We start from the raw sequence: 495,535 nt of genomic DNA, 5'->3' as shown, positions 1-495,535 counted from the left end.
AAAATTTCATTTTTGATGGCTGCATAATATTCCATTCACTTCTTCTTTATCCACTCATCTGTTGATGGACATCTGTGATCTTTTCATAGTTTGCTATAGTGGACACTGCTACTATAAACATGGGGCGCAGGTGCCCCTTTAGATTGCTACATTTGTATCTTTGGGGTAAATACCCAGTAGATCAATTGCTGGGTTTTAGGGTAGGTCTATTTTCGACTCTCTGAGGAACCTCTGTACCATTTTCCAGAGTGGCTGCACTTCTTGCATTTCCACCAAAAGCATAAGAGGGTTCCCCTTTCTCTCCATCCTCACCAACATCTGTTGTTTCCTGACTTAATTTTAGCCATTCTGACTGGTGTGAGGTGGTACCTCATTGTGGTTTTGATTTGTATTTCCCTGATGCCAAGTGACATTGAGCACTTTTACATGTATCTGTTGGCCATTTGGATGTCTTCTTTGCAGAATGTCTGTTCATGTCTTCTGCCCATTTCTTCACTGGATTGTTTGTTCCTTGGGTGTTGAGTTTGATAAGTTCTTTATGAATACTAGCCCTTTATCTGATGTGTCATTTGCAAGTATCTTCTCCCATTCTGTCAGTGGTCTTTTGGTTTTGTTGACTGTTTCCTTTGCTGTGCAAAAGCTTTTTATCTTGATGAAGTCCCAGTAGTTCATTTTAGCCCCAGCTTCTCTTGCCTTTGGCAATGTGCCTAGGAACAAGTTGCTGTGGCCGAGGTTGAAGAGGTTGCTGCCTGTGTTCTTCTTAAGGATTTTGATGGATTCCAGGCTCACATTTAGTTCTTTCATTCATTTTGAATCTATTTTTGTGTATGGTGTCACGAAATGATCCAGTTTCATTCTTCTACATGTGGCCGTCCAATTTTCCCAACACTATTTGTTGCAGAGACTGTCTTTTTTCCACTGGATAGTCTTTCCTGCTTTGTTGAAGGTTAGTTGACCATAGAGTTGAGGGTCCATTACTGAGTTCTCTATTCTGTTGCATTGATCTATGTGTCTGTTTTTGTGCCAGTATCATACTGTCTTGATGATTACAGCTATGTAATAGAGCTTGAAGTCTGGAATTGTGATGCCATTGGCTTTGGTTTTCTTTGTGAACATTCCTGTGGCTATTCAGGGTCTTTTCATGTTCCATACAAATTTTAGGATTCTTTGTTCCATTTCTGTGAAAAAAGTAGATAGTATTTTGATAGGGATTGCATTAAATGTGTAGATTGCTCTAGGTGGCACAGACATTTTAACAATATGTGTTCTTCCAATCCATGAGCATGGTATGTTTTTTCATTTCTCTGTGTCTTCCTCAATTTCTTTCATGAGTGTTCTATTGTTTTCTGAGTACAGGTTCTTTGCCTCTTTGGTTAGATTTATTCCTAAGTATCTTATGGTTTTGGGTGCAATTGTAAATGGGATCAACTCCTTAATTTCTCTTTCTTCTGTCTCATTGTTGGTGTATAGAAATGCAACTGATTTCTGTGCATTGATTTTGTATCCTGCTACTTGACTGAATTCCTGAATGAGTTCTAGCAGTTTTGGGGTGGAGTCTTTTGGGTTTTCCACATAAAGTATTATATCATCTGCAAAGAGTGAGAGTTTGACTTCTCCTTTGCTGATTTGGATGCCTTTTATTTATTTTTGTTGTCTGATTGCTGAGACTAGGACTTCTAGTACTATGTTGAACAGCAGTGGTGGTAGTGGACTTCCTTGCCGTGTTCCTGACCTTAGGGGAAGAGCTCTCAGTTTTTCCCCATTGTGAATGATACTTGCTGTGGGTTTCTCATAGATGGCTTTTATGATATTGAGATATGTACCCTCTGTCCCTACGCTGAGAAGAGTTTTCATCAAGAAAGGATGCTGTACTTTGTCACATGCTATTTCAGCATCTATTGAGAGTGTCATATCGTTCTTCTCCTTTCTTTTATTAATGTAGTGTATCACATTGATTGATTTGCAGATGTTGAACCAAACTTGCAGCCCAGGAATAAATCCCACTTCGTTGTGGTGAATAATCCTTTTAATGCACTGTTGGTTCCTACTGGCAGTATTTTGGTGAGAACTTTTGCATCCATGTTCATCAGGGATATTGATTTGTAATTCTCCTTTTTGATGGAATCTTTGTCTGGTTTTGGGATCAAGATAATTCTGGCCTCATAGAATGAGTTTGGAAGTTTTCCTTCCATTTTAATTTTTTGAAACTACTTCAGAAGAATAGGTATTAATTCTTCTTTAAATGTTGGGTAGAATTCCCCTGGGAAGCCATCTGGCCCTGGGCTCTTGTTTGTTGGGAGATTTTTGATTACTTCTTCAATTTCCTTGCTGGTTATGGGTCTTTTCAGGTTTTCTATTTCCTCCTGGTTCAGTTTTGGTAATTTATACGTCTCCAGGAATGCATCCATTTCTTCCAGATTGTCTAATTTGTTGGCATATAGTTGCTCATAATATATTCTTATAATTGTATTTCTCTGTTGTTGGTTGTGATCTTTCCTCTTTCATCATGATTTTATTTATTTGGGTCCTTTCTCTTTTCTTTTTGATAAATCTGGCTAGGGGTTTATCAATCTTATTAATTCTTTCAAAGAACCAGCTCCTAGTTTTGTTGATCTGTTCTACTGTTCTTTTGGTTTCTAGTTCATTGATTGCTGCTCTGATCTTTATTATTTCTCTTCTCCTTTTGGGTTTAGGCTTTATTTGCTGTTCTTTCTCCAGCTCCTTTAGGTGTAGGGTTAGGTTGTGTATTTGAGACCTTTCTTGTTTCTTGAGAAAGGCTTGTATTTGCTTTGTACTTCCCTCTTAGGATCACCATTGATGCATCCCAAAGATTTTGAACAGTTGTGTTTTCATTTTCGTTTGTTTCCATGAATTTTTAAAATTCTTTTTAATTTCCTGGTTGACCCATTCATTCTTTAGTAGGGTGCTGTTTAGCCTCCATGTATTTGAGTTCTTTCCAACTTTCCTCTTGTGAGTGAGTTTGAGTTTCAAAGCCTTGTGGTCCGAAAATATGCAGGGAATGATCCGAATCATTTGGTACCTGTTGAGACCTGATTTGTGACTCAGGATGTGATCTATTCTGGAGAATGTTCCATGTGCACTAGAGAAGAATGTGTATTATGTTGCTTTAGGATGGAATGTTCTGAATATATCTGTCAAGTCCATCTGGTCCAGTGTGCCATTTAAAGCCCTTATTTCCTTGTTGATCTTCTGCTTAGATGATCTGTCCATTGCAGCGAGGGGGGTGTTAACGTTCCCTACTATTATTGTATTATTGTCAATGTGTTTCTTTGATTTTGTTATTAATTGGCTTATATGATTGGCTGCTCCCATGTTAGGGGCATAAATATTTACAATTGTTAGATATTCTTGTTGGATAAACCCGTAAGTATGATATAGTGTCCTTCCTCATCTCTTATTACAGTCTTTGGTTTAAAATCTAATTTGTCTGATATAAGGATTGCCACCCCAGCTTTCTTTTGATGTCCATTAGCATGATAAATGGCTTTCCACCCCCTCACTTTCAATCTGGAGATGTCTTTGGGTCTAAAATGAGTCTCTTGCAGATAGCATATCGACGGTTCTTGCTTCTTTATCCAATCTGATACCTTGTGTCTTTTGATTGAGTCATTTAGCCCATTTACATTCAGGGTAACTATTGAAAGATATGAATTTAGTACCATTGTATTGCCTGTAAGGAGACTGTTACTGTATATTGTCTCTGTTCCTTTCTGGTCTGTTACTTTGGGGCTCTCTGTTTGCTTAGAGGACCCCTTTCAATATTTCTCAAAAGGCTGGTTTGGTGATCACAAATTCTTTTAGTTTCTGTTTGTCCTGGAAGCTTTTTATCACTCCTTCTATTTTCAATGACAGCCTAGCTGGATAAAGTATTCTAGGCTGCTATCTTTTTCTCGTTTAGTACCCTGAATATATCATGCCTGTCATTTCTGGCCTACCAGGTCTCTGTGGATACGTCTGCTGCCAATCTAATGTCTCTACTGTTGTAGGTTAGAGATCTCTTGTCCTAAGCTGCTTTCAGGATTTTCTCTTTGTCTCTGAGATCTGTAAGTTTTACTATTAAATGTTGGGGTATTGACCTAGTTTTACTGATTTTGAGGGGGGTTCTCTATGCCTTCTGGATTTTGATGCCTGTTTCTTTCCCCTAATTAGGGAAATTCTCTGCTATAATTTGCTCCAATATACCTTCTGCCCCTCTCTCTCTTTCTTCTTCTTCTGGGATCCCATTATTCTAATATTGTTTCACTTTATGGTATCACTTAACTCTCGAATTCCCACCTCATGATCCAGTAGTTATTTATCTCTGTTTTTCTCAGCTTCTTTATTCTCCATCATTTGGTTTTCTTTGTCACTAATTCTCTCTTCTGCCTCATTTATCCTAACAGAGCCTCCATTTTTGATTGCACCTCATTAATAGACTTTTTGATTTCGACATTGTTAATTTTATTTCTCCAAAAAGGGATTCTCTAGTGTCTTCTATGCTTTTTTCAAACCCAGCTAGTATCTTTATAATCATTATTCTGAACTCTAGTTCCAACATCTAACTAATGTCCATATTGATTAGGTCCCTGGCAGTTGGTACTGACTCTTGTTCTTTTTTTTTGAGGGGAGTTTTTCCATCTTGTCATTTTGTCCAGAGATGAATAGATGAACGAGAGAACAAAATACTAAAAGGACACCAACAACCCCAGAGAAACATACACTAAACAAATCAGAAGAGATCTGAAACCATGGGGGAAAGGAGAAAAAAAAAAAAAAGAATATGATCAGGCTGGTGAATAGAACAGAGGCATACACTAGATTTTGGGTGTATTTTGGTCTGTTAGAATAAACTACATCCCAAAATTTTAGAGAAAAAAAAAGTATATATATATACGCAAAAAATAAGGTTAAATACAATGAAGGGATTACAATATAACTAAAAACGAAAATTAAAAAAGATTTTCAAAAAGGAATTGATAAGAAGTTGGTTGAAAAAGGAAAAAAGAAATATTTTTAAAAAAGAAAAAAGACAAAGAAAATTTTAAAAATTAAAGTTGAAAGACTAAAGAATCATGGGGAAAAGCCATGAACTCTATGTGCTGTATTCCCCTAGCACCGCAGTTTTGCAGTTCTCATTGATCAGTAAATTGGTCCTGGCTGGATGTTCTTGGTGATCTTCTGGGGAAGCGGCCTGTTGCATTAATTCTCAGGTGTCTATGCCCCAGGTGGGATTGTACCACCCTTGCCAGGGGCCAGGCTAAGTCATCTGCTCAGGTTTGCTCTCTGTAGCTTTTGTTCCCTGAAGGCTTTCCACACAGGTTTAGAGGATGAGAATGAAAATGGCAGCCTCCCAATCTCTGGCCCCACTCTTCAGTGCGCCCTCAGAGAAAAGCAGTCACTCACTGTTGTCTCCGTGGTCTCCCGGCAGAACTCCATGCTCACCTGGCCTGTGACCACACGTTTCTATCTCTGGCACACGGTCCCATTTGGAGTCTCCAAACCCAGCAGATTTTTGTGGCACGCTCCTGAGCTGCTCCTCCTGGGGGAAGAAGGGGAGTCTGTCCAGTTCTGCTGCTTGTTGGGCCCCTTGCTGGAAGAGCAGTGGCACAACTGTGCCTCGGATCATCGTTTATGGCCACCCCGAGCTGAGAGCCCACTCCTCAGCTCCCTCTTTGCCACCGGCTTCCCCGCTCCGATACCTGGGAGCTCTGCCTCACTCACGCATCCCCAGTCTTTCTGTGACCCTGAGAGTCCTGAGACCACCCTGTCCCAGCAAGGGTTCCATCCCCGGCTTTGTCACCAGAGTGACGTCCCTCACCGGAGCGGACTTTTACAAGGTCCAAGTTTGTGCTCTGCTGCTCCATCACTTGCCAGTAGCCGGCTGACGGAGGCTCCCACCCCCCATGGTTGGTCTTCCCATATATCGCCTCAGATTCACTTCTCTGCACCTCCTACCTTGCAGAAAGTGGTCGCTTTTCTGTTCATAGAATTGCTGCTATTCTTTTCTTCGATCTTCTTTTCAGTTCATAGGTGTTCAGAATGGTTTGATAGCTATCTCTAGCTTTTTTTTTAATGTTTTTTTTACTATATTATCTTAGTCACCATACAGTACATCCCTGTTTTCCGATGTAAAGTTCGATGATTCATTAGTTGCGTATAACACCCAGTGCTCCATGCAATACGTGCCCTCCTTAATACCCATCACCAGTCTATCCCATTCCCCCACCCCTTCCCCTCTGAGGCCCTCAGTTTGTTTCTCATAGTCCATAGTCTCTCATGTTTCATTCCCCCTTCTGATTACCCCCCCTTTCTTTATCCCTTTCTTCCCCTACCGATCTTCCTAGTTCTTATATTCCATAGATGAGAGAAATCATATGATAATTGTCTTTCTCTGCTTGACTTATTTCACTTAGCATTATCTCCTCCAGTGCCGTCCATGTTGTAGCAAATGTTGAGAACTCGTTCTTTCTGATAGCTGAGTAATATTCCATTGTATACATGGACCACAACTTCTTAATCCAGTCATCTGTTGAAGGGCATCTCGGCTCCTTCCATGATTTAGCTATTGTGGACAATGCTGCTATGAACATTGGGGTACCTATGGCCCTTCTCTTCACTACGTCTGTATCTTTCGGGTAAATACCCAGTAGTGCAATGGCTGGGTCATAGGGTAGCTCCATTTTTAACTTTTTAAGGGACCTCCACACTGTTTTCCAGAGTGGCTGTACCAACTTGCATTCCCACCAACAATGTAGGAGGGATCCCCTTTCTCCACATCCTCTCCAACAATTGTTGTTTCTTGCCTTGTCAATTTTTGCCATTCTAACTGGCGTAAGGTGGTATCTTAGTGTGATTTTGATTTGAATTTCCCTGATGGCTAATGATTTTGAACATTTTTTCATGTGTCTGTTAGCCATTTGTATCTCATCATTGGAAAAGTGTCTGTTCATATCTTCTGCCCATTTTATGATTTATTTATTTGTTTCTCGTGTATTGAGTTTGAGAAGTTCTTTGTAGATCTTGGATACCAGTCTTTTATCTGTACATCAGTTGCAAATATATTCTCCCATTCCATGGCTGCCTCTCAGATTTTTGTCTGTTTCCGCGGCTGTGCAGAAGCTTTTTATCTTGATGAAGTCCCACAACTTCACTTTATCTTTTGTTTCTCTTGCCTTTGGAGATGTGTCATGAAAAGGTTGCTTTGGCTGATGTCGTAGAGGTTGCTGCCTATGTTCTCCTGTATGATTTTGATGGATTCCTGTCTCACATCGAGGACTTTCATCCATTTGGAGTTTATCTTTGTGTATGGTGTGAGAGAGTGGTCAAGTTTCATTCTTTTGCATGTAGCTGTCCAATTTTCCCAGCACCATTTATTGAAGAGACTTTTTTCCACCAGATGTTTTTTCCTTCTTTTTCAAAGATTAGTTGCCCAAAGAGCTGAGGGTCCATTTCTGGGTTTTCTATTCTGTTACATTGGTCTATGTGTCTGTTTTTGTGCCAGTACCATGCTGCCCTTGTGATCACAGCTTTGTAGTACAGCTTGAAATCCGGCATTGTGATGCCCCCAGCTTTGTTTTTCCTTTTCAACAGTTCCTTGGAGATTCGGGGTCTTTTCAGGTTCCATACAAATTTAAGGACTATTTGTTCCAGTTCTTTGAAAAATGTCATCGGTATTTTGATCGGGATAGCATTGAAATTGTAGATTGCTCTGGGTAGCATGGACATTTTAACTATGTTAATTCTTCTGATCCATGAGCATAGAATATTTTTCCATCTTTTTGTGTCTTCATCAACGTCTTTCAAGAGTGATTTATAGTTTCTGGAATATAGATCCTTTACGTTTCTGGTTAAGTTAATTCCAAGGTAACGTATGGTTTTTGGTGCTATTGTAAATGGGATGGATTCCCTAATTTCTCTTTCTTCGGTCTCATTATTCGTGTATAGAAATGCAACTGATTTCTGAGCATTGATTTTGTATCCCGCCACATTACTGAATTGCTCTATAACTTCTAGTAGTTTGGGAGTGGATTCTTTTGGGTTTTCCATATAGAGTATCATGTCATCTGCGAAGAGAGACAGTTTGACTTATTCTTTGCTGATTTGGATACAGTTTATCCCTTTTTGTTGCGTGATTGCTGTTGCAAGGACTTCTAGTACTATGTTGAATAATAGTGGCGAGAGTGGGCATCCTTGTCGTGTTCCTGATCTTAAGGGAAAGGCTTCCAGCTTTTCCCCATTGAGAATAATATTTGCAGTAGGCTTTTCATAGATGACTTTTATGAGATTGAGAAATGTACCCTCTATTCCTACACTCTGAAGGGTTTTAATCAGGAAAGGATGCTGTATTTTGTCGAATGCTTTTTCTGTATCAGTTGAGAGGATCATATGGTTCCTGAGTCTTTTCTTGTTGATATGATGTATCACGCTGATTGATTTGCGAATGTTGAACCATGCTTGCATCCCAGGTATGAATCCCACTTGGTCATGATGGATAATCCTTTTAATGTACTGTTGGATTCTATTAGCCAGGATCTTGTTGAGAATTTTGGCGTCCATATTCATTAGGGAAATCGGTCTGTAATTCTCCTTTTTGAGGGGGTCTTTGCCTGGTTTGGGGATCAAGGTAATACTGGCCTCATAGAATGAGTTTGGTAGCTTTCCTTCTGTTTCTATTTTTTGAAATAGCTTTAGGAGAATAGGTATTATTTCTTCTTTGAATGTTTGATAGAATTCCCCAGGAAAACCATCCGGGCCTGGAATTTTGTTATTTGGAAGGTTGTTTATCCCTGACTCAATTTCTTCATAATTAATTGGCCTGTTTAAAAAATCAATTTCTTCCTGTTTCAGTCTTGGTAGTTAATAGGTTTCCAGGAAGGCCTCCATCTCTTCCAGATTGCTTAATTTATTGGCATAACGCTGTTGATAAAAGTTTCTAATAATCCTTCCAATTTCATTGATGTTGGTTGTGACCTCTCCTTTTCATTCATAATTTTATTAATTTGGGTCCTTTCTCTATTCTTTTGGATAAGTCTTTACAGCAGTTTGTCAATTTTATTGATTCTTTCAAAGAACCTGCTTCTAGTTCTGTTGATCTGCTCTACTGTACTCCTGGTTTCTAATTCATGGATTTCTGCTCTAATCTTGGTCACCTGCTTCCTTGTGCATTGATTAGGCCTGTTCCTCTGTTGCTGTTCCAGCTTCTTGAGGTGAGAATATAAAAACTGCATTTTAGATTTTTCTATTCTTTTGAGTGAGGCTTGGATGGCTATGTATTTCCCCTTTAGGACTGCCTTTTCAGTATCCAACATGTTTTGGACCGTTGTGTTTTCATTCTCGTTGGTCTCCATAAATTGTTTAAATTGATTTTTGATTTCCTGGTTTATCGAATCATTCCTGAGCAGGATGGTTCTTAGTCTCGAAGTGTTTGCGTTTCTTCCAAATTTTTCCTCGTGGTTGAGTTTCAATTTCAGAGCGTTGTGGTCTGAGAATATGCAAGGAATAATTTCAGTCTTTTGTTATCAGTTGAGACCTGTTTTGTGTCCCAGAACATGGTTTATTCTTGAGAATGTTCCATGGGCATTAGAATAGAATGAGTATTCTTTGGTTCTGGGGTGTAGTGTTCTATATATATCTATGAGGTCCAACTCGTCGAGTATGGCATTCAAAGCCCTTGTTTCTTTTTATTTTTTGCATGGGTGTTCTGTCTATTTCTGATAGTGGAGTGTTGAGGTCCCCTCCTATTAACGTATTTTTATCTATATGTCTCTTTATTCTGGTTAAGAGTTGGCTTGTGTATCTTGCTGCTCCCCTGTTGGGGGCATAGATATTTATAATTGTCATATGCACTTGTTGGATACATCCTTTAAGAATAATATAGTGCCCTTCTGTGTCTCTAACTATAGTCTGTAGTTTAAAATCCAATCTGTCTGCTATGAGAATTGCTACCCCAGCTTTCTTTTGAGGTCCATTGGCGTGAAAGATGGTATTCCATCCCTTTACTTTCAGTCTGGATGTATCTTTGGGTTCAAAATGAGTCTCTTGTAGACAGCAAATGGATGGGTCATGTCTTTTTATCCAATCTGCAACCCTGTGTGATTTATGGGAGCATTTAGGCCATTTACATTGAGACCGAATATTGAGAGATATGATTTTAATGATGCCATGTTGCCAGTAAAGTCTTTGTTTCTATAGATTGTGACTTTCTGTTCTGTATCACTCTTGGGGCATTTTTACTTTTATAGAACCCCCCTTAATATCTCCTGTAGGGCTAGTTTCGTGGTTACAAAATTGGTCAATGACTGGCGATTCTGGAAGGTCTTTATTTCTCCATCAATTCTGAATGACAGCCTTGCTGGATAAAGGATCCTTGGCTGCATGTTTTTCTCTGCCAGAGCTTAAAAAATATGCCCCCCCAACCCTTTCACTCATTCCAGGTCTGTGTAGACAGGTCTGATGTAATTCTGATACCTTTGCCTTGGTACGTGAGAAATTTCTTTGCCCTGGCCGCTTTCAATACTGTATCCTTGGATCTAATATTTGCGAAATGCACTATGACGTGATGGGGTGTAGGTTTGTCATGGTTGAGCTTGGGAGGGGTCCTCTCTGCCTCTTGGACACAAATGTTTGTTTCCCTTGCTAGATTAGGGATGTTTTCAGCTACAATTTGTTTAAATACTTCTTCTAGACGTCTGTTTTTCTCCACCCCCTCGGGGATGCCTATGATTCTGACATTGGATCATTTCATTGACTCAGTAATCTCCCGTAACCTACATTCCTGAGCGTGGATTTTTTTGAATCCAGATTCTATTTTAGCTTTTTCTTCTACTAACCCATCCTCCAATTTGCTGATACTTTCTTCTGCCTCATTCACCCTGGCCGCCAGAGCCTCTAGTTTTGACTGCATTTGGCTCATAGAATTTTTAATTTCTGCCAAATTCGCTCTCATTTCCACCCTTAGAGATTCTATATTCTCATTAACATTTTTGTTAATACTTTTCTCAAGTCTACACATCATCTTGACCATTGTTACTCTGATTTCCATTTCTGATAGTTTGGTTATATCCATATCCATTAGTTCTGTGGCAGAGGCCACAGACTCATTGTCTTTTCTTTGCTGGGGGGGATTTCTCCTTCTCGTCATTCTGATGAGGAGAGGTTGCGGGGTTGTCCAGAGCCCAAATTATTGACCGGGACCCAGGCCGTGCACCCTTCTTTTATAGGGATCTTAGGGATGTGGGCTTCTTGATTTTTCAGCCTGCCTTCTGTGTTCTGGGGGAGGGGCCTGCCGCACGGATACTCAGGCAACCCTGTTTGGGTAGAGTCCCTGTGTCTCCTATGAGGGGGGATGGGGATTGGCACACTGTGAGTCGGTATTTCCAGGCTTTTGTTCTCTGGCGGCTTTCCCTGGCAGTTTGCTGTGCCTCTTCTGAGAGTCAAAGCAGCAGTGGCCGAATCTCAGCCTCTGTCTCAGAACAGAGGGATCGCAGACCTTCTCCACTGATATTCTGGCCACTTTAACTCTGTTACTGTTGGTGCTGCTCAATCCTGCAGCGTCCCGGGATGTGCGCCCCACACCCGGCGTCTCAGCCCTCACTTCCAGGGACTGTGCGTCTCTGTCCTTTGTGTTCTAATACTGCCAGCCGTCAGCCGCCTGCCGCCCCTGTGCTCCGAAGCTCCGGCCCTCAGTCTGGTCGCCCGCGTTCCCCGGTTCACGGTCTCAGTCTGCTCTCTCATGGGTGCCGGTCCCCGAGTCCGCCCGCTCCCCCGTGCAGGTGGCTACCGCTTCCTGGCGCCCAAATGCTGTGTCTCCTTCCCCCTTCCGTTTATCTTCCAATATCTGTGCACGGTTTCATGGCTCCCCGCTTCGTACCTCAATACTCAGCGCTGGAGATGTTCATTTGTAGAGATCCAGATGTATCTTCCTGCGTCTCAGGCTGATTCCGTGGATGTTCTGGCTGGTCTGGTACCTATCCAGCTCTACTCAGGGGACCGGCTGAAAAAGGGGTCCCCTACTTCTCCACCATCTTAACTCCTCCCCTCTAGCTTTTTTTTTTTTTTAAGAAAATTAAAAATACTGCAGAAATGGATCTGGCTAATTGGGTTTCAGTGATTGATATGTATTTGTTCCTTTTCTTTGCTCACCAAAACCCTCACACATCCTTGCCTCTTCTAATTTGGCTACCTGGGAATGAGGTTTCCAAATATCTCAACTACCAAAATATCTCAACCATCATCTACGAAGAAGAAATCAGGATTTTGTATCAACTGGCTAGGCTTCAGGATTGTAGAAAAACCCTAATTAATTTGTGAGCCACAAAATCCTGTCTAAAATCTGCCATCTAGTGTGGGCTTTGTAAAATTACATTTAATTGGACACATTAATCCTATTGTTATCACTTCCCTCATGGACACAGGACTTGAAATTTTAAATTATCAAACAAAATGATCAAAAGCAGCATTAAATTTCATTTCCCTCTTGGTTTTAATGTTAGAGAGAGATAGAGATAGAGACAGAGACAGATGCTAGATAGATATATTGACATGCAAAGTAGAGCTTTGATCAGCACGGTAAAGTGGTACAGGAAAACTCTAAATATCAAAATTATCTAATAATAAATTTTTATAATTGTTAATAAAAACAAGGAAACATATCCCCCTTATTTCCTTATTATTGTCAAGTGTCATTCCTGATAGGAAAGGGTGAGTAGAAAAGTATCAGTTATTGAGAACATTCTATTGTGCCAGGCTCTTTACCTACTTTAATTTCATTTAAACCTCATCTTTTGGTTTTTGAGTTAAAATATTAAAATACCCATGGCGCTTGGACGGCTCTGTCCGTTAAGCATCCAACTCTTGGTTTTAGCTCAGGCTGTAGTCTCAAGATGGTGGGATTGAGCCCTGAGTAAGGCTCAGCACTCTACCCAGAGTCTGCTTGAGATTCTCTCTCCCTCTGACTCTTCCCCTGCCCCCCTGCCTCGCTCGCACGCACACTCTCTCTCTCTACGAAATAAGTAAATCTTTAATAGTGTATTACAATACCTATTTTACATATAAGAAAATTGAGATCTAGCAGGTGAAATAATTGGCTTTATATCACAGCTGGTTAATAAAAGCACGAGGATTTGTAAACATATCCGTCAGCTTCAAAGCTCATGCTTTTTCATCTACTCCATACTGCCTATTACACTTTTTGAAATGCTGAAAATAGTATACAAACCTCTATTTTGTAGTGGTAATCCCCTTTCATTTCTGATATTGGTAATTCACGTATTCTCTCTTTTTTCTTTTTCAATCTTGCTATAGGTTTATCAATTTTTAAAAATCTTTTCAAAGAACTACCTTATGGTTATATTGATTTTCTTTATTATTTTTCTATTTTATTTCTGTACTTATTCTTTCTTTTCTTCTGATTGCTTTGGGATTATTTTGCTCTTTTCCTGTTTTTTTTTTCCCCTAAAGTTTCTTAAGACTTGAAATACTGATATTTAAGCTTTCTGTTTTTTCTAATACAGGCATTTAATGCTATAAAACTCCCCTAAACACTACTTTAACTGCATTCTACAAATTTTATCACATATTTTCATTTAGTTTAAAATACTTTCCAATTTCTGTCAAATTTCATTTTCATTCAAATTAAAATCTTTTTATATTTGAGATTTCTTCTTTGATACATGAATTATTTAGAAATATGTTGTTTAACATCCCAGTGCTTAGAGATTTTTCTGTTCTCTTTCCATTACCAATTTCTGGTTTAATTCTATTATGGTCAGAGAACATACTTTGAATGATTCTAATTCCTTTAAATTTACTAAGATTTGGGGGGAGGGAAGATGTGGGGGTAAATTTATTAATATTTGTTTTATCACACACATGCACACAAATTTGTTTTATCACAAATCTTATGTCTGTCTTAACAGACTTTTCACTTACACTTGAAAAGAAAGTATACTCTGCTGTTGACGGCTAGACTATTCTATAAATGTCAATTAAATCCAGGTTAATAGTATTCTGTTCTTCAGTATCCTTGCTGAACATCTGTCTAGTGGTTCTATCAATTAAAAAGATAGGAATGTTGACATTCCCACTATATTTGTGCATTTTTCTATTTTTCCTTTCAGTTTTGTCAGTTTTTACTTCATATATTTTGAAGCTCTGCTGTTGGGTATACCTACACATAGGGTTGTTATGTTCTCCTGATAATTGAGTCTTTTATCCTTATATCATGTTTTTCAGTGGCACCCAGCTTCTGAAATGACTCCTAATGATTCCCACCTCCTGTTACCTGCACCCTTATGTAATCCCCTCCCCTTGAATATAGGCTGGACCTGGTGCCTCACTTCTAATGAACAGAGTATGGCAAAGATGATGGGCCATCACTTCCAAGATTAGTTTTATAAAATACTGTGAGTTTTTTCTTGCTTGCACTTTCTCTCTGGGTTTTTTGTGTTTTTGTTTTTGTTTTGTGCACTTAGTCTGATGATGCCATATTGTGAGCAACCTCATGGAAAGCCCCTTATGGCAAGGACCTGAGGGTGGCTGGCCTCTGGCAAACAGCCAGTGAGGAACTGAGGCCCTCAGTCTAACAGTCTGGGAACAACAATCCTGCCAACAACATCATGAGTGAGTTTGGAAGCAGATCCTTCATTGGTTAAGGCTTCAAGTGAGACCACAGCCCTAGCTGACCTTTGATTGCAGCTTTGTGAGAGACCAGGAAGCACAGAATTTAGCTAATCCATCCTGAGATTCCTGACCAACAGAAACTGTGAGATAATAAATGTGTTTAAGCCACTAATTTTGGAGGTAATTTGTTATAAAGCAAGAGGTAACTAATATACCCCCCCCCCCCCGGTAATTTTCTTTGCTCTGAAGTCTACTTTTGACATGAATATAGGTATTCTAACTTCCTTTTGTGTTAGTGTTTACATTTTTTCCCACCCTTTAAATTTTAACATACCTATATCATTATATTTGAAGTGACTTTCTAGTAGACAGCATATAGTTGGGTCATGTTTTTTAATCCATTATGACAGCCTGTATCTTTTAATGGATATGTCTGAAGCACTTTGAGTCATATGATTATTGATATTTAAATTTCAATTCCTTATCATCATTTTATTATTTTCTGTTTAATTTCTCTGTTTCTCATTCCTCTCTCATCCCTTTCCTACTATCATTTAGAAAAGGAGAACAGTTTTTGGTATTCCATTTTAATTTATTGATTGCATTTTCAGCTGTATCTTTTTCTTACAGTTTTATGGAGTGGTTACTCCAGAGATTATGATGTACATACTTAACTTTTCAGTTTCCTTAGGATGAGTATTTTATCATTGCAAATGGACCCACCATTTATGTTCTTTTACCTTTCCTCTTTTATGTTATCTTACATATCACATCTATATACATTGAAAACTCATTAAGACAATGTTTTAATTATTGCTTTCAACCAACAAACGTATTTTAAAGAAATCAAGAAAAATATAATAATCTATTCTATTTACACTTATGTTATGCTTCCTTCCTTTCTGATGTTCCCAGTTTCCATCTGATATTATTTTCCTTACGTCTGAACCTCCTTTAGAAATTATTTAGAGGGGCCCCTGGGTGGCGCAGTCATTGGGCGTCTGCCTTTGGCTCAGGGCATGAGGTGCTCTGGGATCGAGCCCCACATCAGACTCCTCCGCTAGGAGCCTGCTTTTTCCTCTCCCACTCTCCCTGCTTGTGTTCCCTCTCTCGCTGGCTGTCTCTCTCCGTCAAATAAATAAATAAAAATCTTAAAAAAAAAAAGAAATTATTTAGAGGGACACCTGGGTGGCTTATTTGGTTGGGCGTCTGCCTTTGGCTCAGGTCATGGTCCCAGGATCCTGGGATTTCCTCCCGCTCAGCGGGGAGCCTGCTTCTCCCTCTGCCTGCCACTCCCCCTGCTTGTGCACTCTTTTTCTCTCTCTGATAAATAAATAAATAAATCTTAAAAAAAATTCATTTAGAGCAGGAATGCCTGGGTGGCTGAGTCAGTTAAGCAAATGACTCTTGCTTTCAGCTCAGGTCATGATCTCAGGGTCGTGAGATTGAGTCCCACATCATTGTGCTCTGCACTGGGCAGGCATCCTGCTTAAGATTCTCTCTCCCCCTCTCCCTCTGTTGCCCCCTCCCTCGTCCAAGCTCACTCTCTGTCTCTCTCTTAAAAAAAAATAATATTTTTTTTTAGAGCAGTTTTGTGTGTGTGTGTATGTGTGCAATAAATTCTCTTGGTTTCCTTTTATCTGAGTAAGTCTATATTTCATCTCTATTCCTGGAGGATATTTTCACTTGATATAGAATTCTGAGTGGACATCTCTTCTGTTGTTTTTTTTCTTTTTGCCACTTTAAAAATCTTATACTTCCTTCTGCCTCCACAGTCATTTGAATCTTTGTTTATCTGTTAGCAATTCATTGTTACTTTCTGACTATTTTCAGCAATTTGATTGTAATATTTTTGAATTCACATTCGTTTGTGTTTTTCTGTTTAGGGTTTGCTGACCCTGTTGAATCTGTAGGTTATTGTCTTTTGCCAAATTTGGTAAATTTTTAATATATATACAATAATGCTGTTTTTCTCCTCTTTTTCTAAAACTCCAATTGCGTGAATGTTAGTCCTTTTGGTACTGTTCATAGACTCATGAGGTTCTTTTTTTTTTTTTTTAATAATGATTTTTTATTATATTATGTTAGTCACCATACAGTATATCCCCGCTTTCCGATGTAAGGCTCGATGATTCATTAGCTGCGTATAACACCCAGTGCACTATGCAATACGTGCCCTCCTTACTACCCATCACCGGCCTATCCCATTCCCCCACCCCCCTCCCCTCTGAGGTCCTCAGTTTGTTTCTCATAGTCCATAGTCTCTCATGTTTCATTCCCCCTTCTGATTACCCCCCCTTTCTTAATCCCTTTCTTCCCCTACTGATCATCCTAGTTCTTATGTTCCATAGATGAGAGAAATAATATGATAATTGTCTTTTTCTGCTTGACTTATTTCACTTAGCATTATCTCCTCCAGTGCCGTCCATGTTGTAGCAAATGTTGAGAACTCGTTCTTTCTGATAGCTGAGTAATATTCCATTGTATATATGGACCACAACTTCTTAATCCAGTCATCTGTTGAAGGGCATCTCGGCTCCTTCCACAATTTAGCTATTGTGGACATTGCTGCTATGAACATTGGGGTGCATATGGCCCTTCTCTTTACAACGTCTGTATCTTTGGGGTAAACACCCAGTAGTGCAATGGCTGGATCATAGCGTAGCTCAATTTTTAACTTTTTAAGGGACCTCCACACTGTTTTCCAGAGTGGCTGTACCAACTTGCATTCCCACCAACAATGTAGGAGGGATCCCCTTTCTCCACATCCTCTCCAACAATTGTTGTTTCTTGCCTTGTCTATTTTTGCCATTCTAACTGGTGTAAGGTGGTATCTCAGTGTGGTTTTGATTTGAATTTCCTTGATGGCTAATGATTTTGAACATTTTTTCATGTGTCTGTTAGCCATTTGTATGTCTTCATTGGAAAAGTGTCTGTCCATATCTCTGCCCATTTTTTGATTTGTTTATTTGTTTCTCGTGTATTGAGTTTGAGAAGTTCTTTGTAGATCTTGGATACCAGTCCTTTATCTGTAGTGTCATTTGCAAATATATTCTCCCATTCCGTGGGCTGCCTCTTAGTTTTTCTGACTGTTTCCTTGGCTGTGCAGAAACTTTTAATCTTGATGAAGTCCCATAAATTCATTTTATCTTTTGTTTCTCTTGCCTTTGGGGATGTATCATGAAAAAGGTTGCTTTGGCCGATGTCGTAGAGGTTGCTGCCTATGTTCTCCTTTGGGATTTTGATGGATTCCTGTCTCACATCGAGGTCTTTCATCCATCTGGAGTTTATTTTTGTGTATGGTGTGAGATAGTGGTCAAGTTTCATTCTTTTGCATGTAGCTGTCCAATTTTCCCAGCACCATTTATTGAAGAGACTGTCTTTTTCCCACCGGATGTTTTTTCCTGCTTTATCAAATATTAGTTGCCCAAAGAGCTGAGGGTCCATTTCTGGGCTCTCTATTCTGTTCCATTGGTCTATGTGTCTGTTTTTGTGCCAGTACCATGCTGTCTTTGTGATCACAGCTTTGTAGTACAGCTCGAAATCCGGCATTGTGATGCCCCCAGCTTTGTTTTTCCTTTTCAACAGTTCCTTGGAGATTCGGGGTCTTTTCTGGTTCCATACAAATTTAAAGACTATTTGTTCCAGTTCTTTGAAAAATGTCATCGGTATTTTGATCGGGATAGCATTGAAAGCGTAGATTGCTCTGGGTAGCATGGACATTTTAACTATGTTAATTCTTCTGATCCATGAGCATGGAATATCTTTCCATCTTTTTATGTCTTCCTCAATGTCTTTTAAGAGTGATTTATAGTTTCTAGAATAAAGGTCCTTTACATCTCTGGTTAAGTTAATTCCAAGGTAACATATGGTTTTTGGTGCTATTGTAAATGGGATGGATTCCCTAATTTCTCTTTCTTCGGTCTCGTTATTCGTGTACAGAAATGCAACTGATTTCTGAGCATTGATTTTGTATCCCGCCACGTTACTGAATTGCTCTATAACTTCTAATAGTTTGTGAGTGGCTTCTTTTGGGTTTTCCATATAGAGTATCATGTCATCTGCGAAGAGAGACATTTTGCCTTGTTCTTTGCTGATTTGAATACCTTTGATCCCTTTTTGTTGTGTGATTGCTGTTGCAAGGACTTCTAGTACTATGTTGAATAATAGTGGCGAGAGTGGGCATCCTTGTCGTGTTCCTGATCTTAAGGGAAAGGCTTCCAGCTTTTCCCCATTGAGAATAATATTTGCAGTAGGCTTTTCATAGATGGCTTTTATGAGATTGAGAAATGTACCTTCTATTCCTACACTCTGAAGGGTTTTAATCAGGAAAGGATGCTGTATTTTGTCAAATGCTTTTTCGGCATCGATTTAGAGGATCATATGGTTCCTGAGTCTTTTCTTGTTGATATGATGTATCACGCTGATTGATTTGCGAATATTGAACCACGCTTGCATCCCAGGTATGAATCCCACTTGATCGTGGTGGATAATCCTTTTAATGAACTGTTGGATTCTTTTAGCAAGTATCTTGTTGAGAATTTTGGCGTCCATATTCATTAGGGAAATCGGTCTGTAATTCTCCTTTTTGAGGGGGTCTTTGCCTGGTTTGGGGATCAAGGTAATATTGGCCTCATAGAATGAGTTTGGTAGCTTTCCTTCTGTTTCTATTTTTTGAAATAGCTTTAGGAGAATAGGTATTATTTCTTCTTTGAATGTTTGGTAGAATTCCCCAGGAAAACCGTCCGGGCCTGGAGTTTTGTTATTTGGAAGGTTGTTTATCCCTGACTCAATTTCTTCATAATTAATTGGCCTGTTTAAGAAATCAATTTCTTCCTGTTTCAGTCTTGGTAGTTTATAGGTTTCCAGGAAGCATTCCATCTCTTCCAGATTGCTTAGTTTATTGGCATATAGCTGTTGATAAAAATTTCTAATAATCCTTCCAATTTCAATGGTGTTCGTCGTGACCTCTCCTTTTTCATTCATAATTTTAATAATCTGGGTCCTTTCTCTTTTCTTTTGGATAAGTCTTGCCAGTGGTCTGTCAATTTTATTGATTCTCTCCAAGAACCAGCTTCTAGTCCTGTTGATCTGCTCTACTGTACTTCTGGTTTCTGCTTGATTTCATCTCTAATTTTGGTCAACTGCTTCCTCGTGCGTGGATTAGGCCTGTCCCTCTGTTGCTGTTCCAGCTTCTTGAGGTGAGAATATAAAAACTGCATTTTAGATTTTTCTATTCTTTTGAGTGAGGCTTGGATGGCTATGTATTTCCCCCTTAGGACTGCCTTTGCAGTATCCCATAGGTTTTGGACTGTTGTATTTTCATTCTCATTGGTCTCCATAAATTGTTTAATTTGATTTTTGATTTCCTGGTTTATCGAGTCATTCCTGAGCAGGATGGTTCTTAGTCTCCAAGTGTTTGAGTTTCTTCCAAATTTTTCCTTGGGGTTGAGTTCCAATTTCAGAGCGTTGTGGTCTGAGAATATGCAGGGGATAATTTCAATCTTTTGGTATTGGCTGAGACCTATTTTGTGTCCCAGAACATGGTCTATTCTTGAGAATGTTCCATGGGCATTAGAATAGAATGAGTATTCTTTGGTTCTGGGGTGTAGTGTTCTATATATATCTATGAGGTCCAATTCGTCGAGTATGGCATTCAAAGCCTTTGATTCTTTGCTTAGTTTTTGCCAGGGTGTTCCGTCTATTTCTGAGAGTGGAGTGTTGAGGTCCCCTACTATTAATGTATTTTTATTTATATGTCTCTTTATTCTGGTTAAGAGTTGGCTTGTGTATCTTGCTGCTCCCCTGTTGGGGGCATATATATTTATAATTGTCATATCCACTTGTTGAATACTTCCTTTAAGAATAATATATGCCCTTCTGCGTCTCTAACTATAGTCTGTAGTTTAAAATCCAGTTTATCTGATATGAGAATTGCTACCCCAGCTTTCTTTTGAGGTCCATTTGCGTGAAAGATGGTACTCCATCCCCGTACTCTCAGTCTGAATGCATCTTTGGGTTCGAAATGAGTCTCTTGTAGACAGCAAATGGATGGGTCATTTCTTTTTATCCAATCTGCAACCCTGTGGCGTTTACGGAAGAATTTAAACCATTAATATTAAGACTGAGTACTGAGAGATATGCTTTTAATGCTGCCATGTTGTCAGTAAAGTCTTTGTTTGTATTGGCTGTGACTTTCTGTTCTGTATCACTCTTGGGGCCTTTTTACTTTTATAGAACCCCCCGTAATATCTCCTGTAGGGCTGGTTTCGTGGTTACGAAATTGGTTAGTGACTGTCGATTCTGAAATGTCTTTATTTCTCCATCAATTCTGAATGACAGCCTTGCTGGATAAAGGATCCTTGGCTGCATGTTTTTCTCTGAAAGAGCTTTAAAAATGCTCCCCCAACCCTTTCTCTCATTCCAGGTCTGTGTAGACAGGTCTGACGTAATTCTGATGCCTTTGCCTTGGTACGTGAGAAATTTCTTTGCCCTGGCCGCTTTCAATACTGTATCCTTGCATCTAATATTTGCGAAATGCACTATGACGTGACGTGGCGTAGGTTTGTCATGGTTGAGCTTGGGAGGGGTCCTCTCTGCTTCTTGGACACAAATGTTTGTTTCCCTTGCTAGATTAGGGAAGTTTTCAGCTACAATTTGTTCAAATATCTCTTCTAGACCTCTGTTTTTCTCCACCCCCTCGGGGATGCCAATGATTCTAACATTGGATCGTTTCGTGAGTCAGTAATCTCCCGTAGTCAACATTCGTGGGTGTGGATTTTTTTAAGACCATCTTCTATTTTCATTTTTTCCTCTATTAACCCATCCTCCAATTCACTAACCCTTTCCTCTGCTTCCGTGACCCTGGCCGTCAGAGCCTCTAGTTTTGCCTGCATTTGGCTCATAGAATTTTTAATTTCTGTCAAATTCGCTCTCATTTCTGTCCTTAGGGATTCTATATTCTCAGTAACATTTTCCTTAATACTTTTTTCAAGTCTACTCATCATCTTGACCATTGTTACTCTGAATTCCATTTCTGATAATTTGGTTACATCCATATCCGTTACTTCTGTGGCAGAGGCCACAGACTCACTGTCTTTTCTTTGCTGGGGGGGGCTTCTCCTTCTTGTCATTCTGATGAGGAGAGGTTGCGGGGTTGTCCAGAGCCCAAATTATTGACTGGGTCCCAGGCCATGCCCCTTGTTTTATAGGGATCTTAGAGATGTGGGCTTCTTCTTTAAAGATTTTATTTATTTATTTATCTGAGAGAGGGAGACAGACAGTCAGCAAGAACGGAACAGAAGCAGGGGAGTGAGAGAGGAAGAAGCAGGCTCCCAGCGGAGGAGCCCGATGAGGGACTCCTTTCCGGAACGCTGGGATCACACCCTAAGCCGGAGACAGGTGCTCAATGACTGCGCCACCCAGGCGCCTCGGGTTGTGGGCTTCTTGATTTTTCAGCCTGCCTTCTGTGTTCTAGGGGAGGGGCCTGCCACGCCGATACTCAGGCAACCCTGTTTGGTTAGAGTCTCCGTGTCCCCTGCGAGGGGGGATGGGGATGGGCACTCTCTGAGCCGGTATTTCCAGGCTTTTGTTCTCTGGCGGCTTTCCCTGGCGGTCGGCTATGCCTCTTCTGAGAGTCAGAGCAGCAGAGGCTGCATTGTCACAGAACAGAGGGATTGCGGCCCGTTCTCCGCTGATGTTCTGGCCACTTTAACTCTATTACTGTTGGTGCTGCTCAACCCTGCAGCGTCACGGGATGTGCGCCCCACACCCGGCGTCCCTGCCCTCACTTCCAGGGCCGGCGCGTCTCTGTCCTTTGTGTTTCTAATGCCGCCAGCCACCGGCCGCCCCGTGCGCTCCTGGGTCTCTGGTCTCAGTCTATGCCCGGTGAGCACACCGCGATTCCGGAGTTCCGTGAGAAGCCTGGTGGGTCTCAGTCTATGCCCGGTGAGCACACCGCGATTCTGGAGTTCCATGAGAAGCCTGGTGGCGCGCACACCCGGTTCAGGGTCTCAGTCTGCTGTTTCGCGGGTGCCGACCGCGAGTCCTCCCGCTCCCCCGTGCAGGTGGCCCGCCAGCCGCCAGCCGCCCCGCGCACGGTCCGGGAGTTCCCGGTCTCAGTCTGGATCCCGTGAGCACACCAGGATTCCGGTGTTCCGGGAGATGCCTGGTGGCGCGCTTTCACGGCTCACCGGTTTCAGTCCGCTCTCTCACGGGTGCCCTCCGTGAGTCCGCCCGCTCCCCCGTGCAGGTGGCTGCCGCTTCCCGGCACCCAAACGCGGCGGCTCCTTCCCCCTTCCGTTTATCTTCCGATATCTGTGCACGGTTTTACGGATCCCCTCTTGGTACCTCAATACTCAGTGCTGGAGATGTTCATTTGTAGAGATCCAGATGTATCTTCCTGCGTCTCAGGCTGATTCCGTGGTTATTTAGTCTGGTCTGTTACCTATCCAGCTCGACTCAGGGGACCGGCTGAAAATGGGTCCCCTACTCCTCCGCCATCTTAACTCCCCCCGAGTAGACTCATGAGGTTCTATTCATTTTTAGCTGAGAAGTGATCTCTTTTTCTGTTTTTCAATCTGGATAATTTCTATTGATCTATCCTCAAGTTCATTGACTCTTTCCTGTGTCATTTACATTCTTCTGTAAAGTGTTTTTGTGTGTTTAGTTATTGTATTTTCAGTTCTGAAATTTCTTTTTTTTTTTTAACATTTTGCCGAATTTGTTTAAAGAATGGTACTATCTTTTGGTATATTTGTTTTTTTTCTAATAGTAACTAGGTTTGAAATTCCCACTTCTCTTTTTCCCTATGTCTCATGACCCATTTCTATTACCCCAGCTGGGCAGACGCACAGTTGTCTGCCAGCCACAGGTGGTGTTAGCTACGGCAAAGTATGTGCTAAAGTGAAATATCAAATCCAGTAAAGAATTGACTCCAAGTTCTCTCTACTTTCTGTAAATTTTCACCTCTTCTGAAGTGTCTATCCAAATATATTTCTTCTCCAAGTTTAAATCTCTCTTCTGAGATGTTTAAATATAGGTATTTCATTCAGGCAGTTTAAACTTTGGGGGAAATGTTTCAGTTTTACTTCAAATTTCATTATACATCATCAGGGACCTTAATTCTCACCCTTTTGATAAAGTATAATTCTTTTACATTTGAATGTTTGGGCTGTTGCTCTCTGGTTATGAGGGTAGCTGGGAAGTGACTGCTTCACAAGAGAACCTACTAAAAGTTATCCTCTTCATCTTCTTTTTCTTTCTTTCTTTCTTTCTTTCTTTCTTTCTTTCTTTCTTTCTTTTTCTTTCTTTCTTTCTTTCTAGATACAAGTGACATATAACATTGTGTAAGTTTAAGGCATGTAATATGTTGATTTCATAGTGTATATATTACAATATGATTACCACTGTGGTATTAACAAACAGCTCCATTAGGCAACATAATTATTGTTTCTTTTTTTGTGGTGAGAACATTTAAGATCTAGTCTCTTAGCAACTTTCAAGTATATAGCACAGTATTGTTAACTATAACCCCAATACTGTGTATTAGATCCCCAGAATTTACTCAGCGTCTAATTGCAAGTTTCTACCCTTTGACCCACATCTCCTTTGACCAACATCTCTTCCCAAATCCTCCTCCCCCAAATTTTTATTTAGTGTCTGTTTATATCTTCTATTTCTGTGCTAAGAGTTTCTACCTTTCAATTCATTTCAACAGTGTTTGCCCTTACTTGTTCGCAAAATTTTTTAACAATAGCTGCTTTAGTGTCTTTGTCAGACACTAAATTATCTGTATAATCTCAGTTTTGGCATATATTCATTGTCATTTCCCATGTAAACTGAGATTTTCATGGTTCTTCATATGTCAAGTAAGTTTAGTTTGTATCCTAGACATTTTGAATACAGCATTGAGACTTTGTGTCTAATTTCAATTCTATAGAGTATGTTGATATTTTTGTTTTAGTGGGCAATTAACCCAGTTTGGCTCAGACCACAAGTTCCATCTAGACTTCTGTGAGTTGTAGCTTCTCTCTCTTTTTTGATGTTTAATTTAATTTAATTTAGTTTTAGATTTTATTTAAATAAGCTCTATACCCAAAGTGGGGTTTGAACTCACAACTCTGAGATCCAGTTGCATACTCTACCAGCTGAGCCAGCCAGGTGCCCCTGTGGGTTTTAGTTTCTAGGTCAGTTTCATTTTCAAAGTCTTCGCAATGTAGTTTGGATCTGTCCTACATGTGATCAGTATGAAGCACAGGCAGAAGACTGTTATTTGCTTTAGTTGTCAAAGATTTTGGCATGCTGTTTAGGATCAGATCCATGCATGTGAAGCTCAGGGGTGAACTCAAGAGTTCAGAAACACCTTTGGGGGGTCACTTTTCCAAAATCCTCCTCTTCTGTGATCTTTTCAGTATTTTTCAGTTGCCGAGGCTTCCATTGTGGTCCTCTCACCAGAAAGCAGAGCTTTATTTACCTTACTCTTGCTGCACACTTTCCCTGAGCTATCCAGAATCAATTGCTGGGAAGAGAGAGAGACAGAGAGAGAGAGGGAAAAAGCAACAGAGGTTTGCTCCAATCTTTTAGGACCACATATCATCCAAGTGGAGAGTAAGTTTCATCTCTCTCAGAATTTTAGGTGCCTGTTTTAACTTGTCATTGCTAAGACAGCTCTTCACCTCTTTACCAGCTGAAACTAGAGGACTTCTAGAGCTATCTCTGTCTGCAGAGATGTGTCCTTCCTGGTTTTGGACTGTGTGGAGACTAGGCTATAGTAGGCACAATTCTGGAGGCCAGGAGGGGCAGGCGATGGCAAACTCAACTCAGTTCTCTGGTACTGATTTCTGTTTTTCCCCATTTCCAGCTATTATTTACTTTTCATAGTCCTCAGACTATTCTACAATTCTATCTAGGTTATTTTAGTTGGATCAGTAGAAGAGACATAATAGAGTGTGCTTACTCCTTTTTACCCGAACCTGAACTCACTGTGTCTTTTTTTATACAAATAAACTTGATGCATATTTGTTGAACATCTATTAGTACATGAAATGACCAATAATGTTAATATTTTTTCTCCTAAACCCAACCCTACATCATTAACTATGTGAAGCATGAAACCACCATACAAACTCCCATATCATAGAGTATCATGGGGATAATTTTTTTCTAATTACCAAAGTAATATGTATGGAATTCAGAGAATTTGAAAAATAAAAAAAGCACATTTTTAAATTTTTACTTCTTAAGGATTTTATTTATTTATTTATTTATTTATTTATTTATTTATTTGAGAGAGAGTGTGCAAGTGGGAGGAGGAGCAGAGGGAGAAGGACAAGTAGACCTCTTGCTGAGCAGAGAGCCTGATGTGGGTCTCAATCCCAGGACCCCAGGATTATGACCTGAGCTACAGGCAGATAGAAAAGCACAAATTTAAAATGAAACATTAGGGGCGCCTGGGTGGCACAGCAGTTGGGTGTCTGCCTTTGGCTCAGGGCGTGATCCCGGCGTTATGGGATCGAGCCCCACATCAGGCTCTTCCGCTATGAGCCTGCTTCTTCCTCTCCCACTCCCCCTGCTTGTGTTCCCTCTCTCACTGGCTGTCTCTATCTCTGTTGAATAAATAAATAAAATCTTTAAAAAAAAATAAAATGAAACATTAATCTCTGTGATCCCAATATATAAGAGGAACCATTGTTAAAATTTGGATGTATGTGTTTCTAAGATTTTGTTCTTTAGAAATATGTACAAATTTCAAATAAAGGTAGAAACACAAATATTGTTTTTTACTTTTTCTTTAACATAATAATATATTGGCCAGTGTTTTCTGTGACACTAAATATTATACACTACAGCAAGCTTTTTTTTTTTTTAAAGCAAGCTTTTTAATAGCAGCGTGGAATTCTATAATTTAGTCAGAACAAAGCTATGAACATTTAATGTTTAAAAATTTTAGCTATTGGGCGCCTGGGTGGCTCAGTCAGTTAAGTGCCCAACTCTTGATATTGGCTGAGATCAAGCCCTGTGTTGGGCTTGGCAATCAGCAGGGAGTCTGCTTGAGGATTCTCTCTCTCCCTGTCCCTCTCCCTCTGCCTCTACCCGCTGCTTGAGTGCACGTGCAAACTCTCTCTCTTTCTAAAATAAATAAATCTCTAAAAAAGTTTAGCTGTTAAAATAATGGGAGGATAAGGTCTCATACACATAAGTGACTTTCACCTTGATTCCTTGCAAAAAACGCCTAAAGTAGAATTGCTGGTTTAAAGGCAATGCACATTTTTAAGGGTTTTGATACATATAACAAAAGTGCCTTCTAGAAAAGAGATTTGGAATGAAAATTGATACATATTTTATTAGGTGGTTTTCCCCAGTTTTTTTATTTTTTAATTTTTGTTTATTTTTAAGATTTTTATTCATTTATTTTAGAGAGAGAGAGAGCAGGCATGAGCAGGAGGAGGGGCAGAGCGAGAGGGAGAGAGAATCTCAAGCAGACTCCCCACTGAGCCTGGAGCCTGATGCAGAGCTCAGTCTCATGACCATGAGATTATGACCTGAGCCAAAATCACCAGTGAGCTGCTCAACCCACTGAGCCACGCAGGCGCTGCCCCTCCATTTTTTTTTTTTTTAAGATTTTGTTTATTTATTTATTTGAGAGACAGAGCATGAGCAGGGGGGAGGGGCAGAGGGAGAGGGAGAAACAGGCTCTCAGCTGAGCAGGGAGCTCCAAATTGGGCTTGATCCCAGGATCCTGGGATCATGACCTGAGCTGAAGTCTCAGCCACCCAGGTGTGCCCCCACCCCCTTTTTAAAAAGATTTTATTTCTTTCTCCAGGTTTTTTTTTTTTAATTAATTTTAAACTTACAGAAAACTTACAAGCCTGGAACAAACAACTTTCATGTATCCTTTACTTAGATTTACCATTTTTGACATTTTGCCATATTTGCCTTATCTCTCTCACTTTCTCTCTCTCTCTCTCTCTCTCTGCACACACACACACACACACACGCTTGTTTACACTTTTTCAACCATTTGAAGGTGTATTGTGTATGTCATGTTTCCTTTTCTCTGAAGACTTCAGTGTATTTCTAAGAAAAAGAATATTCTCCTACATAACTACAGTACAGTTATCAAATTTAGGAAATTTAACAATGATAAAATACTTTAATTTTATCAGTGCTCTACAGTTTTATCTGCTCTACAGCCTATATTCCAGTTTCTTGAATTGTCCTAATAATGTCCATTATAGCATTTATTTGTCTATCTATCATCTATCAATCATCTATCTATCTATCAGTCTAGGACCACATACTGCATTTAGTTGTTGTATCTTCTAATCTTCCTTGATTTGGAACACTTCTTTTTTTTTTTAAAGATTTTATTTTTTTGAGAGAGAGCATGAGAGAGAGAGAGAGAGAGAGAAGGCACAAGGAGAGGGGGAGGGCAGAGGGAGAGAGAGAAGCAGGCTCTCCCTGTTGCCCCCCTGAGCAGAGAGCCTGACGCAGGGCTTGATCCCAGATGCTTAACCCACTGAGCCCCCAGGTGCCCCTGATTTGGGACAGTTCTCCAGTCTTTCTTAGTCTTTCATAACATTAGCATTTTTGTGGCATACAGCCTAGTGGTTTTATAGAATGTCTCTCAGTCTGAGCTTGTGTGATATCCTTCAGTAGGATGCTATATCCAGGTCTAAAAAATGACAAATGAAGTTGAAATAGCATCAAACATGGATATAGCTTTCATCAAGAGACATTCTTGTAGAAAATGGTGCTGACAAAGGATTACCCAATATGAAAATAACAAGGGATCAAGAGGACTGAACAATACAGCTGCTAGATAATTAATCCTCTTATCTAAAGTACAGCTAATGAAATTAGGTCGACAGAAATGGTTTTATTAGTGGTGGGGACTCCTGCCTTTTCAAAGGCAATACTGCGGTACTTTGTGCAGGCAAAGCCATATCTACCTCATACACAATTATCACGGGCAACTTGACTATTCAGTGTGTATCCATTTACTGAGTTAATCGGTGATGAGGATTACCTAGAGTTTGCATCTCTAGTCTTATGGTTATTTTATTTTGTTGTTCGCTCTTTTTACTAACAGGAAGCTAGAACAAGAGAAAATACAAGATTTTCTGCATTCTATAAAGAATTTGTGACTAATCTTTTGTTCATTTGACTTGTGGGGGTGGACCTAGTAACAAAGAGACTCATTAACATGAAATCCTCTCCAAGTCTAACCACTAAAAGAGTGGGTTCACCTGACAAATTATGTCACCTCTAGGAGGGGGAGTAGGGAAGCAGGCAGACTTCTGCAGTCTCAATAGGGATGGTCTTTGGAAAAACTTACTTCCAAACATAGAAGAACTCAGGATCTAGTTCACACGTGACCTCCTTGAAAGACTAGTAGCCACTTAACTTTTGCCAAGCAAGAGACGAATGGAGAATATTTGACAAAAGATCCGGCAAACATGAAGAGGAGTGCAGGAAAATGGAAGAAAGCAAAGTGTGAAGTGTCAGTCTCTTCTGCTATAACTGTTCTTTCTTTCTTTCTTTCTTTCTTTCTTTCTTTCTTTCTTTCTTTCTTTCTTTCTTTCTTTCTTTCTTTCGTGTGCTTTGTTTCTTTAGCAAGGATTAGCTCATAGGCCATTGATAGACCCATGCCAGTATAATAATAGTGGGTTCAAGTGGAATTTTTCTCTGCATGTTAATATTTGGGAGCAATTAGGGGCACCTGGATGGCTCAGTTGGTTAAGTGTCTGTCTTCTTCTCAGGTCATGATCCCAGGTTGCTGGGATCAAGGCCCACATGGGGCTCCATACTTAGCGGGGAGCCTGCTTCTCTCTTTCCTTGCTTGTTCTCTCTCTCTCTCTGTAAAATAAATAAATAAAATCTTAAAAAAAATATTTGGGAGCAATTAAAGAAAAAAAAAACCTTATAATGCAGGAAGACCTTAAGAAAAAGCTGAAAATTCTACAGAAGCCCTCTTTTTGGTATAAAAAAGTGGATGGTTTAGTTATATTATTAGAGATCCACTAAGAGATTCCAGATCCACTAGGGGTGCCAGCCACACACTCCAGAGGAATTTTAACTGTGCAAGCAGCTCCACTGTTAGTGCTCTGGGTAGGTTCTAAATGGTCCACTTCAATTCTTTTTGCCCTAAAGTCCTCAGTTGCGCAAAATTTGAGGTTGTTTTTGGAACATTAATTTGGAGTTACCGCTGAAACGCCTGCAATTAGAAAGGCAACCTCTCAGTTTTTATTTTACTAAAAATAAGCAGACACACCTCATCACCCTACTGCCACCCCCACTCCCCAAGTCTATTCCTATTGTCCCTGAGGGAGAGTTAGCAGGAGAGTCTTTGAAACTCTGAGACAGCAGCAGCAATGAGGTGGAGAGGTGGTAAGGCCCAGGGAGGTTGAGGGGGTGGGGGTGGAGGGGCTCTGACAGGCAGGGGACCACCATGCCCTGTGGCCCTGGCCCAGGGCCAGGAGATGGAGCTCAGGGCCTGCCGTCCCTCCTCTTCTGGGGCCTGGCCCTCGCTGCTCCTTTGCCTTTGGCCACACTGGTATGCCAGAGCAGCCTATGCTGGGGAATCTCAGCAGCCGCAATTCCGGACCCTCAAGCGTCAAACACCCAAAGGAAGGAAAGGCGCCTCAAGGAGGGACCTACTGTTAAAGGAGCATCCCAAGAGTGGAGAGTTAAGGACAATTTAGTCTTTCTTACAATATGTTTGTTCTCTCATATGGCATTCAAAGTTTTTGGTCGCAGGAGCCCCTTAACACTTCTGAAAACTATCTTCTTGAGTATATACATCGATATTTATATTAGATTTTAAAAGAAAAATTTTAAACGCAGTAATACAGAAACACACATTCCATTAGCCTTCACAACAGAAGTGAAATAACTCCTAATTGTAGCCTCAGAAAGTTCCCCCATGAATGAGAGTTAATAATAGTGGAAAAGGCAAGTAAAATCTTAGTATTATTAAGGAACTATTTTTAGGGGCACCTGGCTGTCTCAGTCAGAAGAGCATGCGACTCTTGATCTCTGGGTCTTGAATTCAAGCCCCACATTGAGTGTAGGGATTACTAAAACAAACTAACAAAGAAACAAACAAACAAAAAAAACCCCCAAAGACAGAAAAAAAAATTTTTTTTTTAATCTTACTGACTCCTGAGAGACTTTACTCTCAACTTTAAGAACCACTGCTCCAAAAATTACAGTTTAGAAACAGGGCCTTCACTTCTTCAACAATTTAGTCAAGAGCCCTGTGGAATCCCGAGCAGAGTCTGCACTGCTGCAGCTATCTAGACAGTGACCTGTGGAATTTACAGATCTCTGGGATGTTATCTTCATCACTTCTCACTACAACATTTGCCCTTGGGTCTGTTCTTTCCAAAAAAAAAAAAAAAAAAAAAAAGAGCAGAACATACCAAGTACCATCAGTTGCTGAAAAGAATAAACTTAATTGAAAGGAAAAAAACAAATTCCTGAAAAGGAGTAAGACTATCAACAAAAGCTTCACAAACCAAGACTTCACTTGAAAAGAACACCCAACAAAATAAGAATGCATCTATGCATTTTAATGAAGGGCTGGCTAAAATCAGGAAACATTGAAAAATATAAAGCCAGTGGAAAAAAATGCTTGTTATGGTGTAAACTAAGAAGAAAATGTAAAGAAATCTGTAGAAAAGCTTTTTAAGTTCAGAAAAATAATGAGTAAGAATTCGGTAAGCCTCTTAGAGATAAGATAGCTCTTAATGAAGCTATTAGCTATTGAAGAGAAAGTTAAGTGTGGGCCCTGTCATGCTACAGGAAGAGGAAGTTGGAATGAGCAAAACATCAATCCCAAGAAAACCTGAAAGTATGTAAGTGATCTCTAAAACGAGGAAATAATCTCTTGATTATAAAAGATATGATGCTAAAGTTTCGAATAATTGTCTTGTGCAGATCGATTCTGAAACTGAGAAAGAAATAGGAATGAAATTGTATTTTCTTTAAAATTTTTATTTATTTATTTGAGAGAGAGAGAGAGAACATGGGAAGGGCAGAAGAAGAGGGAGAGAATCTCAAGCAGACTGTGTGCTGAGCTCAGAGCCCGACATGACCCTGAGATCATGACCTGAGCTGAAACCAAGAGTCAGATGCCTAACTGACTGAGCCACGCAGGTTCCCCAAAACTGTATTTTCTAAATTAGATGATGGAGAGCCAGGGAATCACTAAGGTGAGAAAGCGAAAGAGGAGATAGTTCTATAAGTTATCAATTGCTGCATCATAACTCCAAAACTTAATGGTTTAAAGCATCGGGGATTTATTATTTTTTTCATGATTCTCTGGGTTGGCTGACAGTGTATCTGCTGGTGTTGCCTGCATTCAGCTGGAAGGTGGTTGTGCTGGAAGGCCAATGTTGCCTCACTAACATGTCTAGCATTTGCTGCTGGCTGTCCATTGGGAGCGTCAGTTCTTTTACATGTGACCCCATATTCCCTAGTAAGCTAAACTGGCATCCTTATATGATAGTGTCAGGGCAGCATGATAAGATGAAAGCAGAAGCTGCAGTGTCCCTTAAGACCTGGCTTTGGAAGTCACATAACACCACTCCTGCCACAATCTGTTGACCAAAGCAAGTCATAAGATGGGTCCAGATTCTGGGAAATAGACAACCTCTTGATGGGAGGAAGAGTAAAGTCGCATTGCATAGGATCGTGGGAGGAATTTGTGGTCATATTTTGCATTTTATCACAACAGAGAATGGATATGACAAAGGCCCAAGCTACATTAACATTAGTTCAAGGAGCGAAACCATTCACAACTTCAGCTGAGTGTTAGATGTCAGTTATGCATGATTGAAAGAGAACTTAAGGAAGGTGGAGCGAGATACTTGTTAGTTGTAGTCGGTGCAAGACCTTTAGAAAATGTATCACAAAGCTGAGAAGTGAACTCATTCATCAGACAGAATAACTGGAAGAATATAAGCAGAGAAGAAGGATTACGAGTAGTCAGGTTCAGAGAAAGGGAAATACCAAATCAGTAAAATCAATAAAATGGAGGTGAGCTGTAGAATATGAAAATACACGGCAACATTTTATTCTGCACAAGAATACCCATGATAATGGATCCTGTTTGTGATACAAAGAGCTATTGCTGGAAAGATGAAGCAAGCCAGACAGAAATTAAGAAAGGAACAAGTAAAAAGAAGTAATAAAAAAGTTGGTAATACTCTGAAAATTGAGGATTGTTAAAGCAACTCCAAGAAGACATTTTGTGCTCTCTTTCCAACTAATACATTAACTTTATTTCTAAGATGTCAAGTGCTTTGCTTCCCATTGTAATGGGAGACTTTAAAAAAATAGCAATACAATAGCTCATGTCTCCCTCCGTGAAGGGATCTTTTAAGCTCATTGCCTAAAGGTGGAGGGGTATAGTACCCCTTGGTGATGAAGGATATCTTGTAAAATTACAGGTACCCTATGACCATTAATGGAAGAGATGTGCTTAGACTGTAACCCTGATACAATATTAATCAATATCCAAAAAAATTCTTCCCCATCCACCCCAATGGTTAGCTTGGTTGACTCTGGTACAAATCCCAACCCTTCTCAGGTATGCCCATCACAAACTCCTACCAGCAGGACTTCTGTCTCCTCCTGGTCAGTTTGAACCACCTTTCCTCCACTTCGTGAGCATGAAACGTTACTTCTATCCTTATTCATGGAAGGCCTCCACTGCAGGCCTAAGATAAACGTAACGGGCTTCTACCTGAAATAATGGCCTTGTTCTATGGTTATTAAAGCTATAAACATTGACCTCCACCTTTTATCTTTAGTAATATGCTTTTGGTAATTACAAAGAATGCTATTCTTTTTATTTTATTTTTAAATATTTTTTTAAAGATTTTATTTATTTATTCGACAGAGATAGAGACAGCCAGCGAGAGAGGGAACACAAGCAGGGGGAGTGGGAGAGGAAGAAGCAGGCTCATAGCGGAGGAGCCTGATGTGGGGTTCGATCCCATAACGCTGGGATCACGCCCTGAGCCGAAGGCAGACGCTTAACCGCTGTGCCACCCAGGCGCCCAAAGAATGCTATTCTTAATATGTAATTTGATGCATATATACATGGATTTCTGTTAGGTCAGAAATACTTAGGAGAGAAATTAGTAGGTCACAGGGTATGTGTATGTTCAATTTGAGCAGGTAATGCCAGTTTTCCAAAGTAGTATTAAGTACTTAAAAGATATATAAACACATAAACAAAAGGAGCCTGTCTTTCATTTAAGATTAATTTGCTGAAGACCCCAAAGCAATTTTTAAGGGAAATTAAGAATTAAAAGAATTAAACTTTGAAAAAATGAAACAAAGTGTATGTGTGCAATAACAAACCATTAAAATTTGTTTTGATTCTGATTGGGATGAAGTCACAATAATTTCTCCACCAAATAAACCCTTTCCTTTCTATAATTCGTATGAGAATACTGTTTTGTAGCATATATCAATAAAAATTGAATGAGGTAATTAAAAGTTGTCTATAGATTGGTTTAATATACTGGAACCTATCGGTTCAATACACTGGAAATCATATGGTGTTTAATGGTTAAATGTGTGATAAGATACTTATTACTCCAGATAATTTTGTCCTGGGGCTTCAATGTAAGCCAATACATCTCTGGTCTACAGACTAACCCAATTGGTTAACACACAGATGACATTATCATATGCTGTCATAAATGGACCTGCTGCCTTCTTTACTATCTGAAATGATTTCAGCAAACTAAGGTGAAGAAATTACTTACAAAATCATCCCCATTATATTTTTAAATTTTTAATATATTCTTTGCCTTCAGCTGAAAAGGATTTGAAATATTAGTATGCTTGTAACATGGCTGGAAAAGCTAAAAAAATTACTTATGCTAACAAAATTATTGTAATGGAGTGTTACATCTCTTTCTGAGTTATTGACAACCCTGATAAAAAAAAAAAAATACCCACCTAAAAGAAACAAAGAGTTAAAAAGAGAAAAAAACCCTTTCAGTTACTGAAATTCTTTCTTTTTTTTTCCAGTTACTTAAAATCTTTTTTTGTTTTAAAGATTTTATTTATTTATTTGACAGAGATAGAAACAGCCAGCGAGAGAGGGAACACAAGCAGGGGGAGTGGGAGAGGAAGAAGCAGGCTCCCAGCGGAGGAGCCTGATGTGGGGCTCGATCCCATAACACCAGGATCACACCCTGAGCCGAAGGCAGACACTTAACCGCTGTGCCACCCAGGCGCCCCCAGTTACTTAAAATCTTAAGGGTCAATAGTACCAAAAGGAAAAAGGAGCTTAAGTTTCCCATCCACTTGTTTTCGTCTTCAAGTTTTCCTTTCCCAATACTACAGAAATTGTGATGGAGCAGGAAGGGGAAGGGTCAGAAATTTTACCTTTAATTTATCAAGTTATATCAACCTGGGTGGTCCATTTGCCAAAAGGTAAGAAAGTTGACATAAAAAATATACAAAAATTAACATACTAAATGTTTGAAGTCTTTTAAATGTCACACATACAAGAGAAAAGTGCACACATTATAAGTATACAGCTTGATGAATTATCACAATTATTGTCATCAAGGTAAAAAAATAGAGCATAACCAGCATCCCAGAAGTTCCCAACCTCTTCCCTCCCAGTTGTTCTGCCCCCTTTCTCCTCCTCAAGTGTAGCCATTGCTGTGACTTTTAACACCATAGGATAGTTTTACCTATTTTTAAAAAATGTTATATAAATGGAACCATACAGCATGTATTCTTTTGTGTCTAGCTGCTTTCACTTAACACTGTTTTGTGAGATTTAGCCATTCTATTCTATTTCTTATTTTTTAAAAAAGATTTTATTTATTTGAGAGAGAGAGCGAACATGAGCAGGGTGGGAGGGCTGAGGGAGAAGCAGACTCCCTGCTGAGCAGGGAGCCTGATGTGGGACTCGATCCCAAGATCCCAGGACCCTGGGATCCTGATCTGAGCTGAAGGCAGCTGCTTAACTGACTGAGCCACCCAGGCACCCTAGCCATTCTATTTTAGATAGCAGTAGTTCATTTATTTTCATTGTTGTTTAGTTTCCATTGTATAAATATACCAACATTTATATCTTCATTCTGTTGATGGCTATTTGGGTTGTTTCCAGTTTGGGACTTCACAATTAATGCTGCTACAAACTTTCTTCTACACGTCTTTGATGCATATATATATGTGTTTCCATTGGTGTTTCTGTTTCTCCATGTCATCACCAATGTTTGTTTCTGTCTTTTTATCTTTAGCCATTTTTTTTGTTGTGTATTATTGGTTCTCATTTTGGCTTGACTGTGTGCTCAATGAAGGCAAGGCCACATCTGTCCTGTTCATAGCTGTATCACTATTCATAAAACATAGTACAAATAATAATAAAAGTGGCAATAACAATAATAAAAATGAAGATTGATTGAAACTAATAACTACACTCAGAGTTTGCAACTTGAGCTTATGTTTATAGTTTTACTTTTACTTGTTAAAATGAATAGTTTTTAAATGGTGTTATGATTCAGATATCATAAATCATTTCCAATGTTTTCCTTGATGTGAAACCATAAATGACCTCACCTCTTCCCCTGACACCCACCCTCCCAAACACACACACGGTGCAAATTTAGGGCAATGGTCCAGGGAGAACTATACATATGTATCTCCCCTTTAATTTTATTCAAATATTTTGATAGAAAAATTAAATAATTTACCTGCTAAGTAATTTTAGGTATTTTTCTTATATTAAAACAAACACAAATTTAATGGTATCCAACTGATTGAATATTGTGCTTACATAGGAAGTTTGAGTCACTTCAAAATCTATCTGTATACCCTTGGCCACCATATTCTTCTCAGCCAAGTCTGAAAAGCTTTGATAATAATGGAGAATTAATGAAGTGTTTCATTTGGGTAGAATCATGATTCGGTTTTTACATTAGGAGGATAATTTTGGCTTGCACTACAGAAGATGAGTTGGAGGGGAGAGGGGTGGATGAAGAAGCACTGGAGGTAGAGATAACATTAGAGAATTATGTAATATTAATCAATTATATTATAATTATTCATTATACTGTAATAATCCAGGTGAGAGATAAATTGGCCTAAACTCACAGCACAGGGCATAGAGAAGAATAGGCACCAAGGTTTCTAATTTTATTAGCTATTTACTTTCATGTTCACCATGACTCTATAAAACATCATCTAAACATCTAATTATTGGTTGTGGTTTGTATTATACCTGTATAAATAACTTACATATGTGATAGGATAAATATAAATGTTAATGAGCATTACTATTATTTAATTCCTTATATTTGCAAAAGTCAAATGGACTTCAATATATTCAAAATTAGATATTATTCAGTAGTGTATCAATTTGCTGCATTACATATAAAGAAATTTACAACTATTGTCTCTGAAGTGATCTAAATAGTAGTTCACATAACATAAAAGCTTCAAGGGAAATCTTCGTATCCATTATACAACTCCATCTTATTGCAATTGGAGTTTTTAACTGGACCTAAATAAATTAATCTACAATATGGCTAAAATGTTAATATTATCATTGTAATTCACAATATACCAGTATTAGATACTTTAGGGACTCAGCACTGCCACAAATCCATTTGATTTTCAGGTCAGTTTCCAAAACTGTGAAGTTGCTAATAAATTCACAGTGCTTTCTAGCTTTTGAAGTGTTTTGGCATTTCACATTATCTTCTTTGATGTTCAACATCATTGAAGTCAGCAAGGCTGGTATGTCACCCTAATTTTTCAGTTCAAAAAAGCTCTGAGATTTCATTTATTGTATTTATCAAATGTTATTTGTGTAACATCATGCATCTGCAAACTGTAAAGGGACTGGAATTCAGATTTCCAAACTTTTTATTCTGGTGTACCAGGTTGCCAGTCTAATATAGCATATGGCTTCCTAAGTACCCTGGATTTTAGTAGCTCTTTGACAAATTTCTTAACCCGTATACTTCAGTTTTCATATCTAAAATAAGGAGAAAATAATGATACCTAGCCATTGAATTATTATAAGGATAAATTTAGCTAAATTTGTGAGGCATTTAAAAACAGTGTCAAGCTCACAGTAAGCTCCAAATAAATGTTGGGTTATATATTTATTGTTTCAGCATATCCAACTGACTTGTAAGGAGGGTTGGGATCCTCATAGTATACACATTTGGAAAATTCTCAGTTGAGTATATATATTAGGCAAGTTCAGACGTGTATATGGGTATTAAAGCATAAACCTTGTTTCTAATTTAATAACTAAAGAAATGTGGTGGCCCAATAATCCCATTAGCCTTACTTAATTAACCACATTTCATCTGACCTCGATATGCTCTTCCCAGAGAGAAAAGACTTCAAGGGTGTGGTAAGTAGACCTGTCGAGATATTTTAAAAAGCAGAGATCCGTGGATTGTAACAGGAAGCTCAGCACATTAGACAGAACGAGTGTGCTCAGGAGTGTAATATCTGCCCAGTCTTAGATGAGAGGACGTTAGGGGGAACGCTACAAGGGACCCAGCTGGGTACTCTGCAGGAAGTTAAAAAAAAAATTGTTGAGCTTTGAAAAACATCTGGTGTTAGCCATCTGTCTTCGGCAGTACAAAGGCTTAAGGTCTATGTGGTTCCTTCTGACACCTTGCATGGCGGAGTTTCAGCGCAGAAGTAACAAGTAGTGGCAAGCTAATTTAAGTACGTTCTCGGGGTCCGGAGACACTTGCACTTCCTGTTACCACAATTCAGGCCAAACTGCTGTCAATCCCTAGTTTTTGAGAGCTTCCCCAGCCTCGATTCCTATTGTGGCCACCCTCGGGTCTCCTCAGCTCCAGCGCACACCTGGGTGGGCCGTGCTCCACCTAGGTGCTTTGGAATATGGGACAGTTTCGCTCTTCTCGCGAAAGAACACGGTCTTTTGCTTGAGTTACTCGTTAAAAGGTTGGCACAGTCGGGATCTCCCATTGTTGTTAAGAGGCGCAGGAGCCCGGCCAGTAAGACGCTGTCACTGCTGCCCAGCAGCGAGCCCCAACATCCCAGCCAGGCTCCGCTGGGCATTCCGAAGCCCCACCCATGGCAACGCCACTCTGACGTCCGCGCGCCGGAGGCCGCCATAGGTCCGCGTCGCGGCCCAGGGCGACGTGTGGCGCGTGGACTCTATCAGGTCCAGCCCTGCGGGAACCCGGTAGACACTTCCGGGCAAGGTTCTGTGCACCTGTTCCTTCCTTCTCCTTAAGTGTCTTTCCCTCTGGGAAAAAGTGGACATGCCCCTCCCCAGAGAACAAGATGCACTACAGCAAACCTAACTTAAGAACAGCACGGAAGACTAACCCCAAAGCAAGAAGGTGCCCGGCATTTCTTTAAGCTGTTTGGAAGTTCACGTGACCCACTAAGTGCCGGGGCCCAGTGGTCACGTGACAGCGCGCGCGCCCTCGCGCAGCGAGAGCCGGCAGGCGCTGTGCGCGCGCCTTCGCCGCTGCCTCGCATCCCCTCGACGGGAGGGTGAGGAGCGGCGGAGTGATCAGGCGTCTGGGGGCCGGTGCGCGTGCGCAGCGAACAGCTGTCACCCAGTGCGGAACAAGTCTTCCAAATTTCCCAAATCTCCCTGGGCCGAAGGCCACCCTCTTCCTCCTCATCTTCCTCCTCTGGGTCGTTTCCCGGTCCCTACCCGCGCGCCAGGTAACCGCTTTTCCGGAGTCCGGGCGATAGGGATGGTGGGGGGGAGGGGCCCGGGCGGTCTTCTCGGCACTGCCCCCCTCTGCTCCGGGCCGCTGGGGGTGCCGGTGTCCGGGGGAGGGGAGAAGCGGGCGGGAGGCGCTTGGTCCCCCACCGCCGCCGCTGTCATGCTGGGGAGAGAGCGGCCGGCCATAGTCGCTGCGGAGGGAGGCGGGAGCCAGTGACAGTCCGCTCCGGCCCTCTCGGGGGTTCGGTCCCCGCGCTCGTCGTTCTGCTGGGGGCCGAAGTCTGGGTCGCGCTCCTTCGGTCAAAGGAGCGCGCGGGTGGTCCAGGGATGCCGACTCCTTTCCATTCCTGTTCCAGCCTGGTCTGCGGCGGACTCCGGGGAGGCACGGCCTGCTGAGCCCTCGGTGCCATCTGTTCTTTGGGACTGTCACGACCCGGGGGGTGAAGGCGGGGGCTCCTCTCCAGAACACCTCGCCGCAGGCTCGCAGCCTCTCTCCCGGGTTCGTCCTCAGCCCCCGTTCTGTTGGTTTTTCCGGCAGGGGCCATTTCTTCCTGCAGTGCCTGAAGCCACGATGCGGTGTAGACCGTGGGAGCTTAATAAATGAGTTGGATCGCTTCGCGTGGAATGCCAGGCACGCACGGGACGTGGCGTAGGGTGGGGATGTGGAGGAGGGAGTCAGGCAGGCTGGGGCTCCGGGTTCGAACTTGGGTTTTTCCTCCAGGCTTAGCCAATGAAACCAGCAGGGCTAGAGTCAGATGCTTTCCGGGTGAACTTGGAGCCAGTCTTCCCCTAAACTGCACGCTGCAGGTCTGCACGGGCTGGCTTTGGTCGTGGGTGATGCCCAGGAGGGGCTTTGTATGGTTTCTGCTCCAGGAGAAAAGACGGCAAACTTTTTTTTTTTAAGCACTTGGTAAATTACCCCTCAAGGGGGTTTATCAAAACCTGCTTTGGAAATGTAGGTTAGAAGTTGGCGTTGGTTCACCCTTATCTTGGTGAAAGTTTCTGGTAGGCTCAGTTCCACCTAGGTTCGGACCAAGTTTTGACCTATTTCACCCACTTGAATTTGCTGTAATTTTTATTTTTAATCTTGGGAAATTCGGCTTCACCGTTTAATTACTAATATAATTTCGAAGTGTTGTGATTGAAAAATAGTGACTTTAGTTCTTAAAGGTCCATTTTTGCTTTGAAGTACTTGGTTCTCCTTTAGGATCCTTACTCAAATTCTGCCTTGCTGGTCTCCTCCCAACCCCCCATGCTTTGTTTTGGAATGTATTACACGGCTGTTCCGGCTTTTTAGACCCTCTTTCTCCCAATTTAAGTTTAAGTTAAGTTTTCACACACTTTACAACACTCCACGAACTTGGTAGTACAGTACAATTTAAATCGGAGGCTTGTTTCGTTTTATTAACAGATTTTAATCGGTTGCTTGTCTAAAGTTAAAAACATATGTTTTAAACCTTGTAGGTGCACAATGCTTTTTAAAAATCCAATATTAACCTTTCTGTAAGAATGAAGATTTTTAAGAAGCAGTGAACAGGTACATAATTTTTAAAAAGTTATTTAGATGAAAGGATGAAAATCTGGTGTTTTGAATTATCTACTTGACACCTTCTGAATCACCCAGGACTAAGTTAGGTGCCTAACTAACCTTGGGTAGTCTGTGAATTCTTTTCTTTCTTTTTCTCATTGCTTTGTCATTGTATCTTGACTGCCCCCCCCCCATTAGAATGTTAAGGCTTTGAGAACAAGTTCTCTGTTTTTTTTTTCCTTTGCTGTATTTCTAGCAATTTACCATAATGCCTGGGGTGCTAAAACATCCTCTCTCTTTTTAAATAACAGCTTTATTAAGATACAACTCACATACCGTATAATCCATCTATTTATTTTTTTACTTTTTTTATTTTTGAGATTTTATTTATTTGTCAGAGAGAGCACACAAGCAGGGGGAGTGGCAGGCAGAGGAAGAAGCAGGCTCCCCACTAAGCAGGGAGCCCAAGATCCCTGAGCCGAAGGCAGATACTCAACGGACTGAGCCACCCACGTGTCCCAAATCCACCTATTTAAAGTGTACAATCCACTGGTTTTAGTATGTGCATGGAATTGTGCAACCATCATCAGAATCAATGTTAGAACATTTTTATCACCTTCAAAGAAACCCTGTTCTCATTAGCAGTTATTGTCCCTTTCTCACCGCCTCCAGTCCCCTTTAGCCCCAAGCAATGACTAATCTGCTTTCTGTCTCGATAGATTTTCCTATTCTGGATATTTCATGTAAGTATAACCATATAATATGTGGGTTTTTGTGACTGGATTCTTTCACTTAGTGTAATGTTTTCAAGGTTCATCCATCATGTAGCATCTATCAGTACTTTATTCCTTTTTATGGCTGTCTTGTATTCCATTGTATGGATATATCACTTTTTGTTTATCAGTTGATGGGCTTTTGGGTTGTTTGTATTTTTTGGCTATTTTGAATAATGTGCTATGAACATTCACAAACTAGTTTTAGTGTGTATGTGTGTTTTCTTTACTCTTGGATATATACCTAGTAGTGGAATTGCTGGGTTAAACCTTTTTTCTAGAGTGAATAGATGGATGAAGGAGGGATAGTGTCAGGGATACTCTCTCTAGGCCTTTGAGGGACCTATTCTGCTCCACCACCAAGTCCCTTTCTCTAGAGGCCAGAAGTCTCTGTGTGGGGCTTTGTCCTGTGGATAATGATGTGTTTTTCTTGTCTGGATGTCTTTAAGATCATCCCTTTATGTTAGCCCAGTTTTTCTTCATACAGCAAACGATTATTCCCTGGATACTAATTTGTTATATATTTATTAGAGGTATGGTGATAAAACATATATTCCATATTATCATTAAACTCAGTGTCTAATGCAGGTCTTTCAGTCTTTTAAAATTTATATTATTTTTTGTTATTATGAATATTCAGTACTCCTCTGCCTACCTCCATTTCTAATATGAATTTCTTGGGAGTTGTGCAAGAGTTAAAGTCACTTGTTTTTCTTCATTTGCTACCAATCTAGGTTTTGTTGAACCTAAAATATAAATTTTAAATACTGTATTATTGTCTTTAAAATATTGTATTGCACACCCCCAAAGATTCTTGTTTTTCCACCCTCCATTCACTTTGGGAGAAGATGCTAATCACAGAGGTCTGCACTTGCAGGGCCTAACCCTTTCCCCACATAAGCAGCTGGAACAATCCCATCCTTCTCTCCCTGAAGATGAAGTCCTCTCAGCTCTCTCAGTAAGGCTTTGCCCAGCCAATCTCCTCCTTCCACCAAACTTTCTCCCCCATTTCCTGGCTAGGTGGGACCGGTGCCCTGCTCACATTCTTGTTCCCTCTACCTTGACTGCTACCCTGACCTGCGCTTCTTTGTCTGGTTAATTCCATCTCATCCTTCGGATGGCTTACTTAGCTCAGTTGTTACTTCTTCAAGTTAGTCTTCCCTCAATACTGTACACTAGCCATAGTATTCTTTTTTTTTAAAAAAGATTTTATTTTATTTATTTGACAGAGAGAGAGACAGCCAGCGAGAGAGGGAACACAAGCGGGGGGAGTGGGAGAGGAAGAAGCAGGCTCCTAGCAGAGGAGCCTGATGTGGGGCTCCATCCCAGAACGCAGGAAATCAGGCCCTGAGCCGAAGGCAGACGCTTAACGACTGGGCCACCCAGGCGCCCCTAGCCATAGTATTCTGTAATCTCTCTCCTTCATAGTCTTAAACAATTATACGATTAGTTGTGGATCACTGTTCTGTGCAAAATGTTGAAAGTGGTTAATTACTTCTGGGTGGTGGACTTATGGGTAATTTTTCTCACTTGTGTCTGTGTGCATTTCTCCTGTGTATCAGTATGACTTTTGTGAAAAGGGGAATAAAGAAAAATCATCAGTAATATCCATTTTATTTTAATAAAATTCTTTCTAATCTTTTTTGTTTTAATAACCTAGATGAAATTTTACTATAGCTTCAAATATCAAACTTTTATTACATTTTAATTCTTTCTCATATCTAGGGATAATTGGGAATGGTGAGCATATTTTACTATTGGTTGTCTAGGGATGGAATTTCTGGTATTGAAATTAAGCTGATTCTTAGGAACAGAATCTAGCTTTGATACTATTAGGGTATGATAGCGTAAATAACTCATTTTCCTTTTTCCCTGAGAAATCTTCTTGCTCTAGTACATTTGTATGTTTCATAGTACAGAGTTTTTCCTTGCACAATTGCTTGTTATTTGCACTATTTGTCTTATTTTTGCTGGGTGGTTTATTCTGCCTAGTAGTGGGTATATTTTTTCAGTAGATTTTTGAACACCTACTATGTGTCATATGCTATGTTAGATGTGGAGCATACAGCAAGTGAACACAATAGACAAGTGATTACCATTTCCTGGAAGAGGATTATTTTGAGTATGAATTGTTTAGTTACACTGTTGCTGTACATTTTCAGATACACAGTGGCTTCAGCTACTATGGTATTTATGAGCTGTTGGTCCACAGAATCTTTAAAATTTATTTTAGATTTTTTTTGCATTTGTGTTATTTATTATTGAGGGTAAATACTTAAGGAGCAGAATCATGTGTCATCAAAACCGTTTTGATTCTGACTTCTTTTTTTTATATCTCCATCCAGTTCTAGTTATTAATTTGACATCTCTACTTGTAAACTGTAACTGGGTAACCTGGGATCTTTCCTCTCAGCTCTGCTTCTCTTGTTCTCTCATGCATCTCATTCCATTTCACTGTTCACTTTAGGAAACCTGTGAGTTATCCCAGGTATCTACCTCACGGTTTCTCAGCCCTCCTCACATCCAGACTATTGCTAAACGTTTATCATTTCTGCTTGCAAAATGTGTATTAGATTAACCTTCTAGTCTCTACTTGGCATTATCTCAGTAGCCACTCCAGCCTCCTTCCCATTTCTGCTCCACTCATTATCTTTTAAAATGCAAATTGGATCATTCTCATGGCTCTCAGGAGACTTAAAATTCCTGCATTATCTCTTCCTATCGGAAGCAACCCCCAAACCTTAGCTAGATGGTTTTAGTTTTCCTATTTCCCATTGGCTTTTCTTTTTCTCAAACTGTACACGCCCTTGCCGAAAGTGCCGTTTTCTGCCAGACTTTCTTCCCACTTTCTTTTTGGTACATCGTTCCAGTCTCTGCTTGAATGTACTTCCTCAGAGAATCCTGACCTGTCATGCCAGCCTCTTCGCCAATGTAAATCAGTTTTCCTAATGATAATCTATCTTAATTCCCTAATTGTTTCCTTCCATAACACTTAAGCATGTAGCAAAGGAACACAATAAATCAGGGATTCCCAACATTTCATGAAAAAGGATTATTTTGAGCGTGAATGTTTAGTTACAATGTTGCTTTATATTTATGTGATTATTTGATTGTTTCTAAACTAACTGTAAGAATTCTACAAGGGCAGGAACCCAAGTATTTTTATTCATTTGTATCATACCAGGATACTGTTGTCTCATCAATATTATATTACAGTTACTCAGTAAACACTTTTCAAAATACTTTGCCACCTGTGCTGTACTCTGATATTTTCCATTTTGTTGCATATCATATATTATTATTATTTTTAAAGATTTTATTTATTTATTTAACACAGATAGAGACAGCCAGCGAGAGAGGGAACACAAGCAGGGGGAGTGGGAGAGGAAGAAGCAGGCTCATAGCGGAGAAGCCTAATGTGGGGCTCGATCCCATAACGCCAGGATCACGCTCTGAGCTGAAGCCAGACACTTAACGACTGTGCCACCCAGGCGCCCCTGCATATCATGTATTATAAAAATATTGATATAATCTACCAAATTAGGTAGGATTGCAGGCTGCAGTCTGAACAACACAGCTCTAAGACTGTAGGAGGAAAATTCTTCATTTACATTAGCTCCTCCCCCCCTTTTGAAACACAGTTGCTATTCTCTAATTCTTGTCTGATGGAAGTCCAAGTGCCAATAGCTATCCTCCACCCTTCCTATTAAATGACTATTGCTGAAAGCTAGTTCTTTTTTTTTTTTTTTTTTTTTAAAGATTTTATTATTTATTTGACAGAGACACAGCGAGAAAGGGAACACAAGCAGGAGGCGTGGGAGAGGGAGAAGCAGGCTTCCTGCTAAGCGGGGAGCCCAAAGCAGGGCTCGATCCCAGGACCCTGGGATCATGACCTGAGCTGAAGGCAGACGCTTAACGACTGAGCCACCCAGGCACTCCTGAAAGCTAGTTCTGCTTAGAAATTCTGGCCTGATCTCAAAGGAGAGTTGCTTAAGGTCCCGTTGAGAAAAATCTAAATCGGACTCTACCTTAGGTCTTATCCTCTAGGTTTCTCTGGGCCACTAATAGCCAATACTCTTCTACTCTCTTTGGTTAAGCTCATTGCAGGTGTGCAGTAAGTCATTGAATTTTAAGGCTGGCTGGCCTCTAATCAATTTTATTTTCTCAATTTTTTTACAAACCAAACAAAGTTCCAAAAATGATAACAAAGAGATCAAGGCAAATGAGTAAGTGTTTGTGAAGATATGAATTAAGGAGCCTGGCTTGGTAAGGATGTCATGTCATGTTCAGTAGATCATCAGAGCTGATCCTAGAGCTGTGGGTTCTCATTTATTCACTTTACCAGAACCTCTGCAAGGAAGGCTTGGTGTTGTTTGGTTTCCATCAATGAAATATTGATCTCTCATCTGTTTTGCTAACAAAATATTAGAAATAACCTAAGTATCTAGTACAAGGGCTGTTTTTAACTGCACACTGTGATGTGGTATTTGTAACTTGGATGAATATTTTAAAATGTTAGAATTATTCCAAACCTACGTTTAATGAAAGAAAGCATTATACAAAATTGTATATATCACATGAGCCCAGTTGTGTTTAAACGTGTTTGTTTATAAATGTACATATGTTAGAAAAAATACACTGGAATGCTAATATGGTAGTGAGATTACTGGTAATTTTGATTTTCCTTCTAAAAAATTTTTTAGAATGAACATATGCATTTATAATCAGAGAGACTCAGTTGAAAAACAAATTTCCTGTACATTAATTTAGGTATTTGCAAATGCCTAATACCTTTATTAAATGGTGGATAGAGCCTAGGTTTCTAGTGGCTGTGTTTTGGGGACCTCTGTCAACGTGGGATGTATATTTTACCTTCACAATATGTAGTCTTAGACTGCATAGTGATCCATGTTTCTTCTAGTCTGGATTTTTTTTTTTTTCCTTTCCTGTCTCCATTATTAAAACTTACCTTGTTTTTCATCTTTTTTTGCTGAAATAGGACTCTGTCTCTTCATGTCCTACTTACGCATGTTGATAATTAATGTGTGTTTCACTGATGGTTGCCCATAGCATGATAATTTGAAAAGTCCTAATGTCCCTTATTAAATCCTGCTGTGTGACCTGAATTAAAGGGATAGAAAGGATTTTAGATGAATTAGGGATTATGCAGGAATGTCTTCTTTCTGTTAAATTTGTCTAGTTATAGTGGAACTTAACAAACAAAACTGAAGGAAACATATAGTGATAGTTTAAATGTGTAATCATCCCACATCAGTAAATTTTCCAAACCTGTGTTTGAAATTATTCAGTCTTTAAGCATTCAAACCTTAGTAGATTATGCATTTGAAAATATATTTGATAGCCGTACAAAGTACTTATACTAAATATTGATTTACTATTTTCTAGAGAAGGAATTAGAAACTTTAGAAATTAGAGAGAAATGTCAAAGTATGGACAATTGGTTGGACAGATAGGACCTTTTGGGTGTGTGAGTGTGTGTGTGTGTGTGTGTGTGAGTGATAGCCCTTTTAGGAGATTTCATAGTTCTGTTCTCATATTTAGCATGGGACTTTCAGAAATCTGAACTTTTCCAGTTGATCTAGAGTATGTCAGGCATTAAATGACTGTTTTCAGTGTCACTCCCTAATTAGACTCAGAAGAAAGAACTAGGACCTGGATACAAAACATGCTCGTCCATTCTTCAGGGCTCTTTCTAGGAAGTCTTGCTTCTTGGGAAAGCACATCATTTAGTGACAGGCAGATCCCAGCAGATGGACATGGGTAGTGTTGAGGAGTAATTTTAACTGTATTTTTTTACCTGCGGGGCTTCTCTGATCCTCTAGAGTATTCGCCTTTCTCCTCAGAACATTCTTCCTGCAGGTCCATTTTCTCCTGTTGAATGAGGTTAAAGAAGAAGTCAAATTCTTCACTTTGGATCTGTCTTTATCTCCATCTTTTAACTAGTGTTTCATCAGACATTTGTTTAAATTCCAGTCCTAAGGATATTTGTCTCTGATTGAACATTAGCCTTGTTGCTTCTGTTCTGTTTTGGGAATGCATCAGATACTTTGAAAGGACACAGGTGTCCCTTTGAGGGAAAGACTGATGGTACTGTCTTTTTTTTTTTTTTTTTTTGCAGGCTGCTTATCTCACCCATTTTGTTTTATCTGTTTTAACTTTTAAGAGGAACTATCACCTGAAATTTGGACACTTTACTGAGAACTCTCAACATTCAGGGTAGCTTGCATTAGTAGGAGGAATTTGGACCTGAGATAGGTAAATTCATTCCTTTTTGATAATTTAACTTATTAAAGTCATTATAGTAGAAAGGTGTATTAAGTAAATACTATTTTAATTAGGCAATACAAAGTATACAACAAGGTATACAGTTCAGAAGTTATAAATGGGGGAGTGCCTGGGTAGCTGAGTTGGTTAAGCGTCTGACTCTTGATTTCGGCTTAGGTCATGATCTCAGGGTCATGAAATCAAGCCCTGCATTGGGCTCTGTGCTCACTTAGTGGGGAGTCTGCTTGAGATTCTTTCCCTCTGTACCCCCTGCCCCCCGCGTGTGTGCGCTCTCTCTCAAATAAATACATCTTAAAAAAAAAAGAGAAGATATAAAAGTGTAAAAAGTACATATTCTCACTTTTGCCATCAGACAGCCAGTTTCCTCTTTTTGGTTAACTACTGTTAAAACAGTTTCTTTTAGGGCTCTCCAGATATATTCTATATATTCTATATAGGATATTCTGTAAAATATATATATATACACACACACACACACATTTTAATACAAATTGTATCTGTACTTGCTGTTCTGAATATTTTTTCATTTAACACTAACTTGAATGTGGTTTTTAAAATATGAGTACATGTAGAGCTCCCTCTTTTTAAAATGATCGCACAGTATTACATTGTATACATGTACCGTAATTTATTTAACCAGTGCAGTATTAAAAGTCATTTAGGTTGATTCTGTTTCTATATAGTGATCTATTTATGTACCATTACCTCAGTGTTTTAATTTTAGCTTTATAACATGTTTTCAGAACTTTTCAGGCTATTCTTGTTTATTTTCCCTCGTTATATTTAACTTTAGAGTCAATGTGTCAAGTTCTGAGAACCTATTGATAGTTTTATTAAGAATGTCTTTAGTTTAAGGACTAACATAGAGAAATATCTTTCAGATCTTGACTTTTCCTGTCCAGAAATATGGTATGCCTTTCCTTTTAAATGCTCTTTTAAGTCCTTAGAAAGGACTTTAAAAAAATATCTTTACAGATCTTGCATATTTCCTTAAATTTTATTCCTTTTTATTTTATTTTAGAAATAATTTTCTTATTTTACTTTGGACAATCTCAAACTTTTAGAAAGGCTGCAATTATAGCACAAAGAACTTTTATTTCCTTGAAAAATTCGTCTTCGTATACCATTGCTCCTCAATACTTCAGTGTATATTTCCTAAAAAAGCGGTTTCCTATATAGCCACAATATTTCCATCAAAATCAAGAAGTTACCATTGATAATTACTTTCATCTAATCTTTAGACTTTTTTATATATCACCATTTGTAATAGTGATGTTCTTTGTAGCAAAAGAATCCAGTCCAGAATGATGGATTATATTTTCTTGTTTTCAGGTCTTTTAAACATCCCTTCATTCTCAAATAGTCCTTAGTGTTTCCTTGATTTATTTTCTTTCTTTCTTTCTTTCTTTCTTTCTTTCTTTCTTTCTTTCTTTCTTTCTTTCTCTTTCTTTCTTTCCTTTCTTTCTTTCCTCCCTCCCTCCCTCCCTCCCTCCCTTCCCTCCCCTCCTTTCTCTTTCTTTCTTTCTTTCTTTCTTCCTTCCTTCCTTCCTTCCTTCCTTCCTTCCTTCCTTCCTTCCTTCCTTCTTTCCTTTCCTTTCCTTTCCTTTCCTTTCCTTTCCTTTCCTTTTCTTTTCTTTTCTTTTCTTTTCTTTTCTTTTCTTTTCTTTTCTTTCAAGATTTTAGTTAGTTGTCGGAGGGAGAGAGAGAGAACACGCACAAGCAGGGCCAGTGGCCGGTGGAGGGAGAAGCAGGTTTCCCGCTGAGCAAGGAGCCTAATGTGGGACTTGATTCCAGGTCCCTGGGATTGTGACCTGAGCTGAAGGCAGATGCTTAACTGACTGAGCCACCCAGGCATCCGTCCTTGATTTTCATAATATTGACACCTTTGAGGATTACAGGCCAGTTATTTTATAGACTCTCCCTTAATTTTTGTTTTCTGATATCACAGAGATGGAACTGTATTTCTTTTATTACATCTTATCAGGTGGTACACAATTTCATTTTGTTCTGTTAATGTTAACTTTGCTTAAGATCTTCTATGCTAGACTCCTCAATGCTTCTCTAATTTTTTTGTTTTGTTTTGAAAAACTATATAAATACTTGTTTATTAAGCTTTCAATTTATTCATTTTTATCAATTAGGATTTATGGTTTCCTGTTCTATTCAATGAGTTCTAATCTGTTAATATTGTTATTTATATTGATTCATTTTTATCAATTAGGATTTATGGTTTCCTGTTCTATTCAATGAGTTCTAATCTGTTAATATTGTTATTTATATTGATGCTTAAATTGTCATAGATTTGGCCCATGGGAATCCTTTATGCTGGGTTCTGGGTTTTTGACATGTCCCATCATCCTTTGAGCATTCTCTCCCTTTTGGACACAGTGAAATATGCAAGCTCATCTTGAACTTTCCTACTCCAAATACTTAGAAGCCAAGATCTAGGTGGTTATTGATATTGGGGTGTTGCTTCTGTGCCCTCGCAGTGAACCGAGCTAGAGAATATGTGTTTGTTCAGATATACATGCACACACACAAAAATTATATAACAAATGTACTAATATTGGAGCATTCTTGGACTCTGGAATGACTTTTTAGTTATGGTTTATTATTTTAATGTGCTTTTGGATTTTGCTTCCTCTTTTTTTTTTTCTTTGTGGTGGGCAGCAAATTGAGTGATAGTGAGCGATAGTACAAACCACCCAAAGAGGGAGGGGACCCAAGAGGGTTCCCTGCTTCCTCATTTTTTAAAAGAATTTTCATCAATACTCTTAAATAAAATTGTTCTGCAGTTTTCTTGGGCCATTTCTCAAGTTTTGTTACCTATTTAGGTGTGCTTCTTAAAGGATTTTAAAGCTTTTTTTTTTTCCCCTTGTACTCAGGAATAGTTTAAGTAACATTGGATTATGTTTCTGAAAAATTGAGCATAATTCTATGAAACCATCTGGGCTTGGTACTGCAAGTTTTTTCTTGATTTAGTGGGCTTTTGGTTTGCTTTTTTGTGGTAGCTAAAGAGCCTAGCAAAGAGGTCAGTTATATTTGGGGTCTGGGTTTTGGGGATACTAAATATGCAGTTATTTCATTGCGCCTACTTGCTGTTTGACTTCAGGCACTGATTTCCATTTTTGAGCCTTAGTTTCATCATCTCTCAAATGGGAATAATTATAGCTGGCTAATAGCACAGAAAACTTTTAAGAATGAAAATGAAGTATTGTATGGTACAGCACAGTAAAGAACCAAACAAATGCAATTTTTTTTTAAAAGATTCGTTTTAATAAGATTTCAGTGTTCAAAGAGTTGTCAGTGAGGGTAGTCTTTAGTATAATACTGTTGAACGAGTTTGTGCAGATGGCCCATGTTATTCTGCAAAAGACCAAGCTGTCAACAACAAAGAGAAATTATAAATCAAACAAACAAAATGTGGTAGAGTTTATTTTCATGAACATTAATGTGGGTTTGGTCTTGTATTTATTAAAACCATAGTTTAAATCCAGGAGAAGCATTGGGTAACAGATTATGATTTTCCTTTGTGCTTGTATCATGATTATATTTGTGATTATTATAGTTTGGTTAAATATTTGACATTTTAAAGAAAGTTAAACTCATCTAAGGAGACGTTGAAAATACTTTCATGTGTTTAGATGCAGTTTGCATGGTAAAGAAACTCTGTATTGGTATTAAGATTAAAAGAATAAATGACTTACAAATATCTGCGCAAGGCACTATGCTAACACTGCATACAGGATGAGAATATAGGAAATCCTTTTCCTTCAAGCTTGGGTTTTTTGGACAGGTAGTTACCAAAAAATGTGCAAATTGTCATGGTTCTTTAAAATAGTGTGCCTTGCATTCATTAATAATGGAATAAGCAAGGACCATCAGATTATTGTATAGTCTGATACTTTCCAATCCTTTTTTCTCCCCCCTCAGTATAGCTGGTACTGTGTATGGCTTATGTGATTGTGAATCTTTAAAAAGAATTTTAAAGTTTGCATACAAAATTAAATTTAAATATGTTTTCAAAATACTTCAAATTTTAGACTTTTTATGTTTGAAACTGATAATAAATGATTTACCTGGCTTCTCATGAGTTCTTCTGATAAATAGTTCAGGTAATCTCAGTTGTAAATGTGACGTGGGCTTCACTGTAGAGCTGGTGGTAGTGACAAGGGTTCCACCGCAGGCACTGATCTGCTCCAGGGATAGCTGCAGGTGGTGCAGTCCGGAAGTCAGGCGAGGGGCTGGCCAGCAAGTCTGTGGCAGGGTGCAGGGAGTGCGCAGTGGGTGACACTGGCCTATGGTTGTCACGATGCTGCAACAGGTGGCTGGAGTCTGGGTTTCGGAACCTGGGAGACCCAGGTATGTCTTGCCTGTGCCAGGGAGCATTTGTTTCCTCCTTCCCAGGTCTTCTGAAGGAGGAGACAATCCAAACTTGGCAAACTTATTAGTTGGAACTCACAATTATGTGCAATGCAAGTTTTGGAAACTTGAAATTGCTTTCTTTTCTTTGGCTGTTTTGTGTGTCCTTATCAATCCCCCTGCATAATAATAGGGATTTAGAAAGCAAATGAGGTTTCTAAATTTGGAGTCATAGGAGAATAATCCTTTTTTTCTATTCATGCAGAAATATTAGTTGGCATTGATTGCATATTTTTTTGCTCCTGTCTGAACCCATATTTTAGTGTAGTTTTGTGATTTTCCTAAAGTTGGCATTAACAGAGAATGAAGTTTTTTTTAACTCAAATTTTAGAAAATTTCAGAGTTTCTCTTCTTAGCCCTTTTCATAAAGGCCCTGACTCTCAATCAGATACAAGTTCACATGTTTTAAAAATGATTTTTACATATTTCCTAACTTAAAAAAAAAAGATTTTATTTATTTATTTGTGAGGGAGGGAGGGGGAGAGAGAGAGAGAGAGAGAGAGAGAGAGAGCTCAAGAAAACAGCCCGAGAGATGGGGGAAGGAGAAGCAGACTCCTTGCTGAGCAGGGAGCCCAGTGCAATGCAGAGCGGGATCCCAGGATGCTGGAATCATGACTGAGCGGAAGGCAGAGGCTTAGCTGACTGAGCCACCCAGGTGCCTCTTGTCATAAGTTTTAAAGCATTTTTTTTGTTCATTGCTTAGATGTTTTATTGATATGCAGGTTAGAGATTGTGTTTGGGTTTAAATTTAAAATAGTAGATTTAGAAAGAGAGGTCTAGGAGTAAAGAAAATGTTGGTCATTTTTAATTAGTATTTTCTATTCTTAAAAATAAACTTAGGGGCACCTGGGGGGCTCAGTCGTTAAGCATCTGCCTTAGGCTCAGGGCGTGATCCTGGCATTCTGGGATCGAGCCCCACATCAGGCTCCTCTGCTATGAGCCTGCTTCTTCCTCTCCCACTCCCCCTGCTTGTGTTCCCTCCCTCGCTGGCTGTCTCTCTCTCTGTCAAATAAATAAATAAAATCTTAAAAAAAAATAAACTTAATGCCAAGATAATGCTTTCTCTGCCTTGTGATCATTGTCTACCAGGTAAGTTTTGATTCCATGTAGTATCCATATTACTTTAGACATTTTTACTTCAAAAGGACTTAGCACTGTGTCTGTGTTTACACTTACTGAGTTTTTTTTTCTTTTCTTTGACTGTATTCTCTGTACCTTTGACAAATTGAATAGTAAGATCTGATTTGACATTTTCCTGCATTGCAGTGTGAGAAATTGCTTTTATGAAACACTACAAACTACTTTCTAAATAAAAAGATTTATTACTTAGAATTACTGCTGTTTTAAACTTTCTTTTCTTCTGCTATTAATGATGCATTTATGCCAAAATTTCCTCCCAGGTCAGAGGGTATTGGTAGGATGCATAGTTCATATAGCTGGAAAAGATTTTTATCCTAGTGTATGAAGGACTTTTTACACAAATTACCTTTTAATGCTAAAATCATTGTTAATGTTATAATTGATGATTATTTAAGTCAGTTGTTTTACCAAAGAATCCACACTTGATTGTTCATTTAATCTGTAAATTTAAAGAAATTTTAGTTGTGTTATTGGTTGTATAACAGAGTAAGACTAAGAGGAGGAGACCCAGGCAATTTATTGCCATTTTAAGTACTAGAATACAAATACATAACCCAATCACAGACTTTAAGTTAAAATAATAAATAAATTCACAATATAAAAATAATTCACAAAATATAGTTAGAACAGCTTAAAGCCCTGTGTTGAGTCTTCATTGGCCATGCAGGTCCTATTTGGTACCTTTATTGTACAAAAATCCATATTTTTTTGCCAAAATTAAAAGCTGGAAGTGATTGGTATTACAGAAAGATTGTTTGTATTAAAGAATGGTTTTAGCATAGAAGTTAAGATTTTTTGGTTTAATTCAAAGTATATTTCAATTTCCTAGGTATTTTCGGAAATATATCACTTATATTGGTTGTTTCATCAATTTAATGCTTGAGGTATGCAAAAGACATACTAGTACAGTCCTATGAATTCACCCAGATACAATTATGTGATTTTCTTGTATCCCATCTGCTTTCCTTTAGGAATATTGTCCTGATTTTTGTGTTCACTATTCCCTTGCTTTATCTTTTTTTTTTTTTTTTTTTTTAAGATTTAAAAGAATCCTGCATGGGGGGGCGGGGAGGAGAGGCAAAGGGAGAGGAAGAGGATCCCAAGCAGACTCCCTGCTGAGCGGGAAGCCTGATGCAGGGCTCAATCTCACATAAAAATATTTTATTATTTTTTAAAACCCTTCACCCAGTGTGGGGCTCAGACTCACAACCTGGAGATTAAGAGTCATATGCTTTACCCACTGAACCAGCCAGGCACCCCACTATTCCCTTGTTTAAAAAGATGGATTTATTTTATATGCATTTATCATTTAAGAGGAGATTACATTTTATTTTTTAGATTTGTAAAAATAGACATATGCTTTGAAGAGTACACGACTTAACTTTCTGAGGTTCATATGTTTATTGTTGGGAGTAGCTTTGGTTTGTTCATTTGTTTCATTTTCACTGCTGTGAATTGGTTGAATATACTCTTATTTATTGATTCTCTTGTAAATGGACATTTTAGTTGCTTTCAATTTTTAGCTGTTACAGAAATGCTACTGTGAACATTATCATACCATGTCTATTATTGAACATATGCTCTAGTTTCTTTAGGCCTCATAGCAGGGTTTTTGAACCTCAGCACACTTGACAGTTAGGGCTAAATAATTCTTTGTCGTGGGGGCCTTCTTATGCATTGTATGTTAAGCAGTGTCCCTGGTCTATACCCACTAGATGCCACTAGCACTCCTCCAGTTGTGACAAATAAAAATAACTGCTGACATTGCTAGTTTCCCCCAGGGGACAAAAATCACCCCTGGTTTGGAACCATTGTTGCCTTTGATGAACAATTTAAAATTCTTTTAAAAGTTTCATACATATGGGGATTTTAAATTTATCTTTTAATTTATAATTTAAAATTTCCCTCTGTTTTGGTAAGTATATATCCTACATAAAAGCTCTTACTATTGGGTCCCTTGGAAATTTTTTTTTTTTTCTTTTAAGTAGGCTCCATACCCAGCGTGGAGCCCAATGTGGGGCTTAAAGTCACCTTGAGATCAAGACCTGATCTGAGATCAAGAGTTGGATGCTTAACCCACTAAGCCACCCGGGGGCCCCTTGGGAAAATTTAGAAGTATAAAGGAGTCCTGAGACTAAAAAGTTTGAGAAAACTGTTCTAGGCTTCCAATTCCTTACTTACAGAATAGAGTTAATAATACCTTGTTAGGCCTCTTGGAAGGACTTAATGAGTTATCGTTTATATTAGTATTGTTATTGTGTGCTACCCATCCCCTGTAGAAGGCTAGCTCACCTTTTTTTGACCCAAATGCCATTTCGAGGCCCATCTCACACTCACCCCTTCACTTTGCCCTTTCCCACAGTGCCCATATTTAGTCTTGTCTTTTCCCTAGGAACTCCTAGAGCATTTATGTTTGTACCTAGAATTTGACTCTGAAGTGCATACTGCCTTGTATTGCCAGCTTTGCTAGGATTCCTTAGCCTTCTGGATTTTCACAAAGGGTAAGGAATTCCTGGTCAGTTGCCCAATCTTTATTACTGTTGTCATTTTCCTTCTGATTTTGGTCAAGCTAGGCAGTTATCCTGGGAAGAGTTCTTTTTACTTTTGGATTCAGTACCCAGAGTTAGATGGAAACATATTTCAAGCACCCAAGCCTCCCTTTCTCCCTTCCTGTTTAATCACTGTAGTAAAATCTCAGTTATACCTATATCTTTTTAAAACTATATGACCTTGAGTAAGTTTGTTATCTTTTCTTTTTAATTTATTTTAGAGAGAGAGAAAGAGAGCACATGAGAGTGTGTGCAAGTGCTCACACATGAGCAGGGGGAGGGGCAGAGGGAGAGGGAGAGAGAGAAGCAGTCTCCTAGCTGAGTGTGGAGCCCCCCTGAAGTGGGGCTCCATCTCATGAACCTGAGATCATGACCTGAGCTAAAATCAAGAGTCAGACGCTTAACTGACTGAGCCACCCATCTTTTTGATGAATGTATTAAGTGCTAACTGTTGGCTGCCACTGCCATTAAGTAATGCAGAGGTTCTTCCTTTTTCTTTCTCTTGGACACCTCTTTAGGGATTCATGGGTGGAGTTAGGATGACTTTGTGGTCTCTTCTGTTATCTTTTCTGTCGCTGATGTAGCTCTTTCAGTAGTCAATGCCTGTGTTTTGCATTTTTGAGATGGCTCTCTTATTTTATCCTAAGATAAGAAAGTTGTTTTTTCTTCCTTCTTAATGCCTCCAGGTCCTTGAAGTTAAGTAATTTTATCAGGCAAACTCTTTGATTAATCTTCGTATTTAGCTATAGAAACAGAACTGTCTCTTGAAGGAATGAATGACTTAGGAGGGATAGGTAGTAAGATCTGAAACTCTCCATGCTTTGGAGGAAAATGATGGGGCTAGTTATCTTACATGTTGAGCTTTGAAGTTACAGTGATTTGTAATTGGAAGCCATTTTTACTGAGAGATTGGTTCAGTGAGAATGTTACATTTGGAAGATTTATCTATTTAAGTAGAAGTTGGGGGTATTGTAGAGTTAAAAGCTTAGAAATCAGAAAGGTATTGATTAAATAAGGACTTGAACTTAAGTTACTTGATTTTTGTTAATGTAAATAATTAGTGCCTTCCATCCCTTCCAAGTTACTTGATTTTTGTTAATGTAAATAATTAGTGCCTTCCATCCCTCTACACTTTGTTCCTTTCTCTCTCTCATATAACACTGGGGTCATAAAGGACTTAGAGATCATGCAGTTTACTGGTTCCCAGACTTCTGGATTTGAAAAAATAAGTTGGACTGACATAGGCCTTTCCTTTTTTTAGTCAACTTTTAATTTTCTAAAATAAAAAGTATCAAAGAAAACTTACTGTCTACTGTTATTGTCTAAAAAACGTCAACAAAGTAGAAAGGATTCTCTAAAAATAAAAGCTGGAACTTTATGAAAAATCAGAGCACTTTCATTCCTGTTTTTGGAGGACTGGTGGAATCACTGTTCACCAGTGTTTAGGAACACTGAATTGTTCAATTTCCTAAGTTTGGAGGTTACTAAGATTTAACATTAACAGTGGTGTAGTGGTTAGGTGAGGTCACACCTCTAGGTATTGATGGAGGCGCAGTTCAGCTGACTTCTGTGGCTGTGATCTAATCCATTGGTTCTTAACTATTTTTTTGGTTCATGTGTGACATATTTTTGAGAGTGATAGGAGCTGTAGATCCTTACGTTGGGGAAAAAAAAACAATGGACAAGAATAACATGAAGACTGCAAAGAGTAATGAATTATAGATGAGACCATGAAAAACAGGCAAATGCATTTGAATGGACAGTTTTCCAGAAAAGTATAAATTTTAAAACAGATTATAGAAGCAGTAGCAATATTGTGACAGATGATAATAACACTTACTGTGGTAAGCATTTCATAATGTATATATTATTGTTCAATTAATATTTTGTACACCTGAGACAGGTATAATATTGGATGTCGGCTCTACTTCAATAAAAAAACACACATTAAAAGACACACAAAAAGAAATAGTAGAAATATACCATTTAAGAGAATTGATTCTGTGGTTATAGGTCTTAACCATCAAAAAAAAAAAAAAAAAAAAAAAAACCAGGTTCAGAGGATTTTGTAGGCTAGTTCTACAAAGTATTCAAATAATACTTAACTCTAACCCTTACAGAGTTTCTCTCTTTCAGGAACACTGCCTGGCTCATTTTTTATCAGGCTGGTAAGTCTTAATACTAGCATCAGACAAGAATGGTGTAAATAAGGACTAGGGAAAATTACAAGCTAACCTCACTTGTGAAGATAGGATATGAAACCTTAAATATAATATTAGCACAGATAATTTCAGTGTGCAGTTCTGATAATACAGGATCAGGTTGGGTGCATTTTAGTAATATAGGTTAGTTCAACATTAGAATTCTATTGAATTGCGATAATAGATTAAAAGGAGAAAACCCATTGTAACAGATACAGAAAAAGTATTTGCTAAAATTTAACATATATTTGTAATTTAAAAGCAAAACAACAACAACAACAACAACAAAAAGCCTCCTAGAGAAAGGAATAGAGTAGAACTTTTCTAACCTGTTAAAGGGTACCTATACACAGTAAATACTCCAAAGATAAGGGCTAGAAGCATTCCCTGTATATTAAGACATTCCACTGTCACTAGTTCTCTGTAGTACTAGGATGTTTGAGACAGGTCAGTAAGATGAGAAAGAGAAATTAGAAGAATAGGGGAGCCTGGGTGGCTCGGTCGTTAAGTGTCTGCCTTCAGCCCAGGTCGTGGGGTCCCAGGGTCCTGGGATCGAGCCCCGCATCGGGCTCCCTGCTCCACTGGGAGCCTGCTTCTTCCTCTCCCACTCCCCCTGCTTGTGTTCCCTCTCTCGCTGGTGGTCTCTCTCTGTGTCAAATAAATAAATAAAATGTTAAAAAAAAAGAAAGAATAAAATTTGTAAAGGAAACAAGAAAGTACTATTCTCAGATAATTTTCACATGATAGTCTAGATGGAATCATTAATCTACAGACAAATGATTGGAAATGAGATTATAAGTAGGTAGCTGGATATGAGATTAATTTAAAAATTAATGATATATGCCAGCAACAAAAGGAAGAACTCTTCGCTTAAAAAATATTATACCAAAATGGAAAATGTTCTACTTAAAACAAATGCATGTTCTATTTAATGTTCTATTTAAAACAAATACATGTTCTATTTAAATGTTAAAACAAAATGACTGAATTCTTAAAAAATTAAAGACAAAAGCTCTGAAAATATCCCGCAGGAAAGAATACTAAAGAGACATGACAGCTACATGTATTTTCTTTTTTTTTCTTCCATGCATTTTTCTAATTCTAGACTGAATTCCCTACTAGAGGGAAAAGAAGGGTATCACATATATTATTCATCCCTTGACAAAATTGGAACACAGTATCTTTTAAACTTACTGGAGTCGAAAACTTCACTGTCTTGATGCAAGAGAAGACCCCTATTAGGAAATGTACACTAAAGTTTTTAGGGGTAAGGGGCCGTAATATATGCAACTTACTCCCAAATGGTTCAGAAAAACAAATTGTGGGTGATATACATATGGAGAGAGAGAGAACGTAAATTGATAAGGCAGCAAATAGGGTAAAAGACTAATAGATGAATCTGGGTAAAGTGTGTATGGGCTTTTTCTTTTTTTCTATTCCAGTAATTTTTCTGTAAGTTTGAAGTTCTTTCTTTCTTTCTTTCTTTCTTTCTTTCTTTCTTTCTTTCTTTCTTTCTTCTCTCTCTTTCTTTCTCCCTTCCTTCCTTCCTTCCTTCCTTCCTTCCTTCCTTCCTTCCTTCCTTCCTGATTTTATTTATTTATTTGAGAGAGAGAGAGCCTGGCAGGGGAGGGGGGACAGAAGGAGAGGGAGAGAGAGGAATCTCAAATGGACTCCATACTGAGGGCAGAGTCTGACTCTGGGCTTGATCCCATCACACAGAGATCATGACCTGAACCCAAACCAAGAGTTGGATGCTTAACAGACCGAGCCACCCAGGCACTCCTGAAGTTATTTCTAAAGAAAAAGTTAGAAAAGATAATATCAACAAATATAAGAATAAACCCGCCAAGCTTTGTGTTTTTCTTTAACACAGATTACACTCCTTCATTGATTTAACTTTCTCCTAAAGCAGGAATGGAGGGCTTGGCAGTACGGAAGAAAGAAGGGAACAGTTATGTTTAGCCACGTGGAAAGACTTCGACAATTTTTGTCTTTCCATTATTGTAAGACACAGAACGGTTCTTTCCCAAGGTATTGAGTAGTTTTTATTTTCATTAAAGATGTAAATCTTTACAAAAAATTTATACATCTATTATTTTATTTCTGCTTAAAACTTACACAATCATTTGCCTATCTTTTGTTGTAGGACAGAGCCTTTTCTTTGAGTAAAGGTTGGAGTCCTGCATTTCCTCTTTGGCATAAACCACACCTACAATATAGCATCTACTACTTTCAGTTTCTGTTTCTTTAAAGTAGAGTGAGAGTTAAACACTTGAAGTAATATGAGCTGGCATCCTAGATTTTACAAATCCCTCTACCCCCTAATTTTTTATTTTGCATTTCCCACACTTCATTTGACATCCCTCTTCCCTTTTTTTCCCCTTCCCTTTTAAAAAAAATCATGTCATCTCTATTGGATCATTCTAAAAGATTCAACTTAAATCTTATAGAAACAATAACATTGTTGTATTCACACTTTATTTAATTATGTCAGGTAGTTGGCACAACTGGCATAAACTGGATTGCAAATAAACACTTGATTGCTAAGCTTGCAATTCACCTGGTACTTAGACATAATAAACACAGTCTACTAGTCTCCACTGTGTTGTGTTTTTTGTAGCAGTGGTGTTTTTCAGAGATAATATATAGTATGTATCCCTCATCTGGTAAATCTGTTAAGTAGAGGGTTATTGGGAGCTTCTACTATAAGTGGGCCAGTAAGACTAGGTAGTTTAGTTTGTTTAATGACTCAATTAGTAATTTCTACTCAATATTACAAAATGAATTTTGAGTCATTCAAGTTAATTTCATTAATATACACCAAGGAACTGATTGGTAGACAGGATTACTCAAAAGGCAAACAAGTGTGAATAAAACCTTCATTTGATTTATGTATGGTATTTGTATACCGGGTTTCTTTTCCATTCATCATTGTTATCTGTTTATATTTGATAATTTTATCAGCCGTGATTCAATTACAGATAATGGCCACTACCCTGGTTAACTTAAGCAGAAAGGGATTTGATACTAGAGCTGTTGAAGGTTGGAGAGCAGGCTCTTGACTGGGTCCCCAGGGACTCATCATGTGGGATGTCTCCCAGAACACCACTGCTGGAGGTCCTGCCAAGGGAACTGCCATTTCTGCTACAAATAGGAAACTGAAGAATCAGAGTCTGGGATCAGAGCACCATGGCTGAAATCTGTGGAGCAGGAAGTTGCTGCTGCATTTGTTTGTTCCATGAACATGCCATCTTAATTATCATACAGAGATCAGGAATAGTGCTAGGACTGTTCTTAGGAGCTAAATTACTTGTGCTGTCTCTGTTCCAGCAAAAAAAATGCCTTATGGTCTCCAATTCTTTCCACACTCTGCCTAGTTCTGAATTCAAGTCTCTTGATTCTTCACTGGAAGAATTTAAATCATATCTGGAATGCCTGTTGCAGTGTAGATTTTAGCTCTTCATACTATCCATTCTCTTGAAGATGCAGTCTCTTCAAGCGTTTATCCTATGACTTGTATTATGCCTAGGATGACTGAAGCTTGGTTTTTTTCTTCCTTCTTTTTTCCCCTTAAAATCCTCTCTCTCTCAGGCTTTGCATTCTTTGTATGGTACTTCTAACTGTGAATGTCCTTCCTTCAGTCATTTTCTGTTTATACAAGAGGAGGACAGAGTCTTTCCCAGCCCTTCATGGCTTCATGTGTTCTCCAATTCTGAGTTCCTGGGGGAGTGATTGAGCTAGTGCAGGTCAATTGCAGTATGAAGGATGGACTGCCTGGACTCATTGCTGTCAGTGGAAGAAATTCTTGAGGGGAGAGGAGGACGATGGTCTCCATGGGTTGAGGGGTGGGGGCTTTTTGTGAATGGTCTCATTACAAGGGCTAAGATATAATTGATTCTCATTATTTGTGGTAGTTATGTTCCATAAAGTCACTGAAAATACTGAATTAGTGAATACTGAACTATTGCTCTGAGGGGAAATACAGGGTTAGATTCTTTTGAGGCTTTGATCAAAAAGCCTTGTTTTATGTGTATTTCTGTTTTAAAGACACCTTATTTAATATGTAATTCTTGATTCATTAATATTGAACTCATGCCAGCAGCACAATAACTGATGCCTAAAGTTATGTCACAAAGTATGTTTGTGATAGGGCATATCACACAAGGGCTTTCTTGCACTTAGGAACTTGGGGGCAGTTTTAAGTAGCTAAATCACCAATAAGAGCACAAAAATGCAAAAACCACTGGCACTAAATAGACCGCAAAACTGTATTTTTGCCTTGTTTGACTTCTGCTGAAGGAATGTGCCTTTTGGGTGATTCAAATATTTCAACACTGTGCATGTCTGTGAATGACCATAACATGCCACAGTTATTGGTTTGGGGGTTAAAGATAAATTTTAGAAAATAGGTGAATTTGCCAATTCTGAATCCAGGAATAACGAGGATGACGGTATACGTGGAGTGAGGGTGAGGAGAGCATTAAAAAATAACACTGTTGGTTGGTAGGGAGTGTTACCAGGAAAGGCTTCATAATGTAGTCTACATGTGAGATAAACTTTGAAAGATGGGTTTTACTAGAACTGACTGAGGAAAGGCCAAGGAAATAGTGCAGTAGTTAAAAATATGAGTGTTAGAATCTTGGATTAGGTTCAAATCTCATCCTTAGCTCTTGTTATGGGACCTTGTACAAGCATTTTAATCTTCATCATCTCCATCATTGGTGAAATAAAGGCATTCGTGGTCATTTTCAGTGGAGCAATTAGGCTTATTTATTTATTTATTTATTCATTTTTGAGCTATTAGGTTTAAATAAGAGGGTACACATTAATGTACTTTGTAGAAATGAAGCTCACAGGAAGTACTCAGTCATACATATGACACATATGTCTATATATAGTACATTGAAGGAGGGAAATAACTTGGCACCATTGGGAGCTTTGGTTAGAATGAAGCAAAGGTTTCAGGCAGGCCAAGGGGATCTTTGAGGCTGGGGAAGAAGGCAGGAGCTAGACCATGGAGGTAGCTTCCATGCTGAAATGGTACTGAGCTACTGAGGGATTTAAAATAAGGATGGCATCGGGCGCCTGGGTGGCTCAGTTGGTTAAGCATCTGCCTTCGGGTCATGATCTCGGGGTCCTGAGATCGAGCCCCCCATCCAGCTCCCTGCTTAGTGGAGAGTCTGCTTCTCCCCCTCTCTCTGCCCCCCCCATGCTCACTCTCTTTCTCTCTCAAATAAATAAATAAAAAATCTTAAAATGAAATAAGGATGGCATGATCAGTTTTGTGTTGAGAGAATTTGTTCTGGGGACCCCTGGGTGGTTCAGTCTGTTAAGTATCTTCCTTTGGCCCAGGTCATGATCTGCGGGTCCTGGGATTGAGTCTCATGTCAGACTTCCTGCTCAGCAGGGTGTCTAATTCTCCCTCTTCCTCTGCCCCTCCCCTTCCTCTGCCCCTCTTCCTCTGCCCCTCATGTGCTCATGCCCTCCCTCTAAAATAAATAAATAAAAAATGTTAAAAAAAAGAAAGTTCTGTGTTTTTTTGAGGATGTATAGAAGAGAATTGAAGAGGTTGAACTAAAGGTGAGTAAATCAGCAAAGACTATTGGAGTAGTTTAGAAAAGAAAGGACCAAAGTTTGATTTAGGATAGTAACTTTGGGAATAGAGACTAGGGAATGGATATAAAAGATGTTCAGGAAGTCAAATAGACAATATTTGGTACCCACATGGAGGTGGAGAGGCAGGGTTGAAAATGGAATTCTGGAATTCTGATGCGGACCTTACATTGGAGGGCAGGGCTTGTGTAGGCGATGCTCTCCTTTTCTCCTTCCCCCGCTGCCCTTTACCCTGTTAAAGGGTTGGATTCTGCTGTTCTTGTTCTCAAGGCTGTGGTGGTGTTCTGTGCTTCCCTTTTTTGCAGTACCTGGCCTGTGGTATTAGAGCCATCTGTATAGTTGTTCCCTCTTGTGCGTGTAAGCTCTTTGAGGATTAGTGCTGGTCAGTGCTGGCCAGAAAAAGGCAAGCAGGACTGTGGATGGATTGAATGAACCAAGATTGGGACTGTTGGGTAGAGAAGCAGATTTTGGAGGAAAGATTCCTTTTTATCCCTGTTAACTTTTGGATTCAGTTTTGTCCCTATTGAGTTTGAGGATCATCTCCAGATGGCTCTGCCTCGTAGGTACTTAGGTTTACTGGACTTGGATTCAGGGGAGACAGGTCCTTGTGTTGTATTTCTGAGGCACTGGTAAGGGTAGTTGGGTAAAATTTCCCATGGTGTCTGTGTCTGGTGAAAAGGAAAGGAAAGACAACCACAGAAATAATCTTGTAGTATACCAGTAGTGAAGGGTTTGGCTCTGGAGGAGCACAGAAAGGAGTTCAGGGTGGAGGGTGGAGTAAACCATAATAGAGTGAGTGGAGGATGGTGTATGTGTGTCATTGTCCCCCTACCTCCCCCCTTGCCTCCCCTCCCCCCCGCCAGTCTGCTGAAGCTGTACTAGGGGAAGGCTTATCCAGTTTTAAATGCTGCAAAGAACTACTGGGTATTTACCCCAAAGATACAGACCTAGTGAAGAGAAGGGCCATATGCACCCCAATGTTCATAGCGGCATTGTCCACAATAGCTAAATCATGGAAGGAGCCGAGATGCCCTTCAACAGATGACTGGATTAAGAAGATGTGGTCCATTTATACAATGGAATATTACTCAGCCATCAAAAAGAACGATTTCTCAACATTTGCTGCAACATGGACGGGACTGGAGGAGATAATGCTAAGTGAAATAAGTCAAGCAGAGAAAGACAATTATCATATGGTTTCACTCATTTATGGAACATAAGAAGTAGGAAGATCGGTAGGGGAAGAAAGGGAAGAAGAAAGGGGGGGCGTAAAGAGAAGGGGGAATGAACCATGAGAGACTATGGACTGTGAGAAACAAACTGAGGGCTTCGGGGGGGGTGGGGGAATGGGATAGGCTGGTGATGGGTATTAAGGAGGGCACGTATTGCATGGTGCACTGGGTGTTATATGCAGCTAATGAATCATTAAACTTTACATCAGAAACCAGGGATGTACTGTATGGTGACTAACATAATATAATAAAAAAATATTATTAAAAAATAAATAAAAGAACAAGAAAAAAAATAAATGCTGCAAAGAAACTGATAAGAGAACTAAAGACAACATATAGCATATAGCAGTTAGAAAGTCACTGGCAGACTTTTCCAGAGTGATTTCAATGCACTGGTGGATGGAGATGTCAGATTGCAGTGGGACTGATGATTGAATAAATGAAGTGGACAAAATGAGTGTAGGTTATTCTCTGTTGGGGTTTGTCTATGAGGGGTTGGAGAGAGAAGGCTGTGGCTGGAGTCTTCCTAGGTGGGGGGGGATGGTATACGGAGAACCTTTAAAAATTACATGGGAAGGGCACCTGAATGGCTTAGTGGGTCTGGTGGCCAAATCTTGGTTTCGGCTCAGGTCCTGATCTTGTGGTTGTCAGATTCTCTCTCCCTCTGTCCCCCCCTACCCACCCCATGCACACACACTTGTGCTCTCTCTCTTTCAAATAAATACATAATATCTTTTAAAAAAAATTACATGGGAGAGATCTGAGCATGTGTATAAGCAGTGGGGAAGAAGGTAATAGAAGGGATTTAATTTGAAATTTTTTTTTTAAAGCCAACATCTGTGTGCTTACTGTATAGCCTGACGGTGTGCTAGACTCTTTTTTTTTTTTTTTTAAGATTTTATTTATTTATGTGACAGAGAGACCGCCAGCGAGAGAGGGAACACAGCAGGGGAGTGGGAGAGGAAGAAGCAGGCTCCCAGTGGAGGAGCCCGATGTGGGACTCGATCCCGGAACGCCAGGATCACGCCCTGAGCCAAAGGCAGACGCTTAACAACTGTGCTACCCGGGCGCCCCTAGACTCTTATACTTAGTTGTTTACTGAGTCCCTATCACAGTGCTGTAGGGGGAGGAGTGGTATCCCGTTATACTGATGGGGAAACAGAGGTCTAGTTTAAGTAACTTTCCAGAGGTCATGTAGTCATTAAATGCGGGAGACAGGGATTAGAATCCAGTTCTGAGGGCACCTGGCTGGTTCACTCTGTAGGGCATACAACTCTCAATCTGAGGGTCATGAGTTCAAGCCCCACGTAGGCATAATGCCTACTTAAAAAACAAACAACCCAGTTCCATCTGGCCCTAAGGTATGGTCTTGCCTCTACCTGGCTGCCTCTTAAGTGAGAGAGTCACGATTTGAGAGAAATATACAAGGTGATTTACTTCAACTTGCATTGTAATAGTAATTGTTTTTAAAGATTTATTTATTTATTTTAGAGAGAGGAATGGGGAGAGAGAGAGAGAGAGGGAGTGAGTGGGAGGAGTAGAGGGAGAGAGAATCCCCAGCAGACTCTCTGCTGAGCACGGAGCCCAATGGCACCATCTCATGACCCTGAGTTCCCGACCTGAGCTGAAATCAAGAGTCAGACGCTTAACCACTTGAGCCACCCAGGCGCCCCAATAGTAATTTTTAATAAAATGTCATTCTGTTTGGTTGAGATTACCATTGTGATGTAAATTTTGGTTAAGCGCTAGAAAGCCAAGTAACTGTCATCAGCTATAGTGATCTTTTGTTTAGTGCTTCAGCCTAAGAATTTCGGCACGGACTAATTAATCAACATGGTTGTGGTCATTCTGTTGTTAGAGATGAATGGAAACTTTATCCCAAGGGAAAGGATAGTAGGATTTCTAACAATTTGGTGGTTATTGTGTTGCAAATGATATGATTGAATATAGAGTCTGTCTCCCCCCAACCCTCACCTCCCATTTTCTAATAGTTGCCTATTTAGTGGAATCTGACTATTGTTAAAGGAACTCCGACATTTTGCCATCAAAACTGCAAGTTGAAAAGAATAAGGCAGGCAGTTAGAAGAAGTCTGAGTATTGAATCTAAAAGGCTCAGTGTTCTAGTTTATGCCTTTTAAATGAGGACATTCTCCGGCACCTGGGTGGCTCAGTTGGTTGAGCTGAGTTGACTCTTGGTTTCTGCTCTCGTGATCTCAGGGGCATGAGATGGAGCCCTGAGTGGGGCTCCCTGCTCGGTAGGAGTCTATTTGAGATTCTCTCCCTTGCTTTCTCCCTCCCCTTCTGCCCCTTCCCTTGCTCACACTTGCACACGCATAGTGTCTTTAATGAGTAAATAAAATCTTTAAATGAGGACATTCTCAGGTTTAGAACAATATAGATATGTGTCTACATACATATAAAACACGAAGACTCTTTATTCTAGTTGTTGCATTGTTCTTTTATAATATTCTTTTTTAAATTTAATTAAGCTCTACGCCCAATGTGGGGCTTGAACTCAGGACCCCAAGATCAGGAGGTGTATGTTCTACTGACTGAGCCAGCAAGGCACCCATTGTGTTACTGCTCTTTTAATCTTATTTTTTTCTGCTTTGTTACATTATTCTATTGCTTTTCTGTGAAAATTTCTGGTGACCAGTTGTTGATGCATATAGTTTTTATTCATATGTATGATGTTCTTTTTATTCTGTAATAGTCCCTTATTCCCAACCTCTACCTCACCCTCCTCCTTTCCTATTGGCATTTGGAATGAAGACTCTCTTACATTCCGGATTTGGCACATTGCTTTCCTGTGGTGGTATTTACTTTGTTCCTCTGGCCCCTTATTTCTTGACAACTGGTGGTTAGACTTAATGGTTTAATGGCTTGGTTTAGATTCAGATTTGCTTTTTTTAGGTAAAAACAATCGGTGATGCTATATATTTTCCGTTGCTTCAAGTCGTATCTGCCTGTTTCGGTGATAATGAGTCTGACTCCTCCATTATAAAGCTTCCTGTTAACTTGTCACCTCATGATTTTAGCATCCTATTGATGACGTTACCCTAGATTATTTATTAGGGATTGTAAAAAAATAGTGATCATATAATTCTGTTATTTTCACTACATTTATTAGTTGGAATTTTTCTATAAAGAAGAACTTTCTGCTATCAATACTTTGCTTACCCTAAAATACCATTTGTTCCGAAAAAGGCAAGATAAGGGCTTGGGGTTCCTTCTCTTTATTTATAAATTTTTAGAGTAATGTGTTGATATATTCCAATGGTGATTAGTGCTTTTTTTTTTAAAGGAATATTCTATTCTTACAGATTTAATAATATTTTTTATTGTATTTACTTCACTATGGACTCATAGTTTCTTATTTTACTTAATTGATTATAGTTCATTACTATCATTTATTTTGATGCTTAATTTCCACCAGATTTAGCCAATGGAAGCCCGTTCACGTTGGCTTTTATGTCCTTTAGACATGTTCCCCTTTGTTTTTTGAGTGTTTCCTTACTTTCTGGCACACAACAAGACGTTCTTGGTTTGCCTTGCACTTTTTCTTCCCCTGTCCTGGAATCAGTCCAAGAAGCCCTGGTTCCTTTCAGTGGATGATGGTATTTAGAAACCAAGATTTGAGAGCGCATTGGCACTATGGTATTACAGCTCCCAAGGCCTCTCAGTGGGCAGAGCTAAGGAAGTATCTGTACATTTACAGGGACATGTACGTACACACATTAACACATCTACCCCCACACATACATACACACTGCGAGCTATACCAGTGCTCCCAAATTCCAGTCTATTACCACTTGTCAACTCGAGTTTCCTCCCCCTCCATATCTGTAGATTCCTTTCTCCAGCCGGGAGAACTTGGCTCCCATTTTTGGCCAGTATGTGTCCTGTCTCCTGTAGTTGCTGCTGCTGTGTTTGCAGGGTGTTCTCTTCATCCACTCAGGCTCTGACAGCCTGCCTGGGGCCACTGTGACTGTTCTCTCCAAAGTTCCCATATACTTTTGACATGACTCTCAGTAGTTGTTGTTGTTTTCTTAACTTTTTATTTGGAAATAAATTCAGACTTACAGAAAATTTACCAAGAAAGAGAACAAGATGTTCCCCATACCCTTCATACAGATTTCCTAAATGTTATAGTTGCTCTATGCTTATTATTAATTTGTTCCTTGTGTGTGTGTGTGTAATGTTTTCTGAACCATTTGAAAGTAACTTGTAGATGTAATGCACCACTAACTGTAAACATATCATTATATCTTCCTAAAAACAAGGACATTCTCTAACTACAGTATAGTTATCAAGATCAGAAAATTAATTTTGACACAACACTATTATCTGATCTGCAGATCTTATTCAAATTCATCATTTATCCCCATGATATTCTTTGTAGCATAAGAAAAGAGAAAAAAATTTTGTGTTTTGGTCCAGGATCCAAGGATCACATATTTCATTAGTCTTTTTAAAATCTGGAACTATTTTTTATCTTTTGCCTTTCATGACCTTGACATTTTTGAAGAGTACAAACCTCTTATTTATAAGAATGTCACTTAATTTGGCCTTTCCTGATGTTTCCTCATGATTAGATTTAGGTTATTTAATTTTGGTAGAATAGCCATATAAGTGATGTTATATCCTTCTTAGTATATCTTATCGGGAGGCACATGATATCTAATTTTCTTAGTAGTGATGTTCGTTTTGAAGTGATACGTATCCTCAGTAGTCTTTGATAGCTTGCTTCCTTTCTGGAACAACATGTTATAGTCACATCTTACACATTTCTCGTCCCAGACCTGGAACCAGCCTTTTCTTCAAAGATCTCTGGTTCTTTTTATTTAGATGTAGTATTCAGAGACCATAATTTTAGTACAATGTGTAATTTTTGCTACTGTCTTGTCATTGTTTCCATACCTTTTTAAGTGGGCAGTACTAGGAGATAAACATTTTAAGAGAAAAAAAAATCTTGAGTTCATATCGCTGTTTCAAATTCTAGTGAAAGATTAAGTTTTTATGTAATCAAAGGATTTTATATTGGTATCTCTTTATAATGAAAATCTTGATCCCTAATGACATTAGCATTATTACTTATTTGCTGTATCTTATAATATACTTGTAATAGTTAAAAAAGACCCAACACCAATATTACTACTAACAATTTAACAAATAAATGCAATTTATATATATTTTAAAAATTGTTCATTATCCCAAAATATATCCTGTTAGAATCTACAACCTAAATACTGTGATTCAGTTCTTTTCCTTGTGTGTTATACCATTTGACTTATTATACAGTTAGTTTGTTTTTCAGTTTTTAGGCCTGGCTTTTTTTTTTCTTTTTAATTTTGCAAACCATTTATATGATTTCAGAGTTAAAACTACATATAGGGCTACACTCAAAAAAGTTTTGCTTCCTTACATGTCTCTTCTTTTCCTTTTAGGTTAGTAACCATTTTTATGGGCTTGATCTTGCTTCCTATGTAAAAAGTAGAATATGATAAGTTCTCTTCTACATTGTACTTTTTTAATTTAACAGTGTAATTTGGAAATCACTCCAGATCTGTATTTAGAGATCTTTCTCGTTCTTTTTATGTTGCCTGTACTGTGTTGTTAGAAGTAACACACTGATTCAACCAGACCCCTATTGATGGATGCTTATGGAAGTGTAAGAGATAGTGGAAGGAAAACCAAGAAATGACATATGTAATTAATATCTGACTGGGTGCATTTGAAAAATTGATGCAAGACTGAAGTGGACATATAAGTTAGATGTTATATGCTGTAAGATTTAGTGCTGGGAAGAAGTTTGGAGTTTGCAACTGGAATTAATTACACTGTGAGCATTTCACGTAAGGAAAATTGCTTCTCCTGACCCACTGAAATCTAGACCTGGCTGTAGTCTGACCCAGGAAAGAAATGTCATGCCGAGTGGGGCCAAGAGTGAATATTTGGCAATTTTAATGGTTCCAGCACCCTCTTCTGCATACTTAAGTCTGAGGAGATGACAGCCTGAGTGCTCCAGTATCTGTTAATCTTGCCAGATCTTTGGTGAACAAGAAAAGGAGAGGAAGCCTTGCTCAGTTTGCCCAGGAGGATAACTCTGCCTGTTCCCGTCCACCAAGGGTGTAAGAGGGGTGTGATCAGGACTGTGATTTGGCTGGTATAGATTGTTGGAGAGAATTTACATGTTTAGTTGGATCACTTCTTTTTTGGGAACCTTCTCCTGGGACCCATATTATTGTCTGTGTAATAAAAGAAACTTTTTCACAGATTCATTTGTTGCCTTGGTTCTCCTGTCCCAGAACTATCTCCCTGAGTCCACCTTCCCATTCTTACTTCTGGTCTCTGTAGGTTGGTAGAGCAAGGTGGACTGTTGATTTGAATGGGACCAAGATGATTAAAGAAGAGCTGCCTGGGTCTCTGGGAGAGGACTGAGGCCTGGTTCAGGCAAAAAAAAAAAAAGAAAAAAAAAATAGGCTGAGGGCTTTTCTTTGCTGTCTTGCTTTCCATTTTAGAGCTCCAGGCCTGTGAAGTCCTGGGATGACAGAAAAAGGCAGACTGACTTTAAAGGTAGATGTACTGGGGGCGCCTGGGTGGCTCAGTCGTTAAGCATCTGCCTTCCGGCTCAGGGCGTGATCCTGGCGTTCTGGGATCGAGCCCCACATCAGGGTCCTCTGCTGGGAGCCTGCTTCTTCCTCTCCTACTCCCCCTGCTTGTGTTCCCTCTCCCACTGGCTGTCTCTCTCTCTGTCAAATAAATACATAAAATCTTTAAAAAAAAACAAAGACAGATGTCCTTGTTGTGGTTCAATTCCTGGATAGACTTGCTAATGGCTAATATGGCATTTTTAGGGTGTTCTGCCACTTTTCCACCCATATGAGAAAGATGAAGGAGTTAGATAGAAGGTCAGAGTATTACAGGCTTTACTCTTGGTGAAGCTGGGCTTGGAGAATGTGGTAGTCTACCATGGTCCCATCAGTCTGATCCCTGATGCCTGTATTAATTTGCAGTATTACAGGCTTTACTATTGGTGAAGCTGGGCTTGGAGAATGTGGTAGTCTACCATGGCCCCATCAGTCTGATCCCTGATGCCTGTATTAATTTGCTAGGGTTGCCGTAACAAATCGCCATAAACTTAGATGGCTTGAAATGAGAGAAGTTGATTCTCTCACGGTTCTAGAGGTAGAAAGCCAAAATGAAAGTGTCAGCATGGCCATGATCTGGGGAAGATCTGTGCCTTTGTCTTGGCTTCGTGTATTTGCTGGCATTCCTTGGTTTGCAGCTGTGTGACTCCAGTCTGCCTCCATCTTCACATGGTATTCTTCCCTCTTTTTCTGTCTCTTTTCCTTTTATAAGGACACTGGTCGTATTGGACTAGGTGTTGAACATGATCTCATCTTAACTTGCTTACATCTGCAAAACCCGTGCTTCCAAATTAGGTCACATTCACCCATATTAGGGGTTAGGTTTTAACACATCTTTTGGGGGTACGCAATTCAACTCATAACAATGCCTGACTGAGCACTGTGTAAGTAAAAGCTTATAGTTGGCTCACTGTGAGACCAAACTGGGTGAGCTGCAGTGTTGGGATGGAAATGCCAGCCTTCCAGCTACCTCAGGCAATGCCCAAGCCCTGCCTCTGGTGGACTTGGCACTTGGGAACTGAAGTAGAGCAGGGTAGTCATACCTGTTCCTTCTGGGCCTTGACTGCTCAGTTTCTTCTAGAATCTCACTGTAGGGAAGGAGGAGTGAGTGAGGACCGGAAAGGATGGCCTCCAGGGTTCCATTGGGTCCACGTGAGGAACCATGGGGGGTGTTCTCTTCTAACACTGGCATAGCTAGTAATCGTGCCTTGGTTCATTTTCTTTTTAGCGTGATGCATTGTCTGCTTAAGTGATGAGTGCTTTATCTCCCAGGGTTGCACTTTATAGTCGATCCTTAAGTGTTCCCTTCAGAAGCAGTTAGCAGTACAGACCAGTTCTGTGGCAGGCATTATCTAAGAAACTAGTACTCCTAAGATGAGAATCACCTGTTTTTACATTTTCCAAGGAAATTGCTTAAATAGAAATACAGGTGTACACAGGAAAGCTGTATAGGATGCAGATTTATATTTAGCAGCAGAGCGTCGGCTTCAATTTCTTTTTTATTGCCAGATAAAGATACATGATGAAAATAAGAAGAGCAGATCTTTTTCCTTCATGATAAAGTAAAACTTTTCAGAAAAGAAGCTTGGGAGAGTTATATAAGTATGAATTAGTGTTACACTTTTCTTCACTTGCTGAAAAAGATCTTTAGCTCATTAAAAAATTCTTGAGGTGGCTATTTGGTTTAGGTGGTCTAAAAAAACATTGAAGGCTAGCTCTGTAGAAGCAAAAGAACAAAGTTGTCATCACAGCTATTGTTGTCACTCACTTTGGGGACTCAGTCTCTGAGAGGTGTAGCATTAAAAAAATGATTATTGCATTACCTTCAGCTGAAAATCATAAGTATATTTTCTCCAAAGTATAACAGTTTTTTCTCTGAGTAGGAAACATTGCAAGAGCATTTTAAACCTACTTTTCTGTTTGGTTCAGAGAAATAAAGGTAAAAGAGGAAGAAGAGTGACTGGGAATTTGATTAGAGTAGCTATTAGGTTTAATAGTGATAAATGTGGATTAGGAAAAACTCAAGGAACGGTAAACATAGAAACTACCTTTTAAGGGTAAAGAACATAAGGAGGCAACCCAAAAATGAAAGGAAAATGATTATTAATGTCCAAAAATAATTAAAAAAATGAAACTTAACACTTTTTTTTGCCTGTCATATTGGCAAAGACCTGGGTGGTGGGATTAACATTAAATTTTTAGAAATTTTAGCATATTTCAAATTTTATGATGATCATATATTAACTTTATAGATTGAAAAGGGTGTGAAACATAAGTTAACTAGGTCTTTAGTAAATATACCTGATTCGTAGGTAGAGCTAGGTTTGTGTTACCAGCGAACAGTGACACTAGGAGGAAGCAAAGTATGTTTCACAGGCAAGTTAACAAACTAGGTCAAGGGCAGATATTTAATTCTGATTGCTGCTAATTTGCTGCATATCTTAACAGTCTCATTGCTTCATTTTCTTGTCAGAGCCATTGTTCTGTATTTTAGACCAAAAATCTTGACTTGTCTGTTTCTCTCACTTCTATCAGGAAATTTTGTTGTGAATGTATCTGTAATCTGACCACTTCTCATTGCCCACCTGTGGTCCAAGCCACCATTTTATTTTGCCTGGATGGTGTACATTGCCTCTGTGCTTCCAGCCTTGTCTTTGATACAACAGCAGAATGATGAGCCTACTCACTGCTCGGCTTAAAGTCCTCTGGAGAGTTACCTGAGAAAACACTGTCGTCTTCTTGAATGGAAACGCATGTTAGAGTATCAAGAATGGAAATGTACAAGAAGGGGAAGAGCCCCAGATTACTTCCCCCAAACTCGTTTTCTCCCTGTCTCCCCTCTCTCCACTCTCTCTTGCTTTATGACTTCCAGTCACACTCTCACATCCTTGCTATTCTTCGAAGAGCCCAGGAGGCTCCTTGCTGTTGCCTTAGTCCAAAATGCTTTTGTTTCAGTTATCTGCATGATTTATTCCCTCCTTCAGGCATCTGAAATGCCTTCCCTCACCTACCCTGTATAAAATAGCTACTCCTTGGTTTCTTCTTCAGAGTGCTTATGACTTATTGTTCGCTTCACTCCACTCCTGTTAGGTTTCTCTTCATTCCCTCTTGAATGCCTACTCAGCACTTAGGCATTCAGTAACTGTTGAGTGACTGGCTGGATTTTGAGTTTCTTTTCTAGTGGCTTTTTCCTCTGCTGGAGAGCTATGCATGCCACCCTTGTTCTTTGGCCAGGGAAAAGTAAGTCTGCCTTCCAGGTACCAGTGTTTCTACAAAGGTAATCTGGGAGCTTCTCTACCCGTCAAGCAAGTGAGTCTGTTTTCTAAGTAACCTTTCTATGTGTGAGATCAGTGCTTTCCTTTTTCCTGCATTTGGTATCATTTTGTCTAACTACTTTAACATTTTGGCATTTATTTCTTCATTCAGTTAGCAAATAGTTATTATAGCAAATGTTATGAATGAGGCTGGATCCCAGACTGGAAATGAGGGCTTGAAGAGAGAGCCTGCTTTTCCCTTGAGGAGTTTAGAGTTCAGTGTATGGTCAGAAGTGCCAGCCATTGGGATAGACAACTACTATGAGGAATGCAGAGAGGGAAGTCAAAACACACAGGCTGGTTCACCTAGGCCTGCTTGAGAAGGATTGAGAATCTTAACAGTGGCCAGGAGTTTGCTAGGTGAGGAGACAGGTAAAGGCTGCCCTGATGGGAGGGAATGATTTAGGCAGACACACACAGACCTCTACTTGTTTAGAGAAGCACAAATCAGTGAGTGTTGTTGGAGCTTAAAGTATAATGCCGGCTGTGGTGATGTAAGGCCATGATAATTATGTAAAGGTTTGATCTAGGTGCTTCTAAAGGGTTACATGTGTCTTGTGTAGAGGTTAGACTTTCGTCCTGCAGCACAGGATTTGGGCATGCGCATCTGTATAGGTGTGAAGAGAAGTGGGTGGGGAGGTGGCCTGGAAGGTTTTTTTCTTTTGCATGCCTCATCCCTGAGGCAAAGAGAATATAGAATAACACCTAGTGTTTATCACATCCTATGCTCTCCTTAATGCCCATCACCTAGTTACCCCACTGGGTGTTACACACAGCTGATGAATTATTGAACTCTACATCTGAAACCAATGATGTAATATATATTGGCTAATTGAATTTAAATAAAAAAAGAATATAGAGTATTTTCTGTCATGTATTAATATATCTATATCCATGCACACTATTTTCTCCTTTATATTTAAGTTCTTAGTGGATGGCAGGGTTAATTTGATTCTCCTCACATGTACTTTGTGAGATGGATGCTTATTTAAACCGTTAATGAATGATGATCACTTCTTTATCTGTAACCCCGATCTGTTTTAACCTCTTATTATCCCATAACGTGCTTTCATCTTTATCTATTCCATCTCTTCCCAATTTTTCTTTTTGTCAGGCAAATTAAATTTATTAAAAAAAAGAGAGCGAGAGCTTTGTTCTGAGAGTATTTGTTGTTTGGGTTGTCAGATGCCAGGCACTGCTGTTGCTTCTGGAAGTGGGGTGGGCATGGGATCCTTTCTGGTGCAGGCAGCCCAGTGCTTCTTACTGTCTTTGCATTCTGTGTGTATTAGGTGTTCAGTACGTATTGAGGGAATCATCCTGGTTGTTGTCAGCAAGATTAAGTTCATATTTTTGTCGCACAGCCTACTGCCTACTTTTCTACTTTGATATTCTGTTATCTTTCCTTTCTAAGCTCCAGGCAAACTAAACTCTATCGTTACAATATTTCCCGATATTTTCACTTCTTGGAATGCTCTTTCTCTTATCTGGCAACCCCCTACACCTTCTAATAAGTCTTAACTCTGAAGTCATTTCTGAGTAATTTAGGTGGAGTTAGTTACCCCTGCCTGTGTACAGTTTTGTATTGAAGTCTGTTCCGCCTCTAGATAGTGAGTTTGGATGGTGAAGATAAATCTTACCCTTTTCTCTGTCTCCAGTACTTTAGCCTGGTGCTTGGTAGTTTTGCTGAATGGGTAGTTTGTAAATTATTGTAGGAAAGCTTATTATGACACCTAAAAAGTCTGTGCTGGGGATGTTGAGCATTGTCCATTCACTGCTCATCCTAGGTTAGGCCCTTATGCAGGTGTGTGTATGAGAGAGTCTGTTTCAGAACTGGTACATAGGAACAATACGTTTTGTAAACTTGCAAAGTTAGAAAATTCATTCTTACTACGAAGGATGTTGAGGAGGTAAGCAATACAATCAGGTCAGTATTTGCCAGGAATAGGAACTTGGAAGGAGGAATGACTAGAGGCAGGTTCTTTTTCCAGGAGTCTAGGGAAAGATGAGGAAGTCTTCCTGATGGGTGGTAAAGGGAATGGTAAAACTAGAAGAGAAGAGTTTCTCCTGGGGGTGGGGTGCTTACATGTTATTTGGGAGAAATGACCACCAACCTTAAGCACACAATAATAATTCAGTGCTGATGACTGCATCATCTCCTCTGCAGAGACTGCCCCAGCCATCATGGAGGTGGCCGAGGTGGAGAGTCCTTTGAACCCCAGCTGTAAGATCATGACCTTCAGACCCTCCATGGAGGAGTTCCGGGAGTTCAACAAATACCTCGCATACATGGAGTCTAAAGGAGCCCATCGAGCAGGTCTTGCAAAGGTGATTATTCTCACATCCTTTAAAACCAAAAACACTTGGCCTTTCTTTTGTGCTCTTAGTCTTTGTGGTATGGGAAATTGTTTATTCCAGAGGAAGATATTTGCAAGATTTGTTTTCATTAATCCATGCAGAGCATTTGATTTCTTCAAAGAATTATTGTCTTATTTTTCTTTTAACTATTTATGATAGGTGGTGTTCTAGGCCTTTTTTTTTTTTTTTTTTTAAACAAAACACGTGTGGCTTCTAGAAACCAAAGAGATCCATGTGTGGGCTTCAGAAAGAGGTGAGCATATTCATGGCTTTCATCACTTTCTCATAAAGGACTGTTATTAACCGAAGCTTAACTGTTCCCCTCCCCTCCCTCCCTTTTTCTCCTCTTTTCCTTCTATTGTTTCTTTCTCTCTTTCCCCTTTTACAAATATAACAGATTTATTGAGATGTAATTCACATAAAATACAATTTGGGCACTTAAAATGTACAGTTCAGTGGTATCCATTGGCAGTCATTCCCTGTTCCCTGCTATCCCCTCAATTGTAGGTGACCACTAATCTATTTTCTTTCTCTGTAGATTTGCTTATTCTGTTTTCTTTTCAATTACTTGCTTATTAAGTGTGGAGAGTGCCTACTACATACCAGGTATTATGCCAGGTGCTAGGGTGTGTAGAGGGGAGATGGGATAGTAAAGACCACATTTCTGTCCCTGTTGAGTTTATATTCTAGTGACATCTTGTTAGGGTGGTGAGATAAGGACATTTAAGCAGAGACCCAAAGGATATAAAGAAACCAACTTTTTCAAGATGTGGGGACCGAAAGAATAGCAAGTCCAGAGGCCTAGAGGCTGACCTGAGCTTCATGTATGGGAGGAATAGGAAGGTGGTCTGTGAAGTTGGGGCTCAGTGCACAGGAAGGGGTTGGTAAGTAAGGTATAAGAGCCCTGGAAGGGGCCAGATCATACCAAGCTTGTCTGGTGTTAGTAAGGATTGGGGGTTTTATTCTAAGTGTAGTGGGAAGCATTGATGCACTTAAAGCAAAGGAGGAAAGGACATGGTGGCTATTTGGTGTTTGTTATTTTTGTGACATTATTTATTTATTTTTAAAGCTATTTATTTGAAAGAGAGTGCATGCGTGCACACGAGTCGGGGGTGGGCAGAGGGAGAGAGAGAATCCTCAAGCAGACTTCCTGCTGAGCAAGGAGCCACATGCGGGGCTTGATCCCAGAACCCTGAGATCATGACCTGAGCTGAAATCAGAAGTCAGTCTCTTAACCCACTGAACCACACAGGCACCCGATGACATTGTTTTGAAAGTGTCACAGGGGCTCCTACATGACGAATGAATATCGTGGGGAGACAGAGTGGAAACAGGAGTCCTGTCAGGGGTAGCTGTGATATGCTTAGGGTCACAGTATGGTGCTGAAGATTGCACTGCAGGTTTGCACCCATAGACCCAAAGTTAGAACTTTGAAAGAGAGATGATCTATATAATTCATCCTTTGATCACACCCTGAGATGGATTATCTATTCCTTATATAATGGAAATACATTTCTTTTTTCTTAAATGTTTTTTAAAAAGATTTTATTTATTTATTTTAGAGATAGAGCACGTGTGAGTAAGGGGAGGAGCAGAGAGAGAGGAACAAACAGACTCCGTGCTGAACACAGAGTCTGACATGGGGCTCCATCCCATGACCCTGAGATCATGACCCAAGCTGAAATCAAGAGTTGGATGATTAACCAGCTGAGCCACCCAGGTGTCCCTGGAAATATATTTCAATTAAAAATTTACCTCATAAGAGGCTAGGGGGTGAGGGAGGGAAAAAAGTTCCCGCAGAAGAATAGGTTTTATTGCACTTACTTCATTTTATTATTCTAAATGTTAAGCTTGTAATCTGGGTTTCTGTAGATTTGTCACCATCACCTCATAAATTCATGTGCCCTGCCAGAGCTTGCTCGACTGTGGCTGAGTCATCTTGGAATTCCCATCTCCAAGGGGAGGTCCAGTAGCATTAAGAGCAGACATCAGAGGAGAAAACTCCCAGAACTGCAGGGGTTGGTTGGTATTCAAGTCCTCCTGTGTCTGGATGCTCCTGCTTATAACCCAATTCGTGGATTGTGCTGGTGTCTATCCCCTGAGGTCTGTCATTTTGTTGTGTATGGTTCAAGTCCTTCCTAGAAAAGGTTTAAAATTTTGGGGATATTAAGTTGAGTGAAAGTTTATTAGGTATGGGTGAGAGACAGAAAAGGAAGATAAAGAGGAAACAAGGAGAAAAGTAAAGAGATTTATAATGAATTTCTCGGGTGACGAATCCTTAGTTTAACCTATTTATTAGTTTTTAAAGAGCCCACTTTTGGAACCTCAACCCTTCAGATTATCTTTGATCTGGAGAAAAACCATCCCTGTAACTGCCCCCTTTGAGAAAATCATTCCTGAGTTGAAGAGAATATAATTTCAGAATTAGTTGACACATATAATTTTGATCATAAACTGGCAGTGGGTTAGCAGGCTTTGGGCTTTATTTGAGTGGAGGAATGTTGGGGGTGACTGGTTGTCCCCTTCTCTGGGCTTTGAATGCAGCCCTTTGTCTTGGTCTTCTCCCCTTTTGTTCCTTGAAAACATAGATTTTACTGTGTTCCACTGAGATTAGGGAGTGTGCCGTGGTAGGTTAGCACGTTTAGTAACATGAGAAGGGGAAGCAGTACACACCCTCCCAAGGGTACACCTGTGCCGCTGCTGGCGTTCTGTAACAGGGTGAAATTAATGAGAACCACAATTAGTTTTCTGAATGTGGCACAAAACACACCTGAGTCTAGACTTTTTTTTTTTTTTTTTGAGTGAGATTTATTGACAAAGTTGGAGATGCTCATTTATTCAGTCTTGTGATAATTTGCTCTTGCTTCTACTTGGAATACAGTGACCTGTTCTTTTGTTTTTTTTTGTGGGTTTTTTGGGCCATTTTTGTTATATTTTACACCAAGTCATGTAAAGTCAGTTTCACCTACTTGCCTTTTTTTCCCTGGAAGTTGCAGCAAGAGCAAATGTGTAAAATTGGACAAAATCAAGTTGTAAAAATCAAAACTGTATTAATGCTGCTAGTTTGCTTTGAGGGCAAGCCCTGGGGACAGAGCCACCCGTGAGATTCTTTGTTAATGCACCATTTAATGAATTGGTCTTAATTTATGATTTGGAGAGAATGGTTGAGTAGTTCCAGTAGTAGTGACTTTGGCCTTAGATTACAGTCTGTTTTGGTTTTTCTTTTATCAACATTTTTTAGATTTATACTTTAGATTTAACTTCTATTTCCATAGTGAGAGATTTGACACTCGGACTTTCTATCTAAAATGTGGTTGTCAAGTTGGGAAAGTAAAGAATGAGAGTCTCTTTAAATGTAAAACTTACATTGTTTTTGTGGAGAAAGATGATGATGAACCTTTATTACATATGAAGTGGGTGAAATTATTCCACAACAGTAATCTGGACATAGACTATCCTGGGCCATAGGTTATGCACATTACATAGTTTTGTGAATAGCCTGGAGAGTATAGACAGTGAACTCTGACCTCAAGGTGTGAAGAAAGATTGTAAGATGCACTGCTCTTCCTCTTACTCCTTCTTCCTCAGTAGGTAGATGGTGATAATAGCAACTTACTGCAAGATAAGTAGTGCAAATGCAGATTTCAGTCAGAAATTTTCTTTTGAGTATAGGGCGCAGGCTGGAAATGGGGCAATGGTGATATAAAATAAAATGTGTGTTTTTGTTTTGATATAATAATCAAGAAGGTAAACTTTAGGAGGAATGGGTTTCTTTCAGTTAGAGTCATTGAATGTAAAAGTTTAACTTTGAAATCTTTCAAAGTCCTAATAAGTATCTTGTGCTTCCATTTCCTGCCATTTCCTATGTAAGAAAATCTGATGCCTTGAGATTTAAAATTACAGTCCAAAAATAAGATTTTTGTTATAGACCTGAACTTACAAATTTTTAAAGTTCTGTCTGAACACTTTTTATGAAAAGTAAATGAACACATACATGAAATATTTATAAAGATAATGTTCAGTTTTTGTAAATATATAGTATTTGTTGCTTCTCTAAATTTAGAAAAGAAAATTGCTACAAAGCTTTTTATCACAAGTCAGGAAAATATTTTTTTAAATTTTTAATTATTTTATTTTATTTATTTTTTTATTATTAATATATAATGTATTATTTGTTTCGGGGGTACAGGTCTGTGATTCATCAGTCTTACACAATACACAGCACTCACCACAGCACATACCCTCCCCAGTGTCCATCACCCAGCCACCCCATTACCCCCACCCTCTCCCTTCCAGCAGCCCTCAGTTTGTTTCCTGAGATTAAGAGTCTCTTATGGTTTGTCTCCCTCTCTGGTTTTGTATTGTTTCATTTTTTCCTCTCTTCCCCTATGGTCCTCTGCCTTGTTTTTCAAATTCCACATATCAGTGAGATCATATGATAATTGTCTTTCTCTGATTGACTTACTTTGCTTAGCATAATACCCTCTGGTTTCATCTGTGTCGTTGCAAATGGCAAGATTTCATTTTTGATGGTTGCATAATATTCCATTGTGTGTGTGTGTGTGTGTGCGCGCGCGCGCGTGTGTGTGTGTATATATATGTATATGTATATGTATATGTATATACCACATCATCTTTATCCACTCATCTGTTGAAGGACATCTGGGCTCTTTTCATAGTTTGGTTATTGTGGACATTGCTGCTATAAACATGGGGTGCAGGTTCCCCTTAGGATTACTGCATTTGTATATTTGGGGTAAATACCCAATAGTGCAATTGCTGGGTCATAGGGTAGCTCTATTTTCAACTCTGAGGAACCTCCATACTGTTTTCCAGAGTGGCTGCACCAGCTTGCATTCCCACCAACAGTGTAGGAAGGTTCCCCTTTCTCTGCATCCTTGCCAACATCAAGACAGGAAAGTATTAAACTCAAAATATAATACTAATTTTGATTGTAGATGTATTTGTTTCTAAACAAGAGCCTGAATCAAACCATGTTTTATTTTTTTGAATTACTTGCCCTTATTTCTGATGAAGAACAAGTTTGTATTTACAACCCTTTCCCCTTTCAGTATGTTAAGAAGACAGTTTGGTGTGTTTATCCACATTCATTTGTTAATGATTGTCCATATTTGTTTAAAGTACTGAGTATGTGTTTTAAATAGCATATATATAATAGGATTGTGTCTACTCTCATTTTAAACTAACATACCTTGGAGGAAATGAAATGTGAACTATCTCCATATTGCTGATGAAAATTAAATTAACTTGAGACTTGACAGCTCACTTTTGATTTTTTTTTTTTTTTTGGAGTCAATTCTGTCTTTTACCAGCTATGTACATTGGACAAATCACTCATTCTCCTGACCCTGAGTTTTCTCATCTGATGAAGCTTGACCTAGACCTTTCACAAAAGCTAGTTGCAGGTACATTGTATATGTGAATATGAAAGACAGAACCTTAAAACTCTTAGAATATAAAATAGAGTGCCTCTATGCCCCAGAGTAGGAAAAAAAAAATATTTTTTTAACCAAAGATCAAAGCAGTCCCATAAAGGCAAAAATGAATAAATTGGATTATGTTAAGATTAAGGATTTATGTTTATGAAAAGATACCTTTAAAAAGGTTGGAAGGCAAGTTATAGGGTAAGAGAAGATATTTGATACATGCACACATATATTGATATTTACAAATATCTATACACACATCCAAGAATAACCAGACTATATCCCTATACATTAATAAGAAAAAGACCAACAGGGGTGCCTGGGTGGCTCAGTTGGCTAAGCATCTGCCTTCAGCTCAGGTCATGATCCCAGGGTCCTGGGATAGAGTTCTGTGTCGGGCTCCCTGCTCCTCAGGGAGTCTGCTTCTCCCTTTGTCCCTCCTCACACTTGTTCTCCCTCTCTCTCTCTCTCTCTCTCTCTCAAATAAATAAATAAATAAATAAATAAATAAATAAAATCTTAAAAAAGAAAAAGAAAAAGACCAACAATGCAATAGTAGAATGGGTAAGAGACTTGAAAAAACCCTTTACAAAAGGGAGTATTCACAGAGTCAGTGAATATGTGAAGAGGTTTCTTTAGAAATTAAGAAAATACATGGGGTGGCTGGGTGGCTCAGCCATTAAGCGTCTGCCTTCGGCTCAGGTCATGATCCCAAGGTCCTGGGATCAAGTCCCACATCGAGCTCCTTGCTCGGCGGGAAGCCTGCTTCTTCCTCTCCCACTCCCCCTGCTTGTGTTCCCTCTCTCGCTGTCTCTCTCTGTCAAATAAATAAATAAAATCTTAAAAAAAAAAGAAATTAAGAAAATGCAAATAAACTCTACACTTGGCTACCATTACACAACCTATAAGAAAGACTAACATTTAAGTGATCGACAGTACAAAGTGATGATGAAGGTGGGGAGTTAACAGGAACTCTGCATACATTGCTGGTGGATGTGTGAAATGGTACAACCACTTTTTTTAAAAAAAGATTTTATTTATTTATTTGAGAGACAGAAAGTGCAGGGGGAGGGCAGGGAGAGTAGGAGAAGCAGGCTCCCCGCTGAGCAAGGAGCCCAATGTGGGACTTGATCCTAGGACCCTGGGTTCATGACCCGAGCCGAAGGCAGCTGCTTAACTGATTGAGCCACTCAGGTGCCCGGTGCAACCACTTTGATAAACATTTAGTAATAACTGTTAAATTTGATCTATACATATCCAGTGTCCCAGTAATTTCACTGATAGGAGTGTCTGTAGATATGTGTTTAGAGAACTATGTGCTCTTATGCAGCAGAAAATGCACACGATATTAATAGTGTTATTTGCAAAAGCCAATAATCAGAAAAAGACAAGTGAGCACTAAATGGTCCCCCGTTTATAAATAAATATTTGTACGAAGGAGTACTGAGTAGGAATGAACATCAGTGAACTTAAGCTATATAGAACATCATATTTGAATCTCATAAAATTATTGAGTAAAACACAAAAGATACATTTCAAAAATCGGTGCTAGGGATGCTACCCAGGCATAAAACCATAAACCCCGGAAAGGAAATGCATACCATCAATGCCGTGATGGTGGTTACCTTTTGGCCGGGAGAGAAATGCGTTTGGAGGGCACTTGGAGGTACTCTGGTGTTTGCTTTATAATAATTCACAGTTACATATTTGTAATTACGTGTTTTATTAATGTGTGCTATCTGTATTTTGCAATTTTTTAGAGTTTATCTTAAAAAATTAAAACAATTTCTAAAGGTGAATAAATTCCAGCTATAAATCATGACTTAATTAATAACTTTGTCCCTTCTGATTTTTAATCATATGCATATAGATTTTTGGTCTTATTGTTTAATGATATTTTCACTGTTGGTAATTAAGTGTTTAAATACTGTTGGAAAAGAGTGGTGTGCTGAACTGCCTCATATAGGAACATAAACATTGATAATGCACATCTCTTTTCAACTTCATGTTCAGTGATGTCATGTTGGTAAGCTCAAAATTAGCCATGGTGAGTGCAGTTATATCGTGGAAATAGGCAAGAGCTACAAATCAAGGTTTTCTCCACCTTCCCAGAAAACTGATTGCTAACCATGTACTAGCACACCACTCTATTACTTGCCATATTGTGTGAGAGGTATTTAAAGAAAATAATACTGACTAAACAAATAAAAAAAAATACTGACTAAACTTCAAGTTATTTTGCTTCTATGTGTCTCTCAATTTTACTTTTAAAATTGAGAGGTTAGTAGTATCAACTAAAAAATAAGTTAATAAAATTACAGTATTTGGTATAAAAGTACTGTTTGGTATAATGCCCAATAAATTTTGTTTAAAAAAATCATATCAGTAAGGTGAATATTTAGGAGAATACTGACATTTCCCTTAATCTGAATCTTCACAGTTCTTTTACACATTTATTATAGAAATGCTAAGATATTCTTCACTTGTATTCTGTTGGAATATCAAAGCTAAATGACTACCTGGAATGTTTTCCAGATAATATTTTATTTTATTATTTTATTTTTAGGTGATTCCTCCTCAGGAATGGAAGCCAAGGCAGTGCTATGATGACATTGATAATTTGCTTATTCCAGCACCGATTCAGCAGATGGTCACAGGGCAGTCGGGACTGTTCACTCAATACAACATCCAGAAAAAAGCCATGACAGTGAAGGAGTTCAGGCAGCTGGCTAATAGTGGCAAGTGAGTGCATGCAGTTTGCTACTTTTATTGTTTTCGAAGATATACATGAGCATGGTAAGAAATCAAGTAGCCAGAGGAGCTTGTGATGAAAAGCAGGAGTCTCCTGCACGTCTTCTTTCAGTTTTCATTTAACTGTTTCTGTTTTCTGTTCTCCAGGTGGTTGCTTGCTTACATTTAGTTTACTGCTAAGGAAATTGTTTCTCATTTTATCATTTTATTCATAATATCTGTAAATAGTTTTTTCTGTCTTTTGGTTGCCATGAATATTTTTGATTCTACACATGATTCATATTTGTTAGGCGAATTTTGTGTGACAGCGTTTAAGTCTTTTTTTTCCAGCTCTGAGGTAAACTTTTATTTTTTTTCCTGGCTGATAGGACTCTTCACACCCAAGCTCCTCCCAGCAGCTTTTATCCCAGCAGCTTTTATCCTGCTTACACAGTGGCAGCGTAGTCCAAAAGGTGCCAAGGCCATAGGGGTTGGGGAATCACTTCGCATTTCAGGCTGGAGGAGTGAGGGGCTTGGGGATACTCCCTGCCAACAAACCTTTACCAGCAAGAGGCCAGGACATCCCAACCCCCAAGCCTGCATCCTGGTGGGAGGTGGCAATGGCTCTTTCCAGCTTTCCACACCTGAGAGGAACAGGACCAGACTGGGTAAGCCACAGGCCCCCAGCTCCAGTGATGGTAGCTCCTAAACTTGGTCCCTGCCCGGGTCACAACCCCAGCTCCCATCACAGGCAGGGCTCCTTCTTGGTCCTCAGTGTCAGATGGAGCCCTCTACACTAGTCAGGACAGAGACAAAGCTGGAAGCAGTAGCAGTGGCAGAAAAGGAGCAGGCACTGAGACTGGTGGGTTGTTCTGCCAGCAGCATGGGGCCAAAGGCTCTCCTGAAGTCCGGGCAGGCTCTTTGTCCTTGCAGTTCTGGGGCTGGCCACTATGGGGGTGTAGTGGGCCGTAACACAGGTTCTTGGGCACCTTTCTTTCTGGATGCTAGCTGATAACTTGTCTTTGGCTGCTGTCTACTCCTTGGCATCAAAATAACCAGATAGTGATGGCATACCTGGTGGCATAGGGTGGTTGCACCTCACGGGGGTTCTGCTGATCAGACCAGAAAATGAGCAGCCCATCAAAGAATGGCTCTATGTCGATTACCACAGGCCAGCCCTCAGGGAAGATCTGCAGCAGGCCACCATGCACCTTGATGTCCCAGTTCTGATTCAGGTAATAGTTACAGATGATACAGTGCCCATTGCTGTGGGGATTGTCCACATGCCTTACGTACCCCAGCCTATTGCCTGAGTAAGACACCATCATGGCCTTGATGCGCCCGTTGATGACATAGCCACCCAGCACCCAATGCAGTGGCAGATTACAGCATCCATGTGGACCATGAGGACCCCAGTGCTTCAGCAGCTGGGCTTGTGGCCTTCTCCTGAGGCAGTCTGGCCTTGCAGATGCTGTGTGGTGGGATAGCCTGCTGCCTTACTAGCTGTCTGTCATGCTGGTGCCCTCTCTACTTCAGGGCCTCCACCTTGGCCAGCACATGGCACCCAGTGCCGCCCCCCGGAAGCTGTCCTTGACACAGATGCCATAGTATTGCATGCAGAGCACAATATAGTCGAGGGCCAGGTGCTTGGGTGTGACAAGCAGCACCTCCTTCTCCAGCCCCACGCTAACCTCACCATTGCCACTGCTGCACCCATGCTGCCCTCTGCTTTGGCCTCTGCCTCCTGGTTTTCCTCCCTGCCCCGAGGCCTGCTTGCTTGGGTACAGGGGCATCCCCACCACCCTCTGTCCATTTCCATTTTGGAACCTCAGGCCTGGTGCCCTGGGGCACCAGTTGCTAGCACCCTTTGGTGACTAGTGCTGCAACATCTTCACTCTGCAGCAGCTGCAGCTCACCACCATCCTGCCTGCCGAAGCCCTACCACACTGGGCTGGCTGTGGTGGAAGTGGCTGTGGCCCTGGGGGTCCCACTCCCTGCCAAGGCCTTAACAGGTGTTCCTGGTCTGTTGTAGGTGTGTAGCAGGGGACGGGGCAGGTAATTCTCTATTCCGATCTTGGCCCAGCCAGGATCCAAGGGCTGCGACACAGGATCTGGCAACCTGAAAGAGCCTAAGGGAGAGCCTGACTTAGGGGCTGTGGCTGGCACAGGCTGTCCATGGCAGTAGTGTCTTCATCTCTTGGGTATGGAAGGTAAGACCCAGGCCCGTGACACCACCCTCCTCTGCCTCTTCCACTTGATGCATCTGGGGCTGGGGCAGCTATGCCTGGCATAGGGCAGGGTGAAGCAGGGCAGGCAGCAGAGGCTCTTCTTATACCTTGGGTGTGTTCACTGGTCCCCAAGTCCTCTGCTGCCCCTAGGGGCTTGGGAAAGGACCCATCAGGGTGGTGAGCTTTTTCCTCTGCCTTCCATGACATCAGTTGTGCCAGCCCACCAGTGCTGCACAGCTCACACCATACCCCTGACAATGTTTAAGTCTCAAATGATAAATTCTATATTTAGAAGATGAGTAATTTAAAAAGAAAACCCTTGAATGACTTGAAGGGCCACCATTATTGTATTAGCTGTATTGTAATTATACCTTTGCTGTGTAACAAATTACCCCAAACCTTATAGCTTAAAACAACAAACATTTATTTAATATCTCAGTTTCTGTAGGTCAGGAATCTGGGAGTGGCTTAGCTGGGCGGCTGTGGCTCAGGGCCTCTCATGAGGTTGCAATCAAGATGTCAGGTGGGGCTGTTATCATCTGAAGGCTTGACTGTGACTGGAAGATCCCCTTCCAAGATTATTCTGCTTGCGTGGCTGTTGGCTAGAGTCATGAGTTCCTTGCCACGTGGACTGCTTTCTCATGTTGCAGCAGCTGGCTTCTTCCAGAGCAAGTGATCCAAGACAGTAACCAAGATGGAAGCCACAGTATCTCTTCATGATCTGTTTCTTGACTGTCCTTTTTGCCATATTCCATTTGTTACAAGCCAGTTGTAAAGTGCAGCCCTTCATCAGGGGGATGAGAATTAAGCTCCATTTCTTGAAGGGAGGAGCATTAAAGAATTTGTGAATATATTTAGAAACCATCACTGTTATTATTATAGATTACATTTCTTTTTAAAGATTTATTTATTTATTTGAGAGAGAGAGAGAGCATGCATGAGTTGGGGCAGGGGCAGAGGGAGAGGGAGAGAGAGAGGGAGAGAAGCAGACTTCCCACTGAAGGCAGAGCCCAACACGGGCTTGATCCCAGGACCCCAAGATCATGACCTGAGCCAAAACCGAGTCAGATGCTTAACCAATTGAGTCACCCAGGTGCCCCTTTAAATTACCTTTTTAAAGAAAGTTTCTGATATGGTAGTTAAAGCCCAAGACCAAAACATTAATTTGAAAAAAAATTAAAACTCCAAATCAACCAATCAATCAGCCAATCAAAAAACATCACCGTCTAAATTCTCTGGATAGGTGTGTGTGAAATTAAACTTTTTGGATGAATTTAGTTGATATCTTTTTAAAATTTAAAATTGACATAGTCAGTACTTGATGGTGCTTGAAGAATCTTAATTCTGTGTGTAAAGTTCCAGTTATGGAGCCTTGTGGCTATTCCAAAGGAATTGAAAGTTTTATATTTCATGTGAGTCCCTTCTTTTGAATTTTTGGTAGGCGTTGTTTTAGATCTCATTAATTGAGAATGTAAAACTTTTACATAGACTGGACTGCTTTGTATTCAAACTCTTTTAAGAACTCTTTTAACCACTTATTAGAGTAATGCTATTGAAACAAGATTGTGTTAGCAAATTTACCCAACTTTTTAAAAATATAAATGATTTGCTGTATTCTTTTTTCCTTCTTGATCATATTCTATATTTGTTTATTATTCTCACTAAAAGAGATTGATAACATGTTTTATTTATTTTTTATTTTTTTACTTTGCAAGAGTTTTTATTTATTTTTATTTTTTCATTTCTTTTTAAAAATTAATTTATTTTTTATTATTGACATATAATGTATTATTTGTTTCAGGGGTACAGGTCTGTGATTCATCAGTCTCACATAATATACAGCACTCACCACAACACATACTCTCCCCAGTGTCCATCACCTGGCTACCCCCCCCCGCCCCAGGTCCCGCAGCCCTCAGTTTGTTTCCTGAGATTGAGAGTCTCTTATGGTTTGTCTCCCTCTCTGGTTTCGTCTTGTTTCATTTTTTCCTCTCTTCCCCTGTGATCCTCTCCCTTGTTTCTTAAATTCCACATATCAGTGAGATCATAAGATACTTGTCTTTCTCTGATTGATTTATTTCACCTAGGTTTGCTATATTCTGTTATTTATCTTCTAGCATCCATTTCCAGAGCCATTCTTAAAGTGTTAATTAAACAGATTAGTTCATTTAGTGGAACGTTTGCTTGGCTACTTTGATATTTCGGGAGACAATTTGTATTTGAAAGTAATCAGATTATACTTACTAGAAAATGTTTGTTAGTACCTTTAATAACCATTATAATGACCATAGGAGAGGTGAAAAGTACAATGGGGTTTCAAAGGAAAATAAGACTTCTGTGGTTGATAATCAGGAAGGGAGTAATTTCATTTTGTAGGTGGTGTTCAGATGGATTTTGAAGAATGGTCAGAAATGCTTTTATCAGTTACAAAAGTAATATATGCTTATTTAAAAATTCAAACATTATAGAAATATATAATTTTAACTCCCAGAGACGATCACTGTTAATAATACATGGTAATTCAAAATACTGATGAGAACAGATCCTTGAAGACCTTTTTTCCTTGTCATCGAGAAACTTGTATCATCATCTCTAGCTCATGTGATTATGGTAGCGTGGTATCAATTTTCTATTTAGAGGGAATTTATTTCACTAGGCACTTATTTTGTTCATATATCTGTTCAATTTTTACTTTGGTGGCTTAGTTGTAGATTGATTTTCCTGAATTCAGCCATTCGGGTGACATTGTTTGTTTTGTGTATCGCTTTATACCCAGTGCCTGGTACAGGATCTGGGGGTATATAGTAGGGTCTGTTTTAGTATTTGTTGATTGAATGAATAGTGTCATGAAAGCTAAGATAAACTTGAAGTGGTATAAATTATTGGACAGATTGCAGTGATTTATTTAATAATGTAAATATCTCAATTTTCTGAAGTTTTTATTTATTTATTATTATTATTTTAGTAATTTTACTTATTTATTAGAGAGAGAGAGAGCATGAATGGGAGGGGAGGGGCAGAGAGAGAAGGAGAAGCAGGTTCCCCACTGAGCAGGGAGCCCCACCTCAGGGCTAGATCCCAGGACCCTGAGATCATGACCTGAGCCGAAGGCAGAAGCTTACTGACTGAGCCAAGCAAGTGCCCTTTTCTTTCTTTCAGTCTTTTTTTTCTTTTCTTTTAAGATTTTATTTATTTAGATTTTCTGAAATTTAAAAATAATTTTTAAAAATAATTGGTTGTTTTTTTTAAGTTGTGAAATATATCTATTATGAGAAATTGCCTAACAGGTTATCCCATGTTAAGTTTTATTTTTTGAGTTGGATTAATTTCATTATAATTGTTACAGTGTTAAAATGCCTTTAATGGGAATGCAAACTGGTACAGCCAAATCTGGAAAACTGTATGGAGGTTCCTCAAAAAGTGAAAAATAGGGACGCCTGGGTGGCTCAGTCGGTTAAGCCCTCTGACTCTTGATTTTGGCTCAGGTCATGATCTTATGGTCGTGAGATTGAGCACCACATTAGGCTTGAGGCTGAGCATGGAGCCTGCTTAAGATTCTTTCTCCCTCTCCCTCTGCTGCTCCCTTCCATGCACTTGCACCATCTCTCTTTCTCTCTCCAAAAATAAATTCTTAAAAAAAAGTTAAAAATAGAACTACCCTGTGATCCAGCAATTGCACTACTAGGTGTTTACCCAAAGGATAAAAAAATACAGATTTGAAGGGGTACACGTACCCTGATGTTTACAGCAGCACTATCAACAATAGCCAAACTATGGAGAGAGCCCAAATGTCCATTGACGGATGAATGGATAAAGAAGAATACACACACACACACACACACACACACACACACACACACACACACTGGAATATTACTCAGCCATCAAAAAAGTTTTGTCATTTGCAATGATGTGGATGGAGCTGGAGTGTATTATGCTAAGTGAAATAAGTCAGTCAGACAAAGACAAATATCATATGATTTCACTCATATGTGGAATTTAGGAAACAAAACAGATGAACATATGGGAATGGAAAAAAAAAGAGGGAAGCAAACCATCAGAGACTCTTAACGATAGAGAACAAACTGAGGGTCGGTGGAGGGAGGTGGGTGGGAGGTGGACTAGATAGGTGATGGGTATTAAGGAGGGCATTTGTTATGATGAACAATGGGTGTTGTATGTAGTATGTAGGTGATGAATCACTAAACTCTCCTGAAACCAGTATTACACTGTATGTAAACTAACTAGAATTTAAATAAAAATTTGGAGAGAAAAAAAATGAAGATTCCTAGGGAAAAAAAAAACCTTTGAAAATTCTTTTTATATTTCCTCTGCCAATTCCATGTAGGAAATTTGTTTCAAATGCCAGTGAAATGGGTTTCTAAGTCTCAATCCAAGGCTCTTGCTTGTTCACTTATAGCTGTACTCGGGTCAAATGGTGTTCATAATGGTTGTAGTATGGTCCTGAGATGGAGTTAATTTTCATGGGAGGCAGGAGGCATTCTCCTGGTTTTTGTGTTCATCTGTTTTCCTTCATTCAGTATATGCCCTTGCATAGGTCCACAGTACATAATATGCTTGGTGTAAGCAGTAGACAGGATAACATGCTCATTTGGTTAATAACACAACTTAGTTCAAAGAAAATCTAGAGATCTTCAACATAGTTCTATAAAACTTCATGGAAGTGAGTAATGTACTCTCTTGTATCACTTACATTACTGATCTATACTTTCTTCTAGGCATGGAACTGTGTGCTTTACATAATTATGTAATGGAGTCCTCACAATAGTTGAACTGTTACTATCCCTGTTTTATAGAGTAATAAATGAGGTCCAGGGAAATTGAGTGCTTTGCTCAGGATTACATAGCGTATACATGGCAAAGATTCAAAGCTCTAGGCAGGCTGGTCCTGGAGACCCATCTCTTAACAATTGTAGTAATAGTGAATAAAAGGTTCTGGAAAAAAGGAATGGTTGGATTGCTTTTGAGCAAATTGATACTGGATTTGTGCGACAGCTGTAATTGTTTCACAGTCTTCTAGGGATGGAATCTGTAGCTGGGTTTCATTAGAATTGGGCACCAATTGATTGAACTGGTCACTCTTTTCAAGTTTAGAATCATTGTTTCAAATATCCACAGATCTTAGAATTTAACCTCAGTAGCCAATACTGAACCAGATGTTTCTTTTTTAGTGTTATAGGTAGTTAAAAATTGATCATGATTGAGTAGTATATAGTGATAGATTCTTTGGGTCTCTTCTAGTGAAAGACAGTTTAGGACTTTAGTATCCAAAATGCAAAAATTTCTCTGTAAGGCATAATAAACAATATCTCTGTTACCTTTTTTATCACCTGAGTCTGACCTCTGGTTAGCTTGCCTAGGATTCTTATTACTATTGAAACCTACCAATCGAAGTGGTGGCATACAGTGGAGTTAATGATGCTTTCATGCCCATCCTTTTTAAATTTTTGGCTGTCCTGTTGAGATTCTAATGTTTTGGGTAAATCAGCAAATTATTCTATATTTCAGATACAGTTGTTAATTTGTTTGGTTTTCTTGCTTACTGCTTGGGTAACTAGTTTGGGGTCCCAGTATAGTGAGTATTGATTTTGATTGTTCTGCAGTTATTAAATATATAATAAAATGTCAGTAGGCCTTATGGGGATTGCTACTGCTGCTAAACACTCTTTTTCTGTTAAAAAACCTGTTTCATTACTTTCTTAGTTTGTTGATTTCTTTTTTTTCTCATATAGAAATACTGGTATTTTTTTTTGTGTGTGTATTAATATAAGATTGTTTGTTCACAGTCCAAAAAATACAGAGAAGTAAGTGCCTTTCTGTAATTCCAATGCAAAAGATAACCATTAATATTAATAATATGGTCTATATTTCTTTTTGGCCTTATGAGTACAGTTATAGATTTTTTTACATAAATATTATCATAGTGTATTCACCATTCTATAACCTACTTAATTCGTTGTGGAAAGATATTAATATCAATACATAGAAATATCTACCTTATTTTGTAGTCTGTATTTTATTGAATTTAGCCCTTGTTGTTGGATGACATTAGTTTGAGTTTTCAGTTAATGCTGGAGCAAACATCCCAGGTCATGTATCATTTATACATCTCTGCGTTGTTAGAATGAATGAATTTCCAAAGTTGGATTTTAGGGTTGAAGCTACACATTTTTTAATGGTTTTGGTATTTCTAAAAAGTTACACTCTGGAAAGTTTGTACTACTTTATACTTTCACTCCAGCTGTGTAAGAGACGTCTCTTTCTTTCCTGCCATTAATATATTAAGCATTTGCCAATCTAGTGGTTGCAAAGTATCTTATTTTGGTTTTGCTTTCTTGGACTTTAGTGAAATTATTTTTTGTCAGTTTTTCTGTAGATGTTTTACCATTTGCGTGTAAGTCTGTAAAATTTACTAGTATAGTATAATTGGTTAAAGATTTTAGAAGATAATTTGAAAGATAAAATAATGAATTTTTAACTATTTTCCTTTGATATTTGATACTTCCGTGAGTTTTTTCCTTATTAGTAAAATATATGAAGGTATTTTATAGAGTTATTTAGGAATCTTTAGAGTATCCAGAGATCTGTGATAAATACATTTGTATATTTACTTGTTAGATTTGACAACATGAGTTGCTGCATTGTTTTCATTTTAATAAAATTTTGTTTAGAAAGTGATTTATGTGATATGGGTGGGGAAAATCTTAATCGCCGTATCAGTTTGTACTCCTTTCATTTACCTTTTGCAGATACTGTACTCCAAGATACTTGGATTATGAAGACTTGGAGCGCAAGTACTGGAAGAACTTAACTTTTGTGGCACCCATCTATGGCGCAGACATTAATGGGAGCATATACGATGAGGTATATTTATACTGTAATGGGTTTTGTAAAGGGCAGATTTCCTATTTTTGTTACTGTTTTAGGTACTTGAGAAGTAGTCCTTTGTTATGCTTTGTGTGATCCATAATTCCTCATAGGATAAGAGGAAATCAAGACGTATCAGTAGGATTTCTGTTGCTGGTATTTTTCAGATTGAAACCAGCAAATGGTACAAATACCTGAAATTGTTCAACAGTAATATATTATGTGGTTATCTGGCTAAACTTTAAATTACACTAAAATTTTTTTTAAGCAAAACACATTATAAAGATATTTGGGAAACAGGAAATATTATCCATAATACTACCACCTTAAGGCAAAAAACAGTATTTTAATATGCAGTCTTCTAGTAGTTTTCCCTAGTCATTTGGAAAAGTTAAATTTGAACAGGCTTACTGTCCTTTTTTCCACAAATTGTGAAAAATTTTCTTATTTATTTATTTAAAAAAAAGATTTATTTATTTTAGAGAGAGCATGCACACACATGCACAGGGGAAGGGGCAGAGGGAGAGGGAGAGAGAGAATCCCAAGTAGACTCCCTGCTGAGCATGGAGCCTGTGGGGGTTGGGGGGGTGGGGGCTAGTTCTCAGAACCTGAGATCATGACCTGAGCCAAAATCAAGAGTCCCACACTCAACCAGCTGAGCCACCCGGGTGCCCCGATTTTTCTCTTTTTTAAAAAAGTACATATTATTACAGTCTTTCCTGTTATTTTTTATGAGACCATAATATACAAAGAATCTAGTCCTTTTTGCCTCCTCCTAATACATGTAAACTTTGCCTGTTGTTGCTGCTGTTGTTCTTCCTTTTTGAAACCTTTTATTCCCTCTCTCACTGTTTTATTTTGGGACATGTCTTACATACTGAAAGGTTGAAGTAGTGCCGTGACGACTGGGATATCTTCACCTAGATTCACTAGTTGTTAGTATTTGCCTCATTTCCTTTGTTTTTCCATTGTTCTGCCATTGTCTCTCTTTTTCTCTGTGTTTCTGTCTGTCTGCAATAACATTTGAAAGTAAGTTGCAGACATTATGACAGTTCTTTAATTATTTCAGTACGTGTGTTTTAATAACAAGGCAATTTAACATTTGTATATCATTTAATATGCAGATCATATTCATGGGATCCTAATTTTGCCAACAATATATATAAATTTTTCCCTTCATCTGAAGGATCTGGTTGAGGATTTCTCTTTATAATTAGTAAGAGATTTATAGGGTGATGCTTAGAGACTAGATGACTATCCTTTATCCCAGCAGCCTTTCGTTCAGTGAATTTACATCCATTGATAATCTTTGTCTGAATCTATTATTATAGTATTTTTAAACATTTTGTATTTTGAAAGCTAGGAAGGTGCATAAAACATAACTTAAAGCTTCACAAATTGTTGCAAGGTGATCACCTGTGTACCATCATTGACCTCAGGGACCCCAGAGTTCCCTCACACACCTTCTTCACTGATAATGGTCTTCCCTTTTTTCTTCAAAGATAGTCACTATTGTGACTTTATGGCAATCATGTACTTCTTTTCTTTAAAGATGTAATTCATTATATCCTGTTTCTGAGTTTTATATAACTAGAAGAATCATTCAGTGTGTATTCTTTTATATCTGGCTTCTTTCCTGCATTATAAACATTTCTAAGCTTTTTCTGCACTATAGCTATAGTTCATTCATTTCTTTGCTGTGTGTTATTCTATTGTATAAATGTTCCACAGTGCATTTATTGTTCTGCAGCTTATGGTCATGTTGATTACTTCTAGTTTTGGCTTTTATGCACATAACTTTCATGAATGTTCTTCACGTTTCCCTGGGCATGGAAGCATGTGTTTATATTGGATGTAGGCCTGGTAGTGGTTATAGGGTATGCATATGCTTAGCTTTAGAAGAAAACTGTTTTCCAGTTTGTACCTTCTTATAGCAGTGTTTTTGAGTTCCCATTGCTCCACATCCTACCTAATACTTGGTATTGTCATTCTTTTAAATTTAGCTATATTGTTGGGTGTGTGTAATAGTAGCTTGTGGTCTTAAGTTGTGTTATGATTTTTTTTCTTATGTTCATTGGCTGTTTGGATTTTCCCTTTTATTGAGGTGCCTTTTTAAGCCTCTTAAATATTTTTCTGTTGTGTCTTGTTTTTCTTACTGATTTATAGTTCTTCATACATTCTGGGTATGAGGTAGTGGCACAATTTAAAATTTTCTAGATGGATTTCTTTTGTTTTTTTTTTTTTTTCTTAAAGATTTATTTATTTTAGAGAGAGAGAAGGGGGAGGGGCATAGGGAGAGGCAGAGAGAAACTTAAGCAGACTCTGTGCTGAGCATGGAGCATGACACGGGGGCTCAACCTCATGACCCTGAGGTCACAACCAGAGCTGAAACCAAGAGTTGGACGCTTAACTGACTGCACCACCCAGGTGCTCCCAGATGAATTTCTAAATTGAAAGGACCATTCTTTTTTTCTTTTTTTCCCTTAAAGATTTTATTTATTTATTTATTTTTTGAGAGAGAGAGCGCGTGCGCGCGTGCGTGCACACACAAGCATGGGGGAAGGGCAGAGAGAGAGAAGCAGACTCCCGGCTGAGCAGGGAGCCCCACACAGGACTCCATTGAGGACCCCATGATCATGACCTGAGCTGAAGGCAGACGCTTAATCGATTCAGCCACCCAGGCACCTAAAAGGACCATTCTTATTTTTGAATATGGACTAGATATTAGATGATACTGTGGAAAGTAATGATGGCATGGTGACTATATATATATACATATATATATTATATATATATATACTATTTATATATATATTTATATATACTATTTATATATATATTTATATATGTATATATATATACACAAACATATTTATTTTTTAAAGATACACATTTAAATATATACAGGTTAAGTGACATGGGGTTGGAATTTGCTTTTAAAATACTTTAGAGGGGCGCCTGGGTGGCGCAGTCGTTAAGTGTCTGCCTTTGGCTCAGGGCATGATCCCAGCATTCTGGGATCGAGCCCCATGTCAGGCTCCCCCACTGGGAGCCTGCTTCTTCCTCTCACACTCCCCCTGCTTGTGTTCCCTCTCTCACTGGCTGTCTCTCTCTGTCAAATAAATAAATAAAATCTTAAAAAAAAAGTAAAAAAAAATACTTTAGAAAATAAGATGGATTGGATATAGTTGAAAGAAGATTGCCAAAATATTGGCAATTGAAGCTAAATGATAGATATATGAAATTTTAAGTTTGTATATGTTTGAAATATTAAAATAAAGTTAAAAAAGAGAAAACATTCCCCGTTCTCCTTTTGGGTTTTCTTTAATTTAAGTAAATTCTATGTTGAGAATTTATTATTTATTAAGGTAGTGTGTACTCATGTAGAAAATTGAAAAAATATAGAAAAATATGAAGAAGAAAATAAAAATTGCTCATAAGCTTACCAAACAGAAACAACCTCTTTAAGATTTCCTTTGGCTTTTCATTTTATGTGAATGTGTATGTATATGTATGCATGTGTTTGCATGTTAGTATATGTTTCCCAAAGGGCCAAGGAGGTTTTAACAGTTTTTGGCTTTAGAAACATTTTCTGATATTGCTCTTTAGAGGGTCGTTTAGTGTATTCTAATTGCAGCCATGTTTAGATTGTCAAATTGTGTCTTGTATTAGATTATTGCTATATATATATTTTTAAAGGTTTTATTTATTTATTGAGAGAGAGAGAGCATGAGCAGTGGGGGGAGGGGCAGAGGGAGAGGGAGAAGCAGGCTCCCTGCTCAGACTTGGGGCTTGATCCTAGAATCCTGAGATCATGACCTGAGCTGAAGGCAGATGCTTAACCGACTGAGCCACCCAGGTGCCCCAGATTATTGCTGTATTTTTCTAGAATTTCAATTCTAGTGTATTCTTACTGATTTATTCTTTAGTGATAACAAATCTATTTTTTTAAAAAGATTTATTTATTTGAGAGAGAGAGAGGGAGAAGGAGAGAGAGTCCCAAGAGACTCTGTGCTGAGCATGGAGCCCAATACAGCACTTGATCTCAGGACCCTGAGATCATGACCTGAGCCCAAACTAAGAGTCAGATGCTCAACCAACTATGCCACCCAGGTGCTCCAATAGCAAATCTGTTTTTAACATGTGGTTACTTATATTTGGGAAAATGAGTGCCATTAACAGTTAAGCTTCCTTAAAGAACATGGCACTTTGTCTTAAATCACTTCTGTGGGGTTTCCATTGGAGTGGATAAAGCAGAGTAAATACTGTTGGCATTTCATACATGGGACCTAGGGAGGTAGTTCCAAAGTTCCTAGGCTGTTAAGGGGCTGCCAGGTGTGGGCGCCTGGGTGGCACAGTCGTTAAGCGTCTGCCTTTGGCTCAGGGCATGATCCCAGCGTTCTGGGATCAAGCCCCACGTCAGGCTCCTCCACTGGGAGCCTGCTTCTTCCTCTCCCACTCCCCCTGCTTGTGTTCCCTCTCTCGCTGGCTGTCTCTCTGTCACATAAATAAATAAAATCCTAAGAAAAAAAAAAAAAAGGAGGAGGGGAGCTGCCAGGTGCTCTTTTTGTTCCATACCAGTTTTAAGGAAACAGTTGTGTATAGTTAATCTCATAGTTGTAGAAATGTGTGAAACTAGGTTGTCATCAACCACAAATTTTCCCTGAACTGATGGTTTATTTTGTGCCATCTCTCTGGTTTCTTCTGTATGGTATACTGGCAAGTTTTTAGGCTTCCAAGAGGAAGATTGAGCTGAGGAATCATCTAGATTCTGGGCTGAGAGGTTGCATGTCTGAGTGCTCTAAAATAAAATAAAACTCAGTTTAAGGTATTTTTTTCTAACCACCCTTTGGGATTGTTGACCTCTTTGTTCCTTTTTGCATATATAATTAAGAGTTAGAAGCAGCATATTTGGGACAGTTTCCAGAACAATTAACACAAGAATGCCCTGAACTAGCTTTCATTTTTGATAGTAAAATACAGTAATTGTTGATGGCACAGAAGAAGCTAATGGATTTTGGTTTGCTATGCTTATTGCTTGTATTGGAAAACCAGTTATACATTGGCATTGCTTTAAGGCAACATTGACTTTAGAATTCAGGTTTGAGTAACTTTTGTTATTAAAATCCAATGAACAAAATCCACTGGTTTATAAACATGCAGTTTTAAAGCATGTTCTGAAGTCAGGAATCTGTCATTTTGGTAGGACCTACAAGGCACCATTATTTTATGGAATTTGTGTGGCTCTGCTGGTACATTTAGAAGCTCCAGAGTTGAGCTGACATTTTCAAAGCTTTTGTAGCATAAAGAGAGACAAGAGAGATGTTGTAAACTGCTACTGGTAAACAAAACCAGTCACGCTGATGACACCTTAATTCAAACAAATGAAAAACAACTTGTTTTTGCCCCCTTGAGGTAGACGGAGAAAAAGAAGAGAGTGCATTAAAGAGAGTGATGAAGAGTGAGTGTACTAATAACCCAGGACAGTCAGCAGCGTTTGAAGTCATCACGATGAATGTGCATTGATAAAGCCCATGTATTGTTTTGCTCTTTACAGTTGTGTCCTTGAATTGTTTAACTGTTTGGCTCAATATTTAAATTGTATTGGGAACTGGTTTGGTTATGGTTCGTGGCATTATTTTGGAAGGAACTATAGTCATCAAATTGTAGTTCACTTCCCCCCCTAATTTCTCATTATGGCCATTTCCTTTAATTTCAGTAGAATGATTGAAAAACCATAGTTTTTTTTTTGGTGAGGCTGGGAGTTCTTGGACAGGGTGTGGGGAGGTAAGAGGTACAGTTTGTGCATGGTGCAGAGATGAGTAAGGATCCTCGTTCTCAAGTAATTCACAGGCTCAGAGGGGCAATAAAGTGTAATGAGCTTGGCCATTAAGGCAAGTGTAGGGTTCTAGGGAGCCAGGAGGAGAGACAGAGCAGACTTGGCACTGAAGGAACACTTGCTGGAGGAGAGAGAACATCTGAACTGGACCTAGATGAGTAAGTTCAAGTTAGGTAAAGGAAGCAGAAAGGAGGATGGGGTAGGAGCTAGACAAATTTGAGGGTAAGACCACACGTAATAGTCTCTGTATTTTTACTGAATTCTGAGGCTTTTTTCTGAGCACTGGCTTGTGGAGGGTGAGGCTGGCCTGGAATACTGGGATCTAAGGGGAAGGGATTGGCCCCAGACTCCAGACTGGGCTGCGGATATGGACTCAGACCTGTCGTGCTATAGTGGCCCCTCCTGCTCAGATGTTTGTATTGCAGCACCAGGCAAATTTTCAGTGGCAAAGGAGGTGCCATTTTAGTGATGATCAGGCTTGGACGTGACGTAGGAATTAAGGTTGAGAGTGTCCATGAAGGACTCATTGAGAACAGTCAGCCCTAATGGTAAAGGGAGAAGGGCTTGGGGATCCCAGGGCATGAGTCTTGGCTCCTCTTTCATTCTGCCGCTTCTTGGACAGCTTGATTTCCTTAGGATATACGAAAGAGTATCAGTCCGTACCATGGACAGTAGCCTGTGGCGGTAGTAACAGTCATACGATTTAAGCAAGTTACTATTTTTTAAGTTGAAATACCAAGACTATCAAAGGTGTATGGTGACACAACCCAGCCTTTGGGTGTATGATGCAGAGTCAGATTCTGTCTATTGTTTGTCTTTATAAATAAAGTTTTATTGGAGCATAGCCTAATTTATTCATTTACGTATTATGGCTTTTTTTTCACTACAGTGGCAGAGTTAAGTAGTTGTGATAGAGCCTGTATGACCCACAAAAGCTAAAATATTTATTGTCTGGCCCTCTTTTTTTTTAGATTTTTTTTTTTAATTATGATATGTTAGTCACCATACAATACATCATTAGTTTTTGTTGTAGGTTCCATGATTCATTGTTTGCGTATAACACCCAGTGCTCCATGCAATACGTGCCCTCCTTAATACCCATCACTGGGCTAGCCCATCTCTCCACCCCCTCCTCTCTAAAGCCCTCAGTTTGTTTCCCAGAGTCCATAGTCTCTCGTGGTTCATTCCCCCTTCTGTTTACCCCCCCTTCATTTTTCCCTTCCTTCTCCTACCGATCTCCCTGCTATTCCTTATGTTCCACAAATGAGTGAAACCATATAATTGTCTTTCTCCCATTGACTTATTTCACTTAGCATAATCCCCTCCAGTCCATCCATGTCGATGCAAATGGTGAGTATTCATCCTTTCTGATGGCTGAGGAATATTCCATTGTCTATATGGACTACATCTTCTTTATCCATTTGTCTGTTAAAGGGCATCTCAGCTATTATCTGGCCCTTTGCAGAAAAAAATTTGCCAATCCCTAACACAGAGGCATAATTATGTACTCGGGGAATGATACTCAAAACCTTTTTGAGATAGATGCGATATAAATAAAATTCTGAATGTTCTCAGGAGAATGAGATTCATATATATTGACTACACTGATACCTTGAGACAATGAAATTGAGGCATTTAATTATGTCAGGAGCCTGATGTGGGGCTTGATCCCAGGACTCTGAGATCATGACTGAGCCGAAGGCACACACTTAACTGAGTGAGCCACCCAGGCACTCCGCCTCGTCCATTATAAAGAAAGTTTTAACTAGCCTTTGCTAATTATACATTTAAAAAGTTAGCTTTCTGTTAAAAGAAGCATGAGAGTTTCTTCAGGAAACAAACACACAAAAAAGAAGAGATATAAAGAGTGAAGAGGAACAGGGAGAAAATGTCCTGTAACTCTGTGGGATGATTCAACTTGGCTAAGGGATATGAAAGTCAACAGGTATATTTAGGAAAGAAAGAAGCTAGGACATTTCTGAGGTAGCCAGTAGCTGAGTGTTCTTCCACAGATCTTTGAAGACAGAGTACATCTCTTTGTTCTGTGTGTGAGAGTGAAGCACAGGCATCAACATTGTTTATACTGACAGTGAGAGTGAGGCAGTCAGGCTTGTGTTCTGTGTGCTATTTAGGGCTGCATTTCTAGCAACACCTAACATATAGTAGAATGTCTTAATGATGATAATGGTTCATTAAATCGAGGTATGTTTATTTATTTATTTATTTAAAGATTTTATTTATTTGAGAGAGAGAGACAGCCAGCGAGAGAGGGAACACAAGCAGGGGGAGTGGGAGAGGAAGAAGCAGGCTCCCAGCGAGGAGCCTGATGCGGGGCTCGATCCCAGAATGCCAGGATCTCGCCCTGAGCCAAAGGCAGACGCTTAACGACTGAGCCACCCAGGCTCCCCTAAATCGAGGTTTAAAATGAAGTTCCGTGTGCTTTGGTTAAGCTGGCTATTATCTTCATAATTTGTAACACTAGAAGGATCCCCAAGAATATTGTCTGTTTTCAAGAGAGTCCCCTTTGCAAGATTTTCCCTTTGTTGAATGGTGACAGATAGCTCTGTCCCTAAGCTTCACCCACCTTCTCCATCGCCTAGGCTTTCTGATTTGAATGTTCGAATGTCTCGTATCATCACAGGCAGTGTAGTCTACAGTGGCCCCTTTGAGCGGATGTTGTCAGAGTAGTGGACCAGCAAGGACCTTAGCTTATCTACACCGTCATACTTCTTACTTAAGAGCAAGTTATCCTTTTTTGAATGCTTTACGTCCAAGTACTTCTTTGTTTTGAAATAAACCTATGAGATGGTATTGCATTAAGATTGACAGTTTCCTTTGTGTGTCATCATTTTTATTTTTATTTATTTTTATTTTTTTGTATGTGTTATCATTTTTTTTTTAAAGATTTTATTTACTTATTGGACACAGAGAGAGACAGCCAGTGAGAGAGGGAACACAAGCAGGGGGAGTGGGAGAGAAAGAAGCAGGCTCATAGCAGAAGAGCCTGATATGGGGCTCGATCCCATAACGCCGGGATCACGCCCTGAGCCGAAGGCAGACGCTTAACCGCTGTGCCACCCAGGCGCCCCTGTATGTGTTATCATTTTTAATGGCAGTTTTCTGCAGTTCACTGGAGAAAGATAGCACATCTCACTGTGAGAGCAAACTGCTTCACTAGTGACCTACAGCTTGTGCCATCTATCATTGTTTATAAATCTCTAAGACTTGCTTTGACATTCAGTTCCTTCACTAAATCATGTTCCTCCCCCACTTGCAGCTGCTTCCAGATCTTCAAATGTGTCCACTACCAGCCCTTGTACCAGCCTGGTACTCAGTGGTCTCCTGTGGGTGGCTCTCAGTCCACTGTACAAGGAATTTCTCTAGTTTCTCAAATATTGTGTTGGCTTGAGTAGCTACAGTTAAGCTTTCCAACACTGCTGTGTTTAGTAGATAGGGACACGTGGAGAACATGCCTTAGTGCTTCCTTCCCTCAGTATGCCCCATCCCTTCCAACTCTTTCTGATGTGTAGACTTTTCTATGTTTCTTACACTTACTGTTTTGTTGGGCATTTCTACTTTCTCAGAAGATATTTTCATTAATAATGATGGGATGATGACAGCATTGATGCTCAGTACATTTAATATGGGCACAGGGCATGACTGGCTACTCTTTTAGGGAGAACAGTTGAGATACAACTAAACTGTTACCTACATTCCCTTAACTGGATTTGTGTACAAACAACATGATTCTGTTGGTGGACATTTAGAGTCATTATAGAGAATTTTTGATGTGGATACTGAATTTTGGGTAAAAAATATATATAATTATAACAAATTCAGAAAATGAGTATAGAAAATTAAGGATACCTGTATTTATGTGACTATTTCTTCCTCAGTAGATTTGTAGTCCTTGGCAGGTATTATTTCTCATAGACTCTCCAGTCCCAGCTCCCATCATAGTGTCTGCTGCAAAGAATGCACTGAAATAATTGTAGAATTGATGAGCGTATGACTTTTAAAAAATAGTTTGAGGACAAATCCTGGAGTTTCTTATATGTTTTTGCCCAAAGGTGAAAAAACCAGAGTTTTATTGCTAAACTCTGTACATCTTGAACTGTTTGACATTATTTTAGGAGGGAAGTGATAAGATCAAAATCATGCTTTAGGGACTGTGATCAGATGATGGTCTGTAAGATGCACTGGTCACAGCAAGAGGCTTGGAGAGTGCTTTGAAGAGGAAGGAGAGGGACGTGTGTGTTCTTCTGAACACTAACACCCTGAGGCAGTGGTTCTCAAAACTTTTTGGTCTCAGGTCCCCTTTATACTTCTAGTAATTTACTGTGGACCTCAAAGAGCTTTTCTTTTGCAGGTTATATCTACCCTTGTTTATTTTATTAGAAATTAAAACTGAGTATTCAATTCATTAAGAATTATCCATTATATAATAACATACATATTTTTATTAAAAAATGACTATAATTTCTGAAACAAAAAGTTTGGTGAAAGGGGTGGCATTATTTTACATTTTTCAAATCTCTAATGTCTAGCTTAAAAGAAGGCCTCTGGATTCATATACTTGCTTCTGCATTTAGTCTGTGGTGATGTCATGTAGCCTCTGGAAAACTCGACCCTATTGTTGTGAAATGAGAATGAGAGTGAAAAGCAAATAATGTGTTGGTATAATTATGAAGACAGTTTTGATGCCACAGACCTTAATGGGATCTGGGTGTTTCCCAGTGGTCCCCAGACAACACTTGAAAACTGTTACCTTGAGATATTTAGCAAAAGATTCCTTCTCTGATCTCAGTCTACAGAGATGATGCAGGGATCTTGAGACAAAATAACAGTGTTCCATTCTTGTTACTGACTTTTTGGATAACTGCGTTCCTGATATATACTTCAAAGACTGAATTACATTAGGAGACAGTGGTTCTCATCATGGAAGCCATGGAGTTCTCTGGGGAACATCATGCCGTATATTCTGTCATATAACTCAGGCAAAATTTTACAAGCAGAAAACGGACTTAGGATGTGAACTCAAGTGCTTAATTCTCAAAATACATAAAATATTTTGAAGAAATTATATTTCTGAGATTATCCCTATACAATGTTAATTAGCTAGTCATCCAGGTATTTCTTAATACACAATTGATAGAAAATTTAAAATGTTTTGAAATACTGTGGTAAGCCTTAAGACAAAAATACAGTGTCTTATACTTTATATTTCTCCTTGAGAGCTGAGAATTTTTTTTTTTCCCTTGCTATTTATGTACTAGATGGATGGGTGTGTGTTTGGGGTTCTCTTTCAAATTTCTTTTGCCAGTTTTCTTTATTGTCTATGAGTATAAATGCATAAATTTTTAAGTACCTTTTTGTTGATATAAATGTTAAGGATAAAAAATTTGGAAAGTGTTGTATAAGAGAAAAAAATTGAAATCACTCATAAATCCTGGCATTCAGAGACACTAGCTGTCAAAAATATTTAGTGTATTTCTTTCCAATGTTTTTTCTCTACTTAATGCTTGAGAACTGTGTTTTTTTTTTGTTGTTGTTTTTTGTTTGCTTGTTTGTTTTTTACAGATATGGTATCATAGTGAACATATTTGGTTTTTTCTTTTCCTCTCCCATTTTAACACATTGTGAATGCTTTCCCCTGTTGATAGATGTTCTTCAGCAGGATAATTTAGCATTTATTTTTTCTGTCTAATTTCTATTGGTTGGATGGTTTTCTCAGGGGAGTGGGGAAGCATAAATCTAAGGTGAAGAGGGATGCAGGCAGGCTTAGAGGCAGGAAGGGTATGACAACTCCTGGTCTTAGAGAAATCAGTGTGGGATAGGTCACAGTCCATAGTGGGGTGGCCAGATTATTGTCAACCCAAGAGAGTGGCACTTTGCCACAGACACTGGCTTCCTTATTTCCTGCCTTTCCTGCACAGCATCTTGAAATAGAAGACCATATTAAGCAGTACAGAATAATCGATCTATTTACTTACATAGTCAATGCCTGCTATCCCTAGCTGTGACTTTCAAGAAAGCCCTGTCTTTGCCTTGGAGCCTTCATCTGTAAAGGGAAATGATTGAGTTACCTGCTCTCTGAGGTTCCTCCCAGATTAAAAATGTTTGTTTCATGATGAGCAACATTTCTTGAAGACGATGAACTGGATTCTTTGATAGTGAAGTTTTATGATTTCCAGATTTTTTTTCATATTATAATTTTGTCAAGAGGTTCTCTATAAGAAAGCTTTTGGCTAAAGCATCTTTTCATTCTAAGATTTTAGTTTTAGTGGCATTTTTAGCCTTATAAATGATAGATTTTTTTCTTCTCACAATGGGGGAGCTTAAATACCTTTATCCACCAGATGGTGCACTTGGACAACAAATTTATTTAAGGCTGAGGGTTTCCAAATGAGGTTAAACAGTTTAAACTGAGTCACTAACAGAGTTCCTTTCTATTTTGTATTTGTATCATGTCAGTATATCATTTCTCTTGAAATAAGAAATAATTTGAAGCCAGAACACTGTGTAACTTTCACATCCAAGTAAAATGTCATCATTCCAGACATGTTTTGGTGCAAAGAAAGAGATATTGGCTTATAGGATTTTGACTTTCGGATTTTAGTTTTGTGAAATAATTTTTCAGTTAATCAAAACTCATTATCTGCCAGCATATTTTGGCTGATCGTCAGTGAATGATCCCATATTATGCATCCAGACAGGGGAGGCAATGGTACTTCCAATTCACTAGTCATATTTCATCTAGAATGTTCCATCAGTTCTGGAAGCTGTGTTTTTAGAGGGTTATTGCTAGAGCAGCATGCCAGGATTATATAGGAACTGACAATGGAAGACAGGTAAAGCCCAGATGCAGGGTGACCTCAGAGTACATGGCCACTGCCCTCAAGTGTATTGCATGTGAGAGGGTTAGGTGGGATCAGTGTGGGAATATCAAGTTTGTCTCTGAAAGAACTTTCTGAGGAACATTATTGCCTCAGAACAGTCTAGGCTGCCACTTGAGATAAGCAGCTACTGACTTCAGCATGTTCATGGGGAAAACTGTCTGATCTTACGTTGGAAATGATTTTGGGTTGGATAGGGTTTGGATAGAATTAGTCATTTTTCTTTGAGTCTTCTCTTTATATCTCAGCCGTTAAACTTCAAAATTAAAGTATACTTACATGTTCAATACCGTGCTAAATTGATAAATCTTCTGATTTGTGTAGAGTCCCATGCTGCTGAGTGGTTTGTGGAAGTGTGACAAGTTCAGGATAGCAGGTCTTTGCCAGTGCAAGGTGCTTACTAGTTAGCTGGAGAGTCATGAATAGTGCAAATTAGGTGCTCCATGGCTGGCATGAATATTCTGCACCTTAAGAGTATAAAGAGGTTAAGCTTCCTGGGAACTGACATAATCCCTGAGATTAGGGTGAGAGTTAAAGGTATAGTGGCCATCAGACATATGAGCCACGGTGAGTGTTGAGGATGCTAAGTGTTTTGTGGGTACTAGATGATCAGTAGGCACAGAGGAGCAGATATCCATTGGGAAAGTATCAGGGAAGCAGCAATAGGAGTTACTGAAGAGGCAAGAACATGAAGTCCAAAGGTGAAAAAACCAGAGTTTTATTGCTGAATTTGACTGGTGATCATAGAATCATTGATGATTTCACCTGGAAGGAGTCTTGGAAATCATCTGATGTAGCCAGCACATTTTTAGATGAAGACCCTCAGATTGAAATAGGATTTATCCAAGATGACACCTACTTAGTGGTAGAGCTGAGAGGCCCCTGTCCCTATTCTCTTTCTACTATTCTACACTGTCATCGGGAAGGACGATTAGAACTTTGAACTGAATTGTGTACTCTGGACTTCTTCCTCTCTTGGGTTCATATCATCCAGGGTCTTCACTGGATGTTTAGTATCTTCAGAAGCAATCTTCTTCTGTTGCCATTGCAGCCCTGGCCTTGCCTGCAGGTTTATAAAAGTACTTTGATAAGGCATGTCCATTTGAAGATACATGCCTACCTTGGCCCCATTCTTTCCCATTTAAAAAAAAAAAAAGAAGATGAATATAATTTAGATTTCATCTTTATTATGGCTTTTAAAGGCATGGAAGCAGGTATTTTTTTAAGGAGAGATTTTATAAATAGAATAAAAAGAGTCATGTAATTCTGTTGAAAAGGAACTATTGATCCGCACCTTCGGCTTCTAGAATCTGTTTTAAAATGATCAGAAGTATGGGTACATGTTTATATACCAAAATTATTTTCCAGTGATTTTTAAAATTATAGCAAAGAATGTGAAACAATGTATATGTTACAAGGGAAAATAATGCTACAAACTGTTACGGACATGTGGTACTACATACAATAGAATAGATGTTAGGAAAAAGATCATAATTCAATAGTGAATGAATAAACCAAGGTAACTGTGTATAGATATATCCCCAAGATAGATGCAGCAAAGGTGGTCCCAAGAGGGAAGTATATAGCAACATAGGCCTTCCTCAAGAAGCAAGAAAAGTCTCAAATACACAACCTAACCCTACACCTATAGGATCTGGAAAAAGAAAAGCAAATCCTAAATCCAGTGGGAGAAGAGAAATAAGCGGAAATCCATGATATAGAAATAAAAAAAAACCCAGTAGAACAGATCAACAAAACTAGGAGCTGGTTCTTTGAAAGAATTAATAAGATTGATAAACCCCTAGCCAGACTTACCAAAAAGAAAAGAGAAAGGATCCAAATAAATAAAATCATGAATGAAAGATGAGGGATCACAACCAACACCGAAGAAATACAAACAATTATAAGCACATATTATGAGCAACTATATGCCAACAAATTAGACAATCTGGAAGAAACGGATGCATTCCTGGAGACGAATAAACTACCAAAACTGAACCAGGCAGAAATAGAAAACCTGGACAGTCCCATAACCAGCGAGGAAATTGAAGTAGTAATCAAAAATCTCCCAACAAACAAGATCCCAGGGCCAGATGCTTTCCCAGGGGAATTCTACCTAACATTTAAAGAAGAACTAATAACTATTCTTTTGAAACTGTTCCAAAAAATAGAAATGGAAGGAAAACTTCCAAACTCATTTTATGAGGCCAGCATTACCTTGATCCCAAAACTGGACAAAGACTCCATCAAAAAGGAGAATCACAGACCAATATCCCTGATGAACATGGATGCAAAAATTCTCACCAAAGTACTGCCAGTAGGAACTAACAGTGCATTAAAAGGATTATTCACCACAACCAAGTAGGATTTATTCCTGGGCTACAAGGTTAGTTCAAGATCCACAAATCAATGCAATACAGTACATTAATCAAAGAAAGGGCAAGAACCATATGATACTCTCAACAAATGCAGAAAAAGCTTTTGACAAAGTACAGCATCCTTTCTTGATGAAAACTCTTCACAGTGTAGGGATAGAGGGTACATACCTCAATATCATAAAATCCATTTATGAAAAACCCACAGCGAATATCATTTGCAATGGGGAAAAAGTGAGAGCTCTTCCCCTAAGGTCAGGAATACGGCAGGGATGTCCACTATCACCACTGCTGTTCAGCATAGTACTAGAAGTCCTAGCCTCAGAAATCAGGCAGCAAAAAGAGATAAAAGGCATCCAAATCAGCAAAGGAGAAGTCAAACTCTCACTCTTTGCAGATGATATGATACTTTATGTGAAAAACCCAAAAGACTCCACCCCAAAACTGCTAGAACTAATACAGGAATTCAGTCAAGTGTCAGGACATAAAATCAATGCACAGAAATCAGTTGCATTTCTATACACCAACAATGAGACAGAAGAAAGAGAAATTAAGGAGTCGAGCCCATTTGCAATTGCACCCAAAACCATAAGATACCTAGGAATAAATCTAACCAAAGAGGCAAAGAACCTGTACTCAGAATACTATAGAATACTCATGAAAAATTGAGGAAGACACAAAGAAATGGAAAAACGTTCTATGCTTATGGATTGGAAGAACACATATTGTTAAAATGTCTGTGCCACCTAGGGCTATCTACACATTTAATGCAATCCTTATCAAAATACCATCAACTTTTTTCACAGAAATGGAACAAAGAATCCTAAAATTTGTATGGAACATGAAAAGACCCCGAATAGCCACAGGAATGTTGACAAAGAAAACCAAAGCCGATGGCATCACAATTCCAGACTTCAAGCTCTATCACATAGCTGTAATCATCAAGACAGTATGGTGCTGGCACAGAAACAGACACATAGATCAGTGGAACAGAATAGAGAACTCAGTAATGGACCCTCAACTCTATGGTCAACTAATCTCTGACAAAGCAGGAAAGACTATCCAATGAAAAAGACAGTCTCTTCAACAGATGGTGTGGGGAAAATTGGACAGCCACATGTAGAAGAATGAAACTGGACCATTTCCTTACACCATACACAAAGTAGATTGGAAATGGATGAAAGACTAAATGTGAGACAGGAATCCATCAAAATCCTTGAGGAGAACACAGGCAGCAACCTCTTTGCCATCAGCCACAGCAACTTCTTCTTAGACACATCGCTAAAGCAAGAGAAGCTGGGGCAAAAATGAACTATTGGGACTTCAAGATGGGGCACAGTCAACAAAACCAAAAGACCACCGACAGAATGGGAGAAGATATTTGCAAATGACACATCAGATAAAGGGCTAGTATCCAAAATTCATAAAGAACTTATCAAACTCAACACCCAAGGAAAAACAATCCAGTGAAGAAATGGGCAGAAGACATGAACAGACATTCTGCAAAGAAGACACCCAAATGACCAGTAGACATACGAAAAAGTGCTCAACATCACTCAGCATCAGGGAAATACAAATCAAAACCACAATGAAATACCACCTCACACCAGTCAGAATGGCTAAAATTAACAAGTCAGGACACGACAGATGCTGGCGAGGATGCAGAGAAAGGGGAACTCTCTTATACTGTTGGTAGGAATGCAAGCTGGTGCAAACACTCTGGAAAACAGTATGGAGGTTCCTCAGAGAGTTGAAAATAGACCTACCCTACAACCCAGCAATTGCACTACTGGGTATTTACCTCAATGATACAAACGTAGTAATTTAAGGGACACCTGCACCCCAATGTTTATAGCAGCAATGTCCACAATAGCCAAACTATGAAAAGAGCCCAGATGACCATCGACAGATTGAATGGATAAAGAAGATGTGGTATATATATATATATATATATACAGTTGAATATTATGCCGCCATCAAGAAAATGAAATCTTGGGGTATGTGTTGTGGTGAGTGCTGTGTATTGTGTAAGACTGATGAATCACAGACCTGTACCCCTGAAACAAATAATACGTTATATATTAATAATAAAAAAATAAAAACAAATGGCAACCATCACTTGGCATCAGGGAAATACAAATCAAAACCACAATGAGATAACACCTCACACTGGTCAGAATGGTTAAAATGAATAATTCAGGAAACAAGAGATGTTGGTGAGGATGTGGAGAAAGGGGAGCCCTCTTACACTGTTGGTGGGAATGCACACTGGTACAGTCACTCGAAAACAGTATAGAGGTTCCTCAAAAAGTTAAAAATAGAAGTACCCTGTGACCCAGCAATTGCACTTCTAGGTATTTATGGAAAGGATACAAACATGGTGATTCAAAGGGGCACGTGCACCCCAATATTTATAGCAGCAGTGTTCACAATAGCCAAATTATGGAAAGAGTCCAGATGTCCATTGACACATGAATGGATAAGGAAGAGGTGGTGTATATATATATATATACACACAATAGTCAATGGACTATTACTCAGCCATCAAAACGAATGAAATCTTGCCATTTGCAGTCACATGGATGAAGTAGAAGGTATTATGTTATGGTAAGCAAAGTAAGTCAGACAGACACATACCGTATGATTTCATTCATATGTGGAATTTAAGAAACAAAACAGATGAACATAGCGGAAGGGAAGGAATAATAAGATGAAAACAGAAGGAGGCAAACCATAACAAACTGAGGGTTGCTGGAGGGGAGGTGGGTGGGAGGATGGGGTAATTGGGTGATGGACATTAAGGAGGGCACTTCACGTAATGAGCACTGGGTGTTCTATGCAACTGATGTATCACTAAATTCTACCCGTGAAACGAATAATACACTATATGTTAACTAAATTGATTTTAAATAAAAATTAAAAAAAAGATGTATCCCGGGGTGCCTGGGTGGCTCAGTCATTGAGCGTCTGCCTTCAGCTCAGGTCAGGATCCCAGGGTTCTGGAATCGAGTTCCGCATCGGGCTCCCTGCTCAGCAGGAAGCCTGCTTCCCCCTCTCCCACTCCCCCTGCTTGTGTTCCCTCTCTCGCTGTGTCTCTCCGTGTCAAATACATAAAATCTTAAAAAAAAAAAAAGTTGTATCCCCAAGATCTTGAAATGCCCACATTGGGTTTCCAGTACTGTGCAGAATTCCCATGATAAATCGTTCACTTGACCATAGGCAGAGAGCTGCTAGTCTGGCTGAAATGGGGTTTGAGGAGCTGATCCCATATACCAGCCTCCTAGAGTGAGTTCCTCAAAGTGAGTCTCGACCTCCTGTCAGTGGGCTTTTGGGGTCACTGGAACAGAATTAGAGCCACTAAATTCTGGAGTCTAATTCTAATTATGTTCTAATTTAAAATATTTCTTTTTAGAGAAAGATATAACTAAGATTATATAATGGTTTTCTCTTATTTGCAGGTTTATAAGTAAGTTTAGTCTCCAGATGTTCTACAGTAAGAAAATGTAGTTTAATATTCAGAAAAATTATTCTCCCATTTTCACTGAAGGAATGCTGTTGAGCCTGTGTATATATGATCCAAAATTTTACACTGTGAAGAATGAAGATGAGCTCATTGGAAATTCCTTAGATTATTTTTATTTTATGAATAATTAAAGGGAGACTTGAGGTCCAGGCCTCTGCCAAGTGTTATGAGAGTGTGTTAAAGCTAAAATTGTTTTAAGTGAGAAATTAGAGCGAGAGAGAAATGAAGCAAGGTGGAAAAAACAAACAATTGGGATACACAGAAAAAAAATTAGAATTTTGTAGAAGAACTGGGGTAGACAGATAAATTCTTTATCTAAATTGGGATTTTACTGGAATTAGTAAGTAGTAAAGAAGGTGAAAATAGATACTAAGTACTTAGGAATTCTCTATCATAAAAGTTTGTTGAAAGATGCAAGGATTTTGAAATACTGTTACACTGCAGTATAATACACTTTGAAGAGTTGAATAAGACAAGGGCTTGCTTAATCTAGAAAGTATGAATATATTAGTAAATATTATTGTTTTTAATTTCTCATATGAAAAATAACTTGTCATGGTCTGGGTATGGGATTTTACTGTTTTATTAAATCTGGAGAAATTTGATCCTCTTTAAAGGAGAACAAGGCCTCATATGGTTCAGGTTCCCTTTATGATTTTCTGCAACCGCCACATGTAGATGTGTAAAATAAATTTGAGAACTCTTTATTATTTCTGTGATATTTTAAAAATAGAATGCAGATCTGTAAGTGAATCTGTTAGTCATGCTCTTGGCCTAAGCCAGTATTTCTAAATCATCTTCTTGATAGGTAGTCCTTTAAAAAAATAAAAAGGAAAAAGCATAATCACCAAATTACGAACTTTCCAGTTATTGGGGATAGAGGGAAGTTTTTCTCTCCTTGATTATTTAAAGCTAGGCAGTTTAGAGTTAACTTTCTGGCTCAGTGTTTGGCCATATGGCTTCAGACTAGTTGAGCCAGCGTGGGTTTAAGTTTTCATTCTTGCTCTTGAATGCAGCTCCATGATTATGAGCTGTAAGATGTTGGACAAGTTGTCTGATCTCTCTTTGCTGCAGTTTCCTCATTTATAAAATGGCACTGATAATAGATGTGTTTAGTACCTACCTCATAGGATAAAAATGATGTGACAAATGAAACACCTCATGGCCTGCTTCACAGTATATACTGAATAAATGTTAGCTGCTGTTGGTGGCGACATTGCAGCAAAACAAGACAAAGATCTGAGTCTGTAATGAGGTAGTCAGTAGCTGATTACAAGAGGTTTGGGAAGAATTCTTTTCTGTTTTGCAGTTGTCATTTATGTATAAAAGTCCAGCCCAGCAATTTATATTTTCTAATCATCTGTCAAAGCCTGTTAGAACCACAAAGGGTGTATGTTTAGGGATTACTGCTTTTAAAAAATACCACCTTTTGTTTTTAAAATATAGACCACCGTCTTGTCAGTGCCCAGACAGAATTGGTGTGAATCAAGAGATACCTACTTTCTTGTGATTTTTTCTTTATCGTATTTTTTGAATGTAATACCTGATTATGTACGTGCAATGTATTTGAGGTTTAAAGCACAATGATACACTGAGTACCTCCAACCCACTATGCAGTCCGGCAGCTAGAGTGTTAACAGTACTGCCCATGGACTGCCATTCTACAGCCTTCCTTGCTACCCTGTCCCACCACCCAGGGGTGGCCTGGATTTTGTGTTTGATTTCTTTGCCTTTTAAAAACAGTTTTCTCAGAGATGCGTATGTTTTTAAATAATATATTTAGTTTGGCCTATTTTGACCTTAATAATACATAATATCACTTTATGTAGTCTTTTGAGACTTTGATTTTTTTCACCCAACAATAGGCTTCCCAGGTTTATTCATATTATTGTGTGAACTAGTGGCCAGTCGTTTTCAGTGCTATATAATATTCCATTAGGTGAATATATGTTTTATTTATTATTATCTTGCCAAGGGACATTTTCTTTCTGCTTCTTTTTTTAGTCATATTTCTGGGTGAAATAGCTGAAGGCCATTAGGAATATACTTATCTTGATGAGCACTGAGCAACATGTAGAATTATTGAATCTTATAAACCTGAAACTACTATAACATTGTATGTTTACCATGCTGTAATTAAAAAAAAGTATAAATAAGTATTGCTGCTATGAACATATTCCTGTTCAGGGTTCCTGGTGTACATGTATAAAGGTTTCCCTACAGCAGTTACCTAGGAATGGGAAGTGCCTGCTGATAGGTCAACGTTATCACTTACTGTTGACTTGTTTTTCAAACAATTTATACCAATTTATGTTCCTGCAGCAGCATATAATCATTTTTTTGGTGGGGTGTAATTTATATACCACAAAATTTGCCTATTTTAAGTGTATAATTCAATAAGTTTTATGTAATCATCACTTTGACTCCAGTCTTAGAGCATTTGTGTCACCTCCAAAAGCATCCTAATGCTGACGTATATTCTCTTGAGCACTTAATATTGTTCATCTTCTTACTTATTATCAGTCTCGTTCCTGTAAAATATCTTCTGGGAATTGGCATTTCTCTGATTGCAAATGATGTACAATATCTTTTCATGTCTTTATTGGCTATTTATGTTTCCTCTATTGTGAAACATCCTCTGCCTATTATTCTATTAGATTGTTTGACTTTTTCTTATTATTTGTAGTTTTAAAAATGTACTCTGGATACCAAAACTGTGCCAGTTATTTTTGAATTATTTGCTCTGACAATAATATTTGAATTATTTGCTTCAGTTGTGGCTTGTTCCTTTCACTTTTCTGTTTCTTTTGATTTTTGTCTTTTTTTTTTAAGATTTGATTTATGTATTTATTTTAGAGAGAGAGAGAAAGAGACAGTGCAAGTGGAGGGAGAGAAAGGGACAAGGAAGCTCCGTGCTGAGCACAGAGCCCAACAGGAGGCTCGATCTCATGACCCTGAGATCATGACCTGAGCTGAAATCAAGAGTCTGATGCTTAAGTGACTAAACCACCCAGGTGCTCCTCTTGTGTGTGTGTGTGTGTGTTAAGAGATGAATTTAAATTCTAGCACTTGAAGCTATACAAGTTTATACTTTTATCAAGTTCATGGGACTGTTGTACACATTAAATAAAGCGGCAGCTGTATCATACCACTTAGTATGTCAGAATCAAGAACATACTTTTGAATTGCTTAAACACAATCTGCAGAATTAGAAACAAAATTATAAGCTGCTCATAGTTATACTAATTGTCAAGTAGATGTTTTACATTTAATAGTTGATATAGCAGTCAGTGTCTAGTAGGGGATGTTGAAAGTGAGTTCAGATTTTCATCCTGTTATATTCAATGGCGAAAGTATCTCGAGTAGGTATGTGACTAGCCAAAGGTGGGTACCACTAGGACCAGATGGCAAGTAAAGTTCTACCACAGTTTCTGTAATTTTCACTGATTTTTTTCTTTGCCAGTTAGAAAATGAGCAGCAAGAGTGAATACTTTTTTACATATATACAAGATATGCTGTGGAAGCATATTTGTTTACAAACATAAAAATAGTAGCTTTTGATCAGAAAATAATGAATAAAGGTATATAGCAAAAACATTAATCATTTCTGACCTTAGAGAGACCAATTTCATATTTTATTACTTCAAAAAATATGGTTAGTTTTTTTTGAATCCCTTGTCCAGAATTATTTGAAAAGGAAGACAGACAAAATATTTATTTTTACTCTCAACATGGCTATGAAGAGTTAAATTAAAAATGAAGAACATTGAAGTAAGTCCAGAATAAGCTCATTTATTTGGCCACATAGAATTATTATCATCTTCAAGGGTAGGTGTAATAATGAAGACTTTATAAGCAGTTTTTAGTCCATAAATACAATAGCCATGTTGGTATGTTGGCCATTTGGAAAATAAAAGCTGCAGCATTAGTAAAGGTCTGAGATGTCTCTGTTTTGTAGATTCAGTTCAGCATATTTAAGGTTAACTAAAGCTGACATCAAAATTTTTAGAGATAAGTTTATTTACAGTGTCAATGAACAAAGATTTTAATTTTAATGTGATTGATTTTATCAGTCTTTTTCATTTAATTTAGTTTTTGAATATTTTTTAATAATATTTTTTTTATTATATTATGTTAGTCACCATAGAGTACACCCCTAGTTTTTGATGTAAAGTTCCATGATTCATTACTTGCGTATAACACCCAGTGCACCATGCAATACGTGCCCTTCTTAATACCCATCACCAGCTTATCCCATTCCCCCATCCCACCTCCCCTCTGAAGCCCTCAGTTTGTTTCCCAGAGTCCATAGTCTCTCATGGTTCATTCTCCTGTCTCTTTACCCCCCCTTTCTTCTTCCCTTTCTTCTACTGATCTTCCTACTTCTTATGTTCCATAAATGAGTGAAACCATATGATAGTTGTTTTTCTCTGCTTGACTTATTTCGCTTAGCATTATCTCCTCCAGTCCCGTCCATGTTGCAGCAAATGTTGAGAAATCGTTCTTTCTGATAGCTGAGTAATATTCCATTGTATATATGGACCACGTCTTCTTTTTTTTTTTTTTTTTTAAGATTTTATTTATTTATTCGACAGAGATAGAGACAGCCAGCGAAGAGGGAACACAAGCAGGGGGAGTGGGAGAGGAAGAAGCAGGCTCATAGCAGAAGAGCCTGATGTGGGGCTCGATCCCATAACGCCGGGATCACGCCCTGAGCCGAAGGCAGACGCTTAACCACTGTGCCACCCAGGCACCCCTGGACCACGTCTTCTTAATCCAGTCATCTGTTGAAGGGCATCTCGGCCCCTTCCACAATTTAGCTAATGTGGACAATGCTGCTATGAACATTGGGGAGCATATGGCCCTTCTCATCACTACATCTGTATCTTTGGGGTAAATACCCAGTAGTGCAATTGTTGGATCATAGGGTAGTTCAGTTTTTAACTTTTTAAGGGACCTCCACACTGTTTTCCAGAGTGGCTGTACCAACTTGCATTCCCACCAACAATGTAGGAGGGATCCCCTTTCTCCACATCGTCTCCAACATTTGTTGTTTCTTGCCTTGTCAATTTTTGCCATTCTAACTGGCGGTATCTCAAGGTGGTTTTGATTTGAATTTCCCTGATGGCTAATGATTTTGAACATTTTTTCATGTGTCTGTTAGCCATTTGTATGTCTTCATTGGAAAAGTGTTCATATCTTTGGCCCATTTTTTGATTTGTTTATTTGTTTCTTGTGTTTGAGAAGTTCTTTGTAGATCTTGGATGCCAGTCCTTTATCTGTAGTGTCATTTGCAAATATCTTCTTCCATTCTGTGGGCTGCCTCTTAGTTTTTTGACTGTTTCCTTGGCTGTGCAGAAGCTTTTTATCTTGATGAAGTCCCACAAGTTCATTTTATCTTTTGTTTCTCTTGCCTTTGGAGATGTGTCATGAAAAAAGTTGCTGTGGCCGATGTCAGAGAGGTTGCTGCCTATGTTCTCCTCTGGGATTTTGATGGATTCCTGTCTCACATTGAGGTCTTTCATCCATTTGGAGTTTATCTTTGTGTATGGTGTGAGAGAGTGGTCAAGTTTCATTCTTTTACATGTAGCTGTCCAATTTTCCCAGCACCATTTATTGAAGAGACTGTCTTTTTTCCACTGGGTGTTTTTTCCTGCTTTGTCAAAGATTAGTTGCCCAAAGAGCTAAGGGTCCATTTCTGGGTTCTCTGTTCTGTTCCATTGGTCTATGTGTCTGTTTTTGTGCGAGTACCATGCTGTCTTTGTGATCACAGCTTTGTAGTACAACTTGAAATCTGGCATTGTGATGCCCCCAGCTTTGTTTTTCCTTTTCAACAGTTCCTTGGCGATTCATGGCCTTTTCTGGTTCCACACAAATTTAAGTTCTTTGAAAAATGTCATTGGTATTTTGATCGGGATGGCATTGAAAGTGCAGATTGCTCTGGGTAGCATAGACATTTCAACTATGTTTATTCTTCCGATCCATCAGCATTGAATATTTTTCCATCTTTTTGTGTCTTCTTCAATGTCTTTCAAGAATGATCTGTAGTTTCTAGAATATAGATCCTTTATGTCTCTGGTTAAGTCAATTCCGAGATAACGTATGATTTTTGGTGCTATTGTAAATGGGATGGATTCCCTAATTTCTCTTTCTTCAGTCTCATTGTTCGTGTATAGAAATGCAACTGATTTCTGAGCATTGATTTTGTATCCCGCCACATTACTGAATTGCTCTATACCTTCTAGTAGTTGGGGGTGGAGTCTTTTGGGTTTTCCATATAGAGTATCATGTCATCTGCAAAGAGAGACAGTTTGACTTCTTCTTTGCCGATTTGGATACCTTTGATCCCTTTTTGTTGTCTGATTGCTGTTGCAAGGACTTCTAGTACTATGTTGAATAATAATGGTGAGAGTGGGCATCCTTGTCGTGTTCCTGATCTTAAGGGAAGGGCTTTCAGCTTTTCCCCATTGAGAATGATATTTGCTGTAGGCTTTTCATAGATGGTTTTTATGAAATTGAGGAGTGTACCCTCTATCCCTACACTCTGAAGTGTTTTAATCAGGAAAGGATGCTGTATTTTGTCAAATGCTTTTTCTGCATCTATTGAGAGAATCATATGATTTTTGAATTTTTCTTTCAGCCCCCAATTGATTTGTGAATGTTGAACCACCCTTGCATCCCAGGGATGAATCCCGCTTGGTCATGATGGATAATCCTTTTAATGTACTGTTGGATCCTATTAGCTAGGATCTTGTTGAGAATTTTGGCATCCATATTCATCAGGGAAATCAGTCTGTAATTCTCCTTTTTGATGGGGTCTTTGCCTGGTTTGGGGATCAAGGTAATATTGGTCTCATAAAATGAATTTGGTAGTTTTCCTTCTTTTTCTATTTTTTGAAACAGCTTCAGGAGAATAGGTGTTATTTCATCTTTGAATGTTTGGTAGAATTCCCCGAGGAATCCATCAGGCCCTGGACTCTTGTTTTTGGGGAGGTTTTTGATCACTGCTTCATTCTCTTCATAATTAATCGGTCTGCTTAAAAAATCACTTTCTTCCTGTTTCAATCTTGGTAGTTTATAGGTTTCCAGGAAGGCATCCATTTCTTCCATGTTGCTCAATTTATTGGCATAAAGCTGTTGGTAAAAGTTTCTAATGATCCTTCCTATTTCATTGGTGTTGGTCGTGACCTCTCCCCTTTCATTCATAATTTTATTAATATCGGTCCTTTCTCTATTCTTTTGAATAAGTCTGGGCAGTGGCTTATCGATCTTATTTATTCTTTCAAAGAACCAGCTTCTAGTTCTGTTGATCTGCTCTACTGTGCTCCTGGTTTCTAATTCATTGATCTCTACTCTAATCTTGATCACCTGCCTTCTCGTGCATGGGTTAGGCCTGTTCTTCTGTTCCAGCTCCAGCTTCTTGAGGTGAGAATATAAAAACTACATTTTAGATTGTTCTGATCTTTTGGGTGAGGCTTGGATGGCTATTTATTTTGAATTTTTTTCTCTCCTGAGACTGTGATAACCCTAGATATACTTATTGTTCTAAGTATTACTTCACTTTCAGATTTTCTGTGTCGTCATCCTTCTGTACTGCACTGTGTGGTAAGACCTTAAATTTTATCTTCTCGTTAACTACCTCTCTTGTTTAAATCTTTTATTGCATTTTTAGTTTAATAATGATGTATTTCCTTTCTGGCAGTCCACCCCTTCCTCCAGATCTGATAGTCATTCCAAATAGTTTATGTTACGAGCTTGTCTTTGTGATTCCATATTTTATTTCTTTAAATATTTCATGTTCTTTAGAGTCTCTTTGGTAATTCTAATGTCAACAGCTCTTGCTGGAGATGGTTCTAAATGCTTTGTCAGCAGGTTTTGCTTACTTTGTCCAATGTTGCCTTGCCTTCCTGTGTGTATGGTGATCTTTGGTTTTATGCTTTGACTTGATCTTAATTTGTGAAAAATTTATAGGTTTATTTTTTTTTTTTAAGATTTTATTTATTTATTTGACAGAGATAGAGACAGCCAGCGAGAGAGGGAACACAAGCAGGGGGAGTGGGAGAGGAAGAAGCAGGCTCACAGCGGAAGAGCCTGAGGTGGGGCTCGATCCCATAACGCCGGGATCACGCCCTGAGCTGAAGGCTGGCGCCTAACCGCTGTGCCACCCAGGCGCCCCCAAAATTTATAGGTTTAAATGGAGGATGCTTTTCTCCCAGGAGGGTTGGGATTGCTTCTGCGTGGATCTAGGGGCACATTAACCTAACCTGAAACCCGTAATAGTCCAAACTCAATGCAGGAGTCCCAGGCTCTCTGCAGTCTTTTATTTGACCAGGCATTTCTACCTTTTTCTTCTCTCCCCTTTTTCTTTTCATACTCATAATTACCTTTTTATGGTGAATAGTCTTGTGTTTTTTTTATGGTACTTTTGTTGAAGAATTTTTTTGTTCTTTCAACACTTTTTCTACATTGGTTATTGTCTAGACTTTTAGAAAGAAAAGGCACTGCTATAAAATTGTAAGTATTTTGGTGTATAAAAATGTAAAGGGAAAAGAGGTCTGTTTTATTTTTATTTATTTTATTAAAAAATTAAAAAATTTATTTAAATTCCAGTTAGTTAACATACAGTGTAATATTAGTTTCAGGTGTACGACGTAGTGATTCAACACTTCCATACATCACCCAGTGCTCATCATGATAAATGTACTCCTTAATCCACATCACCTATTTAACCCATCCCCACACCCACCTCCCCTCTGGTAACCATCAGTTTGTTCTCTGTAGTTAAGAGCCTGTTTTTTGGTTTGTCTCGCTCTTTTTTTTCTCCCATTGCTCATTTGTTTTATTTTTTAAATCCACGTATGAGCGAATCATATGGTATTTGTCTGACTGACTTATTTCACTTAGGATAATACTCTTTAGTCCCATTCATGTCGTTGCAAATGACAAGATTTCATTCTTTTTTATGGCTGAGTAATATTCATTCTATCATCTATCTATCTATCTATCTATCTATCTATCTATCTATCTATCATCTATCTATCTATATCCATGTACCACATCTTCTTCATCCATTCACCATCTGATGGACACTTGGGCTGTTTCTGTAATTTGACTATCATAGATAATGATGCTCTAAACGTTGGGATGCATGTATCCTTTTGAATTAGTATTTTTGTATTCTTTGGGCAAATACCTAGAAGTGCAATTGCTGGATCATAGGGTAGTTTTGTTTTTAACTTTTTGAGGAAAGGAGGTCTGTTTTAAAACTCAAAAGTTCAGAGAATGTGAGACTTTTATGGAAAGAAAGAAAAAGGGCTATCATGTCACATGTTGTAATGAACTTTAAACAAAATGAATTTCACATGGGTCTAATTTTATTCTTATTGTGTAAAGATCTATAGGAAATCCTCAGTCTATTTTAAAATGTGGATCAGAACTTTCATTTTAGTTATGGAAAGGTACAAATTTCACACATTATTGTGTAAAATGGATTGAATTTTGAAGTCTTTAAAGCACTAACCAAGTTTTATTTTTCTTTCTCTGTGTGCATTACCTTTGAGACTTCAAGGACTTGTTAAAGCCATATGAATTAGTGGCAGTAGTTTACATTAGCCTAGCTCTAAGTTCCCAGTGAATTAGTGGAGATTGGTGTATGGTCTTTTGTTAGGTGTTGGGTCGACTGGGCTGTGACAGGGTCATTAAAAGGGATGGTATGAGGCCTTCAGAGGGGAGGGGGGTGGGGGAATGGGATAGACCGGTGATGGGTAGTAAGGAGGGCACGTATTGCATGGTGCACTGGGTGTGATACGCAACTAATGAATCATTGAACTTTACATCAGAAACCAGGGATGTACTGTATGGTGACTAACATAATATAATAAAAAACATTAAAATAAAAAAATAAAATAAAACAAAATAAAATGAGGATCCAAGACAAAAAAAAATAATACGGAGCAACCAGAACTCTCGTATTTTGCGGGTAGTCATGTGAAACCATTAGTCAGTTTTCTATAAAGTTAAGTATACACTTATCATATAACCCTGGAAAAGCACTCTTAGATATTCATCCCAAATAAACAACAGCATACGACCATAAAATCTTGTATGTGAACATTCATAACAGGGTTACTCATAATAGCCCCAAACTGTAAACAACCCAAATGTCCATCAACAGGAGAACGAATAGACAAATTTGAACTATCCATACAGTGGTGTACTAGCCAGGAATAAAAAGGAATTAACTCTAGATACACACACAACACTCAAAATATTATGTTCAGTAAGATATTAGGTAGTCACATAGGAGGGCATCCTATATGATCCCATTTATATGAAATACCAGAAAAGAAAAAAACTGATCTATAGTGCCTGGGGCCAGGGGTGGTGGGGGGAGGGATTGACTGCAAAGGGGGCACAGGGAAACTCTGGGGTCATGGACATGTTCCATGCTTGGGTTGTGGTGGTGATTATATTTGTCAAAACTCATCAATTTATATACTTAAAATGGGTCTTTTTTTTTTTTTCAAAGGCAGTAAATTTGCTTTCAAAGCCCACAGTAAAAAAAAAAGGGGGGGGGATGGTAAAAGCCAAATGAGGCAAAGCATAATCTTTTAAAAAATACTTAAACATTAGTATTTTATTTAATTAGTTTAAGTAGAGATACCTAAAAAGTTTAAAAATACTGCATAGTGCACATTACGTGCTAATGAGAAACACCATATCATAATACTGAATTATAAAAATGGAACCAACTCCAGTATTTCTGAAGGGATTGATTACAAAGAATTATGATTTGCTAGACAGACAATATATTTGCTGCTGAGGAGACTGGCTGGTCTAAGTCTCAAACAAGGAGGCCTGTTAAATTACTGACCATCTTATCTCCATCCGTAAAATGAGGGTGTTTTGCTAGCATGGGAATTATCTCAGTGCATGTTAGGTCTCTGCATTAATAAAATAATTGTTGAATAACTGCACTAGTTTTTTTGGTAGATATCAGATATAAAGAAAATGTTGTTTTTCTTTTTTTAAAGCTTGTTTACTAATTTTTTTTTAAAGATTTATTTATTTATTTGACACAGAGAGAGATAGCCAGCGAGAGAGGGAACACAAGCAGGGGGAGTGGGAGAGGAAGAAGCAGGCTCATAGCGGAGGAGCCTCATGTGGGGCTCGATCCCATAACGCCGGGATCACGCCCTGAGCCGAAGGCAGACGCTTAACTGCTGTGCCACCCAGGTGCCCCCTGTTTACTAATTTTTAAAGATTTTTTTGCGTACATCACTTTGTTTCTTCTTAATAATCTGATGGGGGATGCAAATCTTGTTATTAGGTATGAGTTGTCCCCAATTCTGCAGTTGATAGGCTTTGAGAAAGGTAATTTAAATAGGTGCTAGCTGTGTTAGCTCTTGTAAAGACCAAGAGCACAACATAACTTAGTGACGACATTTCTGTGTTAGAAGAAATACTCTAATTTGGCTTATCTGTTTTTTTTTTTTTTTATAACCTCATTTGAATCAGGAGCAGACTGGAAAGCTTTTAGAGTCTTTAATAATTTCTTTCAGTATTTTCTGAGTCTTACAGCATCTAGGAGGTGGATCTTCTTTTTTTAATAAGTGGATTTTCAATGAAATGGTGTTTTCCCCTTAAAATTCTTAACATTTCAGAATTTTCTGTTGGTCATTGTGAGTCCACTTTAGAGCTGGGCATGTGCCACTGAAACTCAGGAGAGAGATTGGGGGCTCATAACATTGTTTGAAAAGTAGCCCTAAGGGTGTAACATTGAAGGTGCTGAGGATGATGGCAGGAGATGGGGTGGGGAGAGAAACGTGGTTGGATGTTGATAATGTTGAGGATAGAATATAGCAGAATGATGACAATGAAGATGTGGAAAGCCCTAAGTGAGAGATTAACTAATTTTGGAAAAGAAGAGCCATATGGATTCTTCTACTGTATGAAGGGTGCCATAAAAATATAATTAGTAATAGTGAGTGTGTCAGTTTATCAGTTATTGTTCTATGGCCACCCAGCTTTTGTGTAAAGCAAATGAGAAAGCAGTCCCTGAAATATGTAAAATAGAGTGAAGAAGTTCTTGACTGGTTTGAGTCTTCAGTTGGAAGTGTTTCAGTGGTCATGCAGGGCTTTTTTTACATGATTGTTGTTGATACTGTAGCAGTTTCTCATATTTACAGGCAAGTGATTTTAACTCTTCTACTTTGTGGACAAAGCAGAATGTATAGTCAGGTTGACCTTGGTGCATTACAGCTCACTGAATTGTCACTTGGCAGGTGTGCATATTGTCAATGCCTGTCATTTGGCAGGTGTGCATGGTGTGGCTAAATTCTTGCACAGCTTTCTTCTGCCCTCTTTTCATTCTTAATTCTGGCTATTGTTTTGCAGAGGCTTGTCTGAAGAAGTTACATAGCTTTGTTCAGGACTGTTTTGCCTAAACCTGTGTGCTACGTTCCACTGATCTGTGCTTGGTTATTCAGTTTTCATAATCACTCAGGCTTTGCATTTTACCATTTTACTTTGTGTCTTTCTGTTCATTTGCATATTGGATTTCTACACAGTGATGGAATGGGAGGACAACGTGTATATGGAGAGTAGATTCCTGTCATGACACTTGCACAATTTCACTCTGGTTACTGGACACGTTTATAGAATACCTGACATTGTTATTTAGTGTTGGGGAAATGTATGATTAGTTTTAAAAATCTGAGCAGTGTCTCTGCCCCAAGCTCAGTCACTAACTTTGTATTTATGGCCTATCTCCAAAACTCCTTCCTCCTTCATCACTTTTAAATTATTACAATAAATGTGAACTCTTTAATGCCTGCTACCTTTTTGCAGAAGTGGCCACAGATGTATTTTGTTTGACCCACATGGTTTTAAAAGTTGGTTAATACCACATAAAATTTGGATTTGGGGCTTCTCTTAAAAGATCAGAAGATCTGGCAGCATTTCTAGTGACAGCAATAGACAGGACCTGAGTAACATCTGTCCTTGTTAGACAGGATAGTAAATGTCTCCAAATGGGTAGGGTCTCCCTGTTTGGGAGGGGAGTAGGGTCTCCAAATGGTCTCCCCCCCTCTTTGACTTACACCTGGCGGCTTCACTCACTGATGTTACGTGCTGGGCTCTTTGGGCACCTGAATTTGTAGCTCCTGCTTTGTCGCCCAGCTCTTCACTTCCTGCTGTGCACTTTGGAACATGCTGCTGACAGTTCTCTTTGAGGTGAGGGGGGCCCTGAACCCCAGGGAATACCACTCAAGCTGTGGTCCTAAAACCCCTTCCCATGTTTTTGAAAGAAAAATTGAGTTAGAATGGAAATTTAAAAAAATATTTTCATATGTATTTTGTAATCTTACCTTTACAGTTGTCCTATGAGGTAAGCAGGTCTGGATTTATGTATTCTTGGGAAGACTTAGGACCCTACTTCTGCTGGCAAGGATATAATTTTTGAAAGTAGTTCCAGTTAGAGACTGGGCCTTTACTATGGCTGTTTCAAGGTGGTCACAGTCTTGTCATGGCCTAGTTGGCAGATTTGAACTCTGGTCACTGCTCTGCCACAAATGACCATTGAGAAGCTATCAGATCCTGTAACCCTCGTAAGTACTGGAGCCAATATTTCATCAGAGAGCTTTTGACTCCTGTACAGCATGTTGCTTTTCTGAGATTGTGTCATTCTTTGAGATAGAAGTTCTTCATTTCATTTTGTTATTTGCTGGGTGAGGACAGAAAGAGTGTATGTATTAACCTTGATTTTCATAAGTTTGCTAATTTGTCTTTTGTCTTAGAAAAACCTTTATGTAGGCTTTGATTGATGTACTTTCATTTTTTTTTCCCAAAGATTTATTTATTTGAGGGGCGCCTGGGTAGCTCAGTCAGTTAAGTGTCTGCCTTTGGCTCAGGTCATGATCCCAGGGTCCTGGGATTAAGTCCCACATGGGGCTCCCTGCTCAGCAGGAAGTCTGCTTCTCCCTACCCTCCTTCCATTTGTGCTCCCTCTCTGTCTCTCAAAAATAAATAAAAATAATAGATTTTATTTATTCGAGAGAGAGAAATAGAGACCACAAAGGGGGAGGCAGGTGCAGGCAAAGGTGAGAGGGAGAAGCAGACTTCTTGTTCAGCAGGGAGCCGGATGTGGGGTTTGATCCGAGGACCCTGAGAAATGATCTGAGCTGAAGGCAGATGCTTAACTGACTGAGCCACCCAGGTACCGCATGCCTTAATTTTTACATACTTTTTTTTTTTTTTAAGCCCATTCTCTGGTCATCAGTATATTTTGGTAGTTTTAAAAAGTTTGATCATGTCTTCTGTGTTTTCTTCCTAGTTTTAACCTCTTCGTATATCTTCATTTAGAAATACCTTTTGGGGAAGGTTTTAAATGCATTAAATTTACACTATCTCTATGTGTTTTTAGGTGGCACAATCGAATTACATATGTATATTATGACAATAGATGTTACCATAGTCCAGCCACACCCTCATATACCCTGGGTTTTGAAATGCCATCACAGCTGTGGCTCAGATTATTTTCTCTTTTACTACTGAGTTATTTGGGCTGAGGCATTTAAGGAGCAGTTTACTATGATCCTTCCCTGAATGTGCTGTCCCACACAGCATGATTTTATGGAATTTTAATGTATTATATAAACAAAATTCCATGGTTAAGCAATATTTGGGGAATTTGGAGTTAAACAGAGTTAAGCAGACTTTCTTATACTAGGACCTCTCACATCCTTTGGAGTACCTCTCAGCGCTGTGACTCTCTCTAAGAGGAGGAGAAAAAGAAGCCAAAGTTTGACCATAGCCTCTGGTAGGATTAATGTCCCACTGGAAATATTTTGGGAAAAATTGGTTTACTATGAGTTTTGCATTATTTCTCTGTGTTAAGTGGGAATGGCTCATTGTTGGTGAGGTTTCTCCCATGGCATGTTATTGCTGTGTCATCCTTCAGTCTTCCAGTGACTGAGTGCAGTCACTGTAGGGGGAGTCACAGATGTGCACAGTCCCAAGGAGAGGATGCTTATTGTCCTACCTATGGCCTGTTTCAGGGATGCAGGCCCAGAGTGCAAGGGCCAGGAACTCAAACTTGGTACTGTCTCTCTGTGGAGATGTATAAATGCATTGTTCCTGTTCTGATGTTACTCCCTCTGTGAAATCCAAAGCCTGGCTCTGGTTATGGTAATGAAGACTTAAGACTTCTTTCAGACTGCCATCTGATTCCTGATAGGTGGAAGATACAGATATTGAAAGGAAAAATCCTTCATAAACTTCTCAATTATGCATATGTGCACAAATCATTGGCCAATTGTGAATTATTTCAAAAAACCTGACAGATGCAGGGTAAATAGACAAACGGAACAGGACAGGCCCAGAATGCCAAATGGGTGATTGGAGTGAAGGGAGTGGGAGCTGGCAGGTAATGTCTGCCCAGTGGAAGTCAGGTGAATTACAAATATTACTCAAGCATCTGCTGAAAGCTGTGTGGGAGAGCTTTATTTGAGGGGTTGGAATCTGGGAATAGGCATTTGTCTATGAACTTGGGCTGGTATGCAGACTTTCTGCTAAGACTCGATGGCTGTAAGCTTTGAATAGTTGGGCAAATTTTGACCTGGCATGTGGGGCTTGTTTGCAGCTAAGGTCTTTTTGGAGACTGCTTTTACACTAAATGAGTTCTGTTACCACCTCAACAAAAGTAAAGCAGGCTTGCATTTTAAGCTTTGCCAGTGTTCGTGTAGGATGGCTGTACCTGTGGGTGGGAAGAATATGGGAACTCGATGGGTTTGCCCATCCTAAATCCAGGGTTTGCTCCTTGGGTCTTTGTTGAGGAGGCTGACAGATGAGGATGAGAGGTTTTATTTTAAGATGATCAGAACTGGAAGCATAGAGTTTAGGCTTAGGAATCTGATTTAGGTTTATCTTTGCCACCTAATACTTGCTAGGAGTATTAGTTTTTCCATTTGCTCATTTAGGTATAGTGTTACCTATTTTACAGGATTGTTTTGAATAGGTATAGTATGTATGTATGTATAACGTAATGGGGTAGAGCATGGTATAACACTTTGTCTAAATAATAGACTAGGGGTACTCCTTGTCTAGATCTGTGAGGGCGACCTGGACTCTTCAGTGTTTGAGAAGAGCCTGTCCTTGGTAGCAGGTAGGTAGTTCATTCAATAGTAGAGAACACAATTTGGAGAAGGAATTTTGAAGCAGTAAAATTTATTTTTAGTCTCTGTTATGCCAGTTACTCTTAATATAACCTCTTTAGTTGGAATGATAGGACTTTTTATTTTAGTAAAAGAAATTAAGTTTCAGCATTATGGCAACCGTGGCTCTGCTCAGAAGAAAGTACTACAAATATGTTACTTGTCCATTAATGGAAAGAACCACTAGTGAATTTCACAGGACTTTATTATCACTTATCTCGTTGTCTGGGGAGGCTTTCCAGTAAGATTTATTAGAGAATAGTGGAGATGTTTATTTCATAGGTTCTAAGAAATAGTAGGTGTTATTTTCCAAAGATTTTGTGTCTGTTAGTCTGTTCAGTACTCTGAGCAGCTCTAGGAAGATGTAGTAGCTGTCATGTTTTCATGAAGAAAGACTGGAAGCTCAGAAAGTCTTAGTGATTTTTGCCCTGGTCAGTGGCAGAGCTGGGGCTATAATCTGGGTCTTCTCTCAGCACTCTTTCTTCTCTACCTTCTTTCCCTTGGAGCTGCAGGTCAAGGGATGTCAAGGGATTCAGCCTCAGTGATTTCTGAAAGATAATGTCAGAAATAAAGAAGAATTCTCCAAATATAGGAATTTCAGAGGAATAGTTCTTAAATTTGCAAGCTTGTTCAGTTTAAAATGATTCCTATAATATGGTGCTCATTTATTACTTTAGATTCATTGCCTCAGTAATGACTTTCAAATAGGACTCTATTATTAGAGTGATTGGACCGAGGTCTGACTAAAGTTAAGAGACTGCATCACTATAAATAGAGTGAGATAAAACATTTTATAGAATTTGATTTAATTTTTATGAGGTCTTATAAGTTGGAACCTAGGATCTTCTCTCAAAAGACACTTTGACCAATTTCCAAATAGCAACTTCCCACTATGGGGTCTAAGTTGTAGATAGAGTGGCTGCTTAGGGGGATTGGGGAATTAAATTATTTCCTTTGGGACTTTTAATTACGTTACCTGAGGCAGAGCTTCAGTAACTGCTGCATCAATAATTTCCCTAACCCAAAGCTTGAGGACGTAAGATTAGCAGAGAATTGTCTAAGACCAAAATGAAAACAGAACAGCCCAGGAAGTTTTTAGTGTGTAAGGGAAGTACTGGATGTGGTTGTCTGTGTGGTCATTGGCAGTCACTGGAGAAGGCCTTATCAGTGTAGAGGAACACATCGAACACCCTTCTTTAATAGCACCACGAGGAGATTGAAATGGATTTAAAGGCATTGCAGTTTCCTCATGATTGCATAGAGATGGGCCCAGTCTCTAATCTTTATGTTTCATTATGAGAAAGGCATGCAGGAAAAATACACAGTTTGTAAAGATCTTAAGCAATTGTGAGTTATAATTGAATAATTGGTAAGTTCTAATAAAACCAGAATCTTTTCCTATCACCATAACTCTAGTATCAGTGACCCTTTTCTCTCTATCATCACCATTATTGCTATAAAACTAGATTTCCCCAGCAATTTTATCGTTTGGATAAGTATTTTTTTTCAGTTATTCTGTGTTTAAAACTTCCCATCAACATAAGAAGTTACTATTTAGTTGAAGGAACAGTAAAAGCACAATGATCTGTGGTTTAGAAGAATGCTAAGAGCTTTCCCCATAATTAGAGGTGGGATTTTTAGGAAATGATGTATCACATGCTAAAATTGAAATGAATAGGGATGAGAGTGGGAGCACAGAAGATATATTTTGCCATTGGTATCTTGAGATGATGTCTGACATTGAACATGACTTCTAAATTAATGTACAAATAAATAAACTAAAAAGCAAAAGACTATCTCCCCCCTCGAATAAAAGGTATGCCAAAGATGGAAATCATATTCTTTGAATCAGTGATTTTTTGTTAACAACAACTGAGGGGTGGAGCCTTACCTTACACTTCCATTTGGAATCAGGAAGTTTTTTGCTATACTTTCATGCTAATGTTCACATATAACTGCATTATGCCAGTAGTTATTTTGGATAATTTATAATTGATATATCACCTGAATAATGATTGCTTTATTTTTCATTTCTCAGTAAATTAAAATATACAGTGTGATAATTTTGGCACATGACAGTTTGATTAGTAAATGTTATTTTATTAGCTTATTAATGTTTGATTTTTTTTTTTCCTCTCTCTCCTGGTTCCAGGGTGTGGACGAATGGAACATAGCTCGCCTAAATACAGTCTTGGATGTGGTTGAAGAAGAGTGCGGTATTTCTATAGAAGGTGTAAATACCCCTTATCTCTATTTTGGCATGTGGAAAACCACATTCGCATGGCACACCGAGGATATGGACCTCTACAGCATTAATTATCTCCACTTTGGAGAGCCCAAGTCTTGGCAAGTTACATGTTTAATATTCATTTGCTTAGGAGTTTTGAAATTTGGGCAATACGAACCTACTGAAGAGGATTTTCTTCCCTTATCTGGTGAATTCAGATTTATATGAATTGAAAGTTTTTGAGTGTAATAATTGATTGTCTCCCATTCTGCCCCTGGTTTTGCTCAAAACCATAAAGCTAGTAGTGACTGGTATATCCAAAGTGGCTTGCAGACCATTTTGTGGGGGATGGATTGATAGATATTGTAGTCTTGAAGAATTTTATTAGGCATTTTTACTTCTCTGAGCATTTGTTGGAAGGTATGGTGGAAATAGTTAAGAGTGAAAGTTGATTTCATTGATGTTGAGTATTAGATAATAATAATGATCATCTGGTCCAGCCTCTTCTAAATAAATGACAAGAGTGGGAGAGGAAGGATGAATCAGGAGGCTTGTTACTGCTCTCCAGGTGATGGGTGTGGGGAAAAGAATGTTATTGTTAATATGTGTTCTTAACTTGCAATTTCCTGTGTTTATGAGCCTCTTTCCTCATCTTTCTGAGCAATGACTTAAAGATGTACCACTTTGTAAAATCACGTAGTATATTCTTATGTACTTGTTAGTACACATATGTAATTGTTAGTCAGTCACCCTGGGATCTTTTGTGGTTAGCCAGTTTCATGTTTTGAACTTGTTTTTGTGGGTTTTACTCTTAGGGAAATTTAAGTATCAGTTCTGTTTTCTATAATACACGTATGTGCGGGAAAACACAGAGGCATATGAAGCATGACCTTGACCAATCCAGGAAAGATGATGTTTCAGATGGATGTGAACATGACAGGATGCTCTTCAAGTGCTTGTGTCAGCCCAGTAGCTTTCTTGCCTCCAAATTAAATATAATGGCCTCTTTCCAAGTTCTCCTGCTTGATTAGGTGTTGAGATGCAGTAATTTGGGGATAATCTCCACCTCCATTTTGCCATTATTACTTGCCCTTGAGGTTTTATCATGTATTGAGATGTTAAGTTGTAAATTTTCTCCAAAAAATTCAGATATAGCAAAACTTCCTAATGATCAAAATGACATGTAGTTGGAAGGCAAGTTTTATGTGAAGAGCAAAGTTCTTAGGTAGGACGTACAAGAAAAATCCAGGCAGTTCTCATTTCTTATGGAGTTTTGTGATCTAAAAAAAGTTATGGGGAAGCTGTTTAACTCATTTTAAAGTTTTTTTTTAATAATAATTTTTTATTAAGTTATGTTAGTCATCAAACAGTATATCCTCAGTTTTTGAAGTAGTGTTGCATGATTCATTATTTGCGTATAACACCCAATGCACCATGCAATGTGTGCCCTCCTTAATACCCATCACCAGTCTATCCCAGTCCCCCACCACCCTCCCCTCTGAAGCCCTCAGTTTGTTTCCCAGAGTCCATAGTCTCTCATGGTTCATTCCCCCTTCTGTTTACCCCCCTTTCATTCTTCCCTTCCTTCTCCTACCGATCTTCCTGCTATTTCTTATATTCCATAAATGAGTGAAACCATATGATAATTGTCTTTCTCTGCTTGACTTATTTCACTTAGCATAATCTCCTCCAGTCCTGTCCATGTTGCTGCAAATGTTGGTAATAGTTCTTTCTGATGGCTGAGTAATATTCCATTGTATATAGGGACCACATCTTCTTAATCCAGTCATCTGTTGAAGGGCATCTCGGCCCCTTCCACAATTTAGCTAATGTGGACAATGCTGCTATGAACATTGGGGTGCATATGGCCTTTCTCTTCACTACATCTGTATCTTTGGGGTAAACACCCAGTAGTGCAATGGCTGGATCATAGGGTAGCTCAATTTTTAACTTTTTAAGGAACCTCCACACTGTTTTCCAGAGTGGCTGTACCAACTTGCATTCCCACCAACAATGTAGGAGGGATCCCCTTTCTCCACATCCTCTCCAACAATTGTTGTTTCTTGCCTTGTCAATTTTTGCCATTCTCACTGGCATAAGGTGGTATCTTAGTGTGGTTTTGATTTGAATTTCCCTGATAGCTAATGATTCTGAACATTTTTTCATGTGTCTGTTAGCCATTTGTATGTCTTCTTTGGAAAAGTGTCCGTTCATAACTTCTGCCCATTTTTTGATTTGATTATTTGTTTCTTGGGTATTGAGTTTGAGAAGTTCTTTATAGATCTTGGATACCAGTCTTTTATCTGTAGTGTCATTTGCAAATATCTTCTCCCATTCTGTGGGCTGCCTCTTAGTTTTTTTGACTGTTTCCTTGCCTGTGCAGAAGCTTTTGATCTTGATGAAGTCCCACAAGTTCATTTTATCTTTTGTTTCTCTTGCCTTTGGAGATGTGTCATGAGAAAAGTTGCTGTGGCCGATGTCAAAGAGGTTGCTGCCTATGCTCTCCTCTAGGATTTTGATGGATTCCTGTCTCACATTGAGGACTTTCATCCATTTGGAGTTTATCTTTGTGTATGGTGTGAGAGAGTGGTCAAGTTTCATTCTTTTACATGTAGCTGTCCAATTTTCCCAGCACCATTTATTGAAGAGACTGTCTTTTTTCCACCGGATGTTTTTTCCTGCTTTGTCAAAGATTAGTTGCCCAAAGAGCCGAGGGTCCATTTCTGGGTTCTCTGTTCTGTTCCATTGGTCTATGTGTCTGTTTTTGTGCCAGTACCATGCTGTCTTTGTGACCACAGCTTTGTAGTATAGCTTGAAATCCGGCAACGTGATGCCCCCAGCTTTATTTTTCCTTTTCAACAATTCCTTGGCGATTTGGTGCCTTTTCTGGTTTCACACAGATTTAAGGGCTATTTGTTCCAGCTCCTTGAAAAATGTCATTGGTATTTTGATCGGGATGGCATTGAAAGTGTAGATTGCTCTGTGTAGCATAGACATTTCAACTATGTTTATTCTTCTGATCCATGAGCGTTGAATGTTTTTCCATCTTTTTGTGTCTTCTTCAATGTCTTTCAAGAGTGATTTGTAGTTTGTAGAATATAGTTCCTTTACGTCTCTGGTTAAGTCAATTCCGAGATAACGTATGATTTTTGGTGCTACTGTAAATGGGATGGATTCCCTAGTTTCTCTTTCTTCAGTCTCATTGTTCGTGTATAGAAATGCAACTGATTTCTGAGCATTGATTTTGTATCCCGCCACATTACTGAATTGCTCTATACCTTCTAGTAGTTTGGGGGTGGAGTCTTTTGGGTTTTCCATATAGAGTATCATGTCATCTGTGAAGCGAGACAGTTTGACTTCTTCTTTGCCGATTTGGATACCTTTGATCCCTTTTTGTTGTCTGATGGCTGTTGCAAGGACTTCTAGTACTATGTTGAATAATAATGGCGAGAGTGGGCATCCTTGTCGTGTTCCTGATCTTAAGGGAAAGGCTTCCAGCTTTTCCTCATTGAGAATGATATTTGCTGTAGGCTTTTCATAGATGGTTTTTATGAAATTGAGGAGTGTACCCTCTATCCCTACACTCTGAAGGGTTTTAATCAGGAAAGGATGCTGTATTTTGTCAAATGCTTTTTCTGCATCTATTGAGAGGGTCATGTGGTTCTTGACTCTTTCTTGTTGATATGATGTATCACACTGATCGTTTTACGAATGTTGAACCACCCTTGCATCCCAGGGATGAATCCCGCTTGGTCATGATGGATAATCCTTTTAATGTACTGTTGGATTCTATTAGCTAGAACCTTGGTGAGAATTTTGGCATCCATATTCATCAGGGATATCGATCTGTAATTCTCCTTTTTGATGGGTTCTTTGTCTGGTTTGGGGATCAAGGTAATATTAGTTTCATGGAATGAGTTTGGTAGTTTTCCTTCTGTTTGTATTTTTTGAAACAGCTTCAGGAGAATAGATATTATTTCTTCTTTGAATGTTTGGTAGAATTCCCCGGGGAATCCATCAGGCCCTGGACTCTTGTTTTTGGGGAGGTTTTTGATCACTGCTTCAATCTCCTCATAATTAATCAGTCTGTTTAAATAATCAGTTTCTTCCTGTTTCAGTCGTGGTAGTTTATAGGTTTCCAGGAAGGCATCCATTTCTTCCAGGTTGCTTAATTTATTGGCATAAAGCTATTGATAAACGTTTCTAATGATCCTTCCTATTTCATTGGTGTTGGTCGTGATCTCTCCCCTTTCATTCATAATTTTATTAATGTGGGTCCTTTCTCTATTCTTTTTCATAATTCCTGCCAGTGGCTTATCGATCTTATTTATTCTTTCAAAGAACCAGCTTCAAGTTCTGTTGTTCTGCTCTACTGTGCTCCTCGTTTCTAATTCATTGATCTCTGCTCTAATCTTGATCAACTGCCTTCTCGTGCATGAGTTAGGCCTGTTCTTCTGTCCCAGCTCCAGCTTCTTGAGGTGAGAATATAAAAACTGCATTTTAGATTTTTCTATTCTTTTGAGTGAGGCTTGGATGGCTGTATATTTTCCCCGTAGGACCGCCTTTGCAGTGTCCCATAGGTCTTGGACCAATGTGTTTTCATTTTCATTCGTCTCCAAAAATTGTTTAATCTCCTTAATTCCCTGGTTTACCAAATCACTCTTGAGCAGGATATTTCTTAGTTTCCAAGTGTTCAAGTTTCTTCCAAATTTTTCCTATGAATGAGTTCCAGTTTCAAAGAACTGTGGTCTGAGAATATGCAGGGAATAATCTCAGACTTTTGGTATCTGTTGATACCTGTTTGGTGACCCAGTATATGGTCTATTCTGCAGGAAGTTCCATGTGCATTTGAAAAGAATGAGTATTCTGTTGTTCTGGGGTGTAGTGTTCCTTATATTTCTGTGAGGTCCCTCTGGTCCAGTATGTCATTCAAAGCTCTTGTTTCTTTGCTGAAATTCTGCTTAGGTGATCTATCTATTGCTGAGAGCGGAGTGTTGAGGTCCCCTACTACTAAAGTATTATTATCTATATGTCTCTCTATTCTGGTTAAGAGTTGGGTTGTGTATCTAGCTGCTCCCCTGTTGGGGCCATAGATATTTATAATTGTTATATCCACCTGTTGGATACATCCTTTAGGAATAATATAGTGTCCTTCTGTATTTCTAAGTACAGTCTTTAGTTTAAAATCTAATCTGTCTGATATGAGAATTGCTACGCCAGCTTTCTTTTGAGGTCCATTGGCATGAAAAATGATTTTCCATCCCTTCACTTTCAGTCTGGATGTATCTTTAGGTTCAACATGAGTCTCTTCGGGACAGCAAATGGATGGGTCATGTCTTTTTATCCAGTCTGCAACCCTGTGGCATTTTATGGGAGCATTTAGGCCATTCACATTGAGAGTGATTATTGAGAGATATGATTTTAGTGATGTCATGTTGCCTGTGAAGTCTTTGTTTCTCTAGATTGTAAATTTCTGTTCTGTATCACTCTTGGGGTCTTTTTACTTTTATAGAAGCCCCCTTAATATCTCATGTAGGGCTGGCTTGGTGGTCACAAATTCCTTCAGTTTCTGCCAGTCTTGAAAGGTCCTCATCTCTCCGTCAATTCTGAATGACAGCCTTGCTGGATAAAGGATACTTGGCTGCATGTTCTTCTCGGATAGAGCTTTGAAAATACCTTGCCAACCCTTCCTGACCTGCCAGGTCTCTGTAGACAGGTCTCTGACCTTATTCTGATTTCCTCCTTCTGTAGGTGAGGACTCTTTTCTCCCTGGCCGCTTTCAAGATTGTATCCTTGCATCTCAGATTTGCAAATTGTACTATTATGTGACATGGTGTTGGTCTGGTCTCATTGATCTTGGGAGGGGTCCTCTCTGCCTCTTGGACACGAATGCTTTTACTTTGCCAGATTAGAGAAGTTCTCAGCTATAATTTGTTCAAATATCTCTTTTAGACCTCTGTTTTTCTCCACCCCCTCAGGGATGCTGATGATTCTGACATTGGAATGTTTCATTGAGTCAGTAATCTCCTGTAATCTACATTCTTGAGATTGGATTTTTTTTGAGCCAAGTTCCCATTTTTTCCTTCTTTTCTATCATCCCATCTTCCAATTAACTAATTCGTTCTTCTGCCTCATTTACCCTGACCTTCAGAGCATCCAGTTTAGATTGCATTTGATTCATAGCAGTTTTTTTTTTTAAAGATTTTATTTATTTACTTGAAAGAGAGAGAGAGAAGGCCAGCGAGAGAGGGAACACAAGCAGGGGGAGTGGGAGAGGAAGAAGCAGGCTTCCAGCAGAGGAGCCTGATGTGGGGCTCGATCCCAGAACGCCGGGATCATGCCCTGAGCCGAAGGCAGACACTTAACGACTGAGCCACCCAGGTGCCCCTGATTCATAGCATTTTTAATTTCTGCCAGATTCGCTTTCATTTCTGCCCTTAGAGATTCTGTATTGTCATTAATATTTTCGTTACTGTTTTTTTCAAGCCTACACATCATCTTGACCATTGTTACTCTGAACTCCATTTCTGACAATTTGGTTATATCCATATCCATCAGTTTTGTGGTAGAGGCCACAGTCTCATTATCTTTTTTTTTTGTTGGGGGGGATTTCTCTTCCTTGTCATTCTGATGAGGAGAGGTTGCGGGGATGCACAGAGCCCAAATTATTGACCAGGACCCAGGCAGTGTGCACTTGTTTTATAGGGACCTTAGGGATGTGGACTTCTTGATTTTTCAGCCTGCCTTCTGGCAGAGGGGCCTGCCGCGCTGATACTGAGGCAACCCTGCCCGGGTAGAGTCGCCCCGTCCCCTGCGAGGGGGGATGGGGTTGGCACAATGCGAACTGGTATTTCCGGGCTTTTGTTCTCTGGCTGCTTTCCCGGGCTTTTGTTCTCTGGCTGCTTTCCCTGGCGGTCTTCTGTGACTCTTCTGAGAGTCAGAGCAGCAGTGGCTGTATCCTAGTCTCTGTCTCAGAACAGAGAGATCGCAGTCTGCTCTCCACCATGCTCTCCTGGCCACTTTAACTCTGTTTCTGTCGGTGCTGCTAAAAACCCAGCAGCCTCCTGGGTTGTGCACCCCGCAGCCGGTGTCCCAGCCGTTACTTCCAGGGCCTACATGTCTCTGTCCTTTGTGCTTCTAACACCACCAGCCACCTTGGGTTCCCGCATGCGCTCCTGAGCTCCCTGTTTCATTGTGGTTCACGGGCGCTCCGGAGCTCTGGTTTTCCGTCTGGTTGGATGCTCGTTTCCCTGGCTCACAGTCTCAGTCTGCTTTCTCGCCGGTGCCGGTCCTCGAGTCCGGCCCGCTCCCCAGTGCAGGTGGCTACTGCTTCCTGGTGCTCGAGCGCTGCAGCTCCCTCCCCCTTCCTTTTATTTTCCGATATCTGTGCGCGGATTCACGGCTCCCTGCCTGATACCTCAATACTCAGCGCTGGAGATGTTCGTTTCTGGAGATCCAGATGTATCTTCCTACGTCTCAGGCTGATTTCCTCGGTGTTCTGGATGGTCTGGTAGATATCCAGCTCAATTCAGGGGACCAGCTGAAAAAGGGGTCCCCTACTCCTCCGCCATCTTTTTCCTTTCCTAAAGATGTTTTATTTTCACATTTCGTTTGATAAATTCTTAGCATTCTGCTCTCTAAATGGAATAAATAAAAACTGAACATTTTTAGTAGGTGGTCTAGGACCCAGAGAGGCTTTTGTGACAGAATGGTATGGTGGGACTATTCATTACATAGTTGTCTACTGAGGGCCAGTTTTGAGCACATGCTTTACTCCCTGTGGGTCTCTGTTTGTCATGTTTCTTCAACATCACAGTAACATCTGTTGAAATGTCGTCCTTTAGTACTTTTGGGACTTTGAAAGACTCAGAGAAATATTTTAAGCAATCCATAGGCACTGGGGCAGTTTCTCAGCTGTATAATTACCTCCATGCTGTTTCTGACATTCACTTTCAGTGTGAACAAAATTAAATGAAATGGGTAAATTCATTATAGGTAACTATATATTTTCCTTAAGAAACCTGGAAAGTTAGTAACAAAACCTTTCTGGAGGTGTTTTAGAAGTCAGCTAATGAGAATGCCCAGGACAATAATTTGAAATTACAGTATTAGAGGAGTTTATTTTATTCTCCCGCATCCCCCACTGTTAGAGGAGTTTAGATGATATCTCTGCTTTCTTATCAAGAAAGATGATCCCCCCACTGTACTTCCTGAACAGAATTATGTTATCTTCTGAAGATCGCTTAGGGGAGAGTATGCTGGTCAGGGAGAAGCCTGATTCTAGAGTCTTGTGTCTTTGTGAAGGAGTACCATCGTTCATGAGTGAGAATAATTTTGCCCAGTTTCAAAAAATTTCTTTCTGCTAGCATTTCTATTTTCTGTAATTACTCTATTAGTTATTATAGACATATAGACATCATTATATGCATTAATGGTAGATTTATAATCTCACTATTATCTTTAACCTTGACCATTATTTATAATGATAAAATGATAAAATCCAGCAGTGAGTTATGACCACTAATCTACATTCCACTTTCTAAGATAACTACTGTAGGAAAAGAATGATATAAATGACTCTAAGAATATTTCCCAGTAGATTTATGAAAGATTATGTTAGTTTAGCATAAATAATTTTGAGGTAAATTCTATTATCATTAAAATTCATTTTAGTACCCATCATAATATATTTTAAGTGAGCTTTGAAAGGTGGTAGAAGCAATACAAATTTATTAAATATTGGGAGGTAGGCAGTGTCTCTTGGCAGAGTTTAGATTCAAGGGACCAGCAATCTGGGCTCTACTCCTTCTGCTACTAACATTTGTGGCTTTGGACAAGTAACTGTACTCCTTTGTTTGTTTTGAGAGATTTTATTTATTTTAGAGAGGGGGGTGGGCTGGTTCAGGGGAGAGGAGCAGAGGGCAAGGAAGAGGATGAGGGAGATAATCTCCAGCCAACTCCAGGCTGAGCAAGGAGCCCAACTTAGGGCTTACTCTGTCTAGAAAATGAGAAGATGAGGAGGTGACATAAGGTTCTCTATGTGCGTGCACGTACGTGCACTGGTTTCCTTTTCTGCTGTCTTTTCCTTGTTGAGTTGTATGTGGGATAGTTGCCTTTACTTTTCTCCAGGGGTGCACTCCCTTGTGCTTGACATTTCTGACCCTAGCAATGTGTCTTTTCCTTCTAGCCTTATAGGTTGGTGTTGAATTTCGACTTCTTCTTCTTCAATTCTACCCTTAGGTATCAAGTTTTGGATGTGATTTTTGCAAAACTGTCTTAAGATTTCCTCCTTAATTCCATGTCTACAGTGCTCTCTGCTGTTCTCTGCCTGTGTATCCCTTATTTTTTGCCCAAAGGCTTTCTGGGCTCTCTGCTGCCTCTAACTTAGACACCTGTTTTTGTACTTTTCAGGTGCTTCTGACTACCTCTCCACCCTTTCCTGTGTCTGCCTTGAAGTTGGGTCTGTGTCTGCCTTTGAATGATCAGCACTTAACACAGGGCCTGGCTCTAGGACAATCTGTTTAAGGGCAGAGAAGGAAATATATATAACATTTTATAAAAATTTTTGTCTAAGGTGTAGCTATTAACAGTACTCATTTTCCTGGGATTTCTGAGGAGCTGCAGATGCACAGCTCCAGGTAGAAGCCTTGAGACATACTTTTCTAGGCACTGAGTGTGGCACATTTTGCTTAGTAAGTGTTCATGAACACAGGGTTGTACTGAAGAGACTTCAGTGGCGTGAACATTTCTGGCATAAAGGTTTAGGGCAGAAAGAATGCTTTAAATAAGCAGATAGAAAACTGCTTTAGCAGTCAGTGGTAAAGTATTTATTTTCTTGGAATGAACATTGATTTTGGAGCCAGAAGACCTGTTTTAAAATCTCAATCTGTCACTTACCAGCTGAATAACTTAGGGCAAATAACTGTACTTATTTCATCATGAGTTTCTTTAACTGCTGAATGGAGGTGTGATTTATTCTCTGTCTCCTTATAGGATTGCTAGGAGGGTCCAGGGATATGCTTTGTTTAAAAGTGCTTTGTAAACTGTGAAGTACTGTACAAATATTTCCAATTACTATTATTTTAATAACCTTATGAAAGTAAATAATTTTTTGGTCATAGTAATGACGAAACATGAACTTGACGTGATATATCTATATATAATAGAGTAGGAGTTTCAAGGATAAATAAAATATAATTCTCCCTTTCAAGTGTCATATGTGACAGTGATTAATTGCTGGGAGCTATAGAATTTAGGTGGTGCCTCGAATCCTTCTTCCTGAGACTGTGTCCAAACACAGTGAATAAGAGACTTTCAGATTTAGTCTCTAGAGAATGAGAAAGGTAAGATTTGAGAGGACATGTCTTAAGCTATGAGAAGGTCTAAAATCAGGCAAGAAGTTTCTCCCGGATGTTTTTAGAAAAATTAAGAATGGGGTAGTATTTTGGACTTGGTTAAATTTTATTCCCTAACTGTGAGATTTTGTAACAGTACCACGTAGCATTAAGAAGTGTCAGATTATTCAGGATAGATAGTTTAAACCTAGTTTGATGCTTTTTCATTAGATCATTTATTCAGTGTTGTGTGGTATTTAAGAGCATGGATTTTTTGTACCTGAGTCTTTTGTTTTGAGTTCTGACATTACTTTTTACTGAGCATGTGACCTGGACAATTATTATATATTCTTTCTTGAAAATTAAGTTCTGTGCAGTTATTGTTTTTACTAAGTTTTATAATGATTTCAGACAAAAAGTAACTTGGTTTTTATGATTGCTCAGGATATTAATTTACCCGTATATGGATATTAAACTGTATTTTGAATCCCAGATGTAAAAGAGCTGCTTATATTTTTAATGGTCACTGAAACTTCCTTGTTAGAATTCTTTTTTTTGCTGCAGTTTCCTGACTTTTGACTGTCTGCAGATGTGGCTAGTAGAGTTTCTCTTTTTCATTTAATTGTTCTTCAGGAAATAGGCTATAAGATGGCATAAGGGTGGGGCTAAGCTCTGCTGAATTCCTTTGCTCAGGGGCTTTTTGTGTAGTCTTGTAAGGCCTCAGCTCAAATACCGTGTTCTCTAGGCCATGCTTTTAGATGCCTAGCTTTAAGTGGCACCTTACAGACATATTCATTGTAGCTCATGAAGTCCACTCTGAAGCTCAGATTTGTGTGCCAGAGGTGTCTTGGACAACACCTGTGAGGGGGATGGAAGGAAGGACTGGGCAGTAGGGGGAAGTTAAACTGCAGTAGAGCCATGGGCAGATCCCACAGGCAGCTGGAGCTGGCAAGTGCCTTCAGAATTACTCCAGGTTGAGGCAAGAGCATGAGGCTTTTATAGTTACGTCTGTATCATTCATTGTATATGGGCCACCACTGCCATGATCTTCAGGGAGGGAGCATGATTTTGGGTGGGTGTGAGGTGGGGTGAGAAGCCTTCCATTGAAGAATGCAGCAAGGGCCTCTTCTGGAAGGGGGAGCCTGGCACCTACCACAGCATCCGTTATAGTCCTGTGTTACTGTTTCTCACATCCATCTGTTTTTAAGAACTGAAAATGAAGTAAGCAATCTTCTATTTTCTGCAGTTAACTCATGAGACTTTATAATTTAAAATATGAGTGCTTAAATTTTACTAAATGCACAATATTTAAACTTCTTAACATCATCAGTAATGTGAAAATGTAACATAATCTACACATATAAAATCCACAGTTGTTCAGTCTTCTTTTTGACACTATTAGGAATATGCCTTGATTAAAAAGTATATTGTAAATTAACCACTTCAGAAATATTGAGTTTTGTGAAATATAAGTAGGTACTTTACTTTTTGATTCATGAAGTTTTTTGTAACAAGAACCAAAGGGGGGAGGAGTTAAGATGGCGGAGGAGTAGGGGACCCCTTTTTCAGCCGGTCCCCTGAGTCGAGCTGGATAGGTACCAGATCAGCCTAAATAACCACGGAATCAGCCTGAGACGCAGGATGATGCATCTGGATCTCTACAAATGAACATCTCCAGCGCTGAGTATTAAGGTACGAAGAGGGGAGCTGTAAACCGTGCATGGATATCGGAAGATAAACGGAAGGGGGAGGGAGCCGCCGTGTTTGGGCTCCGGGAAGCGGCAGCCACCTGCACGGGGGAGCGGGCGGACTCATAGAGGGCACCCGCGAGAGAGCGGACTGAGACCGGTGAGCCGTGAACGCGCGCGCCACCAGGCATCTCCCGGACCACCGGAATCCCGGAATCCCGGTGTGCTCACGGGATCCAGACTGAGACCGGGAACTCCCGGAGCGTGCGCGGGGCGGCTGGCGGGCCACCTGCACGGGGGAGCGGGAGGACTCGCGGTCGGCACCCGCGAAACAGCAGACTGAGACCCTGAACCGGGTGCGCGCGCCACCAGGCTTCTCACGGAACTCCGGAATCGAGGTGTGCTCACTGGGCATAGACTGAGACCGGGAGACCCGGGAGCGCGCGGGGCGGCCGGTGGCTGGCGGCATTAGAAACACAAAGGACAGAGACGCAGGGGCCGGTGGCTGGCGGCATTAGAAACACAAAGGACAGAGACGGGGCGGCCCTGGAAGTGAGGGCAGGGACGCCGGGTGTGGGGCGCACATCCCGGGACGCTACAGGGTTGAGCAGCACCAACAGTCACAGAGTTAAAGTGGCCAGAACATCAGTGGAGAACGGGCCGCAATCCCTCTGTTCTGCGACAATGCAGCCTCTGCTGCTCTGACCCTCAGAAGAGGCATAGCTGGCGGCCAGGGAAAGCCGCCAGAGAACAAAAGCCTGGAAATACCGGCTCAGAGAGTGCCCATCCCCATCCTCCCTCTCAGGGGACACGGAGACTCTACCCAAACAGGGTTGCCTGAGTATCGGCGCGGCAGGCCCCTCCCCCAGAACACAGAAGGCAGGCTGAAAAATCAAGAAGCCCACAACCGGAGGCGCCTGGGTGGCGCCGTCATTGAGCGCCTGTCTCCGGCTTAGGGCGTGATCCCAGCGTTCCGGAAAGGAGTCCCTCATCGGGCTCTTCCGCTGGGAGCCTGCTTCTTCCTCTCTCACTCCCCTGCTTCTGTTTCGTTCTTGCTGACTGTCTGTCTCCCTCTCTCAGATAAGTAAATAAATAAAATCTTTAAAGAAGAAGCCCACATCTCTAAGATCCCTATAAAACAAGGGGCACGGCCTGGGACCCAGTCAATAATTTTGGGCTCTGGAAACCCCACAACCTCTCTTCATCAGAATGACAAGAAGGAGAAGCCCCCCCCAGCAAATAAAAGACAGTGAGTCAGTGGCCTCTGCCACAGAAGTAACGGATATGGATGTAACCAAATTATCAGAAATGGAATTCAGAGTAACAATGGTCAAGATAATGAGTAGACTTGAAAAAAGTATTCAGGAAAATATTACTGAGAATATACAATCCCTAAGGGCGGAAATGAGAGCGAATTTGACAGAAATTAAAAATTCTATGAGCCAAATGCAGGCAAAACTAGAGGCTCTGACGGCCAGGGTCACGGAAGCGGAGGCAAGGGTTAGTGAATTGGAGGATGGGTTAATAGAGGAAAAAATAAAAATAGAAGATGGTCTTAAGAAAATCCACGCCCACGAATGTTGGCTACGGGAGATTACTGACTCAACGAAACGATCCAATGTTAGAATCATCGGCATCCCCGAGGGGGTGGAGAAAAACAGAGGTCTAGAAGAGATATTTGAACAAATTGTAGCTGAAAACTTCCCTAATCTAGCAAGGGAAACAAACATTTGTGTCCAAGAGGCAGAGAGGACCCCTCCCAAGCTCAACCATGACAGACCTACGCCATGTCACGTCATAGTGCATTTCGCAAATATTAGATACAAGGATACAGTATTGAAAGCGGCCAGGGCAAAGAAATTTCTCACGTACCAAGGCAAAGGCATCAGAATTACATCAGACCTGTCTACACAGACCTGGAATGAGAGAAAGGGTTGGAGGAGCATTTTTAAAGCTCTTTCAGAGAAAAACATGCAGCCAAGGATCCTTTATCCAGCAAGGCTGTCATTCAGAATTGATGGAGAAATAAAGACATTTCAGAATCGACAGTCACTAGCCAATTTCGTAACCACGAAACCAGCCCTACAGGAGGTATTACGGGGGGTTCTATAAAAGTAAAAAGGCCCCAAGAGTGATACAAAACAGAAAGTCACAGCCAATACAAACAAAGACTTTACTGGCAACATGGCAACATTAAAATCATATCTCTCAGTAATCAGCCTGAACATTAATGGTTTAAATTCTGGCTTCAAACGCCACAGGGTTGCAGATTGGATAAAAAGACATGACCCATCCATTTGCTGTCTACAAGAGACTCATTTCGAACCCAAAGATGCATTCAGACTGAGAGTAAGGGGATGGAGTACCATCTTTCACGCAAATGGACCTCAAAAGAAAGCTGGGGTAGCAATTCTCATATCAGATAAATTGGATTTTAAACTACAGACTATAGTTAGAGATGCAGAAGGGCACTATATTATTCTTAAAGGAAGTATTCAACAAGTGGATATGACAATTATAAATATATATGCCCCCAACAGGGGAGCAGCAAGATACACAAGCCAACTCTTAACCAGAATAAAGAGACATATAGATAAAAATACATTAATAGTAGGGGACCTCAACACTCCACTCTCAGAAATAGACAGAACACCCTGGCAGAAACTAAGCAAAGAATCAAAGGCTTTGAATGCCATACTCGACGAGTTGGACCTCTTAGATATATATAGAACACTACACCCCAGAACCAAAGAATACTCATTCTATTCTAATGCCCATGGAACATTTTCAAGAATAGACCATGTTCTGGGACACAAAACAGGTCTCAGCCGATACCAAAAGATTGAAATTATCCCCTGCATATTCTCAGACCACAATGCTCTGAAATTGGAACTCAACCCCAAGGAAAAATTTGGAAGAAACTCAAACACTTGGAGCCTAAGAACCATCCTGCTCAGGAATGACTCGATAAACCAGGAAATCAAAAATCAAATTAAACAATTTATGGAGACCAATGAGAATGAAAATACAACAGTCCAAAACCTATGGGATACTGCAAAGGCAGTCCTAAGGGGGAAATACATAGCCATCCAAGCCTCACTCAAAAGAATAGAAAAATCTAAAATGCAGTTTTTATATTCTCACCTCAAGAAGCTGGAACAGCAACAGAGGGACAGGCCTAATCCACGCACGAGGAAGCAGTTGACCAAAATTAAAGCTGAAATCAATCAAGCAGAAACCAGAAGTACAGTAGAGCAGATCAACAGGACTAGAAGCTGGTTCTTGGAGAGAATCAATAAAATTGACAGACCACTGGCAAGACTTATCCAAAAGAAAAGAGAAAGGACCCAGATTATTAAAATTATGAATGAAAAAGGAGAGGTCACGACGAACACCATTGAAATTGGAAGGATTATTAGAAATTTTTATCAACAGCTATATGCCAATAAACTAAGCAATCTGGAAGAGATGGAATCCTTCCTGGAAACCTATAAACTACCAAGATTGAAAAAGGAAGAAATTGATTTCTTAAACAGGCCAATTAATGATGAAGAAATTGAGTCAGTGATAAACAACCTTCCAAATAACAAAACTCCAGGCCCGGACGGTTTTCCTGGGGAATTCTACCAAACATTCAAAGAAGAAATAATACCTATTCTCCTAAAGCTATTTCAAAAAATAGAAACAGAAGGAAAGCTACCAAACTCATTCTATGAGGCCAATATTACCTTGATCCCCAAACCAGGCAAAGACCCCCTCAAAAAGGAGAATTACAGACCGATTTCCCTAATGAATATGGTCGCCAAAATCCTCAACAAGATACTTGCTAATAGAATCCAACAGTTCATTAAAAGGATTATCCACCACGATCAAGTGGGATTCATACCTGGGATGCAAGCGTGGTTCAATATTTGCAAATCAATCAGCGTGATACATCATATCAACAAGAAAAGACTCAAGAACCATATGATCCTCTCAATCGATGCCGAAAAAGCATTTGACAAAATACAGCATCCTTTCCTGATTAAAACCCTTCAGAGTGTAGGAATAGAAGGTACATTTCTCAATCTCATAAAAGCCATCTATGAAAAGCCTACTGCAAATATTATTCTCAATGGGGAAAAGCTGGAAGCCTTTCCCTTAAGATCAGGAACACGACAAGGATGCCCACTCTCGCCACTATTATTCAACATAGTACTAGAAGACCTTGCAACAGCAATCAGACAACAAAAAGGGATCAAAGGTATTCAAATCGGCAAAGAAGAAGTCAAAATGTCTCTCTTCGCAGACGACATGATACTCTATATGGAAAACCCAAAAGAAGCCACTCCCAAACTATTAGAAGTTATAGAGCAATTCAGTAACGTGGCGGGATACAAAATCAATGCTCAGAAATCAGTTGCATTTCTGTACACGAATAACGAGAACGAAGAAAGAGAAATCAGGGAATCCATCCCATTTACAATAGCACCAAAAACCATACGTTACCTTGGAATTAACTTAACCAGAGACGTAAAGGACCTTTATTCTAGAAACTATAAATCACTCTTAAAAGACATTGAGGAAGACATAAAAAGATGGAAAGATATTCCATGCTCATGGATCGGAAGAATTAACATAGTTAAAATGTCCATGCTACCCAGAGCAATCTACACTTTCAATGCTATCCCGATCAAAATACCGAGAACGTTTTTCAAAGAACTGGAACAAATAGTCCTTAAATTTGTATGGAACCAGAAAAGACCCCGAATCTCCAAGGAACTGTTGAAAAGGAAAAACAAAGCTGGGGGCATCACAATGCCGGATTTCGAGCTGTACTACAAAGCTGTGATCACAAAGACAGCATGGTACTGGCACAAAAACAGACACATAGACCAATGGAACAGAATAGAGAGCCCAGAAATGGACCCTCAGCTCTTTGGGCAACTAATCTTTGATAAAGGAGGAAAAAACATCCGGTGGGAAAAAGACAGTCTCTTCAATAAATGGTGCTGGGAAAATTGGACAGCCACATGCAAAAGAATGAAACTTGACCACTGTCTCACACCATACACAAAAATAAACTCCAAATGGATGAAAGACCTCGATGTGAGACAGGAATCCATCAAAATTCTAGAGGAGAACATAGGCAGCAACCTCTACGACATCAGCCAAAGCAACCTTTTTCATGACACATCCCCAAAGGCAAGAGAAACAAAAGATAAAATGAATTTATGGGACTTCATCAAGATTAAAAGTTTCTGCACAGCCAAGGAAACAGTCAGAAAAACTAAGAGGCAGCCCACGGAATGGGAGAATATATTTGCAAATGACACTACAGATAAAGGACTGGTATCCAAGATCTACAAAGAACTTCTCAAACTCAATACACGAGAAACAAATAAACAAATCAAAAAATGGGCAGAAGATATGAACAGACACTTTTCCAATGAAGACATACAAATGGCTAACAGACACATGAAAAAATGTTCAAAATCATTAGCCATCAAGGAAATTCAAATCAAAACCACACTGAGATACCACCTTACGCCAGTTAGAATGGCAAAAATAGACAGGGCAAGAAACAACAATTGTTGGAGAGGATGTGGAGAAAGGGGATCCCTCCTACATTGTTGGTGGGAATGCAAGTTGGTACAGCCACTCTGGAAAACCGTGTGGAGGTCCCTTAAAAAGTTAAAAATTGAGCTAACCTATGATCCAGCCATTGCACTACTGGGTGTTTACCCCAAAGATACAGACGTAGTGAAGAGAAGGGCCATATGCACCCCAATGTTCATAGCAGCAATGTCCACAATAGCTAAATCGTGGAAGGAGCCGAGATGCCCTGCAACAGATGACTGGATTAAGAAGTTGTGGTCCATATATACAATGGAATATTACTCTTCTATCAGAAAGAACGAGTTCTCAACATTTGCTACAACATGGACGGCACTGGAGGAGATAATGCTTAGTGAAATAAGTCAATCAGAGAAAGACAACTATCATATGATTTCTCTCATCTATGGAACATAAGAACTAGAATGATCAGTAGGGGAAGAAAGGGATAAAGAAAGCGGGGGTAATCAGAAGGGGGAATGAAACATGAGAGACTATGGACTATGAGAAACAAACTGAGGGCTACAGAGGGGAGGGGGGTGGGGGAATGGGATAGACCGGTGATGGGTAGTAAGGAGGGCACATATTGCATGGTGCACTGGGTGTTATACACAACTAATGAATCATCGAGCCTTACATCGAAAACCGGGGATGTACTGTATGGTGACTAACATAATATAATAAAAAATCATTATTAATAAAAAAAAAAAAAGAACCAAAGGGAAACTTTAGTAGTGGTTTAATGGCTTTATTTATTTATTTATTTATTTATTTATTTAAAGATTTTATTTATTTGTTCGACAGAGAGAGACAGCCAGCGAGAGAGGGAACACAAGCAGGGGGAGTGGGAGAGGAAGAAGCAGGCTCATAGCGGAAGAGCCTGATGTGGGACTCGATCCCGTAACGCCGGGATCACGCCCTGAGCCGAAGGCAGACGATTAACCGCTGTGCCACCCAGGCGCCCCTAATGGCTTTATTTTTTTATATCTACATTTTATTTAAAATGCTGTTGTCTTTTGCTTGGTGCCCACTGTAATTTTAGTTTGAGAGGTTAGTGATTTTTTTTTCTAATTGTGAGTTTTAAAAGTGGTTAAAGGTAAGAAGGGTAGCTGGCAGAAGTAAGTATTCTGTGTGAATACTGGAACTTTGTTCTGTTAAGCAGCAGGCTGAAGACTTTTTCTTCCAAAAGTTGGATTATCCTCCAGTGATTGCAGTGATCATTGTATATGTCCTTGAGGATAGGGGTACTTATTAGCCCCTCACACTTCCTTCTGGTTGGCATCTTTGTGGTGATTGGTGAGGAAACAGGAATGAAATATGGGGCTGGAAAGCACATCTTGGGATTTGGAGTCACATTGGTCTAAGGTTGGGTGCCACCTCTATTATCCTTCTTGCTCAAGTAAATTAAGCCTTCTAAGCCTTGGTTTCCTCATCAGTAGAATGGAGGTGGTAGTAGTAGAATTTGGATTACATGATCTTAACACAAGGTCTGCTATATTTTAAGTGCTCAATAAATGGTGGCTGTGATGAACTGTTATAGTATTTATTAGTCAGTTAATCTTTTCACTGAGCTTTCAATCCCTTAGTAACTATAGAGAACAAGTCAGGTAGAAGTGGGGAGGTTCAGTTTAGACTTGTTGTCTGTCAGAAACCTGTCCTTGGGAATGTGAGCTTGATTCCTTTTGGGAGATGACTGTAAGAGGAAACAGCAAGAAGAAATGTAAACACAAGAGGAGGAAAGGGCTATTTTACACACAGTCTCAGTTAAGGGAAGGGAGTAAAGAGCAGCCCTTTTTTAGGACTGATCTGCTTAAGCATGGCATGGACCCGGAAGAGGTTCTGCACTCTGTGCTCTGGGCTTGGTGACTGCCCTGGATGTTACAGGGGAGGTTGAAGCGGGGCCAGCAGGAAGCTCCAGCAGCACCTGTTAGTGAGACTGACAGAGGGCCTCAGGCAGCTACCTATGTCAGACAGCACAGTGACAGAGGTATGGGCGGAGGGGGTGGGGGAAGCTGAGAACATTTATTTCTAACCACATTAGTGACAACCCCAGGGTCCCAAGTTAGGGAGACTTTCAGGGAGTGATCTGAAAAGTAGGAGTTTCCCTTTGAGAAGTGCTGATAAATGAACTTCTAATGGACTTATGGACTGAGCGTATTTTGAAAAGAGAAATATAGTGGACCACTTCATAAAGAAAACCTGGATCAGAGAAATGGATCTACTACATTTTAAAAAATACAGCTTTGCCTACTGACAGTTTGAAAGGTCAGCCTGATATTCATTCAAGGTAGTGTTTGTATCACACCCATCAGGACAGCATCACTTTAGGTCTCTTCTTTGAGTAAACCACCCAAAGATGTGCTTATAGGGATTGTTACGTTTTCTCTGGCCTTTAAATTAGATCTTTTTTTTTTTTAATTCATAAAAGACTCTGGTTTTAAATAAAACATTACCCTCTAAATATCTAATTAGTGTGTTCATAGTTCATTAGTGATTCATAGTTTCTGAATATTAGCAGAATTGTTGGCAGTATTGATTGTATACGAAACAAAAATACTGTCCTGAAGGTTAAATGAGCAATTAACAATTTCAACAAACCAGTATGTACTTGAGGATATACAATGGTAGGCATCGTATTTGGTGGGTTTCAAAGAATACACAGAAGGGCAAGACACATTCCTATCCTCAAAGAATTAAGTATTAGCTGTATAATCAAGCAATTTTGGTACATAGTAGAGTGCCTGGTTATGAACTGGGCACTCACTATACAAGGTATGTTAAAAAGGATAATTCATGTGAAAATTTCTGGATTGTGGTAGGTATTCTCTCCCTCATAGAACTCAGTGGCTATCCAGTCAAAAGTGACTTATGCACATTGAACTGCGGCTAGCTTTGAAAAGTAGTAGATGATAAATACTACGTGAAAAATATAACAGAAGGGCACTGGGGGGAAGAAAAGGGTGAGATTGCTGAGATTTAAAATGGTCAGTGAAATCTTCAAGGAAGTACAATTTGGGCTTGGAGGCTGGGATTTGAAGTGGAATGGGGGTGCTGTTTGAGGTGAGGACTGAGGTCAAAGGCCATTTGAGTGACAGAATAATTCATAGTTTAGCCTACTGAAAGCAGACTGTTGATATTTAAGGCTAGGTCTAGATTGTGTGTGTGTGTGTGGGGGGGGTGTCCTTGAAAGCCAGGGGTAGTAAGGAAGGAATTAAGGTTCTTATGATAGTGTTTTGAACACTATAGCTGTTCAAAGAGATGCAGGCAGAGTTCAGTTATGATAGTAGTCTAGTTGGGGGCAAAACAAGGTTGAAATTGATGTGATGCTACCAGGAGCTGGATATGAGGTTTTGTGTGTAGAATGGTTAGAACTTGTGACTGACAATGGGGGCAGAGAGATTGAGAAATAAGGAAGAGTCGACCGACAGTTCCAGTTTGGAAGGCTAAGGGAAAATGGAGTTATGAACTGAAATAGGAATGCTGGGAGAGAAAGAACCTTTTTTAAAGGGAGAAGTCATGAATTTGATCTTGTGTATTTGAGACTTCTGAAGTGATGGAATACTTTTATAGAAACATCTAGGAGCTTTTCTGGGCCATGGAACTAGGACTTCTCTCACTGAGGTCACTCATTTTCTGTAGTAAGCCCCTCTGCATATAGGCCCTCCAGCTTGCCTCTAGTCACAAGTTCCTCTTGCTACATAGATTTTTTTTTTAAAGATTTTATTTATTTATTAGACAGCCAGTGAGAGAGAGAACACAAGCAGGGGGAGTGGGAGAGGAAGAAGCAGGCTCCCAGCGGAGTAGGGAGCCCGATGCAGGGCTCGATCCCAGGACCCTGGGATCACGCCCTGAGCCGAAGGCAGATGCTTAACAACTGAGCCAGCCAGGCGTCCCATGCTACATAGATTTTAAACAGGGAAGGAAAGTGACACAATCTGATTGGGCTACATGGACTAGAGAGGGCAAGGCTGGAGACAGGGTGACAATTTAAGAGATGAAGCAGTACTGTGTGTGATAGAGAATAGTGGCTTGGATCAAGTGGTGGCAGTGGGATAGAGAAATAAAAGCATGAGATTCATGAGACTTCTCTTGAACAGGTACAAGGTAGAACACATAAATTGGGGATTGGTTAAATAATGGGAGTACAACCACAGACAACTCCCACATTTCTGGACAGTTGGTTGGATGAGGAACTGGAGGAGAAGCTGGTCTGCCAGGAAGATGTTGGAAGATTAAGCTTTGGACAAATTGTGTTTGAGGACTGCCAAATGGATTTGTTGAATAGCTGCTTTGTTGTAGATTTTCAGAGCTCAAGAGAGGTGCTTGGAATGGAGATGTGGTTCAGCACCACAAGGAAGATTTTGAAGCCTTGAGTGAAGGTGGTTTCCTCAGGGAGAAATGTGGAAGCACTAAAACATGGAGGCCTGGAGAATGTCACTGTGAGGTTTGGCAAGAGGACAAGGTAGAAAATCACTGGAAATAAGTTGGATCTGGTCAAAATTTTCAGAGAGGACCAAGTAGGTAAGGACTAAAAAATGGGGCAAGCTTTATCCAAGTAGTTATATCAAGAATGGTAAAAATAGAATTCAGGTTGCAATGGATTCCAGGGTGAATGGGAGTGAAAACTGTGGGAGTATTTTTCTTTTTCCTATATCCTTCCTCCCCTGGAGGATCAGGAACATGATTCATCACTTGAGAGTGAGAAAAGTCAGCAAACACTGAGCATCTGCTTAGCTGGTGCTTTGTTCTTAGGGAAAGACACTGGCCTTGCCACTAAAGAGCTTGAGAGGAGAGCCGGGAAGCCGAAAAGGTAAAAAAAAAAAAAAAAAAAAAAATTCTGAGTGCCATGGTGGAGGCCTGTATTCCATGTGGGTGATACAGCAAGAGAGGGAGGGGGAAGCTCTTCCTAGGGGTGACTCAGGCTGAGCTTGGAAAAAAGAATGTGTGTTTTTGTTGACTGGACAAAATTGACGGCATGTAAAGCCCAAGAAATAGGGGATGGAAAATAGTAGAGGTGTGAATAGCAAGGGCACTGGAAAGAACTTCAAGTGATTTGTTAAAGCCAAAGAACAGGTTTGATTGGGACATCAGAAAAGTTGCCAAGATTGCAGCAGGCCTGTGTGCCCTTCAGAGCAGTTTGGCTTTTGTCCTTCAGGTTATATAGTCAGCCATCGAAGGTCCAGGGCTTTGTCATGATCAGCTGTAGTTTGCAGAGATGACTTTGGCACACTGTGGAGGGTAGTTTGGGAGGGAGTGGGGACACCCCTGGAATGGTTATTTTATACCTTAGTGGCTTAAAGTATTTTATACCTTAAAACTTAAAGGGCGAGTTGCATCAAGGGGACACACTTAGTGCCTTATGGTCATGTATCCAATTTAAAGAATTTTTGTCATATGTTTAATGTATGGAGAAAGTCTTTCTGGTGATTAGCCTCTAGAGACGTTTCATGAGTATCCCTTTAGAAGATGAGTTTACTCTAAGTGTTGGTTATGTGATTTTGTCATAGAGTTGTTGTGTGGACTGACTGAAAGACTACGTCAAAGATATTCTTTATCCTTATATATGTTTATACTTATGTTTATATTTACATTTAACATATATGTTTATATTTTCTTTGAATAGATGTTTATATTTTCTTTGAATACATGATTGAACCTCAGAAAAATGAGCTTTAACTTTGATGCCAATTTTCAGAAAAGTGACTCTCGATCTATATCTCCATCTGTGTCCAACCATTTGTGGGCATGCATATATCCATTACATGTGTGCAGGCGTGTGTGTGTGTACACGCACACGTGTGTGTATGTAAGGGGGACATGACCCTGTTGTCGGGAGCATAGATAAGTTGTTTTCCCCCTTTGTGGGTATATTTGGTGATGTAAACTGGGATTAAAAATGTAAGAGGTGGCTAGTGTATAAATAAATTGGATGATTGTCATTTAGTTATGCTAAAATTTTATCTTCGCAGTTCAGTTGGAATAATTTCATTAACAGTGCCTTAAGGAACAGGATATATGGTTGAATTTTCTTTTAGAAAATTGCCTAGTTATATCGGATCCAATTAAGTTTTGCATATGTTATCAATGACATTAAATGCAACCAAGTGTGGTCTTAGGTTAAATGAGAAAAATTATTTTAGTAAAAAGTAACTTGTACTTAATATATATTGAACTAGTAAACATAGCAAATGTAGGTCTTAACAATAACATCATTTTTACTTAAAACATGAAATGATCACTTTATTTTTAATATCCTTAAATTTTCTCATTAAACTTCCTATAATATTTATTATTTGTGTAATAAATTGGGAGGTTTTTTGTTTGTTTTGTTTTTTTTAGAGAAAGAGTGAGTGAACAGGAGTGGTGGGGCAGAGGGAGAAGGAGAGAAAGAATCTTAAGTTGGTTCTATGCAGAGCCACCCAGGTGCCCTGTGAGATTATTGTTTTAAAATTTGTTAGTAAGTTCACAGTAGATAAGTTCAACTTTTTCACTTTTGAAAATACCAGAAACTAGAAATGAGTATTTCTGTTTGAGGGTGAACATTTTTTTTTCTATAATCAGTATTTTAAAAGCTGTAAAATAATAAAATCCATAGATACTGCTTTCTTATCGCTGGTAATTTTTTATTTAAAATCTATTTGGGGGCGCCTGGGTGGCTCAGTCATTAAGCGTCTGCCTTCAGCTCAGGGCGTGATCCCAGCGTTCTGGGATCGAGCCCCACATCAGGCTCCTCTGCTGGGAGCCTGCTTCTTCCTCTCCCACTCCCCCTGCTTGTGTTCCCTCTCTCGCTGCCTGCCTCTCTCTGTCAAGTAAATAAATAAAATCTTATTAAAAAAAGTAAAAATAAAAGCTGTAAAATCATAAAATCCATAGACACTGCTTTCTTATCGCTGGTAATTTTTTATTTAAAGTCTATTTGAGGGGTGCCTGGGTGGCTCGGTCAAACTTCTGACTTCGATTTCGGCTCAGGTCATGATCTCAGGGTCCTGGAATCTAGCGCTGTGCCAAGCTCTGTGCTCAGTGGGGAGTCTGCTTGAGGATTTTCTCTCCCTCTGCCCCTCCCACTCCTTGTGCTCTTTCTCTCTCTCTAAAGCCAATAAATAAATCTTAAAAACAATAAAATCTATTCAAAAAGTATAATGTTCTTAGGTTTGGTGGAAATATGAGTATTGCTATAATAATTTTGTGTTCTATCCTGCTTGTCAATAAAAACATTTTAAAAGGTTAAAAAAAAAAAGCACAACCACCTAGGTTTTCTAAAAAACAAAGGCCAAACTAGCCAACAACAAAACATAGAGCATACAACCAATAAGAGGCCTCGATTTCTGGGGTGAAGGGAGTGTTGGAAAAGAGGTTTTAGTCTCCCTGCTGTGGCTAGCAGCCTTCCTTGTCCAAGTAGTTTACTGGCCTTGGGCCTTTGTTCCCTAATCCGTAAAATGTGGTTGGGTTGGTGAGCTTGGGCACTGAAATAGGTGGTTTACAGTTCATTTTTCTTCTGTCTAGTGTCCAAGGGATATGACTCTGTGATTGGTTTTCTAATCTCTGTTCATTTTGTCTAAGTGGAATTTGGCTTTTTTTTTTTTTAACGTGACATTATCTAAGGATACTAGCTGAGCAGTTATAAATCTAAAATTTTTATTTATGTTTAAAATTTTAGGTATGCAATACCCCCGGAACATGGAAAACGACTTGAAAGACTAGCTCAAGGTAAACTTGCTTTCTGTGTTTCTCATCTGGATGGAGTCTTTGCTTTTGAGGTATTTTTACAGTACGGAATGTCACTGTTAGTTTTACTGTTTTCAAGTTAATGACTTTTGAATGTTTTTCTAACTGAACAATTAAATTTTTTTTCACATTACTGTGTGAATGTTTTTCCCTGTTGTATAATCTTCATGATTATTTTAGTTGGCTGCTTAGTATTTCATCAAATGATTGCACTTAACCTATTTTGATTATTTCCAATTTTTTTCTCTTTTATATTATATATATATATATATATATATATACACACACACATATATATAAATATACACACAAACTTTTACTTAACATTATTGTGCTAATAATATTTTTCTTTCCTTTAAGTTACACTCTTGAGATAAATTCCAGAGTGCTGATGCTGCATCTCAGGGTGCAGGTATTTTGTGAATACTTTTCATGTTGTCACATCATTTACCAAAGAGTTGTGTTAAATCTCCTTCTGACCCTGGTTTGGCCCCTGGGCTTGGGATTGCTATTATGGAAGTATTAAGATGACTGTCCCCGGATAACCAGATAAGGATGAGAGTGTATGCCTTCTTAGACTGGCAAATTTAAAATACCTTACTGGAACTTGAATTTTTATTTTTTGTGGCTTTGTCTATCTTCATAAGGGGCAGAATGAAGAACTCTATTAATGGTTTCATTCTGTACCCACTTGTATCTGCAGAAAGTGCCTTCTTCTTTTCTTTTTCCTAAATATTTTATTTATTTATTTGACAGAGAGAGAGAGCATACAAGCAGGGGGAGTGGCAGGCAGAGGGAGAAGCAGGCTCACCACTGAGGAGGGAGCCCCATGCGGGGCTTAATCCCAGTACCCTGGGATCATGACCTGAGCTGAAGGCAGACGCTTAACTGACTGAGCCACCCAGGTGCCCCTCTTTTCTGTCTTTAAGATACCAGAGAAAACCTTGCCATATTTGTTATTACAAGGGAGGAGAATCTGATTCACCCCTGCCAACCTCATCTGTTTTGCTAGCCACCCTTACCAAGGAAGAAGTAGGCTGGTAGTGACTTATTTCTAGGGGAAGGTGGGGTTGCATTTGAGTGTCAACTAGTATAAGACTTTCTGCTTTTATCCAGGATCAAATCCTCAGTGACCACTGTCCTTTTAGTCAGGTGCTGATCTGTCTTATTGGTGTGTTAGGTTTGCCTTTTAGTAGGAAAGGATTTTTGTATATGCTTTCATTTAATAATGAAATGGGGACATTGAAAAACCCCTTTCATTGACTTGACAGTTCTGAACAGAAATTGTTAATGATATCTAAAAGTTACTTTCCCCCAAATTATGGAAGAGTATTAGAAGGAACAGTTACAGTATCACATTTGTCAGAAGCATTATTATAATTTTGGCAGGCTAATAACTATAAAGCCTTAGTATTTTTATAATGTAATACATTGTAGTAATAATAGCAATGTAATTGTAATCTTGAACTTTGTTAGGGAGTATTTTCATGAATATTAAGGTGGATGAACCCTGGTTCTGAAGAATAGATTAGAGCGCAGCTGAGAAAATGATTACCATAATCCTTAAATACACAGGCAGTGAACTTTGTGCTAAATCTGTATGCTGAACTATACTCTTCTCTATAATAATTATTCTACCAGTTTCTATTTGCGTCTCCTCTAGGGACCTGGAGCCAATGTAAACTTTACAGTGTAGAGTCACACATTAAAATTTCTACTATAAATTGTCTGCAAAAGCTTTGGCATAAACTGTCTGAAAATGACATTCTAGGAAAATGGGTACCATTTGTTTAATCAATAAGAGGTTAATAAACTTGAAGGATGTACAAGAACTTTGAGTCAGTTGCACGTTTATTCAAAACTGTTTTGCAGGATTATTTTGAGAAATGACACAGGGAAAAGACCCTATGATACAGTAGAGGATTCCCATCCTGACTGAGCAGATGCCATCCAAATTAATTAAATTCTGCTAAATAATTAAAATAAAATAATGCAGTAAATGTGATGGAGCATTATAGGATGTCTAGGTCAAGGCAGCACTTGATACAGAAAATGAAAAGCAGCCGAGGATATTTTCCATTATCTTGTCTGCACATCATAATTATCACACTTGCCTTTTATGCATGAATGCTTTCATCTCTGGTTTCTATTGAAATCTTGATTGACTGTGGCACCTACAAATATTTTATCTCAAAGACATTAAGTCTGCATCTAATAAAGCCAGGAGTTTGATTTTGCCCTTCAGCTGCTTTCTCATTTATATAGGTTTTTTTTTCAATATTGTGTAGACATAAGTGTAATAAAAAAAAACTCAAGTGAATTGTTGCAATTTTTATACTTGTTATGTTTGCCTATAATGCCATTACATTCTTTCTAATTTTTGGTTTGGTACAACTGAATGGAAAGTATAAGGAAGAATAGAGGTATAATATTAAATCATGAATGACAGTTTTGAACATTTTCACTTTTTAGAATGTCTAAATCTCATCTATTTTAGAAATAAGACAATATCTTTGCTATTCTATTGAGTTAAGCAAAGTATGGATTAAGGTAAATTGGGAATGACTAAAATTTTTTGCAAAGGACTGTATTCCATTAGTCTTTTATTGTGGATAAAATGCCAGCCAATATTTAAAAAACTGAAGATGATTTACTGTGGTCAAAATTTCGGAAAAGAGTATATGAGTTAGGGCTTTGTGCAGCTGAGTTTGGAAGTGTGAATGACCGTCAGGAATCTTGTTTCAGATGGCAGTAAAGGAAGTGAATTCTTATACTTATCAGTTATTTTAGTTGTGACTTACTTTAAAACAACATTCAGGAAGAAGGAACAGAAGAGTCATTATTATGAAGAATTAATTTAGTTTTTTTTTAATAGTTAGTTTTGGGGTGTGTGTTTTTTAATGACTAGTAGTCTTGAATTTAAGCCTGTGGAACAGAGAGCCTTAGCCTAATTTGCAGGGATCCCTGTTCCAGGAGGTGGACAAGCGTCTGTGGTGGGATGCAGGCAGTCTGTGGACTTTCTGAAATTATACTCAAAATTTGTCATATATGTGTATTTCTGGGAGGCCGTCTTCAGATCCCTTCAGAGGGTTTGATCTAATAGAGATTGTGAACCTACTGTCACAGAAGTGCCCCAATAAATAACAAGTCATTTTAATTTTATGAATAGATCCTAAATTGACCCATTCTTATACCTCTGTCTTGGAATTAGGAAAATATACTTTTATCTGCTCTCCAAATGGTAAATACCTTATTCCCTTAAGCATTCATTTAGCTGATGGTCTGAAAATATTATATTAAAATGCCTGGTTATGAAGGCTAATAAATAAAAATACCCCTGATTATAAATAATCAATTTTAAGGGGTCCCCAAAGCCATAAAAAATGAAGTTCAGTGATATATTCTCAGCCTTCATGCCTAACGCATGCCTTAGGCATGGAGATCAATGTGTGGTGTGTTAGGGTATGTTATTTTCATCTTTCTATCAGCTAAGTTGTATTAAGAATGGTTCAACAGTCCCTAAGCTTACTTTCCTCATAATTTGATGTCAGATATCACTGTCTTGTGTTTAAATATGTCTGAATATTTTATGTCCAGCTATGTTCTAAGATGTTAGACATTGGTCAATAATACATAACATACATCAAGGCAGTGTAATTCTAATGTAGGGTGAAAGACAGTTTTGAGAAGTGACAGCAGAGAATGGGAAGGAAGAATTCAGGAAGGGACTATCAGCTAGCAGGGAGGAATTACTGTGGAGGGAAATTAAGAGTACTTTGATTCTTTGGGTGAAAGCTGAGCCAGGAAAATTCTGGATAGCTTGACTATGACCTGTTTGAACCCAAAGTACTTGGCCTGGGAAGTCCTTGAGCTATGCCTGTATGGTCCATATGTCATTTCAAGGGGAGAGAAGTGGGATCTGAAACAAAGTAGTCTTAGGAATGCAATGAAAAACCATAAATAATGACCCATATACTTGTTAAATTGGGTGGAAATTTTAACTCCAAACATTCTGCCAGCCAGCTTGAAATGGAAAAAAAAAATTGACCATTACATGGTATACTGTGTTCAGGAGATAAAATAAGGCAGTTGTTTCGGAGAACCACTATCCTTCTCAAGACCATAATCAGTGTGAATTTCTCCTGGTGCTCCTCTGGAGTGTTGCATGGAGCTCTCTCTCGTAGTCCTGATGTTGATGGATCTTGGGACACTTAGAGCAGAGTGAAGCCTGTTTTGATAGATTATGGGACACTTAGAGCTGAGTGAAGCTTGCAGTGTGATAATTTTCTACCCATTCCTGAGTAATTGCACCAAGAATGTTAAGACACACAGAGAGGTCAACTATAACTTAAACCTCTAAAGTTGATGTCTTAAGTAGGGATGTGGGTAAAAATTACCAGGTTTCTCCCCACATGCTGTAGTTAATTGGTTCTTTTCATTAATAAGCTTGTTAAGAAATTTCATGTGTAAATTCAATATATCTGTCTAAAAACATTTCCCATAGAAGCAATCCTTCCACATCCTTTTTCTGTGTTCTTTACCTTAACCATTTGTTTTTATGGTTGCTGTATATTTTTAAGCCTATCAGTTATATGAATATCTCAAAACCATTATAAAAACTGTATCAAAGCTGTCTTGGGTAAATTTCAATGATATTTAAATGAAATTGCCTTAAAATCTATTGCTTATGTGGACATATGTTCTACATGTCTGATTTCTTCATCTTTCCTCACTCCTTTCTTCCCTTCCTCCTTTCTTTCCTCAGTGACTAATAACTAATTTAAGCTTCTGCAAAGTAGTGTTCACAGATCCATAGAGAAAGTTACTAAACTTGATTTATAACCTTTTTCCAAGGCTGAAATTTTGGTGACTTAATAGCAACAGCATGTGTTTGTGTTTGTCATGTGAGATTAGGATTTAAAAGGAATTCCTTAGTGGGGTGCCTGGGTGGCTCAGTTGGGCATCTGACTCTTGATCTCAACTCAGGTCTTGATCTCAAGGTTGTGAGTTCAAGCTCTGCATTGGGCTCCACACTGGGCATGGAGCCTACTTGAAAAAAGTAAAATAAAAGAAATTCCTTAGTAAGAGCTAATATATTAGAAAATGTAAACCAATTGACAGTGTGGAGAAATTTTTATCTGAATGAAAGAACACATATCTTTAGAGTATATCTCCTCTATTTCTAAAACAATTTAAAAACATTTAATGATTATTTTGGGAGGTCAGATTAATTGAAGTATAATATACTTACAGTAAAAGCCACCACCTTTAAATACATAGTTAAATGAATTTCAACAAATATGTACCGTGATGGAACTACCACCATCATCAAAATAATGGAACATTTCCAATTCCTTGAAAAGGTTTTCTTGTGCCGTTTCTCAGCCGTATCCACAGCTGTTGGCAACCACTAAATCTGATTTCTGTCCCTGGAGTGTCATAAAAATAGAATTTCACAGTATGTAGACTTCTGTGTCTTCTTTCACTTAGAATAATGCTTCTCATATATGCTCACTTTTCCATTGGATACAGGACATGCAATCGATGCACCTGGTCTTTGAGAGCGCTTATGGGTTTCTGTACTTCCCATGCTGCACAACTCCTAGCAGTACTTTGTAGTGTTAGCAAAGGTTATTATGGGGTACTTTTAGGGCTTCGGGGCTCCTTTGGGATCTCTGGAGTACATGCTTTTTATCATGCTAGCTTTTCATCCTCTTTCATGTTGTTTGGATTGGAATAATGGTTCCAAAGACCATCCTTCTTGCTTACCACTGTGTAATATCTTAAAAAACAAACAAAAATATTGTCTTTAGTTTGTTAAGAAATTGGCAGCTAACAGTGTCCTATCTTTGTAGATAGTATAAATGAAGTTCAGACTCTAAAAACCAAGTTATATTTCTAGATGAAATTATATAATATGTGGGCCCTGCCTCAAAATAATACAGAATGGAGAAAATGAGTGGGAATATAGAAGAAACAAGATTGACCATGAGCTGATGATTGTTGAAGGTGGGTGATGTGTATGTACATGGAGGTTCATTATACTCTTCTGCTTTATGTTTGACATTTTCTATAATAAAAAATTTCATAGTTCTCATCATGACCAAAAAAACAAAAAAATAAAAATCAAGTTACTTAAGCAGCCTATTATAAGTTTTTATTATTGCTCTTCCTTTTTCTTGGATTCTTCTTGAAATATTTATTTAAACTATTTTGCTCCTTGGATCCTATGCAGGATTGCAGTTTGTTCTATTTTTGAATATTTATTTAAAACAGATTATGTATTCTTACTATTTAGCAGGTTAGTAGAAACATAGATTGTATTTTTCCAAACTATTCTTTTAGTTTCCTACCTCCAAATCAGACACCATTTCATCGGGAGATCATTGATTTACCTGTCACAGAAACCCTAATGTGTTACTTGTGGGGGGGAGTTGGTATGGAGGGAATAAGTTGTAAAGTGGTGTCCGTACCCGTATCCATTGCTTGGAGTGTAAAAGAAGTGATTATCTCTCTTCTCAGTCTAATCTTTCTAGTTTTACAGGGTTTTTACATTGGAGCCCAATTGTGAGTGGTCATTTGGAATCCAGGCTTGAGTTTTGATATTTAATCTTAAAACAGTAGAGTTAGAGAACAGATGGAAGAATCTATAAGTGAATACAAGGTTAAAATAGATGTATATAGTTTAACTCAAGTTGTGCTTGACTGTTAGAACTCCTTTTTGAGGGGGGAAGTTTGTTACTTGTGACTAGAACTGTTAGGTTTAGGTCAGAAGGGCCAAGGGGATGAGGCAGTTTTTAAGGCTTTGTAACCATTGACCTTTCACAACAGCACCCCGGTCAGCTCTCTAGGTCTCTTGGGATTGTGATTCCCCCTTCTCAGCTAGCAGGCTGCAGAGATAATGGAAAAGGAAGACTCGTTGAACTAACATGAGGACTGGAGTCAATATGGTGGAAATGAGTAATAAGGATAAAAAGAATGGTTACTATTTACTGAAATTTACTTTGTGCCAAGTATACCGACAAGTTTTTTTTTTTTTATTGAGGTAAAATTCACATAACATAAACTAGTAACCATTTTGAAGTGTACAATTTCGTGGCCTTTAGTATATTCTTATTGTGCAATCATCACCTCTATCAAATTCCAAGAGAATTTCATCACCCTATATGGAAACCTGTATCTACTAATCAGTTCCTCTCTTTTCTTTCCTGCTTCTCTCTAATCCCTGACAACTACTAGTGGCTTTCTGTCTAGGTATTTACCTATCCAGGATTTTTCAGTATACATGGAATCATGCAATATGTGACCTTTTGTGTATGGCTTCTTTTACTTATCATCTTTCCATTTTATAGTATGTATCAGTATTTCATTCTTTTTTATGGCTGAGTAATATTTCATTGTGTGAATATATCACATTTCATTCATCCATTTATCAGTTGATGGACATGTAGGTTGCTTCTACCCTTTGACTATGGCTAAGTTTTTTTTAGCACTATGTTGTTGGATTCCCATAGTGATCTAGTGAGAACAGCCACTATGGAAAACAGTATGGAATTTCTACAGAAAATTAAATATATAACTACTGTATGATCTGATAATTCCTCTTCTGTATATATATCAAAGGGAAATGAAATCATTGTCTAGAAGCGATATCTGTATTCTCATGTTCATTGCAGCGTTGTGTCCATTGACATTTGAATGGGTAAAGCAAATGTTATATGAAGACAATAGAGTATTATTCAGCCATAAGAAGGAAATTCTATCGTTTGTAATAACATGGATGAATCCTGAGTACATTATACTGAGTGAAATAAGACAGAGGAAGACAAATGCTGTATGATCTCACATGTGGAATCTAAAAAACCGAACACACAGATACAGAGAACAAATTAGTGGTTGCCAGAGGTGGTGGGCAGAGGTGGAAAGGAAATGGGTAACGGTGGTCAAAAGGTACAAACTTACAGTTATAGGAAAGTTAAGTTCTGGGGATGTACTGTACAGTATGGTGGCTATAGTTAATACTGTATTGTATATGTGAAGGTTGCCAAGAGAGTAGATTTTATTTTATTTATTTATTTTTTTAAAAGATTTTATTTATTTATTCGACAGAGAGAGAGACAGCCAGCGAGAGAGGGAACACAAGCAGGGGGAGTGGGAGAGGAAGAAGCAGGCTCATAGTGGAAGAGCCTGATGTGGGGCTTGATCCCTTAACGCCGGGATCACGCCCTGAGCCGAAGGCAGACGCTTAACCGCTGTGCCACCCAGGCGCCCCAAGAGAGTAGATTTTAAAAGTTCTTACCATACACACAAAAAATTGTAACTTTCAGATTATGGATGTTAGCTAAACTTATTATGGTAATCATTTCATAATATGTATACAAATCAAATTCTTTGTATACCTTAAACTTACACAACGTTACATGCCAATTATATCTCAACAAAGCTGGAAAAAGAGAATCCAGTGAGGAAGATTATAATTGTACAGATGAGGAAACTGAGGAGCTGAGAGATCACATGACTAGTCAGAGCTACATGAGTGTTGATTTTGTCTTTGGAATCCATGTCTCAGCAAGGCTCAGCAAGTTCTTAACAACTATCTCTCTTGTTTTGCTGGCCATGTGGACAAGGTGAGGGTGGCTTTAAATATTTCAGACCAATTTCGGACAATTGGTCTAAAACTTAGCTCTGCTATTTAATACCAATGAAGAGGTGTGTGTTTGTCAAGAGTGGTAAAGGAGAGAGGAAGAAGGTTGGTGCTCAAGTAAGCGTGTGTGTTAAGTACCAGTAGGAGGGGGTTGAGTAAGATTTATACAGAATCCCATAGCATAGTTTATACCTTGTAGTCTGCCTCTCAAATGCTCCTACCAAATATCCCTGTAGAAGAAGAGACTGGGGGCACCTGGGTGACTCAGTTGGTTAAGTGTCTGCCTTTGGCTTGGGTTATGATTGGGATCCTGGGATTGAGCTGGGGCTCTCTGCCCTGCAAGGAGTCTGCTTCTCCCTCTCCCTTTGCACCTACCGCCCCCCGCCCACTTGTTCTCGCATGCTCTCTCTCTCAAATAAATAAATAAATAAATACAATCTTTAAAAAAAAAAGAGAGACTGAAACCTCATCACCCCACAGCACTCACGCAGATTTTGTATCTTGTTCCCTTAATATGTTTTTTATGTGAGAATAAACCAAGTGACCTAACATGACAAAAGTAGATGCTACAGAATGATGTGTCAGGTTTATCCTGTGTGTTCTACGTGCGGCGTATTAGCTGGTGACCATGGGGTGTGAGGTATGGTAGTGGGATGCTAGCTGCTATTTCCACTACTAGATGATTAAAGGGTCAGTGTAGAACTTTTTCTTTATTGGAACGTCTTGATTTCCAAGATTGTTGAAGAGTGTACTATCGCATTGTGTGACTGGTAAACTGGAAAATTTTATAGACTGTTAATAGTAGTTACATTAAAATATTATAACTTTTAGAGAGTACTTCTAAATAAATTATTCAAAACTTTAAAAAGGGAACATCAAGAAAACAAATATTAGAGTAGAAAAAATGATTCTGAAAGGCATATTTTAAAAACTTACTTGCAAAAATTTTAATACATACTATGTTTTTTTCTTTTCTTGGTGACTCTTAAAAAACTCTAATTGTCTTAAGTTGAATTTTTACTTAAATATTATCTTTTCTATCTGAGTTACTTTTGTTTTTTATGGAAGTGACTCCAAAGTTGTTTTTTTTTACTTATTATGAAATACACTAGCATTTCTTCAGCCAGCATAGTTTTGAGTTTTCAAAAATATTATCATCTTGTATCTAATAATATTCTGGTTATATTGGGTTGCTTATATGTTGAATAAAATACTTTTCATAGACTGTGTAGTGAGGATGAATATGAACCATGTATTTGTGCAGGTATTTTGAGGTAAAATTCATTTTGAGACACATGTTTTGAACATAATTTGTGCAGTTTATGAGGTGTTTTCCAGCAATGTAAAATATAATTCTGATAGCCTGTTGTAAATATAAATTCTAAACCAAAGTTTTTAATACACTGCAAATTACCTTCCTTCAGTGGTTTTCCAATTTAAATTAACTTATGACCAGTCATCATATTATTCAGGTCCTGGTTACAAATCCATATCAAAGAAAATTGAATAGACTCCTCTTTCTTCATTGATTTTAATTTAAAACTCAATTCATTTAGGATGCACAAAGTTACAGATTTGAAGAGTTTGATAAATCCACTTGAATTGTAATATTAAAATGTTTCCATGGGTTATGTGTTTGGGGACGACCCTTTACTCTCTGTGGTGTAAGACTCAGGACATCTTATTGTGTAGATATGGCCATTACATTAGTGTGGTATTTTCTCTCCCTTCACTAAAATCTGCATTTTTTCATGAGGTTGCTTATTTGGTATAATGTTTTATTTTCTATTTATGTATAGTAAATATTAACCATACACAGAGGGTTGCATCAAATGACCATATAGGGCAGAATGATTCCTTTTATTCCTATTGGTATTATAGGGAATGATTGTTCGTTCTTTTCCTTCCTTCCTCCCTTCCTCTCTCTCTCTCCCTTTCTTTCTTTCTTTCTTTCTTTCTTTCTTTCTTTCTTTCTTTCTTTCTTTCTTTCTTTCTTTCTTTCTCTCTTTCTTTCTTAGAGAGAGAGAGAGAGAGAGGCATGTGAGTGTGGAGGCAGTGTGGGGGGGCCAGAGGGGCAGAGGGAGAGGGAGAGAGAGAATCTCAAGCAGTCTCCACACCCAGCACAGAACCCACTCTCACAACCCTGAGATCCTGACCTGAGTGAAATCTAGAGTCAGATGCTTAACCAATTGAGCCATCCAGGTGCCCCTGGAATGATAGTATCTCTATTGTTTCCTTTGGCATGTACTTTTAAAATTTACAGCTATTTAAAAAATTCATGTGCAGATGCTTAAGCAGAACATACTACTTTTTTGCAGGTGGTTCCTTGTGCCTTAATGGCTCTTTCCTGGCTGGTTGATATGTTTCCTTCTGGTGATCACATACTCCATGGTGGCATCAATAAATTCTTATTTACTTTATTATTATTTTTTTTAATTTAAATTCAATTAGCCAACATATAGTACATCATTAGTTTTTGATGTAGTGTTCAGTGATTAGTTGCATATAATACCTGTTGCTCATCACATCACATGCCCTCCTTAATGCCCATCACCCAGTTACCCCATCCCCCACCCACCTCCCTTTCCACAACTCTCAGTTTGTTTCCCAGAGTCAGGAGTCTCTCATGGTTTGTCTCCCTCTCTGATTTCTTCCCATTCAGTTTTCCCTCCCTTCCCCTATGATCCTCTGTGTTATTTCTTATATTCCAGATATGAGTGAAACCATATAATAACTGTCTCTCTGATTGACTTATTTCACTTAGCGTAATCCCCTCCAGTTCCATCCATGTTGATGCAAATGGTGGGTTTTTATCCTTTCTAATGGCTGAGTAATATTCATTCCATTGTCTATATGGACCACATCTTCTTTATCCATTCATCTGTTGAAGGACATCTCAGCTCCTTCCACAGTTTGACTATTGTGGACATTGCTGCTATGAACATTGGGATGCATGTGTCCCTTCTTTTCACTACATCTGTATCTTTGGGGTAAATACCCAGTAGTACCATTGCTGGGTCATAGGGTAGCTCTATTTTTAACTTCTTGAGGAACCTCCGTACTGTTTTCCAGAGTGGCTGTACCAGCTTGCATTCCCACCAACAGTGCAAGAGGGTTACCCTTTCTCCACATCCTTGCCAACATTTGTTTTTCCCATCTTGTTAATTTTAGCCATTCTAACTGGTGTAAGGTGGTAGCTCATTGTGGTTTTGATTTACTTTAAAAATATTCTTGTGAAACACTTCTATGAGGTCAAAATGGTTCATGGTTAGTTAATGAGTGCAGGTAATCCTTTTGTCAGATTGGTCGAGTGCTTGAGCTATTTGCATGTGGTGAGCTACAGAGTTAGATAACATTTCCAGTGGCTTTCGCTTCATTTTGGAAGTGGAGGCGTTAAACAGCATCTGTGCCTCTTTCTGCTTTATTCATGTTCATCACCTTGTTTTCCTGGTGAGTTCTGTTTTCCTTCTGGGTTCTCTTTCTAGGATTTTTTCCTGTCTTTTCCATGAGTCTCTTTCTCTTCTTTCTTTCCCACTCGCTTTGGCATGGTAGTGTTTCTCTCTGAGTGAGAAAGGTGAAGAGCAGGGCTTCATGCATGTTCATTTTCCTTTAGCTTGCATGGCTGAATTAATGAGTCTGCCTCAGACAGAACTGCAGGGGTGAAGTCAGTGGTAGAGAAAAACGACTATGTTTTGGTCCATGACATAGTGTTGAGCAAAAGAGTTGCTGCATGTTAAGCTTCCTCATTTAAAGGACTCCTCCAAACACTGCTCCCACACAGACTGGTGGGGCAGGTTTCCAAGCATTTGACAGGAGGTGTCCAGGAATTTCATTCAGGAAATTGGTAGGAGCTAACCTTTTTTATTTTTTTTTAAGTTAAAAAAAGTTCCATTTAGTTAACACACGGTGTAATGTTAATTTCAGGTGTACCGTATAGTGATCCAACACTTCCGCCAGTGCTCATCACAACAAATGTACTCCTTAATCCCCATCACCCATTTCACCCACCTCCCCTTGGTAACCATTAGTTTGCTTTCCATAGCTAAGAGTCTGTTTCTTCGTTTGCCTCTCTCTCTCTTTTTTCCCCCTTTGCTCTCTTGTTTTGTTTCTAAAAATCCATGTATGAGTGAAATTTACCCAAAGAATACAGAAACTCTAATTCAAAGGGATGTATGCACGCCTGCGTTTACAGCAGCATCAGCTACGGTAGCGGTTAACTGTATTAAATTGATTAGAAAGAAACACAGAAAGGTGGGAAACTGCTGTTTCTTCTCTTTGTCGGACGGCATTAGGACAAGTGCATCTGGAATGATCACTTCTAGGAGTCTCTTTAAAATGAGAGATTTCTCTGTTAATGTGTATTTCCTTTCCTAACAATCTTTATTATTTTGTCCATTTATCAGATATTAGGCAGATTGAATTAAAATTTGTAAGTTGATATTTGTAAGGTTTAGTAATTTTATATGTTACAAAAACAATTCTTGGTAGCTCATTTTGTAATGAAGGTCAGCCTGTAGTGATATAAATATGTGTCACTTAGCTCTTAAGAATTCTGACTCTAATTTATAGTACCGGGGTTTTTTTTTGATGATGGAGTTGGTCTGTATTTGCATAAAACTATCATTCTGTGAGAATAGTAGAACATAAGCTTTAAAAAATGTATCTGAAATTTTATCGTAATTGGCACATTACTGCTTATATTTATTTTTTCTATTTAGGTTTTTTCCCAAGCAGTTCTCAAGGATGTGATGCATTTCTTCGCCACAAGATGACACTGATATCTCCCTCAGTATTAAAGAAGTATGGTATTCCCTTTGACAAGGTTAGTGTTATTCTTTAACATTCATTTGTGCATGTAGTATTTATATGCAAGACAAATTTAACACAAACTGATATATCCTTGACTTCAAATAGGGTTTTTAGGATGGGGGGAGAAAAATTCAGATTCATGTTTTATAACAATTATTTATCTAAGTACTAAGTTGAAATTACTTTTATTTCAGGATACATTTACTATAATTTCATGCTGGTTATAGTTCACTTAAAACAATACTGAAAGTAAAATGCAGGACATTCAACAAAATAAGATGTAGCACTTCTACATTAAAGTCTTTTATATGGGTCCTGGAGTTAAGATGGCGGAGGAGTAGGGGTCCCCTTTGTCAGCCGGTCCCCTGAGTCAAGCTGGATAGGTACCAGACCAGCCTGAACATCCACGGAATCAGCCTGAGAGGCAGGAAGATACATCTGGATCGCTACAAATGAACATCTCCAGCGCTGAGTACTGAGGTACAAAGCGGGGAGCCGTGAAACCGCGCACAGATATCAGAAGATAAATGGAAGGGGGAGGGAGCCGCCGTGTTTGGGCGCCGGGAAGCGGTAGCCACCTGCACGGGGGAGCGGCTGACTCGCAGACCGGCACCCACAAGAGAGCAGACTGAGACCCTTAGCTGGGGAACGCGCGCGCGACCGGTCTGAAAACCGGAGCTCCGGAGTGCCCATAAAACACACTGAAACGGAGCTCCGGAGTGCGTGGGGGCGGCTGGCGGCTGGCGGTGTTAGAAATGCAAAGGAAAGAGATGCGCCGGCCCTGGAAGTGAGGGCTGAGATGCCAGGTGTGGGGCGCACATCCCGGAACGCTGTAGGGTTTAGCAGCACCAACAGAAGCAGAGTTAGAGTGGCCAGAGGAGCCCAGTGGAGAGCGGACTGCGATCCCTCTGTTCTGAGACAGAGGCTGGGATTCAGCTACTGCTGCTCTGACTCTCAGAAGAGGCACAGCAAACCGCCAGGGAAAGCCGCCAGAGAGCAAAAGCCTGGAAATACCGGCTCACAGTGTGCCCATCCCCATCCCCCCCTCGCAGGGGACATGGAGACTCTACCCAAACAGGGTTGCCTGAATATCAGCGCAGCAGGCCCCTCCCTGGGAAGGCAGGCTGAAAAATCAAGAAGCCCACATCCCTAAGATCCCTATAAAACAAGGGTGCACGGCCTGGGTCCCGGTCAATAATTTGGGCTCTGGACAACCCCACAACCTCTCCTCATCAGATTGACAAGAAGGAGAAATCCCCCCCAGCAAAGAAAAGACAATGAGTCTGTGGCCTATGCCACAGAACTAATGGATATGCATATAACCAAATTATCAGAAATGTAGTTCAGAGTAACAATGGTCAAGATGATGTGTAGACTTGGAAAAAATATTAGCGAAAACATTAACGAGAATATAGAATCTCGAAGGGCGGAAATGAGAGCAAATTTGGCAGAAATTAAAAATACTATGAATCAAATTCAGTCAAAACTAGATGCTCTGACAGCCAGGGTGAATGAAGCAGAAGAACGAATCGGCGAATTGGAGGATGGGTTAGTAGAAGAGAAAGCTAAGACAGAAACTTGGCTCAAAAAAAATCCAAACTCAAGAGTGTAGGTTATGGGAGATTACTGACTCAATGAAACATTCGAATGTCAGAATCATTGGCATCCCTGAGGGGGTGGAGAAAAACAGAGGTCTAGAAGAGATATTTGAACAAATTGTAGCTGAAAACTTCCCTAATCTAGCGAGGGAAACAAGCATTCATGTCCAAGAGGCAGAGAGGACCCCTCCCAAGCTCAACCACGACAAACCTATGCCACGTCACGTCATAGTGCAATTCGCAAATATTAGATCCAAGGATACAGTATTGAAAGCAGCCAGGGCAAAGAAATTTCTCACGTACCAAGGCAAAGGCATCAGAATTATGTCAGACCTGTCTACACAGACCTGGAATGAGAGAAAGGGTTGGGGGAGCATATTTAAAGCTCTTTCAGAGAAAAACATGCAGCCAAGGATCCTTTATCCAGCAAGGCTGTCATTCAGAATTGATGTAGAAATAAAGACATTTCAAAATCGCCAGTCACTAACCAATTTCGTAACCACGAAACCAGCCCTACAGGAGATATTACGGGGGGATCTATAAAAGTAAAAAGGCCCCAAGAGTGATACAGAACAGAAAGTCACAGCCAATACAAACAAAGACTTTACTGGCAACATGGCATCATTAAAATAATATCTCTCAGTACTCAGTCTTAATGTTAATGGCTTAAATTCTCCCATAAAACACCACAGGGTTGCAGATTGGATAAAAAGACATGACCCATCCATTTGCTGTCTACAAGAGATTCATGTTGAACCTAAAGATACATCCAGACTGAAAGTAAAGGGATGGAATACCATCTTTCATGCCAATGGACCTCAAAAGAAAGCTGGGGTAGCAATTCTCATATCAGACAGATTGGATTTTAAACTAAAGACTATAGTTAGAGATACAGAAGGACACTATATTATTCTTAAAGGTTGTATCCAACAAGTGGATATGACAATTATAAATATATATGCCCCCAACAGGGGAGCAGCAAGATACACAAGCCAACTCTTAACCAGAATAAAGAGACATGTAGATAAAAATACATTAATAAGAGGGGACCTCAACACTCCACTATCAGCAATAGATAGATCACCTAAGCAGAAAATCAACAAAGCAACAAGAGCTTTGAATGCCATACTAGATGAGTTGGACCTCATAGATATATATAGAACACTACACCCCAGAACCAAAGAATACTCATTCTATTCTAATGCCCATGGAACATTCTCAAGAATAGACCATGCTCTGGGTCACAAAACTGGTCTCAACCGATATCAAAAGACTGAAATTATTCCCTGCATATTCTTAGACTACAATGCTTTGAAATTGGAACTCAACCACAGGGAAAGATTTGGAGAAATTCAAACACTTGGAGACTAAGAACCATCTCACTCAAGAATGATTCGATAAACCAGGAAATCAAAAATCAATTTAAACAATTTATGGAGACCAACGAGAATGAAAACACAACGGTCCAAAACCTCTGGGACACTGCAAAGGCAGTCCTAAGGGGAAAATACATAGCCATCCAAGCCTCACTCAAAAGAATAGAAAAATCTAAAATGCAGTTTTTATATTCTCACCTCAAGAAGCTGGAACAGCAACAGAAGAACAGGCCTAATCCACTCAGGAGAAAGCAGTTGATCAAGATTAGAGCACAGATCAATGAATTAGGAACCAGGAGTACAGTAGAGCAGATCAAGAGAACTAGAAGCTGGTTCTTTGAAAGAATAAATAAAACAGAGAAACCACTGGCAAGACTTATCCCAAAGAATAGAGAAAGGACCCAAATTAATAAAACTATGAATGAAAAGGGAGAGATCACAACCAATACCAATGAAATAGGAAGGATTATTAGAAGCCTTTATCAACAGCGTTATGCCAATAAATTAAGCAATCTGGAAGAGATGGAGGCCTTCCTGGAAACCTATACACTACCAAGACTGAAACAGGAAGAAATTGATTTTTTAAACAGACCAATTAATTATGAAGAGATTGAAACAGTGATTAAAAACCTTCAAAAAACAAAATGCCAGGACCTGATGGATTCCCCGGGGAATTCTACCAAGCATTCAAAGAAGAAATAATACCTATTCTCCTAAAGCTATTTCAAAAAATAGAAACAGAAGGAAAACTACCAAACTCATTCTATGAGGCCAATATTACCTTGATCCCCAAACCAGGCAAAGACCCCATCAAAAAGGAGAATTACAGACCAATTTCCCTGATGAATATGGACGCCAAAATTCTCAACAATATCCTAGCTAATAGAATCCAATAGTGCATTAAAAGGATTATCCATCATGACCAAGTGGGATTCATCCCTGGGATACAAGGGTGGTTCAACATTCGCAAATCGATCAGTGTGATAGATTATATCAACAAGAAAAAAGCCAAAAATCATATGACCCTCTCAATAGATGCAGAAAAAGCATTTGACACAATCCAGCATCCTTTCCAGATTAAAACCCTTCAGAGTGTAGGGATAGAGGGTACATTCCTCAATCTCATAAAAACCATCTATGAAAAGCCTACAGCAAATATCATTCTCAATGGGGAAAAGCTGGAAGCCTTTCCCTTAAGATCAGGAACACGACAAGGATGCCCACTCTCGCCATTATTATTCAACGTAGTACTAGAAGTCCTTGCAACAGCAATCAGACAACAAAAAGGGATCAAAGGTATCCAAATCGGCAAAGAAGAAGTCAAACTGTTTCTCTTCGCAGATGACATGATACTCTATATGGAAAACCCAAAAGAATCCACCCCCAAACTACTAGAAGGTATAGAGCAATTCAGTAATGTGGCGGGATACAAAATCAATGCTCAGAAATCAGTTGCATTTCTATACACGAACAATGAGACTGAAGAAAGAGACATTAGGGAATCCATCCCATTTACAATAGCCCCAAAAATCATACGTTATCTCGGAATTGACTTAACCAGAGACATAAAAGATCTATATTCTAGAAACTACAGATCACTCTTGTACAACATTGAAGAAGACACAAAAAATGGAAAAATATTCCATGCTCATGGGTTGGAAGAATAAACATAGTTAAAATGTCCGTGCTACCCGGAGCAATCTACTCTTTCAGTGCCATCCCAGTCAAAATACCAATGACATTTTTCAAAGAACTGGAACAAACAGCCCTTAAATTAGTGTGGAACCAGAAAAGGCCACGAATTGCCAAGGAATTGTTGAAAAGGAAAAACAAAGCTGGGGACATCAGAATGCCAGATTTCAAGTTGTACTACAAAGCTGTGATCACAAAGACCGCATGGTACTGGCACAAAAAGAGACACATAGACCAGTGGAACAGAACAGAGAACCCAGAAATGGACCCTCGGCTCTTTGGGCAATTAATGTTTGATAAAGCAGGAAAAAACATCCAGTGGAAAAAAGACAGTCTCTTCAATAAATGATGCTGGGAAAATTGGACAGCTACATGCAAAAGAATGAAACTTGACCACTCTCTCACACCATACACAAAAATAAACTCCAAATGGATGAAGACCTCGATGTGAGACGGGAATCCATCAAAATCCTAGAGGAGAGCATAGGCAGCAACCTGTTTGACATCGGCCACAGCAACTTTTTTCATGACATATCTCCAAAGGCAAGAGAAACAAAAGATAAAATGAACTTCATTTTATTGATCGATAAAAAGATAAAATGGGTCTTCATCAAGATAAAAAGCTTCTGCACAGCCAAGGAAACTGTCAAACTAAGAGGCAGCCCACGGAATGGGAGAATATATTTGCAATGACAGTACAGATAAAAGACTGGTATCCAAGATCTACAAGGAACTTCTCAAACTCAATACACAAGAAACAAATAAAGAATTCATAAAATGGGCAGAAGATATGAACAGACACTTTTCCAATGAAGACATACAAATGGCTAACAGACACATGAAAAAATGTTCAAAATCATTAGCCATCAGGGAAATTCAAATCAGAACCACACTAAGATACCACCTTACGCCAGTGAGAATGGCAAAAATTGACAAGGCAAGAAACAACAATTGTTGGAGAGGATGTGGAGAAAGGGGATCCCTCCTACATTGTTGGTGGGAATGCAAGTTGGTACAGCCACTCTGGAAAAGTGTGAAGGTCCCTTAAAAAGTTAAAAATTGAGCCACCCTATGATCCAGCAATTGCACTACTGGGTATTTACCCCAAAGATACAGACGTAATGAAGAGAAGGGCCATATGCACCCCAATGTTCATAGCAGCATTGTCCACAATAGCTAAATCGTGGAAGGAGCCAAGATGCCCTTCAACAGATGACTGGATTAAGAAGTTGTGGTCCATATATACAATGGAATATTACTCAGCTATCAGAAAGAACGAGTTGTCAACATTTGCTGCAACATGACGGCACTGGAGGAGATAATGCTAAGTGAAATGAGTCAAGCAGAGAAAGACAATTATCATATGATTTCTCTCATCTATGGAACATAAGAACAGGATGATCAGTAGGGGAAGAAAGGGATAAAGAAAGGAGGGGTAAACAGAAAGGGGAATGAAGCATGAGATACTATGGACTCTGAGAAACAAACTCAGGGCTTTAGAGGGGAGGGGTGGGAGAATGGGATAGGTTGGTGATGGGTATTAAGGAGGGCACGTATTGCATGGTGCACTGGGTGTTTTACGCAACTAATGAATTATCTAACTACATAAAAAACCAGGGATGTACTGTATGGTAACTAACATAATATGATAAAAAATATGATTATAATAAAAAAAATAAAAAATAAAAGAAGAAAAGTCTTTTATATGAACAACATAATTTATGGATATGTGATCTATTTTTTAAAAAGAATTCACAACGGGGGCACCTGGGTGACTCAGTCACTTAAGCCTCTAACTATGGCTCAGGTCATGATCTCAGAGTCCTAGGATCAAGCCCCTTGGTGGGCTGTGCACTCAGTGTGGAGTCTGCTTGTCCCTCTGCCCCTCTCCCCACTTGTGCGCTCTCTCTCTCTCTGTCTCTGTCTTTCTCTCAAATGAATATAAATCTTAAAAAAAAAAAGAACTCAGAACAATTATTATTAGTTTGGTTTGTTAGAGTCTATGATTATGATACCAGTGTGTTGCTTCTAAACATATTCAGACATAATACAATTGAGAGTTCATTATGGATAAAATTGCCTGATGATTTAATAATTAGATATTACTTCTTTGGAATATTTCTGAAGATTAAGTTCTGTAAGACTTAGTCCATACTAAGTTCCTCTTTCTTTGTGCCCACAGGTAGTTACTGGGTCAGAATTATTATGGAGCATGAGAACTTCTTTTTTTTGAGCATGAGAACTTTTATGTGAAGAAGCTAAAGTGACAAAAAGCTTTTGACCAAGCAAACAAAAGCTCCCTCTCAGTTAGAGGAGGATTTAGTAATTAGCTACTTGTAGAAACATAAATAGCTCTATTCTCTTCTTCATCTTTTTTTTCTTCATTTTTAATTTGGCTTTTCTTCCCATGTTTGCTGTTTTTCACCTCAGAAGTTTTTCAGTTGTGACTAAATCTTTACCTTTTCTTCATCTCGGGCCACTTCAAGTGCATCCCACCCCACCCCCCACCACGGCTTTGTTCAAAGTAGAATTTTTGCAAGGACCAAGAGTCATTCTCCAACTTGAGGTGGTCCCTGCTCACTCACAAACTGTCTGTGCTGTATTCATGCATGAGATGAGACACATTTGTCTTCAGGGATGCTCTCACCACTGTTTTACTCACATAGTCTTAGCCACACAAAAAGTGTGCCTTTGAGATGTATACTGTGGGAGATGTGCATGTGTGTGGAGAGAAGCTGGAGATAGACTTCAGCACTGTCACAGGTAGAGAGGGCCGGGGCTGTGTCGCCCAGTTGGGCCAGTGCCACTGTGGGGCTCTGTCTTACTTGCATATACCTCTAGGCACTGGGCTTTTCAGTCTCAGATACATCATCAGTGAGTGTTTCTTTTAGGTGCTTGGCATTAGCTTAATTAGACACTTTTATTTAATTGTAATTTTAGAAGGGAGAGGAGAATGAGTGGACTAGAGTCTCCCAAGGACAGAAAATCCTTTATGATTTTAGTGCAGGCGATAGATATTGATCAAGCTGGTCTTTGGAAAGGGAATCATGTGAAATGGCAGATCATGGGATTGGTTCATTTCCCCAGGATTGGAGGTCTTTGGAGCTTGTAGCTCCTTTCCAAGCTTTGGGGAGAAGGAGGCAGGTGCCCTGTACCCCTTTCTGGGCTGGGGCTTTTCAGTACTACTTGGTAAATCACCAGATACACCAGGAGGCTCTCCTTTGGTCTCTTGAGGATGGGGCATTTCATGGCTTCTGCAGACACCAGTGCCTCACCATGTGATTGGTAATTTTTTATGTGTAATACTGCCACTTCCCCTTCTGCACTGATGAAGGGTGTGTGATGACTCTGTGCTCCTCAAGGAACTTATTCTCTGATGATGATAATGTAATATGGGACAGAGTAGTGTATGCTTCTGAATTAAACTTCCCACATTCATTCCTGATTTTGTCACTTGGGGAAATTACCTAATTTTTCTGAGCTTCAGTTACTTTAGCTAGAGAACGATGATAATGATAGTACCTACTAATAGGGCTATTATGAGGATGAAAAGAGATGATCTATACGAGGGCTTCGCATAGTATATGTTATGTAGAACATATTCTTTCTCCTCAGTTTGATTCTCTTTTTAGCCAGTCATTTCACAGTTGGAGTAACATTATTTTCCTTCTTCTTTCAATGTATTTGCACATAATCATATACATATATACATACACACACACACATATGTTTAATAAACTGATAATATCTGCTTTTAGATTATGTGTACTTTCCTTTCCAGCTTCTTTTATGATATGGAATTTTGATGATCGTTTAGTCTTATAATAAAAGGGACTTGTTCTTTTCTGTCACTGTGCTTTCTTATCTACGTATTTACGCAGAGGCAGTAAAATCAGCCAAAAAATATTTTGGCTAACTGGGATTGACTGTTTCTGGAAATTATACAGAAGCATAAAATTTAGAGTCCCTTTCAATGGGAACAGGTAATCTTTTTCAACATGGCAAGAGCAGGATTTTCTAGATAGAGTAGAAAAGGATTGTGGGGTGGGATTCAGTGGAGCAGTGAAGGTGGCTTCCTTATCCCAGTGGCAGCAGCCCTACCCTCTTCACCCATCTCTGTAGGGTTAGAAACAGCTGACCAGGGTGAGTTTTGTTTTATCACAGAGTACAGGGAAGTGCCTAGGTTCCAAGCACAATTATAATGAATGAAATTCGGTGAGACCAGGAAAGGAGAGAACTAGGCTATGTTCTCATGTGGCTCAGAATGATGGAACTGGAGCCATGTTGAACACTGATGAGTCATTCTTTGCCTTTCAGGATGTAGTGGAGTTGATGCTCATTGTAGTAGAACACCTGCTCGGCTGTCGGGGGCAGGGTGATGAGATAAATTTCAGATTTGTTGTGAAAGAAACTACTTTCGCATACAACATTTTAGTATACCCAAATGGCAACTGAATTGCCTTGTGTGTGTCTGTATTTATATAGTATGTCCCCTGTATGTCTGCATACACATACATACTCACAGATTCATTTCTCAACATTTTAGGACTGAATTGAACCACGGTGACAAAATTAACCATAGGTAATAAATTTGATAATCCATCATAGCATAGGTAAATTTTAAAAAAGCACAGAAAAATTTTGCTTTACTATTTTTCAATAGCTCATGGTGTATTTTGTGTGTTTTGGTGATTACAAAAAGCCAGATGTCTTTAACCTAAAGAATAGGAATGGAATAAATATATTTTTCATGTTTGCTTTTAAGCTCTGACTGGTTTACCCAAGTTACTTTAATTATATTTAAAGATGCACTCACACATACATATTTGAATACTTCTTTGACAGAAATTTTACTATTAAATGGAATATAGTTAATTGAATTTTTCTGAGTATTATAAAAGAATAATTTGGTGAATACCACCAACTCTTTAGCAACAGAATTCATAGTAAAGCCTGTTGAGCATGCATTATTGGAGCTCTAACTTTGAAGACAAAGCTCTAACTTTGAAGACACTTCAGTCAGAATAGGTCCTGTTAGATAACTCTAGTAACATGAATTTTTAAAGTATCAAAATATGCAGATTGATTGCTAACATGAACAAATTTACTTGGATAACTTAAAGACATCTTCAAATAAAATATAATATCTTTGATTATGGATTGAATAATTGAACAACATTGCCAGAAGGTCACACCCTGTTTAGAAAAGTCTTTAATGTTTCGTGAAAAACTGTTAATGGGTTGGGTAAAGATCTGGGGCTCCTTCTTTTATATTTGATAGCTCTGATATCATGGCATTTTTTTTCTTTTTCTTTTTCTTTTTTAATAGGAAATATATTTTAATTGTATTTGCAATTTGGAAAGTCTTATAATTGGAAACTATTTTATGTTTTCTACCCTACAGATCACTCAGGAGGCTGGAGAATTTATGATCACTTTTCCATACGGCTACCATGCTGGTTTTAATCATGGTTTCAACTGTGCAGAATCTACAAATTTTGCTACAGTCAGATGGATTGACTATGGGAAAGTTGCTAAATTGGTAAGTTATGCCTCAAAAATAAAGCATAAATTAAATGTGTATTCTGGTTACTGTAGCAGGAAACCTAAGATCACATGCAACACTTTTTTTCCTCATTGATGTTGTGTGCTTCTCAGCACGATGATTTATTTCAGACTAGATATATTTATTTTACATGGCCTATATTATCATTCGTAGCTACAGTTTTCTGTTTTGAGACTAATGTGGAGCAGAGGTAATTTTATGCAACCGATGTTTGCTTTCTTTCTTAAAGCCACCAATTGTTTTTTTGTGAGATTTTCTAGTGGCTCCCTGTGGCTCCATGTTAGGTAGACTTGGCTCTCTCCGTACTGAGTTTAGTCCATGGCTTAGAAAACAGCTACTTACGGATGAAAGTGTCTGTTAAAACTGTATAAGAGGTTGAGGGAGGATGGTAAGAAGAAATGATTAAAACTGTCTTTAGTGCAAAAATGAATTTCTTGAAAGTAATGTAGAACATACTTTAACAAGAAATATATCCTTATGTTAAATTTGGTATAAAATTTTGCATCTCCTGCTCAGTATATTTAATTTAGTTCACATACTATGTATTTTCATTCACAAGCCACACTTCTATTAAATTTAATTAATCTCCCCCTGTGGTGTTAAATAGAAGACATCTTCAAAGAGGTGGTATCTTCCATTAAGTTGCTTTCTTTCCTGTGGCTTTGAAGGCAGAAGTACAGGCTGGCAGAGGGCAGCTTCTAAATGAAACTGTGTATTTTACAGAGTATGTAAAATTGGCACGGATTTAGTAGAAAATGACACATACAACTTAATGTGGCTGTGTCTTGGCCACCGCATGGTGTAAGTGAGTATTATTCATTCTACATTGATAAAACTTGCGTGTAGAATCATTGGGTGAACTTGGATAGAAATATATTCAGGGAAGAGTACACTAGGTTTAATTTAGATGTGTATTTAGAAAATTACATAATTTATTAAAATAAAAGTATAGCCCTTTGGCAGCCTAGGAAACATTTGTGTGAACTTGTGAAAAAAAGGGGAGCTCCTGCTATTAGACTTTTTCTGTACTGAGTAATTTCTATTTATGAGGGGTAATTTAGAAAGGAACAGAACTGAACTACTTCTTCCCATTACACATCCTTTATATTATAATAAACCTAATAAAAAAAATAGAAAACTCAGTGTATGTGTCTTGGCCAGCCATTTGCAGTGCTTTCACAGAAAGGTAATGCTTTTATCAACATTGAAATAGAGGCATAGACCCGTAGTTATAGCAAGGTATGTTATTTTATGGTTTGCATCTTTAATCATTGACATAATAAGTCAGTTATCACAGCTGTTCAGTTACCAGAAAAATTAGCTCGTGCTTGTTTACTATGAGTTTCAAATCTGGTTCATGATATTGGTACCATGGGGAGAATAGCTTCTCCACAAAGCTAAAATCTTCTGGGTGGGTTTCCACATTTCTTTGTGCATGTAGATTGGGACTGGGGTATGGCCAAGGAAGGGAGGTGGGTAGTGGTCCTCTCTGAAATCGCAGCTGACAGAGCCTAGGTTTGTGGAACTGTTAAGAAGTGGCACACTGTGGTGGAGGAGGCAGGGATGCAAGGTCCAGCTTTTCTTCTAGGTAGCCATATGTCATTAGCAAAGTCATTTATTTATTTTGTTTGTTTCTTCCTGTATAAATTAGAAGTACCTCTCCACCCCATAGATTTGTTATGAGGGGAAACCCGTAGGTATGTGGGTATCCACTCATGCTGTGTTGATTTATATCATTCAATTTAGTTAAGGAATGTGACTGTCTTGGTTCTGGTATTTTGCTAGGTACAAAATTGTTCAATGACTATGGTGCAGTTTGGGCTAGTTAAAAATTGTCTTAATTGCATGCATTTGAGATGTTTTTAGGTGTTGTCTCCACCCTTTCCTTACTTTTGGTGATGTGCTCCCCTGAGAATGTATTTGTTTCTATTGCTGTTGGAGCAAATTACCATAAAAGTAGTGGTTTAAAACAATACCCACTTACCATCTCATGATTCCATAGGTAATAAGTTCGATATTAGTCTCAGCAAGTAAAAATCAAGATGTTTGCAGGGCTGCATTTCTTACTGGAGACACTGGAGAAGAATCCGTTTTCTTGCTCAGTCAGCTTATTGGCTGAATTCAGTTCTTTGCAGTTGTAGGACTGAATTCCCATTTTCTTGCTGCCTGTCAGTCAGGTCTTTGCTCCTAGAGGCGTCTCTCGCTCGGGTCCTTCCATGTGGTCTACATTTCAGAGCAAGCAGTCCACAAAATCCCTTTTGTCATATAAGATGACATATTCACAGATTGCAGGGAGTAGGATATGGGTATCTTTGTTGTTGGGGGTGGGAAGGTTGGGGCAGCGTTCTGTCTACCACAGAGAGTTCCAATTAATAATTGACATGGTGATGTATTAAGAATCTTCTTTGAGTAGATGTAACTAATTTTAGTTATTCTGTACAAGAACTGGAAACTAAATTTTTTAATGGATACGGTTTTAAATGTTTCACTAACACATACTTCTGCTTTCTTAAATTATATCTCAATATTTTCTTGGCTATTCTCAGTAAGTAAGTTCTCTTATATTGTAGGGTACTGTGATGTCATTTTTGTGCATATTTTGGTGTCTTTGTCATTTATTTGACACATTTTTATTGATCTCCAAGGCTATTTCTTTACACAGCCATATGAATACTGTATCATGTGTATGTGTGTACATGTGTGAATGCATTTGTGTGTGGTTTTTTATTTTGGGAAAATTTGTGAATTGGGCAGTTAGTTTTTGTGTTTTGCTGGGGACAAATGTATAATGGATTAATTATGAACTGCACTTAAAAGACTTTTAGCTTTGGGATGCCTGGGTGGCTTAGTCGGTTAAGCATCTGCCTTTGGCTCAGGTCATGATCCCAAGGTCCTGGGATGGAGTCCCTCACTGGGCTCCTTGCTCAGCAGAGATCCTGCTTCTCCCTCTGCCTGCTGCTCCCCCTGCTTGTACTCTCCCTCCCTCTGTCTCTCTTTCTCTGACAAATAAATAAACAAAATCTTTAAAAAAGAAAGGCTTTTAGCTTTGAGGATGCCTAAGTTAATTCTTAAACTAACAAATTTTTGCCTTCTTAATTCTTTGCTTTATCCAGTTTATTTTAAATGATAGCTATTAAGAAATAGTTTTTGTACTCAGGGCTAGTTTTATATTCACATATAGTAGCATCTGAGGGGTCCTGTAAGTCCTGTCTATAAATATCTTCCCTTCAAGTACCCAAAGTTTTATTCCTTTATGTTTTTATGGTTATTTGGGATTAGAGCACCTACAAATACTTACGTACTTGAAAAAATATATTTTAAACCTTTAATTACAAAAAAAAGAAATAGTAATTATTCACAAGGGATGTTGAATTGTGCTTTTGGGGGGAGGGCAGATAATTTAAAAAATAATGGAATGCTTTTTCATAGTTGAAGCAGTAGGGGGAGTGAGATCTCCTTTACTTTTCACAATGGGGTTGATATGAGTATGTAAAAGCTTCTAATACAGTGTCCCTTTGTGGGACAGAATTAATGTGGTACAGCATGTGGGGTCTCTACTGGTTACATTTCATATATTACAAACCAATATTTCTAATTCAGTGACTTAGAGAAGAGCTTTACAAAAGCCTATTTTTTAATTGAAAAAAAAAAAACCATCAAAACATTAGGTTTTGAAAAGATAACCCCAGGGTCACTGGTAATATTGGAGATATTGGTGATTTTTATTCAGAAAAATCCTGTATGATACTCCATAACAGAAGGGCCTTGCCTTTAAGAGAACTCACCTACCTAAGAAGGGGGTTATGTAATTTCTCCCCATTTCATTGATGAGAGTTAAGGTTTTCACTGAAGGAAAATTGAGAGGAATGTTCTGGATAGCTACCTGCCCATTTGCCTACTGAGTTAGGCAGAGTTCAGCTTCAGAGTGCTCGGTGAGTTCCTCCTTTGCAACAGGAATTGTGCTATGTGTTTTCTTTGTCTTCAGGGAGCTTTCATAAAGAGCAGAAAGGCTTTTAATAAACCTCCATTTTCAAAACTGTAGCATAAGAAGCACATACTATCTAGTTATTTATTTTAGGCATCTTTATAGTTTTGAACATCAGAGTAATTTAGAATGAAAGGCTGTATTTTTTTCTGGTTGAAATTTAAAACTATGTAACACTTTAGCAGTTGAAATAAGATATTGGTGCGTATTTGAGATGAACGTTTTCCATTTCTGGAGCGTTCTCTCCTTCCACGGTGAAATGGAGTCCGTGAGTACTTCTGTGCAGCAGCTGTGGTGGCACTCACAGGTCTGCTTCCTGGCGAGATTGGATCAAAGAGCTGGCCTGCAGGTTGTATTTCATTTTTCCGTTTGGTAGGATGAAGTGCAGCTGTTTTGATGTTAGGTTTGATGGATTTGTTTGCCACTGCATTCATTAGCTTCACATCAAAAAACTGACAGGCTGTTAAATGAAACTTTGGCTTAGATTTTCAGCTTGACTGTTTGGAGACATTTGTGAAGATATTTTGCTTTTGTGTTGCAGCAGCCTCAAGCACTGTGATTTCTCGAAGGGAAGAAAAGTTATTTACTGTACTGCTTGAGTAAAGAAGAATCATTGTCTTGGGGACAGTCATATCTAGCCTACACCATCAGAAGTAGTGTATTTATGACCACGTGTGCAGTGTAAGAGACTTATCTATGGCACAATAAATAATGTTATCTTCTTGGAAGGAAAGGTAATAGTGGCTCCAAAATAATACCTCTTATTTTGCATTAATTTTATTTTAAATGATAATCTATTAACGTGATATGCCAGAAAGTTGAAAAATTACATTGCAGAGCTGGAAATGTTCTCTCGTGAACTTTAGGAGCCTTACTTCACAATATAATTTTAAAGCATTCTGACATTTGAATCCTTAAACATTTGAACAAGTTTAAAAAGGTAGAATTTTGAAATCGATTTCCCTTTGATCTGGAGTGGATTTCAGTTATTAAATTGTCTTGCATACAAGTGCTGTGGTATAGCTTCATTCCATTTTATATTTTAATCCTTTTCTAGAATTAGATTTCCTTATTCTTAAATCAGGTAGCACCCTTCCAGAAAAATCTTTAATCATGGGCAGTCTTTTTTAAAACAATCAGCAATCATTTTAATGGTGAGTCCCTATGTTATATTTTAATATGCTTTAGATCACAGAATTTCTCTATTCTTAGAGCATGTGAAAGAAAGGAAATGTAGACAATCAGTTCCTGCATTGTAGTCTTGAGTGTCCGATGTGACAAATACAATATGAACTTTGGGAGCACAGAGATTTTATATTCTCCTTTTCTCTTTTACCTCTACTTTGTTTCTATTTCCTGGGAGCTGGTGGTAGGACATGAGTACAAAATACCATGTAGAGAAACAGAGTCATATGAAGTCATGTCCTTTGGAGCTTGTACTCTAACTGGGGAGTTAGTATTTATATATCTGGAAGAGATATTAAGAAAGAAAATATTCATATTATAACCTCATTTTATTCTGATAAAGTATTGAATAGTGAGATTCAGAAAATGTGAGACTTCAAGTAGTGTAGTAGAAAGCCAGTTAATTAGTAAATATTGTGTCTGCAGGAGAGATATCTGGGGCTCAAGTCCTCAGAGCTAGGGAGCCTGATTTTATTTATTGCTAACTTAAATTTGCTGGATTCTGGGATTTGAATGTTACATGATTTATGACACTGGTGTTTAGTTGCTGAACTGAAAGCAAGGTAGTGTCTGGTTTTGAGGCTTTAGTTTAAGTCAGTACCCTAAGAAAAAGTAGGTTGGTGGGCACCTAGGTGGCTCAGTTGGTTAAGCGTCTGCCTTCAGCTCAGGTCATGGTCCCAGGATCCTGGGATCGAGTCCCTGCATCAGGCTCCCTGCTCAGCAGGGCGGTGTGCTTCTTCCTGTCCCTCTGCCTCTCCCCCTGGATTGTGTCCTTGCACTCACTCTCTATCTCTCTCTAAAATAAGTAAAATCTTTGAAAAAAAAAAGTAAATTGGCTTTTTTGAATAACTTACATACTCTACTGAGAAAAAATTGTTTTTAAGTTATTCTACTTTCATATAGTTCGATAGTAATGACTGTGGAGACTGATTGTTCATGATATTCTAGGCCTTGTCCAGGGTACTTTATCCATGCCATTGCTGTGATGGTGCAGTTCAGAGATAATCTGGTATCTTCTGCCCTCTACCACTCCCTTTCTCAAATGCAGTGGAGGGGGGTGGTGGAGGAGAAGAGGAATGATGCATAAAATGAAGATGGTGAGGCTGGGATCAGAGGCAGAAGGTTGACCCCAGTGTGCTATTTCCTTCTGGACTCATCTCCCTGGATATGGTGGATTAAATAGGTACCAGTCTACTATGTGCATTGTGGGATCACTTTCAAGATTCTTGAGGATTCAGAGTGATCCTGTCTCCTATGTAAGTTGTGAGGGGGAACTTGCACCCTAACTGGGGAGTTAGAACAAAATTGAGGGTGCACCTACCTGTTCTTATGATTATCAAGGACCAAATTCTATTGCAGAACTTTTGAAACTTTGGGATTTTTTTTTAACCATCTCTTTTACCTTTTCCATATTTATTCAGTGTTTATAATAGTAAATATATAGTAAAAAAATTCTACAAAAGGCCCTGTCCCAGATAAGTGTTTGGAGAAGAGAGGGAAAGTTGAGGGGGGGTGTGTTCTAGGCAGTGGTGACCCAGAAAGGAGAGGAGTGGGACGCATACCTGGGGATACTTGAGGGAAGTAGGCTGGCCAGCACCCCTTAAAGGAGGAAAGGGATGATAGAATCAGCTGGGCTTTGGGTACCCCCAGAGTTTATAACAGCCTCGTTCCCCACACCTTTCCTTCTTTCCTGTGCAGGGTTTCCTGCATCCTGCTACCCCCGCCTCACAGCTACCACTGACTATAAACAAACAGAGGTTTATCTAGTAGGGTGTTGTTATCTCACTTGAGGGATTCAGAGGTAGGTGATCCCAGGATTGGTGTAACTGCTCAACAGTGTTATGAGGTCACCTGATATTTCTGTCCTTCTGTCTTACTGGCCTTAGTGGGAGGGTGTTCACTAGTGCTTACTCTAGGCATGTTCTCTCTAAGGACAGGAAGGAAAGAGTACGAAAAGGTGGCTCACTCACCTTCCTCTGTTTGGGATGAATATCTTTCCTTGATGTCCACCTGAAAACTTCCTTTTATATTCCATGGCCAGTCATAGCTGTAAGGAAGGCTGGGGAAGTAAATGGCAAGTCACTGGCATGTTTAGGCCCTGTTTATGCTGGACTCTGTGCTGTGGTTAAAGAAGTAAATAAGACAAATGTGATCTCTCTGTCTCTTGGAGCTCAGAGTCTGCAGCAGCTGTTCTCAACCCTGTGGATCTTTAAAAGTACAGACCGCTGGACCCACCCAAACCAGTAGGATAATGATCTCTGGTAAGGGGATACAAGTATTTGAATTTTAAAAATCCCCTTAGCTGAATCTGATAGATGCTTTGGGTTGAAAACTACAGGTCTTTTGTGAATTAAGTAGACCTTTGTTGTTTGGATTGAGGTCCTTCAACATCATATAATATTTTTTTCTACTAAAAGGTATTTTAGGTTCTAAACCATTAATGTAGAATTCATTTGTAAATTGGAGATGTGCAGTAATTTTCAAGTATATTATTAATAGCCCCTTTTCTGTGAGAATTAATGGGTATTTTGGGCACATGTAGAATCAGATGTTTCATGGATGTCCTGTGAGTATGCCCTTCAGCATTTTTAGAGGAAAGAAGAGAGTGTGTTGGAAAAGATTTCATAGAGGAGGATGACTGTTAAAGGTAAGAGGGTACTGTATATAGCTATTTCTTTTTTTTCTTCACATTTTCATATATTTTTAGTATTACAGCAGTTGATTTGCTTTACATAGTTAATATCACGCTGTTGCAATTTTCCCCTGCCCTTTTCCTTGAATATTAACATATGTATTTTTGAATGTTCTTCTAAATTCTTTGTGAGGACATTTTAGATTATACTCGTTTAAGTGAACATATTATAATTTATTCAACTACTCACATGTAGTTATGTACTTAGGTCACTTCTCATTTTACATTGTTATCAAATAAAGCAGCGATGAACATCCTTCTGCCTGATTTTTTTTCTGTACTTTGGATTATTGCTTTAAGACAAATTTCCTAAAACTGAATTGAGTCGAACATATTTAAGGGATCTATTGTTACATTGTTTCCTTATTACATTTTTATATTTTTCACTTCCTACCTACTTTACTTCCCCCCCCCTTTTTAATACCATAATTCCCCTTCTGGTCATCTACTTTCTTTTTTTTCTTTTTATTTATGTTTCTTAAATATTTTTTTTATTATTGACATATAGTGTATTATTTGTTTCAGGGGTACACATCTGTAATTCATCAGTCTTACACAATACACAGCACTCACCACAACACATACCCTCCCCAGTGTCCATCACCCAGCCACTCCACTGCCCCCCCTCCCCTCCAGCAACCCTCAGTTTGTTTCCTGAGATTAAGAGTCTCTTATGGTTTGTCTCTCTCTCTGGTTTTGTCTTGTTTCGTTTTTTTCCTCTCTTCCCCTATGATCCTCTGCCTTGTTTCTCAAATTCCACTCCATCAGTGAGATTATATGATAATTGCCTTTCTCTGGTTGACTTATTTCGCTTAGCATAATACCGTCTAATTCCATCCACTTCATTGCAAATGGCAAGATTTCATTTTTTGATGGCTGCATAATATTCCTGTGTGTGTGTGTGTGTGTGTCTGTGTGTGTGTGTGTGTGTGTGTGTATACCACATCTTCTTTATCCACTCATCTGTTTATGGACATCTGGGCTCTTTTCATAGTTTGGCTATGGTGGACATTGCTGCTATAAACATTGGGGTGCAGGTGCCCCTTCGGATTACTGCATTTGTATCTTTGGGGTAAATACCCAGTAGTGCAATTGCTGGGTCGTAAGGGTAGGTCTGTTTTCAACTCTGAGGAACGTCCATACTGTTTTCCAGAGTGTCTGCACCAGCTTGCATTCCCACCAACAGTGTAGGAGGGTTCCCCTTTCTCTGCATCCTCGCCAACATCTGTCGTTCCCTGACTTTTAATTTTAGCCATTCTGACCGGTGTGAGGTGGTATTTCATTGTGGTTTTGATTTGTATTTCCCTGATGCTGAGTGATGTTGAGCACTTTTTCATGTGTCTGTTGGCCATTTGGGTGTCTTCTTTGTAGAATGTCTGTTCATGTCTTCTGTCCATTTCTTCACTGGATTGTTTTTCCTTGGGTGTTGAGTTTGATAAGTTCTTTATGAATTTTGGATACTAGCCCTTTATCTGATATGTAATTTGCAAATATCTTCTCCCATTCCGTTGGTTGTCTTTTGATTTTGTTGACTGTTTCCTTTGCTATGCAAAAGCTTTTTATCTTGATGACGTCCCAATAGTTAATTTTTTGCCCTTGTTTCCCTTGCCTTTGGCGATGTATCTATCAAGAAGTTGCTGTGGCTGAGGGCAAAGAGGTTGCTGCATGTGTTCTCCTCAAGGATTTTGATGGATTCCTGTCTCACATTTAGTCTTTCATCCATTTCCAATCTACTTTGTGTATGGTGTAAGGAAATGGTCCACTTTCATTCTTCTGCATATGGCGGTCCAATTTTCCCCCCACACCATTTGTTGAAGAGACTGTCTGTTTTCATTAGATAGTCTTCCCTGCTTTGTCGAATATTAGTCGACCATAGAGTTGAGGGTCCATTACTGAGTTCTCTATTCTGTTCTACTGATCTATGTGTCTGTTTTTGTGCCAGTACCATAGTATCTTGATGATTACAGCTATGTAATAGAGCTTGAAGTCTGGAATTGTGATGCCATCGGCTTTGGTTTTCTTTGTCAACATTCCTGTGGCTATTCGGGGTCTTTTCATGTTCCATACAAATTTTAGGATTCTTTGTTCCATTTCTGTGAAAAAAGTTGATGGTATTTTGATAAGGATTGCATTAAATGTATAGATTGCCCTAGGTGGCACAGACATTTTAACAATATGTGTTCTTCCAATCCATGAGCATGGAACGTTTTTCCATTTCTTTGTGTCTTCCTCAATTTTTCATGAGTATTCAATAGTATTCTGAGTACAGGTTCTTTGCCTCTTTGGTTAGATTTATTCCTAAGTATCTCATGGTTTTGAGTGCAATTGTAAATGGGATTGACTCCTTAATTTCTCTTTCTTCTGTCTGATTGTTGGTGTATAGAAATGCAACTGATTTCTGTGCATTGATTTTATGTCCTGCCACGTGACTGAATTCCTGTATGAGTTCTAGCAGTTTTGGGGTAGAGTCTTTTGGGTTTTCCACATAAAGTATCATATCATCTGCAAAGAGTGAGAGTTTGACTTCTTTGCTGATTCAGATGCCTTTTATCTCTTTTTGCTGTCTGATTGCTGAGGCTAGGACTTCTAGTACTATGTTGAACAGCAGTGGTGATAGTGGACATCCCTGCTGTGTTCCTGACCTTAGGGGAAGAGCTCTCACTTTTTCCCCATTGTGAATGATATTCGCTGTGGGTTTTTCATAAATGGCTTTTATGATATTGGGTTATGTTCCCTCTGTCCCTACACTGTGAAGAGTTTTCATCAAGAAAGGATGCTGTATTTTGTCAAATGCTTTTTTCTGCATTTGTTGAGAGTATCCTATGGTTCTTGTCCTTTCTTTGACTAATGTATTGTATCACATTGATTGATTTGTGGATGTTGAACCAACTTTGCAGCCCAGGAATAAAGTCTACTTGGTAGTGGTGAATAATCCTTTTAATGCACTGTTAGTTCCTGTTGGCAGTACTTTGGTGAGAATTTTTGCATCCATGTTCATCAGGGATATTGGTCTGTGATTCTCCTTTTTGGTGGAGTCTTTGTCTGGTTTTGGGATCAAGGTAATGCTGGCCTCATAGAGTTTAGAAGCGTTCCTTCCATTTCTATCTTTTGGACCAGTTTCAGAAGAATAGGTATTAGTTCTTCTTTAAATGTTAGGTAGAATTCCCTGGAAAACCATCTGACCCTGGGCTCTTGTTTGTCGGGAGATTTTTGATTACTGTTTCAATTTCCTTGCTGGTTATGGGACTGTTCAGATTTTCTATTTCTGCCTGGTTCAGTTTTGTAGTTTTTACATCTCCAGGAATGCATCCGTTTCTTCCAGATTGCCTAATTTGTTGGCATATAGTTGCTCATAATATGTTCTTATAATTGTTTGTATTTCTTTGGTGTTGGTTGTGATCTCTCCTCTTTCATTCATGATTTTAATTACTTGGGTCCTTTCTCTTTTCTTTTTGATAAGTCTGGCTAGGGGTTTATCAATCTTATTAATTCTTTCAAAGAACCAGCTCCTAATTTTGTTGATCTGTTCTGCTGTTCTTTTGGTTTCTAGTTCATTGATTTCTGCTCTGATCTTTATTATTTCTCTTCCCCTGCTGGGTTTAGGCTTTATTTGCTGTTGTTTCTCCAGCTCCTTTAGGTGTAGGGTTAGGTTGTGTATTTGAGATCTCTCTTATTTCTTGAGAAAGGGTTGTATTGCTTTGTGCGTCTCTCTTAGGACCACCTTTGCTTCATCCTAAAGATTTTGAACAGTTGTGTTTACATTTTCCATGAGTTTTTAAAATTCTTCTTTAATTTCCTGCTTGACTCATTCATTGTTTAGTAGGATGCTCTTTAGCCTCCATGTATTTGAGTTCTTTCCAAATTACCTCTTGTGAGTGAGTTCGAGTTTCAAAGCATCGTAGACTGAAAATATGCAGGGAATGATCCCAGTCTTTCAGTACCCGTTGAGACCTGATTTGTGACTCAGGATGTGATCTATTCTGGAGAATGTACCATGTGCACTAGAGAAGAATGTGTATTATGTTGTTTTGGGATGGAATGTTCTGAATATATCTGTCAAGTCCATCTGGTCCAGTGTGTCATTTAAAGCCCTTGTTTCCTTATTGGTCTTCTGCTTAGAGAATCTATTGCAGTGAGGGGGGTGTTAACGTCCCCTACTATTATTGTCGATGTGTTTCTTTGATTTCTTTTTTTAAAGATTTTATTTATTTATTCAACAGAGATAGAGACAGCCAGCGAGAGAGGGAACACAAGCAGGGGGAGTGGGAGAGGAAGAAGCAGGCTCATAGCGGAAGAGCCTGATGTGGGGCTCGATCCCACAACACTGGGATCACGCCCTGAGCCAAAGGCAGACGCTTAACGACTGAGCCACCCAGGCGCCCCAGTCCTGGAAGCTTTTTATCACTCCTTCTATTTTCAATGACGGCCTAGCTGGATAAAGTATTCTTGGCTGCATCTTTTTCTCGTTTAGTACCCTGAATATATCATGCCAGTCCTTTTTTGGCCTGCCAGGTCTCTGTGGATAGGTCTGCTGCCAATCTAATGTTTCTTCCTTTGTAAGTTACAGACCTCTTGTCCCAAGCTGCTTTCAGGATTTTCTTTTTCTCTGAGATTTTCATGCTTCACTATTACATGTCAAGTTGTTGACCTATCTTTACTGATTTTGACGGGTGTTCTCTTTGCCACCTGGACTTCAATGCCTGTTTCTTTCCCCAGATTAGGGAAATTTTCAGGTATAATTTGTTCCAGTATACGTTCTACCCCTCTCTGTCTTTCTTCTTCTGAGATCCCAATTATTCTAATATTGTTTCGCTTTATGGTATCACTTATCTCTTGAATTCTTCCCTTGTGATCTAGCAGTTGTCCACCTCTCTTTTTCTCAGCTTCTTTATTCTCCATCATTTGGTCTTCTATGTCATTAATTCTGTCTTCTGCCTCATTTTTCCTAGCAGTTAGAGCCACCATTTTTGATTGCACCTCATTAATAGCCTTTTTGATTTTGACTTGGTTAGGTTTTATTTCTCCAGAAAGGGATTGTCTAGTGTCTTCTATGCTTTTTTCAAGCCCAGCTAGTATCTTTATAATCGTTATTCTGAACTCTAGTTCCAACATCTTACTAAGGTCCATATTGATTAGGTCCCTCTCAGTCAGTACTGCCTCTTGTCCTTTTCTTTTGAGCTGAGTTTTTCTGTTTTGTCATTTTGTCCAGAGAAGAATAGGTGAATGAGAGATGAAAGTGCTAAAAGGGTAACAATGACTCCAGAGACATATACACTAAACAAATCAGAAGAGACCCGAAATGGGGGGGGGGGAGGGGGAAGGAAAAAAAATGATCAGGCTGGTGAATAGAACAGAGCCATACACTAGATTTTGGGTGTATTTTGGTCTGTTAGAAGAAACTGCATCCCAAAATTATAAAGAAAAACAACCTATATATATATATATATATATACACAAAAATAAGGTTAGATACAATGAAGGGATGAAATCTGAATGTAAAAATGAAAATTAAAAAAAGATTTTAGAAAAGGAATTGATAAGATAAGAAATTGGTTGAAAAATGAAAGACGAAAAATTAAAAGAAAAAAAAAACACAATGTGATCAGGCGGGTAAATAGAACAGAGCCATACAGTAGATTTTGGGCATATTATGGTCTGTTAGAAGAAACTGCATCCCAAAATTTTAAGGAAAGAGAAAGTTATATATATACAAAAAATAAGGTTAAATACAATGAAGGGATAGACTATGACTGTAAAAACGAAAATTAAAAGATTTTAGACAGGAATGGATAAGATATGAAGTTGGTTGAAAAAAGAAAGAGGAAGAAAAGAAAAAGAGAATGTGATCAGGAAGGTAGATAGAACAGAGGAATACACTAGATTTTGGGTATAGGAAAGATGAAAAATTTAAAAAAAAGAAAATAAAGAAAATTTTAAAAACTAAAGTTGAAAGACTAAAGAATCATGGGGAAAAGCCATGAACTCTATGTGCTGTGTTCCCTTAGCGCTGGAGTTTTGCAGTTCTCATTGATCAGTAAATTGGTCCTGGCTGGATGTTCTTGGTGATCTTCTGGGGGAGGGGCCTGTTGCATTAATTCTCAGGTGTCTATGCCCCAGGTGGGATTGCACCACCCTTGCCGGGGGCCAGGCTAAGTCATCTGCTCAGGTTTGCTCTCTGTAGCTTTTGTTCCCTGAAGGCTTTCCATACAGGTTTAGAGGATGAGAATGAAAATGGCGGCCTCCCAATCTCTGGCCCCACTCTTCAGTGCGCCCTCAGAGAAAAGCAGTCACTCACTCCTGTCTCCGTGGTCTCCCGGCGGAAATCCATGCTCACCTGGCCTGTGACCACACGTTTCTATCTCTGGCACACGGTCCCATTTGGAGTCTTTAAACCCAGCAGATTTTTGTGGCACGCTCCTGAGCCGCTCCTCCCGGGGGAAGAAGGGGAGTCTGTCCAGTTCTGCTGCTTGTTGGGCCCCTTGCTGGAAGAGCAGTGGCACAACTGTGCCTCGGATCATCGTTTATGGCCACCCCAAGCTGAGAGCCCACTCCTCGGCTCCCTCTTTGCCACCGGCTTCCCCGCTCCGATACCTGGGAGCTCTGCCTCACTCACGCATCCCCAGTCTTTCTGTGACCCTGAGAGTCCTGAGACCACCCTGTCCCAGCAAGGGTTCCATCCCCGGCTTTGTCACCAGAGTGACGTCCCTCACCGGAGCGGACTTCTGCAAGGTCCGAGTTTGCGCTCTGCTGCTCTATCACTTGCCGGTAGCCGGGAGGCTCCCACCCCCCATGGTCTGTCTTCCCATATATTGCCTCAGATTCACTTCTCTGCACCTCCTACCTTGCAGAAAGTGGTTGCTTTTCTGTTCATAGAATTGCTGCTATTCTTTTCTTCAATCTTCTGTTGAGTTCGTAGGTATTCAGAATGGTTTGATAGCTATGTAGCTGAATTCCTGGAATATGATGAAATTTAGTTCTACTGCTCCGCCATCTTAGGCCACTGAGTGTATATAGCTGTTTCTAAGGTTAACTATGAGCCTTTTGTCTAAGGTACTGATTTTGTAACTGTTTGGGAGTCTTTTTTTTTTTTTTTTTTAATATCCCCTCTTAGTTTTTCTCCTGTTTTTTTTTTTTTTTTCCGTTATGGAAAAATAGTATAAAATAAAGAAAACTCTTAATCTCTTATAGTAATATAATTATACAATAGTGTATTTGGGTTATCAAAGCTGAATATAAATTATAAAATAGGTAAATACTCTCTCTACTTAAAATAATATGGAAACAACTTTATCCTACTCCCTCTCCCATAATCCTTCTATCTCCTTTAAGCTTATTTTTTCTCTTACTACTCTCTGGCTTACTATGGATAGTACTCTGTTTTTGTCTCCCTTTCAGTAGAATGAGAGATCTGTAAGACTAGGGATTTAAAAAATCATTAGTATCAAAAATATTATTAGTTATCATTTTGTGTTCTCTACCTAGCACATAATAGATGCACAAGACATAGTTTGTTGAATGATTAAATGACTTCTTGCCCAAGGCCATACAGTGAAAATATCAGAATGAAAATTCAAACGTAGGAATCTTGCCTATATTTTATTGTTTTCTTCTTATGTAAACAGTGTTCTCTTTTTTACATTTTAGCTAACATACACTGTTGCACAGAACAAAATAATTAGAAATGTAATGTATAAATTTACCATATTTAAAAATTTTCCTCTTGAGAACTTACAGCTCTCCAGTCTGTATCTGACATCCATTTTCACTACTTACCTCATCATATCACCTCAGATGGTAAAGCCTAAGATATCATGGCAGAAAAGGAAATGATTTGCAAAGTTTGGGGACAATGCAAGAAAACAAAAAACAGGACCATTTGAATATAGTCAGTTTTCCCTCTACCACCGATAAGCTGATTTTCTTTGGGAGATCACTCTGCCTTGCTGAGACTATCATGTTAAAATAGTGTTTCTGTTCCTAACCTGATTCAAAATCTGTGGTTAGACATATAATCACATATAAGCTAGGAGGCAGCCAATATCAATACTTTAGTATGACCAGTGAATAAATGACGAAGGGTAAAAGGAACACCATTTGTAGCTTGCGGGGCTGGATTTGAATATAGGCACTGCTGCTTGCCAGCGGTTGATCCTCTTGCTGGTGGTTTGATTCACTTGATAACTTTATGATTTGGTTGCTGATTGTTTTCTCTTACGTACTGGCTATCTCAAAGGACCTTTGTAGTCTTTTGATAAAATGTGGTAATTTAGGGGCGCCTGGGTGGCGCAGTCGTTAAGCGTCTGCCTTCGGCTCAGGGCGTGATCCTGGCATTCGGGGATCGAGCCCCACATCAGGCTCCTCCACTGGGATCCTGCTTCTTCCTCTCCCACTCCCCCTGCTTGTGTTCCCTCTCTTGCTGGCTCTCTCTCTCTCTAATAAATAAATAAATAAATAAATATTTTTTAAAAAATGTGGTAACTTAAAGAAAAAGCTAATTAGAGGAGTACTTGGGAAAAATTTTAAGTGAGGTCTGAACCCTTGGCTGAGCTACATACTGATTTTTCCTTCCTGGTGGATGAGCTAAGTGTGAATTAGGACTTCTTCTTTTTTAAAAGATTTTATTTGAGAGCCAGTGAGAGAGAAAATGTGCATGTGAGCATGAGTTGGGGGAGGGGCAGAGGGAAAGGGAGAGAGACAAGCAGACTCCCTGCTGAGCAAGGATGCCTGGCTCAATCCCAGGATCCTGAGATCATGACCTGAGCCAAAGTTGGACGCTTAACCAACTGAGCCACTCAGTCGCCCCCGCGAATTAGGACTTCTTAAATAAGGCATACCAACAAAAGTCATTGTTGCCTTTCCTTCGAGATACCTTTCTCTGCTGATGCAACAAGAGCAACATGTGCACATGCCTGATTTGAAGCTCTGGTGTAGGAGTCTTGCTTACTTGATCATTTGATAGGACCTTTTTGAATCAAAAGAAAGTTTTAATGGGATTTCACTGAGGTCAGTGGTTATAATTAAACTTTATTCTGTGGATCCATAGTCTATTCTCCCTCTGCTCTGAGCAAGGTGATAAATCACACCTCTTTTAGGACTGCTGGTCATAACTGTAGCCTGGAAATCCCCACAAGGGCTGTATCCCTGAGCACTATCTGTTAGTGCCAGGGACCAGACTCAAGCCGAAAGCTGAAAGTCATGAAGGTAAATTGCTGAACAAGGTTTTGACATTTAAATATCAAAAGGAATACAGAATGGGTGATGAAACCCATGATTACTCTCTATTACTGTTTTAATAGTTCTACACCTTTGTAATTAGAAGAATCAGAGTGTTAGTCAATTCAAAGAGGAAGGGTGTCCCCAGTCAGGCAGACCCTGAAAAAGTCTCATATAATATAGAAGCCCAGTACCTAGTTCTCTCCCTCATTTAGCCATGCCTGTTATTTTTAATTCACTCTACTTTTATCTCCTGTAAGCTATGGCCGGTAATAGTTTTTGCCTCTTTCTAAAACAAGGAAGGCAAAACAAGAGTGTCTTCTGGACACTCTGGATTGTATGGAGGGATGATTTCCTACATGATAGCTTAGAACACTGATTAATTCTTTGTGGCACTATCTACAAAAGTTAGTGCTTGCAGCTAATTCTTCCAGGCCTTATTTTTTATCTTTTATGATCAGTTTGCATTTTTCCATGTTCTGTCTTTAAGTGAGGACAACATCAATACTTGTATGCCTTGTTGCTTCTTGAGTGCAGTTTTTATGATGGTTTTATGTATCTCTTATTGTTTAATATTTCAATTTTTATTACACTTGAGTATGAGCAATGAATAAATGTTTAAGGGAAATTCCAACTTACAGTTATAATGTCATTTAAAAATATAAAGAATTAAAAAAAATGAAGAAACGAAATCTTAACATTGGAGAATTGTCTATTGTGTAATCATACATATCACTATTTTGGGGGATAAAGGATGAGGGTTGCATATGTACATATATTTCATTATTATTGCTATTATTTTATAACCTTTTAAGAAAAGACTAGAAAAACATTTTAAGGAAAAATTTAGCATGTGTTAAGTTCCATGTGTAATATCAAAGTTAGTTTTATAAAGTTAATCATATCTTGCATCTCCTTTCAATATACTTAATTAGAAATAGAGCTCAAGCAGTTATTGAGGCTCTGTGATCACATAGGATTGCTATCTGAGTCACACTCAAGGGAGTGACGCAGGGTGTGGCTGTGGTAGACCCTCTGAGGAGTAATACACTTTGTCCTGAATCTCTCTCAGGCTCTGTATATAATTGTGTGAAGCTTCATTTTTGTCATGTAGAAGGGAAGCATTGTTGTGTAGTGGTGAGAGGGTACAAGTTCAAGGGTTAGTCGGACTGACTGAAATTCACTTTTCCTTTTACTAGCTGTGTGATTAGAGTGCATACTTAACTAACCTGTCCAAATCTCCCTTTTCTCATATGTAAAATGGAGATTATAGCCTCTTTATAGTTGTTATGAGAAGTAAATACAATTAAATATGTAAGGAGCCTTGAAAAGTTGTGGTGAGTACTAGGTAGATATGTGTGCATCTTTCTTCCAGAATTCCAGTTTGGGGAATTGACCTTGTCTCTATGGGCGTGACTGGTCTAAGGGAAATCTGTTTCTTTTTCCAGTGATGATAGGTCGGTTCAGTGGGCCAGTTCCTGGCCCCACAGGAAGGAGGGTTGGGTTGGTAGAGTCAGAGGAAAATGCCAGCTTGCCCGCGTGAGTGTTGGGAAGCTCATCTCTCTAGGTGGGCACAAGGAAGCACTGAAGTCTGCAGCCTGCAGTCATAAGGTGACTGGGCCTAGCTTAAAGTCCATGCTTTGGTTCTGTTTAAACTCCAAGTCTAGAGAAAGCAGGCCAGTGTTTTATTTTTCATAACTTTGTCAGAGATACAAGTGTTCATTGCTCCATCTCTGTGGTACTTCCTTCCTTAAAAGGAGTTTTGATTGCAAATTTGAGTGCAGGTAAACAAAAAACCAACCCAATCACACAGACCTGTGTTAGAATTCTGGTTCTGTGTTGGGCTACTGTGTAAGTTGCCTCTGTGAGCCACATTTTTCCTACCTGTAAGGAGGGCTTTAACCCTCCCCTCATCAGCCTGTGGTGAGGATGGCAGCTGTAGCTGGTGCAGTCATCTAGCACCATGTCTCTCTCGCTGAAAACATTTAAAAAAAGTGATCCATCATAGGTCATTTCTAAGTCAGGGAACTCCCTGATACTAATTTGGAGAAGGCTGACAGAGTTCAGGCCTGAGGCGCTGAGAAACTGTGGCTGTGGGGATAGTATTTGCAGGATAAGTGCTAACAGCCTGCCGGGCAAATGGATTGCTTTATATATTTCTACTGATTTCTCACATTCATTCACTCTTAACTTACTGCCAATACGAGGGCAGTATGAAAAGAAGTGACATCACCCAGCAGTGCTTGGGGTTCTGTGGGCCAGAGTGCTAAGGGGAGGTATGGGGAGGGGCTGTTGCTTATGTTTTCAAAAGCATACTGTAACTCTTGGGCCCTGTGTTGAAACTGAAAAACCATGTGTTGTAAATCCCTGGAAAGAAAACCATCATGGATATTAGAGATTCCTGCTAAGTTTGACTCATCGTCCACACATGGCTTTCATATTTCATGGTTTTTATTTAAGTTAAGATACAAAAGCAGGTAGTTTCCAGCAACTTTCTAAATTTTCATAACAGATATTTATATAAGGCCTAATAATAATTCCAGTGAATCTTGGCAGAGTATTTCCAATTTTGGGGAATGTATATTCTGGGTCATCCTGTAGGTATTAATTTTTTAAAATTTGGACTGTTCTGATAATTATTAGAATAGCATGAAAACCTGTTCCTTTGCAGATAAATAAAATTGAAAAGTTGTTCAAACTTCAGTATTATTCAAAGTGATAGTGAAGGATTTCTTTTTCTTATCATATTAGTAAAGATAAAAGGAAAATTTCCATTGCTCATGAGAATGTAGCTGCTGGAGTGGGCACTCTGCATTTCTGATAGGTGGCAGTGTAATTGGTATAAGCATCCTAAAAAGCAGGTAGGTATATGCATCAATAGCCCTTGACATCTCCATGCCCTTGTCCCATTCTTCCACTCCTAGGAAATAATCAGAAGTGCAGGCAAAAGTTCATTGACAAAAATGATTGTTGTAGTGCAGTTTTGCCAGCAAAAATTGAATTATAACTAAAATGTCCAGTGATAAATGGGAATATGGAGTAAATTGTGGTGTGTCCATGTACTAGAATCCTTTTAATTTTACAGAAAATTGTTTGAAAGGAAATAACTATGGCTCTTAATATTATTACCCAAATACTCATTGTTAAAATGTATAAAAATAAAATAAAAAATTAATATATGTCCATAGATTAAAAAACAATTAGAGTACAGAAAAATATTTAATGACACGCTTGCCAGTCCCTTCCCTAAAGTAAAGCCTGTGAATAACTTGCATATCCCTTTAAGAATATCAGTATAAGTCTATATCTTTTTAAAAATCCACACAAATTTGATTAATATTGTAAACATTATTTTCTAATGTCTTTCCTTTTAACATTTTTCCTTTTAATGTATCTTTCATTATGCACGTCAAACATTTTTGGAATATAGACATTTATTAGGAAAATCTTGTAGCTTGTCCCCATAGAGTGTGACAGGTGGTTTGTGGTGGATTTTTTTTCTGAAGGGCATCATAGAACCACAGTAGTGCATGCGAGTTCATTGCACAGATCTTGTTAACAAATCAGGACTTTGAAAAAGAATGCCTTAGTTCATTGCTCTCTTTCATTCCCTTCATGCAGAGCAGATGGCTAGGTGGACCTGGTGCACTTGCATGTTTCCAGCCTTGTCTTTGTTGATGGGCCCTGCCTGCACCCGCCATCTCAGTTTATTCCACCACAGTTCATTCTGGAAGATGGTTAATGCCATCAGTGTTTTTGTTTTATCGAATAATAGCATTGTTAATTGTGTTCTCATATTTGAAGGATTGGATTGGTCATATAAATTTTAATAAGTTTCTTTAGAATTGCATTTCTTTGGCTTCATAAGGGATTATCCCCGTGAATTTGGAATACATGATAGGAAAAAGTAACTAAATGACTTTTGTCAACAGTTCTATGATAATGGGAAATTGAAATAGGAATGACACAAAGTGGGGATAAAACCCAGCCTGGTTTCTAAATACACACATAGGCAAGAAGGCCTGCATAATGGGGCATCTGGGTGGCTCAGTCGGTTAAGGGTCTGCCTTTGGCTCAGGTCATGATCCCAGGGTCCTGGGATGGAGCCCCGCATTGAGCTCCCTGCTCAACAGAGAGCCTGCTTCTCCCTCTCCCTCTGCTGCTCCCCCTGCTTGTGCTCTCTCTCTCTGTCAAATAAATAAATTTTAAAAAAATTTAAAAAAAGAAGGGCTACATAAAATAAGAAAATACCAACTGCAATAATCATAAAGGATACTCTAGATTTAAAACATGCACATGAAGTAAGACAATTAGGAAATTATTGCCCATTGTTGCAGGAGAGCAGATGGTGCTTAAAATACCCCGTAATTTTATGTCATTCTTAAAATCAAACAACGAAAGAGCATATACTATCTATATTTAAAAAGTCTAACGCAAACTTTTCTATTTTGGGTATGTGCTAGAGTTGAGTTGAGGAACAAATGCAGCATTAATCTGCCAGTAAGGACACACATTGGAGGCTGTCTTGGCAGGGGATTGAAGAAATTGATGAGAGAAAAGATTTCTAAGAAAGCAGTATTCCAAACCCTCCTTAGCTCCTGTGTGAAACTCTTCTCTGTTACGTATTTTCCCCCTAAGTGGGGCTTTGGTAAGTTACTTGATGTTGAATGTTGAAAGTTCTGAAATTGATTAGATTATGTCTCTAAAATGACATTCATTTAGGTACATGGTCATAATTTTTAGAAAATGTATTTTATGCTTTAGTATTTCACATTTTATTAGAAAGAATGTTGGAGAGGTTTTTCTGAGTTTTGGTGCTGCTTACTGCCCATGACCTTCAAAATTAATGCTGAATCCTAAGCCCTAAAATGTTTAGTTTGAGTAAGCATGACCAAGATATCTTACTAGATAAACTGCTGTTCTTAGATTTGTGCATAGGTTTACAGTATAGTGTAAATGTCAGTGGAATGCATCTTAGAAGGCATTTCTGGTATAGATTCTTTATGATCAGTTCATGGTACATTTTTGTCCAGTTACTGTACAGATGTGTTTGCTGGTGCTGGTGAGATGAATGGTGTCTGTGGCAAAGCTAAATCAGTCTCTGATTTATGCAGCCACTCAGCGCTGGTCTGAAAAATGTTGGTGCTGAGCACAGATTCTTGTTCAGTTCCTGTTACACTTCACTTTTTGTTCATATTGGTGACCTTGCTAGTCAGTGTATGCAAAAATGAAGAAAAGGAACTGGAAGTTTAGATCCATATTACTAAAAGTATCCAGTCTTCGAATTGTGCAGTGGAGAGTCTGAAGTCTATACTGAATAACTGATGTGGTTACTTATAAAGAAATTTGGACTGTGCAATTCACTGTGTTGCAAAGAAACATTCTGAGGTTAGGAAGTTTATAAACCTGGAGTTTTAATAGGCACATGAAGAGTTTAAATTTATTAGACTTATATAATGTCATTTGTGTTTATTTCATTTCAAGAGAGCCTCTCCCTCCTCTATGCCCCCCTTTATTTTCTCTATTTACCTTCTGAAACTGATTGACACCATAGCAGATTGAATTAGATATATTTTCTGAGACTTTATAATTATTCAGCTTTGAAGTAAATAAATGGTGCTTCTTATTTATGGAAACTCCACAGGACAAAGCCAAACAGGTACAACTGTGGAAGGAATTTTTTTCAGTGAATGTCATGTGTTCAGCTCCCCGCTGCCTGTTGTCTCAATTACTCAGTAGGGTCTGTGGACAGAGTGGTCCTCAGTGGGTAAGTTAGCAGTTCTGGGCCTTCTGCTTCCGTGGGTTTGTCTTTGAAGCAAAGACAGAGAAAGTGCTTCTCTACCTGTTATTCCCAGCTATAATAACTATGAAAACAAACCCATGCCAAACACAGTGGTTTTGACTTGAGTCAAAAGCTGGGAAACCAAAGGGTGAGGAAACTACAGATTTGGGGAAAATAGAAATAGGACAAAGAGGGAAATGGGCATTCAACAGGAAGTCAAGGCACAACCATAGATTAAATATTCATTCATGCACTGAGCTATACATTTAATGGAGGATGATAGACTTTTGGGACTGGGCAGTTTGCAAGCAGGGAAAACTTATTAAAAATCAGTTTCAATCTGCAGATCTATGGTTTTACAAAGCATGTGTGTGGAGACGTGCAGACTATAGAGTGTGCTTCAGTAAATTTAACAGGAAGGAACCTGATGACAGCTAGGATGTCTGTGATTGTGCTGTTCATTAATAAACCTTCAGAGTAAATTTATAGCTAAGTGAAGGGAGGAAAAACTTAGCCTATTTATGCCATTTGTATCTTATGGTTTAAGCCCACAGCAGAACTAATCATAGAGTTGTATGGATTACTGAACACAAATGAGGAAGGTTGAACTTCAAGGAAATGTACTATTTATAGAGTTATTTGTATTTTCAGTTGGGGATTTTAACTGTGGTATAAAGTAGGAGTCCATATAAAGAGGAAAGATCAATGGGATACTGTATGGTTGTAAGTGTGTTATTCTTAGGGTTACATGCTCACTATTTTTGTGAGCTTTATTGGTTCTTTAATGGACGGTGAATATTTTTAAATAGTCAAAAGCATATGAGTACTCACATAATATTTTTCACAAATATATGGTGTGCACTTCCCCCTTTCTATAGGTTTAGCCTTTGGTTTTTAATGATTTCTCTTTGAGTCACTGAAAAATTCCCTATTTTTATATAGTTACTGTGTACAGTTGTAGACTCATGTGAGTTTTAATATCAAGTTCCTTCTAAATGTTAGTTTGGCATACATAAAAACTGCACTGATACGTGTATTTTATTTCATGGAGACAGTATGAGATTTATGATAAAGGTTAGGAATCCTAGAAACCATTCTTGTAGCCGATTAAACAAGGATACTTAGAGCACTTCCCTCATTTCACTAGTGTGAAAATATTGTTACTAACAATAGAGGATGGGACTAGATTTTTAGAACATCTCTACTGTATAGCTGTTAAAAACAGTGGGTTAAATCTATATATACTGATGTGACAAAGATCTTCAAAATATATTGTAAAGCAAAAATCAAGGTAATAAGTATCTTATATAGTGTGAAGTGATCTTTTTTAAAAACTATCTTAAAATATGTAAATAGAAAAACAAATAGTACAATGCAAATGGTTAATTATGATGGCTTATAGCCAATGGAATGAATTTGAAGCCACTGGAATGAATGCACTTCTGTTGTTGGGATTTTTTTTTTTTTTTTACAAGGCTGTTATCTTTATGGTTTTCAGGTCTAAAGTAATGTCTACATGTGTCTTATAGGCACGTGGTAGAGATGTTCTGAAATTTATCTACTTCAAGATATTTAGTTTGTAACCAAGTTTTCACTGTAGGGAAGGGTGATAAATATGTGTCTGTACATGCTCATAGTACTTTTAAGGACTTTAAAACTTTATCCTGTAGTTACTAATTGATCTCTAAGGTAATATTCATCATTGATCCTAAAATGAAAATAAATAGCATTGATATACATTATTTAAAAAATTGCTGAAAGAATGAAAATGGAAATTTGCTTTGAAACTATTTGCAGATTGAATGTAATGTTCTGTATTTGTTGTAGTAAAAGCGCCTGAAATTGTATATTGGCTCTTGCTGAGACGTGTACAGTGTGTGTATTTATCATTCCCATATAATCAAAACTCACTATTAGACTCTGTAAATTGTATCATGGACCATGGTGCTTAAATATTAATGTATTTCATTACTTTGTTCTCAAATTAAAGATTCATGGACAGTGTGTTTCATTAACCAGCAGAGGGCAGTGTCTCTTCACAAATTTTCTTTTCCTGCAATGTCTTCACAAGAGTGTGTTTTCCTAATAGCATTTGACCTAATTTGACATATGGAGACATTGGAGATATTCATTGATTATAAATTTGTAATTGATATGTTTCATATGGAATAGAAGGTGATAAAAATGGATGTAACTTAGTGTAGTAAGGGATATTTGTACTATTATTTATAATCCTTCTAGATTAGTTGTTTCTTAAAAGAAATGTTCATTTTATGTGTAGGAAGTGTGTGCATTAGCCTAAAATATCATCAAATTGAAATGCTCTTCTTTGTGAAATAAATTTACAGTGCGCCCATGTCTGTTGCAAGTTGTTCATGGATTTGGTCCCTACATGTTGTGTAGTGCAGCTGCTGTGCAAAGGAGCAGTGTGTGCTCACACACACAGTACAAAAATAAAATAAAATGTATTGGGGAAAACTTACAAGCTGATAGTAGCAGTGTGTGCAAGACCCTCCAGGTCTCATTTCTTCCACAGTGAGGTGGACTTGAATGGGGTGTAGCTAGGAAAGGGCTTCAGTGGAAGGACCCAACTTAGACCCCATCATGTCATGCTCCTCTTATTTGCAAGGAAAAGGGGGCAGAACACATCCATGAGCCTCCTGGGTGGGGAAGTAGTCTTTTTAGAAAGGGGAGCTTCTACCAAATATTTAGGGACAGAGATAACTCAGACCTGCTGAGCTTCCTCTTTGCTAAGCTTTTGGAAGGTGAAGGTAAAGAGCTTAGTTGGGGACATTAAGTGGCATCAACTCGTGAAGAGAAGACATTTAATTTAGACTGCTTGAGCTTGAGTTGGGTTGGTCATTTATAGGTAGTATCATTTTTGGCAAGATTTCTGTAAGTTGTTATAATAATAATACATTGTATGTTAATTGTAAGGACTAAATGAGGTAATTATTATAAGTTACTGAAATAGTGACTCCTACATGTCGTGTAATAAGTGTTTCTTCTCTCATGAAGTGTTGACACTTGTTAAACTTACAAAATCAGTTTGGGGTCCACATCATGTGAAATTGTGCTATGGCAGTACGTCACTGCATTCCTGCATTTTGCTTCCCACCTGTACCTCAGGAACTAGTTGTAAGCCTGGACTCTCTGTTCCATGATGACACTTCTGGGAAGATCTGATATCCTGTCCTTATTGGGCAGCTCCCACTGACATACATGCCAGCCATGCTATTAACTGTCCTTCAGAATAAAACTATGGAGGTACCCAGTGGGGGAATGCATTCTTATCATCTGGGTTCAGAGAGACTTTAAATAGGTCAAAATATTTATTCTTTGGTTTTCATTCAGGCTGTGTCCAGAGCATACTAGCGGACTGTAGTTCTGGAATAAATTTTTATTGAGTCAGTCGTACAAGAGAGACAGAAACTGTACTACTTGGAGAAAAGTTCAAATGCTGAGACAGCTGTTCTAAAATATCCCTAGTTTTGTTCTTTTTTTTTTTTTTAAATTGACCTCCTTCTTTGTAAAATAAAGCAAGAACATGAGGCATTTTGAAAATGCAAAAAGCTATTTGAACATGTTTGAAAGTAAAAAATATAATTCTTTAATTTGCTGGGTAAGTACACGCAAAGGAAGAGTTTGCTCTTTGTCTGACCCCAGCTTTGCATTTGTGGAAGGGGATGTCCTTAATTCGTGGCTGTGGCTAAGCGAGCAGATAGGCACATGTAGATGCAGGAAGAGGGGACAGAGAGCTGCGAAGAATAGCACTTGCTCTCTCCAATGTAGACCAGAGAGCCTTGAGAGTTCCAACACATTTCTTTCCTCCCATGGCTCTAGTATTAATCCCGCCATGTCATAGCTATCTGATCTAGCACATCCACTGGCATTGATGCGTATTGGGGATAGAAATTTTATTTTACAAACTCAAGCTATTCAGTAATGACCATGAAAAATCACCAAAGATGTTGATGGATATTTGCCTCTGTCAGTGCTTCAAAGATTTCTTCTATTAAATGCTGTACCCAAAAATTATAGAATTGTCTTCAATTTTGAACCTAATTAAAAAAATAAAATACCTTAAATATATACAATTTTAATTGAAAAATATAAACATGTAAATAAAAATTAGGTAAAAGGCCTTGGCAAATTATATAAGACGAAATAGCAATATAAATTGGAGTAGAAAAGAAAGGCTTTGAAATAAAAATCATTTCAGAAAAAAATTTAAAAAAATTAAAACTCAGGGGTTTTAGTGTGTGGCTCGGTCAGTAGCTCATGATCTTGGGGTGATAAGTTTGAGCCCCACGTTAGATGTAGAGATTACTTAAAAATAAAATTAAAAAAAAATTAAAACTCAAAAGTTTTCATTTGTATTTTTAATAGAGCAGTAAATCATTTAATGAAATAAGTAGCTAAATATGTGCTTACATTTTAAAAACCTCATTATTTTAGCGTATGTTTGACAGAGGAAAAGAGGGTGAAGATGGGTGGCAGGTAAGGGGAAATAAATTGAGATTTCTGTCACATCAAAGCAAAGTTTTATATGGCTGAAATATTTCATGTTAAACATATTGAAAGAAAATGTAGGAGAATATTTATCTGTTCCTTGGGTTGAGGAGGACTTTCCAAGCGGGATCCATTGGTGTATACCATGAAGGAAAAGACTGAGATTTGAACTGCATTTTGAAAAATTGCAAACTAAATAAACAACTAATGTATACCACTTGTATTACGTGAGAGATAGTGGGTTAATACTAAGCTGTAGTTGTACTACTTAAACTGATTAAACTGTAGTTGTAATTCCTAAATGTTAATAACAAATTAATTGAAAACATATTTAGTCAAATGTTGATATAATTTGGGGCCAGAATGTAAAATTTACACGAATGTTTAAAACTCCCCCCCCATCTATCTCCCTCCCTCTCTGCGCCTCACTGCTCCCCTGACATGACACGTGCTCACTCTCTTTAAAATGAATGAATGAATGAATGAAATCTTTAAAAAAAGAAAAGAACTGCTCAATTTTTTTAAAAAAGATTCATTTATTTGAGAGAGAGAGAGAGAGAGAGAGCAAGTGAGTGTGGGGGAGGGGCAGAAGAAGAGGGAGAGAGGAACTCAAGCCAACTCCACTCTGAGCACAAGCTGGAGGCAGGCCTTGATCCCACAACCCTGAGATCAGGACCTAAGCCAAACCAAAAGTCAGATTCTCAACCCACTGTGCCATCCTGGTGCCCCAAGGACCTCTCAGTCTTAATTTATTAATAATTATCATAGCTAAAATTCAGTAAGTCTTTACTTTGTGTCATGTATGAAACTTTACTTATATGAATTCATCTAATTTTTACAACTGCTGTGTAAGAGAGGTAGTATTACTACCTCCGTCTTATAGAAGAGAAATATGAGGTACAGTTGAGTGTCAGTCCACATTTAAAGTAGAAAAATTTGGGACACCTGGGTGGCCCAGTCAGTTGGGCTTCCCACTTGGGTCATGATCAGGAGTTGTGGGATCAAACCCCATGTAGGGCCCCGTGGGGGACGAGGGAGAGGTGGAGCCTGCTTGGGATTCTCTCTCTCCCTCTCTCTCTGCCCCTTCTCCACTCGTTAGGGCACCTGCGTGCATGCGTTTGCTCTATGTCCTGTGGAAAAAGAGAAGGTGGCACTAGATGTACTTATTTGAATAGTCCTTATAGTGTTGATTATGAAACTGAAAAACTGGTAGTAAGCAAATGTCCAAAACTGCGGCATGGTTGAATAATTTATGGTACATCCATCCATGATGTGCTTATCAGTGTGAGAAATGATGTGGGTGTGTAATTATTGATAGACAGGCATTTATAATATACTGTTAAGGATTAAAAGCAGATTACAAAATAGCAGAGTTTCCTTTTTATATTTGAAAGTGCACATGCATTGGCACCTGGCTAGCTCAGTTGGTTAAGTGTCTGGCTCTTGATCTCAGCACAGGTCTTGATCTTAGGGTCATGAGTTCAAGCCCCCATGTTGGTCTCTGTGCTGGCCATGGAGGCTACTTAAAAAAAAAAAAAAGAAAGTACATAGGTATTATAAATTATAGATAGATATTTATTAAATTTTATTATCATCATCTTTGAGGGGATTGCAATTTTATTATTATATTTCTACAGCAACTGAGTATTACATGTGCAATTAAAAAATTAAAAGTTTGTTTTTAAAAAGAAATGTCTCATTGTCTTTTTCTTGTAGTTATAGGTTTCAAAGTACTGAATTTACTTAAAATTAAGTGTAGATCTACTGGTGAAGTGCTTTTAAAATGAAGGGAAAAAGACAAGAGCAGTAGCTTAGGAAAATATCCAAGATGAAGAATTTGATAGATCAGGGTATACATAATTGGCTAGATTTGAGGCTTTGGGTAAATTACTTGTTTTCAGCTTCAAAGAGGAGTGTAAATATCAATAATCCCTGAGTGCATATAACTGTATCTAATATTTATAGTGATGACTGTGAACTGTTAAGTTAATGATTTTGATGTATTGCATATCCTGATTAAGAGAGTAAACAAGTATGTTAGGGAATGTTGGAATTAATAGTGTCAAATAGTTGAAATTCATGCCTACCCTTTTCATGGTACATTTTACTTCCTACCTGTGCTAGATAAATCAGGCATGTTTAATAATGTTAGCAATTGTATACAGATGTTCATATTTCAAGCAAAAGAAGGGATTTGACATTCTCCTGGATCTCTAAAATAATTTATTACATCTGGAATCTTAATTAAATTTTTTGTTGTTGTTATGGAGCTTTTTTTGAGATATTTGAAAGGTGTATTTATGAATCTGCACCACCTAGGGCTAAGGGCAGGTACAGCTCCTGGACACCGTCCCTGGAGAGAGGAAACCTCAACCCAACCCAACCCCCTCCCCCCAGCTCTGATGTGACGACTCTTCATCGCCCCTCCCCAGATTTTGTCTGGGGATGTAAGTCAGGTCCCTAGTTTAAAAGTCTGGGAATGAATAAGGTGGGAACCTGGTTCTGAAATTCCTTGCCAACTGATCTTTCTTTTTTTCAAGGTTTTCCCCAGCAGGTTGGGACAGAATGGGCAGGTGAAAGGTGACCTTTGGGAATAGGTTTTCTCCGGGCACAGGCAGAGCAAGGGGAGGGGTCTGCACAGTGCTTTCCTGTGACCTGTCAGCCATATTCCTCCTCCTACCCCACCTCAACTCTTCCCTTCCTGCCATCCCTCACTTATTTATAGCCCTTTTCTGGGAATTTTGCTGCCTCTTCCCCTTTTGATGAACAGCGTGTACTGCCGGGCTCGGCTATGGCAGGCAGCAATCTCGACCCCTCCTGTGCAGGTTAACAGGTCTCCTATTTGTCTTTGGGTTTATTCTGCAGATTACATGAGAACAGGTAGTGCTTGCATTCCTTGCAATGCCCTGTGAGCTTCTGTTCTGTGAGGCAGAGTTATAGGAGCCCACACAGCCCTGGAGTTTGATGTAGGAAAGACGTTTGGGTTTGAAGCCAATGGTTAAGAAAGAATTCTTGAGACGTCTTTGGTGCAAAAAGGTGGTTTTATTAGGGTTGCCTGGGTGGCTCAGTTGTTAAGCGTCTGCCTTCCGCTCAGGGCGTGATCCCGGCATTGTGGCATCGAGCCCCACATCAGGCTCCTCTGCTAGGAGCCTGTTTCTTCCTCTCCCGCTCCCCCTGCTTGTGTTCCCTCTCTCTAAGGCTGTCTCTCTCTCTGTCCAATAAATAAATAAAATCTTTTTAAAAAAGGTGGTTTTATTAAAGCACAGGGACAGGGCTTGTGGGCAGAAAGAGCTGCAAATGGGGTTATGAGGAGTAGCCCATTATATACTTTCAAGTTGGGAGGGGGTAGAGATAAAATAAGTCTCTAAGGAATTTTGAAGCAAGGCTTCCAGGACCTTGAGGGGGGTTAGCTATCTTGGGAAAAGGTCATTTATTACCATCTAATAAAACCTTAGTCATGAGACCCTTCAGATGTATATCGGTGGGCCATATGCTTGGGGGATGATTGCCAACACGTATCTTGGGGTGTTTAGAGATAAAGGAAATTTCTAAAGGAATTTTTATATGTTAAAGTAGACTTACAGGATCCTGGTGGTCAGGCTAAGGTTGCAGTTTGCCCTTAGCAAAGTATTAACATCAAGGCAGTTGAGTCCCTAGAAGAATGTCACTCTGTTTCAAGGACTTGTCAGTGGGCTCTAGGTAGTAAGAAAATTTAATAATTTTTCTTCCGCCTTTGTTTCCAACATCAGAATTCACTGCAGAAGGAACACAGATACTTCGGCCAAGGACAACAGATCAAAATAGAAATGCACTTTAATGTATGTGAATGGAATAGGTTGAAGGTGCAGAAAACCTGTGCACAAGATTGGTCCCTTTTCTATCTGAAGGGTATTATGCTTGGGCATAACCTTGTCAGTGGTGTATAAGGAGAGACTAAATGTGTATATTCACAACTTTGTGTGTTAACAAATTTTTGTTTTGCAGTACTCCAAAGACATTTTTGCTTAGGGGAGGAGGTGTTTCTTTCCCCATTAACTTGAGTCTAACCAGGACAACGTGTAGTAGTACCTTCTGAACTGCTAGTTGCCCTCAGAGGTGCATGTGTGTATTCCCTGTGAGTTGCAGTGGGATTTTTACCTTTTTGTATTAACTTTGATATAGAAATAAGAAGGAAAGAATACATTTTCTTACCAACATTTCTACTATTGATGTTTTAAGAATTATGAAGTTCTATTCTTGGAGTTTTTTTCATATGATAGCTTTTCTATTTGTTGCAAACCAGTGGATATTTTCAGTATATTGAGAAATTTAACAAAACAATACAAACCAATAAAAAGCAAACACAATACTGGCTATTTCAGTCCTTCTCTGAAAAGATACGGAATGTGAAGATTGAAATGCTTGAGATAGAATAGTAGTTCAGTAACTGACAATTTCACTTCTCTGTTTTCTTTTTTTCCCTTAAGATCCTCCCTTCCTTCCTCCCTCCCTCCCTTCCTTCCTTCCTTCCTTCCTTCCTTCCTTCCTTCCTTCCTTCCTTCCTTCCTTCCACGCTAGTAAGCAGGGGAAGGAGCAGAGGGGGAGAGAGAATCTCAAGCGGACCCAGCGCTGAGTTCAGAGCCTGTCATGGGGCTTAATCTCATGACGCTGAGATCATGACCTGAGCCAAAATAGAATCAGATGCTCAACTGACCAAGCCATCCAGGCGCCCCACTTCTCTGTTTTCAAATAAACAGAAGACCAGCACTCATACTAGGAAAAGTAAATGTTCAGATTTCTTAGTAGGTAATACAGTTTGATTGTATTCTTTTAAAGTTAGCTGCAGGGATATGAATTGAAAAATAAAAATTCTTGCATGAAAATGTTTCCCTAGTATTAAAATATAAATGCAAGCAAATTGGTTTAAAACTTAAAAAAAAAAACTGTTTATGTATTCTTAAAGCATATGGTGAAACACATATTTTTTTTTGTACTGTAATGCAACATTTATGGAATCTAATGTGCTGTCTTAGGCTCAAGTTTACAAAATGGATTTTTATGAAGTATATTCTTTTTTAGTCCATGCTTTGTGCCAGCTGGGGATTAATACATGTCATATTCAAAGTGCTTTCCAGTGGGATTGGTGAGAGGCAGGTAAAGGAATGTTATTTGGCACCTCCTCTTGAAGGTGTGGGTCAGTGGAGTTCACCTTCCCTCATGGTTAGGCAGAGGCTTCTTTGGGTTGCTATCTCAGCTCCATAGGTTCCCTGACAACCTGTCTGCCTTCCTTTCTTCTTTTCTTCCTTTCCTTCCTTTTTAGTTAGTGACGTCTTAGTGAAGCTAACATTTGGGAAAAATTGGGCAACTTCTACTGTATTATGATAACACATATAAGCAGAATTGAAAATTCCCAGATGAAAATTCACAAGGTTACTATTAGAAACAAACAGCTGTATTTGATATCCCCTGAGGCCAGCTGATGTCAATTCTGTGCAGTTTTAACTGAAACATATTACTTGTTAAATGTGGTGAAAAAAGCATGCTACTGTGTACAGGTAAGAAAGTAAAGGTCAGGATGCTAAGAACTCTTTGAACCACACTTTCTCCTATTCCCTTTGAATTTTGCTACATTGTCTTTATTTGCAGTTCAGAGCCTGTTCTGATCTTTGTTTTTGACACTTCTTACTTTACTGTTCTAAATAGGTTTGTCTAAGAAAGTGAGAAAAAGTATGTTATTCTTTGGCCCCCGCAATAATACCCTCTGGTATGCTACATGCTTTTGGTGACATTAGTGTTTATAATAAGGTATTGGACTAATTTATGACTGCCCTTTAACATTAAAAAAAGCTTAGGAATTATTCAGATTTCTTTGCATATCTTTTTGATTTTGCTACTTATTTTTCTATGTTTTAAGGATTGTTACTTATGAGAATGGACCACAAACATGAAATTCTGGAGTTAATTAAACTTTGTTTTCAAAATTAACATTCTGAAAGCTTCTAGAATGGTAGAATTTTTCTGTGAGGTGCTTTTTAGTTTAGGAAAGTTATAAGCTTTCTTTACTGCTTTTAAGATGCATCATCTTACTGATTTGCTAGAATATATCATCTCTTATTTTCTCTTGTGGCAAGAAGCACATTATCTGTTCCTGCTGTTTAGATTTTGCAATATAGGTGTTTTCTCATCTGCCTATGAACATGTATTAGGGTCTTCACATCTCCATGAGGGGGTTAGGGGATTGCATTGTAAAAGGGACAGGAAACAAAAGAAATTGACCTTCCTTTGAAGCAATCATGTTCAGTGTATTCCTTTAGCTACTGCCATGGTGAAGAATTGGAGATGCTTTCCACTTTGAGGTTGGGGGTTAAATTCTCTTTCAATTCAAAAGAGATAGAAAATGATTGTTATAGTCTAGTCATTAAGAAGTCATTGTCCTCATTGTACGTGGCATTTTTTATGCTGTTTCATTGCCAAGATTTGATTGTTTTTAACTCTTCTAAAGATTTATTAATTTTAGAGAGAGAGCATGTGTGAGCGAGCATGTGAGTTGAGGGGAGGGGCAGAGGGAGAGAATCTGTAAGCAGACTCCTCAATGATTGCAGAGCGCCAAGACGGGCTCGATCCCAGGACCCATGAGATCATGGCCTGAGCTGAAATTGAGTTGGACGCTTACTGACTGAGCCTCCCAGGCACCCCAGATTGTTTTTAACTCTTAAGAAAACAACGTTGTGTGGGAAGAAATCCATTTGTCTGTCTCAAGAATAGAGAGACCTCTTGATTTTGTTTTTCTTCCCTTGAATGGTACAGCAACTTACATATCTTCCTTGGGTCTTATTTTAGCTTTACTCTTGGTAGGTATACATTACATTCAAGGTATAGCTCTTGAAGAACAAGGAAAGGGCCAGTTAAACGTGTTTGGATTCCATTGTAAGCTGTTGGTTAATAGAGCTAACATTATAAGCTTATGGTAGTGACAGAATTTATGCTGGGTGTGAGAAGCCACAAAGATAGTTTTTAGAATTTGATTATGCAACAGGCTGGGCTGTTTATCACTGATTAATGCTGTAACAAAGGCACAAGGTAATATGGGAATACTGGATGGGGAGGGTTTAATTCTAACATGGCAGGGATCTGAAATGTTTTGTGAGGGAGCTAATATTTGAGCTATTGGACATTGGATGGGATTTTTCAAGTATTGGTGGTTCAGAAGTATGTGTCTGAAAAAGGGAATCAACACCTTGAGTAAAGTCATGGCAGGATGTTTTTGACAGTTGTCTCTCTGTGATTTGAGCTGAAGTACTTTTAGAACACCATGAAATACCTTGAATGTTTTTTTTTTAAAGACTTTATTTATTTATTTGACAGACAGACAGACAGCCAGCGAGAGAGGGAACACAAGCAGGGGGAGTGGGAGAGGGAGAAGCAGGCTCCCAGCGAGGAGCCTGATGCGGGGCTCGATCCCAGAATGCCAGGATCATACCCTGAGCTGAAGGCAGATGCTTAACTGCTGTGCCTCTTAGTTTTTTTGACTGTTTCCTTTGCTGTGCAGAAGCTTTTTATCTTGATGAAGTCCCACAAGTTCATTTTTTCTTTTGTTTCCCTTGCCTTTGGAGACGTGCCATGAAAGAAGTTGCTGTGGCCGATGTCATAGAGGTTGCTGCCTATGTTCTCTAGGATTTTGATGGATTCCTGTCTCACATTGAGGTCTTTCATCCATTTGAAGTTTATCTTTGTGTATGGTGTGAGAGAGTGGTCAAGTTTCATTCTTCTGTATATAGCTGTCCAATTTTCCCAACACCATTTTTTGAAGACAGTCTTTTTTCCTCTGGATATTTTTTTCTGCTTTGTCAAACATTAGTTGACCAGAGAGTTGAGGGTCCATTTCTGGAGTCTGTATTCTCTTCCATTGCTCTATGTGTCTGTTTTTGTCCAGTACCATGCTGTCTTTGTGATCACAGCTTTGTAGTATAGCTTGAAATCAGGCAATGTGATGCCACCAGCTTTGTTTTTTCTTTTTCAGCATTTCCTTGGTGATTCCGGGTCTTTTCTGGTTCCACACAAATTGTAAAATTGTTTGTTCCAGCATGTTGAAAAATGTCATTGGTATTTTGATCGGGATGGCATTGAAAGCGTAGATTGCTCTGGGTAGCGTAGACATTTTAACTATGTTTATTCTTCCAATCCATGAGCATGGAATGTTTTTCCATCTTTTTATGTCTTCTTCAATGTCTTTCATCAGTGTTCCGTAGTTTCTAGAATATAGATCCTTTACCTCTCTGGTTAGGTTTAATAACCAAGATATCTTAACGGTTTTTGGTTCTATTGTAAAAGGAATCGGTTCCCTAATTTCTCTTTCTTTAGTCTCATTGTTGGTGTATAGAAATGCAGCTGATTTCTGAGCATTGATTTTGTATCCCGCCACATTACTGAATTGTTGTATGAGTTCTGGTAATTTGGGGGTGGAGTCTTTGGGTTTCCCATATAAAGTATCATGTCATCTGCAAAGAGAGAGAATTTGACGACTTCTTTGCAGATTTGAATACCTTTTATTCCTTTTTGTTGTCTGATTGCTGTTGCTAGGACTTCTAGTACTATGTTAAATAATAATGGCGAGAGGGGGCATCCTTGTCGTGTTCCTGATCTTAAGGGAAAGGCTTTTAGCTTTTCCCCATTGAGAATGATATTCGCTGTAGGCTTTTCATAGATGGTTTTTATGAAATTGAGGAATGTACCCTCTATCCCTACACTCTGAAGGTTTTTTTTTTTAATTTTATTTATTTATTTGACAGAGATAGAGACAGCCAGAGAGAGAGGGAACACAAGCAGGGGGAGTGGGAGAGGAAGAAGCAGGCTCATAGCGGAGGAGCCTGATGTGGGGCTCGATCCCAAAACTCCGGGATCATGCCCTGAGCCGAAGGCAGACGCTTAACCGCTGTGCCACCCAGGCGCCCCACTCTGAAGGGTTTTAATCAGGAAAGGATGCTGGATTTTGTCAAATGCTTTTTCTGCATCTATGGTTCTTGACTCTTTTCTTGTTGATATGATCTATCACAGTGATCGATCTGCGAATGTTGAACCACCCTTGCATCCCAGGGATGAATCCCACTTGGTCATGATAGATAATCCTTTTAATATACTGTTGTATCCTATTAGCTAGGATCTTGTTGAGAATTTTGGCATCCATATTCATCAGGGATATCGATCTGTAATTCTCCTTTTTGATGGGGTCTTTGCCTGGTTTGGGGATCAAGGTAATACTGGCCTCATAGAATGAGTTTGGTAGTTTTCCTTCTGTTTCTATTTTTTTTTTAAGATTTTATTTATTTATTTGACAGAGATAGAGACAGCCAGCGAGAGAGGGAACACAAGCAGGGGGAGTGGGAGAGGAAGAAGCAGGCTCATAGTGGCGGAGCCTGACGTGGGGCTCGATCCCGTAACGCCGGGATCACACCCTGAGCTGAAGGCAGACGCTTAACCGCTGTGCCACCCAGGCGCCCCTCTGTTTCTATTTTTTGAAACAGCTTCAGGAGAATAGGTATTATTTCTTCTTTGAATATTTGGTAGAATTCTCCTGGGAATCCATCAGGCCCTGAACTCTTGTTTTTTGGGAAGGCTTTTGGTCACTGCTTCAATCTCTTCATAATTAATCGGTCTGTTTAATCAGTTTCTTCCTGTTTCAGTCTTGGTAGTTTATAGGTTTCCAGGAAGGCATCCATTTCTTCCAGGTTGTTTAATTTATTGGCATAAACCTGTTGATAAAAGTTTCTAATGTCCCTTCCTATTTCATTGGTGTTGGTCGTGACCTCTCCCCTTTCATTCATAATTTTATTAATTTGGGTCCTTTCTCTGTTCTTTTGGATAAGTCTGGGCAGTGGCTTATCGATCTTATTTATTCTTTCAAAGAACCAGCTTCTAGTTCTGTTGTTCTGCTCTACTGTGCTCCTGGTTTCTAATTTATTGATCTCTGGTCTAATCTTGATTGGTTGATAAGACTGCATTTAGAAACAGACCCATAAATTCAGAAAACAAACTGTTGGTTTCCAGACAGGAGATCGGGAGTGAGATGGGCAAAATGGGTGCTGGGGAATGGGGGATACAGGCTTCCAGTTACGAAATGAATAAGACACAGGGATGAAAGGAACAGCATTGAGAATATAGTCAATGGTGTTGTCATGGCATTGTATGGTGACGGAATGTAGTTACATTTGTGGCTAGCGTAGTGTAATAGAGTTGTCAAATCACTATGTTGTATATCTGAAACTAATGTAATATTGTTTGCCAACTGTTCTTTAATTAAGAATAAATAAGTCTGTATTTTTAAGAAATATGGTTCACCTTTGAATATTCTCATTTTTGGCCAAATGACTGTAAAGCAGCATGTTTTTCTATACTTGGTGGGTGGCCATATGATTGCAAAATACAGTGGAAACATCCCAGTTCCATTTATTTGTCTCTCTGATTTTTGGGATATGATATAATTGAAATATTCATATTTCACCCATTAGAGATTAGTTAGGTCATCAAGCTTTTTTTTTGTTTGTTTAATGCAAGAGGGTTAAATCATTTACAGTAATATGTTTTATTTTCATTGGCTGAAGTGACTTGGAGATGTGAGAGATTAGGCATGAAGTGGAGGTGCCCTCCACTTCGTGGGAAAGATGTTCAGAAAAGCCTGCACTCATTGCTGGGCAGCTCCTGCCTTGACTTTCTCTCTTCCATTGAGCTTGTCCCACCTTACCTCGGTCATTCATTTTTGTGGTCTTAATATGTGCACTGTCTTCTTAATTTCAGTTTTAGACATCTCATCCTGTGACATCCACCCCTGTCTCTTCAGCTCATTCCTTTTACTACCTTAATTCCAACGTACCCTTGAACCTCAGCAGGAACTAAAACCCATTGATCCTACTTTTCATGGTTGCTCATCCCCCTCATGCTCTCACTTCCTCTCCAGCAGATTATATCCTATCATTGTCATCTTTTTCTTCACACCCATAGCCCTTCTCTTACTTGTCACACCCCCATCTGGTTCCACTCACCTATCTCCCTGCTCTCCATGCTTGTCCCCATGTCGCTGACTGTGGCTGGGAACAAGCACACAGCCATCCTAACTGCTCTTCCCAGATCCAAGACCTCAGGTGGGCATTTTATGATGCCCAGCAGTCCAGGCATATCCCCTAGATCCCCTTCTTGTCTCCATCCTCATTCTCTCTTAAATGCCTTGCTTCTCATTTCAGTGGGAATATAAGAGAACTTCCACAGATTCCCAAGAGCACCAAGACCCATGTACTCAATGTCCTGTTCTGTTACTCTGGATAAATTGTTTTTGTTTCTATTTGAGGCCACTTGTGCATTTGAACCCAGTCCCGCTTGCATCTTCAAGAACTATGCTTCACCAGTTCCTCAGTCTTCTTCCTGCATTATCAGTTTTTCCTTCTTTACTGGATCATTCTCATCATCCTACAAGATGTTATTTCTCCTATCTGAAAGATTCTCGTAATCCCTCTTCTCATCATACATAGTACCTTTTCTTTGCTTCCCTTTTTAACAGCACTCTTTAAAGGAATCACCTATATTTGCTCTTTCAGTTTCATTTTTTTTCCAGTATCTCTTTAACTGCCACACTGTTTGACCCTCTCCATGCTCCCAGACTGCTTTTGTCAAAATCACTGGTAACCCAATATTGCTAAATTGTATTATTCTTTAATTCTCATCTCGCCTGACCTGTTAGCAGCATTTGATACAATTACATTTCATTCTCCTTGAAGCATATTCTTTGCTTGGTTTCTGAGGACCCTGCACATTTCCGATTTCCTTCCACGTTACCCGGTTTTTCCTTCTCAGTCTCTTTTGTTGGTTTCCTCTATCTCTCAAACATCATAACATTGGAGAACTCTAGGGCTCAGTCTTTGGGTTTCTCTCTTCTGTCTATACTTGCTCCCTTGTGATTGAATTCAGTCTTGCAATTTTAAATACGCTGATTTCTGCTGACTACTAAATTTATATATCTATCCTGGACTTTTCCTCTGAACCCACAAACTCCTGCCAAGTGATCCTGGCTGATTACTCCATTTGGATGTCTAATAGGCTTCACAGACTTAAATCCAGTAACTGCTTTTACCGGTTTCTACATCTTATTTAATCACAACTCTGTTCTTCTGGTTGCTAGACCCAAAACTCTAGAGTCTTTATTGATGTCTCTCTTTCTCTTTAATTACACATTCATTATCTCCATGATTCTCCACCTTCCAAATCTACCTCAAAGTGACCATGTCTCACCACTCTAGCCACTACTACTCTGGTACAACCGCTATTATCACTGGCCTGAATTATCCCAGTGACTCTCAAAGTCTCCCTGTTCCTGTCAATTCTTAATTTAGAGGCTAGAGGGACCTTTTTTCAGATTGTACACTTCTCTGCTTAAAATCGCTTTTCCATGACTTCCCATTTCACTTATATTAATATTTAAAGATCTTACCAGGTATACAAATGCTACATGATCACTCTTCAGCCACAATATATCGTCTCCAGACACAGGTACTCCTCACTTCTCTGACTCCTCTACTACCTCTCAGCTTCTTGAACATTAAGCCCAATTTTCTGCACCAAGGAGCAGGCAGGAAGGTAGGGCTGGGATGGGGATGGGAGGAGAATGAGGGCCCAGTGACAGCAGTTGCTTCAGACCATCCTCCCAGGTAGTCTCCTTCAAATTCTGGTAATTGCTCCCTTCTCAAGGCATTTCAGACCTCGCTTTAGTGAATACCCTGCTGTTATCTGACCCCGGGTCCTACTCTGTCTCTTCTGTTTTTCTATGCCCTGCCTATACCTGTTCTGTTCCTTAATTCAGTCCTTCTCAGATTATTCCAGTGTTTAACATTTCATCTGTTTTCTGCTGGGGACAACTCATACTGTGTTGACCCAGAAAACTCTTGTGGCTTTTGTGAGAGGGGTTTTTATTAAACATAAAAACTGAAAATATTTTTCCTAAAAACTATTCTTTCTTTTGGTCTTTGGATTCTGATTTGCCATTAATATAGACAGAAGATAGGTTGTGTACTGTATCTATTTTTTAAATTAAAAATTATGGATGGTAGAGAATTTTGTTGATCAGAATAAGGCCTTCAGCTCTCACTAATGTGTCTGGCATTAGTTCTTTCTCTTTAAAAACATATTTTGGTACCAAAGCTTGAATGTTGATGTTTTGTCTTAGTGAGTCTTTGGGAGTCCTACTTTTGAAGTTCTGAAATGAACCAGGAATATGACAATGAACATTCAGGGAAACCTGTATTCTTTTTACTATTTAACTTTCTGAGCCTTTACTTCCGGGTTCAGTATTCTCTTTTGAAGTTTGAAAAGTATGGATTCTTGATCACAGACCATTCATTGTTTCTTCTTTAAACTCTTCCATGGATGCCCAAATTGTGCTTCCGTGGGACTTGTTACGATCGTATGTCAGCATTGCAGAGCTGTCACTGTTGGTGGCACATCTCACATGATAGCCATGGAAGGGCTATTATTCTGATGGAATAATTATGATATGAATGGTACCGTAGGATGTGGTTACCGTAGAAAAATCTGTGGATCAAATGAAAGAGATACAAACTTTAGGGGCACCTGGGTGGCACAGCGGTTAAGCGTCTGCCTTCAACTCAGGGCGTGATCCTGGCGTTATGGGATCAAGCCCCACATCAGGCTCCTCCGCTATGAGCCTGCTTCTTCCTCTCCCACTCCCCTGCTTGTGTTCCCTCTCTCGCTGGCTGTCTCTATCTCTATCAAATAAATAAATAAAATCTTAAAAAAAAAAAAAAGAAAGAAAGAGATACAAACTTTAATAATTTGGTCTTACTTGCTTTCTTTTGCCTAGGATAAGCTCAATTCCAGAACTCTCTTGACCTGGTATAGTGGAATGATGGTTTATCATGGGCTTCTTCACTGTTTAGAAAATTGCTTTTATAGAACATGTTTTTAAAGAAGTTGTTACAGTGTATCATTGTAGTTCCTTTTCTCCCCCTTTCCCCAGTTAACATGCGAATTATTTGTGTTTTTATTGAGATTTAAATCTCATTTGAGATTCAAGATTTCTTCAGTTGCAGTTCAAGTTCAAAGTCAGGTTTTGTTTTTGTTTTTGATTTTACGGTAGCTGAAGTGATGTAGTACTTCTTGAGAAATTTAAAGTTTATATTTTATAAAAAGGCATTGGGATGTGCTTGTTTATGTTGAGCTGCAGTCAGCCTTGGGTACTTGGATTACTAGTCACTGAAGTGAAACTTTGCAGATGAATCCCTAATGGACCCTGAATTCCCCTTCTCTGGATTACAATGAGCAGTTTCTGAGAACAAAATCTTGTGGTTAGAGACAACCGTATGGGCAGCATGTCTTCATTTTCCTCTTAAAAATGACCTTGTGATCAGCTGGTGATAGAAAAAATAAAGTCCTTTTCTTTGTTGGTGGTTTGTTGATAAGCTAGGTTTCTCCTCTTTGTGAGCAAATTATCCAGTGTGATGGCAAGTGGGTATTAGGCATTGGGTCTTACAAGAAAATATTTCTCAAAGCTGTAGGCTTCAACTGGAAGAGGCATCTGTGGTGGTAGTGGCAAAATAAAACTGGCCTTGTCAGAATCTGATAGTCAGGTCCACTCATGTCTTTCAGCTTCAATTTTCCCATTGCTTATATGAGATTGTCAGTAAAATGTGTTGGTATGAGACTTAAATGAACACATATAAGGGATTCATAAATGCAAACAAGTATGAGATAGTATTAGAGAAGGAGATGTAGAGAGAAAATCGGCAAAAGAGATACCAAATAAGTACTAAGTGAAATAAGTCAAGCAGAGAAAGACAATTATCAGATGGTTTCACTCATTTATGGAACATAAGAAATAGGAGGATGGGTAGGAGAAGGAAGGGAAGAATGAATGGGGGTAAACAGAAGGGGGGATGAACCATGAGAGACTGTGGACTCTGAGAAACAAACTGAGGGCTTCAGAGGGGAGGGGGGTGGGGGATTGGGATAGGCCGGTGATGGGTATTAAGGAGGGCACATATTGCATGGAGCACTGGGTGTTATACGCAAATAATGAATCATGGAACATTGCATCAAAAACTGCAGATGTACTGTATGGTGACTAATAAAATAAAAATTATTAAAAAAAAGAGATACCAAATAAAAGTGAAGGAGAGGGAAATATTAGGTGAAAGGTGGAATCTTATTCTCTGAGTGTTTGCTTTCATTTTTTGCTTTGGTAAGATTTTGTAGCCATAGTCAATTTTTGCATAATCAGAAATATTTCATGAGTGGCTCATAGCAACAGTTAAATTATGAAACTGATTATGTACCTCTCAATGAGAAGCCACAGGATCTTTCCATTATTAACTTCACCCCTCCTTTACGTCTCATTCTGCATTCTAGGGTGAATAAGGCCTGGTGCTAAGAACACATGCTGGGAAAAACAAATCAAATGCCTCCAAACATTGTTTATCACATATACAGATTAGGGAAATGGATTTTTAGAGTTGTAAAACAATCGGGGTATGTTCAGTAGTTCGCAGATTATTAGACGGTACCCCTAATGTTATAACTTACCTGAGAGACTCTATATTATAGGATTTTAGAACTTGTAGTTTAGCATTGTAATCCCTTTTTAGATGATCTGGTCATTCTCAATTGTATTGTTGCCTCTTAATTGTTGCTCAGTTTTGTATTCATACATATGCTAATATTATTGGTATATGTAGTTGAATATATGGGTGTTCATTTTCCTTCATTATTACTTATATGATCGATGGGAAATACATTGGGTGACTAGTTTTTTGGTAAGGTCAATGCAGAATTTTTACCATTACCACTAGAAGAAAATGAACTCTTTAGGCTTTATACTTAAGAATACCCCTGATCATATTTACCTAGACTCTCAGGTGATGGTGATAGAGGAAATGATGACAAATTGATTAATTAGAATATGATATGTACCAGACTTACCCCCAAAACAAGAAGCTTCCCTTAGAGATGGCCATCGATCTTCTCTGCGGAGGCTTCCTGGCCCTCTCAAGGCATTCTGATTGTTATTTTATCTTACCACTCCACTCAAACTACTTGAGTTATTGGCCTATACCTTACCCAAACTCAGTATTAGTCTTTGTTCTCATCTTATTTGACTTTTCAATAGCATGGGGCCACTCTTCCCATCTTGAAAAACTATCTCATCTTGGCTCCCACACTCTCACACTCTTGGAAAGAGTTGCTATACTTCCTGTCTCTGTTTCCTCACCTCACACTGCTGCTTTCGCACACTCACACAGGGCTGTCAGCACAACTTCCATCAAGGTCTTTTCTGGTCCAAAGCCATTAGTCAGTTCCCCATCCTCATTTTATCTCACCTCGCCCTCCTTGAAACATGATCTTTTCTCCTCATAACACCAACCTCACCTGGTTTTCTTCCAATTCTCTGGCTATTTCTCAGCCTCCTTTATCAGGCCTCTAATTACTGGACGGTCACAGAGGTCTGCCCTTGGCCCTTTTTTGTCTTTAAGGTATTTATCAATTTAGTTATTTGTCTTACCTATACTAGAAGGTAAACCCCTTGTGAACAGGCACTTTTATTTGTCTTGTTTGTGCTGTATCTCCTGTGCTGAGATGGTAGGTGCTGGCTGATTGGCTACACTTATCATCACTCCTCTCACGATATGGACTTGAGTGTCCTAGTTCCCTGTAGTTTCTCAAAGATTGTAGTCAGTACTTCTGTGATCATCTTGAGCATTACTTAAGTATCCTGAAATACCATTCATACCTCACTCACCCATGTTCTGTTTTTCCAGTAAGGACACTACATCTTTGTAGCAGATAAAAGCTGGGGTCTTCTGCTGTGTCGTTGGTGCCTCTTTCATTATCTCCCATGATTAGTCACTTTGCTTGTTGCATTTTTGCCTACCCTTTCTTTTTCAAACATTCACGTTTTAACCACCTTGAAGGTTGATGGTTACCCTTGGCTGTAGCCTCCCTCTTAAAATATGTCAGATTACTCTGAGAACACAAAACTCTGAAATTCCTTTGTGAAAGGATTTTAGGCAAGGAAGCACAGCTGCCAGGATTCTTTAAGTCTCTGTTTCCTGAGACACACATGCAGGGCCCTCTATAGCTTATCTGTAGCCCGTTTTCCAGGCTGTTGGCTCAGCACTACCTACACCCTGTGCTTTAGCAGAAATGAATTACCTTGTACCTCACACCCGTGCTTCTTCATCTCCCTGCTTTGCCTTGTGCTGTTACCTGAAATATGTTCTTTATCCAAACTCTACATACTTCAAGGCCATTTCAACCACTTCGTTTTTGTGAAGATTTATCTGCTCACCCTAAGCTTGAAGTAATCTCTCTCTACTGTGAAATCCCTGGTTATCTTTACCTTAATTACTGTGCTTAAACTTTTCCTTCTTGTGTTTGCTTATGTCTAATATGTCTTCTAGGTCATTGAAGACAAATGCTTGGCCCTTGCCTTTTGTTCAATAAATATTGAAGGAATGAAAGAGACTTGAACTCATTTAAAGAAACTAAATGCCCTTTTACTATTTACTTACCTATCCTGGGTGTCAGATCTCTTTTAATTGTGTTTATTCTTCCATTTCCAAGTTAATAACAGCTCACATTTGAGTGTAATGCTTTACTTTTCAGAAAGCAGTGTACATGTTATCCTGTTTGACTCCCCCTTGGCACCCCTTTGAACAGTTCAGTAAGGAGACAGTGTACGTAAGCTATAGAATAAGATAGAAATTAAGGTATAGAAGCTGTTCGTTTAGTTAAGTGGCTGCTTTGGCTACTCTGCGCCAGTCACTGGTCCAGGAACTTTATCCCCTCTACTGAGTTGACTCTTCTTCATTTTATGGAGAAAGAAACTGAAGCCCATGTTACCTGTTTTGAAGTTAACCAGCTGGTATCTCAGTCAGATTTGCAACCCAAATTTGAGATATGTAAGAAGGAAGGATATTTTGTAGGTGCCAAAAAATATGTAAGAAGTCCATTTTTACAATTTTAAACAAATTGTAGAGATTTTCTTTCAAATGTTTTCTTTAGTTTTTAAGGTTTAAAATAGACTTGATTTCTACAACCCAACCCTCTGCCACTTCTTTCTTTTATGGCTCATAAGAGTCTCATTTCTGAAATGTCATTAATTTTACTGGCCCCTGAAGAATGTTACTCACTCTTAATGAGTCCTGAGGGTGTTTGGGATATTAGTCTCATTTTAACTCTTCCTGGTATAATTGTATCAGTGTGATGATTTTGACTTAATTGGCTTCAGTTTGTCAGAGGAGAAAGACATTTTCCTTGGTGCTGTGTTAAAATGTTTCTGTCTCCCAAGACTCCTCACAGAAGTAAAATTATTCAGAGTCAGCAGTTCTTGGGATCTCCTACAGGTCAGATACAGCCACTGATGGGAAATACTCTAGGGCAGTAGGGTTTTGGGGATATGTGTGTTGAATTTTCACATCCTCAAAATAACTTCTGCCCCATTCTGTCAGTATTTACAGAATTGTCTACATGAGTTGTTTCTGTAAATTTCTCTATAATCTTTTTGTACAGATCATTTCATTTTTTTTAATTGAGCACCTAATACAGAGAATGCCTAGAAAATAAAGCAGCTATTCAAGTTAGTGGCATTTATTTAAAAATATATTTTAAAGGGATCTACACATGTAATTACTTATATGTCTTAAGCAATTAATATTCCTTTGTTGTAAAATGATGATAAACCTAATCTAGTAGTTCTTTCACTTCCGTGTACAGAAGAAACCTGTAGTTCCTGTAAAAATGTAGAAGCAAAAAAAAAAAAAAAAAAAAAAAAAAAGGTAGAAGCAGGCTTCCACTCCTCTGCAGCTGCATTGTATAGCAGGCATCTTAGAGTATTCTGATGCCCGTAGTCCTCTGAATACATATTGAGATACATTACTGCAGTCTCATCCTTTGCCTGTGAATACTGTCTTATGCCAGGACCCTTCAGGGTAACACTGGCATCCTGACTCTGCAAGCGTTTGGATTACTTTGTTTACCCTCCCTTGTCTCCGCAGCCCACTCCCCCTCCTGGCCATCCACCCTACACACACTTCGGGCCTTGATCCCCTGTAATGAGTGCAGCAGGCATTGCTGGATACTTATCTTGTTTTTCCATGTAGGACACCCCCCACCCTCCTTCTTGCCACCTCCAGGGTGAAACTGCCATCACCTCACTATAGTAAGTTTATAGTTGCTCAAAGCAGTATATATTGAACAAAATAATTTTCATGAGAAAAATATTGGTTAACAATTAGTGATACACAACAAATAAGAGTTGTAAGATTTAAAGTAAAAAAAAAGGTCACAGTAATTAGTGTTTTATAAAGAAATACTCTTCATTAGTTAATAAAGGTACTTTTATGTACCCAATAAATGGCCCTCAAGTAGACATTCATGCTTAATAATAATTTCCTCCATATCAGTGAATACTGTTCTTGAATATTAGCCTTCTTGGGCTGTGGATGTCCGTAAGCTCTGCTCATATCTTAATGGAAGTCTGATCTGGGAAAAATGTTTACTGTGGAGCTATATATAAGAATTATATCAACTTATAAGAAAATGGACAATTAACTCTCTAAAGGTACTGCCAATTACAAAGAAGTCTTAAGTAATAATGTGACCAGAGCCCTGGCTTAACACTGCAGGCTAGACAGAGATGCATGAGGACAGAAAATGTACCTGAGGTTTAGCAGGGAAACTGGTTCCCATGTGTGTAGCCATCACTAAATCACTCATGCCCTGAAGAACAGTACAAGTAATATGAGAGAGATTCTGCCATGGTGTCTGGGGGTTGTGTAAGAGGGATGGGTTGGATGCCACTAGGAAAATACTTCATGAGGGATGCTGGATTCTAACAGGTATGTAGGTACTCAAGTGGTGGGGTCATGTTGTCCATCAGACAAAACCTGCAGCCAGAGTACAGAGAGGGGAAAGTATGTGATGTGTCCAGTGACCAATAGACCATCCTCGTTCTCTGTTGCATAGACTTTGGGAAATAAGATTTGGAATCATATTATAATGGCCTACAATACTGGCCTTTTAGGAGGAATCACTGAGTAATCCATAAGCCTAGGAATGCCCCATCCCCCACTTTTTTAATCCCTTAGTTCAGGGCCCTCAGGAAAAAGTTTGTTGAATAAAGTGTACATTTGGGGAGGGGAGGGGTTGATGGCCACAGAGTAGGAGGACCACTCACCTCATTCTACAAATACAACTAGGTAACTATGAAGTCATCCTATATACCCCAGAAATTGACTTGAAGAATGGCAGAAAAAACCTCCACAACTAAAGGTAGAGAAGGGGACACAGTAAGAAGGTAAGAAGTTTGGAGATGTGATTTGGAAGAGAAATGGATTGTGGCCACCAGGGTGGGGAGTGAGCCACAGTTGCAGAGAAGGGTGAGACAGACTAGAACCCAGGGGAGTGCATGGAGAAAATGAATCCCCATAGTAATTGGATTGGAAAGTGAGAGGGGCTGCATTTTGTGAGTTCTGGCAACAGTGGGGCTAAAAGCCTGGAGTTCTAAAGGTGACTGGGCTTGGCTTGGGAAGAGCCTGGAGGGCATTGGGGCTGCACTTGGAAAGAAGGTAAGTGAACAACCCATGGACATACAGTGTGGAAATAGTAATCTGAGGAACTCATGGGTCACACAGTGGGGAGGTTATTTGCTCATCTCAGAGTGTGTTCCAGAGAGGCAGTGTTCACAGAGAGATCTCTCCAGGAGCAAAGGAATGAGCAAGTGCCATTTCCCTTCCCCACCCCTCAGCATAAACACAAGGCGAACTACAGAAACCAGCTCAGCACTGACACTTGCTACCTAACTTGCTTACACCAAGCACAACAACACCCCCCTCCCCGGCCCCTCTTTTGGTGGAACCACCCTTCCCAGCCGGCTTGCCTCAGTCCCAGTGCAGCAGATCCCCTCGCCCAGAAGAACAACCCAAACCCCTCCACCAAACCCTGTCTCACAACCTGGGAGTTTTGTGGAGCCTCAGTTCCAGTGGTGTGGCAACAGGTCTCATTTCACAAGCAGACCAGAGCACACCTAGTTAAAACATGCTATGTTTATGCCAGGGACCAAACACTGCCCACAACAGGCAAAGAGGCCTGAAGGATAAAGCAACCAGGACAAAACAGCAGAGCACACGTGGCACACATTGGAGACACTCCTGGAAGTGCCTGGAGTTCCCACGTGCCTACAACAGGCAAAGAGGCCTCAAGGATAAAGTGACCAGGACAAAACAGCAGAGCAAATGCGGCACACCTTGGAGACACTCCTGGGTCAATGGGTTCAAACTTAAATGACCATCAACTTAATATAAACTGCTATATGCAGAAGAGGTTATTATACAAACCTAATGGTAACCATATATCAAAAACCACTGATATGCAAAGAATAAAGAGAAAGAAATCTGTATGTATGTATGTGTGTATATATATATATATATATATATATATATATATATATATATATATGACTAAAGAAAATCAGCAAACCATGAAAGAGAGAAAGGCAAGAAAGGATCAGAGAATATTGTCAGGAACAACTACAAAACAAATAATAAAATGACAATAAATATGTATCTATCAATAATTACTTTGAATGTAAATGGACTACGGGCTCCAATCAAAAGACATAGTGTGACAGAATAGATTAAAAAAAAAAAAAACAAGACCATCTATATGCTGCCTTTAAGAGATTAATTTTAGACCTAAAGACACCTGCAGATGGAAAGTGAAGGGGTGGAGGGTCACCTGGGTGGCAACAGTTGGTTAAGTGTCTCTTGGGTTTGGCTCAGGTTGTGATCTTGAGCCTTGTGTCAGGCTCCACATTCATCATGGATTCTGCTTCAGATTCTGTCTCCCTCTGCTCCCCTGCCACACTCATGCTTTCTCTTTCTCTCTCTAAAAGAAATAAATAAATCCTTTTTTTAAAAAAAGTGAGGGGATGGAGAGACATCTGTCATGCAAATCATGTCAAAATAAACCAGGGGGAGCGATATTTATATCGTACAAACTAGACTTTAAAACAAAGACTGTAACGAGATAGAGAAGTACACGATAGCGTAATAAAGGGGACAATCCAACAAGAAGATAAAACAATTATAAATACTTAATGCACCCAACATGGGAGCACCTAAATACATAGAACAGTTAATAACAAATACAAAGGAACTAATTGATAATAATACAATAATAGTAGGGGAGTTTAACACCCAACTTATATCAATGAACTGATCATCTAAACAGAAAATCAACAAGGAAACAATGGCTTTGAATGACACATTGGACCAGATGGACTTAACAGATATATTCAGAGCATTCCATCTTTAAACGGCAGAACATACATTCTTTTCAAGTGCACGTGGAACATTCTCCAGAGTAGATCACATATTAGGCTACAAAACAAGCCTCAAAAATCCAAAAAAATTGAAGTCCTACCATGCATCTTTTCTGATCACAATGCTATGAAACTAGAAGTCAATCACAAGAAAAAATCTGGAAAGACCACAAATATAAGGAAGTAAAATAACATGCTAATAAACAGTGAATGGATCAACCAAGAAATAAAAGAAATTGAAAAGTACCAGGAAACAGATGAAAATGAAACACAATGGTCCAAAACCTCTGGGATGTAGCGAAAGCAGTTCTAAGAGGTAATTTTATAGCAATACAGGCCTTCCTCAAGAAGCAACAAAAGTGTCAGACAACCTATCTTTACACTAAGGGCCTTAGAAAAAGAACAACAAACAAAACCTAAAACCAGCAGAAGAAAGGAAATAAAGATTAGAGTGGAAATAAATGATGTAGAAACCAAAAATACAGTAGAACAGATCAGTGGAACCAGGAGCTGGTTCACTGAAAAAAAATCAGTAAAACTGATAAACTTCCAGCTAGAAAAAAAGAGAAAGGACCCAAATAAATAAAAACATAAATGAGAGAAGAGAAAAAACAACCAACACCACAGAAATATAAATAATTATGAGATTATGAAAAACTATATGTCAACAAATTAGACAACCTAGAAGAAATGTATAAATTCCTAGAAACATATAAACTACCAAAACTGAAACAGGAAGAAATAAAAAATTTGAACAGATCATAACTAGCAAAGAAATTGACTTAGTTATCCAAAAACTTCCAACAAACAAAAGTCAGGGTCAGATGGCTTCCCAGGGAATTCTACCAAACAGTTAAAAAAGAGTTAATACCTATTCTACTCAAACTATTTCAAAAAATAGAAGAGGGAGGAAAACTTCCAAATTCATTCTATGAGGCTGGCATTACCCTGATATCCAAACCAAATAAAGACACCAGAAAAAAAGAGAACTATAGATCAGTATCTCTGATGAACATAGATGCAAAGTCTTCAACAAGATAGTAGTAAACAAGATCTAATAATACATTTAAAAAATCATCAATCACAAGTGGGATTTATTTGAAATTGCAAGTGTGGTTCAGTATTCACAAATCAATCAATGTGATACATCACATAAATGAAAGGATAGGAACCATATGATTATTTCAATAGACATAAAAAAATCATTTGACAAAGTACGACATCCATTCATGATAAAACCTTCAACAAAGTAGGTTTAGAAGGAACATACCTCAACATAATAAAGGCCATCTATGAAAAAGCCACAGCTAACATCATTCTCAGTGGGGAAAAAGGGAGAGCCTTTTCCTGAAGGTCAGGACCAAGACAAGGATGTCCATTCTCACCACTTTTATTCAACGGAGTACTGGAAGTCCTAGCTACAGCAGTCAGACAACAAAAGGAAATAAAAGGCATCCAAATTGGCAAGGAATAAGTCAAACTTTAACTATAGGCAGATGACATGATACTATATATCAAAAACCCTATAAACTCCACCAAAAAGTACTAGAACTAATAGATGAATTCAGTAAGGTCTCAGGACACAATCAATATACAGAAAATCTGTTACATTTTTATACAGTAATCATGAAGTAGCAGAAAGAAATTAAGAAAACAATCCCATTTAGAATTGTACCAAAAATAATAAGATACCTAGGAATAAACCTAACCAGAGAGGTAAAAGATCTGTACTCTGAAAACCAATAAACACCGATGAAAAGAAATTGAAGATGACATAAAGAAATGGAATGAGGGGCGCCTGGGTGGCGCAGTCGTTAAGCGTCTGCCTTCGGCTCAGGGCGTGATCCCAGCATTCTGGGATCGAGCCCCACATCAGGCTCCTCCGCTAGGAGCCTGCTTCTTCCTCTCTCACTCCCCCTACTTGTGTTCCCTCTCTCGCTGGCTGTCTCTGTCAAATAAATAAAATCTTAAAAAAAAAAAAAAAAAAAAAAAAGAAATGGAATGACATTCCATGCTTGTGGATTGGGAGAACAAATATTGTTAAAATGTCTATACTACCCAAAGCAATCCAAACATTTAATGTAATCCCTATCAAAATACCAACAGCATTTTTTCACAGAGCTAGAACAAACAATCCTAAAATCTGTATGGAACCACAAAAGACCCCAAATAGCCAAAGCAGTCTTGAAAAAGCAAAGCAAAGCTGGAGGCGTCGTAATTCTGGATTTCAAGTTAAATTACAAAGCTGTAATGATCAAAACAGTATGGTACTGGTACAAAAATAGACGCAGAGATCTATAAAACAATAGAAAACCCAGAAATAAATGCACAATTATGTGGTCAATTAATGTTTGACAAAGCAGGAAAGCATATCCAATGGGAAAAAGTCTCTTCAACAAGTGGTATCGGGGGCAGGGGCAGTGCATGGGTGGCTCGGTTGGTTGGGGGTCTGCCTTCAGCTCAGGTCATGATCCCAGGGTCCTGTGATCGAGCCCTGCATTGGACTCCTTGCTCAGTGGAGAGCCTGCTTTCTCTTTTCCCTCTGCTGCTCACCCTGCTTGTGCTCTCTCTCTGTCAAATAAATAAAATCTTTAAAAATAAAAACAAGTGGTTTTGGAAAAACTGGACAGCAACATACAAAAGAATGAAACTGGACCACTTTCTTACATCATACACAAAAATAAATTCAAAATGGATTAGACACCTACATGTGAGAATTGAACCCATAAAAATCCTAGAGGAGAACACAGGCAGTAACTTCTTTGACATCAGCTGTAACAACTTTTTTCTAGCTATGTCTCCTGAGGCAAGTTAAACAAAAGTACAAATAAACTACTGGGACTTCATCAAAATAAAAAGTTTTTATACAGTGGGGAAACAATCAATAAAACTAAAAGGCAACCTACAGAATGGGAGAAGATATTTGCAAATGACATATCTGATAAAGGGTGAGTATCCAAAATATATAAAGAACTTCTAAAACTCAACACCCAAAAAACAACTAATCCAATTAAAAATGGGCAGAAGACATGATCAGGTATTTTTCCAAAGAAGACCCACAGATGCTTATCATCACTTACCATCAGGAAAATGCAAATCAAAAACTACAATGAGATACCACCTCACACCTATCAGAATGGCTAAAATTAACAACACAGGAAATAGCAGATGTTGGCAAGGATGCAGAGAAAGGGGAACCCTTTTACACTTTGGGTGGGAATGCAAATTGGTGCAGCCTTTGTGGAAAGAGCATAGAGTTCCTCAAAAAGTTAAAAAATAGAACTACCCTATGATCTAGCAATTGCATTACTTGGTATTTACTAAAAGAATACAAAAACACAAATTCAAAGTGATACATGCACCCTATGTTTATGGCAGGATTATAGCCAAATTATGGAAGCAGCCTAGGTGTCCATTGATTGATAAATAGGTAAATTAGAGGTCACACACACACACACACACACAGGAATTTTGCTCTGCTGTAAAAAAGAATGAAATCTTGCCATATTTCCAAAAATGGTGGAGCTAGAGTGTATTATGCTTGGTGAAATCTGCCAGAGAAAGACAACATATGATTTCACTCACATGCAGATTTTAAGAAACAAGACGAGTTAAGTGAAAAAAAAAAAAAAAAAAGACTAACCAAGAAACAGACTGTTAACTGTAGAGAACAAAGTGATGATTACCAGAGGGGAGGTGGGTGGGAGGATGGGTGAAATAGCTGATGAGGATTAAGGAGTGCACTTGTGATGAGCACTAGGTGATGTAGGGAATTGTTAAATCAGTGTATTGTACACCTGAAACTAATTGAACACTGTTTACTGAAATTATGATAAATACTTAGAAAAAGTGGCACAGAGAGTCTGAAGTAGAGAGAGATGCTACAATGTATACAATGGAGACAATCCTATCAGTTGCTGTAGTCACTGTTCAGAACTCTCATTTAATCCTTATATCACTTATTTGAGGTAGGAGGAAACTGAGGCAAGGAGGTGAAATGTCTCCCCCTGGTTGATGCACACCCAAAGGAGCAGATCCAAACTGTGACCTGTTTGTGGCCATTTCCACTAAATCATTCGTTCTGAATCCTGGAATGATTTTGTCTCTAGAGGGCATTTAACAATGCCTAGCGACATTTTGAATGTCATGAATGGGGAAGTGTCACTGGCATCTAGTGAAAAGAGGCCATGAGTGCTGTTAAACATCATGTGATGCACGGGACAGTGCCCTACATCAGAGTGTTCTCTGGCCCCCAAATGTCAGTTGTGCGGTGTTGGTATTAACTGTACTACCACACTTTGTAACCACCCTTCATCCAGACTTCTATTAAGTTCCCCTCTTAGCTGAAGAGGTAATTTAAGAAAAAGACATTTTATCTTATTCTTGTTTTTTTTTGTACAGGAAATGTAGTGAGTTCATTTTTTTTATAATAATTTTTTATTATGTTATGTTAGTCACCATACAGTACATCCTTAGTTTTTGATGTAAAGTTCTATGATTCATTATTTGCGTATAACACCCAGTGCACCATGCAATATGTGCCCTCCTTAATACCCATCACTGGCCTATCCCATTCCCCCAGTGAGTTCATTTACATACATCTTCAGTAGTAAAATATCAAAATATTTTAATTTCATAAGAAATGTGTATCTCATCTACTAATACTATATTTAAAAGGCATAGGGTAGAGTATCAGCATAAATTGAATCAGCTTTTCTAAAACACATTCTGGAATTCTCCTCTGGGAACAGTAGGCATTAGGATGTTAACTTTAGAAAGCCCTTAGTAGATTCTGACAGGTAATTATGCCGGCATGTTCTAAATCCCTTGGTTTCTTTAATTCTGCAGGTGGTGCCTAAGGGAAAGATAAATACCAGCATTACCTATTTGAAGCAGATCCTAGTTATCTGCTGCATGCACTGCTGGGGGAGGAGTCTAGCTATCAAAGGTCGAAAAGAAACAGATTTAAGAAAGGAGTGTCTTGGACCATATTCAGGGTCGGCTTTCCTTATGGGAAAAAGTGATTCTGATGAACAGTGTTCTTCCTCTGGGAACCTCGTTCTGCAAATAACTTTTAGGCTAAAGTTCCATGCAAAAATTTTAAAAAGAATGCTATGTTAATAATAAACTTTAAGGGGGGAAATAAATTCCCTTCCAGTGCAATGGAACTTGATGGTAATTTGTTTAATATTTACTAGTGTATAGTTTTAATGTACATGTAAGGCAATGTGTAAATCTTAGAAGAAATAAACATTTTAGTCAAGCACACAAAAGCCTGGCAGGAAGGTAAAGATGGAAGTGATGGCAAAGATTTTTGCTTGTTTGTTTTTAGAGTGAACGGTCCTTTGAATTATAATTTTTCGAGATCTTTCCTATTGTAAAACTCATTGTTAAAACCAGAGTTGGATACTTTTTCTAAAATTAAATTTCAGTACTGGTATATATCCTCCTCTAATCTTCATAGAGAACTATAATTGAATATGACTTGATACTTTTCTAAAATTTAACATTTTATGACCAAGGTGAGGCTAATTGTTAATATTCAGGATTTTTAAAAATAATATTTTAAATATTTGTGTGCCTGTATTCCTACTTGTCCAATTTCTTATAACTACAGTTTTTTATTCTGAAAATCATCCAGGACTTTTTTTTAAAAAAAGTATGATATAAAACAAGAGATTATAAAAGGGCCATTAAATATATTGCATTAATGTATCTCTCTGTAGTTTGTTTTACTTCTTTTGTCATTGAATAGCATAACTTCTTGCAGATACTTACTGGACAGAAAAGTCTTGATTCCTGTCAATAAGGAATGTATATTTCAGATACAAAGCTTGAATTTGTTGATGATATTATGAAAAGTGGATGAACAAATAGTAAATAGTAATAATTCAAAAATCTCAGCTTCTTGTTTAATAAAACCTATTGAATTATATCGGCAGACAAGTATATTTAAGATTTCACATATTTTATTTGGATTTGAAAAAGTAAATTTGCTTAATTTATTTTAGCTTTGAAATGAAAGCTAGATTAGAGCCAGAAGGTAGCTCCAACACATGGCATTTATTCAAATCCTACAGAGAAAGGAAATAATCCCATAAACCAGCAATATAAGAAAAAGATACCTTGTGATTTCAGGCTATCCAAATATATGTTTATGTATTTCCTTTTAAAACTCTATCACTCACTAAATTGGTGCCTTTACCTATGTTAGAAAGATTACCCCCCAATTATGTAACTTTGTATCTATTTTTAAGACTGCATATGCTATAGAAAATGGAGATTTGTGGGTATGTGTATACATGTGTACATAAGCAGTAATACTTCACTTGATTTTGATTTGCTAAGCAAATCGATGCATAGATACATTTGTCCATAGATAACAGGGCTTGAGAAAAAGACATTACTACTAGACATTTAATATTTTCACTTTTTATTTCAATAATGTCATCATCTCTTTTGAGATGTTGAGATAATACCATCTTAAGATAAAGTGAAGGTTTCCCAGTTGAAATTATTCATCCCATTCTGTTGCTTTTTTTTTTTTTTTTTGCTTTGCTCCTGGTGCTATAGTTGACTGGTTTAGGTTGAACATAAAGCCCTCTGATGAATGAGAATGACCCTTGTCCTGACTATTTAGCAAATAGGAGGGTCAGTTCTCTGGGAGCCAGTTTGTAGAAAATCTCTGTGGGGGAATGGTAGTTTGGAAGGTACAGAGTGTAGTGGTTATGAGCAAATGCTTTGGAGTAACTCCCATTTCTGCCACCTAATCACCGTGTGCCCTTATTCAGGTACTTAGATGGCTCTGTGTTTTAGTTTTCTTGTCTGAGGTAATAATACCTGTTTTACAGAGTTATTGTGGGAGGTACCTATGTAAGGATTTTAGCACAGTCCGCAACACATAGGAATGAGGAAATTTTGATTAAATGCCTATTATTATTGACCTGATTTCAGGTGCAGATTCTAGACCCAGATCTCCACAGTTACTTAAAATTATTTGGCCGTTTTGCAATGTAGACCGTATGGAGATAATAGCTACTTTTTAAAAAAGATTTTATTTGTTTGACAGAGAGAGCACCAGCAAGCGCACGCACAAGCAAGGGGAGCAGCAGGCAGACGGAGAGGGAAAAGCAGGCTCCCCGCATCCCAGGAGCCTGGGATCATGACCTGGGCCAAAGGCAGACACTTAACCTACTGAGCCACCCAGGCGCCTCAATCATAGCTACTTTTATTGGAGAAATAGAAAAAGCAGAATACTGTAACTAATTTATTATTGTAGTCAGTAGGAAGGAATAGGATGAAAAGTTTGATATTCATTGTATTTACAGGACTTAATGGTCTCTTAACTACTTAGCTTTGGGGGTTTTAAAATAAGAAACTATAAAAGCTCTATAGGCTTTAAAAAGAAACATTCCAGGTTTTAAAAAGGAACCATCATCATCATCATCAAAGTTATTCCTGCAAAAGCAGTAATATCTGTTATTTCTTCTTATCAAAAGGCTCTTGCTAGCCTCCTGGTTCAAAATACCTTTTAGGGAGATAATCGTTGTAGCTCACTCTGTAAACTTCATGTGCTTTTACAGTTCAACATTGATCAGAAAAAATAGAATTTAAGTGGAAGACTGTAACCCTGATTTTGTGTTTCTAAATGTATTAAATGTTAAAATGTATTTGTTTGTCTTAGAAATTTATACATTAGCAATTGAAGATCAGTTTTTTTGTGTTTCTATGTGTTTGTTTTTATTTTGAATCTCAATATGGCAGTTCAAATTTGGGTGCTGTCATGGAGGAGGAGTACAAGACCCTGAGATTTTTATGGGAGGTGAGGAGGAAGGACTCCCTAAAAATAGCAAAAATGATGGGATCAGGATGTGTAGTTTTCAAAGGAAGTTACAACTGGCAATCTGTACGTAGTTTTTCATATTTCCCCTTTGCGTGTGTGTGTGTATGTGTGTGTGTGTGTGTGTGTTTAGTTGAGTTTCAGAGTTAAAGTTTGAAACTCTGAAAACAAAAAATGGAAACCAGCTTTTAAAAATGAATGGCCCTTGGTTGGTAGAAAGGTAAATAGTTGAATGGTGCCTAAGAAATTCCTTATATTGTTGTACATAGCAGTACACCCCTGAGGAGGGTGTTTACCTTGCAGGGTTACTTAGTGCAGTCAGGTTTTGCTTTGGGGATAATGCCAAATGCTTACTTTTCTTATTTATAACATAGTAGGCTTATTCTTGTGAGTAAAAACAATGTTAGCTGTAGGACTGTGTGTCATTGGATATTGTTCTGTCTTGTAGCCGAGCGAGCAGTTCTTATCTGTTGTGCCTATGTAGCCATCCCACGTTGAGACTCCTCCCCCATGGAATAGTGTGTTGTCTCCTAAGTCTTGGGAACAGCCCCCTCCTCTTTTTTCCTTCTCGGCTGCAGAATAAATGTTTCAAATTTATACTAATCTATTTCTTTTAACACTTTTACAAATTGTTAACATTTCTCATCTACATAAAACAGAATAGAGTAATTTATTCTAATTACATGCCTTGTGTTTGTGATCTTCTCCACCAAACCTCTAGCTAGAGGTTTCTGTGTTTGCTTGAATGATACATGTGTGTATTTATATGTAATTTAATATACAGTTGACCCTTGAGCAACATGGGGGTTAGAGGCGCTGATCCCCCGAGCAGTTGAAAATCCACATACAACTTTTGACTCCTCAAAAACTTGACTACTAATAGACTAATGTTGAAGCATTACCTATGGAATAAAATCAATTAACACATACTTCATATGTTATGTGTCTTATATACTGTATTCTTATAATAAAGTAAACTAGGGAAAAGAAAATATTATTAAGAAAATCATAAGAGAAAATACATTTATTGTACCACACCGTATTTACTGAAAAAAATCCACATATAAGTGGATGTGTCCAGTTCAAACCCATTGTTCAACTGTATATTGATATATCACATACACAGAATATATATCATATTTATATATTTGGTATATATTTAATAAATATTTTATTTCTTTACTTCCATGCCATAGCACCCATTTTCAGAGTTGCTTGTGATTGTCTAGAGAATACTGCAGCTGGAAAAGAAAGGTTATGGTTTTTTTCTAAGTGAGTAAAACTCAGGTCTAAAAGTTTTTCAGGAGAACAAAATGAAACACTAAGTCTTTTGTTCTCTTGTAAAGGAAGTTAGTATTTTCTTTGCTCCTTCTATCTAAAGGCTGAAAAAGATAGCTTAACAATGTCAAAGAAAGAGAAAATTGAAAGCAACCATACAAAGCTGTTTTTGGAAGATACTTTAAATGAGAACAGTCTTCCAAAACTCTGCTGGTTTTTCGTTGGCTAAGCCATCTGTTTGGTTTTTCAGCTGGCACTGTCTTCAGTCTTCCTGATTTTTATAGCTTGCGCTTGGGAAACCAGAAAACTCCAAACATCACAGCGCTGCAAAGCCTTTTGCAGAGCTATGTGTGGCTTAGGAGTTTATTTGTCAATCTTCTATCATATATTTGGAATGGTTTTACTTCTACAAAACTTGTGCTTTTTTTTTAAGGTATTTATTTATTTGAGAGACAGAGAGAGAGGGTGCACAGGAGTGGGGGGCGGAGGGGCAGAGGGAGAGAATCTCAAACAGACTCCAGGCTGAGTGAGGAGCCCAACAGAGGGCTTGATCCATGACTCTGAGATCATGATCTGAGCTGAAATCAAGAGTTGGATGCTTAACTGACTGAGCCACCCAGGCTCCCCATGCAACTTGTGCTTTTATAAGTTTTGAGAAGGAGAGTCTGAGGAAAGAAGATAGTTAAAATTGTTTTTCTTATATAAGCTTTTATTTCCCAGATATACCAATAATAAAATACCATTCTATTTCATTGAAGTTAACTTATTTGTGTTTCATTTAATTGGAATACATAAGCGTGTTTCTCAGAGTAAAATTGTGTTATATTTTTCAGTTCTGCCATTAGTTTCTTTCATTCTTATGTCAAATTCAGTGATGTTACAGTTTTATTATAAACATTCTTTAGAAGGTGTTGATGTTAAATTTATTTATACCTCATTACATTGAGTATAGTTTCCTAGAAATAGAATAGATATTTTAAAGTTGATGCATAGGCATCAATGTGTGTCTAATAGATGAGTGTTCCTTGATGTTTTAAAAGCTAATTATATTTTTAAAGATATGTTTGAATATTATTATGTGATAGTCAACAAGTGACTCCCAGCATCTCCTGCTCACTCTCTCTCACACACACATGTACACAAACTCTGAGGAAGAGATTTAGGTTTTATTCTGTGGTTAGAAACCACATTTCTTGTTTCTGTCACATGTGCTCTAAACCTAGAAATAACAGTTCTCAATCTGAATATCATTTGAGCTTCAGAATGTGAGCAATTACTATCCATCATTGTCACTATGGAGAACAAGATGAGTACAACTTTTAAAAGTCTTTGTGGGAATCATGACAATTTTCAGTTCCACCCTTACAAAAATAGGACCCAAGTGCTACAGGATTAATACTAATGCAAATAAATACTTGAATGTGGGAGACTTAAAATCATCCACAAGGCAGAAATATTCTTTGAGTCATTTCACCTTTAAAATTTCCTAATTACATTGAAATAATGGGGAAAAAGTATAGCCAACATTTAAATACTTATGTTTTCATTTCTTTTATATATTTCACCAGCATCTTGTTTAAATGGACCATTCATTTTTTCTAGGCACATAAATATCCATATATCACTAAATGTATAACTGTACCACTTTTCTTCCCTAGAAATTACTTTATTATCATTTTAGTTGCTCTTTGGCTGCCTTCATTGCGTGAGCTTTATATAATACTTCAACTTTTACTTGATTCTGAAACCTCAGTATATTCATCCTATTCAGACTGATACCCTCATGCCTGAGAGGAGATCTCTGTTCCTTTCCAAATTGAGTCATGTGTCCTCATTGTCCTTCCGCACCCCATTTCTTTGGTCTTAACCTGTGGGGCTTCTTACTGTCTGTCCACAAGCACATCCAGGCTCAGTCTCCAAATGGTCTTCATCTCTGCAACCATTCCTGTAATGTTCATTAACAGGTTTCTCTCCTCAGATGGAGATGTTATTTCCTCATAGAAATTAGACTATTGCCTTGTATATATTTGCTGTTCAGTACATGATTTAAAATTTTAATCCCATAATAAAAGTTTTTTATGTTGAGTTAGTTTAATTGTAGTATAATTAATTAATTTGATGTAATGAGGATGAAAGTACTTTTCCCTTCTGTGCTGAACAGTGATCAGTAATTTGTAGGACTTGAAAGGAACTAACCTAATGACGATGGGAATATAGATTTTATTCTTCTTCCTCTGATGAATGGTGTCATAGATAACTAAGAAAATGTGTTCCTATTTTAGATGAGACTGATGAAGAATGAAGTTTATGACTTTTATCCTAAAATATAAGTTGGATATAATTTCCTGTTTTGTGGACAGATCCCTAAAGGCAGGCTCCTTTATCTTTTTATTACAAAATTAACATGTGTAAAATTTTACTGTTTTGGTGCACCATGGGTCCAGCATAAGATACTGGATCCATTTTCTTTATTCTATTTGCAATATCTGCTATTTGAAATTGATTTTGTTTTGTTTTATTTTGTGGTAGTTATTTTTGCCTTTTTTCTGTAGGATTGTCCTTCCTACTGTCTTCCAGAATAGTTTTCTCTGCTTCCTATGACTTAATATTATATTTAAAAGATTATTTTCAAAAGCATTTATTTTTAGAAACAAATGTACAATAGCTTAAATTATGTAAAACAAATTTATTATGAGATTAATGGAACATATTCATGGAAAAATAGAACACAGAAACTTAAAAAAACTACATATGTTTCATGGGACAGTAATCTCATTTTGTCTTACCCTTGGGTGTTAGCAGGAAGGCAGAGTATGCTTGTACCTAAGAGAAGCAAGAGAGAGAAATGGAATAATTTTTCATCAGATGTATCACCTCATATTCATCCTTGTGGCAGCAGAGCCAGAGATGGCTGTCCGCTCCTTCCCATGGTCATTCTCAACTTGAAACCATAGCAGATTCACCAGAAGCCCAGCAATCAGTACCTAACAGTCTGTAGGCCAGGACAAATGTGTACATGCACAATAGAGGTTCACAGTGTTTTAGAAATGTTTGAATTACATAAATTGTCAATATTTAAATATCAGGAGATTTCATATAAAACTCTGGAGTTACAGGTTCACTTGAAACCAGGGTGATTGAAAACACTGCCCTGACATTCCCCCTGGGACGGTATTTGCTGGGAGGTAGGCAGAGGCTGTCGCCTTCAGACCATGCAAACCCTGTCCAGTTCCTCCGTTCTCAGCTTGCCCTTCTCTAAGCGGACATAGGTACTTTGGGCCCTACTGCTGCCTGTGCCCACAAAGTTATTTTGTGGGTGCCCTGGTACACTGCATTTATTCATGTTACCTGCCTGGTTCTGTGGCTATTTGAATTTGCTCCCTTCCAATTTTGGTGCTCCTTCAGTCAACTAGATAGTTAAATATGGGTTTTTTGTTTGTTTTTGTTTGTTTGTTTTTTTACTGTTATTGTAATCTGATTCTTTGAAAATTGATTTTCTATGTTTTGGGCATGTGATAGCAATCAGTTAAGTTTAAACTAAAAAAAATCTACAGAGAAAACAACAAATGTTGACAAGGACATGGAGAAAAAGGAACCCTCGTGCACTATTGGTGGGAATGAAAATTGGTGCAGCCACTCTAAGAAAACAGCACGAAGATTTCTCAAAAAATTAAACGTAGGGCTAGCACATGATCCAGTAATTCCACTACTGGGTATTTACCCAAAGAATGTGAAAACACTAATTCGGAAAGATGTGTTCCTATGTTTATAGCAGCATTATTTTCAATAGCCAAATTATGGAAGCAGCACAGGTGTCCATTAATTGGTGAGTAGATAAAGAAGTGGTATATACATATGGATATACATACATAATGGAATATTTCTCAGCCTTCAAAAAGAATGAAATCTTGCCATTTGCAACAACATGGATGGATCTAGAGAGTATGGTGCTAAGTGAAATAAGTCAGAGAAAACCAACAGGATTTCATTCATATATGGAATTTAAGAAATAAATGGATAAAATGAAATAAACCAAGAAACAGACTCTTAAATATAGCGAGCAAACTGATAGCTACCAGAGGGGACATGGGTGGGGGGATTAAAAATACACTTATCACGATGAAAACTAAGTGTTTAGAATTGTTGAATCACTGTATTATATACCTGAAACTAATTTAACACTGTGTGTTAATTCTGCTGAAATTAAAATATAAATAAATAAACAAATAAGCAAGCAAGCCTCTACTGAACACCTGTATGCATAAGATATCTGGGTGCATAAATAAAGCTTTCCAAGTTCCAAGGAAATTAAGAAGTGATGAAAATTCTAATTATCTTTCCTTAGAATTTCCGGAAGGAGAACTCATTATAATGAAGTTGAATATTAGTGCGTATACATAGGAGCTTGTTCTTTTTGCTTTGATGCTGCTGATGGATTTGCCTTCCTGACTTGCACACTGACCTCCTTCCTAAGCTCTCCTCATCTGTGTTGGAGTGAGCTTGGCAATGTGGTACAATGCTGCTCTGAACCTGCATGACCCCTGTTCCTTTACAGACTTGAGCCCAGGTGACAAGGAGTTCTTTTTGAAGGGATTGTGGATATTAATTTGCAGAGTAGTTATTCTGAATGTATATGCTTTCATCTCCTTTAGGATAGGTTTGGCCATATTGTGTTTGAGGGAAAATATAATAACCTTAAAGTTTCAGGGAAATAGTAAACTAATTCTTAAAGAGGAAACTGGTTTCTTGTAATTTATCAAAAATATATCTACATTTGGTTTCCTTTTCCCTTTTTTATTATGTCTGTTTGGTGTATTTATCTTTCTCATGTTTTAGTCCTTAGAGCTTTTTTTTTTTCCCTTCTGTAATTATCCCCACAGCTAGTAGCCACGAAAACTTTTGTAATCTAGGTGTTAGGTACAGAATCTTATGGCTACTTCTTTTTTTTTTTTTTTTTAAGATTTTATTTATTTATTTGACAGAGATAGAGACAGCCAGCGAGAGAGGGAACACAAGCAGGAGGAGTGAGAGAGGAAGAAGCAGGCTCATAGCAGAGGAGCCTGATGTGGGGCTCGATCCCATAACGCCAGGATCACGCCCTGAGCCGAAGGCAGACGCTTAACCGCTGTGCCACCCAGGCGCCCCCATATGGCTACTTCTTTTACATAAGAAGTATCCATTTATATTTCATGTGTCCTGAACCTCATCGAATATCACTTCTCCCAAGAAGGCATGGGCTTAGCATAGTCTATGCTGTATTGTGCTTTCCCTCACTTGTGGTATTTCTTTCTTTAGGGCTTGTGAACTAACTGCTACTTTTTCCTTTGTTTTAGGTCTGTGGATTTTGTTATTAATATGATTACGTACTTTTATAAATGAAGGCCTACATCTAGTGACAATCTACCTTTCTTTTGACAATTTTACGCTGTTATTCTGTATAGTGAAATAAAATTCAAGATGAGGAATATAGCAGCATAGGGGAAAAAACCCCCAATATTCTAAAATACTAAGAAGTAGTTACCTCTGTGTTAGAATTTCAGGAGATTTTTTATCCTTTTTTTTTTTTAAGATTTTGTTTATTTGAGAGAGACGGAGAGAGAGGGCACACGTGGGGGGAGGCACAGAGTGAGAAGCAGGCTTCTCATTGAGCAGGGAGCCCTACACAGGGCTTGATTCCAGGATCCTGAGATCATGACCTGAGCAGACGCTTAACCGGCTGAGCCACCGAGGCGCCCCAGTAGATTTTTTAATCTCTTGTACTTATCTCTGTTGTACAAGTTTGAAACAACCCAACATGATTTCCTTGAATCAGAAGAAAAGTTATAGACATTTTTAGACCATAATTATTAAGAGAAGTAAATTTGCTTTAGAAATTTGTAAACATTTTAAAGTCATCATTATTTGAAAGAATTGATTTTAAAGTTTTGTTCTTTCTTTGACAAAATAGGATACTACTAGAGAGTTGCACAAGTAATTACCTGCCCCAGTGGAAACACTTTGGTGTTCTACTAAAGGGTATTTCAGTGCAGTGTGTGAAAATATGGCAGTCTTTACTAGAACGACCTGAAATGCTTGTTAAAAGTGCAGATTTCTGGGCCTCATTTCAGGACTCATTGAACCAAAATCTTGAGAATATTTGAGAGAGACCTGTAGTTTTTAACAAACTCTCCAGGTGTTTCTCATACTTGGTAAAGTTTAAGATCCGCTTACCTGTACTTGGCAGTGTTAAAGTCTAAACTTGATTTTTACCTGGATCCTTGCTAATTTTCAGTCATTCCTGGCTTAGATGTAAAACGTTATAATGTATTCCTTCAGGTCAGCTTAAATTTATATGTATCAGATAAAATGGCATAGTTTTAAAGATTGATTTTGTTGAATGGTGATGTTTAAGACATTCTCTAAAATGAAATTAAATTACCTGCAACAGAGGGTGCTGTTGAATTGGCTCTGTATTCTGAATTTACATCTTTACATTTGAATTTATACCAGATTCAGAAGGCCCAGGCGGTGCCAGGAAGTGGTTAATATTTTGGTGATAGTTAAAGCATTTACATTCTTGGAAGCGAGTGTGTTAAACTTCCTTATGCAAATTGATCTTCATTTGCAGGATTTCATGCACATCAGTGATGGAATGACAGCGTTTTTAATAGTTTGAAATCATGGTTTAAGAGATATACTCTGTGTCTTTTGGTGATTCTTTAGAGTTTGGCTCATGTCGTTTTTGCTTTTTCACCTATATTAGAGTATAATCAAATACATGAAAGTTACCAAGGTCTTTTGGCACTCATTGACATTGTGAAAGTTCTGTTCATTTTTTCCCCTCTAAAACATACGGGTTACTTTTGGATGAGAAGGTATTTTCTGTAGATGCGCTCTAAACCAGACCATAGGAATAAGCTCATAGTCAAATAAAGTAGAATCTTTTGTCTCTGCAACAGGGGCAACAGCACAGGATGGGGAATTATGTATACTTAGCAGAGGCTTACTATTGGATTTGGGGTTATTTAGGTGATTTGGGAGAGTTCAGTGGAAGAGTAGTTTTGGTTTGGATTAGATGATGGCAGAAAGTGGGGGCAGTTGTGTGATCTGTTATTGTAATAATTTATAGGGCAAGAGGAATAGAGTAGGCTAAACCTTATGTAATTGGTAAAGAAGTAGCATTGTACTCATATTAGCTGGAACTGGGGATATTACATTAGGTTATTGTTGTAGTTCGTATAGTGTTCTTACTTTTGTCCGTGTTTTAACACAGCTGTGCAGTGATGTTTTATTTTGTCTTGCTCCATCGTGATCCCTGAGTAGCCTTTTCTGGTCTCTCATTCTCAGTCTACACATACCCATACACAAGCTCTCTCTTTTTTAGTCAGCTCATTTAGGTGAACAGTAAAAGACCAATATAATTTCTCTTTTATTAGAATCAGTCCAACCTTCCTTTTAAATAATTAAACCATTTTTACCTGACACTCCTGCTGCGAAAATGTACATATAAATATTATTTTGGGCAGCATAAACTCAATGTGATTTTGGGATTGCAAACTATCTAAAAGTACCGTTGGTATATTTTGTATTGATATTCATTTGCCTAAGTGTTTGTTTCTTGAACTCATGATTAAAAAGAAAATGGTGTAAGATTAAATTAGCTAACTTAATTTTAACAAAAGTCATCACCTTTTAAGTAGGATTTACTTGCTAAGATTAATGATGTGCTTATTAAATTTAAAATCTGAGAATTAATCTGAAATTAGATGGTTTTAAATACTTCTTGGAAATGATATGCATATGTTTAATTATCTTTTCAGATTTTCAGTATGGCTTAAACCTAATAATGTTTTATTAAGTAGAGTTTGATTTTTAATCTAAGATACATACTAATATTTCTTGAAGATAGCAAAAAAGGTTTTTACATGTAATGGTCTTAAATCAGGCAAAATGTGTTCTTATATTTGCTTTCAGAGATATTAAAGTACATTGCAAAGGAGATTTTCCTGGTTGTGTAAGGGAGTAGAGTATCTAAATGTTCGTAATGTCATATAAGTCAGAAGCAGCACAAGTGGAACCCACAGATTTTAAGATAGTTTGATGCAGATATGTCATTTCTATTGGTATTAGTGGCAAAATTTACATCATTCAAATGAGAATTCAGTTCGTAAATGAACATGACTTTTTATGAAATTCTTAGTACAAATGAATTATGTCTACTTATTTGTCACTGGATGAAATGATCTTACTATGTTGCTCCTGTAACCAAGGGTGCAAGTTGTTACTAATGATTGGAGAATTATGAGATAGTTGTAATTAATACTGTGGGTACAGCAGTTTTAATAATCTATATTTAAAGAAAGTATACTTACTGTATTTTAAAATTTAAAACAATAGATTATGCAAAGTAGGATCTGTTAATATAATTTAATACTATATTCTGATTTTATTTTTTATTAATTATATAGAGGTGTGCATAATACCCCTCTATAACATTTTCCTTTTTTTTTTTTTTTTTTTTGGCTGTTTATCATTGATCTCCACTTCATATCACAGTAATTTTGTAACATTTTCTAGGGAGTCTATATAGAAAGATGATTCATTTTTTGCTCCAATATTGTTTAAAATTTTTTTCTGTTATTTAGTTTTAAAACATTTCTTTTAGGGGCACCTGGTTGGCTCAGTGGTTAAGCGTCTGACTCTTGGCTTTCGCTCAGGGCATGATCTCAGGGTGAGATTTAGCCCCACACTGGGCTCTGGGCTCAGTGTGAAGTTTGCTTGAGTTTCTCTCTCCCTCTGCCCTTCCCCCGCCATGTGCTCTCTTTCTCTCTAAAACAAATGAATAAATCTTAAAAAAAAAATACATTTCTTTTAATTGTCACAATTCGTTATTTGTAATGACATGCAGATTTTTAGGATTGATGTCCAGATTTGGGATAAACCTCTTTCATTTTTCTTTCATATGCAAGCTGTAATATTTCCAGGCTTTTCAACATGTTTATGTGAGTATGTTTCTGAATGTGCATGTATGTACAGTGAATACATATGAATATATATTTTTTGAATTGTTGGTACTCATTAACTAGTATGTCATTGAAGTGTAGAACATTATGAGTTTTACTTTTTTTTGTTGTTGATGTCAGTATTTCATGTCTAATCAGAAAACTTGTCTTTTTCATTCTTTCTCATTAATTGGATTACCAGGTAATCCCAAAGCCTTTTCATTACTTTTATTTAAAATTTAACCTCTCATCTCAAATTAAATGCATCCCAACTTGGCTACTTCTTGGCCAGATCCTGGTTTTTCAGCAGCTCCTCTTTTGCCTCCTGACATAATGTTAAAGTAAGGGGAAGGAAAATTAAAGGGAGGAGGTCAGTGCCTTTAACAGAATCAAATGAAAAGTTTTTACTATTGTAAATTTACAAACATAACCATGTGAATGCGTTTCTAGTTCTTTCCCAGGACAATCTCTGGAAGATGTTTATATTCCAGTGTTCGGGGCCAATTTTCTCTCAAATATGTCAGTTTATAATTTCTACAGCTATATTTCCCTATGCCTATTTCTCTGTACCCTCTAGATGTGAACACTATTTTTTTTCTAATTTTATTGAGGAAAAATGGAAATTGCTTCCATTTGCATTTCTTTCAGTTCTATAAGAAATTGAACATTTTCATCTTTATTTATCAGTGTTTTAAAAAAATTCCTCCTGTTTGTCCTTTACATTGTATTTTCTCATTAGTGTTCTCTTGCTGTGTTATATGAGCTTTGTATTTAATTAGGGATAGTCATATCTGCCAGTTTTCTTTTATAACATATATGTTCAACATTTGGTGTTACACTCGGAGAGGCTTTCCTTACTTAGAATATTATAGCCACTGTCATTTAGATGATCATTTATTACTTTTATAATTTCTGTTCTAGAATTGATTTCATTGTGTAGTGTGCGGCAGAGAGCAAACTTAAAGATTTATTTACTTATTTGAGAGAGTTGTTTTTTATTTTATTATTTTATTTTATTATTTTATTTTATTTTATTTTATTTTTTTAAGCAGTATTTCGTAAGGCTGGTTTAGTGATCACAAATTTTTTAAGTTTCTGTTTGTCCTGGAAGCTTTTTATCACTCCTTCTATTTTCAGTGACAGCCTAGCTGGGTTAAGTATTCTTGGCTGCGTATGTTTCTTGTTTAGTACCCTGAATATATCATGCCAGTCCTTTCTGGCCTGCCAGGTCTTTGTGGCTAGGTCCGCTAATGTTCTATTGTTGTAGGTTACAGACCTCTTGTCCCAAGCTGCTTTCAGGATTTTCTCTTTGTCTCCGAGATTTGTAAGTTTTACTCTTAGATGTTGGGATATTGACCTATTTTTATTGATTTTTGAGGGGAGTTCTGTGTGCCTCCTGGATTTTGATGCCTGTTTCCTTCCCCAAATTAAGGAAGTTCTCTGCTATAATTTGCTCCAATATACCTTCTGCCCCTCTCTCTCTTTCTTCTTCAGGGATCCCAATTATGCTAATATTGTTTTGCTTTATGGTATCACTTAGAGAGAGAGAGTCTTAAGCAGACTCCTGGGCATCCAACACAGGCTTTGTCACAGGACCTTGAGATTATAACCTGAGCCAAAACCAAGGGTCAGGTTCCTAACTGACTGTGCCACACAGGCACCCTGCAAACTTAATTTTTTCCATGTCTGGTTTCAAATTGTTTACTTGAATTTGCGTTTTAAAATATTTTTTTAACCAGTGTATCTCTAACCTATTTATCGTCTTATAATATGGAGGTTTGTTAGAATCAGCTGGAGAATTTTTAATCGATATTGGGACCCCATCCCAGAATGAGTAAGTCTGAGTCTCTGGGTGTGTGGACTGTTCATTGGTATTTTTTACAAACTTGTTAGGAAATTATATATGTGTCAGGACTGACAACCACTGCTGTACACTTTTATAATCATTTGCATTTGTGTGTGGGTTTTCATTGTTTTTATTGGTCTCTCCACCCCATATTTATTACTTATTCATTATAGATTTACTGATTCTTATGTTTCCAAATATAATTTGGTTTCCTGTTTATTCTAAGAAAGGTGTTATAGCATCTGTTATTCAGTTGAGTTTGAGTTTAACTTTATAAAATAAATTCTCATTTTTATGGTTACCTCTGAAAGGAAATAAGGTTACCTGATATTAATTGTAGTATCAGTCTTTTTAATTTGTAATCTTAAGAGTTATCAATTAGCTGCATTAAAGAAAGTTAGCTGTTTTGTGACTTACAGAGAAACTTCTTTCTTTTTAATATGAACTTTGCAAAACTGCTTGAGTGATTATTTGATGGCATTCATCAGCTTCAGCTAACTCCTTAGAAGAGATGCAGCAGTAATAGTAATTTCTTCTGCTAGATTATTTGATAATGCAAACAGTAGAATTATGCTCTGGGTCAAAATATGTATGTACACACACATGTACATATGCACAAGTACACCTTGTAGAAAGGCAAATGGTAATAACAGAGTTGATGATATATGTGACTTTTCCTTTTTTCTCTTTCCTCACTCTTTTTGTTTTGTTTTAATGAAAAGGGATTAGAATGTGATAAGTTGCTATTCTTCTTTTTAGATTTTAAGATCCTGTATTCAACTTTTGGATTAATGGGTTGAAGGGACAGCAGAAGCTTTTTATCTTTTTATTCTCTCCAAATATTATATTTCATTTAATGTGCCATTTTCCATCAGGTCCTTGATATTTTGGGCTTTTCCTAGCCTACAGGATTCACATTTCTTGGTAGTTCACTTATGACAATTCCAAGGCCACCTATATATATGCCTTTGAGCTGTAAATTAAAACCCCATAGTGAACCTTTCCTTTTGGACTCAGAAACCCAATATCAATTTCTTCCAGCTATGATCTAATTATCTCAGTTGTTGCTCATGGGGGGATTGATATGTCTCATGAGAAAAGGGCACCACTGGTTATATCTCATTTGTTACTGGGAGTTGGCTTTCTAAGAACTTGAAAAATGTCTTGGGAACTTGGGGGGGGGGGGTCAACAATGCATATTTATGGTGGTGGCTGTTGAGTATCTCCTGTAACCAGAATTAACCATTTTAGTTGAGTGCTATAGGTCATTATAATGGGGCAGTAACATATAAGTATACAATTTAGAAATAATGTTGAAAAAACACTACATCAAGAATTTGACTATCATTCACATATTTTATACATTCAAGAGTAAAATAAGCTTGCAGTATAGAGACATTCAAATTCATTTACAAATAAAAACATTTGTGTGATTTAGTTAAATTTAGTACATTTTTTTAAAGATTTTATTTATTTTGAGAGAATCAGCAAGAGAGAGAGAGAGCATGAGCATCAGGAGGGGCAGAGGAAGAGGGACATGCCAGCTCCCCACTGAGCAGGGAGTGGGCGCAGGGCTCAGTCCCAGGACCTGGGATCATGACCTGAGCCGAAAGCAGATGCTTAACTACTGAGCCACCCAGGCGCCCCTTGATTTCGTACTTGGCGTGTACTTTGTATGTAAATTGGTAGCAAAGTCATAAAAGCAGTAACCAGCAATATTATTTAAATGGTTTTTGTGTGATTACACAACTTATGAAAATTGACATGTTTTGTCACTTTAAGCATAGTTAGTTGTTTCTTCCTCTTTATCCTTTTAATATTAGGGGTAGGGTATTATGATTTTATGCTACTATTTACTTAATATTTTAAGAAATATAACTATTTATAAAGATGACCCTGATTTGGCTTAAGACATATATTGCTAGTGACATTGTATTTGGTCTAATCTTATAAAAGGAAATTTGAGAAAATGTCTGAAAAACTTAAAAAACGTGCATACCCCATGATCTGGCAGTTTACTTCTAAGAATTTGAGCTAAGGAAATAGATATGAAGAAATAGGTACAGATACATGCAAGATTTTATTTGTAAGATGTTCAGCATAGCATTATTTAAAACAGCAAAACAAAACAGCGTGTAGCTGTAGAGGATTAGTAATATAAATCATGGTGCAGTTACATAGAAGAATACTGTGCACTGTTCAACAGTGTTGTTAAGTGAGTACTTAGTGTGTTCCAAGACAGACATCATGTGAAGTACTGGTCCCGTGACAGAAGTGCACTTGGGTGAGTGTACAAAAACTACATTAGATGTTGTGGTTCTTCCTAGGTGGTTATTATTTTCCTCATGGTATCCTTTGTTACTTTTCAACATTACTCCAATGAGCATGTTTTAATTTTGTAGTTGGGATGGGGGCTGAACACGTATTTTTAAAAATTTTTGCTTCCTGAGATGACTAGTACTTGCATTTTTATGTGATGTCTTTTTATAAATGGTTTAAGGCATCAGGATGAATATGGTAATATGTAGCAAAATGTAGCACATTATTGGAACCATTTTCATGATTAATTGATACTTTTCTATTTTAGATGTTGGAAAATTTCTTGCCAACTTTTCTCTGTGAAATAGCTGGAATTGGCAATAGATCTTTTTTGTTCATTTCAGCACATTTTATGAATGGATATTTATTATGAAAAGCATCAAACATCTTCCTTTCACTAAGAGTTGACAGCCGGAGTGTTCTCACTTGATTGAACTGATGGCATGTGATAGTCTGTTTATTTAATCACTTTAGCTTACTCAGCCATTTTGAACCACAATGGAGTAAAGACTCCCTGCCTTTACTTTTTGAAGATAAAATTGAGAGATTTAAACATGATTTATTCTGCTTTGACCTATGGTTTGAATTAACTTGGCTGTTTGCATTCATTTTTAAGGGAAGCCCTCAGGCCTTCTAAAGTAATAATCTAATCAATCCATTTGTTTTTCAAATTGCTCTGGAGACAGTCCTAAGCTACCTAGACTATCAAGCTCTCTTTTATTAGAATAACAAATATAAAATTGATTTTGATAGCTCATTTTGAAAACAATATGTATTTAAGAGAGCAACATTTTGTTTCTAATAAAAGTCTCAGTCTATGATATTATACAAACATTTTGCTAATTCATGCTGACCTTTGCTTACTGATCCTCAGATATGATTAGTGAGCTTTGAGAGAACTGAGAGTTTTTAAGCGCTGTTATCGAATTAGTTCTGGGGGATAGTAAATACACTGATTTTCTTAGTATACCACCATCTCACGTTGCTCCTGCTATGGGTACCATATACTTTCAGGCATAGCTGTTGGTTGGGTAGTCTGCAGGCACTATTTCCCACAGAGGCCCTTTGTGCTCTTTTCTTACCCAAGCACTATACCTCATTCTATTTTCATTTTGAGCTGACCAGGCAGCACCCCTTCTATAGGAGTTGTTCTCTTCATACCTTCAATCCCTTTATTTTCTGTTTGTTATGAACCAATGTATCTTTCAGTGTCTACTTTAAATAGGAGAAGCACCCTTCTCCATGCAGTATGGCTTTTTCCTGGGGCTTCATTTCAGTCTCTTTTTAGTACTTGGTCATGTAAATGCCTTTGGACTATGTTTGTTTTTATGTTCCTAGAAAAGTGAGGCTGTGCTTTTATTCATCTCGGTGCTTTCTTAAAATTCTGTAGAATGCCTGCACATGTATTGAAAAAAATTAAAGAATTTATGTGTTAATGAACTATTCTGGTAGCTACACTTACTTGCCAAGTAAGATAGACAAAATACACAGAATATGATCTTTTATCCTTCCTTTCAGGGGTACTTAACTTGGGGTCCAAGGAGAAGACTTAGTGATCTGTGAGTCCTATAAAATTATATGAAAAATTCTTACATATGTTTATATGTGCACTTTTCTGGAGTTTGGGTCCATAGCTTTTTTTTCAGATTATAAACAGCAACTTCTACAAGATTAAAAATAGACATTTTTAAATAGACATTTTAAAAAAAATAGACATTTTAAAAATAGACACTTTAAATGATTTACCATTATAAGTAATTTTTAAAGAGTACCTAAGCCCAAAAGAAGGAGAATCAAAGCCAGTAACTATTGTCAGTTCATTCAGAATCTCTCAGAATGGTCAGAATTGTTATGCCTTCTTTCTGTTTCATGAATTTTAGAACCTGGGAAAAGTCAGAAAATTCTTGTTCAGTTCAATTTCGGGTTAGGTTGGCCAGGGGACAGAATATGGCAACTTGAGATTTGAAAGCTGGCGTCTGGCCCTAATTGTTTTGCTTTCATCTCTAGTTACTCAGGAGGCATTAGTAAATTTCTGTCAAAGACTGGGAATGCTTAGTTTGCTAATGTGAACAATCGTGTACTTATGGAAGTTCAGTGCTGGATCATTGGGCTTCCCCTTCAGAAACAGGTTGAGTGCATGCAGGCTTAAAAGACAGTGCTAGTAACTGGTAGTGGAATCCTCTGGATTTCTAGTGTAGAGCTTATGTCTGGATGCCTCCCTATGTTTTAGCAGAAATTCTTTTATCGGGTGGGAGGAACAGACACAGAGTTTTAAGAGGATCATTTTCTGGTCAGTGATATAAGACAAGTAATCACTCAGTTATTTAGGTGGGATAAAGCACAGAAAGATGAAAGCCTCAATGCACAGTTGTGTATGTTGGGACATTTTTATTTTTCATATCTGAACGGAGGCAAAACTGTCCACCATTTTGTTGCTTGCCCTTGGTTTGCCCTTTCTTTTACATGGAGGGCAGTGGACCATGACTCAGGTTCCACAGAGCTGAGTGTAAAGGCTCCGTCTCCAAGAGTTGAGCGGGATGTCTTTGATCTGGATTCACGTAATCATGCAGCTCTCCCGTTCTTTTGCTGGCAGATTTACATGGAATTTATGCTACAGTCTTACCAAGTATGTCTCCTGGAAAGGAGAGTATGACCAGCTTCTAATAAATGGCACAATGGTTTTTAAAATTTAGCACTTGAAAAATTTTCAGTTTCCTCTTTGTTTTTGTTTTGTAAAACAGTTAAATCTTTTGATCTCTTCCCACATGTACCTTACCGCAGTACCAAGTCAATTAACGCAGTTGTGGGGAAAAATACTCTTTCTATCAAACCGTCTCATAATTTGATGTTTTAACTTTAATTCCCATGGCAAGTCATTAACCTCAGATGGGATACAGTGACATTTTTGTCTAATACAAAATTGTTCTCAGTCTTTATAATGTGAATAATGTGGCACATCACAGCCAGTTGCCTTGAGCCTGGGTTGGAGATACACCAGAGCCGTAGCACTTCTGACTGTGCCTTATTGCCAGAGCCGCCTTTCAGAAATGGTGATGTGGGCGCTGATAACTCCTGTCTTTTACTTTTGTGTTGATAGCCTAGTCAAAGTCAAATGCCACCTCAGCTGTTTTTCTAAGTCAGGGGTTGGCAAGCTATGGCTCCCGCCATTTTTATAAATAAAGTTGTATTAGGATACAGCTGTGCATATTTGTTTATGTGTTACCTATGGCTGCTTTTATACTACAGTGGCAGACTTGAGTAGTTGTGACAAAGATCATATGGTTCACAGAGCCTGGAATATTTGCTATCTGGAATTTTTCAGAAAAAGGTTGCTGGTCACTTGGTCTGTGAGATCTGACTAGGCTCAGGAACCCGGTATTTTCAAATGTCTACATAGCTTTAGGTGGAGAACCTGCTGGCCTGTCTGTTGATTGAAGGATCTGCTTTTTCCCTTTACCAGAGCACGTGAAGTGGTGTCCCTTTCTTTGGCCACAGACCTCATCGGGAGCTCTGTAGTGCTCTGAGGCAGTGTGTCTAGTACCAGACCTTTTCCGGCATCCTTAGGTGTACCTGAGGTTTTGAGATAGTATCTTAAGGGATAGGATGGTTTGAGTTGTGCTCTTCCTCACGGTGAGCACATGTTGCACTTTCATACTTGGTTAAGATGGGCAAGGGACCTGCCAGCTTTCCTGACTCACTTCATAGAAGGGCTGGTTAGCATGAAGCATGACCTCTTGTTTATGATGTTTTTCAGGCTGCAGCATCTAGACTTAGAAAATAGTGACTTTGGTATAGGCTCTTTTATTTGTAATGCCCTGAAAATGCATGTGCAAATTCTCTCTGGCACACAGCTGCTTAGAAAGATAGTGCTCTGCAAAATACCACCAGTCATCCCTTTTGGTATTTATTTCTCTCACAAATCCTTTAATATATTTTATTATAAATGTTTCATACTAAATCTACCATTCATTTTCTTTGCAAAATGAGTAGTTGCAAGACTGAAATCTATGTCCTAATTTTTGTGGAGATTTTTGGCATTTGCCTCTCCATTCTTCATTGTAGCCTTTCTTTTGGGACCTTATTCCTTCTAGGCAAAAAAAAGACTGCATTTTGTCTAATTTAGAACTTGTCAAAACCATAATGAAATTAGGGAATTTTTTTTCTCTGCAATAATGGCCGCAGCAGCAGTGGTGGCAGCCACGTCATCAGAGAATATTTATGGGTCATGATCCCACCACCATGTAAGATACATAACACAGAGACTACTGTTTCTCAGAGAGCATTTTCTTCCGTGCATAGAACCGTGGTTCCTTCCCGGAAGTGTCTTGTGTTGCAGATGATCTCTGTCATGCACGCCGCTGTGAGTGGGTACTCGTTCTCACAAACTTGATGTGTGAGGGGATTGATACTCTCTAATAGAGGCCCAGTTTTACTCTGTGGGAAATGGAACCAGGGTGTCCATGTTACAATGAACCTATGTCAGGTGAGGTGGTGCGATGACAGGGTGGCATGTGCTCAGTTTTGGAGTCAGAGAGCTCAGTCTACACACAGGCTCTGCTCCTTACTGACTAGACAGCCTTACACAAACCACCTAGCCTTTCTGAACCTCACATTCCTCTACAGTAAAATGTACACAGTTGGAGTACATATGTTTATGGTTGTAATGGTAAAAGTATTATCACTTGAAAGCTACAGAATCCATGTTTGAGGGCCACGGAGGTATTGGGTTGTCGGGTGGTGTGACCTCCAAGTGTATTACTTGTCCAAGGGAAAGAACGACTGTGGATGGGCAAGCATTAGTTGCATTCAGCTAGTCCAGCTAGTCCTGATTTTGTAAGCCTTTTCCTTTTTTAATTGCTTATAGATTCTCTTTTCATTGCAGGGTAAAGAAAAGTTTTTTCCAACTCGGTGTTTCCAAACTGTGTCATAGTTCTGTCGTTCCCTGTCAACTCCACACTTTGCCAAACAATTAACAACAATAACATAATTACAAAAGACTACCAAAAGAGTATTTTCAGTGGAAATCACTTAATTATTGTGACAGTAGCTAAGGACAAATAATAATATAGCTTTGAGTATGGTATCATTTCTTTTCTTGAATAGTTCAGATATAAAGTTTATAGTTTCTTTCATATGATAACATCACTAGGGAGGAAAAAATAGGGTTTTGTAGAAGGTATTGTAGAGTCCTAGAGGGAAATCATGAGATCCTTTTTATGCCTTCTTTTCAAAGCCTAACACCTAGAATACATCAGTCATACGCATTCCTGTGCTTTTGCATCCCTTTTCAGAGCTATCCAGGAACCCAAAGACCAAATGACTTGACCTGAGGTAGGTGTACCCCCAGATACTTTCTCTAACAGAAACAGGCGAGAAAAGGAGAGCTGGAGAGCCCCCAAGCTTTCTTCCTGGCTTTATAGTTTTTGAAAATGTCTGCAGAGCCCCACCCTCCAGTCTTGGGCCCCTTCTCCTCATGTGGCCACAGATGGAGGAGAGGGTATCAGTTGCCCCTTCTTTCTTTAGAGTGTTGGTCTGTCTCATTGCATTGTTACCATTTTCTTTTGCATTTTAAACAGTGATGTCTGTCATGGGCTTCTAGAGAATGTGCCCTATATTGCTATTTCTGAATTTTTACCTGCCTAATGAACTTTAAACATTTTGACTCTATCTTGTTTGTAGTTATTGTACCATAGTGCCACCAGATAACACAGCCACATATTTACTCTGAACAACTGGAAGAGCCATTTCGTGGGTTTTTACACTGGTCAGATTTACTGAAGAAGTGCACAGCTACTATCATTCTCCAGATTTGTTTCAATTTATGAGTTCCTATTAGAGTTCATAAGACAACTCCAGGAAGTGTTAAGTGACTTGTAATTTATAGCCATGGTATGTTAATTCTGTGAAATTATAGTCTAGTTAGACTATATGAATTATGACTACACTCTTAAGTTGTTTACGCCAAACAACATGATAGATATATATGTCTTCCTTTGAATCATAATAAAAGGAAATGCCTGTCAACCTAATTTATCACCAGGCATGTTCATATTTAAAGCCTTTTATAGTGAAATAAAGCTTGACCTAAAGATTATGGTTACTGCAGACTTGACAGCAGCTGTGTCCGAGGTGTAAAATACTGCAGGGCCTCGGCTGCTATAATAAAATCTGGGTAGCCCATAAGAAAAGTTGTTACATGAGGTGAATGTTCTTAGATGTAAACATGATTAAAGTAATCCTTCCAATCAGAGATCTGAGAGGTCATCTGGTTCAAGTTGCCAGAAGTCCTTGTCAGGTTAAGATCTTTCCTGTGTTGCATGGAGGAACTGGAATCTTGGACAGTGTGCCTTCCCCCATTACCTCTCAGCTGCAGAGTAGAACTGCATTTTGACATTAATCACAGATATGTACACTGTCTCATTCCACAACATCTCTAAGGCAGTGGCAGGAAGAAAAGGAAACTCTTTAAAGAGTGTCATATAGAGAACGATGGTTTAAAAATTCACGCTGACATAATTTTCATGTATACATGCAACCATTTGTCCCGTATTTGAGTGTCCACTGTGTGCCTGGGGGTAGGGTTGAGCAGAGTGCTGCAAGTAGTAGACGGTCTCTGTCCTCTGGTAATCTAGACTAGTACAAGATTTCTTGACCTCAGCACTACTGTCATTTTTAGCAGCTTCTTGGCCTCTTCCCACTGGACAACCAGAAATGTCTCCAGGCATTCTCAGATATCCCTAGGGGGCAAGTGGCCCGCAGCTGAGAACCACTGTGCTTGTGGGCGCTACTGGTGTGGGAGACAGACAAGCATACAGGGAAGTAAGTACTAAATACACACGGTAGGATGAACTGAGCATGAGTCACAAAGTTGTGCTGTGCAAGAAAATGGGGAGAGGTGGCCTTCAGAGCACTCTCAAATTCACTGTCTTTCTCTTGGGCTGACACTGAACCACATTACAGTGTCTGTCTCTTGCCTCACTCAGCAAGTTTGTTTATGTTCTATCAGAACTACTACTTTTTCAAGCATTTGAAACATTTTTGCTTTACTAAAGGCAGTATGTAAAATTCTTTTCTTCTTTTTCTTTTTTAAAGTTAAATATTGCTAGTGCTGAATAGCCACAAAATATCAAAGGATGGTTTTGTAACTATCTAGCGGTAATTACATAGTACGGTCCTGCCATCATGTTGCTACATATGTGCAGTACTGATCAGGAGCTGATGAAGTGAAGATTCTGTACCAGAGAGAAGACTCAGGTGGTTTGCTTACAAGTTTAGCACATCAGCTACTGAAAGTTATCCTTCTACTTTCTATCAGAGATGGAATTGGTTGTATGAACTGTCAAAAAAGGTTTATAAAATTTCTGGATGTATATAGAAAGTCACATTTTTAACTATTTCTTAGCAGAAAAATATACCATAATTCATTGGTAATTCATAAACAGTTTTTTCTTCTTTTATTTTAAACTGTGACTTAAGTTCAAAATTATTTATAAAAGTAATCTTTATTATCACAATTCAGACTTGTGGGTGTAATGTGCAAAGTAAAGGTCTGTGCCCCTCTCAAAGAAAAACAAAAATAAAAACCAACTAATCTTTACTGGTATTTAATGTTACTTTTTTGTCATCCATTTATCGCCACAGTTATTTTTCCATGTTATTGCTTCTCCTATGTAGAAATTGCCATCATTTTTTAAAAAAACATTTATTTCCTTTAGAGGTGGGGGAGAGAAAGTGTGGGGGGAGGGACAGAGGGAGAGAGAATCTCAAGTAGACTCCCCGCTGAGCGTGGAGCCTGACATGGGGCTCAGTGCCCCAAAATTCCATCATTTTAAGCTTTTCCCTTCACTAACCCATAATGTTTGAAGGATGTTGTCAATGCAGTTTCTGTGCATTCCTGAACAAGTGTATGCATTAATCAAAGACCATGAAATGATTGTGGGCATTCTCAAGTTCATTTAGAAATCAGCTATTGGCTAGGTTGTGTTTCATAGCATTCACTGTATTATTTACTTAGGTCAGTGGTGGGGGAACATGGAGTCATGGTGGGGTACAGGACGAGCACAAGTGGTGCTATGCGTATGGTATGGAAAAAAATGAAATAAATCGACAGAAAAAAGCTAAAAAAAGAACTGAAGATTATTAGGCATATATCTAAATGTCTTGTACCCAGTGAAAACTTGAATGAACCTACACCAACATCCTGAATTAGAAATCTTTACAGTATAGCACAAGTTCCCCTTTCTGTAGCCGTGTTTTATCTAGTTAGCAGTAGGGTAATAAAAAGTTGTATCTAGTGCATTTGAAGACCAAATGTAGATAACTTTTCCAGTTTTCTGGTGTTCAGAAATACAAACTGAACTTTGGCACCAAATCCATTAATATTCAGATAAGTTAAGGATAATTGAGATTTTCAACTTAATGTGATAATCACATAATTAGGTCATATGAAGGTGACACTTTATGGTTTCTTTTCTAAACAAAATATGCATGGTGGTCACTTCAATCAGTTTGATTTTATTAAAGGAAAAAAGTACTATAAATGTTTTTAGCATTGGTTTTTTACATAGTAAATCTTTTGTAGTCAACATGGTAGATACAGTAAATAGGGTGCTTATTTCTTTGTTCCAGTAAGGGGGAAAAAAGGACATCTGCTTTACCGACTACCTTAGTCTTGACATAGATTTGTTTGTTTCTACTTCAGCAAATCCTTTGGGCATCAGGATTGCAATATGTAAAAGCAATATGTAGTATGAAAGCTTAAATTATCTATTTCTTCTTAAAATCTCATGTAGTATTTTCAGTTACTAAAAAAGAAGATCTCAGCATCAAGAATCCTTGATTAAATCCTGAGATTTTCGTTAATTCACTGTACATATGTAAGAATTGCAGAACTAAAGTGTGAAATTCTAGACCTTTAAATATTTTATAGAATATTTATTCTCAGTAGCTTTTTTTGGACATTATTTTGATAATTAATTAGTAATGAATTATAGAACCAGGCTGCCTGGGTTTGAATCTTCGTTCCATGAGGGACCTTGGCTAAGCTACTTAACCTTTCTGTACATTGGTTGCTCTTTTTTTTTTTTTTTAATGTGGGGATGATAATTATAGCAGCCTCCTATAGTTAAATTATTAAATATAATGTGCTTAGAACAATGCCCAGCATTTAGTAAGTGCACCATGAAAGTGACAAAGAAACAAGTAAATAAATAAGCGCAGACAGATGCTTTCTGATGTTAATAATTTATTGTTGAAATATATCAGAGGATGCATTTTTTTGTCATTCAATTTATTAATTCATTCAAAAAGTATTTATCGACCACTTTGGTTGAGAGTTGCAGTGATGAACAGGATAAGCACAATCTTTGTCCTCTCACAAATAAGAGAGACTGGCATTTATAAAATAATTACACAACCAAGTACTTAATTGCAACGTTATTTGTGCCACATATTCATGGCATCAGATTGTTTGTAGTAGGGGGAGCTGACCTAGTCTCTGTGCATTTAAAGTGAAATATGAAGGATGTTAGCTAGATAAAGATGGTTGGTATTGCAAGAGGATGAGGATGTTTCCAGGAAATGTAACAATACGTAGGAAATAACATGATGTCTTATAGGAATAACAGTGGAGAAGAATAACAACTTCTGAGTTGATAGTGAGGATTTCATCGCTTTTAAATTAATGAGATCTGCTCTTTTCCCTGTAATGTGCCCTCTTTTCTGTCCTCCCACACATTCTTCCAGAGCAGCATCCCTTTTTTCACCTCTCAGTCTTCCTTGCTTCCCTAAGCAGCTGTCTGTACATTCTTCTAGTTGATAGTACTTCCATCATCCTCCTTTCCCTAAGATACTCCTATTCCTTTTTTAAATCTTACTTTTTCTTGCCATCACTTTTTCAACTATTCCTAGGTCAGCTCTTTCTCAGTCCAGAGGAGTATTTGAATGTTTGGAAAATGATGTAAAAAAAGCTTTATTGCAAACTGTTGGAGCTAATAATTTAGATTTTTGAACACTAGGAATATAACTCTGTTGATATTTTATTGACTGACGGAATCTTGTTTAGTTTTTGCTTGTGACTCAAGAAATGTTCTAATTCAGATTTTCTTCACATCATTGAAGACTAGGTTATTTAACTTCTGCCTGAATTATTCTCCTAAATAATCTTTTTATATCTATCTACATTTTATATCTTTTGATCTGTTTCTTAGTGCCAAATGTTAGAAAAATTGAAACTTTTAAGAGATTTCTTTGTATGGCTTCTTTCTCCATTACTATACTTTGGGAGTTATATCATTTTAATGAGAGAATATTTATTAGTAGTAAAATAGAAGGGTGGTTTTCACCGTGCAAGCATAGGAATCTGTGAGCTTAAATTAAGGCAACTTATAGGGAAAATCACATATCCAGTTCATGTTCTTTAATACAGATACATGTTACAGCTGAACTCTGGTAAAGGGAGGATAATTGATGACTAAGTAGCATTTATTTCCAGAACACAAGTGTATTAGGTTCCTTCAGAACCAAAAGGATGTATGTATGTAGAGATTTATTATAAGGAATTGGCTTATCAGTTATGGAGGCTGAGCAGTCCCAAAACCTGTAGTCAGCAAGTTGGAGACCCAGCAATAGCTGATGTTCAGTTCTAGTCGAGTCAGGAAAAAACTGACGTTCCACCTCAACAGTTAGACAGGAGGAGTCCCTTCTTACTCCTGAGAGGGTCAGCCTTTTTGTTCTATTCAGGCCTTCAACTGATTGGATAGGGCATGCCCAACTTACAGATGGCGGTCTGCTTTATTTAGTCTGTTGATTCAAATGTTATTCTCATCCAGAAATATCTTCAACGGACACACCCAGAATAGTTTGACCAAATGTCTGGGGACTCCATAGTCAGGTTTTCACATAAAATTAACTATCACAATAAGTTTGGTTTCACATTTGAAAAATCAATCAGTTCAGTTCACCATGTTAACAGAATAAAAGATAAAAACCATATGATCATTTTAATAAGTGCAGAAAAAGCAACAGCCATTTCAGATAAAACCTCTCAGAGGGAAATTTGTCAGTAAAGTAAGGATAAGAAACCTACAATAAATATATCATACTAAATGGTGAAATATTATGCAGTTCCTCCCAAAGAGTTACATCAAAGCAAGAACTTTCACTCTCATCATTTCTACTCATAATTTTATGAAGATTATAGCCACCGTAATAAGTGAAGAAAAAGAAATAATGGGCATAAAAAAAGGAAGAAAACCGTTCCTATTTATAGAGGATATGATTGTTTATGAAGAGTATATCTACGTGTAGCTCTAGTTCTCAATGTAGATCTAGATCTTTGATAGAAAGAAGAAAGAACCCTAAATAGACTCACACTTACATGGCATGTAATTTTTCTCAGTAGCACCAAAGCAACCGCCTGGGGAGAAGAGTCTTCAGTATTTGGGAACAAATGAACCTTGAACCCCATCATGTAGAACTACTAAGATGGATCCTAGACATGAAAGAGTAACCTAAAATATAGAGCTTTTAGAAGAAAATATAGGAGAATATCTTTTTTTCTCCAAATTTTTATTTACATTCTAGTTAGTTAACATATAGTGTAATATTGGTTTCAGGAGGAGAATTTAGTGATTCATCACTTACATTTAATACCCAGTGCTCATCATAACAAGTGCCCTCCTTAATACCCATCACCCATCTAGCCCATCCTCCACCCACCTCCCTCCATTAACCCTCAGTTTGTCTTTATTGTTTGAAGAGTTTCTTATGGTTTGCTTCCTCTCTTTCTTTTTTTTTTCCCTTTCCATATTTTCATCTGTTTTGTTTCCTAAATTCCACAAGTGAATGAAATCATATGGGTATTTGTCTTTCTCTGACTAACTTATTTCGCTTAGCATAATACCCTCTAGTTCCATCCACGTCATTGCAAATGGTGAAAATTCATTCTTTTTGGTGACTAATGCTCCATTGTGTGTGTGTGTGTGTGTGTGTGTGTGTGTGTGTGTACACCACCACATCTTCTTTGTCCATTCATTAGTCAATGGAAAGTGGACATTTGGGCTCTTTACATAGTTTCATTATTGTTGATAATGCTGCTGTAAACATCAGGATGCATATATGTTTTCGAATCTGTATTTTTGTATCCTTTGGGTAAAGGATAGTAGTGCACTAGAAGTGCAATTGCTGGGTCATAGCGTGACTCTATTTTCAACTTTTTGAGGAACCTCCATACTGTTTTCCAGAGTGGCTGTGCCAGTTTGCATTCCCACCAACAGTGTAAGAGGGTGCCCCTTTCTCCACATCCTTGCTAATACCTGTTTTTTCTTGTATTATTAATTTTAGCCATTCTAACAGGTGGGAGGTGGTATCTCATCATGGTTTTGATTTGTATTTCCCTGATGATGAGTGATGTTGAGCATCTTTTTCATGTGTCTGTTCACCATCTAGATGTCGTCTTTGGAAAAATGTCTATTCATGTCTTCTGCCCATTTCTTAACTGGATTTTTTGGTTTTTTGGGTATTGAGTTTGGTAAGTTCTTTATAGATTTTGGATACTAACCCTTTATCAGATAGGTCATTTGTAAATATCTTCTCCCATTCCGTAGACTGCCTTTTAGTTTTTTTGATTGTTTCCTTTGCTGTGCAGAAGCCTTTTATCTTGATTAAGTGCCAATAGCTCATTTTTGCTTTTGTTTCCCTTGCCTTCGGAGATGTGTCTAGTAAGAAGTCGCTAAGGCTGAGGTCAAAGAGGTTACTTTCTGTGCTCTCCTCTAGGATTTTGATGGTTTCCTGTCTCACATTTAGGCCCTTTCATCCATTTGGAATTTATTTTTGTGTATGGTGTAAGAAAATGGTTCAGTTTCATTCTTTTGCATGTGACTGTCCAGTTTTCCCAACACCATTTATTGAAGACCCTGTCTTTTTTTCCATTGGGTATTCTTTCCTGCTTTGTAAAGACTAGTTTACCATATAGTTGTGGGTCCATTTCTGGGTTGTCTATTCTTTTCCATTGATTTATATGTCTGTTTTTGTGCCAGTACCATACTGCCTTGATGACTACAGCTTTTGAATATAGCTTGAAGTCCAGAATTGTGATGCCTCCAGCTTTGCTTTTCTTTTTCAGAATTGCTTTGGCTATTTGGGGTCTTTTGTAGTTCCATACACATTTTAGGATTGGTTGTTCTAGCTCTGTGAGAAATGCTGTTGGTATTTTGATAGGGATTCCGTTAAAGATACAGACTGCTTTAGGTAGTGTAGACATTTTAACAATGTTTGTTCTTACAATCCATGGGCATGGGATATTTCCCCATTTCTTTCTGTCCTCTTGTTTCTTTCATTAAGTGTTCTATAGTTTTCAGAGTACAGTTCTTTTACCTCTTTGGTTAGGTTTATTCCTAGGTATCTTGTTTTTGGTGCAATTGTAAATGGGATCAATTCCTTGATTTCTTTTTCTGCTGCCTTAATTGTTGGTGTATAGAAATACAACAGATTTCTGTACGTTGATTTTTATATCCTGCAACTTTGCCGAATTCATGTATTCTAGGAATTTTTTGGTGGAGTCTTTTGGGTTTTCTACATAGAGGATCATGTTGTCTGCAAATAGCAAAAGTTTGACTTCTTCCTTGCTGATTTGGATGCCTTTTATTTCTTTTTTGTTATCTGATTGCTGAGACTAAGACTTCCAGAACTGTGTTAAATGGTAATGGTGAGAGTGGACATTTCTGTCTTTTTTCTGACCATAGAGGAAAAGCTCTCAGTTTTTCCCCATTGAGGATGATACTAGCTCTGGGTCTTTCATATATAGCTGTTATGATGTTGACATATGTTCCATCTATACCTATTTTGTTGAAGATTTTAATCAAGAATGGATGGTGTATTTTGTCTAATGTTTTTTCTGCATCTATTGAGAGGATCATATGGCTCTTATCCTTTCTTTCATTAATGTGGCATATCATGTTGATTAATTAGCAAATATTGAATCACCCCTGAAGCCCAGGAATAAATCTCACTTGATTGTAGTGAATAATTCTATTAATGTACTGTTGGATTTGATTTGCTAGTATCTTTTTGAGAATTTTTGCATTGATGTTCATCAGGGATTTTGGCCTGTAATTCTCCTTTTTTAGTGGTCTTTTGTCTGGTTTTGGAATCACGTTAATGCTGGTGTCGTAAAATGAGTTTATGGGTCATGTGCCCATTCCTGAACCAATCACTGTTGCCATTGGATGCAATCTTTGATTGACCATTCTAGTGTCACCTAAAAATCATGGCCTATCCCCAGCAGAGAATCAAGGTGCTCTTTTTAGTCAAAAACATAAATGAAAAAATACCATGAATAACTTGCCATTGGGCAAAGGAAACCATGGGTACCATTGCTATATTTAATCACTCTTGGTGAGAAAGTTCTTCATGCTGCCTCCACTGTAGCAATTTCATGTTCTGCTCATTCAGGCCTTCTTAGAGGAAGAACTTCTGGCCTGTGATTGACAAGAATCTTGGATGTTGCTGCTACCAAATAATAATTAAGTTAAACTGTTTCATAAAATAAATGAAAGGAATAAAGGAATATTAAAAAAATGATAACACATTTACTTTGAACTGCTGGAAATAATCGAAAATAAAGTCAGGGTTCTGTATTAAAATTAGGATTCTGATAACCTTTGTAATTCAATGCCAATAACTTAATATTATCTTTTGATACATGTTATTCATTTTCAGGCATGTAGTGATTTTATATCTCTGTGGTTACAGGTTGCCATATTTCTGACATTTTATTTAAAATTAGTATTTATATCTGAGTATTAAAGTGAGGTGGTATTTTCGATTATGCTTTTAAAGCAATGTATTTTATATAGGTGTTTAAATAGGGTTTATATAGGGTGTTTAAAATGTTTATATTGGTTCTGGGACGTTGGAATATGTAACTTGTATTGGCTTAGTCAGTAGTTAATTGCTATTTTGATGTTTCTTTTTTGATGATATAGAGACTGAAATGAATGTATATATTTATATACTTTTCTTACTGAAATTTTTTTTGTGTGTGTTGTGACTGGCATTTAAAACCTCAAGTGGTTTTAACAGCCATATGAAAATCAAGTCTCCAGATTAAAAACATCATTAGGAGAAGGATGGGAAAAATGAAGGAGGGGAATACAGAGGGGGAGACGAACCATGAGAAACTATGGACTCCCGGAAACAAACTGAGGGTTTTCGAGGGGAGGGGGCTGGGGGGATGGGCTAGCCCAGTGATGGGTATTAAGGAGGGCACGTATTACATGGAGCACTGGGTGTTATACGCAAACAATGAATCATGGAACACTAAACAAACAAACAAAAACACAAAAAAACCCACATGGAGTTAATGCATCTATTTGCCTTTAGGTCTGATATTCTAAACATGTTAATTGACCTTAATTGTTTTGAACATATGTAAAAATGGAAATTTGAAATGGTCTTCTGTTTTGGCAAATTCTTATGTATAATGTTCTGTTACTAATTGTCTTATTAATTTAACTTTTATATCTGTGTTTGGTTCACAGTATATGTCTGTCTTACCTGATAACCCATTCCATCACATTCTGACTATAAAATCCTTTTTTTGTAACTCAAATGCAAGTGGTTATGCTTTGTCTTCAACTATAGATGCATTTCCAGTAACAGTCTGGAGAACTGAATTTAAAAACCCTTTTTAGGCTTATAGATGATTTTAACATTTCCTCTTAGTATAGATTAAGTGCATATTCTGTCCTAAGATTTTCTTAATGGGTAAACATTCTCAAAAGTTGTGTCCTTTCAACTCTTATTGGTGCAGAAAAAAAATGGGCTACCTCCTGGATATATAGCTTCAGATATCTATTAGATATCTATCTATCTATCTATCTATCTATCTATCTATCTATCTATCTATCTATATTAGTCCTTCTAATCATATTGTCTTATCTCTGGTTCTTCTGTCACACTTGGCTTCCTTCTCAGGCAATTGTTCCCCATGGTGCAGGAAAGAAGGCTGTTGGCTTTTCTAGGCTAATAAGGTGGACCAGGTCCTATGATTGAATCCTGTTGACTTAGTTTGGGTCATATGTGCCCATCCATAAACCAATCATTATTGACATTAGGATGGAAAGCTTGATTGGCCAGTCTAGCATCGCCTAAAAAACATGACCTAATCTTGGGGGAGAATCAAGGTGTGTTCTTTTGTAGTCAAAGTATCCTAATGAAGAGAAGTCTTAGGAATGGCAAATGCAATAAAACTTAATGATTTAATTCTGCCATACCAGTTACAGTAAATTTTAAAAAAAGTAAAAAAATAAAAAACAACCCTGTTAAGTTCCACAAAACTTAACCAATGGTGAAAGTTGAAAACTTGTTTTCAGATGTTTGCCCTTTTCATATAGCTGCTTACTTATGACATTCAATCATTGAGGTTGTACCTCTTTGCTTCTGTTAGAATCAAAGTGTTTGTAGAATGAATGCAGCTATAACTTGTTATTGTGCACATAATTGCAGCAGCACAGCATTAAACTGAATTGGAAATTGATGTAATTTAGTATTTGATTAAAGAACTGGGACTTATGTTGGTTTTCTTTTCAATATACATTTCACAGAGAGGGGAGATAAAAGTCTGGTGGGATAGGCTTCATGATTTTCTGCATTGTGAAAGGAAGAGTTGGCTTTTACAGTCTTGGGCCAGGGGTTATATGTATCAGGTGTGGTAATTTTGCAGCAAAATGGATTTCCCAAATAATTAGAATAGTGGGAAACCGTTTTCAACTTATTGCCTATTTTCTTGGACAAAGTAAACAGGCAAAGGGTGAGCAGACCTGGTTTGCATTGTTCAGTGCTATAAAAATGCCCCTTGACCCCTACCTGGCCCTCTCAGCATACGTCAGCAATAGCTCTTGGGACACAAAGTGAACCAGAATCAAAATATGGTAAACTCCTGCACTAACCCTGCCGTTCCTGGTGCTGTACTTTTCTCTGCCCTTTAATTGGATCACTCTGAATCTGTGAGGAAAGACTTTTGCATTTCAATTTAATAGGTAATTACCACAACATTCCTGTTTTTTTATTTGTTGACAGTTGATGGATGGTTATAGTTAGGCACATCTGAGGAAATAAGTGAGTTTCTTATTACACATATAGGTGAATAATCTTTAGTGTGATTACTGTATAAGTTGTACAAATGTGGGGCTTTTTTTGGCACCAGAAATGCAGTGGAATGGAGTTGTTTTAAAGTGGTCTTTCAAGGCCTGGCAGAACATGAGGCTGATATAGGCTGTATTTATGATCACTTTTTGGACTCAGTCCAGTTTGGATTTAAATATATTAAGAGTACATGTGAATATGAGGAAATGTACATCATTAAAATTGCATTTCTTATGTAGCCCGCTCTTACATTTAGACTGATTAATGAGTTTCTGCAGAGTAAAAATAGAGCACATTCCACCAAACCATTTTCTAAATTTTATCAGTGGACCCATTGCCCCTGGGGTAGTGAAAGAATTCTCTTGTCCACAGCTTGTTAATGATTCATTACAGCAATGACGATTTTACATTTTATTTGAATTAATCAATTTCTTAGACAATGGACATGGAGTTAGAAATCTGACTTGTAGTTTGTAGCTACATGTCATTTCCTGGACAAAAAAAAAAAAGTGCTTTTAACCATTTATGACATGTTTCTCATTAATTAAGGCAGAGTTCTCATATTTACTAATGAAGTACTTTGAGGTCTTCTAATCACAGGTTCTGCATACTGATCAGGTAATTCAACTTTAAAGTAAATTATGTAAATAGAAATGAGGCAAATCATTAAATAATTCAAATATAGTGAGGTCAAGATTAGACTTTAATTTTAATTGTTGTCTCATTTCTTGTGTTACTGTCAATACTCTAGTGTTTTGGCAATCATTCAGCTAATATTTCTGGAGCATGTACTATGTGTTGGTGGTGGATATACAGTGCTGAAACAGATCTGAATCCGGCTCTCACAGAACATAGGTTATAGTGTGGGAAAGAGATGTTAACTAAATAATCACACAAACACATGATTGCAAATTGTTGTGAGTGATCTGAAGGAAAAGACCAAGGTGCTAGGAAATGAAACTCTTTTGGTTTGAGAGTAATATAGAGAGATCAAGAGTGAGGAAGACGCTTTATGTCACTTAAAAGAGGGATCCATCTAAAAAGAAAAACAAAACAAAACAAAGCAAGAAAGGGATACATCTAGTTATGGGTATTTCTACTCCAGGTGTTGGGCTTTAGTCCAGCAACCTCCTCCTGCTGTGCCCACTTCTAGTTGTACCCACTGTGTCTGTCCCCTGCTGCTCCCCCAGGCAGACAGGGAAACATATTAGTCAGTTTCTCGCATATGTATGTTTATTACAGGTAAGCATATTATATATAGAGAGATAGATATAATCATATGTATGTAAAACCTGTTTTCTCCACCTAATGGTAATACTTTTCCATGTCATTAAATATCTTCCCATAAGTTATAGAAAGATTTCTTTTAAGGAATATTCTATTGTTTCAGAAAGTGTTTTTTTCCATTTTTTAGATTTTTGATAAACACTGCTAAGGTGAACATTCTTAAACATAAGCTGGTACATTAGTTACTCATTATTTCCTTATGATAAATTCCCAGTTGTTATGTTACTGGTCACAGATTATTCATATTTTTAAAATTATTATCTATTTAAAATTTTTGTTGTGTGTTGCCAGATTGTCAGCATGATTTATTCCTAACATGTTGCAGATTGGTTTAATGGAGCTTTATTTTTCTACTCAGGAGTCTAAAGTCAGGCAACTAACAGTAACAGTCATGGAGGTTAGTTCTGCATGTTGCATCCCTGTTGGCCCTAATCTAATTTAAATCCTGTTTTTCCCATTTCAATTCCATAGAATAATAATGAATGTCTTCTTCTGAGAAATTTTTCTCCATATATTTTCCTATTGATGGTGTTCTAAATTTGGCCAGGGAGAAATTGAAGAAACACTTAAAATCCATTGTGTGTTTTTCTGTCCTCTCTTTGTTTTCCTTCTGGTTCATGTTGAATATATTTACTGTTTTTTCTGCTTTAAATAATTTCACAGAATTAATAGCAGAGAAAATATAATAGTTGTGCCAGACATATTCTCACACTTGAGTGGAAACACAGGAATTGCCAGATAAAATGAATCTGAAATGCTGAATTATTTACTTATAGTGTTACTATGTGGTTTTCTAAGGAAGTGTCACTGAAAAAAATGTGTTATTGGTGAATTTTAAAATTAAAAAAATCTTATTTCCAACAAAATTATTTGTTTTCCTTTTAATATTTAGAGTTAAATTTTTGACCATATTGTTAACATTAGGAAGCCTGAAATAAAATATTCTTCTTCTGAAAAGCATGAATTTTTTGATCTAGTTAGCTTTCATCAAGTTGTTTCCAGTTTTGGAAGTAGTATCAGGGATTTTTTAGGTGGCAAGAAACATGTGATCAGAGAGCATTAAGTATGGGATAGTGTTTACAACATGGATGTTAAATAAATAAAGGTTTTATTTTTCCTGAGACTCACATTCAAAATTCAGTATGACATATAGAATTTAAAAATATGGTAATCTAGAATTTATTTGAAAGCTGTTAGCAGGTTATTTTTGTTTTTACCAAGCAAGAGTACCCTGAATATATACTATTCAGAGCTTCTATTGTGGGGACTATATTATGCATGTACAGCCATTTCATTAATTTTTTCCTCATTTACTCCTCTCTCCTCCCCTTTATAAAAAACAGTATTTCTTCATTAATATTTTCCTACATTGATATTAGTGTTTGAACTGTGTAAAAGATATGGAAGAAGTTTAGGGGATGCTGCCTTCATCTCCAGTTCTGCAGGAGTGGAGATGGGGTGAACATCTTCTGTATCAGTGAGGCAGTTGGTTTTGAACATGGCCAGCATTCTCTTGTGAGCCCTGGAAACTGTCTCATTCTGTGTTCCGTCCCTTGCATTACTCAGCATGTTCCTTATGTACTCAGTGGTTGCTCAGTGAATGGGAAATTGAAAATCCCAGGGAGGCTGGTAGGTAGGATGAATCTTACATCCTTTGAACCTTATAGAATTCACTATCCTTGTGACATCCAGTGAGTCACTTAGCATTTTTGTTTCCTGCTTTCTTATCCATGAATTATGATGATTGGAGAAGATGATTTACTTTTTAAGGTTCATCCCAGGTATAGGATTGTCTTTGAATTATGTCCATTTAGTCATGTAGAAAGAAATATCTGAAAGACTCTCAAAAGTGGAAGTCAAACTATCTAAGCATTATAAGAGAAGGATTATTTGCTGTATATTTCCATGCCATTTCTCATGGCTCTGATTTGTGATTTTATACACTGTTATGAGCAAATATTTATATTCATAAAACACTTAGATCCCTTAGAATCTACAGAGCCTTCCCTATTCTTATATTCTTGATCTTGCCCAAATATATCATCCATATAAAATGTAAAATGCAATGCATGAATTCAGAGCAAAATAACTTCATCTATCCCGTAATACTAAAGAGTTCAATTTCATGCTGTGTTTTACATGGCACAGCAGGAGTGGATTGTTTAATATCTGTAACTCTGAACTTCCATAGCCTTCTTATTAGATACTCAGGTAAGTGTTGAGAAGCAGAAATTCTAAAAATAACTTCTACAGAATCTTTTGGAGACCTCTGGAGCAAACTATTTGAATCCATTCCCCTTCTTTTTCATAGTTTTTCTTTGTCAGTTTGAACAGTGTTCCCATGGGTCAGAAAGATAAAGTTTCTAGTCCCATTCCTTAAATTGCTTTATAATTGCCTTACTTTATAAGGGAGACATATCTTGGCTTGGTGAAGCCTGAAAATATTCAGAAGAAATTAATCTGAACCTATTAGAAGTAGAGGGAGTGGAGGAAATTTATTTTGGAAAATTGTTAGCTAAACTGGATAAACTCTGTCAACACAGCATGATATTATGCATAAAAAGCAAAAATAATGAGACCCAGACATTTGTTCTCATTACAATTTCAGTTTGGTTTTGGGTCATAGGAAAAGAAGTTTGAGGTGGAAAAATATGTCCTACAATTAAATTAAAACCTATTTAAGATGTCTTCAAAATGGTTTGATTTTGGAATTTCCTCAGTAAAATGAGTTAAGAGTGTGGAAATTGTTCTAGGTTTGAATCAGTCAGAGCCTGTATTACTTGTTAGCTGTGTACTTTGACCAAATAATTTAAAGTCTTTGAGCCTCTGTTTCCTCATATGTTAAAAAAACAGGTAATTTATTGAAAAAGTATTTTAAAATATTTTTAATATTTGGTCCTCCAGGTACCTAGAATGCATTTCTCAGTAAGACAATAAATACAGTGTGTATTTTCATGTTTAAAATAGAATGGAATGGAGGCAAAAGTATCTGAAACAATTCACAATAATGATTCATTAAAATTAGAATAAGAACTTTGGTCCTGGTATCATTTTTTTTTACTATGACTATGAAATATCTTTTCGGTCTTTAGGGAACTTTTAAAGTCATTCTCTTCTTTACATCTATGTGAACAAAACATTTGGAAATTTTCTATGGGTGTGTATTCTGGGACCCCGGAGCCTTCAAGTATATTGTGCACCTCGACAAAATCATGGTTCTGTGAGTTCTGCAGACCAGTCTGGGGGTGGGGGCCAAGGGATGAATAGGCCTCCTGCAGACCTTGCTTCATGAATGGATATAAGGACAAAGGAAATGACCTTTGCACTTTTCATGTACTGACTTTGTTGATTAATATTGATCTTAGAATTGTGTTTCTATTTTCCCTCTGTTCAGTTGGTGTAAATATAATTATATAGTTTACCTTTCATGTACTCTGGTGAAAGACTGTTATTTGTCTTTGGCTGATATTACTATATAAAATGTAACCCAGGAAATAAAAGCAATATTCAAATATTATTTTTCATCTTGATTAGATCTAAATATTTTAAAACTCTGTTTCCTCTATTAAAGTAATTCTTATAAACTGTTCAGGTAATCATAATAATTTTCTCCCAAAATTACCTGGCTAAGAGGGTACGTGTACAAACAAGTAATAATTGAATAAGGACATAGGTGAAATAAATCAGTGTTATAATTGATATTATATTTGACCAATGGGTGAAGAGTCCCTTTGGGTATAGAGTGATGGGTGTATAGTGTATGCCATAGATAGGAACTTGCAGGAATGGAGCATTTTTTTGTTATACTATTAGATCAGTTTCTTGCAAAATTTTTTTAGCTTTTGGTTAAGCTCTTTGAAGAATTATATGGGTCTAACATCTTGGAAAATCAATTCTGGAAAATATAAGTATTTGAGGACAGACTAAAACTTAAAAAATGTCTTTGCTTGGGGCCCTCCTGGTGGCTCAATTGGTTAAGCATCTGCCTTCTGCACAGATCATGATCTTTGGGTCCTGGGATCGATCCTAGTGTCAGGCCCCCTGCTCAGTGGGGAGTCTGCTTCTCCCTCTCTCTCTGCCCTCTCCCACTGCTCATGCTCTCTCTCTCTCTCTCAAATAAATAAAATCTTTAAAAAATTTTTTCTTTGCTTTATCACAGCATTTTGAATTTACTTCAGTTTTTGTTTTTGTGTTTTTTTTGGTAGGGGTAAAGAGTCAGGGAGACCACAATTATAATCACATGGAAAGAGCTTAGTTGATCAAGTATATTTACATAGTTTTTGATTTTTAAACTCCTGTGAGAGAGGCTGGAAAGCATCTTTGTATGAAGAAGCCAACTCGGTTTTACCCAACTAATAAGCAGAAGAGCTGTAGTCAGTGCAGGGTTCAACAGGCATATAAAGCAATGTGGCTACTGCTTACTAATCATATTAAACATAGTCATATTCTTTACTCTGGTAGAATAACCACTATGAGTTTTTAATGTCTGATTTCTTTAGCTCAGCATAATGTATATTAGATTCATTTACATTCATTACATTGATTCTAAATTTCCCTTTTTCTAATGTACACTTAGTTTTGAGCCACGAAGAAATGCTGGTCTGTTTAGAGTACTCCAAAGAGGCTGAATTTTTGTTCATATTTGTAACTGGTAATGACAATTTTTTTTTTTTAAAGATTTTATATATTTATTCGACAGAGAGAGAGACAGCCAGCGAGAGAGGGAACACAGCAGGGGGAGTGGGAGAGGAAGAAGCAGGCTCCCAGCAGAGCAGAGAGCCTGATGTGGGGCTCGATCCCAGAACGCCGGGATCACGCCCTGAGCTGAAGGCAGACGCTTAACCGCTGTGCCACCCAGGTGCCCCTGGTAATGACAATTTTTATGATAAAAGAATGAGTGTGCTATAGAGGTAGAATATTCTACTCATCTTTTGGAATTTTTTGTGAGGAATTTCAATATGAATAGATCCATTTATATTTTTACAGTTAGCACGTTACTTATTTAAAAAGTTTTTATTTAAATGCCAGTTAACATACAGTGAATACTAGTGTCAGGTGTACAATATAGTGATTCATCACTTACATACAACACCTGGTGCTTCTTAATTCCCATCACCTATTTCACCCATCCCCCCACCCACCTCCCCTATGGTAATCATCAGTTTGTTCCCTATAATTAAGGGTCTGTTCCTTGGTTTTCCTCTCTGTCTCTCTTTTATTTTTCCTTTGTTTCTTTTGTTTCTTAAATTACACATATGAGTGAAATCATATGGTATTTGTCTTTCTCTGATTGACTTATTTCACTTAGCATGATACTCTCTAGCTCTATCCATGTCTTTGCAAATGGCATGATTTCATTCTTTTTTATGGCTGAGTGATATTCCATTGTATACATATACCACTTCTTCTTTTGTACATTCACCAGTCGATGGGCAGTTGGGCTGTTTCTGTAATTGGCTATTGTAGATAATGCTCCTATAAACTCAAAATGGATTAAAGACCTAAATGTGAGACCTGAACCCATAAAATCCTAGAAGAGAGCACAGGCAGTAATTTCTCTGACATCAGCCATAACATCTTTCTAGATACGTCTCCTGAGGCAGGGGAAACAAAAACAAAGATAAATTATGGGGACTTCGTCATAATAAAAAGCTTCTCCACAGCAAAGGAAACAATCGGCGAAACTAAAAGGCAACGTACAGAATGGGAGAAGTTATTTGTAAATGACATATACAATAAAAGGTTAGTATCCAAAATATATAAAGAGCTTATAGAACTCAACACCCCAAAAATGAATAACCCAATTAAAAATGGGCAGAAGACATGAATAGACATTTTTCCAAGAAGACATACAGATGGCCAACAAACACATGAAAAGATGCTCAACATCACTGATCATCAGGGAAATGAAAATCAAAATTATAATGAGAGAAGAGTCCAAGATGGCAGAGGAGTAGGAGACCTTAGTTTTGTCTGGTCCCAGGAATTGAACCAGATAGCTATCAAATTATTCTGTACACCCGCAAACTCAACCAGAGATCTAAGAAAAGAATTGCAGCAATTCTACAAATTGAAAAGCGACCACTTTCTGCAAGAATGACAAGATGAAAAAAAAAAAAAGAATGACAAGATGGAAAAACTCACCTCAAAAAAGAGAACAAGAGGCAGTACTGACTGCCAGGGACATAATCAGTATGGATATAAGTAAGGTGTCAGAAATAGGGTTATAAAGATACCAGCTAGGCTTGAAAAAAGCATAAAAGCCTAGAAGGCACTAAGAATCCCTTTCTGGAGAAATGAAAGAACTAAAATCTAATCAAGTCAAAAAAAAAAAAAGGCTATTAATGAGATGCAATAAAAATGGAGGCTCTAATTGCTAGGATAAATGAGGCAGAAGAGAATTAGTGATATAGAAGACCAAATGATGGAGAATAAAGAAGCTGAGAAAAAGAGAGAGAAATAACTACAGGATCACGAGGGGAGAATTTGAGAGATAAGTGATACCATAAACTGGAACAATATTAGAATAATTGGTATCCCAGAAGAAAAGGAAAAAGAGAAAGAGTGGGGCAGGTTTATTGGAGCAAATTATAGCTGAGAATTTCCCTAATCTGGGGAAAGAAATAGGCATTCAAGCTCAGGAGGCACAGAGACCCCCCCTGCCCCCCAAAATCAGTGAAAATAGGTCAACACCTTGACATATAATAGTGAAGCTTGAAAATCTCAGAGACAAAGAGAAAATCCTGAAAGCTCTTGGGACAAGAGGTCCTTAACCTTGAAGTGTAGAAACATTAGACTGGCAGCAGACCTATCCGCAGACCTACCCGCAGACCTATCCACAAACCTGGTAGGCCAGAAAGGACTGGCATGATATATTCAGGGTGCTAAATGAGAAAAATATGCAGCCAAGAATACTTTATCCAGCAAAGTTGTCATTCAAAATAGAAGGAGAGATAAAAAGCTTCCAGGACAAAGAGAAACTAAAAGAATTTGTGATCACTAAACCAGCCCTGCAAAAAATATTAAAGGGGGTTCTTTAAGTGAAGAGAGAGCCCAAAAGTAACATATACCAGGAAGGAACTGAGACAATATAAGGAAGCAGTGACTTTACAGGTAATACAATGGCAGTAAATTCCTATCTTTCAGTAGTTATTCTGAATATAAATGAGCTGAATGCTCCAATCAAAAGACACAGGGTATCAGATTGGATAAAAAAGCAAGACCCATCTATATGCTATCTGCAAGAGACTCCTTTTAGACCCAAAGACACCTTCAGATTTAAAGTGAGGGGGTGGAAAACCTTTTATCATTCTAATGGACATCAAAAGAAAGCTGGGGTAGCAATCCTCATATCATCAAATTAGATTTTAAACCAAAGAGTGTAATAAGAGATGAGGAAGGACACTGTATCATACTTCAAGGGTCTATCCAACAAGAAGATCTAACAATTGTAAATATTTATGCCCCTAACATGGGAGCAGCCAATTATATAAACCAACTAATAACAAAATTAAAGAAATACATTAATAATAATAAAATAATAGTAGGGGACTCAGAATAATGGACAGATCATCTAAGCAGAAGGTCGACAAGGAAACACGGGCTTTGAATGACACACTGGACCACATGGATTTCACAGGTATATTCAGAGCATTCCATCCCAAAGCAACAGAATACACTTTCTTCTCAAGTGCATATGGAACATTCTCCAGACTAGATTGCATACTGGGTCACAAATCAGGTCTCAAATGGTTCCAAAAGATTGGAATCATGCCTTTCATATTTTCAGACCACAATGCTTTGAAACTGTAACTCAATCATAAGAGGAAATTTGGAAAGAACTCAAATATATGAAGGCTAAAGTACATCCTACTAAGGAATGAATGGATCAACCAGAAAAATTAAAGAAGAATTTTTAAAAATTCATGGAAATAAATGAAAATGAAAACACAACTACTCAAAATCTTTGGGATGCAGCAAAGACCATCATAAGAGGGAAGAATATAGCACTGCAAGCCTTTCTCAAGAAACAAGAAAAGTCTCAAATACACAACCTAACCTTACACCTAAAGGAGCTGAAAAAGAACAGCAAATAATGCCAAACCAGCAGGAAAAGAGAATTAATAAAGATTAGAGCAGAAATCAATGAAATAGAAACCAAAAGAACAGTAGAACAGATCAACGAAACTAGGAGCTTGTTCTTTGAAAGAATTAAAAGATTGAGGGGCGCCTGGGTGACTCAGTCATTAAGCGTCTGGCTTTGGCTCAGGGCGTGATCCCAGAGTCCTGGGATCGAGTCCCACATCAGGCTCCTCCGCTGGGAGCTTGCTTCCTCCTCTCCCACTCCCCCTGCCTGTGTTCCCTCTCTCACTGGCTGTCTCTCTCTGTCAAATAAATGAATAAAATCTTTAAAAAAAAAAAAGAATTAATAAGATTGATAAACCCCTGGCCAGACTTATAAAAAAAAAAAAAAGAGAAAGGACCCAAATAAATAAGATCATGAATGAAAGAGAAGAGAGCACACCCAACACTGAAGAAATACAAACAATTATAAGAACATATTATGAGCAACTATATGCCAACAAATTAGACAATCTGGAAGAAATAGATGCAGTCCTAGAGACGTATAAACCACCAAAACTGAACCAGGCAGAAATAGAAAACCCGAACAGTCCCATAACCAGCAAGAAAATTGAAGCAGTAATCAAAAATCTCCCAACAAACAGGAGTCTGGGGCCAGATGGCTTCCCAGGGGAATTCTACCAAACATTTAAATAAGAATTAATACCTGTTCTTCTGAAGCTATTTCAAAGAAACAGAAATGGAAGGAAAGCTTCCAAACTTTTTCTATGAGGCCAGCATTACTTTGATCCCCAAACCAGACAAAGACCCTACCAAAAAGGAGAATCACAGACCAATATCCCTGATGAACATGGATGCAAAAATTCTCACCAAAATACTAGCCAATAGGATCCAAGAGTACATTAAAAGGATTATTCACCACGACCAAGGGGGATTTATTCCTGGGCTTCAGGGGCTGTTCAATATCCGCAGATCAATGTGATATACTACATTAATAAAAGAAAGGACAAGAACTATATGATACTCTCAGTAGATGGCAGAAAAAGCATTTGACAAAGTACAGCATCCTTTCTTGATTAAAACTCTTCACAGTGTAGGGATAGAGGGAACATACCTCAGTATCGTAAAAGGCCACAACAAATACCTTTCTCAATGGGGAAAAGCTGAGAGCTTTTCCCCTAAGGTCAGGAACATTGCAGGGATGTCCACTATCGCCGCTGTCGTTCAACATAGTACTAGAAGTCCTAGCCTGAGCAATCAGACAACAAAAAGAAATAAAAGGCATCTGAATCTTCAAGGAAGTAAATTCTCACTCTTCACAGATGACATGACACTCTATGTGGAAAACCCAAAAGTCTCCACCCAAAATTGGTGGAACTCAAATAGGAATTCAGCAAAGTGAGAGGATATAAAATCAATGCATAGAAATCAGTTCCATTTCTATGCACTAACAATGAGACAGAAGAAAGAAAAATTAAGGATTTGATACCATTTACAATTGCACCCAAAACCATAAGATACCTGGGAATAAATCTAAGCGAAAAGGCAAAGGAACTGTACTCAGAAAACAATAGAATGCTCGTGAAAGGCATTGTGGAAGTCACAAAGAAATGGAAAAACGTTCCATGCTTATAGATTTGAAGAACACATATTGTTAAAATGTCTGTGCTTCCTAGAGCAATCTATACATTCAATGCAATTCCTATCAAAATACCATCATGTTTTTTTTTTCACAGAGCTGGAACAAATATTCCTAAAATTTGTATGGAACCAGAAAAGACCCCGAATAGCCAGAGGAATGTCGACAAGGAAAACCAAAGCTGGTGGCATCCAATTCCAAACTTCAAACTGTATTACAAAACTGTAATCATCAAGGCAGTATGGTACTAGCACAAAAACAGACACATATACCAATGGAATGGAATAGAGAACCCAGAAATGGACCCCAACTCTATGGTCCACTAATCTTCAACAAAGCTGGAAAGAATATCCAATGGAAAAAAGATAGTCTCTTCAACAAATGGTGTTCAGAAAATTGTACAGCCACACATAGAAGAATGAAACTGAACCATTTTCTTACACCATATATAAAAATAGACTCAAAATGGATGAAAGACCTAACTGTGGGACAGGAATCCATCAAAATTGTAGAGGAAACACAGGTAGCAACCTCTTCGTCCTCAGCCACAGCAACTTCTTGCTAGACACGTCTCCAAAGGTAGAAATGTACTATTGAGACTTCATCAAGATAAAAACTCTTGCACAGCAAAGGAGACAGTCAACAAAACCAAAAGACAACGGAATGAATGGTAGAAGATATTTACAAATGTATTATCAGATATAGTGCTAGTATCCACAAAAATAAAGAACTTACCAAACTCAACATCCAAAGAACAAATAATCCAATCAATAAATGGACAGAAGACACGAACAGATATTTCTCCAAAGAAGACATCCAAATGACCATCAGACACATGAAAAAATGCTCAACATCACTCAGCATCAGGGAAATACAAATCAAAACCACGATGAGACACCACCTCACACCTGTCAGAATGGCTAAAATTAACAAGTCAGGAAACAACAGTGTTGGCGAGGATGTGGAGAAAGGGGAACCTTCCTACACTGTTGGTGGGAATGCAAATTGGTTCAGCCACACTGGAAAAGAGTAGGAAGGTTCCTCAAAAAGTTGAAAATAGAGCTGCCCTATGTCCCAGCAATTGCACTACTAGGTTTTTACCCCCAAAATAAAAAGGTACTGATCTGAAGATGCGTCTGCATCTGCACCCCATTGTTTCTGGCAGCAACGTCCACAATATCCAAGCTATAGAAAGAGCCCAGATGTCCGTGAAGAGATGAATGGATAAAGAACAGATGGTATTTTTATACACACACACACACACTCTCTCTCTCTCTCTCTCTCACACACACACACACACACACACAATGGAATACAACTCAGCAATCAAAAAATGAAATCTTGCCATTTGCAATGACATGGATGGAATTAGAGGGTATTATACTAAGTGACATAAAACATCAGAGAAAGACAATTATCATATAATCTCACTGATATGTGGAATTTAAGAAACAAAACAGAGGAGTGTAGGGAAGGGAGGAAAAAATAAAACAAGACAAAACCAGAGAGGGAGACAAACCGTAAGAGACTCTTAATCATAGGAAGCAAACTGGGTTGATATAGGGGAAGGGGTGGTTGTGGATGGGGTAACTGGGTGATGGACATTAAGGAGGGCATGTGATTTAATGAGCACTGTGTATTATATAAGACTGATGAATCACTGAATTCTACCTCTGAAACGAATAATACATTGTATGTTAATTGAATTTAAATAAAAAAACTATAATGGAATATCACCTCACATTTGTCAGAATGTCTGAAATGGACAATATAAGATAAAACAGGTATTGGCGAGGTTGTGGAGAAAGGTGAACCCTTTTGCATTGTTGGTGGGTAAGCAAACTGATGCAGCCACTGTGGAAAACAGTTTGAAGGTTCCTCAAAAAGTTAAAAATAGAATTACCCTAGGACCCAGCAATTGCACTACTTGGTATTTACCGAAAGAATATAAAAATACTAATTCAAAGGGATGCATGCATGCATCCATGATTTTAATAGCACATTAAATACTTTTATGCATTGTTTGTGTCTGGTGAACAGGTAAAGAACAAAAGCTCCTTCAGCAATTTTTGTAGTATCTTCTTAGTTTCCATACTTATACAAGTAGAATGATATCCTGTCAGTAAATGCCGGCTTCACTAACTGCTTAATCCATCTGTTTTCTAATTGTCTTTATTTAATGTTTCTTAATAACTTTTTAGTTGAGGCCACATTTCTGTTAAAGTAGCTGATTAAATTTCGTAAAAAATATGTGGCTTCTCCATTGGAACATAATGTCGAAAATACTGATCAGAAATCTTAACCCGTGAGTCTATTTTGTGAAATATTTTTCCTCATTCATAGTCAGAATGAGAAATAACTTAGTTGTAAATGTAGTAGAAAACATCTTGGGAATCTTGTAATTCTATAGATTTAATGAATTAACTGTTGCATTTTCCAAAGAGCTGGACCTTTTTTTCCTGTAAATTTGATATGATGCAGCAGAAACTTTTTCTTTTTCTTTTTTTTTTTAATGATTTTTTATTATATTATGTTAGTCACCATACAGTACATTCCCGGTTTCCGATGTAAGGCTCGATGATTCATTAGTTGCGTATAACACCCAGTGCACCATGCAATATGTGCCCTCCTTACTACCCATCACCAGTCTATCCCATTCCCCCACCCACTCCCCTCTGAAGTCCTCAGTTTGTTTCTCATAGTCCATAGTCTCTCATGCTTCATTCCCCCTTCTGATTACCCCCCTTTTTTATCCCTTTCTTCCGCTACCCATCTTCCTAGTTCTTATGTTCCATAGATGAGAGAAATCATATGATAGTTGTCTTTCTCTGCTTGACTCATTTCACTTAGCATTATCTCCTCCAGTGCTGTCCATTTTGCAGCAAATGTTGAGAATTCATTCTTTCTGATAGCTGAGTAATATTCCATTGTATATATGGACCACAACTTCTTAATCCAGTCATCTGTTGCAGGGCATCTCGGCTCCTTCCACGATTTAGCTATTGTGGACATTGCTGCTATGAACATTGGGGTGCATATGGCCCTTCTCTTAACTACGTCTGTATCTTTGGGGTAAACACCCAGTAGTGCAATGGCTGGGTCATAGGGTAGCTCAATTTTTAACTTTTTAAGGGACCTCCACACTGTTTTCCAGAGTGGCTGTACCAACTTGCATTCCCACCAACAATGTAGGAGGGATCCCCTTTCTCCACATCTTCTCCAACAATTGTTGTCTCTTGCCTTGTCTATTTTTGCCATTCTAACTGGCGTAAGGTGGTATCTCAAGTGTGGTTTTGATTTGAATTTCCCTGATGGCTAATGATTTTGAGCAGAAACTTTTTCTATTTATATTGAGTGGGTGGATGTTTATGTAGATGTGAAATGAAGATGGAAAGTTAAGTGTACTCGTGGATTACTAGTAACATAGTTTGTGTTAATGCTATCAAATTTTCCAGTAGGTTATTATTTACATGTGTAGAGAAATAAGAGTGTTTAGGGTTTGGTCATAACTAAGCTGAAAATGGATAAAATGCTCTAAGAATGCGAAGGGATGAAAGAGAAGCAACTCTGGTAGATTGTAGATCAGCTGATCGCAAACCACAGTTAAGAAGGGCTCATTACAGCCTGTCAATTTAATACCCACACTCTGTAGTTAAGATTTCTCTTGCTGCTCTACCCCTAGAATTGTCTAAACATTTTTTTCAATGAAGTAAGTATCAGAACTTACTGAGCACTAAATTATCTGTTACTATAAAAAGTAGTTTGATAATTTAGAATTAAATTACATTTCAGGTCTAGTTACTGACTTGGGTCTTAATTAGTTATCATCAGTTACATTTTTAGTTAAATAAGAGGTTGCTCTGCCTCATACTTAGTGATGTCTTTACTACTTAATGGATAATTTTGTCTAATTATATTAATAACACATTCTTCTTAATTCTTACTGTCATAGCTAAAAAACGTGGGTTAGAAAACAATGAAATGGAAAATATCTCTCTTCCCTTTGTTTTTTATTTATGAAATACACTTTCAAAGGACAGCTTGTAAGGTACAAACTTTTGGGTTCTCAAAGCCAATGACAGTGATTCCATTGAACATCTGGCATTTTTACATTTTATGTACATTCCCATATTTTCATAGCTTATATATTTGGAGATGTAAGACATTGTTGCTATCTGTTGGATAGGAAATGGGGGTTACTAGATTTCTTATCTCATCTGGCAATTTGGTTGTGCCTTAGAAATAATTAACTGATAACTTTCAATAATAATAATTTTTTGGGAGAGCTAGATTTTACTGTAAATGTAGGATGTTAAAAACTACCTTTTCTAATTATTGATTTCAATTTCTGAAGGAAATAGGAATTAATATGTTTGCCTGTATTTTTTAAATGAGTCATTTTTTTGCCTTTTAATTTTTTATTACTCAAAAAGCTTCATTTTTTAATGCTTCATTTTTTTAAAAGCTTCATTTTTTTGCTTCCTGTCTCTCCTTGTGCCTTTAACACTTCATAATGATTTTCTACTCTTCAATAAGGAGAGTGCGCTTGATCCTGTCATAGACACATTTAGCACACATGGAACCCCCATAAGCCCTGCCGACATGTTTTTTTTTGTTGTTGTTGTTTTAGACAACTTCATAAAAACTTTAGATCTCTCAGCACTAACTCCTCAAAGTTGGTCTGGGCACACGCCACATGAGGATTTTGGTGCTTTCCAAACCTTCTTGGTATAAAGGTAAACAATTCTATTACCAGGGGTTTGGGACAGTCTAGTATTGTAGGACCGCCTACGACGGTATGTCAAATGCTGCAGCATTCTGAATGCCTATAGATGCCATCCCTGGAAAAGGAAAAAGGATATGGATACCAGTCCTTTTGGATTAAAGGCCAACCTTACTGCAGTTTGACCTTAAGTCATTACTTCTGCATTAACCCTGTTTCCATATAGGATCACATTCTGATATACTTGGGGTGAGCACATCACCATACCTTCTGAAGGGATCATAATTCAACGTGAACATGCTTATAATAACCATAACAGCCACATCAAGTTACTACCAGACTTGTCTTATTTTAAGGCATTCTTTTCTTAGTTCCTTCCTAATTATCATTTAATTGTTAATAAACAGAATGAAAAGCAGGATCATTTCACACATTTTTTCATACCTTCAAAAGCCTTCCATATCAGACATTTGCACATGAAAGTAGTTTTTCATAATTAATTAGCCATTCTGTGCATCACGAAGGAAATATGTTAAAAGTAATACCTCAGTTTGGGTGTTTCAAGTATTAACTTGTTATTTTATCAATCATTTATTATGGTTGTGTGAAAATTCCAATTCTACAATTGAGACAACTAATTTAGTATTTTCTGTCTTAGAAAATTGCTAATGTTAAAACATTCTCATCTTTAGATTGATGGTTTTCTGTGTCAATAATAACATGAATTTGACTTCCTGTGAGATAGGAACAAATAATCATGATTCTATATAATAAGTCTTAGGGTAGTGAAATATGGAAGTATTCAATGCATGCAGACTCCTGACAATTCTCTTTAAATTTGGACTTAGCATTTTTAACCAATATGTATATGTTCTTAAAAGGAGCAACAAGAATAGCCATTCTTATTAGTATTTTGACTTGATATCACAAATAGTTTGCTTGAAAAGTATTATCTATTACTGATTATTGCTCTTTGTATTAATATGTAGTCTGCAAGTTTCTTTATTTCTAAATGGGACTGTTAATGTCATTCTTTCCTACTAATAAAGTTATGTAGTGCATTCTCTTAAATGATCTTATGTAATTTCAGAGAGGTTTAGATGAGTGTTACTATTTGTCAGCACTAAAAAGAATAGATTTCTCTTTTTAAAAAATAGATTTCTCTGTGCTGCTGAATTTTACCATTTTTGACTCTGATGTTGTTCCTTGCATTATTTTGGGTATTTTTGACTCTTTATTTCTGAATATTTTAATTTGGAAATAGCAGTTAATCCTCTGTAGTGAGTCAAGCAGTCGACGGAGTGGTAGATCTTGCTGCATGTTCACAAAATCTAGGACTTCTGGGAGAAGGGAATGGGAAAGTAAGATAGGTAAGACAAAATTCTCCCTCGCCAAAGAAACAAATTGTGTTTATTTTGTTCACTCCCTTATTTTTCTTCCTGAAGCAAATATTAGTAACGAAATAGGAAAGTTTGTGCTGATGAATCTGAACTTCTGTTTCTTCCTTTGGGGGAAAGATTGCATCTTAAACCAAAATATCCTAAAATTTCTCACATTTCCATTTTCCATATTTATAAGCCAAGATAATTATAGCAAAATGTCATAGAACTCTATCTATACTTAACTAATAATAGAAAGCAGAGCGGTAGATAAATAGTATTGCATTCAGAGGAATAGTTGGTACAATTTACAGTGTTCAGGATGATTTTTTTTTTTTTTTTTTTGGTAAAAGCAGAACAGTGAGCAGAAAGGCATTGCAGTAGCAGCAGAAGTACTGAGTTAAGTAAGCGTCTGGTGCATTTGGGCTTTGGTGATTATGCTCCTTGGGTTGAAGAGGAGTATTCATGTTGACTTGTAATGGGAGAGAAACATGGAAATCTCACTGACAGAGTCAAATGTTGGATCCCTTAAATGTTGGACTCAGGAGTCTAGATTTTATTCTAAAAGCAGAGTAGCATAGATTACAGCTTATTGAACTCAGAAATGAAAGCTTATAAGGTATTTGAGGGGGATTAAAGTGACAGCTATAAAGACGAATTGGTGCTAGGAGTGACTGCAGGCAGAGAAATGAGTTTGCTTTGTTATGCTAGGTTTCAGTGTCTGAAAGTGAAGATGGAAGGATCCTGGTATAAGGACTTAATGCAGGAGACATTTTAAAGGAAGAACTAATTGTAGATGATGACAGGATTTTTTAGGAGTAGATGAGAAGGGAGGGTTTGGGAAATGCTGACTATGAATGTAGAAGAATGGAAGAATCATGGTATCATTGATAACAGAATGTTTGTTTGCAGTTGAAGGAGTTATTTTAGGCATGTTGAGTGTAAGGTGTTTTCTGAACTTTCAAAGCATTATACCTGTCAAGATTTGAACTCTAGAGATAGATAGTACAGTTTGGAGATTATTAAGGCTTTGAAATTAATTTGGATGGAGATGATAATTTTATCACCAAAATATTGAGAGACTTACTGTTTCAAGGCTGTTGTTGAGTGAGCCAGTCTATCGTTAGGTGTGTTAGGGATTATTTTGAATGATATCTGCCCTGTTACATGGAATGTTGACCTAGACACAATTTAACCTTTGAACTCTTTATAGGAAACTTGTTTTATAAGATGGAACTGCTGACTATGTATTCATGATAATGAAAGTCCTAGTAGATCTAAAATAACCTTTCTTTGAACTTCTCCCCTTAATACTGTTCCTTCTTCTTAGTTATATATTTAAAGTGATGATGGTGGGTGTCTTATGGATAGGACATAGAAGTCAGTCATTTGCTCTAATTGTTGGTTATTTATGAGAGTGTATTTATAAATAAACATACATGTGATTAAAATACATCTTGAAGAAAATTTATCTCAATCTATTGGTTAATTTTTTCTAAACAAACATACATTGGCTATTTTTATTCATTGCAACCTAGGTTTTCAGTTTTATAGGCCTTCTAGCATTCAGCACATTGATACTTACCGATGATGAGAGGGTAATCCTTCTGTTGCAGGCATGCTTTCAAAAATGTGCTCTCCTCTTAGTTGTTTTTAATACAAGTTTTCAATGAACCATGCACTGGATTTTATCATTTGTAAATGTGAATGTATAGGCTATCACCTCTGTTCAGAAAAAATTGAATTTATCACTCACTGCATTTTTGAAAATGTAAAACATTATCCTCAAGTGTGTAGTGAGTATTCATGTATGGTACATTCAAAGTATGACTTAGTGTGACTTTATGTACCTAGTAAAAGTTTAAAGCATTCCAATCCTGTTGTGTTTCAGTGCACCTGCAGGAAAGACATGGTGAAAATCTCAATGGATATCTTTGTGAGGAAATTTCAGCCAGACAGATATCAGCTTTGGAAGCAAGGAAAAGATATATACACCATTGATCACACAAAGCCTACTCCAGAATCCACACCTGAAGTAAAAGCATGGCTGCAGAGGAGGAGGAAAGTAAGAAAAGCATCTAGGAGGTAATGATTTCTTCTCCCCGCCACCCACTTATTGTACCTCCTCAATAAAAATGGGTCATTGAACATGATGTTCTCAAAAACTGTTCATTTGCTTTCTCCTGTTTATTCATCATAAATTTACTTAATATGTTACTGAAAATTTGAGGCAAAGTTTTATAATTCTTAAGAAGTATAATAAATAAAATATAGGAAAGGGTGTATAATGTGCTTGAGAATATTCCTGACATGCTATAAAGTCCCGGAACCTCCCAGACCCCTTACTATGTACATTAAGGTTGTATTAGTGACCTCTATTCATCTCCATATTTTTATCAACTTCAATAACTTGATGTTGAACTTTTTCATTTTGCTACTGATTTTCTTTCTGACTTCAGTTGTTTTCTTCATTTCTTCATTCTTCATTTGAGATACTTTACTCATGGGGATACCTACATTTTGCTGCATTTTATACACTTGGTTTTATTCTCTTACAAGATGTAAAGCAGAGCATGTGGTATTTGTTTAACATGGTTGTCCATGTGCACTTATTCTATATTCCATTTTTATGGCCAGAGCCATTTCAAAAGTTTTTAGGTCATCTGTGGGCATCTTGCTATTTTAAAACCCATTGAATGGAGCATGTATTATGTTGCTCAGGTCCTTAGGCAAAGGTTTTAGCCTCTTATATTTTCTAGGTTTATATTACACTTTTATTCTCCAATATTACTCATTGTTTTCGTTTCAGATTGTAAAAGTAATATTTGGCATTGGAGAATATTTGTAAAATAAGGAAAAGAATAGTGAAGGAATCCCAAATCACTCATAACGTCACAATCCAGAGATACCAGTGTTAACATTTGGTAGATATCCTTTACGTGTGTGTTTATTATATTATATAATATACTTTTCCAAAATTGGGGCGATGCTCTGTTAACCCTTTGATGACCAGTTTTGTGAGTGTTTTTCATGTAATTGATTTGATAACAACATAATAACTGAATGCCTGCATGTATTTAATCCCCTGTGTTTGGATCAGTAGGTCATTTCTAGTTTTGGGGGGTTTTTTGGTTTTGTTTTTTGTGGGTTTTTTTGCCCTTAACTAAATAACAGTGTAATTTTAAATCTTTGCCCACACTTCTGATGATTATTTTCTTACTCTGAAATTTATATTCTGCAATTTCAGAATGGTAGTGAGTGGAGGAAACTTAAGAACATGGAGTCAGACTTCTGCATTTTATAAGAGATATACCTGAGGCACGGGGTTAGTAACAATTAGAATTCAGGTGTTCTTACTTTACCCTATAGTGTACAGCAGTGATTTTCAAACTGTTAGTTTTCAAATCAATTCAGTAGGCTAGGAACAACATTTTATATGAGGAAGCAAAATAGAATAAAAAGTATTACAGTTCTTTTCTGTGGTAAGGGTGAGTATTAATTCCCAATGTGTGAACATGTATGTATGAGTGTGTTGTGTCGCTATCTAAAATGTATAGCTTATAATGGGTTGGTTGTATTAGAAAAAGCTTGGGAAATACTGATTTAGAGAGTCAGTGCCAAAAAGGCTACCTGTGGGAGGAGGCAGAAGTCAATCTGAATTCAGAAGAAATACCAATAGAACATCTTGACAATTGTTTTTGAATGGACGGAAAACACAATACTTTAATTAGGTGCATGATCTGGTCTCCTAGTTACTAACTATAGTGGCCCTTTTGGGTTGACAGAGAACATAGATTTATGACATTGAACAGATTTGAAATGCCTTTTAGTAGGTTAAAATAATCAATGGACTTTGCTCACCCAGTTAGAAAGCCTCCTGTTAAGGGGCTTGTTGATTATGCTCAGCCTTGTGGCTTGAATGTGGCATTTCCTGCTCTCCCTTAAGTAATACCTATCCAGGAAATGTAATGAAGTGAGTGATTCATTGAAATCTCAAAGAGAAATCAGCTGTCTTATTTTACATGTGCTATGCTATTTATAATGTGAAGATTTCCCACCTGGCCAATGCATGGGTTTTCAGTAAAAGTGATAATGGTGACGATGATACCAGTACTGCCAGCAGCAGCCAAAGCTAATTTACATAGGTTATCCTTGGCTACCACCTTCATCTCAAAACCCTGCCCTCCCTTACTTCCTGTAACTCATAGTGGTGTGTGTGTGTGTGTGTGTGTGTGTGTGTGTGTGTGTGTGTTTGGACATGGAAATACATGTTGTTTGATTTGGGTTGTAATTCTTCTTAAATGGTAGTGTTGGAAATGTGTTTATACAAAAGGCATCTACAACAAAGCCATCAAGTGACTGTCTGGAAAATATTGAGAAAAAATAAAATGGTGTCCACTCTGAAAACAAGAAGTAGATATAAGATGTTAAATACATATAGTTAGCCTGTCTCCCCTGTTAATTCCTTTAGCTAATGATGATTTGGCATTTAATTTTAATGATTTACATGCATACTTCAGAATTAAATGAAACTCAGGGAAGTGTATGGCCACTAGTTCACCTTAGAATGTAAATAATGTACAGATTTTAACAACAGCTTATAGAGATCTTCTCTTTTCCTTTTCCTTTATTACCTAAAAAATATTTATGACTTTATTATCCTCTATGACATCATTTTTCACTTTATTTTTATTTTCAGACTTCTTTTAATATTATAAAATTTTAGCAATGACATTTTCCCCAATAATGTTTAATAATCAATTGTTTACAATTCTTTTAATTTTAATTTTTTGGTAAATTTTTATTAAAACTGCTAAGATTTCAATTTCAAATTTAATCTATTGTGAAGATTATTTTTGCATAATTAGAAAGCTATCAGTTTTTTCACTTCTTTCAGTAAGTAAAAATAACATTTGTATTGGTATGCGTTTCATCCTGTCCTTTGCAAACATTCTGCTCTGACCACAGCTTCTCTTGTTAATAGTTTCCAGTGCACTGGTTCTCACTCTAAGAGGCTTAAGAATGAGGGGGATGAAGACGTGTCACCTGTAGTTGATGGGGCAGAGGGCCTCACCCCTGACCCAGACGCAGAAGATCTCAAGGTCAATGAAAAACCAGAAAAAGCAGTGAAGATGGGGAACACAGAAGCACCTTCAGAAGAAGAGGCTTCTCCTAGCAGGAAGCAGCTGGATCAGAATTCATCAGATAATATCAAACTCCCAGGTGAGAAACTGATTATGTTTCACATGTAAGTATTGAGATGGTTGATGATCTCATGCCTTAAATCTGTGTTCTAGGACAGGTATCTTACCTTTCCGCATAGCTTAACTAGTAAGGCATCTAAAGCTGTGAAGTAACAGTGAGGAGGCCAAGTGAATGTTGTAAAAGTCAGGAGCATCACTGCTATGTGTGATGGAATTAGGAGATAGCCAGAAGTGCCTATTTGGTTTAATAAAAAAAAAAAAGGTTCTAAAATGAAAAAAAATTTTTGCGGGGGTGCAACTCAATTTACAATATACAATACATTTTTGGAAAGCTTCTCTTAAATTCACATGGAATGGTAAAAACCAATTATAGATAATTCTTTGCAGATTCTTAGCTTCCAACTTAATTTTAAGAAGAAAATAAAGATTAAGGTTTAAAAAAGAATAAGAATCATTTAGTTTTGTGAAATGGTATGTATAGTCCCCTGGCTGTTTCTCTCTACTAAAGTCATCACCTGTAAGTTTCAACTAGTTTGCTTTCTTCCTTTTTATAATATATGTCTCTGAAACTGCTGTAATGTTTTACCGCCTTAATATTTGTTGGAGTTTTTGTCCTTTTACTAATTGAACTTATTGGTAATTTCTCATACTGCTCATCCAGTCTGTCTTTCAACTGTGGGACTCCCCCAAATCTGGCCACCTACCCCTGCTTCCTCCTTGTTCAAGGTACTGACTGTTATCTCTTGACTGGACTGTTGCAGAAATTGCTTCTTTTCTGCTTTTCCAGTGTCCTCCCTAGTCACCCATGCTAGTCGCTTCTCCATATGGCAGTCATAGTGATCCTTTTAAAAGATGTAGGTGAGGTCTTCTCCCTACCTTCTTCTTACTCTTATTTCACTTAGAGTAAAAGAAAAAGTCCTTATCATAGTTGTAATTTGATTCTCTCCTGTGTCTCCATTTTCATTACTTTTTGATCTTGAAATATCTGTGTTTAAGTAGAGTTTAAACTTAATTGAGTTTAGAGGAATAGAGTTTCTTACTTTATTGGAGAGCCAGACAAACATATAATTACAGTCCAGTGTGGTAAGTACCACAATAGAGATGTCCCGGGGTATTGCTGATATACGAAGGAAAGACTCCAAACAGACCAGAAGCTGTCCTGGCAAGGTTTCCTGGAGGAGGTGATATCTGAATTAATTTGTGATGAATGGATAGAAAATTGCAAGGTAGAGAAGGTAGAGAAAGGAATAGCAAGCAATGCAGAGAACACAGTTATGCCATACATATGGATTTTTAAAAAATATTTTATTTATTTGAGAGAAATATAGAGAGAGTGAGAGAGAGAGCATGAGCGCGGCTGGGGCCAGAAGGAGTGGGAGAAGCAGGCCCCCCGCTGTGGGGCTCTGTCCCAGGACCCCAGGATCACAACCTGAGCTGAAGGCAGATGCTTAACTGACTGAGCCACCCAGGCACCCCTGGATTTTTTTAAATAGTCCCTTACCATAGTCTTTAATCACACTGGATTTAATTTACTTGATGGATTACTAGGTGGTTTAGGCCAAGGGCACCCAGTTTTATTAGTTCTGTTGCTACATGGTTCCTTGTACTTTGACTTCCAGGGTTTGAGACCTGGCAGAACACTTAGGTACAAAACTTGGCTGGGTTCAAAGCTCTAGTATATGATAGGTGAAATGATGCCCGTGAATGTTTTAAGGGAGGGAGAAGGGTGAATAGAGATGGCAGTGGAAGAGACGTGCTCGTGATAACCTTTTCCCTTTATTTTCCATCAGTGTGTGATACAGGTTTAGGGTAGGACATATTTTTTATTTGGCTCTGCAGAGATTTACATGTGTTCTTTCCATACATTCTCTGAGCTGGAATGTTGCATTAGTAGCAGCTCTTAGCATCATGTATTGGAATATAATTCCCATTTTTAGAAAGATTTCAAATTGTTATTGCTTTGGATAATTATTATTGCATTGGCTTTTGACAGTGGTCAAAGTGTAACCTCTTCTTAATCTCTAATTTTGTCGGTAAGTATATTTTTTTGCCAAACTCCAGGATCTCACCTTGATAACTGTGAAGGCTCCATGATGCTGTGGTGACCTTTCCCACTCATGTCTGTGGGAGTTTAGAGGAAAAGTTGAAAGGTAGAAATTTAGTTGAGAATTATTATTGAATAATAATGCAATGTAAGATTTACTAACAGTCTTCTGTTTCACTCCTCAGGAAACAGTTGCTTAAGCACACCCATAACAGAGGAAATAAAAACTAACGATGAACAAGCCTATGGTGTAATTCTACCTTCGAATCCCAGTGAAGCTGATGATTCCGTATCTGGTGGCCATGTGACATCCAAGGAATCAGACCCACCCAAGCTCCCGTGGCCAAAGTCACCTGAGTCGTGTTCCTCGGTGGCAGAGAGTAATAGTGTGTTGACAGAGGGAGAAGAGAGTGATGTGGAGAGCCGCAGGAGTGGCTTCGAACCTGGGGAAGTCCCACCAGTCTCCAGTGGAGAGAGAAATGGCCTCGAAGTCCCTGGTGTATGTGGCAATGTCTGTTTTTACTGTATTTATTGCATGGTGAGAGTGCTTTCTGGAAACAATATGCTGTGCATCAAAATCTTGCTTTAGTGTAGAAATAACATTTCACATTAACAGGTCTTAATTATATTTCCTTCGATGACCGGGAGGTAAACTTTTGTGAACTCTGGTTCACATGGTGATAATTCAGGGAGCATGGAATTTTCGGCTACATGCTGTAGCTTAATTTTCTTTTTCTTTAACTTTTTCTAAAATTGAACTTTGAGGTAATTATAGATTCATATGCAGTTGTAAGAAATAATACAGAAAGATCTTGTGTCCCCATTTTCCCCCAGTAGTACCTTCTTGGAAAACTATTGTAGGATATCACATTGATATTGACATTGATTACAGAATGGTTCTATTACCTGTAATATTAACCATACTTGAAATGATTCACCTGCAGAGCTCTGACCTCCTCCTGCCATCAGTTAAACCTCTGGGTCCCAGGCATCCTACAACCTCTATTTTAACTCATCTGCCATGCTTTCCCTTGTCTCTTCTTGGGCTCTGATTCTAGGACCAGGTTGACCTTTCTGGCCCTACCCACTGCCAGAAACTGGCCTTTTGCCTCTCAGAAAACTCAAGACCTCTCTTGATTGCCAGCTACGCCATTCTAACTCTTTGCGTAGGGCCTCCCTGCTTCTCATATGTTCTTGTGCATTAATATTATATGCTTTCAGTATAAACTGTTGCTTTAATCCTAAGATTGTGAATGGACCAGACAAGCTCCGATGGTGTGTAGTGATTGTTGGAATTCATTACCCTGTGTTGACCTATACAACTTGGTGAGGGAACTCAAGGACACAAGTAAGGAGAGCATCAATTGTTGGAGCTGGTAAATTGAGCTGACCACTGAACATTCAGACCCACTTCTTGATTGTTCTTGCTCATTTCAACTCACCAGAGGCATTTTCACATCTTTGAGTAACAAGGGAGATTAGATAAGGAAATCAGCTTGGAATAGTCAGTTCATAGTAGTTTTAAAGTACCAAATAAAATGTAGATAATTTGCTTATTTGACCCAATAACTTTTACCATTTTATGCATGATTTGTATATCCTACTGAACTATTAAATATTTATCAAAAACATGAGCGAAATAGAAAAATATGGCCTAATTTATTTGAAATGGTTGCTAAGGGAAATTTGAAAATAGCATTCACATAATAATAAGCAAAATTTACAACTTAATTTCACATGGGGATTAAGCGCACCTGAGCAGATGCTGTGATTCTTTGTGGATCGTGAGTGAGTCAGATGCCTGTTGAAATTACCTTTACTCATATTCTTTAGAGTGGAACTGAAAGTAACTTTTCCATTTCCTTGTTTTCAGTGAAGGTGATTCTACCCTGGGTGCCTTTAACCTTTATCCTTACCATTTTACTGAACAAAGACTGCCTGCATAGGAAAGCAAACACTGCTGTTGAGGCCTGAGTCACTTGGTTTGCCCCTTCTCAGAATCAGCTGTGTGATATTCTTTTCTCATACCATGGTGTCAGGCAGCCCTTCTAAGCAATGCAGACCCATTTTGTTCTTACATGATTTTGACCAGTGTTTCTTAGTATTAAGTGTAATGCTGTGTGTATGCTTGCAGCAGTCAGCTTTAATCAGTCTTCTCAAGAAATATAAGTTATTTTTTGAACGGTGTCTGTCTGTCTCTCTGTCTATAACTGGGCTCCATGCTCTTCCTGGAATACACTGATTGTGTTCACACCTTACATGCTGTTCCTGTTGCCCTAAATACTCCTCTGAGCCCAGAGAGCTCCCCCAGTGCACTCAAGACTCCACTCAAATGTCTCCTTGCCAGAAAGGCTTTCTCTGATGACCCCATGCAAAATAGTTCCCTCCCATCTCTTTCCATTCCTTTGTTCTGCCCTTTTTTCTTTATTGCATATTTCTTTAAAAAAAAAACCACCCGACTTATTTATTTATTTGAGAAAGAGAGAGAGAGAGTGCGTGCGTGAGTGGGAGGGGCAGAGGGAGAGGGAAAGAGAATTTCAAGCAGACTCCACACTGAGCACGGAGCCCGATGCATGGCTCCATCTCACGACCCTGAGATCACGACTTGAGCCGAAACCAAGAGTTGGAGGCTCAACCGACTGCACCACTCAGTGCCCCTATTGCATATTTCTTAATAGTACCTGGTCAACATATACTTTTTGCTTGTTTATTGTCTGTGCCTTCCTCCTCCATAATGCACATTCCGTGAAAGCTGAGACCTGGTGTAGTTTTTCCTGCTATAGCGCAGTTCTTGCAACAACGTGGCACATAGTGAGGACTTGATAAATATTTCATATTAATTTTTAGCTAGTATAAACCACAGATATATCTCATCCTCTATTACTTTTTTTTTTGAGGGGGAGGGGTGGAGGGAGAGGGAAGAAAGAGAATCCTAAGCAGGCTCCATGCCTCCTATGGAGCCTGACACAGGCTCAATCTCACAACCCTGAGATCATGCCTGAGCTGAAATCAAGAGTCAGGCACTTACCTGACTGAGTCACCCAGGGTGCCCTCATTCTGTAATACTTTGACATCCTTTCCTTACTCCCGGCTTTGATTAGAATGTTGTCACGTATTTTCTCATAATCTTGTTTTGGTGTCAGAAGTCAGTGTAGTTTCTCTACTTCCAGCCACTGCTTCTTCAGTTTACAGGGACATTTCTGAGACTCCTTTCTTTCCTAGTCAGTTGTTGATGTAAACCCATTAGTTTCAAACTCTTTCTCTGAACATTTCCCCCTTCACATCCTGGTTTTTGTTTTTTGTTTGTTTGTGTGTTTGTTTTCTGAGTGCATGGGCAAGAAAGCTTGTATATAGATTCTATCAGAAGATGTCAGGGTGCATATGACCTTTTCATATACCTTTGGAAGGAAAATATAGTTTGGAGAGACCAGGACAAAAAATTTTATATAAAATTTAAGTGGTTTCTAGATGACAATAATGTACTATATTAAAAAAAATCTTTAAGTTTCTTATTTGATCCTCAGAGAAGTGGTGATTCATTTATGAATGGAAGGAAGTATACAGGCTCACTTTGGCATTATTGCTTTCTGGATAAGGATAGAAAGCAAAATAACCTGCCAGATTTTCACATGTGGCAAGCATAGAGGTGACCAAGTGCCACAGTTCTATATCATTATGAACATATAATCCTAAATTTAGATTAGTTTGAAAGAACTTTTGAAAATTTGCTAACTGCTGAGTTAATTGTAAGTTTGATAAGCCTACCCTGCACACAGATAGTGTTTTAATATGCAGTGGAAGGAGAGTTAATTGATCTCTTGGTAAAATAACTAATAGACTGGATTCCTATTTCTTTTGACTTACAGGTTTAATTTTTTTTTTTAAGGACTAATTCCCCAGGAGGTATATAAGAATTCTTTATAACTAAATTGTCATAAATCATTCTGAACCATGGTTTTTCTTTAAAACAAGTCTTTAACTGTGAGTGTTTCTTCTCCATTTTTGTTCCGTGACCAGAGAATAGAGGGAGAAACCAAAACTGCTAAAAGTTGGCGCCATCCACTGAGTAAGCCTCCAGCAAGATCCCCACTGACTCTGGTGAAGCAGCAGGCAACAAGTGATGAGGGTGAGCTTGTGATGTCTTGCTGTGTTTATTCTGTGTATACTGTGTGCTAGTCAGCATTCATTCTGTCTGTTCGTTGTAACAAACTTGTCTCAAAATTGCTTGGTAGAGAGGAACTTTGACCAAGTTGCAAAGACATACATGCCATAAGGACATCGTAAGAAACAGTTTACAGGCAAAAGGAATTTGGATTTTAAGGGTAAATCCTTGTTTCATATAAGCTAGCTATGTACCTAATCAAAGTTTTCCCATTTTCTATGATGGGATAAAATTGGTCTTTTTTTTTTTTCAAGATTTTATTTATTTATTTGACAGAGAGAGAGACAGGCAGCAAGAGAGGGAACCGAGCAGGGGGAGTGGGAAAGGAAGAAGCAGGCTCCCAGCAGAGGAGCCTGATGTGGGGCTTGATCCCGGAACGCCAGGATCACACCCTGAGCCAAAGGCAGACGCTTAACAACTGAGCCACCCAGGCGCCCCTAAAATTGGTCTTTTCTGACATTCACCTTAAGATACTCTAGAGGAAGTTGAGAAACACTTCTTTAAAGGTGTCAAATCATGGAGTTACCATGCTGTAGGTTTCTTTGCATTGTCTTTATTTTTAACTTGAATCCTTTAAAATTACCAACAGCATCTTGAGTAAGAAACTCTGTGCAGTACCTCCATACCCTGCTATGCCTGGAATGTGCTGAAACACCCTTTCTCCGTAACTAGATTTGACTGGCGTGGCTTGATGTGAAGTCGTTTCACTTACAACCAGTTACTTTCCTGGATGTAATAGCTATCTTTTGTTTTACCTGGCTACCCTTTTTACCTCTCTTTCTCTCTTTTTCCAAAAATGTCTTTTTGTTGCCTTCAATTAAAAATCAGACCACTGACTAGCTATTTCTTCCTTGCGAGTGTCTCATAGCATCAGGAGGGCCTTATTTTTTCCTTTTTTAAGAAGATCAATTTAAATAGGTTTTCTATAAAAAGTCCTTTTTCAAAGTATTGTCCTTTACTGGTGCAGATTGTTAGGGTCATGTGCCTGTGAAGATGCTGTCAGTGGAGTCATGTGAACTTTAGGTTCAGGCTTCTTCTTTGGTTTGAATACAGTCATCGGAGTTAGACATCTGTAGCAAATTTTTTTTTTTTCTCACTGTCTCCTTTATACCCCATGGTTAGTTAGGAAAAAAGATCATCAGTGTAGGGATCAGATAATGATTGTAGCAATTTCTAGAACACCAGCCAAAGGTGGAATTCTGTCTCTAGTAATACAAGTAGTGAAACATACTCATGTTTATTTCCATATATCATCATGTTCATTTCTTCTTTCCCCTACTTTATTGTACCCAGCACAAACCATTTTCCCCTTAGTGTCAAAATAAAGGACAATTCTGACTAACGTAATTACTTCTTACTGTCCATTACTTTTGAATTTTAATTATCCTTCTCCATCATCACCTGTGTTGAGTGTAGCTTTTTGGAAGGGAATGGATTATACTAACACATAAGGAAAACTACTTTCCCCTGTGTCCTTATTTTCCCAGGTAGTTTATTTCGATGTTGGCCATCATAAATTGGCCTAGAGTTTCTCCATGGAGAGCAGTTCTGATTTCAATCAGTATGGCTTACAAAAATTTTAAGGAATTGGTTTAACAAAGTCATCTCAAAGGTTTAAGGTTAAATATCTTGCTGAAATATTGGGGTGATTGTAGCTTTTGCAGTCCTATGCTCTGTATTTTAATATGTGAAGGGCATAGTAAAAGGGTCCTCTGAGGATTTTTGAGAATTGAAAATAAAAAAATTAGAGAATTTTAGTGATGACTAAATATTTTTACAAGTTTCCCTACTAACAGTGGGGAATATTCTGTGTCCTGGAGTAAATTATATTTGACCCTTGAACAATACAGGTTTGAATTGTGTGGGTCCACTTAGAAGTGAATTTTTTTCAATAAATACAGTACTGTAAATGTATTTTCTCTTCCCTATAATTTTCTTAATAAAATTTTCTTTTCAGAACACCTGGGTGGCTCAGTCAGTTAGGTGTCTGCCTTAGGCTGAGGTCATGATCCCGGGGTTCTGGGATTGAGTCCTGCATTGGGCTCCTTGCTCAGCAGGGAGCCTGCTTCTCCCTCTGCCTGCCGTTCCTCCTGCTTGTGTTCTCTCTCTGACAAATAAATAAATAAAGTCCTTAAAAAATATATTAAAAAAATAAAATTTTCTTTTCTCTAGCTTACTTTATAGTAAGAATACAGTATGTAATACATATGTTGATAGACTGTTTATGTTATTGGTAAGGCTTCTGGTCAATGGTAGGCTATTAGTAGTTAAGTTTTGGTGGAGTTCAAAGTTATATGTGGATTTTCAACTGCATGAGGGTTTGGCCACTATAACCCCCAAGCTGTTCAAGGGTCAACTGTATTTATATCATGGAGCTCTTGAATGTTACCTCTGCCTTTTGCCTCTGTGTCTGGTACAGCTGGAAGTGAATGAACATCATCATTATTAGAAAATGATGAACAGTGGGGTTAGTGCTCATTAGTGCTCAAGTCCAGCTTCTTTTGGGAATTTTTCTACCCTAACTACTGGGCTTCTTTTGCATTCCTCATATACAAGTAGGTATATGTCAGTCAGGAACATAACTAGATTAGAGCATCTGAGAAGCTGTGTCTCTAAACAGCAGTCAGTGTCTTCTGCTGGTAAATGAGCATTTCTCTATTGAAGCTGGAATTTGACTCCGTAACAGGAAAACAGCAAAGGGAGAAAATATTGATCCAGCACCTCTGGGAATTTATGTACAGCTAGGAGAGAAGAGTCACCACTAAGTTGTTCTCAAAGGACTTTCGAGACTATAGAGACCGTTCTGGTTAGTGGCAGATCCAGTAATTCCAGAATCTGTAAGGATTTCCTGACTCCCAGCCTGTTCTTCCCTGGAAGATTTTCCATGCAAAACACTGGTTGTTGGTGGTAGAGCAGAGGGGGGATATGTGAGAAAAGAGTGATGTTAGAACATAGTGTCTTTACATAAGAACTAGTATCTAATTCTTCTTTGTTTTTGTTTTTAGTGAAAAAAAATCTGAAATGTATACTGAACATTTTATTATTATTTATAATTGAAAAGCAATCACTAACCTGCGTCTGATTTTCTTTTAATTGAAATGCTTTTCAGTTACATTTTTCCTTAAGTTAGGCAGCTGCGCAAGGTGATCCTGAAACATGGGTTAATATTCTATATTTTTTTCTGTTTATTAAGTAATTATACAAATGTTGAATTAAAACATAAACTTGAAAGAGAAGTTTGGGTGGGTCCTTTTATTTTTGAAGCATTCCTTATATGTACCTATCCTCTTCTTGTGATATGTCAACATAATGGCATATTCCCGTTCTCCAATTTCAGCGCTTTGTGGTTGAGTACCTGTAGGGAAGGAAAGTGTGTGTGTAGCATGGGTGATCCAGGCAGGCTCCAAGAACAGCACTCTTGCCTCGCCTCAGAAGGTACTGGGAGTGAGGGGATGGACCCACTAGGCTTGGCAAGCTCAGAAATCTGCCACAGTATTTCTTTTTCCTTGGTTGGTGAAGTTGGGGGCCCGAAGGCTCTCACGCATTTCCCTTAATATTCCAGCACTGATACGGGATAAGGGACTTTAAGGCCATCATGATCCAGTACCAGCTTCGCTCTCCAGCTTCATTCCTCTCAACTACCTTCCGTGAATCCTCCTTTTCATCCATTCAAACAATTTTTTTTCCTTCTGAATGTAATCTGCTTTTTACTTCCATGCACTTCCCCCAAATTATTGCTTTGCTTGTGCTACTCTTTTCTTTCTTGGATCATACTCAGCTCACCACTTACTCCTCCTTTCCTACCTCTGCTGCCCTGTTATATGCATACTTACTTAGCTTTAGAATGCCTCTTGTCACTTTATATTGTGCTTCATTATTTGTTTGTCTGTCTCCATACTCTTCACTCCTTTCCTCTTGCCTTCCCTGCCTAATCCAAGGTTAACCCCTGTGGCTTAAATCACCTGTGGATCCAAAAGCAGGAAAGCCCTGGTGATCAGTATCTTTGAAATCATCCATTACCCAAATACTTTCATATGATATATGCTTTCATGTTAAAGGAAAATACAAGTTCTTATCCAGGAAATATTCTCTGTATGTGTATATGTATAGGAAAACATCTAGTTTTCATTAGCTGGAGAAATATATATATCAGCTAACCCAGTTTAGTATTCCGACTGTGTAAGAATCTTCTTTACCACTGTGCCAAATCCTAGGACATTCTGAAAGTTAAAATGGTGCTGCTACGTTGCAGACACAGCCAATGCCTTGGAGACCTGAGGGCCCCCAGAGTAACGATATTCCAGTGGGATGGTTGCTTGGCTAGCACCACAGTGTGTATTTGTATTTGTTGCCTTTCTTCCTAGTTTGAGGTTATGTTTAACTCCTCATGCTTTTGCTGACTCGGGTTTTCAGCAGCAGCACTTTAATCGTGCTGACACAGACTCCAGACCTCCTCCTATACTGATATCCTGAACATGAATTTTGTCAGACCCCCTGCCTGACCCCTCATGGTTCATTCTTTGTACTCTGAAGCCATCATCCTGCATATATGTATGCATTACTTTTAAATTTACATTTGTTTCCAATGTAAATATTCCAGCTTTTCCTACTATGGACTTTGAAGGTGTTTACTGCTTTTGTACTTACTGTGCACCTAACTCCCTTGGTGAATTGATAAGGTTAATGTTTCTCAAGCAAGTGTGCCCTAAGGACAGCCCCATAAACACACAGGAGGCATCATGAACATGGTAGTGGCTGGTGCAGTAATACTCTACACAGTGATCCCCACCGTTGTTGGAGGCAGTTGGATTTGACATACTAATGCTGTCAAGTGGGGTTTTGCTGGAGACTTTGAAAAGTAAGTTGAAAGTTTATAAGAAAATATTCAAGATTATTATCAGGTGATCTTAATTTTGTTTTGTGTATTGGTAATTTTTCATATTCAAACATTTAAAAAAATGGGCAAAAATGTATTTTAAAGAGACGTGGAATGTCAATGTGTGATGGATTAGATTACCCAATAATCCTCCAATTACAAAAGAACTAGAAATCATTGATAAAATAGAGCAATCAACCTTTATACACGCATGGAGAGGCAAAACCACATGAAGTATTTCTGCCTGTCTACGGTCATGGTCACCTGGCTCCAGTTCTCTGTTAGCAGTGAGACCTTCCGTGCTTCGACAGCTGTGTTTGCAAAGTAGGGACGGGATAGCATCTGCCACATGGAGTTGTTTTGAGGGTTAAAAGACTCTGTGTAAAGCACTCAGAACACTCGTTGGCATGTAACGGATGTTTGTTGTTGTTGTGATATGATTATGAGCAGCAGGTGGAAGGTGACAGCTGAGCTCTCAAGAAATGAGGAAAATCCAGAGGGGATTCAGAGAGAAGTGACATCAGATTGGTAGGGGAGAGCTAATGCTGTGGCTAGGGTAAATATGCCGGGACTAGAGCGGAAGCTTGGAACTCAGAGTGAAGACCTCATACCCTCAGACACACAAAGCTGGACTCTTAGAAACCCTTAACAAAGGAAAAACAGCCAAAATGGACCATAGGCATAGGCAGAGGGACAAGAGGGCTTACCACCTGGATCTGGGCTTGAATGGGAAAGGGGATATAGGTTAATAAGAGAAAGTTACCCTAACAATTCCTAACCATAGGACTGCCATCAAATAAATATATCTCAAGTCAGAAATTTAAAGTAAAAGTGGGTCCTGACTGTTAATGTTTCTAGGGCATCTAGGAGAAGCAATTAACAAAATCTTTTGAATCCACTCTGAAGTGGAATCTGGTTTATTACTGGAAAATAGACTCTGACTAAAATCCAGGCCTAGTTGTCCCTTATCAGGTGTTTTTGGGTTTTTTTTTGTTTTGTTGTTGTTGTTGTTTTAAAGATTTTACTTATTTGTTTGAGACACAGAGAGAGCATGGGCGGGGCGGAGAGGCAGAAGGAGAGGGAGAGGACATGCAGACTCCCGCCGAGCAGGAAGCCCAACATGGGGCTTGATCCTAGGACCCTGAGATCGTGACCTGGAGCCGAAAGCAAGAGTCAGATGCTTAACCCACTGAGCCACCCAGGTCCCGCCCCCCTGCCCCCTTATCAGTTTTTTGACTGAGATTGGCCTCAGTTTCTTCTTGGGTGAAATATAGGAATTGACCAGAAATGATCGGGATTTCTAATTTACAGGCTCAGGAATGGATCTTTGGCATTTTAAATACCCTGAAATGACATGTGGTGATATGTTGAGCTCATATGATTTCTAGAGTAATTATACAGAAAGATTGAAAGACACAGATACCCATCTGTACCATGTTTACCCAACTGCAAAGGTGACCCCACCTACAAATTTGAAAATTGACAAGATTCAGATTAAAGCTCTGATATGGCTCTAATTTTCTCTATTCTGAACTGTCTGGATAACTCTTTATAAATCATCAGTTCAGGAAGTGCAGTATGGTAATGAGCTGCTAAGCATCTCTTTGAAATTAAAGACAGCTTAGACCCTGATCCCTATCTCTGTAATGTCTGCATGCCTTGAGGGTTAGATTAGGAGTGTGTTTCAGACAATGTTACAGCAATTTATTTTTTTAGACAGTCTGTCTCTATTAATATTATAATTCATTTAGTAATGGATTAAATATTTAAATGTAGACATGAAAGAGATGGAAATTGCTGTTTTAATTAGAGATTATTCTTGGTGTTTGACCATTATTTAACCCATTTAACCTAGGTTTTCAGTTATTTTAAAGAACAAAATGTATACATTTAAGTACAGTTAAGTAAGGAAAATCTCAGGAACACAAGTCTGACAAAATTTGATTACTTTCCCAAATGATTTTCTCTGTTTCACACTCCTTTTGTTAAAATGCTCATGTTTATAATGCAGTTGCGTGCTGAATTGGTCAGAAGCACATTTTCCCACGACTAGAACTACCCACTGATTTCACTTCATTGGAGATTTTTGTTTTCTTCTGGGATTGCCTGATATTTCCTGTGGTATTTTCTGAAATTTAGCCTGGGTCATTCAGTCATTGTAAGTACTACTAGTATACAAGCTAGTTCCTGGGCCCTTTGCAATTATCCCTCTAACAAAAGGACTTTATTTATTTATTTATTTATTTATTTATTTATTTATTTATTTATTTATATGTTCAGTTAGCCACTGTATAGTACACCATTAGTTTTTGATGTAGTGTTCAGTGGTTCCTTAGTTACGTATAACACCCTGTGCTCATCACAGCACGTGCCCTCCTTAATACCCATCACACTCTTACCCCCTCCCCCTACTCCCCCCCCGCCAAACCCTCAGTTTGTTTCCCGGGTCCATGGTCTCTCATGGTTCATCTCCCTCTCTGATTTCTCCCCCTTCAGATTTCCCTCCCTTCCCCTATGGTCCTCTGTTACACATATGAGTGAAATCATATAATTGTCTTTCTCTCCTAGACTTACTTCACTTAGCATAATCCCCTCCAGTTCTTTCCATGTCAATGCAAATGGTGGGTATTCATCTTTTCTGATGACTGGGTAATACTCCATTGTATATATGTACCACATCGTCTTTATGCATTCATCTGTTGAAGGGCATCTCGGCTCCTTCCACAGTTTGGCTATTGTGGACATTGCTGCTAGGAACATTGGGGTGCATGTGCCCCTTCTTTTCATTACATCTGTATCTTTGGGGTAAATACCTACTAGTGCAATTGCTAGGTCATAGGGTAGCTCTATTTTTAACATCTTGAGGAATCTCCATATGGTTTTCCAGAGTGGCTGTACCAGCTTGCATTCCCACCAACAGTATAAGAGGGTTCCCTTTTCTCCACATCCCTGCCAACATTTGTTGTCTTCTGTTTTGTTAATTTTTGCCATTCTGATTGGTGTAAGGTAGTATTTCATTGTGGTTTTGATTTGTATTTACCTGTTGGCTAGTGATGTTGAGCATTTTTTCATGTGTCTGTTAGCCATTTGTATGTCTTCTTTGGAGAAGTGTCTGTTCATGTCTTCTGCCCATTTTTTGACTTGATTATTTGTTTTTTGGGTGTTGAGTTTGAGAAGTTCTTTATAGATCTTGGATACCAGCCCTTTATCTGTAGTGTCATTTGCAAATATCTTCTCCCATTCCATGGGTTGCCTCTTAGTTTTGTTGACTATTTACTTTGCTGTGCAGAAGGTTTTTATCTTGATGAAGTCCCACAAGTTCATTTTTGCTTTTGTTTCACTTGCCTTTGGAAATCTGTCTTGAAAGAAGTTACTAAGGTGATGTTGAAGAGGTTCTCCTCTAGGATTTTGATGGATTCTTATCTCACATTGAGGTCTTTCATCCATTTTGAGTTTATCTTTGTGTCTGGTGTAAGGGAATGGTCCAGTTTCATTCTTCTCTATGTAGCTGTCCAATTTTCCCAGCACCACTTATTAAGGAGACTGTCTTTTTTCCTTTGGATATTTTTTCATGATTTGTCAAATATTAGTTGACCATAGAGTTGAGGGTCCATTTCTAGAGTCTCTATTCTATTCCATTGGTCTATGTGTCTTTGTGACAATACTATGCTGTCTTGGTGATCACAGCTTTGTAATATAGCTTGAAGTCAGGCAATGTGATGCCCCAGCTTTGTTTTTCTTTTTCATCATTCCCTTGGCGATTCAGGGTCTTTTCTTGTTCCATACAAATTTTAGGATTGTTTGTTCCAGCTCTCTAAAAAATGCCAGTGGTATTTTAATAGGGATGGCTTTGACATTATTTAGAATTGGCTGTTTCACTTTACCTTTGGTAGATAGTTGTTTTAGGGGAGAATTGTGCCCTTCAGTCCCTGGCATGCTGTAACTCCCTCCTTTCTGACAGAATTGGTATAGATGTGGCAGTATTCATTTTATTTCTTTTATTTTAAGGATTAAGTGGATATGCTGACCAAATATAATAATGATGTCTTTTATTTATTCAAACTTTACAAATATTATTTAAGTATTAAATTAGATAACAATTTTAAATATTGAAAGCACCCATTTGTTTGTTTTGCCAGATGGTAATGAGTACATGACTGTTTATGGTGGCAACCAGAAAACTTGTTCTAGTCTTTCCTTGGCTGTTAATGGCTATGTGGCCTTGGAGAACAAAGTCATGTAATCTCTCTAGAGCTCATCTTGTTTCCTCATCTCATTAATAGTTCTAAAGTTTCTTTCAGACCCTAAAGTTTCATTCAAACTTGAGTCCTGTGAAAATATAATAGGAGAAGATACTGTGTAGTCCCTTGCCCCATGTTAGCCTTTCATTGAAAAGCAAAATAGTGAAGTATAGGAACATCCCTCATCAACAGTGTTTCCCCTCTGTAAAAAGTTCCCTGCAATTAAAAAAACAAAACAAAAAAACGAATGCTATTTTATAACAATTGTATGTCATGCTCCAGGCATTATTAATTTTTACATAATGATCTCTTTGTTCCATCAATTCTTATTAGCTTGAGGTAATATTACACTTTCATAATAAGCACAGTTGTATTTTTATCTGTTTAAGCAATAAAACAGCAACTTCAGCAGATTACTAAGTAGATTGGCTTGGAATGTTGGTTGATAGGTCACAGCCAATGTTTTCCTGCATTATGTGGACATAAAACATTAAATGTTGTTGGCACTCAGATTTAATGGATATTTTACCTAGCACTCAGCTGTGTAATAATTGTCAGGCATTCTCCGTTTAGCTTGATTTCTTTGTCAGTAAATTCCATCAGAAGCCCCAATGGCATCAACTTTTACTGCAATATGGGGAATAAAAATCAAAACACCTTGCTTTTGTTACGCTAGTGGCTTCATAGGGGTTAGAGGGAAAAATGCTAGCTTTTAACTTACATAGTTACTTTCTGTATTTTTTAGAATCAGTCTTGGAACTTTTTTTTTTTTCAGAGCAAACTCTTAATAAAGCCTATATATATAATACATATGTATATGTACCAGAAACATTCTTTTTTTTTTTTTCCTAAACAATGGTTGGCATGAAGTCTTATGATCAAGCATCTGAGTGTACTAAAATCATTGGGTTTATAAAATGATAGTCAAGACTTTGATTCTCTTGAATTCATGTGTTTATTGTTACTCTTAAAGTCTGGTAGAAACATCTGAGAGATAGCTTTTGATAGTACAATTATATGGTTCATTCCATACTTTAGAAAAATAAATTACTGTATTAGGTTGAAATGTATGAAATTTCTAATATTTGATTTTTTTTCTCTACAGAAACTGCAGTTTCATACAACTTAATGTATTACTCTACATTTCCTTACACTTATACACAACGCCTTTCCCTGGAGACAAAGATGTCTTAACCCAATAGGCCATTTAATTATCCCATATTTTGTACCATATTTTCTGCATTTTTATTTCCACCTTTTGTTTGGTTGTGGAACTATGAAGATCAAGTATAAGTGTGCAAAGTTTACATAGGTTTTAAAATTTAATTTTATGATTACTTGATGGCCTTCATTTTCTTTGTTTTGCTTCTGACTATTGGAAACTTAGTTCCGAGCTAGCAATGTTCTCTGCATGTTCATATTTGGGGACCATTGTCCTGGATCTTAGGAAGGGACTTTTCATTGCTGAGGTTTGGGAGTAGTTGCTTAAGTGACATGTGTAAGGCTCCCAGAGAGTGAGTGATTAGGAATCTGATATGATTAGGAATGATAATAGTGATTATCATCATTTCAGTTCTGTATAGTGTTGTGGTTTTTTTTTTTTTCTTTTCTCTTTTCTGCGTCTTAGTTTCCCAGTTTTAGGAAGATAATGAGGTGACTGCTTTTTTAATATGTATCAAACAGATCTCTAAATTCTATGCTGATATTCTGTTGTTTTATTGCTTATGTTTTGTTTTGGGGAAGCATTTTCAAGATTGAACCATGCAGCAATTTTTACAGTGCTAATAAAAAGGAATAGAAACTTAAGGAAAAAAGGTTTGCTATAATGTGTGAACATGTTTGAATATTACTCAAATATTTCCATAGTTGTTAATGTCTTTTCTTGAGGAAATATACTTTATAATACTTGTAAGTACGTTTGCCAAAGATCTGGGGTAACAATCTTTTTGGGAGAGAAGAGTGAGTACAAAGAACCCCAAGAGGGACTGAGTATGGCATGTTTGAAGAGCATCAAGTAGTATAGCTGACAGGACTACCTGATGGCTTTGGATGTGGAATGGCAGAATAAACATTTGCCGCCGTGTCCTCTTATTTCTGTGCCTTCTCTCAAGTAGTCAGTGCCCTTGTTTCCCTAGAAGTTGGCATCATGGGCGCGCCACATGAAATTCTTATCTGTCTCCTTTGCAGCTGTTTTGTTTAAAATGCCGAGCAATTCCCCTCTCAGTGCTTGGGTCAAAATGTCTCAGGATCCTGCTGTCCTTTACATAGATGACCATGGCTGACTTTTAGCTAAAGGGAGCTTTTTTTTGCATGTAAATTTTAACATGCCGGTGGTTCTTTGCTTAGAGATCTTGTTCAGTCAGTTTTTGACTTCGTATTATAAATGCTATAGATAATGAAATAGTTTAGGAAACTGAAGGTTTCTCCCATGGGAACTTTTGAACTCTTTGAAGGCAAAGGACTATTTATTTTTATTTCTAATTTTCAGCATTTGTCATATTGCCTAGCACACTGTGAGTTTCATACGCTCACTTTTTCACCTGTCTTTGATTTCATGCTCAGAATAAGCATCTTTTGCTACCATGTTGTCAGCTAGTTATCCAAAGATAGGCCAGCTTTCCTTTAGGAGTTTTCTTCTCCCCATCCCTACCACAATGTGAGAATTGACCATGCTGCTTTCTTCCTATTGTATACATCATTAGTAATTGTTATTTACTATTCTTGAAGGTATGTGGTATTATCATCATTATTCCTGTTGAGGAAACTGAGCTCAGAGACTTTATTTCACTTGTTCAGGGCCACAAGGCTGGTAGTTGGTAGATAACAGGCTTTAAATCTGGTCTAGTTTCCAAGTTTGTACTCTTTTTACTTTATCACATTAGGAACCCCTGATAACAGCCCCAGTACTGATAAAAAAAAGGTGAAGTGAACATATATAAATGTCTAAGAACTGGCCATCTCTGTCGAGTAGTCCCTTTTTCTGTCCATGTGTATTGTAAGAATGTGTACATATGTGAAATATGAGCTAACATTCTTTAACGAATTTAAGTAACATTGGTAATGCTAAAGTTCTCCATGAAACCCATCTCTGCAGAGCTACTGTAAGTATCAGGACATTTTTGTGTAATAGGAATTTTGAAGGAATGTACTTTGGAATCAATCTTTCTTTTCTTTCTTTCTTTCTTTCTTTCTTTCTTTCTTTCTTTCTTTCTTTCTTTCTTTCTTTCTTTCTTTCTTTCTTCTTTCTGAGATTTATTTATTTGAAAGAATCGGTGGGGAGGGGCAGAGGGAGAGGCAGAGAGAGAATCTCAAGCAGACTCTGCACAGAGCACAGAGCCTGATACAGGGCATGATCCCACAACCCCAAGACCATGACCAGAGCTGAAACCAAGAGTCAGATGTTCAACTGACTGCTCCACCCAGATACCCCTATTTTTGTTGTTTCAAACAGTATATTGAATGGGTTGTAATGCATCCTTTTGAAATGTTTTTGACATCTCTGTTATTGTAATGTTATGTATAAAGAATAAGACTATGTCTAACCATTTAGTTTAAGAAGTGCTTTAGAACTGGGGCGCCTGGGTGGCTCATTTAGTTAAGCATCTGACTCTTGGTTTCAGCTCAGGTCATGATCTCAGGGTCTTGAGATCCAGCCCTGTGCCAGGCTCTGTGCCCAGCGGGGAGTCTGCTTGAGTTTCTCTTCCTCTCCTCCTGCCCCTCCCCTGTTTTCTCTCTCGCTCTAAAATAAATAAATAAATCTTTAAGAAAAGAGAAGTGCTTTAGAACTAAAACAATTCTGTGTTATCCATTATTACATTAGCATTTTAGGGGATTTCATTTTCCCTTAGTACATAATTTAATTTTTCCTCAATGTCAATACTTCCCAGTAAAACCATACCTTAAAGTCCTATAATTTTTTCTTTTTTGTACTTTTGAACACACCTTTACAAACTTTTAAAACTCAGCAATTCATAAAATCATTAAAATTCAGTTTTACACAGATTATTAAGTAGTCTGTATAGGAACAATAAAGTTCCCACGTTTGAATGTGTTTATTTGAGTAGTTCATTTATGCTCTTGTTCCTCTCTCCTCATGCTCCTCCCCCACAATTTCTTCCAGGACATTTGAAACCGTATATAATGCCTCCCAGGACTGAGATTTTGCTCAAGTACCTGAAAAATAACAGATGCTGCTGTGCTCTTCATAGCAGAGAATAATGCTTGACCAGCCAAAACACATCGCTAGAACATAGCCCCAGCAGCAAAATGCTTGTGGTGATTGGTAAAGGGAAAGTCATACTGTAGTAGAGTAGATGGCTTTTCCCATCTGTTGGATTCCATCAGTTAAGTCCTGGCAACGGCCCTTCAACAATGGCCCAAATGTTTTTTGTTGAGAAATCTACTTTTACTTAGTAAGCAAAATTTGTTTGAAAAGACTGTACTGAGGAGTAAATAAATCTGACATATGTCTCCTTTTAAACTGTTTTCCCAGTTCGTAGGAGCTACCTAATATTATTTTGACTGCAGGGTTTTTTTTTTACTTTAAAGATTGCATGTTTTTATAATTACAAAAACTTACAAATCCCCTTTCCTTTATTCCACACTTTTAAATATATTTTATAGAATTGAAATCATATAGCTTTGTGTATTTTAAATTTATTAATGCAATATTCATATTCATTTAGTATTATGTTATATATGTATTTATATTTATGATATTTCAGTGATGTTCTTCATCCTTTCTAGGGGTACCTGGGTGACTCAGTTGGTTAAGAGTCTGACTCTTGATCTCAGCTCAGGTCTTGATCTCAGGGCTATGAGTTCAAGCCCTGCATTGGGCCCCACGCTAGGCATGGAGCCTACTTAAAAACAAAAAAACCCCCACAGAACATCCTTTCTAATGATGGCATAATATGGCCATGCCACAATTTATTTATATATTTCTGAATGAGCACTTTTGGGGGGGGTACTTTTGTAAAGGACATTAATCTTTCTTTATCATAAATAGTATTTAGTGATGTTTTTGAATGAATGGGAGAATAAAGGTTTTTTTTTCCTCTGAAAATGTAGATCTTTTGATAGAAATGTTTATATAGTAAGAGGTAATTGGGTACCTGTGTAGATTAGTTCTACCTGTTCCAATTTGTCTTGCCATGTTAAAAGTTTAATATTTAAATAGGGCGTATATTTTAGGTAATTTTCTAGATGAAAATTTTCTGGATGATGTTTGCAAAGATTATGCTGCAGACCCCGCAGGTTAATGCTGGAGACCTAGAAGGGAAGGAACCATCATCTGTTGAAGCCCTAGCTCTTACATAGTAATGGGTAGCAGCATTGTAGCTGGTATCTCATATAACCTGTTGGAAAACCTTGTAATTTATGAAATCTTATGCTCATTTTGCAGGTGAACAAAGGTTTAGAATTACAACCAAACTTTAAGACCACACAGATTGCATGAATGAAACATTATTTTACGTTATTCTAATAGGTTGGATTGAAGCTCCATTCTTGTATCTATGTTTCCCTCAGAATAGTTGCAAAACCATTGGTCTAGACCACAAAGTCAGGAGTTTGTTACACTTCTTACCTAATTTATTATATTGTTTAGCTGTATGATATTTGCCATAGACTTAATCTTATGTTCACTTCAACTAATATTTTTAAATATTATATTTTTGTTTCATTCTTTACTTATATAAACCTGTTTTTTAGTTATGAAAAGCAATGTTTGTATGAAAAGCAATGTAAATAATTTTATACAGGAAGTAACCAAAAATAAATACTTAATCATTAAAATTAGTAGTGTGTATCTGTAATAATCCATAAGATCACTTGTCAGTGGCCCCTACTACACCTTGGGAAGTTTTATTAATTTGAAAGAAAAGTTGCTCTCTGAATAATGGAGCATACCCCAAATGAGTAGAAATGTTCAAGAGTCTGTGAATATCTTAAGATTCTCAAGTGAATTGCAGGAAGCCTGACTTGTTTTTTCAGAACCAGAAAGTATTTAGGATATCCTGAGCTCCCAACTTTGTAATACTCAGTAGAATTGAGTCTCTTCCGTGCAATCCCTTTCTGACTGCTGTGGAGTCATTGGGTCAGCATCAGATGTGCTACTGGCCCTCAGACTTTATATTACTTACTGACAAGACACATTTCTAGTTATCCCTTTGTGACTGGAGTCAATCTTTGAAAAACAATATTGTTTACGGTCCTGAGGAGAGGACCAGTACTCCAAGTGCCAGTACTTCTGACAACAAATGTTTGGGTTATTTTTCCCAATGCAACCATTTCCTTAACTCCCCAGACACCAATTGGGTGTCCTACAATTTAGTTCATTTCTTACACTAACAACTCAGAGTTAGCACAGCCCCCACAAATTAAGGGCTCAGTGCCACAAGATGCCTCCACTTTAGACACCAATTGCAAGCCTTTACTCCTGATCAATGTGCTATAAAGTCTGGGGGTTCCTACAACTCCCTTCTCAGGTTTGATCATTTGCTGGAATGGCTCACAGAACTCAGGGAAACACTTTACATTTACTGGTTTACGACTCAGGAACAGCCAAAAAGAAGGACTGTACAGGGCAAGGTATGGGGTGGGGGAGTATGTGCAGAACATTCATGCCCTCTCCAGGTATGTTGCCCTCCCAGCACCTTGATGTGTTCACCAATCCTGAAGATCTCTGAACCCTGTTGTTGTTGTTGTTTAAATTCAAGTATAGCTAATGTACAGTGTTATATTAGTTTCAGTGTACAATATAGTGATTCAGTAATTCTGTACATTACTCAGTGCTCGTCATAAGTGTACTCGTAATCCCCTTCACCTATTTCACCCATTCCCCCACCTTCCTCCCCTCTGATAACCATCAGTTTGTCCTCTATAGGTAAGAGTCTGTTTCTTGGTTTGTCTTTATTTCCCTTTTTCATTTGTTTTGTTTCTTAAACTTCACATATAAGTGAAATCATATGGTATTTGTCTTTTTCTGGCTGACTTATTTCACTTACCATTATATTCTCTAGATTAATCCATGTCATTGCAAGTGGCAAGATTTCATTCTTTTTTATGGCCGAGTAGTATTCCATTGTATATATCTATATACCACAACTTCTATATCCGTTCATCTATCCATGGACACTTGGCTTTCTTCCATAATTAGGCTATTGTAAATAATGCTGCAGTAAACATAGGGGTGCATATAGCTTTTCAAATTAGTGTTTTCATATCCTCTGGGTAAATACCCAGTAGTAGAAATACTGAATCATGTGGTAATTCTGTTTTTAATTTTTTGAGAAATCTCTATACTGTTTTCCTGGAGTGGCTGCCCCAGTTTGCATTCCCACCAACAGTGCATGAAGCTTCCTTTTTCCACATCCTCACCAACACTTGTTCCTTGTGTTTTTGATTTTAGCCATTCTGGCAGGTGTGAGGTGATAGCTTATTGTACTTTTTATTTGGATTTCTCTGGTGATGAGTGATGTTGAGAATCTTTTCATGCGTCTGTTGACCATCTGGATGGAGAAATGTCTGTTTATGTGTTCTGCCCATTTTTTAGTTGGAGTATTTGTGTTATGGGTGTTGAGTTTTATAAGTTCTTTGTATATTTTGGATACTCTTTATTGGATGTGTCATTTGCAAATATTTCTTTCATTCAGTAAGTTGTCTTTTAGTTTTGTTGATTGTTTCTTTTGCTGTGTAGAAGCTTTTTATTTTGATGTAGTTCCAATAATTTATTTTTGCTTTTGTTTCCCTTGCTTCAGGACACCTATCTAGAAAAATGTTGCTAGGGCTGATGTTAGAGAAATTACTGCCTGTGCTCTTTTCTAGGATTTTTATGATTTCAGTTCTCATATTTAGGAACTTAGCCCATTTTGCATGCATGGCTTTTATGGGGGCTCAATTTTCCACATGGTTGAATAAATCATCATCAATTGGCAATTTAACTCAATCTCCAGCCCCTCTCCCCTCCACTGAGGTCAGAGGTAGGGTTGAAGTGCCAACTATCTAGTCATGCCTTGGGCTTTCAGGATTCATCCTGGACCTATCTAGGGGCCCCCAGCTACCAGCCAGTCATCTTATTAGCATGCAAAAGACGTTTTGTCAATTTTAAGATTCCAGGAGTCTTAGAAGCTCTTGTGTCAGGAACTAGGGACTGAGACCAAATATTTCATCCAATGGTGCTCTTCTCACCCATATCATTCAAGAAATTCCTAGGGTTTTAGACACTCTCTGCCAGGAACTGGATGAAAGACCAAATATGTTTCTTTTTATATCACAATATCACAGCAAGTATCATTTGAATAGCAAACGCAGAGGATTATTTTGGAGATGCACTTAAGATGCATTGATGAAGGATGGGGTGAGTTGTAAGCAGGCTGCCTACGAGGGGCTGCTTACTGTGATTTTATCTAAGTGGCAGAAGTGTGATTGCCTCTTAGTGCTGTCACATATGTAAACCAAATACTGTTGGTTTACCTCTTAATTCTTCTTGAGCCCCTTCTTGGGTTCTGTGTGCATATCTGTTTCTACCACCTTTCTCCAAGAGCTTTTATTTCTGCCAGAAATATTCAGAATTAGAGGCAAAGTTTGGTTTCTTAGGTTTAAGTCAGAAAAATTTTATTTTTACTTTTTTTTTTAATTTTTAAAAAATATTTTAAGTAATCCCTATACCCAACATGGGGCTCAAACTCATGACCCCAAGATCAAGACTTGCACACTCTGCTGACTGAGCCAGCCAGGTGCCCCTAATTTTTAGTTTTGTAAGGTTTTATTTTAATTCCAGTTAGTTAACATACTGTTGTTATATTAGTTTCAGGTGTACATTATAGTGATCCCACAATTCCATACATCACTGGGTGCTCATCACAACAAGTGCACTCCTTAATTCCTATCAGTCATTTCACCCATCCTCCCTGGGAACCATCATTTTCTTCTCCATAGTTAATCTGTTCCTTGGTTTGCCTCTTTCTCTTTCTTTTTCCTTTTGCTCCTTTGTTTCTTAAATTCCACATATGAGTGAAATCATATGGTATTTGTCTTTCCCTGACTTATTTTGCGTAGTGTAATTTGCTCTGGCTCCATCCACATTGTTGCAAATGGCAAGATTTCATTGTTTTTAATGGCTGAGTAATAGTCCATTGTGTGTATGTACCACACCTTCTTTATCGGTTCATCAGTTGATGGACATTTGGGCTCTTTCCATAATATGGCTATTGTTGATTATGCTGCTATAAACATCAGGACGCTTGTGTCCCTTCAAATCAGTATTTTTGTATCCTTTGGGTAAATACCTAGTAGTGTGATTGCTGGATCATAGGGTAGTTCTATTTTTAACTTTTTGAGGAACCCCCTTATTGTTTTCCAAAGTTGGACCAATTTGCATTCTCACCAAGAGTACATGAGGGTTCCCTTTTCTCCACATCCTCACTGTTTCTTGTGTTTTTGATTTTAGCCATTCTGACAAGTGTGAGATAACTCATTGTAGTTTTGACTGCATTTCCCTGATGATAAGTGATGATGAACATCCTTTCATGTGTCTGTCAGCCATCTGGATGTCTTCTTTAGAGAAATGTCTGTTCATACCTTCTGCCCCTTTTTTTTTTTTTTAAGTTGGATTATTGGTGTTTTGGGTCTTGAGTTTTATATGTTCTTTATTTATTTTGGGTACTAATCCTTTATCAGATACATAATTTGCAGAAATCTTTTCCCATTATATAGGTTACCTTTTAGTTTTGTTGATTATTTCCTTTGCTGTGCAGAAGCTTTTTATTTTGATGTTGTACTAATTGTTAATTTTTGCTTTTGTTTCCCTTTCCTTAGGGGACCTATCTAGAAACAGGTTGCCATGGCTGATGTCAGAGATATTACTACCTGTGCTCTAGTCTATGATTTTTATGATTTCAGGTCTCACATTTAGGAATTTAATCCATTTTTTATTTATTTTCATGTATGATGTTAGAGAGTGGTCCAGTTTCATTTTTTTGCCTGTTGCTGTCCAGTTGCCTAGCACCATTTGTTGAAGAGACTGTCTTTTTCCCATTGGATATTCTTTCCTGCTTTGTCCAACATTAATGGACTATATAATTGTGGGTTTATTTCTGGGTTTTCTGTTCTGTTGATCTCTGTATCTATTTTTTTGTGCCAGTACCATACTGTTTTGATTACTACAACTTTGTAATATAACTTGAAGTCTAGAATTGTGATGTCTCCAGCTTTGCTTTTCTTTTTCTCTTTTTTTTTCTTTTCCTTTTCCCTTTCCTTTTTCTTTTCTCTTTTTCTTTCTTTCTTTTATTGTTTTTTTTTTTTTCAAGATTGCTTTGGCTATTTGAAATCTTTTGTGGTTTCATACACTTTTTAGGATTGTTTGCTCTAGGTCTGTGAAAAATGCTGTTGGTATTTTGATAGGGATTGCATTAAGTGTGTAGATTGCTTTGGGTAGTATAGACAATTTAACAATATTTCTTCTTCCAATCCATAAGCATGAAATATCTTTCTATTTCTTTGTGTCATCTTCAGTTTCTTTCCTCAGTGTTTTATAGTTTTCAAAGTACAGGTGTTTCACCTCTTTGGTTAGGTTTATTCCTAGGTATCTAATTATTTTTGGTATAATTGTAAATGGCATTGTTTTCTTAATTTTTCTTTCTGCTGCTTCATTATTGGTATGTAGAAATCAACAGATTTCTGTACATTGATTTTGTATCCTCTGACTCTACAGAATCTTTTTATCAGTTTTAAAAGTTTTTTGGTGAAGTCTTTGGGCTTTCTATATAGAGTACCATATCATCTGCCAGTAGTGAAAGTTTGACATCTTCCTTGCCAATTTGGATGCCTTTTATTTACTTATTTGTTGTTGTTGTTGTTGTTGTTGTCTGATTGCTGTGGCTAGGACTTCAAGTACTCTGTTGAATAAAAGTGGTGAGACTGGACATCCTTGTCTTGTTCCTGACTTTAGGGAAAAGGCTCTCCATTTTTCCCCATTGAGAATGATGTCAGTTGTGGGTTTTTTATAGATGGCCTTTATTACATTGAGGTATGTTCCCTCTAAACCTACTTTGTTGAGTATTTTTATCATGCATGGATGTTGTACTTTGTCAAATGCTTTTTCCATGTCTGTTGAAATGATCATATGTTTCTTATTCTTTCTCTTATTGACGTGATGTATCATTGGTTGATTCATGAATATTGAACCACCCTTGCAACTCAGGAATAAATTCCACTTGATTGTGGTGAATGGTTTTTTAAATGTATTGTTGGATCCTGTTTGCTAGTGTTTTGTTGGAGACTTTTGCATCCCTGTTCATCAGAGATATTGGCCTCTAGTTGTTGTTTTTTTTTCTGGTGTCTTTATTTGGTTTGGGTTATCAGGGTAATGCTGGCCTCATAGAATGAATTTGGAAATTTTTCTTCCTCTTCTATTTTTGGAATGCTTTGATAAGAATAGATATTAACTGTTCTTTTTTTTTTTTATTATGTTCAGTTAGCCAATATATAGTACATCATTAGTTTTTGATGTAGTGTTCAGTGTTTCATTAATTGAGTATAACACCCAGTGCTCATCACAACATGTGCTCTCCTTACCTATCTTAACTGTCCTTTAAATGTTTGGTAGAATTTGGCTGTGAAGCCACTGGCCCTAGACTTTTGTTTTTGAGAGTTTTTTGACTACTGGTTCAATTTCTTTGCACTCAAAGTTCAGTCTGTTCAAGTTTTCTATTTCTTCCTGTTTCAGTGTTGGTAGTTTATATGGTGCTAGGAATTTATCCATTTCTTCTAGGTTGTCCAGTTTGTTGGCATATAGTTTTTTATAATATTATCTTATAATTATTTGTATTTCTATGGTGTTGGTTGTTATTTTTCCTCTCTCATTTGTGATTTTCTTTATTTGGGTCCTCTCTCTTTTTTTCTTGATAAGTCTGGCTAGAGGTTTATCAATTTTATTGATTTTTTTTTTTTTTAATGAACCAGCTCCTGGTTTCACTGATCTGTTCTATTGTATTTTTAATTTCTATATCATTCATTTCCACTCTAATCTTTATTATTTCCTTTCTTCTACTGGTTTTAGCTTTTTTTTGTTATTCTTTTTCTAGGTCCTTTAGGAGTAAGGTTAGGTGGTTTATTTGAGATTTTTCTTGCTTTTTCAGGTAGGCCTGTATTGCTATAAACATCCCCCTTAGAACTGCTTTTGCCGCATCCCAAATGTTTTGGACTGTTACATTTTCATTGTAATTTGTTTCCATGTGCTGTTTCATTTTTCCTTTTATTACCTGTGTAACTTAACCTCTATGTATTTGTGGTCTTTCCAGACTTTTTATTGTGATTGATTTCTATTTTTATAGCATTGTGATCAGAAAAGATGTGTGGTATGACTTCAGTCTTTTTGAATTTTGGGGGGTTTGTTTTGTAGCCTAAAATGTGATCTTTTCTGGAGAATGTTCCATGTGCACTTGAAAAGGATATGTATTCTGCTGTTTTAGGATGGAATGTTCTGAATATGTCTGTTAAATCCATCTGGTCCAATGTGTCATCCAACGCTATTGTTCCTTGTTGATTTTCTGTTTAGAATGATCTGTCCATTGTTGTAAATGGGGTGTTAAGGTCCCCTACTATTGTATTATTATCAATTATTTCCTTTGTGTTTGTTATTAACTGTTTTATGTATTTGGGTGCTCCCATGTTGGGTGCATAAATTTTTACAATTGTTTTATCTTCTTGTTGGATTGTCCCCTTTATTATGTTATAATGTCCTTCTTTGTCCTTGTTACAATCTTTGTTTTAAAGTGTATTTTGTCCAGTCTAAGTTATTGCAATTCCTGCCAGAAAGAACTTTTTTTTTTTAAGATTTATTGATTTATTTGGCAGAGAGAGTGAGGGAGCATAAGCAGGGGGAACAGCAGAGGGAAAGGGAGAAGCAGGCTCCCCGTGAGCAGGGAGCCCAATGTGGTACTTGATTCCAGGACCCTGGAATCATGACCTGAGCCGAAGGCAGACACTTAACCATCTGAGCCACCCGGGTGTCCCCAAAAGAATATTTTTAATACTATTAAAAATAACTGTTTTAGTGTATCGTGTGCATGATCTAGGAGCTTGGTATTTTGCCTATAGGCAAGTTCTTTTATAACGTAATACAGCTTATTGTTTTTTTTAGTGTTGTGGCAACTGAAAAATTTCAGAACAGCTGTTTAAGGTGCTGGTTATGGCAGTAACAATTTCAACAGGTTACCTCAGTATATTTATCCAAGGTAAAATGTATTTTCCCCATTCCCCCATCATAGTAGTGGTTGTTAGGGAGCTGGCCATCCTTCATAGGAGGCCACCTAAGCCATTGCTTACATTTCCTTACTCAGGACAAAGTTCCCGAAAACATGGTGTCTAGAGCTGTGTTATAACCTGCTTCTGTGAATTCTGTATAACAGCTTATGTAAATTTAAGGGACTCCTGTGTGTTTGGGTTCATGCTTTTCTTAACTGTATTTTACTCACTATGGAGTAATGGGAATATTTTTGTGAGTTTAGATTGCCTTCATGAAGTAAGAGACTCACCTAGAAAAAAGAAAATGAAGTTCTATTGGCATACAATTTGTTTTCTAATATAGCTAACAAACCTTGCAGACCTTAATGAAGGAACTGAGAAGAAAGTATGCCTTCTTCCAGTATTGACTTGTTTTCTTTTCGTTTAAGGATCACAAGTTGATTAAGGAAAGCAATTTACAAAATTCGTGCCTGGCTGTGAGAACAGAGTCTGCACTAGTTTTATTAGGGCTGTATTTGTTCAACAGTAACTCTGTGATACTAACATTTTTGATGAATATTATATAGCTATGTTTATGTTAATGATTCTCAACCTTTTTGCTCTCAGGACCCCCATGCCCTTAAATATTTTGAGGACTCCAAAGAGGTTTCATTTAATCTTGTCATGTCCTTTCCATTCCTTTTCTTTTTCCCTTTCCTTCCCATGGGTTCACCTTATCAATACTTATTTGCTGGAAATTAAAACAGGAAAAATTTTAAGCATATTAATTCATTTAAAAGTAGCAATAATAAATTCATAAATAGTTACATTTGTTTTCATAAAAAATAGCAATATCCCCAAACCATAAAAAACAAAGGGAAGAATGGCAATTTTTTCACTTTTTTTTTTTGCAAAGGTGTTTAATATTAGATTTAATGAAAATAATTGGATTCTTACATCTGTTTCTGCATTCAATCTGCTGCATTATGTTCTGGTTGAAGTACGTGAAGAAGGTCCAGCTTCACATAGATATGTGCTTGAAAGGGGTATAATATTTTAATAGCCTTTTCAAATAATTATGGATGTTCTTCTTTGACACTACACCAGAAGTTGGCATCTGTTAGTTTTTTAAAGATTAGTTGCAATATGGAATCTGAAATCACATCAGTGAACTCTTCGTACTCTATTAAGCTAAAGATTCACTGGTCCGTCTTGCACTGCAAGTGACTTTTACACATGCATGATTTTGGAACACCATGCATTGGTAAACATATCTGAGTTGTATAGATCTCTTTATATAATATTTAAAAATTATATTTGATATTATCGTCTCCAGTTCCAACAGAAACAACTTTAAGTATTGGGAAGCTGTCAAGATTACAATAGTGGATACAGGGGCACCTGGGTGGCGCAGTCGTTAAGCATCTGCCTTCGGCTCAGGGCGTGAACCCAGCATTCTGGGATCGAGCCCCACATCAGGCTCCTCCGCTGGGAGCCTGCTTCTTCCTCTCCCACTCCCCCTGCTTGTGTTCCCTCTCTCACTGGCTGTCTCTCTCTGTCAAATAAATAAATAAAATCTTAAAACAAACAAACAAACAAACAAAAAACCAAAACAATAGTGGATACATAGTTCCCAGAATTCTAATTTTGACTGATAAGCTTGAATTTACCACTGTCAACAAATACTCCGAATAGTTTTTTTTTTTAATTAAAATGACAGGTTTCCTCTGTTCACTTTCATGAAAATTCCTGCCAGACCCAAGTCTGACTTACTATATTTTTCTTTTAATCATTCTTTCAAGTAAAAATGGTGTTCCATGAAAGAGACAGCTTATTCAACTTGCAGTTCAACTAATTGCACATGCACTTATCCCCAAGACAACTATCGAACTTTATTGTGCAGCAGAAGTACTTTATGCATATATCCCATGTTTATCACAAATTTAATAAAATTGTTGCCAGGGTTACATAGGCAAATAACGCCTTCATGTTATTATGAAAGTATTTTTGACTATACAGACTTTATGAAACTGTGCTGTAAGTCTCTGAAAGTCCACAGACCTTACTTTGAGATCTGTTGGTACACTATTAGCCCTTCTTTTGTTTTTGTTGGGAATACAATAACTGCTGGTAATGTTTTCACAGATTTCCCAAACTTTGGTACACTTACACCAAGGGATTTTTCATTTGCCCCGCTGTGTCCTGAATCTGTAGCAAACTGGCATTCAGGATGAGACTCAGAGCTGTGCACAATCTTCTGATAACAATCAGATATGCTGGTATAAAAAAAGATATAATTTTAGTAATAAAAACATTGGTATTCATTAAATGCCTCCCGTGTTCATGTATTTTTATGTTTGATAATATCTGCCCTTGCCCTTTCCTTTTACGATTATATTGTGAGAACTAATTTGATATTTTATTCATTCATTCATTCATTCATTCATTCATTTATTTAAAGTGGGGGAGAGAAGGTGTGAAGGGGCAGAGAGAATCTTAAGCTGACTCCATGTCTAGTGTGGAGCCTGATGCAGGGCTGTATCTCACAACCCTGAGATCATGACCTGAGCTGAAAGCGAGTTGGACGCTTAACTGACTGAGCCACTCAGGCACTCTGAACTAATTTGATGTTCAAAAATGTAAGAATCTATTTTTATTGCATGGCATATTTTAAAATGATCATGTTGTTTAAAATGATAATTATGTAATAATGAAAGTACAGTGATGCATTTAGAGGTTCATTAGTCAACTAGTTGAAGAAAGGGAGGAAGAGAGGAAATTCCTAGGCATAATGATGCCAAATGTCAAAACGTTTAAAAGCTACAATGGAAAAAACATTTTTCCTCTAATGTATATTGGAAGTGGAAGTATCTTTATTTTAAAGTAAGTAGATGAAGGTTTACTTAATGGAACTAGGAACAGGAATAGATGCTGAAAGGGAGAGTTTTCATTTGAAATAATGAGATGATGAAAGTTTTTAGATATCCCAGAGGGACTTCCCCTCCCCCCAACATTCTTGGTTCCCTCCGGAATTGAGATTTATAGTTAAATGAATGTTATAAATCTAAGAAAAACAATAGCCAGATTAGTCTATCCTTGAACATGCCATGGGTCAATTTGGTAGGCAAGAGTTCTTGGAGATGGGGGCAATGAAGAAATTTCAGGAAGAAAGTATTTACTTTCAAGAATGTGCCAGTGTTTTTGATTTTTAAAGCTAAATTAAAATGTGAATAATCACCATATACTTGTAATTAAGTGCACTCTCTTCCTCCTCATGAAGTATTGCAACATTTAGTTGATAAACAGATCAAATGAAAATAAGATGATTGGATGGATTTTACACAATACTATATATAGTTATAGGTCACTTTGGACTTTACAAAGAACTCCAGCACTTTAGGTTTGAAAAAGAAGTTTTACATTTACTATTTCGTTTTTATATTAAAAAGAAAAAAAAAACAACCTCTAAAGTAGGTGAGAAAGGAATTCTTACTATGTGAGAATCAGTTTTACCCAAAGCCATAGACCTTGTGAATCAAAAGGTTTGACTTTAAAGCTAGGTCTCTGAACTAACAGTTCCCTGTACTTGGTGCTGCACAGTGTTGCTTCCATGCTACTTTAATTGATGGGATTACATAGTTACAGCATTCACTATGTATACTGGCCCAGAGATTATCGAAAGGAAATAATACTCATTAGGCAAGAGTACAACCTCATCTTTGGGGAAGGACAGCTGTAGAGCAGGATTCTCTCCCAGGTCTGTTGAGAAGGTTTGAGAAAAACTCAATTTGAATCAGGCTATCTTAGGTCAAGTCTTGCCATGGCATGCCCTCCCCCTCCTGCTCTCTGGCTCCCTTGTTAGGATTTGCCCTCCTTTATTTATTTTTTGTTGTTAGGCTTTTAGGAATTAAATAGTATTTCCTCTATCCCTAAATATATTTTGAGACCTCCTCACATTAACTTATGACCAACCAAAGAGATAGGAGCATCATCTATCTTGTGTGTTTCGACCATTTATAATAAAGCAAGTGATACAGTAAATCTATTGTGTTAGCAAGAAGCAATAGCTATTCAAACCCAAAGGATTTATTTTTGTTTAGATTCCATTTTTAGTATGTATGTGGGAGGTATTAGCCTGTGAGTTAAGGACTTAATGGTATTTCAAATTCCTGGTCAACTTTTCTACTCCCATTTGTCAAATCTAAGTCTTCATATGAAGTCTTCTGTTCTGCATTGTAGGGAGACTGAGGTGGAAGCAGTGTATGTTTAGTGGCAGATTACTTCACTGCAGACATAGCTTAAGGTTCTTACCTTTTGGTTTCAAACACTGCCTGGCTAAGTACTAAGCATTTTCCATTGTTGATGATGATGATGATGATGATGATGATACCAACAACAACAACACGGAAGTAGGAACATTCCCTTTCATTTCAGTTGGCATTTGATGTCTTTTGAGTTCTTTTCAGCCTCATTTAGCTCTTCTTATTTTTCCATCTCAGCAAATCTATTTTGACTTCTTTTAAAACAGGTAAGTCAACAAGGCAAGGGCTGGCACACACTGGTTCACGGAAGCACCTGTGCCTTGGGATTTGAGGACATTGCTTCACAGTATTTACTTGTTAAACTATGACAGCTAGTGGTGAGGAGTTTTAGAATGTGTCACAGCTGTTAAGTACTGGATGTAGCTGTGATTGCTGTCACCCGTTCTGAGATACTGTCCTCTACTATAGGCATTAGGAATTTTTTCTCTTACCCTGCATTTTTCTGGCCTTCTATAAAATTTTGTGAAATGGTGTTTTTGTGAAGTTTTGTGGAAATCTCTGCCTCTTTCATGTTAACAGATACACATGTTTAAGAGATTTGACGCTCTGGCGGTATTGTATTGAACAAATAAGATTTGAATAGGAATTGTTTTTCGTATTTATGTAATGGCAGTGTATTGCTTGGCACGTGAGAGGTGCTCTGTAAATATTATTTGTCGTGAATTCTTGAACCCAAAAGTTAATTAAATGAAGTTCAATTAATGCATTTTTATGAAGCCATATACAATGCTAGGTGAGGAAACTAAAAATATTGGTAAGGCAGTGACTGGGCCAGTGAATCCCTCTGCTAGCCGGAAGGTAATTTCACAGATATAAGCTATTTTACTATGGCAGACATTAATGGTAGCAGTAGAAATACCAAAGTAGTGAAATTGAAGGAGGGAGCAGTTTAGTTATTCCTGGCAGGGATGGGGAGGGTATCAAAAGGAGGCTCGTTGTCCAGGCATCAGATCTGACCTAGCCCTTGAAGATGAAGAGGATGAAAAGGACATTTTTTTGTTTGTTTGTTCTGCTTCTCTCAGAATGTATTTGAAAGATAAAATAGGTTTCCTGTCTGACATTAATATCAATGATACTTTGGAATGTTTGCTTCTCTTATAACCAGGGTTGTTTTTCCCTGGGTCCCATGCTCACTGTGTTTTCATGCCTTGTTTTGCAAGAATTACCTGAGGTTCCATCGATTGAGGAGGAAGTGGAAGAAACAGAGTCTTGGGCGAAGCCTTTGGTCCACCTTTGGCAGACAAAGTCCCCAAACTTTGTGGCTGAACAGGAGTATAATGAAGCCATGGCCAGAATGGAGCCACACTGTGCCATCTGTGCTCTCCTCATGCCCTACTACAAGGTAATAAGGGTGGAGAGGTCACTGTCAAGGTTTCTTTTCACTGCTGCACTTTCTATATGACTGTAAAAACACAGGTGAATCACGGTAAGGTAAGTATGCACATGAAAAGGGAGACATCGACATGTAGCTACGTGGCTTTTATAGAATAGCAAACAGAATTTCTGACTGCTACTTGAAAGACATTTCTCTGGTAGCGCTTTATCATTTTAAAATAAATGATTGGTTTATTTGTCAGTCTTGGTTCATTTCAGTCAAGGGGCAGTTTCAACCTTTTTCATCAAGAAACACAGAACTTAAAGCTTAACAATAGTAGAACTTTTACAAAGAGAGAACTTAGACTTAGTCTCTGTTTTGTGTTTGAAAATATCACTCTCAGTAATATGTCAGCTCTGGGCCCACATTTAAAATGTCTCTCTTTATCTTCCCACGTGGAACATGCATAAGATACAGCAGGACTCAATGCAAACTGGATTGTTCAGTTCACTTTCGTCAGCTAGCTGTGCATAGTACTGTTTTCAGTGTTATTCCATATGTCCTAATGATGACATTTTAGCTCACTGAGGGCCACATTCTCTAACACTAACCTACACAAAGTGATCTTTAGGAATCTGGTAAGGGTGGAACTTCGTGCCCTATTTTAAGATACAATATGTTGTGAAATGTATTGATGTGAGCATTGCGTTCTGAGTTATATTCTCAATAATGGATTCAGAAGTATTTTAAGATTGCTTCTCTTTTAGAGTTCATGTAAAGTAAATCCTTTTTTGTTCAGACATCTCACGGCATGAAATTGTGTGATTTGCCGTATTTTCAGATCTTTGAAAATAGAGGAAGTAAACAACTCACTGGTGTTTGATGTGGCCCTTGTGAGTGACAAACTATTTTCTGTTTCGTCATTGAATGTTTGTGTTTTCTTGGAAAAACTTAACTTTTTATTGACTCTTATTTCTGTATCATAATCTGCCTATGTATTTCCCCAATAATTAAAAAATCTCACTAAAATTACAAGATATAGGGAAACTTATTAATATAAGATCTCTGGAGATAAGATAATTCATTAATTAGAGTTTCAATTAAGCAGTAAATGTTTTTTGTATATTTTGGTGAGAGATGACAATTTTGTTTTGCACATTATATTTTCTTATTTAGTGACATTTGCCAGATCTTTCTGTCTTAATGTTTTAAAACTTTGTGGTGAGGCAAAACCTTCAAAAATTCTCTAAAAACTTGTTGCACGGATTAAAAAACTGAGGTCCCCTTCAAGTGTGACCACGTAAAATTTTTCAGTAAATGAAACCAAGTCTGCTAACTTAGTGCAAATAAAGAAACAAAAATTCCTCAGAAAAATTGATGCTTTCCCTGAGCTACTTCTGTAAGAATATAGTTTTAGCAGGTTATCACCTTTTCATATAAGCAGATGTACAGAATGTCCTGCTGTTTCTACAGCTTAGCTTCTGGATCGGAGCCTGAAGAGGAACATTGATAAAAAACTACTAGTTCTCTCAGGGAGAACAACAGGAGGAACAGAAGCTGGAAGTTAGCGCATGGAGCAGCTGTTAGTGGATTTGAGTGACCAGAACAAAGGATGAACTTTTTGCATGTTTTTCACTCATATGGCAATATTATGTTTTTCAGCCAGATAGCAGCAATGAAGAAAACGATTCTAGATGGGAGACAAAGTTAGACGAAGTGGTTACTCCAGGAGGAAAGACTAAGCCCCTCATTCCAGAGATGTGTTTTATTTATAGTGAAGAAAATATAGAATATTCTCCACCTAACGCCTTTCTGGAAGAGGATGGAACAAGTCTTCTGATTTCCTGTGCAAAATGCCGTGTACGGGTTCATGCAAGTAAATGAATCTCTCATTCATCAGTCAGTGGCTTTTCAGGGCTTCGCATAGTCTTTGTTTCTCACCCCTTTGTCCCCTGCCGAAGCTATTGCATTGAACTATTGGCATTCTTAATGGTTAGATCATTCTTTCTCACATTTCTTCTGATAAAAGTGTAAGTATAATAATCCCTTTTTCTACAGTTATGTGCAGTATCAGTGAGAGCAGCTTTGTTTCGTTTGTTTGTTTATTGTCCAGCTGTGGGGTCATTGTGGGGCTCCTTTTGCATACTTGAATTTTACTCATTAGTTTGTAAAAACTTAATTTTAACCTCTGATGTTGATTCATGATTATTTTTCTTTGTACTTTTTAAAGAGACATGAATATTTCTTTGGTGATTTGGGGAATTATTGTTAAATTTAATTATAGAGTTTAATTTTTATTTTTGGGGAGGGTAAGGAGATCTCTGTTGCCTTCCAGGGGAGAACAGTCATTACAGTTGTTTCCCCCCAGGACTGAGATGGTTAGTCTCCATACCTGTCACAATTTGGTATTTTCACGTCATGGGATAAATGGCAAATACATTTTTTTTATTTGCCTGCCATGTAAATCCTCTAAAATGTGAAAAGGGATCTATTTTTTACTGCAAGTCTGTTTTAAAGCATTTTAATATTCCAGATCTTACCAAATCATATGTCATGTTAACATACTTTATGTATGGTCTCTGTCAGTATAGCATGAATGGTTATAATGTAGGCATTACCTTCTGTATTTACCCCAGAGAAACACCAGTCTTACATTAGGGTTGAAATAGCCTTGCTGTTCATCATTTATTGATTGATTAGATGCTGTCAGCTTCCCCAAGAGATTTGAACATAATGTATTTGAAATATAGCAACCGTCTTGTACTCGTATCAATCTGTAACACACCCGCACGTATATATACACACTCACCCTACATTATTGTAAGTATATAACCTGCCAATGCATCATTTCACGAAAAGACTAGGATTTAATTTTGATTTCCGAATTTAGCCATAGTATTTCATAAACATGTGCTTGAACTAGACATTCTATAGTCTTGGCTAACTATGATAGGCTTTTACTTGGTAATTACATTTCTGTTATTTTTCTATTTCATTTAAATGTTATAGAAATTTGATATTAAAAATTACTTCTTTAAATCTTTCAAAGCCCTTTGAAAGGCAGTCAGAGTAACACATGTTGGTTGATACTGTATAATTGCTGCTTGTATTTGCATCATCAGCTATCTCCTTACACAGTTATTTTGAGTCAGGCATGTATTGAACAGACGGATAGACCTGAAGATACCCCTTCGTCACTAACCATGAATTGTGCATCCTCTGTCCCTATCACTGAAATTAAAGCTAATAAAACATAATTTTTGAAATGTCATTTTAAATTTTGTTAATTTGCAAAATATGTAAAAGTTTATTGTATTATTTTAAACTTCCCCAAATTCTCCTTCATGAATCGCAATTTATTTGGAAATATGTTTTGTATGAGTAAAGGACTAGATCCAACAAACTATAAATTTAATTATTGCCCATTCTAGAATTATCTGATAACTATTATTAGCATTAGTAATGATTAAGACCCATACTCTCATGTTTCCTGGGACTGATATCCTTTTATAAGGCATGAGAACCAAAAGTATCTTTGAGATAGCCTTGCTTATGTTTTGTTCTAAGCAGTGAGAATCAAAAATGGTATTATGGTGGGCAGTTGTTCTGATTTTATTTATTCAGTGCTAAGATGTATAATACTACCAAAATGCAAAAGACCTAATTCGTGGATCCATAATATTATTTTACAGGTTGCTATGGTATCCCTTCTCATGAGATCTGTGACGGATGGCTATGTGCCCGTTGCAAAAGAAATGCATGGACAGCAGTAAGTGGCCTATTTTACTATCCTTTAACCCCTCTTGCCACTCTCTCCACTGTGAACACATTTAAATCTAGCAGTAACGTTGTACACATGCTTTTGTGTGTACTTCTACACTTAACTATATTTCTAGTCTTCTCTTTTCAAACCATCCTATCTGGTGGCTCTATTCATCATAGAAATATTAGATAAATTTCAAGGTATCAGTCTACTCGGGTACCTACAGAGACTGCCAGTTTATCAGAGCAAGCCTAAAATATTCCTGTTTTCCTGCCCAGGTCTATTTTATAGTTCTTTTTTTTTTTTTTTTTTTTAAGATTTATTTATTTATTTGACAGAGAGATTGGCAGCCAGAGAGAGAGAGAACACAAGCAGGGGGAGTAGGAGAGGAGGAAGCAGGCTCCCAGCAGAGGTGCCTGATGCAGGGCTCGATCCCATAACGCCAGGATCACGCCCTGAGCTGAAGGCAGACGCTTAACGACTGAGCCACCCAGGCACCCCTATTTTATAGTTCTTGAAAATAAATACTGTAGGTAACACTCAAGGTGAGGACCCTCTCTGACCCCTGAGGAAACCATGCTCGTATATAACTTTTCCACTGGTATGAGGTCTTACCCACTTAATTCATTCATACATTCATACTTCAACAAACTTTGGGGTCTGCTCTGCCAGGCATTACTGTGAACTTGAGACAGAATCTTTCAACAACAAATGATACCCCACTTAGGGTACACAGATTCATCCTCATCTAAATTGTTTTTCCTGATGAACCCTGTTGAAACTTTAGCTTACATCCGAGCATTAAGTTCTGTTCCACTAACCCACCATGTCACCTATTTTTCCGTTTAATTGTGTGCTACCTTGATATTTGTTAAAATTTTTCTTTCAAGAAGCATCAGAGCATTTTTGAAAGTTAGCACCTGTTAGATCCTAACATTGTATCCCTCACTCTTAATCTCAGAGCAGATGATTGCAATTGTAATAGTAGCATTTCCTTTATTTCTCAATGATCTCTAATGACAATGAATTAAATTTCTTTGCAACCAGAGTTAAAATCCTGAAGAACAATATAAGGAAAATGCCTTGTATGATAAAAATTTATGTCATGATATGTATGTTTAGCTCTCAGTGTTGAAAGAAACATATGGTGACTATAAATTAAAGATGTCTGAGGATGTCTTTCTGAATGATTTTATTGCTGGCATTCACTTTAGGTAGTGAGGGAAAAATGAAGGAAAGTATGGACATTCTTTATAGCCCAAATAATCTAATCTGTTTGGTGTCATTAGTGGGCCCAGAAAACATTTTTGTATTTCCTTTGATGTGATCATTATATCAACAAAAATTATGTAAATACAGAGTATATGTAAATACAGAGTATCTTAAAATCACCCAGGAAGTCCTGCTGTAATAAGTATATTCAATTCTTGTTTACCATGCAGATCTTATATTGTATAAGCCATATTAAAGCTTTGTGGAATCAGTCTGGCCAGCGATGTCCTCTCATTCACCCTGAAGTGTAGGTTTAGAGATTAGAAATATTCTAATCCAGTTCACCAAGGCTTGAAGAATTCTTTGTTCCATCCACAGTTACTGCTTGACTCCTGTGCTCACACACTGAGCAGTCCTGTTACCCAAGGTACCATTGCCCTTTGCATGGCAAAGCCAGGGCCAGGCTGAGGCTACCCACCCTGATTCTAAGGCTGCTTGTGATAGTTTATGCTGTTTTCCCTTAGCGTGTCTTAAGAAGGAAATACTAGATTAGTAACTCTTTAGAACTGATTTAAAGCTCCTATTAATCTTAATCCCTCACACCCTCAGAAGATACAATATGTCTTTTGTATTTTATTATTGATACCATGTAAATTTCTCTCAATTTGCAATAGAAATGGAAACTCTTTTTTTAATTTATTTTTTTTAATTTTTATTTTTTTATTATGATGTTAGTGACCATACAGTACATCCTTAGTTTTTGATGTAGTGTTCCATGATTCCTTGTTTGCGTGTAACACCTAGTGCTCCATGCAATACGTGCCCTCCTTACTACCCATCACCAGGCTAGCCCATCCCCCCACCGCCCTTCCCTCTGAAACCCTCGGATTGTTTCCCAGAGTCCATAGTCTCTCATGGTTCAAGAAATGGAAACTCCTGAATACAATTTTACAATGATTTTTTTTTAGACCCACATAATATCTTGTTTCTAAGTGGAAATGATCTGAATTCATGGTGCACCAGTTGTTTTTTCAATTTATCCATTTGAGTGAACTTTGTCTATGAAGCTCGATTCCTATTTTTTTCTCCTGAGAAATCAGTGAATTGCAGTTTAAGCATTGCAGGGAAGTAAGTGATAATGTCAGTATTTTGGCTTTAATTCCCTTATTTAGCGTGGCTGTGAGTGTTACAATATTAATTTTTAGTAGACGAGTATGATTCTTTGGATTTTGTGACTGGAATGATTGCATTTTAAAAGTGTCCTTAGACTTGACTTCTTCAGGAATCAATCTCACATTGTCAGTTTTAGGTTCCAGAAAAGCCTTGGAACTCCTTTTAATGGAGGCTCCGAAGGAGCTAATGGAAATCTAACAGTGCAAGAGAGGTCAGATGACATTTGATTGCTGGTTTGTACGTCACTAACTCTAATTCTTAATTATTTCCTGGGATTTTCTTTTTAAACGTACTTTGTAAATATAAGAGTTATTATTCATCATGAATACAAAATATTCCAATAACATATTTTGCTTGGGATATATATTTATACACAGATGTTATTGTTCTAGCTAATTCTGTTTCCTTTTATGATGAGTACTTTGTACACCTGGAGGGTAAGAAGAGGGTAGCCTGAAATACCTTATGTTTATCTTTATAAGATACATGTGAGAATTGAGTGTGGTGGTTCTGTTTTTTTAAAGATTCATTTTAAAGAGTACCCATTGATGGATGAATGGGTAAAGAAAATGAGATGTATATATATAGATAGATAGATAGATAGATAGATAGATAGATAGATAGATACACATGGGAATTTCACATTCAGCTATAAAAAAGAAGGAAATCCTGCCATTTGCAGCAACATACACTAAGAATTATATCAAGTGAAATAAGTCAGACAGAAAAAGACAAATACTGTATACTCTTTTATATGTGGAATTCTAAAAGAACACACTGAACGCATAGGAACAGAAAGTTAATTGGTGATCGGGGTGGGCGTCATGGGGGAAGTAGGTAAAGGTGGTTAAGGGTACAGACCTCCATTTTTAAAATGAATACATTTTGGGAATCTAATATACAGCATAGTAACAACTATAGTTAGAAATACTCTATTGTATAGTACTGTACTTGAAAGTTGCTAAGATCTTTGAAGTTCTCGCCACAAAAAATAAATAAGTAAAAGAAACTATGTGAGGTGATGGATGCGTTACCTATTCTTCTTTTGGTAATCATTTCTCAATATATATATACATAAATCAAATCATCACGTTATACGCTTTATGTTATACATTTTAAACTTACCATGTGATATGACAATTATATTTCAGTAAGGCTAGGCAGGGAAAGGAGAGTATAATAATAACTGTATCATGGAGGTAAGCATCAATAATTTAAATTTTGGAAGCAAAGGCATGGTAGGGATTATTTCATCTAACGTTAGGAGGTAGTTGGTTTTGTCACTGTCAACTTGGGCAATGTAACTGAGGATGTATGCAAGGCTGGAATCAATGTTCACCGACCAGCTGTCTTTTTATTTACCGTTTCTAACAAGGGTCATCACTCTGGCCCCCGCTGTTGTGATAGTTTTTAAGTAACCAGAGGCCAGAACTTTGTCTCATTTACCTCTGTAGCGCCCCGAACACCTGGTGCAGTGTTGGATCATTTCTGATGGGGTGAAACATAAAGTAAGAAGGTTGTGATCTGAGAGATGTGGGCCAGACCTTTATTTGTGGCCTTTAGTGCTCTCACTGTTTCCAGATTCTTGCTGCAGTGCTCACTGTGTTTCATTTTGCTACTGTTTCTTTACTTTATCCATTTGTGTCAGTTAAAGCAAGAAAGAAGAAACCTTATTGCTGCTTCAACTGAATGTGTTGGGAAAGAGATTAGTTACAAATTTTGGATTGTACCCTAATTTAGATTCTAGGATCCTGGCTCTATAGCCAAATTCAAATGAAATGAAATAAAGAACCCCCCAAATACCTGTCTACCCTGAGATTCAGGTTGTACGTCCCATCGTTCCAACTAAATATGATTGCTTTGTGCCTATTTTCCCATTTCAGTACTGCTCAGGTAAATAGATATAACTAACTGAAAGCTATGTTGGAGTTTATGGCTTATAACCCAACTATATTGGATTATTTTATTTTCATTTGTTTGGTTTTGACCTTTTTGTGACTATTTATAAAATGGATTTTGGAGCAGTTTTTACTCTGTTACAGTATGACTTAAGAGCACATGCCAAACATTACCAAGTTCCATTTTAAGGTGTAGACTATCAATACTATGATTCTAGCGTGAGTTTCTTGTTATTTTGATTTTTAATGTGAGTGTAATCACTTTTTAATCTAAATTGCTGTAGTTTTCTCTAATCTACTTATTGATTTCTACTGTATAATGACTATAAGTTACTACTAATTAAAAATGCTTGTGTTCTCACTGTAAAAATACAGAATTTGTATTGCTTTCTTTAGGTTTTTTCCCACCATTTTCTTTTTTATCCCTACACTGGAAAATTTTTTTTCTCAGTCTGGGTATTTCTGTGAAATACCTGAATACTCCTTTAGGGATACACTTTTCTCTTAAAATTTAAGGATAATGTAGCTGTCTGGTGATTTTTTCTGTCTAGGTAATTTGGATATTTCTTCAGGGACCTTTCAGGGAATAGGGGCTGTGAAGTTTTGTTTTAGTGCCAAAAGTGGTGGTGAAAACTGCATGTAAGGATTGGTAACTTATGATGGAAAGTCACATCATACTCAGATTTATGACTTTGACAAATCATGAGTTGCCAGTCTTCTGTCCTTGGCAGCATTAAACCTGTGCTGTAGTTTTCAATTGTCAGTGTGAAAAATTTCAAATAAAGTGTGTATCATTTGTGCTATGTCTGATACTAGGGGGCTTTTTTATTACCTTAAATAATTCTTGGGCTGGTAGGGTAAACACAGTAGCTGACATACTTATTATAATCTAAACAAAATCTAAATTAAGGAAAGATTTAAAAGCAATGTAATGAGAGGGTTCTATTAGAGATTATATTTAAGGTCTCTTCTGATTCTAAAATCCCTTGATTCTGTGTTGCTTTGTATTTCCATTTTGCTTTAATTAGCTTTCCTTAAGAATTGGGGACCTTCAGGCATAATGAATTTATTATGTACTTCTTAACCTAGTCAGAGGTGTTGAGTAACAGAAAAGTATAGGAATGGAAGTGGCACTGGTAATCATTGGCCAGATCAGTGTAGTTTTTATGAGCTAAAGGAAATTTTTAACAAACAAGTGACTTCAAGGCCTTTACTATAACTTTATCTATTTGCTGTTTGGGAATGCATGAACAATATTCATTATCTTCTAAATTCTTTTTTATTTCAGTATATCCCATTACACTTAATTTAGGAGAATTTGTTTCAGTATTTTTATTTGAAAGTAATACAGTATTTAAAAAACAGCTGTATGATATATTCTTGGGTGAATATTGCCATTGTATGAAAAAGCAGATTTTCTAATGAAAAATGGAAAAAACACTTTATAGGTTGGAATTTTCATTCTGTATAATGAAATGCACAAACTAGTTAATTTCACACATTTATTATCTATTGAATAGATTATATTGTGCTATGTAGAATAATGAAGTTGTATATGTGTAACATAACGTATCTATAATACAACATTCCTCCCCCCCCAGAATGGCTTCAGGAAATCAAAACCTAAACATGAAATATGTTTTCACATTTATTCACTATTTATTTCACTTTTATTTTATTTTATTTATTTTATTTTTATTTTAATCACTTTATTTTTCTTATTTGTTTGTTTTTTAAAAATAGGGTAAGACATAGATATGAGCAGTTATACCTTGGTGATTATTTGGAATTTGCATTTCCTTTCCTCTTATAAAGAATGGAATATGCAATTGCAATGATTAAAAATAAACAATTTGGTGTTTATTTTTTTACTGCTTGACTGTAAGTAAGTGATATCTATAGACTGGGTAGTGATTGCCATTCCTGCCCTCTGAGGCTGAGTATAGCTATTTTATTTGACTTCTGAAAGAAAGTCATAGTCTGCATAAGTCATAGTCACAAAGTTAAATTCTGGAAATTCATGAAGTGGTCTTTACAAAACTCACTCCCATGGTGTTGCTAAAGGTTATAGACTGAAGAATCTAAGTCATTTGTTGGTATGCATTTGTCTGAACTCCTGATCTTTGGGAGTGTATCTTAGTCTGTCAGCTTTTAGGTCTCAGGTAAAAATGATTAACCTCTTGGAAGTAGTAGTTTGTTAGATCTTTGGGAACAATGAAGTGTCAACCTGTGTAACTTGCTGTTTACTCTGCGTGATGACTGGTGGGTGGGGGAAGGTGGTTTATTAGGTAGTCTTTGGTTCCCCACTTTGCGTTGAGACTGGGTCCTATAGATGGAGGTGCATCTGTTACGAAGCAACCATAACTAAGGTCTGTTGAATCTCAAGGTAGTGCTTTCCCTCTCTATATAATAGGAGTTCTCTTAGGCTGGAGATTATTAAAGAAAATTTGTATGTTTAAGGTGTATGTTCCCTTTACCACATAACACAACCCTTATTCCCCCTCCTTAATTCCCCAGATAAAAATAATGGTACTGATAATAGATATTAGAAATTGCCAATCATTATGCTCTTTGACATCTTTTATTTTAGAAAAGTAGTTTTATTTTTCAACTTTTGACCTACAAATTCAGAATAACTATTGATTTAAATATAAACTAATATATGCAGCATACAGCTTCCATAAAATGTAATACTGACAAGGACTAAAGAATTCTTCATCTCTGTCAGAAATCTCCTTTTATAGATAATGAACCAGGGTTTGAGAGAGTAAGTCTTTTACTGCCTGGATGGCCCCACAATATGGTAAGAGAGCCTGGATTCATGGCGGTACGCCGGCCTTCAGATTTCCAGGCCCAGACTCATTTATCTCAGTTTCTTGTTTTTAGAGTGGGGAGAAGGCTAAGCAACTGGCCAGTTTTTAAACAAGGTTTTTGAATGATTTTTGTTTGTTTCCTTTGAAGGTTAATCCAGCAGTAACTTCTAGAGTAATTGCACTAGAATTTGTTATCTACTTAATATAGGTTAATTAGCATTACTGGGTTGAGTAGAGCAGTTTCTTTACCCTTTCGTATTTACTCTAGTTTCTGCCCGGAGGACCTTCCAGAACTGGATAATCTCTTGAATCCAATTTCCCAACTGACAACAGCATTGACATTTTTCTTTTACGAAGAGCTCTAAAGTGGCTTTGTAGATCAGAGCCATTGATTTTTAGATCACATTGGCTTATGGCCTTGAGAGGTCATGGTGGCGCTGCTGCTCCCTGTGATGTGTTTTATGCTGTGTTTTTTTTTTTTTTTTCCATGAGATACTATTAAGACCAGTCAGACCTGAAAGGCTGACTTTGATCCTCATATACAGTAAAACTAGTAGAAAAAGAAAGGCTCTATTCTTGTTAAAGGCAGGGCATTCACAAGTGGGTGGTGGCTGTTTGTAGTCAAGTGGTTGCTATGTAATTACGCCTCTCCATTGAGGTGTCCCTGTAACTACTAGCTAGGACCACACTCTCCCATTTGAGGGAATACATTTGGCTTCACAATTACCTCTTGCCTCCTGAAGAGGCAGATTATTCTAAACAGCTGCAGACTTAAACCTTGGCTCACAAAGGCCAGGGTGGTAGTAATGATTTTACTTTAACCAAACAGAACAGCACATTTGAGGATATCAGTTATCCTGACAACATAGCAATGATGTGGAGGCCTTCCTGTTAGGGAACTGCTTACAGGCTAAAAAGTCACAAATCATTTTTTCCTGTACTTTCTTCTTCCTTTCAATAAACCATTCTCCTCCCTCCCTCTACTTGGTAATGGAGAGAGAGAAAGAGAAGTCTACACAGCTTATTGTAAGTGGAACCATATTCATAAATAGCTTCTTGATTGAGAACAAATGCCTCATTAATCTTAAGTGCTTCAACCAGAGAGCACAAGTAAAGTCAGGAAGAATAATGACTGACATTATGGGGAGCATAACATACTGTACTACACACCAGGATGTGCATGCCTGGAGGTCACTGGGCTACGAGGCACATCTCCTTAGCAGTGAGGAAAGAGATCCCTAGGAAGAGTGGAGGGGGAAAAAAGTGCAGTGCAGGCATTTCTCATGAATAGCAAAAATTAGTCCAGTGGCAGGATGAAGAAGTCAAGTACTTTGCTATTTGTTACAGAAGGTCATGCTGGGAGGAAAGAATAAACCAGCTGGGTTTTTATTTGAAAGCCAAATGTTGTACAATTTTAACAAAGTAAGATATATGTTCAACTTGAAATACTTTGCTCAGGTTCCTGGAAATATGATGATGTAAATGCATTGAGTTTCATGTAAATGATCTCTGACCAGTCTTAAATTATAGAGATGCTTCTTACCACTGATCATGTGCTTGGCTTGCTATCAGATAGGTGCTCTGCAAACCTCAAATTAATTTTTATATTGGTGTAAGCAATTCTATTAGGAAGATAAATCCAGGGAAAAATTGAATTTGAAACAGAGTATGTATGACTTTATATTCTTATGTTATATTCCATTCATACAAGTGGTTGTATGATGACATTTAAATAGTTACATTGTAGTAAGTGCACCCACCCCCCAAGATGTCCATGTTCTAATCCCTGGAACCTATGAGTGTGGAATTAAGGTCACTAATCAGCTGACCTTATGATATCTGGGTTTACCCAATGCAGACACAGGGGTCCTTAACTGTGGAAAAGGGTAACAGAAGAGAAGGTCAGAATGAGGTGAAGTGAGAAGATCTTGCTGTTGCAGGCTTTGCAGTTGGAGGAGGGCCATGAGCCAGGGCATGCGGGCCACCACTTAAAGCTGGAGAGGGCAAAGAAATACTTCTACCCAAGAGCCTCCAGAAATGAATGACTCTGCTGACACCTTGATTTTAGCCCAGTGAGACCCATTTTTGGCCTTCTGACCTACTGAACTGTATAAATTTGTGTTATTCTAAGTGATTCAGTTTGAGGTTATTTGTTATTGCAATAATAAAGAATTAATACAGTATTCAGTAGAAAGCCTTTTGAAAGGGTCATTCATGTGTTTTCACTCTTAACTGCCATTCCACTAGGTATGTTGCATTTCCCGTGTCCTCGCCCAGTCTGAGGCATGAAGCATCTTTCTCAGACTGCTTTCTTCTGTCTTACTAGCTCACACTCTCTAGTTCCTGGAATCCAGCAATCCTTTACCCCACTAGGACTCCCAGTAATGCTCCAGCTTTGTAGTGTCTCCCTCCCTCTTGCCCTTACTTCTGTTTTTAGCTGGTACGTTTCCTTTTCGGCTCTCCTTCCACTTGCTTACTTTATTATTCTCCCAAGGTACAACTCAACCCTGGTAAATCCTATTATCTATCTGCTCTGCACCTGCACCCCTGTAGCTTTATATGGCTGTGGAGAACCACCCACTATGCAGCTTGCTTTTGCTTTCAGCTTGTAACTGTTGATGTGTCCTCAGCAATGCCAGTAATTCGTGCTGCATTCCCATCATGCATTCCCTCTACACTGTCCAGGTTGACTGTTTCATACTTCTGTCACCTGAAGCTTCCCTTCTTCTCCCCCACCCTTACTCTCACTTTGTGAATTTACTTTATATCTCACCGAGGAACAGGAAGCCATCAGTGGAGATCTGCAAGTTTACACCTGCATCATATCCACAATATCCCTGCACCTACCTATGGCCACCCCCTCTCTTATTATACACAGGATCATAGTTCCAATAATTCATCCCTTTCTTTCCCATACCAGCAGGTTTGCCCTCTCTAGGTGATTCTGATTATCATCCAAACAAGCTGCTATTTCTTGATCCTTCTTCCTCACCAGCTCCACCCTATTTCTCCATGACTCTATGTATAGTAACACTCCTTAAAAGACTTGTCTTTGTTTGTTCATGTATTTATTCTCTCCAGTTCTTCTCCCCCACTTCTCCCCCCCCCCACTTCTCTCTTAAACTTACTCTAGTCATAGGCTTTGCCCATGTTTTTGTAGACATTTCTGTTCCTCTGTCAGTTGACCACTGTCTCTTGTTTGAAGCATTGTTTTCTCTTGGCTCCCAGGACCCTACACACTCCTGCTTTTCCTCTTTCTTTACTAGCCACTTCTGTTCACTCCCCAGAACTTAAACCTGGGCCTGTTCTCTCCACTAGCCCATTTGGTAATCTCATCCATGTCAAAGCTTTGATGCTTTTAAACAGCAACTAGTCATTGATGGCCCGTATGTATCAGTGTCTAGCTCAGCTTGTCCCCTAGGGGGCGAAGCACTATGGCCAACTTCCTGAGCAGTGTCTCCTTTCACATGCCCGATAGATAGCTCAAGTTCACCCTGTCCCAGACTGAATTCCAGATCTTCTCCTACAGGTGTCCTATTTCTAGGCCCTCTAGCTGCTGAAGCAAAAACCCTAGGGTTAGATTTGGTGCTTTTCTTCTTCTCATACCCACATTTAACAGTAAATTCTATCTTGGCTACTTTTTAAATGAATCTGGAATTCTGTCCACTTCGTAATTGCCTCTGCTCATATTACCCAGACTAATCTACTCATTACCTCTTTCCTGGATTCTGGCAATAACCTACTGTCTCTTTTTGTTTCTACCTTTTTTAAAAAGTTTTTTATTTCAATTCCAGTATAGTTAACATATAGTTTTCTATTTGTTTCAGGTGTATGATATAGTGATTCAACAATTCTACACATTACTCAGTGCTCATAATGATAAGTGCACTCCTTAATCCCCATCACCTAGTCACCCACCCCCCATCCACCTCCCCTTTGGTAACCATCAAGTTGTTCTCTATAGTTAAGAGTCTGTTTTTTTGGCTTGTCTCTCTTATTTATTCCTTTGTTCATTTGTTTTGTTTCTTAAATTCTACACATGAGTGAAATCATATGGTATTTATCTTTCTCCAACTGACTTATTTCGCTTAGCATTTTTTACTTCTGCTCTTGAACCTTTATCATCTGCTGTCAACACAGCCATTGGAATGATCCAGTTAAAATGTAGGTCAGATTATGTTCTTGCTGTGCTCAAACCTTACAGTGCCTTGCTGTCTCAGTCAGAATAAAGTTGTTGCCCTTTTTCATGGCCTATGAAACCTTATCAGTTATTCCTCCTCTTAAATTTCTGATCACCTTTCCTATTAGAAAAGGCCAGAATCTGCTGGCATCACCTTCCCTAGATTATTCTATGGCCCACTCCCATAGCACTTGACTTCCTCTACCATCTAAATAATCTACAGGTTTAGTTTATCTGCTGTCCCAGCAGAAGGTAACTTCATTGAGGGCTGGCTCTTTGTCACTCACTGCAGTTGCCCAGTGCCTGGAACATGAGGATTAATGAATATTTGTTGAGTGAATGTGTGTTTTCACTTACATTACAAAATCGATGTGGGCATTTAAATTGGAGAATTCACTTACTAGTATGAAATTCACTGGAGCCTGTGGAATTTCCATTCAAAAGAAGACTGCAGGAAACCTGTCATTCCGTTTCCTAATCACTCAGAATTCGTGCCAGTCCTGTCCTTCTGTGAGATCCTGTTCTCTCCTCAGCCCTGATAAATGAGCCACATCTCCAGAAATGGTTCTTCCATGTTGTGTTGATCAGCACTTTGTAAGCTAGCTTTCTGTTAATGTGATTAATTACTCTTTGTTTTCCCAGCTCAGACAGCCCTATTTTATGGTTTTGCCTTTCTGTTATGAACATGTCAGATAAATAAGGGTGTGGGGAGGTACTTCAATTTCATAATTTTTCTATAGCACTGAAAATTGGCTTTAGTGGCACTTACGGATATGTCAGCTGAAATGAGAGCTTCTTATGAGGCAGCTTGAGAATGTTGGTATTGGCATTTCTTTAACTGATGTTTTATAGAAGAGCCATTGGAACATGATTTCCCTCCAGCACAAATAATGAACAACTGCAATAGCTGTATTATAACAATGTCCTTCTCACCGTTGTTGTTAATGTTGTGTCAGCACTTTGATTATAAACACTCTTTTTCATGGTTTAATAACTAAGCCATAAAGAAATCATTCCACGTTCTAAATTGGTATACTTGCTCTTCATTGCAGTGGTGATTTTTTATGAAACCAGAATTTAAAAATACTGGGTAATGCTAGAAGGGAAGTTTGTGAATGGTATTAGGTGAGGGAAAGGGACCTAAGCAGGAAAGTTACAATGTTCAATATATGATTTAATTTATACTTTTTTCATTCAGCTTTTAGCTGCCCTGGGAGGGTGGGTAAGTACAACAGAATGGCTCCTTTAATGCTGTACTTGGGAGGCAGGAATAAGAGCTGTCTAACAGAATCATCGTGTTGTGACAGGCATTTTTGTATTTGTTTGTTTGTTTTAGGAGACATTGGTTCACTAGCAACATATCTAAATCTTTGTAATAGTGAGTCATTTTATGCTGGGTGTTATTGTTCTTGGAAAAGCCATGCTCATTAAACATGAGATAAAACAAGGCTGGCAATGAGCCCTGACTGTTGAATTTTATTTATTTATTTTGTTCTCTTTGGGTGTCTCCAGAGGTTAGATTAGAAAGGGGTTTGATACACTGAGAGACTCTAGAAGAAATCATAGTGCTCGTTTAAAATTTTCTTTAAGTAAAGAAAATAGGCTAAACCTCCACGGTTACATTCATTTTAAATTACACATATTTAATAGAAAAAGGTTCAATTTCCTTGTCTGTCTGTGGGTTTTCTTTTTTTAATATAAGAGTACTAAACATTGTAAAGACAGTCCCCCATTCCGAACACTCTTGAATTCTCAACTCTCTTTTACAGAAAACTACTGATACTATTTAGTCAGTTATCCTTGCAGATCTTTCCTATACATGCACAAATGTAATGGCTCGCTGTTCCTGGGGGACCCAAATGGTGTCACAGTTTAACAGGCTGTAGTGTTTTCACTTAGTAATACAATGTGTAATGCTTCCTAACTCAGTATTTATGGATTTACTAGAGCTTTTTCATTGCTATTTTAAATTTCAATCTTGACTCTATTCTACTAAAAAATCCAGACATTACAAATAAAATCTAAGCAACAGGTAATTCTTGTTCCTCCCAGAGGTAACTGTTTTCTCTGTTATAAACAGAAATGAGATGATTGTACATTCTTCTTCGGTACAAATATAAATTATCTAAGATAGATTCTAAGAAATTGAATTGCTAAGTCATACTTCATGTGCATTTAAAATTTTGATTGATAATGCCAAATTCCTCTCCAGAGTCACCATAACATCTCATATACCCCAAGACCATATGTTTTTTTATTTAATAATCTGAAAGCTATATCTCATTATTTCATTTTTCACCCTTTATTCTTGAAGTTGCATATCTTTCATGCATTTATTGACAATGAAGAGTCTTTGAATCAGTCTTTTGCCTATTTTTCAAAAGTGTGGGTTTAAAATGATACTTTCTGTATTAAGGAGGGCACGTATTGCATGGTGCACTGTGTGTTATATGCAAGTAATGAATCATGGAACTTTACATCAAAAACTAGGGATGTACTGAATGGTGACTAACATAATATAATAAAAAATTATTATAAAAAAATAAAATAAAATAATACTTTCTGGATAGCAGTCTTTGTTTTATATTGGAAATACTTTCTTGTCTTATGTTAATTTATGTAGTATTTTATCCTTCAGAATGTTAAAATGTTGATATAATAAAAATTTATTAGTCCTTCCAATATGCCTTTTATCTTTTAAGTGTTATATTAAGAAGTCATATTTATTCTAAATTCATTAATATATTTGCCTAAAATTTATTTTAATACTTTTATAGTTCTGTGTTGTTTTTGAGTTTAGATCTATAAATCAATTGCAATTTACTTTTATGATTCAGAGACACATTCTCTCTGGCTCTGTCATACACATTACAGTGTTCAGTTGAATACATTATTGAATAGTTTATGGTATTGATATTTGGTTATTTAGCTCTTTCTTCTTTAAAGATTTTATTTATTTATTTGAGAGTGGGAGAGAGTGAGCAAGAGAGCACAAGCGGGGCGGTGGGGGGGGTGGCGGTGGCAGAGGCAGAGAGAGAAAGACGAAGGTTCCCCGCTGAGCAAGGAACCCCATGTGGGGCTTGATTCCAGGACCCTGGGATTGTGACCTGAGCCGAAGGCCAATGCTTAACCGACTAAGCCACCCAGGAACCCCTCTTTCTTTTTTTCTAATTCTCTCTTCAGTTAATAGTGATTTATTTAACATATTCTTTAAGTTTTCTATTTTGTTTTTTTTTTTGGTTGTAGAATTTTTATATTGTTCTTAAAAATCTGATTTATTATTTGTTTATACTCTATTACTTATATTTCTAATACCCACATTTAATTTTAAAACATATTAAAGGGCTTATTTTACATCTTGTACCTAAAATATTAATTGTGTATCTAATTTTACATTATGTTTCTTCTGCTCATGGAATCATATTTTCTTGCATGTTTTTTTGAGTTTTGATTGTGAGCTTATATTCCTTAGAACTTAATACTTGGGAATTTCTTGAGGTCTTTGTGATAGGTGGTGGACCCACCTTCCAGCAATATCATCCTACTTTATGGACAATGTAAGAACCTTATAACAGTATGATTTCATTAAACCTCTTTCATTTATGGTTTAACATTTACCATTACATACATTATACTCTACAGTATTGTAATTTTTGTTTGAAACAGTCAAGCCTTTTTAGGAAACTTACAGTCTCTTTGTCTCTTGCTCTCATTCTCTCTTTGTATGTATGTGTTTTGAAGATATAAAAAATTTGTTTTATATTTACCCATGTATTTATTCTTTTTTGGTGTTGTTCATTCTTTTGTGCTAATCCATGGTTCAGGCTGGTATCATTTTCCCTTACTCTTTTAGATTTTTTATCTCTATGAGATTGTTTTTATTTCATCTTCATTTTCAAAGGAGATTTTTCTTGGAAATGAATTCCAAGTTGCCAGCCTTTTTCTTTCAGTATTTTGGTAGATATTCTTCCATTGCCACTTGTTTCTGGTTAGATATCAGATGAAATTCATACAGTTGTTTACTGAATGTGTTTTTCTTTCTCTGCTTTTAAGAGTTGGATCCTTAACCGACTGAGCTGCCCAGGCACCCTGGGTTGACAGTTTTGTTTTGCTTTGTTTTTCACTGCTTTTGGAAAGTTTTCTGTGATTTTCTCTTCCAATATTCGTTCTCATCCACTCTCTTTCCTCTCCTTTTCAGACTCCAATTATACAGAAATTGAACAAGTTTTTTTCCCTTAGATCTCCCTTCATTTTCATAACTGCTTTCATTCCTTCTATTTTCTATTCATGTCTTTAAAGTCATTGAAGTTTTACCCTCTCAATTCCAGTCTGCTTTGAAATATATTGAATTCAACATTATCAATGTCACATTTTTTTCATTTCTACCATTTACATTTGTTTTTTAAATAATTTCCATGACTTTGTTAAAATATTGCTATCTCTTTACATATGTTATCATTTTCATTAACTCCTTTAGCATTTTGAACATAGCAATTTTAAACTCTCCATCTGATCATCCCAGCATCTTTTTCATTTTGGTCTCTGATTTTATTGATTCTTAACTTTCTTAATCATAAATCATATTTTTAGGTTTTTTTTTTTTTAGTGTACCTTGTGCTTTTTTTTTTTTTTTATTGTGTGCTGGATATTTTGTCTTGTAGCAAATGAAGTTAATCTTTTTTTTTTTTTAAAGATTTTATTTATTTATTCATTCGACAGAGATAGAGACAGCCAGCGAGAGAGGGAACACAAGCAGGGGGAGTGGGAGAGGAAGAAGCAGGCTCATAGCGGAAGAGCCTGATGTGGGGCTCGATCCCATAACGCCAGGATCACACCCTGAGTTGAAGGCAGACGCTTAACCGCTGTGCCACCCAGGCGCCCCGCAAATGAAGTTAATCTTATTTTCAGAAAGGGCGTGACCCTTTGTCAGGTTTCTAGAGTAGGAGTGAGGTCAGTCTAATTTATAGTTGAGCAGGTTTGGGCTTTGTTGCAGCTTTAGTTTGACTCAATCCACTCTGGTTTCAGATGTTTTGAGGATAGGATCAGGATTTTTTTCTTCAGCAGTGTCTGTTTTCTGAGCACTACGGAACCTCTAGCATCTGTCTGCTTTTCACAGCTGAGGTGGCAGCTTTTAGAACTATAGAAGATCTGTCCTTGCTTTAGAGTCTAGCTGCCTGGATTTGGGGTTCCTGGAGAGTTTTCTTTTCTCTCCAGGTCTACTTCTTTTTACACCTCAAGAGAATTATTGACAGATCTCTATTTTGTCTCTGCTAAACCACCACACCCGGATCCTTCACTGGCAATGTTATGTATAAGTTGTCTAGAACCACAATTAACTTTTCACATATCTAACCACTGTTCTTCTTATATTGTGTTTATGGAATGCTTTACATTTATTAACTCATTTAGGGAAGTAGTATTTCCCCTCTTTTTACAGGTAACATATCTGAAGCAAGGTCATGCCATTAGTAAATGGCAGAACTATGATTTTGAACCCTGACCATCTGTAGTTCATTGAATATCAGGATAAAGCCTGGTTCTCTAGTGTTACTGTTGTTCCTGTCAGTTAAATTGGACTCATGTAGCCTGAGGTTAGACTGCACAGACTAACTGAAACGTTGCTTTTGCCTAAAATGGTATCATTCTTTGAAAGAAGAAGTGGAGGTAAATTTAATGATCTCATACCAGTGAGAAGTTTTATTAGCTGGGTGAATGAAACAAACGGGAATACAAATTGTTATATAATACATGCTGCTTGTAACACATTTTTTTAATGATATGGGTTCTTTTGAGGGGATTAGTTAAAAAATGAATTTTTAGTCATTTATAGAAATGAGGAAACGGGGACTTGGTTATTCCTTTTATCATTATCTTCTTCATGGTATGGTTAAGTACACGTAGGTCTTCTCCCCTCCTGAACTGTGAGCCTCCCAGGGCAGGCACACTTTCCTGTTTCTTTGGGCATTCTACTTTGAAATCTTATGCCTTGCTTTGTACTTACAGCCAGAGGATGCTGGAGAAAAGGAGCATGGACTTGTGCTCTGGGAGACCTGAACTTGAACCCCAATTACTCCTTTTGCTGGAGGGTTAGGGGTTGGAAAATTATAGCCTGTGGGCCAAATCCTGCTCAGCACCTGTTTTTGTAAATAACATAGTTATAGGAATACAGCTACACCCCTTTGTTTACATGTTGTCCTGCAGTGTCAGAGTTTAGTTGCCCCAACTGTGTAGTGCAAAGCCTAAATTAGTAAATATCTGGCCATTTACAGATGAAGCTTGATGGCTCCTGGATTGGATGATTTTAGACAAATTACCTAATCTCTTGAATCTTAGTTTCCTCAAAAGTAACTGGGATATATATTACCTAATAAGTTCGTGTGAGGGAAAGAAGGTAAAGTATATGATGTTTCTGGCAGGGTATCTAGAATGAAATAGGCCTTCAATAAAGCTTTTATTCTTCTAACAGAAAATATTTATTATTGATAACCAGTTTAATAAATCAGTGTCCTGAAGGGACTCTAATCACTCCCTATATTCTCATTCAGTTCTTTCACTGAATTAGAATATAAGCAATACTAATACAATTAGTGTATTTGGTAGATATCAACCTTTATGTGTATCAGGCATTGTATGGATTCTTAAGAAAACTTGGGCTCCTTTTCAGGTAGGGATTAACCTTTTAAATTTTAGAATTATCAATTTTGTTGCCTAACAATAAGGTACTATTTAAGAAAGAAAAGAAATGTTTAAAAAGTGTCCTATAGGATATTGCCTTTTATTGGGTTAATAACATAGGCATTTAGTGCAAGTTCATTTACAAATGAATGAATCAAGAAGTTGACATGTTTATGTTTGTGACAGATCAACTAGTTTGCACCATATGAGGGATGATGACTCAAAACAGTGACATAACTGGACATGACTTTTTTCTTTCCTACTTATTTTTTTAAATTGAGTGAATTGAACAGAAACCATGATATATATGACATCATATGTGTATGAAATCATGTAAATAACTACTTGGCCATGAATATTTTTGACTTTTACTAAGAAGTATGATTTTTCAAGTAAATCATGGCAAAAATCCCCCCATGTCAACTCATTGTTTCTTAACTCCATGTTAAGTCACCAGAGCCGGCAACTTCCTTTTCTTAGTGTCCCAGTATGTGAAAATGATCTTTGCAATTTTTTAATCCTTTGGTAATTTTCAAGATTTTCACTTTGCCATATTTTGTCCTTTTCTCATTTATGTAACAAATTCATCTGGAGGATGTATTCTCTATTGGGTATCATAATAGAGAAAGAGTAACCTGACAAATATTTCCATAGCAGTCATCGAGCTCACAGTTTATTCATTCAGCAAAAAGAATTCAACAAATGGTTAAAAAGAGTAATGAGTGAGAAGTAACTGGGCCAGGGGATTAGGAAAGCCTTCTCTGAGGAGTCAACATTTAGGCTGAGATGTCAAGAATGTGTTCAGCGTGAAAAGGAATGGTGTAGGGTGTGTCTGATGTGTCTGGGGGCACAGGGTGTCAGTGCATGGAGAGTAGTACAATTTGAGTCTGGGCAAGGTCCAGGCCTCATGATCCTGGCCTTTTGGGACCATGTTAAGTACTGAGAAGCATTAAAACCCGTTTGGGTGGGTTCTAGGTTGACCTGGGGTGGCTAATTGCAGTAGTTAAGGTCTGCTGAAGGATGCCAGGGGTATCAACTAATGTGGCAGCAGTGATAATGGAGAGAAGAGGGCAGATTTGGACATGGGATTGACAGAACTCAATCAATCCGCTCTAGTATGAGAGGGAAATGATGTCTTCCAGCATGAGCTAGAAAAGGATGATTAATGCCCCTGATAGGAAACAGTGGGGAAGTACAAGCTTGAGAAGGAGACATGAGTTCATTTTTGCATGTGTGTTTGAGATGTCTGTTGAGTGTCAGTCAAACATATCAGGAAATTAATGTTTGAATCACTCCCCGGCCTTTGGAGAGTCAGGGAAGTGGATCAGATGCCCAGCAAGCAGGTGTGGATAGAGAAGCGAATGGAGCCTCGTATAAAAACTACAGTGTTCAAGGAGTGTGAAAGAGATGCCTGTGAAAGGAAGTGGAGGATCAAAAAGAGGTGGAGAAGGACAGTGAAGAGGCATGACAGATCATAGGAGCCACAGGTAGAAGCCGTCAGGCATGATCAGCAATGTTGAATGCCACTTACAGGTCAGGTGAACCAAAGACTTGGAATTATCCATTAGATTTTGTGACATGGAGGTCACTGGTAATCCCAGAAAAAAGCAGTTTCATATTGTGGCAAGTGGAGTCTTCTCAGCCTCACTTAAAACTTCAGTCTGTGTATTCTATTTGAGAGGACCGCTCCCTCCCGTTGTGGTGTCCGCAACACGTGTACCTTTTAATGATCCTCTGCAGGTGCTTTCAAGCACCTTCCATGCTGCTTTGCTGTATTTAACTCTGCTAGCTTGTGCCTTTAGGCTTCTTCTCAGTACTAGTTCCATTAATCAGGCATCTAAAGCTCTTAGAGTCTGAGCTCCTCACCATCCGCAGCTCTCCTTTGCTGCATTCTCACTTTGATACTGACAGCAATGAAAATATTTTACCTCATGTTTTATTTTCAGCTTCTATCTCTCTGTGGAAAGTGTGCTAAATTACTGGGAAAATACTTAAAATCGGTAATGTTTTATAAGTAAATTGTTCTTGAATAATTTGGATATTATTGAATAACTTGAAATACTGAATTTCTCATTTTTAATGTTTGGGCTGAATTTTTACTTCCATTGTGTGCTTCATCAAAACTATTATGGAAGGGCCTCTAGAATCTGGCTGTTATAGAGAAAAGCCATCGAGTTATCTCCTCGAGCTGAGTTTTTAATGGATTCAGATGTATATACATATACAGGGCAGCTTTTGCTACTCTAACTTTTAATAACAACCCAGGAAATTTCAAATAGATGTGCAGAGAGTTTCCAGACACATAAAACCATTGAACATTTCTGGTTGTTTGCTTTTTGTGTGCCTGTTAGGAGTTACACAGGCATATTGATTCTCCTCTGTTGTTTTGGTGTTGCTCTCCTCCGAAAAATTAAAGCTATAGAGTTTTTGACACTCCATTATTAATAATAGATAAGTTAAAGGGATTCTCCCTAAAGTTAGGCAAAACTTCAGTTAAAGAAAGTCACCTTGGAGAACCAATAAAGAAATTTTATGTATATAGCTTGGTGAGGGAAAAACCCCCAAATAACCTATAGTTATTTTAAAAAATTTATTAATGCAATAAATTGGGAGGACATCTATTAATGCTTGAGGATGAAAATAAAATAAAATGACTTAGGTATTTAATTTAAAAATTCTAGGTCAGCAAAAGGCATCGCATTACTCTCTGGTCCTGTTTTCTTATGGACTTTTCATAGGACTGTAGTGAGAAATATAAACAAAGTCTGTATTTGTGGTAAAGGGAGTCAATCATCTTGGAGTGAAACAGTCTGTGTCAATCTAAGACATAAAAGTGCCCCAAATATAAATTTATTTGGGGAGAAGAAAGGAAAACATTTCATGGTGCTTTTTTCTGGGGGTGGATAGCCTGGGTTTATCAGTACAGTTTTTCCAACACCATTTGCCCACCCACAGAAAGACCCAAATGATATTTTTATGAAAAGAGTATCTTTCAAAAAGAGTTTCCTGCTAATCCTTATTGCAGAATGAAGCCTGCCAATACTCTATTTTGTAGTTATCCTGTGTACACAAATGGATTCCCAGAGTACAAGAAGACTCAGTCATATGTGTATTCTCTGTTCTAGAATTCTAGTAAATACTCTCCAGGCTTCCTGGTGCTCTGTGTCACAGCTCTCCCCCAGAGATGGCAAGTGAACACGATACCAGGGTAATAATGATTCCCTATAGGATATATGTATCAAGAATATTTTTGTGTGTACTCTCACTTTCCCTCCCTTCTTTTTCCTTTCCTTTCTTGAACTGCTCAGAGATAGGCCTTCATGAAATTCCTGATGGTTTTAATTTTAAAATAAAAAATTAGAACTTACGGGAATATTTAGATAAATAGTAATGATGTCTGTTAAATGAGTCTGATAATTGTGTGGTATTTTTTTTCTCCTAGGAGTGCTGTCTTTGCAATTTGAGAGGGGGTGCTCTTAAAGAAACAAAGAACAATAAGTAAGTAATGTGTTAATTGTGTTCAGTTTTATTGTTTCCTTCTCTCTAGAGTGTTGAACCTCAGGGTGGACAGTTTGCTGTCTTACCTCTCATTATTGGACACATTGTTCCAAAGCTTTTGTTGTCCAGATCTGAGGTTGGGATTCTGTGCATGACTTCAGAGACTGTTACTGACAGCACGTTCACCTCTGCTGGTTGAAGGTGGTCTAAGCCTTGCTTCTGTCCGTGTCTTTGACACCCATGAAGAATAACCCCACTTTTACTAATGGCAGTTTTAAAGTGAAGGCAGCCCATATCATGTAGGTGCCACTGGAATCCTGGTGTTTAATGTGATGAATCCTATTAGTCTAATAAAAACAGTGTGCCTGAAAACAGTGAAATCTGTTACCTTCAGATAAATAAAATCAATCATAGTCATAACATTAAAACAAAACAATTTACTTTGAAAACTAGCAAATTGACAAGAAAGTATATGTACTAAAATAGAAACATAGGAAGGAAAAACATTGATTTTAAGATCTAAAGGGGACGGTTGGAGAATATGAAGAGAATCTTGAGAGTCAGAAATGAACATAAAAGAAAAGTAATCTGGTTTTTAATGTGGTTGTTGAAATATATTTTTGCATAAATTTTATTTTCATGACCCAATTTTAGTATTTAAAATGAGACCAGAGCATATTAAAGATCCCTTTGGAAATAGGAAAATGTAGAAATGATAGAGGCAGAGGTGGTATTAAAGGGCCAAATCCAGCCCCGAGATATGTTTTAGTTGACTGACACACCATTTTATAAATTTGATGCAAATTTAAAAAGTTGAGAGATTTTGTACAAAAATCCATATTTTTATCTGTACTTGAAGAATAATTGTGCGTCTCTCTATGTCAATAACATGTTGGGATGAGGACCTGGCCTAAATGGGACAGATGATCCCCAGATTACCATGATTTACCAATATATTTGCTTACCTCCTGCCTGGCCCTGCGGCCATTGGAGTTGGGACCCATGGTATATAATGTAATGATCGAATTAACATAACTATGTGCATGTGCACATGTTTCAGATGGCTTACAAGGAAGAGTGAAGGCGTTTATCATTCCTGTGTTGGTAAAGTTTAGTCTAATAGACTTATTTTTGCTTAACTTTAGGTCTTCCTCTTTTAGTGTCAGTTAATGTGATTGGCACTTATACCAAAAAGTGTTGCTAGGACAGGATAATGTACAGGTCATGCAGACTATGAGCTACTTTAGGTGATTCCTGTATAGACAGAGGTGGTAAGAACTTCTCTTCCTACCCTTGGTCTAGGACAGAAAGGAACAGTGTTTACTACAGGATTATAGTATTCATTAGATTTGAAAGAATGCCCTGATGGGGTTGACACTTGTCCTCTCTTCCTGTGGTCTTTAAAGGCAGGATGGAGTCTTATGTTGTTTGAGCGACATGCTCTTTGACTTAAAAATAGGTTGATGGATATGATAATTCCTTCAAGATGTCTTTAAACCTTTAGAGTCTTTATATTTACTTGGGGCATGACATTTATGAGAAACTAAATAGTGTTAATGGGGATGTCATTTTTCTGGGATAATTCAGAATTTGAAAGGAGGTATTTGGCTTTAAGTAGGAAAGGAGAGAACCAACTAAATTTCATTCCTCCTTATCTCTGGGTTCTTTTGGTTATAGTAGGATTGCAATGAGCAACAATTTAATTGAAGACTTAATCAGTGTTAATTCTTTTAGAAGACTTTACTATTCTAGTTTTTGTGACACTTATATTATGTAAAAAGATTATATGCCATATCCAATTCATACCTTTTATTAATTGAACTAATCTTTTGCCACATATTAATTAGCTTAATTATATTAAACACCTGTTATATTTCAGTACCAAATGAAATAGCAAACCTACATTTCAGTATTTTGCAGAGCCAGTGTAGAAAAATACTGTATATTGATAGGATTGAGTCTTTGGTCTTCACCCCATTCTTCATGGTGCAGTGGTGGGCAGGTGTGGTACAGATCTATCCAGGTACACCCAAGAGTTTTAAAATTCAGAGTCTGTTTGTGACGGTTTTAGGCTTTTGGTTTTCTTTCTTGTCTGTGTATTTACTCTCTGTGAGAATTGCCACCGCCTAGCTGAAGTATACAGTATCTAAGTTTAGGGAACTTTTTCTCATATTTCATGTCTCCTTTCCTGTAGGTGGGCCCATGTCATGTGTGCCGTTGCGGTCCCAGAAGTTCGATTCACTAATGTCCCAGAGAGGACACAGATAGACGTAGGCAGAATACCTTTACAGAGGTTAAAATTGGTGAGTGGCAAAGCCTCGTTTTTACCTCATGAATTAGTGTTAATTTGAAGTTCTATTTCTTTTAAAATCACATTCTCAAGATAATTTTTCTCTCACCTTCCTTTCATTATTCTACCCTTTTTTCCCTTTAGCCTACGTTTACTTATCTGTACATATTCTTTTCATATTTTATTGTAAGTATGATATAACCTTCCTCAGTTCTGTTTGAAATGAGGCAAAGGAATACTCCTTTTTCTGGATTAGTGTGAATTTTCAAACCATGGTTTGTTAGTAATATACTTGAATTATCTATCTATACTTAAATTGTTTAGTTGTTCTCTCTGGCCTCTCTTTGGTTGGTCTTGACTTAGCAAATTCACCTAACCTGATTCCATCATCTCTTCACTAAGAGATTTGTAGAGAAATAGAAAAACTTTTATTATTACCAAGGGATTTTTTTCATTTACAAATAGATACAAGTCATTTAATTTGCCAAACTCTTTGGCTGATTATCTTCTGACTGGTTTAGAAACTTTCATAAAAATCTTCCTACTGGTTCTCTTTGTTAAGAATATTTTTCATTCCAAGGATAGGCCTTTCAGTCCTCAACACTGAAGTTCTGTTAAAGTGTGAGCCAAGAAAGCATTAGTTTAGGCCCTTAAATTTCATATTTAATGATAATTTTCTCTAATGTTCCATTGCGTGATTTTAAAATACTGGAGTGTGTTTTACATGTGGACTTAATTCCCTAGAATTTCTTCAGAACTTGTTATTTTTAACTTGAGGTCTTTCCACTATAGAATATTTTGGGCACTGTAGCAATAACTTTCTACCCAACTATTAACTTGTTACCAGTGTCTTCCCCATCAGGGAGCTGGGCATATTGTCTCTGGACCTCTGTCACAGGCACTTAGAATCTACAGTCTTTCATTCTCAGAAAAGGGCAATCGTACACTGTTGTTTTCCATTATAGCTGCATCAAGAATTTCACATTGCTAGAAAATACATGGTACTTTACAGACCTGATGATTGTCATTGGCAGGTTTGAGTGGTAGCACCAGGATGCCCAGGATATGGTAATGGAAATTTTGTGAATGAAATGGGTCATGTAAATGACCCTTTAAAGCTCACAGTAATTCAGAAGAGAGTAAAAAGTTCTTTTGCTCCTGGACTTCATAGGAAAGTTTGAAATCTTGTATCTTGGTCACCAGTTAAAAAAAACCACGTACCAATGAGAAACAAACAAAAAACATTTGCAAGAATTAGGTCTGTGAGATAGGATATTTTAAAAATGTTGAGTTCATCACATGTTGAAGAATTTAATGTTTAGTATGACAAATATTAACAAATGTCATACATTTTAATTTTTTTCTAATTTACAAGTAGTATGTATTTCCAAAATTTCCAGCACTGCATTTAACAATCATCTTTGGTTCTCTTTCCTGAAAGATGACTTCTGTTACCAGTTTAATGCTCTGATGCTTTCCTTTAAGGACTTATATCCTGGCTAACTAGTACATGAATGCTGATTTACTGTTACACCAGTCCCAGAGGGGTTTAAGGGAACAGCACAGAAGCACAACAGGCGATCATTTCCATGCCGTTCAGAAAGTTGTACTTAGAAATCTGACATCTACAGCGGCAAAGCTTACTGTTTTCTTCTCAGTGCTATGCCTCACCTTGACTGTGTATGTCACATGCTCTTTACAGAATGTTTACATCCTCAAACAACTGATACCTTGAAAAGCATAGGTTTTGACTGAATTTAAGATCACCTGAAGTCTACTTCTAATGAGCTGTTTATTGACATATTTGGGTGAAATTAGCAGGCTATAGATCAGATTTTCTGTTTTTAATAGTTTTATATGCATGGAGAGTTTCTTGGTATTAAGTGGTACTTATCAAAATCCTCACAGTGGTTAAGTGGGAAAATACAAGAAGAAACTTCATTTTTTGGGGAAAGAAATCACTCAAAAATTCTGTTACACTTTGAAAGTGGGCAACAACCAAAATTCTAGATGACTTTTTTACCAAGAATTGTCAAGAAAGCACCATCACTGTGGTGAATCTCCCATCGCATAGCGTCTGTGCACCAGTCTCACCAGTCTTTCTCACTTAGTGATCGGTCTCAGATGGGCTGGCTTTGAACAACAAAATTTACACATGATCACTTCTGTGTGGCATGGCATGCACCCTTCCGGGGAATGGGATGCTCTGCCTTATATGTACAGTCAAGGGTATGCTTTCCTGACATTAGTATTCTTTTAAAGTTTAATCTATTGGTACATGGCCAACATTAGATGTCAGTATCAATTTATTTCACCAAACCACTATTACCTTACCTTGCCAGGTACTTACTGTATATTTACAAATAAGACATCGTTCCTGTCTTTTAGCATTTTACAGTCTAGATAGGCTTTCTCAACTTTGGCTCTGTTGACCTTTTAGACAATTTTTTTGTTCTGGGTGATGTCATGTGCATTGTAGATTGCGGCATCCCTCACCAAACAGACAATGCCAGATACCTTTTGGGAGGCACTATCATTCCCATTTGAAAACCTACCCACTGGCCCATAGGGAAGATGTACACATAAAGAGGAAATTTTAACTTTAATCATTTTCAGACAGAATATCTTGGATGAAAGAAGTAAGTTGGAGACTGAGAGAATAGAAATTCTTAATTGTTTTTATAAACAATCCTAGCGAATTTTGGGGGGGGGAATTGTTTAAATTTATTTGTCGATAAAGTAATGAAATTCAGCAACATATGTGTATATTTACTACTGTATAATTATTATATAACCTGATTATTTTAACATTACTTGTTCTTATAAAAATCGAACAACCTTGAGTAGTAATCAGGTGATGTGTATGTGTGCCCGTGCGCACACACAAAGTAATTTTGAGTAAATATCTATGGAATAAAAGGCAGCAAATTGTTATTATTTCTGCTTTTGACTAAAAATTATTGTGGCTGGAGGGTTTGATAACACGATACCAATGGCATCTGCCTTTTTATGGTTTCCTCTTTAAAAGTTGTGGTGGTAAAGTTATGCACAAGTCTTTGTTTGTATAAGGTGCTCCAAAAACCAAGCGTTGACCCATGAAGCAGCAAGGGGAACTCTTGAGCCTCTCCCCATGCCCACTAGGTGGTGCTGCTGTACCAATTTTTCATCCCATTGCCCTTAAATCACCTCCCTAACAAGTGCCTATTCAGAGTCCTGCCCACATTTGTAGAGGTGTGTGTGTGTGTGTGTGTGTGTGTGTGTGTGTGTGTGTGTGTGTGTGTGTTTGAGAGCAAGACAGAGAGACGGAGAGATGGCACTAGGAAAGGGAACGTGCTACCGGCTGTGCATTCAAAGTGCTGAATTCCAGAGGGCAATTTTTTAGTTCAGTTTTCATTTAGCTTTATGAAAAGAACAGCTTTCCCTTGGGGCAAGTTAGTGTTTTTCTGTATAAGTACTAAGCAACACTAGTAACAGCTAGTAACTGCAAGAGCTTAAAGAACAGCTGATGGCAAACATAAGTTTAAAATGCCTTCTGACGTATGAAAGCAGTATATTTAAAAAAATGATCATTATTATTAATCTTTCTTGAACATGGAATACTGGAATTTGTGTAGAGGTATTTGAATGTTTTGGTGATACTATTGTTAGCCTTTTATTTATTCATTGGTTCAACTTGCAGCTTTTGAAGTACCTCTCTGTACAATTATTTGTGTAGGAAGATTTTTTTTTGTAAAGGATATAAGATTCGTTTACTTTAGTAGATTTTCCCTCTTATTTGTAATGACCATTTTCTAAAAAGAGGCAGCAAGTGGAAAACAACTGTTTCAGTGCTCATCAGTGGATTATGTTGATCCTAAAATGGTGTGTGCTTTTATGAAGAAACTATCTCATCCAGCCACCTTGTTCAGTAAAATCACAGGTGTGGTCTCTGCTCATTAGATAATTAAATGGTCAACAATGATGACACTAGACTGTGTGGTTGATAATTTTTTTAAAAGCCGAACAAACTTTTCCAGTACCTTCTCCACTCTCCAGTGAACATCCGAGCATTGGTGCCTGGCAGGACAGTGCTACCCCCACCTGACCAGTGGGCTCAGAGATAGCCGGGGGAGGGGTTTGTGTGAAGTGCTGAAGACATTGCTACCCCCACCTGACCAGTGGGCTCAGAGATAGCCGGGCGAGGGGTTTGTGTGAAGTCACAGGTGATGGGTGTGCCTGAAGACAAAACAGGGAACAACTAACTCCACGTCATACAGAGTTTACAATCTATGCAATCATTTCCTTTTCTTAATTCCTTCCCTCTTGTTTTCTCTACTAATATGATTGGTTAGCCGCAGTCATAATTGAATCTCTGGAAGAGGAGCAAAATTGTGCAAAGATGAGAATACAAGAAAAGGAAATAGAGATAAAACACACATGAAGTTAGAATGTCTTTTTTTTTTTCACGATGGAAAAAATATAGGTAAAAATTATCAGGAAGAAGAGTTAAGGACAGAAATTTAGAGAGGACAAACAATATATTCTTTTTATAGTAGAATCACACAGAAGACAGCAGTATTGTCTGCTGAAATAATCTTCAGTATCAGTGTTATCTTTTGGAAGCAGATCACCAAAAAAAATCTTTAAATTCGATTATAAAATTTAAGGAAAGAACATTTTAAGAACCCAACAAAAGGAGTAAAACAGCATGAAGTTCTGGTATTTGTTATTACTTACCATGAATGTGTATTACATACGTCGATCCCTTCTTGAAGATTAAGTTAACTAAATATCTGTGGAATTGATATGAATAAAACAGCAAGGCAGGTTTGTGGATTCTTAAAAATCTTGGAAAATTGTAGCAGACCTTCGATGCAGTCATTAGTGTAAAATTGTTTTCCTATTTGAAGAGGAAGTTCTCAAATAGAAATGCTGTAAGACTATTTAAATTTTAAATTGCATGTATCAAAGCAAATGATGTTTATCTTGATCGCTGTCATTGCATCAAAACCGTGGTTGTTTGTTGACCACACATCCATCCTTACAGTGGCATAGCACAGTGCCTTTGGTTTCTTTGTCTGTGGATAGTCCTAAGATTTTTACATTTGAAATCCTATTTTTGCAACCAAATAGAGGGAGAAATGAATTTTGGAATAGCTGAAGTTGCCCCCAGGCCTTCAGTGACCTCCGATGTGTATTTGACGAGTGAACCAAGCACACAGGCACAAGTGTTCTCTGAGTGAAGAACATTATTTTGAAAAAGAATTTACAATGCAGTGATGACTGAGCTACAAGCCTTTCAGTATCTGGCCGAGACCAACTATTCTGCCTAGAAGCCTCTATACACTTTAAAATTTGTACCTGAAGGCAAATAATAGTGAACTTGAAAGCCAGAGATTATAGTTTTGAAAGGTACATCAATTCTGAAAATAGAGTGGTTTCACTGTGGTATTCCAGCTGAAAAGTTGAATGAAGGGGAAAAAAAAATACATCCAGGCTTTCTATTTCTTAGAAAAAAGCACTTGTTCTCTTGCTAACTGGCTTATGTTATCAGATGTATTGAATACTAAAAATAGAATTACTGAGAGAGAGGGATGGGGTCTGCCTCATGTGCTGTCACCCTCAGCCCTATTTAGTTAATGTTACAGCAACGTTAGAGATCAGCTTCACTTTCTTTCTAGAGGAATCACAGGTGTATTTGACAGAGCCTGTGTTAATGCATTTTGGGAAATGTAAAGACATTATTGATTATCTTTCATCACTTTAAAAGAGAAAAGTAGCATTCTAAAGGCAATCAAAAAACGTCATTAGGTCCCACATTAACACGTGTACTGTTTTATCCACATTTTCAGTTATGTTTAAAGACAAAGAGGAATTCTAAGAAAATACTAAACATTGACCATGATGACTGACTTTATTGTTTAAATGCAGCTGAGGAAAAATTTGCTCTTAATAAAGTGAACCACTGAAGGAGGAATAAGTTATACTACAGATGAAATAATTGTGTAGTGTGTAGGGTCCTATTATTTAATAAATTCAGTATGAAATCTATAATGTCATTAAGACCATTCTTCAGAATTTCAACATACATTGTATCCTCAACTTTGTAAGATTTTTAAATAAGTTTAGTGTAAAAACATGTATATTAGTAGCTGTATAGTACTTAACTGTCAGAATGATTTGCTACAGGGACTAGATCCTATTGCAAGTTGTCAAATTTGTATATTGCTGTAATACCAAACCATAAAATCTTTTGAGTAAAATGGAAAATGTCAGATAGGCATGACTACAGATAATATACTTTCTGAAGGCTGTAGACATCTATAGGAGAAAACGTGTAAATGCATGAAATGTTATCTTGTTACTATGGATTTTCTTTATCTGCTGAGAGAAAACCCTGAGGCAAAAGAAAATTGATTGGAATCTTTAAATTTTTAGTTTTGAACTCATTTTTCCTGGGGACTAATTTTAAACATTATTAGATAAGTAGAATTTCATATAATCCATGATTCAAGAATATTGTAGGAGAGTAATCTTATTTTTTAGCTTGCATTGCTGAATGGTTCATTTTTTCCCCCTGATTTTGTCTGTGTGAGTAGTGATTACTGACAGATCTTTTAATTGAATTAGTGAGCTGGGGTTGGGGTTCCAGAGATGGGATCACCCCCTTCACTCCAACATTGGGCCAGTTCCAACGAACACATGCCATACTGAGGCAGCTGCTAGATGGCTCTAAACAATCTATAGGGTTTTGCTTGGTCAGTAGTGAATGATAGCAGAGAGATTATAGTTTTTGAAAGGTATAGTCATTATGGTAAGACAGTGGATTCATTTTTATCTGTTGTTCTTTTAATATTTTAGTATTAATTAGGTTGTTTATTCCCTCAAAAGGGCATTCTTAAAAATCCACAAAAATAAGTTATTTAACATATGACTGTGGTGATATATTTTAGGTGTGCTTTCTCAATTTAATGATGTCATTTTCTAACATGAGCTCATATATACAGGTATCAGCACAGTTTAAGCCAGCCACAGTTTGGACCTATTGATTTAAATATGAAAGGGTCTTAGCATTCATCTGTATTACTGTTTGGATCATGTAATTCTAAGTCTCTGTTACATTGAGATTAAGACTGAGTCCAGTGTCCTCCACTTAGGCAAGCTTACCATGCAGACTACTCTCTCTTAACCTCATCTATAAACTGGGGTGGTTGTGAGGATGAGGTAAGAAAGTGAAGGGCCTGGAATACAGTTGTCTTTAAAGTAGGTCATTGCTTATGGCTAATGATTCATAGGTCTCTGTGAGCTGCCTTTTGACCAATCAGGAACAGAGCAGATAAATATTTCTACTCCAGGCGGAGTAGGTTCCTGGTGCTCTTTCATATATTTATTCATTCATTTGTTCAATAAATATTTGTTTAGGGTTGGCTGTGTGGTTTGGTGATAGATTTTATTTCATTTCTATTTTAATAGGTATTACAGAATAATGGAAGTTATTGAACATTAGGCAAGCAATTGCAAAGCAGTATGTAAAGATCTAGTGCAGTAAAAATCTGGAACGCAGTGGAGGACCTTACTAGATTTGAGGTATTAGGTTTGGTAACACAGAGGTGGAGAAAAACTTCCTAGAAGAAGCAATGCCTAATAATGCTTCATGTGAGACCTGAAGATGAGAAGAGCTAGCTGGAGGAGGGGTCAGTATGTTTAGTAGCCTGGAAGTGGGAGGAAATTGTGAAGTCTAGGAAATGAAATTTCAGTAGAGCTGGAACATGAAGTATGAAGAGGGAGAGAAGAGTCTTGAGGAGAGAAAGCCTCAGATGAGCTAGAACTGTGCTGTCCAGCATGGTAGCCTCTGGCCACTTATGGCTGTTGAGCACATGCAATGTGGTTGGTTAGTGTTATTGAAGAACTGAATTTAAACAACTTTGGGGCTTTTTTTTGGTTCTCATTCACATCCACACACCTCCCACTGCCTTTCCAGCTGATCCTCCAGAAGTTTAGGCCTAACCACAGATATTGAGCAACAGCATGCAGGTCCTGTGTAACACCTAGCCCTGAAATATGCCTCTGTTGTACAGTGCTCACAATGGTTCTGCTTCTCTAAGTGAACCCTGATTCAAACACCTCCCAATTCATTTCCACTCCTCTTATGTAGCTTGAAGCAGGTGGGTAAAGGACTAATGTTGGCAGGAACTATATTTTCACACTATCCTTTTATTTTAAATTTTATTTAATTTTAAATAAGCTAAATTTAAAAACTGGAGGCAGCATAAACACATGAAACATACTACAGTTTTGGTAGGTGTACATTTCAAACACCCTTGAAAATTTAGTATCATAACTGAGATGTGCTGTAAGTGCAAACACACAGCAAATTTCAAAGACTTAGTATGAAAAAAAGACTGTGAACTATCTTATTAATTTTTATAGTGGTTACATGTCAAAGTGATAATATTTTGGATTTCTTGAGTTAAATGAGATATATTCTTAAAATTAATTTCACCTCATTCTCCCTCCCTCCCTCTTTCTTTCTTCCTTCCTTCCTTCCTTCCTTCCTTCCTTCCTTTCTTTCTTTCTTTCTTTCTTTCTTTCTTTCTTTCTTTCTTTCTTTCTAAGATTTTATTTATTTGCTTGAGAGAGAGAGAGAGAGAGAGAGAGAGATAGCAAGCAAGCACAAGCAGGGGGAGAGGTGGAGGCAGAAAGAGAAGCAGACTCCCCACTGAGCAGGAAGCCCGATGCCGGGCTCAATCCCAGGACCTGGAGTTCATGACCTGAGCTGACAGCAGATGCTTAACCATCTGAGCCACCCAGGTGCCCCCTGATTCTTTTTTTGTTATCAAATATACGTAACATAAACTTTTCATTTTAATTATTTTTAGGTGTATAGTTCTGTGGCATTAAATATATTTATATCTCATGCCCCTGTATCTTTAGAACTTTTTCATCTTTTTAAACTAGCCTTACTCATTGAACATTAATTTGCCGTTCTTTCCTCTCTCACCTGTTTTGTAATGTTGCTCCTAAAATATTAAAAATTGCACGTGTGGCTCATATTGTATTTCTAGCGGACGGTGCTATTCTAGAGGATTTTGTACTTAATTCTGAGCACACTGGAGAGCCTTTAATATGTGTTACGAAGTGAAATAGTATGATCATATTCATATTTCAGAAGGGTGTTTTGCTTCTGATGTGGAGAATGTATTCAAGAGAGCAATCAGTACATTACTGGAATGTCAGTAATCAATTGAAAGATGATTTTGGCATGAACCTGGGGATGGAGAGAAGTGAACTAATCAGAAGTAGAGTAAACTAGGTGTGGAGGAAGCTGGGGTTCTGGCATAAGTAGCTTGGGTAGTGGTTACGCTATGCACACTATGCATAGGGCTTATCACCACTGGAAGGAGCACAGAGTTTAGGGGAAAGTACATTTTGCACATACTTAATCTGAGGTCCTTGTAGTTTGTCTGGTGTGGCTCAGGAGAGAGATGTGCCAGACTCCTACTTCTTACGGGTATGTAGCTATTTAACAGCTTGCTCCTGGATTGTTAGGCCTAGAGGCATACAACAGTCAGTGACTATTACTGGACAGTAATTCAGGGGTAGTGAACAAATGTGCTTTGTCTGAATGTGCATTTGGTTCATAATAACATTGTATCTGCCACTCCAAACTCTTGTTTGAAGTGTAATAGTCAAGTAAGATGGTGTCAGCCCCGTAAGTTTCATTTACGTTGTCTCTTAGAGCAAAGAGAAGAAATACATGGAAAATGAAAACAAAAGCTATAGAAATGAGATAGTCTGATTTGCAAAAGATGAGCAAGAAAGAAAGTGTAGTGTTCTCATTAAAAATAAATGTGTCCTGCAACAAGTAGAAACATAGTCTGCTCTGGGATGTTGTTGCCAAGATGTGTGGCCACAATATGAAAAATGATTTGCTGTAAAAATCACATGGGGTTGCTCAAACCCATGAAAAGGTATTCATTTCAGGTTTGCTTTTTGTTATAATTTCAGTTTAATTTTTGTTTAAAATCATCTTTTCACTAATAATTTTTGAGATAGAACTGCCTATAGGATAAAATTTTAAATCGTGATTTTTTCATTCGGAACATAAAATACATTCCATCTTTCTTTAAAAACAAAATATTTTACTTTAAGTAAATGAAAGAAGTAGTCAAATAAATTGACCACTTTTCATTATAGGAATAGTGCTTAAGGTTAATTAACACTTAAACATTATTTTCCTGGAGCCATCCGTTGCTCCTAATTGATTTAAAAATTCATCGGTTTTAAAACATTTTTTCTCTATAGACAAAGCAAAAAAATATTGTGAAAACTTTCACTAAATAGCAGATGTTTTTCAGTAAAAAGAATCATGACACTCTGGCAAAAGTATAATTTTAATAGACTAATGAGCTTTCTGACCAGAGCCAAGTGAGCCTCATCTGATTTTTACAGTGATAAATTGACTATGTCAAAATTTGCAATCTAGTCTGGTGAAATATTTTACTATGAAAGTTTAATTCTCATTTCTTATTTATGAAAGCAGGGGTAGTGTCACACTACCTTATAATATGCTGGCCATTTGGTATGATTTATTTCAATGAGTGTCACTTGTTGATGTGTTTAGTGATTGTTGACCTATATTTAATTATAAAACTCTAAGTGGTGTGAAATGTAATAAGTCAGCTGCTGTAGTTAAGAAAACCAAAAAAACAAATCATGATCCACAGATCTATTCAGTTGTCTTTTCTTAGTTTTAATGATGTCACAGCTTTATATTTGACAGCTCTTGATTTGGGAGCAATGGAAGAATAACAGATTTCTTTACTGTTGTGGAAATCTACTTAGAATTCTACTACAAACCATATCTTGAAATGTAATAAAATTGTCTTTTATTACATGATTTGGGAATTCCAGACTGTCATTTTTTCAAGGTTTTGAGGAAAATTGTGGAATAAAGCATTCCTCTTTCATTCATTTATCAATCTTTTAGTCAATAAATACTTATGAAATTGATCATACATATATTTGGTGCTCAATGACAGGGTGCATGAAATGGATAGAGTCATTCCTCTTTTGGGGTTTACATTCTGGAAGGATTTAGATGTAGAACTTCCAAGGATGTGGTTTGTTCTTTGGGTCATTTTGAAAGGCAGAAGAGAAGGGCTAGAGTAGAGCATTGGTCTCAAGCATTTCTCTACAGAGATTGAAATAGGCTTTTCTGTTTTCTAATGTCAGAGTGTTTATCTCATGTAGATAATTTCTAAGAAATAGATTAAAATATTAAAAGTGTACATCTTTCAGATATGAAATTAGTTTGAGATCATTTTAGAAATAATAAACATCTTTATTTTTTTTTTTTAAGATTTTATTTATTTATTCGACAGGATAGAGACAGCCAGCGAGAGAGGGAACACAAGCAGGGGGAGTGGGAGAGGAAGAAGCAGGCTCATAGTGGAGGAGCCTGATGTGGGGCCCGATTCCATAACGCCGGGATCACGCCCTGAGCCGAAGGCAGACGCCCAACCGCTGTGTCACCCAGGCGCCCCTAATAAACATCTTTAAAAACATAATTTTAAAATAGTGGTTTATAAGATTTCAAATTAGTCATAGCTCACAACACAATGACATATGAATAATAAAAAATTCATAATAATGAAGTTATTTATTATATGTACTGTTTCAAATACCACCATGTCTTGGAGTTCTTGTTTTTTAAAGAATTGAGGGATTTTGTTGTTATTTCTTTTATACTGCACAGTAAAAGGCATGAACTCAGTACTGCTGTAGAAATTTGCTTTAGAATTTCTCTAGGAAGAGGCTGTTCAGGAGAATTATCCTTTGGTATTACCCCTTATATTTCTCAAAGCAATTCATAACTATTTTTCAAATAAGAATTTTAGTTGGCAGGTCAGCTTAGAACTAGGAGGGAGATTAATGACCCCAATGTTTTTAGACACAACAAAAAAAAATTTTTTAATACTTCTAACTCTTAAGTACTCTTTCTCTAAGAATCCCTTTTTATAAGGTGAAAACGAAGAAGCCAACAACATAAAAATCACTCCTTTTCCTGGCAGGCCCAGTGGTTAATATATGTGCATTTTCAGGCTTCTCAATTTGACAGGGGCAATCACCATTTAATTTCAAAATTCCATTTATCTTAGTGATAGCCTTAGAACTATTGAGCCTTCTTTTCCTGTCTGTGACAGCATTGCTCCCTCTCTGCTCTTCGCCACACGCTGGTTTGGGGATCCCTGCCCCACGACTGTGGCACATGACGGCACTGTGGTGCACATTCTGCACAGATAAGCATGACGGCCTTTTCACCTCAGCTTGCTGTGCACACACAGGGGAAAGCAAACAAGCAAGCATGATGTGTTCATCCTTAATCACATTGTGTTTCTCTCAGGGACATTTCAGGAAAATGACAGGCCAAGCTCAGAGTTCAGGTTATCAGCCTGAGACACACCCGGTGCAGGGCATCTCCGTAGCCAATAAGGCTAAACTGTACCATTTAACTTTGATTTTTTTTATTTAATGTTAGAACTTTCATATATAGATCATGTATGGCTCTTCGTCCTTACTTTAAGGACTTAACTGTTTTAGTTATAAAAGTAATGTGTTTTTCTCATTGAAGCTTAAAAAAAACCAACCTAAGTGTATAGAACGCACAGTGAAGACCATCTTCAGCTCCATGGCACGCCACAGAAGTGGTCATGTTTCCTGTATTGAAGTAAAGATTCTTGGCTTTTTTCGGTGAGGAAAACAGCCTGGAAGGGTACAGCATTTTACCATCCTGTGTTATAATGAAGATTGTGTTTCAGTAGCATACATGATAGTCATAGAGAGAGTCCGGAGCGCAGATCCCAACGCAGGGCTTGATCCCACCATCCTGAGATCATGACATGAGCCGAGACCTAGAGTCGGCCGCCCAACTGACTGCGCCACCCAAGCGCCCCAAAATTTCATTTCTTTTAGGTAAATTCCTAGGAATAGGATTGCTGGGCAGGATGGTAAATTGCATGTTTAATTTAATTTGCCAGACTGTTCTCCAACATATATATATGTGCTAGTCAAACACATGCGTGTAAACCTGTTAAACATATTAGTCTTAAAGGTAGTTGTGTTTTCCTTTTCTGTGGTCTGTGAACCTACCAGTATCCCTAACATTTCACATGCCTTTGCTTATCTCACCCATTTTGAAATTGTTCAGTCAGCATTTTGAAGGTTTTGTTTTGTTTTTTAATAGAATTCAATGACCTGAATTGCACTAAAGGTAGTGTGGACTGGTCCTCCTGAGAATTGGAACACATTTTCTCATACATAAAACATTAAAAATGATTAAGTACCAGTGAAGTTTACAAATGTTTAACTTTTTAAAAGAAACTTTTGATTTTTAAATAATTACAGATGCACAGGAAGTTGTGAAGATGATCTCTTCTTGTGTGTCCTTCTTGCACTGGCCTTCTTTGTAATTACAGTACAGTATCAAAACCAGGGAATCGATATGTGTATATAGTTTTGTGTAGGTTTATCATGCTTATAGCTGTAACTTTATTACCAGGAAATGCAGTTCTCTGGAAATGGTTAAAAGGGAGATCAAACAAAAATATTAGTGGTGTATTGTATTGTGGCTTATAGCATATGTGAAAGTAAAAATAACTCTTGACACTTGATGTAAAACCATATAAAAATTATGCAAAAATTTGATCTTCCACTTCACCAGAGGACAAATGTGGATAGCACCTGAGCATATGACAAGATGCCTAATGTACGTATCCATTAGGTAAAGCAAGTAAAACCACAGTGTGATGCCACTACTTATCTGTGAAATGGTTAAAGTCAATATAACTGACAATACCAAGTGGTGATGCCAGTGTGTAGCAAGTAGAACTCTCTTACATTGCTGGTGCGAATGCAAAATGGCGTAGCCATGCTGGAAAAAAGGCTGGCAAATTAAGCTAAATATGCAATTTACCATGCTGCCCAGGAATCCCACTTCTAGGAATTTACCTAAAAGAAATGAAATTTTGGGGCGCTTGGGTGGCACGTCAGTTGGGCGGCCGACTCTAGGTTTCGGCTCATGTCATGATCTAAGGATGGTGGGATCAAGCTCTGTGTTGGGATCTGTGCTCAGCGCAGAGTCTGCTTGGGATTCTCTCTCCCTCTCCCTCTGCCCTCCTCCTCCCCACCTTCCCATGCTCACTCACTCGGTCTCTCAAAAATAAATAAATCTTTTAAAAAAAGGAAATGAAATTTTATGTTCACACATTTATAGTGGCTTTATTCATAATTACCAAAATCTGGAAACATCCTAATGGCTTTCAACTGGTGAACGAATTAATAAACCATGATATATCCATACAACGTAACACCACTCAGCACTAAAAAGAAACAAACTACTGGTACCATCAACGTGGATGAATCTTAAATGCAGCATGCTAAGTGAAAGAAACCTGACTCAAAGACTCCATACTGTATAATTCCACTTATATTACATTCTGGCAAAAAAAAAAAAAAAAAAAATCCAAAGCAAAACAAAACAACCCCCCACCACCCACACAACTATAAGGACAGAAAGCAGTGCAAAGACTGTACAGGGGTGGAGTGGTTGACTGCAGAAGGACCCAAGGGAATTTTTTGTTCTGGTAGAACTGTTGTATACCTTAATTGTGGTGGGTGTTTCATGACTGAATTATTTTGTCGAAATTTACAGAAGTGTACTCATGAAGGGTATATTTTACTACAGTTAATTACATTGTAATTTAAAAGTTATGTGTAAAACTTTGCAAGGCCCATGGTGGGTGTTGATGCCATGTGATTTCTGCCCAGCGTTCTGAATGTCAAAATGAAGAAATTCAATGAGCATGGGTAAAAGGTGGGAGTAACCATGACTTTTTTTAAGGTGGCCAAATACCTTGTCATCTAATTAATGATGTGCATGAATGGATGAATGAAATTCCCACTGTCCCTACCTACTGTCCAGAGAAACCACAGCCAGGAATAAAAATTATGTATGAAACTTTATTTTTAATATTGCTAGATTGAAGGAGTGCCTGGTTGGCTCAGTTGGAAGAGCATGCAACTCTTGATCTTGGGCTTGTAAGCTCAAACCCCATGTAGGGTGTAGACATTACTTAAAAAAATAAAATTAAAAAAAAAATACGTGTACTAGATAGACTACAGAAGTGACTAACAAAACCAGTGATAACTCAGTGGTATAAGGAGAAGGAAAATGTGGTGAAGGAAAATAGGAGAGGGAATGAAGGAATGGAGAAGACAGTAGACAGGGAAAGGTCTGGGGACGTAAAACGTAAAGTCCATGACTACTCGCTTCCACCCCAGACTCAGTGTTTCCTCTCCTTCTTGACAACATTGCACTTTGTGCTTAGAACCTTCTACTCAGAAGGCTTTTTACATAGATTTCCCTCTATTCAGAAAGTTCTCGTCTCAGGTAGTTACTTCCGTAACTAAAATCCTACTGCCAAAGTCATTCCTAAGGTAAGTATTAATCTTACTTTCCACAGCTTCATCAACATAATCATCTCATTGAGGAGTAAATGAAATCTTTGTTATGTTGGCACATTGGCTGGCAGTGAATTAAGTTTCAGTAACGAACCATCATGAAGTGATGGTGCTGACTCTTATCTAATACATGAGGAATCAGGTTTAAAGTGGTTATGTTATGTAGGTAGAAATCGAAGAGCTGTCCTAAACCTGACCTCCTGACCCAAATCCCATGCTCTGTGCTACTAGGATATATTCACCACTGAGTTCGTTATCTCCTTGATCTTTTCAAAGGCTTGAAACAAGCACTGATGTGCTGAAGTTAATTGTTGCCAGTATTTTCGATGAAAATGATCATCTCAGTTCACGTATATGACCTGGTTTTTGTTTTATTTTGTTTTGTTTTCCATTTCAGAGGACATTAAATGTGCAATAGTATAAAATGATATCTATGTTATATAAGTCCTTGGGAGAAATAGGTTGCAAGACAATCGAGAAAGTGTTCTTAAATTAAGTTTAAAAATATTCTTACATAGTGCTATTAGCCTTGCAGGGCCCGTCAAACTCCAGTTCTTTCTTGCCTGGTGTCAGATCTGTTGGAAAGCTTTGACAAACAGTTGGTATGTCAGACAGCGAAAAGCCTCAGAGAGGTGCATAGACACACGTAAATCTATCATCTAAATAAACTCCACTAGTGGCAGGTGTCTCAGAACTCTAACTCACGGTGATGTGGACACATGGGTTTTGTTAACCAGAAACAGCATTTTAACACTGACAGCTTTTAAAAAGACAGTTCTGGACAGGGACTTGCTATCTGAAAAACTGCAAACTAATCCTGCCCTCAAATGAAAAGATTGTACTGGAGTTCACTTTATAGAGAAGAGAGGGATGTCGTTATTGGATTTATTTCCTAGCATCTGAATCTTTTACATATAGAAGCAGTTTTTATATAAGCTGTTCTTAGAACTGAACCAGAATGAAAACTTCGGTTATAGAAAGTTATGTGCAATTAAGATTTGACCACTTTGTTTTTATGCTTTGAAGCCCACATTATTTCCTTTATGTTGAAAACAATGCAGATACTTTTTTCTAAAATTTATTATGTTAGTCACCATACAGTAGATCCTTAGTTTTTGATGTAGGTTCCATTATTCATTGTTTGCATATAACACCCAGTGCTCCATGCCATACATGCCCTCCTTAATACCCATCACCGGGCTAGCCCATCCTCCCACCCACCTCCCCTCTGAAACCCTCAGTTTGTTTCCCAGAGTCCATAGTCTCTCATGGTTCATTCCCCCCCTTCTGTTTTCCGCCCACTTCATTCTTCCCTTCCTTCTCCTACCGATCTCCCTGCTATTTCTTATGTTCCATAAATGAGCGAAACCATATGATAATTGTCTTTTTCTGCTTGACTTATTTCACTGAGCATAATCTCCTCCAGTCCCCTCCATGTTGCTAAAAATGCAGATACTTTTAAAGCATTCCAGGTACTGTATTAAATTGAACACGAACATTTCATCTATCCACCCTTTGCAATCTTTATTATTTGTGAGTAACCCTAAAAGGCCAGATCCTTTTAGTTAGTAGTTTTGCTGAGTCTTTTGTGGCTGCTGTATAAGGCATTAGCCAGTGACCCTAGCTTTGACATGTGTACATAACCAGCATTGACATGTGACCATAACCTTGTTGCTTCTGTCTGTTTTACATGGAAAGGTGTGTGTTCTATGGGTTTTCATGAATTTAAGGGTTTACAGAGGTCTTGGGACATCTGTAAATAGTGAGGAGATTATTTCCACCCTTGAAAATTAAGGTCTCCTTTCTTTGTATTTGTGAGGCAATGAACAGAATACCCCCTTTTCAAGCAAAAGAAGGGATATGAAACAATTTTCTTCCCAAGTGGACCCCAGAAGAAAGCACCCCAGTTGTGATGGTGGCCTGATAGGCAGTGAGGAGACTGCCAGTGAAACAGTTGTGCATTTGGGTATTTTGTCAGGGCCCCCCAAAACAGATCCCAGGGCTTACTACCTCTTTGGGTGTAATAAATTAGTTGTAATTCTTTCTGTTTATGCTGAGTTTTAAATGCCTTTTTTTTTTTTTAATTAACAAACCCATATCATCAATTTGAGCTTACTCCTCAGGAAGGACAAGCTAGCTGGTGGAGAAAAGAGAGACCCCTTCTCTTGGACGCTTTATTTAGTTATTTTTAAAGATTTTTATTTGGGGCTTAAATTAGATCTTGGGTGCTTTGATTTGTCTGGTTAGTATTCTTAAAACAAGTCAATCCTCACTTGTCCCCTGTCATGGAAAGGAATGGTAGCAGCATAGCTTGTGGGAAAAAACTGTTAGTTATGGCATGTGTACCCTGCACTGGGTACTTTGCCCAGTGCCATCACGTGTCTCACCCTTGTGGTCCTTGACATTTCTGTATCCATTCATTATTTCTCTTCCCCTTTTGCCAGGCCCTGTTGTAGGCATCCTACTGTAATGAAACAATAGTAAAAACAACAACACCCCCCCCCCCACCCGGAGTCCTTGCTTTCAGACTCTATGCTAGGCTTTATTCCAACCCATTTTTACTAGAAACAAATGATTTTAAGGAAATTGAGATATATGATAATTCTTTTATGATATACATGTAGGAAGTAGTGGAACTGGGATTAAATTCATCTGTATTATTCTAAAGCTCTTGCTGAGTGCACTAATATTCATTAATGTGTAGCACATTGGGCTTTTGAAGCTTATGATACACTGAATTTTTTAGGGTAGATTAAGAGTCTAGACACTGAAAACAAAAATAATGCTGAAGGCTCACTGTGAAAATGGCAGTTCAGTAGGAAGTGGAAAGTTGCATTGGCATGCACCCCATCTTGTTTAAGATCCTGTTTCTCATCCTAGATGGGAATAGCCAGTATAATCTCTAGGATGGGGACACAACAGCCTGAGCTCCTGCTTGAGTCAATCCGTGGATTTTTTCTAGGATAATATGTCACCTGTCATTTCCCCGTCGAATCTTAGGACTTTGTGTTCAGTTATTTTAAGTTTTGTTTATTGACCTACTATGTGGGTAAAGGTACTTCTTTTGGCTAGTGTAGTTTTCCATCCTGGAATCTCTCTTTCCTTTGGTAATTGAGTCCAACATGTATCCCTATTACAGCCTCAAAAATAATGACTGGAATCAAAATCTTTCCAAGGTATAAGGAGTTAAATGATTTTGGTACATCCTGGGGTCACCTCCATTGCATGGAGGCATTTTAATAGGAATCTCAGAAGGAGAGCTGTTAACCCTACAGCATATGACATGCCCAGAGGCTTGGTTCCGGGGGAATGCACTTTGTGTCTCAGCCTGAATCCTGCCTTCCTGGGGCACATCAAAGCAACTGAACATATTTTGAGTTTGGTAAAACTATCACTCATTCATCAAAGTTCTGTCTGGGAAATATATGTACTTGTTTTGTTTATGTGAGTATAGTTGATGCACAATGTTATATTAGTTTTGGATGTACAATATGCAGACTCAGCACCTCTATATACTATGCTGTGCTCACCATAGTGTAGCTACTATCTGTAACCATACAATGCTATTATAATATCACTGACTCTATTCCCTGTGCTGTGCCTTTTCCTCCTATCACTTATTCATTCCGGAACTGGTAGCCTGTATCTCCCACTCCTGTTCACCCATTTTGCCCCCTGCCCCGCAGTGAATCATCAGTTTGTTCTCTGTGTATGTAGATCTGATTGTCCTTTTTGTTTGTTTATTTATTTGTTTTGTTTTTTAGATTCCACAAGTAAGTGAAATCATACAGTGTTTGATTTATTGATTTATTTCTGACTGATTTATTCTCTGACTGATTTATTTCACTTAGCATAATACTCTCTAAGTCTATCCATGTTACTACAAATGGCAAATCTCATTCTTTTTTTATAGCTGAGTAATATTCCACTGCATGTATGTACCACATCTTCTTTATCCATTCATCTACTGATGGGCACAGGTTGGTTATTGTAAATATTCCTGCATAAACATATGGGTGCATATATCTTTTCAAATTGGTGTTTTCATTTTCTTTGGGTGACTACGTACTAGGGGAATTTTGGGTCATAGGTATTTCTGTGCTTTCCTCCTTTTTGGAGGAAATTCCATACTGTTTGCCACAGTGGCTTTGCCAATTTACATTTCCACCAATAGTGCACGAGAGTTCCTTTTTTCCCACATCCTTGTCAACACTTGTTATTTCTTGTCTTTCTGATTTTAGCCATTCTGACAGGGTGAAGTGATATCTCATTGTGGTTTTGATTTGCATTTTCCAGGTGATTAGTGATGTTGAGCATGTTTGCATGTGTTTTTTGGCCATCTGTATGTCTTTTTTGGAAAAATGTGTATTCAGGTCCTCTGCTCATTTTTTAATCGGATTGTTTGGTTTATTTTGGTGTTGACTTAGATACGTTCTTTACATATTTTGGATATTAACCCCTTATCAGATATATCATTTGCAAAAATCTTCTCTCATTCTGTAGGTTGCCTTTTAGTTTTGTTGATGGTGTCCTTTGCTGTGCAAAATGTTTTTATTTTGAAGTAGTCCCAATAGTTTAGTTTTGCTTTTGTTTCCCTTGCCTGAGGAGACATATCTAGAAAAAGGTTGAGAGAGAGAGAACAGGAGCGGGGGCAGAGGGAGCAGAAAGAGAAGGGAGAAGTAGACTCCCCGCTGAGCAGGGAACCTGATGTGGGGCTCAATCCCAGGACCCTGAGATCATGACCTGAGCTGAAGGCAGACGCTTAACCAGCTGAGCCACCCAGGCACCCTGTATGTTCAGTGACTTTTTAAAAAATAATTTTAGATATACTTTCATGTAATTTGCAGTTTTTCTATAAGAAACTTTGTGTTGCTTGTAAAATCAGAGGGAAAAAAAGTGAAGTATAAAATTGGAGAAAATATTATTTAAATGCTTTGGCCTTTTATATGATTTTTTGTCTAATGACCTCAGTAGGAGGGATATGGGACAAACTGTAGCTTAGAGAGTGTCTACCAGTTTCTTCCCTTTGTTTTCAATACACTCTGAGTCATCTTTTTTTTTCCCCTTTTAATTCTAGACACTTTTTTTTCTTAGTAATGTTCACAGTTCCATATTCATCTTCTTATTAATGGTTCCTTTCAACATGGAAGATTCCCTTTGATGTCTTTGGTAGTGATTTTCAGGGAATCCTTGTTTTATTTGCTAGCTAACACCAAGATCAATATTTTTTTATGATTTTCATTATTGTGTGTCATTTAAAAAGTATGTAGCTTAATTAAATTGAATATAAATTGCCTTCAGTGTTTTCTAGAGGTTCCATATTCCAAAAAATAACTCAAATTCAAAATGTACTGCAATTTCTATCTTTACTTACTGTGTTCTTAATATCCTGAAATTAGTCTATTCTTGTTTGTCAGACATAATTTGCATGTGTGTTAGGAGTCCCCAAACCCCACCCAAGTTCAGTAATTCACTGGGAGGACTCATAAGACCCAGCACGTAGTTGTGCTCACAGCTGTGATTACAGTGAAAAGATACAAAGCAAAGTTAGCCACGTGGAAGGGTATTGGGGATAAGGTCTGGAGGAAACCAGGGGCAAGCTTGCAGAGTCCTCTCCCAGTGGAGCCACACAGCACCTCTTAAGGCCCCTGGAACCAGTTGTGATAATACATGTGAAATGTTGCCAACCAGAGAAGCTTGTTAGAGAATCAGTGCCCGCAGTTTTTACTGGGGACTGATCACATACGTGGCACCCTCTGCCTAGAATGTGCCCTGGAAGGAAGAAAGGATTAACCATACTGTTTGTACTGTACAAGTGGTACAGGCACAACGAGTCATTCTTATTAGGGAGTGGGCAGAAGTCTCCTGAAATTCACATTGTCAGACAACTGCCAGGGGCCAACCTTCTAAGCAGGATTTTCAGTGAATAGCAGTTCCAGGCCTGCTCTGTGAGCTCCTTTCTACACAACATGCAATAAGAAGCTAGTAATACCCATTTATACCAAAGGCAAAATTGAGTTTTCTAGAGTAAAGAATAGCCCTGCTATGTGCATTAATCTTTGTGGGAGTGACTTTGGACATCTGCCCTTTAGCTCATTTTTCACCTCTGTAAGGTGCACTGATACCTTGCACTTTAGAATTCTGTGATCCTGGGGGTGTCTGGCTGGCTCAGTGGGTTAAGCATCTGCCTTCGACTTAGGTCATGATCCCAAGCCTGCTTGTGCTCTCGCTCTCTCGCTTTCTCTCTCCCTCTTTCTCTCTGTGTTTTTGTCAAATAAATAAATAAATAAATAAATATCAATCTTAAAAAAAAGAGAGAGAGAATGCTGTGGGTCCTGTATGTTTTCTAATACTTTGTATGTCAGGGACTGAAACGAGTCCACGTGCCATAGGATTATATGAAGACTGTCCTAGAGGTCCAGTGCAGTGATAGTTCTGAGAGAATTAAATAGCAGACCCTCAACTGTTGTATGCACCTTCTCCTTATATTGATCTGTATGAGAATGAATGTTGGAAGGGGCTACTGGTTCTCCTTTCTCCGTTTTTGCTTTATAGAATAATTGCATTACTTTCAAGTAGATGAACAAAGGGACATATCCTGAGTACAAGTCTTAAGAGAGCAAAACAAAGACAGATTAGGTAATAAATACTGAAGTGAACAGCACATTATTTCACCTAGGCCTTAATTTATTGAGAACGTTGTGACCTTATCTACTAGCTGCCCATTTAAACCCATGGCCTTCTCTTCCTTGGTCCACAACTAGTCCACATCATCCAGCCTCCCTTGCAGGTAGGAGCTCAGCCAAAGATATGGGAGTAAAAGTGATGGATATCACTCCCAGATTTGGCTTCTAAATACCCCCACATGTTCTCTTCCTTACTGTTTTCTGGAATGGAGTTGACCCAGGTTGAGATCCCAGAACCGAAATGTTGAGATGGCAGCACTTTTGTCTCTGAATGACTGTGGAGGAATTCTGCCCCACTGAACTATTTGCCAGCCCAATACTGTTATGTGAGCCAGAAATGAATTTCTATTAGGTTTAAGGTATTATATAGTTGAGGCCTATATTTTACCCTATATACTCTTGATTATCTTGTAGAATTAGAATTTAAAAATGAGATGGGTAAGGGAATACATATTAATATATTTATTTTATTTTAAAAATGAATTCAGACTTACTCTGAGAGAAAATAAAACTGCTTTGGCAGATTGGTTTGGTAATGAGAATTGTCTTCGTCTGTTGGGTTATATATGTATATACATACATATTAGATACTTAACATAAATTGGGTTTAGTCTGCAGTCTCAAAAGTTTGACAAAAACATATTTAAAACACATATGTAATTATAACTTAGAATTCTATGCCAGAAAATAATATCCTTTCGGTTTTTTTAATCCTCGAATAAAAAAATAAAATATATAAGGTTTAGCTTTAACATATGCAGGGAGAGGTGTAGTTTTCCGAAAATAACTGTAAGCAAAATCATTTGAAGACTACTATAGAAAGATGACTTTTAAGTAGTTTAAACAAGTGTTTGTTGACCTGATTAATAAATAGGCAGTTAGTTACTCAGTTGTGTAAATGAGCTAAATGTCCAGGGTAAACCTAAAGCAAACGACAGAGACTAATGCTACAGCTTGAACAACTTCTGCTGTAATAAGTCTTCCAAATTACCCTCTTAAAATATTTGTAGATCTCATCAGGCAGGTGAATGGAAAGGTTGAGTAAGTGATCTTCCTGTGAGAAAAGTGTATGCGTAGTGGGATTACTTCACTTAGTGCTGCCAGTAAACCTGAAATTTTATTGTTCCTTCTCCTTTCCTGAATCTCTTTTATGTGCTTAAGAGACACATAGCTATCGGATGGGCCTCGGGACCTGGGCCAAATGTTTGTAGGGAAGAAATTGAAGAATAACTCGGTGACTAAAGTGCTAAGGGAAGGACTTAGTCTAACAGAATGCGATTTCCTAAATTTATGGTTTGGCAAGCCTGATGCCTAAAGGGTTTTAAATAACTTAAGGGAAGCATTCCTACTTGTGCCCCAACTTGTCTCACTCTAGCAGTGTGTGAAATATACTCACATAAGCTAATTTTTAAAATCTTCATTTGTTTATCTGGTTAAGAGATACATTTCCAAAAAAATTTACTTTTTAAAATAATTGCCAATATTATATACATAGCTTTTAGTTACACTTTTTTAAAAAATGCAATTATTAAACTCAGAAGGTTTTCTCTTAAGTTAGAGCCTTGTCAGTGGAAAATTAAAAACTAAAACCTCACTTAATATGCATGTTTTTGTTAACACACCAAACTCACTGCAAGCAAGGAACAATAGTGGGAAACCTGAGAATGTGTCCTCCATGCACATACGTAAAAGATCAGAGGAAATCATCAGTTCTCACAGGTGGTACTGCCCCAGTGACTGAAAGTATCTCCAGGAGTATGTTCCTGGCATTCATCCACTTTGAAGATGTTGGCAACCATAAATGCCAGAATCACACGTGACGTTTCTGTTGAAAAACACTGAACACACCCCATGGGCCCAGAGCCTGCAGGGGTAATGGGGAAATCTGGGAAATAGAATAACTGCTTTGCATGAGGAAATATGAAGACAGACCTCTTTGTATTGATGGAAGAAATCCTTTGAGTTTCCAGTGTCTGCAAAACAAGTGTCTAAAGCTCTGGAGATGAGTTCAGAGGAGCAATCTGTAGACAGTAGACCAGGTACTAATAAGGAATGGCTGGTGTTACTTCAGAAACTCAAGGGACAAGATGAATATTCCAAATTTCTTGCACTCCTTTAGAGATTGAATGAGGGCAGGAACTAAAGAGCTAATCACTGGCTAAAGGGACTTTTTAGGAAGGTATTTGGGTAGATGATGTTTAGACATCAGGTACCTTTCACTGGGCTTGGCCCTTCTCCCTATGAATGGCATCATGGTGGCTCTGAGAATGGAGTCAACAAAGAAATACTCCAGAGACTTGCTTCTCTGGAAATTCTGTCCGTCCTCCAGGGCAGAGACTGTAACCTGTATGTCTTTGCATCACTAGAACCTCAGGTGGGGCGTGAGTGCATACCCTGAAAAAGTTTAAACGATGAATGAATGGGACAGTTAGATTTCCCTCCAACCTTGCCCACTAGGATGGCACAGAGGAACTCAGACTAACACTCCATTAGGAATAGTGTGTGCTCACCTGTGTTCCATTTCAGGATCCCTAGCAGGTAAGATTCAGGAGGAGTTAGGAGAAGACCCAGTCAGGATTGTCTGTGATCAAGGTAAGACACCAGGGGCAAAGGCATCCCATTTACAGTGACTCCATAAATGCTCACTGGATCTTTCAGACCCTTGTCGTTTGGGTCCTCCCTGAGGTTGATGATGGAAGGGATAGTGCTTCTCTTGTATCCATTTGCAGAGGCAGAGCTTTGACTGCTTCCTGCCTGTGAGCCCCAGCATGCCTCCAGAGGACTGAAGGCAGTCCTTTTCCTGTGAGAGTCTGCTTTGTTCCTGTAACCAGTATTGTCTGCTGACTTGACTTTCCATCTTGAGACTAGTGGGTTGTCACTGCTCCAGATCTCACACTGCTTCAGAGCCACTTCTTGAGGGCAGGAAGATCTATAGGGAATAAAAAATGAAAGGGCTTTTAAAAAATTTTTTTTATTATATTGTGTTAGTCACCATACAGTACATCCCTGGTTTCTGATGTAAAGTTCGATGATTCATTAGTTGCGTATAACACCCAGTGCACCACGCAATACGTGCCCTCCTTACTACCCATCACCAGTCTATCCCATTCTCCCACCCCCTCCCCTCTGAAGTCCTCAGTTTGTTTCTCAGAGTCCATAGTCTCTCATGCTTCATTCCCCCTTCTGATTACCCCCCCTTTCTTTATCCTTTTCTAACGCTACCGATCTTCCTAGTTCTTATGTTCCATAGATGAGAGAAACCATATGATAATTGTCTTTCTCTGCTTGACTCATTTCACTTAGCATTATCTCCTCCAGTGCCGTCCATGTTGCAGCAAATGTTGAGAACTTGTTCTTTCTGATAGCTGAGTAATATTCCATTGTATATATGGACCACAACTTCTTAATCCAGTCACCTGTTGAAGGGCATCTCGGTTCCTTCCACGATTTAGCTATTGTGGACAATGCTGCTATGAACATTGGGGTGCATATGGCCCTTCTCTTCACTACGTCTGTATCTTTGGGGTAAACACCCAGTAGTGCAATGGCTGGATCATAGGGTAGCTCAATTTTTAACTTTTTTTTTTTTTAAGATTTTATTTCTTTTTTCGACAGAGATAGACACAGCCAGCGATAGAGGGAACACAAACAGGGGGAGTGGGAGAGGAAGAAGCAGGCTCATAGCGGAGGAGCCTGATGTGGGGCTCGATCCCATAACGCCAGGATCATGCCCTGAGCTGAAGGCAGACGCTTAACCGCTGTGCCACCCAGGCACCCCCTCAATTTTTAACTTTTTAAGGGACCTCCACACTGTTTTCCAGAGTGGCTGTACCAACTTGCATTCCCACCAACAATGTAGGAGGGATCCCCTTTCTCCACATCCTCTCCAGCAATTGTGTTTCTGGCCTTGTCAATTTTTGCCATTCTAACTGGCATAAGGTGGTATCTTAGTGTGGTTTTGATTTGAATTCCCCTGATGGCTAAATTTTGAACATTTTTTCATGTGTCTATTAGCCATTTGTATGTCTTCATGGGAAAAGTGTCTGTTCATATCTTCTGCCCATTTTATGATTTGTTTATTTGTTTCTCATGTATTGAGTTTGAGAAGTTCTTTGTAGATCTTGGATACCAGTCTTTCATCTGTAGCATCATTTGCAAATATCTTCTCCCATTCCGTGGGCTGCCTCTTAGTTTTTTTGACTGTTTCTTTTGGCTGTGCAGAAGCTTTTTATCTTGATGAAGTCCCACGAGTTCATTTTATCTTTTGTTTCCCTTGCCTTTGGAGATGTGTCATGAAAAAGGTTGCTTTGGCCGATGTCGTAGAGGTTGCTGCCTATGTTCTCCTCTAGGATTTTGATGGATTCCTGTCTCACATTGAGGTCTTTCATCCATTTGGAGTTTATCTTTGTGTATGGTGTGAGAGTGGTCAAGTTTCATTCTTTTACATGTAGCTGTCCAATTTTCCCAGCACCATTTATTGGAGAGACTGTCTTTTTCCCACCGGATGTTTTTTCCTGCTTTATCAAATATTAGTTGCCCAAAGAGCCGAGGGTCCATTTCTGGGTTCTCTATTCTGTTCCATTGGTCTATGTGTCTGTTTTTGTGCCAGTACCATGCTGTCTTTGTGATCACAGCTTTGTAGTACAGCTCGAAATCCGGCATTGTGATGCCCCCAGCTTTGTTTTTCCTTTGCAACAGTTCTTTGGCGAATCGGGGCCTTTTCTGGTTCCATATAAATTCAAGGACTATTTGTTCCAGTTCTTTGAAAAATGTCTTCGGTATTTTGATCGGGATAGCATTGAAAGTGTAGATTGCTCTGGGTAGCATGGACATTTTAACTATGTTAATTCTTCCGATCCATGAGCATGGAATATTTTTCCATGTTTTTGTGTCTTCCTCAATGTCTTTCAAGAGTGATTTATAGTTTCTAGAATATAAATCCTTTACGTCTCTGGTGAAGTTAATTCCAAGGTAACATATGGTTTTTGGTGCTATTGTAAATGGGATGGATTCCCTAATTTCTCTTTCTTCAGTCTCATTGTTCGTGTATAGAAATGCAACTGATTTCTGAGCATTGATTTTGTATCCCGCCACATTACTGAATTGCTCTATAACTTCTAGTAGTTTGGGAGTGGATTCTTTTGGGTTTTCCATATAGAGTATCATGTCATCTGTGAACAGAGACAGTTTGACTTCTTCTTTGCCGATTTGGGTACCTTTTATCCCTTTTTGTTGTCTGATTGCTGTTGCAAGGACTTCTAGTACTTTTTTGAATAATAGTGGCGAGAATGGGCATCCTTGTCGTGTTCCTGATCTTAAGGGAAAGGCTTCCAGCTTTTCCCCATTGAGAATGATATTTGCTGTAGGCTTTTCATAGATGGTTTTTATGAGATTGAGGAATGTACCTTCTATCCCTACACTCTGAAGGGTTTTAATCAGGAAAGGATGCTGTATTTTGTCAAATGCTTTTTCTGCATCTATTGAGAGAATCATATGATTTCTGAATTTTTCTTTCTGGATAAAATGTAAGACACCGATCAGTTTGTGAATGTTGAACCACCCTTGCATCCCAGGGATGAATCCCACTTGGTCATGATGGATGGTCCTTTTAATGTACTGTTGGATTCTATTAGCCAGGATCTTGTTGAGGATTTTGGCGTCCATATTCATTTGGGAACTCGGTCTGTAATTCTCTCTTTTGGTGGGGTCTTTGCCTGGTTTGGGGATCAAGGTAATATTGCCCTCATAGAATGAGTTTGGCAGCTTTCCTTCTGTTTCTATTTTTTGAAATAGCTTTAGGAAAATAGGTATTATTTCTTCTTTGAATGTTTGGTAGAATCCCCAGGAAAACCATCCAGGCCTGGAGTTTTGTTTTTTGGAAGGTTGTTTATCACTGACTCAATTTCTTCATAATTAATTGGTCTGTTTAAAAAATTAATTTCTTTCTGTTTCAAACAATTGCTGGAGAGGATGTGGAGAAAGGGGATCCCTCCTCCTACATTGTTGGTGGGAATGCAAGTTGGTACAGCCACTCTGGAAAACAGTGTGGAGGTCCCTTAAAAAGTTAAAAATTGAGCTACCCTATGATCCAGCCATTGCACTACTGGGTATTTACCCCAAAGATACAGACGTAGTGAAGAGAAGCGCCATATGCACCCCAATGTTCATAGCAGCATTGTCCACAATAGCTAAATCATGGAAGGAGCCGAGATGCCCTTCAACAGGTGACTGGATTAAGAAGTTGTGGTCCATATATACAATGGAATATTACTCAGCTATCAGAAAGAACGAATTCTCAACATTTGCTGCAACATGGACGGCACTGGAGGAGATAATGCTAAGTGAAATAAGTCAAGCAGAGAAAGACAACTATCATATGATTTCTCTCATCTATGGAACATAAGAACTAGGAAGATCGGTAGGGGAAGAAAGGGATAAAAAAGGGGGGGTAATCAGAAGGGGGAATGAAGCATGAGAGACAATGGACTATGAGAAACAAACTGAGGGCTTCAGAGGGGAGGGGGTGGGGGAATGGGATAGACTGGTGATGGGTAGTAAGGAGGGCACGTATTGCATGGTGCACTGGGTGTTATACGCAACTAATGAATCATCGAACTTTACATCAGAAACCGGGGATGTACTGTATGGTGGCTAACATAATATAATAAAAAACATTTAAAAAAATCAATTTCTTCCTGTTTCAGTCTTGGTAGTTTATAGGTTTCCAGGAAGGCCTCCATCTCTTCCAGATTGCTTAATTTATTGGCATAAAGATGTTGATAAAAGTTTTTAATAATCCTTCAGATTTCATTGGTGTTGATTGCGACCTCTCCTTTTTCATTCATAATTTTATTAATTTGGGTCCTTTCTCTATTCTTTGGATAAGTCTTGCCAGTGGTCTGTCAATTTTATTAATTCTATCAAAGAACCAGCTTCTAGTTCTGTTGATCTGCTCTACTGTACTCCTGGTTTCTAATTCATTGATTTCTGCTCTAATCTTGGTCAGCTGCTTCCTCGTGAGTGGATTAGGCCTGTCCCTCTGTTGCTGCTCCAGCTTCTTGAGGTGAGAATATAAAACCTGCATTTTAGATTTTTCTATTCTTTTGACTGAGGCTTGGATGGCTATGTATTATTTCCCCCTTAAGACTGCCTTTGTAGTATCCCATAGGTTTTGGACCATTGTGTTTTCATTCTCGTTGGTCTCCATAAATTGTTTAAATTGATTTTTAATATCCTGGTTTATCGATTCATTCCTGAGCAGGATGGTTCTTAGTCTCCAAGTGTTTGAGTTTCTTCCAAATTTTTCCTTGTGGTTGAGTTCCAATTTCAAAGCGTTGTGGTCTGAGAATATGGAGGGAATAATTTCAGTCTTTTGGTATTGGTTGAGACCTGTTTTTTGTCCCAGAACATGGTCTATTCTTGAGAATGTTCCATGGGCATTAAATACAATGAGTATTCTTTAGTTCTGGGGTGTAGTGTTCTATATATATCTATGAGTATGTCATTCAAAGCCCTTGTTTCTTTGTTGATTTTTTGCATGGGTGTTCTGTCTATTTCTGATAGTGGAGTGTTGAGGTCCCCTACTATTAATGTATTTTTATCTATGTGTCTCTTTATTCTGGTTAAGATTTGGCTTGTGTATCTTGCTGCTCCCCTGCTGGGGGCATATATATTTATAATTGTCATATCCACTTGTTGGATACATCCCTTAAGAATAATATAGTGCCCTTCTGTGTCTCTAACGATAGTCTTTAGTTTAAATTCCAATCTGTCTGATATAAGAATTGCTACCCCAGCTTTCTTTTGAGGTCCATTGGCGTGAAAGATGGTATTCCATCCCTTTACTTTCAGTCTGAATGTATCTTTAGGTTCAATATGAGTCTCTTGTAGACAGCAAATGGATGGGTCATGTCTTTTTATCCAATCTGCAACCCTGTGGCATTAGGGGAGCATTTAGACCATTTACATTGAGACTGAATATTGAGAAATATGATTTTAATGATGCCATGTTGCCAGTACAGTCTTTGTTTCTATCGATTGTGATTTTCTGTTCTGTATCACTCTTGGGGCCTTTTTACTTTTATAGAACCCCCCTTAATATCTCTTGTAGGGCTGGTTTTGTGGTTACCAAATTGGTCAATGACTGGCGGTTCTGGCAGGTCTTTATTTCTCCATCAATCCTGAATGACAGGCTTGCTGGATAAAGGATCCTTGGCTGCATGTTTTTCTCTGAAAGAGCTTTAAAAATGCCCCCCCCCCAACCCTTTCTCTCATTCCAGGTCTGTGTAGACAGGTCTGATGTAATTCTGATACTTTTGCCTTGGTACGTGAGAAATTTCTTTGCCCTGGCCACTTTCAATACTGTATCCTTGGATCTAATATTTGCGAACTGCACTGTGACATGACGTGGTGTAGGTTTGTCATGGTTGAGCTTGGGAGGGGTCCTCTCTGCCTTTTGGACACGAATGTTTGTTTCCCTTGCTAGATTAGGGAAGTTTTCAGCTACAATTTGTTCAAATATCTCTTCTAGACCCCTGTTTTTCTCCACCCCCTCGGGGATGCTGATGATTCTGACATTGGAACGTTTCATTGAGTCAGTAATCTCCCGTAACCTACATTTTTGAGAATGGATTTTTTTTGAGTCCAGATTCTATTTTAGCTTTCTCTTCGACTAACCCATTCTCCAATTTGCCGATATGTTCTTCTGCCTCATTCACCCTGGCCATTAGAGACTCTAGTTTTGACTGCATTTGGCTCATAGAATTTTTAATTTCTGCCAGATTCGCTTTCATTTCCTCCCTTAGAGATTATATATTCTCATTAACATTTTTGTTAATACTTTTTTCAAGTCTACACATTATCTTGACCATTGTTACTCTGAACTCCATTTCTGATAATTTGGTTATATGCATATCCATTAGTTCTGTGGCAGAGGCCACAGACTCATTGTCTTTTCTTTGTTGAGGGGGATTTCTCCTTCTCATCATTCTGATGAGGAGAGGTTGCGGGGTTGTCCAGAGCCCAAATTATTGACTGGGACCCAGGCCGTGCACCCTTGTTTTATAGGAATCTTAGGAATGTAGGCTTCTTGATTTTTCAGCCTGCCTTCCCAGGGAGGGGCCTGCCGCACCGATATTCAGGCAACCCTATTTGGGTAGGGTCTCCGTGTCTCCTGTGAGGGGGGATGGAGATGAGCACACTGTGAGCCGGTATTTCCAGGCTTTTGTTCTCTGGCGGCTTTCCCTGGCGGTTTGCTGTGCCTCTTCTGAGAGTCAGAGCAGCAGTGGCCGAATCTCAGCCTCTGTCACAGAACAGAGGGATTGCGGACCGTTCTCCACTGATGTTCTGGCCACTTTAACTCTGTTACTGTTGGTGCTGCTCAACCCTGCAGCGTCCTGGGATGTGCGCCCCACACCCGGCATCCCAGCCCTCACTTCCAGGGCTGGCGCGTCTCTGTCCTTTGTGTTTCTAACACCGCCAGCCGCCAGGCGTCCCCACGCGCTCCGGAGCTCCAGGTCTCAGTCTGGTTCCAGTGAGTGCACCAGAGCTCCGGTTTTCAGTCTGGTGGCGCACGTTCCCTGGCTCACGGCTCTGCTCTCTCGTGGGTCCGCAAGTCCACCCGCTCCCCCGTGCAGGTGGGTACTGCTTCCCGGCGCCCAAATGCAGCGGCTCCCTCCCCCTTCCGTTTATCTCCCAATATCTGTGCACGGGTTCACGGCTCCCTGCTTTGTACCTCAATACTCAGCGCTGGAGATGTTCATTTGTAGAGATCCAGATGTATCTTCCTGTGTCTCAGGGTGATTCCGTGGAAGTTCAGGCTGGTCTGGTACCTATCCAGCTCGACTCAGGTGACCGGCTGAAAAAGGGGTCCCCTACTCCTCCGCCATCTTAACTCCCTCCTCTGAAACAGGCAATTTTGTGAAGCATTTACAGTAGCAAAACATAGAGCTGACAATAGGAGCTTATGTCTGTTGTTCAATAGAATGAATGATCAAGTTGTATGCAATAAAAGAAATTGTCAGATTTAGGAGAAGTGATAAAATATATCACCAAACATTACAGGCATTTTCCTTATTTAATATTTATGTTCCTCGCCATTGTTAGGGTTCAGTCTCAAGCAGGGATGAGACCTGCCGTTCCCTATTGTGTATTTTCCTGAAGAAGTGAGCACAGATTTATCAAATAAGTGGAGTTCTGTCAGTTCACCAGCCTGCAAGTACTCAACAGTTCAAGAACATTTTCCCCTTATTCTGACTCAGTGTTTTGTATATATGTTTGTATGTGTGTATTTATATAACACACACACATACATATAAAATAATATATTTAGTATGTGTGGCTAAATGCCTTTGTGTATGTCAGGGGAAAGAGGTTGGTGGTATTTACTGGTGTCTTCACTTTAGCTCAAGATCGTCAGAAAGTCTAGATTAGCATTTCTGTGCAGAGGGCAGAATAGCAGGAGGGATCTTCTTGTCCTAGTTCTGCTGCTGGCTGTGAGACTTAAGGCAAGGTACTTAATCTCTAGGTGTCTGTTATTATTTACTACCTGTAAAATGAGGTAATCATATCTAACATCCAAAGACATAACACATCCTGAGTTATCACGTGCAAAGTGCCCAAGGCAAATGGAAGGTAAGTTACTTATGAGACTAAGTAGTATTGTTTAAACAGTAAAATTGTTAGATTATATTCCTTCCTTATTATCCTTTCTCTCAAAGGAAAGATAGGAGAGGTCTTTCCAATGTAGCTCTGTGGGAATGAGTCCAGGTCATTAGGGGTTTTTTGAGCGGGAGGGGGTTGAATGAGTAAAAGCATTAAGTAGAGACAAGATTAAAAAGCCTTAGAGAATTATAGGAAGGATTCAACTGGCAGCCCATGGTATAGCCATGGCAAAAACTTACTCAGCTCATCACCTTTAGGTCCCTGTAATCAAGTGCCTAGGGAAGACAGGCTCTATGTGACCCAAGTATTTAGTGCCATGAGCATTTTAGTGAAAATAAGTTTAATGGAGTAAGTTGGTTGCTTCTAATGTACTAGGGAATGTAGGGAAAGAAAATAGTGAGCATGGGGCTTTTAATTTACTGTCAGTGGTAATGACCTGTGTGCTACTAAACTGAAGCTTTAGGAGCCCCTGCATGATGCCACCATCTGTGAGAATGGCATGGTTCTGATAGAGGTTGCTCCCTCAGCCTTGGTCCCAGATTAAAGAAGCTCAGAGCAGAGTCACAACCAGCATTCAACATGAGCAAGTAACAAACATTTTGTGTTGTTAGCCACTGAGGTTTATGGAGATTGCTGCTACTGGAGCATGAAAGATGATAATATAATGTCTGTTATTACATGCCTTTGGAAAATGTTCCCATCGTGTCCTATAGTAGGCCACAATGGGCTTGTTCTTTAATAGTTGTTCCAAGCATTCTTTATGTCCTAATTCAGGTCTCCCTGGCCATTTATGAAGCTGCTACCATAAATGTTACCCAATACACATTGTGTGCATTTTAAATAACCATTCCACTTATGAGCTGTGTGATCTTGGTGAAGTTTCTGAAATTCTGGGTGCCTCAGTTTCTTCATCTGTGAAGTGGAAATATTGTCGCCTATCTCATGGAGTTTAGAGGATTAAGTGAAAAGTTTATATAACATCTTCAAAGCAGTATCTGACATTTCGTTAATATTTTTTAAATTTATCTGTAAATATTTAATGAGTGCTTACCATGTTCCAGGTCCCAAGCAGTTACTTATAAGGGGTTATACTTAAGGGCTTATAAACATGAGTGAAGACATATTGGTTCCAATGTTCCTGGAGCTCATAGGTCTAAGTAGAGAGATCAGTTAAAGAATGATTAATTATGAAGAATGCAGTACTGTAAGAATATCTATCAGGGATACTAAGCTAATTTGGGGAGTCAAGAATGCATGGGCCTGAAGGAATGACAGTTAAGAGCTAGAAGATGAGTAGGTGTAGCCGTGATGAAGGTGGAGATAGAGGGAGTTATACAGGTGAAGGGAGCGCTGTATTCAAGAGCGCTGGAGGGGAAAGCAGCTAGGCACGTCAGTGACCTGAAAGAAGCCAGTGGGGCAGGAGCAGTGGAGGGGCTGGGGCCAAATAGAACGAGGCAGGAGCCCTGGGCACTGTGGCAGAGGAGAGCACCAGGGCCTTCGTGGTATCCTGGCCATGCTTGTGTGACCCTGGACAAAGACTTATCTTCCTCAGGCCTCAGTTTCCTCATTTCTAAGGTAAATGATCCTTTCAGTTCGAAAATTAATATTCTAGGATTTTTCTTGCCTTTTCCTTTCCTTGTTTCAAAGAGCCAGTGAGGCTGTGTCAAAAGTTGTTTCTAACAAACTCTAATTGTTTAGAGAGAACTAAGAGGAGCAACCACAAGGAAGGGAAGAATAGATTCTTTCTGGTCTGATCCTTAACCTGACTTTTACGCTGTAAAATACAGAGTCATGATGGCTGACCCTAGAGCAGCTCTGGGTCCCCAGATGACATTTAATCTTGATTGAGGATGGCATCATGGTGAAAGCTGCTAGACACAGAAAGGCTGGAGTTAGGGTTATGGTCCCACATCCCTGCTCTGCTCCTGGGAGTGTGGGCTTTTAAAAACATTTTTCTCTTGTGTTTTTCTTCTCAGACTGCATGGTGAGATAATTTTAGCATTTATAGAAAACGGTGCTCCCCACTGAGCTTATATGTTAACCCCTCCTGAAGTGAATGGAGCATGCAATGGAAGAACTTTGTTTTTTCTTTTTTTCTTTTATTATTTTTCATTTTAAAAACTTATTCATCTCTAGTACATTTGAATCCCAGAGCAAGCAGGAAAGTTTTAAGAATTGGTAGATATTTCTGTATTTTGAAACTCCACTAGCCCTGACTGAATTTCCGGGTGAGGCCACACAGGATTTTGGTTGTGTGTCCTCCTGTGTGCATTGATTTTGCTGCAACAGTAACACCAGAGCAGTATTTCTCTGTTGAGTAAATGTGCCTTCTGTCACAGAGGGGAATAATTATCCACATTTTGTGCTGTGTTTCTCAGTGGAATCTGTATGGAAACGTGAGGCTGGGAAAAACCGTGCATTTGGGAGAGTCCACTCTGGAATAGGCTGCTCTAAGAGAGACAACCCACTGTCCTCTCAGTTCTGGTGGCCCCCACCCCACCTGCCACACTGTCCTTGCGAAGTCAGCACTGTGCTGGGCACCACCCTCTTCAGCCCCGTGTCCTGTCTGAGCTGCTGTCAGAGTGCCTTGGGTAATGGTAGGTGCTACCAGAGGATCTCTGGGATTATGGACTGCAGGATCACCTGGCAGGGACCTTCAAACCAGTGCACATACCCCGAGTATCTTCACAAGGACAGATACAAGGATAATTCATACTTTCCCCTAAAGTTAATCTAAGAGCAGGCCTGCAGTCTACAGGGTTTCCTGACCTCCTGCCCTTCGGTCAGTCTCCCATTTGACTCGCCCCCATCTCTAATCTCATGGTGAGAGCCCGCTCCTGCCCTGAGTTGGAAGACCTCTGGCATGCTAAGCAGAGGAAAGGTGCAAAATACTGGTCTTAGTAAGTAAAGCTGCAAAGGTAATGAATGTAATGACAGGGTAACATGTACTTATTTCCCACTCAGATGGGTCCTTTTCTTTACTTCAGACAAAGCTAAAGGAGTACCCAAAGGATGTCAGCTACCAGATAGTGCTGGATGGTGGCTGTATGTATTTGGGCATCTGACTTGGAAGGAGTTCAGAAGAACTGAGGGATAATGCTGCAACAAAACTCCTGCAGTGCTATTTGTTGATGTGAATGCTTTTTTAAAAAAAGAAAAAAACAATTAAAATGACACTTGAAACTCGTTTCACTCTCGCAGTGTGTGAAATATACTCACATAAGCTAATTTAAAAAATCTTCATTTGTTTATCTGGTTAAGAGATACATTTCCAAAAAAGTTTACTTTTTTAAATAATTACCAATATTATATACATAGCTTTTAGTTACACTTTTTTTAAAGTACAATTATTAAACTCAGAAGGTTTTTTCTTAAGTTAGAGGCTTGTTTGAGAAAAATTAAAAACTGAAACTTCACTTAATATACATGTTTTTGTTATACAGAGGATTATGATAGAGTGGTCAATAAAAGAGTTTTTGAGCATAAAAGTATCATCAGATAAGGGACGCCTGGGTGGCGCAGTCGTTAAGCATCTGCCTTCGGCTCAGGGCGTGATCCCGGTGTTCTGGGATCGAGCCCCACATCAGGCTCCTCCGCTGGGAGCCTGCTTCTTCCTCTCCCACTCCCCCTGTTTGTGTTCCCTCTCTCACTGGCTGTCTCTGTCAAATAAATAAATAAAATCTTTAAAAAAAAAGAAAGTATCATCAGATAAAATTCTGTGAAGAAAGTAGAATACAGGTAATGTAAGTTTAAAGAGAAGGAATGCTATAAAATCTGTTAAAGAAGCACCTGTTCTCTTATGTTTTTTACATGGGTGGTGGAGGCATCATATCACCATGGTATTTAGAGATGTGTTCTATTTTTTTTTTAATATTTATTTATTTATTTATTTGAGAGAAAGAGAGCACGCGCGAGAGCACGTGGGCAGAGGGAGGGGCAGAGAGAGGGAGACAAGCAGACTCCCTGCTTGAGCAGGAGCCCGATGTGGGGCTCTGTCCCAGGACCCTGAGATTGTGACCTGAGCCGCAACAGAGTCAGATGCTTAACCAGCTGAGCCACCCAGGCGCCCCATGAGATGTGTTTTATTTCTAAATGTCAATATTTAATACACAAGAATTATGACTTTTATAATCATTTAAAGTTACAAGAAATTTTATGTGTCTCCTTAAACAAGGAGCTCCTTTTAGTTTGTGAAGGAGGCAGGTTGGGGATTGCTACAGTGATTTCCAACTCTGGCTGGGGAGCACATGTGAACAATACAGATTTCTGAGCTCCTGTTCAGACTTAAGAATCAGAAATTACCTTACACAGTTTCCTGATTGCCAGTGGATCCTAGGACCTGTCTTTGCCTCCCTTGTGTCCACTTGCTTCTACTTTCAGGCCTGAAGCCCCTGTTTAGTCCTCCTGGGAAGGACTCATGAAGCAGTTGGTGACAGACCGCTGTGCAGGTGGTGCCGTGGCACTCAGGTGGGAAGAAATCACGAAGCCAAAAGTTCCTGAGGTGTCAAGCATGGAATGGAGACCCAGAACAAAGGCTGTTTTGTCCATTCACTTGAGGGGAGGTTCACATCCTATCCATAAGTGATCTTTGCATACATAGCTCATCATAAATGGAATTTTTGAGCTCCCCTTCAAGAACTTTTAGTTCTTTATTTCAGTTTTTTAGACCTATTTGTCAGGATTAATATTGGTCCAAGATCTACCTGGGATCAGTCAAATAACATTGATTTGAAAATTATTTGACTTCCAAAATTTGAGTCTACCAGATAATCAGACGCATTCAGTGATTTCTAGCCATCCTTCTGGATCTTTTGATCATAAAAAATTTCCTCGGGATATGAGATGTGGCTATTATTAGGCAGTATGAAATAGTCTGAAGGGGTTGACTTAATGGACTAAATTTGCTACACATTGCTGGGGGTGCATTGTCTTTCTCTGTTCTTTCTTTTATGTGAGAAATTTGTTGCCGTTTCCTGTGTCTCAACAAGATAAATGAACTAATTTAAATTATTTTCCACGCCTCATCTGTCCACTCCACAAGCTGTCAATGGGCTTGGATTGGGAGCTTGCATGCCAGCAGTCCTCAGCTGGGAGTATTGTTATTATGAAAAAAGAATGTCGTTTCCATAGCAGCTTGGGCCGCCTTTGCAAGTGTGCTTTCACATTCTTGCAGGATCCAGTAAGAAAGTCGATATTTGGTCGAGCTTTTTAAAGCACGTTTGCTTGACTTAAATGAAGTCATTACATTTCTTTTTTCTTTTTTTTTTTTAATTGAAGAGGTGGGAGAAAATTTTCAAGAATCGATGAAGGGAGAAATTTTGATGAGTTACTAAAAACCAAAACAAAATGGAAGAAAAATAAAGTTATTAAAATTTAGAATTATAAAATTAAAATTGGAATAAGTGACTATTTGTCTTCAAGATAATGTTTCTAATTTTACATATTTTATGGATTGGATAATTTTTAAAATATCATGGAATTTTCTCAGGTTTACAGTCACTCGAATTTGTCATATATTCCTTCATAGCACATTTAAAGAAAAAAATTGTATACAGGACATCACATTGGCACACAACTGTAAGGCGTTCTCATCCTCTTTGCAGCAGGATCGAGTTCTTCACAGTATTTACTTATTGGTATTTGTAGAGGAGGCAGAGCAAAGAAGTGATAAGGTGGAGACCATTTTACTGTTTCTGAGATAGTACAGACAGGTTCCTTTTGGATTTTCTGAACTTTTTTCTACTTAATAATACATTTTAATGAGTCTTTGGGGGAAGTCATAACTTTACTACACTGCTTATCGCAGCCGCCTGCTCACATGACAATACTCTTGTGAGGTATAATATTAAAATCATCTCTGGCTAAAAGTGGATTTTGGCTTTTAGCCTAACACTGAGCAAATAACCTTTCCTGTCCAAGTTAAATGTTCCCATAAGCTCCTTAAAACCAAATTTTCCTTGTTAAAAAAAGTTACTGAATATAATTCCCAAAGGGTAGGGTATGAAAGCTATTTAAATTAGATTTTTTAAAAATCCTTCCTGTATTTTGCTGGCTTGGCCTTTTTTTTTTTTAATATTTGATAGGTACTTCTTTGCTAGGTTTGACGTGAGAGGTCAGAACTCTCCCAAGGAAGGTTGATGGTCCATCTGATGGGTTCAGTTCCGTAGTTTGAACTGTGGCTTAAAGCAGAATGCCGATTCCTGCCACCCAGTGCTGTTGCCTTCCCCAAGAATCTTGGCAGAATCTATCGCAAACCCCGTCTTTGTACTTGACTGTGACCCTGTTGCTGTCCAGAACTCTGAACCTCCAGCTCCCTCATAACACAAGGCCAGGCTTTCTGGGGTTTCCCAGTAGGTCGGCCTTAAGGTAGATGAAAATTTGATAGATGCACTTATAACCTCTTCCGAGCTTTCTGTGGGAACTTTGACAAGTACATTCTTTCTCCTAAATATTTTAACACACAGCCTTTAAAATGACATTTACCTCTTCTAGGACCATTTTTGACAGTAGCATGTAGTAGTTTTATTTTTATTTTATTTGAAAACATCATTTGGAGTTTTATAGAAAAATATAAAATATTTATCTCCGCAGCTTGTTATCAGCAGGGAGGATAGGCATTCTTGGATGGATGGAAGATTTATGGGTGGAAAGAGTCAAGAAGCTATTTTGTGATAAAGGATTTCTTCGCATTTTTTCCTCTAGTCAAGAAAATTGCTTGTGGGTTCTTGCTTAAAAAAATAATAATCCCTCTGGTGCTGCTTTTAATTTGATCAGGTTTAAAATGTTTTCAGAAGCTTCCCTTGCAGTAGCGTCTGGTATGATCAAATGAAGGAATGGCTTTGGAACAGGTAGGTTTTTTATGATGCTGTTCGGCCTTTCTACCAAAGGTGCAGTACAGTGGACCAGTCAAAACAATAGCACCATTGTTACTTGACTTTGAGGTATATGGTGTATCCCCTTTCCAATGACAGATTTGACTCGTGTTGTAAGAATTTATGTTTCCTATGATATATATCCAATGTACCCAATGTCACTTTCAAAAAATAGGCATATACCACAATATCAACCCACTGTTATGATTTCTCATGTATGGCTACTGATGACTACACTTTACCTGCAAGGGAAAGGATTAATTATATATCCTTTTCTTGTTCATGAGGTAAAAGTTTGTAAGATAAAATATAATGCTGGTAGAGCATGGAAGCATTTTATGAGCAGGTGGACAAAATTGTGAAAAGACCATCAGAAAGCCTAGAACTTGGCCGGGGAGGGGGGTGGTGGGAACCCCAAACTTCCACTGCCTTGGGGCTCTGTTTTTAATGATTCCCTGCTGGGCTGAATATTTCAAGTAGACCTAAGCAGGTGACTCTTCCCTGGGGAGAAGATGGTTTTCCATAGAAACTAGTCTCTCACTTTCGTGGGAATGGCTTTAACCTAATACAAACCTGAATCCACCTGAGAGAAATAGGAAAACCCTGTATGACACTTTGCCAAACTTCACACAAGTCTAATTATAGAATAGTTTTTCCACCCTACTTTTTTTTTTAAGATTTTATTTATTTGACAGAGAGAGACACAGCGAGAGAAGGAACCCAAGCAGGGGGAGTGGGAGAGGGAGAAGCAGGCTTCCCGCTGAGCAGGGAGCCCAATGTGGGGCTCGGTCCCAGGACTCTGGGATCACACCCTGAGCTGAAGGGAGATGCTTAACTACTGAGCCACCCAGGCGCCCCATCCACCCTACTAATACAGATGTTTTGTTTAACTGAAAAAACTTAAAATAATGTAAAGAAAGAGGGTTTCCCTTCTAGAAGAAAGGAGGAGTACATGCTCCCTATACTTGAACAAGGGTCTATGAGCCCGGATATCTAGCTTCCTATATTTTGATGAGTGATAGATACATGATTTTAGTAATCCTGCTTTACAAAATAGTTTACTAAACAGGGCTATATATGGCAGAAAAAAATGAAAATACTTCAAAGTCCTGGATGCAAACCATGAATCTGGTAAGGAGTGGCCTCTCCCCTCCCCCCAGTTCATAAAAATAAATCTGAAAAACATACACTGGTGATAAACAGTTAAGCTGTGGTCATCACACCTGCCACTGAAATGGGAAACTAGCACTGAATATTGAACATATCAGCTGACAGCTGGGAAGATGTTGGCAGAAAAAAAAATGACATAGCACTGAATGAGGGCAGGCCTAACAAGGGAACTTGCTACCGATTAGTTTGAGAAGAGTTGTTGATGCTTGTCCTGCCGTGGGGCTCCAGCCTCAGGCTCAGCAAATGCTGCTACTCTCTTTGTGAAGATTTGTTTAAAAATTGCAGTCTTTTTGTCCCTTGATGGTACACTCCCCTGATAAACAGTGTGATTTGATTTTCTGCCCCATTTGTGTCTTACACCCCACCGCTTGTGCCTTTTGCTTGGCAACCTGAAAGGAACTAATGTATTATCACATTCTGTCTCTTTTTCCCCCCTCATCTTTTAAAGAAAATCATAACAATGGCCATGTTTGTAACCTTTTATGTTTAGAGAGCACTTCTGTACCCGTTCTCCCATTAATCCGCACAGTGATCCTTCCAAGTGCAGCTGTAGAAACTGAGGTTAGAGGCGCCGGGGAGCTCACTCAGGAGCGCTCCTCCTTAGTGGGAGAGCTGGAACTCAAACTCTAGCCCCCCGCCAGTGTCTGTACTCTGGCAGGTAGAGGTAAGAGATTTGAATTAGCCTGAAAATGGCCCAAATACCAGCAGGCGTTATGAGCACCAAATCTTACTTTATTACAAAAAAACTGGAGGTCTTGAGCTCTTCTGTTTCCTCCTTTTGCAGTAATCTGATCAGGGCCCATGAAAAGGACTCCAAAGAAAAATGTTTTTTCTTTGTAACTTACCATTGGAAAGTGCCACTTTGGCCTCAAAATCATAGCACTAAAACATATTTGTACATACACTGAGACAAAAGCAGGTTATATTTTACTACCTTGAAGCTTCATTTAAGCTGTGGCATGGAGCAGCGAAGGGGCTCTCTCTTTCTATATAGGTGGATACACGGGAGAAATGGAAGTGTGTGCATTCCAGGATGAACTGGATTATCTTCATCTCTAAAAAAGTAACGTGAGTGATAGAAGACCACACTTCAGTTTTAAGATTGCCAATGAACCATAATATAAGCAATGAATGTCTTTTAGGGTGTGAACACGTTCTTTCACACATCTACTTGGGTAAATCACTGTTCTGTTTGAAAGGATCTCACAGAAATGGAATTTTTAAATATTGAGAAATCCATTAAGAAATGGAGAGAGAAAGAAACGCTCATTGTAAAAGCTGTGCCAAGGACAACTAAGATGTGGCCTAGCATCTGAAAAATGTTTACTTTTAATCAAAATGAACTTTTAAAGAAGTTAATGTTCTCACCCTTTGGCTGAAGAGTTCATTGCCAGGCTGGTCTAACGTCTGTTGGAAGTTGGTCAGCCAGTTTTTCACAAAAGAAAAATATTGCACACAATGTAGACGGTCATTTTCATGAAGAAAATCTACATGTTTGGAATTGACTTACTGCTCTGTTGCAGCTTCATCTTTTTTATAACCTGTTCATGGCTAGTTGCAGAGAGAGGGAGATTGAGGGTCGTACAAGGTGTCTTTGGTTCACTGTGAGAGCAAGTCGTCTAGTTCTGATTCTGAAGTGACAGAAGAGGAAAAAATAGCTCTAAAGACATTATGGTTCATATCCTATCCCTTTTTTTTTTTGTTATTATTATAAAAACAATAAGACAAAAACCTTAGAAAAAGAAAAACCCAGGATTCCACTAACCTAAACATGATTTTCTTCATTTTTGCTCATTCATTGAAATTCTGTTCATTTCTATGAATGGTTGTAATTACTGTGTTCCTAGTGATTGTAGACATTTTTAATTGTTCTGTGTCAGGAGTTCTTATCTCTTTTGTTCCATGGACTCCTTTGACAGTTTTTGTTAGAGCTTATGGATCTCTTTTCAGAAAAATGTTTTTAAGTACTTAAAATAAAATACACAAGATTATACAGGAGACAATAATATTGAAGTACACTTACTGAAATAGTTTTAAAATTAACTCATGATATGGTAACATGTGCTTTACTACCAAAGTATTACATAACAAGTCGTGACAAAGTCATAGTTACTTAATTTCTGAGTAATTGTGAGCATAAATTTTTTGGAATTGTGGGTCTGAAGGTGGAGGGGAGGGCAAAAGAGTTGAGAAATGTTATGCCTGATGGTCCTTATTGTCTAGGGGAAGGAAGAGGCTCAGTTGTCTTTAGAATGTGATGAGTTGGCCCGGGGTTGGAGGGAGGTAAGGTTTCAGAACAGATGGGGCAACACTGCTTAATTCTTACTATGTCTCAAGTACTATGCAAACTTTTTATATATGTTATCTCCTTTAACCCTGAGAACACCTTCATGAGGAATAGTTGCTATCGTTGTCTTTATTTGACCAATGTAGCAACTAAGTTTGGAGAAATTACCCACAAATAGACCATTCACTATCCCTCAAAGGAAGTCTACCTAAATAATCCAGAAGGAATATCCCTGATTGGTAACGCAAATGCAAGGCCACATTAGAGGCAGCATTAGGATTCAGTCCCAAACCCTTGATGATGAGAGCCTGTTTTACTTAGCCTTTTATCTGTTTCCTAAATTGGGAAAGATAAAAAGAATTTCTGAGTGACCCTAAGGGCCACTTGAAATTGGAAATCCCAAATTTGTCTATTCTAGAAAACAAATCCTCAGACTTACTGTTAGGTAATTTTTCTCCTGAAGCAACCATTGTAGAAACCTGAACAGAGCAAGGCAGTGGGTTAGGGGGATGCAGAAGACAGGATGGCCTGTCTGGACAGTCTGTGTTCACACCTTGAATCAGCTCCTTTTAGGACCACAGTTGTCTCTGCTGGAGAGGTTTTTCCTCTGAAAGGTCACCTGGGACACGGTCTGCCCTGCATTCATTGACTTTATAGCTTTTCATCACTGCTTCCTCAGGGTAATTTGGAGACACGTTGCCAGGGTATTTTAAGTGAAGCATAAATTTTCTCACTGTGGTCTAAGACTGGTGCAATTGAAAGACAAGAAGCAAAGAGGTTGGGGCAGGCCACAGAGAGAACACTTCATGGGTGACAGTCTCTAATAAGGGTCAGATGTATGCGGGAGCCTTGGGACAGCTTCTGGTGCTCAGAACAGGAAGCATGTCCCAACACAGCACCTTGTGTAGCCTTCAAAGAAAAATGATGAGGCTTCTATATGTTTCTTTTTCCCAGACACTTGAATAAGTACCTTACATTCACCAAGGTAAATATATGCAGCAGGAATGTATTAAATGTTCATTTAAGCTGTTAAAAACCGCATGTGGGAAGTTGGATAAGAAAGAACCTGATTTGTGGGACCCAGTGCCTCGTTGCAGATTAGCAAATGGGAGATGTGTTTATTGTTCCATCCCAGACCTCACCAATGAATGCAATTTCAATAAATACACAGAAAACAGATTTAAGAAACCATACACATCTCTCTAAAAAAAAACACTGAACAAAACAACACTGCAGCCTTTGATGGGGTTGGATATCTGCACTGTCTCAAAACAAATACTGCTAAGGATAATTAGTCTCTGTCTTTGTTTTATTTATTTTTGGTCAAATATCTTTAGGCCTTCAGGCTCGAGGCCAGAAATAAATAGAAAATGTTTTATAGTCCTTGATTTGATAATGCCAGTACCAAATCATAGCTGATATTCATAATAAATAAAGTTTCTTGGGGTGGGGGAGGCCTATCCTTGGATCAGTGGAAAGCTTTGTAAGCCAGCCTTCCAAAATCGTGTGAAACAGGAAAATTGTGTTTCTTTTTAAATTCAGTACTGAGAATTAAATGAATAAAATACTGTCATTTCGAACATTAATTCAGAGAGATGTAAAACCAGTAGAGTTTAGAAATTCACCTTAAGTTATAAGTAACTTTACAAATCTGGTTTTGTTTGTTTTTTTTTAATAGGGTAGAGAGTACATATCAGTGATGTCAGGAGGTCTGACTTGTGCCAAAAAGGACAGAGGGTCTTTTAAAAATTTTTGAGTAAATAATTCAGTAATTTTGATTTCAAGTAAATGCTTTATGCAGGAAGAGTAAGAATTCCTGTTCGATCTCTTATAAACAATAATTTCAAATAATGAAATTTCCTCCAGGAAACAGGTGGTCTTTAATATTAACATAAAAAGAAATTAAAATGCAAATACAGAAGTACTTAGAGAATGTTTATTTTGTGATTTAGGAGGCTTGGTTTTCCCGCCCATCAGCTGAAAGATGTTTAGTGACACTTAATAAGTACTCAGAGTAAGATTTGTTCTAAAGCTCTCTGTATGCTGTAATTGTATGCCCCTTTCGCCCTTTAAATTTGAAATAAACTTGAAATGAAGGATGGAACCCAAACAGGCTGTTAGAGAAGTAGAAATGATAAGTGATTGATTTTTCTCAGCATAGATAACATTGCCTATGTTGTGATTCAGCAAATGCTGCTATATACTATCAGTGAAGTGCCTCTTTCAACATGAGATTGTGATGTTGCCTTTAATTTATTTGCAAATGGTGCTTTTATGTCTGGGTTTTCTGCACAGCCCAGGTAGTAAGTGCAGAGGGGAAGTTCTGTTTTCTGTTGAGGGAGGGTAGGAAAGGGAGGCAGGAAGCATTCAGAGGCTAGCGTGTTTCCCCCAGGACCTTCTCTTCACTTTCGTTTGTTCAGGCCCCGTCCCCGTCCTGTGACTTGCACCTGTGTTGTGCCTATGCCAGGCTAGCCTCCAAAACTAGGTCTGTCTGACTTCCCAGTCCGTGCTTCCAACTATGATGAAATACATGTAGGAAAGTCAGGAGAAGTGTGGTGTTTGGTCAGGGTACTCCCCAGATACCGTGTTTGTACACTGTGCCAGGTACGTTTGATAGCAAGACGATTAGAATTTGTCCAACCCTGGAGGAGCAGAGGATGGACAAGCGAAGAGCCATACCTGAACAATAAGCGTTCGGGATTATTTTGATTTTTGTGATGGGCTGGTCTGGAGAATTGCTTGGTTGCCTAAAGTTTAAACCTAAGTCACTCAGAAAATTGTTATAAAATAGCAGTTCTGTTTTCTATCTAAACATTAGTCACCACTACTAAGCTTTCGTCAGTCTCTCATCTTGGCAAGTGAAGGTGAGATTCGCGTCAGGTACCATCCAAGACCTTCTGAGATCTCACCTTTCTAGCCTGTCATTCCTTAGTTTTGCTCACACTTCTTCACTCAACTTTGCCTCATGTTTTTCCACCTCTGAGCTTTGTTACATCTATGGTAAAATGTCCTTCCTCTTTCCTCTTGCTACTGCATGTGCACTGGCTGAGACCTGCTGGTCTTTCTAAGGCGAGCACAGGCATCTGCCTGCTCTTGCTAGCTTCCCGAGTTCTCTAAACCCTGCTGGCAGCTTCGCTGAACCATGTGGCAGACCCTGTATCCCTGCCAACTGCAGACTCAGCCAGTGTGCAGCACGTCCCCAGCACTCTCCAAGGCACTGTCTGACCTGGTGCAAAAGCATTGCACGTTGTCTCTAAACTCCAAGGTATAAGTTACAGGAAACTTCTGACTTGGGAGAAACCCCATTTTTACTTTAAGTTCCCTAGAGCCAGCCTCATGGAACTGACCCGGTGGTGCCTGGACTCAGTGACTTGTGCCCTACGTTCAGAGGGGTGCACAGGTCACCTGCCTGAGCTCTGCTGCTACATGATCTGAGCCATTCAAACAGAGTCATACCTGCTCTCTTGTCCTGTGGGGTGTCCCTTGAGTGGCTGTCATGAAATTCATCCTCTCTTGCCTCTCTTTGAGACCTTCTCAGTAGAAGAATGGTGGAAGGTTCTGGGTTGGAGGAGCATAACCAGCTGAGGCACACATGTTGGTCTGACCTTGGTTCTCCAGCCCTCTCTCCTTCCAAATCCAGTAGCACTTCATCATGATTATTGTGATGACCACGGCAAAGCTTTTGTTGCAGCTATTCTTATATGCCAGATTAATCTGGTTGAATATATAGATGGTATCTTTTTCATTTTTATATCTCCTTCCACATTTTGCAGAAAGCTTTTTATATGAAAGATGTTTAATAGGTGTTTAATGGCTGAAAGAATGAATTAACACATGATACATAATAAGGAAACAATCATTCATTTAGTCACAAAATATTTATTGAGCACCTGCTATCTGTAGTCAGTGTTCTGGTGCTGGGATTAAAAAGGTGCTTCCAGAAGGATTCCCATTTGATGAGCTTCCCTGTGGTGTATCTTCTGATCAAAAATAAAAAGTGTGACTGAGCTGTTGACATAGTACTTTTTAAGAGTCATTTGTTAATTTGTCGGTCTGTGTCTGAACTGAGATGGCCTTTCCAGTTCTAGAATTCTTTTGTGCTTCTTATTTAACATTTCTCAGGGCCAGCAGTGACTGTCTAGCCTTATTTTGAATAAGTGTAGTCTTTGATCTGATCCCTACCACCTCTGCCCATTTTTCTAGCTCTGTCTCGTGGCCTGGCTGAGCTCATTCCTCTGCCCTTTCCTCTTTATCCTGCTACTTGACTTTTTCTTAGCTTCTCATTTTTTGCGGGGTGAATCTCACCAAACAACAAGCAATGAGATAAATGGTTTCTGATACATATCATAAAGAAGGATTTAATTCAACATACTTGACACCATAAGCCATATATTTTAATGCTCTAAACTTGAAGTGTAGAAATAACTTTTCATGAGGAGGCTGGGGAAACACAGGACTTATGAGCTGATGCATGAGCATTCAGAATTGAGTTTACCATTTTGTAGTGTCCACTATTTGTAATATCCTTGGATGGCTGAGGTCAGACAATTCTGTGTGGTGTGAGTGGTGTGAGTCTGTGTATTAATTGCTGCCTCTCACAAAAGCAGCCCAACACTGTAGCGTCAGTCCACGGTGGATCTCGGTTTCCCGTGTTCCCTCTCCCCTCTCCCCAGCTGCTCTTGAGCTCTTTGGGTAAACTGATTTCTCTTGGTATCAATCTACTCCTCTCTCTGCTCCTGAATCTTGCTCACACGGCAGCTGTTGCATCCTGCTTTTCCTTCTGGCTATGGTGTTTACATGTCTGTCTCCTCCCCTGGACTGTAAGCCCTCTGCTGTACAACTCAGACTGCATCATATCAGTGTTCCTCCAGTGCTGGCCAGTATTGGCACCTGAGTGATTGACTTAACAAATACTGATGAACAGAATATAAATTTTACAGGTAGAATTGAAAGAGAGTGGGAAGGTTCTCCTTTAAAACCTGTGTTTAAGGTCTTGGAGTAAAATGGAAGTTTCAGCCTCAACAACAGTGTTAGCCATTGAGTCTAACATTATTCCCTCTTTCAATTGGGAATGTTAGTTTGCTGTGTAGTGCTTGGAAAAAGTGTCTTGGGAGAGCAAAAGGAAAATAATATTTCATTATCATTAGCTTATTGTTTGTCTGATAGGGAAATGCTAATTAAAAAGTGTTTGTGCCTGTTTTGGAATTACCTGCCTATTTATGGAAGGAAAAAGAACCATAACATTGTTGAAACAACAGTAAAATCTGCTGCAAATCATATTAAAAGAAAAAAAAAGGGGGATGGATTGTGCTTTGAACTTCCAACTCCTTCACAGCTCATCATTTCTTGATGCCCTTTGCCAAGCTGTGTGCTCAAGGAATCTAATGATACACAAAGCCTCATTGCCAGATACTTCATTAATTCCTCAATCCATTAGGAGCCTTAATGGCCTATGCCATTGGAATAAGTATGGAAATCCAGTCCCCCAAGAAAGTACAGTGCTCTATAAATCATACTCGCCCGAGGATTCTCTCAGCCCTTGACACAGAAGAATAGATGAAAAATCATTGTACTTCCTGAATTGCTTTATCCTACAGGCTCTCAGAATAATCGACATCCTTTAACTCTTTAACCCTCCATGCTTGGTTCTCAAAGTGTGATCCTGGGATCAAAAGCATCAGCACCACTAGGAACTTGTTAGAAATGCAAATTCAGGGGCGCCTGGGTGGCTCAGTCGTTAAGCATCTGCCTTCTGCTCAGGGCGTGATCCCAGCGTCCTGGGATCGAGCTCCGCATCAGGCTCCTCCGCTGGGAGCCTGCTTCTTCCTCTCCCACTCCCCCTGCTTGTGTTCCCTCTTGCTGGCTGTCTCTCTCTGTCAAATAAATAATAAATGAATACATCTTTTTAAAAAATGCAAATTAAGTGGCCCTACCCAAGCACACTGAAACTCTGGGGTTGGGGCCAGCAATCTGTGTTCTAAGCAGGACTCCCTGTGACTCTGACCTGCTCTAACATCTCTATGATGTTCTAAAATGAGGACTTTTTTTTTTTTACTGTTGAGGAAACATGAGCAGGGCCATCACTTCACCCTGATCTACTTGTTTGTATTCAGTTTAATTGAGCAGACATTGACTGAGTAGCTGTTACATCCTAGGCATCCTCCCTAGGAAACCATAAAGGTAAAGGACATTTACAGTCACTCTAGTGTTATCTGTGCTTGCGTTTTCCTGCTGTGCTGCACTGGCCTCCTCGGATGGCAACCCCACCTCGACTTTGTTCTACAGCAACCAAAATGATGGTCCTCTAGGCTGCCTTATTTGACTTCTCAAAGCCTTCATTAACCATCATCCACCAGTCGGCTCCTCAACCTTTTCCCAGTGGGACACTGGCACCTCCGTGAATTGCAGGAAGAATGATACTATCTTTCTGAACCTTTTCTGCTTTTAAATGCCTGATAATCTTTCTGTTCACACGCTCCCTACTATCCGTGTCCCTCTAGAATTGGTGTTGCCCCTACCCACGTCCATTTTCACACTAAGGGCGCTGCTAGAGAGGTTCTTTCGCACAGAAGACAGACTGTCCAACCCTGATCTTAAATGAGCAGCTCTTTTTAGAGGAAGGCGTACAATCTCTATCAGTAAAGGGCAGCAAGAATAAAAAACTCAAAATTTACCTTTCTCCCAATAGCTGTTTCTCTAATCCAAGTCCTCATCATCCTGTGCCTCAGTATTTCTGTGGCTCCCTGACAGTTTTGTTTTCCTACCTCGATCAATCTTGCTGATAGAGTGATCATTCTTTTTTTTTTTTTAACTTAAATTTTGAGTAGTTAACATCCAGTGCAATATTGGTTTCTGGAGTAGAATACGGTGATTCCTCACTTGTATACAACACCCAGTGCTCATCATAACAAGTGCTCTCCTTAGTACCCATCACCTGTCTAGCCCACCCCCCACCCACCTCCCTCCACCGACCCTCAGTTTGTTCTTTATCATTAAGAGTTAGAGTGATCATTCTTAAATACTAATTCTATCATACTAACTTCAAATTTGTGCCCATAACTGCAAATATGTGCCCATGGCCTATAGCAGGGATCAGTGAACTAAGGTATGTGCTTGCTGTACAAATAAAGTTTTACTGGAACACAATGACAGTCATCATTTGCAGATTATCCATGACTGCTTTTGTGCTATAATGGCAGAGCTGAGTGGTTGCAGCTGGGACTCTGTGCCATACAAGCCTAAAATATTTATTATCTGGCATTTAAGAAAAGTTTGCTACCCCTGGTCTGTTTACATGTAACATACTGACATATTTGGGTTTAGTCCTGCCAGCTTTCAGTGTTCTTTCCCTTTGCTCCTGTTTGTTCTGCTTCTGTTTCCTTCCTTTCATGTCTTTGTTTGAATTTATTATTTTTCCTTATTCCGTTTTCTTTTTCACACTATTAATTAATTGGTACTTTTACCCCTATCCCAGACAATTCAAGAATGTTAGAACATTTTAAGCGTCTTTTACCACTTCTTCCTTATATGCTTCAGTTGTCATCTGTTCATATTCTCTATGCTTGAAACCCAGAAGACATTACTATTATTGTTTATAAAGTCAATATTCATTTAGACTTATCTACATTACTAGCATTTTGGTTGCTCTTCACTTCACAGGTACTTCTCCTCTTTGTATGTGAAAAAGAAAAGAAAGTCTTTATGTTTACCCTCACATTTGAATGATAATTAGGCTGAATATAGACCAAATTTAATTTTCCTCCTGAAACTGAAGATATTGTTTCATTGTCTGTTAGCATTCACTGTCGCAAATTAGAGATCTGATGGTAATCTGATTTTTCTCTTTTCTTCTCTGGAAGATTTTGGGATTTTTCTCTTTTTATTTTGAGGTCTTAGATGTGTCTAGGTGATTTTTTTTTTTAATTATTTATACTTGTTGGGCTTTTTTGCAGGTCTGGAAAATTTCTGTTATTTTCTCTATTTTATTCCTGTAAGATGCCTTTTAGAAAGATAATAGCACATCTGGATCTCTTTTTCATATTGCTTAGCATTTGTGTTCTATTTTCTTTTTTTTTTTAATTTTCTTCTATGTTCTGTACAATCTCTAGGTTCCATCTTCTAGTTGCTGATTTGATCTTTAGTAAGGTACAATCCAATATTCAGCACATCTTGATTCTTTTTGACTGATATTTTGAATTTCTTAGCTATGTAGTTGTTACTTTTTTCCTAATTGATGGGATTTATTTTGGAATCCCTATCATAACATATACTGTACCTCTTTTTAACTCATCTCATGCTTCCACTTACCTGACTCCTTCGGTCAGATATTCTTCTATTGAGTAATCATAGCTCCTCTCATTTATTTTTGTTTTGCCTCAAATCATTGTGATTTTTAACGTATCTGTATTTTAGTTGTGCATCGTGGGTGCAATTTTTCTTTCCTCAGCCCGAATGAGAATCAGCTTGGTTTATTGGTGAATGATGAGTCAGATCATAGGACTCTGATTCAGATCAGATAGGATTACCTCACCTACTGATGATGATTGGGGAAGGATGGGCCATGGGCTGGTCCAATGGTCAGTAGTTTGTCTTTTAGGTATTTGCTTCCACTGTTGGCATTGGCCTTGCCAGAACTGTCTCCTCAGAGATACCTACTAATAACTGTTTGCTGGGGATCTGCTCCCTGGGATTAGTTGCACCTTTTCTTGGTAGCCAGTACTATTATAGTTTCACTCTTTTTCCTTTATCTTTACTGAGGTGTTATAACAGCTGAGAAAGTTGTAGCACAGGCTGAGTCCACCGTCTTGATCCAATCAGCCATGTGTTTCCTGAAGGCCTTCTTCCCTGTCTTGCCTCCAGGCGTAACTCATTGCACCAGTCATTCGGGTTCCACATAGAGCTTTGTCCCTGTTTCTTTCATAGTGCTTGTTCCGACGTAACATTCCTAAGAACTGTCTATTTGTCCTTGTTTTTGCCCCGCTGAATTAAGTTCTGTAGCCCAGACGTGTATGTGTTAGATTGCCACAGATGTTTTATCCAGGATGCAGAACAACTGGTTTAGTACCAAGCAAGTGAAAATGGGGTTTGGAAATACAACACCAACTGTACTATAAGATCCAGAATGGCTCCCTTACTCCTTTTATGTATTTCTCTATCTCCTCAAAAACCTGGTTGATGTTTAAGTCTAACTTCCCAACTCTATGAATAAACATTTTCCAAAGCATCAAATTATAGTAGTCTGCAGTTAGGTTGACTTTGTAAGGATACTGGTTGTATCCTTAGAAATGACCTCCTCTTGATTATACTAAGTGAAATAAGTCAAGCAGAGAAAGATAATTATATGGTTTCACTCATTTATGGAACATAAGAACTAGGAAGATTGGTAGGAGAAAGAAGGAAAAAATGAAGGGGGGGTAGTAAACAGAAGGGGGAATGAACCATGAGAGACTGTGGACTCTGGGAAGCAAACTGAGGGCTTCAGAGGGGAGAGGAGTGGGGGAATGGGATAGGCCAGTGATGGGTATTAAGGAGGGCACGTATTGCATGGTGCACTGGGTGTTATACGCAAATAATGAATCATGGAACATTGCATCAAAAACTGGGGATGTACTGTATGGTGACTAATATAACAAAATAAAAATTATTAAAAAAAAAAAAAAAAGAAATGACCTCCTCTCATCTTGCTGGGAAGGGAGAGCCCTTCCCTTACTAGATTCCCAGGATTGAATCCTCACTGGACTTAAGTGTATTATCTCTGTTTCTTTTGCCTTTTCTGGAGGGCCTCTATTTAATGAGGCAGTTAATGGTGGTCTAAGAGGCTGGAGTTACCAATTCATTAACTAGCTTCAGTCATAATACTCTTTCCTACTCAAAAAATCCTATTTAATTAGGAAAATGGGAAACCATTTTTCCTTTCATATCTGTCAATATCTGAACTTAGTCAAATGCTGACCTCCAGGTAGTATGATTAGGCTCTTAAAAGATTGTCTGATTATGCTTGGGGCTCCTGATACAAGTTTTTGCTATTATATCTACAATCACATTTCAAATAATTGGAATTGGCAAAAAATATTAGAATGCCAGGAATTACCAAGAATGTGTTGAAAATGATAACAGGAATTGTCAAGAGTGCCTGGGTGGCTCAGTCAGTTATGTGGCTGCCTTCAGCTCAGGTTAGATCCCAGGATCCGGGGATCGAACCCCACCCCCACCCGCAACGGGTTTCCCTACTCAGTGAGGAGTCTTCGTCTCCCTCTGCCCCCTCCCTGCTTGTGCTCTCTCTCTCTCTCAAATAAATAAAGTCTTTTAAAAAATTGCCAAGACACCAAGATATTAAGTAATACTTTTATTCAGATTATAATGGGTCTTGTTTCAGTTCTTTGGTTCTGTGTGTGTGTATGTGTGTAGCTTCTTAATCAGCCAAGCCACACCCTTAAGTCCCACTTAAAAGTACTTAATTGTACATTGAATCCAGATGTATAGGGAGAACAGATAAAAGCCTGGAGTGTGGGGCCCGTATGGGGACTAGTGAGAAATAAGACTGCTCAGATGGACTATAAGCTTTCCTTTTCCATCTCATGCTGTTCCTTTTTTCTGGAATGTTTTGGAGATAAGGAGAAGCTACTGAAGGACATTTAAGCAGGTGGCTGATACTGGATTTATGTTGTAGAGAGATCACTGTGGCAGGCCTGGGTAAGAGGAATCGAAATGGACTAAAATAACAGACCAGTTAGGAGGACATTACTATGTTGGGTACCATGAGCAGAGGTAGTGGCAGTTGGTATAGATGGACAGGGAGAGATCGGGGCAAGATTAAGGTGCAGAATCTATAAGACTAAAGTTGCTGATCTGATGTGAGGGCGAGGAAGAGTTAGAAGTGCACGTTGATTCTTACGGGTCTGTGATAAAATATTATGATCCCCAAGAGACACTGAGTTTACCTTTTCTGTCCCAGGAAGGAAAATGTACCAATAAAAGAAGAGCACCTGTACCAGTATTTGATCAGATTGCAGACCTTTTTCATCCTTAGGAATGAAAAGTCAAGCTTTTCATCATTCTGTTTCTTCTGCTTTCTGAACCTACCCTATGTTGTTCTACGGCCACTTTTCTTCTAACCTTCAAGTATTCACTAATTGTACATTTAGTGAAGCTGTTTGATTTTTCCCATCTTTCATAACAAATATACTGATAATGTCTAGGGCTAATTGTGTGCAATTTAATTTTTAGATTGTGGTAATCATTATTGCTGTTTTTATTTTCATTCTGTCTTCGCTAGGCATAGTCAGCTATAGGTACTCAACAAAATTATGCCCTTTAGGGTGACTTTCAATTTTCTCACTTTGGGAAACATATTTGTGTGTCAGTCATGAAGTATTCAGGTTTGTATTGTTAAACACTTGATCCCCTAGTTTCCACATTGGACCATTAACACTTTACAGTTCTTTGTAAATAGAAAACTAAGACCATCTCTGTGCTGTTTGGGGGTATTTCTGAACACCTCATCTAATTTAGGACAGTAGGTATCTGTCTTCCAAACCCATATTCTATCTCTTGATGTACCAAAAGTCCTGCCATGCAGAAGGTAAAAGAGAAGTCACTCAAGCATTCATGGGTGATTTGCAGGAGCACCCGTGGGGTGTTTCCTCACTGTGCCCGGAGAAGCATATGTAAAAGGGTTTGGCTTTCCTAACCACAGGAAGTATTTCAACATATGTTTGGTAGTATGTGACAATAGCAGTGTGTTTCATTAAAAATACACAACTTACATTGTCAACAGTTGCTCTCACCACTAGGGCCCCTGGAGGGTCAAGACTTGACGTAATCTGTTTTCTGCCTCTCTTTAAAGCTATTAAGTGTGGAAATCAGCTGAGTTACAGTTTGAATTGATGTTCTTCTTTGTTTTAATCCTCCAGAAATGCATCTTCTGCAGACACCGGGTTAAGAAGGTCTCTGGAGCCTGTATTCAGTGTTCCTATGGCCGCTGCCCAGCCTCCTTCCATGTCACGTGTGCTCATGCTGCTGGGGTGCTGATGGAGCCTGACGATTGGCCATACGTGGTGAACATCACATGCTTTCGACATAAGGTCAACCCAAATGTGGTAAGGCCCTCCCTTCCTTCCCTGATGCCAAGACTGCCTATGAATTCCCTCCTGTACACTTCCCAAGGCTAGCATGCTCTACTCTGTAATGTTACTCATTGTCGTACGTCCAGACTGTGAGTTTCTTGAGGGCAGGGATTGTACGTTATTATTTTCTAGTGTTTGCCCAGGACCGATCAGTGTCCTGATCCACATACCTGTATATTCTGGCCTTTAGGTTTTATTTCATCTCTTCTGGAAGAAACAAAGAGGAGTAACACAGTAAAGGGAAGGGGGCAGGTGGTCACAAATATTTGGGGCCTTGCTGCCTGAGGCGGGATAAGCTAGGTGCAGCATGGGGGCCCTAGGAGGAATGAGGACAATTTCAGAAAAGCAGAAATGTAGGAGAGAAGTATAGAGGTCACTTTTTCTCTGCCTTTTCTATATCACTCAGGACCGAACCTTTTTCTGGGCAAAGAGTGTTTGCAAGTAAATAACATGTGAATTTAACTATAAATCACTTTACCTGTTGTTGGCAAATGGAATCTTACGTTTGTTTTAAATGCTTAGAAAAATTAGGACAGTGTGGAGATGGTTGATATGCCTTTGTTACTTTTCCAGTTCACTGTAATTGTTTTTTGGCTGCCCACAAAGGGCAACTTTGCTAACTTGTTGCCCTGTGTTATCCCTGGGAGGCTTGGCCACAGACTCTTTGCAACCTAACATACTTGTCCTATGTCTCTATTAACCTCCTGTGAGCAGCCTGCCAGGTTGTCAGTCTGGGCCTGGGGAGCCATGACCCATACACGACAAATCTCTTGGCTTTTTAATGATTCCAGCAACTTCCATTGGTATCTTGAGAGATACTTGATGTTTGTGCATTGGGACTTTGTTCGGTTGTGTGTGAATGCACAAATGTATGAGATGACATCACCAACTGTCACATCTATTCTACTTTCCATGGTTTAGGTGACAAGTTGCATATTCATTCATGGTTTTTCCTTAGTTTCTTGAATTGATGGGCTTTTGCTAAGAATAGTATTATATATTCAGCAGAAAATACATTTTAGCAACTTTTTAAAAAATCATAGTAATGACACATTGCATTACTGTGGTGCTTTGCCATTTACAACATGCAGTCAATGGCATTACCTCATTAGATGACACATGGGAACGCATTTTGAGATGTGAACCAGATCATGACCTTCTGAGTCAGAGTAGTTTGTGTTCACATTTGGTCTTTGCCAGCAACACATGTGCAACCTTGTGCAAGTTCTCATCTCAGAGCCTCAGCTTCCTTGTCTACAAACAAAGGCATGCCTGTCTCACTGTCTTGTTTTCAGTTCATGGCATAGAATAAGCCCTCAGAAAATGAAAGTTGTATTGTTACTCTCTCTTTTACTACTGCTGCTGCTGCTGCTGCTGCTGGCTTTGGTACTACAATTCTGTGTGAACTGGGCGAAATGAGTAGTAGTATCCCTGCTTCAAGGATAAGAAACCTGAGTACAAAAAGGTTCAATTCCTTGCCCAAGTGGATTCAATTAATGAGCAACAGGTGCTGGAATGTAAATGCTTTTTCAGCCCATTATTATTTGTTGAATTCCAAACTCCAAGCCTTGAATGGAGCTAGAGGTGTTCATTTGAAGCTTTGTTTGGGATCACACATTCTTATTTTAATATTCGAAAGCTCTGTGGTTACTGGTGATTATATTAAAGTTGCTATTAGAGGTCCAGATGTTTAACCAGGATGTCATTCCTCCTATGATGTGTGCTTCAGTCAGCTTTATGTTACTAATTGTTTTCATAAATGATGACTGAAAAGAACATCTACTCGCTCTCCTCTATGGATCTACTTTAAGTTTGGTACACTTTGTCAAACATGGGGAAACATCATATAATTTATATTAAATGGTAGTTTTTCCCTATGTAGGTACAATTTTAGTGTTCGTAAATTGCCTTTGCAAAGTTCTCTGGCAGGAAGCGCTGTGAATACTGGATTTCCAAAATATATGTCTGATAGCTGTTACTTATCCATTATTCTTCGGCTGGACTTCAAGTCTGGCTTCTTCCCCAAAATGTTTGACAACTAACCGGAAGGAATTCATAAAATCTGGTAACTTTGGTTAAGAGCATTGTGAATTTCCCCTATTGCATTGAATATGCTTTACTTTTCAAGCATAAAAAAGTTCAAATTAATTCCCATATTTCTCTTGTATAAACTGTGTATGCCAGGGATTATGCTCTCAAGAGCTGGAACTATAGTTTGGCTATATTTTCACCATACCTGATTGTTTGGAGGTAGTGGGCAATTGCTGAATCGGTGCAGTGAGAACTATAAAATAAAATTCAGGCAAACTTGGCAGCCTAACTCGGTCATCTTACAGAATAGAGGGCCTGCATAGTTTAGGTGAAATGAAGTTGCTTCAATAGGATCTACATTTTTACTCACTTTAGGGTTTTTGTTTCCTCTTTTTTTAAAAAAAAATTTCTCCCAATTACTTGTTTTTTGCACCAAAGGACCATTTTAAGGCAACTTCTACTCTTCCTTTAATGCCAAAAATATTCTAAAATACTAGCTCTTTCAATGTTATTGGGCTTTGAGCATAAACTCATTCTAGATAATAGTGTGAAAAATCTCATCTGATTTGTTATAATGCATTCTTCCATTAGTAAGCATCTTTTAATTGAAAAGGTGGTATTTAAGGGGTACTTGGGTGACACGGTCGGTTGAGCCTCTGACTCTTTGTTTTGGATCAGGTCATGAGAATTGAGCCCTGCGACGGGCTCTGCACTCAGCGTGGAGTCTGCTTGGGATTCTTTCTCTCTCTGTTCCTCCCCACCACATGTTCTCTCTCTCTCAAATAAATAAATAGATCTTTTTTTTTTAAAGTTGGTATTTGAAAAATACGTAGCTTCCAAAGTCTTAAAGATACAGATATGTTAAAGAAAGTGCACAACTAATCCCTGTTATTTTAATCTAAATTTTTATATGTATTTTTCAGTGTTTTTGTCAAGCATACTTTTTGACTGGCACCTGCTATCTTTCAAATGTAAGATTTCATTTGTGTGTGCATGTGTATGTGTGCACGTGTGTTTATGTTGTAGTGTTGTGGTACTTGACCACCTGCCCTTTGCCATGATTCAGTGTGACCTATTTCCTGGCTCTATTTTGGAAGGTTCCTTTGGCTGTATTCCTAACCACTTATGTGGATGTTGCACAGATGTTTGTAAGGAAAAGGGAAAACTAAAGAACACAATAAATAGTAAAATGGTTTTGAAACTAGGAGCCTAAAACGTATTCCTTCTCCAAAGCAAATAGTGACCTGCTCATAAATTATATACTTCCTGCAAAGTGCAGCTACCACAGGGTCTGTCTCTTCACACCTGATTAAACTAGAGGGTGTCCAGTGGAAGAGACACCTGAATAATGGAGGGCAACGGAGGTGAGAAGATGGCATGCACAGATCTTTTTTGGGGGGCAAATTACTTCAATAACCCTTCATATTGGATTAGAATATTCCGTATATGCAGTGTGGGAACACTAAATCACTTGCACTTTATACATTAGTTCATTGCAATGAGCAAAGCCCTTTTTCATAATGTATCTTATATGAGGTACATCATTTTTATCTCAGTGCCCTCTCCTCTTGAAAAATATGACATTTGAGAAATTTGTTTCTTTCATAATTTTCTAAGTTGTGGCTACTAACATGGAGACAGACACCTACTGAAAAAAGAAGAACTTTTATAGAGAAAACACCCTAGTGGACAAATTTTTTCCTACTATTTTGTGTATTATTTTATTCAATATTATTTTAACTAAATTTTTTTTAACTAGATCATAATTTTAGATTTTAAAACTAGGCTTAATTAATATTTTCTCTCTTCGACTAGCACTTGGCCATCCATGGAAGCTGCTTGGTATAAATTTGTTACAACAATTCTCTAATGATAATGAATGGGATTAGTGGAAAAGAAAAAGAACTGGTATTTATTGAGCATCTTCATGTCAAGAGTATGTCAGATATTTTACACGTGACCCTATTTCAAGGCAGTGTTGTTGGTGTGGATAATGGGCGGTAGTGGTTATGTTGGCTTCTGTGCTAGCACCTCGTACTCTGGGAGGTCCTCTTGTCTTCTGTTATTCTACCCTTCTAGCCATCCTCCACGTCTTATTCTGGCACTCATCCTTGTAATAGAACTTGAAACCATAGGCTGGTGATGGGTAGTAAGGAGGGCACATACTGCATGGTGCACTGGGTGTTATATGCAAATGATGCATCATGGAACATTACATCAAAAATTAAGGATGTAGTGTATGGTGGCTAACATAACATAATAAAAAATTATTATAAAAAAAAAAAAAGAACTTGAGACCTTGTTCGGCACTTACTTTTTTTCTCAGCCTGTGTCTTCAGGCCAGCTCCCCAGGCAAGCTTCAGTACAACTCCTTCTGTGCCATCACTGTCCATGGCTCCAGATGGGGACCCACGTTGGGCAGGATCTAGTGAAGGGCTCAGAGCAAGGTGGCTCTTCTGGTTAATCTATTCCTATATAGCTAACCTTTGGTGGTACCAGGGTGAAAATACCTTCAAAACTAACTTAATAAAATCTTTCCTTGGTATGTAAAAATAATTCTCACCTCACCAACATGTGAAACAAATGGATGATCAAAGCTCCTAAACTCTAAACCCTAAAATAGTTCTTAATCACAGGAGAATATTGTATAGCATATTATACTTCCAGTATCAGTTTTTGAGAAAACACGTAATGACAAAAAAAAACCTTTGAGAAATCCGTAACACATTTATATGAATTCATTAATTATAGTGAATCTGCAGTGTTTCAGGTTGATTGTGGATTGATAGGGAGAGACCCAGCACACATTCCCACTGTAAATTTCCATTTAATTAGCCAAGGATATAGAAATGTAGCAGAAATGGTTTCACCAGAGAGGGTGGAAGTGCGTGCCACCGATGCTAACAAAACGTCCTGGGCTCTCTCCCTAGTGAGCACATGCAGTTCCTGTGTGTAAGGTGCTGCCGGATCTGAAACAAAGGATCTGTCGCTGTACCACAGGTGTTTATGCTTGGACTCATTCGGGAAGACTGACTATTCATGTCTCTCATTTAATAAAATGTTTGTAGACATGAAGGGGTTCTGTTTTTAAGCCAGAATCAAGGTCAAGAAGACCACATATTCTACGAGAGGAAGAAGGTAGACTCAGTTTCCAGATGGGTACCTGAGCCCTATCTCCCTTCAGAAGTGTTGTGCAGTTCTAGAAACTTGGTTTCCCGGAGTCTGCCCCTGGCTCTGGTTTATGACTTGTACTGCAGTTAGTTCCAATAGGCATTTTGGTTTGAAGACGAAAATTACATTTCACCATATGTTGCATTTTACCAAATGGTGGCCCTCAGGGCCTTGATGGGTGACCATAGGATTATGTTTTGTAATAAGACAGCATTTACTTAATTCACATCGGTAGGTAAGACTTTGCTTGACTGTGCTTTGTATTATTTGTTGCTTTTGAGCATCAGTTTGGTTTATAGCCTTTCATAGATTCAGTGGGTACCAATTGACGTAATTTTCTTTTTGATGCTTCTGTCACACACTGACCATTTGGAGCCTCTTCAAGGTGACTTTATTTTCCTAATTTAAAACCACTTAGACATCTTTGCTTTATTCCAATTAGAAATGTCAAAATCATCTTGATTTCCTTGTTTCAAACATGAAATCAGCAACCCATTAAGGAGCCCAGGTTCTTTTTTAAAGGTGCTCCATTAGCAATCAAATTTGGAATGAAGGGTGTTTTTTGTTTTTGTTTCATGGGAGCACCAGCTACTTTGGCAGGGGGCCACATTAGTGACAGAGCAGGAAAATAATTATTTTTCAAATGATCAAGAGTTTATGTTGATATGTCCAATTTTTTTTCTGTCTTTAATAAGCTTATTTTTATATCGTTCTAGTTTGAGGGCTTATTATTTTTCCTGTTACCATTAGCTGGTCTTTTGATACGTGTTTGTATTACGTTGCTAATAAAAATTTTAGGGGTCTTTGTTTTCTTTCCTTTTTTTGTTTGAACCACTGGATCAAGAGTCATAGAATCGGCTTCAGTGTCTGTAGGTCTAGAACATCCCACTTTCAAGCATCAGCTAAGCACCTCTTTTCTAAAAAGAAACAAAAATCAATTCGTATCTTCCTTTAAGGAACAGTAAAACAATGAAAATATAGGGCACTGAGTATTATAACACCATTGATACCATCATTTTTAGGATTTTCAGAAAAATACAAAATTTTGATATTTTGTCTAAAATTCTTTTAATTTCTCATGGGCTGTGTGGTAGGGCCCATCACCTTCTCACCACCCACTTGTCCAACGCCAGAGCTCCTGATTGCAGCCTGTTACTCTCCAGATGGCAACCTTCTGATTCTCAGCTTCCTTTCATTATCAGTTCAGGATAGTTCCCCAAACTTGAAAACGGTTTAAACTTTTTTGAAGAAAGGATACAATTAGGGTAGAAACCTCATAAACTGTGACCCCATTCCAAGATTTTTGAATGAACCGAAACCGAGGAAAATAAAACCAATTTTTAAAGACTTTTGGCATTGGAAATAAACTGTTTGATAACAGATTGGCCTTGTATGCTGCCCACCTCTCCTTTCTTTTATTTTTTTTATTATTATGATATGTTAGTCACCATACAGTACATCATTAGCTTTTGATGTAGTGTTCCATGATTGTTTGTGACCCAGTGCGCCGTGCAATACATGCCCTCCTTGATACCCATCATCAGGCTAGCCCGCCTCTCCTTTCTTATCTTAGCACGGATGTAGCCAGCTCATAAAAAATAATCTAGGCACAAAGGTTAGTTATGGAGAACTTCAGTTGGATTGCTTTGAAACTGTTCAATTCAATATACAGAGAGCCAGGGAGCGTCCTGGAAGTAAAAACATAATTTTTTTTTAACTTCTCAGCCCAACTTTAAACATTCTTCCTGACATGCCCTCATTCACACACCTGTTGTAAGCAGATGTACTTTTTTGAAGAAATGGTGATAAACGTTTATGCAACATGTAACATGAGGCTTTACATGTATTACGTCATTTACTCTTCAAAGTACCATTTGTGGTAGGAACTATTATTAACCCCTTTTTACAGATGAGGAAACTGAAGCAAAGGGTATTTAAGTTATAATTTGATATATATTATATAGGTAGTAAGGAGAAGAATGGTCAAAACCAGGCAACCTGATTCAGTGCCCGGGCTCTTAGCTACTGTGCTTTAATACCATAATAAGATAGGCTATATAAAAAGAAGGATAAGAGGGAGTTAAGATGGCAGAGGAGTAGGGGACCCCTTTTTCAGCCGGTCCCCTGAGTCGAGCTGGATAGGTACCAGACCAGCCTAAATAACCACGGAATCAGCCTGAGACGCAGGATGATGCATCTGGATCTCTACAAATGAACATCTCCAGCGCTGAGTATTGAGGTACGAAGAGGGGAGCTGTAAACCGGGCACGGATATCGGAAGATAAACGGAAGGGGGAGGGAGCCGCCGCGTTTGGGCGCCGGGAAGCGGCAGCCACCTGCACGGGGGAGCGGGCGGACTCATAGAGGGCACCCGCGAGAGAGCGGACTGAGACCGGTGAGCCGTGAACGCGCGCGCCACCAGGCATCTCCCGGAACACCGGAATCCTGGTGTGCTCACGGGATCCAGACTGAGACCGGGAACTCCCGGAGCGCGCGCGGGGCGGCTGGCGGCTGGCGGGCCACCTGCACGGGGGAGCGGGCGGACTCGCGGTCGGCACCCGCGAAACAGCAGACTGAGACCCTGAACCGGGTGCGCGCGCCACCAGGCTTCTCACGGAACTCCGGAATCGAGGTGTGCTCACCGGGCATAGACTGAGACCGGGAGACCCGGGAGCCTGCGGAGCGGCCGGTGGCTGGCGGCATTAGAAACACAAAGGACAGAGACGCGCCGGCCCTGGAAGTGAGGGCAGGGACGCCGGGTGTGGGGCGCACATCCCCGGACGCTGCAGGGTTGAGCAGCACCAACAGTAATAGAGTTAAAGTGGCCAGAACATCAGTGGAGAACGGGCCGCAATCCCTCTGTTCTGCGACAATGCAGCCTCTGCTGCTCTGACCCTCAGAAGAGGCATAGCCGGCCGCCGGGGAAAGCCGCCAGAGAACAAAAGCCTGGAAATACCGGCTCAGAGAGTGCCCATCCCCATCCTCCCTCGCAGGGGACACGGAGACTCTAACCAAACAGGGTTGCCTGAGTATCGGCGTGGCAGGCCCCTCCCCCAGAACACAGAAGGCAGGCTGAAAAATCAAGAAGCCCACAACCCAGGCGCCTGGGTAGCGCAGTCATTGAGTGCCTGTCTCCGGCTTAGGGCGTGATCCCAGCGTTCCGGAAAGGAGTCCCTCATCGGGCTCCTCCGCTGGGAGCCTGCTTCTTCCTCTCTCACTCCCCTGCTTCTGTTTCGTTCTTGCTGACTGTATGTCTCCCTCTCTCAGATAAGTAAATAAATAAAATCTTTAGAGAAGAAGCCCACATCTCTAAGATCCCTATAAAACAAGGGGCACGGCCTGGGACCCAGTCAATAATTTTGGGCTCTGGAAACCCCGCAACCTCCCCTCATTAAAATGACAAGAAGGAGGAATCCCCCCCAGCAAAGAAAAGACAGTGAGTCAGTGGCCTCTGCCACAGAAGTAACGGATATGGATGTAACCAAATTATCAGAAATGGAATTCAGAGTAACAATGGTCAAGATAATGAGTAGACTTGAAAAAAGTATTCAGGAAAATATTACTGAGAATATACAATCCCTAAGGGCGGAAATGAGAGCGAATTTGACAGAAATTAAAAATTCTATGAGCCAAATGCAGGCAAAACTAGAGGCTCTGACGGCCAGGGTCACGGAAGCGGAGGAAAGGGTTAGTGAATTGGAGGATGGGTTAATAGAGGAAAAAATAAAAATAGAAGATGGTCTTAAAAAAATCCACGCCCACGAATGTTGGCTACGGGAGATTACTGACTCAACGAAACGATCCAATGTTAGAATCATCGGCATCCCCGAGGGGGTGGAGAAAAACAGAGGCCTAGAAGAGATATTTGAACAAATTGTAGCTGAAAATTTCCCTAATCTAGCAAGGGAAACAAAAATTCGTGTCCAAGAGGTAGAGAGGACCCCTCCCAAGCTCAGCCATGACAGACCTACACCACGTCACGTCATAGTGCAATTCGCAAATATGAGATCCAAGGATACAGTATTGAAAGCGGCCAGGGCAAAGAAATTTCTCACGTACCAAGGCAAAGGCATCAGAATTACGTCAGACCTGTCTACACAGACCTGGAATGAGAGAAAGGGTTGGGGGAGCATTTTTAAAGCTCTTTCAGAGAAAAACATGCAGCCAAGGATCCTTTATCCAGCAAGGCTGTCATTCAGAATTGATGGAGAAATAAAGACATTTCAGAATCGACAGTCACTAGCCAATTTCGTAACCACGAAACCAGCCCTACAGGAGGTATTACGGGGGGTTCTATAAAAGTAAAAAGGCCCCAAGAGTGATACAGAACAGAAAGTCACAGCCAATACAAACAAAGACTTTACTGACAACATGGCAGAATTAAAAGCATATCTCTCAGTACTCAGCCTTAACATTAATGGTTTAAATTCTTGCTTTAATGCCACAGGGTTGCAGATTGGATAAAAAGAAATGACCCATCCATTTGCTGTCTACAAGAGACTCATTTCGAACCCAAAGATGCATTCAGACTGAGAGTAAGGGGATGGAGTACCATCTTTCACGCAAATGGACCTCAAAAGAAAGCTGGGGTAGCAATTCTCATATCAGATAAACTGGATTTTAAACTACAGACTATAGTTAGAGATGCAGAAGGGCACTATATTATTCTTAAAGGAAGTATTCAACAAGTGGATATGACAATTATAAATATATATGCCCCCAACAGGGGAGCAGCAAGATACACAAGCCAACTCTTAACCAGAATAAAGAGACATATAGATAAAAATACATTAATAGTAGGGGACCTCAACACTCCACTCTCAGAAGTAGACAGAACACCCTGGCAAAAACTAAGCAAAGAATCAAAGGCTTTGAATGCCATACTCGACGAGTTGGACCTCTTAGATATATATAGAACACTACACCCCAGAACCAAAGAATACTCATTCTATTCTAATGCCCATGGAACATTTTCAAGAATAGACCATGTTGTGGGACACAAAACAGGTCTCAGCCGATACCAAAAGATTGAAATTATCCCCTGCATATTCTCAGACCACAACGCTCTGAAATTGGAACTCAACCACAAGGAAAAATTTGGAAGAAACTCAAACACTTGGAGACTAAGAACCATCCTGCTCAGGAATGACTCGATAAACCAGGAAATCAAAAATCAAATTAAACAATTTATGGAGACCAATGAGAATGAAAATACAACAGTCCAAAACCTATGGGATACTGCAAAGGCGGTCCTAAGGGGGAAATACATAGCCATCCAAGCCTCACTCAAAAGAATAGAAAAATCTAAAATGCAGTTTTTATATTCTCACCTCAAGAAGCTGGAACAGCAACAGAGGGACAGGCCTAATCCACGCACAAGGAAGCAGTTGACCAAAATTAAAGCTGAAATCAATCAAGCAGAAACCAGAAGTACAGTAGAGCAGATCAACAGGACTAGAAGCTGGTTCTTGGAGAGAATCAATAAAATTGACAGACCACTGGCAAGACTTATCCAAAAGAAAAGAGAAAGGACCCAGATTATTAAAATTATGAATGAAAAAGGAGAGGTCACGACGAACACCATTGAAATTGGAAGGATTATTAGAAATTTTTATCAACAGCTATATGCCAATAAACTAAGCAATCTGGAAGAGATGGAATCCTTCCTGGAAACCTATAAACTACCAAGATTGAAAAAGGAAGAAATTGATTTCTTAAACAGGCCAATTAATGATGAAGAAATTGAGTCAGTGATAAACAACCTTCCAAATAACAAAACTCCAGGCCCGGACGGTTTTCCTGGGGAATTCTACCAAACATTCAAAGAAGAAATAATACCTATTCTCCTAAAGCTATTTCAAAAAATAGAAACAGAAGGAAAGCTACCAAACTCATTCTATGAGGCCAATATTACCTTGATCCCCAAACCAGGCAAAGACCCCCTCAAAAAGGAGAATTACAGACCGATTTCCCTAATGAATATGGACGCCAAAATCCTCAACAAGATACTTGCTAATAGAATCCAACAGTTCATTAAAAGGATTATCCACCACGATCAAGTGGGATTCATACCTGGGATGCAAGCGTGGTTCAATATTCGCAAATCAATCAGCGTGATACATCATATCAACAAGAAAAGACTCAAGAACCATATGATCCTCTCAATCGATGCCGAAAAAGCATTTGACAAAATACAGCATCCTTTCCTGATTAAAACCCTTCAGAGTGTAGGAATAGAAGGTACATTTCTCAATCTCATAAAAGCCATCTATGAAAAGCCTACTGCAAATATTATTCTCAATGGGGAAAAGCTGGAAGCCTTTCCCTTAAGATCAGGAACACGACAAGGATGCCCACTCTCGCCACTATTATTCAACATAGTACTAGAAGTCCTTGCAACAGCAATCAGACAACAAAAAGGGATCAAAGGTATTCAAATCGGCAAAGAAGAAGTCAAAATGTCTCTCTTCGCAGACGACATGATACTCTATATGGAAAACCCAAAAGAAGCCACTCCCAAACTATTAGAAGTTATAGAGCAATTCAGTAACGTGGCGGGATACAAAATCAATGCTCAGAAATCAGTTGCATTTCTGTACACGAATAACGAGAACGAGGAAAGAGAAATCAGGGAATCCATCCCATTTACAATAGCACCAAAAACCATATGTTACCTTGGAATTAACTTAACCAGAGACGTAAAGGACCTTTATTCTAGAAACTATAAATCACTCTTAAAAGACATTGAGGAAGACATAAAAAGATGGAAAGATATTCCATGCTCATGGATCGGAAGAATTAACATAGTTAAAATGTCCATGCTACCCAGAGCAATCTACACTTTCAATGCTATCCCGATCAAAATACCGAGAACGTTTTTCAAAGAACAGGAACAAATAGTCCTTAAATTTGTATGGAACCAGAAAAGACCCCGAATCTCCAAGGAACTGTTGAAAAGGAAAAACAAAGCTGGGGGCATCACAATGCCGGATTTCGAGCTGTACTACAAAGCTGTGATCACAAAGACAGCATGGTACTGGCACAAAAACAGACACATAGACCAATGGAACAGAATAGAGAGCCCAGAAATGGACCCTCAGCTCTTTGGGCAACTAATATTTGATAAAGCAGGAAAAAACATCCGGTGGGAAAAAGACAGTCTCTTCAATAAATGGTGCTGGGAAAATTGGACAGCTACATGCAAAAGAATGAAACTTGACCACTATCTCACACCATACACAAAAATAAACTCCAAATGGATGAAAGACCTCGATGTGAGACAGGAATCCATCAAAATTCTAGAGGAGAACATAGGCAGCAACCTCTACGACATCGGCCAAAGCAACCTTTTTCATGACACATCTCCAAAGGCAAGAGAAACAAAAGATAAAATGAATTTATGGGACTTCATCAAGATTAAAAGTTTCTGCACAGCCAAGGAAACAGTCAGAAAAACTAAGAGGCAGCCCACGGAATGGGAGAATATATTTGCAAATGACACTACAGATAAAGGACTGATATCCAAGATCTACAAAGAACTTCTCAAACTCAATACACGAGAAACAAATAAACAAATCAAAAAATGGGCAGAAGATATGAACAGACACTTTTCCAATGAAGACATACAAATGGCTAACAGACACATGAAAAAATGTTCAAAATCATTAGCCATCAAGGAAATTCAAATCAAAACCACACTGAGATACCACCTTACGCCAGTTAGAATGGCAAAAATAGACAAGGCAAGAAACAACAATTGTTGGAGAGGATGTGGAGAAAGGGGATCCCTCCTACATTGTTGGTGGGAATGCAAGTTGGTACAGCCACTCTGGAAAACCGTGTGGAGGTCCCTTAAAAAGTTAAAAATTGAGCTACCCTATGATCCAGCCATTGCACTACTGGGTGTTTACCCCAAAGATACAGACGTAGTGAAGAGAAGGGCCATATGCACCCCAATGTTCATAGCAGCAATGTCCACAATAGCTAAATCGTGGAAGGAGCCGAGATGCCCTTCAACAGATGACTGGATTAAGAAGTTGTGGTCCATATATACAATGGAATATTACTCTTCTATCGGAAAGAACGAGTTCTCAACATTTGCTACAACATGGACGGCACTGGAGGAGATAATGCTTAGTGAAATAAGTCAAGCAGAGAAAGACAAATATCATATGATTTCTCTCATCTATGGAACATAAGAACTAGAATGATCAGTAGGGGAAGAAAGGGATAAGGAAAGGGGGGGTAATCAGAAGGGGGAATGAAACATGAGAGACTATGGACTCTGAGAAACAAACTGAGGGCTACAGAGGGGAGGGGGGTGGGGGAATGGGATAGACTGGTGATGGGTAGTAAGGAGGGCACATATTGCGTGGTGCACTGGGTGTTATACGCAGCTAATGAATCATCGAGCCTTACATCGGAAACCGGGGATGTACTGTATGGTGACTAACATAATATAATAAAAAATCATTATTAAAAAAAAAAAAAAGGATAAAATGTTCTGGGAACCCAAGGAAGGAAGCTACTAACTCTATTAAAGGCAGTCCGGTAGAATCTACAGAGGAGGTTACAACTACGTGTTTCGTTTGCTCTGTGTGTGGCCTCTAATGCCAGCAAGCTTGCCTTGGCTCCCACAGGGTTGACAAATGAAACTCAGCAATGGATTGAATCCGTCCTTTCTTTTTCCTTTTTATTTTCCCTCCTTTCTTCTGGAGCTCAATTCTGTGGCTCAGCTCTGTCCACTTTTATTTTTTCTCCCAGTCTTTTAAGGAAGAGAACCAGAATTTAGCTAACACTCATCTAGCAATGACCTGAACGATCTCTTCCTGTCTCCCAGATCTGGGTGTTCTTTGTGTTTCTTTGGCAGTAGAATTGTTCTGGTGGATGCTGTTTTTCTTATAACAATTTAGATATTGCTAACTCCCACTCTGTTCAGTTACATTTGCTATAACCACATAGTCTTCTCAGATTTGTGCACAATTATCTGGTGTTCGTATATGGCTTTTTATTCTACATAAGTTATTTCCCAAATGCCCTGCTGACTTTGCACTGATATTGGAAAACAGAATTCTAACCTAGGAAAAGGTCTGGAGTAAAAAGTTCTTAACAAGGATTAAAAAAAAAACAATACTACAGTGATTCAGGCCTGCGTCTGATCAGTCTTCCTCAATCAGACATACAGTAAATAAAATAAGGCCTTATCCTTTCATCAATAGAAACCTTCAGTTGAGATCTCAGTCCATGTAACCCAAGTGATAGAAGGTTAACACCAGGCTTGCCTGGGAGGAGAAATATTTAGCACAGACATTTTAGAATATTTACATTTGGAAGGAATCTTCCTCTTGTTCACTTTATCAGGTAAAACCAGTAAAGACATCATTTTTCTTAATTCTATAAAGAAAACAAGTGTATCCTATTTCAGACTTTTCTGTCCTCTATTTAATACCCCACATTTAGTTTTCTCCTTCTACTTCTGTAGCCATTTCCATGGGAAGGGTGGGGATCAGTGAGCGTAGAGCTTCTCTTCCCCATGTTTTTTGTCAGGAGAAAAAGGGCTTGAGTGGACCCACAGTAGAAGGTAGGTTGGTCCTACTATTTAGTCACTGGTCCTGGCTGTGGAGCATAGAGGAGAGGTTCCACTGATACTCTCCCCAGAAGTTCCCCACAGTGACTTCACAGACTCTGGGCCAGAGGCTCTTCTGCCTTGACTTGAGCCATCTTCAGCTTAGTCTTCAGCTTACTCTTGTGTCCTTCCCCCTTTTCCAGATCTTTTTCCAAGTCTGGACACTTGGGAAGGGTCTTTGCAGCAGTCCCAGTTCAGGCATCATCTGCAGGGGTTTAGATCCATTCTGACACTAATTGAAGGGCTTCAAGGGGTTTTGAGTCTGTGGGAAGAGAGAACGGATGCCTCCATGCCAATTCCAGTTTTAATCAGCAAGGATACAGAAACTGATCAGAATGGCGAGACCATGCAGGCAGAGCAGAGGCTGAATGCCTGGGGCTGGTGCTTCTCCTATCCATTGTTCCCTGCGGGGGCTGCAGACTTGGGGCAACGTCTGCATGGAGTTGGCTGCTGCTGGATCTGAATCAAAGTCACATTTTGTGACCATACAGTTGTTCTGTATTAAGGGTTTACATGTCCATTCTAGAAAAATTTACTTTCGAGGGTCTGGGCCTTTCCATTTAAGGAAATTCTTGTAAGCAATCAGCTCTTGAATCAGATACAGGCTCAGCAAGACCACATCCTCATTTAGGGGTAGAAAGTAGAGTCAGGTCCTAGGGGGTTCAGAAAAATATATCTTCCCTTAGAGTGGCCTTTCTCCATACTTTTATTTCTGATCCTTTAATCTGGTTGGGTAAAAGAACATTCTCTCAAATATCCAAATGCACTGGGAAAATGTTAGAACATATATTTTGTGGGACACCTTATTTATTTTGCAAATAGGCAGTACTTACTCCTGAGGGCCTGAGGAGGCCCTGAAATAACTCTGAAGCCATGTGGGGAGCTGAGACCTTACGTGTTTTTAACATGAGTGTTAATAGTTACCCTCTGCAGAGCCTTGATTATTAGGCGGTCTCTTGTCTGACAGCCTTGGTTATATTCGTCTCTCTCTCAAAATGTGTAATAATGTGTGGCTTCAGAGAAAAGAATATATTGCTGAACTTTTTATTCTGGCCTTATAAAACTGCAAATGAATCCTGATTTTATTTTTAAAAAATCAAGAAAGATCTGCATCTTGGTGCAGGTGTTTGTTTTTTATCACAAAAGCAGACTCATCAGAATCCCCAGGAGAAACTTGTCAGTGTTGTGTTTCCTCCTTGGCTCTGTTATTCCCATCACACAGCATGCATGGAACCTGGGAGCCAGTCAGCAGACCTAGACTTGTACTGCATGAAGGAATGTTTACATGGCACAGTTGATACTTGCCAACTTCAAGGACCACACATACTGAGGAAATCAAGTCTTTCTCTCCAAGGACCACTTACCTGGTTTCAGTTTTTAGTATAGGTAAGGTGTGTTTCCATGTAAAATGCTTGCTCGCTTTTTCACAGAATTAATGTGTCTCAGTACCCAGAAAATTTTAAGCTTTTCAGCAATTTATATAGTCTTTTTTTAAAAAAGAAAATAATTGAGGCATGCATTATTGTCTGATAGCTTGTTAAGAAAATTAAGTAGTGGCACTAATACCATATTTTACCATTGGCATTAGAGTGAAGCACCATGGATATGGTGGAGAAATACAAATGGAATGTGTCAACAGACAGACAACAGGAAAGGGTGTTTGACATTCCAGCATCTTGTACAGCATAAGAGGCAGCGTTTCTCAATTCCTTCATGTAGAAAACAGTAATTAGATGCTATAGTCATAACGAGATCCAGGGATACTGACAAAATGTAATGAAAGTGTAACTTTTTAAGACTATTAACTGCAAACAATAAAAATGGCAATTAAATAAGTTCCAGCATTTCTATCTAAAAAATTACTCTCCAGGTCAACATTAAATGATTAAATGTCCACTTTCCACAAACATGATGTATAAAACTCTGGATTAACTAAAAAGCCCTTGTGAGGTCTCTTGGCAGGAAGCCAGTAAGTCTGGGGACATCCATCTTCTTTGTCCTTCTTTTCCACAGGATGTTGGTAGCCATCTTGGGGTCTAACAATTTCACACCTGCAAATCAGCACTTCTTTTTTTTCCAGGCAAAATTGGGTAGTTTCTTAACCATTCTCTTTCTTTTTCCCAGGATTTACTTATTTCTTTGAGAGAGGGAGAGTGTTTGTGAGCAAGCACAGGGACGGGATGGGGGAGAGGGAGAGAGAGTCCCAAGCATACTCCACACTGAGCACAGAGCCCCAAGTGGGCCTTGATCTCATGACCCCGAGATCATGACCTGAGCTGAAACCAAGAGTCAGATGCTCGAGTCACTGTGCCACCCAGGCGCCCCTCTTGACCATTCTTTATCTGAAATTGGCTTGTTTTCTTTGTGAGATACCATGGATCCTCTCTTACTACACATGGTATGGGTCCGTGAAATTATAGAGGGCAGTATCTGAAGAAATGTAAGAAATTACTGTTTCTACATTTTTAAGTAAAGCATTATTTTAATTTTTCTTTGAGCCATTACTGACATGAACTGGCATTCAGAAGCCTTTGATTGGGGCAGGAGGCAGGAAGAAGTGAAATGCTCTTTTTTGTGGGCATTAGATACTGTAATCAGTTACTTTCCATTTTGTTTGTCCCTCCTTGAGTACTAGATAGGTCTTTTGGTTAAATTTGTCTCTCCCTTTCCTCATACATTTCTCAGGAATTAGAAGAAAATACAAAATTTCCAAACCCTTATATTCAATATTTTCTAATTGTACCTTCGACTCTGTTATTATGTATCTCTGTCATGTGTTTGGAATAAAGATACTGAGAAGTAACTTTTGCCAAGGCTGTGGGGACCGTAAAGATTAACTTTAGGTGCCATTTGAGAAAGCATGGGGACTACAGTAATGAAACCGGAAAGAAAAGCTTCCTGCTGCAGGACCTCTCAGTTTTCCCCATCCCTTCCTGCCTCCACAGGAACCCCACACATCTCTTTTTCAAGCACGGTGTTGGGCACTCTTTGATGAACATTGGTGAGGTCGCTAGGCAGATTCTCCATTTCTGCTATTGTGATGGGCAGTAGAGAGCTTTTGGCTGGCTTTTCTTTCACTGTTCCTATGGCTATTTCTCCTGAAATTTCAAAAGAAAGCTAAGAAGCTTCACTTTAGATTGATCTCTCTCTCTCTCTCCCTCTCCCTCTCCTGCACTTCCTGTGTCTTTCTCTCCCTTTCCTCTTCCCCCCTTCTCTTTTTCTTTCTCTCTCTCCTCTCTCCCCCTTTCTCCCCACAGCTCATGCTCATGTAACTACTGTATCTTTATAGAATCACAATTGCCTATGCCACTGTAATTTTCTCTTCTGTTCAAGGGGACAACCCTCCTTCGTCGGGAGCAGTGTATCAATATAGATAAGGTGAATAAAAGTAATATAATAGCTAATATTTGTATAGTGCCTTTTATAGTTTACTGTGTTCTTTCATACATGACTACATTATCTCATTTGGTCTACCTCCCTGGTATTATGATTGTATACATTTTACAGATGATGAAATGGCATTTCAGAGCAGTTCACCAATCCTTAAAAGATACAGCGCTTCCAGGATCATCAGAGTCAGAGCATATGTGACATTTCATTTGGATTGCTGTTTTGGTAGTCACTTTTCCAACTTGAGACTATGACTTGGATTAGCTTACATGGTATCATTATTTACCTGGGTTTCCTTCTTGGTGGCACAGAAAAACTATAAAACCATTTAATTAGTCTGATTTACTTTGGATTTCCTTGATAAGAACATTTTTTTTTGCATCTATTTTAGCTATTTTTAACCCATTCCCCAACTGTAACTGAGATTCAAAAGTCCTTTGGGGAAAAATACCATTTAGTGAGACTTGTTTGCTTCTCTCTTGAAAATGCCCCGTCTGAGATAATTTTTAAAAGTTGTATTACCTTATAATTGAGCCAATGCTTTTCCTTCTCCTTCCCCCCAAGTTATAATTCCTCCGACATTGTGTTTTTTTCCCCAAGATTACTTTGAGTATTTTAGACTCTTTGCCTTTTCATGTAAATTTTAGAATCAGCTTGTTAATTTCTACACACACACACACACACACACACACACAGCCTGCTGTGAATGATTGAGGTTTGGTTGAACCTGTAGTTCTCTCCAGATTTTACTATTGCAACCCAAGAAGCCTGAAGAGCCCCTGAAGTGTAAAAGCCCAAGGCAGAGCTTCTGCCGGCAGGCATCCAGGGACTCCCGTGTTCATTAGCAACTAATGAGGTTGGACGTGACTTAGGAGGAGCTCGCGTCAAGTTCCATCTTAGCAGTGGGAGGCTTCCACACTCCTCCAGCTCCACCAGTCCAACTGATGTGAACTTCCCTCTCTGCTGTTTTTGAAGTAAGTTGTTTACTATTCAGAATAGAAAGCAGGTGGTGCTGACCTGTTGAACGTTTCCTACATTAAGAGTGAGCATCTAAAGATGGTTCTCCTGTCCCAGTCCTCTTCACTTACCTACCAAACAAGACCTCTGAGGTGAGCTAATGACTCAGATGGAAAAGAATTAGTTTTTTCTCGGTATCTTCTACAGACATTAAAGTGAATAAGACCTTAAATCTGCTGGGAAACTGCTTACCACCACTTCCCACTATGTTATATGTTTGTACTTTAAAACCTGCAAGAAATAAAAGTACATGTGAACAAAGAGACATTTAGAAAATTAAATACTTGTGACATTTTTATGAGTCTGCATGTGCATTTCTGCCATTAGAGCAATTATTTCTTCATGAAGCCCGAGAGAATTGGGTTTTTCTGGATATAAGATTTTTACCTAGCTCTTGTAATTTTACAAAGGAAGCTTTCATTATTACAAGGCAAATTTATATGAGTGACTTCTGCATGAGTTCGGTAAAAGAATAGCATGTATTAATTTATTTACTCAGATCCCTCTGGGGATTTTTACAAAATAGTATCTTGAAAAAATACAATAATATCTCATGGGTTATTAAATCATAGGAATTAGGCAGAAATAATAAAGTTGAGAAAGTGAGGGGGTTACTGGGGAGAAATGGGAATGTCCTTTTTGGCCTGTTCATTGGATAAGTTCTTCATTTCTTCAACTCTCCAGCCTTTCTGTCTCTGCATACACTATTATATTCAGATTTACGCCCTTTTTTTAAACATTATTTTATAGATGGAGAACCTAGTTAGGGGTTTTCCCAAGATGACATTTCTGCCCGTGACTCATCTCGTCAGATGGTGGTGACCCTTCTTCAAGGTGTAAACGCAGCTGAGCCTTTGCTGGGTCTGATCAGAGAAGAGCCATTTTGCCAAAGTATAGGAATCTTCTTTCCTTCTGCCACACGGGACTCCTCCCTGAGCCTTTGTTTCAGGGGTCTTATGTGAACTAACTGCTCTCTGTTCTCAAAAATCCAATGGGGAAAAGTGATATTGGAGGATACAGTGCACATTCCAATCTCAGTACTCAAGTTAGGTTCTTGTGTCACTTTAGGTCACCCCGGAATTACCCATCATGCCTCCATAACTTTGCCTTTCACAGGGATGCCTTCATTGAGTTTCATTTCTCTGTGTCCTTTTATCTTCAGTATATACAAGCACCATTATATAAATAATGTTGTAATTTTTTATAAGTTTGTTAGAAGGTTGACTGCTGTGCCTTTAAATATGCCAGGTAATAAGATCTTTTTTATATTTTAATATCAAGAGAAATTTGTCTGTTAGAGGATGAGGAAAGATTCGAAGTTGTTTTCCACTAACTCTAGATAGAATTTAACGATTCTATCAGTTTTGAGGCAGTGGTGGCATTAACAGTTTCTGTGACTCCTTCCACAATAGAAATCACATTACCATTGTAACAGAGATCTCAAAATACTGCTTATGTTCTTCACAACTTTGAAATTAGGATATTAATAATTATTAGACCTGCCACTAGATATTAGTACTTAATACATTATTAAGGAAGCAAAGATATTACACCACAAATTTGTTTTTCAGTATTATTTCAATTAGTTTCTTGTAATCATTTGTTGTTTTGTTTTATGCATTTAAAAACACTGTTCTGCATAGGTGCCTACAGGCTCACATGGGAGCCAAGGGTAGAGATTCATGGCACCAAACACTCCACTCTCAAACTGCCTCCCTGACGTGTGTACAAGAGTGCATCCTGGCTCCCTCTGATCGGGTTCAGATGTTCCCTGAAGTGAAGCCTGTGAAGGGTCCCTTCCTGCCCTCATCTGTTCATTCTTAATGCTTTGCATTTTGGTCAGCTCTTTCCTACCAGCCTGTGAGGTATTTGAGAGAAGGCACTCTCTCATTCTTTTATTTTAATCTTCAGCACCTAGCAAGGTGCCTTACTTGTAACGAGCACTCAATAATTGCTTATTTAAGTGCCACTTTTTTCCCTCTGTGTCCATCCTTGCATTGCTTTCCCCCTTTGCATCACTTGCTAGCTGGTTTTTGGCTCTTTGGCTTAGAATTTATAGCCTCAGTATATTTGTCTGGTAATGGTGATTTCTTTCAACCTGTTTTGTCAACACTGGCTTTAAATTTTTTGGAGTTAGCCTATTGGATGTTGGCATGGCTTTGATGAGCCAATCCAGGTATTACAAACATCTTTTTCTCCATATTCAGCTTGCGATCATTGATGGTTAGCTATCTCCCCCCCCCCCAAGTGTGGCCATTTATTTCAACATCAGTAGAGTCTTGGGAAAGTTAGAGAGCTATGTAATAAAAGCCAGTTTCCTTTCTAAGCCCACACCTGAAAGCAACATAGTGGGGGAGAAAGCTCTTCTACATTTAAACAATTGGATCCTATTATTTGTGCTGCCCCTTATAGGTGGCTTAGTATGATGGGAAGGACAGGTATAGCAATGAGTCCCAGAAAGATTTGTTAAGGGGTTTTGTTTTTGTTTTTTATTTTGTTGTTGTTCTTGTTTTTTTAAATAGAACCCCAAACCTGAGAACAAAGTCTGTTCATTTTACTGAAACAACATGTCTTAGGAATCAGTAGTGATTATTAAGAACAAAACAGAGTTGCCTTTTTTGTTATATCACATTTGGCCTAAATAAGAAATATAAGTTAAGTCAGATGAAATTTTATAACTAAATTTGTGTATCCTTCCACTTTACAAAATGTACATTTTAGGTCCTTCTTTTATCTTATTTATTTAACTGAAAGATAAATGATGAATGTTATCTTTTCTTACTAAATAATTTGGCTTCAGCTTTTTTTGAACATATTGGTTAAGTAGACCTGACTGTTACTAAAAGAATTTAGAAACTTGCAAAGACTCTTATATTTTATCACATTTAGTGTTTTCAATAATGATTAAATAAATACATAATAAGTACAGAGAAGTACATAAAGAAGCAAATAAGCAAAATCCCATTGTCTGGACTTATATACGTTAGCAGTTTAGTGTATTTTTTCTTAGTGTTCTTTTTTCTTAGTTGTGTTTGTGACAAACCATCACAAACTGTAGTGGCTTAAAACAGTGACAGCTCTTTAGCTGGTGATTCTGTAGGTCATGGATTTTAGGCTGGGTTCAGCTGGGTGGTTCTTCTGTTCCAGGCTGACTGCCTCATTCATCTGTGGTCCGCTGCAGAATAGCTTACCTTTTCCTGGCTGGGTTCATGTCTAGGGCCCCAGTTCTGTCCATGTGATCTCTCATCTGCCAGTAGGATAACCTTGAGCTTCTTCACCTAACAGTGTCTAGGGCCCCTAGAAAGAAATAGCAGAAGTGTGCAAGGCCTCTTGAGCAAAGACATTGGATTGGCATACTTCTATTGAATTTTTTTTGCCTAGGTAGGCCAAGCCACAAGGTGAATCCAGATTTGAAGGGTGAGGAAATAGGGTCCGGCCCTTGATAGAAAGAGCTGCAAGGTTGTATTGCAAAGGATGTGAAAACAAGAAGGAGTAAAGATTTATGGGTATTTTTGCAATTTACCACAGTGTGTGTATGTGTGTCACGTGTACATACAGAAAAATGGACTGCATGTGCAATATGCATTATACATTTTGGAGCCTATCTGGAGATGAAAAATCTCCAGATAGGCTCCAAATCCAAGTTGCTAATTGAACTCTGAGTATACTGAGGAGATTAAATGATTCCTTACCTGAGAAATATATCAGGTATATAGAACAGGGGAGGTACTCAATAAATCAGAAAAGAAATGGGGGCACTCGGGTGGCACAGCGGTTAAGCGTCTGCCTTCGGCTCAGGGCGTGATCCTGGCGTTATGGGATCGAGCCCTACATCAGGCTCCTCTGCTATGAGCCTGCTTCTTCCTCTCCCACTCCCCCTGCTTGTGTTCCCTCTCTCGCTGGCTGTCTCTATCTCTGTCAAATAAATAAATAAAATCTTTAAAAAAAAAAAAGAAAGAAAGAAAAAGAAAATGTAACTTCTTCAGGCAACTGCTTAAATTTCATTAGGTCCACTTCCTGGTAGGTTTTATTTCTCCGCTGATTTCTGTCAAAGTTTATTCTCCTGGTTGATGATACCAAGGCACTTGAGGTAGGAGAGTGCCTGCCTCTGGGCCCCGTGTTAGCTTCTCACCATCTCTGAGATCTTGGAAAAGGTCCTTGACTGTGTACCTCAGCCACTTCATCTATTTAATGAAAATAACAACTACATCACAGCGTTATTAGGAGAATTTAATTAACTCAGGTATATGGATGTGTGTTAATAACTCTACATGCGTAATTGTGCCCCAAGAACTCTCTGATGCTTTTGTGAAATGTCTGTAACATTTTCCTACTTAACATCTTCCCCCCATTGCCAGCATTTCAAACTGGTTCTAGCTTTCTTTAAACGAAGTTGTGCTTTTTCCCCCCCCTTTAAACCACTGTTCATTTCTGCTTAGTGCATGTTGAAGGGAATTTAACTTTCACAGCCTTAGCCTGTGTACTAATCTTCAAAATACCATAGCCATTTCTGTAATCTGATGGAAACTCTTGCATAATGTCTGTCTTCTTTGATCAGAAATGACAATGTTAACATCAATAGATTCCTAGGCTTTTCTGACAGGAAATATTTTGAGAATGTATAACCAGTTATGGGGTATGCTTGTCAATGAATTTCTCTGCAAAAATAAATCAGAAATTCTGTCAAAATCGCATTATGGAAAAAATCTGTTTTCCTTAGTACTCCCTATGAAATGGTCATGCCTGAAGCTCATGGAAGTTTTTATTTAGATGAAGGTATTTAATTTGTGTGCTGACCATCTTTCCAACCAGCTAGTTTGCATAAATTTCAGGTCCTAAGTAGGAAAAATGTGGTTGTAGTCTAGAGTCGACCTTTTCTCTATCAAATCTGTATTGCATTTCTCTTCCCCTGACTGACCACTTCCACTTTCTGGACCCTGTGAATTTCACCATAAATCTTCTTTATTCCCTCCCCCTACCCACATACATCCCTACCCACATACATGCCTACCCACCCCAAGAAAGAGGAACATCTTCCTACAACTCCCCTTTGTTTTTCTTTTCCCTTTTCTGGACCATGAATGATTAGAATCAGTCCTCTCCCATTTTAAAAATGTGTCTGTACCCATCCTCACAGTTTGTTCATTCATTTTTAAAAATTATTTATTCTTTCATTCATTTATTCATTTTTCATCTAGCAGCAAGTGTTTACATGCTGTGGTGGGTACTGTGAGAACAAAGACATGTAGGCCTGGCACCGATGCATGGATTTTGCCCTGTTGTAGAAGGACTAGTCAATGAAAGGGTCACTTGGGCAGGACTTTAAGGAAGTTGCAAACAAAGGCTTTGGGAGCGTTGGGGGTAGGGGAGGAGGCCTCCTCTTTGTGCCTTCTCTCCTGAGGACCAAAGCTTTGTGCCCACGTTTGACAAGAGTTAGAATCAGAAGTGGATGAAGTAAACACAAGGCAGTGGTGGTTCGGGGCTGGATTCAGCTTTGTCATGTGAAACCAGGGTGCAGTCATACCTGCCGAGTACTGCGGGACAGAGGAGAGTGGCTACTATCAACCTGGGGCTAGGGTCCTACGTAAGTTCTCCACTTACAAAAATGAAACCAGTTAACAGTTGCTAAGAACCAGTTGCCCATGAGTCTACATAGTTGATGTACTTTATCCTGTTTTTATAGCAAACCTTTAATGTAAGTATTATCCCTTCTACAGATGAACAAACTGAGGCTGATAAAGGTTCAAGATCACAAGATCACACAGCTAGTAAGTAGCAGAGCTTAGAATTCCAATCCAAACCATTGTTTCCTAACAGGGTTAATTCCAATTTTAATAAAATATGCTCAAAGGAACTGATACCATAGTAAAATACAGCGCCTGCAATCCTGACTATGAGTGTTTTTAAGTCAGTTTAACAGAGGGCCAACATCTGCAGAAAGTGCTGCCATTGTCATTCAGGGCCACTGTGTTTGGTCACATAGTTTGTAAATTATGCTTCCTACAGTGAGCTGTAACCTGTACAGTCTTAAGGAGCAGTCATAGGAGCAATTTTGGAATTACATCACTGCAGACTGTGCTTTTACTTACATTCATTATTACATTTGAGTTGTTCTCTTACTTTGAAAGGTTACATATATTTAAAGGGGTTGGGTGGAGATATGAAACAGGAAACTAGGTAATTATTTCAGCACATATGACATACTGTGGCCTAGCTATTAATGATTTCTACTTCACGGGTGCCTGCATGGCTTAGTTGGAAGAGTACACCACTCTTGATCTTTGGGTCATGAGTTCAAGGCCCATGTTGGGTGTAGAGATTACAACAAACAAACAAACAAAAACAACTGAAAAACAAAACAAATGATTTCTACTTAAGCATAGTGCACTTAAATCACTACAGTCTTCTTACTATTGTCTTTTATCAAGATGTTTATACACCTAACTACACCTAAAGGCAAAGAAAAATTCCCCAACCAACCCAGCAATCACTGGGGAATGATATCAAGGAAGAAAATACCCTTTTGTTTTGTTAGGCATGTGAGAAACTAGATGGCAGAGCTCACGAATACAACTAGGAGACTGTAGGAACTTGCTTGTTGGGAGGGAGTCGCCCCTCCATCCAAATCATGAGCATGTGTTCTTAGTTCCTTACTCCAGGCTCTCATCTCCTACCTGGACCGTTATAATAAGCTCCCCACTCACCTTCTCCACCTATAGCCATATAAACCTGGATCATTTTTCTTCTACACTTAAACCTCTCAGCACCTTCCTTTGGCCCACAGGATAATGTCCTGACTCCTTAGGATGGCAAGGAACTGCCCTCCTCCCTTCCCCACCCCCCCATAGCCTGACCTGTGGGCCCCAGGCCACTTCTGCAAGCTTCTACCTTGTCTTCTCCCCTCCCACAAAAGAGCAGAATGTGGGGAGAGTAGGCGACTCCTGCTTAACAGGTGCCAAGTGCCAGCTAGTAAATGAGGAGGGAGGGCCAGAGCAGCAGAATTCGGCATATCGGCACCATCGCCACCATCATAAAGATTGGATCAGGCACGACGCGTCAATGGCTGCTACACCTAAGCAGATATGTATAGGAACAGGATGTTTGCCTGGTATTAGAGTTCCTCCCACAGGTGCTTATTAGTTGTAAGGGGAAAAAGTGGTGATTATAATATGGAGATATTGGACTACAGTTTGTTTAGGATCAAAATTAACATCACCATTGAGAGGCAGACAGACATCATGTGCCTCCAGATGTGATACTCTGAGAAGAATAGGACATTATCTGTGTGGTGGTCTGGCCAGGAATCTAATCGTGAGGAAACATCAGCCGAATGCTCTGTTAAAAAAGGACGGAGAGGGGGAATTGTATTCTTCAGAAGCATCACTCGTGATCACACAAGACGAAGAGTGGCTGTGGAAATGTTCCAGATTAGAAGGGGCGAAAGAGAGGCGGCAACAAAGTGCGGCGCCTGACTCGGCTGGACGTTGCACTTGAGAGTAGGGACGAGGCGGGGAGAGTTGGAGAAACCATGAAGATCATTATTGGCTCAGTCGACAAAATTAGAACATATATCATTGATTAATGTATCGTATCTATGTTAGGTTTACCAAAGTGAGTAGCTGTGCTGTGGTTATATAAAGGGAAATCCCTGTTTTTAGAAAATACACAACTGACATATTTAGGAGTAAAAGCCTGTGATGTATGTAGCTTATTCTTAAATGGTTCTGGGTGGACTGTTTATATATATATGTGTGTATATATATGCACAAAATTTTTATATGTAAATATACATATATATAAAATAGAGACAGAATATGCAAAAAAGAAAAATGGTAAAATGTTAAAAATATTGATAGATAACAATAGATGAATCTAGGTAAAGGGTCAAGAGTATATACGTATCTTTGTACTACTCATATACTTGTAACCTTTAGGTTTGAAATTTTCCTCCAATTAAAAGTTTGAAAATTAAAAATATATGTCATGACCATGTGAATTTTTTTTCCTAAATAAATACGTATTTTATTTTCTGTCCCTACCTTTTGTCTTTCTCCTGTTTCTTTTCTCTCCTTTTTCCGTGCCTCTTCTTTTAGAAGTCCAAGGCTGGCGAGAAGGGTATCTCTGTGGGGCAGACAGTCATCACAAAGCATCGGAACACCCGCTATTACAGCTGCAGGGTGATTGCTGTGACATCGCAGACCTTCTATGAGGTCGTGTTTGACGATGGCTCCTTCAGCAGAGACACATTCCCTGAGGATATAGTGGTGAGTAAATTCCTGGGGTGCCCGCTTCCCAGTTTATTTTTGTATAACAAAACCAGCCGAACCTTTCAGCAGTCTTGCTTTTGGCTTTTGGAGTAACTCATTTCACTTAATATTTGATTCAGGTGTGCTTTTTGGCACTGCAAAGAAGTATTTTTTCTAGGAGGTTCTTAGTGTTCTTCATACTAAATAGTGGTCATGTGAACTTGGACTCATCTTCCCAAATTCCTTTAATTAAATGAGAAGTGTATGTGGCCAGGAAACATAAAATGCAAATTCACCTGTTTTTTTCTGTTACAGAGCATGAGCATATTTGAATTCCTTTATTACCTCTTTTTTCTTATGCTTAACTGGAAAATATGGCTTTTACTAATCTGACCCGACAGTGACATCTGTGATCCAACAGAAACATCTGTGCATGTTTCTTATGGGAATAACAAAGGTCACATAGGAAAAAGGCTGTGACTTTTACTGATCTTCTTAACTTGTCTGGTCTATATAGGAGGAGTAGGTGTGTGCATATGTGTGTCTGTCTGTCTACTCCTTCCTCTGTCCCTTCAGTTAACACCTTGGGACTTACTCAGAGGAACAAGTGAATGCATCTCACGGGCTTACTTTTTAATAGGATGTTTCACAAAAAGAACACTTTCCTCAAAAGATATTTTGAAACCAAGATCAAAACACATACCTGAAACCAGGGTTAGTCCAGTGGTCATCTTTTTATCCCTTTTGTAAGGGAGATGTCATTTCGGGGGAGCCAGGCCTCAAAAATGTAGCTGTAGCCTCTGCTTTATCCTGAGTCTGTTGATGCTTTGCTCTTGTTTATACTTGGAAGGACATTTCTTAATGATTCTTTAATAATTATGTGTTATGTGCAATTGATAATTAAATGTAACCGTAGGAGATTGCTCATAAATATTTCTAGAATTTTGTTCTCCTGGGGCAAAAGTAACATCGATTCAGTCAGCTTTGTTATGCTTACTTCTCTTTGCCATTAAGAGGGACAAGGATGGGGGCGCCTGGGTGGCACAGCGGTTAAGTGTCTGCCTTCGGCTCAGGGCGTGATCCCGGCGTTATGGGATTGAGCCCCACATCAGGCTGCTGTGCTATGGGCCTGCTTCTTCCTCTCCCACTCCCCCTGCTTGTGTTCCCTCTCTCGCTGGCTGTCTCTATCTCTGTCAAATAAATAAATAAAATCTTTAAAAAAAAAAAAGAGGGACAAGGATGTAAACAAAGTGACCTTATTTGAAAGATTTTAAAGCAAATGAATTTAGACAAATAAAAAATCCTAGGACTTGATTATATAGCAAAAGGGTGAATTGTGTTTCATTGCAGAATTCTACCTGGAGCTTCATGTTACTGCATTGCCATTGCCATTCATAGTCAGCAGCCTAGATGACACGCTCTCCTTGGTAGAATTAGTGTCTGAAGCACTCATTCCGCAGTTACTGAGTGCCTGCTGTGTGCCACCACTAGGTGCTGGGGAAGATAATGAGAACGTGGGATTCCTGCTCGGTCTAGAGGGAGGCAGGCTGGTAAGGCTGGTAAATGGGTGCTTTCTATACCATGTGAGAAATGCAATAAATGAACCAAAATCAGCTTACCACCTGTTGGGTCCAGAAGACTGGACTCCACAAGATCAGTCAGGGCTGACACGGACGCGTACCACGGGCCAGTACTGCGTCAAGACCCTGTTGTGCTTGAACTGATTTCATCCTCACAACCCCACAGGCTAGTCACTACTATTTTTACATTTTGGCTGAGGAAACTGAGGTATCAAGAGGTAAATAACTTACCCAAGGTCACACATAGCTAATCAGTGTCAGAAAGAGTATTCAAACCCAGAGTCCGGCTCTAGAGCCTCTGTTCTTAACCCCTCAGGAGAAAGGAGGAGAAGGGAGGTGCAAAGGGCAGGAAAGGCACAGAAGGATGCAAGAAACCAAGGCTTGGCTTTCCGCCCTGCCCAGGTACATGGTCACTTCAGGATTAGCCTTCTTTTGTGCAGACTATGACCACTGAGCTGGTAGAGTCGAGGAGTCTTTACTGGGTGTTGTGGGGTGGGATGGGACCCTTCTGGGCAAACAGTTAGGTCTTTATCCACTTTAGTGTTTTAATGAATCCTAAATTTCCTTTCACTTCACAAGTCTCCATATACCCAGCCAGTTTTAAGCTTTCTCAAAATGTCTTTAGCTTGTATATTGGAAAAGAATGTGATCCTGGAAGTTTTTTAAATTCTAAAATCTCTCCTTTGACACCTTCTGTTTCCTCTCTCTGTGAAGCCCATACAAAGATGATTTTAAGTATGTGTGGGCGTTGTGATGAGAACACAGGCCCTAAAATTCATAGGATCGTTCAGGAACACCTTGGCTTTTAACTCAATAAGAAGGAAGAAGCAAAATCCTTTACAGCTTGATTGGCTGTTATTTGGCACATTTGGTGAGGATTTGAGGTTCAGCAGCAGACTGTGTGTGGTCACAGCCGTAGCCTTGGAGGGAGGGGCAGCACACGCATGTGCCTGAATTTGTGTGAATGGTAATTTCTGCAGGGAAAAAAATTATACTAATCTGTGAGCAGGTCTTCTCTCTTTGATCTGATCTTTTCTCCCCTAATACTCTATCCCCTCCAATTGCTTGCATTTTGGGGTCCTTATTCCAGGCCTCTTAAAGAAGTAGAAATATTTCAGTCATGTTTTATTTTCAAATATCACATACTTTCTAATAGTATCACCATCTGATGGCTGCTGCGGCCTGTTCATCTTTGTTATCTTGGTGAGGAATGAGATATCCCCAGCTTTACTACTTTGGTGGCTCTATAGGGAAGAGTTTTTTCCATTACAATGTTATATTAATAGGGTTCTTCAGAGAAACAAAATCAGTAGGGTTTCTGTGTTTGTATTTAATATAATAAATATGTTAAAAGCATGTATATATACATCTTATAAGTCTATATATATTAAGATTGTGTGTGTATATATGTGATATATATGACATTTAAAAAATTTTTTTATTTAAATTCAATTTAGTTAACATATAGTGTAGTATTATTAGTTTCAAGGGTAGAATTTAGTGATTCATCAGTTGCATATAACACCCATTGCTCATTACATCAAGTGCCCTCCTTAATGCCCATCACCCAGTTACCCCATCCCCCACCCACCTCCCCTCCAACAACCCTGTTTGTTCCCTATGATTAAGAGTCTCTTATGGTTTGCCTCCCTCTATGTTTTTATCTTATTTTATTTTTCCATCCCTTCCCCTGTGTTCATCTGTTTTATTCTTAAATTCTACATATGGGTGATATGTGACATTTTTAATAAAGAATTGGCTTATGTGATTATGGAGGCTGGGACGTCCCAAGGTCTGCAGTTGGCGAGCTTTAGACCCAGGAGGGCCGACAAGTTAGTTTCAAGTCCAAGTCCAAAGGCCTAGGAGAGCTGATGGTGTAGTTTTCCTCTGGGAGCCTGCAGGCTTGAGATCCATGAAGAGCGGATGTTTCATTTCAAGTGTAAAGGCAGGAAAAGCCAAGTTCCAGGTCCAAGCCAGTCAGACAGGAGGAATTCCCCTTATTTGGGGGAGAGGGTCCGTCTTTTGTTCTATTCAGCCCAAACTAGGGAGGATAGTCTGCTTTACTCAGTCTATCAATTCAAATATTAAAACGATCCCAAAACACCAAGACTCACCCAGAATAATGTTTGACCAAAGACTCTTTTCTTTACCTTGTCACAGAGAAGCTCTGATTCTATGGCAGAGTGTAGTTTCCTTTTCTGTAACGCAGCCACATTGTTTTGGTTGGTTTATAGCGCTCTGTAGATCCTTGTCCTGGTCATCATCTAGCTTTCCAAGTGGCCAAGTTGTAGATTTTATAAGGCAGACTTTTAAAATTTAAAGGTTTATCAAGGATTGGTTGGGTTCTGTGCTTCTCACTGAAATTGATGAGAGCTACATGATTAAATGCCTTTGTAGTGTAGTATGTCAACCAGACCAGTTTGCAATGGGGAACTTGATGTTATGTTTTCAGATATAATGGAGTGTATAATTAAGTATGTTATAAATCTATTCACATATAAATTATACTTATTCCTGTATATGATATAATGTAAATATACTCACGGCACCATTTTTCAGGCCATTAGTTGCTGCAATCATCCCACTTCCCCTTTTGATATCCATCTACACCAGAACTGTCCTCTGGGAGATGGGGGATCCTGCCTAGCGCCCTAATGGGGAGTTTCATCAGGAGATAAGAAAAAATGTAATCAAGTTTGTTGCTTTCTGCCACCATCTTGCAGATGGTGGCAGAAGAATTAATTATTTGGTGGAAATAATAAATACATTCCACATTCTTCAGAAATTTTGTTTTCATTAGCTGATATATCTGTGGCGTCTGACATTAGGGTAGAAAATGATTTTTTCTTCTGTTTTTCTGTAACTCTAATCCACACAATATGCTTATCAGGTGTGAATGCTTCTGGGAAGGCTCTTTCATCAAATGCAGTATGACATCAGTATTACTGGCTAGTGAAGAACTAGCTTCTTTAAGCTGTGGGCATTTGCTACCTAGAACAGCTGTAAGGGTACAGCACAATTGTAGTTTTTTAACTTTGAAAATCAAATTGAGAAAATCAAGTTTAATCATCCCAAGCTATATATTTATGTCTGACATAAATATAGTCCCTTATGCAACCTGAGGCTTTAGTAAAAAAAAAGTTGCAGTCCCTTAATTGTGGAATCATTGATTATCATTTTATAAACACAACAGAAGAGAAACCTCTAATGCAGGCTGGCCTATCCATGTTTGAAAATAAATGTACCAGGCACCAAAATGCCTATGTTAGAATTATGTAACTAGAGAGTATTTGGAACAGTAGGGAGAAACATTCTTTGGACTACCAGGAAATTTCTTACCATACCTAGGTATTTTATTTCTTTGATAGCTAGAAAAATGTCCAAAATTTTTTCTCTCAACAATACACCTGCAGGATGTGTGTATCAGCCCAGTTAAACTCAGTATGCAATCTGTAGCTGTCAAGGGAAGTAATAAAAGATGTATTGCTACATGCCTCCATCTGTCAGTCTGTGAAATTGCGACACACTTCCTGATGAATTTTTTTGTCTCCTCCTATTTTGATGGGAATGAAAGTTGCCCATCTGAGAGAATACAATGAGCACAGTGATTCCAGGGCCTCCTTTTAGCTGCTGCTAAAACCTGGGATCTTCGAGCATGCCCATGTTGACACTAGAGTGATGGCTGCCTCCTTTCATCTGAACTTAGAGCTCATTTCAAGGGAGGAGGATGGCGTAGCGAGATCTGGATAGCTCTAGGACGAGCACTTAACATTCACCACTGGGTGTGAGAAGAGAAACAGGACCATTTAGAAATCTGACAGCAAGAGTCCATCACTGAAATTTCCATGAGGACTTGCTACATTTTTCAGCCTCTGTCGAAATGTGAAATAAGCACAAGAACTATACTCTTCAGGATTCTAGGGATGGATTGTCATGGCCTTTAGTTTTAGTTTTTGTGGGAGGTACTATGCAAACTGAGGTGCTTAGAGCTTTTTTTTCCCCTCAGTAATAGGCTTCAACTTTCAAACCTCAGTTTTTCCCCCCACTAAAAAGGGAATAATAAATGCTACCTTCTAGGATTATTGAAAGGACTGAGTGAGCTAAATACCTGACACAGAATTGGTACAAAGTCAAATTTTTTAGGATATTAACTTCAGTCTGTAGAACTTTTTTTCCCGTTTATCTTCCCCATCTAGTTAATGCTGCCCTTTTCTGGTCTTGATGAAATTTGGTTTGAAAGTGTATTAGTAGGAATAGAATTCTATCCTACTTGTTAGTTAAATGGGTGCCCGTACATGTGATATTTCACTGAGTCAGCTTACTGTTTCATAAAGCAGTCCTAGCACCTTCAGACTTCATAATAAGGAACCTAATTCTCTACATTTATGCTTATTTTTCTGGGTGTTTAAAGTATTATTTCAGTGGCTTTCTATAATAAACCCTGTTCCAAAGTAAGTTCATGCTCATTTCACTGATGTGATACTTGCCAGGTCACAGAATAAGCTTTGAAAAAGCTTTGTTCAAGCTTCCCAAGCTAGGTGGTGACACAGTTAAGTCCAGAATGCAGGTTGGCCCTCTGCATTCCATTGTTTATTGCCTCCATGCTTGTGGGTACCTTTCTAGGAAGTCTGCTCTCTGTGACTTAGCGGAGCTATGGTAGAGCACCTAGTACCTCCTTTGATGGACATAGTATGAGAGCTGCTCAGTAGTCAGCATTCTACAAGGCCCCACTTTGCAAAAGTAAGTGTAGGGGTGACTCTGAATGTTCCAGAGGCAAAGAAAATATTTGAGGAAGTTTGATAAACTTCTTAGTTGTTCCCAGATACATCGTATGCTATGGGATCCTGGGAAGCATTTTCAAATTCTTATTGTCTCCTAGATCTTGAGGTTCTCTGGATTTTCAAGTCAGGTGGAAATCTCGCCCCATCCCAGACCATCTAGGTTATGTTTGCTCCAGATTGATGCCCCTTACTTCCCTCTTCCCTTGACAGTCCTGGTTCTTCTAGAATTGATGGAAATTTGCCAGAGAAAGCTCTGAGAACTTTTGTTGGTTTAGGATTCCTGCAGGTATGGCCCACATGGCATTTAACTGCTCAGGAGTGGTGACCTTGGTTCTCTTTCTGGACTGTGGAGCTGAGAGTCTGTGAGGTGAAATCTTTGCCAAATTCCCATTAACTTGTCCTCCTTTGGGAAGCCTTTTATACGTGTCAAAGAATATTTGTTATTACTTAGATTTTAATCTATTTGATTTAAAGTTTACTTTTCAAAGTCTTCAAATTCAACTGACAAGTTTATTTATAAATTCAATAATTTTTACATAAAAAATAAGTGCAAACTCATTTGTTCCCTTGTATTATTTATATAATGCATAAATTTGACAGGTCAAATCCTAACCATTTTAAATTTAAGTAATCAAATTTCCTTGGACATCTTAACATGATTATAGATTCAATATATATGATTCTTACAAATGTTGTAATTTTTGTAAACACTTAATTAATGTCCATAACTAATTAATCAGGCATTAGCTTAGTAGTTCATATTCTCCTGAGTATTTCAAATATCTTCAAAACACAACACATAAAGCAGTTCAATATTTACAAACCATACTATTGCACCTTTATAAATACGATTCGTAATGGAGAAATTGAGCACAATTTAATTGATAAGTAAGTGAATAGAATCTACCCAACTGAGGGGGAATATTAGTATATTGGCTAGGAGTTTATTTAGAAAAAATAATCAAAGAACTTCAACGCCATTCAGTGTAATAGAGTATGGTTTTACCTTTGAAGACTAAACCCACAGTTGCTGGGCAGGGGCTCCTAACTGAGGTCAGCTTTCATCTGTTGATCACCTCTCTAAACGGTGTGCCCTTCGCTGAGGCCGTTAACTACTCATTAGTTTCATGAACAGTCTCACATTAGTGGGGGTAGGTACTTACTTACCAGGCCTTGGGATTTTATTCACTTGTGTGTAATTCTTGTGTGGCTTTTTGCTTGAAAGCCTGGGCATATGAATGGAATGTTGAAGCCCTTGTTTGAGTTGGACTCCCTTTCTCTTTTATAAATTGTATCTCACTGACTACAATTCTGCAGCCATCATATTGACAGTTTCCATTTAGCACTGGTGATTCTCTGAAGAAAAAACTGTGTCATCACCCTGATATCTTATGTAGGAGATTAACTAGTTGCCCTGAAGGCACAATGTCAGTTACATTTTTCTTCAAATATATTCTTTCCTCACTTGACAGTGTTCTCTTATTTCTCTTTGGTAATTATCTCAAGGTGATTGGTTTGGGAACTTATTCCCAGGAGACAGGTTCCTGGTATTTCCTAACCATCCTTTTCTTTCCAAGGGGGCTCAAGGTATATAACATCTCATCTTCAGTGTAACAAAATTAAAATAACTACCTTGAGTTTGAGGGCAATGTTATTATTTTCCAGGACTTCACCATCTCTTCCCAGTGCAGAGCTTAAGCCCGAGAGTGGCATTTACCATGAACCAAACCTACCCTGTGTTTGGGAATATCCAATTATATCATTTATTCTTTTTGACCTACTTGTTCAGCACTGTGGTAGACACCATGGGGGATTCAAAGATGTATAAACATAGGTGTAGGAGTGATCCTGGGTATTCTGGAGGTAAAATAAAATACCCAAGTGGGTCTGAAATACTGAGAATAAAAGTTGTACCCAGAGACATTCTATGCTATGGGATTCTGGGAAGCTCCTCAATTTTCGAGTCAAGTGGCCCTGCAGACATTACAGTGGCAGAGACCAAGTTGATGAAGAGACACCTCTTATCATTCAGGCCACTTCAGCTTTGGGAATTCACGCCGCATCCCACCCTAGCCCGTGTGTGTTACTTTGTTCATCACTGATGCCTGTTACATCCCCCCACCCCCAACCAGGAGCTGATCTGAAAGATTTTATAAGAAACATACCCACTGAAGGTTGTTGTTAAGTTCAGAGACGGAAGCAATCATGATGGGCCACAGTGTTGAGGAAGTTACACAGGGGAGGAGAGAGATGAGCTGGGTTACTGGCTTGTAAGAGGTCTTTGTGTATTTTAGACACAAGTTGTTTGTTAGTTATTTTATATTTTTTTCTCCTAGTCTGAATAATATTTCATTGTATGAATATAATTTATTTTGTTTATCCATTTGCTGGTTGATGGACATTGGATTATTACTAGTTTGGAGCTATTATAAATAATGCTGCTATGAACATTTGCTTTCAAGTCTTTGTGTAGATGTGTGTTTTCATTTCTGTGTGGTAAGTATTCAGGAGTAAGATCATTGAGTCATATGGTAAGTGTACATTCAGCTTTATAAGAACCTGCCAAACTCTTTTCCAAAGTGGCTGCACCGTTTTGTACTCCCTCCAGCAATATGTGAACTTACAGTCTCTCTGCATCCTCACCAGAGCCTGGTATTGTCAGTCTTTTGGATAATAACTATTCTAGCAGATCTGTCGTGGGATCTCAGTGTGATTTTAGTTTGTATTTCCTTGATGACTAATGATTTTAAGCATCTTTTTAAGTGCTTATTAGGCATTCAGACATCATCTTTGTTGAAAGGCCTATTCAAGAATTTTACTTACTTTTTTATTGCATTGTAAGGCTTTTTAAAAATATTCTGTATGTAAATCTTTTGTCAGATATGATTTACAAATATTTTCTTCCAGGTTGTGTCTTATCTTTACTTTCTTAATAGTGTCGGCAGAGCAAAAGCTTTAAATTTTGATAAAACCCAATTTAACATCAGTTTGTTCTTTATGCTTTTGGTGTCATGTCTTAAGAAACCTTTGGCTAACTTAAGGTCACAGAGATTTTTCTCTTAGGTTCTCGTCTAGAAATTTTATAATTTTAGGTTTTACATTTAGAGCTATGATCCATTTTCAGTTACTTTTGTGTGTTAATTCTAAGTCGTACCTTAGACAATTAGTATGTTATTTTAAAATCCATAGTCAATGTTAAGAATTATTTTTAAATTTGAATCAACTTTTATATTGTAACTTTCATGTCCTTTCCAGGTAAAGAATATTCAATCCTTAGAGCGGGGCTGTGTTCCAGCAGTAGTCCCTAGAAAAACCCAAGCTTCTAGTGTTTGGGCTTCCATATATGACTTCTTTGAAGAAGGAAGTCTCTAGCCCTGAAAAAAATTTGAAACCACTGGTTCAGATGACATGAATTTTATGTACTGTAAAAAGAGGGCTAATGCCCATGGCGTTAATGCAGCTGCTGTTACCTGTGTCTACCAGAGAGCAGGACATTTGGGAAATGTCTCTAGTGGTCTTAATAGGCTCCCCCATGAATATTCAGCTCCAAACTGTGAATATCAGTGACATCATTTCTAAATCTTAGAGTAGGGCTGAATTGACTTCCATTTATTAGAAAATATAAGCATAATGAAAATTCTTCATTTTTTTTAATAAGTATGTGGCCAGTTGTCATTGTTGCTTCACATCATAGTATCAGAATGTCACCATTCATTATTGACCCTCTATTCCTCTTTAAATAAGAATAGCGCACTTGCTGTTTATGATGTGGGGTTTCAAACTTTAAAATCTTTCCTTGCTCAAACTTCATTTTGATCTCAAACCTTGATACTGACCTTGAATGTGGTATGATCATGCATGTTTTATAAATGCCTTAAATTTTCTGGAACTGACCCTTCCTGTAGCACACTTGTAAGCACAATGTTCTGCAATTTCTGAAATACATAGCTAACACTGAGAGCTTCCTGAGGCAAATAGTCAACAAGGAGATTCCTATTTACAAGCCCCTTTACATTATCTTTCACCTTTAGCCAACCCCAAGTGCTAACACATTGGGATATAGCACATAAATTGGTGTCACATCCCAGAAGATATTGAGCTTATAAATCACTAGAGTTTATGTTCCTATTTGGCTGTGGGGTTTAAATTATTTTGGTAACAGAATAAACTTAGATTATTGTTTGATAATAAGTCAGTACTTATCCATAAGTCAATACTATCTATTTATTGATGAATTGACACTGCCCTCATTTTATTATTTCCTTTTGATACCTTAGTTGAAAGAGGTTAGCCGATTTTCATGGGTGAGAGAGAACAAGTAATAAATCTTGACTTCTGTTTTACTAAGCAAATGATATTTTGAGGTTAGAGTATATGGGTAAAGGGAGAGGAAGAATGACGTAAGGAGAGAGAATAGAGTGTGTTTTTCCTTCAGTTTCTAATCTTTCCCTCAGAGAATGTTCTCCACTGAGAAGTGAGTGGAAAACTTGGAAGCTATGACCTGCTATAATATTTGTTGATTGCATGTGTTTCTGCAGATCAGCTGCCTTGCACCATCTGATTTCTTGGCTTCTATAAGATGGAGGATATTATATTTGCAAGTCTTCTGTGGTTTAGATGTTTTATCCGGTACTATTAAACATAAAGAATGTTTCGTTCCTTCTAAATGATATAATAGCATAATGTGTTGAGTAATGTTTTATACATGGTTTTTCAGATGCAAGCAGGGTTTTACAGTAATTAATGCTGATGTGATTGGTGCCTGAAAAAGATGCCTTCTGCAGATTGATGGCTAACAACTCAGTTAAAGGGGAGGAGGGTTGTAATTACGTATATCTCCAGTAGGTTAGTTATAAGATATACTTACAGGCTACTGTTTTTAAAACATGCTTAAATTTACCTTTTAAGCCTTTAATTAGGAATAATCTGACCTGGGGCGCGTGGGTGGCTCAGTTGTTACGCATCTGCCTTTGGCTCAGGTCATGATCCCAGGGTCCTGTGATCGAGCCCCGCTTCTCCCTCTCCTTCTGCCTGCTGCTCCCCCCCTACTTGTGCTTGCTCTTTCTCTGTCAAATAAATAAATAAAATCTTAAAAAAAAAAAGAAGAAGGAGAAGGAGAAGAAGAAGAAGAATCTGACCTAATGATTCCTTTGTTTGTGATATCCTCTTTTTGGTGGAGAGTAAAAGGTAAGATTTAATCTTCTAAAGCAGTTTACTTGATTTATACCATAAAGGTAGCGACTAGTACAAAACAAGTCAGGCTGTGGTGGTTGCATTCTCGTCGGCCACGATCTGCAGCCCTGTTGAAATGGGGACTGTAAGAGAGCAGTTTAGAGAACGTAAACGTGAGCACCATTGATAGTGAGATTCTGTAATGACATAAGACATATCCTGTGGAGATGTCTCATCATCAACAAGCCTTATACAAGGCTGCTAATAGTAGGCTTTCTAACTTGGCTTCCTCTTCTTACTAGGTGCTTTTATTCCCTTCCTGGGCAAGGAATTTTTAAATAATTTTTGTATGAAATTTAATATTTAATTTTAAAATTGATTTCACTACTAGTAAACCCCCCCCTTTTCTTTATACTGAAACTCTATCCCATGTCATTAGTTATGTTTCTATGGAATTTTGTTTTGTGTTACACTTTGCTTTTGTCTCTGTATGAACTTGAAAGGGCAAATATCTAACCAGTGCTTACAAGTGTGTTCCTTCCAGGGGAAGTCTAATGAGGATTGGGGAAACAGTTGTGTTGGTGCTCAAGTCCTTCTTCCTGCCCAGGCATGAGGGGCTTATACGGATGTGGAAGGCTGATGCTTCCCCAGGAAGCCCTTCTTCCTGTAGAGGAGGACCTCCTGCAGGGCCAGGCCTTTGGCTGCATCTGGATACCTGCACATGGTACTTTATGGATTCCCTAGTCAAGGGTTATCTTACCCTTCAGTAAGTGGTAGCCTTACCATAAAAATGTGTTTATAGTCGGTTCCTATTACATGCCAGGCATTGTGCCTGGGCCCAGGAAACATGATGATGGTGAGAAATAAAATTGAAATGGTTTTTGCTCTTACCAAATTTACCATTTAGAAGGAAAGAGTAAGATACAACAGTCACACTAATAAAAATGTACTTAAAATTGAGATGATCCATGGGGTGATAGGAATATAATCCTATAAGAACATGTAACCAAAAATGCCTTATGTAGATGAGCGATCATTAAGTAGACAAAGGACAGAGGTGGAGTATCCCAAATAAAGCATGCACAAGGGCTGTCGCAGAAAGGAGGATGGCCTGCTCAGGTTGCTGAAAGAGGTAAATGATGAGCCCAGAGGAGGAGGAAAGGGCCAGACTCAGTTAGGTTTTGAAAAGTGTGTTATAGGGTTAGGTCTTTATCCTAAGAGCAGGGAGGAGCCATTGGTGCTCTTAAGCAGAATTCAGTGTGAAGAAAGTTGTTATGAAGTATTTTCTTTGGCTTGAGTGGAGTGAATTGGAGAGTGGGCCATAGCAGATGCTGGGAGGCCAGTTAGGAGAGCATTTCAGTGGCTCAGGGGAGAAATGATGTAGCTTGGACTAAGTTAGGAGCAGTGGAAGAATCAGAAAAGGACTCAGTAGTGACCTGATACTGGGGCTGAGGAAGAAAAGGGAGTCAAAGGTGATCCCAGGGTTCTGGCTAGCTTAGCCGAATGGAAGGTCACACCTGTCAGTGAAGGAAAGTGAGAAGAAGCCCAAGTTTTAGGGCCAAGATTATGAGTTCAAACTTGGTCAGATAAGAGTTTCTTTCCTCCTTCTTGCTTTTCCCATCTCAAGCAGTTACTGCATTTAGGACCATCCCAAGACCCCTGGTTTGCAAAGCCTAGGTTTGGAGGTTTTTTGGTTTTGTTTGCTTCAGAGTTGAAGGGAGGCTGAGTGAAAAAGCCCCATACCACAGTGTGAGAACAGACATCCCATATTTTAGAAATGGGATGGTTAGGCACTTCCATTTCATCTCTGAATGAACATATTTAAACACACACACACACGCAATTACCTCTCTCTCACCCATTTGATAGTGGGTGAATGTTTGCCCAAGTGGGTGAATAACAGTGAATGTTTGCCCAAGTAATTCTTCAACATGACAATATGGCCACCAAAATTGATGAGTCCTGTTTACCCTTTATGGGGCTTCCATCTTGACCTACAAACATTTAAATTGCACATATATGGACTTTGGCCTCACTGTACAGTTCATCCTAACTTCCCTTAATCCGTAGCTCTCTTTAGCACTCATTTACCTGATTTTGCTTCCTCCAACCTGTGTTTTCTGTGCATGTAGCCTGGGTGCTCTGCCCCCACTCTGGAACTTTTAGGTCCTTTTGCCTTCCGTGGCTGTGCCTCTTTCCCCAGGGCTCCCGCATTATGAACTAGTGTAAGGATGATGCGTCTGCTGTGTGCCCTGGGAAGAGCTGTCATTTTTCTGAAGGAGATGGACTGCACGGCCTTCCAGAATCTTGAACATCCCTTTTTGGAGATTCACTTACCTTGTTTTAAAGGGGAAGGATCCGTGATTACATGAGTGGACAAAATGTGTTTGGTTGGCAGTAAAAAGAATTAGTAGCTAATATTTAACCATCACTTATGCACAGTATTTTGTATAATGTACCCATGGCTGGCTAAAGTTCAAGAAATACAGAAGGATATGAAAAGAAAAGCGCGAATCCCTGCAGCACCCCACATCTGGGTACAGCCCCATTGCTGCTCAGTGTATCCTCCCAGGATTTTTAAATGCATATACAAGCTTTATGAGTGTGTATCTGCATGCAGATTTTTGTTTGTCTGAGTGCACTAGGCATAATATTGACTTGCTAAAGCCAGGAAAAGAACAAAGAGGTTCCCATCTCAAAGGTTTGTTAACTATCAGAAAGAGGGCACAACAGAATCCTCAGTGTAATGCTGAGCCAAGCATTCCCGGCTTCAGTGGGATCAGTAAAGCTAAATTCACTGCCCTTCTCTAATGTATTTGTAAGTCTTTGGATTAAAAGCTCTTGTTTGGATAAATCTGACAATAGTGTGTTATCTACATATCATTTTCATTCTTGTCTGGGAATGTAAAAACAGCAAAATTCTCCCTAATTTCACATTAAGATTATTTTGATTTGACAGTCTTTCTGACGACACAAGAATCATTTGGGGAGTTTCTGAAATTTCTGACTTCCCTTTAAGGGTAATAGTGTTGAGTAAATAGATTGATTCATTATCCTCTGCTCAACCCATCTTATTTATCTGTCTGCCATTTGTGACAGACTAGTCTCTGCAGAAATAGGTTGGTAGTAATTACACACGTCCTGTTCTTTGTAAGACACTCTGTTATGAACATGATTGTTTAAGTTTATGTGTTTGCATTAAATCTGAAAAGAAGGACATGTGAAACTAACAGAAGAAGTGGCTTACGTGTGAAGTATTTATAGACTGGGGTTGCTCACATTGTATTGCTATGCTCAGGCATATTTGCAACTTTGAGGAAATGCTGGATTACTTCATTTGTACATACATATGCTTCAGGAATTTCTGCTTCTGAATTTAATATAATACGGGGTGACTTTTTTTTGACAAATCCTGTTCTCACAAATCCTTTTGTTTGCCTTCAACCCTTCCTGTCTCTCCTGTTTAAACCTGTATGTGAATCCTCTCCAGATGTTACTCATTTGCTCAAAATCTCACACTGCTGGGCTATAAAATGCAAAATTGAATTAAATGATAGCCGTCTCTTGGTGAGTGGCGACTCCATGCAAGTCATTTCACTGTTCCGTCCTTCTCTTTAAAATGGGGACATTGTCCTGCGGGGATCTCTTAGGCCTCTTCTGACTCTGGCAGGGGAGAAAGCAATGGGTTATCCTGACTCATTTTTGACTGTAAGTATCAGAATGTGCTCCTAGCCTAGACATCCACTCTTTTGCACACGCATTCCCCATTCCTGATTCCCGGCCCCGATGACCACCTGGGTGGTGGTCAGTGTGAAGGAGTACATGCTGGGCCAGCTTGGGTGAGGCCGAGAGCTGGAAAGTGACTGTTGATTTGTGTACACTGCAATGTGGTATGACATTTGTAAACTGCAACATCATTTGGAGACTAGAGGACCAAGCTATTCTTAGGTCGCAGCCCAGGAGTAATTAATCCTTGACATGTTTTTACACACCATGATGTCTTTTTGCCATTGTACATTTTACCATAGAAGCTTTGTAAAAGCCTTTTCCACGGCAGTAGGCTTTCCACACACCTGTCTCTTTCATCATTTCTAGGCTTTTTGCTTCACCCACTGGCGAGTTACCCAGTTGGTTACGTTAAAACAGACCTTCTGGTGTGCCCCTCAGAGAACAAGGTTGTGCTGTATGAATAGGTTTCCTTGGGGTGTTGATCCAGAAAGATGCTCACTTTCTTTGGCCATGGAAGAAGCCGATGTTATAAAGAGCTGAGGGAACATAGCCACCTAGTGACCGAAATTAGATTAAGGGAGAAGATAACTGTCCATCTGTGCCTGATTCTTCTTCCCATTCTTTGCATACTCCATTCCTAATACTTTGGTGTGAGAGGACCGGCACTCGACAAGAGTTTGAGAAATTTAGGAACCATAATCCTAATCCACTGTAACTTCAGTGAGGCCTGGACAGGGCACTCAATGAGAGAATCTTAGCCTAAAAGCTCTGGTAACCATTGGTGCAGTTCAGGGCTGCTACATAAATAAGATAGACTGAGGGTAAGTCCCCTCCTGCCACAGCCTTTAAACCACCCATTCCCTCCGCTAACTTTCCTCTGTGACTCCCTCAAATTCCCACCCAGTGCAGGAAGTTTCCTGTACCATAGCCATGGTGAGTGATCCTCAAGTCCATTGTTGAACACTACAATTGACAGGGAGCTCACTACCAATTCGTTGCTGTAATTATTAGGAAGCATTGGATTCTTTGCGTGGAGCCTAAATGCTGCCTCTGAACCATGCCAAGAACCAGTCTTGTTCTTGACTTCCAGAACAAAACTGAATAAGCCCATTCTCTACTCACAGCTCTTCACATGTAGGTGGAGAGCTATCAGGCTCCTCCCAAGTCTCCTCAAACCCAAAGAAAATTGTCCTTGTGTCTCACCACTTAATACATATTTGCCATGAGAAGGAAGGAATGATCTAATGAGAAAGTGGTTTTCAGAGTGTTCTTCCTCCAGGACACCCCTCAGGATGAAATTTTTTGGATAGTGTCCCACCCAAAATGTTGCTGTCAGATGTGAGAACACTGTGCCTTAAACCCAATCTGACCACGCAAGCACGACAGCTCCTTGTTCCGTTCATGTAGCCATTGAACACTTACCAGTGTGGCTAGCAGGAAGATTAAGTGGATTATTTATGCAGCGATTAAAAATCATGTTTTCAAAGGGTATATAATATATATAAACAGAATAGATAAGTAGAAATATATAATATAATAAACAGAAGAATCAGTATATACAGTATGATCCCAATTATATATAAAAATATAAATGTGCAAAGGAAAAATCCTCGAAGGAAATGCATTGAAATGTTACTGATTATCTCTGGAGAATGTTATCATAGGTGATTATGATTTTCAATTTTATCACCTTCTTATAGTTTCCATATGAGCATGTTTTATTTTTATACTAAAAAGTTATTTTTTAAAAAGATCTGAACCATTCTAAGAACTCCTTATATTGTGACCCATTTTCCCTGGTTTTCTTTATCTGGATCCATCCAGATTCTTGTGTCAAATTTTCATTTTAGTTCTCCCATCTCTTGAGGCATCTTGAAGCTCTCTGGAATATGATAACCACGTAGTGTGCTAATAATCATTCTGTTAAAGTACTTTGCACTGTAATTCTATGACAGAGGAGTTCTTACACTTATCTTTTTAATTTTTATTTCTTATTTTAATGTCTGTATTTTCCACTAAGGAGTTACATGAAGTAGAAAGCCACATCTGTTTTTCTTACTACTTAATCCCAGTGTTCCTAGAATACAAGAAATGCTTGAAAATTAGGTGTTGAGTGAATGACTGCCCCACTTGTCCACTTATTGGCCGTGTTACCTGGTGCACATAATTGTGCTGCTTTACCTAGATGGGAGATGACACCTGCTTACTGACTCTACTGGGTTGTTTTAGATTTCAGCTGGGATAATCTTGTCTGATCATCTTTTGTAGTAGGTTCTTGGCTTCTCAGTGCATCCTGTCGTCACAATTTTAAGTCTCAAGGATCATCTGCTCCCAAAGTTTTCTGTCCCCTTGCTGTCATCCTCCAGATGTTCCTTGTTGATATGAATTAAATCCAGTCACAGTTCACTTCAGACTCACCAGCTGCCAGTCACTGTGCTGTGCTTCTCTGTTCTCTTCTCCTTTTAAATATATTTTAGCTCTAATTCTCTCAACAATCCTTTAAGGTAGTATTATTATATGCATGTGATTGATGAGGAAACCAGTGCGTCCAGAGTAGCGTGGGTCCAGGCCCTTCTTTGACCCCAGACCGTGGAAGCTGCGCTCTGTGCTGCGTCAGTGCAGCGGTTCCTGCGGAGCAGAATGAGAATCCACAGAGGCCAGCGCTGGCCAGGCGCTGCTCTTGTGACTGCAGAGCCGCTATTATGGCATGTGAGCACAGGAAAGTCTTCTCGCCCCATAGTGCTTACCTCTGTCTTTCCTTTCCTCATCTTTTTTCAGCTTTTGGAACTGCTATTTATTTTTAGAAACCATGACTGAGAAATTCACCTCAAGACTGTCTTTCTGTTTTGCGACATAAATTTTTATTGACGTAATAAAATATTTTGTTCCCCTCATGCATGTTAGCCTTTGCCAACAACTATAAAAGGGGGAATAGATCTGTCCTGTAGATGGCAATGTTTTCTCCTTATTTGAGTTTGAAGAGTTACAGTCCTGGGGTGCTTATGCCTTAGTGTCTCCAGGAAAAGCAGGAGGAAGATGCAGCCAGTCCAGAGACAGTCCTTATAAGTGGTGTTGGCTGTCTCTCCAAGGCGACAAGAACTTGATGTGTAGCAGCCGTGCAAGCCTGGGCAAGGGAGTAGACGCCAGTTACCTTAACCCTAAAGTAGAGATAATGCTAAATACCAGGATTATTGTTGAAATTATTGAAATATAATGTGTAAAGCAGTTAGTATGGTGTCCAGTACATAGTAAACACTCAAGTAGTGATGTGGCTGTGTTTCTAGTTGTTATTGTTGGTGGTGGTGGCCAGTAATTTTCGGTTAACCCATTGGTTAGAGGTGCCTAAGCATAAGATTCCCAGTAACGCTTACAAATGATGTATCCTCCAAAACTTTATAAAAGGAGAGGTTATTGAAAGAAGATCTAAGAAATACTAAAAAGCTTTAACATACAAATTCCCTTTTCCAAGTACTTTGTGTATCTGGGGCTTTTAGAACATGAACGTGAAAGATTTCCTGTTTTGGTTCCCGGTGTGATGGGGCTTTGGCCCTGCAAACATTGGTGACATCATTCCAGAACAATCTCGAGAGGTAGAGAAAGGGGTCAGGGCTACAGCTCTGTCCTCCTGACGGGGCCACACCACTCAACATATTCAGTGGGATCGCTTGACCAACTATGGGTGCCCCAGTAAAATCAAGTTACTAGTGCCAAAGCCTCCAACCGTGATCCCCACAAAGTGCTGCTGGAGCTACCAGCTTGCTTCTCCCTCCGACATCTGTCTTTAAGGACTACATAGCTGCTCTCACCACAACTTACAGAGTGTTCGCATTTACCTAGCCAAGTGAGTGCAGGAGAGTCCTGAATCGGGCTCTTTAATTAATTCAGTTCATGTGGAGGGTGATTTAACTTTGAGGGGAAGACATGAGGAAAGTCCTTGATACACTTGATGTCATAGGAGGGTGAGTCATGGAAAGAGTCCCCACTTCCCAGCCATTTACCTATTATTATTTACAGTACCTCGTATTGTAGATATTCATGGAAATATTTGAGTCCCCAACTGGATTTGAGAGAAAGGACTTCAGAAGGACTCTTTTTGTCTCTGTTTTCCCAGTGCTGAGCTCAGGACCAGGCGCAGAGGAGAGTATATGCCAGAGGGAGGGAGAAAAGGCTGGGAAATGGGGTGGGTCTCTCTCAAAGGTGGGTAGTTGGAAAGTGAATGAGCCTTTCAGTTCCATTAATCCTCTCCAGTCCCAAGAATGCCGAGAACCCCTTGTTGGTATTTCAGAGCCACCACCATTAACTGTCTCCGTGTCCCTCTCTTATATGCCCTTGCTGTTGGGTCAGCTATGCTGTATCACTTAAAAGAACTAGAAAGATAATTTACAAGACAAAGTGTATTGTATTTTCTGTGCCTTTTAAAGCCTTTGCTTGCCAGAATCTCACCTATTTCTGATAGTGTGACTTCTTTTGGAAATATATTGTCTGAGGCTTAATGCTGTGTTAACATTTCTAAACATAAAACAACCCCCATCTCTGGCACCTCAGTGTTTTTACCGAGGAGCATCGTATCCATTCTTGGCTTTCGGCAAAAGGGAAAGTGTGTGCTAAACTTGGCCCTCAGGAATTCACCAAATATGTGTCAGTGGTGGTGTTTTTTTCCTCTCTATGGAGAAGACACTATGTTTTAGAAGACAGGTGTGGTTAAGTGTCAGGGCATTGGCGAAGTGTGACTGCTGGGAAAGAATCTAGGTGTTTGAGGGAACAAAGAGGCATTGCCCCAGCTTAACAGAGACAACCAGAGCATCTTGGGGGGTAGAGAAATGGTGTTTGTGTTTCCCTTACAAAAGAAAAAACTATTAAAAAGGAAAGCTGGACATCAGCATTGGAGTTTTCCCTGAGTGATGAGTGTCAGTGTGGAAGCAGGTTGGCTTGAATCCATTATCCCACAGGCTGCAGGGACAGTGTTTTATAACTAGGACGGAACACAGATAAGATACCTTGGTGCAGGGGTATTCCAAGTTTTCTTTCAGGTATGTTACATGTCTCTAACTGTAGAAAAGCTACATGCAAAGGAAGCAGCTTGAAATTAGTTTTTTCTTTATACGTAGACGGTATAGTGTGTTCTGGAGATAATCTCGAGCAGTGATCATCAACCTGGCCAAGCACCGGATTGTTCGAGAGTGCATTTAGCTTGGACCGTACCTTAGATTGACTGAATGAGAATTTTCTGTGGCGGTTAAGATTTATTGCACTAGAGAAATGAGTCTGGTGTTGAATTTTTCAAAGCTTAATGAAATTAACTTTATAAATAGTTTATATACCTTTTTACCAACTTACTCCTGTTCCAGAACTCTACTCTAAGAATATAGTCAGGAATTTGGACAAAGATTCATGGAGAAAAATATACAATAGCATTATAGATGATAGGAGAAAATTGGAATGACCTATATGTCTTAGAGTGGGAGAGTGGTTAAATTAATTGTGGAAGAGCCATAATGTTGGATGTATTCAGCCAGTAAAATGGAGTTTTTAAGAAGATATTCATAATGTAATTATAGGCAATAAATGGCAAGGCACAAAATTACAAATGTACACAAATGGACAAATATTATATGATTTCACTTATAATGAAGTACTTAGAAATAGTGAAGTTCCTAGAGACAGAAAGTAAAGTAGAGGTTGCCAGGGGCTGGGGGTAGGGGGGAATGGGGAGTTAGTGTTTAATGGATATAGAGTTTTAGTTTGGGATGATGAAACATTTCTGGAGAGGAGGGTGGTGATGGTTGTACTACATTGTGAAGGTACATAAAGCCACCAAAATGTGTACTTAAAAATAATTAAAATAGTAAAATTTATATTATGTCTATTTTATCACAATAAAAAGGAAGACCTTTTCCCTCCAAATGCTGTGGAATGAGTGAAGGAAAATGGCAAGAGCTGCAGTACTGAGCTCTTCACAAAAGGCAGCCTTGTCTGCCTCTTTGGAGAGCTCAGTTGTGCTCTATGTGAAAGAAAATAAAGTTTGTATCTGTGAAAAAAAAATTATGTATGTACAGGAGGGTCTTTAAAAAAAAAACACATAGAATCATAGAGATAAATCCAAATGGTAACACAGTATTTACTTTTTAAAAAAATTTTCATTCCAGTATATTTAATATATGGTGTTAAATTAGTTTCAGGTATACGATGTAGTGTGATTCAGTTCTGTACATTACTAAGTGCTCATCATGATAAGTATATTCTTAATCCCCTTCACTTATTCCACCCACCCCCCACCCACCTCCCCTCTGGTCACCATCAGTTTGCTCTCTATAGTTAAGAGTCTGTTTCTTGGTTAATCTTTTTTCCTTTGTTTATTTATTTCTTAAATTCCACATATGAGTGAAATCATATGGTAATGTCTGTTTCTCGTTTTTTGTTTTTTGTTTTTTCTTAGCATTATACTCTCTGGCTCCATCCATGTTGCAAATGGCGAGATTTCATTCTTTTTTATAGATGAATAATATTCCATTGTGTGTATATTCTGCCTCTTTAGCCATTCATCAGTCAGTGGACACTTGGGCTGCTTCCATAATTTGGCTATTATAAATAATGCTGGTGTAAACATCAGAGGGTACATATATCCTCTTGAATTAGTGTTTACATATTCTTTGGGTAAATTCCCAGTAATTTGATTACTGGATCATATGGGAATAGCTCTATTTTTAACTTTCTGAGGACCCTCCATACTGTTTCCCACAGTGGCTGCACCAGTTTGCATCCCACCAACAGTGTGTGAGGTTTCCTTTTTTTCCACATCCTTACCAACACCTGTTGTTTCTTGTGTTTTTTATTTTAGCCATTCTGACAGGGTGGTAATAGCATTTTCTTCTAGGTGATGGAAATATGGGTTGTTTTTGTTTTTTCTATCTTTAAAAATTCTGTAATTTCCCCTACTGAATTTACAGTAGATGCTCAGAGCAAAGACTTATTAAGGAAAATAATATTAAATGTTTCTGTCTTTGTTATCTCCACATGAAGGGTGATGTTAAATATGACTTCTATTTAACAAATAGTCCAGGATTTAATCCTTCCAAATATGGTTCATTCCCTGTAAAAGAGTCCCCTGAGAGCCTACCATTGATCAGGATACTTGGTGACTTACCTTTCTGGCCTGGGATACATTCTGTGGATATCCCTAAAGAGAGTACATCTTCAGATTGTGGTGTTTAATGAAAACTTGGGGACAGTCACAAATGACCTAAGGCCAAGCCTTGTGATTAGGAAGGTGGTGCTGTGAATACGTTCTTTTCCTTTTTGAAATATGGCTATCCTCGTAAACACCTCAAATGAGGATTGGGTGGTCTGGGAAGCCCTCCAGTTTTATATTCCACCATTAAATGAAAGGTGTCATCTCTACTTTGTGAGAGGAGGGATCTGCCATCACCCAAACCAGCAGTTACTTATCATTTAGGGTTGTCAGTTGTAAGCAACAAAAAGTGACTGTAACTGATTGAAGCACTAAAGAAATTTAGTGGAAAGTTATTAGGAAGCCCACAGACTGTCCAGGAATGCAAAAGAACAAGGTCAGAGAACTGACGAAAACAAGGGAGGCTGCTCAGCCGGAACATGGGCAGGACCAGGCCACAGACCCAGTCCAGGAAGGACACAGCTGCTTCCCCTTGTGTGGTCAGCCTGGCCCCGGGCTCTGCCTTTGGTGCGTGGAGGCTGCTGTTATGGCTGTCACTGCTGCCCTCAGAAAGCATTTTCCCCTCTGCTGCTTCTCTGCATCTCTGTCACAGGGTCTACGTTCTGAGCAGGTGCAGCCAGTTGGCCAGGCCCCCATCCATGTCTGCTGCCAGGGAAGCTGGGTAAGGGAGTCTCTGGCATTTTCCAGTGTCTGTCATGGCAGGCCAGTTCTGCCTCCCGCTGAGACTCTGAAGGGGAGATGAGGGTTCAGATGCTGGGCAGCCAAACAAATGATAGATGGCTAGTACAATTAGTACATGGCTATCAGTCAGTCTTGTTAATCCCTGCCAGAGTCCATTAATGAGCAGGTGATTAGCCCTCAAAATGCCAACAGCTGCTGGTATCAGTTTGCTCCCGGTCACTTAAGCATTTTCCCCAAGGGGGACTGTCAGAAGTCCCAAACTATAGGCCGATTAACCACCGGGAGTTCAAGTACCATGTCTTCCTGTGCTACAGCCGGACTGAGAGACGGGGTTGCCTGCTCTGTTGTTTATACTTGTTAGGAGTAGAGGTGGGGATGGGTCAGGGGGAACGTGGCAAAACAGGCAACATTCAAGCACAGCCGCTTATAGACGTCCTTGCAAAGGCCCGGTAAGAGTTCCAAGAACACAGTGACTTCAGAATTCAAATAACCAGTCTGGCGGTCGGGCTTTTCTCTGTAGCTGGTGGAGCAAGCACGGGAGTCAGCCCTGACTTTGGCAGCGGTATGATACGACACCGCGCTCTTGCCTGGGTTGATGACCCATCTCAGTCCTTTCATCAGAGCCCTTTAATCATAGCCAGGAGCCTGCTCTTGACTGTGATTATGATTTCTGTCCCTAATTTTCACATCATCTGTTTAGTACTCTAGCTCCAGGCCTCCCGGCAGCTCCAGACACCAGTGTCCCGGTGGACAGGGCTCTGGCAGGTTTTAGGGGAGTTTACACATCCCTGGAGGCAGTACAGCAAATGGTAAACAGCCATTTGTGTCAGGTGAAGCCAAACTGCTTCTGAGGGTCTAGACAGCAACTGAGAAAAATGCATTAGTCAAGGTTTTAATGCATATAATTTTCCAGCAAAGGTGTTTACTTGCTCCAACAGCACACTAAGAACTGCATTGGGAAAGACCTCTTTAGCATCTTACACCCTTTACATCCTTTAAAAGACCTCGAATATGAGAATGCTTTAAAAACATCACCTGGGTCACATAGAGCTATGGGGGGACAGAGGCTGGAATCCTCATTTTTAATGTGTGCCTCTGTGGTTCGGACCACACTTTAAGGAGCTCTGCTCCTTGTGCACAGCCCGGGAAGGTGTGAGCCAGCTGAAGGCCTTTAAGAGGGGGCAGACCATTCCCTGGGGCTTTTCACAAACTAAATCCCCTCATGATTTTATTTTTCGGACTTCTTATTTTTAAGAGAAACTTTTTTTAAAAAAATATGAACTCTTACTCAGATTATTCAGTCAGTAAATCTTATTCAATCCATAAATCAAATAGAAGTTCTTTTCTGGTTGAAGTGATCATGGCAGCCAAAACTCACACTCCACATGGATTTCCCTTCAAGGACCCTGAGGAGCTCACGCTATACAGATATGGGGCTCAGTGTGACAGGCCTCCAGGAGTGGACAAGATGCCCTCTGTCCCTAGCTTGGGGAGCTGGACATGATTCACTCTTCCAGTGTCTCACACAGATGGTCAGTAAAAAATACTCAATTAATGGTTGTGACAATTTGGGAGACTCCTGCTTTGGAGGGACCAGGAAAACCTCAATGTCAAACCTTTCAGCTTCTTTTCATCAGCCCACGTGCTTCTACTTCCATTCCTGTTTGAATGCTTTTTACTCCATGTAGTCATAGAAAGTTTCTGGCAAACTCAAAATTTTGAGACAGCTGGTAAGTTGAAATCATCTTTCTATGCGGGAAACTAGATGTTACAGAAATACATTTTTAAATGTTTTACTATGAGCTGCCTTGAATCCATTTGGAAAGTAGCTGGAGTGTAAATAGTGAATAATACTAAATGAAGTTATATGCAAATCAGAATAAAACCACTTCCATCTAACTGACCTGGCAGAGAATGAGAAGGTGGCCATCAAGGCTCTGAGGGATGCCTCCTGGTGGAGGATGAGGAAAGGAGATTCACAGAACAGTTTTGTGTTGTTAGATAGTTGGTTGTTTTTCTTTATTCTTCTTCTACTATGAATAAAGAAAAAAAAAGAGTTCTGATTTGTTGTCTCTTGCCTTGTCAATTTTTGCCATTCTAACTGGCATAAGGTTACAGTATCTCAGTGTGGTTTTGATTTGAATTTCCCTGATGGCTAATGATTTTGAACATTTTTTCATGTGTCTGTTAGCCATTTGTATGTCTTCATTGGAAAAGTGTCTGTTCATATCTTCTGCCCATTTTTTGATTTGATTATTTGTTTCACGTGTATTGAGTTTGAGAAGTTCTCTGTAGATCTTGAATATTAGTCTTTTATCTGTAGTGTCATTTGTAAATATTTTCTCCCATTCCGTGGGCTGCCTCTAGGTTTTTTTGACTGTTTCCTTGGCTGTGCAGAAGCTTTTTATCTTGATGAAGTCCCACAAGTTCAAATGTTGGAGAGGTTGTGGAGAAAGGGGATCCCTCTTACACTGTTGGTGGGAATGCAAGTTGGTACAGCCACTTTGGAAAATAGTGTGGAGGTCCCTTAAAAAGTTGAAAATTGAGCTACCCTATGACCCAGCCATTGCACTACTGGGTATTTACCCCAAAGATATAGACAGACGTAGTGAAGAGAAGGGCCATATGCACCCCAATGTTCATAGCAGCATTGTCCACAATAGCTAAATCGTGGAAGGAGCCGAGATGCCCTTCAACAGATGACTGGATTAAGAAGATGTGGTCCATATATACAATGGAATATTACTCAGCCATTAAAAAGAACGATTTTTCAACATTTGCTGCAACATGGACGGGACTGGAGGAGATAATGCTAAGCAAAATAAGTCAAGCAGAGAAAGACAATTATCATATGTTTTCACTCATTTATGGAACATAAGAACTAGGAAGATCGGTAGGAGAAGAAGGGGAAGAAGAAAGGTGGGGGGAACAGAAGGGGGAATGAAGCATGAGAGACTATGGACTCTGGGAAACAAACTGAGGGCTTCAGAGGGGAGGGGGGTGAGGGAATGGGATAGACTGGTGATGGTTATTAAGGAAAGCACGTATTGCACGATGCACTGGGTGTTATATGCAAGTAATGAATCATGGAACTTTACATCGAAAACTAGGGATGTACCGTATGGTGACTAACATAATATAATAATAAAAAAAAAAGAAGATGTGGTCCATATATACAATGGAATATTACTCAGCCATCAGAAGGAACGGTTACCCAACATTTGCAGCAACATAGACAGGAGTGGAGGAGATAATGCTAAGTGAAATAAGTCAAGCAGAGAAAGACACTTATCATATGGTTTCACTCATTTATGGAACATAAGAAATAGGAAGATCGGTAGGAGAAGGAAGGGAAGAATGAGGGCGGGTAAACAGAAGGGGGGATGAACCATGAGAGACTGTGGACTCCGGGAAACAAACTGAGGGCTTCAGAGGGGAGGGGGGTGGGGGATTGGGATAGACTGGTGATGGGTATTGAGGGCACGTATTGCATGGTGCACTGGGTGTTATACGCAAATAATGAATCATGGAACATTGCATCAAAAACTGGGGACGTACTGTATGGTGACTAATATAACAAAATAAAAATTATTTTAAAAAAAGAGAGAGAGTTCTGAAAGCAAGATTGAGAAAGCAAAATGAAGTGCCCTTCCTAGATTTTGACATGAAAGAGTATGAAGTGATCTTTTTGTGACTGATACAGAGCAAAGTTAGGTAGAGAGTGAGCTGTACGTCAGACACTTTCAATGCCAAGTCAAGACTTGTAAGTAAAGGGTAAATTGACAGTGAGACAGATATCAATCTGCATCTCAGACATTTCGTTTTCAAACACCTTTTTTTTTAAAAATTGTTTCTCACTTGGTAAAGTTGCATGTGTTTAGTTTATTAATAAAGCTATATTTTTATGATAAATTGCTCAAGTCATACTTTGCTTAGGCCACATTTCCATGGCCATTGCCACACCTTTGGTGATAGGGTACTTAAAATTTCAGGTCAGGATTTGTTTTGGAGAATTATTTTAAAGGTTAGAAAATCTCTGTCAAAGGTTAGATCTCTAAAAGTAAGGAACCAAGTCTCCTACTTGGCAGTTGTTTTTGGTGGGTGAATAAATAGGGAGTGCATCCTCTGTGTTCCCTCAAGGCCTTGAATTCCATCTCTTGGGATTGAAGGGCCCAATAAATAGAATTATCTTGCTTGAGGAAAAGCAATATACAGAGACAGTGGAGTCAGGATTTAGAGATTGAAAAGATCTTCATTACTAATAAAGTATATGTTGTAGTGTGTGGTTTATATCTGTGGGCAAACAGCGTTCCTAATACTGGACCTGAGGATTAGACAGGCCTCCTAGTGACAGAGGCGCAGGACACCGCCAGCTACTCTCCAGGGAAGGAGCAGAGCAGAACTTGAGTTCTCTATCCACAGGGTGGCTGCAAAGAGAAAGGGAACATGAGGAGTAAAGCCACAGTTACCAAACTTTACTGGCTCCCAGCCCTGGGTATCCCAGCACATCTTTTTTACACAGTTCCATCTATTAAGTAACTTGGGTCTAAACAGCTTATGAATAGTGGTGGTAAGCTTGGTGTCTGACGAGTGTCACTGTGTTCCCCCTGAAAATATCCCACAGAGCCCCTGTGAGTTTGCTGGGGTGCCCCAGGGCCCTGTGGTGCATAGTTTAGAAAATGCCGTCTCCTTCAGAAATCAACAACAAAATTAAGTCACTGCTTATTCTCTTGGAAGAGTGGGTGAATGAGAGTGGAAAAGAAGCCAGGAACATTACCCCAGTGGAGCTCCTCCACATGGAAGAAAACTTTGGGAGAGGGAAGACATACACTCTTGTGCCGCCTCCCCCCCCCCCCCGCCCCCGCTCCCTACTCCCATCCCCAAAGCTTCCAGGTTTGAGCTCATTTATCCCAGAGCTGATGTAACTTCCCAGCCTAGGAGACTGGATAGTATGTGTAGAGAAGCTGTACCCTCCAGTGTTCTTGGTACCAGGTATATCTTTGGAAGGGAAATGCAAAGTGAGATGGTAACCCCAGGGACATATGTGGAATACATTTCCGCAGCCTACCCTTTCAGTTCTGCATGCCCAGAGGTCAAGTACTACAAAGGCCAAGGAGAAACTTCTTTTTATTTAACTAAGTTAGATGCAGACTGTCAATTCTGTAGAGCCTCTGAGCACCAGAGCTTTTTTCTTTGCCCATAGCTTTAAATGGAAGGGAATCTGCAGTGAGAAAAATGAATAGCTGAGCCTCTTGTGTATACTCCAGCCCAACAATAAAATGGCCACTCTTTATAATGCAAAATTTATATTAATATTGAAAAGTAATAGACGGTGGATTTCTAGTCATAAACAACTAAATATTTCCTGTGTGTGCCTCTCATTTAAACCATAGAACCGTGCCCAGTCAGCATTTATAGCTTGATTGGTCATGTGCATTTCGATCAGTCAGATTGGCCTTATCAGTAAAGTACCAGTATTAGCAAAACACAAATTGTTAAATGTGCAAAAGATTTACCAAAGAGGTCAAGTATTTAATTCATTTGTATTAAAATTTTACTATGTCATACCCAATACGTACAAATTTAAGAGTTTGCAAACTGTGAAAACATTTTATTTGACCCGTTACCTCCCTTCCCCACCGAAAAACAAGGCATCTTTCAGGATGGACTACAGGGTTTACTCTGAACTACTCTGTTAGGGAGGAGGCACTGTTGAGTAGAAGACATGAAATGGAAAGACTGGCTATGGGTACCACCAGGGATGCCTGTGGAAGGAAGAAGGGCGGCCGGCAGAAGCATGCCTCTCCAGGGAGGTCCAAGGACCTTCTCGAGAGGCCTGCTAAACAGCACACACCCCTCCCAGCCTCACCTGCCGCACTGCAGGTGCTTCTTGCTTTCCTTTTCCCTTGCTGTTTTGTCGAAGCCTGCCGGCTTGGACCTCACTCTGTTCCTCCCTGGCCCCATTTCCACCTGTGTGTCCCAGCTCTTATTCTCCTATTCAGTTTCACTCCTCCAGAGATTCTGACAACTTAAAGGAGCCCCCTTGCAGGCGCAGTTTCCTTGTCAATAAAATGGAGATAATTAATAATCTCTGCCTACTTCGTGGAGTGATTATTGAGGATCAAATGAGTTGTATGTTAAAGCATTTGGTTAACTGCAAAATGCTACATAAATGTCAGGTGTTGTAAATAATAAGCTGGTCTCTTCTTCAGCTACAGGAGTTTCCACGCATATTTTAGTTACCCTCTGAACGATTCTTTGTCAAGTAGCAAATGTAAATGCTGCTGGTTTTTTCCTGCTTGGCTTATGGTGGCTCCTTTGCAACTTTATGATGTAGGCTGAATCTTTAAGTACTCCTTTGGCTCATATCTCTTCCCCTGAACACCCATGCAAGATCATAATCCATAAAACACAGAGGCAATAACTCCTTTTAATTGCCAGGAGTTCATCACTTGCTAAGTTCTAAATGCAGTCACTTAGACACTTGCCTTGAAAAGCCTGTCTCTATTTCTTCCACAGAGCCGAGACTGTGTGAAACTGGGCCCTCCTGCCGAGGGAGAAGTTGTCCAAGTCAAGTGGCCTGATGGCAAACTCTATGGGGCAAAATATCTGGGATCAAATGTTGCCCACATGTACCAGGTGAGTGCTGTCCTCTGTGCGATGCTGGCTGAGATGGACAGGAGAAGCCAGAGGGCAGGTGTATATCCCTTGTGCTGCTGATCCATAAGCCATAGGAATTTGGAGTACCTGTTATTTTGTAAAGGAGGCAAAGATTTGGTGTCTAAGGACCCAGATAGTGGAGTTTTATTATCAAGTTCAATGCTGGGAAACTAATAGCATTTGATGGGTGGTTTAATTGTAAAGAATATTAGTTGGGCCACAAAGATAAGCAACTGGATGTAGACTGCTTTCTTGTGTGTACCTCATAGGGGAGAGACTAATTGGCTGCTTTCTCTCACTGTAAGCCAAGACGATGATGGCCCTTCATCAGCCAGCAGCCCCTGAATGGGTGGCTTTTGTCTGAGCGACATACCCCCATTGGGTGTCTCCTCAAACCTAAATTATGCATTGACACGGTTGTGGCCACCTAAGCTTAAAGGAGTGCTTAGTTCACTAAAAGTACAGCAATCGGATAAGTATTCTGTTCACTAAGGAGCTCTACATATTACTAGATAGCACATACACAATTAAACAATAGAAATATTTTATCCCTGTCAGAAATGAGGAGTTAAACTCTAACAAGGAAAACAACATGGATGGCACATGTGCATTTATATTCCTTTAGGCTTTAAAAAGGAACACATTTATTAGGATCAGTGCCTTGTAGTGCTTTCAGTAACACGGTGGCAGAAATCACTGTTCTCAAGCTAAGCAGTAGAGTAAAAACAGGAAGACTGAAGTAAAAGAAGAAAAAGTAAGAAGGTTCAGGCCTGTTAAGTTAAAAACAGCTTGAGAATGATAAGACTGCCGTTTCAGCAGAGAAATTGTTCAAAGACTGATAAGGAGGACGGGCTTCAGTGGAAGAGTACGTTATAAGACATTGCACCAGGAACTAGAGCAGTGTAATTGCAGGGGTTCAGAGAGGTTTAGGGAGCTCGAACATTTTCTAAGGTCTAGAAAAGCCCAAGGCAAGTAGGGAGGGGAGGACATTTATACACATATTGTGTGTGTGTGTGTGTGTGTGTGTGCTCCCACACATGTGTGTGCATGTGTGTGTGTAAAGGCTATTTTCCCCTTTGTCATAGTGTTAAGTTGCTGGAGCTTCTTTGTATCAGAATGTTCAGAATTAGGCAAAAATCATAAGAAATCATGATAATACTGGAGACTCCTAGGAAAGAAGCATTACTACATCATTCAAAAGGAAATAATTATATTTGATTAAACAATAAGTGCAAAAGTGAAGCATCTTACATGTAGCAAAGCTATTAGCTACATGAAAAGTATCATAATGAGGACATGCTGAAATTCAGGCTAATTCGTAATCAGTGTGTTAACTTCAGTTGAATTTATGATGGCCTATCAACATAGAACTATAAGCATATTTATAGACTCAATGAAAAAGTTAAGGCTAATATTAAAGTTGTCTCTCAAGTACAAGTAGTTTAAAATTCCTCATTAAGCCAAGTGCCCTTTTGAGATCATTTTGTGTTTTGTGCCTAATTATTCAATCTCATCATTGACTAAGCAAAGTCATTTATACAAATAGATGTAACCAAAAAAATTCCTATTGCACAGTGCTAACTATCCTAAGTGTGTGTACTTTTTGACCCTCACAGTAGCCTTGTAAGATAAATGTTTTTGACTCTTATTTTACAAGTAGGGTAAAAAGGTTACATGAACTTAATGATTTGTTGAAGAGCACACAGCTGGTAAAGGGAAGGGCCAGAGTTTACTCTCAGCTCTGTCCCAACTAGGGTGAACAACCATTCCAGCTTGCTAGGGACTGTCCTTGATTTTGGCGCTAAAAGTCCTGCATCCCGGGAGACCCATTGGTCCTAGAATGATTGGTCATCTCACTGTACTCCTTTTTAGTTTTATAATTGCCTTTCTCTCTTTCTAATTATCTAAAACAGAAGAAAGGTAGGTACAGATAGTTCTAGCTATGGTATCAAATTGTATAAATGAGATGACACCTTGGCCTAATTAAATAAGAAAGAAACCATTCTGCTAAAACAAGGCCAGGAAGAGAAGCCTTTCCTCATCTCAGCCTTCTGGGAAGTAACAGAGGCGCTCTCCTGTGACCGAGAGCTAATTCCACCCTACTGTTTCAGCTTAGTCAATTGTGAGCAGTACATGGATAAGAAATTTAATTATATATATTATCCTTATTGTAATTTTTTTAAACTCCAACAGGTTTTTTATTAACATAATGTAGCTGCATGGTTTCACTTACCTTTTAACTAGAAGTGCAAGCCTATTTTTATAGCTTACACGTACAGAATTCAGACAGACAACTTGGGGACTTCAAAAATATCATAAATGGTTTAGGTTAGAACATATTAGCTATTCTGTCCTGATTGCAGCCCTTTTGTTGTTTGTTCCTGGTAGAGGTCATGTGTGGTTAAACCTAAACCAAGAACATTCACTCCGAATCAGGCATTTGATGAATTTCCCCCAAGCGATCTAAGTTTCTATTAGCCAGTGTCACTTACTTTTCTCTGACAAAATCTCCTAAAATGTTGAACAAACTGGTTATGAAATTATTTGCTGCCATTTTATTAGCTTGAAGAAAAAGTTTTAAATTTTCCTTTCAGATGAAGGTTTTTGCACAGTGTTGTGGTTTACATGTTATGAGGTTGAGAACCTGGGATTTTCCTGGCTGAATGGTTCAATTTGATAAAAGTGAGTTTTGAAAGTTAAAGTTCTCTAAGAACTTGAAAAATTACTTTATCTGGGAGGATTATTATGCAAGAGTAAATATATCATCATTTCTCCCTCTTATGGTATCAGAGCCTCTTAAAGAAACCAATGGTACCTACAGGCCCGGCCAATCTAATGCTAAATGGGCCTCCATCTCATGTTCTGGGAAATCATTTGAGCAGCAGCTATATTTCTTTGTTTTTGCTTTGGGGCTGAGGATAACGTTTTCATATCACATATTCCAAGACACTCATTTTCAAGAATTTTGGCCTGTTTGAAAACATATATTGTTCTTAGTTTGATAAGGGAAAGAACTTTCCTTCCTTCCTGAGCTGTTGGCCGGTCCTCTTGTTTGTTCTGCTTGACTCCTTTGTTCCCTTTCATTATGTAGTTAGTTGGAGCCTCGGAAAAAATGGTGAATGCTTCTCTGTGCACAAAAGTGTGTGTGTGTGTATATATACATATATATCATGATGTCTTATTTCTCATTAGGTTGAATTTGAAGATGGATCCCAGATAGCAATGAAGAGAGAGGATATCTACACTTTAGACGAAGAATTACCCAAGAGAGTGAAAGCTCGTTTTGTAAGTGCTGGCAAGTACCCCTCAGGGATCTGCAATGTGAATCTCTCATCCTCTCCCTCTGTTTCCCAAGCCCAGCAGGAAACATGCTCAGGCCTTTGGACTGATTTTCAAGAAAGCCAGTGCAACTTTTCCCTTATGTAGGCAAACCTCAAATTTGGCCCCAAACAGGAAACCAGTGCAGGTTCCTTGTTTTCCTTTCTAATGAGGTCAGCTGATCTAACACTTATTGGCATACCAGAATAGTTTTTGAATACATACTCTGTGCCAGGCACTAGGAACATACAAAGGTACCGTCCAGGGATTTATAATCTTGTCAGCAGAAGCAACATTAAAGGAAGTTTTCAGTAGTAGATTAAAGGGGGACACGGTACAAATGAACGTGTGGTTTTCTATAGCCTTATCATATATTGATTAATGTCTCTCCAGAAACTCATTAATGTTTGTGTCCGTTCATAATTAAACCAAGCTCTCACTTTTATAACTAAAGGAATAAAAAAAGCCCAAAAACTAAGTGTGGGAATACTAAAGCTGTTTAAAAAAAAAAAAAGAAAGAAAATGTTTTTTGGTTTCAAGCTTTATACATGCCATTAAAAGACAAATAAACATGCACAAATAATCAAAACTGAAGTTGTTAAAAAATATAATTCACAATAACTTAGTTTTCATTATTATATCATAAAATATTTAGTGGACCCTGAAATGAAGTCACTTTTACTCATTTAGAATTGCATCTACTACATCTGCAAAATGATAAATCCTGAACAGGGAAATTTGAATGGGATTTTTCTGACTAAAATGAAAAAAAAAAAATTTTTTTTTTTTTTTTTCAGAATAAATGACACCCTTAGTTTTCAGTGAATGCTTATGATACACTTTCCTGCAGTGTAGTTACCTTAATTTGGGAAATCCTTGGGTTCCTTAAATCTTCAGTTGTATATTTAGCTCGTTTTCCTATCACGTGGGGTCGTGGGAACAGGGTAACTGCACCAGGTATCAACTGACTTTCTGAGCTGCATCCTTGCGAGGAGGCTCTTTCAAAGTGAAATAGTCAAGAGCAGAGTGATAGTAACAGCCCTGCTACCCACCCAGTGAGAAACGTGACACGTGGGGGGCCCACACACCTGAAGATAGATTAACCACCAGATAAACTTCAGGGAGAGAGAAAATCAAATATTCCTATTGTAAAGACATTGGCTAATTCCTAACAAAGATCTAAAAAATCTGTCCATACCCTACATCTTAAAAATCTCTTAAGAACAACTTTCTTCTTCAAGATGCCAAAGATGGCTACCTCTCATGCTGTGCTCCTGTCTTCCATAGATTCTCCCTCCTCTCCCTGCTCTCCCTTGCTCCTCCTGCATTCAGTCATTCATTCACCTAGACATTGAAGGATGGGGAATGGAGTAGGTGGTCCTCTCTAAGGCTCTCAGGTCTTTGATTTTCTAATGCATGTATGATTAAGCACCAGCTGTGTCTTGTAGATTTCAAATACTATTTCTTAATCATATTAAAAGAATGCTTTTTACTTTCTGCTCAGATCACAATTTCTTTGTTCCATAATAGATTTGTCTCCAATACCAGGTTGCCTTTCTACATAGTTTTATTTGAACCCAGCTCCTGAGTTTCCTAAGATCCATTTCTCTGAATAATCACACCAACATCCAACTTTTTTTTTAATTCTCAGAGAAAAATGTTTAATTAAAAATAAGAGTCAGTAAAAAATATATAAATCACATGTATTATCTGAATGTAACCTGTTATATCAAACAACTGAACCTAGTGGAAAATATCTTCAGGAACAAAGGCTCACGGTCACTAAATCCAGTTTGCTACCTCTGTTTTTAGGGATTCGAAGACTTACGTGCTCCTCTTATAGCAATCCAGCCTTTCCTTCAGGTCATATATAACCCTCTGGCCCTTGGTTGGTCTATCTATGACTGCTATTTTTTTTTTCCAGTTGGTGAAACAAATCTAATTGGAAAACTCATTGATGGAAGATATTTTATGATTAGAGAAATCTCTTTTGTTTTTTTAAAGGAGGGATGGGTTAGCAGCCTGACTGCTAAACAGGAGGCCTCATATTTTAATGACTTCTGCTCACTCAGACACACGCTGACTTGGGAAGAAATTTTTCAAAAGAGTCAGCAGTCCACCTCGGTGATTTTGCGGGGGTTCTTTCCCACTAACTTCAGAAATGGCCCCATTACCTTTTATTGTCTCACAGAATAACCATGGCAACGGTACATAATTAAGTAGAGCTCCTGGTAAATCGGTTTTATTATTGTATTTGAGAGGCTGACTTTTGCTGTTCTCACACAGTGACAACACTTTCAAAGATGCTTTATTTTCTCCTTTGATAACTTTTAGCACTTATAAAAGGGAAAGATTACTCAGAGGAAGTACTTTGCCAAGAATGAATGAAACAAAAATGTTTTCTCCTAATGGCAGAGGGTGCCCAACCAACCCATAATCTTTTAGGTATTATTTTCCCGAGTGAAACAATGTAGTGTCTTGGGGTCCATGCAGGTAGCCTGTTGCCCTGGATAACCACCTCATGAGCTGGCGGGGAACATGCCCGCTGTGCACGTGGGTCTGTTTTCTACTTTTCAGGCTTCTTTGTAACTGTTCCATTGTTTATCTCTTCTTCATGACTGACCATGTGTTTCAAGTGCTTAGAGCTGGACTCTGCCTCTGTCACCAACCAGGGGAGGTGGCCTCCTCAGTGACAATGAGATGCACTGTGCACTGGCATCACCTGGAGTACTCTACCTCAGTGAAAATCAGTTGGAAATGCACGTTAGGAGACAAAGTAGCAAGGAATTAGGAAGCAAAAGCAGTGTCGTAATGTAGCCTTTACCTGTGCATAACAGAAAAAGCCCACACTCCTTCACTTGGGTAACACGTAGTTGAGCAGTGACTGAGTGGCTGGGCATGTCGCTTGGTGTGGAGAACATGTAAAAATCAGTACTCACTCCCTAATGTCCTCACCCTCAAGGGGTTCAAGGAATCCCTAGTGCGGAGAAAGTTAACTGCCCCTCATCTCTGCCCCTGACCTCGTTCTACTGCGTTGACACATAAAGTCTTACAGGAACCCAAAGAAGGGTCCTCAAGTTTGTCTGTGGCAGAGAAAATAGAATAGTGTCCATGAAAAGGAAAAAGTGCATCTAATGACAGAAAGGGATGAACCGCTAAGGTGTGGCCAGGAACTGCAAATAATTCTGTCTGACCAGCACGTGGGGTAGGATTTTGCCAAGTTATATAGGTCTAGAGAGCTTGGATACCATCTTAAAAGGCAGCAAAGCTATTGAAAGACGATAAGCAGGGATGTCATATACTCAGTTTGTAGAGCACTTTCTTCTAGTGGTTCTGTAGAAAATAGCCTGGGGTGCGGCATTTGCTGCAGTGGTGTAGAGGAGGAAATGTGAGGCCTGTACCATGGGGCCAGAGGGACAAAGAAGAAAGGATGGAGGGCTTCGAGGAACAGGTAGGAGGGGACCTGGATGGGGATGGGGCACATTTACAGTGACAGGTTTGTGATCACTGGAGCTACGTGGATAGGATAGTTATACTGTGTATGGAGTATGGGAAGGATAGTAATGGGGAAGGAGCACTTTGAGTTGCATTTAGGGCAGGTTGGTTTGAAGTGCCTTTGGGATCAGTACTCTGAGATGCCTGCTAGACAGTTTGACATGCAGGCCTGTGCACAGAAGGAGGTCTGAACTGGAGTGAGAGATACGAGCATCCTTACAGAAGAAGGAATTGAAGCCATGAGTGCGGGTGTGAGGACTCAGGGAGCATATGTGGAGAGGAGAAATGCAAAAACATCGGGAGCATCAGAGTTGAACAGATAGTTAAGAAAGGAGAACCCCTGAGACATCAACAGTGAGCAGCCAGAGGAAGAAGAGAGGCAGGAGGAAGGGCTTATAAAGTGTCAGAGAAGAGAGCAATTCCAGCAATACTTAGGTGACAGAATAGTCAAATACATTTAGGGTGGGAAAGTGTCATAGGAACTGGACTGGAGCAAGGACAGTTTCGGGGAAGTTGTATGGGCAGAGGCCCAGAGGTAAATAGGAGTGGGGTGAATTAGAGATGACTGTTGACAGATTGGTCAAAAACCTGGTTGGACAAGAGCCAGAGGGGAGATGGTGAGTGAGGGAGATTTAAATGAGAAGACTTTAATCCTGCTTCTGCTGGGGGACGGTCCCTGGGGGTGGGAGATCCTGAAGAAAGTTGGGGCTACATGGAAGCAGGAGCCTGGATGAAGCAGGTGGGGAAGCCCCAAATCCTGGGCTAGTGGCCTGGCCTCTGCACAACCCACCCCCACCCCGAGCTGGCTAAATCAGATATTTGTCCATTCTTGTCATGGTCAAGTTCTGTGCTTTCTGCAGCGTGACACTGGCTCTTTCTAGTCCACAGCCTCTGATATGCGGTTTGAAGACACATTTTATGGAGCAGACATAATCCAAGGGGAGAAAAAGAGACAAAGAGTGCTGAGCTCCAGGTTTAAGAACGAATATGTGGATGATCCTGTGTACCGTACTTTCTTGAAGAGCTCTTTCCAGAAAAAATGTCAGAAGAGACAATGACCTGCCTGTGCTGCTGCAGGCAACAGAGCAACTTGGCCGGAAAAGGAAAGCGGAAGGGACAAGCTTGGGGCCGTGCGAGGTGTTTCACTGGGGTAGGTGACGGGGTGTGTCTCTGACAGTGGAAAATTGGGCTTTCCAGAGTTTGGTCGCCCAGACCACAGATTACAAGTGTTATTAATTGCACACAACAATCTGAAGCCCTCCCCTAATCTTGCTTTCACTTGTGAGCAATTGTCTTCGACGATCCCAAAGAATTTTTCTAAGTGAAAGGAAATAATAGCGACTCGCCCACCAAAAAAAGCCACTGACAGAGGAGGTGGGTCCTCACCTGTGGCCTAATGAGGCCCTTGGTCAGAAAACACATGAAGACTTCTCTCCCCAACCCCAGCAAGTGGGAGCCTCGATACCCAGGTAAGAAGGTGATAATTTATATATTTTCCACAGTCAGGGAAGGACTCTCACTTATTTGTTTTAAATGGCAGTTTTTATAAAACATTTTTAAAACACAAATGGCCTGTATGGTAATGAGATTTACCCGTGTGCTATCTGTAATTTCCCTTGTACAGAACTTTTACATTTTTTTATATCCCTATTACTTTTGATTGTGTCTGATGAGAACTGAGTTGTTGGCCTTTGTGAAATTTTTGGCTCTTGAGAAAGAATTCTTATGAATTGTATGGGAATTTTATATATTTAAAGAGGGAGATCTGGGGCTGTTATTTTTAAACACCTTTTTTTTCATAATATTCTGAGTAGATATTTATAAAATATATTTCTTTCATTATGTGTTTGTAAAATTAGAGTTTAAATAAATATGCTTTGATGCATAGTTTTCAACTAATATGATTTTTCTTTTTTAAAACAGCCTGAAAATGTACTAGTGTTTAAAAATAAAGATTTCCATTTTCTCCAATTCTGTCTTCTGACTTGCTTTTTTGTTTATGTTTAAGTCAACAGAAAAACAAGTTTTCTTTAGGAGCTGGCTAAAAAGTTTGTCAGGCTCTTCTTCATTCACAGACTTTTTACATAACTGGACACATCGCCAGACCTTTCAGACCTCTCACTGGGCATAAAGTCTCCTCTGCCCACAGTGCCAGTTGGTATTTTCCCTCAGCTTCTTCTAGGCCTTGAAGAACTCTGAGCACCTAGAATCTGGAGCTTTTTTCATCCCAGGTTTCTTGGTCCCCGGTTACCTTTAGGAAAGGCTGTATGGACCCTCCAACCCCTCCCCTCACTTTATAGATGAGCTGTGGAGGACAGGCAGGGAAGAGATTGCCCGGGGTCACAGAGTCCTTCGTGACTGCTTCAGTTAACTATGGTCACAGTCATGCTGTATTCCAAACAGCTGCTGAATTTCCATGGCCAGCCATGGGAGGACCAGGCTGGCTGGTCTAAGCTGGACTTGGCTCCGCAGCTGTGCTGACCTTGGCTTGGGCCAGCTCACATGTCTGCTCCACATGTCTCCCGTCATCCCACTGGACCCGGTGAACGAGCTCAGGTGTTTTCTTCTCATGTCAATGGTAGAGGCCTAAGAGCGAGTGAGCCCAGCCGAGTAAGCCTCATTTCAGTCCGCTCTGTGGTGTCGGTTAACGTCCTACGGGCCAAAGCCCAGAGCCAAGGATTTGAGGGCATTTCAAAGTTTCATGGCAAAAAGTGAGGATGTATCATGTTACCGGGTAGAGAGTAAAGAACTGAAACTGTAATAACAGAACCACAGTTAAATTTCAGTTCTCCAGACTGCCTGCTGGCTGAGTGCTCATTTTCCAGAGTGCCTCATGCCTGAACTCTGAGCTGGGGAAGAGCCCACCAGTCTTACTTTTACAGGAATTGAGCATTCCACATTCCCTACCAATTGTCATATGTTTTATCGAGTAATCAAGCTTGTGTTTTCTATCTCCAGGTTTTGAATGGAACTGACCTGCCTACCCCAGGATATGCCAGGGAAGTAGGCCTGTGCAAGACATTAAGAAGAATTAATCTAAATAGGATCATTCATTCTGTACAAGTTTGCCTGTCAGCAAGATTTCTGATTGGCTGCCACAGGGAGGAAATATGCAGAGTCCTATGTGATCTTAAAGACAGCTGTTTTTTATAGGCTTACTTAACTAATGTTCCTATAACCAAGTACAGCTGTATACGGCTTCAGCAAAATAGTGCTGGGCACAGATGCACTCTGGCTCTTGAGAAAGACACCTTCGTTTCACTGCACTGTGCATGAAGTCATTATTAGCTCTACGACCAGACAGATCATTAAAGTTTTTTCACTTACTGTATGACACTTCAATTGTAATTTTAATTTCTTTGCGTTACACTAACTGCATTTTTAGTGTGTATGTGTAGCATGTAATCAGTTGAAGGCTAGCTTCTGGTATTAAAAAAATTTGCTAGCTGTGACAATTCTAATGTAAATCTAATTGCAAGCCCTTTCTCTGGAGGTTAGAAGATTAATAAAAACTGCCTGGCATATTTCACAACATTTTAGTTCCTTTATGTGTGTTTGAAATGAGAACAGTGTGATTCTTGTAAGTTTACTTTTACTAAGGTACTTTTGTTTAGTTCATCTAGAGAGAAACTGAGAAGCAGCATCCATAAAATATCACATGGCTTCTTGGACTACATTATAAATTGCTACTGGCTAATAGTATATGAAAACATGTAGGCTCAGAATACAAAAAGATGTAGGAGTGAATGGGTCTGCCCCTTCTCCCTGTACCCATCCAATGTGAAACAAGGCTGAAATGCATATGGTACTGTAAGTAACCGGGAGGTCCTATGAGTAATCACACTGGAGTAGTGTATGCTGCACTTTTTTTTTTCTTTTTGCCTTTGCCTTCAAGTAAAAGGGACCTGAAATGAAACTTTATTTCAGATATTAGTCACCTCATAAACTTGAAGCTAACTAGAGGCATTCTCATTACATGAAGTAATTGGTTGATTGCAAAACTCAATTGTACTACAAACTCTGAGAATTCAGATTTGCAGTCATTGCTGATATTATTCATTCTTTCACCTAGTATATTGTAGAGACATATAGCACTGACTATATGTCAGTGGGGAGAAGGATTCCTGGCCTCCGAGGAAGGCTGAACTCTCCAGCAAGTGGACTGACAACTCAGAAACTCCATGCTCCGTCCTCAGTCGGTGCAGGACCCTTGAAGAAATTGAACTTCATCAAGAGCAGCTGATATTAACAATGTCTTGAGTATCTACTGTGAATACCGAGCCTGGTAGGCTCCTTAGTGGCATTTATTTACCTTGTTTAACCTCCCCAAGAAATCAACAAAGTAGCGTTACCTGCTTTCATGGAAGGAAACTAAGGCTCAGAGAGGATAAGCAACTTCTAAATCACTTAACCTTCTTGATGCATGAAGAAAAAAGGATTCTAAACCCGACCGAAACAAAAGACATTGGATAGACAACTCTGAAGCTCAAAAGACAGGTTAGCACTAGAGGTATAAATGATGAAGGCATCATTATTATTGGTAGATGTTCAAAAATACGTGGAATCTACCTTCTGACAATGGCAAAACTGTAGGGACAGAAAAAAGATCAGTGCTTGCCAAGGACTGGAGGTGGGGGAGGGGTCGGACAACAAAGGGGTATAAAGGAGCTTTTTGGGGGGGGGTGGAAATATTCTTTTTCTTGATTGTGGTGGTGGTAACAGGACTATATGTTTTTCAAAATTCATAGTACTGAACACTGATAGGTGGATTTTACTAGATGTAAATATCACCTCAGTAAACCTGACTTAAATAAAATCTAGGTGAACAGTGGGCAAGACTGTGAGAGAGAGCATGTCCTGTGAGAAGAGGACAACAAATGAGAAGCGGTCAGAACCCTGGGATAGCTAAACAGATGGGTAGAAAAAGAGGAGCCTGGGAATGACCCCTGAAAGGGGAACCAGGGCGCTCCGACGTCCCGGACAGCAAGGGAAGACCATGTTCCTAAAAGGAGGAGCGGTTGGCAGAAGATGCTGCAAAGTCCAAGCAAGATCATGCAATTGTTTATTAGGAGGCCAAAGTGACCTTGGTGAGAGCATTTCACGTGATTTCAGATGAGAAATCTAGTAACATTCCAGTTGGTGTCCCTGTTGGACAGGCATCTCCTGCCTCCATCTCTCCCCCTCCCCTTCTTTTCAAGATGTTTTTCTTTGTCTTTAGTTTTCAGAAGCTTGACATAATGTTTCTGGGCTTTGATTTCTTTGGGTTTATTTCATTTGGGATTTAACTTCTTGGCCTTTCACCAAATTTGGGAAATTTTTAGCCATTATTTCTTGAAATATTGTTTTTAATTCCACACTCTTCTCTCCACCTGGGACTTTCAGTGATAGAAATGTTGGGTCTTTTGTTGTTGTTACATGGGTCCTGATAATTTTTTTTTAAATAGATGAAAAAAAATTTTAAATATTTATTTGAAAGAGAGAGAGCATGAGTAGGGGCAGAGGGAGAGTGAGAAGCAGACTCTGCACCGGAGCCCACCACAGGGCTCGATGCCAGGACCCTAGGATCAGGACCTAAGCCGAAGGCAGACGCTTAACCAACTGAACCACCCAGGTACCCCTGCTGATGATTTTTTTAAGTCTGTTTTCTCTCTGTTCAGATTGGGTAAGTTCTATTGATCTGTCCTCAAATTTACTGATTCCCTCCTCTGTCATCTCTAAACTATTACTGAGCTCACTGAATGAATTTTTAATTTTGGTTGTTGTATTTTTCAGCTCTGTAATTCCCATTTGGTTCTCTTCTACTTCTTCACTGAAATTTTCTATTTTTTCATTTGTTTCAAGAGAGTTCATGATTACTCACGGAAGCATTTTTCTGATGGTTTCTTTCTTTCTTTCTTTCTTTCTTTCTTTCTTTCTTTCTTTCTTTCTTTCTTTCTTTTACTGATGGCTACTCTAAATCTGTGTCAGATAAATCCAACATCTGATTCATCTTGGTATTACAGTATGTTGATTGTCTTTTCTTATTCAAGTGATTCTCTGGTTCTTGTCACAACAAATGATTCAATTATAACCTGGACATTTTGAATATTACGTTAGAAGACTTTGGATTATATTTAAATCTTTTCTTTTTGCCAGCAGTCACCCTGTTTTGGTTTAGTGCTTAGGTCCTGGCCTACTTTTGCGGGCTGTGGTTCCAATGACAATTTAGTTTTCAGAGCTCTTCTTTTTGGTGAGTTAATGTATATCAGTTTCATGTGTGAGTCGGTCAGCAAATTCTTGTACATATTTATAGAATTCCTTTCTCTAGATCTCTGTTCTCTAATGTTACCCTTCCATTCTCTAGTTGAAAAGGTGAGGAACACTGCCTCCTACTATCGGGAAAGCCCACTCAGTCTCCACTGATAGCATGCTGACAGGGAGGGAAATGCCACCCAGGACCTTCAGGCTTCGGTAATTAGGGGACAGAGGTGGAAGTCCAGACTCCCCACTCAGTCTCCACCAGCACAACACTGAGGATGAGGGGGGAGTACCATCCCGGCTCACTTGCTGCCGCCATATGAGGGACAGAAATCTAGACTCTTCATTTGGTCTCTACTGAGACTATACAGGTAGGGACCATTCATTATGTTTGATTGGGAACCATATTGTCAACAAGGATTTTGTCCTGCTAAGCTGCTCCTTTCTGGATCCTTCGATTCTAGGGAGCAGTTTTAAGTGTTTTTGTTTTGGTTTGGTTTTTTCCCCCTGTGCCTGTTGGTGGTTCCAGTTTTCAGACTTTTCCATGACCAAGTCCAGCATACATGGGAGATAAGAAGAAAACTCAGAGAACATGTTCCTGTGTAGTTCTTAAATCCTGAAACCCCTACGCAGTCTTCTCGCTTTTTTCAACATTTCATAGTCTTCTTACGGTGGTGCTGTCGTGTCCATGACTTTTAATCATACTTAGCCGGGAGGAGCAGCGAGAACTAAGTCTTCTCCCCCTTATCCAGAACGAAGAGGCCTCACTTTTTCTTTAAGTTGAGAGAGAATAATTTATTGCTAACAGCAAGGGTCCAGAAATTGAAGATATAAAGAGACCAATTGATGGAGGAATCCTGAAAGAAGGAAAAGAGATTGAAAGCAGAGGTGGAATGGTTGATCTTACACAGAAAGGGAGATTTCATCCACAGAGACTGAATTCGTGATTATAAAAGCAGAAAAGGCAGATGATATAATTGTTTTGGGAAGGGGCTTTCTAGTGGGTTTGGTGTATGGAAAAGGGTGTGAGAGAATTAAAGATGCTAGAGAATAGTTTCTTCCTCCCCATTAGTCTGGGTTGAAAAAGAAAGGTAGTTGATGTCAAGAGGAAATTGACTGGGAGAAAATAGAGAGATGTAGGAAATGGATGGCTGATTAATACCCTCCCCCCCCCACCAACGATGTCTACAGTCTAATCCCCAAAACCTGTGAATATGTTACCTTACATGGTGAAAGGGACTTCATAGTTGCTATTAAATTAAATATTTTGAGACAGGGAGATTATCCTGAATTATCTGGATGTGCCCAATATAATTAGAAGGGTCCATACACGAGGGAGGCAAGAGGTTCAGAGACTTTCTGAAAAGCAGACTTGTTGAAGGAAGAAGTGGGTGAAGTGATCTGCTTTGAGGACAGAGGAAGGAGCCAGAAGCCAAGGAATGTGGGTGTCTACTAAGGGGTGGCAAAGGCGAAATAGATTCTCCCCTAAAGCCTCTGAAAGGAATCAGCCCTGTTGACACCTTGATTTTGGCTCAGTGAAACTGATGTCAGACTTCTGGCCTTCAGAAAGTTAAAAAGATAGATTGTGTTGTAAGCCAGTGGGTTTGTGTAGTATGTTGCGGTATCGGTGGGGAGCTGAGACAACTGCTAAACTGCAGGGCAGAGTATGAGAGGATGAGAGAAGGTTTTCAGGATCAGAAGCAGTGGACAGAGGAAGAGGGATTCGTTTATAATTTCTTGACAAGGGTCAGGGTATGGTCATGAGAGTGGAGTGGAGCTGAAAGTCATTTCACTGAATCAATTTTTTTGACTATTTAGTTTTTTTTTTTTTAGATTGACAGTGCATATAGCATAAAATTCACCCTTTTAAAATATACAATCCAGTGGTTTTTAGTATATTCACAAGGTTGTGCATCTATCACTACTCCCTAATTTCAGAATGACTTAATTTGGATCAGTGGTATTCATTCTGTCTTCATTTATTATGGTGTTTTAAAGAACATTTCTGAAACTGAGAGGCATAAGGAGAATATTTTCATGCGACTATATTTTGGGTATGAAGTGTTCCTGACATTTTATTTAATATACTCCCCCATTTGAGAAGACTATACACACTTGGGCAAATGAAGGCTTGCCAGGTCGGTTTGGCCAGGTTTGTGAGTGTGGTGGTGGTCACGTGGGTCTTAGTGGAAAACAGACCACAAACGGGGAAGGCACACCCCGGCCACAGAGCTTCCCTTGAAGGTGGGGCCCAGGAGACTGTGGGGGAGTGTGGCTCCCAGTTCCAACAGCCACTGGGAACACTAGAGCACAGACCTTTTGCAGGAGCTCTTTGGAGAAAGATGAATCCCTGGCCCCAAACTCACTGATGAGACTTTCACATCCTACAGGTCAGTCCGGCCAGTTCACTGCAACTCGACCCCTCGCAGGAATATTGTGGGTGATCTAGTCACCCTTTGCTTCGCAGGGCCCTTTCCTCTCCTGGGTGGCTGTTCTTTTGCTCCCAGAAGATTTTTTATAACTCCTAAATCATTTAGTAGGAAGCTTGACCTGACCTGAACTGATAGGAGGCTGTTTATATCCTTTATCTCATTTAATATGATATTCAGAGATACCACTATAGGATAGTCATGTTGGGTGTTAGATAATATGGGATATTAGGTATGAAATTGTCTTTCTAAAATACTAAAAACTCTGAACTCACACAAAATAAATCTAGCTCTGTAGATTTGGGATAAAGATGTGGACCTCTTAGTTTACACCCACTATTCACCCCCTGCTATAGAGGGCCCTGTTCATCTCCATATGCCCTGAGATCCCCTGCACATAACAGACCCTCACTAAGCTTGGTTGAATGCCACTCAGACTTAGCTGTCACTGGGCTGGGGACTTGTCTTCGGTTCGGATACCAGCTTAACATTACCAGGCTTGAAAGTCTCAGTACTACTGACTAGGGGCAGACATTCTAACAACGGAGGTTAACTGTGAACACAGCAGGGCCCTGAGGAGGGAAATGGCAGAGTCAAGCCATTCTGCTGGCTGCCAATGGAAAGGGCCAGATATCACCAGAGGATGGGAAGGCTCATTCTCAGAGGCTGACTCTCAGGCTGCCCATTGCTTCCCTGACTCTAGAGAACAGCTTCTTCCTTAGGTCAGAAAAAGGCCTGGGCTAGGCTACCTAGGTAGGGAGAAGTGTTTCTTGTTTGCCCTGAAGCAGAGATTTGAACTCTAGGGGAGGGATTGTCTGAGGCCTGTAAAAGCGGAAAATGGAAATGGCTGCTTAGTCCACAGAATGCCCTGCAGCAAGGCTTTGAGACCACCCCCTGCAGGCTCTCCCTGTGTGACTCCAGCGGGATTCGATTATGAAGCTATTTATTTGCCTCCTCCCATCAAAGCCAGAATGAGAAAAAAGTCCCCACAATAATTTCTGCATATTTTGATAACAAAGGAAATGGTTGTTGATGATAATAAAAATTGCTGCTCACAAATTTGCACCCTTTGTTGCCGTTTATAAAAGACCTTGTAGCACGAGCTCATTAGTAGCTGAACTTTATTTTGTCAAAGGAAATGGAGTCAAGAGAGATTATGTTTCATCTTTAATATGGCTGTTCAACAATGCCATTGTCCTGAATTTCAGATTAATTTAATTGAACCTTAATGAACAAAATTAGTTGTTTTATGCAATTAGAACCCCATTTCAATGGGTTAGAAAATGAATAGGATGGGAAATGTGGTTGACTTGATTTTCTTCAAGACTGATTCTCTAGGCCTCTTTCTGCCTCTAGGTTTTATTCCCTCCACTGAATAAGAGACTAATATTTTTATAATTTAAGAAGACTTTTGAGTTGCCAGGTTTTTCTTCCCCAGATGACACAAAATGTCTGGGACCTTCAAGGAAGTGGCAGGAGGGCGGGGGAGGGAATTGGCCAGTGGGAACCAGTTACAGAGAACTAAGGTAGAAACACTCTCCCAGCCCTGTGTGGCCCAGCTCCTTAGACGCCTGACCTCCCGCCCTTTCTGAGCTGAAAAAATGGATATTGAGCAGCTCTAACAAAAGGTGGGGAGGGATGGGCTTTACAGTCATGCAGATTTGAGTACAAAGCTCCTCTCTACTGCTAATAACTTTCTGACCTGGTGTTTTTCTCTTGACCTTTGAACCTCAGTTTTTCCATCAGTATGATGGGCATAATAATACCTATTTCATAACAGTGATGTTAAGCATTCAGTCAGAGAATATATATGAAGTAATTGACATAATTGCCCAGCTTAAAGTGGGAGCTGCTAACTGTTATTAGTATTACTATTCTTTATCATCACCACCATCACCATCCTCATCGTCTGCACCTTCATCTTCATTCTTACAACCTTGGGAGTCCTTGCTTCATGTGCTGAGAACTACATAGCCCACCTAACTTAGGTTGGTGTTTCTGGTCAACGATAAGCTTCCCCAAGTGTTACCTTACTCAACTGGAAGGAAGTGAAATGAGAAAACCAATTTGCTTAGGTGTTTGGCGGGGGGGGGGGGGGGGGTGTTGGCACTCATCTTGGGGATTGAAGTGATGTTGTTGTGGAATATAGGTGAGGTTCAGCGGGGTGGAGTCCGGAGCTGATGACCAAGAAAGAATTCTTGAGGCGCCTTTGGTGCAAAATTGGTAGTTTATTAAAGCACGGGGACAGGACCCTGGGCAGAAAGAGCTGCAGCCCTGGGGTTGTGGGGGTGGCTGATTATATACCATGGGGTTGGGGGAGGTAAGGAAAAAGGGAGGTTGAGAAAATACTTTCATATGTTAAAGAAGACTCACAGGGATACCGGAGGCCTTGCCATTGTCAAGTTAAGGTTGTTTTTCCCTCTAGCAAGGCATTAACATTAAGATGGTTGGGAACTTCCTGGAGGCTGCAGATTATAAGGACATTTAATTTTATCTACATTCCCTTCGGAAGCTAGGTTATTGATAGAAATGCTTCGTTCCTGTAAACTGCTAAGACATTTGTAAACTGAGGGAGACTTAAGTCTTGCAGGATTGTGGTATCTATAGGGTAACTATTTCTTTGTCCTTCAGGGCAGCCAGGAGTGCCTGAGGAATGTCACATACATCCCAGGGAGAGTGAGGGAGAGGTTGCAGGGTGTCAGTTTCTGCTTTGTCCTCAGCTTGCCTACTGTTCCCTCATCAGAAGGAGGAGCTGGTAAGGCTTGATATGGGGGAAAGGCCATGGTCGCATGAAATTCCTGCAGAGAGTCACAAAACACTGCTATCAATTCCCCCATCTGTGATGTGAGGGAATTAGGCCATCCATACGGACCTTTCCAGCTCTAAAGAGCTTAGGATTCTGCAAGTACTGCCACCTTTCCTGCCTAATGGACTGCATTCCAGTGGGCCAGCCCTTGCCAGGAAACTCTTCCGACTTGCATCAGGATTGCTGAAGCTTCCTGCTGAATGTTCCCCACCAGTGTGAGTGTTGACTCTGTGCTCTGGAATGTGGCTTCCTGAGACACAGCAGAAGTGAGAATGAGGACCAAGGGGATTTGGCACAGCCTTAGTAAACATCACCTTCCCTGTGCAGCACAGCATTGACCAAGGTGAGGCGATAGAAAATCAAAAGAATTATTCTTGTTCCCCTTGGTCTCATCAGCCTGAATTTTTACGTATTTTTAAGTGGGTCTCAGTGAAAATCTAAACAACAGCATACTTTTGTCGTAAGTATAAGATGCTATTGCAATGTTCCAGTCTCCTATCAAGTGCTTCCCAATTATTTCTGAGAGTCCCCAAGGGGCATCTTGATGGGCTTATAAATAAATCCTCTTGGCTTCCACATGGTAACTGCCATTTTCCTTTGTTCCCCAATATGACTTCAAGAATGTCAGCATTCTCGGCTGTCACTGCCCTCCAGGCTGACGGAGAGGGCCTTTCTTCTGTGTCCTGTTGATAATGCTAAAGCTTCCCCCACATTATGCCCAGACCAGTGTGGGTGATGCCACTGTTGTAATGTCTGAGATGCAGTGAGGTTATACTGGGGTCCCGCTCCTGCCTGAAGTTGGGGATTGTAGAGCTAGGACAGCCACCACCATTCTCAGCTGAAGTAGATGCTCAGTGACATCACTCTGCTAGCCCCACACTGCCGTGAAGCAGGAAGAGCTGTCACCCTGTCCGGTTGTCTCCTGTGTCTGTGTTCATCTCCTAGTGCAACGTCATACACTTAACCTGTCAAGGAGACTGAGCTGTGTACCCTGCCTTTTTTGGGTCTTGCTTCTTATAGCCCTTGCTTTTGTGACGGGTTAGGGCTCCATAGTGATGAGGGACAGGTGAGGTCCAGTGGGGTGAAGTCCGGAGCCGGAGCCAACGAGAAAGAATTGTGGTTTATTTATTAAAGCACGGGGACAGGACCCTGGGCAGAAAGAGCTGCTGCCCCGGGGTTGTGAGGGGTGGCTGGTTATATACTATGGGGTTGGGGGAGGTAAGGAAAAAGGGAGGTTGAGAAAATACTTTCATATGTAAAAGAAGACTCACAAGATACATTGTCAAATCAAGGCCATTTACCCCTCTCATAAGGCATTAACATGAAGATAGTCCGGAACTTCCTGGAGGCTGCAGACTACAAGGACGTTCAATTGTATCTACTTTCCCTTCTGTAAGCTAGGTTACTGACAGAGATGCTTTGTTCTTGTAGACTGGTAAGACATTTGAGGGATTGTGGTATCTATAGGTTAACTATTTCTTTGTCCTTGAGGGCAGCCAGGAGTGCCTGAGGAATGTCACATACATCCCATGGGGGGGGGGTCAGTTTCTGCTTTGTCCTCAGCTTGCCTTCTGTTCCCTCATCAATAGCGCTGAATGTTGGGAACTCTTAAAAATGTGAAGAACAAAAATCCACTCAGATTACTTCAGTTGTGGTGGTTTTACTGCAGGGTTATGAGGATGCAAAGCACAGCCATGGAGCTGGGCCCCACGGGGCTCTCAAAAGAATCTGGGCCTCATGGATATGAACATGGCTGGGAACTGGAATATTCTTGGGACTTGTTTATTCTGTTGGACCCTCACCCTGAGTTCACTGATCTTTAATTTTTTTCTATCATCTGCAACCACCTCCCTCATACTTCCTTCTAAGGCCTCTGCTGCCACATGGCTTTTGTGGCCGGCCTTCATCATTTGATTTTTTTAGCTTCTCTTCCCAGTACCACTGATTCTCCAAATGTCCAGGCCAAAATCATCAGTAGAAATAATTTGATGAGGACATGAATTTTGTCTCTTTTGTTTATTGATATATTCACAGAATTTAAAAGACTGGCTCTACCACAATAAATGTGTAGCCTAGGGGCAAGTTAGTTAGGCTATCTCTGCACCGTGGATTGTTGTTGTTGTTTTTTTTTTAATCTTCAAAATGGGATGATAATAGCACCTAACTTATTACAGGGTTGTTATGAGAATTAAATAAATTAATATTTATAAAATATTAGTGCCTGGCACAGAACACATTCAGTAGAAGCATTTGTTCAATAAACTTTAGAGATAAAATGTCGGGGCGCCTGGCTGCCTCAGTCAGTGGAACATGAGACTCTTGATCTCGGGGTTGTAAGTTTGAGCCCCACATTGAGTATAGAGATTACTTAAAATCTTTTCGAAAAAAAAAAACAATGAAATGTCTACATATAGTTGGTGCACAAAAAATATTTGTTGCCTTGATTAAATAAATTTCTTGAAGAATCAGACTGGCTTAATTGCTCCTTTCCCATTTGAGAACTCTTATACCAGTCTTCCTCACATTCTCCTTTTAGCCTAACTCTTGGGTTAGGTTTCCACTCCAGGCCATTTGCTTGGCTAGGCGTTTGAGGTTTTGTGTTACGAGCAAAATGACTTACGTAGAAGAAACTCCTTAAAAGAGGTCTGTGGAGTTGTAGGTACCCTGGGTCATGCCTCTCTGATCTGGGGAGGACCTTACACGGTACTCAAAGTCATCTCCGTCCTCCACTGGCTGAGTTATTGTTTACAAATTCGTGTATCAACTCCTTCCTTAGGGCAATTCTTTCCCAGAAGGGCTCTTGTCTCCCATGCTAAAATGTGTGTGCTGGTCTCTCCCATTGCCCTGCCAAATGGCTCCGTCTTCTTTTACTCAGTGGTAAATAGAATGCTGAGGCTCTTGCTATACAGCTCTCTTCTCTTTCTCCCTGTCCATTCTCTGACCTTCCTCAGATCGGGGACCTTCAGATCCGAGAAAAGAGGCCTCTCCACTCCTCCACTCGGCACTACTGTGCATTCATATACATGTACCTGCATTATGATGCCGAGATGCTCCCTTTTTTACCTAAAGGTATTTGTAGTTTTTATTTTCCAGCTAGAAGGCCACCTGAGAGCCAGAAATAACATTTCTGGGGCCACCAATCAGGTAACGAGTACAGCTGCTTATTATTCTTTCCCTCTGGCTCCTAGGAGAGCTAAGTTCCACACAAGGTCCTAAGTTATCGGGGAGGAAGTTTTTCAATTTAATTTTTCCAGGAAGTTGAGTCCCAGAAGTCCTACAAGCTGAAATGGAGCAGCCGAGGGAACTGGCAAGGGAGTCTCCATGATGTGAATGGGCAGCCCAGGTAATGAGGGCAGAAGTGAACTCTGCCAAGGGCCACAGGGAGGAGCAGGAGGGAAGAAACTATTAGCTTAGACTGTGGCAGGCTGGGATGGCTGCTGTCTAGACAGCTAAATTGTTACATTCCGGGAACTGGCATTTGATTATCCCCACCTTGAAGACCGGGGGACCCCTCTAGACCACTTCCAGGCCCTTTAGGATAGCAGCTTTCAATCAAGCTACATGCCAGTGTCATCTAGGGAGCTATTTAAAAAATCCAGATTCTTGGGCCACACTCCAGACCTTATAAATCAGAATCTCTTAGAGTTAGGGTCCAAAAATCTTATGATTCTTTAATCCTCCACAGGTGGTACCGATGTAGACCATTATTGGCCAATCTGGGCCCTATGTGGGAAATGGATGCTATCCTATTGGGTCACACATCATTCTGGGTCAGTTATAAAAGCAGAAATATTACCACTTGGAGAAAATATAGACCTAAAGAAAAGCATTAGCTTTGGCATTTAATGCTTTGGCATTTTAAGGCCTGGGTTTGAGTCTCATCTCTGCCGCTAAGCTGGACTTTTCTCGATGTCATTCAATCTCTGTGAGTTTCAGTTTCCTCAATTGTAAAATGGGAATAGTAATACCTGCCTTGTCTGCTTCTTAGAGTTGTTTCAGGAACCAAAGAGGATAAATACATGGAAATGCTTTGAGAACTGGAACACAATATTCAAATATATGACATAGAACTCTAGAGTAATGCTATTTGTGCTCTCTTGATGAACTTGTGATAAATCCTATGAAACCAATACCACTGTGTGATACCTCCTCTCATTCTGCCCCATGTACAAAAAGTGCACAAACAAGACAAGTTTATTTAAACTCTGTACACTGTGTTTATTTGGCCCTATCAACAAGAAGCAATTACCAGGGATGCCTGGGTGGCTCAGTTGGTTAAGTGTCTGCCTTCAGCTCAGGTCATGATCCCAGGGTCGTGGGATCAAGTCCCGCATCAGGTTCCTTGCTCAGCAGGGAGGCTGCTTCTCCCTCCACCTGTGCTCTCTCTCTCTCTCTCACTGACAAATAAATAAAATCTTAAAAAAAGAAAAGAAGTAATTACCAGCCAAAATATGGAAACAACCTAAGTTTCCATCAATAGTTGAATGGAGAAAGAAGATGTGCTATGTATATACAATGGAATATTATTCAGCCATGAAAAAGAAGGAAAGTCTGCCATTTGCAACAACATGGGTGAAACTGGAAGACATTACCTTAAGTGAAATTAACCAGGTAGAGAAAGACAAATACTGCATGGTATCACTTATATGTGAAATAAATTTTAAAAAAGACTCAAACTCATAGAAACAGAGAATAAGAAATTGGTAGCTTGGGTGTGGGGAAAATAGGGAAATGTTGGTAAAAAGGTACAAACTTTAGCTATAAGATGAATGAGGTTTGAGGATCTAATATAAAACATGGTGACCATAGTTATAACAATGTGTTAAATCATTGAAATTTGTTAAGAGAATAGAACTTAAATGTTCTCACCAAAAAAATAAAAAATAAAAAGATAAATATGTGAGGTGATAGATCTGTTAATTAAGTAGATGGTAAGGATCCACTCACAATATATATCAAAACACCATTATGGACATTTTAAATATCTTACAATTTTAGTTGTCAATTATACCTCAATAAAGTTGAGGGCCGGTGTGGGGGGTAGGGGGTTAGATTGGGGAAGCAGTTGCTTGATTCCCAGATGAAGATGGGAGAAATGAGCACATGCATTTACTCTCTTCCCTATTCTTAAGTTATAGTAAAGTTATAGTAAAAATGATTTTTAATAGTATAAAAATACAAAGACATGGAAATGAGAGAGAAGACAGTATTTTAAAAAATGAAATCTAGGAAACCATAAGATGGAAAAAGATTTGGTCTACTTGAGGAAGTTGAATCCTAAGCTGGCAGTGGCAGAAAGCCATGTTTAATAGTGCCACTTAAACACACAAAACCCTCCTATCTCTGCAAGGCTCAGGAATTAGTGATTCCATATACATCTAAAAATAAGCATGAGGGTAGGGCTGAAAATAGAAAAATTGTTGAAAGATTATTTAAATACAAATTAAGAAACAATGCAGTGGACACCCCAGCATTCTCCCAAAGACTCAGGAATTGGTGGTTCCATTTGTCTGGAAGCGGGGGTGAAGATAAAACTGGAAATAGGAAAATTGTTCAAAGATTTTTTAAGGAGACTCTTTCCAATCCCTTGTATCAGGAGGACTGCCTTTTTCTGCCCCAAGAGAAGACTAGAAGTATGATTTCTGCAAAGTATAAGACAGAGAACTGTGGGCTAGAGAACAACAGGCACAACTGAGAGCAGAACCATGTTGGAAACAAGAAGATTAAATGAAGGATCACAGACTAACTGAAACTCTGCTTTCTTCCCTTACTTGGTTTCCAATATTCTGGCAACTAAGCTTATATAGTCTATAGACAGGAGAGTGGAATCTAGCCCAAGAGAAAAGAGCTGAAGATTCTGACAATGGACTGAGCCACCCAGGCGCCCCAAAGCTTCCAGATTTTATATAAAGAATCAACTCTTAGACTGGCAGGAAACTTCTCGGCAACAGTGCTGAAATCTAGAGGACAAGAGAGTAAAGAGGCAAAATTATTTCCAACCTTGAATTCTATATCCAACCAAACTATCCATTTAGCTTGAGACAGAGAGATATTTTCAAGATTTATAAACACCTAAGTAATTTATCTCTCATGTGCCCTTTCTCATAAAGTTACTGGAGAATGGGGTCTACCAAATAACAGAGTAAACCAAAACAGAAAACATGGCTTGCTAGTTATTCTTAGTTTGCTTCTTCAGTTCTATTCTCCATCTATTCCTGGTGCCCCAGGAGACTGATCTACGTTACTGTACTACATTACTTGGGCTCCCTTGCTGGGGGATTTATAATTGGGTTTGACCACTAGAGATGCTGGCAGGAGATTAGCAGGAAGAAACTGAGGCGGTAATATTTGTTCTCCATGCTTCCTTTCTGCTGGGCCTCAGTTGGTCAGAAGCTGTCTTCTACCTATGATCATGATTCCCATTGGCTGACCCCCTCCACCATGGCTTTTACCAGATTCAGATATCAGTTTCTTCCCTTTGCTATTATGGCTTTCTACTGCCGCTACATAGATCTTGAGATAAGACAGTCTAGATTTGAGCAGGTCAAAAAGCTCTGGGAGAGGTTTCATTAAGATGAATACAATAGAATCCTTAATGTGCTTAAAGGTATTGAGGAGAGATACACAGCTGGAGGGCAGATTTGGGTTGAATTAGTGTCAAGAGCGTAAAAAGCAAGCAAATGTAAAAAGTACAAATATTAAATTCAGGAAAAACAAAAAGTTGTGCTGGAAAAGAAAAGTAATTTTTGTATACTACATGGCTCAGCTGCACACCTATATAGTCATAATAACATAACTGAAATTGATATAATTAAAATCACAGTAGGACGTGCAATAGCGGGGGCCAAGAAATTGTTTGTTGGTTGCTGAGAGCTGGTGGTAGTGGTGTTGGCTAGTGAAATTTATATCCTCATCTTCCTCAGTGGCAAGTCAATACCTAGAAATAAAAACCAAAAAAAAAAAAAATACTATAATATAAATGGTATAAATAATCTATAAACAGATTATCTAAAGAAATACCAGAAGAATCCATTAAAAGAGGTAAAAATAATTGCCTATGGGGAAAGAATAATGAGGTAGAGAATTGCTGGGTTTATTTTTATTTATTTATTTATTTATTTATTTATTTATTTATTTATTTATTTATTCTTAAACAAGACAGGCAGAACTATTGCCTCTAAACTATGGTCAGGTATACATTTGATAAAAATAAAACCGATTTTTCTTTTAAAAGGAGGAAAAGCACATAACTTTTCAATTCTTTTTATTTCTATCTGAAATACTAGAACTCCCTGAACTCTGACACTGCCTTCCAGAAGAGCAGAACTTAAGAACAAAAAAGGTCCAGACGGGTGGAGGTAGAGAGGATGGTAAAACTTTGTGTAGGGTACCATTCTATCGGGATGACTAAAGACTTGCCGGTGATGGAGAGAACAGATGGAGCCTGCACCCAAAGAAGCTCAAAGTAAAAATAATCAAAGAACTCAAGCAGAACAGGCTGAACCATTCTAGACATCAAGAGGTAACCCTAGAGGAAGGAGCCCTGGAATTGTACAGAAAGCCAAGTTCCTTTAGCAGGGCCTCAAATCTGCTGCCAAGCTCCTGGTAGCTAAAAACCAAAACTGGGGCATGAACTGTTACATAATCTTTATGATCAGAGAGAATTATGGAAAGTTCCTCAGGGAAGATGGAAGAGCTTTTCTTAGCAGTAAATTCTAAAGAAATATCTCATGTGGGGCTCTTACAGGAGACATTCAGTGATGTAGGGACAAGGCCCTCAATAATGCCGCCACTGGAGCCATAGAGATAAGTTTCCTGTGCTTCCCTTGACAAAATCCCAACGCCGAGAGCTTTGCAGGGGTTCACGTAACCTGGATGCAGGGCTTGATCAGGGAGGTGCCCAAGGATGTCTGGCTCTGCGGTTGACTAAGTATCAAAGACAGAAGAATATGTTTTAAAAATCTAAGAAACATGGAGACTGGTGTGAACAGCAAATGAAGTAGATATTGGGAGCGGTTTTACAGCCAGAACAGTACAGCAGGAAAGTGAGAGGAGCATCCTGTGGATGTGAGGATAGCCAGGATACATCTGGGCTGCCAGAAAAGAAATTGGTCTAAGGTTTAGATAGAAAGATCTCTACTTCTCCAAGGACTGGCAAGGGACAAGAAAAGCCATAGTTACCTTGGAACTAGTCACTGAAGACTTGCCCCTGCTGTTGGGAATAAAGCATGTGGCCCAGAGTCTGATGACTAAGCAGGGGAGGCTTAATTGTGTCCTCTGTCCCTTGTCAGTGTATTATTAAACTCAGAGTATTCTAAACTTGGTAGAAAATTTGTTAGGCTTTTGATGTCCTTATTCTTCAAAAGGAGACTTGACAAAATAGGGAGCCTTCTGGATTCACTAACCTTAAATGTGCTGCAGAAGCTAACAGGAAGGCAAGTTGTATTCCAGTTAGGAGGTTGGAGAGACTTCCTGGAGGAGGTGGCTTTAGGATTTAGAGCTTGAGTGATGTGGAGGATGTTGGAGCTGGTGGTAACACTGACAGCCAAGAACTCAGGGACAGGATAGATAACAGTGGCGGAGTGGTTAGGCATGGCCAGGGTGTTTGCTGTTGGAAGAAAGTTGAGATATGAAGACTAAAGGCAAGATCAGGACTTGCTTTGGAGGGTCTTGAATTCCAGGACAGAAGAGCAGCCACCATCAGTGATTGGTGTCAGCTCTCATGGACAATGGTAGGGGTACAGATCCAAAAGTGAGGTGGTAGTGGTTGTATATGGACAATGGTAGGGGTACAGATCCAAAAGTGAGGTGGTAGTGGTCGTATATATGTTAGGAATGTTACTTCTCTTCCCTGTGTCCGTTGCCTAAGTATCATTTTTAATATCCCAAGAGCCAGACTGTCATCTCCTTAACAACTGCTAACATTACTTGAACTCCTACTATGAATCCAGACTCTGTACTGGGTGCCTTACATTTCTTATCTTCAGTCAATAAACTAGGTACTGTTTTAGTATAATTTTATAGCAAGTGAAGGCTGATAAAAGTTGGGCGTTTTGTTCAAGGTCACATAGCTGGTAAGATGGAATCAGGTTTAGAACCCAGCCCCATGCATTTTGCTCATTAGTACTTAATGCCCTTCTTAAAATGAAGAAGCCCTTCTTTTATAGCCTTACTGAACCCAAAGATCAGTGCAGAGCAGGTGCTCAGAAGATTCCTCTTGGACCCTGACTGCTAGAGTGTGATGCTAGGGAAAACCAGGCTGGCTCAGGGAAGGGGTATTTCTTCCCTGGAGATAGGCTGGGGCTCAATTGCTAAGGGTAGCAGCAACTCATGTCTCCCAGCTTGTTTTTCCTGTCCTCTCTCAAGCTCAAGAAACTCAACTAGGACCCTTTGAGGTCCTACTTCTGGGGACAGGGCCCAGAAGGGCAGAGGGGTATCTGCCTGCCCCGTCTGATAGTTCCCTGGAAAGGGCCCCCTCTGCTCTTGGTTTCTAAATAGTTAGAACAGGAACTGGACCATACTAGTGTTCTTTAACTCTTGAGTGTACTGCTTTTGGGGACTGTCACCTCTGCAGCTCTAAGGTGATGCCAGCTGAGGTCTGTGGCATGGCCAAAAGAGTCTAGACACTTTTCTTCTAGACACTAGAGACATCTAGAAGACAAAAGTCTTCTAAACACTGGAGACATCTGAGATGTTCTGCTTTCATTTCCTGGGTCGGGGTAGGGGTGGGAGGTAGTAATGTGGACTCCTTATGCTAATTCCTACTTCCTCCCAGGGAATCTGGCCACAGGGCCACCCTTACCAGCCAGGAAACAGGCAAGTAGATAGGCTCTCTTCCCATCTCTATCATGGGTCTAAAATTTCATTACTAGAAACCTATAAACTTTCTGCCTTTGGAGTGTCCTATTAAAATTCAGATCCCCCTGGGAAAGACTATATTTTAAGTATCTATTATCTGACTTTTCAGCTAGGAATGTTTGAGTGAGATAATTATGGGAAACCTAGAGTCAGAACATTAAGAGGATAGGATGGGGGTGGGCTGGGGGAACAGCATTGCTGACAGCAACAGAAATGGAAGAGGGACGTTGAATGAAGAATTTCCAGACATTTAGGGATAGCTCTATATAACCCTACCAGTAAGGACAGGTTCTAGAGTTTAAGTAAAACAAAATACATTCATCAAAAAAGCTATCAAGCCAGAAATAGGCAGGGAATTTATTTACCCATTCACGCGTTTACCCATTCACCCATCCTTAAAACCTATGACAAGGGCTTACTTTGTGCCTGATGTTAGGCAGGTGTATAAGAGTTACTTAGGTGATTGAGATATGATCCCTTCTTTCTAGGAGTTTCTAGTCTGGTAGGAGAAGAGATAAGTTATATGAAAAATGACTTCCAAACAAGATAGTAAGTGTTAAGGTTCATAAGACAAGAATAGATATAGTGCTCTAGGAGTTCTGAGGTGGGTAAGGCCAATGACACTGGACAAAGCTTCCTGAAGGAGGCAACAAATGAGTCAGGCCTTAAAGAGTGTGTAGAATACCAGCACATGGAACCAAGAAGGACATGAAGAAAGGAAAGGAGACAGGAAATCTCAGGGTATGTTGGAGGACTAGGAAGTGGCCTGTGTAGCTTCACAGAGCTTATGAAGGAAAGATTGGAGATAAAGCTGGAAGGGCTCTGGCCTTGACTTGAAGGAGCCCTGAAGCTTTGGCTCAGAGTGGACTTGGTT

At 38.7% G+C, this 495,535-nt stretch overlaps 1 protein-coding gene and 1 pseudogene across 4 annotated transcripts; one reads left to right on the top strand and one right to left on the bottom strand.

Moving 5' to 3' along the window:
- Positions 1-39,078: 39,078 nt before the first annotated feature.
- KDM4C (lysine demethylase 4C) lies at positions 39,079-475,230 on the top strand. Of its 4 annotated transcripts, XM_087869651.1 has the most exons (25): positions 39,288-39,330; positions 39,873-39,965; positions 77,227-77,387; positions 85,431-85,606; positions 94,593-94,707; positions 131,707-131,900; positions 157,056-157,105; positions 170,486-170,589; positions 180,647-180,784; positions 288,942-289,135; positions 292,035-292,273; positions 294,484-294,797; positions 298,316-298,424; positions 326,287-326,468; positions 328,104-328,317; positions 330,134-330,210; positions 351,598-351,653; positions 353,848-353,956; positions 409,034-409,219; positions 412,201-412,248; positions 434,198-434,248; positions 436,574-436,744; positions 466,378-466,497; positions 469,711-469,803; positions 474,213-475,230. In XM_087869651.1, the coding sequence occupies exons 2-25, from the start codon at positions 39,935-39,937 to the stop codon at positions 474,387-474,389; spliced, it is 3,309 nt and encodes a 1,102-aa protein (XP_087725777.1). In that variant the 5' UTR covers positions 39,288-39,330; positions 39,873-39,934; the 3' UTR covers positions 474,390-475,230. The 4 variants fall into 4 exon arrangements, with proteins under 4 accessions (XP_045636218.1, XP_087725777.1, XP_087725778.1 ...); XM_045780262.2 differs by lacking the exon at positions 39,873-39,965 and having other exon boundaries at positions 39,079-39,330; XM_087869652.1 differs by lacking the exon at positions 412,201-412,248.
- Positions 86,543-87,771, bottom strand: LOC148108615 (prolyl hydroxylase EGLN2 pseudogene; annotated as a pseudogene).
- Positions 475,231-495,535: the final 20,305 nt, after the last annotated feature.

This window comes from Ursus americanus, chromosome 18, assembly GCF_024610735.1.
Source record: "Ursus americanus isolate L20-20 chromosome 18, mUrsAme1.1.p, whole genome shotgun sequence".
Classification (NCBI taxonomy): Eukaryota; Metazoa; Chordata; class Mammalia; order Carnivora; family Ursidae; genus Ursus; species Ursus americanus.
This window is presented reverse-complemented; position numbering and strand designations above follow the sequence as displayed.

Bases quoted from the DNA above. Each gene is read 5' to 3' on its own strand.
- KDM4C (XM_087869651.1), top strand. From the start codon at position 39,935: ATGAGTTGGATCGCTTCGCGTGGAATGCCAG. The intron at 85,607-94,592 runs GTGAGTGCATGC...TACCTTTTGCAG, and splicing joins CAGCTGGCTAATAGTGGCAA to ATACTGTACTCCAAGATACT. The intron at 469,804-474,212 runs GTAAGTGCTGGC...GGCTCTTTCTAG, and splicing joins AGAGAGTGAAAGCTCGTTTT to TCCACAGCCTCTGATATGCG.